We start from the raw sequence: 534,677 nt of genomic DNA on the forward strand, positions 1-534,677 counted from the left end.
AGCTCAGTATGTACCAGATACCCTCTTAGGGTTTGGAATTACAAAAATAAGACAAGTTATGCTCTCTGAAAGCTTACCATCTAGGAAAACTGGTCTTGGAGCCGAAGAATCCTAGACAAAGTTTGTTTAAAATGCAGTTTCTCAGGTTCTCTTGCCCACCAGAAATTTTGATTTACTGGGTAAGGGGTGGAGGGCATAGGTATTGACAACTTAAATTAGCATACTTTTGATTGCGGTGCAGCTGATTCGCATTAAGAAACACTGTACAAATAGGTATTACTGAGAAATGAAAAAAAACGTTAGATTTAAGATGCCATCGCTTGTAGGCAGGGAGAAGCACATGCTGGGTCCATTTTACGTAAAAATTTTAATTCTCAGCTCAAGAGCATTCTCAGATCCCTGAAAACCCCAGACCCGCGCTGGCACTCTAGGCAGCTCCCGCCAGGTCAAAGAGGCCACCTGTAACGCAGGGTCTCCCCAGCAATCCCGCTCACCACCGGAAGCTCCACCCGTTCCTATGGGCCCCGCCCCCTCAGCCAGTGGGGCCTCGCCAACGACGCCAGGGCCGGAAGTGACGACACCGATGAAACCTTTTGGGAGGGGCCTGGGCCGAGCAGCTCCAAAGGCCGAAATTTCACATCAGAAACAAAACAGCAGCTGCTCGGGAAGGAACCTTGGCTGCGAGAGGATAGTGGTGGCGGCGAGGCAAAGGTAGGTGTGTGGTGGGGGGTCCGGGGAGAGAGAAACGCGCCCCTCATTTGGTGCCGACACGGGTGGCCGCGGGCAGGCCCGGCCCTTTGTCGCCTCCCGGGCCGCAGAGCCGGTGTCCTCGAGGATGAGGAGCCGGGCGCGGCCGGGCGGGGACCGAGGAGCCCCGTGTGGGGAACCAGAAGGGTCGGCCAGTTTCTCCGGCTCGCGGCGCGCGGTTGGGTTGAAGAGCGATTCCCTTTCGCAGCCTTGGTCCGGAAGTGCTGGTTTCCCTTCGACATCTCTAGGCGCAGGTGCCTTGACCAGGATTGACCGTCTTGCCTGGAGTGGAGCAGGAGAAAGAGAAAGCGCCTTGCTCTGGGTCTGGCTGAGCAACTGGTGAAACTCCACGCCTCCTCCCCCTAGTAGTGTGTCCTTGTCCAGAGAAAGCAAGTGGTCCCCAGGACCAAGTTCCTTCTTGTCTCCGTTCGGGGCGAAAAACAGGGTCTCATGATTTTGCCTTGATCTGGACTGTCGCGAGGCATATATGTCTAGTGCTTTGCACGTGTTTTAGATACTTGGCGTTTTCATCCCGCTCAGATTCCTTTCAAATAAATATCGCTTCTCTTGTAGGAAAGTAACTTAATTCTTGCCTGCTTTGGACAAGATGAATAGCTTGTGCAAGGTTTACTGTGGGAGATAAGAATAGTATGCAAATAACTACACGGTAAAGCAAATTGTAAAAGTCATAATATTCCCTGAAATTTGAGGCAGGTAGAGATTACGTCTGGCTAAGGGCATCTTGTTTTTTGAATTATCTTTTACAATGGAAAGGTTTTCACCCTCGGAGTTGAAGTGAGGAGGTCATTATATCAGAAGGTGTACTACAAAAGAGGGGCCCTGTGGATCTTAAGGGTCCAGCAACCCAGACTGCACGTTAAATAGCTGTTATGAAAGAGAATAAAACAGCAAAGTAGATTGGAACCTGTTGCATTTGACTGATTTCAGTCACCTGCAAAAGCCAATTTCAGTTCTCCTTAACTCACAGATTTCAGCCAACTTAAACCCCGTCCCACCTCCACTTAAGCAAATCCTTAACAGTGAAAAAAGAAGCCTGTTTATTGAGTGCATGGTTCTTTCCCCCTTACCCACCTTTCCTAAAGAAAAGATGATAGAAGTGGCATCTATCTTCTGGTTTTTCCATTTGTGTTCTCTGGTCCTTGGGTGGATAGTTACCACAATTCTGGGTATATTTTCCTCTGAATGGATATGATGTATTGCTAAATTTTAATTAAAATTAAATGACTGCCCCTAGTCCTAGATTGCTGTGTGAATTTACATTTGGGGAGAACTGGGGGATTGGAGTTGGCCTCTGAGAATCATTCTAGCAGGAAAGATCTAACATTCTACCAAAGCTTCTGTGCTCCTCTTCCTCTCTCTCAGATCCAGGTTCAGTCTACTCCTGCTTTCCCACTACTGTTATATTCGATTGTAGGGGGAGACTTACTTCTTTTGGATATATTCTGAAAAACCTTTCAAAGACCTCTAATGCTGCCTCTCCTTCATATCCTAGATGCCAGGCAGATTTGGATGGTGTTCTGAGATTTGCTTTTGATAAGTTTTGGTTTGCTTTGATAACCTTAACCTGGTAGGGGGGCTAGAGAGGCTAAGAGATTTGAGGTGATTTTTGTATAATCCAGGTGAGATACATGATTTTGATCTTTGGTAGTGGCAGAGGCTTAGAAAAGAGGAAAAACATGAACAGGACATGACAGCCAATTGCGGAGCAAGGAGTAAAGCATAAAGCTGATTAGGAGGCTTTAAGTTTGGAGAAGTGGGGAGATCACAGAAATAAGGAAGTTAGGAACAAAGAACTAGTCTAGAAAGGAAGATGAGGAAGTGGTTTGGAAGTATCACTTCTGAACTGCCAGCAGTTGAAAATATCCTATGGACAGGCTTGGAGCTGTAAATGTGAATCACTTAAATAGACTTAGCTGTTGATGTTGGAGCAGTGGAGGAGATGCCTAAGGAAGGAGGGGGGCAAGGAAGCCCAGGAAGACCCTTCAGGACACTTATAATGGGGAAGTGGAAGAGGATGAGGGACCCGCTGAGGAGAATGAGTGGTGGGAGGGGAACCTCCATAGTGCAGTGTAACAGAAACTGAGGAAGGGAGGGAAGCTTCAAGAAGGAAAAGATTGTTAGAAATTTTCAGTTTAAGCCTGTTGTAGGAGAAAGAACTGAAGCTTTAGAGCAGCACTGTCCAATAGAAACAATGCGAGCTGCAATGGTTAATACTAAATTTTCTAATGAGCATAATTTTTTTAAAACAGAAATAGGTAAACATAATTAATTTGAGTAACATATTTTATATAACCCAGTGCATCTAAAATTTTTTATTTCAACATGTAATAATATTAAAATGTGCTTATCTGTCTTCCCTTCTGATAAAAGCTCCTTATGTAAACAGAAGCATTATCTGATTCAATAACCTAGTGCCTAGCACAGTGTCTGGCTATGTAGAAGAAACTCAATTAAGTGTTTGTTGATTAAAGGGTATTAATGTCTGGTCTTCACAATGCTTGTACAGTTCCTTAAGTTGATCTAAGGCAAAAGAGAAAATGCAGGTATTGCTGAGTAAAATCAATGATTTACAAGTTAATTAGATGTGAATAGTTATTTTCATTAAAGGTTAGTCGTATTCTACCCATTTCCACCACAAATTTGATACGACTCAGGGTAATTATACCTTTTATGTAGAGTTATTGAAATTAAATTTGGGGGGGAAAGATTCTTTATAATTATATAAACATTGATATTACAGGACTATGGTCCCATATCCACAGTTCTTGAATCCTGAAAAAACTGAAAGACTTTTCATAATTCATTTGACAGCGAAATCTAACCTGAACCTATTTATGTAATTTAAGACTAAGGTATATATTTTTCTATATGTTTATTAATGTGTTTGATTTTGTGGTTCTAACTTAGGACACTGAGGGAACATTATAAAACATGGTATTTGCATAATGTTACCTCTGTAAAATCCAACAAATACATACATTCTAAACATATTTAGTCCTAAAGATTTCAGGTAAAGGATTTTGGATTTGTAAGTCTTTGTTCATTTTTTCTGCATCTTCTGAGTCCACATAACCATTATTATTTGAAAACAACTGTGGTAATGCTACATAACAGACCTTCGCCAAACTCAGTGCCTTAAAGCATTAGTTCTCGCTTGGCTTAAAGGTGTGGGTCTGTGAATCAGCTAGGGCAGTTCTGCTTTGCATGTCTTATTCTGGGGCCCTAGCTGAAGGGACAGTGGCTACCCAAAGTAAGTTCTCGTTGATGTAGCAGCCGAAGTACAAGAAAGCAAGGCCACCTGCTCAAGTACAGTTTAACTGTCTGTTGTGCCACATCTCCTAAGATCCCATCAGCCAAAGCAAGTCATAAGATTGTGCTCACAGGCATGGAGTGGGTAGTAGACTGCGCCCACCTTGAGGCCAAAGCAAGTCAGAGCCAAGCTCAACATCAGTGCAGAGGGGAAAGATATTCCTCTGCTGGGGATGCTGGGCGAGGGAGTGCAAGATTTGCTGAATAATAAACTAATCTACCACAGATGGTTCACAGAAGTAGAGTGGGAAGGAAGGAGGAAAAAAATCACCAAATAGGGTGTATCACTGTCCTTGCTCTTTTTAGGGCCTACCGCTTTCACAAAGCCTCTTGTAGGGCTAGGGAAATTATTTGCTCCTAGTCTCTTAAAATTCTGAATATCTTTCCAGGATGTATTACTGAAGTTTTAAACTCATTTGAAATTATTTTTATTGATTTTAATTATAGAATGCAATTTGGAGATTGGTTACATTTATTATTGCATTGAGCTTTTAAAAACTCAAATAGAGGCTCTCGCAGCCCATACATATAATCAGAACTTGGGCTGCCTGTCCTAGAAGAAGCTGTCAGAGCAACACCAAGACTGATTAAATTCTCTTGTGGAAGGAGAATAAATCACAAGTTCACTTGGCACTTGAAAACTTTTTAGTGGTTTTCTAAGTGAAGGGGAAACTAGTTCAGGTGGCTAGAATCATGAAAGCAAGCCACAGTCCTTTGTACTGGGGAAGATTGTGACAAAAACAGTTTCATGAAAATGTTTGTTTCTGTGGAATACGCATTTTGTTTATGTTTATCTCAGAGTGAGGAAGGAAAATGGTATCAGTAATTAAACATGCTATAGTTTAGTTGTTAACTTGGGATGTAGTGAGAGACAGAAACGTACTTTTCTGTTGGTGCTTCCTTAAATGAGATTTTTAATAAACTTCACTTTGGGATTCTAAACATTTCTCCTGTGGTACTTTTTAAAGCGCTGATGGATAGGTTTTCCGATTAGGCTTCTCTATTCAGCACGTCTAAACTTTGAGATTATTTGTATTCTCCTGGGCCTTTTTTTTTTTTTTTTTTAGGTTTTGTAGTTGCTGATCAGAGAAGGATTTCTTTTTCCTTTTATCTGATCGAGCAAATGTTTTGAGAAAAAGGAAATGGGATGGCAGTGAATTCAAGTATTGTGCTTTGTCAGTTTCAGAAAGTCTCTAGCAGGTGGCCAGAGAGAGAAAACACCAAAATCTATTTACATCCCTACTCCCACTCCCTCTGCAATCCAGGTCACATGAGAGATCCTCACTTCTCAACAGCTATCTTTTCTTGTTCTCAGGGCACTGCTAAGAATGTTATAAAGTCCACTAGTGTCTTTTGCCACGCTGCGGAACAATGGGGTTGTTGACCTTCTCCATGCAGTCATCAATTGTCTTCAGCTGTTACTGGACCAAAATCAAATCTGGCTTTGCTTGCTCCTTTCATTGTACCAACAGTCTTTGTTCACCAGGCCTGACTGAAAATTTAGCTCGCTAGCCCTGTTGCCTGCCTATGCTTCCTACTGAGCTCCATGTACAGAGCAGCTCTTCCAGGGAGGGTCACCCTGCAGCTGTGATCTTCAGCGCATCAGTGGAGGTGTGAGTTTTCTCTGGGTTAACTGGCAGAGACCTGGGCGGGGCATCAGAAGATCTGGCTGTTACTTGCCTCTTAATTGTGCACTGGCAAATTGTTTCACCTTTCTTGCGCCTTAGTGTTTCACATATAAATACTGATATGCCTTTGTGACAGTCATCCCTCAGTATTCAGAATTGGGGGACTTTGAGAGCAGAGAAGTGGTTCCAGGACTCCCACTAACCCCCACCTGCATGGATACCAAAATCTTCAGATGCTCAAGTCCCTTGTGTAAAATGCATAGTATTTGTATATAATCTACACACATCTTCCTGTATACTTTAAATCATCTCTAGATTACTTATAACACCTAATACAATGAAAATGATATGTAAATCATGGTAAGTGCAGTGTAAATGCTATGTAAATATTTGCTGACCCAGGCAAACTTAAGTTTTATTTTTTGGAACTTTCTGGAATATTTTTTCAAATATTTTTGATCTGTAATTGGTTCAGTCACATATGCAGAACCCTAGGATAAGGAGGGCCGACTGTAGTATTGGGATATGCTGAAGTGACTGCTATATTATTGATGATTCTTTTAAGATTTGTCTGAGAAAGCTCCAATGTGATAGTCAGTTTGTGTGGTTTCTTGTAATAGCTGAATAGATCCTGTAAGCATAAGGCTAATAATGCAAACTACTTAAATTAAAATGACCAGATTCTCATTATAGCTTATTTGAAAAATAAATAAATAAATACTATGACTATATGACTATATAAGGAATGCTTTTTGCACTTCAGTTTTTAATTTATAATTCAGTTATTGAAGTCTAAGATCTCATTTATTACTCTTTTAAAAAGATCTCATTTACTTCTAAGCAATAGTTTTACTAGTAATAAAAATCAGCCCAGTGTTTCTTGATGCTCACTGTTGTAAACTCCTAAAGGGCAGGGATGAAGTTTTACACAGAGTCAACATATTGTGATACCTGAGTTTTTGCTTTGCTCCTTTACTTACTGGATGTAACCTTGGGCAAGTTTATGAACTTCTGTGTGCCACATTGCTTTCATCTGTAAAATGGGTGGAGTGAACATAATTAATTAAATCCTCTCAATGTCTGTCTTTGATTTTGATATAAGTAGATAGCCAGTAAACTATTTAGTGAATGGGTAATCACTTGTCTTCTATTAATATTTTACCTGTAAATGTAATGCACTTTATTTATTTTTTTATTTTTGCCTGCATTGCCCTTTCTTGCCTCTTGCTCGTTTTGTTTCTGAGGGATCATACAAGAATATTAATGACAGATTTCTAAGGGTTTTTCTGTAATTAAGCTAGCCTTTAAATGACATGGTATAATCTTCAGAGCAGCCAGTGGAGGTTACGAGTTGCACCTTTTTCTGTTTACCATCCTGTGACATTTCTGGGTTAGCTGAGGTAGTAGGTACTGTACTAAATGTTTTTATGGAAAAGAAGAGAATAATATGTGCTCTGTTGCTGATCATAAATGCTACATTAATGTTAATTTTTCAATTAGATAGTCAGCTTTTAAGAATCTGGAAGCTGGGGGGAGGGCAGTTGCTCAGTGGTAGAACCTATGCTTAGCATGCACGACGTCCTGGGTTCAATCTGCAGCATTTCCATTAAAAAAAAAAAGAATCTGGAAGCATAGGTCAGAACATTTACTTACAGTACTTTGAAAAGATAACTGTCCTATTGGAATCCACTTCTCTTTTGGGTAAGCTAACACACATATTGCCAAACCTTAAATATATTTTTGTGGGTTTACTCCCACAAAAATCTATTTGAATTATTAAATTGAAATATTTAGGAATGTGCACAGATCATAGGTATACAGCTCAGTGAATTTTCACAAACTGTAACCTCACCCTGTATAACCAGCACCCAGATCAAGAAACATTACCAATACCCCGAAAACTTCCTGTGTACCCCCTTCCAATGAGTAACCCCTGTAAAAGTAACTATCGTCTCTCTTTGCATTTTTGATTTACTTTATTTTTTAAACAAATTTACATTATATTTAAAACACAGTCACATAATTGTCTTGTGTAGTTAATAACAGTTTACAGTCCCCTCGTCTTAGTCCAGCTAACTGGGCTGAAGTTGGAGAGGAGGAGAAAGGTAGGCAGGTACATAAAAGCATGTAGGGTAGAAGGGAAAGCATATCTTGATTAAAAATTTGTCATGATTTGAATGATCCAAATATAGGCAATTAAGAGTTAATTTGAACCCAGTACCTTTCCTAGAGGAAAAAGTTGCTTTATGTGTTTTTGATGAAAGATCATTAGAATAAAAAAAAAAGGAGTATTTAGAGGGTACTTCTACCTGAAGCTAAAAGTGAAAATGAAACGGAACATTGACAAAATGCTTTCATGTAAATACGTACGTGGTAATATTTTGATACTGTAAGTGAATTAGAATACTGGTTAAGTATGCAAACAGATTTTTTCCTTCTATATTTCTGGAGACTTTCAATGAAAGGGAAAATTGAAGTCAAAGAATTAGCTGATATAAATTCAGGTAGACAGACAAATGGGAATGTGGGCCCCCAGGAGGGTGGACTCTGGGAGATAGGATGATGTGCATAAACAAGGCTGTGCCAGGATGCAGAGGAGAAGCTGGGAGTCAGGAGTCTGCAGTTTTTGTCCTGGTCTGCCCTATTGTGTACTTTTGAGCAAGTCACTGAATTTGGGTCCCCTTCTGCTTTTGTAAAAGAGGTATGTTACCTGTTTACCCTGCCTTGGGACATTGTGATAAGGAGAAAATGAGATGATAAAAAGGAATTTTGCAAAATCAAAAGCACTAGACAAATAATTTTACGGAGATATAAAAATTAGGTTGGATTGGTCAGCATTGAAAAGGAATGTTGATGAGAACATTCTTTAAGATCATTCAGCTCCCTTTACTCTGGATCTGAAATCATTACATATCTTTGTGATTGAAAGTATCTGGTTTCTCAGGTAGATCTACTCATATCTTGAGCTGACAAAAGTTTGTCAGTTGAAGGTCATGGCAAATGTATACATTCTGGTTTACAAATTAGTCTTAAAATTATTTAATTGGTGTGAATGGATTTATTAGGATTTGACCAACTCTGGGTAACCTGGTAAAATCCTATTTCAGACCTAATCTGGGAGCCTGCAAGTGACAGCAGCCTGCGAGGTCCGTAGAAAGCTTGGCCTGGACGAGAACACATGAAAGAAAGGTTTGTTTTTGCTGAAAGTAACTTATAAAAGTGTTTCAAAATGAAAGTATCATTGTAATGCACGAAGGGTTGTTTTCTTTTTGCTTTTTCAGAACCCCAAGAGGCTTTGTTTTCTGTGAAAAAGTATTTCTATACAGTTGCTCCAATGACAGAGTTACCTGCACCCTTGTCCTACTTCCAGAATGCACAGATGTCCGAGGACAACCACCTGAGCAACACTGTACGTAGCCAGGTACTGTGTCAGCCTCTGCCACTGCCCTTTAAGACTCTGAATTCAGTGATCACCTTCCCTCACCTCCAGAGAGGCTCAGGGGCTGAGGGGCTTTCTCTGCTTTCCCAAATTTACATAGTTGCCCGACTTCAAGTGAGGGCAAAGCATGGTACCATTTGGTGCTGGGAGCAGAAGGCTATGTGAGCATTGGGTGTTGGTACAGTTCCTCCCGGGCTCAGACATCACTTCCTCCAATGACACTTCTCCAGCTTCCCCAGCTGTTATTTTGCATGTCTTGCTCTTACTCTTCTATGGGCTGAGTACATGCTATTGACTTTTTAGTTTTTCAGTGCCTTTCCTGGTTCTTAACAGTGCTCAATAAATGCTCATTGACAGAATGCACAATGATGGATGCAAGGCTAAGTGTAGAAGTCCTAGGAGAGATGGAAGGAGAGAATCAGAAAGGGGATGTAGTTCGTCACAAGGGATGGAGACTCTTGACTGACTACACGCAGACCAAAGCTGCCTGCCGCTGTGTTAGCTAATCATTATAGATTGAAGGCAGAGTCCACAGATGGCCTGTGTGATGGCTGGGGAGTCAGTAGGATTTTTAGGGGTTGAGCCAGGATGGCAGAAAACACAAGGTCAGTGGGGGAGGGTATAGCTCAAGTGGTAAAGCACATGCTTAGCATGTACAAGGTCCTGGGTTCAATTCCCACTACCTTCTCTAAAACCGTAAATAAACAAACCTAATTACCACCCCTGCTTAAAAAATAAGCAAAAATAAATTAAAAGAAAAAAAAAAAACACAAGGTCAGTTGTAAGCTATACAAGCTGAGGGGAGGGAGTGGAGGAGGCAGACTTTTCTGTTGGAACCAAAGGGCAGAACCAATGGAAGAAGGAGACAGGTTCTAGGTCAACAAAAAGAATTTTCTCACAATAACTGTACATCTGAAAGAGCATGGACTGCCTTGTGGGCTGGCGTGTGCTTGTCACTAAAAGCACTTACAGAGGCTAGAAGAGGACCAGCCAAATCTGCAGAGGGCTAGTTCATGGAATGAGCAGTGAACAGGAACACTAAGTGGTCTGGAAGTTCCTGTCCCACTCCAAATATATAGGATTCCAACTAAGGGTCAAAATGTGGGGAGGAAGGCTTGACAGAGTAGACTTTGATGGATGCGTAGCATAGGAATAGAGCAAACTGGGAGGTCATTACTGATAGAAGAAATAACACTTGTGGAGGAAAATTTTTCCTACAATATAAACTGACAGGGAGGCTGAATCTGGAGATACATCTTCAGAGGCAGATCACACTGTATTGCTAGAACATTTTTAAACAAGTGAAATAAATTTTAAATGAATATCAAAGGAAACCCTGAAAGGGAGCACCTGAAGGATGGGGCGGCAGGGGTGCCTGGTTCATAAGAGGTGGTACAAAGACTGATCTTTCTGGCAGCGCATCTGCTCCTCTGCTGTGTGTTGACAGCTTGACTTTTTGCTGTTCCCTAGGAGTGGCCTTTTGAAAAGTTAGGCTGGGCTGGATTATAAAGTTCTTTGGATGCAGGCTTCGAAAGTTTGAAGGCTACAGACTGTACTCATTTTCAGACTGTTACTTCAGAGGAAGGAGAGGGAAAGTGGAAACAGCAGACTTAGTCGGGTCTCTTGGTACCCCTTTCTTAACCAGAGCAGCTCCTATTTTATCTGCTTTGCATCTTGGTCTTCTGTGGATCTCTTTGAACAAATGATTCCACAGCTAACAAATTTGGAAAAAAAAAAACACTGTTATATGTCACTCATCTGTCCCAACCCTCCAAAGACATCTTATCTCAGAATAAAATCTGGTCTATGAGGTTTTAACCTTCCCTTCCTTCCTCCCCACCCCCTCTGTTATCTCTTACCACCCTCTCCCTCCCTCACTGCTTCCTCAGTCCTGCTTCTGGACCTGGGTTATCGTCCCAGTCTTCTCCAATGGCTCCCTTCACTTCCTTCAGGTTACCGTATCAGTGAAACCTTGCCTTCCTCGGCTCCTGCTCCCTTCCGTGCCACCGGGCACTCCCTATGCCCTTCCTCTGCTTTACCCGTGCGTAGCACTTACCAATATTTCTAGCATACTGTCTGCTTACACGTGATTTGTTTACCTGCCTCCCTCCAAGAACAGTGCTTAGTACACAGTGAGCTCTCCACTGTTAGTGTAGTGTTGTTCTTATCCCTCACACTCAGATTTTGTGGGGCTTTCATAGTATTTCTTTCCTGCCTTTTTTTTTTTTTTACACCTATCTGATTGATAAATTGAAAAAAAAGGGTGCTCTAGAGGAGGTATAGTTGACACAGGATTATTACTGACAGTTCCATGTGTTCCTGGTTTAATTTTAGCAAGTCTTAGACCTCACGTTCTCAGTGGTACCTTCCAGATCTAATAGGGCACCACTGTCTAGAAATTCAGGCCTAATTAATTTGGTTAATTTTCACTCTGCTATTGATAATATGATGTCAAATAAATTCATCTTTTGTTTATCTCCTTAAAAATACTTTCTACAGCTTACAGAGATCTTATGTATATATCCTCATATTTTCCAGTTACTACAGGATAGGTATTATTCCCTATTCCAGTTAAAATGGTTGTCCAAGACAACATAGAAAATTAAATGACAGACCTGAAACTTAAAACTATGGTTTCTAATTTCATACTCACTCCAGTGTTCTTTCTGTTCTTCCACTGTCTTACCCCAGAAAAATGTTGTAATACTGAAAGGAGATATTGTATGAAAAAAATACTGGAGAAGAAAAAAATACAAAGTCTGTGTATTCATTTTGCACCAATGTGCTTTAAAAAAAAATCCCAAAGAAAGAAGAAAAGAATCTCATCATTAAGTTTTTTTAGCTATAAAGAAGCCATTGTGCAAGTGTATGCTCTGGCTGGTTATGAAAAAATGGGGGTAGGTTCAAATTTAAATTGGACATAGAAGACGTGTTTTTGCAGATTAACTGAAAGCAGCTCTTTTATTTCTGCTGTTGAATAATGGGATTGTTAAATACAAGTGCAAGAAGACAAGCCTCTGCAGGCATAAAAAATCCTTACCAGGCTTATTTCTTTATTTACTCAGGGCTAGTTTAGAGGAATCAAAAGGCAATTGAGAAATACGAAAGTTTGAATCTTTCCATATAACTCAGGAGAGGAAATGATCATACTGAGTGTTTTCAGTGTGTTGGACTCTGCTAGATACTGTCACAAACATTGTGTAGTTTTAGGGCCTTGCATTTTGAGGACATTTACCGTAAATGAGCAGATTTTCCTTCTGTCTTCCCCTACTTTGAATAGCTACTCTATTAAAGTGCTTACCTATGTGAATATATCCTCTAGAATATACAAGCATGCTATTTTACATTAGATATTACAAAAAGAAAGGAAAATTCATTTAAAAATATTTTTGAAACTGCAAGAGATGTTAATAACTTCCCTACAGGCTATTCAAAGATTGTTGTAAAGAAGTGGGGACTCTGTTCTTTCCTCTGCTCAGCATCTCCCTCCATGCTCAGGAGCACCCCTCATCTTGAGCTCATACCATGAGGCAATCCTTTGAGTCTGGGAAAGAAGTAAGAGGGTAACCAGATATTAAAAGTTATCCAAGAATGCTGATTAAATTGGCATTTAGGGATTGTGGCTGAGTGACATGTAATCACGTTCTTCAGAGGGAAGAACTAAGTTTGATCTGCTTGTAATTTGAAGTAGCTGTGTGTAAGTTTAGTTTAATTTAGCTAATTTTGTGACTATCTCATTCTTCCCATCTGTAAAATTAGGTGATTTGCTAAATAAATTCTCTTCTAGAAGTTTTGGTGTAACCAGAAGTTTTTTCTTTTTACTGAAGTTTACAATGTTGTATCAATTTCTGGTGTATAGCATAAAGTTTTAGTCATACATATACATGCATATATTCCTTTTCATATTCTTTTTCATTGTAAGTTATTACAAGATATTGAATATAGCTCTCTGTGCTATATAGTCGAAACTTGTTGTTTACCTATTTTGTATATATAGTAGTTAGTATCTTCAAATCTTAGACTCCTAATTTATCCCTTCCTACCCACTTACCCCTGATAACCATGTTTATTTTCTATGTCTGTGAATCTGTTTCTGTTTTGTAAATAAGTTCATTTGTGTCACTTTTTTAGATTCCACATAGTGGTACTGTATAATATTTGTCTTTCTCTGACTTAATTCACTTAGTATGACACTCTCCAGGTCCAACCATGTTGCTGCAAATGACATTATTTTATTCTTTTTCATGGCTGAGTAGTATTCCTGTGTGTGTGTGTGTGTGTGTGTGTGTGTGTGTACACGTACACACCACATCTTCTGTATCTAATCATCTGTCAATGGACTTTTAAAAGTTGCATCCATATCTTGGCTGTTGTAAATAGTGATTCTGTGAACATTGGGGTGTATATGTGTGTGTGTGGGGGGGTCACTTCTTTAAAGTGTGATAAATCCTGTAAAATTAAATGGAATGCTAACATATAACTATTGAAAGTGGTAATTAAGTACTTGGGGCCCTGAGGAAAAAAGTAAATGAAGGGTGCTCTAAATTTAAAATGAATTGGGTCCACAGGCCCAGTCAGCCTTTGGATGATAGTGTTGTTGTACTGTTTATAGTATTGAATTTGTTTCCCCATTTATGTCACAGGAAAGTAGGAGAAAAAGAACTTAAAATCTTGGGGACTTCCAGAGAAACATGTTTGTTTTCTTATGAAAGTAAAGTTAGAAATCTTTGGCACAGATCTTAATAGTTTGTTTTTAAAAAAACACACAACAAAAAAACAAACTCTAGGTTCAGGCCTAACACAACAGCACCATAAATGTTGACTATTATCTCTAACCAGTTGTAGCAACCTGTCAGGGAAATTCCAGCCTTCCTTGATGATAGAGCAGTGGTTAAAGCTCTAACTCCAGCTAATCACAAAGCTTGGGCAGGTGCTGGATGGAATTCTCCATTCTGTTGGAAACATATTACGAATGATTAATAAACATTTTCAAGTTTTCCACATAACTTGCCAGTTTTTCAGTTAAGCTGCTCTTTAGTTTTTCCTACAGTGCAGACTCAGGAGCCTCACATTTCTAATTGTGGACATCCAAACAATATCTATAAAGTGTTATAGCATTGATACTTTTTCTTATAAATAAATATGCATCTTAAGTAAATAAATAATATGCAGACTATAAATCTATCAACATAATGGAATACAATGTAAATTTTTAGGCATGTTGACTTATTACATGGGAGTGTATGCATGAAATACTATTTGATGAAAAAAATAGGGTGCAATATTTGTGAATGTTCACTATAACTATGTACCTGTGTGTATGTTGAAAAACACTAGAATTTAAGATGTTGTAAGAATAAGTTGTTTTCCTTGTAAAGTCATCTAAGTTCATATTCAGCAATACAAAATTATAAACTTAAGTATGGCAAAAACTGCCGTGAACAAAGTCAAAAAACAAACTGGGCAAAGGCTTATAATGCCTAATGACAGATATATCTTAATATATAAAAAAATCTTATAAAGTGAAAGGGGACATGAACAACTCAGAAATGATATTACCAAAAAATACAAACAATATATGTATATGAAGGAAGAAGAAGAAATATAAATGGTAGTAAATATATGAAGAGACTAGTTGGGGGAGGGTATAGGTCAAGTGGTAGAGTGCAAAGGTCCTGGGTTCAATCCTCAGTACCTCCTGCAAAGGAAAAAAAAAAAAAAACTTAATTACCTCCCCCACCAAAAAAAAAAAAAAAAAATTTGTTCCTCCCTCCCCTCCTCAAAAGTCAGTCTATGATTAATCATGATCATAATAGACTAAAAAGAAAACACTAGTTAATCAAACTTACTAATAATCAGAGACATGGAAATGAAGACCTTTCATTTTTCACCTATCAGTGAGCAAAGATTGATCCCCGTTGCTACTAAAGGTATGGGGAAATAGGCATTCTCATTTGTTGTTCACAGGACTTAAATTTGTGTTTATTTGGAAGCAAGTTGTCAGTTGAGTCTACTAAATACACATGCCTTTTAGAGATAATGTGGCAATTAAATCTAAAAGTCCACATACCTTTTGACCTGGCATTTCCAGTTCTAGATTATCCTGTAAAAACATTTACATAAGAGTACCAGGAAATATAGACAAGAATATTTACTGAAACATTATTTGTAACAGAATTTTGAGATAACCTTCCAAAAATATTTATAAACTTTCATTTTTACTATTTCTTTTCATTACAGAAATAAAACTAAAAAACAGGGGCGAGCAGGCAGAAAACAAGGTTCTGAAAAAAGGGCAGGTTCTACACTATATTAAAAATCCCTCCATGATTTTTGCTGTTCGAGAGCTACTCTCCCTGCTTGAGGGTCCACGTGCCTTCAGTGGCTGGACCTATAGTTTCATCAGGTTCTGAAGTAAGGAGAAGGGAGAGAGAATTAAAATGAAGCCTCTGACTTAATGGTGTAGGAGCCCTGAGGAATCTGGCTTCTTAGGAACTCACTTCCCACATGCTCACCACTTCCCTTAAGACCCCACCCTCCCTGAAAGTTACAACATTTATATAGTGAGTAATCCTTCCTCTGCCGCTGAAATGAAATCGTTTGTAGTGGCTACAACACTGGTTTCTCTGAAACTTAAAATAGCCTTTAAGGACAAAACTGCAGGCAGTAAAAAGATCAGTGGTAGCCACGGTATAAGGGAAAGAGAGGGGGCAAACAGGCAGAGAGCACAGAGGATATTTAGGACAGTGAAACTATTTTGTATGGTACTATGGTGGATGCATTTATTACACACTTTTCAAAACCCATAAAATGTACACTACCAAGAGTGAACCCTAAAGTAAACTATGGACTTTGGGTGATAATGACATGTCAGTGTAGATTCATTGATTGTAAAAATGTCCCACTCTGGTGTAGGATGTTGATGGAGGGAAGGCTCAGTTTTGCTGTGAACCTAAAACTGCTCTGAAAAATAAAGTTTTGTTTTGTTTTGTTTTAATTAAGAAACAGAGGGGAGGGTATAGCTCAGTGGTAGAGTATGTGTTTAGCATGCACAAGGTCCTGGGTTCAACCCCCAGTACCTCCATTAAATAAATAAACCTAGTTTCCTTCCCCCTCCAAACTCTCCCCCCAAAAAGGGAAAAAAATTAAGAGAAATGAGCTACCAAGACACACATACAAGGCCTTTATGTTCTCATCTTTTAGAAATATATACTAAAATATTTATGAAGGAAATATGTTTGAGTTTGCCTCAAAATAATAGTGGGGGGCAAAGTGGTTAGGAAAATAGATGGAATACTAGCCATTAGACAATAAGTGCACATTGGGCTTTATTATATACTCTGACAATATTTGTTTTAACTTTTTCCATAATAAAAAAGTTTGTTTTAATTAGCATTAAAGATAATGCTAAGTCATCATTCTAATATTTAGCCAAGATTTTTCATTTTGGAAATCCCTCAGTAGTTCTAGGGTCACCTTCTTAATGTGACAATTTTCAAAGGACCTACATACCTCTTTGAGAAAAATACTTTTTAAAAAACAGCTTTTTTGAGATGTAATTGGCATTAGTGAGCTGCGCATATTTAAAGTATAGAATTTAATAAGTTTTGACATCTGTATATACCCTTGAAAACACTACCACAGCCAAGATAATGATCATAACTATCACCCCTAAAAATTTCCTAGTTCTAGAATATGAAAACAAATATATGTATGTTCATGTATGACTGAAGCATTATGCTGTACACCAGAAATTGACACAACATTGTAAACTGTCTTTACTTTGATAAATATATATATAAAAAAATTGCAGAAGGTTCCTGGTTCTACTTAATCTCTCCCTCCTGCCCCTCCCCAACTATTCCCTATTATAGCAGGAAACCACTGATCAAATTTTTGTCTCTGTATTCTAATTTTCATTTCCTAAAATTTTATATAAATGAAATTATACAGTGTATATTCTTGTCTGGCTTCTTTCATTCAGCCTAATTTCAAGATTCATCAGTGTTACGGCATACATCAGTAGTTTATTCCTTTTTATTACTGTGCTGTATTCCATTATATGGATATACCACAGTTTTTAAATCCATTCGCTTATTGATGGATATTTGCATTTTTTCTGCTTTTGGGTTATCACAAATAGGCTGTTATGGACATTCATATACAGATCTTTGAATGGGCATATGCTTTCATTCATTTTGAGTAAATACCGAAGAGTAGAATATGATCCAATGTGGTAGGTGTGTATTTAACTTTTCAAGATACTGTCAAACAATTTTCTGAATTGGTTGTGTAATTTTGCACAAGAAGTGTATGTTTCTCCATATCCTCATCAGCACTTGGTACAGTATTTTCAGTTTTTTAACCCTTACTAGTATCATTGTGGTTTTAATTTACATTTCTTTGAATAATGTTGTTAAGTATCTTTTCATGTGCTTGTCCTCCTAATATCTTTTGTGAAGTATCTATTCAAATTTCTTGCTCAGTTTTTAAATTGGATTGTTTGTTTTCTTATTGAGTTTTGCGAGTTCTTTATATATTCTGGATACAAGTCTTCTATGATATATTTGATTTGCAAATATTTTCTCCCAGTGTAAGGCATGCCTTTTTATTTTATCAGTGTTTTTTGAAGAGCACAGAAATAGATCAATTTAAATATTGATGAAGTCCCTTTTATCTTTTTCCTTTTGTGAATCTTTTTTTTTTTTTTTTTTTTTTTGGTGTCATATCTAAATCTTTACTTAAGTTCTCAGAAGTTTTTCTACATTACTTTCTTCTGGAAACTTTATAGTTTTAGGTTTTACATTTAGGTCTGTATAGTGATTATAATTTTTTATATATGGTATGAGATATGGACCAAAGTTCATTTTTCTCCATTTGGGTAAACAGTTGTTTTAACACCATTTTGTTGAAAAAGACTATTCTTTCATCACTAAATTGCTTTGCACCTTTGGCAAAAGTCAGTTGTCCATATAAGTGTCAGGCTGTTTCTGGGCTCTCTATTTGGGCTTTTTGTCTTTTTGCCAGTACTACATTTTTTTTTTTTTATTACTGTAACTGTATAAGAAATCTTGAAATCGAGTAGCCTTAATTCCCCAGCTTTCAAAGTTGTTTTGGATGTCCTTAATTTCCATATTAATTTGATAAACATTTCTACAAAAAATCTGCTAGAATTTGATTCTGATTGCATTGAATCTATAGATCAGTTACGGGGAGTTGGTAGAACTGACATCTTAAGAATATTGAGTCTTTCAATTTATGAACACAACAGTATATCTCTACATTTATTTGGATGTTAAAATTTTTTTAATTGTGGTAAATGACATACCATAAAATTTTAAATCTACCATCTTAACCATTTTAAGTATATAGTTCAGTAATATTAACTATATTCACATTGTGGTGCAATAGATTTCTAGAACTTTTTTGACTTGGAAAACTGATACTCTATACCTATTGAACAAAAAATCCTCATTTCCTCCTCCCCGCAGCCCATAGCAACCACTGTTACATTTTGGGTTTTTTGAGTTGGACTACTTTAGATACGTCACATAAGTGGAATTATATGGTATTTGTCTTTTTGTGACTTGCTTATTTTACAGTATAATGTCCTCAAGGCTCATCCATGTTTTAGCATGTGACAAGATTTCCTTCTTTTCTGAGGCTGAATAATGTTCCATTGTACAAATATATCACATTGCCTTTATCCATCTGTTGATAGATATTTGCATTTCTTCTATTTCTTATGAATAATGTTGTAATGATCATGGGTGTATATCTCTTTGAGATCATTGCTTTCAATTCTTTTGAATATATACCTGGAAATGGGGTTGCTGGATCACATGACAATTCTATTTTTAAATTTTTGAGAAACCTGCATACTTTCCTGCACCATTTTACATTCCCACCAGCAGGGCACAAGGGTACTGATTTCTCTGCATCCTTGCTAATACTTTTTATTTTGTTTTTTTGGTAGTAGCCATTCTGACGGGTGTAAGATGGTATCTATTTATAGTTTTGAATTTCTCTAGTGACTAGTGATATTGAGCATTTTTCTGTGCTTGTTAGCCATTTGTATGTATTCTTTAGAGAAATGTTTATTCTTTTGCCCATTTAAAAATCAGATTTTTTTGTTGTTGTCAAGTTGTAAGATTCTTTATGTATTCTTTATGTATTCTGGATATTAACCCATTATCAGAAATATAACTTGTGAATATTTTCTTACATTTTGTGGTTGCCTTTTTACTATGTTGATTGTTTCTTTGATGCATGGAAGTTTTAAAGTTTGATATCTCATTTGTCTATTTTTGTTTTTTTTTTTAATTGAAATATAGTTGATTCACAATATTTTGTTAGTTTCAGGTGTACAGCAAAGTGATTCAGTTATATATATATATAGTTATATATATATATATATATAACTATATGTATATAGTTTTCAGTTAATTTTCCATTATAGATTATTATAAGATGTTGAATATAGTTTCCTGTGTTATACAATAAATCCTTGTTTATCTATTTTTTGTATATAGTAGTCTGTATCTGTTAATCCCATATGCCTAATTTATCCCTTCCCTCCTCCTTTTCCTCTTTGGTAACTGTAAGTTTGTTTTGTCTATTTTTGCTTTTGATCTTTAATTTCTCTTAGCAATATTTTGTAGTTTTCAGTGTACTCATGTATTTGCAGTTCCACAAGACGATGCTCAGGGTCAGTGAGTAGCTAGAAGGACTCACAGATCTCAGAAAAGCTGTTTTACTCACTGTTACAGTTTATTACAGTGAGAGGTTACAGATTAAAGTTAGCAACAGTAAAAAGCGCATTTATCAAGGTCACAGATCCAGGAGACATCAGGCCCAAGTTTCCAGTTGTCCTCTTCCAGGGGGAGTGGTGTGAACAGTGCTTAATTCTCCCAGGAACAGTGTGTGACCACATGCATGCACTATTGCCTCCCAGGGAAGCATACTTGAGCCATGGTGTCCTGGAATTTTCCTGGGGCTGGTCATGTAGACATGGCTGACCGTAGTCCTCTAGCCCCCCCCAAGGTCAAGGAGATACCATGTGGCCCAAGATACCCACTGTGGATCATACTGTTAGCAGTGTAGCCCAAGGCCTCATATAAACAGAAGCACTCTTAACAGGCAGGATATTCCAAGGGCTTAGAGGTTATTTTCCAGGAACCAGGTCATATCTGTCTTTGGCATGTACAGGGTTTGGACACCCTGACCTGCTGAGTTAGTCCATTAGAGTACAAAAGCCCTTTTGCATCCTTTTATTCTTCAGGTCTCAGCTCAAACGTCACTTCCTCAGAAAGATATTCTCTGGTTACACTATCTGTAACCATGTGTTTATCACACCACTGTATTATATAGTACTGTCCCAGCCTGTAATTATCATGTTTATTCTGTCTTCCCCTGCTTGAAATCAGTTCATGAGAGAGGTCTTGTTGACTACTATATCCCTGTACATAGCTGACATTCACTGTTTTTTAGTTAATAGGTATAACTCAAACAAAATACCATAAGCCAAATAGAAAAATGGCCAAGGATAGGAATACTTAGTTCATGGAAAAAAATGCTCATCTTTCCTAATAATAGGAGAAATAGAAGTTAAAATTACACAAACCCCATATTTTACTATCTATCAGACTGATAAAAATCCAGGCATTTCACATGTTTCATACTACGCTGACAAGGGCTTGTTGAAATAGTCACTCTCCTGCATTGCTAAGTCTTTAAACTGGTACAGCTCATGAGGAGGGCTATTTGGCAGTATAAATCAGCATTTCAAGTGCATATATACTTTGACCCAGCAGTTTTACTTCAGGGAATTTATCCTACAAATACACCCCCATACATATGAAATAACTTACAGGGGCATCCTTTACAAAAGTGTTTGAAACAGCAAAAAATTAAATGTTCATCATTGGGGGATTGACCTAATACATAATAATACATTCATGTACTGGCTATGTAGCTGGTTAAAAAAATTTTTTTTTAATTTTTTTAGAGAATAAGTATATTCTTTAGTGATGTGTAAAAAAAAAATCTCTAAGATACATAGTTTAAAAAAGAAAGCAAAATATAGGACAGTGCATTTATTGTGCTACTATTTGTGTGGACAAGGAGGATGAGAATATATATTTGTATTTGCTTGTATATACATAAGGAATCTGAAAACATTTGCCATAGTGGGAGGTTTTTTTTTTTTTTTTTTACTATATACATTTTTATACTCCTTGACTTTTGAACCATGTGCATGTTTTACCTGTTTAAATAAATAAACTGTATTGTTTTAAGGCATTAATAATATAACTAGTCTTAAAAATAGTTCCAAAGGACTACTGTAAAGAGGAAGGGTGTGTGGGTGTGTGTATTAAACAAAGCTCTAGTATTCCATATCAGCTTAGGGGGCAGGGCAGGGTGGGGTTGGCTAATGTTCATTATAAACCAGAATATCCAGTTGAGTACCATGAATGAGCATATAATGATTGCCTCTTTCATACTAGATTCACCCAGTTAGACTGCTCATGTAGTCTGGTAGGACAGCTGTGGTGGCATAAAAAGAACACAGGTTTTGAAGCAAGAGACTTGAGTTTGATTCCTGCCTCTGCTATTTTCTGGCTGTGAGATTTTTGGATCATTTGCTTTAATGTTCATCTACCAAAACCTTCCACCATATGAAAAGAACAAATGAGGTGATGTGAGAGTGCTTTATAAATTATATAAACACTTTATATAAATTATATAAATGCTTTGTAAATACTATAACAAGAGAGCTGTTATTACTTGTATTTTAATTTATATTGAGCATTAATCAGCTCATCAAGTTGGTCATAATTATATTGCTGAATATTGGCATAGTAGTAGTCACCTCCTGAGAAAACAGAAGTGTGAATTACTTCAGCTCTCCTGCCCCTCAGCTGTCGGTCATACTGTGCCCCTGTTCTCCAGATCAAACCTTCCTCCTAACAATTTCCTTCCTACTGAACTTCAGTGACTTATGTTCAGCAAAAGTTATCTTTCTTGGTGATTAGGGTATATATTTCTATCTTTTGCAATAGTCTCCTTTCTGTTCCTCATAGGGTTTGAATCTTCATGATGTTTGTTCCATAAGGTCAGTTACTTCCTGGTCTCCAGGCTGAGGCGGAGGGCACCAGTACCTTTGTAAGGCCAACTCTTCTCCCTTCTTTTGTTCCCCTCCATTTACCCCCTACCCTGTTTCATTAGTTATCATCTGTCTTATATCATCAATCTCTTCCTGTACTCCTGACTCTGTACTTTGATTTGACAAGTATGCTCAAGTCTCTTAACATCCCTAAAATAACTTTCAAATTTGAATTCCTTCTGTTGTCACATTTTTTTTCTTCAAAGAATGACTGCCTTTAATTTCTCAGTTTCCATTCATCTCCTAGTCCATTATGATTTATGATATGACTTCCCTCTGAACTGTTTTACTTTTATAAAGATGTTGGTGAACATCCCACTGCAAACTCAGTGGCTTTGTGGCTCTCACCCTGCCTGCTGATGACACTTCTTTGAAATGTGCTCTTCCTTTAGCTTCTGTGATATATTGATTCCTGGGTTTTCTTCCCTCTTCCCTGTTCTCTTTCTTGCTGGTTTTTCTCCTGTTGCCTGCTGCTTACGCTTAGGGATTATTCACACTTCTCTCCTTGATCGCCATCTCACTCTGTATTTTCCTTCTACAGCTGTTATGTTACATTAATGCCCAACGTGTCCATCTATACTCTCTCCCTGAGATTTCATCCATTTCCATAGTTATAGAAACTAATGACTTCCCCCAACTCTCTTCTTAGCTTGAAATTCTTATTAATTGCCTTTGGATTTGACTGTCTGGTTGCAGTACTTCAAATTTACCACCTCCCTAACTAAAATCTCCCTCCTCTCCTCCAGGCTGCTCATCTTGTGTTCCCTATGTCTGTCAGTGCCATCACCACCTTTCTAGTCCCTTATGCCAAAAAACTCCAGATCACCCATGACTCCTTCCTGACCATTCACATGTAATTTGCCACAAAGCCCTATAATTCCGCTTTTGAAATATTTTTCTCATGTCTCCTATTTTCCATCTGCCATCAGTCAAGTTTCTTAAAAATGAAACATAACCTGATGTGTCACTTCCTCAACCTTAACAATTTTTATGACTTTCTGTTGCCTTCAGGACAAAGTCTGAAGTCCCTGACATGGCAAACAAGGTTCTTCACAACCTGTTCCTAACCTTTTTTACTGCCACCAGCCCTGACCACCCAGTTCTCCAGCCAGCTCAGGAGTACCCATTGGTTTTCTGCATCAGCCTGGCTCTTCATTTTCACATCTCGATGCTGCTGTTCTTGTTGTCTCTGTCTGGAGCTCATTCGCCTCCACCCCTGAAAGTTCTGCTCAAGAATCGTATCTCTTATGTTGCCTTTCTTGGCCACATGAAATTAATCAATCAGTCCTGTAGCACTTTATTCATACCTCTAATAGAATAGTCCTTAAAACTATCTTGTAAGCTCCTTGAGGACGGCATCTAGATCTTACTGATTTTAGTATTGCCACAGCAGAGTACCTGGAACATAGAATTCTGATAACTATTTGAGGAATGAATATATTGAAAGTAAAGTGAATGAGAAAGCCCACACTGAGTCTGCAGGGCTCCCATGTTGGCTGGTGAATGACACATTGAGAGGTGGTTAAAAACTCAATTTATGCAGTCACACACACCTGGGTTCACACCCTCTCTGTATTACTTACCAGCTCTGGCTGTTTCCTTGCCTGTCCAGTTGTGGTGATGGGGTGGCTGTGAGCATTGAAGGTAAAGCACATACAATAATCCCTGGTATCTTGTAATAATTTTAAGCTGTTATTAAGTGTGTAGTGTATTTTTAATGAATAATAGTAACTTATTACTATTAGTTAGGCTTGAACTCTGTAGTCACAGTGAGGTACAAGAGTGGCGTGTTTTCACGTGATCTTCCTGAAAGAACCGTTTCTTAACCAAGCTGATTACATCTTAGCAGCAGCAGTGACTGTCCGTCTTCACCTCCTGTTTTATTTACATCTCTGTGAGGAGACCTAGTGCTTGTTATTTTTCTCCTGTTATCTATTATTTTTATTATTGTTGTTAGTGCTCTTGGGTTTCATTCTACCCTTTTCGAAAATTTGGAATTTTTGATACGAACAGTAATACCAAAAAGGAGGTTGAACCTGAAGAATATGAAAGGATAAACCCAGGATAAGGATGAAGGTAACAAAGTGGTGTTTGGAGTAAGAGAAAAGTAGAACCTAAACGTGTTTCTAATTTCATTCCATCATTCATCATGTGTTTATTGTTCCCTTCCTCTATACAGGGCGAGGTGAGAATGGAGAGGGGTGAGGGTGGGAGGGCATCAGAATTGTTAAGGCCTAGTTTCTCTCTCATAAGATTTTTTTAGTTGAATATTTTTGGGGATAATTGTAGATTTACATGCAATAGTAAGAAATAATACAGAGAGATCCCTTGCACATCACTACAAGGATTTTTAAGTTTTACTAATAATGAAGGTGAGATAGTTCCTTGTAAAGTTGATATGAAACCGCAGGTAGAAAGCACCTGATGATTTTGAAAAAGGCGAGAGTACTCTGCTTGCAGCTGCAGCCAGTAACGAAGGCTTCATTGCAGGTGTCGTTTTTAAGTCACACCTCAGAGAATGAGTACAACTGTATTGGGTTGAGAATGGAAGGAGAGAATGAGGTGAGCCAAGAGCCAAGTGAAAGGGCTCCTTCAGTGGACAGTGGTAAATAATCTAAACTTTTAAACTGAAGAAACTAAACACTTCTCGTAAACGGATTCCTTCTTGCCAAGTTTCTAGAACTCACGTGATGACGTGCCTGTTGTTAATCTCAAGTCTAATCATTACATTTTCTGTCTTTGATAGAGAATACCTTGATTCTGCTGAGAGTCTAACTTACTGGAAAAGTTTCTCCTGTGCTTTCAGAGTGACAGTAGAGAGCGGCACGAGCATGGCAGCGAGAGGCGGAGGCGCGGCAACTCCGAGTCGTTATCCAATGGCCGAGCCCAGGGGAACTCCCAGCAGGTGGTGGAACAAGACGAAGAGGAAGATGAGGAGCTGACCCTGAAATATGGCGCCAAACACGTGATCATGCTGTTTGTCCCTGTGACTCTCTGTATGGTGGTGGTTGTGGCTACTATCAAATCAGTCAGCTTTTATACCCGGAAGGACGGGCAGCTGTATGTATGAGTGTTTTACTTTATTATTTTGTGTGTATGTGTGTGTTATGTATGTATGTATGTATGAGTATTTTACTTTATTATTCTCAAGGCCAGTGTAGAAGTCCTTCATAGCATGTCAGGCCTCTGCACTGAAGGGACATGAACACTAGAGAGTCCATTCTCTCTGATGGCCAGAAGCAGTTGATACTTTAAGTAGAGAATGAAAGCTGCAGAATTATATTCCTATATGGTGTCCCTAAATAGAGCTGCATTTATGTGGAATTGAGCAGGTAAGGAGTTGAGTAGTGATCTTTACCACCTCAGGCCCATGGGCCCATTGTTCTTCTCTCTGGAATGTTCTTTTCTGTTTCTAACATTGGTGGATTCATTCCTATCATCCTTCTTATCTTGGCTTAAATGTTAGTCATGTTAAGTCCTGAAAGATAACTTCCCTGATCCTCCTAACAGCATTAGGTCCTTCCTAGTATTCTTTCTCATAGCAACCTATTCTTTTTTGACTTGTCACAATATGCAAGTATTATTTATTTTCATTATTTAATGCTTGGTTTCCTTCTATACCATAAGGCCTATGAGGGTGTTTCCAGGGTAAGGTATATAATAAATGGTCAGAAAAAAAAAGTTGTTAAATGAAAGGAAGAAGAAGTAATGCAAACTGGCACAAAGTGCACACAAAGTTGTGTGGATTCTCTGATGCTTCTGGTGTCTGGTGGATTGTCTGATGCTTCTTATCTCTAAGAAAAATGCTTTGATTCAGGTGTCACCTAGTTGTGTTTCTAGGACTCTTGTGGGGCTCAAAATTTTTAATGAATTTTGTAATTTAAAATTGGCAGGTGTCTGAAAAACTGTGGGTTCTGAAAGCCAAGCTTTAAGCTTTTGAGAGAAAGTCTAAGGCTTGAGTGAAGGGCAGGGGTTGGAGGCAATAAGGAAAAGAGATTGGGAAGCGTTATTTGTGTTTGGCTGCAGATTATAGAACAGGGTTAGCAGGCTGTAGCCCACAGGCCAAATCTGCCTGCCATCTCTTTTTGTAAAGAATGTTTTATTGGAGCACTGCCATGTCCATTCTTTTATATATTGTCTACAGCTGCTCTCATACTACGATGGCGAGTCGAGTGGTTGCAACAGAGATTATTTATGACATACAAAGCTTAAAATATTTACTCTCTAGTCCTTTACAGAACGTTTGCTGAGCCCATCACAGAAAATCAAAACAAGTGGTTTAAATGATGCACGGATTTTCTCTCTTCCACAGAGTAGTGCAGAGGTAGTAGTAGTTCAGGCTGGCGTAGTGGTTTCTCATTCATCAAGGACTCAAGCTCCTTTGGTTTTGTTTTTTTTAATCTTCTTTCCTCTTGGTTATTTTGGGGTCCATTGTTGACACCAGAGGCCCAGCCTTCATTCAGACAGCAGGGAAGAGTAGGGGAGAAGAGGACATAAGACGTTTCTCTCAGCAGAACTACTCCTTTCTTGGAAGTTCCATACAACACATCTGCTTATAATTCATTGGCCATCAGTTAGTCTCATGACCACACGTAACCTTAGTGAAGGCAGAAATAAAGTCTTTAACTGGGAACATTGGCACATGGAATTAAAGCTTTTATGTGAATGAGCAGTGAGGGGAAGATGGACATGTGACATTTTCTCAAGGCAACTCCAGTTGCAATCACCCTACAGATGAAAGATAATGATAAGCCATTTTACCTTCTGACAACCCCTTGTCACCTACGTAGTTTATGTGGCAGAATCCAGCTCTTTAACAAATCTAATAAGCTGTGGAGAAAGAACATTTGATGGAGTAATTATCTCAATATAAAGTATCCACTAGATGGAGCCAGTGTCTGGCTCACATAGGTCTCCATACTTTGGATATCTCCTTTTATTTTAGCGTATAGCTATTTTTCTTAGGTTAAAAATTCTTGGCTAGATTGATGAGATGAAAAAAGTGACTTATATGAGTTGAATCAGGGAAACAAAACTGGTGTTGGAGGAGGGTGTGGTTTGTGATCTCCATTAACACTTACCTGGGGCTTTTGTGTTGTTTTATTATAGAATCTATACTCCATTCACAGAAGACACCGAGACTGTGGGGCAGAGAGCCCTGCACTCGATCCTGAATGCTGCCATCATGATCAGCGTCATCGTCGTCATGACTATTCTCCTGGTGGTTCTGTATAAATACAGGTGCTATAAGGTGAGCAAGAGACACAGCTTTGCTTCCCACCATGTTCTTTTTATGGTCGGGTTTTCCTATCACCTTACTTGGTCTAATAAAGAAAAAGATCTTATAGTCTAGAACTAAGTTAATTTTTAGTTTTTCCCCCTTATTTGTGGAACATTTAAAAAATACAAAAAGGCATAAATGGAAGACAAATGTTTTCATATAATACCACAATCTAAGTGTTTATAATGTTTTGACTTGCAGTATACTTAGGACATTCCAGGATATATCCTAAGACCTTTGTGAATTCCCTCATTGACAGATAGCACTATTGGATATAAATGTCCCCATAAAATGCATAATTTAAAAAAAATTCAGATTTTCAACTTAAGTATAGAGCAGTAAAGCCACCTTCAGACGCTGTGGTTAAACTCATTAGCAACTGGCTGTATTGCTGCTTCTGAATTGGTAGCCAGCCATTCCCTCACCATCTCTCCTGCAGGAGAACTAATTCTTTGCTTGAGGAATAAAAGCAGAGGAGGTTATGCAAGAAAGTCACAGGCCCTGCCCTCCCAGCCCCTGCGCCCTTAGCTCACTCTCTAGCTGAATGACTCACTTCGGGATTTCGGCCATCTGGCACATGTTTCAGATTTATGACAGAAAAAATGATAAATTGTTACAAGTCATAAACCTTTAGGCTCATTCTCAAATAAAAGAAGTAAATATTAACCTTTCAAACACTTAAGTTCTCCTCTCTTTTATTGATTTCTGTATATTCTTTAGCAGGGTTAAAATAAAATGTGTAGTCAGTATGTGTCCTTCTTTTAACTTTTACTTTGATGTAAGCATTTTTCTATATTATAAATTCTTAGAAAATATCTAATGGCTACATAATATTTGACTCAATGAGTCTATTGTAATTTACTTCGCCTAACTTCCCCGATGTTGGACATTTAAGTTGTTTCCAGTTTCTCACTATTCTAAAAAACAATGAATGTCTTTATGCATAGAGCTTTTTGTTTTTCAGATTATTTCCTTAGGGTAAAATCCTAGGCACACAATTTCTGGAGCAAATTTTCTACGTATTTTTGACGGTCTTGGTATGCAAAATTTCCTTTTCAAAATGATAGTATCAGTTTGTACTTAACACTAGTAGTGAATGAGGCTGTCTTACCCCGTCTTCACCAGCACTGAGTTAAAAAAAAAAAAAAATCTGTGCTAACCTTTATAGGCAAAACAAAATGTCTTAATTTTAATTTGTGTTTGATTACTAGTAAGATCAGATACCTTTTCAGTGTTAACAAACTCTGAAATTGTACGGAATTTAACCTTGTTTGTTGAGTGGGTGGAAGTATTAACCTAAGTGATGCCCAGCTAGTTTGACCTCAGCATATGGAGACTGAAGAGGAAAGATGTATATGATGGTGACACGTAGTCATCAACATTCAGAAAGCCAAAGAACAAATGATGTAAACCTTTGCTGGGAAACATTCTCCTTCCCCTGTTTAAATATGCTTGTGTCTTAATTACTTCATCTTTTTTTCACCATATGTATTTTGTCTGCATATAAATGTTTACTTGCCAGTTCCATTTCTCTGCTTTATTGGACTCTCTTGTGACTTGTATCTGGATTACGTGCTACTTTTTTTTCTTCTCCTGTTATTGGGAATCACCTGAGATTTTGCATTCTTTTTTGGTGTTGGGAGACCTCTTTTCTGCTTCTCTAACCAGAAGTTAAAGAGTTTCTCCTGGAGCTCTCATTGTCTTGCTGATGCCCACCTGGGTTGTGTTAAGTTTGGCAGAGGAGGGTAATACTGGAGGGAAAAAGTGGTAAACTCATTGCTGGCTTCCCAGTACTTCTCATTCCCCAGACTTTAGTAGCTGTATGCATTCTATCCAGATTTTGTAGTTGCATTTGGTAAGAGAGACAGGGTGGAATATATTTTTACTCCATGTTACCTGGAACCTTTCTTGATGTATTTTTGGTCACTTTTTTGCATCTTTTAGTTAATGCTTCATATTAGTTTAAAAGGTTTCATATCAGTCTAAAAGGTTTATATTCAGCTGGATTTCCAAATTCACCCATTCGTTTGTGTTGTTTTGTTTTGCTTTGTAATGTTCAAGTCTTAGCAAGCACAGCCAATTCTATAGAAACATGTTTACTTTGACTCCTAGTATAAAAAATAAAAGAAGCTTTTGAGTCAGAAATTCAGAAACTTGCCAGGACCTGTTTGGCAATAAGCCCTGAGGATTTGTTATGTCATTGGTTGGTTGTGCAATATTTGTGAGAAGCACAAGAAGCTAAAAGACCAACCAAACCTTAAAAAGGAAGAAATGAAAAAGGCAGTTAGTTATTAGTTGCCATTTGTTATAGATGAAACTATGTAACTTACTAAAACCCATGATTTCTGGCTTGGAAATTTGGGATTTAGAGGAGATTCTTGATGTCCTTTACGGAAGAGGCTCTCTTCTTTCAGAGTTTTAGTACAGGAAAGCTGGGCTAGAGATTTTTGTAAGATGAGAAAGTCCTGTTTTTTACCACCTGATGTTCCAGAAAAAGGGGAGGTGTTATTTTGTTATCATCAGAAGCTTTGAATTAGGTAATAATTCAGACAATTATAACATCAGTGATTAACCTAAATAAGAAAACCTTTACAACCATTATTTTAGGCAGAGGGCTAATATTTTTACAATATGAAGAGAACTTAACAATTAAGAAATTAAAGCTAATTAGAAATTAAAACTAATAAGAAATTTAAAAAACCCAAGCAGAGAAATTATGAGGGAAATGTAGATGGCCAGGAGGAGAGAGAGGAGAGAGAGAAGGAGGAGGGAGATAAGGAGAGATGTGTATGTGTATTTCCTCACTAGTTTAAAAAAAAAAAAAATGTATATATATATATATATATATGTTAAAAAAACAAATTAACATTTAACTTACTAAAGATTTATCAGACCTTTTTTGTGAAGTGACTAAGCTAATATATATCAGTAGTCAGTAATTAGAAGACATCTATACACTTCAATTCTGTAATTTTTGCTTTCATGGTTTATCCCAAAGAAAGAAAAATGCTGAAGAAAATTTGCATACTAGGATATTCATCTAGCATAAAATATAATCGGGAAAAAAAAGGAAAATACCACAAATTAGGTTAAATTGTGGGTTCATGTATTTAAGTAGACTATTATTTAGTCATTTAAAAATCATTTAAAAAAAATTTGGTGGCATGAGAATATGTAATAAAATATTAAGTTTAAAAATCAGAAGATAAAATCTTATGTTACTTGATCCTAATTTTTTAAAAGTTCTCTATACTTGCAGACAGAAAACATGTCTGAAAAGGAAATGTTAATATCAACCTTGGTCCTCATCGGTCAGTGGGAATTGTTTTCTTTTTTTAGTGTTTCTATATTTTCTAAATGTTATAAGCATATGTTACTTTTATATTCAGAAGCATGCTGGTTTTTTAAAATAAAAAACATTCCCATGTTCCCTTACCTCCTCCCCCAAAAAAGATAAAAAAAAAGAAAAAGCGTTTCTCAAGACAGTTGAGAATTTCTAGTATGTAATATTTACTCTAGCCCTTTGTCTGGAGCTTGATATGGAATACCAGTGTATATCTCCCACTCTTTAAAGCTTTTCTATTTTGTAATATTTTACATACTTTTTAGTTTTATAACTTGGAATATTTCTAAAGCTGAGACTTGTGAGCATGTGGACTGGGATGCAGGTGGGAAGAGACCTTTCTGCTTAAGCCTTATTGGTTTATTTGCTGAAATAGATCAAGGGCTCCCTTTAGAATATTTTGCTAAGGTTGAATTCTTTGCTTAACTTAAAGTACTTAGAAATTACAGGTGTCTTCAGTTTACTTTGATGTGTATTAAAATGGACTAATGGATGGAGAGGTGGATAGAAATGTTACACAGCAAGTACAGCGAAGTGTGAATGGTTAAATTTAGGTGGTATGTGGGCAGTGGTTCACCATGTGTTTGAAAATTTTTATAATAAAATGTTAAAGGAAGCTTTCGCAAAAAAGCACCAGAAATTAAATTTGTTGTTTGGACGGTCAATTTAGAGTATTCTGTTGTCCAAGGAATAACAACTTCCTTGTAAAGCTACTCTTTTGACCTTTTCCCAAATTCTAATGTTTCATAAGGTTGTTTTAAAGAAAGAGAAGCAGCGAGAACTTTTAAGAAAATTTTCTTTCAAAGGAATTAACAATCACAGATCACCTTGGGTGATCAGGACAGAACCACAAGAGAAAATTAACATGGATTCTAATCGCAATGAGATTTTGATAGCTTTGGAGCAGGACTATTGACACAGCTGGACCTGGGAGGTTGGTGTGGGAGATTTAGGGAAAAAAAGAGGACAAAATAATATTCTTGATTTGGAGCTTTTCTTTTCTTCTTTTCTTCAAGGTTTGCTTTGATCTTTTCAGGTTAAGAGATAAGTTTAAGTTGTTGGTTAAGTAGCTCCTTTTGAGCTACTTAATTGAAAGATTAAAGCATATTATGAGTATATCCACTTCAAAATAACTTTACTTTTTGTTAGAAATTACTTGACAACTTATGCTTCTCCATTCTATTTTTTTAAAGCTCCAGACTCCTTGGGTTGTAGCATTTTCCCAAGTAGACTCATTGCATAAAATTATAAGTAAAAATTTTTATTTTGTATAGTAGATTATAAAAATCAAGTTCTGATTCTCTCTCTCATATTAATAAGCTAGCTGTTCCTGAGTTAGTGACTAATATTATATAGTCCTTTATGAATTCTGCATGATAATGAACTGATTTTAAGTGTTTCAAAGAATTTGTAATATTGATACTTATTAATGAACCGGGTGAAATAAACATAGCATTGCAATACTTCCTGAAACCTCAGATTCTGAATTTTCTTTTGTCAAATGGTTATATTTAGAAGGCATAATTTCTCTGTACCGTTAATGTATGTATACATAGGTTACTTAAGTGCATATCTGGCTTTCAATTTTATTGAATTTTATTTATTATTCATTTTTTCAATTTATTTATTGTCTATTTCAGAAACACACAAAATTCCTCCGTTGAAAATATTGCTATTTTAAAGCCAATTGTTGGCTCCGTTTTGATAATTTGGTATTTTAGAATGCATTCTTTTTCTTTTTAAAATTTTACCCGTTTCTAAAGGAACAAGGCTCTATATATGTCTTGCTGAAATTTCTATTTTCTATTGTGAGTAGTTCAGCACTTGAGTTCTAAGTATTTACAGATCCCAAAGCCATTTTTGCCCTGCCATTTGAATATCGTAACATATATAGAAATAATATACTATTTTTGAAGTAAAAAATTTGGATTATTTTAGGGTTATGGGATCTGTTAATTATATTGAAACACTTTCTTTTTAGGTCATCCATGCCTGGCTTATTATTTCATCCCTATTGTTGCTGTTCTTTTTCTCATTCATTTACTTAGGGTAAGTGGTGAAATATTTGGTCTATTTTTCAGAACTGAACTCTGGGCTCTGTAACTGTCATTTAAAACCGTATATTGTTGTGAATTACTCTTAAATTATAGTTGTTTTTATACATAGGTCATATTTGGTATATAAATATATATACATAGATATATAGATATATATCTAGTTAGAGACTAACACAACATTGTAAATCAACTATACCTCAATAAAAAAACTAGTTGATATTATCATAGGAATATTCTTTTGTTGATCCTTGTTTATAATCAGCAGAACTGAAAGAATTCAAGACTAGTTCATTTTAAGCCCTTTTAAGTAAAAATTATTATATTCTTTACTTCTAGTAGAAATCTATGAATCAGAATGTTTAAGTACTCAAGCATGTATATAAACATGAATTAATTGGTTTTCAAACTTTTCTGTTGTTTCATCATTTTTCTTTCAAATGAAATCTTACATGAAAATTTCATATATAAAATAGAAAAAGTGAAGCTGCTCTGTTGAAGAGAACAGAGAGGCTCAGAGATTTGTCAGCCTGTCCTTTCTCTCAGCCCCAGTGGCAGAATACAGTTTGTTATGAACCATTGCATTAACTCTTAAATTAGGAACAAAAGCAGTAAAACTAAAAAATAAATTGAAGAGTTAATTTTTTGGTAGAAGCAGGGGGAATAACCATAGACAAAATAAATAAATGTGAGAATCTCTATGAAATGGATGATTTTCTAGAGAAAAATTCATTACCACAACTGACCACTGAAGCAACAGAAAATTTAAGTAAAGCAAAGAAAAAATACAGAAAGTTGTTGAAGAGGTTCTCATCCCACCTCCACCAGTAACAACAATACCAGGCCCATAGTTTCATAGGGAAATTCTGCTAAACCTTTAAGGATTGGATAACTCTAATACTATTCTAAGTATTCCAGAACATATAAAAAGAAGAAAAGCTTCCAGATTTGTCTTGTGAAGCCAGCATAACATTGATACCAAAAAACCTATAAATTATCAAGAAAAAAGAAACTATAGACCTATCCTATTTATTGATGTCAAAAGAATAACTAAATATTAACAAACAAGATTCAGCAACAACACATTGAGGGAGTAATACATTATGCCAAGTGGAGTTTGTCTGCAGAATGGAAGATTGGTTCATTACTAGGAAATACCGATATAAGTCACCATATTACTAGGTCATCGTCTTGTACAGGCTAAAAAGCATTTGATAAAATTCAACACTTGCCCTTGATCAAATTCTGTATTAAGACAAACAGATGATTACTTCTTTAACATGATAAAATGTGATTCTCATTCTAAAGGCTGGTGTCATCCCCTTAGGAAAACTCTAGAAGCATGCCTGTTAACATCAGGACAAGATGAAGATTTCCTATATCACTGTTGTTGTCTAGAGGGAGTAGTGAACATGATTAAATGAGGGAAAGAAATAAGAGCTATACAATTTGGAAAAGAAGGTTAAGTTATGTTCAAAGATAAAATGATTATTTACTTCGTTTCAGGACTAACCAAAAAACACTTAGAATCACTAAGTAAATTTGGTAAGGCGACTGAATACAAAATTAATAAACATAAATCAATAATCATCACATAAATAATTAGAAAACTTAAAAGAAAAAATCCCATTTGTGGTAGCATCAGGAAAGATAAAATATCTAAGATTAAACAAGAATTGCACAAGATGTATTATTAAGAAATTTTTAAATGCTTAAGGGATTAAAATTTGGAAGACTTAAACATAATGGAAAATTATACCAGGTGATATAGAAAGAATGTCACAAAAATATCAGTTCTAAGTTTATTTTAAATTTTAATATAAACTCAATAAAGATATGAATAGAATTTACTTTTAATCTGGACTAGATGATCTTAAAGTTTATTTGGAAAAATAAGTAAGTGAAGATACCCAAAGAATTGTGAAAAAGGAAAAAAATGAAGAGGTACTAGTCCTACCTGTTATGAAATTATAAAACTACGATAATTAAAATAGGGTCACCTGTACCATGAATAGATGATCCATAGAAAATACTAGAAAGACTTAAAAAAGCTCAGATATATATAGGAATTTAATATATAAAGGAATTTTAAACATATATAAAGGAATTTAATCTGTGGTAAAGATAGTATAGAATTAGTAGGCCATAGGTGGATTATTTGGTAATTGATGTTGGGATAATTGGGTAATCATCTTGGGGGAAAAATCTGGACTTCTTCCTTGTATCTATACCAGGATAAATTCCAAATGGATTAAAATTTTAAATATGAAAGTGAAACCATAAAAGGACTAAAGAAAACTATGGGAAATGGGGAATTTGATTTTATACACACACACACACACACACACATATAAAATATATATAAAACATTAGATTAAGAAAGGACTTTTTAAGTTGTATTATTTTTAAAATACAAGTATATATACACACCTATATATATAAAACATTGGATTAAGGAAGGACCTTTTAAACAAAACCCAAAATAACCAACCAGCCAACCAACCACACCATGAGAAAAACTCAGAAGATGAATGACAAACTGCTAAGTGTATTTTCAACTTATTTTATAGACAAAGGCTAATTTAGTTTATATATAAATGTACATGGCAGTAAGACCAACAACCTAACAAAAAATGGGCAAAGGATTCGCAAAAATAGTTAACAGAAACACAAGTTACTTTTAAATATATGAAAACATGCACACACTCCTTATAAAATGAATGCTAATTAAAGCTGTGTATTAGATTAACAAAGATTAAATAATTGGGTAACTATTCTAATTTGGCAAGGTTGCAGGGAAATAAGCACAAATTGGTTTATAACTTTTATTAAGAGCAATTTGACATACTGCTTAAAACTCTAAATGCGTATGTCCTGAACCTAGTAATTTGTAAGGATAATCATTACAGCATTGTTTCTAACAGCAAAAGAATGGAATCAATCTAAATGTCCATCAGTAGAAAACTGGTTAAGTAACTTATGGTACATCCATACAATAAAGCCATTAAAAACGATAAGACAGTTCTGATAAAGTGATGTGGAAAGGTCTCCATGAATATCATTAGGAGAAAAAAGCCTGGTTTAGAACAGTATGTATGCTATCATTTGTACCCAATAAAAAAGTATGTATAAGATATATGGACACTCTCTGAAAGAATATACCTGCAATTAATAATAGTACTTTCCTTTGGAGAAGGGAACTTTGGGACAAGGTTTGGGGGGGAGGTACTTACTTTTCACAGTATATGTTATGTATTTTATGCATGTATTACTTAGTCAAAGATTAAAAATGGTTTGTTTGTTTTGAGTGCTAGGATGTCTGAAATGCTTAATGCAAATAACTACATTGTTTAGAAATTTCAACATTTATTTTGAAATTTCAAAATGAAAAAATCATCTTTCTGGAGAGTCCCCAGAACCCAGTTCGTGCTTAAATGAGTGCTGTCTTTCTCCTCAGTTACCCAGAGCGTATTCTATATTATTAGATGGTGAAATTTTTCCCCCCAAATTAAAATAGTGTTCTTCATTATAAAAATGCTAAACATTCATTGTAAAAAAAAAAAAGAAAGAAAGAAAGTAAAATAAAAAAGAAAAGAAAGAAAGGAAAACAAAAAGACATTTTTTAAGATTATAAAGAAGAAAAGTAAAATATGGCCAGATTCCTATCACTTGGAGATAAGTCCTGTGTCTTTTTTGGAATTAATATATCCATCTCTTGTTCTCTCTTCTTATATACTATTTCATGTAAATGAGATCATTTCTTTTAGGTAATAGTGTTTCATGCTCGTATTCCATGTTTGTGTGTGTATAAAAAGATATATATATTTGATAGCTGTATTAAGTTTAATTTTATGAAAATAACATATGTCCTAATTCTAAAATTTATTGTGCATGTTTAATTTTTTCCAATTTTAGATACTTCAAACAAGGGTTTCCCAAAATACAGAATGGCATTTTAGGTGTTATATGGCCTTCTTAAAAGTTTTTGTACTTATTTTTATAGCTCTGGCCTGTGATAATGGTTTCCCATTTATATGAATGTTACAGAGTTTTCTGTTAAAATAAGCTTAACTTGAGGGGAAAAAGTGAATTAATTTAAAGAAACGTTGTTAAATAACAGCACAGTTGATTTAAGATATGGTAAAAGTATGAAGGTGAGATATGAGTATCTCATGTTTGGGAATCATAGTTCTAGACAGACAATGTTTTGATGGAAATTATTGTGCATAATTTTAGGTATCTGTTTAATTTTTTTCAGGGAAGTGTTTAAAACCTATAACGTTGCCATGGACTACATTACGGTTGCACTCCTGATCTGGAATTTTGGTGTGGTGGGAATGATTGCCATTCACTGGAAAGGTCCACTGCGACTCCAGCAGGCTTATCTCATTATGATCAGTGCCCTCATGGCCCTGGTATTTATCAAGTACCTCCCAGAATGGACTGCGTGGCTCATCTTGGCTGTGATTTCAGTATATGGTAAAACCCAAGACTGACATTTTGTTCATCACAGAAATACCTCACTGGTGTGTTTTCCTTCCTCTTTCAGTTATCTTGGCTTAGGGAGAATGATAACAGGAATGTCTCATAGCTTTTCAGTAAATAATTAATTAGCTATAGTACCTTTTTCATATGAAGATTTCAATTTTTTTGAGATATAAGCTCTTTAAAAATGTTTTATTATTGCCCCAGTCTAACTCAGGAAGTATCTGTAGACTGCTGGTTGTAAGAATTAGATTTGAATCCCATCTCTACCACTCACAGCCTTTATGACCTTGGGAAGGTGACTTGGGCTCTTTGATCTTCAGTTTTCTCTTTTGGAAAATGGAAACAGTACTTCTCAGAGTTGTAAAAGAGTTCAGAATATGAGTTAAAAAGCACTAGCAGGGTGTTTGACACACATAAAATGCTCACCTAACTTTTAATATAAAAATTAGGTTACCTACTTTTTACAAGGAAATGTGGATAGAATTACTCTTTTAAAAATAAAACATATTTAGGCAATGTGAGGTTCAAATGTATTAGCAACCATTGTGACGTGGGTCCTGAGAAGTCAGAATATGCCCTAGCCATGAGTAACCAAGGCAGCTGTACAGGTGTGAACTCTAGCTATCGCCCTGCACAAAAGCCAAAAACTCTGTTTTCAGAGGTCAGTATGTGGTCCCTATATGATAACTGTGCAGGCTCATTCATCCCTATTCAAGTGCTTATTAAAATGTCAGATGACCCGTAGTAGGAAACCCCATCATCTCCACTTGATTGATGAAAAAAAGTTTGCGGAAATAGAATTGGATTGGTTCTGTTCTCATATCTGAGCAGTCAGTCATAGAACTATAGAAGTCACATTCTCTGTGCCTGACTTTTTGTAATAGCCTTAGGTTATATAGTACTTGATGGTTTACAAAGTACTCATCTTTTATTGCACAGCTATGATTAAGAATGCAGTTCTAGGGTGAGGGGGTGCTTAGTGGTAGAGTGCATGGTCCTAGTTCAATCCCTGGTACCTCTGCTTAAATAAACAAATAAATAAGTAAACTGAATTACTTCCTCCCCCCCCCAAAAAAAACAACCAAGAATGCCGTTGTAGACTCCATCCAATGAGAAACTGGTTAATATTTTGCAGTCAGAGATTTTACCAATATACTCTTCTGTTCAGTGCCTTTTCCAACAGCCATAGTTTGCCTTCACCTTTGGTTGATACATATATCTTTGCCTAGCTACTTAGCAGCCCTACTGTTGCACCTAATCTTTGCAGGCTAGAACTTAACCACATCCGACTTTTCTCCAAGAGCACAGAGAACACTGATCATATCATCCTTTGAAGAAATTCATTTGACCTACTTGTTGAGGACATTCAGATATTCCAAAAGAGCTCATAAAGGGGGAATGGCATTTCCCTGTATGTACTGCAAGGCTCTGTCACGCTAGTTAAATTCCTGAAAATTATTTGGTAAGCTGAGGGCTTCTGCATCTCTGACACTGTCAAGAAATAGCAGTTGACCCTCTCTGCACCCACAATGTTAAAAGAAGCCCAGTATCTTTTAGGCCTTTTTGAGATCTGGAGACAACAGACCCTTCACTTACAAATTTTACTTAAGCCTTTGCAAATTGACACACCTTGAATTGGGGCCCTTTAGAACAAAGGTCTCTAGAATCTGTCCAAATTGTAATAAAATAGTTACTCCCATCAGTGTCTCTTCTCCCTGCCCCCAGAGAACCATTCACTTAGAGGTTTTAGCAGCCTCTTTTCATACCTTCTAAAATCTCTGGAGCACTCACTATGATCATAAATTTCCCGTGGATTTCCGGTGTGAGGAACTATCCCTCTGAGTCCCATGCCGTATATAGGATGGTGATTTCTGACTGCATATTGAGCTCTCCTAGAAACCGGTTCTCACAGCCGTGAACCTGTGAAGCTCCGTATCTCCGTATCATGGAGGCAGCATTCTACCAGCTCAGCACAGCCTCCAGGGCCTTCCTGCTAAGACAGAAATGTTATCTGTATGATGGAGCTAAGTCTGGGTCCTCGAGAGTATGCCACCTGCAGGAGAGGGTGGCCTCTTCTTTCCTCTGTCTCTTGCCAGTTGACAGGGTGCTACAGGTTGCCCCTCTCTTGGACCCCTGGCTGCCTCGGGAGCCCTTTTGGATCAAATGAGTGACCAAACAGCAGTGGGAGTTTACACACTTTATGGACAGCATCCAAACTACATGTGATGGAGCTTGTTGGAGAGCTGCGCTTTTATTCCTTAATCCAGGCATCCTTGATCAAAGAATGGGATCCAAGGGTCAGCAAACTTAGCTAAACTTTAGGCAGTCATCTTACCCTGGCCAACAATTGGCTCCATCTGTTTTTTTATAGACTCTTAGGCCAGTGATCTAGCCACCTGCTACTGCCAGTGGTAGCAACAGCAATTACTTATCCAAGGTTTCTGTCTTTAGGGAAAATAACTGTGAGACTCTCTTGCCTCACAGATACCAAAAACATAGATCAAAGTTACACATGTCTCTCTATATATTATAGCCACGATACAGGCCTCCTTACTTTATCCACTTTGGAGTTCTAAGCATTGTTAATAGTGACCCTTTTACTTCTAAAGATACAGAATGCTGGGCTCCTGAACAAGGTGTTCAGTGGAACCTCCACCAGACTTACTGGTTCATGCTCCAGGCCTCATAGGGCACCATTACAACACAGTAGAGCAAGTTAAAACTTAATTAACTGAAAATGGCGTATTTGTCATCAAACATTGGGGGTGAATCATAATAAAGAGTCTGATTCCATTTTTTTATATTAAAAAAAAAGTGCTAGTTCTGGGGACAGACTGGGTTTAAATCCAGACTCTTCTACTCCTAACACTTAATGGGTATGGGGCCACAGACACATTACTCAACCCCTGAGTCTTAGTTACTGTGAAGATTAAATTAAACAGTGCATATAATACACTTGGAACAGTATCAGTATTAAAAATATTAGCTGTTTTTTAAAAATATATAATCCTGTGAAGTAAGCAAGGCAGTTATCCTTGTTTTCCTGCCAAGAAACCTAAAGTTTATAGAGATGAAGTATTTGCCCAAGCTTAGGCCATTTTGTCTAGAATCCGAGTCCTGTATTCTTTCTGCTACAGCACACTGCTTCTCCCATCAACCCTCTGTACATGTACAAATTATCATCTCTACAAACCTTTGAGCTTTAAAATAAGAGACTTTTGTGTCTAATATTTAGAATAATGATTCTTAATGCCATTTTCACAAGGTCTTAAGATGTTTAATTTGTCACAAAGGTTGTTCTAAAAATTTCAAAACAATTAATTTTAATTCACTTTAACTGCTCTAAAAATAAAGGAGTTTATCAATTAGCAGTTCTATAAGTAGGAGTATGTCTTAAAACCTAGTTACAGGACATTGCAGCTTCAAACACGTTGAAAAAAAAATCTCATTATTTCAGAGTATGGCAAATTTCCCTTTTCTCATCCATAACACAGAGGAAGCAGTGAGAGGAGAAATTTCTTTCTCTCTCTGTGTGTGTGTGTGTGTGTATTATTGTAGTAGTATAAAAGAAGACATGACCACTACACAAGCTATCAAATCTTCCTTTACAAATTTGGCTGTACTTGTATAGTTTTACTTTTTTTAAAATGTTTAAAATTATTTTAAATGTTTAAAATTATTTTAAATGTTTCTGTATTCTGAATTCTCTTCACACAGCAAATGTAAGAAAAATTGCATTTGATGGAAGGAGATGATGATAGAATCAATAATCATTTAGACATATTGCTTCCTCCTCTGATGCTGTTTTTGTAAAATAAGCTACTTTTCAGTACCACATTCTGAGATGAATATTTGTGAAGTGCTTTTGATGAGAAAACTAAAGAAATGCTAAACGTTCTGTTGCAAAAAGTTTGTTAGTTTGTTTTGTTTAAATTTACTTCCCTCTTAAGTCAAGTATCCCTAAGTAGTTCATATACTATTTTCAAAAGAGAGGGAAGAGGAATCTCTTCTACTCTGTTCTTTGTATTTTGAAAAGTTCAGTCAAATCCCCTCTATCACATCCCTCCTAAAGTCAGGCTTCAGTTTGTGGCTCATTGTTATGATATGTTAGGCAGTGGCATGTTCCTGGTTTTGCTTATTGGAAATTCCAGCTGCTCTGGTTGTCTTACCATTATCTCTGCCTCTTTTCTTTAAACTGGGAAGACTTACTCCTAGAACCCAGTGATGATACACTGTAAACTAACCAAAACAGCAGTCAGACTAAAATGAAATTTGCACATATCTTCTGTGCGGTTTTGTGTATTTTGTTTAGGTTGTTTTCTCTCCCCAGCCCCCTCCAGTTTACCTGCTGTTTATTTCATACTCATTCAACATCTTTTTGTGTTAAAAAAAAAAATTAAACCTTCTCAATTGGTTAGTTCCTCCCTAAGACACCTATTTACAAGTTTAGCCAGTACAGTTTTCAGATGTCTTTTCTATTTTTCTCTTTCTAGATTTAGTGGCTGTTCTGTGTCCGAAAGGCCCACTTCGTATGCTGGTTGAAACTGCTCAGGAGAGAAATGAAACTCTCTTTCCAGCTCTTATTTATTCCTGTAAGTATTTTGGAATGATCTTAAATTAGTGAACAGCTTAGAATTTATAGAGATGCAAACACATGTAATTGTGGTCGTTATAATGATGCTTTTTCTCGTCTTCAGTACATAACATTAATAGAACTATGGCTACTCTGTTTCCTTGCAAATGACTGTCTTTTGCCTAACATTGGTTCAAGAGCGTTTTCAGTACGTATAGAGATAGAAGAAATATTTAGAGATTGGGGAGCCAGTATTCTTATTTAAAATCTTATTAGTCAAGAGTTATTGAGTACTTGTTACATACATATATTGCAGGTGAATCTTGCATTAGCTTGTTGAAAGAATTGTACTATTCATTCAGAATGTGTTTGCCCTTTTTTTGTTTTAAAGTCAGATATTTACTGGGCATCAGCCTGATCTGTTCCCCAGAGCACTGTGGAGGACGAAAGGATGACTAAGATACTTTGACTTCCGTCAGAGCTCATTTGCTTACAGTTTAGAGGTCAAATAAGACAAGTATACAGCTAAGCAGCATTCAAGGCAGAATGTTATCACATTCAGAAGAAGCACAATCAAAATGCAGAAAGAGTTCAAAATAGGGAAAATCTGGCTGGGGAAGACTTTGTGGAAGAGACAGCATTTGGACTGAACCTTTTAAGGGTGGGTGGGATTTCAGTAAGCACAGATGGAAGAGTCAGTTCCAGAAGTGGTCTTGTCACAAAGACTGGCTTAGAGACATAAGTGTGGGCAGTCTTTATCAAATTTCAAGTGTTCAGCTTGACTGGAGCATGGAGTACAGAATGGAGCAAGTACTAGGAGATGAGTTTGGAAAGGGCAGATTAGGGCAAGATCAAGAATAGCTTTGAGTGACTGGTTTAGATCTCTGTATGCTATTCATGACTGCTTGGGAATCATAGAAGGTTCTTGAATAGGAGAGTAATGTGATCAGAGATGTGCCTTTGGAAGCTTGCAACATGGTGTGAGATGAACGGCAGCAGGTGGGAACTGAGATAATGCGAATTATAAATAAGCAGATGTTGCCATGATCTAAGTAGAAAATACTGAGGGTCTGAGTTACGGGATTGGTAATGGCAGTCAAGGCAAAGGCCTGATGAGAGTTTTTGGAGGTAGCATCAGTAGTTTCCAAGTACTAAGAGTTTAAAGCCTGAAGGAAGGATGATAAAGTAGAGATGTTTTTCTTATTGGAGAAATCTGTGGTGTTGCCTGTGGCCCATATCTAATTTTGTTGGCAGGACTTGTGAGCCATCCACGTAGAAATTTCCAGCAAGAGTTTACAAGTGAAGTACCAGTGCATAGGAAAAGATAAAGGAAAATGATAGAGACGCAGAACTGAAGAACATGGTAGACACGGCTGCAGGAGTGGATGAGTGATTCAAGTAAAAGGACGAGAGGAGGCGAAGGATAGATCTTCATCAACTACTGTGTTTAGAGAGTGAGAAAATGGAGAGAGAAAATAATAAAGGGAACAGAAGAAATTATCAGAAAATTGGGAAAGCCAGCATTTTTCACTTAGCAATATCATGATTGTTTTTCATATCACTACATGAAATACCAGTTAACTAATAACTGTTAGTGATTATTTAGACTTCTTTGTGTATTTTTTTAGCCACACCTTTAAATTTCTTGTTTTATGACTGGCTTGGTATAATATTCTTTTCCATATTTTCAGAATTAATTTTTAATTATACAAGTAATACATTAATGCATTATCCTTGAAACAAATTTTTAAATTACAGATGAAGTTAAATTTCACTATAATTGTCATCCACAATCTTAATACCTTACCAAGCATTTACTTACCACTGTTATCAGTTTAATATATATCCTTGTGGATTTTTTGCCTATTTTTCTGTTGAGTTATTGAAAAAGCAGAGTTTCCAGAAGGAGAAAATGTCAGATGCTATAATATAAAGAAGTCAAAGATAATGAGGACTAAGTAAACTGTATAGAATTTGGTGTTTAAGACATCGTTAGTGATATTTAAATGAGCAATTTGAGTAGAATGATAGGACAAAAGCAATATTCCAATGGGAGGAAAGTGTGCATCTCGCTGGGTCGGTAGGGGGTGTGTCTGACTGTCTGGGTTTTGCTGCTACTGGCACTGGCAATGGAAGTGATGCAGCAGACAGAGAATGAGTGGTGAAGGAAAGGTAAGTTTTACGTATTATTTTAAAGATCCCTGTCTCACAGGCAGAGCACTGGTGACTTAAGAAGAAAGCAGATTTGGGGAAAGGTGTTTCAGGAGAGAGAAGATTTAGTCATGTTTCTAAGGTTCAGGGAAAGGAGCCAATAGAGAAAGGCTTTGAAGAGTCCAGCAAGAAGACATAATTCTTGCAATAATTATTATAGTATATAATTATAATAAATAATGTAATCACTGGAGCAAAGTAATAAACGAAGCAGGTAAAAATTGCTCTAAGAGTTCAGGAAGAGAAATTAGATGAGAACAGGGGAAAGACTTGGAAGGAAGGAAAAGGAAGACAAAAGCAGAAGATAGTGAGATGTAGAGAGAAGTCAAGTTGGGAGTACATGTTAGTTGACTCAGTCTTTCTTGTGAATTTGATGTTAAAGCATCTATGGGACATAGAGAGGGTAGGGATTGTGCTTGTAGCTAGAGATGTCTGGGAAAGTTTTAGAACACCCAGTGTCTGAAATGCAAGAACATTTCTCTTACTTTTTTTCCAAGATAAATTTATTATATCACGTGCTTACTGTGTTTTTCGGCAGAAAAAGAACAGATGAGGTTCGTTTGTTTTAATTTTGTTGGGGGGAAGTATTTAGGTTTATTTAATTTTTAATGGAGATGCTGGGGATTAAACCCAGGACCTCGTGCATTCTAGGCATGCCCTCTGCCATTGAGCTATACCCACACCCTCAGATGAGGTTTTAAGCATCAGCATTTTCCTCTTAATGGTTGGGTATGAGCTTTTTCTGTGTTATTCCTGGAAATTAAAATTTATTTATTTTGTATTTGTGCATACAAAATGTTACACCAAATGTTAATAGTGAACGCTAGGAATTTAAACTAAGGTACATATTGTAAAAATATAGAAGGATGTTCACAGAAGCAATGGTTATATTAAGAAAAAGATGGAAATAACCTGTGCCTGTCAAAGGGGACACTTTCAAATGATTATGCTACATTCGTACAATGGCTAGTTGTGTAGCCATTTAAAAGAATGAAGTAGCTATATATATGTTCAGTTTTTTTTAATGTCAGATTATATATTAACTACAAAAATCAAGATTTAAAACAATTCATGCAATATCCTATGGAAGGAGTGGGAGAAAGGAGCTGTATATAGATGTGTGTGTATATGTATAAAATCCCAATAATACATTTAAAAGCTGATAATATATTAATAGTGGGATTTAGAGATTGAGACAACTTTTACACTTTTCCTTGTATCTTTCTCTACTTGTAGGGTTTTAACTGTACTGTATACTTTTTTAAAAGTTAATTGTGCATGTGAAAGTGAAGGGATTGTGAGTTTTACAATTTTTCTTAGTTTTAGGATTTTACATTGTTCTACTATTGTGTCTCTTGTTAGTACCACAATAATGCTGTGTAACAAACCACCTCAGAACTCAGTGCCTTAAAAATGTAATGATTTACCATCACTCCAGCATCTGCAGGTCAGTTGACCCTGCTGATCTGTCTTAGCTGTGGCAGCTCTGCTACATGTGTTCCCCCATCCTCTCTGGACCAGCGGGTTAGCTGAAGACTTGTTCTTCTGGTGTCTAGGGGAACAGCAGGTCAGCAGGCCTTCTGAGGCCTAGGTTCAGTATTAGTCCCCTGTCACCTCTGCCCACATGCCCTTTATTGACGCGAGTCACATAGCTGAGCCCCTGGTCAGGAGGAGGAAGACTACGTTCCAGTCACGATGGGGCCACAGCAAGAGTGTGAGTGCATGAAGGGTGAAGAAGGGGTCTTTCAGTCTGCCACAACGCTAATGTGTATGTTAATTTTATACTCAAGAAAAAGTATTTACTCTATTTTTAAAAAAATCATTCATATATAATATCTTTTAAAACTCAAGTCTGTATAACATTTGATATTCTGAGATATTTTTGTAGTAATTCCACATATATGGGGAAAATATGAGAAACCTTTACCTCCTGCGTAGATGAAATATGTTCAAGAAAATATCTGTTCTCATGAAATACTGAATCTTTCGTGAGGATTTTATAAATCACTGAGCTTGAGAGTTTTTTTTTTTAACAAAATAGACAAAAATAGCAATATTAATCAGTACTTTCCCCCTGAAATGAATATAATCATGAATATGAAAAGTTTTAAGTCAGTCCTCTCAGCTATTTGTCCTTTAAAAATACAATCGTTTTATACATTTGTATACTCTTCCCCAGTTAAGGAAGGGTATTCAGTTTGCAAAAGGGTCTCACCCTCAGGCATTTTTGTGAGCATTTTTGTTGGTTTTCTATGTCCTGTGTTCTGACAGGAAAAATGGACACCTACCCTCTGAACTAAATCATTCTTCCCTGGTTGTGACCTACTTTGGTAGCTTATCAAAGAACAAAAGTAACAATTCGTTGAGGTCGACTATTTTATGTAAAGTTTTTCTCTGACTTGTATCAGTTTGGAAAATTTTTAGATTATGTTTATTTTTAACTTGCATGTTTTTCTGTTGATCTAAGATGTTCAGTGTTAAGTTGAAAGCTCAGAAAGTGGGTTTTTTAGATATTATTATAGTAATATTAATTCGTTCAACAAATATATATTCTGCTCATGATAATTTACATACTACCTATAGCTAGATCTGGCCCTTGGCCTATTTTTATACAGCCCTATAAGCTGAGAGTGGTTGTTACATCTTTAAAGAGCTAATAAAAAAGAAAAGAACAAAGAAGAATTTTGTGACAGAGACCAGATGTGACCCACAAGCCTGAAATGTTTACTTTCTGGCTCTTTACAAAAAAGTTTGCTGACTTCTGACTTCCATGGTAATATTAAGTGTTAAAATAAAAAAATTTGTAGCTTTTTTCCCCCTATATTTACATAAAGAAAAGTCAAATAGATAACCTGCTGCCTTCATTACCAAGAAGGCTACAGAAGCCTTGTACATGGTGGTTGTCTTTCTGTTTCCCTTTCATTGGGTTTGAATTTAGTTAACAGTGAATTGCCTGCCTCGCTTAATTGACTTTGATCAGTTATTCTGGTTATCGTATAATGAGACTTGTTTGACTTCAGAATTACAAAGCTGTGAATGAGTAAGTGCAGCTATTACAGGATTTTCATCCTCTGTCGTTGTGTTACTCATAAGTTATTCAAGAAGCCTTTGAGTATTAGGAAAATGGATATGAGCCCTAGTTTGTCCTCTAATGTAGTTATAAAAAGTAATTTGTATCAGTGAATTCATACTACTTTAGGATTTCAACCAGTCCAGCTGTGGTTTCAGTATAGGCTTGCTGGCCTGAACAGTTTTCCTCCTGGTTACTTTTCAGGGGCTATAAATGACAATGAACGATTCTATAGTAGCAGCTGCAGTTTGAATGTTGCAGTAAACATTTTTCTTTTATCTGTCAAAATCAGAAAGAACCTTTTATGGTTGTTAATATAGATTTACTTCTGATTATTAAGGATTCTTAAGGTGACATTAAGAAGATTGGTGATTAGTGTGGAGAAATAATGACCTGCTATCTATTCGTAAGCTTTCCTTCTGTGTTTCCAGTGCTTACCTGTACTTTTGTCTTTCTCAACAGCAACAATGGTATGGTTGGTGAATATGGCAGAAGGAGACCCAGAAGCCCAAAGGAAAGTATCCAAAAACACCAGTTACAATGCACAAAGTAGGTGACTTTTATTCGTTAATTCCCTGGTTTTGGGGGTCATTGTCATCTTGTAGGCTGATGATGGATTATAAAGCAATGGTTTTTAACTGCTTTCTTTGGTCATGGACCAAAGAATACCCAGCAAACACAGATAAATATTTAAGGAGTTCAAATGCTCCAAACCCAGTAGTGCAGCCAAGGTACCCTAGATTAAGAATTTCTGCCACTGAGCACCATTAATACCAGTCTGGAAATGTTTCAGTTGAGGCTGTGATTTTAAAAAGTAAAATAGGCACTCTCTTCAAACCTGTATAAAAATGAGAAGCTCTTGTTTGACAAGGCCAGAGTAACTTGAATATAATATGATTTGCAGTATTACAATGTTTATGCCAAGAAGATAAAATATTCCAGGTGGACGTGACTTTCTGGAAGAGGATAATAATGGTGACTGGTGACCTAGGATGGGAGACTGAAAGGCTCACTTGTGGATGCTACAGAGACTTTACGGTGAACACACGTTAGGAGGAGTTATTAGGAAGAGTTGAGGAAACAGCACAATATCAATAGCCAAGAAGAAAGGAAACTTTTTTTTTTAAAGGAAAACAGAGGGCTAACCTTATGAGAAAGCTAAAAAACAGACGTAGAATAAAGGTTAGTCAGAGAAGAAAAAAGGGCCTTCATTGAGTTGCTATTTGTCAGGAAAGGGAGAGTTAAGTTTTTATAGAGCCAAGAAAACTGCTGATTTAGCATTTGAGTCACCACGAGAAGGACACTTTGAACTGGGAATTCATATTGGGGACCCAAAAATATTAGACCCATTCTGCAGTGAGCGAGGCATTAGACCAGTGTAGACCTAGGAGACAGTTGCCACAAGTCTGGTTGTTGTGTTAAACTAAAAGAAATTAAAAGGTTGGTTATCTATGAGTACATATGTAGATATATATGAGTTTGTGTTTTTAGTGCATCATGATTTTATTTTTTTGACAAATGTTGATTGAGCACCTAATTATGTGCCTGGTGTTTTGTTAGGCACTTGGGCACTTAGCACTGCATGCAATATCCCATACCTGTGGAGCTTATGTTATAGCCTGTTTGGGGAGAAACACATGTTCACCAAATAATTCCACAGGTAATTCATACAGTTTGTGATAAGCACTACAAAGGAGAAGTGTAAGTTGCTGTGAAAGTTTATAGTAGAGGAGTTTCATTTATTCCGGAAAGTCAGGAAGGCTTCCCTGAGGAAGTGACAGTAGGAGATGGCCAGTGAAGAGTGGAAGGAGAGCTTTCCAGAAGCGGAAGCAATGTGGGCAAGGGCCTTGAAGTGAGAAGGGTCTGGATGAAGCGCAGAGCCCTCAGTAGGAGTGCGGTTGGCATTTCAGGTGGGCGTTCTTCACTGTGGGACTTCCCCTCACGGCGCAGGATGTCCAGCATTCGTGGCCCCTCACCCACTAAATGCCAGTGGTGGCTTTGAGGTTGCAGTAACCAGAAACCCCTCCATCCTAGTTATTTCCAAACACTCCATGGATGGGAGGTATTCTTTGAAAACCACTGTATTAAAGGAACTATAAGTTTGATTGGAACAAAGGCTGTAATATTCCAAGAGGGATGTCTTTAAAGGAAAAAATAGTAGAACTCAGAGGTTATCTGAGCAAGTGCCTAAAATAAAAACATCAAGATACATACAGCACTATGAGCATGTTAATTATAATTAAATGTGGAGGTAAATACCAAAAGAAATAACTGAAAGGGTTGAAGGTAGTGTGAGGATTGGGAGTGAGGAAGGCATAGGGCAGAGCAGGGACTGCTGTTTTCATTTCTAAATCTTATACTTTTATGATTTTATAAACTCTGACCCAGGGAAGATTTAGGTTTTGTGGAGATCTGGTTAAGAAAAAAATACAAAGACAAAACTGCTAGAGCCCCTCCCAGAAAAAAAAAAAAATCCATATAAGTGAGAGGCCTGAAGCTTACATGCTCTCATGGTGAATGAATAAATATGAACATATATTACTTTTATAAAAAAAAAAACTTTACTTACGTATTTTAATTATCCTTGATGTATAGAAGTTTCTCGAGACAGTCATGTTATGCTCAGAGTTTTCAGTCAGACTGAGACATTATAACAAAATGAGTAGCCCATAAAAAAATTCACTCCCTCCTTTCCCCTCCTCCCACCCCTCAGTAGTGGTCCACTTTTGTAACTTAGTCACTAAAGCCAGTGGTGAGTGCCGTCAGCTGCAAAGATCAGAAGAAATGTCTTCTCACATTAGCCAAAGTCTGAGGTGTAGGCATTTGTACGGCTGGCTAATTTTATCACTCATTGATACTATCAAGGGCCCAAGTTCTTTCTGTTTTCCTGCTCTGCCATCCTTAGATATGGGCTTGGTCCTCCCACTGCTTCTCATGGTCACAAGATGACAACTGGAGTTCTAGGCATCATACCCAGATGACACAACACCCAGGGGAAGAAAATGACCGTTTGTGTCTTCCTAAGTCTCTCTTGAAGAGTGAGAAACATTTCTCCCAAGTTTCCAGCAGACTTTGCCTTATCACACATCGACTAGTCCCAACCCCACAGCCTTAGAGCTTCTCCTTGGGAGGAAGAATGGTGGGATGTCCGTGCTTCAGCTCGGATTGGTGAGGGTTTACCCCAGAGTCATGTGGCTGAGAGGTGGGCACCCAAGTACATCAGGACTCTGCTCTCAGGAAATAAGGGGAGAAATGGCTGTCGGGGAAGCAACCAACAGGTGCTGCTGCAGCCCACAATTTGTGGTTTAAGAATCAGCGAACCCACTTGGTTACAATGACGGGTAATTACTGTTTCCATGCAGTTTTATTACAGGTATTAAGAAATTTTTCTAGTACTACAACTGTGATTTCCACTTTTTCTCAAAGGCACAGAAAGTGAGTCCCAAGACCCTGTGACAGAGAGTGATGACGGTGGCTTCAGTGAAGAGTGGGAAGCCCAGAGGGACAGTCGCCTAGGGCCTCATCGCTCTACACCGGAGTCTCGGTCTGCTGTGCAGGAACTTTCCAGCAGCATCCTAGCCAGTGAGGACCCAGAGGAAAGTACGTGCATTTCTCTACATTGGAAAATCATGAATTCCTTTAGGTGCTGCATGGTCAAACTCTCCCCAAATAAAATGAATCAAAGTGGTGCAGTCTAAATGCAGCTTTTAGTGGGAAATAACAATAGTTGGTGCTTTTTCATAATTAAATTTGTTAATGGGCCAAATTCTGCCCCTCAGATTTTTAAAATTACCCCTCTACAGCCTGATCTTTGGCATTTGTTTTATAAGGTAAAAGATTTCGTAAATATTATTATTCTGGTTAGACAGAATGTGTACAAAAATTTCATTAATATATTTCACTCTTCGCTGCACAGAGACCTATGGATTTAAATGTTTCGACCTTTTACATTATTATTCGTGTTGTTGGCAAGTACTATATTTTATTAATTTTAAAGAAAATCAAAGGGATTTAGGTTCTGTGCAGAAATGTAAGAGTTTCTTCAGTGTCTGAGGTGTGTTGTCACTTAGATTCAGGTCAGCACCTGAGGCTTTTTAGGCTGTTAGCCATGGTTCAGGCTCAGTCATCTCTTCATTTAGTCTTAGAGAGTTAAAAACTCTCTAAGAGATAAGCATATTTCCCAAATAAGTTATCCTCAATTTTTTCATTTTCACAAAAGTGAAACTTTTGATTAAAACATTAGAGCAAATATGTTAAGTAGTTTCAAAGAAACAAAACAGCTAGATTCCTTAGCTTCTCTAATCACCTTTTTTTTTTTTATGGAGGTACTGGGGATTGAACCTGGGACCTCTTGCGTGCTAAGCATGCGCTCCTTCACTGAGTAACTCCCACCCGCCTCTAATCACTATTAATTGTGACCTTGCATTATCCTTCAGCTTGAGCAGAACACTTCTTACAGCTCACCCTTAGTCTTTTACCTGGATCAGAACCTGGGCATATCCATGACTCTGGAGCTGGGTGAGTTTTCCAGATGTTAGAGCCAGCTGTAGCCTGCAACTTTCGCACTCCTGGGAAACCAGACACAGTGGCCTCCCCTTGCAGCCAGGCTCGAGCTTGCCTTGGCTGGTGTTTTCTCCGCGTGCAAAGTTTCCACTGTAACTAGGTTACCTCTCCTATTCCTCTCCTCTTTTCTCAAGGTGTGTAGAGCCAAAAGACAGCAGTAAAGTAGCTGCTGAGCATAACAGCAGCATAATTCTCCATGACTGCCTTTCTGTCCTGAAGATTCTCCTGAGCATCTCTTCATGTCCTTGTCTTCATCTCTAACCTTTTTTTTTTTCTTTTTTAAGGAAGACCCAAATATTGCCTCTTCCAACTTCAGATTAATATTTTCTTTATCTGGGACCAATATAAACTAATAATTGGCATTCTTTCCTCATCTTAGCATCCAACACGCACATTAACCATCTCTGACTATATTAGTGTTTTAAACAAGGCTTCTGTTTACATACAGAAAAGTCTCAGTTACACTAGAATTTAATACATAAGTCACATATGTCTTCCAGAACAGTCTTTTAAAAACCAGAATTTAATCAGAAAGCTGGACACAGAGTTTTTAACTAGAAATGTAAACCATATTTATTCAGTGTGCAGTTGGTCTCCTAGTGCATTTCAAAATATACTTCTTTCAGACATCATGCCAATGATGAGCTTGTCCTGAGTGTACCACTGATAGATTAAACATTTATCAGAGTAGTGAAATTAACCTGTTATTTCCAGGAGTGGAAATTTGACTTATAGAGGTTCTTTTTCTATAACCTCTATGGAAGATTGGGAAATAGATTTTGCTATTTACTTCTAGTGGAGGAGGAGATTTTAGTAGTAAAGAGGTAAAAAAATATATTTCAAGAAGCTTTTTATATGTTTATGTAAAAGATGGTAGGAAATATTCATTATTTTCATGTTACTGTAACATTTAATCTAGGCATCTATTCTGCCAGGGGTCGTTCAGCAAAATCTTTTAAGAAAATATTCACCATCATTTATTATCTTCACCATGTCTTGTGTTTGGTATACCTGCAAATGCCCCTTTTAATATTAAAGGAGCACCATAATTACTTAAAATTATTTTTTAGAGTTGGCAGAAACAAAACAAAACAGTAATAGGCCTACATTACCATTAGCAAATAGCAGTAAAATAACCAGCAGCCAATCTCAGCATTAGCACTTGGCAGTGGAATGCTGTTAATTCACTATGTCTAACTTCAGCAGTTTCCATTGCTGTAATTTTAGTTGTTTGGCCATAGCATATTTTCATTGAATAAATCAAAGAAGCTATTTAAAGAAAACAGATTCCTGAGCAACATGATTTTTCTTAGGTTTTATAAACTCATTCAGTCGGTCTCTTCTGGTTGTGAAATAAAACTTGTTGCTTCAGTAAGTGCCTAAAGAAAAAAATGGTGGTTACTTCTTTGTTTTTTGACTCTATTTTAATTTTGCTAATTAAATATGTCCATATTTCTCTCTCCATTAAAATGAATTCTGTGAAGTGTAACTATAGCATTTGCCATAATATTGCTATTATTTAAGCAAACGTAAATTTTTAAATGAAAGAAACATGAGGCCGTAAGTTTAAAGCTTGATTCAATACATTATTTTTATTTTTTGATACCTCTGTTGAGACATAATTCACATACTATACAATTCACCCATTTAAAGCAGTAGCTTTAGTATATTCACAGAATTGTTCAAATATCACCACAATTAATTTTAAAACAGTTTCATTACCGCAAAAAGAAACCCCACACTCCTTAAACTGTCACCTCTCCAGGCCCTCTCATCCCTCTTCCCCCTATTTAAAGTGTACAATGCAGTAGTTTTTATTATATTCACAGAGTTGTACTACCATCACCACAAGCTAATGTTAGAATATTTTCATCACCTCAGAAAGAAAGCCTGTAACCATTAGTCCTCATGCCTCCCAAAACCAGCTAAGAAACTATCTTAATAGATTTGCCTATTCTGGACATTTCATATAAATGGAATCATACAATATATGGTTCTTTGTACTGACTTCTTTCACTTAGCTTTATGTTTTCAAGTTTCACATATGTTGTAGCATGTATTAGTACTTCGTTTCTTTTTATAGCCAAATAATATTCCATTGTACGAATATATCACATTAATCATCCATTCATCAGTTAATAGACATCTAGATTGTTTCCACTTTGGGCTACTATACATAGTGTTGCTAATAACATTCATATATACCTTTGTGTGGATGTATTTTTTTATTTCTCTTGGGTATATATATGTACGAGTAGAAATGCTGGGTCATGTGGTAACTCTGTGTTTAACTTTTTGAGGAACTACCAGACTATTTTCCAGTGTCTGCAACACATTCCTACCAGCACTGTATCAATGTTCCAATTTTCCACATCCTCACCAACACTTGTTATTTTGCGTCTTTTTGATTATAGTCATTCTAGTGGGTATAAAGTTGTATCTCATCGTGGGTTTGATATGCATTTCCGTAACGATTAATAATGTTGAGTATCTTTTTGTGTGCTTTTTGGTCATTTGTACATTTTCTTTGGGGAACTGTCCAGATCCTTTGCCCATTTTTTATTTATCTTTTTTATCATTGAATTGTAATAGTTCTTTATGTATCACTTATCAGATAAATGTAGAATTTTTCTCCTGCATTATTTTTAAAAATTCATTTCTGTAGCATTTTTTTCTCGAAGAACTTAGTTTCTCTTAGTTTCTTATAGCTCTTAATATTTGGAATCAGAAGTCTTTCTAAGGCTATCATTTGTTTATTCTCTGGGTGTGCCAAGAACTTTCCCTGTATTATTTTTAATTCTCAACAATCCTGTGAAATCTCTCTGTAATCCCCATCTTACCGCTGAGGAATTTGGGAGTTAAAGAAGTAAATCAGCTTGCCCTGGATCACCCAAGTAACTAAATAGTAGAGCTGGGCTCTTTAGCACACCTGAAACTGGTGAAAATATTTGTCAGTCTGGGAAGGTTGGCAAGTTAAAGGGTAACTGACCGTGTAATTCATAGCATCAGATTTCATGTGTCATATGTTAATTTTTTTCCATTAAGGAAGACTTCACTGTGGCTTCCCAGGATTTAAGAAGAACACTGAGAGGGGAGGGTATAGCTGAGTGGTGGGGTGTATACATAATATGCACGAGGTCCTGGGTTCAGTCCCCAGTACCACCTATCCAATCAGTCAGTCAACCAGCCGACCAACCAACCAACCATCCTCACAAATAAAAATAAAAAGAACACTGGTTTCTCAGTAAGATCTTATTAACCAGCACTCTGTTCCTTTCTCCTGCACATGCGGAGCAGACCGTGCTTCTCAGGGCCCTCAACCGCTATCTTCCAGAAGTGGTTTCTCTAACCCAGGCAACAAAACTTTAAGACCAGGATCAAACTTCAGTTGAGAGTAGTTACTTAACAACCAGAAAGTTGAAAGCCAGTTGTAAAGCTTTATGGGTTACTGTTGGACCCCAAGTGAAAGCATATTTTTTAATCTGTAGTTTAGCCTTTGGTTGATTATTTATCACTTTAAAAAGAACTTGAAAGGTTAAAAATAATGTTTGACAACAGAAAACCTAGGACCTTTGCATTTCTGTGTAAGTTTTAAGATCAGCTTGTCAATTTCTACAAGCTGATTAAAATTTATTTGGAAATGTAAAGAACTTAGAATACCCAAGACAATTTTGAAAGAGAAGAAAAAAGTTGGTGGACTTATACCATCTGATTTCAAACCTTACTCTACAGCCATAGTAATCAAGACAGGCACAAGGACAGGCACATAAATCAGTAAAACAGAACTGTGAGTTCAGAAATACACCCTGACATTTATGGTCAATGATTTTTTACAAAGGTGCTAAAATAACTCAGTGGGGAAAGGATATAATCTTTTCAACAAATAGTGCTGGGACAGCTGAATATCCACATGCTAAAGAATGGACAGAAACCCCTACCTCACCCTGTCCATCATGCACACAGTCAAAAATTAACTCAAAGTGGATCACAAACTGAAATGTAAGTGGTAAAACTATAAAACTTCTAGAAGAAAATACAGAAGAAAAACTTCACAACCCTGGGTTGGGCAAAGAGTTCCTTAATATAGCACTGATACATAGAAGAAGAAAATCAATAGATTGGACTTTGTCAAAATTAAAAACTTTCACACTTCAAAAGATACCGTTAAGATACCGTTTCACAATAGCCATGAGGTGGAAACAACTTAAGTATCCACTGACAGATGACTGGGTAAACAAAATGTGTATACACACAGTGGAACATTATTCAGCTTTAAAAAGAAAAGAAATTCTGACACATGCCACAGCATGAATGAGCCAGGACATTATGCTAAGTGAAAAAGCCAGTCACAATAAGACAAATACCATATGATTCCACTTAAGTGAAGTACCTAGAATGGTCAAACTCAGAGACAGTAGAATGGTGTTTCCAGGGGCTGGAGGGAGAGAGAAAGGAGGAGTTACTATTTAATGGGTACAGAGTTGCAATTTTGCAAGCTGAAAAGAGTTCTGTGGATAGGTGGTGGTGGTGGTAGGACAATAATGTGAATGTACTTAATGCCATTGAACTGTGTATTTTACCACAATTAAGGAAAGTAGACGAAGCCAAAGACTGAAAGAAAATATTTGCAAATCATAGTGCAAGCCCTGTTTGGAGAATTTGTAGTTAAGTTATATAAAGAATGTTTACCACTCAATAATAGGAAGATAATCCTATTATTGGATTATAGGGAAAACTTTGGATAGACATTTCCCCAAAGGAGAAATATAATGGCTAATAAGCACATGAAAAGATACTCAATGTCATGAATCATAATGGCTCCAATCAAATAGACAGCAATGCCAAGTGCTGCTGAGGATTTAAGAAACCGGAACCTTCATGCGTTGCTGGTGAGAATGTAAACTGGGACAGCCAGCATGGAAGACAATTTGACAGCTTCTTTTAAAGCTAAACATAAACTTACCATATAACCGAGCAGTTCCACTCCTAGGAATCTCCCGGATTGAAATGGAAACAACCTGTTCACACAAAGATGTATATACTGATGTTCACAGCGGCATTATTTGGCATTATTCTTAATAGCCCGTAACTGAAAACAATCTTAACAAAATATAGTATATCCATACAATGGAAAGCTATTCATCAGTAAAAAGGAACGAACTACAGACACATGCAATATCGTGGGTAAACCTCAAAAATATTATGTTAAGTGAAAGAAGCCAGTGACAAAAGATTTCACATATATTGTGTGAGTCCATTTCTATGCAATGTCTAGAAAAGGCAAATTGATAGAAATAGAAAGCAGATCTGTGGTTGCTTAAGACCTGGGATGTGATGGGGATTAACTATAAATGGGCACAAGGTATTTTAGTGGGGTGGTGGAAATGTGGTGGATTGGGGTGATGGGTCATTGAATTGTACATTTTACAGTGGGTGAATTTTATGAAATATACCTCAGTAAAGCTGTTTTCTGAAAAAAGGAGGTAAATGCCTATCTTGTGAGGATTCATTAGAACAGCTGGCAGGTATAAACTAGGCATTCAACAGATATTATTTATTGTTATTTTTTGATATATAACCGCAGCATCTACTGTTAAAAGACTCCAGAGTCAGCCACATAGCATCTGAACCTCCTGTTACAGAAATCCAAAAAAAGAAAGGGAAAACCCAGCTAAAGCCTAATTTTGTATGATATCATTTACTGACTTCTCATTCAGCGTAGGATGGAGTAGGGGCAGTGATATTTTTAAATTGTGAAATCATAGCAAAGAGTGACAAACTTTTATAATCTTTCCTTTTTAGGGGGAGTAAAACTTGGATTAGGAGATTTCATTTTCTACAGTGTTCTGGTTGGTAAAGCTTCTGCAACAGCCAGTGGGGACTGGAACACAACTATAGCCTGTTTTGTAGCCATATTAATTGTAAGTATACACTGTGAAAATGTGTTGAAACTTCTCATCTCAAAACTGATTAAAAGGTGGTCCTTTTAACCCCAGTTAGGCTGAGTGTTCGAGTCACCTTGGGGGCTTTTTAAAAACACAAATAATTGGATCTCACCTGTGTAGTTCTTCACCTGGCCACACATTAAAATCCCCTGAAAGCTTCTAAAACTGTCTCCACCCTGAGATATTCTTATGTAATTTGTTTTAATTGTGTATTTTTTTTAACATTTTTTATTGATTTATAATCATTTTACAATGTTGTGTCAAATACCAGTGTTCAGCACAATTTTTCAGTTATAGATGAACATATATAATTGTGTATTTTTTTAAGGGTCCCCAGAAAATTCTGGCAAGTACCTCTGACTAGGAACCAGTGCTTCAAGCTTGGCAGTGTAAATGATGTGAGGAATTGGCTGTGCTAGCTAAGTCTTAGGGGGGTGGGCAGATGCTCACATAGTCTGAAATTGGTGGTGGTTTTGTGTTTAAGACCACAACCTGCAGCACGCAGTGTTCCTTGGGGCAGCAAGTATGAGGCAAGAAAAGCTAACACAGTGCATGGTCCTACAAAGATTTTGCTAATGGTGTCACAGCGTGAAGCTGAAGCTTTCAGAGCTGTGATTGATTTAAGTAAATAAGTCATATTTCTTATTGCTATTTTTGCTAAAGATGTGATATCTTTGATGTATGTGAGTGAAGTCAGATGAGAGCTTAGACAAGAGCCGTGACTTACGCATTTATTTTGTGATTACATTTGCGATTTATACTTGGTAATATGACAAGTTACAATTTTCATTTATTTTATTTCTCTTTTGATATTAGTGTTCTGGATGTGTTGTATCTTTTAAGAAGAAAATTACTTATTGTGGATAAACCTGAAATGAAGTTCAGCCTCCAGACTGTATAGTCAGTATCTCAGTAACTAGGGTAAAAAAATGGACTGTATTATCTGGCTGCTCTGTGATTACAAGAAAGCAGTATACACTTTCTAAACAGCTTTTATTGGTTTATTCCATGAGCACCTCTTTGTCCCCACACACCATAAAAAATGTTCTTCGCTTCTGGGATTTAAGTTAGTCAAACTAAACTTATAGTAGCCAACTCAATATTTTAGATAGAAATTTCAGTATTGTTTAATTGTTTTCAAAAATAACTTTACTTATTTTCAGATTCTATTCCCTACCTAAAATTAGAGGATGAAATATGAACAACGTATGCATGATGAACTCTGTTGCAAAGGAAAATAACTGTTTCTAGATTTAATGAAAAAAAATTTGTTCTAAAATTAAAACTCAAAGGATCGTATTCAGTTAACCAAATTAAAACCAAGATTTGTGATTGTTTCTTGTGCACAAAATGCTTGCATAATCATGTCTGCGTTTGTGTCTTTCCCCCTCTTCTCCACAGGGTTTGTGCCTTACCTTACTGCTCCTCGCCATTTTCAAGAAAGCATTGCCAGCTCTTCCAATCTCTATCACCTTTGGGCTTGTTTTCTACTTTGCCACAGATTATCTCGTGCAGCCCTTTATGGACCAGTTAGCATTCCATCAATTTTATATCTAGCATATTTGCAGTTAGAATCTCATGGATTTTTCTCCTTTAACTATAATAAAATCGGGGGAAGACAAAGGTGATTTTCCTGTGTCCACATCTAACAAAGTCAAGATTCCCAGCTGGACTTTTTACAGCTTCCTTCCAAGTCTTCCTGACCACCTGCACTCTTGGGCATTGGAAGGAGATGTCTACAGAAAATGATTTTGAACATAGGTTCTTGTGACTGAGTCCCTCAGTGCAAAAACTACCAGATTTGAGGGACAAGGACAAGGAAAAGTGACGGGCCAACAAGTGGCTGTGCTGCTACCAGCAGTTTGACCCACAGTCGCAGGTGGACTTTACCAACACTGCAGACTCTCAGGACTACCATTACCAGGAGTTAAATGAAATGATTTAAACCAAACAAGACTCTTCATCTTAAACTACATGTTGAAAGCCAACCTAATAAATCTGTATTGAATTCTGAACCTTTTCAGGAGATACTGTGAGGAGAGCAGGCACCAGCCGCAAAATGAAAAGATGGAAAGGGGCTCAAAACTTTCAGACTTTTTTGCTGCAGACTTACCATTTTTAAATAAGACTTTTTTCACCTTGAGTCGAGTCAGATGTGTAGGCTGATTTTGACAGTTTTTTTCTCAAGCAATGAAACTCATACCATCTATGGTTGCCATTTCTTCCCAAGGCCAGTCTGAAGTTATTTGAGGTTGTTTTATCTTAAAAGCCTAACCTCAGGTTCCAAATTCAGTACTTTCTAGAAATAATGGAACTGTAACTCGACGGTTCCTTATCACCCTTTTCCACGGGATTCATAACTTTTCTCCGTGCTCGCAGGTTCCCTTGCCCCAAGCCCCCTCCCTTGTTCCCTGTCTCCCTTCACTCCCCTCATAAGCACTTCTCCTCTACAGCGAATAAGACAGCTCCGTTATGGTAGCAAAGGATCCAGTTACTCTAGGGTTTTGCTCTTCATGTGGTGCAAAGAAAGTGTTATGAATCTGTGCTATCAGCCTTGCTTTCTTAACTTCTTCAACAGCAAATACAATGTGTGCCCAAAGATGGTAGAATTAAAGAGTAAAATGGCTGGTGAAGCACTTTGCCTGGTTTTTCATTTTTCTTTTTTTTTTTTTTTTTAACTACAACCCATTGCCTCTGACAGTAGGTCAGAATTTGAACCAGTAGCCAAAAGCTGGTGGTTTATAAAGTTTGAGTCAGTCGTATCAGGAGAAAGCAAGAACTTGGAGAAAGCTGTTACTTCAGTTGCTGAGCTCTGGGAGAACCAGCTGCCGAGAGAAGAGAGAAGGGGCCTCTGACAGCAGTGGGACCGCATAAACTAACGTCCCATGGGCAGATGTTTAGGAGGGGATCCAAGTGATTCTTCAGGAACCTCGCCATGGGTGTTTTGTGTTTTCCCTTCCAATTCACCTTTCGTTTCAATGTACCTTAGTGTGAGTTGAGCCGTGGAGTTCAGGCCCTATGCGGTTCAGTTGGAAGATGTGCATAAACAGGGCCGCCAGCCTGCGAGTACACGGCACCTGTAAGTGAAGCTTTGCTGGGGCGCAGCCCTTTTAGCATGGCCAGCCCTCAGCCGCGGCGATCAGACTAAGCATTTGTGAGAAATTCCGTTTCCCCCTGTGGCTGAAATGGGGCCAGCTTTTCGCCTGTTTCCTGCTGCTTTCTCTCCAGCCATCATTTGATCTGGTTTGGGGTTCTCCTTGGAGTGTAGAGTATTTGTTTTCTGTCATGGAATGTTTTCTTATAAGAAGCTAACTTTAGGAGTAATGTGCTGGTACTACCCTGTGTATAAAACCTGGCTTGTGCTAGACCGTGAGAACTGCAGGAAAAATAAGAGCTGTGCCAAGAAGGTGGGGCTTTAGAGTAGGTTCTCGCATCTCTTTTTTTCATTTAGCCACCCTTCCCCAAGAGTCTGTCTTTTTCTCCTCATGTATGTGACAGCGTGGGTATTATCTTCTGGAAGGATTTGCAGTTCAGCAGCTACAACAAAGCCACCTGAACACCAGTTTGTGATGTGAAGCCGTCCTGAAGGGAGCCCCGATCTAGAGTGGTTGACTTGCACAAGGGTCCCAGTGTGCTGTGTCTTTCTGAAGGGTTTATCTCTGAAGAGGATATGTGGTCTGTGTGGTTGTGTTTAAGATTAAATCTGTCCTATGTAGAAAGATTGCAATAGATCCGTCACTTTCTGCAAGATGGAACCACATCTCAGCATAGAGAACACATCTTACTTCTTTAAATCACCAGTCTCAGATGTAGAACCTTTCCTTTGAAACGTCTTCTTAGAGTCTAATTCAGTTGTTTCTGAGATATCAAAATGCTAGTCCTCCACCATGAAAAACAGATTGTCACCAGAGAAGACAGTAGCAATTCCACTGGGAGGATGTTCCCTCACACAGGGCGAGAGGTGGCTGTGGAGGCAGGCAGAGCAAGTGACAAAACATGACCAGCTCAGCCGACCTGTGTATAAAAAGGGGGAGGGCAGTTGGAGGAAGGGTGACCGCTGATGTCTGGGCCTGATTTGCCTACAGAATAAAGAGTTTACATTCAGAATGTTGCCACAAACTAGCCTATGGAAAAAAAAAAACAATATTTGGAAGGTTTGTAGAGTTTTCACTTGATCTTAGCCAAAAGGCCAAGAAGCGATTGTAGAAGTCTTTTCAAAGAGGAAGGTCTCACCTCTCTTTTTATTTCTCATCGGGTTAGTGTGTGGTCCTAGGATCACAGCTCTCACTGTAAATGACTAAATTTCTTGATCAGAAAAAAACAGAAGCTTTCTAAGCATCTTGTAGAAAAATCATAAGTGAACAATTTATTAATTTCACTGTAGAAGCAACAGCTAATAAAATCTGGATCTCCGTTTGTTAAACTGTCCCTTGGTTTTAAAAACCCTCCTTCCATAACAGATACCCAAACAAATAATACGTTTAGTACTTGCCCTTTACTTGGCCTCAAAAAAACTTTATACATGTGTTCTTGATCATAATTTGTAGAATGTGAGAGAGATGTGAACCACCACATGAGATGTGAAACCACCACATGAGATGTGAAACCACCACATAAGATCTTCCAGGGCCAGATGTCTCAAGGAAGTCTCTGATCCTGACCCCCAGTGCCTGCCTGGCCTTGCATATTCGCCCGTTCGTGACCTAGCCCCGAAGAAAAAGAGCACAGAAACCACTGTAAAAAGTTTTGTTTGATGTCTTTTGTGTTCCTGGAGTGGTGCTGGAGTCTAAAGATACAAAGATGAATAAGATACATCCTCAGAATGTAGCTGTAGTCTCTTGTTTTCCGGTATATACCATCTTAACTTAAACTTCTCCAAAATGCTGTATACTTTTCAATTACCCCTTTTCACAGTTACTGCTATTGAGGGCATATAAAATTGATGTTCCAAAGGTGACTTGATTCTTCCAGAAGCCAGTCCTTTCAATAAAGTGTACTCCTTTTTCTCTTAAGTTTGCTTTTGGATAGTCTATAAAAACCGTCTGACCTGCCATCCTTCTCACCTCCAAGGGTGTCCTGAGCGCTGAGTTTGGCAAGAGACTTGAAAATGACATTTGGTTTTGCCCTGGAATGAAACAGTATCATCATAAATTTGAGCCTACAAGTGATCTTTGTGATCTTCTTGCCTCTTTAAACTCCCCAAAGACATGAGATTAGGAACAAAGGTTTCAGCTCTTCACAACCCTCATTGAAATTGCAGAGCAGTGTCCCAACAAGCCCATCCTCACATTCACATCCCAAATCATCTGGATGGCATCATCTCAAACAGTTCTCTCCTCGGGCAGGAAACACCTCAGATTTGTGCGTTAAGTCAGCCTGCTGCTGAAACGAACCCTTCTCCAATGTCACAGCCATTTCCCATGGCCTCCGACAGCTTCGCATTGCCCTGCGGAAGTAGTTGGATCCACCCTGGGCCCTGGAATCTGGTGTTAGCACTTCAGCCTGGTCCCTGTAGTTAGGAAAGATTTCCCAGAAAGCAGTTTCCTTTTTAAAATAAGTGTGTGTTGCAACAGGGCAGCTTCAGAGTCAACTGAGCAGATATAAGACTTGTCACATTGACGGTGCATTTGGAGGTGCTGGATTCAGGTTTCAGCCGGATCATTTACCCTCACGTGTTCATTGTCTGGCTTTTGCTTCTACAGACAGTGCTTTGTACATGATTCAGACAGACTGTGAATACATCTTTTTAAAATATCTTTCAAATTCTTGGTAAGATACAATTTTGATAGATGATTGCAGATTTCCCTGTATTTGTCAAATTAATAAAGACTGCATGAATCCAACTGTGCTAGTTTTCTTACATGTAAGTATAATGTGTACCTGTGAGAATTGTTCGGCATTTATCAAGAAACAGTTTAGAAACACAAATGCGTTGTTTTCATCCTTCACTCATAATAAAGTGGCATGGATTACAGCAGACCACACCTCTGAAGGGTACGATATTAAATCTGTTTATGAAGTTGCAAAGCAACTATCCTTAATACTTAGTTTCTGAAAAATACTTTTTTCTAGAAAATATCTCAAATTAATGTAAAGACTGTCATAATTAGAACTTATAGGACATGTATGTTATACAGTACAGATATTTCAAGTGCTAGATGATTATTTTTTTACAATTTTACTTTTTAATTTCTTAAAGTGGAGGTGCTGGGGATTGAACCCAGGACCTTGTGCATGGTAGGTGTGCACTCTACCACTGAGCTATACCCACCCTCCTAGATGATTATCCTTTAAAAATTATGTAGATCCTATCACTCCAGCCCCAAATCCTACAATATCTTTTGTTTCTAAACAGTGAAATTGCACACACAGTGTTGGAATTGTTGATCAGAGATAAGTTTGTGGCAGAAAAACCAAAGTTGGCCCATTGTCTCCAGAAGGAACATAGGAGAGATGTGTTCCTGGGTATGCTGGCCAAGGGCATCAGGAAGCAGGGAAGGCATTCATTCCCTCCTTCGGGAATCAGAGGCATCATTTGCTTTAATGAATCTTGTAGGCAGTGTTGCTAGAGTCTGCCACAGAAGCATCATGATTTGTCCTCAGCTGGGAGGGGTTTCTGATTCTTAGGGACCCTAACAGAGGTGCTCTTGATGGAAGAATGTCCTCGAGCAGATTGAGAAGCAGGAGTAAAGAGGCTGAATTTCCTGCATCACTAGGTAAGTACCGCAGCTCTTTGTAGCCCAGCCATTCTCTCTGGGGATTGTTCTGTGTACCAAGCTGGGCGACCCTGCCCACCAACAGCTTAGGATCTGTTTAGAAGTGAAATGACAGCATGCTTGAGTACAAGCAAGACAGTGTAGACTCACTACGTGGTGTGGATGGGAAGGCAGAGTAAAGGAGGGATCTACAAAAGACAGGGTTTAAGAGCAGAGTTTTCTCCAGCAGCATAAGGTTTGAACCAAGCTTGGGGAGAAGGGAAGAGTCTGAACTGGCAAGAAGACAAAGAGCATATGCTAAAAACAAAATGAAATATGTAGGAGACACCCAGGGGTAACTGGTTTTTGAATTAAAGTGATGATTTATTCAGAGGAAAACTTCATTTGCTAACTAAATCTGTTTCCATATTTACTTAGCCTATACCCTCTTCATTAAATGACTTGGAGAAACCGTGGAGAATGATGACCTGACCTACCACGGGGGCCTTTCAGCACAGGGCCTCTTGTTCTTGGCAAAGATTATCTTATGTGGGCTGGTCCTTCTGTGCCTGGTATGCTGTGCCCTCTAAAGAGGGGAGATGGAAGAGCCCCAGAAACCAGGTTTGTGGGAGTCTTAATTCCTGGGAGAAAAGGTGACATACTCTTCTCTGTTTCTTTTTTTTTCCCCTAAAATTATTTTAATTACATAGTAACCCAAGGTCAATTCCTTATGCAAGAGAGGAAAGGCTTTTGTTATCCTTTCATCCATAGCACACCTCAAGGTGGATCACAGATAAAATTCTGTTTATATTAGTTTTCTTGGGTAGCAGACCTAGTCAAGAACCACTAGACTCACATATAAGGATGATTTAAAAGTGAAAACAACACTGGGAGCTAGATAAATATATTTATACTATGCCTAAATACCTGAACTTAAGTGAGTTTTTTAAGGGCCGGTGCATCCTCTCCCGACGTGGTTATCACAGATGGACACGTAGTAGTCTCTCAGATATCTGCTGAGGAAACTGAGGAGAGGTTTCTGGGACTTTATCCTGCACTTAGATTTTTCAGAGGTTTTGTCCACTTGTTAGGAAACAACTTGTTTTTCTGCTTACTAACTGGATTTACCTTCATCTGCTATAAAATAGCAGTAAATGTGTAGTGCGATGACTCAGTATTAGCTTGCTTAACCTTGATAGATGTGAAAGTGTGATTTCTTCAGTCTTTCTGAAATGTTGAAAATGACTTCCATGCCACCCTTGCTGTTTTGGAAATCTCCTTGTCAAATCTTGTTTCTGAGAGTCCTAACCCAGCTCCCCCCAGCCCTTTCTCTCCTGGTGAGAGGTCTTCTCTGGTCTGTGCAGCCAGACAGTGATCCAGTTTGAAAACGTCATCAGATGTGAGTGATGTAACACCCCAGTGGAGGGGAAAGGGCTCTTCTGTCCTGGGCAAGCTGCACAGGGCTTGGGGGCACAGTCTGAGGGCGCCAAGAGAGCGTCTGTTCTCACTCTCATTTCCTCAGTGTCTGTCCTATAAGGCAGGGCTGGGAGAGCTGGGCTAGACTTCACGCTGGTTAATGTGGCTACTCTGACTCTCAGGCTACTTCCTTAGGCATTTGGAAGTGAAGTCCATGGCTCTTCATTAAGGGCCTTCAGCCTTTGTGGGAATCCTACAGTGCACCAGCCTGCCCAGGGGTTAATGTGCTGTTGATGGCATCACCCATTTGACTCTCTGGTTCCGGCCGTCTAAGCCAGGGCACCCTTTTTGTGCCAGATGGGCCCATGGCAATGGCCTCAGAGCAGCTCACCCTCCGGAGAGACAGGGTCCTCTCCCTGCCCCTGTCCACATGCAGCAAGTTATCCTTTGGGGATCTCTTTCTACCCAGCAAAGATTAGAAGTCCCCCTTTGTCCACTTGCACAATAGATTCAATTCATGACTTAAATAAGTAAATAATAAAGTCATAGACTTGTTACAAGTGATTATGCAACTTTTGTCATTAAAGAAATGATTTACCAAGCACTCCAAGCATTTGATAATTGCTGCATGAATTGACTTTTGTTTTTAAGTCAGATGCACTGGTGAACATTTTTTATGAGGAGATTTGAGTGATCTGACCCAGAGAGAGCCCGTCCCAGATGGAGCTCACCGGAGACCAGGCCTGGGAGTTACCACCGCTCTGCCAGGCTGGGCCGACGTGGACGGCCAGTAGCACTATGGGCTCCTGCCCCATCCGTCCTTGGGGACTTGGAAGGCCCTGCCTGTCTCTTCCTGGCAGTGCTCCAGCCTTCTGGCAGACGAAGGCTGGCCACCCCCTCAGAGGGCCCCTGCCCCTGGGGCTGGAGACAAGTCTGGCCCCATCTCCCCACCGGGAACGCAGCCAACCCAGCTGTTTCCTGCAGCCCCTCCCTGATCACCCCACCTCTGCAGTTTCTCACGAGACAAGCCCCTTCTTCCCAGACAATGTTGCCCCAGGATTCTGTCTCTGGCTGGCAGAGGGCCGAGGACCTGCTTCTTCCCTCAATTTACCTGAGGTGTGGCATCCCACCGGTTCCCCGCACCCTCTTTGACACACTCCTTTGTTATTCTCAGAGCAAACAGCCCTTGTCTGCAGACTGGCTCTCTGGACAGGGAAGCTGGCAGAGGAAACTGTCTAGCTCATCCTGGTGCCTCTGAGCCAGATGAGGGAAGCCAGTGTGGGCACCTTCACACAGACCACGGAGGTGTGCCTTCTGTCTGGCCACCCAACTGCCCAAAACCTCCTGCTCCCCAATGTGTGGGGACCAGCCCGGCCTGAGCAGTAAGAGGGAGCTGGGTGCATGCAGCCACCCACCCCAGGGCTCCTGGGAATTGCTCAATAAGTGTTTAGTGAATAAATGAAGTCATGGGTGGATTAGGGGTCCCCGGGAGGGGATTTCCGTGCAGGATGATATAAACAGGGCACATGTGTGGGAATGTGTTTAAGTAAGAACAAATATTAACCAGTTTTGCCCTTGTTTACAGGGTTTTGCTGGAGACTCTGGAGCCTGAAGTCAATTGGCCTTATCCACTTAAGAGACCCAGTATTTAGAAACAAGTGGTCCAGGCTGACTCCAAACAGGATTCCTCCCCCAGAGCACATTTGTGACATCTTGAGAGACATATGGGTTTGTCCCCATTCAACGTCACCACGTTGAGTGCAGGAGGAATAAAGGATAGTGCAGGTCTTAATACTTCTACTCACCCCTCATTTAACCAAGAAAAGCCCCGGAGAAACGTACTTGCCCCATAAAACCACTGTCCATTGAGCATTTGTTATCAACGTGTCCAGACCCTATGCTGAGCCCATCACAAGCATTGTCTCAGGTAATCCTCATCCAGCCTGTGAGTAGGGTTATCCCCATTTTACAGGTGAGAAAATGGAGGCTTTGAGAAGATGAGTAACAGTCCCAGACACACACAGCAACAAAAGCAGGAGAGGCTGCCCCAGCCCTGAGAAGTCTGACTGCTTAGCCGGAGCCGGTGCGGCTTACCTCCAGGACAGAGGGGCGCTGTGAATGGGACCACCTCTCTGGGCCTCTGGTTTCTCTTCTGTAAAATACAGACAACATTTCTCCAGTGTGCTAACTAAAGCTGCTCAAACAACAGGGGAACATGAGAGACCCTGAGGGTCTGGGACACAGCCCAAAGTGGCAGCCACAGGCAGAAATGTCTCCGGAGTTTTAAGAAAACAAAAGTTTTAATTTTATTTCATAATGCATGTTGTTTTATTCTGATAAAATACACATTACATAAAATTTACCATCTTAATCATTTTAAAATGTATAGTTCAATGGTATCAGTACACTCATAATGTTGTGCAACCATCATCACCATCCACCTCCAGGACTTTTTTTTTTATCTTGCAAAACTGAAACTCTGTGCCCATTAAACACTAACTCCTCATTCCTCCTCCCCCAGCCTCTGGTGACCACCATTCCGATTTCTGTCTCTATGAATTGTCTGCTCTAGGTACCTCATATAAGTAGAATCATACAGTATCTGTCTTTCTGTGTCTGGCTTGCTTCACTTAGCACCATGTTCTCAAGGTTCATCCATGTTGTAAGTCTGTATGTCTGTTTTAATAGAAAAGTAACCACAGCATCATTATACTCTAAGACAGGGGACTGGGATGATGGGTCTGAAATTTACTGGTTAGAGAAGCACCACAAAAAAAGACGAAAAGTTAGTGTTGAAAGTCTGTTTCTGAATTGCAAGGTGCTGGTCTTCTGACTTTCTAAGTGAGGTTTCCAGGTCTTTGCCACAGGCATAGACACCTCTCAGTTTCTGGGCTTAGAGTCATCCAAATACAGAGGCTGAAGCAGCAGAGGAGATGAGAAATGCCCTGGGAGAGTGATGGAGGCACCAAGAAGAGAGGACTGCAGGAGACTTGGCTGCTGGCCTCTGGGGGCCCCACCCCGGGACCCCTTCCTGGCAGCCCACAGGGACAGCAGCTGCAGAGCAGCAGATGCCAAGCCAGATGTCAGGACCTGCAACAAGAGAGTGACACCTTGCCCTCTCTCTGCAACGACCGAGGCACCGAGGCCACCCTGCTTAGCCACAGGACACCAGGTATGCTCTGGAGGCCAGGCTGTCCACGCTGGGCTGAGAAGGACCCTCCAGCCTATGCTCTACGGGCAGGTCCCACACCCCACACTGGCCTTTCTGGGGGACTGGGCCTGAGCCTCTCCCACATAGGAAGCGGAGAGTGGGTGAAGGGGGCGCTCCACACACCAGCTCCCTTAATGTCTCCAGGAGTTCAGGTGGTTGGCTTCTCCAGAGAAGACTGTAGCCCAGATCCTTGCAGTGTGTGGTGTGTCCATGTGGAAGGAAGGGGATGAGCTCTCTAAGGCTCGAGCCGCTGGGTGGGAGCCAATCAGGACAGGATTTCCAGAAAACCCCTTCTTTTGCCGTTTCTGATGCTCTCCCGTCTCTGGCCTCCCGCCCCAGGGCAGAGTCCTGCCCACACCCAGGTTCCTTGTGTGGCCTCACCCTCCTCCTGGGGCTGTATCCCAACATCTGGATTCAGGCCCCAGGCCACTGAACGACATCCCAGGAATTCTGTTCTTTCCCTCTGGAGGGCCCTTGTGTCTGTGGGAAGGGTCGGGGAACCTGTATTTCTGTCCCAGCTTTGGGGATAAAACTCCCCTCCAAAGTCCATACACTCCCATACAGGTGGTGTATGACAGCCTCTCATCAGCCACACTGAGCATTGCACGTCTCACTCCTGCAGTCCCGTTTGGCATTTCAAGGTCCTGACTTGAATACAGGCAGCAGCAAAGGGAGGAAGGAGGATTGGTACAGGGGGTGGGGGTTGCAGACTGACACTGAGTGAACACTCTCCTCCCAGCAGCCCCCTGCCCCCCCCCAACACTTTGAAAGACTATATCAAGGGAAATGGATATGTGTTGGAGGGTAAAGAGGCAGTAGAGAGATAAATGGAGAAATCCTTAAATGTGAAGTGCTCTTTTTTCCTTTTGGATTCGGCTGTAGCATAGGTTGTGAATTTATTGTGGAAATACTTGTAAGATTTGTTTTATTCTAAATTAACACACACAAGGGAAGAATGCAGTGCCCTACTAGAAAGTAAACTCCCCAAGTGGGGACGATCTATGTGTTGGAGCCCACAGCTTGGGAGAGCTGACTGCACAACTCTGTGGTTAGTGACATTACCTTGGTAGCTTGAAAACAGCCTTAGTAGTTACATGTCCCTCTGAGGTGGTGGGACATGAGGCTTGAAGACAAGTGCCTTGACCTGGGCAGTGACTGCCAGAGCCTGGCTGGTGGGTCCCAGCAGCATTGTGTGGGTTCTGCCTCCCCAACCTCTGGGTCTCCTTTGCATTTGGGGTGAGGAGTAAGGAATCATGGCCCTGGGTGTGTCTGAGAAGCAGAGATCATGGAGGAAAAATAGGAACAGAGCAGGAAGGTGCCTTGGCTGCCCACCCCCCACGGCAGGAGAGGCAGCTGCCTCCCACTTTACAGGAACCTTTGACCAAGCTCAGAAAATTCCTGGCTGATGGGGGCAGGGAGTAGGGTTTTTGAATGGAAGAAACTATTTTCCTTTTCTAGACAAGCTTTGGGTAATTCCATTCCCTTTTCTCTGCCAAGCTTTATCTTTGCCTAAGAACTCACACAACTTCCCAGGGGCCCCTGCTACACAGCTGCTTCTTCTCCTCTCTTCACTGATAGGTAAGAAATGGGCCAGATTTAACATGTTTATGTTTTAATAAGCATTTTGTTTGAGCATCAGTGATGGCCCAGGGAGATGTGCTGCAGGAGCTGGAGGTCTATAAACGGGGTGAGCTCCCCATTGGTGACTTTTCTCTGCCCCAAAGGAGGCCAGGGGAGAAATGCCAAATGGCCAGGCTAGGAAAGGGGCTGAAGGCAGAAGAGGATGGGGGCAAGGAACCAGACTTGTGATTCCCTACCTCCCATGTGCCCCAGGGCCAGTGCTGTTTTTCTGGAAATAAGTGATTTCCAGTTCCAAAAAAAGAGATGGCAGGCAAGGTTGGGGAAAAGAAGGCCAATTAGGAAAGGAAATTAATTTTATCCCATTTATTGAGTTCCTACCTTGATCCCAACTAGTGCTTTAGACACAGGAGATAGGGATGCAAGCTTTACCCTCGAGGACCTCACTGCTAAGTTAGGGAGACTCCAGTTCCCACAGGGTGATGCATCATAGAACTACAGCAGACAGAGGTGGAGACTGAGGGAGCAGGGAGCCACCAACTTTGCCTGGGATGGTGTGAGGAAAGCTTCTAGAGAAGGTGAGTTTGACCAGGGTCTTGAGGGATGAGTAGGAGTTTGCAAGGGAGAGGGGGTTTCCAGCGTTCATTTTCGGCAGTGGTAAAAGGTGGCTGGGAGGTGGGAAAGAGCAGCAGGTGTGTGGAGAAACTCATTTGTGGCCCAATCATAGAATACAGGGGTAGAAGACAAGCAGGCAGCTGGACGCAGGGATGTGTAGGAGGGATGGCACAGAACTGGAAGGCTCAGGCGCAGAAGAAATGGGGCTGGTGCCAGCACAGAGTGGAGGGCAAGCCAAGCCTTGGCACAGAGCCAAAGGAATGGAGGCCCTGGGCATCGCTAGTCACCAGGGATGGATGTCAGCAGGGCTGGGTGTGGGGGAGATGGGGCGGGAAGGAAGACAGCCAGCGGCGGGGAGAGAAAGTCCAACCTCCGCAGACGCTCCGGGTGGCCGGGCCGACCTCCTAGGCTTAGGCTGGGACGGACACCGACGGAGCGGCCCTTCCGGCCCTGTGCGCCCAGGACTCCCGGAGACAGGTAGGAGGTAGAAGAATAGGAACGTTGGCGCGGGCGGCTCACCCCCAGGCTGCTGCTGGAATTCGCCCCGCTGGGCTCGCGGGGAGATCGGCGTCGAAGGAAGTGGGAGCGCGGGAGGAGACCCCGCCTCCGCGCCCTCGGGCCGGGGTGGGAGGTCGCCGGCGGAAAAGAAACGCTGGGAGCCGGGAATAGGGCTGGGGCCGGGCGGTCGGAGGCAACCAGGGCAGCCTCGCGGGGTTCAGCGCTGCCTTCCGTCGGGCGCAGTTCCTGGCGCAGAGCCCCTGAGACTAGCGCAGTCCCTCCTCCGTATCTCTGCGGCCTGGAGCGCCCGAGCCCCGGGTTCCTGCCGGGCCAGCCCCGCGTCCCATGTCGGAAGCCGGATCTCCCCGCCTCCGGGGCTGCACGGGCGCGTTCCTCTGGCGGCGCGGGGTGATCCTCTTTTGGGGGCGGCCGGGGAGGACGCGCGGGGACCCTAGACTCCCGCCCCCGGCACGCCTGGCGCGGAGCCGCAGACCCGCCCCGCCTGCCAGCCCCTTGTAGCAACTATAAAGTTTTTCCCTCTTGTCCGTCTTGCCGCCTCTACCCTAACCGATGCTCATCCCCTCCCCTGAAAGGCTGTCTCTACCCTAGAGCAGCATCACCTTCGTTATTAGTCCTAGAACAAGGGTCCCCAGGCACCGCGGCTTCCCCTTCTGCCCACGGCACTTCCAGGAGGGCCCTCAGAGCGAGGCTGGGCCGCGGCGGTGGGAAGGGTGAGGCCGAACCCCACCGCCCTCACCCCGCCAAGCCCTGGGAACCTCAGGTTTGCGGTGAAAATGATTACATGAAACACTGTTGGTGCTAAGTTAACGGAGCATGTGCGTCGTTAAATGTGCCAGGTTGTACTAGGTATGCTGTTTTATTCTTGTAAACTGAAGTCATTTTATGCTTAAAAAATTAAAGAGAACTTTCGTAGAATTACAGATTTTAAACTTTAAGCATACAAGCCAGTACTTGTTTAACGTTCTGTACTGAACGGGGCACGTTGTGTGTGTCATTTTCCAGTACAGTGACATGTATACACATGCACACATACTGCACCCACGCACCAGACTACACTCTGTACACACTGCACTCTCCCACTTCGCATGCATGCACATACCAAACTCCACACGGGCAGTCCACAAACACACACACACACATACATACTCCCCGCACGACCCACTTCTGGACCCAGACTGTGGAGCTTTTCCAGTGCAGAAATGCTGGCTTGGGTTTCAAGTAAGATACAATTAACATTTTAAAATCATTTGAATTTGGAAAGTGCCTTAAAAAATTTAAAACATCTATATTAACGAGTTTTTAAACAAGTAGTGTAATGGCTTTTTAAAAGGAACTTCTTGCTGAATTAAAACAGTGAATTTGATTGTTTCGATTCTGAGCTCTGTTTTTCAACAAGGAAGTATTTAATTGTCCTCTTTTCTCCCCTCAAACCCTGAAACCGCTGAACTTTCAGAAGCCAGTTGTAGACAGGCCTTCCCTCCCTCGCTGTGTGAATGGCACGGCCATTCTGCTGCACCCCACGACGTCCCCTCCCGTCCCTCAGCATGTCTCCGGGTCACCTGTGGGCAGCGGGGAGGGAGGGACATGCTGCCACCGCGCGGGCCCAGAGACGGCTGGGAGCGCGAGGCTCGGGGTGGGGTGTTGCCGGGTCCTTGCCCCGCCCCCTCCAACCCCGGCCTCTCCGCAGGCCTGGCCGAGATGCGGCTGCTGCTGCTCGTGCCTCTGCTGCTGGCCCCTGCACCCGGGTCCTCGGTGAGTGCGGCCCTGCCCCTTGGGAGGACCCTCCTGGGAGGGGAGAGGGGTGACAGCCTCTCCGTGGTCTCGAGCCCCCTGAGGGCTAGAGAGGGCCAAGGTCGGGGAAGGTGGAGTGGGAGGAGGTGAGCCCTGGTCCCCAGCACCTTCAGAGAGGGGTTAGATTTTTGAAGCCATCTGGCCAAGGTGCCCAGAACTTCCTGCCTGGCTGCGGGGCGCAGTTTGCAGAAATGGCACCTTCCCAGCGCCCTCCCCATTCACTAAGGCTGGGAACCTCTGCCCTGGTGGTCTTCTAGGGCGGAAGGAAGAGGGGGTCAGTGATGACACCAGCCAAGGTGCAGGGCTAGGTGGCCCATCCCACCAGACGTCTGCTACCTGCCTAGGACCAAACTCAGCTGACAGTTTGGGGCTGTTTGGGCCGCCAGCAATTCCCCACTGCTCTGGGGGTTAACATCTGGAGCAGGGCTGTCCAATAGAAACTTCTGAGACGATGGAAATATTTGATATCTGTGCTGTCCAATGAGATAGATAGCTGCTCGGTTCATGTGGTTACTGAGCACATGAAATGTAGCTAGTGCAACTGAGGAACTGAATTTTTAAATTTCAATTAAGGTAAATTTAAATGGCCACAGGTGTGATTAGTGGCTACTGCATTAGTGCAGGTTTAGAGAGTGGACAGTGGACACAGGAAGCCAGCTGATGATCAGAGTAGCTGTTTCATTAACAGAGGCCCCGAAGAACATACCTGGATTCTGAGGAGGTACAGGGAATCTTCTAGACTGCCGGACCCACCTTTAGGGAGAAGATGGTCTGCAGAGCTGGGCTTGGCCCTGGAGGCTGCTTCTGCCAGCCTTCTCCTGCTGTTGACAGGATGGAGGTCACAGAGGCAGCCAAGCCCTGCCCCTGGAGAGCTTTCCATGGGGAAGACCCACAGGTCTGCCCAGTCCTCTGAGGCTGGCAGGAGGACCTTGAGAAAAGACTCAAATTATTTGCTGCCTTAGGGAGGGCAGGGGAAATGCTGCCACTAGAAATGTGAGTGGAGGATGAGAAGGGCAGAGAGGGGAAGACCCCAGAATGAAAACCTAACAGCTGTGTCCCTAAGCAAACAAGCAGGTCTTAGCTTCCTTTAAATTGGTGGAGGTGGGGGGGGGGGTAATAACACCCACCCACAGGTTGCATGCAGATGAAATGAGTCAAGGTATCCAAAGCAACCCGGGTCCTATTAGGTGCTTTCTTCCTTAGAAACACCTGGGTAGCCTTCTCTTGCCTCCTACTCATACGCTGAGCTCAGCTGGGGCTGGACCTGGCCAGGCTGAGAACTTTCTTAACCCCCTCCACTGTCTGGGGCAGGGGTGTGACCCAGGCTGGTTCTAGCTGGGGGGCTGGACCCCCACCACCACCACTGGATCCCCAGCACTTCGTGAGATCATTCTCAGTGCTGACAGGGGTCAGCTTGAGCAGAATGAGTAGCTGATTAAGGAGGAATGAAGCTGAGATATAGCACTACCTCCACGCCCCTCACTACCCCCAAGGCTGGTCGGGGGAGGCTTCCTGAGGGGGCCTTCCAGTCTCCTCATCTCTTCCTCTGTTCCCACTCCCATAACAACCCCCCGACCCATGCACACCAGGCAGCTGATCCCCTAGGAACAGTGCAGCAGGAAAGGGGGCTCCTGAGTTGCCTCACACGGGGGTTGGAGAAGGAGCGAGTCGGGTGCTGAGAGTGGCAGGAGGCAGGTGAAGACAGGCCCAGCATGAGGGTGGACTGGACCAGCTCATTGTGGCTTCACACCATCTTGCAGCTCGTGGCTTGGGTAATTACAGAGAAACAAGATGTGTCCTGTGCTGCTTCTGGCTGAATGTGTTTTCTTTCATCAGAGAGACTTGAGTACTGGGCAGGGCCTGGCTCTAGGATGCCTGCCTCACAGGTGCTGGGGGCAGGGGACGAGGGGCATTTTGCAAGGCTTGGTACTTAGAGGGCCCTCTGTTCGGGTGAGTCACCCCCCACCCCATCCTGATGGCACAAGGTGGCTGCGTGCCAGGGGTTCCCCTTGTTGCCTTACCCACACTGGTAAGCCCAGCCCCACCCCAGGGCAGGGTGGTTTGGGGAGGGTCAGGTCATGTGCTTCAGGAGCAAGACTGACATCCAAACAGGCTTTGGTCAGAGGTAATTAGCAGCTAGGCTGAGGTAATTAGCTAGGCTGAGGCTGGCAGGATGAGAAAGCAGCAGTCCCTGTGGGCTGCTTCCAGAATTCTTACAATGTGGTGATGAGTCTGGGGTGGGGGTAGGGGGTGATGGTTGTCCCAGGAAAGTCACCCTCCTGGCACTCAGTATCTTCCCCTTTAAAATAGAAACTGATCCCAGTAAACTTCAGTTTAAATTTTATCGAGAGAACACATATTTCGGTTCACTGGTTTTTGGAAGCTTGGAGATTTTGGCTCAGTTAGAACTGAAGGGTAAATGATTTGAAGAGTGAAACCTCAGACCTTTAGTCTGGCTGGCCCTTCCTTCTCGATTTTGTATGTGGTTCAGCAAGTGTGTGTGATTTGTTCTGATTCAGGGTTCTGATTTTATTTATAAAACAAGGATAACTAGATGTTTGGCACTGGGGTGCTAGAAGTACGCAGTGAGTAATCCGCGCACGCGCAGACCTCCATCCACAGCCCAAATGCTGTGACGTGGCTGGAGGCTTACAGCGGGCGGAAGAGCGTGCTTTTCCATGTTAGGACTCAAGTTCTTTCTCTGGAAAATGGTAGTGATTTTTTTTTCCCCTAGAGATTTTTATGTGGCGATGCCCTGAAATAAAAGTCCCCTTCTGGCAAACAGGACATATTTTCAGTCCCCCTTTTGCCTCCCAGCAGGAAATCAGGTCTAACACCTGTCCAGCTCCTTGGGACTCATCTAGTTTCCCCTTTGGTTCCTCAGGTGAGGTCGGTGGGAACCTAGTATAAGAGCAGAGGTCTGGAGTGAAGCCAACCTGCTGCTATGTCCACACATTGCTACGTGGCTCCCACTCCCTCTGCCTCACTTTTCTTATCCATGCACTGGTGTCTGTCAGGTTGTTCTGAGGTTTAAATGAGAGAATATGTGTGTAGCATGTGGGCTTCTGATGCCAGCTGCAGGGTGTCAGATCTTTCTGGTGGGAAACTATCCATTAGGATTGTATCCCAGTTGCAGAGTCCCAAATGACAGCCCTTCAACAAGAGAGACTTGATCCCTCTCTCACATAAACACACAGAGGTCAGAAGTCTAGGGATGGTCTGTCTTACAAAGTACCCCCAGGTTCTAGGATCCTTCTATCTTTGCTTCACTGTTTGAAGCCTCTATTCTCAAATTACCTCATAGTTTATAAGGCTGCTCCAACTCCAGCCATCACATCTGATTTCCAACTAGCAGGAAGGAGTACAGGAGGGAGAAGAAAGAGGACAAATACACATGCAAGCTATCTCTTAAGGAGGTTATAGGCACACTTTGTTTTATTGCACTTTGCTTTATTGTGCTTTGCAGATACTGCATTTTTTTTTTAACAAATTGAAGGTTTGTGGCAACCTGTGTCAAGCAAGTCTATTGGCTCCATTTTTCCAACAGCATTTGCTCACTTCATGTCTCTGAGTCACATTTTGGTAATTCTCACAATATTTCAAACTTTTTCATCATTATGTTTTTTATGATGATCTGTGATCAGCGATCTTTGATGTTACTATTGCAAAAAGATTAGGACTTGCTGCCAAGTTCAGATGATTAGCATTTTTAGCAATAAAATACCTTTAAATTAAAGTATGTATATTGTTTTTTAGGACAATGCAAAAAAACACACAAAAAGACAACGCTATTGCACACTTAATAGATCATAGTATAGTGCAAACAACTTTTATATGCACCCCAAAATCCATGTGACTCACCTTATTGCAATATTTGCTTTATTCTGGTGTTCTGGAACCAAACCTACAATATCTTTCAGGTATGCCTGTCCTGGAGGCTGCTGCAAAACACTTTTATTTATACCTCATTGAAAAGAATTTAGTGATATAGCTACGGTTAACTGCAGGAAATCCAGGAAATGAATTTTCACAGGGGGCAGCCAGGTATCCAACTCAGAGTCAAAGGTTCCTTTAATGGGAGAAGGGGAGGATGGACATTGGAGGATTCCTGGGAGTCTCAGCCACAGATTGACAGGAAGAAACCACAACCCACCCCACCCCCAACCCACACACACATGCAGGATTAGATTAAGTTTTTATTTTAATACAAAAACATGGCACTGCCAGTGGGTGACATTCCCTGCACAGGTGGAGACATATCTACCTGAGAACACGCTGTTCTTCCTGCCCTTTTATGTCTCCCTCCTGGAAGGTATGTTCTGCTGATCCATGGGCTCCATTCAAGGCACTGTTTGCAGATTTCTTGGATCTCAAACCAGACTCTGCCCAGCCAGAGGATATCATGGTCAGGAGAGAGAGCCTCTGCCCCTAGCTTGGTCATTTCCCCACTGTACCTGGCAAATAGCAGGGGCTGCTAGTGGCAGTGGCTTTGACAGATGCGAAGGTTGGGCTTCTTATGGTGAAAGCTGGCTAATTCCACAAATGAGTACGTTCAAGTGCCTGGTGATGTTGTAGTCCTGAAGGGCTGGCTCTAGGAAACACAATCTTAGGATCCTTGCAAAGGAGGGCGGTGTTTGTAGGCAGGGGAACTCGGGGGAGCCCTGAGAGCTCTTGTGAGGGCTCCGAGTGCTGACTTCCACTCCTGAGCATCTCCTCCTCCAGGCTCTGAAGGTGAGGCGGCAGAGTGACACCTGGGGCTCCTGGGGCAACTGGAGCCCCTGCAGCCGGACCTGCGGAGGGGGCGTCAGCTTCCGGGAGCGCCCCTGCTACTCCCAGAGGTAGGGACGCAAGAATGGGCCAGGTTGTCAAAAGAAGGCAAGTACTCGGGAGTGGCTGGATCCTGGGCTAGGAGCCCTGGGCCAGTGCTAGGCCACATGGACAGAACCCATCACACAATAGATTTGTGCTGGGAAAAGTATTGGTGGAGTGCTTGAAACTGAATCATTTCCCATGTGCTTACACACTGATTGCAACAGCCACCTTACTTTAGGGGAGCTGGAGCCATGTCCGCTTCATCCACCCTTGAGTCTCTAGCTCCTAACACAGTGCCTAGCATGTGGCAGGTGCAGTGAATTCATGTTGAATTAATGAATAATCTTCAGCAATTCTTAACCTGTGCAGTTTCTCTACCGTCAGCCTCTTTGTCAAGTATAGGTGTTTCCCAGTCTAAGTGACTTATTAAGCACCTGCTATGTGCCCTGCACTCTGACAGGTACTTTAGCGCCCAAAAGGGGGCGTGAAGACACTGCCTGTCGGTGGGTTAACTAGTTCCTGAAAACTGTGTGAAGAGGAAGAGCAATGAGATACTGTTCTAAGTGCCTTATACTCATTTACTCCTTAAGTGGCAGGATAAGCTTACCAAGTGGGTATATGTTACATCTTGTTGTATCTCCAAAGGCAGAATTTGAGTCTTCTCTGGGAATTTGCTTCAAGAGGCAGAGTGGCCTCAAGTTAGACAAATTCCAGAAGAGTTAGACTCCTGCGTCTGGCTTCTCCCAAGTATAAATATGGGCTCACTGCATCTACCTAAGGGGATTTATGTACTGGGGGACACCCCTCCTCTCCTTGCTGCCCCTCTGGCTGAGGGTTGCCCACCATGGAGCCCATCCGTAGCTGGGGGGCCTGTGGAAGAGCTCCAGGGAGGCGGGGTGTTAGTTATGGGGGTTTGGGTCTTCCTGGTGCTCTTGCCCTACAGGAGAGATGGGGGCTCCAGCTGCGTGGGCCCCACCCGGAGCCACCACTCTTGCCGGACAGAGGTAAAGTAAAGCCGGCAGGGATGGGGGACAGCTTCCCAGAACCCCTACTCGGCTGACATCCTAGTGCCCTCCTGTTTGTGCACAGACCGAACTCCAGAAGCCCCTTCCCCACCCTGCACCCAAAACACCCCGCACCCAACCCCCCCCGAGGGGGGTCATGAGCCCAGGGGCACCTCTGAGCCTCCCAGAAGCCGCAGCTGGCGTGGTGGGGCAGCACGCAGTGGGACCCCAGCAGCAGAGTCATGTGCCCCCTCCCCACCCCCACCCCCCAGAGCTGCCCAGACGGCGCCCACGACTTCCGGGCGGAGCAGTGCTCCGAGTTCGATGGCCAGGAGTTCCAGGGGCGGCGGTACAAGTGGCTGCCCTACTATGGGGGTAAGTGCGCAGGTCCCCGCCCCATCCCCGACACCCTGCGGTTGTCCAGTGCTGGGCCCCATCTTTTGCGGATCTCTTTAACAAACTTCACAATTTGCATTTCACAGTTTTCATTACTATATTAAAGATGCAGTGTCAAGTACATTAAAAAAAAAAACAACCCAACCAGTACCCCCAGGCACATACCCATTACAACACAACAGTGCTGATCATTCTGAGGTTTTTACACCCTTTTTCCCTCTGGATGCAAACAAAGCCATGCCCAGGTCTGTGCCATTTTGAGCCTTGTTCTGTGCGTTGCTTTGGCCTGCTCCTGAAGCTTTCCTCACCTGGCAGGAGTTGCAGGGCAGGGGTGGGGGGGATGCTATCCCGCTGAACTGCAAGGTGGTCTCCAAGGGGTTTGGTGGGGCAAGAGCTCATTCTCTCAGGACCTCTGGGGCTGGAGGCCTGCTCTCTAGGTAACTATGAGGCAGCTGTAGGTCATTAATTTTTAGAGCAATACAGTTCAAGAAAAAAAAATACTAGCATCTGTGTAATTAGAACATTTTTGATGAGTCAGAAGATACCTTAGGTTAATCCTTCTGAGTACTAGTTTTCAGTGCTCCCTGTAAATGACTCCTGGAAACTCAGTGGCACTCTGGATTCCAACTCAGTGAACGGTCATGTCCTGTGTATGCCTTGGGGGTGGGGGGAGGGGGTCTGGGCTAAAGGGGGTGGCCCTAGTGAGTAGTCATTGTTCCTCCCGGATCCTAAGGTAAACATACGTTGGAAATAATTGAAATATCTATAGTGTAGACAAATTAGAACAGGGGAAAGATTGAGAAAGGGGTACCTTCTTTGTGATTGCAACCCTATTAGCACCTCTAGGCTATTTAAACAATGCGTGTATAATATTTAGATAAATACAAAAACTGAAACAAAAAAATGACCCCACTTCTTTCATAGGATCATTGCTAGCATTTTTCTAGCCTATTTCATGTTATTTTTTCTCTATGTTTACATGTTTGTAATTACTACATGGTATCACTTTGCTTTCTGTGTTATAAGCATCTTCCCACATTATGTATAGTCTTTGTATCATAATTTTTAACAGCACAGTCAACATGCATAGTAGCCTAGTGATAGATAATAGTTAAAGAGTAGCTGATTGTTAACTCTTGGACTATTATACATAATTCTGAGATAGACCTCCTCAAGTATCTGCCTTTTTCCTTATTCTGGGATTTTTATTTGACTTTGTCCCCAGAGATGCAGCAATGTCATGGAGAGCATCCCTTCTCCATGGGCTAGGGGTGGGATTCAGAGCCACTGGGGGTGGGGATGCTGTAGGACTTCCTCTCCCAGCTAGATGTGTGCTTCTGGCTCCTGCCATGCTTTGCTGTTGCTAGGAGAGGCCTTGAACATTGCTCAGGCTCTCAACTTTCCCATCTTGCCTGCCATAGCCCCAAACAAGTGTGAACTGAACTGCATTCCCAAGGGGGAGAACTTCTACTATAAGCACAGGGAGGCTGTCATAGATGGGACACCCTGTGAGCCTGGCAAACGGGACATCTGTGTGGATGGCAGCTGCCGGGTAAGTTGTGTGCCACCCACCCCCACCCCCTGAGCTGGCTTGGGGCTTTATTATAGGATGTCTCCCTTCCCTGAGCCAGTGGCCAGACCTTGATGTCCTTCTCAAGACTGGCTTCTAAGGTGCCTTGCATCACAGATGCCCTGCGGCCCTCTTACTTTTGCCCTTTGAAAACTCTAGCACCACAATAAAAGGAACCCTCTGGGTGGCAAGTTACAGAAACCCAGCTAAAACTGACTTAAGGGAAAAAGAAAAGCCACTGAGGCATGGGCGGTCTGGCTGGCTGCGGGTTCCTGAATGACACTGCTGGAAACATCTCCTTGTCTCTTGGCTTTCCTCTCCTCTGGGTCCGCGTTTGCATCAGGCAGGTTCTTCTGGTGAGGTATAAAGATGGCCACCAGCAGCTCCAGACATCAGCTGTCCCAGCCTGGCAACCCCCTGGGACTCCCAGGAATTCTAGTGACCTGGGGTTGCTTCTGGTTTGTCCTGGCCTGGGCCTCCCCCTGTACGTTTTGTGCAAGGTATACAACCCACTGATTGACCCAACCCCTATGCTGGGAGCTGTATCCAAACTCAGTAGGAGAGGTGGCTTCCAAAGGGAAATGACGTGTTGTTGCCAGAGAAGGGGACATGGATGCCAAGCAGGCGGAAGAGGTGGATTGATTGTCAGTCACCATTTACTTGCCCCCATGGCTAGTAAATGGTTACTGCTCTTCCCAGACCTGGCCGGGCCACCTGGATTCAAGTCCCAGGGTGACCATGACTTCCTCTGGTCTTTCCTGTCTCCCCTCATCTCTACCTGGCAGGTTGTCGGCTGTGACCACAACCTGGACTCATCAAAGCAGGAGGACAAGTGTCTGCAGTGTGGGGGTGACGGCACAACCTGCTACCCCATCACAGGCGTCTTTGATGCCAATGACCTCAGCAGAGGTGGGGGTCCTCCCAGGGTCCACAGACAGCTGAGACAAGGGTCTGTTGCCTGCCCCTTCCTTGCCTGTCTCCTGTTCTGGCTGAGTCACTCTCTTGGCTCTGAGAGGGTCTGATCTGGCACTTAGGTCATGCCTCAGGTTGGAGGCCAAACCCTTGCCCAGGAGCCTGTGGGCTGATACTCAGGTCTCGGCCCACCTATCCGGTGGCCACCTGGCTGCCTCATCTCTTCCCACATCGTCCCCACCTGTCCCCTCCTCTCCCACCCCATTTGGGTGCTGGAGCCTGCCTGTCCCTCTGGCCTTTATAAAGCTGTTTCTTCCTTCAGGAACACCAAGCACCCCACCCTGCTGTGTCCTACTTGCCCTCCCCTCACCCAATCTGTGCTGCCAGGCACTTAGCATCCTCAGGGCCAAATCCTCCCTGTGCCCGGGTGGTCCCAGAGTATCTCTGCCCCTCAGGCTACAACCAGATCCTCATAGTTCCTGTGGGGGCCACCAGCATCCACATCGAGGAGGTGGCCGCCAGCAGGAATTTCCTGGGTGAGTGCATGTTTGGGTCTGGGGTGAATCTGGGGCTGGGACTGGGAGGCGTGTCCTGCCCTGGCAGCTGACTAGGGTACTCACCCTGCACAGCGGTGAAGAGCGTCCATGGTGAATACTACCTCAACGGGCACTGGACGATCGAGGGCGCCCGGGCCCTGCCCGTGGCCAGCACCATCCTGCACTATGAGCGGGGAGCCGAGGGGGACCTGGCGCCCGAGCGGCTCCATGCCCGCGGCCCCACCTCAGAGCCCCTGGTCATTGAGGTGAGTGGGGCAGGCAGGAGAGGGCCTCCAGGGCGAGTGGGGGGCACCTGGCCCCCAGGGGGCCAGCGGAAGGGCTGTGGGGCAAGTGAGGGAGGCCCCCCTGGCGTCAGGCTCAGAGGGGACCCTCCTGCACAGCTCATCAGCCAGGAGCCCAACCCCGGCGTGCGCTTCGAGTACCACCTGCCCCTGAGCTCCCCCCGGCCCGGCTTCAGCTGGAGCCACAGCTCGTGGGGCGACTGCAGCGCTGAGTGTGGCGGAGGTGAGGGCAGCGGCCTGGGGAGGGCACACAGCTGTGTGTGGGCACTCCAGCCTTGGGTGGGAGGTGGACAAGTAGATGAGACAGCTGCATGTCACGGAGGTCACCTTGGGGTGACTGGGGGCAGAAACCAGGGGTCAGGGTTCCCCAAAGCAGTGGCGTCTCATAGGAGACAGTGCTCCATGGGCAGCAGAGGCTGGGCCTGGAGCTGCTGACTGGGTGTCAGAGTGGGGCTTCATCCCCTACAAACAAAACTCTCTGAGCCTCAGTTTCCTCATCTGTAAACTGAGGACAATGATGGCACCTACCCCAGGGGGTCATTTGAGGCTTAATCAAGATGATACTTGGGAGGTGTCCAGAATGGTGCCTGGCCTAGAGAATGCGTTCAGTGAATGCTGACTGACCGGCTGCCCACTGTGGCTGGGCCGCTGCAGGTCACCAGACACGCCTGGTCTTCTGCTCCGTCGACAATGAGGCCTACCCCGACCACATGTGCCAGCACCAGCTGCGGCCGGCTGACCGCCGGCCCTGCAACCCTCATCCCTGTCCACACACCAAGCGGTGAGGCCCTTGCTAGCTCCCTCTGCCCATGTGGGGTCCAAGCTCTTGGTGGGAAGGGAGTGGGGTCCCTCAGCTGCTTTAGTTGTGGAGCAAAGAAAGAGGTTGGGGGGCTCCTCACAGAAGTGGCTGGAGTGGGGAAGAGGCAGCTGTCAGCGGGGAGGCAGTGGAGGGGTCTGAGCACGAGACCCCGGGCTATTCTGTCCACCCTTGTGAGTCCACACAGTGCCCATAAAGTCCAGGCTGGTGGCAGGAGGGTTGGGGAGGTACCGGAGGAACCTGTTTGAGCCAGCAGGGAACTTGTCAGATGCCAAGGTGTTGGTAATGCCTTTGTTCGTGCACAAAGGACCTCTTACCTGCACCGGCCCAGAGCGTGGCACCTTGCTGGGGCCCAGCGTGTGTGCGGGAACAGGTAATCCGCTGGCCACAGGCTCCCTGATGGGCTGTGTAGTCCTTCCACCCCGTGTCCTTGGTGGCAGCTGGTCTCTTGGGATGGTGGTGGGCTTGGCTTTGCATGTGCAGTGTGGGTGACCTTTTCTTCTGGGTCCTTGGGCCCCAGGGCCAGGCAGAGTCACTCCACACACCCGGGTGAGCACGGCCCCTCAGGGAGATGCCCCTAAGGTCTGACCCGGAGGGAATGGAGTCTGGCTAGGGGTGACAGGGGATCTGGAGAGAAGAGGGGGGGATGCAGGTGAGGACAGGAACACTGAGGGAGGCAGCCGGCTCCATGTTGTCAGGACCAGCACACAGTGGTAGGAGACAGCAACCTGGGCTGGACTTTGGCCTTTGTGCAAAGCTCTTTGCTCCTCACCTGCACGGCCTGATGCTCAGAGGATGGGCTGGGTCAGGGTCCCCCCTCTGCCTGCGTGTGAGAGCTGGTACCCCCTCAGGCCTGGGCCTTGGCCCCTGCTGCCAGGCCAGCCTCACCGGCCTCCTGCTTCCTGCCAGCTGGAAGACAGGGCCCTGGGCGCCCTGCTCGGCCTCCTGTGGGGGCGGCTCCCAGTCTCGCTCCGTCTACTGCGTCTCATCCGACGGGGCTGGCGTCCAGGAGGCTGCAGAGGACACCGAGTGTGCGGGCCTGCCTGGGAAGCCCCCCACCACGCAGGCTTGCAACCTGCAGCGCTGTGCATCCTGGAGTGTGGAGCCCTGGGGGGAGGTGAGGCCCCTGCTGGGACCAGGCTGGGGCTGGGATTGGGGCAGGGCTGGGAGGCCTGTCCTCCGCTGTGGAAACAGATCCGGGGAGTAAAGTGACCTGCTGGTCATATTGGAAGCTGTTGCCAAGGCTGGGACTAGGAGCAGGGACTTGGACTCCTGCTCCAGTGCTCTTCCTCCTTCTCTAGGTTCCCAGGCAGGGTGGGAAAGGCTTTAGTAGAGGGAAAGAAGAAGCTGGGCGCATTTCTGGGGGGCATGGGAAGAGCTGACACTCTTGGGGCTGCTGGTCACTGCTTCCAGCATCTACATATATTCTTGCTGCAAATGAGGGAACGTATTTTACACCTCAGCCTGGTGTCTGCAGCCCCAGTCTGAATGTGGGCAACAGGGTGCTGTCTGCCCTCCATGCCAGGCCAGTGGGCCTCCAGCTGTCCGAGCTGGCATGGCTCCTCTGGGCGAAGGCCAGCTCCTGCTGACAGCCCGGTCCTTACAGTGCTCTGTCAGCTGCGGTGCCGGAGTCCGGAGGCGGAGCATCACTTGCCGGGGTGACGAGGGGTCTCTGCTTCATGCCACGGCGTGCTCCTTGGAGGACCGTCCCCCCCTTACTGAGCCCTGTGTGCATGACGACTGTCCCCTCCTCACCAACCAGGCCTGGCACATAGGCGCCTGGGGTCTAGTGAGTACTTCCTCTCCCCATACCTGCTGCCCAGGCCTGGTTGCCTGGGTCTCTGACAGGTGCTGTGCCTGTGCCTGTCCTTGGGTCTGTCGTGCAGGACCAGGCACCTCCCCTCTGCCTTCTGGGTGCCCCCACCCCCAGCCTCAAGGTCTGTCTCTTGATGTGGGCATGTTCTCTCTTCCCACTCCCACCCCGGACCCAGTGCTCCAAGAGCTGCAGCTCAGGCACTCGGAGGCGCCAGGTCGTCTGTGCCATTGGGCCACCCGGCCACTGTGAGAGCCTGCTGCCGTCGAAGCCTGCAGATGCGGAGCCCTGTAACACGCAGCCCTGCCATCTTCCTCCTGGTAAGGACAGAACGGGCGGGGCGGAGCCTGGCCTGACCTCTTTCCCCACCGTAAACCTGGCCAGCACTTCCTGTGCTGGGCCTTTGCCTGTGCTGCGTCAGTCTCCTGGACCGCCCTTCTCCCCCATCTCCACCTACTGAAGCCCTTGTCACCCCTGAAGTCCAGCTCTAGGCAACCTCCCAAGCCAGCCCTGTCCCCACCCCGCATAGCTCATTGTAACTGCTGTCACTCTTAGGTTGGTTCTGAGCTGCAGTGGTTGTATATGGTTAGGCCGGCCTACTAGCTAGGAGCTGCCTAGGGGCCAGGACCTTGACTTCCTTCTTTCTGTTTTACCCCTGCCTGCACCCCCCCTCCACCCAGAACTTTGCTAGCATGTGGTAGGTACTCAGTAATATGTTTGTTGAATGACCGTGTGACTGAGCACAGAGAGGGAGGTGGTCCAGGAAAGCTTGTCCTCGTACATTGCCCCTGTCTTCCCCACTTCCCCTCACTCCCATCCCCACTGGGAACGACGGTGCCCAGTCATGAGGAGCTGCAGGACGAAGGGCACGGAGGCCAGCACTTAACTTGGTGTGCGGAAGTGTTATTGAGGAAAGGTGTGGGTTGGGGCTGAGCTGGGACAGGGGCAGTTGGAGGTGATACTGCAGAGAAGTGTGTTTGGCCCTGACGTGCCCGAGGCGGGGGAGTGGTAGGATTCCTATGGAGGCATGTGGTAAGGTGGCTGAGAACCAATGGCTTGGAGTCAACGGCTAACCTGGGTTCAAATCTCCTCTCCACTGCTGAAGGGCTGCGGGGCTGGGCAAGTGCCTCTCCTCCCTGGTCCTCAGTTTGTGCATCTGTATAATGAGTTAGTAAGAGTGACTTTTCAGGCCTGTGGTGATCTCTTGGCAAGGAACACACAGTACTCGATGAGCAAAGGGTCGGCAGCGGTGGCTCCTGGGGCTCCTCAGCCTGGGCCTGGCCCTTAGGGTGCATGAGCAGGAGGATTCCCGAGCTCTTCCAAGCCCAGCCCCCTGGAGCCACTCAGTGTCCCAGGGCCCTGGACGCCTTCCTGGAAGAGGCAGCCCTGGGCTTGCCCTAGAGAGGCATTTGCAATAGGTAGAAAGGAAGGAAGCCGTAAGAGAACTTCAGACCAGGTTGAATTGTAAGAGAAATAATCTTCACTGCTGTTTTCATAAGCATAATAATAATGCATGGTCATTGTGGACAGTTTGGGGAAATCAGAAAAGGAGTGTATAGCGAGAAACTTTAATTACCCTTGATCCCGTCGGTGTTGGGATAAATCTTTCCTGAACTTCCTTGTAATGTAAGTGTGATTTTGTATCTACTCTCTGCCCTAAATGCCATCTGGTGTGTGAACATTTTCGTCCTGTGCTTTCTAGGTGAGCGCATGGTGGGTGAGAATTTAGAATTTAGGCGGTTTCTGGGGCTTGGGGTACCGAAACCAGTGCTGTAGTGCTTACTGGCGAGCACCTGCGGGGAGGGGCTAAGGGTGGGAAGAGGAGGCCCCCTGAGGGTTGGGTGTCCCATGGACACACAGACAACTCTGCTGCCTCTTTTTTCTGGCCTGTAGGGCAGCACTGGCCAAAAGTAAAAAGAAACAAGTGAATTTATATTTAATAATATGTTTTATTTAACACAATACAGTATTTTTGACATATAATCTATATAAAAATTATGAATGGGATATTTTATGTTCTTTTTCCATGAGATTTTTTTTAACAAAATGAAGTCTTCCAAATCCAATGTATAGCTTACACTCACGGCACACCTCAGTTCAGATGCTAAAATTTCTCTGGCATACCTGATCTGGATTTAGATGTCATCAAATGTCCAGTTCAAAACGTAGATTCACCTACCCAAGTGGTTTCAGGACCGGGGAGAGAGTTTGAATCAGCCTTGTCTGAGGTTTTGGCCTGAGTGGGATGGGCGATAACGTGAAAACCAAGATTTTACCGCCTGCTTCCTAAGTTATTGTTTTTAAAATATCCCCTGGGGACTAGTCCATATGGGAATGGAGTTTTCAATTATTTTATTTTTCATAACTTTGTTCCACCATGTAGTAATATGCTTATTGTGGAAAATTTGAGAGACACTAACAAATAGCAGGAAAGGACCACCCCCAGCCCCGACACGAAAGGCCGAGGCACTTCACTGTGAGCACTCTGGGGGTGTCCTGCTAGCCTTTTTTGTGCATCATGAAAAAAAGAATAACTGTTGTCCTCATTTTCTCTACTCAGCCTTCTGCATTTTTTTCTCTAACATTTTATGATGAAAAGTCTTTTTAAGAACTTTATTGAAGTGGTCAATTATCATATACCAGAAAATTCACTCATTCTACTTGTACAGTTCATGCTTTTTAGTAAATTTACCAGATTAGACAGTGAGATGATGAGAAATTTTAGTCATACAGGAAAGTTGAAGAACTGTAGTGAGCAGCCATGTGCCCACCATTTAAGTTACACAGTCAATATTTTGTTATATTTGCTTTTTCTTTTTTTTAAACAATTTTATTATGGTATAATTCCTGTACACACATTTTGGATGTTCAATTTGATGAATTTTGATAAGTGTGTACACATATATTTGCTTTTTCTTTAAACTAGAGGTACTGGGGATAGAACCCAGGACCTTGTGCATGCTAAGCATGTACTCTACCACTTGAGCTATACCCTCCCCCTATGTTTGCCTTTTCATCATCTACTCTCTTTCTGTCCTTTTCATCTATCAGTCCAGTCGGTTTCAATATGGACTTGTTATTGAGGTGAAATTCACATCACACACAGTGGGCGTTCTGGAGCGCACAGTGCACTGTTATTTGGTGTGTTCTCCATGTTGTACAACCACCACCTCTCCTCTAGTTTCAAAAATTTTCATCACCCCGTAAACGCATCTAGTACCCATTAAATAATCACTGCCCGTTAACCCCAGTCCTCTTCCCTGGTAACCCAATCTGCTCTGTGGGTTTGCCAATTCTGGAAGGCAGCTGTGCTCACCACTATACCACCAGCGCCTCCCTGCCAATTCTGGATACGGCATATAAAAAGGAATGAGCAGGCCTTTTGTGCCTGGCTTTTTTCACTTAGCAGAATGTTTTTGAGGTTCATCCAAGTTGTGGCATTTATCAGTATTTATTCATTTGTTTTCATGACTAAATCACACCGAATTATATGGATGTACCACAATTTGTTTGTCCATTCATCTGTTGATGGATGTTTGGGTTGTTTCCACCTTCGGACTATGATGAAGAATGCTGCTATGAACAGTCACGTACCAGTGTCTGTGCAGACTTAGAATTGGGATTGCTGGGCCATATGGTAACTCTGTTTAACTTTATGAGGAACAGCCAGGCTGTTTCCACAGTGGCTGCACTGTTTTACATTCCCACCAGCAGAGCTTGCGGGTTCCAGTTTGTTTGCACCCTCGCCAACAGTTGTTACTTGCCTTTTGCGTTAGAGCCTTCCGTTTACATGTGAAGTGGTGTCTCCTTGTGGCTCTGATTTGCATTTCCTTCACAACTGATGCTACTGAACATCCTTTCATGTGCTTGTCGGCCATTTATTTATCTTCTTTGGAGAAGGGTCTGTTCAAGGTCATTGCCCATTTTTTAACGGGATTATTTGTCTTTTCATCAATCTCGTTGAAAAAATTTGTGTATCATTTTTGTTTGTTTTATATAGTTGGGATCAAACATAGATGCTAATTTTATATCTGGCTTTTCTTTTCAGCTAAACATGTAGTATTAGTATTTTCTATGTGATTAAAGACGCTTTTGAAACCTGGGAAGGGTGTTTACGAAAATACAAATCTGCTTCTTGTCACTTCTGCTGTCCTGGGTTTTCCAGGTCCTGTCTGAGCAGTGGGGTGGGAGCAAACATTGGTGGGGGTGGCCGCTGTCTGGGCCCATCTCTCTTCCTTCCCTCTGCTCTGACTGCCTCGGCTCCCTGCAGAAGTCCCCAGCACACAGGATGTGCGCACCAGCCCCAGGAACCCCTGGATGCCTTTGGGCCCTCGGAAGACCCCTGCCTCAGGTGAGAAGCTCAGGGGAAGCCCCCAACCTCAGGCCCTGGAGATGGAGGTGGAGAGTGGGGGCAAGTAGTTTTGGGGGATGGAGATAGGTAGGTGATGTAGACACAGGTGGAGGGTGACGAGCCAGGCAGATACATCATATGTCTTTTGTTCCCTTCTTCTTTCTAGATTCCAGAGACCAGTGGTGGGCACCCCAGGAGCAACCCTCAATTCAGGGTAACCCCAGAGGAGACCAGAGCCCCCATCTGCCAGCCCTGGGCCCAGCCCTGTCTCCGCAGCAGTCCTCACACCAGCAGACCCTGCGGTCTGGCTCAGGGCCCCGTGACTGCAGACACAGCCCCTATGGGTGCTGCCCTGATGGCCACACTGCATCTCTTGGGCCACAGTGGCAAGGCTGCCTGGGGGCCTCATGTCAGCAGAGCAGGTGGGTGCCTCTTCCTCCTCACCAGGTCAAAATGGGAGGTGTGTCTTGGTTGTGGGGTGTATGATGGGGTGGGCAGTGTTTCTGCTCAGAAAGGGGTGGGGTGGGTTAGCAGAGCTCAGGAACGGGCCTCTGAGCTGCTCTGATCGTGCCATTTGAGGACTTGGCTTCCTCTTGCTGAGCTCCCTAATGTGCTAAGCAGGGGGTGTGAAAACCCTTGCCGTCTCTAAAGAAGTCAGACTGTTGAGATGTAGCCTAAAGTGCTGGGAAGACAAATGGAGTATGATTCTAGCTCTCAGATCCAAACCAGGCTCCCACTCCCTCAGGGGCTGGGTGCTAAGGGCCTAGACTTCTGGGCCAGCAGCCTGGGGGTGATTCCCAGCTCAGCCACTTACCAGCTATGTGCTGGGTGACTTGGAGAAACTTACTTAACCTCTCTGATCTTGGCTTTCTCTGCTGAGAATTGGGAACAGTGACAGCCACTGGCTGGGGTTACTGTCAAGATGAAACAAATCACATGTGCCTGGCACACAGACAGCACTTTGATGCGTTCCTTCTTTCACCTTCCTTCCTGACTCCTGTTGGTGGAGGTGAGATAAGTGGTGGGCTCTTCTGACACCCTTTTCTGCCCCATCTCCTATCTGCTGCTATTTTGTAAAAACTCCCTGGGAACCTGGCATTTGGGCAGGCTCCGGTGAACATCCCCCTCCTCTGTTTTACCGTGGGACTTTTGAGTTGAGAATCTGTCATTTACTGGGAGTTCAGCTCTGCTTATTGAGTTACTGCTGCCCTTTCTGGTAGCCCCTAGGTGGTCAGTGGACATGACAGAGACTGGGGTAAGCAAAATGCTTCACCTTGCATACAGGGACAGAATATCCCCACTCAGGTCTTCGCCAGATGAGCTCCCAGCTCAGGGAGGCTCAGGGCCTGGAATCCTGGGATGCTGGAAGCTCAGGGACCCTGGTAGGGTAGGGTTCAGGCCTGGGTGGTGAGGGGAAGGCTGTGTGATGTCTGTCTAGGTTTGGGTGCTGCTCTGACGGCGTGTCTGTGGCTGAGGGGCCCCATCAAGCTGGCTGTGCAAGGTCTTATGGAGGTGACAACACCGGGAGCAGGCCAGGGTCGAGAGCGGTGGCTTCCATAGTAAGTGTCTGGTCATGTGAGGGGCGGAAGTCCAGCCCTCAAGCCTGCTCAGTGCCACTGTGACCCAGGTTCTTTGCAGCTTTGGCCTTGGAGAAAGGAGGGCTCTGGAGCCTGCTGGCCTGGGCCACCCTCTCCAGGGCACAGGGCTTCAGTGACAGGCCTGGGCTGGGGTTGGGGGGTTCATCTGACGTTCTCCTGACCTCTCATCTCCTCCCAGAACTGGGGTTATGCACCATGGGTTCACAGTTCTGTCCCTCTCTCTTCCTGCCATTCTGCTCCTCAGCAACCTATAGCCAGATCTGTTTCCAACTTCCCAACCCTGGGCTTCCTCCCCAGGCTCCCCAGGCCCAGCAGAATGAGCCCAGTGAATGCCGGGGCTCCCGGTTCGGCTGTTGCTATGACAACGTGGCCTCTGCGGCCGGCCCTCTTGGGGAAGGCTGTGTGGGCCAGCCCAGCTATGGTGAGTGGGTGCCCCTGCTCGTCCTTCCTGGTGGGTTGGCGCTTGTTCCACTGTGTCCCCCACCCCACTCCACCCAGAGCCAAAGACAATACCAGCTCAGTTATTTGTTCGTTTCTTCCACAAATACTTACTGATCACCTACTAGGTGCCAGGCCAGAGAATGGTGTCAGATGGTTCTCGTGTCCAACAGTTTGTAGTTAGGCTGCCTGGCTGCTTATGGGAGCTGGGGAGACTTGTCAGAGAGGAGTCTATGGAGAAGGAAGGCCTGTGCTGCCCTTGGGCTCAGCCCCCTCCAGAGGCAGGGCGGTCAGTGTCCCCACCCTGCCTGGGATGAGTCCTGGAGGGAGGACTTTGAGGTCAAAGCACAGGGTGCACAGGAGGAGCTGCCAGGGAGCATCATGGGGACGTTGAAAGCCAGACAGGCTAGTGGTCAGAGTCTGCAGAAGGCTGGGCACCTGGATAGGCTTTAAGCAGGAGCCAGCTGTGGTCACATCTGAATGCAGAGAGGCGGGGCTGTTATTACAGGCAGGCTGGGGGCTGGAGGAGGTTCAGAGGCTGGTGAAGGGCCCTGGGAACAAGGGCAGGCCCCTCGCTGGGCATCTTCAAAGGCCTCTGGGGGCTCAGGGCTGAGTCCTTATTGTCAGCTAAGCTCGCAAGATTTAGCCCTCAAGTTGCTCTGTGGGGGCGCTAGGGGGCTGGGGAGGGGCACGAGGGAGCCCGTTCAGGGGAGCTCATGGCCCTGACCTTCTGGAGGGCTCTTGCTCTGGGGGCGCAGGTGGACAGGACTGATTCTGGAGGCTGCTAGAGTCCCAGCCCAAGGCTGGTCAGGGGCCAGGTGGGGGTGTAGACATGCTCTTTAAACTGGGAAGGGCCTCTCTCCTAAGTCTGGGGCCGAGGGGATGGAGGGCGCTCTCCGGCAGGGCTCTGCTGGGCAGCATTTGCAGCTTCGTTCCTGGGCCTGATGACCTGCGCCCTCCCCGCCCCTCAGCATACCCCGTGCGGTGCCTGCTGCCCAGTGCCCACGGCTCCTGCACCGACTGGGCTGCCCGCTGGTACTTCATTGCCTCCGTGGGCCAGTGTAACCGCTTCTGGTACGGCGGCTGCCACGGCAACGCCAATAACTTTGCCTCGGAGGAGGAGTGTGTGAACAGCTGTCGGGGGGGCCAACACGGGCCCCACCGACCTGAGCCCGGGACCTCTGGCCAGAGCACACACACAGATGGTGACGGCAGTGGTCCTAGGGGCCAGCAGGAGGCCAGCCGACATGGGACGGGGCCCATGGTCCAGAGAAAGCCCTTGCCTTCTGGTGGCCTCTGGTGGCACGACCAAGAGCCTGGGCCAGGGGCAGTGGACCGCAGACAGGCTTTTGGAGAACAGCCCCGGGGCCAGGAGCTTGGGCCCAGTGCCCCTGGACTGAGCAGAGACGCAGGCCTACCGGCACCATCCTCCCACAGCTCCTCCTACAGGTGAGGCCCCTCCTCCCCAGATGGGGGGAGGGACAGGGACCCGGGCCAGGGGCTGAGCCTGTTGGAGCCAAAACCCTGAGGTCAGCTGGCTCTTCGTCTCCATCCCTAACCTGTAATGTTCCAAACAGCCCAGCCTGGAGGGCCTTGTTACCACCATTCTACAGATGGGGAAGCTCAGGCTTCAGAGACCTGAGACTTGCCCAGGGTCAGGCAGTCGGTGGATGGTGACGCCTGGATCTCCATCAGATCTTGCCGGTATAGCCCAGGGTCTGTCTAGTTGGAAAAGCTCACAGGCTTCATGACCTTAGGCAAATCATCCAACTTCTCGAAGCCTCCATTTCTTGACCTGTAAAATGGTGATATAATCTCTTAAGTTTAGTGTGGATCCCATTTGTTGTTACTCTTGTGACTGTATCATATTAATTAGAGATTTGGGAAGATTAAAAACAAAATTAATAAAACAAAATTGAGTTCTAAAGGTATGTGTTGAGTCCCCCACCTGAATCTGGTGTTGCTTCTCTCCCAGCCTCTCCATCCCCAGGGGTCTGTGCCTACTCTGTGCTGTTGCAGGAGCAGGCGGAGGTAGCAAAGCCTGGGGGCATGTAGGGAGTTGGGGAGGGTGGATTCCCAAGACCACGGGCTTCTGGAGCTTGGCCTCCCATAAGGCCCTCTGGCCTGCAGGTGCCCGTGACAGGATGGGCACCAAGCTTAGTGTGGGACACGCTGATGAAGGGGTAGTCCCTGGTCCTGGCACTCAGACCCTTCCTCCCACCTTCCCAGGATTACCCTATTGGGCTTGGAGCCCTCCCTGGTGCAGGCAGCCCTAGGGCAGTTGGTGCGGCTCTTCTGCCCAGATGACACCTCCTTGGACCCTCATGCCGGGTGGCAGAAGGATGGACAGCCCATCTCCTCTGACAGGTGTGTGCAGTGTGCTCCCCCAGCGCAGCGCCTCTGACCTCCCTGGGATGGGAGGGTGAGTGTGTGGCAATGGTCCCCTCCAGTAGAAACTCAGAGCACTGTTGCCCTTAGGAACCCAGAGCTCAAGCCCTCCTTTCTTCATTTAGGCACAAGCTGCAGCCTGATGGCTCCCTGGTCATCAGTCCCCTGCGGGCAGAGGATGCTGGCACCTACAGCTGTGGCAGCACCAGGCCAGACCACGACTCTCAGAAGATCCAGCTTCGAATCACAGGTCTCTGTCCCCACCCCGCCCCACCCCAGTGGGTTCTTGTGGGCCGCAGGGTAGGAGGGCTTACCGGGAGGGCCTGGGCCAGTGTGCCCCCACACTGGAGGGCTAGGGTGCTTCCTTGGGCCAAAGCATCCTGATGGCAGGGACCACATGCTCCAGTTAGGCTGGGGCAGAGGTCTTGCCTCTTGTGGCCCTCATTTCTCCATATGTCCCCTGCTGGCCTCACGGCCCAGCCTTCCTTGTGTCCCCTTCTCCCCACAGCTCACCCCTTGCTTCTCCTGGTCTCATGACAGGGGGTGATGTGGCCGTGCTATCTGAGGCTGAGGCAAGGCCCTTCCCTCAGACCAGGGACCCAGCCCAGGGCTACAGTCCTCGGGACCCCAGCAGAGGTGGGGATACTGGGGGCCTTGGGGCCACCTCCTCCTCGCACCCATGGCCCACGACCAGGTAACAGTGTGCAATGCTGTCCTGCCCTCGGCCTCCCCAGCTGAGGGCCAGGGTTGGGGGAGGTCTCAGTGGGTGAAAGGAGGGGAAATTGGATGGTCCCCAGGCCAGTGTGTGCTGTGACCAGGCTCTCTGGCCCCTGCTCAGGGCCCTGTGACATGAGGACTAGGAAAACAAGGACCCCCTCATGGCTGCTTGTTCTGCAGGCTGCGTCTGGACCAGAGCCAGCCTAGGGTGGTGGTCGCCCATCCAGGCCAGAGGATCCGGCTGACCTGTCGCGCTGAGGGCTTCCCACCCCCAGCCATTGAGTGGCAGAGAGACAGGCAGCCACTCTCTTCTCCCAGGTTGGTTCAGCTCCTCTCCCCTCCCTCCTGTCCTGCCTCCAGCCCCCACCCACCTGTGCAGCCCACTGGGGCAGGGAGCTGCGGGCGTCACCTCTGGCCAGTGCTGAGCATGACTCCAGGGCCTCTCGAGAGCTGGGGCTGCTGGGCGTAGGGCTCCTTGGGCAGACCGTATTTGGGTGTCTGGGCCTTTCCAGAGTGTGGGTAATGGACAGCGGTAGGAGACAAGCTAGCAGAGGTGATGGCTGAGGGAAGAAATGGAGGTGGACACACTTCTGGCTGTAATCATCAAAGCTAACATTTATTGAGCCCATGCTGAGGGTCAGGCTTGCTCTCCTCTGTCCGATCTGCAGACGAGCCACGTTGCTGTTTTATTCCCATTTGACACACAGTTCAACACCACACAGCTCCTAAGCGGCAGAACCAGGATTTGAGCCTACTAACACTTATAGCAAAAACCCCAGACCAGAATTATTTTGTATCAGAAAATTCGAAATGATTTGTTCATTGCCCGGCTTAAAATCAGGCATCTTTAAGTAAACGAGAGTGCCAGCGGCTGGGGGACCTTCAGGCCTAAGGCTGACTGGCCCTTGGTCAGACCCCACCGGCCAGCAGGGTCCTCTCACCAAGGAGGGGAAGACCTTGCCCCCTCCCCCACCGCCCCTTGCTGGGTATCTGGGGATGGTGCCACCTGACTGTGCTTGGCTCCTAGACACCAGCTGCAGCCTGATGGCTCTCTGGTCATCAGCCGCGTGGCTGTGGAAGATGGCGGCTTCTACACTTGTGTTGCTTTCAACGGGCAGGACCGAGATGAGCATTGGGTCCAGCTCAGGGTTCTGGGTAAGGTGTCAGTCCCGAGTGGAAGGGTCAGGTGGGGCAGGATTGGTGTAGTGGCTGACCGTGCCTCCTCCTTGGGCGCAGGGGAGCTGACAATCACAGGGCTGCCCTCTACTATGACGGTGCCAGAAGGTGACACGGCCAGGCTGCTGTGTGTGGTCACAGGAGAAAGTGTGAACATCAGATGGTCCAGGTGAGGCTCTGTTCTAGGCGGCCCTGGCTCGCAGACCCTCACACCTGAGGTTGTACAGCCCGAATAGAGGTGGTCCACCTTTCTGCAGGATGCTGCTGTCACCACCGCACCCCCCCATCCTTCTACTCCTACCTCCAGGCCTGGTTCTGTGGAGGGTGGCAGCACCCTCATCCCTGCACAGTGAGGCCCCAGAGGACTGCTCTCTTTTCTGTTGGTTGGGCTACACCAGGGTTTCCCTCCCTCGGCGCTACTGATGTTTGGGTTGTTGAGGTGCATTACAGAATGTGTAGCAGCATCCAGGCCATCTACCCACCAGGTGCCAGTAGCACCCCCTTCCAAGTCATAGCAATTAAAAAATGTCTTCAGATGTTGCCAAATGTCCCCTGGGTGACAAAAATCTCTGCTGGGTTTGAGAACCACTGGGCAACACTCAGCTTTGGGGACTTTGGTGGTCTTTTACCCCAAACCTGCTGGTCTTTTATTTATGCAGCAAACGTTTTTTCGTCCCCTTCCTCCTTGCAACGTGTCAGGATTAGGCTAGGCTCTGGGGTCCTGGGGTGATCTGAGCCTCCCAGAATCCCCCAGGCAGGAGATGGCCCAGTGTCTGTCTAGGCTCCAGAGGTCTGCCCTTAGGGCGTCTGTGTACAGAGAGGTGAGGCTGCTCCTGTCTGGGAGAATCAATGAAGGGGCGGCCTTGAAGCTGAGGAGGGGAAGGAGGTCCTTGGTCAAGCCTCAAGGGTGAGTGCTGGAGAGATATGCTCAGGATGGAGACTGGCCTGCCTGCTGGAAAGAGCGGTGATGGGGTGGCAGGGTCGGCTGCCTCTGTGTGGGGCCTCCCTGGGCTCCTCAGCGGGTGTCCCAGCCCACCCACCCTGATCAGGCCATGGCTCTGACTGTCCTATCAGGCCTGCCTCTTCCAAGCAGTAAAGGCTCAGGATACCGCTCTTCCAAACAAAACAAACATGAAAACACCCTCCTCTGACCTGGTCTTTCTCTGCAGAGCCGGGCCGTGTACTGCGTGTCCCCTTCACAGCATGGTTGTTCATATTGGTTGTTTCCACCTGCTCACCTTCCTACTAGAGGCTTAGCCCTTGGCCTGGGGCCTCACATCCACCCCCGCCCCAGGGACACCATGCTGGCCAGGGCCACCAACTAGCTCCCTGTTCCTGAGTCCTTGGACACACTCATCCCACACGACCTGCAGTCTCCTTCCTGCTTCTCTGGCTGCTGCTTCTGTTTTCCTGGCCAGCTCATCTCGTCCCGTCCCTGAGAGGCTGGTATACCTCAAGGCCTGTCCTTGGTCCTCAGTGTGCCTCTAACTTCACCTTGGGCAGCCTAGTAGACATGCAGTTTCCAGGACCATCAGTGCTGAGACACTGCCTGGGTCCACACCTCAAATCTGACACCTCTTGGTATCTCACAGGTACCCAAAATGCAAAGTGGTAGAAAATAACCTCCCCATTCACCCCTCATCCCTGCCCTGGATTTCCCTAGTGTGGGGGCACCACCATTGCCCAGTGACCCAGGCTAGAAACCCGTTCCCCGTGATTTCTTCTCCCCCACCTCCCACCTCTGACCCTCCCCTGAGTCCCTTTATTTTACTGCTGTTACCCACCTGGGTGCACTTCTGCAGCAGCCACTCACCTGGTCTCCGCTTTCAGACTTGTCCCCCTCCCTGCACTGCAGTCAATGATCCTTTTGAAGTGCAAATACCATGGTCAGTCCTGCTTAGCTCGAACCCCTCTGTTAACCCAGGATCCAGCCCACTGTCCTTGCTCGGGCTGTGGCCTTCCTTCAAGTGCCTGAGCCCCGCTGTCCTCCCCATCACCCAGCTGACCCTCAGGTCAGGCCTTGGCCAGCTGTCAACCTCCCCACACCTCCCTGGAGGCAGGGGGCGCTCACGTCCTTCATTCAGCGCAGGGCCTGGCGCTTCACCACTGCATAAAAGGCCTTTGTGGATGAAGAGTGAGAGTGGGACTCCTGTGTGGACAAGGGGCAAAGTTACAGTCACTGAGATCAGTTGGTGTGAGTTCACCTCACTTCTGAATCATTTTGCTTTGATGATGTTCTATCATTTTGGTACCCAGACCCATCTCTTCCTTAAGGTGAGGGGCCACGAAGGGGAGTTGTTGGCTCTGGAATGGTCTTGGATTACCTTCTCCTGGCTCTGGGAGGGCCGGCATGGCCTCCCAGGGCCTGAAGATGAGACCCTGGACAGCTCTCCTAGCGCTCTCTCTGCTCCAGGAACGGGCTGCCGGTGCGGGCTGATGGCCACCGTGTCCACCAGTCCCCGGACGGCACGCTGCTGATCTACAACCTGCGGGCCAGGGACGAGGGCTCCTACACGTGCAGTGCCTACCGTGGAAGCCAGGCAGTCAGCCGCGTCACTGAGGTGAAGGTGGTCCCATCGGGTAAGGAAGGCCTACCCAGGCATCTGCTCGTTCTCCAGAGCTGGCTGTGTGGTGCAGAATGTGGAGGGTGCAGGCTGTGCAATCCGAGGGACTCTAGTCCAAATCCTGCCTCACTCTGCCAGCTATTGGTAGCGTGAGTTAGGGCAAGCTAGTTCCCATGGGGCCTGGAACAGCCCTGGGAGAGCACTGCGAGGGCCTTCCTGTGCTGGTCAGCCTGGATGGTCATGACCACTGTTACATGCCGGCCAGCTTGAGGGTGGACCTGTCCAGCGCTGGTGGTTGAAGTCTGGTAGAAATGTTGTTCGGTGAGTTGGACTGACAGTAGGCTTCCAGTCTTCGAGCTCCTTGAGACAGCGACTGGGACGCATGTTCCAGGGCCCAGCCCAGTGCTCAGCATCACCAGGTGCTCCAGTACTCAGTGACTGAGTACATGTGTGTGTGGGGGCATTACCTTGGTGAAAGCACCATACTGCAGGGGCCACGTTTCACTTCTACCGTGCCCAGCAAATAGATCTCTTGTCCATGTCTTCACACTAACCAAATTTACAAGACTTGAGACAAGCCAGGGCACAGATTTATGTGAGAGACACAGCTGTTAGGAGGACCCAGATGGGCATGTTTGTGATTAGCTACAGACATGTCTACATGGGAAGCCAAATCATAATCAGAAACTTGGTTGATGCTGAAGTTTGGTGGGGCTCCTGATGACGTGTGGTCACCAAGCTGAAGTGGCATGATGTGACCTGCTTCCTAGACAGGACGCTTGCCTTTTCTCCTGCCTCCTGCTGGATGAGTGTTGCTTTTGTTGGGGGGGGGGCGCCTTTGTTTTATTAATTAGGTCACAGATAACTGCTCTCACCCATTTAAGCGTTTTGTAAGCAGCTCACTGCCTGAGGCTGCCTCCCGGTGCTCTATTCATAGTTTGGCAGCATGTTGGAATTGCCGTGTTGGCATGGGGGGGGGGGGCTTGATCTAGTCACACTCTGGTGTAAGGGACATATTTCTCCTGTGAGGACCCCTCAAGCTTTTTGCCTTAAAGTCTGAGGTGAGAAAATATTGTAGGGTTAAGACATAGGGGAATCACTTACTTTTTCAAATGAGTGGGAATGAGGCTATTGGGCCAAACACAGTTAGGTGCTAAGATTTTAGCCATGGTCACTGCGTCCCAGGTGCTGTTATTATCCTCATTTCAGATGAGGAACCGGAGGCACAGGGAGCTTAGGTGATGACTTGCCCAGAGTCCCTCAGCCGGAAGTGGGAGAGCCGGGCTGGTACCGGGCGCAGGCTCAGGGCGGGCGTGCTTCCCCCTGCCCAGCACCTGCCTCTCCCGCCACGATGGGCCCAGGGGCTGCAGGGGCTGAGATAAAGTGGACACCAAAGTTACAATTTTTAAAAATAAGCAGAAATGGCTTGCTCTTTATGTAAATGTGGGTAGTTCTTACTCTGATTATACTGGTTGGTATGGTCTCTTCGTTGTGTTTTGGGAGGAAGCAGGGGCGAGGGGAAGGAGTAGGCCTTCTCCAGCCCCATGAGGTCTGACTTTAGGGAGGTGCTGCTCAGGCCCAAGCCGAGTTATAAGCGCCCCTTTCTGAAAGAAAAGGGAGGTTAACTAGACAGGCCACTTCAGTGCTGGGACAAAGCAGCAGGTGGGGATTTATAAGATAAAGAAGCTCTGAGTCAATTCACAGGGGGAGGCAGCCAGCGCTTTGTCTTCAACATAGCATTAGCACCACAGTCCCAGCCTGTCCTCCTGTCCTCTTGCCTGGTACTGCTTTGCTGAGGGAAGTGGAAAAATTGGAAGGATGGGGAACTAAGTGACTGAGACAAGTTGGGGCTATTGAAGGCACAAAACTTTTGAGGCTGGCGGAAACCAGCCGTGAGTGAGACGACAGGCAGCTCTGGCCGACTCAGAGTTGTGCTCAGGGCTGATCCTACCCTCGCTTCCCGATCCAGAGGCCGCGGCTGCTGTCGTTCAGCTCTTCAGGCCTCAACAGTCAGGGTAGGGAGTTAACTTCCAGAGACGTTTAATCGCCCAGTCAGTCACCGCTGGGGTCTGCGATGCACTGTGCGCTGGGCGGGAGCTGCAAAAGAATCATGGGAGGACCGCTGCTTGCTGACGTGAGGGGGGAGGAGGCTGGAACGCGACCCCTCCTGCAGTTAAAGGGTTACAGGGCAACTGCACTCTTTGGGGAATCTGGTACGTCAAGTGCTGCTTTCCTTTTAGGAAAACGAAATGAAGTGGCAGGTGAGAGTTTTCAGCATACTCAGAGCTTTCTTACCTCTCTCCCCGGTCACCTTGCAGCGCGGGCCGCCCAGCCGAGGGACCCCAGCAGGGAGTGCATCGACCAGCCGGAGCTGGCCAACTGTGACCTGATCCTGCAGGCCCAGCTCTGCGGCAACGAGTACTACTCCAGCTTCTGCTGTGCCAGCTGTTCCCGGGTCCAGCCTCACGCTCAGCCCATCTGGCAGCAAGGATGAAGGCGAGCTCCAGCCCCAGTTCGGAAACACTCACAGAGCTGGGGAGAAGGAAAGACAGGCTCTCGGTCTCCCCTCCCTGGCTGGCAAAGAGAGTTATCCTCTGGAGACACTGGTCTGTGCAAAGCTGCCCCAGCTATTCAGCCTCAGCAGCGGTCAGCACCTGCCTCTCTGTGGTCCCAGCTGTGTTTGCATCTCTGACAGAACCACAGGTGGCTGCGGAGTTGTCAAGGACCTATTTGAATAAGGACACCCTTTACTTTACAACTTCCCTTTATAATTTGTTATACAAGATCCGTTCACTGTTTTAAAGCATGTTACTAGGGTTCTCACTTCACTTAAAGCCGGGTGGGGAGGTGTGTAATGATTTCAGAGTTTATACCCATCTCTAACAGGAACACTAACTCCTTTTGTGTCAGGGAAGCATTTTTTGCTCGAACTAGATCTCACCTGGGGTCCAAACAATGGCCCATTATTCGAGTCTCTCTCACCCTTCCAGGCAGTCTAGCAACCAGCTTCAAACACCATCTGTGTGTGCAATTAACAACGTGACGTTCGTGACAGCTCTCAGCAAAGTGGAATGTAATATAAGGCTCAGTAAAGGGATATGGGATGCGTCGGTATCCGAGCATGAAAGAACTAGAAACGCTCCCTCCTTTCAGCGGGAGGTGGCGCCCTCCTCCTGAGGACTGCCTCCCACCTGCATGGAGCTGACTGATGGGCCTGCTCTGCGCAGTGGCCAGCGAGGAGGAGCCGCTCTGCCTCAAGCAGGAATCTGTGAAGCAAAGTATTTGCTGCCAGATAAAAACCAGATTATTAAAAGCAGCACCAGCAGGGGCTTGGGGGGAGGGAACGAATGGAGGGGAGGGCAATGTGGTAAGAGGGAAGTGGATTCAGAAATGGTTTGAGTTGGAAGTAGTCATTCTCCATCTCTCAGAGCCTCTTCCTTCCTTGCTGCTAAAACAAGAGGCCTGGTTTCAGTGAGCTTCCGAGTTCCTTTCCATTCTGACCTTCTAGAAACCCTCCAGAGGACTGGCTGGGCCTAGTAACAGGAGATTCTGGGACACAGAAAGACAGGCATTACAGAAGAAGGTGACTTTTATTACCAACACACTGGCTGGGAAAGAGACAAGCTGCATCATGGGTGAGTGACACTTCGTGGTCTGCCTCTCATTCCACAAAACATGGGCCAGGGGCAGAGGTCTGCTTTTCTTTCCATCCCCTTTCATTCCCCATGGCTGGTTTTGCTATAGAAGTTGGAAAGTAGAGGCCACTTTCTTACAGTCCCCCATTCTCTAGTTAAAGTAATATTTGGCTAATTGATGACACACCTCAGAAGGTAAGTTTGAAGTTAGCTCTTCTTAGAAGTAGGCACAGAATAGTGGGTTGAAGTTAGAGGTGAGAGTAAAAATCTAGACCAGTGGTTTTCAACCCTCTTCCATACTGGGGGCTTTTTTTAAAAAAAAAACCGCACCTGGAGCTTTACTCCCCTGAGGTTTTGCTTTAATTGGTCTGGAGTACAGGCCAGGCACGTTGATTAATTTTAAAAGCTCCCAGATGATTCTAACGTGAATCCAAAGTTGAAAAGTCACTGCTCACCCCAGACTCCTCAGAATGTGGATCTTGTTCAAACGCAGATTCTGACGACCAGGTCTGGGGTGGGGCTGAGGGTCTGTACCTCTAACCACCTGCCAGGTGAAGTCCACCCTGCTGTTCCAGACCACACTTTGAACAGCAAGAATCTGACAGGAGAGATGTGCTTCGGAACAACCAAAGCCTAAAGTATAAATACAAATATGAATTTTAAGAACATACTAGTCCCAGTAAAAGATTCTCTAGCCATCAGACTAGAGCGCTGCAGCAGCAGTGGGTGGAGAGAGAACACGGCCAAAAAAAAAAACCCAACTCACCGGCTAATAAAGAAAAGGGGAAAGAACAGCCCTTCATGGCCAAAAGCTTCTACCACGAACATTTATTTTTGTTAAAGCAGATTATAAATTCTCATCAGTACAAATATATATAACTTACATTTGATTGTAAGGCCAACGTTCAAAAGTAAAAATGAGATGCGATCTCATGTTACGAGAGGTCAAGTGGCTGCAGCTGGCAATGGGATGTTCTGCTCACCACGGGGAGAGGGATGAACAGGAACACACAGCGCTAATAAAACCAGACTCTCCATCCCCACGAAACTCGTGGGAACAAAACTTAAGGACAAAACAAAACCCAAGACCTACATGACAAACCAACACAGTAATAACCTGCGTTCCCGTCTACAGATGTGATTATGTCACTGTCACCTTAGTGTTAAAGGAATAACATAAGGAAACTGTAGCAATATATAAAAGAAAATATTCTCTACAGAGCATATTTAGATTGAGTCCATTAACATAATGACATTAGAATTTCATTAGAGGTTTAAAACCAGGACAATACTGCTCGCTCTTTATTTAAAACTACAACCTAGTGACTGTTGGTCATAAGCATGATTGTTGTTGCAATGTGCTACTTACAGTGAATGATACCAAGTAAGCTAGGGATCCCGCCTGCAACTTCCAGCCCCTCCTCTTTTTACTTCAATAGGCATCAATGATAAATCAATCTTATGTACAATTTCTTACAGCTAGCCTTTTTACCTTTGGCAAGATTACTTACAACTCATACAACTTTTTAATGTTGAGAACTATTTAAAATATTCTAAATGCATAAAAATAAAGATTTTGGCTTTTTTTTGATATATATTTATAATATTTATTCTTACTTAAAATGGAAGCTCAGCTTTACCCCTAAAATATAGCTCTGCTGGGCAGCTACTGGGGTGTCCTCCTGGGAATTCTGGCAGCATGGCCTGCTCCTCATCCCCAGCCCAAGCACAGGCCACCCTGTCCTTGAGCTGTAAGATGGGCCAGCACTGAGAGAGGAGGCAGGTGAATGGCCTGAAAAACAATGGGAGATCATTTTGCTTCCCGCTGTGTTTTATACTCTAGTAAATGTGCTTTGAATACAGACTCCTGTTCAGATATTCTGCCTTTCTGTTGCCAGAAGTTTGTAAGGGGCTGAGGGAGGAGGGGGGGGACAGGGGATAACATTTCCTTGACTTCTTTTGTCTGACTGCAGGACAGCGCTTCTCTAGGAATGGTTTTCTCCACTTTTTCAATCACCCTTTCTCAGCGCTCTATGCCTGGACATGCTCCTTGGGACCTTTGGGATTAGTGAAAAGCGTACTGGTTGGGAACACAACCCTTTGCTCCTTTGACCTCCACCCCCCGCCCTGGCCTAAGTCCAGACAAAATACATAAGCCATAAGGACTGCTTAAAGTTCAATTTCAAAAGTCTTCTGCAAGTCGCTGGAGAAGGGGTTGGTGGGGGAGGGGTTGGTACGCTGCTTGGACTTGCTCTCTAATGCAGCCCACTGGGCTTCGAAAGGATCCACCGGGCAGCTGCATGCAGGAGCCTCGGTGTGCCTGTCTCCCGAGGCCAACCTGCCATCATCTATGCCATTGAAAGCCGCAGAACCGTTGAGGTGCTGAGCAGGAGGCTTAAAGAAGGGACTGGCAGTAGCACTGCTTGTCTCATACTGAGGGAATGTCTGCTGCTTGACCAGGCCGGGAGATGGATGAGGCTGGACAGCCTGTGGGTGGCCTGCAGTGCCAAACACGTTGGCGACCATCTGGGAGGGAGTGATGCCCACCACAGGCACATTAGGGGCTGGATAGGGCATCCCGTTAGCCACAGGATAGGACTGGGCAGGGACAAAGGCTGGCTGCAGGGGTGGGACCACACCCACTGGCACGGGCTGAGAGGGGAGGAATGCATTTCCTTGGAAAGGTGGTGCCGGCTGGGAGATGGCAGTGGGTGGAGGAGGCTGAAGAACTGGCTGCAGCGGAGCAGGTGAGGCCTGGGGCTGCTGAGCCCGGACACTCTTGGACACCTCTTCCAACCAGCGGTCGGCCTCAGAGGGAGTGCGTCTGTGACCAGCCTGGAAGAGACCTGGAGAGACAGCACCAGAAGATTGACCCCACTCGGTCCCTAGAAACAAGAGGAAGAGAGAAAAAAGAATCAGAGTCTTTAGTGGCTTCTTTCTTCACTTGATAGCCTTGGTTATTCGAATGATCCTAACGTGGAATGAGCCCCCACTGGGATATGCTGTGGCTTTGGGAGGTGGGAGGAATGTCTCTCGTCCCTACTCTAGTCGTAGCTGAGATCAGGGGGAGGACAGGGAGAACCCGTGAGACCATGTGGCACATCTCAGCCACGCTGAGGAGCTGTCTAGATATGCTCAACCTCATCATACCAAGGTGACCGGCTGGCGTCAGAAACCACGCCCCGCACCCCCATTGCTGCGGCTCATCCATGGTCCAGAAACCAGCTTGCACTTACTCTAAATGGCCCAAGGGGTTCACCTTCTGCGCTAACAGAATGAAAAGAAAATAACCAGTGACTTGGTGCTGTACCTTGTGGCCCCTGCATGGTTTCCAGACAGATGTATGTCTTTCTGGTGAACTGCCTTTATTGCTACTTAGAAACATTTTTTGTTAATAAATGTTCATTATTAAAAGAACTAGAAAGTACAGAAAGGCAAATACGACTTTTTCTTTTTTGTAGCCCTGCCACTGTAGGAGGCAGGGTCCTCTTTTCCTACAGGCATGTCCACGGATCCAAATCCAGTGATACTCTCGAGGGAGGACCCAGGAGTTTGCATGGTATGAATGCTCTATGGTTGGTTCTGCAGACCTAAGAACTATCAGTCTCACCTCTTTAGTTCCTCTCCTTCATCATCCTGTTTTAAGGTTTATTTCCAGTGAGGTTTATTGGAACAAGGTTTATTTCCAACAGGGAACATACTTTTCCTAGAAGGACTCCTCCCTGGTTCCCACTCAGGTAAATGGCTGATTTTCAAACCAGGGTCACTTATCTGATCCCAGAATCCTCACCACCTTCTGTGGCCACCTTACCCGAACGTGTGGCTGCAATTCCCTTGTTAGCACCATCAGGGGTATAGGCCCAAGGGTTGGTTTCACGCACAGGCATTGCTACGGGTGCTAGAGCAGTATGGGCTGGCTTAGCAGCAAGCACATGGAAGGCTGAGTCAGTGCCATTAGCTACAATGGGAGCAGACAACATCAACGGGGTTAATTCATGCAGGGTGTACGGGCGATCCCTTGGAGCTGGGTCAGTCAGGCCATTGTGCAATACTGGTAGGACAGATAAGACAGAGAAGCTGGCTCTGAGATAACCACGCCATCTGCAGTGGATACACCTTTTGGCAAAGAGGGAATTAGAGATTGTAATTAAAATGGCTGTAGTGATACAGTTAAATGACTCTTCTAGGAAAATGCGTATCAGGAGAGAGGAAATGAAGACTAGAAAAACAATTTCAAATGAAGTTGAACAGAGCTGCTTTGTTTTACAAGCTAACTATTATGGATATAGCTTAGCCTTTGGCATGATGGTGGAGATAAAATATCTTCTTTTCCTACCACTTTTCGAAAAGATGAAATTATGCCAATAATAACAATGATGGTTAAGTTAAATACAGTCATTCCTTATTACGTGCTAGGTACTATGCTGACAGTAATTTAGTGTGTGCCATCTCATTTAACTCTCTCAAAAACCCTGTAAGGCTGGTATTATCCCCATATTACAGATGAGAAATCAAACTTGGTATATGTTTTAATTTGCTTAATAATTTTCTAATTTGCTACAGAATTAATTTCATCTCTCGTTTTTAGTGATTTTTTTCGCTTCAGTAATGTTCATAATATCTCAGTGTGTCTACTACTTTTTCCTGTCTCCCTTTATTAAAATCTCCTAACTCTTGCTCCTTTACTCCAGACGTCCATCGCACCAGTTTCTACTCCTTAGGCTCAGCTCTCTGTATTCAGTATGGAGCAGGTGAGCAGGCACCTTCCCCTGCCCTATACTATAATCATTCCATCTTTAGGGCTGGGCAACCATGCTTACTGCATTGCTGCTACTCACCCAGGGCTTGTCTAAAAGTCTAGCTCACCCACAGACTGAGAGTCCCTTAAAGGCAGGGAAAGGACTATATCCTACTCAGTTTTGTACACCCATTTCCCTGTAAATAGGCACCGAGTCAGTAGAGTATAACAGGAACTACATTTAGAAAGGTTTAAATCCTGGCTGTGCAATTTGGACAATTTACTTAACCTCTCTGAGCCCCATTTTTCATTTTCCTCATCTGTGATGCCTACCTCAAAGGGTTGTTGTGGGGATTAAATGAGATGAGAAGATGCATGACTCTTTACCGTGGTGTATGTGGGCAGACACGGTGCTAAGTGCCCAATAAATTGTGCCTATGACTATTGGTATTATAAATACTTGTTAGATAAAATGAAAAGCCACTTGGTGCACATGATTATTAAGGATTTTTTTTTTTAAAAGAGACTCCCTCCTGGAGGAAAAGCATTTTGTAGCTTCCTCCAATAGGAGCAGGGTTCTGTCTCCACAGCAAAACTTTTTCTGAGCTCTTTCTAGAAAGAAATGAAGAAATAGCAATTACAGGAGCTCAAATTCTAAAAGTCTATAATTTAAGTTATATAGACTCTTTGCTGACCTTTGAGCCAATACCAACCATTAATTCAGTACCTCTGAAAACAACAACTTTTAGTAACTCTTCAATGCCACAAAGGCTAATTCTAGGACACTTGTAATAGAAGATGAAATGAGTCAAAGGGCCAATAGAAGTGCCTTTTTTTTTATGAGCCTCTTGTGACAGGGTAGAGACTTGAGTGAGTACAGGGCTTCTCAATCTTGGCACCACTGATATTTTGGGCCAGAGTTCTTTGTTGTGAGGGTGGCTACTGTGTACACTGAAAGATGTTTAGTGGCATCCCTGGCCTCCACCCAGATGTCAGGAGTAACCACCCCCTACCGAACTGCAAAACCCCAAAATGTCTCCAGACAATGAAAGCCGAATTTTCCCCAAGGGGCAAAATCATCCCAGGTTGAGAACCACTGTGCTAAAGAAAGCATACTGCTAGAACCAATTCTCATGACTGTTTGTTTCTGGAGAACTGGTTGGATACTTGACTCTTAACAGTTAAGTAGCAAGTAAAGCAGTGGGTTGGGACTAGAGAAGCTCCTGAATAGAATGGGATGAAAGATGGGGAGGTACGTGCAAAATGACAAATGCACACATCTCAGGAAACAGGAAGGGGAACTGAGCACAAAGACACTGTTGGAAAGGGAAATTAATGAATCTGAGATAATACCAAACAGGGAAATTAGTGGGTCTGACCAGCTCTTGGGAAACTCAGGATGCCAACTTACAGTTAGTGAGCAGTGTCATAGAAGTACTAGTTTCAAAGAGAACAGCTGAGCAGGCTAAACGGGCACCAACCTTGAAAGGCAGGAGACTGTGGTGCCACCACTGTCACTGGTTTGGTCATTGGGGCGGATGAAAAGGGGTCCTCAGAGGGTGTGCTGAAGGCACTGGTGATCTGTGAGCACAGGGAGCTGATGCTCTCCGCCTCCCCTTCCACCTCCGGCACTGCAAGACAAACGGAAGATAGGTCCAGAGAGAAAAACTGAACGATCCTCAAACAGAGCAGTATGATGCAAGGTGGCATTTTATACTGCATCTTTTATTTGTAGAAAGAAAAGTCTCAATTGTCAGGTGGGGCTGTGGGGCTATAAAAGCAGCTTCAAAAACCTTAGTGACTATTATCCATTGACTTTCACAAGAAAATATAAAATGATTAACAATTCATGTACTAAGTCTATCTTCCTCCCTTGGAAATCCCCAGGTTTCTTTTCCTCTCCTGTGTGACACTGTTCAGAACCTGTTTTCTTTTTGTGCTAGGATGTTCAAGATCTCTGTGCCAAGTTAGCAAGATCTTTCTGGAAGACATCTGCAACCTGTTTGTCCTCCAACCAGTTTCCAAGGCTGTGGTCTAAGTTAAAGTTGAAGCCTTTTGGTGACTCTTGTCAGAAAATGAGTTAAAAAAATTGGGGGGAGGGGCGGGGGGTGGTTAATTAGGTTTATTTATTTATTTATTTTAATGGAGGTACTGGGGACTGAACCCAGGACCTCGCGTACACCAAGCACATGCTCTACTACTGAGCTATACCCTCTCCCCAATAAAATAAGTTAGAGTCAGGGGCACCAGTGGATGCTCAGTCCTTTTCCCTATAATAAACTATGACAATGTCATCACTCTGATTTTTCTCCAAAGTACCAAGTACATGGACTGAGATAACATGAAAAAGTGAATCGAGGTCCAGAACTCCAGAGGCTCTGTTCTTAATATTGACCCCGGGATACTTCTGTATCATGGAGGAAGCTAATTATATGTGCTGAACCTCTGTTTGCTCAACTGTGAAAAGAGAGTAATAGTTTTTGTTTCCCATCTGCTCCAGAGGGAGACAGAAAACAAGGTACTTGAAGCAGCCATAGTTTCAGTTTTTACAGGAATGAAATCTAGTCCAACTGTTCTTTAGGCCTAGTTTTATCCATCAACAAACTTAACTCTCTGTACTTTTTGTACCATCATCAGTAGGAGTGCCCTACTGAGACACAGCTTCCTCATATTCTGTTATAGCACTGGTTCAACACATCTCAGAGTGAAGTAAAATAGAGCCTAATAAAAGCCCTGGCTAGATGTGACACTTAGCTCCGGATCGTATGATGAGGATAGAGCTACCGGGGCTGGCTCGGCTGCACAGAGGCCGCACAAAGGCCTGTGTGGCAGTTCTGAAAGGTAATGAATATGTGTGAGCAAGCCCACTGTCTCTGATGAACAACAGGTCTCAGATTTATACAGGAGACCCGTTTAGAGTTTCTTCCCTATGGAGCCAACCAGCCACAAGGACAAAGAGAACTTATCCATTTCTTCTGGCACATCTGACAGTAATGCTATTTACCTGGATGTGTTTCCAAAGCCTTTTAAATTAATTCCCTGCTGGGTCCCAAATGGCAGAATGAGAATGGAAACTTGAGACCCTTGATGTTTGGAAGCAGGTACACTTTCATCAGGACAAACCACAAACCTCAGGCTAGGAATTCCCATCATGGCTGTTACCTACTTGTTGAAGAGAAATGAATGACGCACATCCCCCTCAGTGAGCCTCAGTTTTCTCTCAATGGGAAATAACACAAGATATGTACAACCATCAGCCAGCCTCAGCGAGAGAGAGGGGTGGCTAGTTCAGTGGGATTAGTGTCTCCACTGGAAGTGATGACAATGCTTCAGTGCCAGAGCACCCAGTGAGTTAGGTGGGTGCTGCATTACCTGCATTTTTTATGGGGAAATCAGTCTTCCTCTGCATAGTGGAAGGCAACTCGTTGATGCGCAGGGATAGTTGGCGTTTAAAGGGTGACATCTTCTGGCTAAGAGCAGGAAATCCTCTGAAAGATCCTTGGCGAGCAAGTTGTTCAATTGGTGCGTGCCGGCGTGGGATGGCATGAGGATTGTTCATCTCCAGAGAGGCAGAGGCATCCGAAGTGGGAGAGGAGGGAGAGGATGGGGATGGGACAGTGTTGCCAGGGGCCACCGATGAACCAACAAGTGTCTTATCTGTTTCAGCTCAAGAAAGTCAAGAGAAGGGACCTTAGCAATGCTTTCAAATAATCTGGCTTAAACAGCTGAGGAACTAACAAACCCTCCTAGGTCCTTTTACCCATCTCCTTCCCCATATCTCTCTCTTTTTTTTTCCTTCTCCATATCTCTTAAAAGATAGGTTATAAGCAGATCAGATCTCCTATTTTTCAGACAAATAAAAGGTTTAATAATCTACTACATGGTACATGGTATAATATATCTACCGAGATATGAATATTAGATCTTTGGTTCCCATGCAGTGATTTATAACATAAGACTTTGAACAAGATTTAAAAAAAAAAAATAGAACCTATGAACTTCTAATGTGAGGTCTTTTAAAGAATGATGGTTCATAGTTTTCAATGTCTGTTTGCTTGTTTGGGGGAGAGGACTTCGGGAGTGGCAGAGTCAGAAAGATCTAAATAAGCGTAAGTTTGACTAGATGTTAAAGAATGCCCCAAAGAAGACATCAGGTCATGGACAGTACGCGTTTGTGGCTCATCTGAATAAAAGCATACAGAAGTAAAAATTTAAACTGGAGTAAACTTAAATACAAGGCTGTTTTCATGTGAGTCCCATTCTGATCAACTCCTCTCCCCTTGCAATCCCGTTAGATGTCAGGACTCAACAATCTTGGCAACAAAACGTATTATTTGGTGGTATTAAAATCCGTCTGAAAAATCACTGAAGCACACTAAGTAACAGCTACACATATTACATTTTCTAATTAAAACAGCATTTTTTTTATTCTTTGGTATTCTGGCACAAATGTTTATAAGAAATGGAAACAAATCATAATCAATTGTTTAGTTTCAAATAAAAATATGGATCTTTGTGGCTTAAAAAAATTAGAGCTGTTTGGGTCAGTATTAGATTAATGATATTATCTAAAATGGCTAGTTTAGAATTAAAAAAAAACCTAGCAAAATTACATTAATGTACATTTAAACTGAACTGTTTAAATCCAAAATATTCCTTGTTGGTTTCAACCCTAGTTCTACACAAGAAAGCGAAGCACTCCCCCTAGGCTCTATCCCTCAGCTCTAAGTATGCCCGACCCAACTCCAGACAGCAGCTCCTGAGCAACCTGAACACCTGTAGGGGCGTTTCTGCTCTGCTGCCATGGGCACCTGAAAACACTCACATTCTGCAAAACCACGTACTAAAATTAATGGAGCCATGGAATAATGAGTTAGGGGCTAGCTTCTCAAATCTGTGGACTTTTTTCACTAGAACACTGAAAAATAGTAATAATCCAAGAAGAGTATCACTGAGAAACCTCTGCCTCCACTTACACCCGGCATCACCGTCAGTGGGTCCTCTGCAGCCTAAACCTGGGACTTGTACTTCCTCCTTCAAGATGTAGGTCCTTGGAAGCATTTGCTTCTCACAGAGATCAGATGCATGAGAATTAAACATCTGTTCCAGGATGTAAGTTTTCCCAATTTTGCTTTTAAATGTCTCTGCAGCTTCTTCAACTGCACTCTCCCCAGTAGCTTTCCTGGTAGCTTAACGTAATGGAAAGAGCAGACACTTTGAAGCTACTAGACAAATCACTCTAAAAGAAAGGACTTTGTTTAGATTTTCAGCTGTGTTCTTAAGGTCTTCGTATGTACCAGTAGGAGTTCTCTCTGTGAAAAAGCTTGCCCCTGACAGCTTCCAAATATTAACCTGTTGGGAAAAACTATTTAAATAAACATACATCATAGTAGAACAGATTGTACCTTTCTTGGCATCCTGGATTTGTTTCATAATCTCCTCTCTTTCTGCTTGCTCGGTGGCTGTTGTGACACGGAATGATCCTTCTCTTGTGAAAGTGGTCCGACTGGCATCAAAAGTAGCTGTCACTCCACATTCCTTCTCCCGCTTTTGCTTCCGTTCTAAACAGGCTGCAAAAGCACAGCCCACTGCATGGCTCAGCCTTTCACCCTGTATATAACAGAAGGTTTAAAAAACTTAAGAGTTATGGTGTCAACAACTACAAGTCAGCTTGGACCATAAATAAGTCTGTTTTCACACGTGGAAAAATGTTAGGAACTCCAGCTTAAAATTAGACTTTAGTAAATTAACATGCCAAATTAATTTAAATGAGTAATTACCTTAGGTAATGCTTATGATCCTTCACTGTAGTAGGCACTGGTAAAGCGACCATCAGTGACCTGTGCTTTGTGAGCAGCCACAGACACCTCCTTATTAGTCAGGCTCCCTCTGTCACTCATGTTAGCTCTGGCCACCAGCTGAGAGGACACTGCTCAAGGTTCCAAGCCCTAAGTCTTGACACGCAAACTTCTATTTGTCATTTAGGGGAATAGTGGGAGTATTTACCAAGCATTTCTAAGAAACCACTGGAGAGGCAGGGCAAATTTCAGAGCTTAAATACTGTCAACATGTCTAGGAACAAAAGGTGCAAACTTAAAACTTCAGATAAATAAATGCAACTCCAGCGATGAGAAGGGAATCAGGCAGAGAAAACCTTAGCTTTCTCCATCTCCCCTTTCTGATGCTTCCCCCTGCCCCGCTTGGGCTCTCAGGGCTTGCAGGCTCTTCCCCATAGCTTCCCTCTCCTTTTGTACCTCTAACTCCACTTCTACCTCCCAACCACACACAGGTGGAAGTTAAAGCATGTTTTCATCCACACTTTCTAGTTACAAAGGAATTAAACAGATAAACTCAGTTTGTTTGTATTTGACAGGAGGGCTTATACAAACCAAATACTGGTTTAAAGATACACGGGATTACCTAGAGTAAATTTAATAAATTCAGTGGATTATTTTTACTAGGGTTATCTGTATTTTAAACTATATCCCTAATTATGGAATAAAAAAGTTAGAGATGATATAATAACTGTTGGCATCATTCACAGTGAGGAGATATTTGAGAACAGGGAGCCCTTTGTGGAGTTTCCAAAATCACATTGTGTGCAGCTGCTGCTACATATGGCTCTGAGTCAGTAATTTCCCTGGATTTTATATGCCAATATCAGATAGCATAAGGAGAGGTAATGTCTGAGATGCTTTGTCCCTAAGATTTCACATGACTGTAAACTGTAAAATCTCACATGACTGCTTATTTAAAGACTAACAGACTTACTCTTTATGAATCCACATGCGTTTCCATCTAACTTCTTAGTAGGATAAAAGGGTAGGCATTGAAGCATGAAACAGGAGAGAGTACCAAAAGAATTTTAGAACCTGTCTGCATTTGAACACAGCTCTATTACAAGGACAGAACTTTAGGTCAAGGAAGCTTATTATTTCTCCTAGGTCTTACAGCAGTTCTTAAAGACAGACCCCCTCAAGCTCTACCCTAGATGCACTGAATGAAAAACTCTGGGGGTGTTTTAACAAGTTCTCCTGGTGATTCTGATACAGGAGAATCACTGGCCAAGGACAGTCAGATAGCCTGAAGGACCAGCATTTGACAACAAAATGGTTTTAAAATTAACATAGTGAAGCTCTCTAACTCTTTGGGTTTTTTGAGTGTAGTGATAGCAAAATACGCTGCTTTGTGGCTTACTTAAGGTCTGAGAGACAGAGGAAGAAAGCATAGTTTAGTTACTTCAGCTCATTCTCAAATCACTTGGTCAAACCAAGGAGGAGCAGCTTTAACAATACCAATCACAATTTTGGAGCAGTTACTGTGGATCAGCCTCTGTGCTAAGAGTGCTTATCCTCGCTACCTAATTTAGTCTTAACAACTGTTACCTCCATCTTATTGGAAGGAGACATGAAGACAGAAAATGTTAAAAAAAAAAACTCACCCCAAATCCCACAGCTAGTAAGAACCAGAATGAGGACTGGAATCATATTTGATTCAGAGGCTGAGTTCATAATATTTGTTTACACAACTCTCTCCAAGAGCTTTAAGAAAACCTTTTGGTCAATTTTAGAGTATGGCCACCATACTCTTAAAAATGGTCACCTTCCAGGTGAAGCCTTGGCAAGGCTTTATTGAGCTGTAGCCTTCATGAATGGCTATACTGCCTTACTCTGTTTGGACTTTTAAATACTCAGAAATTACACACTCAATACTATACTATGGTTAAGATCATCATCATCTAAGAGACTTGCCTTTATGTCAGAATTTTGGATAATTTATATGAAGGGTGATAGATTAGATTATTCTCTATTTTTAAACAAATCCCCAAATTTCTGCTATGTAGCAATTTGTAGCAGAGTTCACTGTACCATAATTTAGTATTTCTATTTTTTTTAATTAATTGAAAATATACTCCAACTCAGTTCTTTCATTTGTGGTAGAGTCTCTCTGCAAAGGAATTTATAAGTACCTTTCAAATGCCAGTATCTTATACCCAGATGAGTCAGTAAACAAATACATGTAAGAATCTTGAAAATTGTTCTAATAATGAAAAGTTTCAAATAAAGTTTAGCAGCCACGGTCACCAGAGCACTTTCACTTTCCTTTAATGACCCTGGATCTCAGCCAATGATCTTGCTCTGTGAGCTGCAGGGTTGCACCAAGAGTGTGAACTACTGAACTACTTGAATAAAAGGCGGGAAAGCAAGCTAGTTTAGGCAGTTCCAAGTGCTGAAACAGCACATACTTATTAAAAATGTGGAAACTGCTTGGCTGAGCCAATTCGAAAGGAGCTTGGTGAACTGAGGCTAGTCATGATGAAATCCACACTGACGGACTCACCGTGTCCTTGACAGCCATGAAGCAATGACAAATCCAGCGCCGAGTTGTGCCATCACGACATATATAAGAGAAGGCTCTATCGAAGTTCCTATCTGGGGCACAGAAAGAAACTTTTTCTATTGTCTGGTCAACTATGAGGTCCTAGAAGAGGGGAAGCACAAAGAAAGAGGACTTAAGAGGTTATTCAAGCTTCTCAGAAGAAACACAGGATGTTCGTTTCACAACACAAAACCCCTCCATCTAATGCATCAGGGCAATGGAATAGCTAGGTCTGAGCCAGAAGTCTGAACATGAAGAATTTGACCCAGAAGAGATCATAAGAGGCAATCTGCCCAAAGTCCTCCCTCACACTTCCTCTTCATGTTCTAAAATACATGCTTGCTGGGTCTAGCTTTATCATGGTAAATTCCTTGTTCAGTTTTACAATATATGTAAATCAGTTAATTTAATCCAATTTCCATATAGCTCATATTTAATAACATCATCTCCAGAACAGTTCGATGTATTTATTAACCTACTGATCATTTGAGTATGACTCTCTCTGTTTATATACTTGCTCAATAGCATAGTATATACATTGTATAAATATTACACATTTTTTTTTTAATCTTGAGGCTCTTCTGTGTGATATTTTCAATGGCCTGAAATCCCTAGATGCTGAGGTGAGGGCTGTAGGTGCTAAAACATACAATCAAACAAAATGGCTTTTATAAAGCATAACTATGAGAATTCCTGTTGCCCCACAAACCTGCCAGTCAATTTTTTAAAGTTTTCCACATTCTGGTGGCTCATTATAATTTTATTCTGCATAACCTTGATTACATGAATTTCTTCTTCAGCAAAGTGATTCTTCAAGTCTTGGGTTGTCTGTCATTTCTCTTTTAATATGTGTGAGTAATTATATAGTCTAAATATGAGCCCTTTATATATTATATACATTACAACATTTCTGCTCATGATGGGTCTCAGGGTGACAAATCATCAATTACTGTTATCACTCAACGTGGGAAGAGCTAATCTAATTAATGGCAGTGCTCTAAGTAGCCACCAGGGGGCAACATCACTTTCTAACTATTGCATAAAGCAATTAAAAAAACAGCCTCCACATACAACAAATTTCATCTACACAAATTCTTAAAAATAAGCTAATTAAAATGATGGTTGTTTCCACCTGTGATGTACATTTAAGACTATCACTTTTCTTGAACTTAAAAAAAAAAGGCCTAAGGAAGGTCAAAAGAACAAAAATGTAGCTATATTAAACCACTTAAAATGTATCAGGCAAGCAATCCATCAAAACTGCTCTTTACCTGCCAGACTTTCTCCCCCTTCCAGTGACATCTGAGATTTTTTTTTAAACTGCTTTCTTGTTAAAATTTCTCCAGATTTTAGGTCTCTTAGAAAATTTTAATTAATGATTAACTGCACTTATATATCTCATGCTAAGGGCAGAGTTTGTGTCTATTCTTATTTAGGTATGTAGGATCACTTTCTTTCAAATGCAAAATGCTATTTATTATTTGAGATACAGTTGGATTCTAAGTAAGTGGTAACCAAATGAGCTGTTAACTAGGCTGTACGATTTCACTTAAATTGAGTTTTCAGTTAAATAACAGATTAATCAGTTCAAATATCACTTTCTAAAAGTATTTCTAAAAATAAAGTGTTTTTTTTAAGGAACAAGAAGAAATTTCAGATGTGGTCCCATCATCTTTTTTAAAAAAAATGTTTAACTGTGATAAAAGGTCCATCATCTTTTACATCAAATTTATGGGGGTAAACTTTTTTTTTTAATGTGTAAGAACAAAAATAGAACTCAGATCTTAACATTAAATGCAAATTACCCAGTAGGCTAAACATGCTGTGTCATGTAGAACAAAATGCTGAGAGAATTCTATTTTTCATAAGGTAAATGAGTAACTAAATTTGTTTACTGAACATTAACTAGTCTCTCTGAAGATCGTACTTTGGACAAAGTGGAAGGATACACAGTGACTCCAGCAGCTTAATGGCACTGTATTTGATCATTAGGGATACAAAAAAACATGAGCAGTAACACTTAAGCTTATGAAAGTTTTACCTTAGTTTTTTCATCCACAACTCTGAGTCCATCTGCTGATACCCACAGGACTGCCTTAACTGCTTTTTTCCCAGTCTTTTAAAAGAAACCAAAAAGGAAGGGGGAGAGACATATATATACATAATATTAAAAAAATTATCTTCCATAGAAAACACTGATTTCTGCCTTCTAAAAGTCACAAGTACAGATGGAGTCCAAGTTCAGGAGGGGTGCCCAAAGCCAGATACTCAAACCAAACTGCAGAAACATTCAGGAAAAAAACAAGCCAAAGCCATTATTTTAGAAACACAATGCAAAACAGTAAGATAAAATTAAGTAAAGGATAAGGAGGACAGATGGAATAAAAAACCAAGCTACCACATTCTGTATAGGGCAAAGAATAAGTGGATTCTTCACCCATTTTAAAACTCAACCATAAAAACCAAGAGTTAGATAAATATTAAATATATAAGGAGTTACACCACAAGTAGCTTCTACTAGTGTATTTAGAGTAGAAAGTAATAAGTAAGTCTAAATTGAGATGCTGACCATTCTACTATCCTTTGACCCCAGTGTGTATAGTAGGGCCCTTGGTCACCTGAAATTTTCATGTTAAAAACCCAAGAAGTCTTCATTATTCCTTTAACAATCTTTAAAAACCATTATTTCTTCTCTCAGGATTAACACAAAACTGGTTTAGTTTTGAATTTGACATTAAATACATAGAGACATTTTGAGGACATAAGAGGATTAAAAAAACTGTTGGAAAAATAGTCATTGTGACATGAATTCTTACTGGCTCAGAAAAGACTTCTTTTGGCACACAAGAATCACGTGAGAACAAGCTGATGTATGATTTCTCCCATGAAGGAATGAAAATGGGACAGTGGAGATTTGCAATAGTAATTTAACAGTTTCCTTTCTTTTTAACTTCTCCAAGGATACAAGCAAAATAAAACATAAGCAAAGTGAAGGCTGAGAACAGGTATCAGAACATCATAAAAAGTATAGATCAAAAGGAATCTGGTACTAAAAGTTGGAGTAGCAGCCTCTAGAAGGGACAAAGGAGGATAAAGAGATGTCTACCATTCTCCTCTATACACGTCCCAGCCCAGCACTCCTCAATATGGAAGGCATAGCCTTATTTAAGTGGACTGGGGAGCTCACACTGGGCTCATCATCTCCATCACCACCATCACAAATCTGATGAGAGCTTATTACGTGCCAGGCAGTAGAGATACACGAGGAGTTCACAGTCCATTGAAAGGTAACAAAAATAAATAATACAGTAATAAATGCCATAGTAGAGTTGAAAACAGTGTACAACAATGTCAGAAAGGAGGCACAGTCAAATCTATTTGTGAAACTGGGGAAAGTTATTCAGATGAGAAAATTGAATTTGGTACTGAAATAATTTTTCTAGCTGCCCAAGGTGGAGGTTAAGGAAGGCAGGGAAGTAATAGAGGTAGTGAACATTCCAGGCAGAAGAAACAGCAGCACAGGACAAAGGAAACAAACAACACAGCAAATCTGGGCTCTATAAATACTTCAGTGTGGCTTGAAAATAGATAGGTGAGTAAGGTGAAGCGGGAGATAGAGCAGGAAAGGCCTAGCCATGGAAGGGCCTCATGTGCCTGCTAAAGAATTCTACCTCAATTCTGTGGGCAATTAGGAGCTACTAAAGGAATTTTAAATAATTTGCATTTTTAAATATAACTTTGGAGCAGTGTAGAGGAGTTGGAAAGAGACTGACAGGAGGTAGAAAAACCACAACAAGATTCTAGGTGAGAGAAAATGAGCTCTCTTGGTTGAGACAGGGATAGAGATGAGAAAGTCTTAAATGATAAATGTAAGTGAGAAGTTGAAGACTCCTCTCTGGTTCCTGGCTTGGGTAACTGGGTGAAGGTACCACAAACTAAGACAGAGAATAAAACAGATGCAAAAGCAAGAGTGAGAGGGGAAGAATAGGATTTCAGTTTGAGACAAGCCAACTTTGATATGTCTATGCAACATTTAAGCAATTGGACAGATAGGTCTAAAACTCAGTAGAGAATTCTAAGATGGAATTTTAGATTTGGGAGACACTAGTCTACATGTTACTATAAAGGTATTTTGAACATGTGATTAACATTTACAATCAACTGACTTTAGGTAAATGAGATAACCTTTGATAGTATGGGTCCTTATAAGGTCCTAAGGGTAAAAACAGAGGTTTCCCCAGAGAAGGAATTCTGCCTCAAGTCTGTAACAGCAGTCCTACCTGAATTTCCAGCCTTCTGATCTGCCTGACAGATTTCAGACTTGCTAGCCCCCACAATCACATGGACCAATTTGAAACTAAACCCCCCCCTCTCTATATATACATATGTATAGTTAGATAAGAGATACCTAAATCGGTCTGTCTGTCTGTCTATCTATCTAAACAAACAGTGGTTCTGTTTCTCTGGAGGGTTCTAAACAGAAAGGTGGAAATCAGACTAGAAGGGTTGAGAAGTAAATGAAAGGCAAGAAGAGTCTACAAGTATTAAATACTCTCTTTAAAAAAGCTTTTCTAGCAGGGGAGGGTATAGCTCAGTGGTAGAGTGCATGCCTAGTATGCACAACGTCCTGAGTTCAATCCCCAGTACCTCCATTAAAAAATAAATAAAAACCTAATTACCTCCCCTTCCAAAAAGAATTTAAAAAATTAAAAAACACTTCTCTACAAAAAGTGCTATAATGCAATGGGGGACAGGCAGAGGACCAAGGGAGTTCTTTAAGAACTGTGATAAACTAACATGATATACTAGAAACAGAATGGATTTTTGAGGAAGACACATATGAGTCTGAATTCAGTGCCACTATTCATAAGTTAAGCAAGTTATGTAGCCCTCTGAGCTTCCATTTCTTTATCTGTAAAGTATCTGCAGGATCTGTTAAAGGATCAGAATACATACAGTATCTGGGATTTAAAGAAGGCAGTAAATAATTGGTAGCCATTTATCATCATTATATTAATAAACTTAAGAGTAATACACACAACAACAAATCATGCTTACACACTGAATGGGAAAAGCCAGTGGAAAGATGGAGACTGAAGACCCAAGAGAGAGAAGAGTAACATAGAGAACAAAGTCCTCCAGGAGGCGGAATGGGATGAGGCTAGAATACAAGTTTTTGGTGGGAAGGGGAATGTCTCTTTCTTGAAATGGAGGGATGGAATGAAGCCGAGCAGAAATGAAGATGGATTTGTAAAGGAGAGAGTGACAAGTTGAGGAAGTTCACTTCAAAGAGCCACAGATTCATCTGTGAAGAAGATGAGACAACCCGCTTTACTTTACTGGGAAGAATGCAGACAGGCAGGGTAAAGAAGTAAAGATTTACAACAGCAGTACTGGGGCAGTGCAGTATAGTGACTCAGAGAACACACCCTGGAATCAAGCTGTTGTGTGGATATGAATTCTGGTTCTGCCACTTACTAGTATGACCAAGAGCAATTACTTGAGTTCTCTATACTTCAGTTTCCACATCTACACAATGATGTTAATGGCGTTACAACCTCATGGGATTATTATGAGGATTCAATAAGTTAATAGATGTAAAAGGTTTAGAACTAGTGTGGTCATATAATTTACTGTTCAAACTGGGACCCCTTTGAAAGAGAAAAGAGGGTGCTATTAAAACCCAGAAACAGGCGTTATATTGGCGCTGTCCAGGCTAACTGGGAAAACAGACACCCCACCAGCAACAGTAACTGCCCATATTTAACCAATGCTTATTATGCAGTATTATGCTGGAAGGTAAGCTCCACGAGGGCAGGGTTTTTTCCATCCTGTTCACTGATATATCCTCAGAGTTTAGAACAGAGCAGGAGTTTAAGACATAGTTGCTGAAGGAATAAATTTGCTAAATTATCTGCTGTAGGGATAGGAGACAGCTAATCTGTGACACAGAAGACTGCCAAAAGGCAATGAAAATCCTGTGTAAGAAATTAAATTTACAGTTTTATCAATATGCTCATTATGTAGCTGTGGCCTACAGAGTCCAGCAACTACTTCAAGGTTCGGAGACTGAAGGTGGGCAGAATAAAAGGCCATTTTAGAATGGGACTGTTCTCCATTTAGTTTCCTTATCACATACAGGAAAATACTTTCTTGGCCCAATTAGACATGAAAACATCTCTGCTTTTTGAGGTATGTCTTTATAATAATTTTTATGGTGTTGTACTAATGTATCAGTGAGGCACTGTATCTGTCAAATTTCATAGCCTTTGATCTCTCTAAATAGGAGAATAGAACAGATAATATGAGTTCTTCCATTTGTCCATACACTTGAGTGCTGTTCTGGAATGTCACTATAGTTTGCCACACTACAGTTACTTCAATCAGGTATTAAGATATTAACACTCAAAGACACCTGCAGCTGAAATTAAGCCTAGACTTCCTCTCATAAATTCTATAGTAGCAATGTTTCTATACTACCTGTAAACTTTAGAGTCTTTCATTCTGATAATAAATACAGAATTTACATACATTTCAGTGACATAAACACTCCTTGGGAAAAAAAAAAGACTGAGGGAGTGGAGGGTATAGCTCAGTGGTAGAGTGCTTGTTTACCATGCACAAATTGCTGGGTTCAAGCCCCAGTACCTCCAGTAATTAATAAATAAATAGATAAATAAATCTAATTCCCCCATGATAAATAAATAAATTAAAAAATTTTTAAGTGTAAAAAATAAAATTATCTTTAAAAAGGGCTATATAATACTTCAGACACTAATAGAAATGTAGTAGGGGTAATGCATATGTGAGACATTAAGAATTATTTCATCACCAATGTTCCAATAGTGTCTATTTTAATAATAATTTCAAGGTTATAGGTAGAATTCTCACTGACTAGTGTCAATGTACAAAAATATAGTTTTACAACAAAGAGAAAACTACTTATTCTTCAAAGAAAGAAAATGGGCCTAACATGAAGAGAATGTCAGTAACTTAGAATTTAAACTGGTAAAATCTGAGAAGGATCAAGCTAATATATGAGAGAAAAACAGGAAATAGTATAATTTTCAAGTAATCACTCAACTCTCTAAATATCCAGCTTAGAGTTTTAAAGCAAACATCTCCCTTAAACATCTTTTATTATAGGTACATATAAACCAATACAGAAAATAAGCAGACACTGACACTGGGTCCATCACAAATGACTGAATCAGGAAAACTGTGCTGCCATTAAGAGAAATGCACGGGTAACCTTCACATGAAAATACCTGTGAAGAAACACAAAGTGGTTGCAGAAATGACATGGAAATAATAACTAAACAAGCTCAGTATACTATAAGATCACTTTCCCCTAAATACAAAAGACACTCACAATAAAAGGCAACTGAAATAACTAATTTCAATAAAGAACTGCCATCTACCTACCTATTTATCTCCAGAAGTTTTTTTTTTTTTTCCATTAGACACCACTTTAAACAGTAAATTAAAGAAGAATGGAGATCACAGGGGAGGGTATAGCTTAAGTGGTAGAGCGCATGCTTAGCATGCACAAGGTCCTGGGTTCAATTCCCAGTGACTCCCTCTAAAAATAAATAAATAAACAAACCGAATCCCCTCCCCCACCCCCAAATCAAAACAAAGAATGGAGATCACAAGTTGAAAATATTCTCAGTATGCTGACAAGTCCTTACAGTCACTTTTTTTACATATCGGTGCTATCTGGGGAAGCACTTCAGATTTCCAGTTGGAGAAGTAAGTTTCTAAACTGTTTAAATCAAGGACTGGCAAACTTTCTCTGTGAAGGACCAGATACCAAGTAGCTAAGGCTTTGTAGGCCATATGGTCTATGTCACAACTATTCAACTCTGCCCTGCAGCACAAAAGCAGCCACAGATAATGTGTAAACAAATAGACATGGATCTGTCTCAATAAAACTTTATTTACAAAAACAGGCAGTGGGGTCACATTTTGATGACCTCTGATACAAACCATCCCTCAGAAACAAATCATCATAATCTCTGGAAAGTGATCATTAATTAAATCTTTTTTGGGAAAGACAATTCATTATACTGAAACAGTAGACCTATTTGGAATTTTATGTCCCTCAATTCTTTCTTTCTTTTTCTTTTTTTTTTTTTAAACAAATGCGCTCATATCCTATTACTTTAAATTGAGACCCAGAACTCAGATGCAGTCCAACTCTAATGTTCTACGATTCCCAAGGCCACCAATGAAATAAGAACATGCAATTAATCAACATAAATAGAAGTGATATTTGAAGGCAAGACAATTGTGTTGGGTGTATGATAGATAAAAGAAAAAAGGTGTTCTGACGTAAGCCAAAGCAAGGAAATGCTATAAAGATACACAGAAGCATAATTTGGCAGAGCTATGAAATGTTAAGAAGCAACAGCAGCAGACAGCCAATCTGGGCAGAAAGGGTAGAGTGAGTCACTCTTTCTGAGCAACAGTGATTTGCCATTCTATTGCACAAAGTTCTCTCTGCTACACACCAAAGAGGTCTTCAAGGGTAACCCATGTGTAAAGAATCTCTGGTCAGTCTTTCTGTCATACCTACACACAGAGATAACCCAGTCATTAGGAGTAATAATGTTATGTTATTGTAATAATATGTAATAATATGTTAGTGGGCAACTATGACACAGTATGCCTTGTAATGAATGACAAGAGACTTCTCTTCTTTCACAGGAAACTTTTTTTTTTTAAATATCTGAGAAGGGCCTTAAAATCTGTAATTTGATGATACTTGAATTTCTTAATAAATCATGTAATGAACAAATTTTGTCTTACAATTTCAAGATACAGTGAGTGTTCTCCAAAGGACAAAACAGTGAAGGGAAACAACTTTCTACAGAATTTGAGACTGGTACTATCTCCAATGGCTGCTTCATTAAAAGTACAGTAACTTTTAGCCCACACTTTCTTAAGTGAGAGTGGCCTTTAAAGGCTTCCGGGAAAAAAATAAGGGTTGGTAGCATGTTATAAACCAACATAGCAAAGGAGAGATTTTTTTGGAAGCAATTTAGCTCATCTAGTTTGCCAAATCACTTTTAATTGCAGGAAGGGGAAATTATTCTAATATTAAGTTCATATTTCAAATGTGTATAATAGCAGAAATGAAAATTCCACAGGGATCTGAAATTCAATCTGTCCAAAACCAAATCCATCATACGTCATCTCAGAGAATCATTCCTGCACCGCCTTGGTCATCCATACCATAAACTTGGGTCTCATCTTCTGTCTCCTTCTGTATATCTCTAGGTTGAATGAATGAATGAGCTGAGGCAGGTTCTCACTCACCCCAGTGGTCCTGTTAATGCTATTCCTTCTGTCTGAAATGCTTTTCTCCTCTAACTTAACTGGAACTCACAGTTTAAGTCTCAGCCTTAGGTATCATTCCTCTCAGAAGCCTTCATCACTATCTCTAGCATTCATTCTCCATCTCTGCTCCAGTAGTACCTGCTATTTTTACACAATTTAGTAACCAGTATTCTACCTGTCCTGTTTTTCCCACTACAGAGTAAACTTGAAAGCATTTGTCATTCACTGACTCATTTTGGAGCAGCTACTATGGACCACATATTATTCTAGGCACTGAAGATTCAGCAGTGAACAAAATAGGTGAAGATCTCTGTCCACACAAAGCTTATGTTTTAGTGAGGAAGAGAGAAACAAGTAAAATGCATGGGATGAAAAATGGTGATAAGCTCTATCAGAGAAAAATAAAGCTATGAAGAGGAATAGTAAGTGTGTATATATGGAGGAGGGTGGTATTTGGAATTTAAAATAGGGTTCTCAGTGACTGCCTCACTGAAAATGGGGCTTTAGAGAAGAGAATGGAAAGAGATGAGGAAGAAAGCCATGCATATGTCTGGATAATATGTGTTCCAGACTACAGGTTATAGCAAATGCAAAGGTCCTGAGGTCGAAGCATACCTAATATGCTCAAGGAATAGCAAGGAGGCTAGTGTGGATGAAACAGAGGAAGCAAGAGTAGGAGAAGACAGGAAAAGGGACAGGGAGAATTCATGTACAATGGCCTACTCAGCCCAAAAGACTTTGATTTTTACTCTGAGTAGGTCAGGAAGCTACTGGAGGATCCAGTGCAGAGGAGCAACACAATCAGACCTCTGCCTTAAAAATCACTCAGGCTGGTATCTTGAGAACAAATGGTAGAGGGATAATGAAAGCAGGTGGAGTACAACACGAATACAATGATTCAGGCAAGAGGAGAAGCTGGCTTGGACCAGGACAGTAGTGGTGGGGGTAGTGAGACAGGAAATACTGATGGGACGGATACAGGGTATAAGAGAAAGAGGAGTCAAGACTGGATCCAGGATTTTGGGCTAAAGCACAGGGACTGAGATGGGGAAGACTAGGGAAGAGTAGTTTGGGAGAGAGTTTTGCAATTTGGTTTGTGACACGTTAGTGTGACATGTCTGGTGTGAAATGTTTAATGATGATGATGATAATAATATCTCATATGTACCCATATGGCAGGCTGTTCTGTACACTTTGCTTATATTTTACTCATTTAATCTTTACAACAATCACATGAGGTTGGTATTAGTATTATCCTTTTTTTTTTTCAATTGAGGGGAAGCTGAGGTACAGAATGGTTAAGAACCTCTCCCAAAGTCACAAAATTAATAAGTGGCTGAGCTAGGATTAAATACAAGGAATCTAGATCTCCAGAGTCTGTGTCCTTGACCCCTATGCTATCCTGCTTCTAAGACAGAAACACCACTATGGAGTTCAGGGGAGATGTCTGGAAATAGAAATTTCAAAATCATCAGCATAGAGATGGTATTTAAACCCATAACACTAGATGAGATCATCACGGGAGAGGTGTAGGTAGAAAAGAGTCCACAGACTGAGAAGTAGGCAGCAATATAAGGGAAAACTGAGAGAGTACGACCCCTGAACTCCAAATGAATAGTGTTTCAAAGAAGAGGAGAGATGAGCTATGTCAAATGCTGTTGATAGGACTATTGGAATAGTAATACAGAAGACGACTTGACAGGTGGTGAGGGTAAACATCTGATTAAATAAGTTTAACAAAGGGAGGAAGAGCAGAAACTGAAGGCACCAAGAAGAAACTTTTTTTTAAAAGATGGTTTGTTTTTATGCTAATGGATGATCCACTAGAGAAAGAAACATGGATTATGGAGACCCGGGTGGGGGGGTAGCACTGCTGGAATAAGTAAGAGCTGGAACAAGAATCTCATGGAGCAGTTGGCCTCAGTGAGGAGCACAGACAGTTCATCTCTTGAACAGGAGAGAAAACAGACTGTATGTGCATGGCTGCATGTAGGTGAGTAGGTGTGGTGTCATATTTGAGGCTGACTGATTCTATTTTTTCAGTGAAGTGAAGCAAGGTCATCAGCTGAAAAGAGAACAGAGTAAGAAATTCTGGAGGTTTAAGGAAAAGGAAGGACTCATCAAACAGTCATCTAAAAATGAGAGAGTAAATGGACTGAAAAATGGAGACTGTCTTGTTCATCATCTTTGATCTGGATAGCGTGGCACTGTCTCAAGTATGTTTTAGACACTATGACTTGAGGACTGAGAACCACTGAGCTTTCATGAATACAAATAACAAAGGTAACTCTAAAGGTAAGTAAAATTTTTTTAATCTAGAAAAGGTCAGTGACCAGGACATTTCACATATTAGTTGCTCACGTCACAGGAAACACTGGAACCAAGGATTAATGGAAATCCTCTGATTATTCTTGGGATTGTCCACTGTTCCTTTCTTCAGAAATCTTTTATAATGCACTTCAAAAGGAAAAATAAACCAAATCCTAAAAGATGTATCTAATAAAATACAAGAGAAGGTAAAATTTATAGAAGAAAGGGCATGGGAATTTAAAAAGCAGAAAGGCAGAATGGGAAAGAGGCAGCAGACATTTCTTCACTTGTAAAGAAAAGGATCTAGAATGAAGATAAGCACTAAGTACAATTTGCCATTGAGGAGAACATCTAAATAGAAAGCAGGTGTGAGTACACTGACTTAACAGTGGTCATAATGCCATGAAATGTTTTACTCTTGAGAGTTAGGTGAAAACAATATAATCATGCATTGCTTTTCAACTATGTATTCTCTAAAACCATTTCTAAAGATGCCATTTAACAATTTTAACAGCATAAAAACTTGGGGGGAAAACATATTTGGCAGTACATCAACAGGATCTGTTAGAACAGGTATTATCGTATTTTTGGTGATTTTTGTACAGTTAGAAGTAGTTACCCACCCCTACCCCTCCAAAAAAAAAAATCAAAGCGACATAACAGCCCGAGGAGTTCACAAACTCAAATGCCTACAAGGTTAAAAGCTGGTAACAAAATGAGTGAAGCAGGCTGAGTGTAAGGACCATAGGGAGCTGCAGGGATTGTGGCAAAGAGGCAACCAAAAGGCACAGTTGCTGTTCAGCTCAGGCCATTGGTGCCACATAGAAAGCACGCTGTTTTGTCAGATCTTCTAATTCTTGAGAGAGACATCCTAGTTTTTATGTGAAAGCTTTCAATGTCTGAAATATTGGCAACTAATTCAAATTTATAAACTGTGTGCAGGCCAGACAATGTATATTTGTGGGAAGCATTCAGGCTCTTGAGCTGTCTAGTGTCTCCTGCATTTGATATTTCTCCATTCACTACAATTAAGATCTACCTGAGGCAAGCAGAGGCCAGAACTTTTGAATGAGACAATGTCAACACGGGGTAGGTGAAAGAACTCTGCACCAAGTTTCAGAAAACTTTGGTTTCAGGGTAGGCACTACCATTTACTGCTAGCTGGATGACCTCCTTGAGTTTGTTTATTCATTTGTTAAAAGTAGTTTCATGAACTATCGTGTCTAATTCACTGAGCTGTTATGAGTAGGAAGCTGGAAAGTAGGTCAAAGCCCATCATAAACTATAAAGCTCTATATAAATACAAGTAAATGGCTGTGAGATAGTAGAAAATACATACTGGTGTCTGCCTCTGGTTCCTGGCACAGAGCTCCTGAAATCCTTGTAATTTCCTAAGTGATAAGAGTACAAGGAGCATCTCTTGTTCTGATTTTTGGTCTCTCTCTGACCCCATCCCTGACACATGGCTCCTAAAACCCTTGTAAATTCCTAAGTGATAAGAGCGCTAGGAGCAGCTTTTGTTCAACAAGACAACTCTGAGTGGGCTCCTGGATGACTCCTGGATGAGGGCTGGTCATCAGAAAGACCAAGCTATGATAAACTTGGGATTTTCAGCCTTATCCCCCATCCTCTAGAGAGGGAAGAGGGGCTGGAATTGGAAATAATAATTGATCGTGCCTACATGAGGAAGTCTCTGCAAAATCCAACAGTACAAGGTTCAGAGAGCTTCCGGGTTGTCAAACACATTGACATGGGGAGGGTGACACACTCCAATTTCATAAGGACAGAAGCTCCTGTGCTTAAGACTCTCCCAGACCTTGCCCTTCATCTGGCTCTTCATTTGTATCTTTTGTCATATCCTTAAAAAAACTGGTAAACATGTTTCCTTGAGTTTTGTGAGCTGTTCTAGTAAATTAATTGAACCTGAGGAGGTCGTGGGACACTCCCATTTGTAGCCAAACTGGACAGAAGTTATAGGTACCTACTACCTGCAACTGGCATCTGACATGGGTGGGAGCAGTCTTGTGAGACTAAGTCCTTAAATCAGTGGGATCTGACACTATCTCCAGGTAGATAGTGTTGGAACTGAATTAAATTGTAGGACATCCAGCTGGTGTCACAAAGAATTGCTTGGGGTAGGGGAAAAAATCTACACATTTGGTGATGAGTGTTTTGTGTCAGCAGTAAAAGACACACGTGAGAAAGACTCACAGGAAGTAGACTGAACTGAGTTTTTCTAATACAATGGCTTTAAAAAGAGACCTAATAGAGTGGTCTAAGAACATTTTATATCTCTGTGTTCAGTCAGTTCCTCATAAAATGTTAATATAGATTACTCAGCTCATGAGTTTCCTCAACTACATTAAAATTAAAAGATCCTTTTCAAATGTTAGGTGCCATGTAATTGCTTTGTAATAAAATATTTGCCCAATATGGCTAAATACACTAGTGAAGGTACATATAATACCCCTAAAGAGTTGAGTACATTCTTGGCTTTCCTAAAACAAGGAGCAATTTAATGTAGCTAAGTCTAGAAAAAGGTATTTCAGGGTTTCAGGATTTTTTTCCCCTTCTAAGATGTGTGTAATCTTACAATGGGTTAATAATACAGTCTTGAACAGACACAGATTTATCTGTTTCTCACTGCTAAAGCTTCTGGAGGCAATGCTCTCATCAGCTGAAAGAACAGGGAATTCTGGTTCCCAACAGAATAGGACAGGGTGGTCAGGTCTAGGACACACCTTAGCAAAAAAGAAGCACTTCTCCTGGCCATGATTTATAAGTTCAGACTTGGGGTTAATAATTCTTCCCCCAACTACTTTTATATAAATATGTTTGATGGAAACACTTCTTGGTAACTATTGTTCTCCTTATCCTGGACCATTAAACCACACATGATGTGAAGGCTAGTAAAGTGTCAAAATTTATGAGGAACTGCACTAGATAAAAACTCCCTGTCATATACTGTTCTATGAGATTCTTCAGTTTTAGCTTTCATCAACACATAATTGACTTAGCAAACTCAACAAACTAAATCTCTTCCACCAGACTACCTCTTACAGATTAGTGTGAATGTGAGTTGAATGATGGCAACTTGAAAGACTTAAACGGCTCCAAATTGAACTTCTTTATTTAAAAGCACCTTTCTGGGAAGATTATGAGTGATGCTTTTACCCCCTTGGCTTTCCAAACTCATTTAATGACTTACTATAACTTAAAAAAATTGCATATAAGAATAAAATTGCTCTGAAAACGAAAACAAAGAAAAAAGAATAAAATTGCCTTGCCATAAAAAGAATTCTTCCCACAATAACATAAGAAAAAAATTTCTGTTTTGTATCTATATGAGATGATGGCTGTTCACTAAAGTTATTGTGGGAATCATTTCATGATGTTTGAAGTCAAATCATTACGCTGTACCTTAAACTCGTAAGTGCTGTATGTCAATTCTATCTCAGTAAAACTGGAAGAAAAAAAAGTATTCTAAGAGTCATATTTGTTCACGTTATGGGATTATTTAGTATCTTCTAAGGAAATTCTATGGGAGTCAAACTCACTAGTATTATTTAAATATTTCCAAATAAATAAAATGATAGTTTGAACCACCGAAAAAGATTATTTAAAGCTTTAACTGCAATAAAAAAGTAAACTGACCAGAGATAAAAATCCAAAATTAAATTACTACCTTAAAGAAAAAAGTTAAAAAGTATAAGTGAGTTTCCAGGCAGCTTTTAATTTACTACCATCTTTTAAGGTTAATCTTTTAAACTTTGCTTATAAATAACCTGAAAACAGATTGTACAGCATAATGATTAAGAAGTATAGATTATGGAGTCAGATTATCTGGGTTCAAACCCTAGCTTCTACCACTTATCACATCTGTGGATTCATGAAGGTCACTGAACATCTATAAACTTCAGTTTTCTCATTGTAAAACTGGGAAGAATAATAATTTCAGGGTTATTTTAAGGATTAAGTGAGATAATTCAGAGTTTTCTTTCTCATGCCATATTCATTTACCATGTAGCAAAATGCAGTGAAAACAGCTAAGAAATGCAGTGTCACCTAGTTCAGTGACACTTTAGATACACCATGACCCCATTTTATATAGCAATGAATATTGCCACCTTGGAACTGAATCTCAAGTGAGAGCTACCTTTGTTCTCTAACATGTTATATAACCTTTTAAAAATTTTACTTTAACATGTTTTTTTCTATAAGCCAAATCAATGTTTTACTAAAGTAGACATAATTAAAAACTGATCACTTAGATGATAATTATGTGAAATTGCTTTGAGAAATTCTATTTGGGAAAGAATATTCCACAAAAAATCTGCTTAACAATTACAGTGCCTATTTATAATGATGCAAATGTCTACAGGACTCATTCTTTCTAGATATAGATAGATTCCACATTCTATGGACCTGTTAATTTGACTCAGGCTCAAAATATTTACTAAAAAATTTTATTATGACATGTGTGGGTAAACTATGTACCTTTTTATTTCAGATTGACAGAAGTTACTAAATTAAACCATTCAATCTAAAATCCTTCAAAATTGTTTACATTAGTATAAAGATGACCTAAACAAGAATATGTAAAAAAAAACAGGGTTACAACTAAAATATTTACTTGAGAAAGAAATGGAAACTGATTGTTCTTTAAAACAAATTTCCAAAGTAACAAAACCGCCCAGTGAAAAACTGTGATGGGATTTTTATATTCATGTAAACTTTTAGTAATGTACATTCAGTTATTCCATGACAGTAGTTTTATTTCTCATACTGGCTCGGTCTGAATTATTTTGTAGCACTTACTCAAAACTAAACAATGATATACTTAGACACAAAAATGTTAGAAATGTATTTATCTATTTTTGTATTGTCATCCTATAGTCACCTAAGACTAATTTACAGTCTTAATTCTAAGGAAATCTGAACATTAAACAACCATTCTTTGAAAAGTATCTACCTAAAAAACATTCCACATATAACTGATATTTGGTAGACTACTAATTAAGTTTTTCTTAGATTAGCATCCCAGGTTAAAAATCATAGGATCCCCAAAGATAAGCTGATGTACTTTCACTTATTTCATCTGAAATTTAACTTAGATTGAAAAAAAGTAATAGCAATGAATGTAAATCTGGGATACATTTAATTTTCAACTGAATTTAATATTTCTTCTCATTTCTCTGTCAACATTGAGCACTAAATAAAATCCACTTGTTAAAAAACTCAACTAATATGCTAATATGAACAATTTTACAAGATCAAATTAAATTTATTTTAACACCTAGTCTTGAGGTAGACAATCCTTTTTTAACCTACTTGGTTTATTTATTAGACTTTCCTAGAAATCATCAGATTTAGTATCAACAGACACACAGACAGCAGCTTTCCAATTCATTAGTTTCTATATTCAGTCAAATCAATTCCTGTATTATAAAGATACCAAAGCTGTACTTTTAAAAAAGTATGTCAGTGCTATACTAGGGGTGTAACTCCTTATAAAGCAAGCACAAATGTGGCATCAAACTTACTTTTCCAAAGAAGCCTTTGAAGAACTTCCTTTCCTGGAGGAACAGGGGGACAAGTCGAGCGCTATTATTGTACGGGCTAAATGTCCCAGGGTTTCACAGCAATAAGCACATACAGAGGTTGGGAAGGGGCAAAGTAGGAAAAGGGGAGGGAGTGAGAGTTTTAAAGAGTTATCCATACTAGGAGTGACAAGGAAAAAGGAAGGGTGCGTGAAAACGCAGGGAAACATACTGTATGGCCTAAGAATCTATGGAAAGAGTGAAAAGAAATCAGAACCTGTATCCATGCAGAGCAACTAGTTAGTTAGTATTCTCTATTTCCCCTTAAAATAGAAATTATCCAAATTTGGCAGCAGAGAAAAAGATTAGGACATACTCGTTTGGTAAGATTTATATTTAAAATTTTATAATAGTGGGTGGTAAATAGATTGGTTCCATATATACTTTTCAATTTAAAATCACTGGTCAAATATGTGGAGGTCACCAATTAAAAAACCAGTCCACATTCAAATAACCACATAATAACATTAGGAAGTATCACACATAAAATTAAATTTTGAGTGTGCAGGGAGGGTCCTTGGCAGACTTTTTCTTGCTGAATTCAAAATGTCACTTAGAGAATCCTTACGCATTAGGATCGATCTGTAGGTATGTGCATGATGATCAATCCTACAACAATGATAGGGAAATAATAGATATGCTCTATTTCAAACACAGAATAAATAATCTATAAAGAACACAAGACCAGTGCTTTCACTGGAGCTGAGGGGAAAAAATATATCTGGGAGCCAAACCACATCTGTGAACGTCAAATGAAATCTGAGGAATAGGGATGTTTTCTTTTTAAAAATGCTACTGTTTTAGAATAAAGAAACTTGCATTCACAATTATAAATATACAATTCTGAAACTATGTACACAAGAGAGACATAGCTGTCTATGGTCCCAGCATCAATTTTTAAGCATATACAAACTGTGAAAACTGACTACCTTTAAAACCTGAAGAACTTACACAAAGTAGATGAGTTCTAACTCACCCAGCTAGCTTAGCTTTAACATCTCCTAGTTTTGGTGGAACTATACTTTAAGCCTTTGCCATTTACAATTTGCTTTTATTATTGGGTAAATGTCTAGAAAAAGACAACTGTACAGAAATCTGCCTCTCTCAGATTATAAACTCATTCAATACTCTCAAACACTGAATAGCTTGTTTCCTCTCTAGGTTTTGAAAATCACAAACAGCATCAAATATTTCCACAAAATGTTTCAAACTTAAGCTGCAAATATAATAAAGTAATTGGGGTATAGTTATTGGAAATAAGACTAAGCTTATTTCTGCTGCCAAGTTTGGTGACCCTTGCTTTGTTAGCTTTAAGTAACTACCAGCTTCTAAAGTTGCAGCCAAAGTTAAAAGGTTCACCATCCTTTAGGGATACGGAAATGAGGGAAGGAGATCTGTTAATATTTAATTTAGCTCCCGAAAAGCTCTTGTTAAACATGGAGTTTGCCTTCTTTTTAGAAAAGACCTCGGATGTTAATGAAAAAAGTTGCCATGCAAAATGCATAAAAAGACAGTTACTAGATTAGAAAATAATATTAACTAAAAAAATTAAGTTATGATTCTTTTACCTGCTAAAACAAGAACATACATTAAAACAAATATATCAAATAGTGAATAAAAAACCAACATATTAGAAACTGGTAGTATAATGAAACTAGTCTAAAACCAAGACAGAGAGGGAGAAACATTTACAGAGACAATGGAAGATAAGACCTGTTAAAAGGAAGGGCATCTTGGACCAGTGTCAAACAAGGCAACCAAAAGCCCTATATACTTCTTACAAAATAGACTGATAAATGACAGCACTCCTCACCTTGAAACTAACTATGCTATAAAGGCACTGGAAATGGGCAGTAGCCATTTCTGTTATCTATCCTATACAATCTAAGTCCCTACGTGGCTAACTTGTAAAATTACGCCACAGAGGAAACAAATTGCAATAGCTGTAAATAAGTCTATGCATACAAAGTAAAAAAGAAATTAAACACGTTTATACTCTGAGAAGCATGTTGTTTAGTTATAATATCTTTTCATTTGAGAATATTAAGTATGCTAACTTCTAATTGAAGTTAAATGTTTAATAGATGTTTCTAATTAAAAGTAGGTTGAAGGGGAGAGGGTATAGCTCAGTGGTAGAGTGCATGCTTAGCACTTAATATGAAATACCACCACTAAAAGAATTAAAATTTAAAAAAATTGTTTAATTAAAAAAAAGAAATAAAATTTTTTAAAAAGTAGGTTGAAGTTAAAGTAATCCTAAATTGTGAGGGACAACTTCAAGGGAAAAAAAAAGCTGTGCTTGCATATTATCCTGCTTCCTCAATGCCCCACAAACTTAAAAAGCACTAGAATGTTACATTTTCAGTTCAAAGATCATTCAAGTGATAGGTTTAAGATGTCTGTTTTCCTCCCCAACCAAAAAAAAAAAAAAAAAAAAAAAAAGTTTGTTTTCCTACTTAACTGGTACATCTGAGCTTTTGTAATTCTTAAAATTTTAAAACTTTTTGGCATTCAAACTTCTTCTGTAGGCATGCTATTTCTTCTTTAACCTGTAGGTTTGTACATTTTTACATTTGCTTCCATTTATTTGAAATTCCAAGAGGAAGATTTATCATCTATGAAAACAAACAAATCTCCAGACACACTGCTTTTGGCACAATATAAGCACCTGGCACAGCAGATTGGAGTGTTTGTTAGATGAATGTTTGGTAACAGGGGGACAAGACATCTAGAAATTTCTGCATAGTAAAAATATAAAAAGAAAATAAAAATCACAAATTTTTGTGGACTAACATGATCTGAGAAGAATAACATCTGAAGACTTCCAAGTTTCTGCAAGCTTTTCCATACAGCATTAGAAAGGATATTAATACAAGGGGAAGCTTCACTGAGTAAGATAAATAGGAAATTGGCACTAGTCTCCCAGAAATTCTATCTTTTAAAATAAAAATACATGTTTGCCTATGTAAAATTATTATACAACACTTGCTCCAAGTCTCCTGGATAGGGTTAGTCTGGACAATTTTAAAGAACTTCTTGAATCGAAAGTTCAGAAGTGGTCAATTTCCCCTCAAAGTTCAAAAGTCTAAGCATGTCCAGAAAAGCAATCAATATACATAAAATTTCATTTTAGTCATAAAGGGCACAGGGAAATAAGGATCTTTTAGAGATATGCAAAAGGGTTTCATAAACTTTAAAATATTGAATATAACAAATGGTTATGATGATTATTGTGAGATTCAATTTGACCACATATTGAAGACTAAGTTGTTTTAATGAATATTTATTCCAGAAATGCTTTTTGAGTGGCTATGATGTGCCGGACACTGCATAGATATTCAAGTGGTAATCTGTTTCCTATTTCTGGTGAAAATAAAAACTAATAAAATTTTATTAAATAGTCCTCAAATAATCATGCTTATGGTTTATAATCTCCTTGGTTCAAAACAAAAAGGTGAGATGAAACAAAAAGACTTACTCAACTAAAAACTCTGTTTTAAAACTAGACAGTGAATAGTTGGCTATTTCTGGGATTACAAGTGATTTTATGCACTGTTTTTGTTCATTTGCATTTTATAGAATGAATATATACTACCTATATAAAGAAGAGATGTTTCTAATTAAAAACAGGTTGAAAAAAAATAACTAGACAGTTAAGAGGACTGACTGCTCATCAAAACAACTAAATACCACACTTCTTAATCATCTTCTGGGCAAACTTAACCATCCCTAGTTTCTCCTTATTTAGAGTAAACATGAAAACATACTCTGAATTAAAAGACTTTCCAAAGGCTCATTCCACAGTTCCCTTTGAAACGTTATATAAATTGTAAGATTTTAATAACTAAAGTTTGTTTCAGGCCTACCTAGTCTATTCACTGACTTGTCTGTTGTTTTCAGTCATTAGTATTACGATGTTTAAAATATTCTTTAATGACTAGCAGAGAAAATCACTGTATTACTTTTTTCAGTGTTCTTAGATAATCTTACCTTATTCTTCTAGTGAATTTAGAATTACTTTGTTAAAGAAGAGACTGAATTTAAACTTCTTGGAAAATTAAATTATCTGAGGCTGTATTTAACTGGAGAATATATTCAGGCAGACATGGAATTCTATAAAGTTCCTTTAACATTTATGATGATTAACTGGAGAGCACAGAGAGACTAAGGAAGGCTTCAATTATTTAAGAATTTAAATCACCAAAATCTGAGGTAACGTGCATCTATGTGTACATATGTCTATATATTGGGGTCTTTTTCTAGTTTTTGGCATACTATAATTATTTTTCTCCTTTCCTTTCTATGACAGATTCAGACATTTGTTCTAAAATATGATCCACTTCTCTGAGTTCATTGCTTCTTTAATTTTGTATCTTTTATTTTGAGGAATTATATGTAAGAGGTCATATAGAATGTACCAAGAAGCAGAAAAGTTTTGATTACTAAGCAAATTGAAAAAAAAAAAAAAAGTACTCATTAGTAGCCAAAGTTGCGGCAGCCCACCACACCAGCAAATCCAAAGCAACAAGTATTTAATGCTGTTTGGGGCAAGGGCATGCAAAAGTAATGCTTAAAGCTTTCACAGAAAAGGGGGAAAGGCCACACACTGGAGAGAAGGAAGGCTGTGAAGAGGGCTGTCAGAGCTTATGAAACAGTCTTTAAATCTATCCAAAATATGAAGTTAACACTTTAACCTGAAACTTTATCAACTCTGAACCCATTCTCTCCTTTTATGAAACACACAGGCATGTGCTTGGGATGAGTTCTATGGCATAACAGGCAAAGTAAACATTATTTATCCTGGAAAAGGACTCTCCATTTCGAGTACGTGCTGAAGTTTGTGCACAAGGCAGGGGAAATACATAGTTTGTCAGAAGAGAAGGAAACCGAGGAGCAGCAGTCACGATAATTAAGTTCCCCCCAAATGTAACCCTCACAAGCCAATAACACAGATATCTCTACTTTCTACTTTTTCCTGGAAAGCTGTTTCTTATAGTAGATTTAAAATCAGTAATTTATAACTGAATTATCACAGTTAGGTTAAAACGCTAACTGAAATAGTTTAATCCTGGTTTTAGGATATTATTCTTCTATAAGAACTCATACCATGTGTTTAACATGGGTTCTGAATCAAAAATATCTTTTAGATAATGTCTGGCCTAAAACAGAAGTTGGTCTTTGTAACTTACACCTTTGGATGAACAACACAAGGTGCTCGTTATTAGTGAGCCCACATCTTCTGCCTTAAGAGAAACACTGTTCTTACTGGATAGTGGGTCACTAAAATTTACTGAGCAAAATCTTTTAATATTTACAGCATATAGATCAACACTGGCAACCATCAAATACATACAGCTTTCAATCTTTTTACAGCATCTTCACAGATGTGCATTCCTCTCGATTCATCAACTTCCACATGGCCAAGGTACTGTAGAAAGAAGAGAAAAGTTAGGGCTATTGTTACGTTTACTGAGTAGCTGTTGTATGGTAGGTATTATGCGGCAGAAAACTGAATATTATATTTCTGCACTCAAGAAACTCACAGCCATTATAGAAGAGTTAAGATAATGTTACTTTAATTACCCTCAGGTTTTCATATGAATGAGATTCAGAATAAAGGTCTCAAAGAGTTGTTATAGAGGAGTAGGTGAAAAGGTACATGATAAACACTAAATGCTGCCTAATTACTGGATCTGAGGCATAACCGCCTGTGCTAGACACAGTTACTATATCTCTAGACATAAAAATAACCCTAAAACAAAGTGTATGTGTGTGTGTGTACACCGAAAAAAGCACAAATACAACAGTTATTAAAGGGCTGAAGAGATCACAGACTCCTTTTATGGGAAACACGTAAGAGTAGTAGGGCAGAGAACTAAAACAAATTTTAAGAAGGTAGTGCATTTGAATTGTAAAAGATATGTAGAATTTGAAGATGTAGAAATGGAAAGATTAGGAAACTATTTTAGACAGGCAGAATTAAGCTATAGGTATGGGGTAGAATAACTATATACCAGCAAGTATTCCTGTCTGGCTACAATGAGGTATATACAGCTGGGGAATCTGAATGCTGAAATGAGTCTGTACTTAATCCTAGAGGCAATGGGGCGATAATAAAGCTTTTCTGGCAAGGTAGTAATATGATTCAAATTGTACATTAGTATAGGAATAGTCCTGGGTTAGAAAGTAGAAGGGATAATGGCAGTATCTCAAGTGATCTTTTAAAAGGAAATTCAGGGTCTGGTTCTTGGTAAGATGAAGTAGACACACTTTACCCTGTCCCACCCTCTAAATGAAACCGTAAAACGTGGACAGAATACATGAGCACCTATTAGAATTCTCTGTAAAGAGCAGAAGATGCACCAGGGAAGAACACCAGAATTCAAGGTATTTCTGAACTGGCTGGAAGTTCACCTTCTCTGCCCCTCCTCCTCTTTGGTACCTCTAGCCTGAACATAATACAGCCAGATATCAAAATTGAGTGCTATGGCACAGAGAGAACTCTGGGAAAAGTACTCTGGCTCTGGCTCAAGAACCAGGCAAGGGAAGAGTATAGGAATCCTCTGCCCTTTTATCTATCTCTTTTCTTTGTTCTTTCATATCCCAGCTCCCATGAAATCCAGTGGTCGTGTTGGTGGTGGTGGTGCAGGAAACCTGCAAGAGCCACACTTGGGAGACAGGGGAACCGTCTTCTTTATTTACAGTGAATGCAGTTCCAGGAAGGTGGGGCCAAAAGCCTCCTTCCCCTTCTGCTTTCCACCCACTTCTGCTTCTCTAACTCTCCCACCAATTGGCCCTGGATGAAGGTAAATCAATGGGAATTCATAGTAGAGTACAATAACCAGAGCCCTAGGAAACACAGGCATAGAGAGTTTAAGTACCTTGCCCAAGGTCACTCAGCTAGTCAATGCTCAAACCCAAGTAGCCCGACCCAGGACTGTCTTATATGCTCATATGTTGAATTTTTCAGTTTTACTCCTATCTTTCCAATACCAAATAAATGCATAAAACTAACATTAAAATCAATTTAGGAAACTGCTAGACTTTAGGTAACAAAATACCTGAGGTATCAATAATAAAGATCATAAACTAAGGACAAGATAATTAAATGTCTAAAGAATTGTAACAGCTGTAATCTTGAATAAACAATATATATAAAACACCAAGAATGCTCACTTTTTTTTTTTTAAAGTGTCTGGAAGACTTTCTTAAAATTGAAGTATAGTTGACTTACAATATGTTAGTTTCTGGTGTATAGCAAAGTGACAGATATATGTTATGTCTATCTCTCTCTCTATATATATAGATGTATATTCTTTTCCATTATAGGTTATTCCAAGATACTGATTATAGTTCCCTTTGCTATACAGTAGGAACTTGTTATCCATTTTATATAGTTTGTTTCTGCTAATCCCAAATTCCTAATTTATCCTATGCCCCTTTCCCCTCCAGTAACCATAAATTTGTTTTCTATGTCTATGAGTCTGTTTCTGTTTTGTAAATAAGTTCATTTTGTACCATTTTTTTAGATTCCACATGTAAGTGGTAACATATATTTGTCTAACTTACTTCACTTTGTATGATAATCTCTAGTCCATGCTGTTGCAAATGGCATTATTTTATTCTTTTTATGGCTGAGTAATATTCCATTTATTCATGCATGTGTGTGTGTGTGTGTGTGTATACACACCACATCTTCTTTATCCATTCATCTGTTAATGTACATTTAGGTTGCTTCCATGTCTTGGCTAACATAGACAGTGCTGCTATGAACACTAAGGTGCATGTATCTTTTGGAATTAAGGTTATATTTTGGTCATTGATCCACCAAATTAATTTTTTTTATGTGGTGTGAGGTAGGGATCAAATTTCATTCTTATTTAAATGGAAATCCAATTTCCCAGTACCACTGGGTGACAAGACAATTATTTCCCATTGAGTGGACTCTGCATCCTTGTCAAAATTCAACTGGACATAGATGTATCAGACTAATTTTTATTTATCTTATTTGCTTCTTCAATCTGAGGATTCAAATACTGGTTTGAATTAATTCATCCTCCAGTCTAAACCTGGAACTCCCATTAGGTCTGCTAGTGCTACTGGACTTTTTAATGTGTTCATCCATGTTTCTTCACCTCTTTTTCATATTTTCTCTTCAGAACCTTCTGCTGCATTCTGGGTAACTTTATCAAATTTATTTTCCAGTTTACCAATTGCCTTTTCAGCTAGGTCTAATCCACTATTTAATCTATCTACTAAGTTCAATTTCACTAACGATATTTTTCATTTTTAGAAGCTTAGACTTGACTCTTTGTGAAATCTGTCCATTCCTTTGAAAACTTTTTTCCTTATGGTTGAATTCCTTTTTTTATGTCTCTAATAATTTTATATATACACATTTTACAGTCTCCTTTACAGTCTACTATTTCAACTTCTTAGAGTGCTAATCCTCTTGTTGACCTTTATTGTAGAATCTTTTGTTTCTGCTGATCATTTCCACATATGATTTATAACTTTTTAAAAATTATAAATTCATCTTCAGTGAAGCTCAATTTTTCTGGGGGAATTCATGCATTTTGGATTGTGGAGTGATTTTTACATTTGTTTCTAAAAAGTTCCCCAGGTGTATTAGTAGCCTAAGGCCTACCGTACACTAATTCGAAGATTCTTACACTATGCAGGTTATAGCATATGAAGTCCAAACCCACGGTTTTAATTTTTCCTGGGAGATTCCTTTTCTCTCTGAAGTGAGTAGAGGCAAGCTTTTTTTGTTTTTTGTTTTGTTTTGGATTTTGCTTTTCTTTTGGTTTTTGCTTTTCTTTCTAGTTCTCTATTTCGCTGATTGTAAAGAGCACTGAAGGTTCTTGTTCCATGCTGCACTCTCAGTTCTAATTCTTTACTTTTTATGAGTTCAGGACTTGCAGAATGAATGTTAAAAACAAAAGCTCTAGCTCACAAACCCTTTCCCTCTTAGACTGCTCCATCAGCTAGCATGATTTCTGCCTTGCTCTCAAATTTCCCCTTAATTTCTGGTAATTGAAGAGAGCTGTCTTTATTGAAAGCTCAGCTACGATTTAAGAGAAAAAAAGTCTGTTTGTTTGAAAACAGAGTCAGCATTTCTAGGTATTTGTGTTGGGAGTATTTCTATGTTAGCTTAATCCACATTCTGCCAGAATCAGACCTATAATATTTTCCAACTAAACTGACTGGTTTTTCTATTTATTGATTTCAGCCTGTCTTATAAGTAGCCAAAATTCTAGAATTTCCTATCATATAAAACATTTTTTTTGGTTGATTCTCCTGGGCAGATAGACATCCTCTGCAGAAACAAACAAGACAAAAACATTATCCAGATTTACTACATTTATAGTTTTTATTTATTTTCTCACTCTAAGGTACTTATTACCATTTCTAAATCAGTGTTGAATAATAGTGGTGTTTAAGAGCAATCTGATCTTCCTTCTGAATTTAATGTACATGTTTTACCATTATGCATGGAGCTGGGATAGTTTTTCAATCATTTCAAGAATGTATTAGAGCTAGTTTTATTTTGCTAAGAAGATTTATCAGAATTGAATAATAACATTTTAAACGTTTTTTAAAAATTGAGATGTAATCCACATCACATAGAATTAACCATTTTAAAGTGAATAATTCAGTGGTATTTAATACATTCACAATGTTGTACAATCACCACCTTTATCTAGCCCCAAGACATTTTCTTTACACCAAAAGGAAAACTGTACACTAAGCATTTGCTTCCCATTGCCCCTCCTCACAGCCCCTAGCAAACAATAACCTAAATTCTGTCTTTATGGATTAATTTATTCTGGATATTTCACATAAATGGAATCATACAATATGTGACCTTTTGTGTCTGACACAAGTATTTCATTTAGCATACTGTTTTTGAGGTCACCACACTGTAGTATGTATGGGTACTTTATTGCTTTTTATAACTGAGTAATAAGTATTTCCATAGTTGGTTTTTCCATTCTTCCACTGAGGAGCATTTGGGCTGTTTCCATCTTCTAGCTAGTGTTATTAATGTGATGTTACAGATATGAGTGTACTTGTATTTACTGGAGTACCTGTTTTTTATTCTTTTGGGTATACAGCTAGCAGTGGAATTGCTGAGCCATATGGTAACTCTATGTTTAGCTTTTTGAGGAGCTGCTAAAACACTTTCCACAGAAGCTAAACCATTCTGTGCTCTCACTAGCAATGTAAGAGGGTTCTAGTTTCTTCCACATCCTCATCAACACTTGTTTTCCTTTTTGTTTTCTATTTTTTTAAGCAGAGGCATCCAAGTGGGTATAATGAGTTACTTTATTGTGGTTTTGGTATGTATTTCCTTAATGACTAATGGTGTTGAATATACTTTCATGTGCTTGTTGGCCATCTGTATATCATCTTTGGTTCAAGCCCTTTACCCATTTTAAAATCAGGTTCTTTTCTATATTCTGGATACTAGACTTTTACCAGACATTTGATTTCCAAATATTTTCTCCCAGTCTGTAGTTGTCTTTTCACTTCCTTGGTAACATCCTTTGATGTACAAATTTTTTTAACTTTAATGAAGTCCAATTTATCTAGTTTTTCTTTTTTTCTTGCTCATGCTTTTTGGTGCCATAATACTTAAGGTGGTCATGAAGGTTTACCCCCTATGCTTTCTTCTAAGAAATTTATGGGTTTTAGTCTTATATTCAGGTTGCTGATCCATTTTGAATTAATTTTTGTATGTGGTATGAGGTAGGGTCCAACTAATTTTTGGATATCCAGTTGTTTCATCACCATTTGCTGAAGAGACTATTCTTTCCCCACTGAATGGTCTTGTACTCTTGTCAGAAGTCAACTGGCCACAGATGTTTAGGTTAATTTCTGCACTCTCAGTTCTATTCCATTATTCCATACATCTGTCCTTAATGCTAGTACTACAATGTTTTCATTACTATAGCTTTGTACTAAGTCTTCAAATCAGGAAGTGTAAGTCCTTCAACTTTGCCTGCATTGCAATGATAAAGTCTTTTTCCTCTTAGGCCCATCAATGTGATGACCTATATCAAATTTCCTGTTACTAAATCGTTTGTGAGTTCTTGAGTTAAATCCTACTTTGGTCTTTAGTATACTTTTAGATCTCTCTTTTTTTTTTCTGCCTACGTTTTCATCTTAAGTGGAGTTGATCTGTGATCTGTGATCTTTTGTTTTTGTGCTATTTTTGTTAGGTAGTTGTATCAGGATTTTGTTAATGTCATTAAAATTTTTTGGAAACTCCTCTTTTTTTTTCTCCTATGTGCTCTGGTATAGTTAGTTAGCATAACAGTTATTCTTCAGGGTTGTGAAAGAATTGACCTGTGAAACCATTTATACTCAGTCTTTTGGGGGAGACAGAGAAAGTTGTTAAAACCCCAAAACTATTTCCCTCATGATTAGTGGCCTATTTAACTTTTATGCTTCTTCTTTAGCTAATTTTAATAGTGTATATTTTCCTAGAACATCCTTAATCTAAATATTTAAATTTATCAGCATAAATGATACAGTATTCATATACTTGAGTCTGTAATTGGGTCTCCCCTCTTTCTTATCTTTACTATCATATATCCATGTTTTCTTTCTTTTTCTTTATTAAGGTTCATTTCTAATACTACCTCCAAATTATTTAATCTCTTTCCACTTTATATTAATAATACAATGAAAAAGTAGGGATTTATGATCTCTGAGTTGCCTTTAGGTATTAAGAAATTAACACAGGTTTCAGAGTGTTCCAAAGGATTTTATTCTGTCATCTTGATTGATGCAACTGGTCACATATGGGTATTTAAGCCAAGAAAAAAAAGGAGGGAAGACTTGGGAGGAAGAAGAGAACAAAAATATCTCATATATGGACTCTTAGTTGCATAATCTATTTTAGAAATATGGAGATGGAAATCAGCCTTGTGTCTTCCTAGACTATGAGAAAAACATGCCAACTGAAAAAAAACATTACTGAAGAGGTCTCTTCTCTTCTCTGAGACACTATCTCACTGAAGAGTTGCAGCTGATTTATGCTTTAATGGCCAAAATATTTGACACTGGGACTTCCTTTGTCCGTATAGCTTTTCCAAATTCCCTCTGAGTAAGGGACTTTTATTCACAAAACTGTAGTTTAGAAAAACTAGTATGTGGAATTTCATTCTTGGATGAATTAAGTCATTTTTCCTTTTCTTGAAAAAAATTATTTAAAAAGTAGATTCTCCCCCTGCTTTGGTACTGTTATCCATAGAGAAGAAATGCAGAGCTCTGATGTGAGAGACTGTACAGTCAGCAGTTCCTAACATTAACAAAAAGTGACATAATAATCATTAATTTATAAGAAGCTATAAGGCATATTATCATACATACATAGCCTATGTTATATAGAAAATATAGGACACAGATGTGCAGAACATGACATCAAACTTGTTTGGGGTCTTTAATCAAAAATGAGTAGTTAAATGAAACTAAAATGAACAACCTTTAAGTACAAACCTGTAGTATAGTTACATTTGAACAAACGATCTAAACTAAGCATATATATTAAATCAAGTCACATAAGTTTAAAGTTTACAAGAACTTAGACAGATTAAAAAACTTCACTTTCCAAATGTGACACCAGGTGTCAAAAAAGTTAACTGACTTAGATAAGGTCATATAACTAAGTAAATTAACAGAGCCAGGAATAGAACTCTGATTTTTTGAGTTCCAGGCAGAGCTATCATCATTCAACTATCTCAACATTACCTCTACAACCCTCCTATTTAAATAATGACCTATAGTTTATTATGCTTACATACATTAACTTAATGGTATTCTTTTTAAAAAAGAGGGTCAATCAAATGGGGGAGTCATCCATTTTGGTCACACTGCCTATCGCTGAAGTGTGGCCTGATCTTCCTAACAGCGTAGTATTTTTTCATAAATGAAATTACCCTGCCTTTCCTAATTAAACTATACTACTGCTAACCAAACAGTAAATATGGGGAATTCTGTTTTATAGAAATATTATAGCTGATAAATGAAGGGATGACAGAACTGGAGTATCATCATTTTGCAACCCTTAATGATTTAATAATCGCAGGCAATGATCATCAATGAGTCCTGTCACCACAAAAAGACAGATAATCAGCTATTATGTGCTTTATGATAATAGTCCACACCACCAATGAAGTATTCCTGGAAAAAAAGAAAAATCAAAACTAAATCTGATCAACTCTCTAAAACTACTAATCCACAAGAACTACATGAAACAGAGGAACATGTTAAACAGAATGAGTTTTTAGCATTTTCAATTTGCTGAGGGGTGAAGAATGAGAGTTCAGGATCTACTCAAAGATAGGTTCCAGTGAATACTACAGCCTCTCAGCTGGAACACCTGGAGAAGTATGCCCTAGGAGTGGAAGTAAACCAGAGGGAGACAGAGCCTTGCCAAAACTGTAATTCAGCCTCTATTATGTTAATACAAAACCTGGCAAAGGCATTATAACAAAGGAAACTAACAGACCAATCTGTCTCAGAAATATAGATGTCAGATTTCTGAACAAAATATTAGCAAACGTTATCCAAGTGATATACTCAAACCCAATTTGATCATGATAGATATGGATCAAGTTGAGTTTATTTCAAGAATGAAAGGCTGGTTGACCACTCAAAAAAAAAATCTAGTAAGTGTAATTTACCACCTAACAGAATTAAAGATAAAAACCATATAATCATTTCAATAGGTGCAAAAAAAGCTTTTGATAAAAATTAGTTTCCATTTATAATTTTAAAATTATTTCTTAACCAAGAATAGAAGGGGACTTATTTAATCTTTGATAAACTGCGACAGGATCAGGAATGAGGCAAGGAGTTTTGGTATCACCAATTCTACTCAGTACTGTACACCAGACTCTGACAACTGCAATGAGGGAACAAAAAGAAATTAGAAGTATAAGGAGTGGAATGTAAGAAATACAACTATAATTATTCACAGTACATATAATTGCATTCATAGAAAATCCAAAAGAATGTACAAGTAAATTACTAGAATTAATAAGTGAGTTTATTGGCAAGGTCACCAGATATAAAAGTCAACTGTTATCATTTTGCAATATATACAAATATCTAATCATTGTTTTGTATACCTGAAACTAATATAATGTTATATGTCAATCATATTTCAATTTTTAAAAGTCAATTGTATTTCTATATTAGCAATAAGCAGAAAATGAAATTTTTAAAAATATATCATTTATAACAGAAGCAAAACTGAATGTCTGATGATAACCTCCATTCACAAATTTACTCTTCTACAAACAGTCTTCCCCAAAACAACATATGGCAACTCTACTCTTCCAATTGCTCAGGATCAAAACTTTGGCACCATTCTTGATTTCTCTTTCTCTCTGTGATACTTCATAAATCTAATCCATCAATAAATGCTTCATCAATCTAATCCATCAATAAATGCTACCATCTCTATCTATAAAATACATCCAGAATCTGATGCCTTGTCACCACTCCCACTACTACCACCCTGACGTTAGCCACCATCATCTTTTGCCTGGATTTTTGCAGTGGTCTCTATACTGCTCTCTCTGCTTTCATCCTTGCTCTTCTACAATTGATTCTCAGTACAAGACTCAGAGAACCTTTTAAAATATAAGTCATACAAAGTCATTCCTCTGCTCAAGACTCTCCATTGGCTTCCCATTTTACTCTAAATAAAAGTTAAAGTCCTTAAAGTAGTCTACAAGGCCCTACACTAGTGGTTTTTCAAAGGGAGGTTTAGGAAATGTATGGGGGCATTTTTGGTAATGACTGGGAAAATTACTGGTAGGTAGTGAGCAATGGGCCACAGATGACAGACAGCCTGCTTCTTGTATGACATTTCAATGCCCTACTGGACATTCACTTGTAATAGATTAAAAAACCTACTTGGAATTATTTTAGATTAGATCCTAACTCCATTTTACATACACACAGTATTTTTTGCACAAATGCAACTGCTGTGTCAATCAATGGGAAGACTATACTCTGGTAAGAATTTTTACCACAAGTTGTTTACCATTTCAGAAGACACTACCACCATTTGCAATCCATTTGTGCTATACGAGTTACCGATATATTATATCAGTCTATATTTGCAGCTATCTCATTCTATGTAAAGATGTACTATGTTAGGTCTTTTAGTATAGTTACGTTCAATTATTTTACTAAAAATTTCTTTTGTTTCTTCTTTGTATATTTAATTATGTAAGCATAAGCAGGTTATACTATGTATACATTTTATTTAGTACAGTATAAGGAGTATAAAATATTTGTAATAAAAATGCAGGTGATAGGTCTGACAGTATTGGAAAGTACTAAGCTACATGCATAACCGGGCACCCTGCTACTTACCGGATCTCATCTCTACTTGTGCCATCTGCTCTGAAAACACTGGCCTCCCTGTTGTGCCTCCAACACACCAGGTATTCTCCTGCCCTGGAGCCTCTGCAGTTGCAGCCCCCTCTGTCTACAATCTGCTTCCTCAGGAACCTGAATGCTTGCTTTCTTACTTTCTTTGGGTCTTTGCTCAAAAGTCACATTTTTCAGCGGGGGCTTCCCTGACCATACTAATTTAAATCTCACCCTCTTCCCTAACCCCTACTTCCCTTTTTATATAGCAGGTACTCTGTATATATTTAATTGTTCATTGTTAACTCCCACTAGAATGTACACACTGTGCAGGAATTTTGTCTGTTTTGTTCCCTGTGTTCCCAGTGCCTAGAATATTGCCTGATACACAGCCGGCACTCAGTATCTTTTGAATATATCAATGAATTATGGACTCATAAAGAAGAAAATGTAACACATTACTTCTTGCTACATTAATAAGAGTCATAACAATGAAAACATTTATAATCAACTCAAGACAAAGAAAGGGAGACAATTTATGGTTGTAGGACAGAATGTAAGTGTTACTGACCTACACAATGTTAAAAATAAAACTATGGCTGATTTAAGTTTGAAGGTAAGAGAATAAAGGGTTTTTAGTATTTTTACCTTATATGGCAGTGGGGAGTCAAGGGGTACCATCTAAAATTAATAGAATAGAAACTTTACAAGTATAGGAAACCAAGGGAAAAAAACTAAAAATAATCTAATCCCAAAAGTCTGAGTGGAGAAGGGACAAAGAAGAAGGAAGGGCAGGATGTGTGGGTTAAATCATCCTTTCTCTTCTCTCTAGTGGGGAATGGATAATAAACACGGGGAAATGAAGAACAGACAGTAAAACCATATTGTCTAAAGAAATTAAAATATTACCAATGGGAAGCAGAAATTAAAATAGTTAAAAATGTCACTGTGGAGTGGGGCTAGGGGTAGGGAAGGTGTCATTTTTTAGCCACAAGCATATATCACTTTAATGAAAAAAAAATTTAAGTTTAAATTATATTCAACACTGTTTTAGTGAAGTAATTTTTCATTAACATATTATGTTATACAATTATAATATAGTGCTTAAAAACACAACCCTCTAAATCTAGACAACTGGAGTTCAAGTCCTGGCTTCAAATAATCAGGTATTATCAAGGATTCCCTAACAATATCACGTAACAGAACTCTTAACTGCATCTTATGTCACAAAGAAAATCAATTCTTAAGAGTCACTGAACGGAGCTGAAACTTCTTTGCAAAATATACAGCAAATCATGAGTAACTAAAATGCTTGGGAAGAATAAACCATAAAACATTTCACAATTTATGTTACAAACTTGTATGAAATATCTCATTGCTCTGATCCAAGGACACATTTTCCCAAATTTTTAATGTTTCAGAAAGAGCAAATTATGGCATAGTTGTCATTGCCAGCACGCTAGCAACCTTAGCTGTGAGAACAATGTATCTGTTCAACTAAATGTCACTTTAGTTGATTTATTTCATACAGCTGGACATTAACTTAAGTTTTATAGCAGGAGGCAGCTTTGAAATAAAACATTATTGTGTATGCAGAAGATTGTTACACTCAGGCAATAAAATTATAAGCAGCAGAAAATCTCTTGGGATGAACAGAATTTTTAAAGGTAGGAGAGGTTGGTGACCAATGCGTAAGTAATTCCTCAGGCATCAAACATCTATATTGTAAAAGCTCTGGTTCCTATTTAAGAGAAGATATTTAACTTGCAGTGTCAAAAAATCAATTAAGGGAAAATAACCTAAGAAATAAATGCAGATTAAAAACTCCAGTATTCAGCTGGCATCTAACCAATAACAAGAGCGGCAGCAGTAAAACATTTATGGTGCACTCACTACATGACAGTGTTGTGCTTTCTCACGTACTGTACTAATTTAATTTTCATAACACTTATACTAGTTTTAGTACTAGTCCTCATTTTATAGATGAAAAATGGAGGCACAGAGAGGCTAAGTTATTAACTGGCACAGAGCAAACTCAAACTCAGGTAGTTTGGCTAAAAGTGTATACTTTTAGAGAAGTCTAGGTGTCTCTCTAAAACTTTATTACAGAGTCACTGAAGGACAGGAAGCAGGTAAGTGACATAACTGTATTTGCAATTTAGGAAGATCACTAATACAGCACTAAAATAATAATCTGGACGGTCTATTCCTTCCAAGGAAGAAAGTAAGAAAAACAGTCAAGAGTTTTTATAGTAGTCTAAGGGAGAAAATAAAGATGAGGACCTGATTAAAGCAGTGGCAGTAAGAAAAAGGACAGAAAGATCAAGAGGAAAGATACGTAAGATTAGGTATGATACAGTGACTGGGCCTGGCATTGCTATTTGCCTACATGGCAGCTATTCTTTCAACTGGTTTCTCTGCCAGAAGAACCGGTTTCCAGACTGAAAACACCAAATAACTGCTTCCTGGATTTTTCTTACAACTATGAATTTGATTTGATTCAATCTTAGCCAATGGAAAGTAGTGGGAAGTCTCTGTGTGTATGCTTGTAAAGACCTGTCCCATTCTGATATAAAACATATTCATTCCCTTTATCTTTTGATAATAATGAGTGAGGGTATAAATTATTCTTTAATTGGATTGCTAGATTTGGCTTATTAATATTTTATCAAGAGTTCTGTGTTGTATCTATAAATTTAGTCTGTAGTTTCCTTCTTTGATGCTCTGTCAAGTTTTAGAATGATATATATATATATATATTTTATATATATATATTATATATATATATAAAATGAATTGGTAAGCTTATCAAATGAACTGAAAGGCTTTGATGAACAGATAAAGCATGACTTTTATCTCTTCATTAAAGGCTTAATAGTATTCCCTTGATATAACATCTGTGATTATTTTCCCATTTTACTTTTTACTTTCTGCATGTGTGCATTTTTTCCTAATACATTATATTTAGCAGCTTTTAGTTTGGCCTAACATTTTGCACCAAAATCTTCTGAAATCACAGATTATTAAGTGTTATAGGTTAAGTAAGCCACAACTAGCTTCTCAGAAATACTGAAATAGTAAGAGCTCTATATTTTGTGCCATGGCTATATGGTTATACACAATAAGAAAGGCCTGTTATTAAAATACTACGTTATAACTTCTAGCACAATAGCAGTTCTTATCTTGAAAAGGATTGGGCCCCTAAACCACTGGTAGATCACTTAATACAGCAAAACGTTGGTCTAGGAGGTAAAAACATTCAAGTCTAGCATTCATATGCTCAGCTCTCCATTTGGTCTCTTCTGTTTATAATACCAGCACAATTCCTGGTTTAGGTTTATAAACCTAAACCAAAGGGATAAGAAAGTCCCTCCATCTCATTTAACAGTGAATATTTACTGACAAAATAGTAATTAAAATAATTAGACCAATTTATACTAATAAGTATAAATTCTGTATCCAGCCCCTTAATCTCTATCCTTCCAAATTTGAAGATAACATAACCTTCAGAATCTACGTAACAGAAGGCCCATTTTTGCATTCTATATATTCTACATAATCAGAGAATTAAGATTTTAATTACAAGTTAGAGGATCAGGGAGAGGGTATAGCTCAGTGGTAGAGTGCATGCCTAGCATGCATGAGGTCATGGGTTCAAAGACCCCAGAACCACCATTAAAATAAATAAATAAACCTAATTAGCTCCCCCTAAAAAAAGTTAAAAAAAAAAAAAAGAGGATTGATGAACTGTTTTGGATTCCACAAATTTATTTAACAGCCAAAATTAATACAAGCTTCTTAAAATATAATGTTATTAGGCAATTACAGGTAGATTCTTACTATATCACTTTAGTTGATGAAACATACTATTTAAATCAATAGTTCTCAAATTATTTGGTCTCAGGACCCATTACACTGAGGATGCCAAAAAATTTTGGGGTCAGTTCTATCCACTGATAATTACTATAATAGAAATTAAAAATAAGAACTTAAAAAATATTTAATTTGAGGGAGTACAGCTCAGCGATAGGGCACACGCTTGGTGTGTATGAGGTCCTGGGTTCAATCCACAGTGCCTCTGTTAAAGGAAAATATAACTTAAAATTAAAAAATATATATTTAGTTTTAAAATAATAAACCCAATTACATGTTAACATAAATAATATTTTTAATAAAAATAACTATATATTCCACCTCAAAAAATTCCACACACACACACACACACACAAACAGTGGCACTGTTTCACATTTTTGCAAATCTCTTTAGTATCTGGCTTAACAGAAGAAAACTGAATTCTCATATTTGTATTTACATTTAATGTGTTGCAATATGTCATTTTGGTTAAGTATATGAAGAAAACCTGGCTTCACACAGATATATAGTTGGAAAAGAAACTACTTCAGGATACCATGAAAAATTTTAGGAACCTCACTTTGAGAACCACCAGATAAAGTTTTTATAGGGAACATTTCACTTTTAACATTAAAATTTTCTCCATTAAAAAATTGTATCTGTTATACTAGCAAATGGAATTGCAAGTAAAGCTCTGAAAGCTACTTTACTCTAATTAATCACTACTCTAATAAGTTATTATACTCACATAAGCACTAATATATTTATACAAGGCAGTGCTCAAACCAGTTGTAGTTTCACTTGATTAATGTCTAGTAACTGCATTTCTATTTCTAGTAACTGCATATTCTTTTTTTTAAAACATTTTTATTGATTTATAATCATTTCACAATGTTTAGTAACTGCATATTCTATATTGTCCATTCTCTAGAGTAGTTATGTCACTGTCTTCAAAACCTAATTCCATAACCTTTCTCCTCACTCTTCTACAGATGTCTTCACTTCCCATTTCCTTGAGAAAATACATCTTTAGAATAGAACTCCATCCATCTCAATCCACCAACACTATAAATTTAAGTGCATATACCCTGTTTTCTACCTTTGTGACTGTTAAAATAAAAGCAGCATCCTTCCTTCAGTCTAAAACTAACCTACTCTCCAAAGAAGATGTGGTATAGATATACACTACTACTCAGCCATAAAAAAGAAATAATGCCATTTGCAGCAACATGGATGGACCTACAGATGATCATATTAAGTGAAATAAGTCAGAGGAAGACAAATACAATTTGATATCACTTATATGTGGAATCTAAAAAATGATACAAATGAACTTATTTACAAAATAGAAACAGACTCACAGACACAGAAAACAAACTTACGGTTATCAAAGGGGAAAGTAGTGTCAGAGAGAAGAGTTAGGAGTTTGGGATTAGCAGATCGAATCACCCTATATAAAATACGATAAGCAACAAGGTCCTACTGCATAGCACAGGGAACTACATTCAGTATCTTGTGATAAATCATAATGGGAAAGAAAAGAAAACAACCACAAAACAAATCCACTCTTTACATGCCTCTTTGTAAAGACCTGTAACTATCTTAAGACTCTCCCATCTTAAAAACAAAATTCAACATAAAAGCAAACCACCAGTGATTTACACAATTCAAATGAGTATATTTCATGGTATGTAAATTATATCTAATAAAACTTAAAACACACACACACACACACAGTTATTCAGCATCACACCCTCTTTGTTACTCTGCCTTTCTGCTCACTTTTGAAGACAAACTTTTTCATTAAAAACAAAATTTAACTGCCTTCTTGAGGTATAACTGACATAAAATAAACTATACATGTTTAAAGTATACAATTTGCTAAGTACCCTAACCAGAGAAACCATCATCACCATCAGTGTAACAGACAGCCATTACCACCAGAAGTTTCCTTGTATCTCTTGAAATGCTTCCCCCACCCCTCCCCAACCTCACACAAACTTGTCTGACAAACTTCTTGAGTTGGTAATCTCTAGACTTGCTGTCTCCTTATTTTGTATCCATTCACTCCTAAATCTAGACTACATCCTCATGACTTCACTATAAGTCACCAAGACTTTCAAATATTTAATCTAATGAAGTTGGATTTCTTACTTGATCTCTTTATAGCAACTGACCACTTTCTCCTTCCTTGAAACCTTGGCTTCTGAGACCACATTCTCCTGGCTTCCCTTCTCTCTGGCTTCATTCTTATTTTCCTTTGAAGATATCTATTTTACTGCCTGTTCCTTCTAGGTTTGTCCCAGGCCTTCTTCTATTTTTTTTTTTTAATGTACAAGTCTTGATTTTATTTTTCAGCGTGATGGAGGCCACTTGTCTGACCTATGGAAAGTTTTGTTGTTTTTTTTTTTAACATTTTTTACTGATTTATAATCATTTTACAATGTTGTGTCAAATTCCAGTGTGGAGCACAATTTTTCATTTGTACATGAACATATATATATTCATTGTCACATTTTTTTCTCTCTGTGGGCTACCATAAGATCTTGTATATATTTCCCTGTGCTATACAGTATAATCTTGTTTATCTATTCTACAATTTTGAAATCCCAGTCTATCTCTTCCCAACCCCCGCCCCCTTGGCAATCACAAGTTTGTATTCTATGTCTGTGAGTCTATTTCTGTTTTGTATTTATGCTTTGTTTGTTTGTTTGTTTGTTTGTTTTAGATTCCACATATGAGCCACCTCATACGGTATTTTTCTTTCTCTTTCTGGCTTACTTCACTTAGAATGACATTCTCCAGGAACATCCATGTTGCTGCAAATGGCATTATGCTGTTGGCTTTTATGGCTGAGTAGTATTCCATTGTATAAATATACCACATCTTCTTTATCCAGTCATCTATTGATGGACACTTAGGCTGTTTCCCTGTCTTGGCTATTGTAAATAATGCTGCTATGAACATTGGGGTGCAGGTGTCATCCTGAAGTAGGGTTCCTTCTGGATATATGCCCAGGAGTGGGATTCCTGGGCTATATGGTAAGTCTATTTCTAGTCTTTTGCGGAATCTCCATACTGTTTTCCACAGTGGCTGGACCAAACTGCATTCCCAGCAACAGTGTAGGAGGGTTCCCTTTTCTCCACAGCCTCTCCAGCATTTGTCATTTGTGGATTTTTGAATGATGGCCAGGCCTTCTTCTATTCTCACTTCCCCTAGGCAATGTCACTTACTCATGACTTCAACAATCATTTATATATAACCAACCCTCATTATTCGAGGATTCCATATTTGCAAACTCACCTACTCACTAAAATTTATTTGTAACTTCAAAATCAAAGTTCAGGATGGTTTTGCAGTCAGTGAGGATCTGCATGTGCATGTCTGGTGTGTACCTCAAAAGAAACTCATCTTCTCTACCCTCAAACATGTTCTCCTTCCATGAGCAAGCCTGCTACCCTACTAGTTGCCTATATGGGAAACTTTTTATACCAATTTATGACTAGTTCAGAATTTAGTGGTCTCTAAGGCAAGGCCAGATAAGACATCATTTGACAGCTAACTCTGACTGAGGAAATGCATCAATTTCTAAGCTATGGAAATTTTTAGGTTCTGATTCTCCTTTCTACCCTGGGTCACTTGTACATAAATTTATGGGATGGGGTGGGATAGGATGGGTTGGGGAAGGAAGGCAGGTAAGGGGAGGGCACAACATAGCAAACAGGATGAATGTCTTACAGAAAGGATTTCAAAAGGCCATTTGGAAAAGACCAAACAAAAATGCCCTAAATAAGCTTCCCTACCCGTGTAAGGTATAACCTTGTATCTTATGTGTTTATCTTTAAAGCACATCCCAATCAGCTGTTTCTTATGACAAACAAGAACTACACTGAAAGATTTTGAACCTTACTTATCTCATACAAAATACTTTACAGCTATATATTTCATAGCCAATAGAGTGCTTTAGTTAACTCTACTACAATTATTTCAACACTGTATACCAGCCTCTTAGAATCCTGTGAATGAAAAATTTTAAAAATATATATGCTTATTACAAATATGATATATGCTCATGAGAAGAAATGTCACTAGTTCCAAAAGATATACATTGAAAAGTAAAAGATTCCTAATCTTTCATTCCCATTCTGTAGTTGAGTTACCTGTGTCATCTTCTTACAGATTATCTCTTAAATGTATAAGCATATATACGATTTTTCTTTTTAACTACAAACAGAATCTTTCTATATAAACTGTTCTGTACCTTGTCGTTATCACTTAATAATGCACCAAAATCATCCTTCTGTAAGCACATGCAGAGAATAAGAATATTCTTTCAGTGTTTCCTATATCAATGATCATCACTTCTATCGGTTTGGGACAATAAAGGAGGTATCAACCTTACACCCTAGTCCAGCCTACCATTATCTCTCCTTGGATTAGGGATCCTTCACTAGACTCCTTGCATCCACTATCGGCTACCTCCAAATAACTGCAGCCAGAGTCCCAGTTTGGGAAGATGAAAAGGTTCTAGAGGTAGAGCTGATGACTGCACAACAGTATGAATGCTGTTAATATCACTGTACTGTACACTTACAAATGGTTAAAATGGTAAATTTTACATTACGTATATTTTACCACAATAAAACAAACAAACAAACAAATAATGAAACACATACCATTTAAGGGTTACCCCTTACTCTAAAAGTCCAAAATCCTTAACATGGCCTACAAAGAATGTGGGCCCTACTACTTCCCACATTCTTCTCATATAACTTCCTAAACTACAGACTTCCTTTAGCTCTTCAATATCATTCCTTCCTCTCACCACTAGGGTCCATGCACATACACTTTTTATAATTTTGAAACACTCTGCCTATCTTTGAACCTAATTCATTCCTACTCAATCTTTAGATATCAGGTCACTCTCTCAGGGAAGCCTTCCCTGTACCCTAGTTTAGGTTAAATTTTTTTTGCTACATGCTCTTACAGAACCAGGTTCCTCTTTTTAAAAGCACTTATCTGGTTTGTAATCATGTACTATTAATGCAAATATCTAATTAAAGTCTGTCTCTCCCACAAGGAGACTCTAAACTCCACAAGAGCAAGATGCTTATCTGCTTACCACTTAGCATTTGTCTGGTACATAATAGGTGTTCAAAATAATTTACCAAATATGTGAATATAGATCTACCTTATTCTTTTTTTTAATAGTGGCAAAGAACTCCACTTAATGGATGTCATGATTTCTTTATCCAATCCCAGAATTATGGTATTTAACTTATGTCCAGATTTTTGCTATTACAAACGATGTTAGAATGATCAGTCATGCCAGTATTTATCTATGAATGTATTTAAATGTTATTCTTAAGAGTAAAACTGCTGGTCAATGAAAACTGCATTTAAAATTTTAACTGATACTTCCAAATTGCCCCCCCATGAGGTTGCACTGTATACTTCAAGCAATCAAGAATGTCTAAAAGTACCCACTTTCATATACTTAATACTCAACTTGCGTAATCAAAATGAACCTACTATTTTGCTAGGGGGGAGGGTAGTAGAGAAGAGTGTTAATTTTTATGTAAGAGAGGTGTTTTTTACTTTCATATTTTAATATAATACTAAGCATATAAAATTAAATATTCAAGTTTATTATTCCTACAAAAGTTTCAGCAAACAAGTTGCACAGACAAAAAAGCTAAGTAATCAGGAAAATGTTTAGTTATTGACATATGGTGGAAAATTTGTGTATTTTAAAAACCATGTATCATTTTAACCTGTAGATTCTAAAAATCACTTTTCCTGTCACATAGATTTTTTTTTTCTTTCTGAAGCTTTAGTCCACATTTCAATAAATAATACTGAGGCAATAAAATGGAAGAGAATATCACAATAAGAATATTCACACATAAGAATATTATAAAAAATAGAGAAAAATATGAAAACTTTATATTAAATTTTTTTCTTCAAGATATTAACATTTTGGTTTAGTTCCTTTTTTTTTTTTTTTTTACCTATACTTAATACATCTCACAGCATATTTATATAATTACTGTAATTGCTTCTTTTCACTAAACAGTAGAGTATGGACATTTATTCCTTCCATGACCTTAATTATAAACCCTTCTTCTCCAGTTTCAAGTAGCAGTAACAAAAAGCACCTGCATGGAACCTCATCTCTAGAGCTTCACTATGTTCTTAGCCTCTTTAAGCTTCCATTTTCCGATCTGACAAATGAAGGCATTAGTTTAAACGACTTCTGTATGATTAAAAGTCACAAGATTAAAGAGAAAATCTCTTTTGATTTAACTCTTCTGATTTAAGATTTTCTAGAACACACCAGGCCTGTATTTAAGCAGACTCCTGCTCCCTCTGCCCCACCACTTAGTAAGCATATCCCACTGAAAATACTTTGATTCTTGATAATTCAGGATTTACAGATATTTCAAGATTAGTATTCTCATCAAAAGCGATCTTATTTGTAGTGATTCCGTATTATATACCAGAAATTCCTGTTTAAATATAAAGAGAAAACTCATTCATTATAATCTATTTTTCTTCTTACTAATTCTACCACTGAAGCAGAATATAAAGGGATTAACTTTCAGAGCGTTCTTTTTTAACTGCCCCAATTAATGGAATTTCACATACAGTAAACTGTCAAAAATTTTCCACATCTAGATTTACAGAAACATGAGCTCTTACCTTAACTGGAAAGCTACATTTCCCAGTACGAACTCCTTCTTCATCTGTCTGCCACTGATGTGGACGACTGGCCTCTGGAACATAAACATCTTTCTTTCTCCTAAAACTTTGCCGTAGTTTATTCATTTTAATTTTTATAACCTGCAGATAGAGTAAAAGAAATATGAAAACAAAGTTATTATCTTCTCACATAAGTTAAAGTTTAGATTACTACACTAATTAAAAAAAACTAGAATCCCAAATTAAAGAGTTTATTTTGGGGGGAAATGAGCAATTAGTGTACTTTCTCTTAGGGTAACTCTAACTTCACACAAACAAATCATTTCGCTTTCTGAGAAGACAATTAGAATACTAGTTCTTATAAAGTGATAATAATCTCTATTAGGATTTGAAGAAATGTTATTCTAAGAATTTTCAAACATTTTTACAGTAATAATCCAATGAGTATCCCCACTCTCAAATTCATTCTAACTCCTGAATAAGGAAATCTGTACATGCATGCCAAAATTATAGACTGCTAGCAATTTCTGAAAATATTCTGAAAACTTTCATCTTTATTAGGATAAAATCATTCTGAAATACTGAAATTTGGGACTATTTTTTGCTTACTATTAGAAGGCACTAAGCAAAGCAGGAGCTAGAAAAGCCTTTTGATAGAATATATTTTATAAAAAGAAATAAAATAAAGTTTCCTTTAAACATATTTACCTCAGTAGTGGAGTGTGTGCTTAGCATGCATGAGGTTGTGGTTTCAATCCTCAGTAACTCCATTAAAATAAATAAACGAACAAACCTAATACCACCCCCCAAAAAACATAAAAATTACACATTTAAATAAAATACGTGCTAAAAAGAGGTAAACAAAAAGCTTAAAAATATTTAAAGAAGAAAAAGTTCTACCAGGATTAAATTCTTCTAAAGAAGAAATTTCTTGCAAGCAGTATAGTATCAGAATATAATTTCATATCTATACTCGTTACAGACACAAAAGTAATCTAATAGTTTTTAGGGACAAAGGTCCAAGTCTCATTGTTGACTCCGTAAATTAAAAAGTATTAAGCTACAGTAAGTGTTTTTGTTTTGTTACTGGAAGAGGCACTTCTCTAATGCTTTCAAAGGCACAGTAGAAATCGCAAAACTACAGGGAAGGAAGACCTATCTGATAAGAAACAAAGGAGCATTCAAGAGCCAAGTAAACATAATGAATAAGTGTCCCTTTATACAGTAAATCTCAAAATCTGAAACCAATACCTTTAGTTTTCTGTTAAAGAGCATTGCGGGTTTAAGCACCTCAACCAGCCTAAAAAGAGATCTTAACTCGAGAAAATGATGTGCCAAAGCTATATAAAGGGAATATCCTCTCTGTCAAGAGTGTTAAATAGCAAAGGATTGAACATTAATTCCCACATGACACCAATGAAAGACTTGAAAATCAAAGTTTGCATTCTGAGGGAAATCACTTTGTATTTTGAAGTGCATAATACCACAGCAGAACTATTATCAAATTAGCTAATTTACATAGACAAGCCAATCTTACCACATATCTTCTTAAAAGGTAAAAATTCTGACAGATGAATGGTAATGTAAAAATGCCTGGATTTTCTAAAAATGAATTTATTTCTCAATTCAAAGGTGATTTATATGTAGATGAGATAGATAGTAAATAATCAAAAGACTGGACAAAAGGTAATCCATTCCTTTGCCTTTAAGTAGATCACTCATTCCCAAACTACCTTAAATGAGTCTACTTTAATCTAATAGACTTTCAGAAAAAATTCCACAGCCCTCCCTGATAATACATCCTGCTATAGTCCTTTATATCACATTTTAAAAATACACATAAATGCAAATAAAAGAAAAATGAAAAGTACCTACAGCTTTGCTCAAGTTGGCATTCTAAGGATCTTGAGGCAAAAAGCTTATATGACTCCTTTCTTTTTATTTCTCTTAGCAAAAAAGACTACATATCTACCTGGCTGGCCAAGCCAGACACCTGAAAGCCATTCTTGCTTTTACTTTTTCTCTGACCAAAAACTACTGATTTTACCTCCTTAGTGTATCTTGAATTAATTTCTCCACCCACCACATCAGTTCTATTCTCCTCATTTTTGTTTACATCATTGCAAAGTCTAATAACTTAATGCCCTCTTTGCTTCCAAGAGAGGTCCATTCCAATCTGTTCTCCTGACTACCACCAGAGTGCTTTCTAAAATATAGATCTGACCATGCAATTACTCTGCTTAAAATCCTTGAATTGCTTCACATCACTTTTAAGATAAAGTCCAAACTCCTAACTGCGGCAAACAGTCCTTTTTCATCTGGTTTCACTCACCAGTTCTGATTCACTTGCTAAGCTCCAGCCATTCTAAACTACTTACAGTTCTCCAAATCATGTATGCCCTCTTCCAGAGCCTCTGTACATTTTCCTTCCTCTGCCTAGCTAACTTTTCCCTGTTTGTTTCTGGCTAAAGTCTACTCACCTTTAAAGAGTCAGCTCAGAGCCTTCAAAGAAGCTAGCATTTTTTTTTTTTCTCACAAGCCGCCATCTTGTCTGAGTCCTTCCATTTCATGTGATTCCCATTAACACCCTCTGCTTACCTCTGTTACTGCAGTCATCAAATCTTACAGCAATTTTCTATTTCCCTAATGGTAGACTGTCTTATTTGTTTAAACTTATTTGTTTAAATAGTACCCTTGTATCCTAATACAGTGTGTATCATATATATGGCATACTATTAATTTGAAGAAATGAAAGATAAAGTAGATTCCATCATATTTGATGATATTTACTAGGTAGGATAAATGTAGACATATAAGACCAGAGAATCATCAGTGTTGGAAGAGACTGCATTTAATAGTAGGCCAACCTCCCATTGACAAAGGAACCACTTTGACAACTTCCCTTAAAGGAAAACATCCAACCTTTGTCTAAATAGCTCTAGTACAAGTTTATTTGCTATTTGGGCAGCTATTTACTGTGGTATTATTCTATTGACCAATAAGAGAATAGACTGGAAGTTGTCAACCAATTTGGGGATCTAAATATCTTGCCACTTTCACAGCACTAAAATGGTTTGCTATCAGCATTTCTACAAAGAGTATTAGATGTCAGTAATTCTTGAACTATGCTTTACATAGCCCACGGATTTCTACAGAGGAGACCTAGGGACCACCGGTTGTTTTGGAAGGAAAGAGAAGGAGGTTAGGAGGCTGGCCACAACTCAGGTGGGTCTTCAGGTCCCTGTCACAGCTTCAGACAGACAAGCTCTGCTTTCTCTGACTTATATGTTCTCATTCCTTAAATGCTCTGCAAAACTTGACACCACAATTCCAGCTCTCCTTTGTACACTTCTTTCCTCTCTGCCTCCCCGCCCCCAACTCAGTATTCTACTCCTCTGGTTTATTTTCTTCACCTCTGTTCCTACTGATGCTTTCAGGGCTTCCTCTACTTTCTCCCACCCATTGAGGGTATTCCCCAAGTATTAGTCCTCGATTGGTGTTCTCCTATTTGTACTATCATTCTTGGAGAAATAATCAACACAAACTACTACCCCAGCTATGATCATTTCCCAATTATATTTTTAAGTCTTGCTCCTTTACTCAAATTTCTGTATTTGGGTACACCAGTGTTGCCTCAATCACATTAATTTAAAGTTAAATCATCAACTCTTATCTCGTATTCCTTAAGGGACCGCCCTCTGAACCAATTCATCTGGGTCAGTAAAAACTGTTAGAAAATTTACTATGTGTATAAACCTGAAGTTCAGGGGAGAGGTCAGGAGAACTATAAACTCATTATAGGCAAAACTTTTCTTGTGATGATCTCATCATTACTTTATTTTTTAGGGTTAGAGTTAGGATACAGCAAATAGAATTAAACCCAGCACACTCAAACATGATAGAGGTGCAAACATCATTTAACTGGCCAGCATGAATTAATATATCCATACCAGTGATTAAAATTTTGCAGTGCTTAATCTTCCACAATCCAACAACTGGTTAAACAGAGTACTAAGGCCAGTGAACATTTCCACTGGTCAATAACAGTGCAAGTCAAGATTTCAAAAGTCTCATCTCTCTCAGGCACAGTTGTTGGCTTCCCGCAGGGTCCCCAGATGGTTGGCCTGCCTTCATGTGCCTCTGCCCAGTTCCAGGTGGGCACAGCAAGGAGGATCCAACAGTATTCACAAGACCTCCAACCGTCCACCATGGTCCTGAACGCTGGCCCCCATCGCCACATGTTCCCTCAGTGGAATCAGGAATAGGGGAGACAGCACCTTTAGCAGTGACACTAGTTCCCCAGTAGTTAAACGCTAATTAGCTCTTCATCGAACTGGATAAAAAAGCAAGACCCAACTATATGCTGCCTACAATAAACCCACTTAGAACATAAAGACACAAATAGGTTCAGAGCAAAAGGATAGAAAAAAATATACCATATTAATATAATTCAAAAGAAAGCTGGAGTGGCTATATATCCCTTTTCAATAGTTTTCAATAGTTAACTTTTCAATAGTTAATGGAATAAGTAGGAATAAAATCATCAAGAGTATAAACAGCAAGACCTGAATGAAAAACATTATTGGCCAACATGACCTGATTGACTTTTATAGAGCATTCTACCCCATGACAACAGAATACACCTTCTTTAAATGCATGTGGAACATTTACCAACTATAGACCATACTCTGGGCCATAAAACAAGTCTCAAATTTAAAAAGCTTCAAGTCATACAAAGTATGATCATTCTATGATCTCTGATCACAATGGAATTAAGTTGCCAAATATTTGGAAACTAAAAAATACATTTCAAAATAGCCCATGGGTCAAAGTAAAATAAAAAAGGAATGTAGACAGTATTTTGAACTGAATGAAAACATAATATATCAAAATTTGTGGGATGCCACAAAAGGAGTACTCAGAAATTCATAGCACTAAATCAGGGGTTCTGAACCAGGGAACAGTCTTGCATTAGGGGACAACAAACTTGTCACTAGTGAGATGCTACTGGCATCTTATAAATAGTGGCCAGAAATACTGCTAAACATTCTATAATGCCCAGGACAGCCCCTGACAACAAAGAATTATCCAGCTTAAAATATCAATAGTGCCACTATTGAGAAACCCTACACTATACGTCTATATTAGAAAAAAGAAAGGTCTTACTTAAAACAGTGACTTTAGCTCCTACCTATATAAACTAAAGGGACAAAGACATGCAAATTAAGCAGGAAAAAAAAAAGGAAACAGTAGGGGTTAGAGCAGAAAGCAATGAAGTAGGAAAATAGAAAAATAGAGAAAAGGAAGCCAAATGCTAGTTTTTTCAGAAGATTTTTTAAAAACTGATAAACTTGTAGCCGGATTATTCAGGGGAAAAAAAAATACAAATTACCAGTATCAAGAATGAGAGAGGTGTCAACACTATAGATTTTACAGATATTAAGAAGAATAATAAGGGAATATTATGAACAAGTTTAAGCAATAAATTCAACAACTCAAATAAAATGGAAAAACTCCTTGCAAGTTTCAAACTTTCACAGCTTACTCAAAAAGAAATAAAGGGATAAACTGGGAGTTCAAGATCTGCAGATACTAACTACCATATATAAAATAAATAAACAATAAGTTTATACTGTATAGCACAGGGAACTATGTTCAATAGCTTGTAGTAGCTTATGGTTAAAAGGAGTATGAAAATGAATATACGTATGTTCCTGTGTGACTCAAGTATTGTACTGTACACCAGAAATTGACATAACATTGTAAACTGACTTCAATAAAAATAAAATAAACTGCACAAACAGCTTCCCCAGAAAAAAAAGAAAAAGACAAAGTAACAGATAACCTCAATAATAAACTGTACAAACAGCTTCCCCAGAAAAAAAAGAAAAAGAAAAAGAAATAGATAACCTCAATAGAAATTGAATTTATATTTTAAAATCTTTTCACAAATACAACTCCTGGGCTAAATGGATTCATTGGTGAATTCTACCAAATATTTAAGGAAGAAATTATACCAATTATACACAAACTCTTCCAAAACAATTGAGAAAGGAGTATTTCTCAAATCATTCTATCAGGTTAAGATTATCCTGAGACCAAAACCAGACAAAGACATTATTTTAAAAGTCAGCTTTTTAAATAGACAGACCAGTATCTCTCATGAACATACATTCAGAAATTCTCAACAAAGTTTCAGTAAATCAAACCAAGCGATACATTAAAAAATGTATCATGACCACATGGAGTTTTTCTAATAAACACAGCGTTAGTTAACATTTGAAAATCAATCAACGTTAAGTCACCTTACTAGCAAACTAAAAATGCCCCGTCAATATGTAAATTTGAAGTTCATAGCAAACTGTATCTTTCCTTCTTTGAATTCTCACATTACATACTGAACAGAGATTTAAAAAAAAAACAGGTTAAAACTCAATTAATTATAAGCATAAATTCTTTTCTATCTCCCAGAGAGAGTTCATATCTAGTCCTGACTTCTTTGTCAAGTCCAGTTTTGTACTTTGAACTCTAATTCAAATTTATCTTAAAACAAGCTCTCCTTCTTGATTTTCCTATTTCTACATAACATCTTTACATCCATCAATGCTTTAAAGTGACAATAGCAAAGTTTAAGGCTCATCTCTGACATTTTTTCACAATTCTTCCATACCAAGTCCATCCACTGGTGCTATTGATGCGAATAGGCACCAATATCTCTGACACTCTGCCATTCCCTCCTATTCCTAACTGCCCTGGTAGGAAAACCACTTCGTCCATGAATGTCTGCAACAACCCTTAGACTCCAAGCCCTCTTTCCTCGGACCTTCCAACATAGTGATGCCAGATTAATATTCCTAAAATTTATCCTTGAATGTGTTCAAAAACTGTTGAAGGTCCCAAAATTTAATTTCTGAGACTGGCATTCAGGAGCTTCTAGAACTGGAACCCAACCTTTTCCCAGCCTCGTCTCCTAACACATCTTTGCATAATTCTATGAAGATAAGGCCTTTCAAATATGCTGCGGCTTTCTCACTTTTCTCTGTCTTCACCCTATATTTTCTATTTGTAATATTTTACTTTCCTACTCTCTGAACTAAAATACTATGCCATGGTATGATAAAGAAGCTGATTTTATAATAATTTTATCATGTAATAGATCTGACTGTAAAGAACAGGAAAAACAGAAAAGTCTCAGCAAGGCAAATTTGAAAATCTTTCTACTCCTTTCAGAGCAACATGCTTTTATTTATAATTGAGGCCCAATAACTCAGAGAAATAAATTTATGCTATTGTTATGAAAAATACTTCTTATTTTAAAATGAAGGAAAAAAGTTTACATTTCAACAAAGTTTGTCTTAACACCTAGTACATTTGTTTAAATGAATTTTAAATTACATATAAAAGACCTCAAATATTTTAAATAAAGTTTATTCAACAAGTATTTATTGACTGCCTACCATGCTAGTAAACAAATATAGAACAAAAATGCCCTACGAAGGAGATAGAAAATAAATAGCCAGATTATTCACAGTGGTGTGCTTGTTGACAAGATCCAACTGTTAAATTTTCAGCAAGTTTGTAAACTAGGTGTTAAACACAGCTTTTATTAAAAATTCAATTATATAAACTTGTTATTTTTAAACAAAGGTAATAAATACTAAAAACTCATCACTTACTTTTTTTTTTTTTTTTTTTTGCTACATTTCACTATTGTGCTCTTGGGGTCATTTATGATTCTGTATGTTTGGCAGAAATACCATCTAATGCTAGGCTATTGTGTATCTCTTCCCAATGTCACGTTCAGTGACTTCATGTTAGTAGCTTGAAATCGACCACGGTAGAAGTATTTATATTTACATTACGGAATTTGGCAAAACTACCAATCATTGCTTGATTTGCTGTTTTGTGATTGTCTAGATCTAAGAAAGTGATGGAAAAAATGTTACAATGCAGATTGAACTTAAAAGTGTGTGGTATATATAATCATTACATTATGAATTGCACAAAAAGTTGAGGAAATGTTCTTCTCATACTTAAAAACTACTATCCAGTTCAGCAAATAAGCCTCTCACATCATTGACAAATGAGTGAAATTTTGACACACATCTTCATTGTTTCACTTTCATCTTATTCATTAAACAAGCAAAGATATCAACCATCATTCATGTTGGAACCACACTTGAAGAACTAGTTGTGAAATATTACCCACACATTACCAACTCTGCAGTATGTTAGAAGGTGGTAAATGCTAAGCAGAAAAAGATAAATAGGGTTAAGAGGGGATTAGAAGTGCTGGAGGCAGGGATAAAATTTAAGTTAAGAAATTAACACTTGAGCAAAGAACTGAAGACGGTAAAAAAGTGAGCCATGCACTAAGATGAAGTTAGAAAAAGAAAATTATCAATGCAAAGCTCCTGAGGGGAGAGCCTGCCTGGAGTGTCTGACAAACAGAAAGGAGGTCAGTGTGTCCAGTGCAAAATGAAAATAAGAGAGTAGGAGAGATGACACCAGATGGATTACACAGGGCAAAGTAATATAGGACCTTGTAGGTCAAACACTTTGATTTTTCCTCTGAGAGAAATGGGGAGCCACCAGAGGGTTCTAAAATGCACTTACATTTTACATTTGGCTGCTGGGTTAAAAATGGATTGAACGGAACAAGAATGGAAGCAAAGAGACAATTAGGAGGCTACTATAAGAATCCCGCAGATGATAGGGAACTGGATCTAAACAGTTAATGGTACAAGTGCTCCTGAATCTTGTTTCTGTACCAGTTCTAGAAAATACACTGTTCACTGATAATAGTATCTGCTGAAATCAGATTTATTAGACTATTTAAACAAGAGAAAGGCATATTAAATTCCACTGCTGGAATTAAAGACAGTTTTCTAAAACAAAGCATTTGCTCAACTGTTGCAAACAAAGTCTTTTCTATAATACCAATCACAAGATCAGCTAGATTATCATACCTTTCATGGTAATTAACCTTATGCTTGACAAGATAAACAGATTTCTTGAACATTGCCTAAGTATATGACTGTATGAAAAATTATAAACACACACGGTAATTTGCACTACCCAGCAAAGAACAGAAAAAGAACAAGAAGAAATAGTAAATATTAGGTATCCACTGTGAATGGTACTATAACAAGAGTTTCACATGCAAGTTTACAGGTTCTTAAGAAATAACTGTCCCTAAAAGTCACCAGTAATATACCATTTTACATCTATCAGTTTAGCAAATCAGACAATAGGTATCAGACAATAAGATATGGAGCACCAGGTACTCTCATATACTTACAGGAGCATAAACTGGTGCAACCATTTTCAAAAGTAACTTTGAAATATAACATTTTTCTAGGCAAGCTGAAGACGCACATATCAACAACAATTCCATTTCTAGGTGTATATCGTAGAGAAACTCTTATACATGTGCACCAGAAGGTGTGCAAGATAATGTCTGTATAGCATTGTTTATTGTTTGTTTTAACAGTAAAATAACAAATACTAGAATCTAATTATCCATCAACAGAAAAGAGAAATAGAGTATTCACACATTAGAATACCATGCAGAGGAGGGTATAGCTCAAAGTGCTGCCCTGGGTTCAACTCCCAGTACTTCCTCCAAAAAATAAATAAATAAACCTAATTACCTCCTCCCTCCTCCAAAAAAACAACCATGGGTAGAATAGCATGCAGAAATAAAAAATTAACTTAAAAACCCTCAAAAATAATCAAGAGAAAATTTAAAAATAAATTATTTACAACTATAATAATCAACATGGTTAAATCTCACAATCATAATATCAAGGTAGGAGAGAAGCAAATTGTTTCTATGATAATTCCTTTATACAAATACTAACAACAAATAGCACCCAGGGAATATTGCCTGTGAAGCAGGCACTGAACACTGTGCAGTTTGCATATAATGACTCACTTCATTCTACAACAGCTCTATCAGGTAGATTCTATTTTTTTTTTCTTTTACACCTTTTCATTGCATGTAGATACTTATTTCATAATTTTAAAAATACAATAAATATATTGTAAATATTATTTGGCAAATTGGTTTCTTTTACTTTGTATACCATGAACTTCTTTCCAAGTTCCATACACATCTATTCTTTTTAATAATGTTGATGTTACACCAATAATACCATACATTTTTTACCTTGAAGCTTTAGGTTTTAACTTTCACATTAAAAATTTAATCTATCTTTACTGTGAATATATTGTGACACAGGGCTCTAAAGTTTATGTTTCAAAATTAAGAACCATGAAAAAGAATATGAAAATGAATACATGTATGTGTATGTATGACTGAAACATTATGCTGTACATCAGTAATTGACACATTGTAACTGACTATACTTCGATAAAAAAAGAAATGTCATGTGCAGAAATAACACCAGTAAATAAATAAAGAGCTTTTAAAAAAGTAAAACAACAACAAAATTAATAACCAAATGTCTGAATATCATTTAATCAGTAACACATCCATTGGTCACTGATTTGAAATGTCAAGGTAGATTCTATCTTTAATCTCTATTTCATGGATAAGGAAACAGGTATTGAGAAGTTAAGTAATTTGCCCAAATTACATGGTTAGAAAGTGGCAGATTTGCCTGACCCTAGAGTCTGTGCTCTTAGTCCCCCAATATTACCCCTAAAAATATGCAAAACTAAACATAACATTTAGAGATATGCATGTAATTAGCAAAACTGAAAAGAAAAACAAGAGAATGACAAACATAATTGAGGGCAGTGTTACTCCTGAGGGAAAAGAAAGGGGGACATAATCAGGAATGGTTCACATGAGGACTTCAAAAGTTTTGGTAATGCTCTAATTCTTAAGCTAAGTAGAAGATATGTAAGTTTTCATTTCCTTATGCTCTATAACCTATATATTATATATATTCTTTTGTATACATCAAGTATTTTATAATTTTAATTAGGTGGAAAGCAAGACACCTAAAATTCTTTCTGTAACTGAGGACAAAGATGAGGAGTATAGAAATATAAATATATACACACATATAATTATGAGACCCCTAACAAAGCATAAGGGAAACAAGTCACATTTAGTTATAAGTCTCACTTTTACCAAAAAAATAAAAAAATACAGTTACTGAAATATAGTTTGTCCAGCCAAATCTAAAATGAACTAAGGGCTTTTGTAGGGCCACTAGAGAGCTACAACTCTTAGAGAAAAGGGGACTTTTCTTTCTAGAGTTTTTGGTTCTAAATCATGTTTATTTGCCTTTCTTTGTTCTTTTGTCACAATTACACCTCTAACTTTAGGCTCCTCTTGTATATAAGTTTTAAGGAAGACTGGACAAGACAGGAGCTTCAGAAACTCACTATGAGGGAAAAAAAAACCCAAACACTATAGCACATACTTGTTATACATAAGAAATAGATACGACACACTCAGGAAACTTGACCCTGATACTTAAGATTGTTTCCCTTTACAAAAGGAAAAAAAAAAAAAAATCAAAGCTAGGGAAAATGGTAAAATTACTCTGTTACAACAGTATTAGTTCATTTCAAATGTAAGAATACATAAACTAAAATATAAAACCATGGGTACTATTCTGAATATCTGAAAAAAAAATAGTAAACTCATAAATTTCCCTAGATTAGCTAAACTTAATAATTTTTTCAGTAGGCTCTAGTCTCACAGGGCTAAGTTCCAAAGACAGCAATACTAAAAGCAAAAAATCACATAAATTCAAAATAATATTGGGAATACTTCAAATCATCCACAAAGTACAGTACTACACTATCTTGCAATAAATCCAACAGAGCCAAGGATTTTGTTTCTAATATGGAACAGTTTGGTGTTTTCAAATGAACACATTTGAAGTAGCTTGCTTATGTTTAGGAGCTATGCTGTGAGGAAAACATCTACCTAGCACTAGCACCACATAGCATCCTCACACTATGGGAGGCATGAAATCACTGTACAGCAGAAACTCATGGACTAGGACAGCAGAGAGAATCTTAATTTCAATGTAATTGTTCTTTAACTCTCACTTCTATTTTAGTATTCTCTGAACAAACATGGTTAAATGTGAGCATATACAATTTCACTGTAGTCTTCACCACACTTCTATTCCAGTATCCTACAGGGAAAGTCACAAGAAAAAAAAAAAAGTGCACTGACTGTCCATCTGCCAAAACAATAATGATGATGATGATGTTGATAATGATTTGTTCAGTCACTAAAAACCGAAGCTAAAAATGCCATATATTAAATCATCATTACAATAGAATATTACACCACAAAGTATTTCATTTTTTATTTTTCTTTGATTTCTACTTTTCTTAAAATGTGGAACTTGCTTTCAAGATTTAGAGTGAAGAAAAAACTTATTTGATCAAGTTAAGTAAGTGAAAAAATGTAAGGAATCCCAGACTTCAGCACGGCCAAAGGACTTAGGGGTAGGTCTTCTAGTCAATCCCCTACTCAACCAATGAATCCTAAGAATTCTGGGTTTCGTTAAATATTGGTCTAACTGGCATAATTTGCCTAAAAGGAAACAATTTATAACTTATTAAGTTGTATCACGAGCTCAGAGTTCCACTTAGGCACTGAGCCAAACGAACGGTAACAAAGTACAGGTTTATCACCGACAGTGAAATAAATATGTCCGGTACTTAATTTACAGGGCTAGTAAAATTCATTTTAGAAGTTCATGGTTGGTTTTGTGAGAAAGTTATTTAACAAACAGATTCATGGAAAAGTAGAGAGAACAATGGGTTGGTTTGCTTTTTATTTTTCTTCAGTTTATTTTTATTGAGTTATAATCAGTTTACAATGTTGTGTCAATTTCTGGTATACAGCACAATTTTTCAGTCATACATGAATATACATATATTAATTTTCATATTCTTTTTCACCATGAGCCACTACAAGATCTTGTATGTATTTCCCTGTGCTATACAGTATAAAGGTTTGTTTGTGGGTTTCTTTTTTAACATTTTTTATTGAGTAATAGTCATTTTACAATGTTGTATCAAATTCCAGTGTAGAGTACAATTTTTCAGTTATACATGAACATACATATATTCATTGTCACATTTTTATTTTGCTGTGAGCTAGCACAAGATCTTGTATATATTTCCCTGTGCTATACAATACAATCTTGTTTATCTATTCTACATTTTAAAATCCCAGTCTGTCCCTTCCCACCCCCTGCCCCTTTGGCAACCACAAATTTGTATTCTTTGTCTATGAGACTGTTTCTGTGTTGTATTTACGTTCTTTTATTTATTTATTTATTTTAGATTTCACATATGAGTGATCTCATAAGGTATTTTTCTTTCTCTTTCTGGCTTACTTCACTTAGAATGACATTCTCCAGGAACATCCATGTTGCTGCAAATGGCATTGTTGCTGGTGTTTGTGGCTGAATAGCATTCCACTGTATAAATATACCACATCTTCTTTATCCAGTCATCTGTTGATGGACATTTAGGCTGTTTCCATGTCTTGGCTATTGTAAATATTGCTTTCATGAACACTGAGGTGCAGGTGTCATTTTGAAGTAGGGTTCCTTCTGGATATATGCCCAGGAGCGGGATTCCTGGGTCATATGGTAAGTCTATTCCTAGTCTTTTGAGGAATCTCCATACTGTTTTTCACAGTGGCTTTCCTTGCTCCCCTCTCCCACTCTTAATGATTTAGATGTCTTATTTTACAATTTTGTGTTTATTCTATTTGTAATTCATGGTAGTTATCACCTTTCCAGTTATGAGTTTCTCATTTCTGTAGCATACTGCTTCTTTTCTATTTAGAGCAGACCTGTCTATATTTCTTTTAGCATGGGTTTAATATTGCTAAACTCTTGTAGTTTTTAATTGTCTGTGAAGTTCTTTATCTCTCCTTCTATTCTAAAGGATAGCCTTGCTGGATAGAGTATCCTAGGCTGCATCTTTTTTTCATTCAGGACTTTGAATATATCTTGCCACTCCCTCCTGGCCTGTAGTGTTTGTATAGAGAAATCAGCTGAGAGCCTTATGGGGGTTCCCTTGTAACTCACTTTTTGTTTTTCTCTTGCTGCCTTTAGGATCATTTCTTTATCCTTGACTCTGGCCATCTTGATTATGATATGTCTTGGTGTGGGTCCATTTGGGTTCTTCCCGTTTGGGACCCTCTGAGTCTCTTGTACTTCGATATCTGATTCCTTCTTTAAGTTTGGGAAGTTTTCAGTCATGATTTCTTCAAATACCTTTTCAATCCCCATTGTTCTTTCTTCCCCTTCTGGAACCCCTATTATGAGAAGATTGGCACGCTTTATATTATCCCATAGATCCCTTACATTGTTTTTCTTGTTTTTTATTTGTTTTTCTCTCAGCTGTTCTGCTTGGGTGCTTTCTGTTGTCCTGTCTTCTAAGTCACTTATTTGTTCCTCTACATTATCTAGCCTGCTTTGTACAGCCTTTAGGTCAGCTCTCATCTCAGCAAATGAGATTACTAATTCTACTTGGTTCTTCTTTATAGCTTCTATTTCATTTTTGACATATTTTATATCTCTAAACACTATTTCTTTTAGTTTCTTCAGTACTTTGATCACTCCTTTTTTGAAATCTTGATCTAGTAGGCTATTGACGTCTATTTCCTTGACCGTTCTTTCAGGGGATTTCTCTTACTCTTTTAATTGGGAGTGGTTCCTCTGCTTCTTCATATTGCTCATATCTCTCTGGCACTGGTGGGCGGGCGGGTCACTCCCCTTCCCGATGTCGCAGTCAGATGCTGCATTCGGTCGAGGCAGGTGGGTGGATCGCGCCCCCTCCCAGCACGGCAGTCAGGTGCTGTGTTCCTGCCAGGAAGGCAGGTGGCCGCCCGCCCTCTCCCAGCGCCGGTTGCTCCGCTGCTCTGCGCAGCTGCCTGCTCCACCTTGGGTTGGCACTCTGTAGGCGGGCTCAGGGAAGACCGCGGAACAGCTCCACCCCTGCTCTGTGCCAAATCTCAGCTCCTTGTTTGTCTTGGCTGTGCGAGTTCTCTGAGGTGCCAGGGCAGAAAGCTCCTATCTGCCTTGGGCTGTAAACAAGTCTCAGTCCTGCCTAGGAGGTTGCAGAGCCTCTGGGTGCAGATTCAGGTCTCAGTCCTGCCCTCGCCTGGGCGGAGCACAGCAGGAGATGGCGGCTGTGGCTGTGCCCTGCCTCTCTTCTCGTGAGAAGCACCAGTAATGGTGGCACGGGGTCTGAGGAGACAAAGGCTACGGCGCCCCTCCCCCCAGGGCACACCAGCCATGTTGCTTTGCTTTTTTCGCAATTTATGGGGGACTGAGGTTGTTCTGCTCCATATCCCCTCCCAGCCACGGTGCGCAGCACCCTGCAGTCCCCTGGGGCTGCCTCAGTGCAGCTGCCTCAGTCCTCCGCCCGGCTTGGGCTGTCTGTCCCGGCCCCCAGATGCCACCTCGTGTCTCGGGCTGGGTGTTGCGGGGACCCTTTGTGCCTATTTAATTTAGTTCTGTCGGTCAAGGGGTGCTCAGGGCAGATCTGAGCCTTGGAGGCTCCCCCTCTGTCCCATTGGCCTCTCCGTTGGAGGGGGGAGACCCAGCGAATGAGCGCCAGTCCTCCTTTGCTGCTCCTTCCCCGCGGGACCGATCCCACACTGTTTTGCTTTTTCTTCTTTCTTTTTTCCTTTTCTCCTACCAGATTTTTGGCGTCTTTGTCTTTCAAAGAGGGCGATGTTCTGTCAGATTTCTGCAGGTGCTCTGGTTGGCTGAGTGGGTCCGTAGATGTGAGTTTTGGTGTATTTGTGGGAGAGGGTGATCTACGAGCGTCCTTCTACTCCACCATCTTGCTTCTCTGGTTTGCTTGTTTTTTTAAACCTACTTTCTCAAAGGAAATATTCATTCAGCTCCTGTATAATCCTAGGTGTCAGTAAATTTGAAATTTGTTTATATTTCACTTCAACTTTCTTTATTACTAGGCTTCATGTTAGGGTATCCTGAATAGCGTATTGCCTTATTTCAGAAAACCCTGCCATCTATGGCACTTCCAAAGAAAAAATTTTAATAGCTAAAACTAAAAATTATTTTATCAGCTGTCAGACCAAAGGTTTAAACAATAACAACAAACTGAGTCTGGACTGCCCTGAAGATTAATATTTGAGAAGAGAACACTGTCACAGTTTGAATGTGAAAGCTCTCTCTAGCCACATACTCCTCAGCCCTGATTACCATTTAGACCACATATTCTTGACCAGGGCATCATGTACCCTGGTCTTCAGGTTTAGCAATGCCCTAAGATTATGTACAAATCTGAATACACATGTGTCTGTACACTTTCTGAAGCCAGATTCTTCAACTTTCATTGAAATCTCAAAGGATTCTGTAACTACCAAAAAGTGAAGAATCACTAATTTAAACAGTATTCCACGATCCTTATCTATTATCTGGCTTTGATTTTAGGTTTCTGCCGTACTAATTTTCATCTTCCCACTCATTTTGCCCACAAAATTCCTTCTTTTGTTTGAATACATGGCTTCTTTATTCACTCCTTAAAGATAATAACAGAAAACCAAAGCTTCATAAAATGAGGAAAGACCCTATCTACTTAAAATTGTAGTCAAAGGTGGTTTCAAAAGCTGAACCTCTATGTATTTAAGAAACATTAAAAAAAAAAAAGCTATCTCTTCTGAGAGTTTTTCTTTCAGTTACACAAACAATTTTATCTTTTAGTTTATCACTGCCTTTCACTGAGAAAACAACTGGTTAACCGAATTTGCAATTCAGCTATACTTACCTTTATCTTTTAAAAGGCATGTTAAGACTTAACAGATAAAAATACATATGACCATTACCCCTAATCCCACAACACACATATACAGAGACTGATTTCACTAAGATGATCTTCTTTCAAGATTAAACCTTTACTTATAGAACAAAATGGTTTTGCTCTAATATAGCAAGGACTGATTTAGCAAGGAACATCTTGATGAAAAAGGCCAGAATTGCTGAGAACGCTAGCCTACTTTTTAACTGACTTTCCTCCTCTAAGCATCTGTCAAGTGTGGGATGAGAAAAAGGTGCTGGAATCTAGAGAGGCAGACTAGAATTAAAATATATTTGGTTCCCAGAATTTAAAAGAGAGACAGAAATGCCACTGGAAAAATTATAGAAATAAGAAGGTTAAAAACAGCTCTCCCTTTTACTGACAAATAACTTCACAAATTATCTATCCACATCATCTCTTCAATTCTTCAACCCTCTGTGATCTGACTCCTTTTCCTTCATAATCCTCTCCCTTTATTTAAGCCACCACCAAAAGTCTTGTAAATATATCTTAAATCCGTCCACCGCTCTTCATCTCTACCATGAGGACCATGGTCCAAGACAGTTTTGTCTCTTTCCTGGACTAGTATAAGCCATCAACTAATGTTTATTTCTATATCCTCTACTGTCTCCCTCTGATCAACTGTGTACAAAGTAGCCAGAAAAATCTTTAAAAACGCACCACGGCACTGAGTAATAGTTCATGGCTTCCCAATGCATCTTCAAATTAAATCCAAACTCTCAGCATTCAGAGAAATCAGTACGGCATAACAATTCACACTGCTCAAGAAGTGCCTGGAACAGTGCCCAGCACTTCACAGAAGCACAGCCGATGTTAGCATATTGAAGTAAGCCCCGTCTCCCTCTCTTACCTTGAGGTGGTGCTCTCCTCAACTATTAAACTTTCAGTTAACTGCAAGCTATTTCCCACTTTGGGCCTTCTATTTCCCTCTGTCTGAAATGTTTTTCTTCCAGACCCTTCAAGAACTTCTGTCTCCCACTCATTCTTCAAGTCTGAATCTAAATGCCACCTCACTGATGAGGTCTTCTTTTCCTCTCTTTCTAAATACCACCCTCTATAATTCTTCACTGTTACTACTCTTTTCATTTCCTTCACAGTGCTTTGTATTTATTACTTTTTTTGTTTCACTGGTTAAACTCTTTCTTGAACATCATCAGATGACTAAACATCCATCTAATAAATTCTCTAACTTGCTTAATGTAGGAAGCAATGGGATCTGTTCTTCATAAATCCAAAATAATCTTAACTAATATAAGTATTAATCTCCTCTCACTAAGAAGCTAAAAACCTGGTTACTAATATAAATGTGTCACAGCCTGTGCTATGATTCATTATATCTACACACTTCCCTTAATTGTTAATTAAATACAAACCCTGTGTCCAACAAAGTATTGTGCTGGGTGCTGGAAGAAGAGGAGGCAGGATAAGAAAATAAGGGTTATTTTCTCCCTTAAGGTCCTGAATGATACAAGCATAGGATAAGAGAGACAAGAAGAGGGCATTTCAAGTAGAGGATGGGGTAAGATGTAGAGTCATAGTAAAAATGCTGTCAAAATTAATTGTTAATTAATAATTATCCATTAATTGTGAAATGTCATCAATGTTAAGATGCACCCCAATATGAGAGATACATCCCAGTTTCAGGTACGTTAAAGAGTGAAGAAAAAGGAAGAGAAGAAAGAAAAAGAGCAGAAAAAGAAGGGGGAGGAGGAGAAAAACAAAAAAATTACCATTAAATGATTAATACAAAATCAGCCGTTTGAGACTTCCTCAACATCTCAAGGATATGGAATACTGGGTATTTAACTAAAGTCTGTTATCAGAAAGGGGAGAAAAAGCCACTGAAGAGTGGTCCTAGAGCAACCTTTTCTTTCTTACTGTTTCCATTTGCCTTATTTTTAGCTTCTCTGTATCACCTTGTGTATCTCTTGTATATAGTACACAGTTGAGTTTTGCTTTGTAATACAAATTGAAAATCTTGGTTTTTTTAAAGGTGAGTTAAATATAACAGCAAAATAAATCTCTTAAAACCCACACATTTCAAAAGTCTTAACTGACTTGCAGATCCTGGGTCATCGCTTAAAAGAGGCAAGTATATTTTAAAATCCTAATAGCAAATTAAAAATATTAACCTCTTATAGTTAATAATAATGAAAATACTCAATTTCAAACCTCATGAGCCACTTATAAATGTACAGCTTTAAATATTTATATTAGAAAATAAGGTTAAATATTGGTGATTTAAGCACCCATCTGAAGGAATCAGAAAAAGAAAAAAAAAAACAACCCAAAGAAATTGGAATAAAATACCACTAAATTATTCATCCAATTTTCTCACTGAAAACAACTAAAAGTGATGGATAAAATTTTATTTAAAAAAAAAAATACTAAAGCATTGAAGCGCTTACAAGATGGTAAAGGAATAACCAGACCAAAATCTATGAGAAAGCAGACTCAAAGAGATAAGTGGCATAACAGAACTGCTTTTGTCCTGTAGATATCTAACTCACAATGTTGAGCTTCAGTTCTGATGATCTTCTGGCAAAGAACCGAAGCTGGGGGTGGGGGGAAGGGTATAGCTCAAGTGGTAGAGAGCATGCTTAGCATGCATGAGTCCTGGGTTCAGTCCCCAGTACCTCCTCTAAAAATAAATAAATAAATGAGCAAGTAGACCTAATTACCTCCCCTCCATCCCCCCAAATTAAACAACAACAACAACAACAAAAATACAGAAGTCAAAGTTCAAGACCCACTCAACATGGAAAATCTAATAGAAGACCCTTTCTTCATAAAGCTGGGACCCCCTGAAAGTTTCATCCACAGAAAACAAATGAACGGGAAGTAAACCCAGTCCAACCATTCCCAAAGAAATTTGGCTTCCTATTACAGAAGAGAACAAGGATTCCTAAGAGACTATAAAGACAAGCAAGCCCACGCACATAACTGCAACCCAAATTCACTTCATTTTGGTGGTGCAAAACCTCAAGGGATGAATTTAGTCACTAAACTGTAGTATCTTGAGGCATCTGGGGGAAAAAAGGTAAATCCTCTTGAAGCAATGCATTTCCTTCTTAGGCCTCAAAGAATACTCCCATCTTTTTCCCAGGGAAAATAAGCAGTTCACAGTCAAAATCTCACACAGGATAAATAAAAAGAAATCTATACCTAGGCACAACATACAAAACTTCAGAAAATCAAAAACAGAGGTCAAAAGCAGCCAGAGAAGAGGTTAAAAAAAAAAAAAAAAAGACAGATTCACTTACATGAACAACTATTTGGCAGCTGATTTATCAATAGCAACAATGGAAACCAGAAGAGAATGGAATTAATTCTTCCAATGGCTACAAAAATAACTGCCACCCCATTACTTTATACCTAATAATATACCTATCAAGAAGGAGGGTGATAAAGATACTTTCAGACAAAAACACCAAAAAATGAGAGTTTACTACAGAAAACCTCATTAAAGAGAATTCTGAAGGAAAAAATTTTTCAGAAATAAAGAATGTAATCCAGATGGGAAAATCTAAAATCCTTAGAGGAATCAAGAGCACATCAAGTTGGGAAGGATGTCAAATTTCAGAGGCTCATTTTCACCATTTTCTGCCTCATAGACTAAAGTGTAGAAAAGTCAGTTGATAGGAAGAGAGAAAGAAATAGACCCACAAAGGAAAAAAGAAGTAAGGTCCTAGTAGCATTATAAGCCTTGGTTCCAGTTGTTCTTAAGACCTAATGAAATCCTGTCCTTGGAAACTGGGAGATACCCCACTGTCCTTATTTTAGATTCTGCATTTCCTTTAACAAATGAAGAAAGGAGAAAGGCCAGAAATTAATGAAACAGAAAACATACAAGAGAGAAAATCAAAATCAAGCACTGCTTTTTTGATAAGACTAAGAAAATACATAAAACCTCTAGCAAGACCGATGAAGGAAAAAAAGGATGGCACAAAAAAAATTAGGAATAAAAAAGAGAGATAAATACTCAGACAACAGAAATTTCAAAGATAAAAAATTAAACAACTTTATGCCAAATTTTTTTTTAAAACTCAGACAAAATGGATGGATTCCTAAAAAAAGAAAAAACTTTCTAAAAACTGACTTAACTAAAAACAGAAATCCTAGATAAAACCATTTAGAAAATGGAATATATATCTCCCTTACAAAATACTAAGCTCACACCTCTCTCCCCAAAAAACTAAGACCAGGTAGTCAAACAGAAGTTCAACCAAACTTTCAAAAAATAGATCATTCCAGTCTTATATAAATACTTCTGGGGTGGTGGGGAGGCAGAGTGGCGGTGTTAGCTCCCAACTCATTCTTTGAGGTTGGCATAATCTGGATACCAAAATCAAATAAAGACAATACTATAAGAAATAAAAATTATGGGCCTTTCATCTGTGAACACAGATGCAAAAATCCTAAATGAAATACTAATAAATTAAATCCAACTATATATTTTTAAAAAAAGACCATCATGATTAAGTTAGGTTCATCTCAGCAACACAACAGTAATTCAACATTAGAAAACCTATAAATGCCATTCACCACATTAACAGAATAAGAGGGACAAACATGATCATCTCACCAATGTAGGAAAATCATCTGATAAAATTCAATATTCATTCTTCACACACATACAAAATCTTAGCCAAACAGCAACAGGAATGTCTTTAACCTATAGAATATCTATGAAAAATCTATAGCAAACATTATACTTAATGGCAAAACATAAGGAGCACTTCCTTTTAAAAATTAAATGCAATACAAGAACACCCACTATTAACACTTGTACTTATACTCAAGTCCTAACTAGCATGAGGCAACAAAAAGGAAGAGTGTAAGCACTGGAAAGGAAGACACAATTGCAATCATCATACTTCAATAAAATAGTTTAGTAAGGTGGCTGAACATAGATCTCTATACCGAAAAAGCTTATATCAGCAAACAGAAAATGGAAAAAGAGAGGAAAAACTTACTATTTACAATAGTAACAAGAAATATGGTATCTAATAATTAAATTTAAAAGAAGATTTGAGAGATTTTATAGAGAAAGACACATTTTAATATATCTAAATAACCAGAAAGAGATACCATGTCCAAGGATAGGAAGGCTCAATATCATAAAATAAAAAGAATAAATTAAATTCAAGTGTAGATTAAAAGCTACTGAGATTCTGGGCTCATATACAAAGCAAGCCCCTCTTTTTAACAACAGCTCTTGAATTTTTACGTAACTTGACTCAAATTACTCCCTTTTATGAATATTTTTGCAACTGGCATAAACTTATTAGGCACTAATTACAGGTATTTAACTAAATTACAGCAAAAGTTGATATGGTACTTCAGAACTCTGACAGCTGTAATAGACAAGTATGAGTGAAGAGCACATAAAAGAATGTGCTGTGGTCCCACTGGTTCAAAAGTCAATTAGTGTGCACATTCTCCAAAATGTAAATTCTAATAGCCACTCCTGCAAATGATGAAATGTTGCCAACATTTTACATAAAACATCAAGTCTTTCTTTCTTAATAATTATCTGTAAACACTGCCAAAACACCATCTCCTTAAAAGCCATCTAAAAACGTGAACATTTACTCAATACAAATTCCACTTATAAGTGGAAAACAGACAAAACACATTCATAATACAAAGACCATACTGGGCTCAAAGGGTATCTCTGGTGGGCCTATGTGTGGTTCTCATACATACAATATCCTTGTACATATAAGACCTATAAACACTGCCTAGTCTGCTTTACAATAGATCTGGACTTGATCAAATGTATGATTTTCTCTAGGTCAAACTTATTTAAATTTAATTTTGGTTTATGTGAGTTTTGTGATGTATTGCTGCTTAAACTTTGCTTTATCCAAATTTCCTAATAGATAATTAGAAATAATGATCATCTGTTTTACTGGTTGCTAGGAGATGATAATACCAACAGTTAACATTTATTGAATTCTTACTGTGTGCTACGCACTGTTACAAGTGCTTTGTACATGTTAAATCATTTAATCTTCACAACAACCCAATAGGTGGATGGATAATATTACTATCACCATTTTACAGATAGGAAAACTGAGGTACAGAAAAGTTAAGTAACTTTCCCAATGTCACACAAGTGGAAAAGCTTACAGATTTATACCCAGGTAGCTGTCTCCAGAGCCCAGACCCTCAATTACTATGTTATACTTCTTTTCACAATATTTAAAAGATGCAATAAAATTATTATGGATGAAAAAACTCACCATTAAAAAAATTATCAGTTAAAATTAAACAACAGCTAAGCAATATTAGTATCAATACAACTTATCATAGGTTGATACTTCACAGCTATTTCAAAGTTCCAAGGCCATGATTAAGAGTTCTGAAGTTGGACAGACCTGGCTCTGAATCTTGGCTGTGCACTTTACAAGCTGTGTGACTTTGGACAAGTTTCGTAACTTCACCAAGCCTCAGTTTCCTCATCTGTAAAATGAGAATAATAAACATCTCACAAAATTGTTGTTAATAACATAATTATTGCTACATTACATTGATATGGTAAATCCAAATAAAATACAGGTACACAAAAGAAAAGAGAAGGTTCACAACTTCCCCCAGAAAACAGGACTCCATTGTAATGATATAACAAAGATGACCACTCCAGGTATTCATAGCAACTATAAGATCCACACATTAATGCAGAATCACAATCTCCTCTAATTCATAATATAAAATTTCCCTGGATAAAAGTCAAATGCCTAGAGGTAAATTATTGGATCTTTGAAATATGAAATATATATACACAGAGAAAGAGACAAACAGTAAGACATGTTTGTTGACAACTTCTCCCACGAATTCCATTTCATACATATCCTTTCTAAAATGAACAGTATTCAAGGGGCCCAAGACAGGAAGAGTTGTGTCAAGAAGGAATGATTCCTGGTACTGGTAGGAAGGAATTTTTATACGAGAAAAACAGAAATAGACGTCATCAAAGAAGAGTAGAGCCATCATTACAACTAAAAAGAATGACTGTGTCCATTTATATCTGGCATTTTACTAGTTAAAACAAGTTAAACTGTCACTACTGCTCTCTTTAGAATCTCAATAGAACAATTTTAAAATAATCAGATTTCTATCAATGCCTGCATTTACCAATAATGTATCTGAGATAAGGTTAGGTGTTTCTTTGAAGGAAGCAATACAATATAATAATCTTTTTAAAAAAGGAAAATTCTATAGGATAATTTTTCTCAAACAGCTCAATACTATCATTAAGTTTTTATGAATTTTACCAGTCTAACAAATATTAATTATTAAAATGACATATTACATAAAAATAATTATTAAAATGACTATGTTCACTGTAGCTCAAAAATTTAATAAAGAACTTCCACCCCCATCCCCCAAATATCCCCTTTCAACAAATAATTGCAAAAATGGCCTTCAAATTTTCTTTATAAATTTGTAAAACTATCTGTCTAGAACAAAGGCAATCTAATTTTTACAAAGCATCTTTTAAAAGAAAACTTACTAAGTTATATAGGAAATGTTCAAGAAATTCTTAAACTACCTATTTTAAAAATGTTTAAAGAAATGAACATAGGACATGAGGTGCTTGAGGTCACTAGGCCATGACAGAAATCCAAACAAAAAAATCAGGTCTTTCTGCTCTGTATCTTAACAATTTGGAGTCTTTCTACTTGATCAGTATTTCTTTCACTACTTTACTTGCTTTAAATGATGAGAATAATTTTTTGTCCTTTTAAATAAATTCTGTAAATAATTAATAAGGATAAGTTGGTTCAATCACAATTCAAATACATGAAAAGATTTTAATTAAGGAATTTTAAGGTAATTTTTTAATGTAATATGGAGAAAATTTGCTATTTGCCACTAATTATTTTACATTTTATCCCATTTGCTTTGTCATTCTCTCTTTTTCACATTTTTCTGAACCACATGAGAGTTGCAAACACTGTAGCACTTCAGACTCAAAATTTCCATATATTTTCCTAAGAACATGGACATGCGCTTAAGCTATAATATAGCTAACCAAATCAATCAGCACTGTGTCAATGTTAAAATTTCTATTATATAATTACAGTCCATATGTCTAGTATATAATTACAGTTTAGATGTCTTTAACTGCCTTAAAAATGTCCTTTAAAGCTACTGATTTCCCAAGTTCAGGATCACGCACTGCATTTAGAGGTAATGTCTCTTTAGAATCCTATCATCTGGAACAGTTCCTCAGTCTTAAGTCTTTTAAGATTGAGTTCATTTCTAAGATTGATATTTAAAAGAATACAAACCAGTTACTTTGTAGAATGTTCCTCAACTGATGTTTAATCTGATGGTCTCTCATGTTTAAATTCAGGCTATCCATTTTTGGTAGGAGTATCACAAAGTAATGCTGGGTCTTTCTCACTGCATCATATCAGAAGCTCCAAGAGGCTAGTGGGTTCTATACCAGCGATGCTAACTTTGATCACTTGACTGAGGAGTATCTGCCAAGTCTCTTAACTGTAACGTTACTCTTTTCCTCTTTGTAATAAGTAAATATTTTGCTAGAAACTATCTTGAGACTATGTAAATATCATATTCTTCATCAAACTTTTCCCCCAGTAGTTTTGGTACCTGCAGATGATTCTTGTGTGAAAGGACTATTTTAATTGTTCCAAAATGGTCATTTTTCAACTCCAACAGTTCTACATTTTATTTGTCATTTTAATGAAGAACTTTCCCTTCTCCCCAACTCAGTAATTTATTCATTCACTTATATTTGTATGGTTCTTACTTTCCCAATGGATTATAATCTATAACTATCATTATTCATCTGGTCAGTGGATGCTTCTTTGAACTGGTTCTTTTTCCTTTTGACATGTTCCCATCATTCTTCAACAACCTTCTTACTTTCTGAAACAATAGTATTTTCCTAGCTCCCCTTGTACTTTCCCTGATCCAGTTCTTCCTAGGATCAGCCGTTTCTCAAGGAGTTCTGATTTCCTTTAAGTGAGGAATGTTTAGAAACCAACACACAGGAGTTAGGTGTGTTCACTATAACTGTTTCTAGGCCTCTCAGCAAACAAAGATGGAATATACATACATACACACATATATGCATAGGCATGCACATAACATATGTATACATATAGATATACAGTCTCTAAGAGAATAGTGTATACATGCGTACAAGTATTTTTTTCTATCTTTATATAAATAAATGTTAAAAAAAAAACACGAGTTCATAACCTCTAATTCAAATCCAATGTCGCAGGGTTCATTTGAGTCTTTTCTTCCATATATACGAAACTCCCTTCTCCAACAATGAAAAATCTAGCTCCCATTATCCCCAATATACTTATTCATTTGTTCAATCCTAAAATAGACAGAAAATAGTTTCAAAACTGCCAATTCATACCATTACAAAAGACAGCCTACAAACTAAGATTTGTTATTTGTTTACAGTTCTTTTCATCTTGAATTTGAAAGTATACTATGCTCAAAAGTTACTGGGGTTATTTATCTTTCCCCCTTAAGTGTGTTTGTTATTTATTTGAAACACTAGTTAGGTTCATTTGTTTCTTTTTGTATTTTAAGGTTTTATCTCATCTTTATTGATTTTGTTGGCTGACTTTGTTTTGTTCTGTTTAGCATCTAAAACATTGGCAGGACAATGTTCTCTGACATTCTGAGTTGATGGCATATGCAATGCTACCAGCAGTTCTCTGTCTACCAGTGGTTGTAAAAGAGCTTCACAGTTTAGGAAGAATACGTCCCATAAGAAATGAGCCTTTCTGTAGCCCTCAACATGTATCTATCATCACCCCACTGAAGCCCAGTTGTTTTCTGGGAATTACTGTTTCTAGTTATAGAAAGAAGGATAAAATGAAATGGGTAAACCCTACTCCAGCAACCTCATAGATCATTACTTGTAAGATAAGTTTTCAAACTATGCTACTTAGACACCGCAAGGTGGAAGAGGGCAGGACCCAGCAGGGAGAACTTCAGGTCCCTGCCCTGACTTCAATTAAAGCCACAAGGCTCTCCATGAAAGACATGGAAGAAACTTAAAAGACATTACTAAATAAAAGAAGTCAGTCAGAAAAGGCTACAAACTGCACGATTCCAACCAAATGACATTCTGGAAAAGGCACAGCTACAGAAAGAATTAAAAAAAAAAAAACCAAAACCATGGTTTCCAGGGGTTTGGAGAGAGGGAGGGAGGGAGGAATGAATAGATGGAGCACAAGGGATTCTTAGAGCAATGAAATTACTCTGTATAATACTATAGTGGTGGCTACATGTGAATTATGCATTTGTCAAAACCCATAGAATGTACAACATCAAGAGTGAACCCTAATGTTAACTATGGACTTTGGTTGATAATAATGTGTCCATGTTGGTTCATAAATTATACCAAATATACCATATTGATGAGGTATGTTGAGGGTAGGGGCATATATATGTGTGGGTGGGGAGGGCTATGGGTGAACCCTGTATTTTCTGCTCAATTCTGCTGTGAACCTGAAATTGCTCTTAAAAAAAAAAGTCTATTAAAAAATTAAAAATAGAATTAAAAAAAAAAGCCACAAGGCTCTTATTGGTATAATATATTGGACATCAGCTTGAGATTTTGTTCATCCAACTCATTCAGCAAATATCTACTGAGTGCTTATTTTGTTCCAGGCACTGTTCTAGGCACTTTAGTGAAAAAAGTCTTCATGGGACTTACAGTTCTAGTTGTGGGAGAGACAAACTTTAAACCCAAGTAAATTGTATAGTTAGTCAAAACTTGAAGGAAAAAATTTAACAAGATAAAGGGGTTCAAAAGTATAAGGGAGAAGGAACATAGTTTGCAGTATTAGTGTGTTCGGTTTAGATCTCACTGAGAAAGGCAAGCTTCCTTTTACATAAATTTTTTTTTTTTAAGTTTGAAAGTCACTAGGCAAGAAGAAGAGCAGCCCAAGTTTCCATAGCTGGTGCTAACCCATGTCTACAGATCCAAGGACAGACCATCAGAAAAAAGTCATGAGATGTTTTCCTTCCTTCTTTCACTGAATCTTAGCCAAAATCTACAAATATTTAGGTTGGTTTTTCTCAATCCAGATCCTCTACTTTGTAAGTATTAAATATTTCTCTTAGATTCTGGCAAAGGGCTTTCCATCAACCTCAAACTCAGAAATATTAAATTTTTATTTTTCTTCAAACTACTTTAATAAGAAATTGGTAGCGGCAATATCAGGCTATTAATCACTCTTTTAGACCTTTAAACTACATTAATTTTTATCCTATCCAAATCACACTATCATTCCCCTAAGTTTGCAATCAGTAAAAGACTAAGACATCTAATCTTTCTCAGTTGTGCTAAATTGTATCACTCAAATCCTGAACAGCTGAGTTTGTCTGAACCTAAGTGCAGAACTTTATAATAATCACAGGTAGTAGTCAATCAGCCCTTACTATGTGCCAACTATTATTTTAAGCGACTTACGTATATCACTTCTTTTATACTTCATAACAACCCTGTGTGATCAGTACTATCAGTACCTCCCTTTAACAGATGAAGAAATGAAGACATGGAGCAGTTAAATAACCTGCTCAAGGTTACAAAGCTTCTAAGTGAGAGAGCTGGGATTAAAAAAGGTAGTTTGTGCCATTAACTGTGCATATTAAACTGATTCTCAAAAAAATATTTATTTACATAATTAATGTATTTTAAATCCTATCTTGCTAGATTTAACCAATTTAGCCTATAGAGGGAAAAAAAATCTGACTTCAATGCTGTCATCCAATATACAATGCCATTCTTCAAAGCTTTAACTGAATATTTGATCAGCATGCCATGAAGGGGTCCAACGAAGCTATAAATAAAAATGTGAGCAGGAATATTAGAAAATCAAATCCAACAATGTATAAAAAGAATTATACACCACAACCAAGTGGGATTTATCTCAGGTAAGCAAGGCTGATTCAACACTCATAAATCATTTAATGCAGTCCATCACATTAACAGGTTAAAAAGAAAAATCACATGATAATAGCAAGAGATACCAGAAAAGGTATTTGATAAAATCCAATACTCATTCATGATAAAAACTCTCAGCTAGGAATAGAGAGGAATTTCCTCAACTTATAAAGAACATCTATAAAAACTTATAAAGAACATCTATAAAAACCTGCTGCTAACATCTTACTTAGTCATGAAAGACTAGAAGGCTTCATGATAAGATCAAGAACATGGCAAAGATGTCTCCTCTCACCTCCTTTTTAACATCATATCACCACTCCGAGTTAACATTAGTAACTAAGAAATCCTAGTTAATGGAATAAGATAACAAAAGGAAATTAAATGTACACGGATTGGAAAGAACAAAATACAACTGCCTAAAAACTCTTTGTTCACAGATGATATGATCATCCACCAGAAAACCCCAAAGAATCAACCAAAAAGTTTCTGGAACTAACAAGCAATTAACTATATAGTAAGGTTGCAGGATAAAAGGTTAATATACAAAAATCAATCACTTTTCTATATACCAGCAATGAACAAGTAGAATTTAAAATTAAAAACAATACATTTACATTAGCACTTAAAAAATTATACTTCGGTATAACTTAGGGCAAATCTAACAAGATATGTACAAGATCTTGAAAACTAAAAATCTCTGATGAACAAAATCAAAGAATAACTAAATAAATGGAGAGATATTTCATGTTCATAGATAGGAAGACTCCCTATTGATCTACAGATTCAATACAATTCCAGTCAAAATCCCAGCAAGTTATTTTGTGGATATTGACAAACTCATTCTAAAATTTAAAGCTCCAAAACAGGCCCACATAAATCTAGTTAACTGATCTTCGACAAAAGAGCAATGGTACCATACTGGAGAAAATACAGTCTTTTAAACAAATGATACTGGAACAACTGGACAGCAACATGCAAAAAAATTAATTTAGACATACACTTTGTACCCTTCACAAAAGTTCATTCAAAATGAATCACTGACCTAAATGTAAAATGCTGAACTATAAAACTTACAGAAGATAACATAGGGAAAAAAAATCTAGATAACTGTGGATATGATAATGACTTTTAAAATAGACCAAGGGCATGATCTGTGAAATAAATAATTGATAAGCTATACTTCATTAAAATTAAAAACTTCTGCTCTGCTTATGAACTGTCAAGAGAATGAGAATATAGCTACACAGTGGGAGAAAATATTTCCAAAAGACATATCTGATAAAGGACTATTATCCAAAATACACAAAGAACTCTTAAAACTTAACAATAAGAAAACTAACAACTCAATTTTAAAATGGGCAAAAGACTTGAACAGATACCTCACCAAAGAAGATATACAGATAGCAAATAAGCTCATGAAAAGATATTCAAAATCATACATAAGGGAACTACAAATTAAAATAACAATGAGATACAACTACACACCAATTGGGATGACTAAAATCCAGAACTGACAACACCAAATTTTGACAAGGATGTGGAACAACAGTAACTGTCATTCATTGTTACTGGGAATGCAAAATGGAATAGCCACTTTGGAAGACAGTTTGGCAGTTTCTTAAAAAACGAAACATACAATCCAGCAATCCCTCTCCTAGGTATTTACCCAAAGGAGTTGAAAACTCCACACAAAAGTCTGCACATGGTTGTTTATAACAGCTTACTTCATAACTGCCAAAACTTGGAAGCAACCAAGATGTCCTTTAGCAGATGAATGGATAAATAAGCTGTGATACACGCAAAGAATGGGATAATATTCAGCACTAAAAGAAGTGATCTATCAAGCCATGAAAAGACATGAGGAAACCTTAAGTGCCTATACCTAAGTGAAAGAAGCCAATCTAAACATACAATGTGATTCCAACTCTACAATATTCTGGAGAAGGTAAAAATATGGAGACACTAAAAAGATTTCCAGTGGTTGCCAGGACTAGAGGGTTTTGAGGGATAAATAGGTAGAACACAGAAGAAAGACTTCAGGACAGTGAAACTATTCTATATGATATTCTGTATGTTAGATTTATGTTATGTATTTGTCAAAACCCATAGAATGTACAAGACCAAGAGTGATCCCTAATGTAAATCAGACTTGGAATGATAATGATATGTCAATGTAGGTTCATTAATTGTAACAAATGTACTACTCCAGTGCCAAATGTTAATAGGGAGGTTGTGTATATGTGGGCAGAGGGAATATGTGAACTCTGTACTTTCTGCTCAGTCTTGCTGTGAACCTAAAACTCCTCTTAAAAATAAAGTTTGTTAAAAAAAAAAAAAAAGGGACCAGACCCAAAAAGGATACTTATAATGGGTCAAAAAGACTTCTCTCCAGGATCAAGTCGCAAATGGAACCATATATGTTTACCCTTTGTGTATAGCATTTTACCCAGTTATTAACTCGCCTACCTGAACGATCAAGATAATCCACCTTTTGGCTGGAGGGCGTAGAAATAGGTGAAGGGGATTAAGAGGTATAAATCTCTAGTTAGAAAAAAACTTGGAAGAAATGAGAAAAAAGGGATAAGAAAATCCTTAATAAGACCTGCAAAACTTGGCATAATTCAGCCCTTACCTATGAGGCCAACCATATTGGCCTTCTTTGATGCCTTAAACCTCCAAGCTTCTTTTCACCTGAAGTTCCCTAATTCATGGTTCTAACAACCTCTTACTTTTCCCTAAATTAATTCTATTCATCCTTCAGAGCTCTGCTCAAATATCAGTGTCTCAAAGTAGCTGTCCTTGACCACATCCCTCATCTGAACTAAATCTCTATAATAAGCTCTCATAACACCCTGTATGTCTCCTCTACTGTTTATCACAATATAAATAAATGTGTTCTTGGTATCTCTCCTCCCCACAGAGTACAAACTGCATGAAGGCAGGATCCCCATATGTCAAGTTCACTGCAATGATTAAATATATGCCTAAAATTGGTTATAATATTGCTTTATTATTATAAATTACTAATAATATTTAATAAATGATTTAAAATACATAATGACATCCATTAAAAATTATTATTGAGTAGATTGTATCAGACCAATTCTCCTGGCAAGAAAAACTATAAAAATTGCATTTAAAAACAAACAAAAAAAAAAATAGAGAAGGGAGGTATAGCTCAAGTGGTAGAGTGCATGCTTAGCATGCACAAGGTCCTGGGTTCAATCCCCAGCACCACCTCTAAAAATAAATAAATAAACCTAATTACCTCCCCCCCTTAAAAACAAAAACAAAACAAAATAAAATAAAAGAAGGCTGCCAGGATATGAGAAGCCAAAATACCAGCGAAAAAAGAAATGCAGAGTTAAGCCTGACATTCTTCACTACTTTTTCCTTCTAAGGCAACTAGCTGCAGACTGGAGCTTTTGGCGGTCTCACAGGGCTGCAGAGATGGAGTTCAGGGCTTATCGAGACTGGCAGGATTTGATGGACTAAATTTCCAGAGAAAAGGCAACCACAGAAAAGTGAGTCTGGACATTGTGTACTGTTTTGGCCCTCGGGGTATTTACGGAATCCTAACCTGTGTAGGGGCAAAAGGCCAAAAACCAAGCAAAGTGCCTACTTTAAAGCAAAAAAAAAAAAAAAAGGCAAGTAGAACTTTTGGTAATCTCACAATGCTAGGGAAAGAAAAATTACAGTTCAGGGCCTGCCAAAAAGGAGAGGCCCTGGCAAACACTCTAGGATTCTATCTGATATCTCTGAAAGACAGAACTCTAATAGAGTAAGGGGAAACTGGATTTAAATCAGCCCCCCAAAAGCATAAAATAAAGTCTCAAGTCATCTCAAGCCTGTACTGAATCAAAGTTATCTGCTTCTGCTCCTACTTTTAACTATCACCAGAAGAAAATTAAATACTCTCTAGAGAAAAATATCATCACCAAGAGCCTCTACAATTTCTCACACACTAAAAGAAAGAAATTACCAAATAAAGTATGTCAGACAGAGAAAGACAAATATATGATATCACTTATAAGAGGAATCTAAAGAATAGTACAAGTGAACCTATATTAAAAATGTCTGACATTAATTTCTAAAATTACCAGGAATGCTAGGAGACAGGACCAAATAACTGAAAGCCAGAGAAAAAGCAGATAATAGAAAAAGACAAAAGGGGGATCCAAATGTTATCATTATCACAGACTGTAAAATAACTGTGATTAATATGTTCAGATGACAAGATGAGAATTTCACCAAAGAACTGGAATCTATAAAAACAAATGAAAAATAATAACACTGAAATTCTAGAACTAAAAAATACCTAATGTAAACTTAATAATAAAACACATGCTTGTAACAGCAGACAGGACACTAAATGAACTAGAAAAGAGGTCAACAGAAAATACCCAGATGAAGGACAGAAAAAAAAAAAAAAGATGGAAAATACTGAAAAGCATATGAGAGATATATGGGATGCAGAGAAAGCTATAACATATAGGTATCTAGAATCCCAGAAGGAAGTGAGTGAAACAGTGGGGCAGAAGCAATATCATAAGAAATATTCTACACCAGACAAAACCTGTCAAGCTACACATTCAAGAGTTACCTATGGAACTCAAGCATCTTAAACACAAAGAAAAAAACCTAGAAGACTTACTGAAAACCAAGGACATTACCTCTCTAACAAAAACAATGGAGTCAAAAGATGATGAGATGATATACTTCAAATGCTGAAAGAAAATAACTGCCAACCTGGAATTCTATGCCCAGTGAAAATATCCTTCAAAAGTGAAGACAAAATAAAAAGTGCTTTCAGACCAAAACAGAATATTCACCACCAGCAGACTCACACTAAAAGAAAGAAATTACCAAGCGAAGTATGTCAGAGAAAGACAAATATATGATACCACTTACAAGAGGAATCTAAAGAATAATACAAATGAATCTGTATACAAAACAGAAACAGACTACAGACACAGTAAACAAACTTATGGCTACCAAAGAAGAAGGGGGGGGCAGGTATAAATTAGGAGTATGGGATTAACAGATACAAACTACTACACACAAAATAAGCAACAAGGTTTAGTGCATAATACAGGGAACTTTATTCAATACCTTATAATAACCTACAATGGAAAATAACCTGAAAAAATATATATATATATACATATATATATATACACATACATATATATACACATATATATGTGTGTATATTTTCAGATATATATATATATATATATATATATATATATATATATATCTGAATCACTCTGCTACACAGCTGAAACTAATCCAGTATTGTAAATCAACTATACTTCAACTAAATAAAAAATTATTTATGAAGAAATAAAATAATCTCAGTTGAACGCACAGTAACACAGGAAAGAATCAGGAATACTAGAAAGAGAAAACATGTGAGTAAAATTAAGTAACTATGAATAATTTAAAACAATAAAACAAAAAGAAAGCAAAAATACCCCCCAAAAAACAAACAAAAACCAAAACGGGAATGATAAATGGAATAAAAGAGTTGTAAGGTACTTGTCCAGAAAATAATAGCAGTAAACTGTGTACAAAAATGGCCACAATAATTCCTCCCATTCCTTATGGATACTCCTTTACAATGTGACTTTCCTACTCTTCCTATCAAGAAGTGGAATCCATTTCCTCTACCTCCTGAACTTGGGCTTGGACATATAACTTGCTTTGGCCAATGGGACATTAAAAAATGAAAATCACTTGAAAAGTGCTTGCACACTGATCTGTCCTCTCTTGCTACTCTTAGAACTTGGAGCCATCAGGTGAATGAATATGCCTGCTGGAAAGGCAACATGGAGAACAAACTCCCCAACCCTACCCTGGCCAAAAGCTTGCCAATGAGCACACATATAAGTTAGGCTATTCTATACCATTCAGCTCCAGCCAAACCACCACCAGACCTCAGAGACCAATACACTCCAAGCCAAACTGCCAATCCACAGAATCATGAGCTATTACATGATTTATTTTAAGCTACTAAACTTTTTATGAAGCAAAAACTAGCTGATACAGAACTAATAAATGTAAATAGATCAGAAGTTCTCAAACAAGACTGATTTTTCTCCCAGGGCACATGTGGCAATGTCTGGAGATATTTTTTTACTGTCACAACTGGGTGAGTGCATCTAGTAAAGTAGAGGCCAGGGGTGCTGCTAAACATCATACAAGGCTGCCACAACAAAAATTATCCTCCCCAAAATGTCAACAGTGTCCAGGCTGGGAAACCCTGAAGTAAAGAATGACAGAACGAGGCAGATTTCAGAACAATCCTATCCAACAGAACTTTCTACAGTGATGAAGATGTGTTATATTTGTGCTACCCAACATGGTAGCCACTAGCCACATTTGGCTAGTGAGCACCTGAAATGTGGCTAGTTTGATGGGGGTACTAATTTTTATTTTACTCAGTTTTAATTAATTTAAATTTAAATAGCCACATATGGCTAGTCACTTCTGTATTGAACAGTATGGCTCTAAAACTTAGAAGCTAGTGATACTGAGAGAAGTGAAAATTAGTTTGGATAACAGTGGAAATAATGAGTTTGATAAAGTTAAGGCCTTACAGTTACTGGCTACAAAAAAATTCCAGACATTCTTTTTTATTTTAATATCTATAAATTCTGAAATATACTACACTGGTAAAACTATAAACTGAACATTTTTAAATAAATTTACCATATCCTAGTAGGAAGGTACAGCTCAAGTGGTAGCATGCACAAGGTCCTGGGTTCAATCCTCAGTACCTCCTCTAAACATAAATAAATAAGTCTAATTACTTTCCCTGCCAAAAATAAAAAAAATTTTAAATAAATTGCAAAAAAACAATTATTCATGAAATGCTGGCTGACAACCTCAACTAGAGAGCTTCTCTAAATTATTATCATGAAAGCCTGAGGGACTTCCTATGGCTTTTTCTTTTTCTTTTTCTTTTGTTTATGTTTAAAGTGATTTAAGAAGAACTACTGTGCTTTAGAGAGAGGCCTTCAAATTGGACCAAATGAATAGCTTTTAATCAAATCATTTCGGGTAATTAAATATTCACTTACTCCCCTACAGCAGTTCACATCTTTTCTTATCCTCTTCTCTACCGTTCCCTTTCTACCACAAGAGAAGAAAGAAGTTGATCCAAAGCTGGTACAATTCCATAGATTTTTTGAAAACTTGTCAGCATTAAGTAGGTCAGTTTTCTGCTCTAATAGGTGTTTTGGCAATAAGTTTTCTCACTAGAACACAGTGGCTACTCTGCCTGGTAAGCACATGCCACAAAGAAAAAGACCGAATAAACTCTCCTAAGGGAAGAAAAGGCTGCCTAATCTCTAGAAGAAAATCCCTGAGTCTTAACTGAATACTACCAGGAAATTCTGACAACAAAACAAAACAGAAGTAAAGAAAATTCCAATTCAAAATCTGTTCTATATAAGTGAAGTCTAAGGATTTTAAAGGCCCTCAGCATCTAGCAACCCACAAAGACTTTGTTGAGACTCTGACATGTGCTCAGCCCAATTCTAATCACTGAGACTGTAAACCAAAGAAAAGGTAATAAAGAATGTCTGATCTGTCAGATGTTTTGTTGACAATTCTAATAGAAGAAACTTCATTACTAAAACTAAACTCCTAGAAAACCTCTCCCCTGTAAGATGTAAGTTCCTTGTTAGAAATTTTTTTAAGAGAGTAGGACTAAAACTCTTTTTTTTCTTTTTTAAATTAAAATTTTTTTAAATTTTGTTTTTTATTGAAGTGTAGTTGATTTACAATGTTAGTTTCAGGTGTATAGCAAAACAATTCAGTTATACATATACATACTTTTTTTTTCAGATCATTTTCCATATGTTATTATAAGAAATTGAACATAGTTCCCTGTGTTACACAGTAGGTCCTTGTTGTTTATCTATTTTATATATAGTAATGTGTATCTGTTAATCTCAAACTCATAATTTATCCCTCCTCCGTCCTTTCCCCTTTGGTAATCATAGTTTTTTTTTTTTTTCAATGTAGAAATGACTTAAAACTTTTAACGACAGTATTATAGCAGAAAGCAAATTTGGCAGAAGTTTACTAGAATAAATAATTTATACATAATTTTGTTATTTCTTTTAAAAATCAGTATTGTCTCCCTATTGTGAGTTTGAGAACTCATTTTTAATAATTTGTAAATCAAATATTAAAGACGAAAATTGACAAGAACACATTTGATCAGTTAACTTATTTCATATTAGACCAAAAATTCCTGCCGGGGCAAGATTAATATCCTCTATTAAGAAAAGTGGTTCAAATGAAAATGGTCAAAACAACTATGTTGACTGGATTTATTTTCCAGAAAATTCCAAGAATTTTGACAAATTCTAGAAGAAGAAAATGGAAATCCTGTAAGTCTAGATCACTTATTGATGTGACTATAAAACACCCTTAAGCTCACTAAAAATAAGAGTCTCATGCTCTACTGATTGAGCTAGCCGGGCGGGCTTCACTAGAAATAAACTGAAATCACATGGGAAAAAAAGAAACAATGCATTGTGGTCAATATTCATACTGCTATAAAATACATTGATATTTACTTTACCATATTGCACTCAATGTTAGAAACAAAATATTTAGAAATATAGAACATTCCAGATGTAATATAAATTTCAGGAAAAATCCAGAAATTCACTCACATTCATCTTTATTTGAGAACTGAAATAAATGCACTGATAGACTTTTTATTTTCTTAAAGAAGTTTCATCTGAGAAGCTAGCCATTCTCTTCTCCATTGTCCCATATTAAGAGTAGATAAAATCAAATAAGTAAAATTTTTAAATCTGAATGTCAAAATATACAATGGCTATACAGGAAAAAACTCCCATCATTATGACCAATTAACAAGTTCTCATCTTTCATTCTATTATGTTTTTAAAAATAGTTAACTCCTTGACAAAATATCATAAAGTTAGCTGGTTGAAGGAACTAAGATAAAAAGAGAGCATTTTTTCAAGACCAACAAAACCATCAAGAAAAATGACAGGTTTTGTTTTGTTTCATTTCCATTTTTACATAAAGCTGCTGAAGTTAACAAGGTAGTTAGCTACATGGCTCATCTAACTTCTATCCATTAGTTCAATTCTACCTCAATTTCCAGAATTTAGTTTTATAGTCTGAAATTCCCCAGGATGACCAGGATAAATTGTGAACCTTGGAATCATTCTGGAGCTAACAAGCTAATAACAATCCACTAATAAGACTCAAAACTACAGAAGTGGGGTATATGTGTGTGTGTCCAAAATCAGCTCTATCCTTGAGATCAATAATCACCTTAAGAGAACTCCCTTTAAGAATGAAAAAAGGCTTGCAGAGAGATCAAAAGACACTGAAATGACAATAATTCATTTGCATTTCTGCTGTGTCTTCTTACACCCCAGTATCAAGAAAGATATCTTTTAGCCCTATAGTACCACTTCTGTAATTTTCTCTTTATTATCAGTATTATCCATCTCAGAATCTATTCTTGTGTTCATTTAAAATTCTACCATAATCTCCCCCATTAACTTGTTTGGGGACAGGGAGTGAAAGTCAAAGGCTTGTTTCAAAAGAAAAAAAAAAAGACTATGGTTGGTATCACAGCAAAGACTAAAGATAGTTTGATGTTGCAATACACTTTCTGTTCTATAGATATTTTGCTCTATACACCGTATCTCCAATAGGGCTGTAATATAGTGACAGAATATTAGACTTGAAGTCTGATGAACTGTGGCTAAAGACCTGACTACCACTTTCAAACTATATGATTTTAAATATGTCACATAGTATCTCTGGCTTCCATTTTATATACATCTTCTCTTTTTATTTCGTATTATGGGCAAAAACTTAAAGCTAATATTATTCACATGTCATGGATAGGGAAATATATACATGATGAAAACAATTTTAAAATCATATGATTAAATAGTCACTGTTTATGATGGGACCATAATGTGTATCTCCTGATTTCCACTGGCATTCTTTCCTCTCCAGTATACTAATTTAACCTGCATTATCAGAGACACTCTGGTTATGTGTATCACCTTACTCTACATGCCAAAAGACCACCAGAAATTAACCTATGCTTACCTACTTTTCAACAAAATGAAAAACAAATGTACCAAAAACCCCTATAACAAAACCCATGTTACGAAGACAGCATGTAAAACAGAAAAGGGCAAAAGACAATGACAGATAACAAAAGAAGTAATATATATCCATAATAAAAATATTTGATCTAGCAATTCTATTTCCAGGAACTATACTAAGGGCATAATAAAAGCAGACAAAGATGAATGCTTAAAAAAGTTCACGCTAGCGCTATTTGTAATAGTAAAAAATGTAAGCTTAAATTTTTTTTTAAAATGGTGCCTGGGTAGGGGGAGGGTACAGCTCAGTGGTAGAGTGCATGCCTGGGTTCAGTCCCCTGTACCTCCACCTAAAAAAAAAAAAAAAAGGTGATTGATTGAATAAATTATGATATATCTAAACCATGGCATACAATGCAGTTTTAAAAGTATTAAGTGCTAAAACAAACCCCTCCTTAAAAGGGGGACCCTCCTATACTGCTGGTGGGAAAGTAAACTGGTGCAGCCACTATGGAAAACAGCACAGAGATTCCTTAAAAAAACTAAAAATAGTTACTGTGTGATCCAGCAATCCCACTCCTGGGCATATATCTGGAGAAAACTTTAATTCAAAAAGATACATACATCCCAATGTTCATAGCAGCACTATTTACAACAGCCAAGACATGAAAGCAACCTAAATGTCCACCAGCAGATGAATGGATAAAGAAAATGTGGTATACATATAATGGAATATTACTCAGCCATAAAAAAGAACAAAATAATGCCATTTGCAGCAACATGGATGGACCTGGAGATTATCACACTAAATGAAGTCAGAGAAAGACAAACATCATATCACTTACATGTGGAATCTAAAAAAATGATACAAATGAACTTATTTATAAAACAGAAAGACTCACAGACGTAGAAAACAAACTTACAGTTATCAAAGGGGAAAGGGCAGAGGAGAGATAAATTTGGAATTGGGATTAACAGATACATACAACTATATATAAAACAGATAAACAACAAGGACCTACTTATAGCACAGGGAACTATATTCAGTATCTTGTAATTACCTATAATGAAAAAGAATCTGAAAAAGGATATATACATATATGTATAACTGAAATCACTTTGCTGTACACCTGAAACACTGTAAACCAACTATAGTTCAATAAAAAAAATATAAATTAATTTTTTAAAAACCCTCCATTGAGAACACATTAGAATATTGGGGTAGATGGCAAATGTAGTTCAAAAAAATTCTGAAGTTATCATAGTTTGATTTGCTTTTAGAAATAGTAATTAATTTATTTTGAAATTTCATTAAACATGAGAGTAGAATAAGATTTTTGTGCTTATCAAAACATGAAAGGTCACATTCTTCTTCAAAGCCGTCCCCAATCCTCCAAAGCAAAGTCAGGTGCTCCCTTCACTGTTTCCCAAATCACTCTTTTGATATCTTTGTTATAGGAGTCATCACCCTGTACTGTCTGTCTTCTTTAATAAGACTGAGTTCCTTGAGGACAAAAGCTAAATCTTAAGCATTTTTGTATTCTTGATACTTATAAAAGGTCCCCATACACAGTAGGTCCTCTATAAAATGCTTGTTGAATGTCTACATTCAAAGTCTACTTTTCTGCTTATTAGATACTTTAGTCAACTTTTTAAACCTCTCAGTCTGTCTTCTTTTCGGCAACAATGGGGATACAAAACCATGACCTACTTTACAGCATCGTGTGAGGGATTAAAGCACCATGTATAAACATATTTGACCTGACTGATAGATAGCATGCAAAAAATGTTACTTTGCTTTCCTTTTTTCCAGAAGACAGTGCACCATAAAAGAATTAAAGAAACTCATCTCCTTAAAGAGAACTGAAATGCTTAAAATGAACTGTACAGACAATAATCTTGTAAAAATTTAAATAAAAAAAAATCATTTCCAGCTGCACTTGTTAAGGAATGTATGAGAACTAACTGTTCAGGTCAAGAACGTAAACTGTGGCGGTATCAATAAGAACAAATTACTGAATATTTACTTAAGGTATTAAATTACTAAATAATCAAATTATTTCTGAGGCTATATAAATCTGGAAGCTTAGCAATTTGGTGCACTCTGTTAATGCCATCATAAAATTAACAGTTTGAGTCCAAAGCTATCATTCTAGGGGGAAAAAAGTCAACAAAGGATGAAGGCTGGAGCAAGGGCCAGTTTTAGTGTTTGCAATTGCTCTTTAATAAAAGTTCAAAATGAAAAACATAAGTGCCAGTCATCAGGCCAATGAAATATGGCAAATCTGCCTGAATTATTTTCACCAGTACTTGTAAGTTCTGGCTCCTAATCTAATAAAAGTCTTTAAAATGAAGTACTTCCAGCTTACTGTCTATGTGAGCCAAGAAGAGTCACAAGTTCTTGCTGAGATCTTTTCTCCCCTTTTAACAGTTTGGCACCATTAGTAGCAACTTTTGCAGCAAGCAAATCTGCATACATTTTAAAGTAGTGTTTGATGTAGAGTTCAGGTGGGAATAGAAACTAGTATACCGTTTTTAGAATATAATTTGGCAATATGCATCCAAAGACTTTAAATGAGCATATACCTAGGAATTTATCATACAGAAATCATCAGACCAATCAGATAATTTATAGCACGTCTATACATACCAGTGGTTCTCAAGCTTTAGCATGCATCAGAATCACCTAAAGAGTGTGAAAGACCACAGACTGCTGGGCCCCAGTAGAAGAGTTTCTGATTCTGTAGGTCTGGGTCAAAAATTCGGATTTCTAACTAATCCCCAGGTAACACTGTTACTGCTGCTCCAAGGACCACATTGAGAACCACTGATCTATACAATGGACTTATATGAAGCCATTAAAAATGAAGATCTATATTTATTGATATAATGTATATACATTGTAGTATGCTGATAAACTGGCTCTGGATGGAATTGGGCAGGGAGGAGGAAGCCCTGATTTGTAGCATTTGCCAACTTCCTTGGTGTAACTATCCACCCACCCCCACCCCCTAGCTAATATCAAGTTACCAATGATTTGAGCTTACATAATTCCTTAATTATTGGCTTTGGTAAGTAAATAATTAAGAAAAACATAAAAAAAGATATAAGGTAAAATGATAATAAGCAGATTATCTTTAAGTAGGATTATAGGAATTTTATTTTCTTCATGGTTTTCTATATTTTCTTAATTGTTTCACATTGAATATTCTTACTTTTAAAATAAAAAGCTATTAACATTTTTGGAAAATAAAATGAAGTTATCAATTTAGAGCTTTGTCATAGTTGAAACTGAGCCTCTCTATCAGAGGGGACAGTGATATTGAAATGCAGGTCTAAGTCTACTCTTGCACCATCCTTCTATGCTAACCTGGCCTTCCCAGAGTGAAAAATAAGAGAGAAGGATAGGGCAAAACTGAGAAATCTTTGAACTCTAACCCTGGAACATCAAGGGCTAAATGTTGTCTTTATAAAGTGAAGTGTTAACAGCTGCCCTAGAATCTAAGCAGAAAATAGACTAAAACAGTCTGCAATTTGCTATAAACCCAGTTTCACATAGGGAGCAAAAGCATAACACCTCTAGCCCTGCATTATCAAAATACAGGCTTGATTAACAGTTCACCATAGTACTGTTAATGAGAGAAAAACCAAAAACAGCATAAATGTCCTACTAGATTAAATAACTTAAAGCCATAAAATGGAATGATATGCACCTATTACATGATGATGTACAAAAATTTCCAACAACATGGAAAAATGGTCATAAATTATTGTGAAGTGAAAAATGTAAGTTATGAAACTGTGTATATGATCCTACTAATAAACAAAAATACCTATCTGTGTATGTGTATGAATATTTAAAGACCAGAAAGATATAGCCAATGTTATTAGCAGTTACCTCTGGATTAGGGTACTAGAGATGAACTTTTTATATTTTTCTACTTCTATTTTAAAAAAATATCTACAACTAATAAGTATTACTTGGGTAACTTTTTAGTCAGTATGTAGGGGAGACAAAAATGGTATCAAAGTAAATAAAGAGATGCCCAATCTCACTCTCAATCACTGAAATGTAAATTAAAATGAAATACCACTTTATTCCCATCAGATTGACAAGACTAAACACATGGATAAGACCAAATACCAGTGAGCATTTAAGGAAATGGGAATCCTAACACTGCAGTTGGGAGCATAAACTGGGCAACTATTCTGGCAGTATTTAATGAAATTAAATATGTGTATGGACCACAAGTCAGAATTCCTTTCTTCAGTATATACTACAGAGAAACCTTTGCACAAGCCAATAAGGGATATGTATATGGAAGTTCATAGCAGTACTATTTGTGTTAGCAATTTTCAAGCCACACCTAGAAATCCATTATTAAAGAAATGCATAAGTAAAATGAAAAAAATGCATATAAAATGTAATATGATACAACAGTCAGCTGGTATAAACTAGATTTACATATATGTTTAAGTCTTAAAACCATGTTGAGCAAAAAACAATAAATGAGATTCCTAGCACACCACCATTATACCAATGTCCCCAAACTCAAGCCAGTTTTATTTTGCATAACCAAAAAGCTCACCTTCAGAACTAAATTTAAAAGCCTTTTTTTGTTTCCCACAGTAACAGTGTCCAGTTTTTGTAGCCGACCAATTTTTCTGAACAGAAGTGAATCTTATAAAATAGACTTCACAAATTTCTAAAGTAAAGTCAATGACTGATTCCCCCATTATGTGGATCCCAAAGTACAGAAATAATAACTAAAAACAACAGGAACAGATGCTTTTTACTGAGAATCTACATGGAGCTACACTGCGTGTGAATGTATGTGTGTATAAAATCAACAATCCTTCTAACAATTCTGATAAACACTGCACATTGATAAACTATCTGAGAGAGATTAACTGATTTGCCTGAGAACATACATCTAGTGTGCAGTGAAAATAGGAATCAAATCAAGTCTGTCCACTATAAAGTCCATGCTCTTCCACTCTACCATACTGCCCACCCACCAAAAACTATAATAATATCTCCTACCAGAGCGCCTCCAATGCAGCAGGCCCTGTATTAGGTAATTTACATAAACTATCTCCTTCACACTTCACAATTACCCTAGAAGCCAGATATTTCAGATGAGAAAACAGACACTCATAAATTCAATAATGCTCAAAGTCCCAAAATTCAAGCCAAGCTTCACCTTGCATAACCAAAAGCTCACCTTCACACCTAAATTTAAATCCATTTTGTTTCTTTCTGTTTCCCACAGTAACCAGTAAGATGTTACTGTATAATTACAAAGCACCTATGTGTTGAACATCATACTGATAAAACTAATATATTTCTAAAGCAAAATGAATGTGATCATATAATTGTGACAGATGCTGTTAACTGGCTACACAAAAGGCCATTCTCAAATCCTTCCTCCTTCCTTGCCGCTCACTGTAGAGGCCAAAAGGCTAACTACAGTTAGAGATGTCCATTTGGGCTCCTAATTTTGGCCCATGAGACATCAGAAGTGCTTCTAAGGAAGTCACTTCTAGGAAAGCTTTCACTTGGCCTGGATCTTTAGCTTTCCTCCTTAACTATGGGTGGAAGGCTGGAGCTGCAAGCAATTATCTTAGCACCATGAAGACCAAACAAATCACAAAGATATTGGTCCCAACATTGTTGAATCACTGAAACATGAGCAAAAGCCTACTTCTAGACTTACATAAGAAAAACAAACTTCTCTTTAAGCCTTGCAGTCAGATCTTCAATTACAGCGTATATAATCCTTACATATCACCATATCAGAAACTCTACGACTTTAACTATAATGTCCTGGCTAATGATTTAAAAATAAGGTTACGTGCTAGTCCTAAATTAGCCTAACAAACTTATAAACTCCTGATATAGACTATTTTTATGAGTATCTTCTCAGAGAACTGCAGGAAGTCTGAGCTGAGGGAAGACTGACACAGAACAAGAATACAGAATCAGGAAACTCTATAGCTCTGAATTGTACACACTTTAAGAGCCCAGACTCTTAAAATAATCACCAAGGGTGTATCATCCCCTTGAACAGTAACTTAAGCCTTCAAGAGTCAAAACAAAAGCTCTGGAACACTAAGACTATAATCTAAAAAAACTCACACTGTTAATATTCTTAGGTATGATAATGGTATTGGAGTTATATAGGAAAATAATTTCCTTTTATTAAATGTTTCTTGAAGTATAATATTCTTTTTCTTAGAAGATTTACACTTGAGTATTTAAGGGTGAACTATTTAATGCCCCCAACTTTCAAGTGGTTCACAGAAAAGAGAATGCATACATATTAGAATATATATAAAACAAGCAGGGCAACATATTTAAGTTATTGAATTATCAGTGGGAGACATACAGATGTTCACCATTCTTACACATTTGAATGTTTTATAATAAAAAGTTGGTGTTAATGTTAATTTCCCAGTTTAGATATTGTGTTACACCTATGTAAGATGTAACTACCGGGAGAAACTAGGACCTCTCTCTTTTTACAACTTCCCATGAATGTAAATTTGTACTGAAATAAAATTTAAAAAAAATGTTGGGAAGATTTCCAGTTTGGCATAAACACACACCTTCCTTTATCTTCCACTGAACTAAACTGTAAAACCTGGACAGAATGCATGAACAGCTATTTTAAAACTCTGAAATCTAAATATTACAGGTAGATCTGGGAAGAGTACCAGAATTCAAAGCATCACCAAACTTGCTGTAAGTTTACCATTTTTCCCCTCTAGTATCCCCCAGCCTGAATTCAACACAACCCAAAACCCAGAAGTGAGCACTGTGGTGCAAGCAGAGAGATACATGAGAAACTCTCCTTCAAGGCCAGAAAAGATAACTCTTAAAGCTCAAAGGATGTGTGAGAAATCACCTGGGTATTTTTCCATTCTCCTTTCTCTCCATATTCTCATGTCCCAGGCCCTACATCTTCTGTGGTGGATGCAACAGCAAAAATATTAAGAGCATCTGGGAATGGAAAACACCTAGAAGCAAAAATTCTGAGGGATACACCTCTCCATTAAATGAAGCCCCTCTCTCCAACCTGGCAGGCCAAACTCTATATTGGTTTTTTTCCCTTCTCTTTTGTTCTCAGGAAAGTAACTCTATTAAAGTTGTTTACGAACTCCTGAGCTCACCTTCAACCTGTGTCAGTATGCATTTGATGCTAATTAACATAATGAAACTTTGAAAACTGAGAAAATGAGCAGACTTCCACCCAGATCCCAGACTGGCCACTGAGTGGAACACACATGGGACAGATCTAAAAAGCACTGACAAAGCCCTGAAAACTGAACAGACATTGGAACTATAACCTACAAACGCTAAAGTAAAAAAATACCAACATTTCCGAAGAATTTAAATAAAACCTAGAATCTTAACACAATATTCAGAATGCCCAGAATATAAATCAAAATTGCTCAGCGTAAGAAAAACCACAAAAATCTTAGCTCACATGGGAAGACAAGACCAATGAAGATATGGTCTTAGATATTGGAATTATCTCACAAGGACTTTAAAAATGCTCAAATTAACATCAAATACTCTTAAATATTAAATTAGAAATCATCAGCAAAAAAACAAAAAACAAAAAACAAAAAAACACAGAAGGTATAAAGAAGAACAAATAGAAATTTTAAAACTGAAAAACAAAATAACCAAAAGTTATGGATAAGATTTCAATGGCTTTTAAATATTCTTTTTCTCTCGCTCCTATTTTAGTGTTTTTAAAAAAAAAAAAATCAAACTACTGAAATATGTCCAGTATAAAAAAAGGAAAAAAAGAATGAAAAGAACTCAAAAACCATTCATCTCATTTAATGAACAAGGAGGTACCTAGCATTCTTCTTCTTCATCTTTAACCAACCCTTCTATATAGACTGACCTCTTTTCAGAGTTCAACTTACCTAAAACCTTACCTAACCTTCAAGACACAGCTCAAATGCCGTATCTATCCATGAAGCAAGTCAGAAAGAACACTTTTCACCTATGAGCTCAAAAAGTTGTGTAAGTAGCACTGAAATCTGGCATCTACAGTAAGAAACGGAATTTCTTTTTTATAGTTACTACAAGTTTCATCTCCTCTAATCGATTTAAAATTCTTTAGGACCATAAAGTTCGACTGTCATCTCTTACCTATATAATTCAACATCTTCACTGATTAATAAATCTGTTGAATGGAACTTCAACTATGAAAAGATCTTTGAAACAAAATGTAATGAATTAAAGAACTTTGAGATACTTCAGAACTTTCAGTTTCTGTTTATTAGTTTTGTTTAAGAATCAAAATCTACATAATCTATATAATGATAAATCATTATTTTTCACAAAAAGTGAAACAGATTTACTTTATAGCATAGGGAACTATAGTCAATATCTTATAGTAACCTATAATGAAAAATAATCTGAATATATATATATATAACTAAATCGCTTTGTTGTACACCTGAAACTAACATTGTAAATCAACTATACTTCAAAAAAATTTTTTAAATAAATAAATTTAAAAATCGCCTTATATGAAAAATTAAGCCTCCTCCTATGTTCTACTGCATAAGAGTGGTCAAGTGGGATGTCTCCAGAGCCAGATTTTGTTTGGGTTCAAACTGTATCTCCTTTACATATGGGGATATTTGAGCTTCAGATTCCTCAGCTGCCATGTGAGGATAACAATTATAAACTTATAAACTTGCTATGAGGATTAAATGAGTTAATACATGGAAAGGATGTAGAGCAGTACTTGGCACACAGTAAAAGCTCAATCACTGTTTGCTATTATTATTGCTATTACATTTACCAAACTTTAATTTAATACACTCCTATTATGTACCGAATACAGTATGCAGTGTGTGATACAAGAAAAATCAAGGAAACTGATCTTTAATTTTCAGTCTAAATTATATTATACATCTCTCAATGAAGGTTTTTTTTTCCTATAACACCAGGTATTAAAAATAGAAGGCAGCACGGCCAATCGAAAGACAATCTAAAGCTCATCAGGTCTCATTACAAGTATGGGGAATCTAGTCTACCTTTATTAGGTGCAAGCAGGGTCTAAATAGGATGAGGCAAGTGAGGTGCCTAGAGTATAAAATTTAAGAAGGAACTCACTCTCAGGGTCATGCAAGCGTCTCACCCACAAGGCTACAACCCATTCATTTATTCAAACAGGTCTATTTCTTGTCCTCAAGGAGGTAGCAATCCAGTGAAGGATGCAGATACACTAATGAATAACTGCAATTTAGTTTTAGAGTTGCTATAATAAAGGTACATACTAGATACAAAGGTATCACAGAGGATAAGTGGTTAAATTGACTTGGATAAGCCAGGGAGTAATTCAGAGAAGTGATTTAGCTGCATCTTGAAAAATGTATCATAGTACCCCGAGGAGGGCAGTGGGCAGGAAACAGTATTCCAGGCAAAGGGAATAGTTGGCAAAAGCTCAAAGGCAGAACATTTTGAAGGAATTACAAGGAATTTGGTGAGAATAATCTAAAAGGAAGCACTGAGCTGTAAAGCTAAAGTGGTACCTAGAAAGCTGGTAAGTTTAGGTTCATAAGTTAGAGTTCCTTAAACACCACACTTAGAAATCTATTTCACAAGTAGTAGAATATGATTATGAGTGGTACAAGGAGACCTGTGACCTAGGATACTTTCGGTTTTCTGACTCTTCTCTAGAATAGTAACCTCCAAACTCTTTTTTTTTTTTTTTTTTAATATACAGGGGTTTCAATTTCTAACACTTGCTATTTTCCGTCCTTTTTTATTACAGCCATCCTGGTGGGAGTGAAGAGGCATCTCATTGTGGCTTTGATAGTTATTACTTTTTGTTATCATTTTTATTTTTGGGGGTGGGTAATTAGGTTCATTTGCTTGTTTGTTTAATGGAGGTACTGAGGATTGAACCCCAGGACCTCCTGTATGCTAAGCATGCACTCTATACCACTGAGCTATACTGTCCCCCCAAACTTTTTTGATCCAGTACCCCAAACTAAAAAATTTTGAGCATATCCCTCAATGTATGTCTATTTATACTACATCTAGACATTACTATAGTCACATATTACATTAAACACATAAGACATTTAAAGGATGAGATGATAAATACAGCAATATAAATATAATAATAGTCAAAAAGTAGAAACAATTCAAATGTCCATCAACTGATAAATAAATTTTTTAAATGTGGGTATATCCATACAATGGAATACTATTCAACAATAAAAAGGAATAATGCTGATTGATACATCCTACAATGTGGATGAGCCTCAAAAACATTAAGCTAAGTGAAAGAGGCCAGACACAAGATCACATATTGTATGATTCCATTTATATGAAATCTCCAGAAAAAGCAAATTTTGAGAGACAGAAAGTAGATTAGTGATTACCTGAGGCTGGGGGTAGGAACAAGCACACAAGAAATTTGGAGGTGGGTAATGATAGTATTCTAAAACTGAATTGTGGTGATGGTCATACAACTTTGTAAATTTACTAAAAATCACTGATCTGTATACTTACAACAACTGAATTTTGTGGTACATAAATTATAGGCATACCTTGCAGATAATGCAGGTTTGGTTCTAGACTCCACTGCAATAAAACAAATATTGCAATAAAGCAAGTCAAATTTTTTGGTTTTCCAGTGCATATAAAAGTTATGTTTATTATGTGTGGAACAAATGAACAAACATAACAGAACAGAAACAGAGCTACAGATAGAACAAACAGGTGGTTGCCAGAGGGGAGAGGGGAAGGGAGGAAAGAAACAGGTGAGGGAGACTGAGGTACAAACTTCCAGTCATAAAATAAGTGAGTCATGGGTATGAAATATACAGTGTAGGGAATATAGTCCATAACTTTGTATGGTTACGTATCACAGACTTACTGTGGTGGTCATTTTGAAATGCACAGTAATATCAAATCACCATGTTGTATAACAGGAACCAACATAGTGTTGAAGGTCAATTATACTTCAAAAATAAACAAACTCAGAAAAAAAGATGAGAACTGCGGTTACCAGAGGTGGGGCGGGGGAGTGAGTGGAGGGAAGGAACTGGATGAAGGCAGTCAAAAGGTACAAACTTGCAGCATAAGATAAATAAGTACTAGAGATGTAAAGTACAAGGTAAGTGTAATGAACATTACTGTATGTTATAAATGAAAGCTGTTAAGAGTAAATCCTGAGTTCTCATCAAAAGAAAAAAACATTTTTGTATTTCTTTAGTTTTGTATCTGTATGAGATAATGGATGTCCACTAAACTTATGATAATCATTTCATGATGTACATAAGTCAAATCATTATGCTGTACACTTTTAACTTATACAGTGCTGTATGTCAATTATATCTCAGACTAGAAAAAAGTTATGTTTACACTATATTTTAGTGTAAATATTTAAAGTGTAAAATAATAGCATTATGTCTATGAAAACAATATATTTAATTGTAAATGTAATTTAATTTAAAAATACTATACTGCTAAAAAATGCTATCATCTGAGCCTTCAGTGAGTCATAATCTTTTTGCAACAGTAACACCAAAGATCACTGATCACAAAATACCGTAACAAATATAATAAAAACAAAAATGTTTAAAATATTGTGAGAACTACCAAAATATGACACAGAGACATAAAGTGAGCGAATGCTGTTGGAAAAATAGGGCCAATACTGTTGCTCCATGCACAGTTGCCACAAACCTTCGATTTGCAACAACAAAAAATAGCATCTGTGAAGTACAATTAAATGAGATTATGCCTGTATTTGTCAATAATTTGCCTAAAAACAAAAAATAACGTGAAAAGCTTAATGCACATATCTATGCAAAGTAAGTTCCTAATAGTCTAGAAAACAAAGCTGGAAGTAAAAAGGCTGGTAAGGGAGCCTATTTGACAGTTGAAAGACAGTATGGAGACCTAAATGTAAGACTGTGACAGTAAGAATGCTAAGAAAAGGACTTCTTGAAGTAAGATTATTAAATTATCCACCACAAAAATCATTCTGAGATTCCATGTTTAGCAGGTACATATTATACTAATAAAATATAACAACAATATTCTTATTAATTTTAAAATTCCAAAGACCAGACTCGATCAATACCACCTCAGTTTTGCTCTGACATAAGAGTTAATTTCAATACAGTACCCTATACTCTGGGAAATTCTTTCTTACGGCCTCGTCATCACTCTATAGACAACTCTGCAAGGTGTTCAAGCCTCTATTCTCCTTTATTTTTTTCTTAATCAATGTGTCACATATCAGGCAAACTGCAACTTGTTGGAAAATGGTGCAGTTTTATGATACGAATAACCAGGTTTTTCTTATATGGTTAATATACTCAGAAAATAACACATTTTTCATTTGATCATGTTTTTCTGTGAAACAAAATTTTAAATAAATTTTAACTAGTATTAACATCTTCAAAAGGATGAGATACAATTTAAAGAAATACCAATATCAAAATACTCTTATTCCTTAACTCATCCCTCACTGCTCATTCTAACCTGGTTTTATTAAGCACTGAGTCTTCTAATTTACCTTTAACCACTGCCAGAACTGGACTTTCCTGATGTTTATCCAGTTTTAAGATTCTCAAGAGATTTAAAGATGTCAAAATTCTCAAGCCTCCCTTTTCTAAAGATTAAAATATCCCAATGGAAGGGATTCCTCTGACTTCCTTCTGCTATAGTCAGAAAAGGCTTTTAGGCCTCTCTTGTAAATTTAAGTTTATCGTTATATGAGATTCAGAGTTAATGGATAAGTTTTCTCCTCCATAACCAGAAGAGAAAAGAGAAACATCCAGCAAAATATCTCCATTCATTAATGGACTTCCTTCCAATTAGACCTCAATAATTTTCCTCACCTGTTCATTTCTATTATCCTTAGGTCACTATCTAATGTTAATGTTTACTGATTAACATAAAATCTGTGCCCTTATAAACAGAGACCCATATCACGAAGTTTTTACTGTCAGTCCTCTGACACAGACTGCTCAATTTTTAAAAGTAACTTGTAATTAATACAAATTCCAAACTCAGAAGCTAACATTTAAAAAAATATTATAATTAGGTTAAAATCAATACAAATTTATATCTCTACTGCTATCTTACAAAAATGGCCCTGTCATGAATGATTAAGTTATTGTAATATGCAGAATTTCTAATTTACTGATTTTTTTTTAAATTTCTGAACTGATAAAAAAGAAAGGTTGGTATTCTACATATATTACACATAATATGGTGAAACATCATCATATGTGTCAAAAGGCAAGACCTCCTTGGCAAAATGAAGAAAACAGCCTAGCTCTATTAAACACTGTGAACCGTTAAGCATTAAAAAAGAATGTCCTATTCAATACTATACTAGACATTCTAGTTAGAGAATTAAGCAAGAAAAAGAAATAGAAGGAATCCAAATTGGAAAGGAAGAGGTAAAACTATCTATATTCTCAAATGTCATGATCCCATATATAGAAAATCCCAAAGAATACACACCCAGAGAAACACACACAAAAATACAAGAGCTAATAAAAAAAAAATCATTAAAGTTTTCAGGGTACAAGGTCAATATACAAAGTAAGTTGTGTTTCTGTATACAGTTGACCCCCGAACAACATGGAGGTTAGGGGTACTGATCCTCCATGCAGTTGAAAATCCATGTAAAGCTTTAGTCTGCCCTCCACATTCAAGGTTCTTCCCTGCTCAAGGTTCTGCATCCACAGATTCAACCAACCTTAGATCTCATATTATAATACATGTTTATTGAAAAAAAAAATCCATGTATAAATAGATCCTCACAGTTCGAACCCATGTTTTTCAAGGGTCAACTGTACTAGCAATAAAATATCCAAAAAGGCAACTAAGAAAACAATGCCACTTGCAACAGCACCCATAAGAATAAAATTCCTAGCAATAAATTTAACCAAGACTTCCACACTGAAAACTGCAAAGCATTACTGAAAGACATTAAAGACCTAAATAATTGTAAGACATTTCATGTTCATGGATTGAAAACTTAATATTGTTAAAATGGCAATACTACCCAAAGCAAGCCTACCCAAAGCAATACTACCCAAAGCAAATTCAATGCAATCCCTACCAAAATTCCAATAGTCTTTTTCTGCAGAAAAAGAAAAGCCAATCTTAAAATTCATACAGTATCTCAAGAGGCCCCAAACAGCCAAGCTATCTTGAAAAAGAATAACAAAGTTAGAAGACTCACACTTCCTCATTTCAAAACTTAACTACAAAGCTACCATAATCAAAATAGTGTGCTAGTACATAAGGAAAGACAGATAGACTAATGGAATAGAATTGAGAGTCCAGAAATAAACCCATATACCTATGGTCAGTTGATTTTCAACAAGGATGCCAAGACTATTCAATGAGGGAAAGCACAGTCTCTTCAATAAATGGTACTGGGTCAACTGGATATTCACATGCAAAGAATGATGCTGAGCCCTTACCTCACACTACATTAAAAAAATAAAAATCAACTCAACCTTACACCATATACAACTGGAAACAGATCAAAAACTTAAATGAAAGGCTTAAAACTATAAAACTCTTAGAAGAAAACACTGGGTAAAGCTTCATGACATTTGATTTGGGAATAATTCCTTGTATATGATATGAAAAACAAAGGCATCAAAAGTAAAAATAGATAAATTAGACTACATCAAAACTAAAAACTTCTACTCATTAAAGGAAACAATCAACAGAGTGAAATGGCAACTTATAGAAGATGAGAAAATGTTTCCCAATCTTATATCTGATACTGAGTTAGTACCCAGAGCTCCCATAATACAACAACAAAAAAACAAAGAACTTGATTAGAAAATAGGCTAAGGTCTTGAACAGACATTCTCCAAAGAAACTATACTTATATTTGTACAACGGCCAACAATATTTATATTTGTACAATGGCCAACAATCACATGAAAAAGTGCTCAAATGGCTCAACATCACTAATCTCTAGAGAAATATAAATCAAAACCACAATAAGATACCTCTCACACCCATTAGAAAGGTTATTATTGAAAAACAAACAAAATACCAAGTGCTGGTGAAGATGTGAAGAAACTGGAACTCTTGTGCACTGTTGCTGAGAATGTAAAATGGTGCAGCCACTATAGAAACAGTATGGCAGTTCCTCAAAATTTAAACAAAATTACCATAATTCCACTTCCCATATACCCAAAAGAATCAAAAGCAGAGGCTCAAAGAGATATTTGTACACCAATGTTCACAGCAGCATTATTCACAATAGCCAAAAGGTGGAAGCAACCCAAGTGTCCATTAAAGGATGAATGGATACACAAAATGTGGTACAAACAGGACAATGTAATATTATTCAGCCTTAAAAATGAAGGAAATTCTGACACATGCTACAAGGATGATCCTAGAGGACATGATGCTAAGTCAAATAGGCCAGTCACAAAGACAGTATATGATTCCACTTATATGAGGTACCTAGAATGGTCAAATTCATATACAGAAAGTAGAATGCTGGTTGCCAGGAGCTAGACAAAGTGGAGAATAGGGAGTTGTTCAATGGGTAAAGAGTTTCCGTTTTACAAGACTTAGAGTTTGGGAGATTGGTTACACAACAATGTGAATGTACTTAATACTACTGAACTATACACAAATGGTTAATATGGTCAATTTTATGCTCTGCCAATCACTTCCTTACCACAAATTTTAAAAACTTTTGTTAAACATTTCATACATAAAAAGTACAATACCTTTTAATAATTGGGGGAGGGAGGGTCACAGGAAGGTCACACAACTTCTGCTTTCCCAAAAACATGTATAAGCATGAATGGAATGCCATTTTCAACTGAAAATCATTATAATTTTAGAAAAAAGAATTTCAACGGAAAATAATGGAAAGTAAGAGAACCACCAACCCCAAAGGAATATTTCTGCCTTCCATAATTATTCAAAATTATTTTTGCATTTTAAAAGACTATTTACATAGTCATACATATTTACAAGAGAACCTCATCATTCACCTCCTTCATGGATTGAATAAAGTGACACAGACTAAACACTACCATATTTGCAATTTCTATAGGGTGTTTTAGGAGTTTTTATTTTTGTTTGTTTTAGCTTCAGTCAGAAAGCAGTATCTCACTTTTTTTTAAATCCTCTTAGGCCTTGTGGAAAGGATGCAAGACAAGGCATTCAATAAACCTGGAAAAGACGTTACCAGCAATTCACCTACTCAGACTACTTAAAGGCAAAAGTGGGCTAAAAAAATGCTTAAAACAAAATACGTGGCAAGTTAACTGCTTAGAAGATTTTATATATGTTTGTACCTGAACACATGCATGTACTTTGTTCTTGTAATTTAAGATATAATATTTCATGCTACCTACAATCATTATTCTCAATCTACTAATTTTTTTAATTGAAGTAAGTCAATTACAATGTGTCTATCTCTAGTGTACAGCACAATATCCCAGTCATGCATATACATACCTATATTCATTTTCATATTTTTTTCCATTAAAAGTTATTAAAAGATATTGAACCCAATCTATTTCTACTGGAAAACATCTCATCCTGTTTTTAAAAGCAAAAAAAAAAAAAAAAAACTTTTCAATTATTGTATCTTTTGGACTAAAATATATTGTTTCACAAATTCAGTCAATTTTGATTATTCACAGTTGAGAGCAAACTTCTGAAATTACCTCTACTGTCACAATAGCTGGTTCATTTTCCATTGTAGAATATCTATCTACCTGTGAGTAGTGGGGAAATAGTAGTGAACCAACTCAGCTGAATTAGGCTCATTATGACATATATCACCTAGGAATGGGAAAGCATCTAGACAGCAAGAAAACTTTCTGGGTCTAAGAGATTAACAAGATGCTTGCTCCCTAGAACTTATTTCCCAGCTATAGTGAATGAACCAACACCCCCACGTAATGCTTAGAGGATTATCCTGTTATATCCAGAAATTAAATATCTGCCATATTCAAACCTGCCACAGACATACATAATTTATATAATTATATAAATGCAACAATTTATATAATTAATGAGTAAGTGTGATCAATAAGACAACTAACTATTCTATAACTTGGCAAGTTTCCTTGTCCCACTGAAAAAAACTTTAAATATTTACCAGAAATTAAGCAGGTAAAATTGTACAATCCTGAAAAAGATTATATAGTTTTCCTTAAAAGAATCAGCGGACAAAACAAACTTGACACATATGATAATAATACTGGCACCAGTTTCTCAAATCTACTATGTTGGAAAGTTTCCCAAATAATTCTTAATTATTAAAATAAACAAAAAAAAATGGAAAAACCCAGTAGACTTTCAACAAAAGTAACTAGCATTTTCTCAAAAACAAAAAATCCAAACTACAAATCTTATTCTGCATCTTGTTTATAAATTTTGTCTCTTTTGATTATAGCAGTATGCTGCTTTGTTGATACAAAAGAAAATTCAAAATTTATTTTATTTCTGTTTAGACATCTTATTTTCAATATCAGACTGTAGTAGACAAGAAGAGCACAAAAAAATTCTTACTCGTACACCATAATTTCCTGAAAATATTCTTCTTTTTCATTTATTACATCCATGATTATATTCTTTGTCTTATACGTAATATAAATTGTGGCAGATTACACAGTCCAAAAATAGCTACAATGGCAGATTCTATCCCGTGTGCATCTTATAATCTGATGTTGATACTCGTCCTTTCAAGTGGTGAGGCCTATGTCCACCCTCCTCTGAACCTCAGTGTATGTATTTATCACTACCTCAAGCAACAGAAGAGAGCAGAGTAACACTATGTGACTTCCGAAAGTCTAACATGTAGTGCAATTTCACCTTGCTCTCTTAGGATGCTCTCCCTTGTAACCCAGCCACGTGTTGTGAGGAAGCCATGCAACCAAAAAGAGAGGTCATGTGTAGAGGTTCTGGCCTAAAGTCCTGGCCAAGGTCCCTGCCAACAGCCATCATTAACCACCAGACACATGAGTGAGCAAGCCTTCAGATGATACTAGCTCCCAGCCATTGAGCCACCCTCACCCCTCCAGCAACCCCACCTCTCACCACATGTTAACAGAGACAAGCTGTCCCCACCAAGAGAGCCTTGCCCAAATTGCAGATACATGAGCAAACTAAATGACTGATTATGTTTCAAACCACTAAGTCTGGGTAATTTCTTATACAACACTAACATAAGCTTAGAAACACAATTTGGAAAATATACAAAGAGAGAAAGAGAAAAAAAAATTAATGACCTTAAGTTTCACCACTGTTAACATTTTGACATATCTTTTACAATCAAGAAAATATTTTGCCCAATCACCTAAGATTTCACATGCTTTGTTTTTACCAGAATAAAGGGTTAAATTTTTAAAGGCTGTCAACTGTTTGCATCTAACAAGAAACAGGAAGGAAGAAAGTTAGCATTCATCCTACTTTTCTTATCCTCACTATCTCCTTCACTTACCTGTCCTAAGTGAGGAGTCTGAGGATGGCTGGTCCAGCAATATTCCAATCTATGGATGTGAATCAAGATCTTGGGTTCAACAGCAGCTGCACTGGGCCTCTTCCCTGGAAGAAGTTGCTTAAGCCCCAAATCTGAAATTTTCAAGGAAAGAAAATGCTAAATATAGACATCTCTTTTTAATCATTTTAACTTCCATCTCTACAACTGAATGCGAGCTGATAGAGTAGGGTAAGATTACATGGAAGTGAATGTACAGGTTTCACTAAAAATGGAGTCAGGTAATATGGATTCAAGTCCAAGCTCTACTTCTTAATAGCTATATGATCTTAGGGAAGGTACAAATTCTCTGTGCCTTGATCTCATCATGGGATAAAGACTGAGGTGGCAGGATCAAAATTTGGGGCTGAGAGTCAGGAGACCTAGGCTCTAAACTCAGTGATCATTCTGCCTTGCTGTAAGAACTCTGATACTTCCCTGGTTCAGATACATTATTTCTAAAAGGAGAGGACTGTATTAGATAATAGTTCCTGAAATCTAATTCTTGAACAGATGCCAGCCACCACCAAAAAATCGGTGTAAAGTTACTACCTATACTTACAATAAATTGTCCTTCCCACTTCTTTGGATGTTACAATGGCTTCTTTTATGAGATGATATGATACTAGTAGTTGTGTTTTAAATACCTAAAGAGTCAAAATCAAAAGCTGTAGCCCTACGTAAACAATCTCAATTTTCTTTTTAGAAATTCTACTGTCTAAAATTCCTTTTACTTCCAACATTTTACATATTTTTCACTTCTCAACTTTTATTAGGTACCTAATACATAACAAGTCCTCTACTAGTTTTTGAGGGGCCCCACGAATATTTAAGACTAGACTCTACTCTAAAAAAAAGTCCCAAACTAACAGGGAAACAGACACATAAACCTCAAATAAAATACAATGGTTTAAGTCTTCCAATAGAGGTTTTGCACCTACGACATAGAGGAGGTAGAATGAATTGAGTTTTTAACTTAAGTAGGATTTTGGAGCAAGTTTTATAGTGTACGAAAAATTAACTCTTTGAACCTCAATTTCTGTAATGCAAAACAGTAATGATTACAGATACCCCTGAATCGTAAATAGATAAGATGCTAAAAATAAAGGGCCAATCCATTCAAAAGTTCGGCTTATACACCTTCCAGAAGGTAAAATTAAAATGTATCATCTATTAATGATCTGGCACAAAAGGGGTTATTTACAACACTAATTTACACTCAGTGGTACCTTTCTCTACTGACCTCTAAACAACTGAAGGACACAACCAAGGCTGCTCCATTTTATATTTCTAGCACCTAGTACAATGTCTTATAAATAATAAGTATCAATAAACAGCTTGTTAGAAAAAAAAGACAATGAATGGCTTTTTTCTTTTATACGAATTAAAGTGATAGTAGCTGAAAGTAAAAATTCTTAAGATTTTCACTCAAAACTAATTTTAAGTGTACATTTTAAGTGTCCAAACCTGTCATATTGGAATCTGGATATGCATGCCTGTTTTAAAAAGCAAAATAAATTCACCAGAGACAATGCAATAGTAGTGTTCCTGAATAAAAAGACTACTAGCAGCTAACATTTATTGAGCACTTACTATTTGCCAAAAACTCTTGTAAGTATTTTCCACTTTAATTTTCTCACTTAATCCTAACACCTCTTATGAAATGGACTGTTAATACTATCATTTTATAACTAGAAAAATTGATGCACAGAGCAGTTAAGTTACTTTCAATATCACAAAACTACTAAGCAATAGGGCTTAGATTAAAAAAAATACATCAGAGGGTTCCGGTCAAGATGCCAGAGTGGTAGGACCACGAGCTTGCCTCTCCTTGAGACTACAGTGAAACCACAATTGCATGCTAACCACCGAAAAAAGACTGGAACCTAGCAAAAAAGATCTTCTGCAACTGGAAACACAAAAAAGGAACCACAGCAGGACGGCAGGAGGGGCGTGCTCACAATATAATTGGGCCCCATACCCCAGGGTTGGGCGACCCACAAGCTGAAGATTTGTTAAGTCACAGAGGCCCTCCCACAGGAGTGAGAGCTTTAAGCCCCACGTCAGTCTCTCAAGCTCGGGTCCTGGCATTGGGAAGAGAAGGAGACCCCAGGACATCTGGTTTTGAAGGACAGGGGGGAGTGGCTCTGGGAGCCTCATGGGACTGGGGGACATGGAGACTTTTTTGCTTGAGAAGCCTACACAGAAACTCACATGCACCAGGTCTAAGGACAAGGCAGTGATTTCATAGGAACCTGGGCCAGACCTGCCTGCTGGATTTGGATGGTCTCCTGGGGATGTGGGGGACGGCTACTGCTCACTCAGGGGACATAAAAGCTGGTGGCGGACATTCTGGGAGTGTTAATCTACATAAGCTTTCCTGGAGGCTGACATCTTGAATGGATCATTAGCATCAAGACCTAGCCCCACCCAACAGCCTGTAGGGAAGCCTCAGGCCGAACAACATACAGGGTGGGAACATCAGCAGACTCCCTGAGCCACAAAGGCCTCTAGACACAGCCCTACCCACCAGAGGTGCAGGACCAAGCTTTACCCAGCAGTGAGTAGGCACCAGCTCCTCCTGCCAAGAAACCTGCATAAGCCTCTAAGTCCAGCCTCACCCACCAGGGGCAGATACTAGAAATAAGAAAACAATGATCTCAAAGCCTGTAGAAGGAATCCACAAACACATAGAAAGATAGACAATATGAGGTGGCAAAGGAGTATCTCCCAGGCCAAGCCACAAAATCCCGTAAGAAGAAATAAGTGATGAGGAGATAGGTAATTTATCTGAGAAAGAGTTTAAAGTAATGATGGCCAAGATGTTCAGAGAACTCAAGAGGAGTATAGATGCACAGAGTGAAGTTTCTAGCAAAGAGTTGGAAAATATAAAGAATACCCAAACAGAGTTGAAGAATAAAATCACTGAAATAAACAATACACTAGAAGGAACCCAGAATAGACTAAATGGGGCAGAAGGACGGATTAATGAGCTAGAAGACAGATCAGTGGAAATCAGTACTTCAGAACAGAGAAAAGAAAAAAGAATAAAAAGGAATGAGGATAGTTTAAGAGAACTCTGGGGCAACATGAAGAGCTCTAATATTCGCATTATAGTGGTCCCAGAAAGAGAAGAGAGAGAGAAAGGACCTGAGAAAATTTTGGGAGAGATAATAACCGAAAACTTCCCCAACTTGGGAAAGGAAACAGTCACCCAGGTCCTGGAAGCACAGAGTACCACACAGGATCAACCCAAAGAGGAACACACCAAGGCACATAGCTATCAAATTGATAACAATTAAGGATAAGGAGAAAATATTAAAATTAGCAAGAGAAAAGCAACCAACAACAAACAAGGGAACTCCCATAAGGTTATCAGCTGATTTTTCAGCAGAAACTCTACACGCCAGAACGGAGTGGCATGATATATTTAAAGTGATACAAGGGGGAAACTTACAACCAAGAATACTCTATCCATCAAGGCTCTCATTCAGACTTGATGGAGAAATCAAAAGCTTCACAGATAAACAAAAGCTAAAAGATTTCAGCACCATCAAACCAGGTTTACAACAAATGTAAAGGACCTTCTCTAATCATCAAACCATTAGAAAAGAGAACAAAAAGAGAGAGAGAGAAAAAAGAAACCTACAAAAGATTGCTTTGGCTATTTGGGGTCTTTTGTGGTTCCTTATAAATTTCGGAATTGTTTGTTCTAGTTCTGTGAGGAATGTTGCGAGTATTTAATGGGGGTTGCGTTGGATCTGTGGATTGCTTTGGGCAATGTGGCCATTTTGATAGTGTCAATTCTTCCAATCCAAGAGCACAAGAAATCTTTCCATTTCTTTGTGTCATTTTGGTTTTCAGAGTATAGGTAACCTCTTTGGTTAAGTTTATTTCTAGGTATTTTGCTGTTTTTGATGTAATGGAAATGTCTTTGCCAGTTATAAAATTCTGGTTTTTGAAGTGGAAAAAAAAATGAATGAGAATGTGACAATGAATATATGTACGTTCATGTATAACTGAAAAATTGTGCTCTACACTGGAAATTGACACATTGTAAACTGACTATAACTCAGTAAAAAAAATGTAAAGAAAAAAGTGAATGAAGGGCCACAAATGGCAAAATACCCTTCTTTTTTATGAGTGAGTTGCACTCCATTACAAATACACACACACACACACACACACACATATGCTGTATCTCCATTACTTACTCAACTATTGATGTGCACTTACGATGCTTCCATATCTTGGCAATTATAAATAATGTTGCTGTTAATAGCAGGGTGTATGTATCTTTCTGAGTTAATTCTTAATTTGTGGTTGGCTTTATTCCTTTGACAACTATGTAAGTTTAAAAAGCTAAAGCTCTAAACGTTCTTAGAAACAATGAACAGCACATATATGTAAATTTAAAAATGTATGTGCAGTAAAATAAAAAAAAGATCTATCAAGCCATGAAAGACATAGATGAAACTTAAAAGACATATTACTAAATGAAAGAAGTCAGTCAGAAAAGGCTACTAACTGTATGATTCCAACCAAATGACACTCTGGAAAAGGCACAGCTACAGAAACAATAAAAAGATCGTGGTTTCCAGGGGTTTGGGGTTAGGGAGGGAGGGAGGAATGAATAGATGGAGCACAAGGGATTTTTAGGGCAATGAAATTATTCTGTATGATACTATAGTGGTGGTTACATGTCATTATGCATTTGTCAAAACCCATAGAATGTACAACGTTAAGAGTAAACCCTAAAGTAAACTATGGGCTTTTGGCTGACAATAATGTGCCCATGTTGGTTCATCAATTGTACCAAATATGCCACACTGATGAGGGTAGGGAAGTATATATGTATGGGTGGGGAGGGCTATGTGGAAACTCTGTTATTTTCTGCTCAATTCTGTTGTGAACCTGAAACTGCTCTAAAAGAACAGTCTAGTAAATTAGAAAATAAAAATAAAAATAAATAAAAATTTCATTTATCAACATAAAAAGAAAAAGATCAAACTACATGACACCAGAGCCCTCTTTTTCATTTTTCTTTAATAACTTTTTTTAAAAAAGAAAGATTCCTCCAGAACTAGAACATTTGCTCGTAATAATTCTTTAAAAAAAAAAAAAAACCTAAACAAAGAGTCCTTTAATATGTGTGCTAAGCAAAAATATACGATATAATCCCTGCTCTCAAAGGTCCCACGCACCAATGTGGTAGTGTAATATTAACAAGTCACACCCTAATTTTACTTTTTAAAATTTAATTGTTTCAACGTTAGGCTTATCTGTAATTTCTTTCTTATTTACTTTACATTTTACATTTATATTACTTTTTCATTTATTTTATATTTCAATTACATTTCCAGGCTATCTTGAGTTTTCAGAATATATATAGAATAGGCTTATATAGTCCTAAAGAAAAAGTAAGTTAAAAACTAGAAGACATTAGAAACTTATTTTGTATGGACATCTACTTTCAGATAATTACATTTTTAAAAACCCACAGACTAAGAACAGCTAAATTTCATTTCCAATAGATGCTCTAACAAAACAATCACATGTAATTTGCAAAATATATTTTTAGCCTACAGTGTGTTTCACTTCATTTCTTCCTTGGTCTGATTCTAGAACAGACTATAATGCTTTTGATGTTTTACTTTCAGTTTTAACAGTTGTGTTAAAAGAGAACTAAATACCAAAATAATGGTAAGTGTCCTAAATGCTTTTCAAAAATGCCAGAAATCTCACTGAGTATGTTACTAGTGAAAACACATGATATGTATTTGATCATAATGAACCAATATAATTAAAGGAACATTTAGATTTTGTCCATGATTACTTTTCACATCTTTCTGCCTCCACAACAGCACAATAACTAAATCTCCTTACTAGACTGTAACCATTTTGAAGGAAATCAATATTCCAATGACACTAAGCAGCCATAATAAATTATGAGTATTAATAGTAATTCCCCAATATCTTCAGAGTGGAACAAACTAGGTACCATATTAAAGAAGATATATGAGTATATATTACTTCTAAAAGTGTACCAGAAAGGAAAAAAAATCTAAATTTCTAAAAACACAACTAGAAACACCAGCATTGTAAATTCCCAGAATTGAATAAAAAGACTGCTGGTTCAAAGATTTGGCCCCTCAAATTTTTTCCCTATGGATAAATGTTCAATACCCACTGGACATTTTATACCACCTCCAAGATTAAGAGTCTTCTGCTAATTCTATGAAGTTAAATGAATTCCCAGGTTGTTTATGCTCCAAGTAGCTGTCACTAGAAGAACAAGATCAGGGAAGGACAACTTAACATTTAAGCTTTATTCCAGCCTGTAAAACAAAGAAATCTGACATACTCTCCTCAGGGAATATGCCTATGGGAAAAACATTACACTATTTAAAAAACCAGTACTTATTTTTACATTTTTTTCCACTAGAATCACCACGCCAGTTAGAATAAGTATAAAGCCCAATTACAAAGTAAGTCCTCCTAGTCATTGCTTAACTCTTTCAAATTTTGTTTATCTGACTAGATATTTACTTTTATCATACCTGAAGATCCTCATCTCTTTTATCTCCTAGTGTCTTCTCAAAGGTTTTAGACCCTACCCACCATCCAATCTCAATTCTGGATGCCATCCAAAAAATAGGTGTTGACTACCTCCTTAATATACCCTCTTTATAGATGAATATTAACAGCTCTTAAAATTTCATTTCACCAAGACCAAGTTCCGAGTTGATGTGCTGCTCAGAACTCCATGTCCGTGCTGCATGGCACCAAACCACTCCTCTCAAAATGGCAGCAGGTTATTCTTCTTTTCTCTTAACTATGTATTAACGTATTATGTATTCTACTCAACGTGTGGTTCAGAGATTGGAAGCAGAGGCATCACCCATAAGTTTGTTAGAAATGCACCATCTCAAGCCCCACCTTGACCTACTGACTCAGAATCTGCAATTTAACAAGATCCTCAGGTGATTCATACACACAGAAGAATCTGAGAAGCACTGTCCTTTTTCACTCATTGAGGGTCCCTTTTTCCTGCTTTACAGTTCTTAATTTCCCATCTGGTATATAAAAGATCAAATCCTCTTTCTTTTGAGCATACTGAGACCCACCAAAATGAAGTCAGAAATCTTTAAATAAAACTACACAGTTTCTTCATAACCTTCTTTTCTTAAAAGGCTGTAAACTCCATGAAGCCAGGATCTTCATTATATCCTCAAAACAAAGACAGTGCCAGGCAAATATTTGTAGAGGGAATAAAATAGATACCAAATAATCCCTCAAGTCCTACAAGTCTTAAATCTTAAGCTCTTCTGTTTGCTATGTAGGTAAAATTCTATCTAAAGCAAGGGAAGCTAAAATATAAGATCATCTAAATTTACAAAATGAAAAATATACCACTTTAAAGGATCTGATCAAGGTCACAAGGTAGATTCATGATTAAGTTCATAAGGCTCAACAACATTTTAATAAAATCATTATATCATTTTAATGTTATCTTATTATTATATTCTAGGTCAAATAACTGTATTTCCTCTACATATACTTCCTCCACCATCATCCAGGGAGCTAGCAAACTCAACTGTCCAAGAAGAGTTGCACACTCAGAGTTTAAGGAAGGCTAAAATGTACACACTGCTGGGAAGAATCTGTACATAAAAATTAAAGATTACATGGTATGATTAATTTCTTTAAAACCAGAAGAAACAAGTGCTTTCAACCCTTATCAAGCTCACACTGAAACAGAGAAAAACAAAAGAAAAAAAAAAAAAAAAGAATAAAGGTATGGAAAAGACAAAAAAAATTAGAGACCAGACATAGCAACAAGACAGAGCAAAGAAGAGAAAAGAGATTAAGAGTAATCAATCGAAGGTCTCAAAGAATGACATTTAGGGACTAGAAAAGGCAAAGGCAGCTATAAAGGCAAAGAGCAGAATATCAACGGAAGCAGCATCTACTTAAACTCTAACCATGACACACAATGCAACTAATTTTTAGAGCGAGTGAACTATATAGAATACCTCATGAGGTCACTGTATCATTTTTCCTGTCAATTATAACCCACATATCTAAATTAACAAGGAAATAACATTCTGAACTCTAAAGATCAATAAACAGCAAATTAGGTTCAATAGGTACTTTGTTTTCTATGGCAAGTAAGTATTGGTTTGGAAAAGTTTCCATCAATCTTTATGAAGAATTTCATCAAAAATAAACAACAAGGACCTACTGTATAGCACAAGGAACTATATTCAATATCTGATAATAATATATAATGGAAAAGAATCTGAAAAAGAATGTGTATACACACACACACATATATATAAAACTGAATCACTCTGCTGTACACCTGAAACTAACACAACGTTGTAAAGCAACTATGCTTCAACTAAAAAAAAAAGATGTCCATCAAAAAAAGGTTAAAATAAAGTTTTGACTCCTCACCTGCCTTCTACACCTCATTTTCCCTAACTACTTACAATCTCAGATTTAGTCCAAACAGATGTCATCAGTTCACACAGATTTCTATTTCTAGAAATATTTTCTAGAAACCTCTCAATTATATGTGTGTGTGTATGTTAAATAATTAAGGTTAAACCAGAAGAAATAAGTGCATTCAGCCTTTATCAAGCTCACACTGAAATAGAGAAAAACGAAAGGAAAAATTAAGGTTAGATGAGGATAGAGCAAGACCACCACCACAAGGGACAAAAACAGAAACCATAAAAGACTAATAAAACTGACTATAAAAATGTAAAACATCTACACTGCAAAAGACATTATGAAGAAAAGTTAAGAGACAAACAACAAATTGGTAAAATAGCTACAATATAAAACAAAGATTTAATATCCTTAGTGTATAAGGAGCCCTCACAAATTAATGAGAAAAAGACAGGAGCAGAAATATATGAATACACAGCTGACAAAAGAAGAGATAAAATCATAAGCACAAGATAGTCAACTTCATTAGTTGTGACCAAAGAGATGCAAATTACTATCATTTCAGATTGACAAATAGTAAAAAGATCAATAATAACCAATGTTTTATAAGGATTGGGGAATCTGGCACTCCTACTTACTATTATTGAGACTGTATTTTAAAATAGTTTGTCAGTATAAAAACTTATAGGAAAATAATCACATTTCAAAATATGCCTATCCTCTGATCCAATAATCCCACTTCTAAAAAAATTTATCCTAAGTGAATGGACATGTGCAAATATGTATGTACAGAAGAGCCATTACATATGCCTAGCACATAGCAGGTGTTCAATAAATATTTGGTGAATAAATGAATCATAACATTGTTCATAATAGCAAAAACTGTTAACAATAGAAATGCCTACAAATAAACCATGACATATCCATCACTAAAACCCTATATAGCCATTAAAAGTGATACTGCAGACCTATAATTATTGATTAAAAATACATCTAAAATAAATTACAGATGTAAAAATAACCCCAGTAAAATGTACATCCATTCCTAAGAAAAACTAAACATAGAACTACTATATGATCCAGTAATTCCATCACTGGGTATATACCCAAAAAGAATTGAAAGCAGGGCTCAAAAAGATACTTGTACACCAATGTTCATAGTAGAATTAGTCACAACAGTCAAAAGATGGAAGCAATCCACATGTCTGGTGACAAATTAACAAAATATACATACAATGGAATATTATTCCAAATATACATATACTGGAATGCTGTTCAATCTTAAAAAGCAATGTTCTGACACATGCTACAACATGGATGAATCTTGAAGAAATCATACTAAGTAAATAAAGCCAGACACAAAAGGACAAATATTGCATAATCCCATGTAAATGAGATATTCAGAGTAGTCAAATTCACAGAAACAGAAAGTAGAATGCAGGTTGCCATGGGCTGAGGGAAGAGGAGAATGGGGAGTAACTGTTTATTGGGTACAGAGTTTCAGTTTGGAAAGATTAAGTTCTGAAGATGGCTGGTGGTGATGGTTGCACAACAAAGTGAACATACTGAATGCCACTGAACTGTACACTTAAAAATGGTTAAAACACTAAATTTTATGTTAATCTATTCTGCTACAAAAAAAAATAGTGCAAACCATAAAACAACTTCTAGACTGGAATGAATACTGTGTTTATTATTTTTGAGTCCTATGTTCATAAAAAATAAGATTTAAAAATATATTAAAAACAGTACATTGGTTATTTCTGTTCCTAGTATTACTATTCAGGACCACCTACACAAGTCATCAAGAATAATACCAAGTAGGGAGGAGTTCAAGATGGCAGAATAGAAGGATGTGAAGCTCATCTCCTCCCACAAATACATCAAAAATATATCTACACATGGGAACCTCAGAGGCTAGGAGGAGAGTGCAACAGTCAGTTAGCGGCAGGCAAAACAGAGAGACCAACACAGGGAGTCCGTGCCACCTCGCTGCACTCCCCAGCCCAAGATGTGCATCTACTGGTGTGTGTGGGGGCTGTGTGCTGAAACTCAGGCTTCAGAGGACAGACCTGGGGAAGAGGACTGGAGTTGGCTGTGGGGAGACAGCCTGAAGGGGCTGGAGAATGGTAAAGGTCACAACTGGGAGTATGTGCAATGGAGACTGGGTCCACCATTAAAAGATCCACTGTTAACACATGCAAAGTGGAGGGGGGAGGGGACCTCACCACAGCAGCTTCTTCCTTCCATGCCAGTGGGCATGGCTTCACTCTAGAAGCACTATTGTTAACATGCATGCACAAAGGTAGGAGCAGGACTCCGCCACAGCAACCTCCTTCTCCACATGCTCACAACTGAGGAGCCTCTACAAGCTCTGGGAGCACACAAGCAGGCTGCCCCCAAGAGGAGGCCAGACTGCAAGCTGAGTCCATTCCCAGGGGCCGTGAGATTTCAGAAGTGGGGCTGAAATCTGAACTGTGTCCCAGGTACCGTTAGTGGATTTACGTTCTTGGAAGCTCAGCGCAAGCGGGACATCCAAGCAGATTATTGGTGCGCAGCTGGGGCAGGTCCAGCATTAGCAGCTGCAGGCTTTGTGGGTATGAGTGGTGGTGGAGCTGGGGTCTGGGCTGACTCCGTAGCTCCCACGGCAGGTCCAGGTGCATGGTTACATGTGACTACATCGAGTCCTGGTGCCTGACTTCAGCAGATCTACCCTGGTGTCTTTGTGAGAACAGTGCATAAGGGACACCTAGACAGACTGCCTGCATTCCCATGGCTGAGGAGGAGCCAAGGACAGCACCAACAACAGTGTACTTTGTGAGCCCACGCAGTGGATGACAGGTGATACCACAGAGTGCACTTTCCAGGGGACAACTCCTGCAGAATACTCAGTGGCTCCTCACCCAGCAGAAGTGCTCCAGTTCTGCCTACCTCACACAACTCAGAAACAGATCTGGGGACTTCTACTCCAACATTAGGGAGCAGACCTAGCCGCCAACACAGCTATGACAACCACAGAGCAAAGAGTAGGCCCCACTCAACATCCAGTGCAGGATCTGGTCACCACAACACCAAATCACACCCTCTATCGAAGGGATAACAACAAGTACACATCGAGGAAAGACGTGGCAGGCATCCACACTAAAAACAGCCCTTGCAATAAAAATATGTAGCTCTCACACAGGCTACACAGGGATATTCCAACGTAAAAACAGCCCTTCAAGACCACAGTAGATAACTGTTACTCCTAAATTCATAGAGTCAGAGAAATATAAGTAAAATGAAAAAGCAGAGGAACTACTCTCAATTAAAAGAACAAGAGAAATCCCCTGAAAGAACAATGAAACAGACTTCTCCAATCTATCAGATTCCAAATTCAAAAAGGAGATAACAAAAATACTGAAGGAATTAAGAAAGGCTATTGATAGAAATGCAGATCACTGTAACAAGGAATAGAAACTATACAGAGGAACCAATTAAAATTAGAAAACCCATTTGCCAAGATGAAAACTAAGCTGAAGGCAATAAATAGCAAACTAAATAAAGCAGAAGAATAAGTAAGCGATCTGGAAGATAGAATAATGGAAATCCCCAATCAGAACAGCAGACAGAAAGACAAATGAAAAAAAAAATGAAAGCAATATTAGAAACCTATGGGATAATATAAAGCATGCCAATCTATGCATAATAGGGATCTCAGAAGAAGAAAGAGAAAAGTGGATGGAAAATGTATAAGAAATTATCGCTGAAATCTTCCTAAAGTTAAAAAAGGAAACAGATATCCAGGTACAGGATGCACAGAGGGTCCCAAACAAGATAAACCCAAGTAAGAGAAAAACAAAGAGTTAGTTACAAGGTAACCCCCATAAGGCTATCACCTGATTTCTCTACAGAAACGTTGCAGGCCAAAAGGGAATGCCAAGATATATTCAAAGTCCTGAAAGGGGAAAAACCTGCAACCTATGATACTGTACCCAGCAAGATTCTCATTTAAACTGCAAGCAGAGAGAAAGAATTTCCCAATCAAAACCTAAAAGAATACAGCAATAATAAACCCATCCTAAAAAAAATATTGAAAGATCTTTTCTAAACAGAAAAGCAAGAATCTACAGAGAAGAGAAAGTCACAATGGAAATATGGTAACTACAATGAACAGCCAAAGAATAAACAAGAAGATGTAAAAGAGGACATCAAAATCATAAAATAATGGGAAAGGGGAGCAAGAAAATGTAGTTCTCTCTCTCTCTCTTTTTTTTTTTTTTTTTTGAATGTGTTTGAGTCTTTAGACTACCAGTCTAAAGCAAGTAGATACAGTAATGGGTTAACATACTTGAAAAACAGGGTAACAACGAATCAAAAACATACAATAGATTCACAAAAACCAAAAAGAAGAGAACTCAAGCATAATACAAAAGAAAATCATCAAACCCCAAAAAGAAAAAGAATAAAGAAAAATACAAAATCAACTGGAAAATAAGGTTTAAAATGGCAATAAACACATATGTATCGATAATTACCTTACATGTCAATGGATCTAAATTCCCCAATCATATGACAAAGAGTGGCAGACTGGATAATAAAACAAGAGTCTACAATAAATATGCTGCCTACAAGACACCCACTTTAGGGGGAAGAACACACATAGACTGAAGGTGAGAGGACAAAATAAGGTATTTCATACAAATGGAAGTGGTAAGAAAGCAGCAGTAGCAATATTCATATCAGATAAAATACACTTTAAAACAAAGACCATAAAGAAAGATAAAGAAGGGCACTATATAATGATAAAAGGATCAAGAAGAGGATATTACACTCATTAACATATATGCAACCAACATGGGGTCAACCTAAATACATAAAACAAATACTAACAGACATAAAGGGAGAAACTGATGGGAATACAATAATAGTAGGAGACTTTAACACCCCACTAACATCAATGGATAGATCTTCCGGACAGAAAGTCAACAAGGCAACAGAGATGCTAAATGATACAACAGAACAGGTAGGTTTAATTGATATTCTCAGGACATTACCCGCCCTCCCCCACAAAAAAAAACAGAATATACATACTTTTCAAGTGCACATGGAACATCCTCTAGAATAGACCACATACTTGGACATAGAACAAGCCTCAACAAATTGAAGAGGATAGAAATTATTTCAAGCATCTTTTCTGACAACAATGGCATGAAACTAGAAAACAACCACAGAAAGAGAAATGAGAAAAGAAAAAAATGACTGCATGGAGACTAAACAACATGCCACTAAAAAGCCAATAGGTCAACAATGAAATCAAAGAGGAAATTAAAAAATACCTTGAGACAAATGATAATTACACAACCACACAAAATCTATGGGATGCAGCAAAAGCAGTCCTAATAGGGAAGTTCATAGCAATACAGGCCCTTCTCAAAAGACAACAACAAAAATCTCAAACAAACAACCTAACCTACCACCTAAAAGAATTAGAAAAAGATGAACATACAGAACCTACACTCAGCAGAAGGAAAGAAATAATAAATATCACAGAAGAAATAAATTAGAGATTTTTAAAAATTTTTAAAAAAAAAACGATAAAACCAAGAGCTGTTTTTTTGATAGAATAAACAAATTGACAAATATCTGGCCAGGCTCGCCAAGAAGAAAAGCAAGAGGACCCAAACAAACAAAACAAAACAAAAAAATGAAAGAGGAAAAATAAAAAGCCATACCAGAGATATTCAAAAAACCATTAGAGAGTGCTATGAACAATTACATGCCAACCAAATGGACAACCTAGAAGAAATGGACAAGTTTCTAGAAACATACAGTCCCAAAACTAAATCAAGAAGAAATAGATAATTTGAGCAGACCAATTACTACACATGAAATAGAATCTGTAATTTGAAAAAAACAAAACAAAACAAAACAAAAACTCCCTGAAAATAAAAGTCCAGGACTGGATGGCTTCACTGGGGATTCCTACCAAACATACAAAGAATTTATACCAATCCTTCTCAAACTCTTCCAAAAGACTGAAGAGGAGTGAACACTCCCAAACTCATTCTATGATACTGCCATCACCCTGATAGACACTACCAGAAAAGAAAATTACAGGCCAATATCGTTAATGAATAAAGATAGAAAAATTCTTAACAAAATATTAGCAAACTGAATCCAACAACTACAATCAAGTTGGATTCATCCCATAGTAACAAGGATGGTTCAATATATGCAAATCAACCAATATGATAGATCACAGAAACAAAAGAAAGGACAAAAGCCACATGATCATCTCAATACGTGCAGGAAAAGCATTTGATAAAATTCAACATCCATCCATGATAAAAAAAACTCTTACCGAAGTGGGTATAGAGGGAACATATCTCAACATAAGGTATTGGTGAAAAAAAATCACAGACAACATAATACTCAATGGTGAAAAGTTGAAAGCCTGCCTGCTAAAATCTGGAACAAGACAAGGATGCCCACTCTCACTACCTCTATTCAACATACTATTAGAGGTCCTACCCACAGCAATCAGACAAGAAAAAGAAATAAAAGGGATCCAAATTGGAAGGGAGGTAAAATTGTTACTATATGCAGATGACATGATACTATATACAGAAAACCCTCAAGACTCCACACAAGAGCTGATTAATGGACTCAGCAAGGTAGCGGGATACAAGATTAACATACAGAAATCAGTGGCATTTACAATGACAATGACAAGACCGTAAACCTCCTAGAAGAGAACATAGGCAAAACATTGTCTCACATAAATCGTAGCAATGTTTTCCTAGAGCAGTCTAGAAATAAAAGCAAACATAAACAAATGGGACCTAATCAAACTTACAAGCTTCTGCACAGCAAAGGAAGCCATAAACAAAACGAAGACATTCTATGGACTGTAAGAAAATATTTGCATACAATGCAACTGACAAGGGCTTAATTTCCAGAATATACAAACAGCTCATTACAATTCAATAACAAAAAGACAAACAACCTAATCAGAAAATGAGCCGAACACTTAAATAGACATATCTTCAAAGATGACATATATATGGCCAACAGGCACATGAAAAGATGCTCAGTATCACTAATTATCAGAGAAATGTGAATCAAAACCACAGTGAGGTAACACCTCACACCAGTCAGAATGGCAATCATTAAAGAGACCACACACGATAAATGCTGGAGAGAGTGTGGAGAAAAAGGAAACCTTCTACACTTTTGGTGGGAATACAAATTGGTTTAGCCACTATAGAGGACAGTATGGAGGTTCCTTAAAAAACTAAAAATAGACTTATCCTACGGTCCAGCAATCCCACTCCTGGGCATATACCCAGCGGAAAATATGATTCAAAAAGACACATGCAGTTCACTGCACCACTATTTACAATAGCCAAGACATGGAAGCAACTTAAATGTCCATCAACTGTTGAATGGATAAGGAAGTTGTGGTACACACGCACATACACACGCACACACGCGCATACAATGGAATACCACTCAGCAATAAAAAAAGAATGAAGTACTGCCATTTGCAGCAACATGGATGGACATAAAGATTATCATACTAAGTGAAGTAAATCAAAGATAGAAAAATATGATATTTATATGTGAAATCTAAAAAATGATACAAATGAACATATTTACAAAACAGAAACAGACTCCCAGACATAGAAAACAAACTTACGGTTACCAAAGGGGAAAGGGGAGAAAGGGATAAATCAGAAGTTTGGGATTAGCAGATACAAACTATTATGTATAAAACAGATAAACAACAAGGTCCTACTGTATAGTACAGGGAAATACATTCAGCATCTTGTATTAACCTATCATGAAAAAGAATATTTATATATGTATAACTGAATCACTATGCTGTACACCAGAAACTAACACAAGATTGTAAATCAACTATACTTCACTAAAAAATAAAATAAACATTTTAAAAATATTGCCAAGTAGAAATATCTCCCTCTGAGGTTGAAAGCATAGCTCTGTTACAATTGTAATAATTCTAAATAATTAAACACTAAATCAAAGTTAAAACATGTAGCTTCTCTGCCTAACTTTATAATTACTTAAGAGTAAAGTCAAATAAATTTTCATGTAAACTCTTTTTTCCTCTTCAGCCAAAAATTCATGCTATCTACATTGCAAGAAGAATGAAGAATTCAAGTAAGAGGAAGTATCTGAAATATCTGAACATGCACATTAGGAAGTCAAAAGAAAACTGAAAACTATTGCAACCTGAGCCTTAAAGAATACAGAGTTTACAGTTAAGTAAAAGGGGGAGCCAAGTCTGATGCAAATATCAAGTACATATTCCATCACAGTAAATATCAAGAATAAAATACCCCAACCAATCCCATCCTGCTCCTTGCATCCTCAGAGATTGGCGCAACTCTGGCATAACTCAAAATATTTAGTTAAAGCATACCGAGGAAATTCATTTCATCAGGTACTTAAGGGCTGAATCCAAATTTAGTCCTGGCTGAAACTGTATTGAGCTCAAGAACCAGATGTTTCCAGGTGTGGGAGCATTGATCCTGCTCAGCCAGTTGCACTCTCACCTCTGAATTAGATGAGATGCTGCCCTCTGACACATTCTACAAGCAAAGGAAAGGTGGGTCAACACAATTGCTCTCCAAAGGAAACCAAGTCAACTACCTTGAACTGTGAAAACCAAGTGTGAAATCATTTAGGGCACAATCAGCACCTAAAGAGAAGAGAGAGAAATAGAAAGGAAAAGATGAATACATCACTTGTAGTAAGGGTGCATACTGATTCTCATTTTTCTGTCAACTCTATGTGTAGGGGTAAGGGGGAGTCACCATCAAAAATGTTTTAAATTCACTGTTGCATAGAAACACTTATATACGTGCACCTGAAGACATAAGCAAGAATATATTTGTAATACCAACAATATGGGGGAAAACATGTCCATCCTCAGGAGAAAAGATAAATTATATGATACAGTCATACAATTAATACATATATTTGAAGAAATGAACCACTTTTACACAAATTTACATAGATGAATCTTTAAAAATACAATGTTGATTAGCCAAAGCAAACAAGAATATACATACAGTATGGTTCCATTTTTATAGTTAAAAAATAAGCAAAACTAAACATATTTTTGAAATACATACAAAATGTAGTAAACTTAAAAAAAAAAAGGAAGGGAACAATAAGTAAACAAAACCAAACAAAATTCCGAATAGTTTCATCCCTTGTGGAAAGACAGGTGGATGGAAATCAAGGATAAATATACCAACAACACTGGTGATGTTTTATTTCTTAAGCTTGGGTGGTGGGCTCACAGGTATTGGTTTTTTATATGCTTCATTACTTACATATACAGTACCATATTCTTGTCTATATATCAAATAGTTCATAACAGGAAGGAAAAACAGAAAAGGAAGGGAAAAGGAAAAAAAGGAAAGGAAAGGGACGAAGACAAGGACAGACATCAATAATGTAGGTCAACACAGACCTCCTATCTCCCTGGAAAGGTCACACAGACTTCCATTAAATACAGGCTGCATCTTGAATCCCACTAAAACAGAAGTTTTTTTGAGACCACAAATCTAAAGAGAAATGCAAACTGGTAACTTACCTATCCTTGGTTTTTAAAATTTAAGATAATGCCTAATAATAAGAGGGAAAAAAGTAATTTTAATAAAATATTTTAATATGTAAATGCTCAGGTATAATCTTCCTAGAATTCACATTAATAAGGAAACAGACACTTGCGCCCACACATAGAAATGCCATGAATGTGACAGCTACAAATGAAAACTGACACAAATGAGTTGTGTTGGGAAATCAAATACCATAAGGGGCAATGCCACTGGTAATATGGTTTTCTCAAATAGTTAACAACTCTTGTTATAGTTCTGAACAAAACAAAGTACAACTTGCCCTTGGTTTACTCAGTAGTTACATTCCTGGAAAATGCAGTGTCTATTAAAACCATGCAAAAAAAAAAAAAAAAAAAAACCCAACCACTTTGTGTTTAAATGTAAAACAGAATTAGGATCAGGTAAGTACAAACAGGTTTTTCACCTATAAGAAGGTCTGGAGAAGTGTTCAAAAGTCATGCAGAACTGTCTCAGACTTGTGGGATGTATGGCATTCCTGCCTCTCACTCACCGAGTTCCAACGCTACATTCACCCTACTCTTATCATTGTGGAGACCAAAAGTGCACCCTCAAAGAACTAAGCATATCACAGGGGAGGTACTGACCAACCCCACTAAGAACCAGTAACGTCAAGAAGGCTAAGTCCCAGTGCGGCTCCAGATAGCCCTTATTTTTCATGACACTATGAAGCTGAATGTAATGATAAAGCCTAACTAATTTCCAACTTTGGCAAAAGAGGAATCCTTATACAGTGGAGAAATTTATTGTTAGGGAAAATACAAAGGCAGACAAAAAATCTAAGGATATTCACCCTAAGTGAAACTGACACATCAAACCAAAGGTGGGAAGTCTTTTCATCCATATGATGACAATCTGTGAGGACAGCACTGCTATTTTGCCAAAATACAACAAATACCCCAACTGAAAAACACTGTCACATGCAAGGAGTATGTTATAGTTTCAAAACATTTTCATTTAATTTTAATATTTATAGCAATTGTATGAGACAGATATTATTCCTTTCAAATTACTTACAAGGAAAAAAAAAATCTCAAAAAGGTCAAAGTCACAGAGCTGGTAAACTGACAGAGGCAGGACGTCAAGTCCTCTAATTTCAAATCCTGTGTTCTTTCCATCAAACTATATACTGCTTCACAAAGGTCCAATGTGGCAATACAGGTCAAAGGAAATTCACCAGCCAGTATAATAGAAGTGTCAATGGCAAAAGCTCAATATAAAGCCTCAATCTATTCTGATGTACGACAATTGTATTTATAATACGTACATCAGTTATTTTTCAATATGAGAATTTTTTAAACATTAAAACAGTCTTGTGTCATACTGAAAAAGAGAAAAAGGAGAGGAGGGTATTGATCAGTGGTAGAGCGCATACTTAACATGCATGAGGTTCTGGGTTCAATCCCCAGTACCTCCATTAAAACAAACAAACAAACAAACAAACCTAATTACCTACCCCCCCAAAAAAAACAAAATTTTAATATATATTAACAAAAACAAAAATACGGAAAAGGAAAAAAGCAAAATTTTAGCAGTTACCGTGACATATAATGTCTAATTATTTCCTAACACAAGAAAGATTCTGGATCAGAATTATAATGAATCTTCTACTTAATCAAATATTTCAGAATCACACCACAGTTTCTGACAAACAGACTTGTTAAGTCTTTTAAAAAACCTTTCAGTTTGGGGAGAAATGCATAACCACCAAGAACTTGATAAGATCTTAGCTTAACCAAAGTACTGCAAATGTAGTCACTAGACAAGATTAGTCCTCCTCGAAACACATATCTAAAGGTCACCTGAGAATGACTACATGATGGGCTGGCATACTGAATTAGTTCTCATTCGTGACTGGTAGATTAACTTTAAAACTCTAAGTGTTATCGTGCCATGTTCTTACTTGATACTACACTTTCATGGTTTCAAACACCTAGATGCACACAAGAGTTTACAACATAAGACAAAAATAAAAGCAAAGGCTTATTCAGGGCTTGATGTAAGAGGAAAAAGGAAATAATGTGTCTTATTATTCTAGCTAAGGAAATAAGGAAGTAAGATCATTTATCAGCAAGCACAATCTGAGACACATTGCTAAAGGACAGAATAATATACTTGGGCCTCCCTTAAAAATAGTAGTAGATGATAATCTGTAAGACTCATCCCTCCATTAATTCAAACCCAAGATCCAAGAAAAAAGAATAATCTGACATTTCTATTTCAAAAGAAAAAAATTTTAATTTATGCTTCTGAATTCATGGGTAAAGTTTAACTGACTAGAGTAAAGGCTTTAGGGGTTACAATATGCAAGTGTATTAGTTCTCATCTAAACACACAAACTGGAAATCTGTCTTACAATATTTTATCCCTCTTTTTTATTCCTCTTTCCTAAAGAGGATCTCTACCTCAATCATAATTATGGTTGTGGAAGCCAGTACCTCCATCTCAAAACTACCCTTTTTCATCCCTCAGGCACACTTTAACATTCCATTTTCCTAAAATTTACTCCATTACAACTTCCATAATCTCTATGATATCTACACATACTGCACTGACTTTTTTGATTAGTAGCTAATGGAAAGTACCTGCAATAGAGCTTAAAAGAATATCAGTTACCCGAACACCACAAATACAAAGAATAAAGCACTTCAGCACTTTATTACATTGAAAAAAATTTTTGCAGTTCATCCTGAAAAACCTCCAAATCAAGGCTGCTAGGGCATAGATTAAAATTCATTTTAAATGTCTCAGCCAAAAGCCTCAAAACATGCCATAATCTCCAGACACATTTGCAGAAATTTCAAATAATGATTGACAAGTGTTTTGGGAGATATATATATATATATATACAGCTAGCTGTCTAAACACAGAAACCAACAAGGAATTCTAGGACTCACTTGAAAATACAATAGCTTCCATATAAGGAGAACTGACTTTATGCTAGATATTGTTATAATGTCATCAACACAAAGAAACACTAAGAAGTAGGGGCTATAATTCCAATTTTTACTGTAAGAAACCATGGTTGTGAAAGATCAGAAAGGCTTCTAGTCAAGATGGTACAGTAAATTCACACAAATAACAATATATAAATGTATCAAATATATATACAAACAATGCATAGCTGGCTCAAAAAATAATATAAATATCTCTCTGGCAGTGAAAATAAGGAACATAAATGCAAAAAGTACGTGGTGCTGAAGCCAGGGGCCCACTGAGCTCCTGGTCCAGAAACAGGCAGTGGCAGTGGGGAGTTTGGCTTCCCTGGAAAAAAGGGACTAAAAGTGCTCCATATGAGACAGAGAACTTAGAAGACTTATCAGAGCTCGATCACAGCTAGGGCTGGGTAGGGCTCCCTTATAAGGAAAACAACTTGTCAATTCTGCCTGGGGCTATGGCTTACAGGAAATAACTCCCAGGAAGGCTGCAGGATACAGACAGCTTCAAAACCAAGAAAGAAACCAGGGCACCTGCTGTATCTGTGACTGGGTCTGCAATATCCACAATATCACCATATCTCTGAGGGGCAGGAACTCTAAGTGGGGTTCTAGAACTGGGGTCCAGCGGCAAGTGTGAAACTCCTATACAAGGAGGAAGGTGAACATAAGAGGGACAGTGAAAGTTGAGTCCTATGAATAGAAGGCCACTAACGCAACAAGTTTATACTCTATAGCACAGGGAACTATATTCAATACCTTATAGTAACTTACGGTGAAAAAGAATATGAAAATGAATATATGTATGTTCCTATATAACTGAAGTATTGTGCTGTACACCAGAAATTGACACAACATTGTAAACAGACTATACTTCAATAAAAATTTTTTAAAAAGAAGACAACTAAAGCTGCTATTATATTCTGAATGACATTCTATTATCTATTTCCTGAATGTATAACTATTTAGTCTGTTTCTGGTGCTTTCTCCTATCCTCTCAGTGTTTATAAAAGAAATCCTCATTACTTATGGTAACCAGAAAGAACCTAAACTCTTAAACCTTTCTACCTTCCCAACAAACCAATAATCATAATAATCTGAAAAGATTTTTTTTAATGCAGTGAAGTTACAAAAGCTTATTTCTAACTGGTAGCCTCTGACAACTCCAAAACCTAGCATCCAGTTTTCCACGGTTAAAGCAAAGTGTCTTTATAACTTGTTGACTACGTCTAAGCAAACTCTAAGTGATGTAGTATCTCTCAAATTTAGCCTTCCTATTATCAACCAGACACAGGACTTTCCTACCACTAGGAAGGGAGTGGTTTCCAGCTTTAGGAAGACACAATTGAAAGGTTCTGAAAAGGAATTAAAAATAGTCTGTAGAAAGAATAACTTAAAATAAAAAGTGTGTTTTAGAAAAACAAACAACAAATTAGGAATCTATCACTTAAATTCTAGAACTAGCTCTGCCACTAATTAGCTGTGTGTAACTTTAGCTAACCTAACCCAGGCTTCAGGTTCTTTTTCTTTTTTTTAACATTTTTTATTGATTTATAATAATTTTACAATGTTGTGTCAAATTCCAGTGTAGAGCACAATTTTTCAGTTATACATGAACATACATACATTCATTGTCACATTTTTTTCTCTGTGAGCTACCATAAGATCTTGTATATATTTCCCTGTGCTATACAGTATAATCTTGTCAGGCTTCAGGTTCATCTGTAAAACAAGGACACTGTGTAAGTCTCTTGGGCTTTACTAACTCTAACATTGTAACATTCTTTTAAATATATGATAAGAATGTTTGCTAAATGTAGACAAATTCAGCATTTACTCTTTTTCTGGAGCTTCAAAGAATTTCACAAATGCCAATGATGCTTATCCACCACTTTCTCCTCCCAAAAAGTTACATAAGCAAAATCTAAAAACAAACAAAATAACATTTTCTTGAAATAGTTTCCCAAAATACTTTTTTATGGTAACATATATACTAGAACTTTAAGTATAATATATATACTAAAATTCACTTAAAAATTTTGTCGGGGAGGGGCGGGGGATTATGTTTGTTCGCCTGTTTATTTAATGGAGGTATTGGGGATTGACCCAGGACGTCATTCATGCTAGTAAGCACACACACTACCACTAGCTATACCTTCCCCCTCTAAAATTCTCTTTTAAGTGTACATTTCTGAGTTTGAAAAACACAGACAGTCATGTAACTACCACCCCAATCAAGATATGGAACAGATATAGACAATATAGAACACCACAAAAAATTCCTTCCTGCCTTTTGCAGTTAGATGTCCCCCCACACTGCACCCTGGCAACCACTAGTCAGTTTTCTGTCCCTTTAGTTTTGCTTATTGGAAAATATCACTAAAATGGAATCATACAGTATGTGGCCTTTTGAAGTCTGGCTTCTTTCACTTAGCATAATGCATTTGATATCCACCCATGTTGTTGCATGCAATGCCAGATAGTATTCCATTTTATGAATGTACCAAAGTTTATCATTTCACCAGGTGAGGTACATTTGGGTTTGTTTCCAGCTTTAGCATTAGCATATAGGTTTCTGCGTGACTGTTAAGTTTTCATTTCACTGGAGTCAATACCAAGTGAAACTATTGGATCATTACTGTAGCCAGTAAGTCTATGCTTAACTATACATAAGAATCTGCCAAATTGCTTTCCAAAAAGACTATACCAACAATAAAAAAGTTTTCTAATGGTTTCAAAAAGTGAGTTTAGATCTTATGTCACAAATTTCATAGAAAGACCCTAAGTAGATCCAGATATTTATCAGAGAAAATTATTTTCCTGTGCCCTACTTATAGAAAGCAGAAGTTAACACAGAAAGTTGACTTGATAAATATTGATAATGGATAAATACTGATAATGATAAATATCCATTCCTATCAAGTAGACAAAACAAATTTTAATAGACTTTAAAATGTCATGTTTGAAATCACACTCATAAGCTCTATAAGTCATTAACTCTGTGTGTGTGTGTGTGTGTGTGTGTGTGTGTGTGTGCGCGCACCACACACCTGCATCTGTTTTGCTAGAATGCAGGTTTAAACTGTCGATTTAGAATGGAAGATTCCAAGTAGTTAAATCTGCACAAATTCTAGTCATTTGGTACATAAATGAAAAAGACTTGATCTTTCCAAACTCACTTGTTCAACTGGCCCTCAGAAATAATTCTTAGTTCTTAATGAGACCACCTATTCATGAAACCCTTCACTTTCTCCCTTCTCCCTATCAATCTCCTAGTTTCACTCTCTTTTTCATCCAGTTTATATTTCACAGTCCATCCGTATAATCACTTCTTGAACTCAATTCGGTGTTTCCCATGTCTCTCTCTAATACGCTCCTGGCAGAAATCCAGCTAACCTTCTCCATGACTGCAACAGACCAGTGGAATACTGAAGAAAATCACATATCTAGGCAGAATGGTTATTGTCATAAATTCACAATTAACAACCTCAACCATAGCAATATTATTGTCAAACCCAAGTTCATGTGCCTGACACACAGTGAGGCCAAACAACCTAAAATGTTGGAATTTTGAGCAGAGAAAAGTTTACTGCAAGGCCCAAACAAGGAGAATGGGATGGCTCACACTCAAAAGGTCCACCCAAACTCTCCAATGGTTTTCAGGAAAGAATTTTTATAGGCAAAATTGGGGGGAATGCTGCAGGGTGTGTGACCCTCCTCTGACTGGCTGGTGATGAGGTAACAGAGGGTGTTCCAGGAATCTCTACTATCAGCCTTGCAGTTCCAACCAGTCTGGGGTCTATGTGCTCAGGTTCATCCTGAAGTTACCACCCTCCACTTGGGTGGGGGCCTTAGTTCCTACAGAACTGAGATATGTATCAAATTGCTATGCACATCTCCCTAGGAAGAACCAGGACCCTGCCCCATTGCTGTACTATGGTTTTTTCTGCATTCTTTCACTCCGCCAATTAGCAACTGTTAGAATTTGTCCTTTGGAGCTCAGGGAAGGTCTAGCAGGCTGAAAGCCTTTTTCCTACAAATAAGAAACAGGGACACGGAAAGGCCTCTGTGCCCGGCAGGGTCCCACAGGGTCCTGCTCAGTTTCAATATTGCTCTAAAAGCTCCCTGTAGTTGCTGCTTTATACTTTTTCCTCATTCTTAAACATCTCACCTGTCCTCTCCATTTCCTCCCACCTCTTTAAAGCACTTTCATGAAGAAACAGGAAGCCATCAGATGAAAGCTTCCCATTCTTTCTACAATCAAATCTATAACAACCCCCCAAGCTAAACCAGTCATCTCCTTTTCTCCTACTTTAAAATGAGTAAGCATCTCTGATTACTATTAAAGGGCCACCAAAGTATGCTCTTTCTTTTTCACATAAAGATTTCCTTCCTTCCATAACTCTCTCCTATATCATCAATCTTTCCTCCGCTAGCCAAGATCATTCCTATTATCATATAAAAATGTACCATTATCTCCCATATTTATATGTTTTTAAAAGTATCCCATCATTCCCTACACAGCTATGCTCTACCTCCTCCCCTATTTCTCAGTTACCCTTTATAGCCACACTTCTCAAATAAGTATTAGCTCTCAAAGTCTCTAATTCCTAATCTTCCACTCACTATTCAACCTGCTCCAAACTGGTCCCCCTTCACAAATTCAGTGAAACTGCCCCTTAAACAGACAGCACACTTAAAGGGATAAATGAGGAGAGGGTAAATGGAGAGACTATTTACAAAGGTATGGGCAGGATTAAGAAGACTTCTCCCCACCTCCCATCCTCTCTCTCTCCACACATATATATACACACACATACACACACCAGGGATTAGCAATCAGGAAGCTATTAACTCCTCTAAACTCATAGAAGGTACAAGGGTACAAACTCTCACCTCTCTGAAGTCTTAGTTTATCAGAACCAGAAAAGACACCCACAAGCTTGGATAGAGAAATACAGCCTTTGCTCAAACGTCAGCCAGGTAGGTAGGAGGAAAGGGAATAAATACCCTAATTTCTTTTTCCTTCTGCAGTCCGATCTCCTGCCAATTGTACCTTTACTGGCTAAATGCAACCTAAAGTCAGAAGGCAAAGAAGACGAGGTGATGTAATCAAGAGAGGGCAGCCTTCTGAGGCACAAAGCAAGGAAAAGGGCAAAAATAAATCTGAAGGGACATTCCAAGAATAACCAACACAAGATCACCAATAATTTCCATTTTGGTAAATCAAATGGGCACTGATCCTCTCTTCTCTCTTGGTTTCCATGATATGACAAATCCTGGTTTCCCCCGTCCTTCTTCACCAGACAGCTATATCTGGAATTCTTCTAAGCTCAGGTCCACAATTGATCTCACTCTTTCCTCATGGCTGTCAATCCCATGTATAGAATGACAATTTTCAGCAGTGCCTCTCCTTAAACTCCAGCCTCCCATATCCCAACATTATCATTTAGATGTCTCTTGAAAATTTACAGATCTGAAACAATGATTCTCATTTTCTTTAAAAAAAAAAAAAAAAAAAAGTTTCCCAGTCCTCCTCTATCTCAATAAATACTAAGCCAGAAATCTGAAATAATCATTGATTCCTTTAATTCCTTTTTCTTCTTCACATCTAATCCATGAGAAATCTTGAAAATTCTGTTATCTTAAATCTATCCACTTCTATCTCTACTTCCACCACCCTTCTAAGTTGCTCTTCCTGCTTTCCTTCTTGCTCTCTTCCCCTACAATCTAATTATCAGACAGTAGCCATAATGATCTTCTTAAAATCATATTTATATTGTCCTCTGTATAAAATCCTTCAATGGTAACCCATTACATTTAGAACAAAATCCAAATCCCCTACAGCAACCTACAAGGCACTCCATGACCTGGCCTCTTTATATCTAATATCACCTTAAAAAACGTTCTTCCTCAACTCACTAAGTGCTGGCTTACTTCAGTTCCTCAAAAATTCAAGCCCTTTCCTACTTTAGTCTTCCCACATGCACAAAATGCTCTCCTCCAGTTCTCCACATGGTGGCTGCTTCTAACACTTCATACCAATTTAAATGTCAACCTTAAGTGTGGTCTTAGAGTTGACATTTAAACCAACAAGATCAAAACTGGTTCCCCCATTACTCTCTCATAATAACATACTATTCATTATTTTCATCATATATTTTCAAATGGCAATTTTTCTATGTATTTATTTATCTTCTTATTGTGCATCTCTTTCCACTATGCCATAAGCTCCATAAAGGCAGAGATTATTAAATTAATTCCATTCAGACATCACTGAGGACACATGACATGCAAGAAACTGTGACAGGCAGCTATGGGAGTTTCAAAGAATAAGTCAAAGTGACAAGGATCCTGTTCCCAGTATGTACATAATCTACTTAGGGGGAAAGATGTATACTTAATGATAATGCAGAGCAGATAATATGTCATAAAATATTGGTACAAAGTGCTATGGAATCAAAAGAGAAAGAGACAAAATGTAGAGAAAGTGATGAATAAGAAAGCCCTTATATAAGAAGGTGGTTCTATTATGGCTTGGAAGGGTAACAAAAAAAAGCATTCAAAGCAGATCAAACAAACTTAACGAGAAGACAAAAAGCAAGAAAGTAAAGGGTTTATAAGGAGAGGAAGTTAAAAGACCAATGCAGCTAGAGCATGAGGAACTACAGAGTTCTACTGCAATGTTTGATAATGGTAGTTAGGAAATAGGAAAACAAAATTTTCAGTGAGTGTGATATAGAACTAAACTTCATCCACTATATACATAAAAATATGAAATATTTTCAAGTAAATGAAAATGTCCTTTCTAGGTCTGAATTCCAAATTATGGATCTTATGTAGACAACTACTTTTAAAGTAAAAGGTGCTCATTAAAAATGTTTCATCAATTTCATGTGGAATTTATCATGACTTTCAAGGTGGTTTTAAACTATCTGTCTAAATAACAATTTTTCAAAAATCCTACTTACTCTTTCCAAAACTGTAATCCAAAGGGAGTATGAAATGAGGTGGGGAAGAAGGGAGCATTCAAGATACTTAGTATTACACCCAGCCCAAGGTTCAAAGTAATTTAATTAAACATTTCCAAAAGGAAAAGCCAAGTATTTTAGCGGTATTCTCAAAAGTCAAGAGTCATATTTTTACTGGCATTAATTTGTTCACACTTTGTTATCCATAAGCTTTATAGAGCCTAGCTGGCTGTTGTTCATTATACTCATTCAGTAAGAAGGTATTGATTACTGAGCAGTATGACAGTATTACACACAAAAATCACAGGATTTTTAAAGTTAACAGAGAGAAAAAAAATCAAGATAATTTTAAAGAATAACAAAGTGGAAGAATGAGGCTTCACCATACCAGATATCTGAATTTATTATAAAGTGACAGTAAGTAAAGGCAGTGTAGTACTGGCTCAGGGAAAGGCAAACAGAGCATAAGAACAGGCGTACGTGCATGCAGAATATGACATGTTAACTCAAGATCTTCACTGTAGATCAGTGAGGGATGGATGCTACTCAGTAAATGATGTTGGTACTACTTCTTTTCTATATGAAAAAAATTGAATTATATTCATTGTATTAGTCAGTATAAGTTTTAGAATAATTTAAATATTTCAGCATCAAAAAAAACTTAAAAGATCATCTAATCCAATGCCTTCACTTTGTTAAAAAAGAAACAAAGACCCAGAGAAACTAAAACATTTAGCCAAATTATAGTGTGACAGCACAGAAAATAAACCCGTATCTAATGATTAATTCATTCAAGAATTTACATTCTCTCATTTAATATACACAAAACACTTCTCATCCACCCCAACTTCTTTATTTTACCCATAATATCAACAATGACACCAAATTAGAAGTGGAGGAAGCCACAAAAGATGTGGTGAAGGAAAAAGCCAATACTTCTTTTATTTTCTTCTATCTCCAAACCTTCTTTCAAGGAAATTGGACAAAAATACAGCCCTCTCCTCAAAGATTAATCTTGTCTAAGCCCAAACTAGTGACAAAGAGTTTCACGGTTTCAATATGCAGCGGATTCAGAAAGAAAGAAAAGAATTCTAAGAACTGCGATTCCTGTGTCAACACATCGTAAGTATATACGAATATCAAGTATTTAGTGCTGTTATTAGGTCCAACATTTTTCAGGCACAAGTTCCATCAACCTCCTATCTCACTCTGTTTGTTTCCAGATGATGTTAAACATTTACATTTAGAGATTTTTACAAAGACCAGTTAAACAAACACTGCTGAAGACTGTCTGAAAATAGGTGCTCCAATTCCAAGACTCAATTAAGGTATAAAGAGAAATGACATTTTCTCTAGGAAAGCACTCAATCTCAGGTTACTAGGGTTGTCCTCCATCTGTTAATTCAGATAAAACTTTCCTTCCGTAAATCACCACTCTGGGATACATGACAGGAGTGTTGATAGTGAAGAGAGAAAGGCAGGTAGAGAACCTATTTGCAAACTTAGAAATCCCAATTTAAACTCTGGCCACCAACTACCATACAATGACGTTCTCTATAAAGAACATCAAAAAAATCTTTTAAGAATGCAAAACTGATTGTATTTGATTTAATTACCTTAGCACTGAGGGGTAAGAATATGAGTTCACCACTTGCTCTATGATTTGGGGCAAATTGCTTAACCTCTGTACTTCAGATTACTCAAATGGAAAATAAGGATAAAAGTAGTACCTACTCTCATAGGGGTTATCGTGATGATTAAATTAGTGCATGTGAAGCACTTAAGAGCAATGCCTGGAATACGAGCATTAGGTGCTGCTAGTATTATTATTATTATTATTATTATTATTATCACCTGATACCCTTCCTAGACTATCAGTTCTCAAGTATGACTCAAATACAGAATAGTTTTCAAGCCAGATTATGCAATTTTAATGTTCCTGGATCAATGATTCAATACGCCAAAATCAAAAAGCAGCTCTACAAAACAGTCTGAAGTATTTCTTTTGAATCATTTACTTATCAGTCAAAGTTCTCACAAATATTAATCAACAGCAAATATTTACTTAACTCCAAGAAACCTGCACGCCTTATCACTATGATATGGAACTTCTGAAAAATCTTCTACTTGAAATGTTTTTTATTTTACTTTTAATTACAAATTACTCTGTGGTCTTATAATCAGATTAATAAGTCTGAACCCTGAACTGAACCCTTTATTAAAGCATTTACTATCAACTGGCAAATTTGCCTTTGTAAAAGATTTTAACAAAAGAAAATAAGTGCTCAACACCTTTACTGGCAAATTAAATGGCAGTTAAAACCATTCTAACATACCACTTTATACCCACTAGAATGGCTAGAAGACAGAGAGACTAACAACCCAAGTGGTGGCAAAGACATGGAGCAACTGGATGTCATACACTGCTAGCAGAGAACCATTTAGCAATTACTTATAAAGTTAAACATACATCTACCCCTATGACCCAACAATTCCACTGTAAGGTATTCAACCAAGAGAAATGAAACATATGTTAGCAAAAAGACTTGTACAAGAATGTTTACAGCAGTCTTATCCATAACAGGCAAAACCCTGAAATAATGCAAATGTCTATCAACAGGAGAATGGAAAAACAAAGTGCAGTATATTCATAAAATGGAATACTATGTCACCTAGGAAGTTACCTGTTGTTTACAAAAATGATTTGAATTTATTGTTCAATGAGGATGTCTTATTTTTATTTTCTTAAAATTCTGCCTCATTTTAAAACGCATTTTAAACCCCTAGTTGAAGATAATTTTTATTCTGAAATTTAACCTTATTTTTTGTTTAGTAACTTACTTGAACTTTCTTGCCACAATATAAACTTTTGAGAAATTTTTTTAATTGGTGCTTTTAAGAGGCAAATAAAACCCACGGTTTCATTAAGTGATACTCCTACAGAAACTCTAAAATGTATTTGAATATATTTATATATTTTTTCTTATGCATTCTTGATCCATCTGCATCCTGAGTAGAGTGCTCTCTCCAGAAATTACTCATATATAAAAATAAGACTGGCTTAAAATGCCTACTGTGATGGAAACAGTGCCTTAGGGAGATAAAAACTGGACTTGAGGTAAATTAAACAGTTAACAAACTGGTTTACAGAATTTAAAAAATGCATTAATGGCATTTTATTTAAGAGAGTGTACCACTGCTGTAATTTTCTATTGGTTATGGTTAACCTAATTTTAAAAAATGTACAAAACAAAATGAATTTCAAAAACATGTTAAGCAAAAGATATCAGATAAAAAGAGCACATACGGTATTATTCCATTTGTATGAAATTCAAAAACAGACAATCAGAAAGTTGTTGCAGGGAAGAAGGGAAAACTAAATTGAAAGGGACATTAAACAACTTTTTGCTGATCATTTATATAAATTAAGTCACAGCTCTGAATATTATCCATCCCTAGATTCCATGTAACAATTGGAGGTCACTCCAGAAAAAAAAAAGGTGGGGGGGACATTTAAAGGTTTATGATCATATTTAAAATATTGCACTAGTGATCAAATAAATTCAAATCTCAGAAACCAGGTACTATTTTCTCCCTATGAAATTAGTTACTATTTTAAAATGGCAAAGGTATATATCTCAATCTTGGGGGAGAGTATAGCTCAGCATTAGAGTACATGCTTAGCATGCACGAGGTCTGGGGTTCAGTCCCCAGTACCTCCATTTAAATAAAAAAATAAACCTAATTACCACTCCCCAAAAATCAACGCGTTTCAATCTCACGCATTACTAATGGAAATGTAACTTAATACAACCTTTCTGGAGAGCAACTGTGCAATGTATGCATACTTTGGATAATTCCATTTATAGGAATCTATCCTAAGAATACAGAAATGTGGGGGGGAGGGCATAGCTCAGTAGTACAGCATGTGCTTAGCATGCACAAGGTCCTGGGTTCAATCCCTAGTACCTCCATTAAATAAACAAACTTAATTAACTTCTCCCACCCCTCCCCAAAAAGGAATATAGAAATGTGGACAAAAATATGGGTTTAGCAATATTGACTGAAGTTTTGTTTATAATAATTAGAAATTAATAATCTAAATGTGAACACTATGGAAACTGGTTACATAAATGATAATATATCCATTATTGGCATATTCCTCAGCTGTTTTAAACTGTTTCCAAATAATTGTAAAGATATTAAAATGTATGTTAATAAAAGCAGGTTTTAAAATTATGTATTTAGTAAAATATATATGCATGAGGAAAAATTAGAGACAATAAATGTTGATATCATTATAAAATAGTAACTAGGGGTCAACATCATAGAAACTAGGATTATATTTCACAAGTGTCTGGGCTTCATTGTGAGAACACAAGTAGATACCCCTAACTAATGACGCCTACTGGAGGGGAAAAAAAAAGACCAAAAGAATAAGAACATTCATTAAAGGAACACACCATTAGTATTCTTTCAGTTACGAACTGCCAACTTATCAAATGAAGTCAAAGTCCTTTGGGATATGCTAACAAATCTAAAATAAGAAAAAGTTACAGAATTCAGTACAATGCAAATATATACCAATCATGTTTAATTTGAGCTAGAGAAAATAATTAGATGATTTAGTGATTTTCCACAGGACTGAGCTCAGTTCTTTTACAAAGCAACAAAAGAAGGGAAAGGCACAGCAAGAGGTCAAGCCAGCAACCTGATTTCCCAGGAAATTAGTTCTTACTTGGCAAAGTACTGGCCTCATATTCTAAAGAAACAGAACTCTACAAATAGAGATGAGACACAAAATCCAAATACTCTGTAAAAGAGGTATACTTTTCCCTTTGCTTATTATAAGACCTCCAAAAGACAATCATTAATGTCTATTATGACATAGGAAAAAAGTCAAAAGCCCAGTTTAGGGTTAATTGTTCAATAAAGAATAAGTTACAAAATGCTAAGTAAATCTCACAAGTTGTTAAATAATTGTATTTTTACTTTATTAACTTTTAAATAAAAAGAAAAATACCATGCTATTTCAATCTTCAACTAGGATTATGTGGAAAAGAAAACTTTGATATTATTGATATTAATTCTGGATCTTAAATTTAGCAAGTTTAATAAAAATACTTATAATTTCTCTATAATGTTTTCAGTCATCATTATAGAACATTTTCTTGAATTTCCAATTTAAAAAATAAAGCCTTAGTTTATGATCTTCCTTCAGAAAAAGGATATGTGTTAATAATCCAAAAAGTCTTCTTAAGATAAAAAGGTAATAAGGTAGGTGAGTTTAAAGAGGAAAAGGGGAGAGAAGAGGGGGAAGGAGAGATATGACACAATTTTTTTTTCCTTTAAGTCACATATTCAAAAAGCTGACCCTTATTTCCATTAAATGGTCCAGCACTGAAGCTTCTGTAAAACTATGGATACAAGCCTTCCCAGTAGGCAGAAAAATGGCAGCTGTACTTCATTTAATAGTCAAGTTTCAAGTAATGTAAAGATGAAATTAGACAACTGTATATTTATATCAGTGGGTTCATTTATAACCCTTTCTTGCAATTCGTAATTGCTTCCCTCAGCACCATGACCCCAACTGTGACACTAGACCCAAAAGCCAACAAATTGCCACTTCGAAGAATTAGTAACAAAGCAGAGAATTTCATTAAACTTGCCTAAGAAGCCAATAAACAAAAAGTAATGGTCTCCGGGAAAGGGTATAGTTCAGTGGTAGAGTGCATGCTTAGCATGCATGAGGCCCTAGGTTCAATTCTCCAGTACCACCATTAAAAAAATAAACAAATAAATAACCTAATTACCTCCCCCCCAAAAAATAAATAAATAAAAATTGAAAAAAAAAAAATAAGTAATGGTCTCAATAAACGGTGCTGAGACAACTGGATAACCACATGTAAAGAATTAAGTTGGGCCCCTTAGCCGCACCATACACAAAAATTAACCCAAAATGGATAATAAAACTAACTGTTAAGTGCTAAAAGTATAAACTCTTAGAAGAAAAAATAGGCATAAATAGTCATGACCATGGATTAGGCAATTATTTCATAGATACCATACCAAAAGTACAAACATACTGCTTTATCAAAATAAAAAAATTTTGTGCTTCAAAGGACACCATCAAGAGAGTGAAAATACAAGCCACATGTTGGGAGAAAATATTTGCAAATCATATCTCTGATAAAGGATATATATTCAGAATAAATAGATTTTTAAAAAACTCATAACTTAAAAAGACAACCCATTTTTTAAATGGGTAAGAGATTCAAATAGGTATTTCTCCAAAAATATACAGATGGTCAATAAACCCATAGAAAAATTCTCAACATCAACAGCCATCAGGAAAATGCAAAACAAAACCACAATGAATTATCACTTCTCATCCACAAGCATGACTTAATCAAAAAACAGATATTAACAAATGTTGGTGAGGATGTGGAGAAGTTAGAATGCTCATTCCCATTGCTGATGGGAATATAAAATGGTATCGCTGCTTTGGAAACTGAGTTACCAATGGCCCAGCAATTCCACTACTAGATATACACCCAAGAGAAATGAAAACACCTATCTGTGCAAAAATGAAAAAGAATGTTCACAGCTTTATTTGAATAGCCAAAAACTGGAAACAACCCCATGTTAGCATTATAGATTTTAATAACTGTGATATATCATATATTGGAACAGTACTCAGCAATAAAAAGGAACAAATTACTGATACACAAAATAATATGGATGAACCTTAAGCTATTTAGACAGAATGAAAGACACGAGACTTCCCTCTCAAGAGTAAACATCATACAATTCTCTTTATATAGAATTCTAGAAAATGCAAACTATAATGACAGCAGTTTGTTACCAGTGGGAGTGGAAAAGGAGAGATGGATTACCAGGGGGCACAAGGAAATTTTTAGAGTGGTAAGTAACATTCCTTATCTTGATTGTGGTATACATAGAGATTTTTAAAACTCAGTCAAACTGTATACTTTAAATATGTGCAATTTCATTATGTATCAATTATACCTGAATAAAATTGTCCCCAAAAATGCATATGCTATGCTGTGGGAACAGAAGTATACTAGGGTTTCAGAATTGGCACATTTGGGTAAGAAAAGAGTAGAAAAAGTAAGGTGAGAGCTTTTAAGTATGATGAACCTTTCTAAAAGTCAAAATATTAACTGATCCCTACATGGTAATAACTGAATTTTCAGCATCCACTGATGGAACAAATAGTGAAAACAGCCAAAGCCACAATAAATTCAGTCTAAATAAAAAGATTAAAAAATTCATCTCAACATTTATTTGAAAATATATATTCTTCAAATATATAAGTATATGTGTATATATGTACAACAGTAATCAATTCTAAATATATATATAACTGTATAGGCATATATATATTTAGAACTTATTACCTTTGTCTACAGATAATACTTCATGAGCAAATGGATTTGAGAATGCTTTACTAATTGCAGAAAATATCCACCCCAAATCAAAAGAGCTGCAGGTAACAGATTAAGAACTGCTAATTGGGATATTCAATGCCAAGGAGATTCAACACTTAAATATTAAATAAAGTAGAGTCAAGTCTAGTGAAAAATTTATCTAAGAGGTTCCATAGCTGCACTACATAATCCAAAAGAATTCAGGGATTAGTTAAAACAACACTAATCTGAGTGTAAATAATTAAGAATTAACTGTGACTGAAAAGCAAAAAAACACAGCTGAAAGAAAGATTCAAGTTTTTCCACAAACTGGACTAAACATAACACAACAGGGTCAAGAAGAATTCAAGATTGCTTTGAATGTCTAAATGAAGATTCGGTTTCATAGTTCACTAATACTCTTTCACAGTTCATGCAAAAAACACAGAAAAATCTTTTGCCTCCTATCTGATTTATTCACTTTACCTCCTATTTGCAATTCTGGATCCTTACAACAGTAGGTAACATTTACTAAGCATTTACTATGAGCTAAGTACTGTGATAGACGCTGTATGCAAATTATCTCATATAATTCTCAAAGCAATTTACTTTACAGATGAGAAAACTGAAGCTAAATTAACTTGCCTAAGGAAGTAGAATTAGATCTGAACTCAGGCAATCGAAGTTCATTTAGGTGATGTCATAAACTCAGCCTCCAATCAAGGTCTTCCCACCATTCATTCAGTACATTTATGTATGTCAGAAAATACCAAAAAAGATAAACTCTACTTCAAACAATTTACAGCTTTATGAAGAGATTAAATCTAACATCATAAGATAAGATTTTTAAAAATCTTCAACAATATGATAAAATACCAAACTGCATGGTTTCTAAAATTAAGCTAGAATATAAGAGAAAGATATCATTAAGAAATAAACAGCTTTTGGGACCTAATGAAACTAACAAGCTTCTGCACAGCAAAGGAAACCAGAAGTAAAACAAGAAGACAACCTACGGAATGGGAGAAAATTTTTGCAAATGAAACCGACAAAGGCTTGATCTCCAGAATATATAAGCAGCTAATATGACTCAATAAGAAAAAAATAAACCCAACCCAAAAATGGGCAGAAGACCTAAACAAGCAATTCTCCAAGGAAGACATACAAATGATCAAAAGGCACATGAAAAAATGCTCAATATCACTAATTATCAGAGAAATGCAAATCAAAACTACAATGAGGTATCACCTCACACCAGTCAGAATGGCCGTCATTCAAAAATCCACAAATGACAAATGCTGGAGAGGCTGTGGAGAAAGGGGAACCCTCCTACACTGCTGGTGGGAATGCAGTTTGGTGCAGCCACTATGGAAAACAGTGTGGAGATTCCTCAAAAGACTAGGAATAGACTTACCGTATGACCCAGGAATCCCACTCCTGGGCTTGTATCCAGAAGGAATCCTACTTCAGGATGACACCTACACCCCAATGTTCATAGCAGCACTATTTACAATAGCCAAAACATGGAAACAGCCTAAATGTCCATCAACAGGTGACTGGATAAAGAAGAAGTGGTATATTTATACAATGGAATACTACTCAGCCATAAAAACTGACAACATAATGCCATTTGCAGCAACATGGATGCTCCTGGATAATGTCATTCTAAGTGAAGTAAGCCAGAAAGAGAAAGAAAAATACCTTATGAGATCACTCATATGTGGAATCTAAAAAGCAAAAACAAAAACAAACAAACAAAAACAAAGTGTAAATACAGGACAGAAATAGACTCATAGACAGAGAATACAGACTTGTGGTTGCCAGGGGGGTGGAGGGTGGGAAGGGATAGACTGGGATTTCAAAACTGTAGAACAGATAAACAAGATTATACTGTATAGCACGGGGAAATATACACAAAATGTTATGATAACTCACAGAGGAAAAAAATGTGACAATGAGTGTGTATATGTCCATGAATGACTGAAAAATTGTGCTGAGCACTGCAATTTGACACAACATTGTAAAATGATTATAAGTCAATAAAAAAGTTAAAAAAAAAAAAAAAAGAAATAAACAGCTTTTGATGAACCACGTTAATGTTAACATTTTTAGAAATGATGACCAGTCACACAAATTAACATTTACAGTTCATTTTCTTGCCAATATTTTAAATACACTATTTAGTACCATAAATAGTGTAAGAGTAAGGAAGACTTGGCTATCATAGGAAATATCATCTTTTCATACTACCAATAATGAATAATTTTCAAAAATAAGAATTAATCTACTCTTTAAATAATTAACCATTCAAAAATTATGTTCATTGATGAAACTGAAAGTCCATTACGTCATGAATATTATGGAAATCATACAGCTGCTTTCATCAGAGACAATTTAAGAGATAATATAGCTTTTAACATCTTTCTGCAGATGTAAAAAGATTTTTCTTTCACCTTTGCTCAAATCCTTAACTAAGAGAGGTACAGGACTTAACTTACGAAATAAAACCTAATTCTACTTGAATAGTGAAGAGGAATGTATTAACTGCAGGGGAAGACAAACAGATCCTTTCTAACTGGCATTTAGAACTAATTTTGAATCATTTAATCTATAATGTTCAATTGTTTTTTCTAGCAGTAGAGTTAACAGTTCCCACTGTTAATGAAAACTTATACATACCTGGAAGAGGATCAGGTAATATGCTAGAGATACACCTGTGCCCACATGATAAAATATTAGCCTCATTCTTTTATTCTCAACATCATTAAGGAGGATAGTATAAGCTTCACTTTATAGATGACAAAACTGAGGCTATGAGATGTTTAATAAACTGCCCAATTAGTCAAATAGTAAATGACAGAGCAAGGATTCAAAAACATGGTCATACAATTATAAAACTTGGATTTTTTCCATTCTATCATTCTTCCTCAGAACACAAATAATGCTTTTTTCAATTTCATAATATGGTAGTTACAAATATACTTCTGTTGTCATCAGGCTATTCTATGGTTCTATGAGATTCTAGGTTGAAAAAAAAAGTTTACCTTGATTAAATAATACTTGGAGATAAAGTTCCTTACAACAAAGTTGGCTATATTAAAATAATTAAGTAAATAAACCCTCATAAATTATGCAAAGCAGCACCACATGAAAGGTACCTAACAAGTACTTGTACACAACTGACCAGGACAAAAGTACACTTTTACTTTTGTAAGATTGAAGGTAGCCAAAGTCAATCTTAAAAATAAAGATATGAATTTTGGTTTTTTCTGTGTTCTTGACTTCCCTGACTTTGCCTTTATTCAGGAGCCAAGCAGTGTTTTACTACTTTAAATCCCTCTTCTTCACTAACTAAATTGGAAAAAATCTGATAATCATCGTTTTCCCAATTAACTATATACACCTTAACATAAACAAATTACCACAATTAAGATTTTGCTATCTAATCAGAGAACTCAAGACTCTGATCCTGAATGTAATGTATCAGCACGCAAGTAGGGAGAAAGAGTTTTGGTAGGGAGAGAAGGGAAATCACTGAACATTAATTATTGACTTGATTAATCCATTTAAAATGACTAGGAATCTCTTCCTACTGCCTAATTCCAGACTCCACTGGAAAGGACAAGTGGGAAGGGATTGGCCCAGTTGTAACTGCTGGGCACCTATTCCCAAGAGCTGGAGAAACAGAGACAAGTGTCCAGCATTCTAAACCCACATGATCCTTGCCCAGGCTTCCATTCTCTAGGACTAGCAATTCTCAGTCTATTTATTTGTATTCTAACATGCTTTCCTGAGTGGAAGACAAAAAAAAGAAGAATCATAGCAAGCCGAATGAAAAATACGTCCATGTGAGACTGCTGCAAATAGGATCATCCTCCTTTACATATGTCACTCCAGGAAAACTGCCAAGAATGGCTCACTCCTCTAGACATACTTCCTGTAGATGCTCCAGACTCCTTAAACACACGTCCATATTCTCCTCATTCTCCCTTAGTCTCAAACCTCCTTCTGCTCCAAGATTTCCAAGTGCATATTTTATATTTTCAAAAATATACAGCAATACCATAATGACATCCTATTTATAAGGACCTATGTCTCAGATCTGAACATCCTAAAGCCTAATATAGAACTTCTATCTTTAATAATGAGATTTCCAATGTTATATGATTGAATATAAATTTTCTTTACAAATTTTCTTTTATTTGCAAAAAAAAGTATATTTCTTTGCAAATATAAGATTTTTTTTATGTCAAGATAAAAAAAGATAGCAAAAATTTTTAATTTAAGGACTACAATATGTCCAAAAAATCATATGTAAGTGTTCAGAAATGCAGAACTCAAGATACATTTCATACAAATAAAAATTTATTTATTTTTTGAAAGGAATGCATTTAATTGACATATCATAACACATAACAAATTGAGGCATCCACGTAAGGGGATAGGCCAAGGGACAAAAAGGAGTTCTTCACTCTGAATGTAGCAGACTTTATCGGAAATGGCCACCTGTGAATTTCAAAAAGTTGAAAATTCACACTAATTACACCAGTGTCCAGGCAAACATCTTGAGGAAGCTACCCTTAGTTTAGTGTACCCTTAGTTTAGTTTAGTGGAACCACAAGCAAGTAAGCACAACAAAGGAGAATGAAATGCCAAGTCCATATAAACATGTTAGTTGAACAATGTGAGCACAAAATTTGGAACAAAAAGAAAATATTTCAAAATATTATTATCCCTCTTAAAGAGATGACAAAATACCAATTAGAATAATCATTCACAGTCCAGAGAGCAAAAGAAAAAATCATAATTTATTAAACACAATAGATGTATTTTAGCAAATCCAAAATAAAATGTAACTTTCCAAGTACTCTAATAAAAGATTTTTTTTAAGGTAATAAGTTTACCAAGAGACCTTTTCTGATAAAAGGAATTCTCCCAGCAAACTAAAAACCAGGCACAGGGGTTTCGTACTCTTACAGAACTAGATTTTCAGGCACCAATATTTCCATTAGGATTTACCATATGGGTAGTCAGAGGGCAAGAATCAGAGAAAGCAGATCAGAAGCTGTTTATAAAAGAAAATAACACTTTACAGAAATAGAAAATAAACTTAATTAACTAGTGTTAATTGAACTTCCACTTTTTAAATCATTTACCTGAATAACCCATGAAATGTGAAATTCAGCCTCACTAAAATGTAGTCAGGAGCAGTTTCTTTGGGATTTAAAAACCACCATTTATTCAACTACAGATTAACAAATCTCACTATAAAAAGGGTTGAGCAATCAGAGCTATTTGTAGATAAGATGATTAAATTATGGGTGAATAATAAGTCAAGTGAATAAAGTCCATTTATTAAAAAGCAAGTCAGTAATCAAACTGGTTAATGTTCACAATTATGAAGGAACTTTTATATTTTTCCCACACACGATTATAAAGATTTTACATTCCACTATCAGTTAGCAAAGAACTGAATGATCTACACAAATATGCCCACCAACAGTACAGTGACTTAGAGAACAACCACTTTGGTGGTAGGGATACTCCATTTAACTCAATATAAGGAATTCAAAAGCTTTCATCCTTGGAACTTTTTTCACAAAAAAATTAGTAAATTTGTTTTATGAAAGACTACTTATGCTTCTCAACTCAAACATGCAATGATTACATGTTTTGCAGTCTTCCAAACAAAAATTAAAATTTTAACATAATGATCTGAAATAAAACTAAGATTTATTTTTGAAAAAGAAAAAAATTATCTAAAATTTTTGATGCAAAGCTACTCCGTAAGTTTCTTCATAGTTTCATAAAACACTAGTGAAAAGGTTACATAAATCCTCTGGATTAATGGGGAGCTGTAAGAACTTTCAGTTTTCAGTCTTACTTTCTCTGTTTTTACATCCATAAAAACAGATACAAATCAACTATTTCTAAATATAAACCATCTAGTTTTTTAATAGAAGAAAAATCAAACCAAAAACAGCACAAAACATACACATATATTCTTAATATAGCTTAAAATTATTGTAGATTAGTTAGGTCCCTCAAACAAGTTCAATTTACAACATATGCCACATTCAGTTCATCCTCAAGGGAGAAAACCATCACAACAAAAGCTCCTGCTTAATCAACTATTTTTGTAGTTAAGATTCTATCCCAGGTGCATTCTACAGTAGAGTGTTATCACTACTTCTTCTCCCTTTAAAAACCTAGAAATCTAAAATACACAAGTAAAGTATATCTGGTTCTCTTAAAAATGCTTCTACAGTACATATTTTGTATTAGGGCCATGAAAAGCCTTAAAATACCTTTACTCTCTACAAAGGAAACACCTTTTTGCTTTTCTCTTTTGAAACGTCTTACTTGGTTTTCGCTTATTCTCTATACATGAACTGTTCTCAAACCAGTCTGTTTCAGTGTTGGCTGTTTACTGTCAATATGTCTGTGTATACTTAGGTTTGTTACAGTGTTTGACAGTAGAGTGGTAAAAAAGAAAGGGTATATAAGAAAGCATGAGTGGAACAAAAGTGGACCACGCTGGAGAAACACCACTCTATTTTGTTTCTCTGCCTCAAATTCCCTTTGGTCCTCATGCCAAATAGTATCAATATCTAAAAAGAGGCCCAACACAATATGTGATAAGGCAAACACAGAAGAAACCAAATCAGAAACTGAAGAAATTTAATAGAATGTATACCACCTGAGAAAGAATTACCACAAAAAGATAGATAGATAGGTAGATAGGTAGGTAGATAGATAGATAAAAAACCCGGTTCCTAGATGCCCCTACTGAAGGGTTGTTTTTGCTGCACTGTATGGCTCAACACAGTTTTTCAAATTCTTTTAACTGTAAGAAATATATTTTACATTGTGACCTAGTACATACAACATGTATGAGCAAGATTTCCAAAAACAGTATTTTTCCCTGCCATGTGCAATGCTAGTCTATTTCATTTTATTTTCAATGCTGGTGGTAAACTACTAAGTTGATTTTAAAAGTTACTAATAAATCATGATTCATAGTTTGAAAAACAGGCTTAAAATATGGTAGTCCTTACATTAGGATCTTTTTTGCAGTTTGCCTCTACCCATCTCTAACAGGGTATGCAGGTATTTCAAGAATTGCTACATTAAACTGTTTTCATTAAAGCAAGTGATTCTTAAAGTGTTGTCCCCTGACCAACATAAGCATAAGATAAATGCAAAATTCTCAGGCCCCCTCCGTAGACCTACAGAATCAGAAACTGTGGACGGGGCCAGCAGTCTGTATTTCACCTGGAGGCGGGATTATTTAATCACTTCTGGTGCAAGTTTGAGAACAGCATAAAAAAATTCAGGTCTTTCTTTATCCTCTACACATTTAATAATCCAGTGCTTTCTCTGTGCCAGACACTATTCTAAAAGTTCCACAAATATTAACTCATGTGAAAAAAACGACACTAAGAAGTAGAAACTATTGTTATCCCTATTATACAGATGAAACTTCTGCACAGAGATAGATTAAGTTGTCCAAGTTAGTTGGTGGAACGAGAATTCAAACTTACTTCTAATTTGGCGAGGGTAAGCTTATCCTCTTCATGTCTCTCCTCTTTCTGATCAAGTTCCCGGTCCTACTTCTTTAGTTAAGCTACTCCTACCCTTTCCCCACTGAAATTCCCCATCCTGTCAATGTTCTTTTTTTTTTTTTTTTTTTAACATTATTGCTGTCGTCCTAAAACAAATTTCTTTTCTAAAGCACTGTAATTCAAGTCACAACCTTGCTTTTAGGATCTTTTCTCTGGTCCTACACGGCATCTCAATATTAAGCGTCTTCTATTTCTGAAGTCCTTATAACCTGTTAATGGCCCCATGTTAATTTCTCACATCTGTCTGGCCAGCTTCCAAAAGACCACTACTCTCTTCCTGAGCAACTTTCTCGCTCCCTCCTACTCCGCCCTATCTCCTACTCCCTTCCTACAAGGAAACAACTACTCCCCGCCCACCCCCGTGTCATTTTGCTCCACTTCTCTCCAACAGAGAGAACTTCGACTCTGCAGCTAGACTCCTCACCCCAGACTCAAACACAGACTACCCCCTCGAGGATTTTTTTCCCTGGTCTCCCGAGGATCCTCAGACGCACGAGTTCCCAGTCCAGTCCTGGGTCTCCGATCCCAGACCAGCGGTGGGGGGAAGGGCGCTCCAATTCCACCCCAAGCTGTTCAAGGTCTCCACCAGTCGGACCCTCCGAAGACCCGCAGCCTCTTAACTCCCCAAGAGCCCTCCTCCCTCGCGACAGCCGCCTTTCTCAGGAGAGTCCTCAGCCCTCTCCCTGCCTTTCCTCGACGCCCTCGCTCGGACCCCGACCGCTCCCTGTCCCCCACACACTGGCCGCCCTCCGTCTCCCCTCTCCCTTGGACCCGGGCCACTCCCAGTTTCCCGGCACCGCAACCCCCCAACCAGCTTTCTCCGTTCGGGCCGCTCCCAGGCTTCCCGAGCTCCCCTTCTCCCTCGCATTCAAGCTGTCCTGGGCATTCCCAAGTCACCCCGCCTTCCGACCAGGTCATAACCGGTCACCCTGGGTCACCCCCCTCTCTGGGACCCCAGCTGCGCCTGTCTCCCTGGGGACCTACCCCTCACACACCGGCTGCCGGTTAGTGCCCCAGACCCGAGCAGCTGGGCGTTCCAAAGGACCTCCCAGCCTGACCTGCTCGGGTCTGGCCCCAGCCTACCCTACCACCGCGAACTCCGCGGCCAGGAGTCGGGCGGTTCTCCCACCAGCCCAGTCAGCGCGAACTCGCCGCCGCCGCCGCCCCCGCCCTGGCTCCCGCCCCAGCCTCGGCCCGACCCGTCCGCAGTCCAGGCCCCCCTCCGCTGGCCTTCGCCTCTCCGAGCACCGAACTGGAGTTTCCGCACTGTGACTGCCCCCAGACCTCAGGCCCACGTTACTCGAACTCACCTGCCACTGCCCCCGACCAACTCCAGCGCCACTGTCTCTACCTCGACCGCCAGTAGCCACCAAGCGCCACCACCTCCCCCATGACAACAGGCCCACCCTATTTCACATTTCCTACCTCTCCATTGGATAGTGAGGCGGCAACCCTCTGCTCTGATTGGCTTATTTTAGCCGTCCGTCATAGTTTCCTTACCGCCCCTTTTCCTGGACCCGGTATTAACCCCCTCCCGGACTTGGAGCGTCCTAGACGAAGCTTTAGTTGTAATTGGTTGATAGTTGGGAAGTTCGAAGTTCTGATAGGCTGCGGAAAGTGTCTGTTAAGTCAACTGGCAAGGGATGTGACGGCCATGGTTGGTTCGAGTTTGGGCACAGTTTGGTTGCGCAGTAGAAAGCAAGGAAGGGGCAGACGCTCACATCCGAGGGGGAGGGTTAACTCTTTGTTGTAGAGTTGATTCTTGGAATCTCACCCCTTTCTCCAGCTGCCTCCTTTTAAGAGGAAGCTTATCACTGCTAGCTTTCCCAGAGGGTAGTACTTAAAAAACAGCAACACCAGAGGTTGTGTTTAAGAAGTGTTTCCAACTCCTTGTGAGAAAAACACTATATAGATTAAAGTTCCCCCTTCTTTTCTTGAGGTCCCAGGGTGCCAAATTTTCATGAAGTTCTTTCCAGAAGTCTCCATTCTAAAGCACAAAGCATAACCGTTTATTTAGCAGAAGTCAGTCCACTTTGGTTGCAATTATAAACGTCGTTAATAAACTGAAGTAGTATATTGATTGTTCTCCAGCTTCCAGACTTACCCTGGCTGGCTGCGAAGTGACCAGGCAGCCATCAGCAAGTTTGGACTAAACGGGCAATTTTACCCTTGCAACGCTCTGGAAATGAGAATTCGGCTCCCTGCAACTTGATTTTTATGCTCAGCAGTTCTTAAATAGCCCTACTAGATGTGTGTCAGATACTTTAAAAGCTTGTCTTTTTTTCTAAACTTCTCTTCTTCCTAGCAGTCTAAATTAGGACCATTGAATGAACTGCAGTTCTTTTCTCACGTTGGCACAATGCGCAAGAGTAAATGCTTGCATTTTTCATTCATTTGGGTACAAATCACAGTAGGCACTTTTGAGAAATCTAGTGTTGCTATAAAAATTCTTGTGCTCCTAGAAATATATCCATCATTAGCTTTTTGCTTTTCTTTTTCATTTCCACCCACTTTTCCTGCTCCTAAGTAACAAAATGCTAACCTAACTACTCTTTCAATTTCTAAATCAAATTTAAATATACCTTCCTCACAACTCTACCTATAATGCACAAATCCACGGGCAATGAAAAATACACTCAGAGATGGATTGGGAGAAGTCAAGAAGGTACTCCACTCATGGGCGTCACTTTATGGTTGGGGACTTCCTGTGGCGCCAAGAATTTGGACTTTGCCCTTTTCTTCTTCCTGCTAACTCATTGTTCCATATCTCTTCTATTTACCCTCCAGTCCTTTGCAAGCAAACTATGAGTCTAAAACTGCATGGTTCGTTATCCAACAACAACAAAAAAATTGTCTATTTTCTAACATATTTTTAGTCAAGTTTGAATAAACCACATTCCTCTATCACCAGATTAAGTGGAAATTATTCCTCCAGTAACTCTACATAACAATAAGGAGTCTTTTCCTGGTTTGTTTCTGGAACTTTTCTCCCCCTTCTCTTATCCTCATGTTCCAATTTAGAAATAACCTCCCCTTCAATTCAATGACTCATAAAAAGCCTGTAAAAGGAAAGTGGAAAAGCCAAAATAGCTTCAGAAATGTCTGAATCACTCAGTTGAAGGAAATATCAGACATTGACCATGATAAGATGGAATCCAAGACACAAGGCAAGCCTGAACCAACATCCCATAACAAAAGAAGTAACATGTAAGTGTTAAGATGCTCCAATGAGAAGACAGGTATCAGTATGTCCTTTACAGAGCTTTTAAATATATTACCAGCAGCTTTCTTCTCCCTAGTCTTGGCAGTGTGCCCTACTACCAATTTTAGAGCAAGTTAGAAGGTAATTAATGTCCTGGCAGATAGGAAACAATAACATCATAAGAGGGCATGACCATTATTATGGTACTTTGGGTAATAATGGCTCTTGCACAGCCATGGTGACTATGTGCCACAGAGAACATAAAATTAGTCCAGCCTCACTAAGAGGACTTGCCATCTAAGTTCGGTAACTCGAGAAAATTACTATCACAAAACTAGGAAAATTGCCACAAAGGTCAACTATTTGTTCTATTTCATAACCAAAAAAAGTATTCATAAATGTTTTTGCTCATACATGCATATATATATTTCTACCACTCCCATTCCTTGTGAAAATCAGTTAAGAAGAAAAATGTAAAATAAACATATACAACCCAGTAAGAAGAGAAAAAAATCTTAAAGAAGGAAGGTTTTAAGGAACATTCTTTGATCCAACAGGAGGCTATTGTGTTATTGAAGCTCATGCAGTAATCGAAAGGTCATTGCTTCTACCCTACATTTTGATTTTGCATGCATAAGGTAACCTTATAACATAACTACTTCATCTGGCTTCTCTTTTCTTTCCTGTGTTATGTGCTTCTCCACCACTCTCAAAGCCCCCTCTTGAAAAGCAAGAACACTGGAGTCGGGGAGTCTGCGGCTTTGTGTTGCACGGCTGGCTGTGGAGGTGGTGCAGATGGTATCTGTGCAGAGCCACTTGAGTAAGACCAGGATGGCAGGTATATTAAAGGCAAAAAATAGCCATTATAAATCCTAAGTGGAAAATGATGGACTCAGAGTGGTATCCTAGTATCTTAGGAGTGGTATGATTTGCCTTGGGCTCTGGTGTGTGCTGGTGCTACTTTTTGCTCTCTTTGCTACTTCTACCCTCTTTTCATCATATCAATTTCAGGGGAGCAGAATCCAAGTCTCTTCTCATTTCCGTTTTTGTCAAGCGGCAGGCAGTCTCACTAGGGAAAAGCTCCATTTTGGGACTTTTCGTTTGTTTGGTTGTTTGGTTGGTTGGTTGTTTTGGGATTTTTTTTTTTTTTCTCCCTGGTTTCTACACACAGTTCGAAATGGATTACAGAAGCAAACAACTGGTGGAGAAGATCACTCAGATAAGCAGACGAGGGCAGAGCTGCCTGCTGCTAGTAGTTAGGGGCAAAGCCATACTATTTGATAAGAGATGGTTCCCTGAGTTTGGGATCCCTGAAAGTGGAGGCTGACAGAGATAAAGGGATTGGAGAGAAGGGAGGGAAGAGAGAGACACAGAGAGAGAGACAGAGACAAAAGAGAGCTGGGAGAGAGAGACAGAAGGCCCACAGAGAAGAGGGTAATAAAAGCTAGTAAGAGAGTCAAGAGGCCACATTCAGAGTACTGAGCCAGCTTAGAGTCCTACCCCCACCTCCCTGGCTGTGAACTTTACACCAGGTTACACAATTATACCAACAAAGTGCAGCCTCTGCCACTGGTTGAAAGGAGAAGGGGTCTAGAGTTCTAGCCTATGGGACCATTGCTCTACTGACACCTGGAAATCCTCCCTGAGCTCAAAGCCTGTTGCTCTGGCACTGGGGCAAAGCTGACAAGAAAGAATAGGTTCCTGCAACCAGACAAAGAGCGCATCTTCATTTGATTTCATGAAGGTGACCACTGGCATCAAGCTCTGGATAAACAAAGGGAAAATTTCTGGAAGATGTTTTTACCATCCCAAACTGGGGAGCTCCCAACAAAGGGAGGTGCCAAGCTGCTTTCCATACTGGAACAAAGCACTGTGGTTTCAATGTTCAAGGCTCTGTTCCGAGGATGGGAAAAAGAGTAAAAAAAAAAAAGTCAGTGCAAGAGAGTTTTTACTCAGGGAGAACCACTTGCTTTCCAATTCTAGGGGGTCATGTGATTTTTAAATAGCACAACATACCGTCTCATTACTCAATGCATGCATTTTCATCCTCAAGAAGAGTGTCTGTACCTCTCTACACACCTTGCATAGCATAGTTAAGATGGCTGGAGTGCTTATAAAATGGATGGGCAGCAGCTCTTAGCCCTGCCATTGTGTTATTGAATAGATCCCCTGGTTACTATCACCAGATCTATGGGTGGACCAGCCATTATTCTGCAGCAGGGAGTGGGCCGCTCAAAGTACTTAGCACCATTTAAACTTTTAGCTATCCCTGTTTTACACACACACAAAGAATTTCCTGGAAACATGGCTACACTCCAAGGATTTCAGAGAGTAGAATGCCTTCAGAACTCCAGTTTTCGAGTCACTTGGAATCTCATAAGAAAATAGACTTGAACTCAGACTCTTGAACCTAAATGTGTTCAGATTCTGGCCCTGCTATTTACAGCTCTGTGACTCTGGGAAAGTTGATTCACCTATCTAAACTTCAATTTCTTCTTCTACACAATAAACTATGTATCAGTTATCTCTTGCTGCATAACAAATTACCCCAAAATTTAGTAGCTTAAAACAGCATTTATTATCTCTGTTTCTGTGGGTTAGAAATAATGATGCAGCTTAACTGGATCCTCTGGCTCTGGGTGTCTCACAAGGTTGCAGTCATCTTAAGGCTCAACTGGGATGAATCTGCATCCTGGCTCACTCATATAATTGTTGGCAGGATTCTTTAGCTCACAGGCCTTAGATCTTCATGAGCTATCACTCAAGGCTTCCCTCAGTGTCTTGCCTTATGGATCTCTCAGAGCATTTCAAAACATGGCAGCTTACTTCATCAGAGCAAGCAAGCAAGAGGGCAAGAGAGAGGACCTGCAAGAGTGAGACTACTAAAAAGACAGAAGTTATAGTCTTTTGCAATCTAATCACAGAAGTGACATCCCATCATTCTTGCTACATTCTCTTAGTTAAAAACAAGTCATTAGGTCCAGCCTACACTCAAGGAGAAGGGATTACACAAGGATGGAAATACCAGGAGGGGGATCATGGGTGCCACTTTAGAAGCAGCCTACCTTAGGATAATAATAATAATAATAATAATAATAATAATAATAATAATAATAATACCTGCTTGTAGGCTTTGTTTAAAGATTAAATGAGAGAATATGTTCAGTTCAGGGCCTGGCTTATATTATGTACCTGCTGTATACAATAACTGTTATTACTATTAATGTTATGATTGAGTATATAATGATTGGTTTTCTCTCTCTTCTAGCTACTAGAAGAAAACCTTTTATGAGCAATAAATGAGATAATATACATAATTCAGGAAAGACCTGACAGATAGTAAGTTCTCAGTAACCATTAATTATTATTAACATTGTATGAGTGTGTGATATCTGGTTGCTTCTCCAAGCTACTGGAAGGATATGCTATGACTACAGTTAACTTTTCAAGAATGGTCATATTTACAAATATATTGTCTCATTTATCCATGTGTACCCTGTACTTGCCAGACCACAATTCCAGATCTGGGCTCATAAAATATGACCAACAAAACCATGATCCAGTCTAATTTCCTGCCTGACCTATACTAAGAAAGATATACTCAAAACCAGCAAGATGGGCTAATCATGGCAGCACCTCCAATAGGTGGAAATCGAGCCTGGATCCATGAAAGTTCCAGAGAGAGGGAAGTGTGCCCAGAATGAGCAGGGACTTGGCTGTGTGACTTTTGTTGCCTTTGAAAGAAGCTGGTCACTGTGCGGTCGGCTGTTAGTCCTTAACTGAGGATGAGAGGAAGGAGGATCCTACTTAGGCTCTGTGGGTGGAGTAAGGGTGCCCAAGAGACAATTTTCACACCTGGATTGGGAGTAGTCAGAACAAGGAGACTGAAGAAAGAGCAATTTTGCAATCAGGAAATTGAAAGAAGAGAGTCCAGTTTGCAGCATGAAAGAAACATTACTAGGAGGTTAGAGTGACCCAGCAGGGCTGGGTTGAGTGGCTTCCTTATAAGGGAGGAGATTGACGGCTGGCCTGTGGCCAGAGAAAATGAGGAACTATAATCAAGGAAACCCCATTATTTTGGCCTTGAGTCACTCCTCGGGCTCACCCATGATTATTATATAAGAAAGATGGAAAGAAAAAAAAAAACTCTCCTCAAGTATAAAGGATCTTTAAACCAAAAACACTGTAGAAAGACAAAATCCAAGTGCATAGCTCATCTCTCTCACCTTTTCAGGCCAGGAGTATCTACTTAAATATTCTCTTTCTCACCCCCTCTCTTCCTTCCCTCTCCTCATATTTGTACATGTTCTTTCCTTTTGTCTGTGTTCCATGCAGAAGAAAAAACTACCCTCACAAGGAAATGCCTTAGGATCCTTTAGATTAGAACTGTTCCTGATCCAGAGTTACCATCTCAAGTAGTTTCTGCTGTGGTGCTAGACCGTTAGAGCTCAATAAATACGCACAGATGATGACAGTTACACCTCTGCCTTCAAATCAAGTCACCTGTGCAGCTGATTTAAACAGGCCCCCTAATTTTCTGAGCTGCACCAGCCCTGGCCCCTTGTCCTCTGGGCACATTCCCAGGCATTACTAGGTTTGGACACAGAAAGGCTCAAAGCAGAAGTTGCTGGGAAAGTTCTGTGAGGTTAAAGGAGAGATGTGTAGCAATATACAGTTCCTCTTCCTGTCTGTCTTGTCTCCTCTTCTTCTAATTCTGCATTTCCTCTGCGTTTGAAAAAGAGGAGACTTATAAATATGTCTCAATACCTCTCAGTAGCCAGAGAAGACCTCTGTACGCTTTTTTGCAGGATAGCCAATTTTAGAAGAGAAAGAAGGGGTGAGGAGATGAGTACTTGCCCCCAGGAAGTCTGCCTACACAATAGGGATAATGTATTTATTTATTCAGCCCTTTCCTACAGGCAGCCAGAGTAGCAGCCATTTCATTTTGCCCTCAGGAAGTGTATTTAGTGGTAGGCTTTCTTTCTTTTCCTGTTAGTTTCCTGCAAAAGGACATCAGTGTCTCCTCAGAGCAGCAGCTGATAAGGATGTTGTTGCTCAAGTGAAGGCAGACAGGCGCGCATTTCCCCGTAGCAGACCCAGATCATCCCCAGGGCATGGAGAATGGGATGTGGATGTGGGCCTGGGATGGAAATAAAATAACCTGATTTTTCACACCTATTTCCCTCATGCCATCTTCCTGCCTGAAATACTCTCTCTAGCGGGATACGATAATTACACCTTCCACTTGTATAGAGTTTCACACTTTCCCAAGGTACTGTCACATTGTACAAGCAGAGTTGGAGGCACTGTATTTGACATAGCCTGGGAATTACTTGGGAGGTTAATATGAGGAGGCAGCTCTGGGTTTAACTTTATGTTCTGGAGAAATTACCCCAAGTTGGATTCCATTAACTAGCTCCTACTCAGCCTACAGATAAGATCTCACCTTCAAAGTGACTTCTACTGGAAGCCTACTGACATCCTCTCTTCCAGCCACCATTGGGTTGGGTGCCCCTCTTACACACACTGCACTTCCTTGTTGAATATACCCATCCCACGTGGAAACTTGCTTAATGCCTAGCCCTCCTACAGCATTGTGATACCAAGGGCCTCATCCATCCTGCTCATAGCTCCTAGCTCAAGGCCTGACTCAAAGTAGTTCACTAAGTGTTTAGTGAATGAATGAGTCAGGAGCTGTCTCTAGGAGCAGCCTTCCCGCCCTATACCATCATTTATTTTGGGGTGGTGCTATGGGAGTTATAAAAAATGCATGTGCTAATTATCATATAATGGTCACTAGTAGTTACAGTAGGTAAAAGCACAGTGGTGGAGTATGACGAAATAAAGCCCTCCACCAGTGTGTACAGTGCCTTCCCTGCGTTATGAATTTGGAATCTCACTGCTTATCTCTTTTGGACTCCCGTAAATAAACAGGATTACTCTTTTAGTTGCCAACCATGGGGACAGGGAGAACTGAGTTTCTTCTGACTCAATGGTTTCACACTCTGGTCTGAAAATTAAATTAAAATCTGGGCCAGTGATGGCCCTCTGCTATTTCCCTCTCAGGCTCTGAGACGGATTTCCCCATCAAGGGTCTGCACTGACTTTTTTTTAAAAGTCAACTCCTTCAGGATGAGTGATGGGAGCAAAGATTCATCTTGCTAATCCTCCCATTAGGGCCAGGGTTCACAGCCTGGGCCCCCTCCTTGGGAACAAGAGGGCAAACTGAGAGAAAAGACAAGACTTTTAATTTCCATTCATTCCTACCCCAAAAGCTCTTAGTCTGTGGTTTCCTCTTCTTCTGCAGAGGGGAAGTGAGGTTGGAGATAGAGAACGAAGGATAATAAGCCAGAGGACACAGCCCTTTGATGGCCCTGAGGTTGTGGGGGAGCTGTTAATTGGGATGAAAGACATGAAGAATCCCTGGAGATGCTTCAATGATGCTCACATCCCAGATAACCAAGGCATAGCCCAGTTGCCAGGACACAGGGAAACAGAAATCCAGTGGGAGGTGATGACAGGAAAGAAGTAGGCAGATCTGATACACAGGCTTCTACAAAGAACTGTGCCCCAGGGGAGCATCACAAACTGCTGAAGACTGGTTAGTGAAGAGAGGAAGTGGGCGTAGAGTGTGAGACCTTGAATCAGGAGGCCCATATTCTATTTCTAGCTCAGTCATCAGTTGATGGAAGGACCCCAAGCAAAAGATGACTGTCAAAGATGTGGCTTAATTAGCTGCCCATGAGATGGGCAGATGTTTGTGAGATGCTCTGAAATTTCTAGATGAAAAGAACATCAGGAAAAGCTATTATTATTTTGAGTGTTGATTCATAGAGGAGTCAGAATATCTTTGAGCTCCTGTATTGGAATCACAGACCACAGTATTTGCATCTTGGGTGAATTGGAGATTTGTTTTCTAATAACCTCAGTTGAGAACAAGGTCATTGTTGAGTTCCACAAGGAGTATAACCAGAAATCTCATCACTGGAGTATTGAAAATTTCCAACAAAGCTCCAAAATGTTTTCTGTGCAAACAGATCCTGGCCAGGCCTAACTTGCCTAGAGGGATCTGTAGGCTATGACCTGATGACACTTCTCCCTCTCTTTCTCTTTTATGTGTGCATAAGGCTACTTAAAAACTTTGACTTATCAAAGGACATTTGGAGATTCCAAAATTATCACCCCAATTGTGGCTCTCCATATCCATCCAACCACTTAGCTCCCCTCCTTTTTTAAGGAAGTGGTTAAGCCAGACCCTTTTTCTTTTTATTTGGCAGGAACATGGCCCTGGTATTCTACTTCACCATTCGCCCCTTGGATACTTTACTGTAAATACTCCTGCATTATTACCTCCACTGGTCTCTGTTCCACAAACCATCCAGACTGTCATTCCAAAAGGATATGTTAGTAATTGAGTTCTTAAATGATGGTATATTCCCCTTCCTGGTCTCTCCAAAGCTAACAGGCTGACTAGACTCAAAAAAGGACTTTAACCCAAGCCTGCAACAAGGACTTACCTGTCCTGAATGACCTAAGCAGCAGAAATCCCAGGTCACAATCATCAATAGGGACAGATATTATTTTTCTGCTATTGCACAAAGTGGACAAAGGTTGTCTAACTGATGCAGAATGGAGCACTTAATAAAGCCAGAGCTGCTTGCAAACCAAGAAAAATCTCAAGAATGAGCATGTGACAGCTAGGTATGCTTCAGGGGGAAAGCTGAGCTAAGTCTGTAGTATCACAAATAGCATGGGTAAGATCAGCATGAACTCCACTCTCAAATCCCCAAATCCTAGGATTTCAATGTTATTTATAAATTTCCAGTAGAGTTGAGGACCAATAAAAAGGAATACTTCAAGCTGAAGGTAATAAGTGCATGAAACTCATTTTCCAGGAAGGTAATATAATCAGAATACAGAAACAATTAGTAACAAATTTATGAATTGCAGAACCATACCTAAGTGAACCAGCCATTTTTCAATCCTGCTCTTACATCAGAATCCTAGGCTCCTCTTCTGGTTCCAGGGATTCCACTTCACTGGGTTGGAGAGGGTCCAGGGATCTGTATTCTATTTTTGCAAAGCTCCCCAAAGTGATTCTGATTCAAGTGAGTCTGATTCATAACTAGGTTTAAGGACCACCACGTGAACAACCTTTCCTTCAACATAAGAAACTATTAAATAAACTATAGGTCTGACCCAGCCTAGTAATTCCTAATTGTCAAACTTCTTGGTTAATGAATGACAACTCAAAGACAGAGACAGCTGGTATCTGTGATGTGGAACAAACTCCAGAGTAGCCATTAGATGTGGGATCCACTGATCAAATCTAGTAGTATAATAATTCTCTGATCCCTGTAGTATAATATGTAGTATAATTCTCTGGCTCAGTTAGATCTTCCCTAAGATCTGTGAGACATTCCCACCTCAGCGATGAATCAACTGGAGCTATTCTAAAATAAGTCACTACCTTTGGAAGAATATATTCAGATCAGCTCACCAGAACACGGTGCAGACTTCTTTAAACATTTTCCTCGTGGCTTTTTAATGCACAGTGCTTAAAGTACTAGGCATCTGTTCATTCAGTAAATATTCATTGTCTAAAAATTAGACACACACTCTATGCTAATGGTTTGTTGCTGAGGATATAAATAAGTAAATAAAATGGTGGTAAAAGATGTGGTCCCTAGCTTCCTAGGTAACTATTAGGCTTTCAAAATTTTTCAATTTTATTATAGTGGCTGGGTACAGTAGAACAGCCATCCCAGGAAATTCTATGAGGGTCATTCTACCCTCTTAGGAACACAGCATTTGAGCTTTAGATAGAGCTCGCCTGAGGCCAAGAACAACTATAAAGTGAGATGTCCATATTTTTATATGTACCTACAAATAAAGGGTAAAATGAATTTCCAGAGGACAAGAAATATACTTTTTCACCTTTGGATCCACAATGCCACATAGAGTGAGTATCTTGCACATAGTAAGTTAGGTTCAGTGTTTCTGAATGAGTGAATGAATGAATGAATGAAGCTTGAATCTCAGTTCTACCACTTACTGCGCAACCTATACAAGTCACAGAATTTTTCTGACCCCCTGCTTCCTCAGGATTGGGGCAATAACTACCTTGCCCACTTGTCATACAATTAGAAATCACATGTTCTAAGAGTCACTAGCTCTGTAGCTGACATAAGGCAATGAATGGCTGTGGGGATAGTGCAATGTTGTTACTCGATGAACAGGTAAACAGAGACCTTGAGGAACAAATTTATATGGTCAGACTGACACCTGGTGGTGCAATCTTAAAACCCACACCAAAAGTATAGTCAATTGCTGGTTTCAAATTTAAATTGGGAAATAATCAGGAATTAATAAGGACTGCTTTACCCGAGTAACTTTTTTTAAAATGCAAGTAACATTATTTAATCCTCACCAGTGGTTTTCAATCTTGACTGCACGTTAGAATAATCTGCAAATCTTTTAAAATCTACTGATACCTAGTTCTCACCCTCAGGGATTCTGACTTAATTTGCAGGAGGTATGGCACAGGCTGCTACATTTTTAAAAAGCAATGTTAATATGCAGCCAGGTTCCTAGCCACAGCAATCAGGCAAGAGAGAGAAATAAAAGGGATCCAAATTGGAAAAGAAGTGGTAAAAGTGTCATTATATGCAGATGACATGATACTATATATAGAAAACCTAAAAAGGTCCACACAAAAACTACTAGAAATAATCAAAGAATTCAGCAAGGTAGCAGCTTACAAGATTAACCTTCAAAAATCAGTTGCATTTCTTTACACTAATGATTACAGAAAAAGAAAGTAAAGAAACAATCCCCTTTAAAATAGCACCCAAAGTAATAAAATATCTAGGAATAAGTCTAACCGAAGAGGTGAAAGACTTATACATGGAAAACTATAAAACACTGATTAAGGAAATTAAAGAAGACTTAAAAAGATGGAAAGATACCCCATGCTCCTGGATTGGAAGAATGAATATTGTTAAAATGGTCATACTGCCCAAGGCAGTCTACAGATTTAATGCAATCCCTATCAAATTACCCAGGACATATTTCACAGAACTAGAACAAATCATAATAAAATTTATATGGAACCACAAAAGACCTAGAATTGCCAAAACATTACTGAAGAAAAAGAAAGAGGCTGGAGGAATAACTCTCCCAGACTTTAGACAATACTATAGAGCTACAGTAATCAAAACAGCATGGTGTTGGTACAAAAACAGACATATGGACCAATGGAACAGAATAGAGAGCTCAGAAATGAGCCCACAAACTTTTGGTCAACTAATCTTCGACAAAGGAGGAAAGAATATGGAATAAAGATAGTCTCTTCAGCAAATAGTGTTGGGAAAACTGGACAGCAGCATGTAAAACAATGAAGCTAGAACACTCCCTTACACCATACACAAAAATAAACTCAAAATGGATCAAAGACTTAAACATAAGACAAGATATGATAAACTTCCTAGAAGAAAATATAGGCAAAACATTATCTCACATACATCTCAAAAATATTCTCCCCAAGCAATAGAAATAAAAGCAAGAATAAACAAATGGGACCTAATTAAACTTACAAGCTTCTGCACAGCAAAGGAAACCATAAGTAAAACAAAATGACAACCTACGGAATGGGAGAAAATTTTTGCAAATGAAACCGACAAAGGCTTGATCTCCAGAATATATAAGCAGCTCATATGACTTAATAAGTAAAAAAAAAAACCAATCCAAAAATGCGCAGAAGGCCTAAACAAGCAATTCTCCAAGGAAGAAATACAAATAATCAATAGGCACATGAAAAAATGCTCAATATCACTAATTTATCAGAGAAATGCAAATCAAAACTACAATGAGGTATTACCTCACACCAGTCAGAACGGCCAACATTCAAAAGTCCACAAATGACAAATGCTGGAGAGGCTGTGGAGAAAAGGGAACCCTCTACACTGTTGGTGGGAATGTAGTTTGGTGCAGCCACTATGGAAAACAGTATGGAGATTCCTTTAAAAACTAAAAACAGACTTATTGTATGCTCTAGCAATCCCACTCCTGGGCGTGTATCCAGAGGAAACTCAAATTCGAAAGATACATACACCCTAACAACCCAATGCTCATAGCATCACTATTTACAATAGCCAAGATAGAGAAGTAACTTAAATGCCCATCAACAGATGATTGGATACAGAAGATGTGAGATATATATATATATATATATATATATAATGGGATACCACTCAGTCATAAAAAAGAATAAAATAATGTCATTTGCAACAACATGGATGGACCTAGAGACTGTCATACTAAGTAAAGTAAGCCAAAAAGAGAAAGAAAAACACCATATGATATCACTTATATGAGGAATCTGAAAAAAAAAGAAAAGACACAAGCAAACTTATTTACAAAACAGAAACAGACTCATAGACATAGAAAACAAACTTACGGTTACTAGGGGGAAGGGGATGGGGTGGGATAAACTGTGAGTTCGGGATTTGCACATTCTAACTACTATATATAAAACAGGTAAAACAACAAGGTCCTACTGTACAGCACAGGGAACTATATTCAATACCTTATAATAGCCTATAATGAAAAAGAATATGAAAAGAAATATATAAGGGGAGAAGGTAAGGCTCAAGTGGTAGAGTGGATGCTTAGCATGCATGAGGTCATGGGTTCAATCCCCAGTACCTCCTCCAAAAATAAATGAATAAACCTAATTACCTGCCCCACAAAAATAAAAAATTAAAATTAAAAAAAGAAAAGAAATATATATATATTCAACTGAATCACTATGTTTTTTATCAGAAATTACCACAACATTGTAAACTGACTCTACTTCAATTTTTTTAAAAAGATAAATTTAAAGCGTTTTCTTTTTTTTCTCTTAAGATTCAGTTATTTACAGGTCTCGTCAAGATGGCGGAGTGGTAGGACCACGAGCTTGCCTCTACTTGAGACTACAATGAAACCACAACTGAATGCTAAACAACCATCGAAAAAAGACTGGAACCTAGCAAAAAAGATCTTCTGCAACTGGAAACATAAAGAAGGAATCACAGCAGGATGGCAGGAGGGGCGTGCTCACAATATAATTGGGCCCCATACCCCGGAGTTGGGCGACCCACAAGCTGAAGATTTGTTAAGTCACAGAGGCCCTCCCACAGGAGTGAGAGCTCTAAGCCCCACGTCAGTCTCTCAAGCTTGGGTCCTGGCATTGGGAAGAGAAGGAGACCCCAGGACATCTGGTTTTGAAGGACGGGGGGAGTGGCTCTGGGAGCCTCATGGGACTAGGGGACATGGAGACTTTTTTGCTTGAGAAGCCTACACAGAAACTCACATGCACCAGGTCTAAGGACAGAGGCAGTGATTTCATAGGAACCTGGGCCAGACCTGCCTGCTGGATTTGGACAGTCTCCTGGGAATGTGGGGGACGGCTACTGCTCACTCAGGGGACATAAAAACTGGTGGCGGACATTCTGGGAGTGTTAATCTACATAAGCTTTCCTGGAGGCTGACATCTTGAATGGATCATTAGCATCAGGACCTAGCCCTACCCAACAGCCTGTAGGGAAGCCTCAGGCCGAACAACATACAGGGTGGGAATATCAGCAGACTCCCTGAGCCACAAAGGCCTCTAGACACAGCCCTACCCACCAGAGGTGCAGGACCAAGCTTTACCCAGCAGTGAGTAGGCACCAGCTCCTCCTGCCAAGAAACCTGCATAAGCCTCTAAGTCCAGCCTCACCCACCAGGGGCAGATACTAGAAATAAGAAAACAATGATCTCAAAGCCTGTAGAAGGAATCCACAAACACATAGAAAGATAGACAATATGAGGTGGCAAAGGAGTATCTCCCAGGCCAAGCCACAAAATCCCGTAAGAAGAAATAAGTGATGAGGAGATAGGTAATTTATCTGAGAAAGAGTTTAAAGTAATGATGGCCAAGATGTTCAGAGAACTCAAGAGGAGTATAGATGCACAGAGTGAAGTTTCTAGCAAAGAGTTGGAAAATATAAAGAATACCCAAACAGAGTTGAAGAATAAAATCACTGAAATAAACAATACACTAGAAGGAACCCAGAATAGACTAAATGGGGCAGAAGGACGGATTAATGAGCTAGAAGACAGATCAGTGGAAATCAGTACTTCAGAACAGAGAAAAGAAAAAAGAATAAAAAGGAATGAGGATAGTTTAAGAGAACTCTGGGGCAACATGAAGAGCTCTAATATTCGCATTATAGTGGTCCCAGAAAGAGAAGAGAGAGAGAAAGGACCTGAGAAAATTTTGGGAGAGATAATAACCGAAAACTTCCCCAACTTGGGAAAGGAAACAGTCACCCAGGTCCTGGAAGCACAGAGTACCACACAGGATCAACCCAAAGAGGAACACACCAAGGCACATAGTCATCAAATTGACAGCAATTAAGGATAAGGAGAAAATATTAAAATTAGCAAGAGAAAAGCAACCAACAACAAACAAGGGAACTCCCATAAGTTTATCAGCTGATTTTACAGCAGAAATTCTACATGCCAGAATGGAGTGGCATGATATATTTAAAGAGATGCAAGGGAGAAACTTACAAACAAAAATGCTCTGTCCATCAAGGCTCTCATTCAGACTTGATGGAGAAATCAAAAGCTTCACAGATAAACAAAAGCTAAAAGATTTCAGCACCACCAAACCAGCTTTACAACAAATGTTAAAGGACCTTCTCTAGTCATCAAACTATAAGAAAAGAGAACAAAAAGAAGAAAGAGAAAAAAGAGAGAGAGAGAGAAACCTACAAAAGATTGCTTTGGCTGTTCGGGGTCTTTTGTGTTTCCTTACAAATTTTGGAATTGTTTGTTCTAGTTCTGTGAGGAATGTTGTGAGTATTTTAATGGGAATTGCGTTGGATCTGTGGATTGCTTTGGGTAGTGTGGCCATATTGATAATGATGATTCTTCCAATCCAAGAGCACAAGAAATCTTTCCATTTCTTTGTATCATTTTGGTTTTCAGAGTATAGGTAACCTCCTTGGTTAAGTTTATTTCTAGGTATTTTGTTGTTTGTGATGTAATAGAAATGTTTCTGCCAGTTATAAAATTCTGGTTTTTGAAGTGAAAGAAAAAACTGAATGAAGGACCACAAATGACAAAAAAAAAAAAAAAAAAAAGATTCAGTTATTTACTTCATAGATTAAATACATAAAGCACCATAGGATCTTCTCATTTTGTATTCTCCTACTTCTTCATGGGAAGGTCAATTTCACTGATGAAAAGAGATAGTAAAAAGTTTGTATGGCTATTCTCCCAACTCCTATTTAGAAAACAAATGATTATGCTAACTTTGCAGGGTCAGGATACCATGGCCATTAAATAAAGTGTTTTTTTCCTTTTCTGAGATCAGGGATACGTTAAAGAAATATAATGGATTAAATTAAGCATCCAATATTGAGTTCCAGGAAACTGCTACTGCATACTCACATGTTTGGCCAATAACAATTGAGGTGATAGGTATTCACAGGTAAAATAAAATGAAAGGGTTAAATCTTAACATCTGAGACTGTGTCCCTAAATTGGCCTCCTACAGAGATCCTCAGAGGACAGATGATCTTGAAGGGCATGGGAAGCACAAGTCCCTTCCAAACCAATCGTGTAGAAAGTGCCAGCTCAGCCCAGGCATGGAAAATGAATGGGGCCTCATTGGCTCATTGAGGAAGCCTGCAGGCTCTTATAGAGATGGATGGCATCCAGGCCACTGCCTGACTGAATTACTTGCTAGGATGATTTCCCTGAATTTTATGAGGTGTTTTCCTTTGGTTGGTGCTGGGCAGCATATGGGAGCAGGCTGAGGGTGCTGAGGGTCAGCCAAGCGGGCAATAATCTCGAAACTCACCATCTGAAAAGTCTGCGTCAGGAGTCACAAACTGTCAGCCCAAGGGCAAAATTTGGCTCACAAACTGGCTTAACAGTGTTAGTTTACCATGTTTGTATTATTTTTAAATTAATTTTCAACATTTTATACTGGAGAGGTTTCATGTAAAAATCCAGGTTTTTTGCACGCGATATAATGTAGAGAGCCTTGACTGTCCTGGTCACTGCTGTATCCCAGAACCTAGAACAGTACCTAGAACATAATAACTATTCAATAAGTATTTCTTGAATGAATGTCTTTCAAAAAACAGTCCTGTGAAATAGGAATTACTGTCACCAATTTACAGTGAGTAAATCTCAGAGAATTTAAGTAATTCACAAAATTGATAACTGATAAACAGCAGAATACTAGAACTCATGTGTATTGACTTCCAAACTGGTGTTCTGTTTACTATGTCACACTGCCCAGCATCCTATGCTGGTGGGCCTTTCAGTCATGAAAGGCTTTCAATTTAGACTTTTTAAAAACAGCTTAACTGAGATAAAATTAACACACCATACAATTCACCCATTTAAAGTGTATGATGCTATAGCACAGGGAACTATATTCAGTATCTTGTGATAACCTTTAATAAAAAAGAATATGACAACAAATATATGTATGCATATGTGTGACTGGGACATTGTGCTGTACACTAGAAATTGACACATTGTAACTGACTGTACTTCAATTAAAAAAAAATTTTTTTAAGTATATGATGCAAAACTTTTTGGTATCTTCCCAGGGTTTTACAGTCATCCTACCACAATCTAATTTTAGAACATATTTGTTCCTCCTATAAGAAACCCCACTAGCAGTCAATTCCTGTTCCCTTCTCTGATGTTCCCTCCTACATTCCCACCTGTCCCAAGCCCAAGCTATCATCAAATTTCTATAAATTTCTGTCCTCTGGAAATTTCATATAAGTGAAACAATACAATATGTGGTTTTGTTAATTGGCTTCTTTCACTTGGTATAATGTGTTCAGGGTTCACCAGGTTATAGCAGGTATCAGTACTTTATTACTTTTTATTGACAATATTTTATTGTATGGATATACCGAAGTTTATTTATCCATCCATTAGTTGATGGACATTTGGGTTTTTCCACTTCTTGGCTATCATGAATAATACTGCTATGAACATTCATGTGAGTTTAAATTTTTGACATTGTTTCAAAAGTTAGTCATTGTAATTTTTTGTGTGAAAAGCAATAATTTAAATGTATACATTAAAAATCTACCGTATTTTAAAAAATTCAGTTTTTGCACTTCATTTTTAAAAATATAGCTGAAGTCTCAAAAAAGTCAGAGTCTCCAGCTTACTTTTGACCTCTGAAAGGCTCTGATGTTGCCTCCACCAAATGAGCCCATTTTATCCAACTAGACAACAAACTCCTCTGAGTCCTTATACTTCCTGACGTATCCATCATGGCTAAATAATTCCTGCATTTGGTAAATATCTGCTGACAAAATACAGTTCTTCTAGAAACGATGGGGTAGAGTTGGGAGGATTAATTGATAACTAATAGGAGGCTGTGGGAGAGGAGAGAGTAAACACAAGGGGCTTTCCTCCTGACCTACAATCCCCACTTTGCTGTTGGTCTGGTCAGGAAAATTTCTTTTGATGTAGTTCCCCAAGGGATGCTGACTTAGATGGAATGTATAGACTAATAAAGACGTGAATCTTGGTTGGAAAATGGACAATTTCTCTAGATCTTGACCCAGAGAAGGTCAGCATGGTGTTTCTCCCACATGCTGGGCCAAACAGAAGCTTCCTTCTATGCAGGATAGGGAACCTGTGTAATCAACCAGTGGAGTTAATGGATGTCTGCAGCAGGAAGAAGAAGGAGAGGAAAGATGAAAAGAGGAGCCATGGAAAGGAAAGAGCCGAGACATTCTGAATGAGAAGAGAATCTCTAACAACTGCCTCGATCAGGAAGGACGTGCAAGGATTTGTGGAAACACTATTTTGTTGTTATAACATTTTACTAATATGAAGAGACACAGATAGAAAGCAGGAGAGTGAGCAGAATGGATGCCCAGCTTCTTTATTGTGAAGTAACAAATGAAAAGATTTGGAAACAGGAGAGGAAAATGGAGCTGCCATGGACCCCTGCCAAATTCCTTCCTCCAGCTTTTCTCCTGTCCTTCCCCTCACCTGAAAGGTCTTCCCTCCTCGCCTCACTAAGTCTAAGTCCTGTGCAGTCTCTGAGATCCGTGACTACTCTAGTACTCTCCACCCCCACCCTGGACTCCCACGGCACATCTGCTGTGTACCACACAATTCCCACTAGATTAAGCATATTGTCTTTGAAAGGTTCTTATATGTATGTCTTATAAAACCCCTTGTAAACTCCTCAAAGACAAGGGTTGTTTCTTCCTCTGCTGCTACATCTCCCACAGTGCAGATGGCCTAACAGACCCTCTGTGTGTCCTTGGTGATTGACTGAAGGGTTCAGTTTAGCTCTCTGATTCCTGCCAGAGATGCAGAGAGCACAATCAAGTCCTTTCACTATGAAATGACAAAGTCGAAGATAAAAGGGCTGAGAAAGTACTCTTACAGAATTATTTATTGTCTCCAATGTCTTATGGTAGCCAGATCCCAGAATTTCCAGATTTGATAGATGTGGAAAAAAGTTTGATATGTGCGGTAGTGCTTTTGGGATTCGTATTTCACTTGGATGGAATGTGTAAATTAATAAAGACATGGGTTACATGAGTCAGGAAAAGGGAAGATTTTCTGTTACGCAGTTAACTGATATCCCCCAAAGTTCTTTTTCCCCCATGTTCCATAGCCGCTAGATGGTCATAGTGGAAATTATTGCTTTTTACATTTCTGATGATAACTGTGCTACCAGAAGAGAGAATCTGCTTAGGGGAAGAAAAAAAGAGATTTATATTGCTTTTATTTTCATCATTGAATGTCCCAAAGCTGTTTAGCGTGTAAACAGCAGTCAATATTTAGGGAAGAAAGCTGGATTCACACTACTTTGAATTGTGGGTCTTTCCTTTTCCATGGCAATTTTTTGGGTATTGTGTGCTCTTATAGAATCCCAGCTTAGGATCCAGATATAGTTTGCAACTCTCCCATGACGCCTAAGTCTTTTACGCATTAAGTACATTGAGGCTCATGAGAATTGCTAATCAGCCTTGTGAAACTGCAGTGATGTTTCCCAAGGATCTAAAAGTGGTCACATCCACCCACGCAGTACAAGGGGGAAAATATTGTACTGGCTCAGTTTTCTTGTAATAGTCCAGTGACATGGCTTCCTCATTGCCTTGTGCATTACAGTTAAAGAACCTGCTATAGAACAAGACTAGACTTGTGATAAAAAAAATCACCTAAGATTTTCTTTCTTAGACAAATGGGATTCTAGTTTGGGTTTCAAAGAGCTCTTTATTTAGCTTGCAAAAGATTCTGGGTCTTTCAATATTTCTGCTCTAGTAAACTCTGGAGTTCTGACCTATGTGTAGCATATGAGTTTTCTGGGTTATGGAAAAATACGCACTATCACTTCATGTGATGTCAGTTTTCTTTAACCCCCTGTGTAAATGGTGCGTATTAAAAAGGCAGGTCTACTGTTAAATAGATTTTTCTTTATAAACATAATGACAAAATGATTATACATCAATAAAAGAGACAGAATGTGACTGTGTCCACTACTGCCTGTGTCTTGAAGCAAGAGAAGGGCTCATCCTAGAAATAATCACCTTTCCTTCCAGGGGAAGATGGCATGACCCTGGAAAATACTTCTGCGTTTTTAGGCAGCTGGAGATCTTGGTTTTCAGATCCAAATGGTCCCATCGCAATCCTTTTTTCCCAGGGCAGTGCGTAAATCTTTGACAAGTGATGAGTGACCTCTGCTTCTTGTATTTAGGCCCAGGGCTGGACTCTGTGACCAGGGATTTGGCGTGCGGGGCCTCACAGGCTGCAGGGAAATATTAACATGTGAGTACATATGCCAAACATGTGGTCTTATGTGATAGGTAGATCTAAAGAGAAAGCCTCTTCAGCCATAGTTTATCAGAATAGCTCTATGAACTACTGTAATAAATAAGAAAATAGAATCTCTGAGTTCAAGACCTGCCTCCTTTGACCCCAGTCAGAAGCCTAATGTGGAAAACATGCCTGAATTGCCCACCCAAGGCTTGGACATCTACCTGGTGATCTTTGTGGTCAGCCTGTGTTTTCTGTCTTTATTATTATATAGAAGTAGCAGCAACTATGGAAACTCTTGTAGCTATGACTAAGGAGTCTTATTCCTGGGATGTGCGGAGGTGGATTCACTCAGGTGACCAGCCCCTGGGAACACAGCACTGCTCTATTTTCACCCTATAAACCAGTGTAGTGATGGCCAGGGTTGAGCTGGTGCCTAGGTTACAGTGTTCCTAGGAGTCTAGGTGGTTCTAGTATCAATATAGGTTTCTGTTTTGCTTTATGGAATATAAGACAGATATCCATCTTATTCTCAAATGAATTCTTAGCTTAGGGCCAAAGTACAAATGGAAATTCATTTATTAAATGTCTAAATGTTTAAATGTTATGAATCGAGCTAACCAACTGTTAAAATAAAATACATTCTATCACCTACCTTGACAAAAAGACCAGGTTTGAATTTGGAATTGTTACATTATTCAGAGTTCCCTGCTAGAATGTGGTGGTGCAGGAAAACTGCATTATAAATAAATTCACAATACATTTTTTCTTTGTGATAGGAATCAAGCAGAAAAGAATAAATCAGAATTGTGTATTTATGGGGAGCAAACCTGTAGTTGGTACTACAAATGGTGAATTTGTTTTCGTGTATGTATCTATCTTCCTCTTTCATTAAATAAATAGGAAAATTTTATTATGATGTCTAATGAATTTAATGGGATTATTCCTGATTTTCACATACTTGATTATTCTTCAATTAATCTCAAAAGCCTAACCCCAGAGTTTGATATATACTTACATATTTGCAGAAAGAACACCATGTCTTATATAATCTTATTTCACAAATAACTTATAATTTCAGCTATATATTATATTGTATTATTGCTATTTAAGTAATAAGAACTAACACATTATTTGTCATCTTGTTTTTCATTAATTAAAAAATTGGATAAATCAATTATGATGGGCCGTATCAGTTTAATTTTGACTTTCAAAATGTATTCCTCTGTTTCTCAATTAGTTTTAATTATTTTATTTAATTATTTTATTAAAATATATTTATTTATTTTATTATAACATATTTAATTATTTTATTATAATATTCTTTTAATATTATACTTGAAATGAAAAATGAAGTCATGATAAAAAGTAAGTCTCACTTGCATATGAATATTTGTAGCAGCTTTCTTTATCATCACTAAAAACTAGAATCAACCTTCAGGAGGCAAATGGAAAAACAAACTGTGGTCAATCTATATGATGAAATATTATTCACAGATAAGAAACAAGTTACCAAGTCATAAAAAGACATGAGTGAACCTCCTTGAATGTGTATTGCTAGGTGAAAGAAATTAGCCTGAAAAGGCTACATAGATGTTTTTAATTATGACATTCTGGAAAAGGAAAAACTAGAGATAATAAAAAGATCATTAATTTTCAGGTGTTTGGGGGGAGGAGGAGAGGATGAAAAAGAGGAAACACAGATTTTTAGGGTGGTTAAACTATTCTGTATGATACTGAAATGGTAGGTACATGTCATTACGTATTTGTTAAAACCCATAGAACCACACAGCACAGAAGTGAACCTAAAGGTATACAAATTGAAAAAAAAAAAATTTAGGCGGTCAGGGGATCCCAGGAAGGAATGCAGACTATGACAAGAGAATCTAACTGCAACCTTAGTTTAAATACATATTTTTGTTACAGATAATGTAACAGTGTGATAATGATGAAAAATATTTTCAAGCATAAACATATAGCATATTAGAATAAAATTCTGTAAGGAGGTCTGTAACAGATATGTAAGTTTTTAAAAGATACTAAATTTTCAACTTCAAAGAAGATTTTGTTTATTTTATAATATTTTTAAATGGATGGTGGTAGGCATCAAACTGTTATGGTATTTAGATTCAGCTGGATGCATTTTAAAGTGATATAACAGTTTTAATTTAAAATATCAAAATACAAATGCTGGAATATGTAAATGTTAGAAATTAGATGCTTTGCATTTATTTGAACTTAAAAACATTTTTGATGTTAATTTAAAACTGTGAAGAGGTGACATAGCTTTTCACGATTCTTTTAGAGGGCACATAAGCAAAAGAGTTGGAAGTTCAACCTCTTAGACCACATCTTACATCATGTATTGCAGGACTTGGCAGACTTTCTGTGAAGGGCCAATTAGCACATATTTTAGGCTTTGAGGGCCAGACGGCCTGTGTCAAAACTACTCAGCTCCGCTGTTGTAGCATGAGAATAGGCACAGACAGTTCGTGATGAATGAGTGTGGCTGTGTTTCAACAAAACTTTATCTGTGGGCAGTGAAATTTGAGTTTTGTATAAATTTTATGTCACAGAATATTCTTCTTCTTTTGTTTTTTTTCAACCACTCAAAAATATAGAAGTCATACTTAGTCCATAGCAGGTATAAAACAGAAGTGAGGCCAGATTTGGCATGAGGGCTCTAATTTGTTGACAGTAATTTGGTAAAATAGTCTTATAATTAACAAGAGTCAGTATTCTCAAAGTTAGACTGTAATCTGTCTCACACTTGCCAAAGCAAAGTTCTATATCCTTGAGGCCTTAAACAGAATATTTCAGAAATGTATTAAGTTAAGCATGAAAGTTCTCCTATTGCCAATAAACTCATTCCCCAGAGGCAAGCTATGACTTCAGCTTGGTGTATATCTTTCCAGGTATTCAACTGTGCAGACACATTCACACATAGAACATACAAAGAAACTATATATAAATGTATATGCATTTTTTAACAAAAAAAAGGGGCAACATACAAATCCAGAACGAGTAAAATGTCTAATGCATTAAAAAAACAGGACAACATACATATTGTTCTGCAATTTGATTTTTCAACTTACAATATATTTTAAACATTTTTTCTGGTCATTATTTTTAAAAAGAATTCTTGTTCTTTAATAGACATTTGAGTCATTTCCAATTTTGAAATGATTAGCAATGAACACACACACACACACATATATATATACACACACACATACATACCTATATGTAGATGTATACATATCTTTGTACACATGAGTGAATATTTTTGCAGGATAGATTCCTAGTAGTAGTATTACTGGATCAAAGATATTCAAGTTTTTACACTGATGAAGTCATCCAAAAGTTTATACTAGTGTTTCTCAACCTTGGTACATTTGGGGCTGGATAATTCTTTGTCGTGGGGCTCTAGCGCACATTCTAGAATGGTTAGCAGCATCTCTGGCCTCTACCCATTAGATGCCAGTAGCATCTACTCTGTTGTGACAACCAAAAATACCTCTATAGATATTGCTAAATGTCCCTTAGGGGGCAAAATTACCTCAGATTGAGAACTACAACCCTGGACATTTGTTTTATTTACCTTTATTTCTGTCTCCCTTTAAACAACTTCTCATGGTATCCTTCTTTCATAAGGGAAACGTGCTTAAAGGAATTCGTGATTTAGTAGATATCGCCCCTCTATTATGGGCTAAATTGTGTCCTGCAAAATTCACATGTTGAAGTCCTAACCCTCAGTACCTCAGAATGTGACTGTATCTGGAGACAGAGTCTTTAAAGAAATTATTAAGTTAAAATGAGATCATAAGAATGGACCCTAATCCAATATGACTGGTGTTCTTATAAGAGGAAGAAATCTGGACACAGACTTGTACAAAGGAAAGACCATATGAAAATTAGGAGAAGACAGGCCCCAAAAGGAGAGGGGCCTCAGAAACCAGCCCTACCAACACCTTGATCTTGGACTTCCAGTCTCCAGAACTGTGAGAGAATAAATTTCTGTTGTTCAAGCCACCTAGTCTGTGGTACTTTGTTACGGCAGTCCCAGAAAACTAATATATCCTCCCAGTGTATTTGAATTTTAAATAAAGAATGACTAAAAGAGGCAATGACTAATCCAAAGGAATAACTATCTAACAATGGGTTTTGGTGCCGCTGATAAGTTTTCTGAGAGGCCTCAAATCATTCTACGTAGATTTAAACATGGGGCTGCTCTATTCATCCTCTTTTCTACAGCAACTTCTCTGATGAATAATTATTAACTTTTGTAATCTCAATGTCAAATTTCTTTAATTTTTTAAGGTAATTATATCAATTCAAAAAAAAAAAAAAAAAAACCAACCCAGATGAGCAAGTCAAGCGATGATTAGAGATCAGGAAAAATTAAATGAATTAGGGAAAGTGAAGTGTGTTGTTTTAAAAACATAATATTTTTAATTGCACAAATGATATGCGTACAATGTAGGAAACCTAAACCATGCAAATAAGCAAAGAAGAAGAAAATAAAAATCACCTGGAATCCTTCCATCCAAACGTGATCACTGTTAAATATCGTGGCATAGACTCCCAAACTTTTCTCAGTAGTATGTGTGTTGATGGATTTATGGATAGATAGATACACACATGCATATTCCCCAAATGGGATCCTACTGTAATACTTATTTTGTCTGCTGTTTTTCTTACTCAATAATATACTAAGAACATTAGTCCATGTCAGTAAATTATATTTCTTAAAATGGTTATTATTAGCTGCTTTTGTCATGAGAACTAAGTAGAGCCACAGGAAAAATGATGAAATTAAAGGTAAATCAGTGCCCCCAGTCACAATGGAAACTAGAAGACAGATAGCTACAACATTATTTTAGGAAATCACTAACTGTCGGGTGAAGAAAAAAGGATGAGGTCACAAGAAAGACTAAGAGGAGGAGATATTTGTACAGGATGTGGAAAAGACAAATTTAAATCCCTCCTCTAACAGAGTACAGTGTCCCCCCAGCTTTGCAAACAGAGAAGCGCAGGTCATCCCCTCAGTTCACTATAGGATATGTCGGCCATTGCTTACTGAAAACCACTCCCCTTAAAAAGGCAATTAAAGCTCCCAGTGACATCCTTGACCTGCCCTTTTCAATATTGTCCTAGGGAATCTGATATCAGGGTCTTGCCAGCACAGACAACCTGCATGTCAATTAGGAAGAGGGCTCCCCCACTACTGGCTCTTCCTTCAGACACTGCAGCCCTAGAGTAGAGCATGGGACTTGCAAAGAGAACATCTGTTGGTTTCAGTCCCTACTCTGGCTGTTGGCCAGGTAACTTTGTGCAGAGAGGTATCTCATACAATAGGCCTGTCTTACACGGTCCTGCTGACCCACTTAAACTTCCACAGGGCATATGCAAAAGTAGTCTTAATCTCCCTATCCCATTCTGTCACCTTGAGCAGTTCAAGAACTTCTCTGCCTCCCCCACTCCTAGTTCCTCTGAACTAGGCCAGTGGCACATAAACCACCATATAGGGCTTTGTTCCATAATAAAAAATTATTTATAGCTACAATATTTCAAGTGTTTAGGTCTGTACCAAATCCTGTACTGAGTGCCTTACATGCATTATTTTATCCTCACAACAATTTTATGACATATGTTTAATGACTATTTCCACTTTATGGATGAGATTACTGAGACCTGAGAGAGTAATTTGACTGAGCTAATGCCACAGATAATGAATAGCAGGGACTCCATTCTGGTTGCCTGCTTCCCACAAACATTTCCTGTGCACCTTCTATGTGAAAAGTGGTGTGCTAAAAGCAAGAGAAAAAGGCAGAAGGAAGTTCCTTCCCTGAAAGAGTTTACAGTTTAGTAAGTTTAGGAAGAAATATGACAAGTACATTATACACCAATATAAGGCACAATATGCTAAGGCAGTGTGAAAGGGTCAAAGTTCTCCTGTGACTATGGAGATGGGAGAGCCTTTTGAGGGAGAGACGGAATGTGAGATGGGCTTTAACAAGAGTTTTGACAAAGGATACTTGGGAGACAGTATTTAGAGTGAACAGAGTAAAGGTATGGAGGAGAACATAGGCAAAGAACAGCAAAGAGTCTTGTAGAAGTAGAGTTTAAGAGAGTTGTAGCTGATTTAGCTGTACCATTACGTGATCAGTACCTACCTGAGGAGCTTGGATTGGCTGATGGGGCATATGGATGGGATTTGAGTAGGGTGATGGCAGGTTTGGGGCCACAGCTTATGAAAACTAGTTTTGTAGATGCCTGTGTTATAAATTGGCATAGGTAGCAATGAAAATTAAAGAGACTAGTTGGGAGGACACTTGTAATTGACCAGGGTTTCTCAGCCTCAGTACTATTGACATTTTGGGTTGGATAATTATTTGCTAGGTGGGGGTTGTTGTCCTTTGCATTTTGGTTGTTTAGCAGTATCTCTGGCCTTTACCTGTTAAATGTTATATTATCACCCCATTTCCCCAAAGTGTTCCCTGGGGAGGCAAAATCGCTCCCAGTTGAGGATCACTGTAATAGACCATGTGAGAAATAAAAGGGGTAGATGTGACACCTGGGAAGGGGTAAAATCTAAAAGCTTTGGCAAATGTTTGGACAGGAATGTCAGTGAGAAAGAGGATTGAAAGACCAAATAGAACCACTGAAAAGGCCCTAGAGGCCATGTAGTCCAATATGATCATAACTGGGAGGGAGTTTGGTAAAACCTGTTAGAAGTCACAAAAATTATCCTGCCTTTTGACCCAGCAATTCCACTCCTGAGAATTTATTGTAACTGATTCAAATGAAGACAATCTTTATGTATAAAGCAACAATAGTAACATGGAGACTGACAATTGTGAAATAAAATTCATATTTTATGGCAAGGCAAGAAAAATTTAAACACAAAAATTTTTCTCTGCCTTTTGGCCTTCCCTCCTCTTTACACTGTGCATTGTATATCTTCATTATGCCTCTACCGAACCTCCTCCATCAGTAGAAAAACTTGTTCAACCATAAAGAGCAACATTCTCCTAGCATCAATAAGACAACTTCTTAAAATAAAACACTCCATGATCTTGCAAGGGGCCACGATGACACTTAGATCTGGATTGTGTAAACTGTCAGTATAATGTCGTTTAATGTACAACCCTCTGTCTTAAAAAAAAACTTGTATTGTTTTTTGACTTCTAACGGGTGGAACAGTCCTCGGAGCTTTCTGAAATGCTGTTCCCTGGTTATAATTCTCAGTTTGGCTTAAAATTTTCCATTTCTTTCTTACATGGACTAATTTCTCCTGGACACCATGTTCTCAACAACTGCACCCTCATGCCTACCACAGTGCCTGTTTAATGAGGGGCCCAGATTTGAGAAGTGGATTTAAGATTCAGAGGTGAGATTGAAGATTCTGGAGAGACAAGCTGTACAGAATGAAACAAAATCCCAGAGGGCGTGAGAAGAGCAAATTTCAAGAATCCAAGTATAAAAGTCCGTAGCTTCTTTGTGTGTGTGTGTGTGTGTGTGTGAGAGAGAGAGAGAGAGAGAGAGAGAGAGAGAGAGAGAGAGAGAGAGAGAGAGAGAGAGAGAGAGAACAATGACTGAAAATTTGAAACGGAGAAAGGAGGTAAGGAAGTAGGCAGAGGAACTTAGAAAGGATCAATCATCTGTAAAGAAACCAGGTGACCCAGACGTTTCAGCCTCGAACCTTGCCTGGGGACAGTCCTGTGCACTTTACAATGCAAAGTTGAAGGGAACGTGCTGTTCAGAAAAGAGGACGTCCCGGGGAACACTGAAATATGCAGACACTAGAAGAAAAGAAGAGTTAAATAGCCAGCACTTTTTCTCCTGGAGTCCTAAGCAACTTGATTTTTAAACTGCTCTCTAAATAAGGAATCTATGTTAATTTGGCAGGGCCTGCTGCCACATTTAATTGCAGGAGGCGCAGCGGGAAGAATGGTGGGCGTGGATAACCCAGAAGCGGCTGGAGGCCCGCCCCCTCCCCAGAATACACCGCGGCCGCGGCCTGCGGGAACTGTTTTCTCGCCAGCTCCATCCCGGCTCCGAAGAGGGTCCGACTATGGACGGGCTCCGGGCTAGCGCAGGGCTGCTGAGGCGCGGGCGGCTGAGGCGCCGGCGCCAGTCCCAGCCACACAGCGGATCGGTCCTGGCCCTGCCCCTGAGGCCGAGGAAGATCCGAAGGCAGCTGAGGAGAAGTGTCGCGTCCCGCATGGCCGCGCTGAGGGCCCAGACGCTGCCGAGCGAGGACTCGGAGGACTCGAGGGTGGAGTCGACGGTCGACGATCCCGGGGACCCGCTGGCCGGCGGGGCAGCGGCCCTCCCGGATGCGGCCCGGCGAGAGCCCTACGGCCACCTAGGACCCCCGGAGCTCCTGGAGGCCTCGCCCGCGTCCCGCTCCCTGCAGACTCCCCGCGCCCTGGTGGAGGCGCAGACCCCGGCGGCGCGCTTGGTAGAGGCGCAGACCCCGCCGACGCGCCTGGTGGAGGCACCTGCCCTGCCCGCGCGCCTGGTGCCGGCCTCGGCGCCGTCCGCGCGCCTGGTGGAGGTGCCCGCTACGCCGGCCCGCGTGGTGGAGACCTCGGCCCTGCTGTGCTCTGCCCAGCACTTGGCCGCCCCACCGCCTGTGGCTCCCGCGACGCTGTCGGGGCCGCAGGGGGAAAGCACGGGCGGGGAGCTGCCCTGGGACTCCCCGCTGCAGCGCATCTTGGCGGAGCTGAACCGCATCCCCAGCAGCCGGCGGCGGGCGGCGCGCCTCTTCGAGTGGCTCATCGCGCCCATGCCGCCCGACCATTTCTACCGGCGCCTTTGGGAGCGGGAGGCCGTGCTGGTGCGGCGGCAGGACCACACCTACTACCAGGGTCTTTTCTCCACCGCCGACCTAGACTCCATGCTGCGCAACGAGGAGGTGCAGTTCGGCCAGCACCTGGACGCCGCGCGCTATGTCAACGGGCGGCGCGAGACCTTGAACCCGCCCGGCCGCGCCCTGCCTGCCGCCGCGTGGTCCCTGTACCAGGCCGGCTGCTCCCTGCGCCTCCTCTGTCCGCAGGCTTTCTCGACCACCGTGTGGCAGTTTTTGGCTGTACTCCAGGAGCAGTTTGGGAGCATGGCAGGTTCCAACGTTTACCTCACGCCCCCCAACTCGCAGGGCTTTGCCCCTCACTACGACGACATCGAGGCTTTCGTGCTGCAACTGGAAGGTAGGAAGCTCTGGCGGGTCTACCGACCCCGGGTCCCGACTGAGGAACTGGCCCTGACATCCAGCCCCAACTTCAGCCAGGACGACCTCGGTGAGCCGGTGCTGCAGACGGTGCTGGAACCGGGAGATCTGCTCTATTTTCCTCGAGGTTTCATTCATCAAGCAGAATGCCAGGACGGAGTGCACTCTCTGCACCTGACCTTGTCCACATACCAGCGCAATACCTGGGGCGACTTCCTGGAGGCCGTACTGCCTCTGGCAGTGCAGGCTGCAATGGAGGAAAATGTGGAGTTTCGTAGGGGACTGCCTCGAGACTTCATGGATTACATGGGGGCCCAGCATTCGGATTCTAAGGATCCGCGGAGAACGGCTTTCATGGAGAAGGTGCGGGTCTTGGTTGCCCGCTTGGGACATTTTGCCCCTGTCGATGCTGTGGCTGACCAGCGAGCCAAAGACTTCATCCACGATTCTCTGCCCCCTGTGTTGACTGATAGGGAGAGGGCACTAAGTGTTTATGGGCTTCCAGTTCGCTGGGAGGCTGGAGAACCTGTAAACGTTGGGGCCCAGTTGACCACAGAAACAGAAGTGCACATGCTTCAGGATGGTATAGCTCGGCTGGTGGGTGAAGGAGGCCATTTGTTTCTCTATTATACAGTGGAAAACTCCCGGGTTTATCATCTAGAAGAGCCCAAGTGCTTGGAGATATACCCCCAGCAAGCAGATGCCATGGAACTCTTGCTCCGCTCTTACCCAGAGTTTGTCAGAGTAGGGGACTTGCCCTGTGACAGTGTGGAGGACCAGCTTTCCTTGGCAACTATGTTATATGATAAGGGGCTGTTGCTCACCAAGATGCCTCTAACCTGAACTAGTCTTGTGTCAATTACTGGTAACAAGATGGGAGTGATCCTCTCCTACCACCGCCACCACCTTTTTAGGGGTAAAAACTCATGTTCTTACCTTGATAACCATCAGTGTGCTTACATTTACCTTTATGACTGCTTCAATGTCACAGAACTCAGACGGTCTTCCTGGAACCACCACCTCATCTAGGCACAAAAGTAAAGCCACAGTTGGAGGTGGAAAACGGAGCTATTTCTGCAGAAGTAACTTTGACTCTAGATCATTTCAGAGTACCGACTTCACCCTTAGGCTTTAGTATACTGTGTAGCATTTGCTGTGTTAGTCTGCTTGAGACATTAGAAGTTTTTATTTGGAATTTGCATCCTTCATTTGAGTTCTTTTTCATCAGTTTTGGGGGAGGGTTTGGGTCAGTATCCTGTTTGTTACTGTGAGTTTGTGTGAATGTTAGAAAAGTTATTAAAGTGCCAAAGAATATTTTCCTTTTCTTAGGCTAGATTATTACATGGCATGGTTTGAAGGAATGTGGGAGGAGGGAGGTAGGCAGGGAAAATCTACAAGTGGCTGACATGAAAGGTAACCTGGGGAGGTTGTAGGACTGGGGCCAACTCTGCCACTTTGGGGGTAATTTATTCATTTTAATCATGCTACTTGAACCCCAAACAGCACAATCCTATTAGAAAAGTTATGAATATATTACGTTTTTAAGAGTATATTAAGATTTTGCGCAGTGCTTGCTTGCATCAGTGGCTGGCATTGCTCCCAGAGAGGCAGCATGTCATCTCGTTGTGCTAACATAGGCCTCAGTCAGCCAACTTGTAGCAAGCTGGCCATGAGGGAAAGCTGGTGTTCAAGTTACTTTCCGCTCTCATTTTTTTCTGGCAGTTGGAAGAAACTTCCCCAAATCTGGCAAGTGAATATTCTCATGGTTGGTGGAAAAGAGCCTGGTGTACCAGAGAGAGCACTGGACTTGGAACCAGAAGACCTGGGTTTGGGGTGGTGGCTGGTAGGCAGCTGGCTGAATGACCTGAGGCTGCTGCTACACCTGGGCACACTGATTTTGTAAGTATGTTTTGGTACAGCTTGATGTCTGCACCTCATCATTTAGGTTGTATCTGGAACTTTTAAGATCCTCTCACTATAATGGATAGGTTCAGTTATAAAAGGTTGTGAACTTAACTGGAGTCTTTTTTTAAAAGGTGCAAAAGCATAGATGTACAAAGTAAAAAACGGTAGCTCTCCCTCCAATCTGACTTTCCAGAGGTCACACCCCTATTTATCTTCAGGATTTCTTTTTTGAGACCTTAATCAGACATACACATGACAGTTTTTTGTTTTGTTTTTTACTCATGTTTTTCTAAGTTGTCCTTTTTTTGACCTGACTTTCAAATTGGTTCAGATAGAGCTATGTCATTCATTTTTTTTTAAGGGACAGATAGCAAATAAAAGCCTGGGGGGAGAGCAGGGAAAAGATAACAGAAGACCTGAGGGGATGGTGTCCAAGAAGAAAAGGAAGCATCCTTTCCTGGCTCTCATCCTGGGGGTCTCACAAGTAAGTTCACAAACATCCAATCCTGGAAAAGGCTTATTAAAGAAGTCAAGGCATAGGACTCACCCCTAGAAAACCTACCTTGAAAAATTTCTTGGAGAAAAGTATGGAGTTTCAATGGTTTTTGCCCTTCTTTGGGTTCCAAGTAAACACGTTTTGCTTCCTCCTTCACTTTTCTTATGACTGTCTCAACCTTGAATATTTTTTGTACCAACAATTCCTTTTGACTCAGTGTTTGAATCTAGATCAGGGCAAATGATGTTAAAAAAAAAAAGAACAACTGTACTAGGCTGCAAATTATCAAAAAGCATTAATAAAGTACATACTGCATCATGCTTATTAATATTAGGTGGTATATAAATGCCTGAGAACATTGTTCTCTTGTGATACTGGTTGGACCTTTTTTACACCTGTTAATGAAAGATTTATTTTAGCTTTTTGGGCATGATGAAAGGAACCTGCTAAGAAGTGTTTGTTTGGTGTGAAGCTGGTTTTGTGAATTAATATGAAGAGAGAATCCTTTACCTTTTTGAAGTCCCTTTTCCCTCTATTCCTTCATCTCCTTTAACAGCTTTGAAAAATTAGAACTACCTGTTAGATAGAATTCCTTTGGTGAAAGAGCCCAGATGAAGAATTAAGGAAAGTTTAGAAGGAAAGGGAAAACCTAGGGGGCCAGCTCCAATCCCTCAATTCTTTATACCTGTCTGCAAAAAAGAAAGAACTTAGATTTAGATGATTGGGGAGGGGGGAACAATATTTCAGAAACAACAAACTCTGATTTTGAGGGTTACTTGATAGGACTAACGGGATTTTTGTTTTGTTTTGTCTTTTTACTAATAGGATTTTATAATCTTACCCTGCAGAGATGTGTTTTGTATCTTCAAGTGATACGGTATCTTTGGGGCTGTAGAAAGTATTTCTGTGATGGGGAAAAGGGGGTGAGGAACTCTTGAGAGCCCTGAATTTTTTCTTGAAAACAGCTTGTACTTATCTACCTTGTTCTTGATCTTCTGAAGCATTTCTTGGTTTCCTTCATTTTCTAAGTTGAGTATCTTCATTGTATGGTGAATTTCTCTGAAAGGTAAGAAGGACTTCTTAGATTGTTCTTCCTATCCTTAAAAAAAAAGCACGTAGGTGGAAAATACAGGGCTTGGAATCAGACAAGAATCCTAAATTCCGGTTTTACTGAACTTTATTTGCAAATATGGTATGATGCTTGCTTGTAGGGCTGTTACATAGTTTTTGAGATGATATATTTGAAGATGACATAGATATTATTTATTGAACACCTTTATGATAGGTTCTAATATGTTATCTCATTAATCATCACCAGAGACTCGTAAGGTAGACTACCATCTGCATTTGATACATGAAAAAATGGGCTCAGAGAATTTAAGTAACTTACCCAGACTCACATAGTTAGCACATATCTGAGCTGGGGTTCAAGCCCTGGTCGTTTTGATTCTAAAGCCTGTTGTCACTAAGTAGGCACTTGATAAATGTTACTTGAATTAAAAAAACCCACTGAGGATGGTCAACAAGTATGTAAACTACACAAGCTTGACTTTCGATCTAATTCAGGCCAGTTTTCCTGTTACCTGCCTAAGTAAACAGATGAATAGCACGGTTGAGCCTGTGCTTTTTACAGCCGTTAAGCAGCCTGGAGAAGCACGGGCATGCTCTGTGGGTTGGGAGAATTGGCAGTACAGGAGATCATGGCAGGAACCAGAGTGTTAGTGCTTACTTTAGAACAGCTTCGTGGTCCTCTAAGAGTAGCACGTCTAGGAAAGTGTCCCGGACCCGGTGTCCTTGAAGTTTGAGGGCTTGGATGCTACGGCAGGCTTCAAGTCGTACACCTGGTGATTTTTCATAGTGGATAGCCCAGAGCAGGAGGTCTGTCAGCTGGGGACTCACTTGGCCAATTTGTCCCAAAGCTGCAGAGAGTAGAGGACAGCATGATTCACTGTCACTTAGGACTGAGTTGGCTATATCCTAGCATCCAGAAACAGCCTTATTAATAAATAATAATAATAAAGTATAGGCAACCACTTACTAAATTAAATATTGCAAATGCTAAACTAAGTATTTTGTCTGTATCTTCCCTTTTAGATGATGTCACCATTAGAATCTTAGGGATGGGTTAGAGCTGGACATTATCTCCAAAGGATTCCTAGGAGGGGGGTGTCCATTAGGATGTGAGAATACATTAATTTACCTATTTATCTAGGGATGAGATACAGGATAGATAACTCAGAAGACCAGCCTAGCCAAGGCAGGGTAATGGGGAAAGAAGGCACAATTACTTCACAGGTTTACCCAGGGCTGATTCTTATGGGGACCTGCCAGGCTGTCAGAGAGATGCAATGTCAAAGATCCCTAAAAAGAAACTAGGAAAATTTGAGGGCAGGATTTTAGGTTTGTAGCAGTCTTGAATCTGGTCCGACCTATGTTTGAAACTTCCAGAGAAAGCAAGCGTATCCAACCATGGATACCTACCTGGAACTCATACCTAATTCTATTGGCCAGGGACTGTCCTGTCAGCCCTTTGCCTTAACAAGTTTTACGTAGTCCTAGACTCGGGATCCTTAACTACCAATTAAAAAGAAGAAAATAATCTTTAATTTCTGGGGCAAGGAACTTCTGAGAAGCTGTGATCATCCCCTCCCCTGTACTCTATCCTCTTCCTGGAGAGATTCTGGGGGTCATCTCTACTAACATATGGGCAAGTATTAGACATTGAGAGCTGGGGCCACTCCTGTAATACCTCGAATGGCAAAGGCCTTGATTTTCCAGTAGGGATCTTTCTCTGTCAGATTCAGAAGGCATTCAAGGACCTGGGATGGATAAAAAGCAGTGTTGAGTGGAGAGAATCAGAGCAAGAATGAACCAGGACAGGGACCCCTCTTGTCTCTAAAATGTGCTTTAACTAAAAAAGTGACCTTCTGTCAAATCTAGTGACCAATGAGCTGGAGCCTGAAGTACTAGCCTACCCACATGGTGTTTTATCTCGTATCTGTAGATTGATTTTTCTCAGCTCAGATCTATGGTCATACAGGCTTCTTTTGAACACCTCCATCAGGTTTTCCACTAGTGACTAGAAATTATAACTCCATTCACTGGAGTTGGTCCTGAAGCCTCTCAGCACCCATGTAATGAGCTAGTTAACTGAGGTGAGAACGGGATTCAGGGGTGTGTTAGAGTGAAGTCTGGGCTGGCTTGGAGCTAAATGTGGTCCTACCTGTTGATGTGGTCTACGTAATCCCCTCACCTTCCTGGTTCTGATCTCTCATTCTGTGTCCCCACAGAATGCTGAGTGTACTGGGTAGAAGGGAAGCACAGGGTAATGACCCCTTGGGTTAATCAGGTAAGACGGGTACATGTTTCCTTGACTCACCATCTTATCACGGATCTGCAGGGCACCGGCTGCCAAACAAGCTGCCTGCCGAACTGCCATGAAGTCATCAGAGAAGCAGTTCAGGAAGCTGGGGAGAAGCTTGGCGGTCATGAGTTTGAGCCCACGAATCAGGGAGAGGGCTTCCACACGCTCGTGAGGATTTCCTTGCCCCAGCTTGACTCTGTAAAGCACAGGTGCTGTTATTTTCCCTCCTTAAACTTTTGATGCCCACCCCCCCCCCAGTGTCCTCAGGATGGAATCCAACTTCTGTAGGTGCTCTATTATCCATTCCCACCCTTTCCTAGTTAGCCTTATGCCCATTAGGTTGTTTCACTGGGTAGAGACCTCAACTGTTTATTTACTTGAATCCCTATTACCTAACATACATTAGGCACTAAATTATGTTGGATGACTGAATAAAGGAAACTTTAAACATGCACTTCTTGATATAGTCAAGTTCTCTTCCCCACTTGCTTTCACATGTGCCATCTTCATTTCTGTATTTGGCTCCCAGTATAGAATGTCTTTTCTTCTCTTGCCTATGTTGTGGTATCCATCCTTCATGAAAATTGACCTTACTAGGCATTGTAAATCCTGCCTGTATAGTCAGTCATACATCTGAGCTCTCTCAAACATTAAAACTGCCTAACACCTAGTGGGTACTCAGTGAATGATTCTTTCCTTAGCCACATTGTTAGTGTTTGTAGGGACTGTTAACTTTTTATTCTATTGAAAGAAAAAAATCCTACAATGGGATCTAGTACAATGCTGAGCATATAGAGCAGCTCAACAAACACTGGCTGGATCCCAGGTTCCCTGAACAGTGAATAGAAGAGGTTCTCCCTCTGGGTTGACGAGGTGCTACCTGATTGTGTCATGCACTTCTTTCCCAAGGTTCATTTGCCCCAGAGCCCGGGCAGCTGCGTGTCTCACTTTCTTATTCCAGTCACTCAACATCAGCTGGATCAACTTATGTTTCATATCCTATAAATAAGTGTCATAATTAGCTACCATTGATTGAATGACAGTTTTGTACTTGGCACTGTGCTAAGTGTTTTTACCCATCACTTAAATCCTCCCAAACGATCCAGTAAGGCAGTTATTACCATTTAAAGGTGACAAAAATAGAGGCTTAGATTTCTTGCCCAAGGTTAACCTGCTTAGTGCTGGAGCCAGGACTCAGACCCAGGCCTGTTTTTGAAGCTCATGTTTTGAACTACTATACTATATTGAGACACTTAAAATTTGAAGGGTAACCAACTCATCCAGCTTTGCCTCAGACTTTCCTGGGTTTAATACTAAATATACTATGTGCTGGATAAACTAGGACAGTTGGCCACCCTATGTGTTGGGACTTCTCTCAAAGGGAAAGGGATGAAGATTACCAGTTGATGATTGTGTAATGTGCCCAAAGCTATTCTCCCTGCCTGAAACATCTCCCTTTTCTACCCCTATCTGGTACCTGATGTTTTTCTATTCTTTTAGGATTGAGCTCAAAAAGCATCTCCTCAGTGAACTCTCCTCTGCCTTCTGTAAGCAATAGGAAATCCCCATAATACTTTACATCTACTTCTGTTATAGCTCTTTATGTATAACATTTACCAAGAGAAGACACATTATCTTTGCATCCCCAATACTAGCATGTTGCCTAGCTTGTAGGATTGGTCAGAAACTGCTTTCTAACTGAATGTGTGAAAGAACTGCTTAATCCCAGCAGTCTGACTTGAAGTTCTCATCTTTACCCCATCCCCTGCTTGCTCTACATGGCTTCTTACTTTCAGTTGGCCATTCTGAGTGACAGATGCTAAGGAGATGAATGTGCAAATAAATCAGATGTTGTTAAAATGATGTTGTTAAATGCAGATTCTGATTGAATTGATCTGGGGTGAGATTTTGCACTTCCAGCAAGCTCCCAGGTGATACTTGTGCTATTGGGGCAGGATTTTAGCAACAGGGCACTACTGTGGCAGCCAAGATGGAATTAATCCAGACTAAAATGTCTTCAGGTGATCATATTGAATGGCCAGATGGTATGCTTTCCACATCGAAATGTGAGGGTCAAAGAGTGGAGGGTGCTCACTTCTCATGAGAATGGCAGTGTTCCGAGCCATTCTCGAGTTACTTGGTGTTATAAGGAAAAGATAATGGTGCACAGGGAGAAGGAGAAAATCTCATTTGCACAGCTGGAGGTGATTTTAAAATTATAGCAAGAAAGAGACCAGGTGCAAGCCTAAGTGGTGGTCAGGGCTTCCCTTGCCTGGAGGTCTTTTTTCAGCTCTAAGTCTTATTCAGCTGTCCCACGCTCCTTCACGGGATTTTTAAGTGATAAGTTCAGCCCACACTAGCCTCTGAAAAGTTTTAAGAGAGTACCTTGGTTTTATCACTTGTTCTTGAATCATTTGTGTACGTTAGCCTTGTTACTTCAACTCTAATGTCAGGTTTCTGAAAGAAGGGACTGTGTTGACTGATACTTATAAAGTACCTTGATGTTGAGGCAATGTCAGATTACTATAAAGGTTTCTAAACCTTATCTTTTTTTCTTGCTTATTTCATTGTAGGTAGGTTATAAGCAGTTTGTGAGCTGCTACCATGCTGGGAAGCAGTGGCTTACATAACAAGAATATGTTGGCATTTGGAGAGAATTCTGGGTTAAGAGTAAGAGGTAGCAATGTAGGCACAGACATCTGTTTGGTAAGAATGGGACACTAAATAACAGTAAAAGTGGAAGAGGTCCCTAGCCCGGTTTTGCTTAGGCTTTCTGTCCTGGAAACAGAAAGAGAGAAGAAGTCTTACCAAACTGACATTTCCACCAATCCGGGAGAGAACCCGGCAGGCCACAATCCGGTCTTTCCACTGGTGGCTGTTCAGCTCCACAGCAAGCATGGTGTGTATCAGGGTCTGAGGAAATGGAAGACTTTCCTGGTTATTTGGTATGGTTATTCATGATCACTGTTAGAGATGTCAGAACCTTGAAGAAGTTACAAACTAACATGGCATCCAGCATAATTAATGTCACAAACACATGAGATGCCCATCCCTAGCAAAGGAAAGTGGATTTACAAGATACGGGGTACTCTTCCATCCAAGCCAGCTGACTTCTGGGATCATAAATCAGGGAACAAAATACATATTTAGTAATCTGAATGGAAATTCCTGGGATCTTCCTTTAACTATCTTTAACTATCTTTCCCACTAAAATGAGTTGTACATGCCTCAATCTGTGAGTTTCACATTTCTACTAAAGGTAAACCCAGTTGTAGGTCTGTTCAGTTTTCAATGGTTAACCTCTAGTAGAAGCAAATTCTACACAACTCTTCTTGTATACAGTTAGAAACCATCTACAGCCTACTCCCACCTTTCTCAATCAGCTGCTGTCACTTTTCCCTGTATACGCCCCAGTTCACCCACACTTAGCCCAGTTTTACCTGTGCTGGAGTTCATCCTATCCAATCACTTGCATTTTCAGTTCCTTACATGCACTGACCTCAAAGACCCAATTGTTCTCCCAAAACTTGATTTCTTTCTCTGACCCTGTAATGGACACATACTGTCTTCCCATTGAGATGGCTCAGGAGCATACAAGACTGGTGCTCGGTGTCCTCATCCTTCCTGGTAAACAGCTGATGGAGGATCCTCTTAATCACAGGATAAGTGGCAGCACCTTCCAGAGCCAGGCACTGAGCTGCAGCCCAGCTGTCCACGCTATTACCTGCCACAGTGGGGTGAATAAAGGAGTCCAGAATGGCTGTGTGTTCTCCCCACAGAGAGGACAGCTTTGATACCTCACTCTCCTGTGCCCTCCCAGTCTAGAAATTCAGTCCCTTATTTAAACCGTATTTAACTGGATTGTATCAAGTCTAAATATAGACTGAAAATCTTAACCTGAAAAATCAGATCCTAAAATATTTTTGTTAGGTAACAGCCATAAGGCACTCTGGCTTGAGTGAGAAAGAGAGATTGGGAAGTCTGGAGTGGAGGCTTTCTTAAGACAGAGGAATTAAGTTGTTGAGTGCCTCTAAACCGGTCAGCCAGTTGTCCTCACTCCCTCCTCCCCACAGCTGCATCCAGACAAGGAATAGGCACATCTTTCAGACGGAGCAGTTCGGCACCTTGGGCCTATCACTGGACAGAACCTTTTTGCTTGTATTACTCCAACAATGCATGTAGACAATGCCTGTAAGTTAATATGCAAAAATGGAAGCATGATGTGTTCAAATGGTAATTTTAAAATTTTCAGATTGTATTCTTTCATATTGTTACACATCATCATTTCAATTGAAAATCTGGTTGTGTGAAAAAGGGGGCATGTTTTCTAGGCAAATGTACTGATGAAATGTTTAGGTACCACTAGGTGGCAGTGCTCCCACTCTGTAAAAGTACCTAGGAAGAACAAATCTCTGAATATTCTAACATAAACCCAAACCCAGTACAGTAGACATCACAGAGCACGATGGTGGAGAAGAAAGGATGAGGAAAAGCTGATAGTGAGATGCCCTCTCTTTATCCCCAAATTTCCAGGTCATAACAAGAAGTTACTCACCCTTCAAAAGGGCAGTCTGCATGATGTCCCGGGCAAGGGGATTATGTGACTGTACGGCATACTGGCATACTGCTGCTGCCATCCGCACATTGGCATTCTTGTCACAAAGAGCAGCCTTCAGGGCGGGCTGTAGAACCTCTGGCAAGCCCTGGATAGGTGGGGCTTTCACACTTTCTTTGTGATCAAAAGAGAGCCAGAAAGAAGGTGTTAGCTAGCCCCTTTGCTTTTCTCTGAAACACAGCCTTTTTCCTGTAGCCACGTGGTGACCAAGCTCAGTCTCCATTGCAGGTGCTTATTGCTACTTAATTAGAGTTTAGTTGAGCCCCTGCAATGGGCAGGATTTTATGGCTCACTTTTGTGCTGGGTATGCCCGTTCCTAACCCTTTATCACCTGATCTCTGCAGAGCTGTATTCAAGCCAAAGGAGAATATTTCCAGCTAGGCTATCGTGACCTTCACCATTAGTTTTAGTGATGAAAATCAACCTAATTATATATTTTTGTATTTTTAATAATAGTAAATATATTTAGATAGTGCTTTGCCATTTATATAGTGTTTCATTTTCACGATCTCATTCAGGCTTCTAACCTTCATTGAAGTAGGCGAGGTAGGTATTACTGCAAGAGCTCACCTGAAATACATGTACTTCAGGAGTCCTTTTAGGTTTAACTAAACAGACTCACAAGACTATTAGGTCACATATGCCACTAGTCTTTAGAGGGAAATAGGATGTAAGCACAGTGTTCCCATAGGACGGCATCAAGCGTTTCTTTTGGCCAGAGTTCTTGAGGTTTTTTGTCTAGCATTCCATGCAGCCTTCTGGGGTAGCCACTCCAGGTTTAAATCTTATGTTACACTGGAGTTATTATCTCTTATATAACAACTCTGTAGATATAATTCCAGAGTTCTCAAAGGGCATGCCTTGATAAGTCACAGCATCCATGGGAGCCCAAAGGATGGTGACTCCTTCAGGCGTGTATATTTCACTTGTAGTTCTTCTCAGTCCAAATGCAGTTTATCAATCAGGGTTCATTTTTATCAAGCAATGTTGCCTACAAAGATAGTTCCTACCCTTATCAAGTTATCAAGGCAACAGGTAGGCATTTAACTAAAGCTCATTTCTCAATTAGAAGAGGAAATGTTTTGTTAACCTTTTGTCCACAACTATCTTCATTTTATAGATAAGGAATTTGAAGCTCAGAGAAGTTAACTGACTTCCCAAGAAGTGGCAGAGCTAGACCTGTAATTTAAGTTTTTAAAATTTCTTATCTGTCCTTTTTACTACTGTTATGGGCCACTAAACCATCTGTTAAGAATGAGCTAGATGGAAATATGTGCATTTCAGGAAAATAAACAAGTCAATTGAGTACTTCAAGAAATAATAACATAAGTTCCTTTGGGAAGGTGTCAGGAGGAAACAAGGCATATCAGAATCTAGACACCGAGGAAAGGGATCACCTGAAAGGCACAATTCTGGGGAAAGAAAAAAACACATTCTTTGTATGTATGTGGAAGATTTGGGGATGAGATAATATGTATTGCCACCTATTGAAGGTTTTCTGTGTGTGCCAGGCGCTAACATACATCATTCCATTTCATATCCAAGAAAATAAACAGTTAAAATAGAAAATGTATATGAGTGGAAGAATACAGCAGGAACACCAAACCAAGCCTGGGTGATGGGGCAGGAAGACTCCTCAGAGGAGGTGATAACTTTAGCTAAACACTGAAGGGCATGTATAGAAGTTAATCAGGTGAAGAGACAGTTTTCCAGCAGAGGAAGCAGCAAATTTGAAAACCTGGAGTTAAAATGCCCATATCTGGAACTCAGTGGATGGGAAATAAGTGAAATGAAACTCTAAAAACCTGACAACTTTATAGAGATAAAATTAGTCCCCATCTCTGAGAAGTTCCTTGCCTGATAGAGATGGCAGAAAAGTAAATAGTTATGACAGGATGATAAATATTAGAGCAGAATAATATTAGGATGCTACCAGCAGCAGAGAAGGAAAAAGTGTCAGCTCAGGCTTCACACAAAAGATGTATCTGAGAGGGCACTTGAGGGATAAGAGTCAATTTGTTTTATGTCCTTTCAATAGCATTTTATAGTTTCCATCATCTGGGTCCTGTGCCTTGTTAAACCAGCTCCTTAGTAGATTATGGTTTCAGCTCTCAAAAGTGGGAAATTTTCCTTTTAAGTGCTTATTGCTAGCAAAGAAAAAAGCTATTGACATTCATTTCCTTTTCAAAAGATTACAGATCAAGGTGGGGAGGGATAAATTAGGGGTTAAGATTAACAGACACACATTACTATATATAAATTAGATAAACAACAAGGGCCTACATATAGTACAGAGAACTATATTCAATTTCATGTAATAACATATAATAGAAAAGAATCTGGAAAGAAAAAATATATATGTATGCATATGTATAACTCACTTTGCTGTAAGCCTGAAATTAACATTGTAAATCAACTATACTTTATTAAAATTTTTTTTTAAAAAAGATTACAGACCATTAGAACAAATGGCCAAGTCTTTAATTCATTTTATAAAGCTAGTAAAAACTAAAACTTAATAAAGATAGTATAAATAAAAACAAAACTACTGATTTCACTTAGGAAGGTAGTGAAACATTCTAAAATATTAACAAATCAAACCCAGGGGAGTAATAAAAGAATGATCCACTAGGATTTACTCTAAGAAGTTAACAACAGAATTTATCATATCCACAAATTAAAAGAGAAAAAACTAGAAAATGGCTAATAAAATTTAGGACTCAATTTTGAAATAAAGAGAAAAGCCCACGCATACATTGGCATATGTTTGTAAAAGCATAGAGAAAGGTGTAGAATGCCAGACTAAACATTGGTTGCCCTGGAGAATGACATGGGCATGGGATTAGGACTGGGAAGTGGGTTGGGGAAAGGTAATGACCTCTTTTTATATTCCTCTGTGTTGACTGATAATGACACTTTATGTATTTCTTTTATAATTAAAAAAAAAAGTTTAGCAGGCAGAATCAGTACATTCAGTTGGTTGTGGGGGTGAGGAAGGATTTGTCCAAGATGAATCCCAGGGTCCTGGCTTGAAAACTGGATAGATTATGGGGCTACTGATTGAGATCTGGAATATGGGGAAGGGGTCTATGGTGATGAGTTCAGTTTGGGACATGTTGAGTTTGAGACAGATTGTCAAAAGAAGGGCTAAAATGGAGTTGGGGTAAAAGTGTGTATATACATATACTTTCTGGCTATTATGAATAGGATCTCTCAAAGTAGAACAATGTGAACTTTGTAAGCTACTGAGCAAAGCATGATGAAATTAATTAGTGCAAAAAGCACTAGACTAGAAGTCAGGAATTTCAAACTCATCTCTATGGCTGATAAGGTGTACATTCAGGCCAGTCTCATTTTGTACAATGATCTCAGAGAAGCTCCAAGGTCCCTGTCAGTTCAAAATCTCTATGGCTCTGTGAATTATATTCTCAAGCAGTCCAGTTCTGGCTCTCACCTGAGTCCTCCTGGCTGATGGCAATCCGGGGCCGTTCTAACGCAGCTGTGGCACATGTGATGATGGCTTGGATCCGAATGTCATCATGGATGTCCACCAAGCTCTGCAGTAGGCCCTCTATTGTCTTATAGTGCCACTCAATGACTGTGCCACAAGGCGGAAAATTAGAAGAGAACCACTTGGTTAGAGTAAGATACTGTGTTGCAGGCAGGGGACAAGAAGTCCCCTTCTCCCAGGACAATTCAAGCAAAACATTAGCTCAGAAGAATAAAGGGCCCCAGAGATGGGGTTCTTGGGAAAGTTATTTCTCTGATGATCCATGTACCTTCTTAGGTACTTCCCAAACAAAACTACTCCCAATCCCATCCTATATTCTATCATCTTTTGCTTAAATAAGTCTTTATTGTTATATCTAATAGTATGGGCAGTAAAACATAGTGGTTAAGAGGACTTTGTTGTCAGACATACCTGGTTTGGAATCAGAATTATCAGTTGTATGACCTTGGATAAGTTACTTAACCACTCTAGGCTTGAGATTTCTCATTTGTAAAATGGGAATAATGCTGGAATCTACCATATTGCATTACTTTGAGTATTAAATGAGTTAACTAGAGAAAGTATTGAGCAAAATGTCTGCAAGATAATAAGGGCTCAGATGTTAATGACTGTGGTTATCATTAGGTTTCCTTGACTTTGAAGACTCTTCCGTCTGGCTTTCAAGGTCTTCCTTTTAATGCTAGCTGCTCTCTTTGTTAGGTATGAACCGTTTATTTTAGTGCTCCCACCACTTGTAGATGCTCTCTACTGGTAGCTTTTACCCTTTTTTTGTTTATCTGATCCAGTTTAGGTGATGGATCACTTCTCTTTTTCCTGCACTAACTAGTTTTTTTTTTTTTTTCTTTTTTTAAACGGAGGTACTGGGGATTGAACCCAGGACCTCATGCATATTAAGCATGCACTCTACCACTGAGTTATTGCCACCCCCACCCCAACTAGTTTTTTATATTCTGAAAGCCAGCAGTCCTTGAGTCCTCAAATCTTGCAGCTTCTAGTAGTCCTTGCTGGGCCCTTCCTCTGCCCCAGGCACTCAGCCTTCTACTCCCATAACTCTGAAGGCAAAGTAGATATATGATAATCCCAGCTTTACAAATGAATTTCGGAGAGGGGTTATTTATACTATAGTCAACTGCAATTTCTTTTGATCACTACATTTCCACTGCTTGGGCAGCATATTTTGCCCTTCCCTTCATGCATCATTTATTGATTGGAAAGTTTCAGAGATCAGTAAGATAGGGTCTCTGCCTGTGAAGAGTTCTCAGTATAGTGAGTTTCCACAAATCAAAATTACTGACGTAAAACTCGCTCATGTAAAAAGCATCTAGATAAATGCAAATTGTCACTGTGTGAAAGGCTCTCTCATCCAATCTAACCTTGATGAGGCAACCAGATTTTTATGTTTATAAGAGAGGGAGGGATCTTCAAAGATTGAGAAACGCTAGGCCAAGGTGAGAACCTCCTCCCTCACAAATACATGCTGATATGTCAGGCCCCTGGCCTGCCCCTACTTCACTCACTCAGAGCCCAGGCGATCCTCCATTCCTGCAGCATCCTCCGCAGGGCCACCAGTTCCCAAGTCACATTCTCCTTCAGTGACTCTGCCTGCTTCTTCAGTCTCCTGGTCTTCATGGGCGTGTCCTCCTCAGCCACCTGCAGCAGCAGATCCTTGGCCGGGGTGGGCAAAGCTGTCCAACGCAGGGCTCCTTTGACAGGCCTGCAAGCTGTGTGGTATGGCAGTACAAGGTATTTTCACCCCACTGCCCTAGGCCTGTGTCCCCAGCCAGCATCACATTCCTATTTCTGACTAGCACCAAGGCAAAACAAAGCTGTCCAGCATGAACTTTCCTATGATTATGTAGGGAAACAAGGACAAGATCCATAAGGAGTTATGACAAGTCCTGACTACAGACATGATAAAGCCATGATGATAGGGCAGAGAAATTTGGGGAAGAAAAACTGAGATGCATACAAACCCTTTTATAAGTTTAATAAATCTTAAGGAAAATAAATGTTTATACGCAGCAAGGTTTGCTCATAAAATTCAATATTTGACATATTGCTATTTAAAGTAGAATGTTATTGGCCATTAATTCCTAGTTTATTAAGTTTTCTTTTTAATGTTTTTAATTTGGGAGGAGGAAGGGTGCTATAAGCTGCTAAAGTTTTTAAAGTGCCTTGCTGTAGGAATGATCAGTATCTCAGTTTAATAAGGGAGCTGAAGCCCCAGAAGGTGACCCAAGGCTTTGCTTGCATGCTTTCTTCACTGCTTTATAGCGGTAGTCCTCAACATAGAAGGAGCATATGTGGGTTTGGTGGAAACTGCCCATACCTGCTGTCATTAGCACCTCTATCCTAGTGGCTACTGCCTATAGGGCGAGGCAACACTAGAGACAGAGATTTGGGGCTGGTGGGAAAAAGAAGCGGTCACTACCATTGCTAGTTTCTGCACACCAGGGGCCCATCTGAACAACGACACTGTGAAGAACAGAGTCTTGGAGCATGGGCACTTTTTGTTTCATAAGCTCTTTTCTCGGTTGGCTCCTTCCCCACCACCTTACCTGTCTTACAGAATGAGTAATGATGTACTTGTGAAACAGAAACTTGAAACACAGGTTGACCCTAGGGCCTGAAGCCAGTATGGGCCTGAGAATGGAATGGGAGGGTAGAGTCAGCCCAAGGAAAAAGGTCCGAGTGCTAGGTCAGGGGTTTCATGTACTTCCTCTGGAAGCATTAAGATGGGATCTGTCCTATTGGTAATTACTGGCCTAAACCACTTGGTTATACCTAAGTTCCACCTGATTTCAACTGTATGGGCCACAAAGGCTTTTCCTAGCTACAGTTAGTACTATAATTTTACGAGATGATTTTTAGTTGGTAGGAAAGGACTCCCCTAGATGTTGGTAGAGCTCCAGCCTATGAAAAGGGGCCTTAAAGAAATAGCCACACTTCCATCTTTACCCCCATTGTAGCTTCCTGCTTACGTGGTTCAGGAACTGGCTGAGAAGTCCACCTTTCTGGGGTTTCAGGGAAGACCTTAGATAGCTGCTTGTTATATCGATTGAGGTTTTCCAGGAAAATCTGGTCTCTCTTTGCACCAATCTGGTGGATGACCTGGACTTTATCTGTGAACAGATAAAGAAATAATGAATCCCCAGCATGTCCCTCCTTCTTCTCTTCCTGGGTTTTTGGCACCAGGATGAGACTTAGTTTCCTTTTGCCCTACCCTAAGCCCCTAGGACTCATGGCTACCAGTGCTGTGCGGGCATCCCTTGAAGTTGACTATTGCTTGGACATAGGAACTGGTGGCCTCATAAAGGCAAGTCAGAACCTAGCTTATAGGCATTGTCCCCCAAGAAAACCTAGATACTAATGAAGGGGTACCTAATTCATCTGTTATCAGTCATAAATACCTTTGTCTGAATAATTTTGTTAAAAACTTTAAGAAGACTTTCAATTGAAAGCAGTTTAGGAACATCATGGCGGTAGAGAAGAATAGACAGCTTGGAACATGCAGACCTCGATCATGTATCCTGGAAGCCCAGGCATCTCAAGGATAGCAAGATAGCAAGATGGAAGGGGAAGGTAGTGGACATTTATGGGGCACTGGACAAGAAGTATTATATTTCTTATCTACTGGAAGTTCATTTTTGTTACTACTGTTTTACAAATAAGGTACATAAGGCTCAGAGAGATTATATAATTTGCTGAAGGTTAGTAGGAAGGGGCTAAGCCAGGATTTAAACTCAAATCTGCCTGACCCTAAAGCCTGTGATTTTTTTTTCCAATATAGCACCTCAGTGGGGGACTATCTCAATGAGAGAAGGGAGAAGGGTGCACAGAGAAGAGGTAGGTTGTTTCCAAAGCCAGTCTTGCTTACTTTGCAATCCTACCCTCCACTGCTTCCTTAGTAAGCATAAAGGGAGAAGAGGAAGAATAGTTTCCTCCCCATCAGATACCTACCCCCCCCCACAAAAAAAAACCTTCCTGTGCTAGTAACCAGGAGATGTTACCATGAACACCTGGTTCCTCCAGGGCCTCTCACCCACACCCACGACTGTTTCATCCCCCAGCTACCTTCTACTTCCCTGCTCCATGTCCACCTCAGCCCCCACCACAGGGCCCCAGCTCTGTTACCAAAGTAAATCTCCTGTTCAAAGGTGTTGTCCGTGGAGTAAGCAAACTTTCCAGCTCGGGGATTCACCCGTCGGAAGTAGCTTTGGTTTGAGGGCTGGTAGGCACTGCCCTTTACATCGATATTTTCGGCGGTCTTATTGTTGCCAGGCATGGTTTCAACTGTCTGCACTTGTGGCAAGTAATTGGGCAATCTTGGCAAGAGTGAGGTGGGGAGAGAAGCAGGGATAGGTAGCTTTAAAACTGGTGCTCTTAGAGGGTGCATGGACTTGGGGACGGGAACCCACTTCCTACATTACCTCACTTTAGCTATCATGTATGTAGTTATTTAGAGGACAGACTGTAAGCTCTGCAAAGGATAGGTCCATGTCTGTCTCTATTATGTTGTATTCCCAGCACTTGCAGAGTACCTGGAAAGTAGTGGGAATGCAATTTATATTTGCCCAATAAATGAATAAACCTTTTCACTTATTTTTAGTTCAATTTTGGGAATCAAGGAGATTATAACAGCCCCAGTCGTCCCTCTAGCTATAAATGAGAAGGACGCAATCTGAGAAATGCGCAGTTATCCTCCTCTCTTGGGTTGCTTAGTTCTCTATCCTGCTGCCAGTCAGTTCTGAGTCAGTGACACTGACTCCTTATTCAAAGTGAAGCAGGACCAGAGCCATGAGGTCTCTGCCTTCCTCACTCTCATCATGGACACATTTCTCGGAGCACCTGGATAGTAACTGGAACAGCAGAATGGTTAAGTCTGCTGGGAAAGGCTGAGAATTGCATTCTTTTATAGGCAGTGGTTCTCAACTAGGAGCGATTTTGTTCCTCAAAGGGACATATGTCAATGTCTGGAGACATCTTGGGTTGTCACAATTGGAGGGTGCTACTGGCATCCAGTGGGATGCTGCTAAACATCCTGCAGTGCACAGGACCAGCCCCCCTCAACAAAGAATTGTCCAATCAAGGATGTCAACAGTACCAAGATGGATAAACCCTACTTTATGGAAATCTGAGAAAGCAGGTTGTTGGTGGAAAACGTAAGAGTCTAATGGGAGAGTGCCTTCTGAAATAAGGAGTGTGAGCCCACCCAGGAGTCCTTGAAGGGGAGCCAGGGATTCTCAAAGGCACAACTGAGTCCCCAGCCAATATACCTGTAATAGACAGGAAGCAGCAGCTCTGGCTTTTTCTCCTGGGTGGGCAGGATGACACTTCGATCCTCAAATTCTGCTGTCTCCTCTTCCTCCAGTTGTTTCAAGAGCTCCAGGTCACTGGTGGAAGTGAGCTCATCCCGGATGTGGCTCCAGTCATATTGCTGGCGCAAGAAGCTCTGCCACTTACTGGGGGACACCCCAGGCCTCAGAGGACGCTTGTTCTGGATCCATCGGGCAGTGCGCTTGTTAAGCTTTTCCAGCACAACAGCCTCCCAGGCTCTGGCCTCCTTCTCAGGAGGTGGAAGCCAGGCTCCCCTCTCTTCCAGGGTCACATCTGGAGAAAGTGACAGATCCAGCATGTCTGGATCCCTACTGGGACTAAGAACAAGAGGGCCAGATGCTTCCTGGACTGCACTTCCTGGCTTTGATTTCTTCAGCTTCTTAAGATTGGCAGCACTTTCCATCTTCATAGCCTGGGAGGTGACCCTTGTTGAGGGGCCTGAAGAATCCAGGAACTTGAGGCTGACAGGTTTCTCAGGTCTGGCCTTCCTGATCTGGGGAGGCTGAATGATGTTGTCTGCATTGTAGAGATGGTCAAAGCTGTATTGGCTATAAGGAACACTGGGAAGCCCTCGCTGCCATACCACCTCCTGAGAAAAGCTGAAGTTTGCAGCCGCCTTTTTGAAATATTGGCTCTTGACATGTGCACAACGCTGCGGACTGAAGTGGAGGACTGGAGGCACGCTGGAAATGGAGGAGCACTCCTTGTTTCTTGGTTTCAAGTAGAGAATCATGCCCCATCCCAGCCGTGGAGGGAGTGACTGATGGAAACGGTGGGAGAGAAAGGACTTCCCCTTTTGGGTCCTAGTCATTGTTTCTCAGCAAATGCTTCCTTCCACACTGCCTGGTCCAGAGGAAGGCCTGGAGGCGCACCTGTTAAGCGGGTGGGAGGAACTGGTGAGAGCTCTGGGTCAGCAGAAATTGGGAGCCCACAGCAGTACAGTAAGAAGAGAACTTGGAGAACAGATTGGGGGATGGGGGAGGCCATGGAAATTAGAAGGACAAAAGAAAGACTGCAACATTTGAAGTATTCCTTGTGTCAGACCTTTGCTTCTAGTTCTTACATTTGTCCCACAGCTCAGCCCTCATCTCCTTATGAGGGATTGTGGCTTTTCAACAGCATCCCAGGCTTCTAGTTCTCCCCCAAACATTGCTTTCTCCCTCTTCAAAAAGCTTACAGTGTAAAGTTCAGACAACTCAGCCTGACACTCAGGGTTCTCCCTGAGTGTGACCCCAGTTTGTGACCTTGTCCTAACATGTAACCTCTTCTCTCCACTCTTCTAGCTCTTCTCCCAGTGGCCTTCCCTCCACAAGTAGAGCTTCCTTCTGTGACCTCTACATGAAATAGCCTTTCTTCCATACTTGACACAAATTCTATCCATTATTCCAGGCCTGGCTCAATTCCTTCCTGCTCCATAACTCTTTCTTGACCTATCCAGGTCTCCGTGTGATACAAGAATTTATAAATTCCTGCTAGTCCATTCCAGTTATTTTAACTTTTAACCCTGTGACACCTCACATCATTAAGTATTTGGCTGTAACTGCACTGAAAGGACCACATCTCCAGTATGCTGTCCTTCAGAATCACCCAGTACTTTTCCATATTGCTACATAGTCTTCAGTGTTTTATAGCTGCAGAATATTTTATCAAGTAGGTAAGTCACCTTAGATTTCCTTAATTTGTGGGCAAGCTGTTTCCAGGTTCTAGCTAGCATGGAAAACACTGTAGAGAACATATCCCTAGAGTTAGTGCTTTAAAAAAATATTCCTTCTGAAGCACTTCCTCAGCCTTACAATGATATCTGGCAATTATGGAGTACTTTGCTAAAGGCTTTACACTGGGAAGATATTATGGTCTTTATTACCTATGGGAAGAAGCAGAGGCTCACAGAAGTAGGTAAATTACTTCAGACCACATGGACCGTAAGTAGAAGAGTCAGGCTTCAAAGCCACCTGCCAGATTCCAACCCCAGAGCACTTCTGTGCCACACTGGCTTTGGCTTAGGCTCCACTCTCCACCAGTCATTGTGTTGGCCTTGCCATTCCCAGGGGCAGGTAGGCCTCCCCGCAAACATTAAGCAAGAAGGTGAGGCCATTATTCGGTGTCCTGTCATGCTTTGTGCCTTTCCTTTCCTTTGCACAAGGTGCCCGTTAGCCTAGATCTGACTCCTTTCTTTCTTGCACAATACCCAGCACAATACCTTCTCTCCTTAGGGCTTGATTTGTTCCATTGTCTTCTGTGTATTAAATCTGACCTCTTGGTGTGTTTCTTTTTGTTAGGGGTCAGCTTTTATCTAGATGTCACTAGGCCAGAATTAATAACCTAACTCAGATTAAGTCACACATGATTAATGTGATACCCCTCCAGAAATTTTTGCATATAAGGTTAAATTTAGTTGTTCCATCTCTTCACAACCATGAAGGCAACATGGCCACAGGGCACTATTTAAAAAGTTAGACTAGAAAAATTAGGGCAAGCCTAGAGGGTGGTCAACAGGTGATATTTCTCCTTAAACAGTGCCTGCTCTCACTGGTTGAAAATGAATTGCTAGATGAAAACAATATTAGTGTCTTCCTTCCTTGTATATTTCCTAATAGAACATTGTATCATTCTTTTTTTTCCCCTTAAGTTTGTGCTTTATTTTTAAAATTTAATTTAATTTAATTTGTATATATTTGTATTGAAGTATAGTCAGTTTGCAATGTTGCATCAATTTCTGGTGTACAGCATAATGCTCCAATCATACATGAACATACATATATTTGTTTTCATATTCTTTTTCACCATAAGTTACGACAAGATATTGAACATAGTTCCCTGTGCTATACAGTATGAACTTGCTATTTATCTATTTTATATATATTAGTTAATGTCTGCAAATCTTGAACTCCCAATTTATCCCTTCCCACCCTCTTCCCCCCAGTAACCTTGTTTGTTTTCTATGTCTGTGAGTCTGTTTCTGTTTTGTAAATAAGTTCATTTGTATCTTTTTTTTTTAGATTCCACATATAAGTGATATCATATGGCATTTTTCTTTCTCTTTATGGCTTATTTCACTTAAAATGACAATCTCCATGTCCATCCATGTTGCTGCAAGTGGTCTGATTTTATTTTTTATGGCTGAGTAGTATTCCACTGTATAAATATACCACAACTTCTTTATGCAGTCATCTGTCAATGGACATTTAGGTTGTTTCCATGTCTTAGCTATTTTAAATAGTGCTGCTATGAACATTGGGGTGCATGTATCTTTTTGGATTAAGGTTTCCTCTGGATATATGCTCAGGAGTGGAATTGCTGGACCATAGAGTAAGTCTATTTTTAGTCTTTTGAAGAATATCCATACTGTCTTCCATAACAGCTGCTACCAAACTGCATTCACACCAGTAGTGTAGGAGGGTTCCCTTTTCTCCACACCCTCTCCAGCACTTACCATTTGTGGACTTTTGAATGATGACCATTTTGACTAGCATGAGGTAATACCTCATTGTAGTTTTGACTTGCATTCTCTGATAATTAGTGATATTGAGCATTTTTTCAAGTGCCTATTGGCCATTTGTATGTCTTCACTGGAGAACTGCTTGTTTAGGTCTTCTGCCCATTTTTGGATTGGGTTGTTTGTTTTTTTATTAAGTTGTATGAGCTGTTTATACATTCTGAAAATTAAGCCCTTGTCAATCTCATCTTTTGCAAATATTTTCTCCCATTCTGTAGGTTCTCTTTTTGTTTTGCTTAATGTTTCCTTTGCTGTACAAAAGCTTATTAGTTTAATTAGGTGTATCATTCTTAACATATCAATGTGTCAATATCTTGCTCTTAAATCAGGGGACATTTTGATCCTGAACACTTGAAAAACAGAGTGAGGACTGATTTTACCCCAAGATGACTACCTATATAGAATGACTTTGGGTGTCCTCAGATATATGCCCTTTAGCCTGTGACATATAGAATCTTTAGTTACAATGCCAACATCCCAGAAAGAATACCATATTATCATTATCAGTTATTATAAATCTCAAGGAATAGTTATCATCATCTAAGATGACAGCTTGTTGAAAAAGAAGGAAACACATGATAGATATGTATTATAATGGAACTGGGACAGGACAAATTGTCTTAAGGTCTGTCAGAAGAGTCTTGTCCTGGACAGACTTTAAAGAGTCAGAAGACAAGTGTCAGGCCATGTTCTGCACTTCCCAATCATGTTATCCTGGGCAAATGATTTAATATCCTTGGTTTGCCTGTTTGTCAGTCTAAAAATAGAGTCTGATACCTGTTCTAGTTTAGTGTTGATATAAAGCTCAAAATTAGGGAACATGTATGGAAGTTCTTTGCAAGCTGCAAAGTATTACATAAATGTGAGGAATTTTTATTATTGATTTAGAGCATGGCTAATAGAAGGCAAGTCGCTGAGGCCCCACAGACACTGGGCACTTAGGGAACAGTCTAGGAATACTAGGGCCCTAGGCAATGAAAAGAGAAGATGCATAGAGAAGGAAGAAAAAACCTACAAACAGAGTTTGGAAGCTCCATATTATCCAAACTAAATGTTACCTGGATCAACACTGAGGCAGGGTCCACTCCCAACAAATGGCCCTTAAGAACCAAAAGCAGAGTGGCAGGTCTTAGGTGCTTTTGTGCACTGACAGCATAAGAAATTGAATAAGTAGCACCCTAAAGTTATTCAAACCTGGTGTAACTGCAGACCAGGCCCTGTAATCTGGTAAGCAGCAACCACTAGCACCATCTCTTGCACTTCTAGAACTTGGCTGGACAGGCAAGGGTAGGGTTGGAAGGTTTATGCTACATGCCTCCAGTTAAAGCCTGGTGTAAGAATCCAGAATCAAAATGGGTGCTAGCTCAGATAGCAGTTCCAAATTTAGCTCCACTCTCCTAGTCACCTTCCCAGTCCTCTCCCCTCACCCCGTGGTGTGGTGCCTTTATTCTGCAGAAATAATTGAAATGGGCTAAATAAATAATGCATGCTAAAAGGAGTAATATCTTTTTTTTTTTCTTGTTATTAAAGCAGTGGAAACTGCCACAGAAGAAAAAGCTGTAACCTTAGCACAGTATCTTCTGAGAGCTTTAAAAAAGTAATATACTCTCATCTCCCCCAACAGACTCTGAATTTCTGAGGTTGGGCCCAAGAGGGGACAGTCAGCTTCTGGGAAAGTGTTAGATATGGTTAAAGGACCTTCTGCATCAAGCTATCTGAGGAGTTTGTTAAAATACAGATCCTTATGTCCAAGACTCCTGAATATTGATGCAGTAGGCTGCAAGTGAGACCTAGAAATCTGCATTTTAACAAGCTCTCAGAGGTTCCAATACACATTAAATTTAGAGAAACAACATCCCCAGGAGGTACCTGTGAGATTTATGAAGGAAGCTTGGCTACTGGGGAGAGCAGGATCAGGGAACACAGCTTTTTAATCTGCCTTATTTCAAATCCCCTCTCTCTGCTGCCTCTTACCAGAAAGTTCCCTTCATTTTTTTTCCCCTCAACTTTCTAATTACCATTCTTTGCCATGCACTAACACAGATATACTGCTGTCTCCTGAGATTACTCTGGAAACTCTACCTTAAAGAAGATCTGTTCCAACTCTTTTATAGTACAGATTTCAAAATTGAGGTCCAGAAGCTACATGTAAAAGAATGAAATTAGAACATTCTCTGACACCATATACAAAAATAAAATGGATTAAAGACCTAAATGTAAGATCGAATACTATAAGCCTCCAAGAGAAAAACATAGACAGAACACTCTGACATAAATTGCAACAATTTTTTTTTATCTGTCTCCTAGAGTAATGGAAATATAAAGAAACAAATGGGACCTAATTAAACTTCAAAAAGCTTTTGCACAGCAAAGGAAACCACTTAAAAAAGAAAAAAAAAGACAACCTACGGAATGGGAGGAAATATTTGCAAATGATGCGAGTGACAAAGGATTGATTTCCAAAATACACAAACAGCTCATATAGCTCAGTATCAAAAAAATAAACAACGCAATCAAAAATTGGGCAGAAGACCTAAGTAGATATTTCTCCAAAGAAGACATACAGATAGCCAATAAATACACGAAAAGATGCTCAACATCGTTAATCATTAGAGAAATGCAAATCAAAACCACAATGAGGTATCATCTCACACCAGTCAAAATGGCCATCATTCAAAAGTCCACAAATGGTAAGTGCTGGAGACGGTGTGGAGAAAAGGGAACTGTCCTACTGCTGATGAGAATGTAAATTGATGCAGCCATTATGGAGAACTATGGTAGTTCCTTAAAAAACTAAAATAGACTTACCCTATGATCCAGCAATCCCACTCCTGGGCATATATCTGGAGGAAACTCTAATTCGAAAAGATACATGCACTTCAATGCTTATAGCAGCACTATTTACAATCGCCATGGCACAGAAGCAAGCTAAATGTCCATTGACAGTAAAACGGATAAAGAAGATGTGGTATGTATGTGTACACATACACACACACACACACACACACACACATATACATACACAGTGGAATATTCCTCAGCCACAAAAAAGAATGAAATAATGCCATTTGCAGCAATATGGATGGACCTGGAGATTATCCTACTAAGTGAAGTATATCAGAGAGAGAAAAATAAATATCATATGATATCATTTACATGTGGAATCTAAAAAAATGATACAAATGAACTTATTTACAAAACAGAAATAGACTGCCAGACATAGAAAACAGATTTATGGTTACCAAAGAGGAAAGGCAGGGAGGGTGGGATAAATTAGGAGTTTGGGATTAACAGATACACACTACTATATATAAAATAGATAAGCAACAAGGACCTACTATGTAGCACAGGGAACTATATTCAATATCTTGTAATAACCTATAATGGAAAAAATCTGAAAAGGAATATATATACATGTATCTGAATCACTTTGCTGAACACCTAAAGCTAACACAACATTCTAAATCAACTGTAGTTCAATTAAAAGAAAAAAACCCCAGAAACCTGAGGTCCAGAGAAAAGAGACTAAGATCAGTGCTGATTAGTACCTGAAGCACTACTGATCCTTTGGCACCTCTTCCAAAATCTTTTCAACTACTTCTGGTTGTCTTTAATCAGCTGATGCTAATAAGCTCCTTCACATATTAATGAAGCATCGGTGTTTTGAAATTACCTTCAAAATAGCTTCCCACGCACAATCTTCAAAGGGAAGCAAGGTTCTGCCATCTTAACCTTCCTTAGTTTTAGGTTCCAAAGCTGCTTTTATTGGTTACCAAGCAACCATCTGTTTAGAATTCCCTGAGGCTACTCAGAGAACCTGCCCGTTCAAGCAGGGATGTCTTCAGCTACTTATTAATTATCTTCTTTGTAAAGTGAGCTTTGAGAAATTGCATTGTACTTAATGGTTGGGGGCCAAATCGATTTCTTGGTCATCCTTTGAAAAATAAATTTCTAGGTCTATGCAGCTCATTATCCCCCCACCCCCTCAATATTGGTTCATAAGTCCTACCGAGAAAGAGGCAAAGCAGGGAACACATGAACACCCATTTCTGGCATGCTTCAGACCACCAGGCTGACAGAACAAATGGTAAAGCAGAATGAGTGTCTTTGGGGCCTTTCCCATTCCTCTTTCATCTCTGCCCCTGCTTAATCTCCTTCCTTCACACCATTCAATTCCATCTCTCCTGCTCCCCAAATTCTGGCCAGATTATCAGCCAATAACACTGTTTTTACAAGGGTACTCTTCAAGTCCTATATTCTTAATAATAAGATTCCAGGCCTACAGAATACTGGTCTTCCGGATTCCCCTTGTGAAAAGAACTGATTTGTCATGACAGTAAGGAGGATTTCTGGGTATAAGGTTCTGTCTTCTAGTTGACCTAGGGCTGTGCTATTCAGGTGGTCACCACCTCTTGCTGACCAACCTGAGCACTGACTTTAGTGCCTCAATTTGTGCTCAGATCCTGGGACCCTCACAAAAAGGGTGAAAGGACATGTTCTCTGAGATGAAATGACTGAAAGACTTAAAAAATTAAACATTAAAACCCTGGTTAAGGTTCCTCAAAAAATTAAACAAAATTACCATGTAATCCAGCAATTCCACTTCTGGGTATACACCCAAAGAATTGAAAGTAGGGGCTCATACAGGTGTTTGTACACCCATGTTCATAGCAGCATATTCACAATAGCCAAAAGGTGGAAACAACCTAAATGTCTATCAGTGGATGAATGGATAAACAAAATGTGTTATATACATACAATGGAATATTATTTAGCCTTAAAAAAGAATGGGGGGGAGGGTAGGGCTTAAGTGGTAGAGCACATGCCTAGTACACACAAGGTCCTGGGTTCAATCCCCAGTACCCCCTCCAAAAAAAAAAAATTAAAAAGTAAACCTAATTACCTCATCCCCCCCCCAAAATAAATTAATGAAAAAAAAAAGAATAAAATGCTGATATATGTACATACATGGATGAACCTGGAAGGCATTATGCAAAGTGAAATAAACCAGACACAAAAGGACAAATACTGTATGATTCCACTTATATAAGGTATTTAAAATTGTCAAATCATAGAGACAGAAAGTGGAATAGTGATTCTCAGGGGCTGTGGTGGAGAGGGAAGGATGGGGAGTTGTTTTTTAATAGGTACAGAATTTCAGTTTGGGTGGTGAAAAAGGAGATGGATAGTGTCAAAGGTTGCACAACAATGTGGAATGTACTTAGTTAAATATGCATTTTTAAATGGTAAATTTTATCTTTGTATATTACCAGGTTTTTTTTTTTTCAACCCTGTTTAATTATAAAAGCTATGGATTTGTTTTTTTTCCCCTGTGGTAGAAATGTTGGAGAAAGAAGAAAATTAAAACTGCTCATAATACCCCAAAGCCTAAGACACAATAGTTTAGGGTAGTTTTCTACTAGTCTTTTTTTTTTTTTTTTTTTTTTTTTGTATATGTTGTTTTTTCTCTTCTTTCTTTTTTGAGGGGTCAGGTAATTAGGTTTATTCATTTACTTATTTTTTTAGAAGAGGTACTGGGGTTTGAACCCAGGACCTTATGCATGCTAAGCATGTGCTCTACCACCTGAGCTATACCTTCCCCGCTTCTACTATTCGTTTTTAAAAATGTTTATATATATATTTAAGTTCTACAAATTGTTCTTTACATGCTTTCAATGTTATGAAAATTTCCTCATATTCTTCTGCTGTATCATTTTTAATGGCTACTGCTCTCCTTTTACACAGTTATATTACAATTAAATTGATTAAACCAAATTTATATTGCTAGTTTGTTTCTAACTTTTCCTCTGTTAAAACGATATAAGCACTGATATAGCCAAGTATTTACATGCATTTATGAATATTTACTTAGGAGAAATTTCTAGCAGGGGAATTGTGAATCAAAGAGAATGCATCTGTTAAATATTCTTATTCAGATTGCTCTGAAAAAGTCATACCAGTGTATGTATCTACCAACAGTATATGAGTGTTTCCCAAATCTCTGACATAGAACACCATCATGTGAAAGGCAATTAGAGCATAATGGTTTAGAGAAAGGGCTTTGGAATCGGATTGTAAAGGTATAAATCCCAGCATTTCCACATTCTAGCTGTGTAATCTTCAGCAAATCAGGCCACCACTCTGGGCCTTAATTTTCTCCTAAGGTTCTCGTAAGGATTAAGAGTTAGCTGTTATTAATTAAATTCTTTAGTTTCTGAGACTCTTGTGAAAAAAATAAATGTACTGTGAAGTATCCCACAGAACCAGTACAAAAGTAATTGGAACTAAAGGGAGTTGGATGGTTAATGACCAGGGGGACAAGAGAACATCTGAAACTAGGTAAAAAGTTTCTGGGAAAGCTCATGGGGGTGACCTTATTAGGAGCAGAGGCAAACACGAATTTGGTGGGCTTTACGTTTATACAATTTGCAGGCTTCTCTAATTAAAAAGGATATGAATTTATAAATGTAAAATCAAATTCAAGGCCTTGTAAGACACCTGCAGTTAAATCCGATGAAAAATTCACCACTGGGTGGAACCCACAGCTTATGAAAAAGTGGGAAAAGGTGAGAAGGTCCAGGGTGAGAGAGAGATAAGATTTGCCTAAATGGAGCAACATGAGAGACCAATATAACAAAACATTAACTATTACCTCATTTGGCGATTTTTACATCCAGAAGGGATGACGCTAAGGTCATACAACTAGTAAGAGGCCAGGCCTCTTAGATGTGGGATGGTGTGGAAAGCAAGTATATACACAGATAATACACAGGTAAAACACCTTGGTGCACATTTAAAAAGAAAAGTACTATGTTCATTAGCCAGTGTGAATTGCTTAACAAAGTGATAAAACTCAATTCCAGTCCACTCCTCTTGGCTATTAAGTTTGGCTACTGTAACTTTGCTAAGTACCAATTTCCCTCAAGGGCAGGCCTGGTCCAGCCCGCTCTGCACGAGCCAGGAAATTCCTTCCCAACATAAAGTTCCTCTGTGTAGTTTCCCTCTTGCTTTGGAAGGTAGGCCACTGACTGGCTGGACTTCGGCCCTCCAAACTCAATTTTAGCAGGCTGCTCTGCCCCACTGGGCGCTTAGGCTGCAAATAGGCAGCGTGCCGCCAGAGCAGCCCTACCAGTTTCTAAATTGCTCCACAGCCTGTTCAGTTGATCCGAGATCAAAATGGTGGCCTCATTTCCGGCTCTCCTGCGACGGTCCAGATTCTGCCAGTGGTGCCTGACAAGGTGGCCACGGCTGGCAGGACCCACAGAGCTGAGACCCTGTGACCCAATCTCTTGGGCTCCTGCCCGGATGGTGGCGACAATAACGCTGGAGCCCGAGGGCCGCTGCTGCTGGGATGAGCCGGTGCGCATCGCCGTGCGCGGCCTGGCCCCGGGGCAGCGGGTCACGCTGCGCGCGTCCCTGCGCGACGAGAAGAGCGCGCTCTTTCGGGCCCACGCGCGCTACTGCGCCGACGCCCACGGCGGGCTGGACCTGGGGCGCGCGCCCGCGCTGGGCGGCAGCTTTGCGGGGCTCGAGCCCATGGGGCTCTTCTGGGCCCTGGAGCCTGAGAAACCCGTGCTGAGGCTGGTGAAGCGAGACGTGCAGACGCCCTTCGCCGTGAAACTGGAGGTGCTCGATGGCCACGAGCCCGACACCGGGCGGCTCCTGGGCCAGACGGTGCACGAGCGCGACTTCCTGCCGCCCGGGGTGCGGCGCGAGCCGGTGCGCGCGGGCCGGGTGCGCGCCACGCTCTTCCTGCCGCCAGGTGAGCCGCCAGCTTCCCAGGCTGTTTCTGACTGCCTTCCTCTTGTCTCTGAGAGACAAAAGAAAGGATAGTAGGTAGCTCCCAACATTCCGGAAGCCAGGGGGGGCCTGAAATTTTTGGGAAGACGGGAATGGACTGTGAGGCAGGCTGGGGAGGTGGTTCTGTGGCTCCAAAACTGAGCGGTCAGATAAAGGACATCACAAGGAAAGGGGAAAGACAGTTATATTAAAAAAAAAAAAAAAAAGTTTGAGGTATCCAGTCTTTAACGTTTTCTTTCAAGTTTCGCAATTTTGCAACTTTGTTTCTGCCAACTAAAAATTGGCATTTGTCACCTCTCTCTACAAGGATTAAATCATGAGCTGCTGCAGCTGTTCAACACACCCTGACAGTTGTTCAGGATCGAGATCAGGAATGAGGCACTCTGCTCTGGGCAAAACTGGCAGAACAGGCCTTCAGATAGATTTTTTTCAGGAGAAGATTTTATAAATTCTCGTGTCTCCCATATCTAGAAAAACACTAAAATTATTAATGGTGACATCTGCTCCTTATGACTAGCAGCAAGCCTCTGCCTAAATGTGGGCTGGACTGCACCTTCCCCCGCTGACTAAAATCATATATAATAATGATGTTCCCCCTACCTGTTTGGAGCAGTTATGCAGAGCTATCTAAAATGCTGTCTCCCAGGCTATAGTCCTCATTTTGCCCCAAATGAAACCTAACTCGCATCTCTCATGCTGTGTGATTTTATTTCAGTCAACAGTTTTAACTCCCACAGTATACTAAGATGTAAGAAAATTAGCATGAAGGAGGAAGGCCTCTTTCTATCCACTGGAAGTCACCTGAAATTACTGGTTAATTTTATCATTATATACAAAGCAACTGGCCAATGAAAAAATTAAAATATACTTATCCTAATTAGGAATCAGAATTGCAAACCAAACCTATACACTACATTTCACACCCTCAATATTTACCAAAACGTAGAAATCTAACATTACCAATTGTTAACAAATATGTGGAGGGAAAGGAACTCACATAAAAGGAATATAGTTATTCATCTGCTCTGGAAGCAATTTGCTTTTAGAAAGTTAACTATGTCATTCTACTCCTGGTACATGTGCACCAAGAGGTATTAATGTTTCTAAGAGCAAAAACAGACCAAATGTCTGTCACCTATAGAACTAATGAATAAATTGAGGTACATTTACAGCAGGAAAAGGGATTAAACTGCAGTTACAAGAATCAACATGGATGAATCTCAAAAACAGTGTTCATTGAAATAAGTCCCCAAGGAACACATTCAGTATCATTACATTTAGATAAAACTCAAAAAATAAGCAAATAAACAAAATGCCATTTAAGATACATATGTAAGTATAATATTGTAAGAAAATCAAGAGACAAAATCCATGGTAGTGGAAAGTGAGGGAAAGGGCACAGGTACTTTGGGGGCTTTGATGGTAAGAACAGAGTTATTTCTTGAAGTGTTGGGTATAAAGTGTTTGCTTTATTATTCTTTAAATTTTGCACACCAAATACAAACTTTTTATATAAATGGTGAAAATATCCAATAACTAGAATCATACAGTAAGTAGCTTTTTGAGTCTAGCATAATGCATTTGAGATTTATTTGTGTTGCTACCTATATTAGTAGTTTCTTCTTCTTGTCTCTTAGAAGTTTCCCATCATATGGATGTACCACAGTTTGTTTATTCATTTGCCAGCTGAAGAATATTTGGGTTTCACATCTTTGGAGATTATGAATAACGTCACTGCAAACACATGCATCCAAGTTTTTGTGTGAACACAAGTTTTCATTTTTCTTGGGTAAAAACCCAGGAGTGAGAGTGCTGGGTCATATCTTAAGTATATGTTTAACTTTACAAAAAACTGCTCAGCTGTTTTCCAAAGTGGCTGTATCATTTTGCATTTGTTGACCTTAAAAATAAGTCAGCTATTTGACTAGCCAAAATGGGTTAATTTGGGAATAGCAGAGAACTGCAATTTAGGACAAGCAAGCCACAGCAAAAACAATATGCACATCCAACAAACCAAAGAGAGGCAAGATATTTTACAGAGAAAAAGGAGGAGGTTGGGAGGGGTTGTTTTGAACAAAAATACATTGGAGAAAAGTGAGAATTTGAGGTGATGGTGGTTTCTCATTGCTGAGTTGCTGGAGTAGTCAATTTCTTAGAGGAGATGCACTGTACAATTTTTCCCATTGGGGCTTGCAACTGATGATTCTGTCCTGTTGATTTTTCTGTTGTGATCTGTAATTGACAATTCTTCCTGTAATTGATAAGGAGTGGTACTCCTGAGAGCTCCCCATTCTGGCCTCCTGACTCCATTTCAGTGAGGTTTCCTTTTATTAATTTTCACAGTTTTCCCCTTTTAATCAAGACCTTTCTCCAAACAGATTGCTGAAGAGTCAGTAGTCTTTTGTCTGTTGGTGCCAGGAGGGAGCTTTCCTGGCTGTCATGTCCTTCGTTGGAGGGAAACTGTAGAGACTAGAAACCTATTGAAGTCACATTTGAGTAACAAGGAGGGGGAGATGGGAGAACTTTCAGGTACTTTTCATCTTGAGTCAATATTTATCAGGATCCTAAACAGTGGAGATCATCTCCTCATTAGGTACACTGTTTTTAACATAGGTTTGACAGGCTACAAATATAGAATCAAAAGTAACATAACAATTCCAAATTGTATCATGGTTTTAAACCAGGACGGTAGGCCTGAAGGTTGCCAACTGAACAAATACTTATTGGCACTTGCTCTGATTGCAGGGAGAAAAGTTCTCCCTATGGAGGCAAACCTAGAGTCATATATGCCTCCCGGAAGTCCCCATTTAAAGCAGCCATGAAAGCAAACTAGGATGGTGAATACAGCAAGAGCACACTCAGTTTGAAAGAATTAACTGAGTACATTTGGGGCACAGACAGAAAGCAATAGCTGAGGAGCTCTTTGTGAAGATAGAGAAACTTCAAAGATGTTTTAAAATAGTACTGTTATCTCAAACAAACTTTAGGAACCAAATGTGTTATCAGTAATACAGCCTGTAAGGTTGCAAGTCCAGAGACCCTGAATTTGGATAAGAATCCGGAGTCAGTTAATGATTCAGATGAAAAGAGACTTCTGTGAATCCTGAACTGTCTAACAGTCCTAGGCTGGACATCTTGGCAAAGCTTGTCTGGTCAGATGTTGTCTGATTTAATTTCAGGAAATTTTTACTTTAGGTCTTCATATGGTACGAGGTCCAGTCAGGGTTTGGTGCTCTTTTAGATATGTCACGTGAAATGAAGAGTATTCCCTGGAGTCTGGCAGCACAAGGATAGGTTAGCAGTACCTAAAAGCGGCCTTTCCAGTGAGGTTAAAAGCGTCTTTCTGGAGGTGTCTTTTCCAATAGATAAAATCTCCAGGTTGTAAGGTATGATGCTTAAAGTCTTCATACCCTGGGAGCTCACTGAGAAAAGACTGCTCTACCAAAGCATGGTTGTTTTTACTGGAAACAAATAGGCTTTTACAATATTGAAGTATACCGCCTTTTATCAGCTGCGGATCAAAAGTGGCAGGGGCCAGGTGCATTGGATATCCTGTGACTCTCTCAAAGGGTAGAGTTTGAGTTCCAAAGGCAGTGGATCTGAGATTTAGAAGGACCAATGGCAATTTCTGGCTAAGGTATTTGGAGAGTTTCTACGAATTTTGCCATTGAGTCTTAATAGTGCCCTTTGTTTGTTTGATTTACACTGAGGATTCAGGATGGTAAGAGAGCACAGTGAAAGTGGTGTAAAACCAGACAAACAGCACAGACTTATTGAAGTACCAGACTGGTAAAATGGGTTCCCTGATCACATTGCAGTTGAAGAGGGGTTCCCAGGTAGGGATGATCTCAAACAGAATCTTAGCTACAGAGGAAGAAGTAACTTCTCTATAGAGGGAAGTTCTGGTCCAGTGAGAAAACATACAAACTGTGAATAAAACATTTTTATCCATGAGACAGAAGAAGCTGTATGAAATCCATTTGCCAAAATGTGAACGGCCCATTAGACAATTCAAATTGTGTGGGAAGAGTGCATATAGGCTTTCCTGGACTGTCTTTTGCACAGGAAAGTCAAGTGAGGTGTAGGTACTTTTTGTGACCTTATTAATATTTCCCTACCAATATTTGTTCATGAATGCTATCATTTTATCAACAAATAGACATTGTTTAATGCATGTACAGTGCTAGGGAGTGGGAATTTTAGAATTTCTGGCAAGACTGGATTTTTAGTAAAGTATATAGGGGTTGGGCCATAAAAGAAAAATTTGGAATTAATTTTGAGAGTAGGTAGCTAGTCCGAGAAAACCTATAATTAGAACTTAATTTTAGGTTTTGGGAAGTTTAGGATGTCACAAAATCTACCTGGATCAAATGTAGTGTTGCCATTGTAAGGTGTACTTAATATCCAACTCGAGTTAGAGCAAACTGCAAATTTTCTTTGGAGAGTGTGTGTCCCTTGAAGGCCAAAAGTTTTAACAGGTGGATGCTGTCTTCCCACAAAGGGTTCTGAGGAGAGCAGAGAAGCAAATCATTAACATACTGTAACAAAGTGCAGCCTGCAGAAAAGTGTATATTATCCAAATCAGCTTTCAAGACTTGTGAAAATGAAGAGGGACTCCCTGTGTAACCTGGGGCATTACTGTCAAGGTGTATTGCTTTTCTTCCCAAGTGAAAGTAAAAATGTATTGGCTAGCCTTATCAATTGGAATACTAAGGAATGCACTGTATAAATAAACTGCAGTGAAAAACTTGCTTTCATTGGGAATGGATGTCAGTAGTGTGTGGGTGTTAGGAACAACAAGGTGTGGAGGATAAAAATGTTGTTTATTGCTCATAAGTCCTGGACAAACCTTCTGCCTCAGCCATTGGATTTTCTCACAGACTAAATAAGAGTATTCCAGGGACTAACAGGGGATAATGAGGCCTTGAGCCTTGTAATCCTCTATTATGGACTTTATGCCTTGAAAAACTTCTTTATTTCTAAGGTACTGATTAATTCTCAGGAGAGGTTTAGAAGGATATGTTTCACACTTGATGGGAGATGCACTGTGGATTCGGCCCTCATCAGTTGAAGATTTTGCCCATAAAGAAGATGGTAGCTGATCCAAAAGGGACAATTGATTAGTGTCCCCCAGGTTCAGCTATAGTGCTGTCAGAAATGGAGCCAATAAAAGGTGTCATTTAATTCACTTGGTTGGCTATTCTGATTGCCACTGTGAAATTCCAGAATTATTTCTCCCTTCTAGGAGACAGAAATTCTAACATGGTACTTTTCTAAGAAGTCTTGGTCTAGTAAATGAATAGGGTGAAGGAACTAAGGAGAAAAGGGTGCATATCCCTCAAAAGCCTCAACAAAAGGGGATAGATTCAGAGACAGGAACTTCTTGAGATTCACTAGAGAGCCCCACTATTTGAACTGTTTCAGTACTCCAAAGCAGGGCTGCTTTATAGAAGTGGGATTTGTGCATGAGAGTATCTCTGGTGTGTCCGTAAGGAAGAGAGATTTATCACCAATCTGGAGAACTGTTTCTCTGAGACAATCACGAGGGAGAATTGGGAAGAGCCTCTGTAGTTCCTGGGAGCCCCCTCTTTGGAAAGGCTGGCTAAGGGCTGAAGGCACCCAGAGAGCTAAAATCTGTAAATACATTTTTTTCAATGTCCTGGCTCTTTGCGGTAATAGGGGAACTAGGAGGTTTTTAGCTCTGTTTAGGGACCTTCAGTTGCCCAAGTTGAAAATTAAGAATTCTAGTGGTGCTTCTTTTAGTTGACTCATCTGGGGTGCAAACGAGCTGATTTGTCAAATTATCTAAATCTGGAGTGGACAAAGTTTCCTATTCCACCCTGGTTCTTTTAACTGTAAGAGGAAGATCCTGGCTCAGCACATTAATAAAGTTAAAGACTACCTGAGTGGATTCAACATCTGAAGGAAGACAGAATTTTCTTTGAAAACAATCTGAAATCAATTATAGTCATGAACAGGTTCATCAGATTTTTTTGTGCAAGCCTGAATTTTGTTCCAGTCAACATGCCTAGGAAAAGCTACTGTAATTGCTCAGTAGAGGTTTTCAGCAAGCATTCTAGCATTTTTCCAAAAGTTAGGGCTTTGTTTTTCTAAATCTGTTCAGAATGTTCCCATCAGGTAAGCTTCATCCAGTGTTCGGCTTGACTCTCACCAACAAGCAGGTGTACTAACTGACAGAAGTCTAAGCAACCAGGTTGGGAAGTTTGAATACCTGTATTAAACTCTTCAGCAAACCTAGGAGGGTCCTCAGATACTTTAGGAAACTCTTCAGCTATGGCTCCCAATTCAGCCTTAGTCCAGGGAACATAAGAGATTTGGGGTTTATTTGGATCCTTAGAAGACCTAACTTTAGAGAGGCAGGTTCACTTAGAGGAGAAGGGAGTAGAGAGAAGTTCAGGGAAAAAGGGAAATTTAGCCAGAGAATTAGAATGGGGAAACTGAGGGTAAAGAAGCAGTGAAGACAGTGCAGAAGGAAGGAGGAGGGTGGCACTGGACGTGGGGCCTGAGCACAATAAGGTGGCTTCCAAGTGTCTGGCGTAGAAGGGAGAGGGCGAGGGGCCTCAGAAGACTTGTTACTTTCCTCAGTTGTTTGACTTAGTTAATTTAGAAACTGTATTTTATAGAGGTAATTTCTAGATTCCTGATAATGTTTGGAAGCCTCAAATGGCCAATCAAAATAGGCATCCAATTCAGTTTTAGGAAAAGTTAAGTTTGGGGAGTTCCAAAGTTCCCCATAATGTTGACTGGTGTTCTAAATTACTTTTGATTAAGTCGATCCATTTAGTTAGAAATGCACAGGAGGAGAGACCAAGGTTTCAAATACAAAATCAGCTAGGATCACAGAAAGGGGGCATCTTCGAAGCATTTTGATGATGGGGATTCTATTTCTTAATGTTTTTCTCTAGAGCAAAAGAAAAAATCCTAAACAGCACAGTCCCAATAGGCATAGCCCAGTTCCTAAAGGAATCAGCCCAAAAGCCAAAGGAGTATTCTCAGAAAGGACAGAGCCTTTAAACAGATTCTGAATAAAGCCTGGAGAGCTCAAAATGCACAGAATGGAGCTTAAAATCCAGGACAGACTTACCCTCAAACTCTAGGGTCCGCTAGAAGGCAGTGAGTTCATTGGGCTCTGTGAGTACTGGCTCCTGTTTCCTCAGCAGCCTGGGAGTTGTTGGGGGTCTTCCCTGGGTCCCACTTCTGATCACCAAGTAATAGTGACCTGAAAAATTAAGCAATTATTTTACTAGCAAAAATAGGTTAATTCTGGAATAGCAAAGAATTGCAATTCGGGTCAGCAAGCCATGGCAAAAACCATAGGGAAGCCCAACAAAATGAGAGGAAAGTTATTTCATAGACATAAAGGAGGAAGTCAGGAGGGGTTGTTTTGAATAAAAGTCCATTGTAGAAAAATCAGAGTTCAGGGTTGATAGGTTTCTCATTGGCTAAGTTGCTGGGGTAGTTGATCTGTTGGAAGGGATGTCATGTACATCTTTTCTTATTGGGTCCTCTGATTGATGATTCTTTCCTGTTGATGATTCTTCTGTTGTGATCTGCAATTGACAGTTCTTCCTATAACTGATGTGGTGTGGTACCGCATGAGAGTTCCCCTTCTGTCCTCTGAAATCCATTGTTAGAATTCCTTTATTAATTTTCACACCACCCGCAATGTATGAGAGATCCAGTTGCTCCATATCCTCACTAGCATTTGGCACTGTTTTACTTTGAGGGTAGTGGGTAGAGGGCAATGACTTTGCTGTTTTCATTGTCTGTAAATTACTTTGAGGCTCTGGGTGTATAGGGGAATGTAGAATTAGTCCAAAACACGTGCATCTTTGAAGACCAGTCTTTCAGCATTTCTGATTGTCAACAGAAAAATATGACATCACCAAGGAGGCAATAAATGGCTCTGACACCAGTGCAAAGAGTTTCAAGAACAGTTTTTTGTTTTGTTTCTTCCTAAGAACCTGGGCCCTTTCCTGGAATTGTGGACATTTTTGGAGTTGGAGGTGGCCTTCTGGAATATCGAGCTAGTCTGCTGGCTGGGAAGGGTTTTGCTGTGATGGCTCTGGCTTATTGTAACTATGAAGACCTCCCCACGGGCATGGAGAACCTACATCTGGAGTACTTTGAAGAAGCTGTGAACTACCTGCTTAATCACCCTCAGGTTGGCACTTCTCTAAGTTTTGTGTTCTATATGTCAGCTCTCCTCCTCTTAAATGCTCTTGATTTTCACACAACTTGACAAATTCATGACCATCACTCCCTGTCCCCAACACACGCTACCTTTCATAGTCACTTCTTTCAGACAGCTTCTATGCAGTTAGATGTTACTTTAATAGATTTCCTGCTGGTAAAGATGTCCTAGTTGGAATTATGGAATTTTAAATTCCAGTATTTTACAGCATTTCATTACAAGCCCAAACACATTGAGAACCCTCGGTTTGATATAGGAAGTAGGCAGAAAGGGAAGGGGATCCCTGGCCCCAGAAGGCCCCAGTATAAATGTTTGTATTCAACAACCATCCCTTCTTTGTGCCCCTCTAAGAGCAGAGTATGAAGTTTTAAGGAAGGAGCTGGTGGTCAAGAACCTAGGAAATGTTTTGAGGTTTCTAGGCTCAGGATATCAGAGGATCCAAAGATTAACCTCTCTTATTTTACAGTCAAGCAGAGTTCAAAGTTCAAAGCAGATGAAAACTTTGGAGCTCTCAGAAAAGGTGATGGGGTGTAGTGGAACCAGCATAAAATATTTGACAGAGAAAAGTTAAATTTTGATTTCACCAATTACTAGCTCCATGACCTTGGGGCCTCTGTTTCCTCCTCTGAAAAATTGGGACGGTAATAATATCATCTAATTCTTGGTACTTTTATGGGGAATAAATGGTTGAAATCAGTCAAGAGTGCTGTTATAGAATCTATAAGGTTAAAAAAAAAAAAAAGACTGCTCTTGAGAGGTCACGCAAAAGGCCATTTATAACACAAGAGTTTGGTAATTGACAAGAGCAGGCCTTCTGGAATAGGGCAAAGCCAAGTACCCTGGAGGGGACTGAGCAGACAATGAAGATCAGAAAGAGAACAACTACAGACAACTTTCCCCACAAGTTTTGCTGTGAGAGTAGAAACTAGAGCAGAGTGGACGTGAGGTCAAGGGGAATTGTTATTAAAATGTAATACATTCTAAAGTGTGCAGTACTGATGGGCCTAAGCCAGCAGAGAAGAGAGTTATGAAGGAGAGAGAGTGAGGAAGTAACTACAGGAGCAAAGTCCTTGAGCATGAGAGTGGATGGGATCTAAGCAGAGACAGAGTGGTGGCCTTTGAGAAGAACAAAGACACTTGGGAAACAGGAGGAAGGGGAGAGCTTGAGCTCATGTGGAAGTAAGTAGATTTTGCAGGGGAAAATGAGGACGAGTTCCTACCTAATAGCTTCCATTTTCTCCATGAAGTAGGAAGGGCTGAAAGTGAAAAGGGAGGGGAGTTAAATGGGCTTTTGGAGATAGGGGACAGTGTGAAACGGTCTTTTGGAGAAGTGAAAAACAAATATCAGTGAAGGGTGGCAGGACTGAGGAGCAATATAGATGCTTATTTGAAATTCATGGTCATGACATGAAAGTAAGACCTGTCACACAAGCATGGATTTTTTTCTCCATCAGTGTTCATCTGCACAAATGCAGACCTGGAGGAAGTGAATAGTAGGTGGATTTAACTGAGGTTAGTACTTTTCCAGGCAAATATGACCAAGGGAAGAGAGGTATTAAAGGAGTTATGAGTGTTTGCAAGGGAGCAAAATTAACGATGAAGCTTGAAATCTTAGCTGGATGAGGTGGGAATGGAGAACATGAGCGAGGTACTGATAGTGAGAAAGTGGTAGTCAGTCTCAAAGAGACTTTGGGATGGGCAGTACTAGAATGGCTAAACTGGAGTAAGAGAGATGGTGATTAGGGAGTAGAATGCTTGGGCCTGAGATTTTGGAGATGATGTCCTTATTGATGACTTGGTTTAGGTTATGACAGTGGGAGTGTGTGGCTGAGGTGGGGTAGAAAAAAAGATCATTGGTGGTTTGGAGGTCAAGGAACTGAACGGCCAGTGTATTTAGTAGTCATCCACGAGACTGCTGAAGTCTCCAAGAATGGTGATGGAGACATTGTGGAAAGCAATGTAGAGAGGAAGGACAGTCAGCATCCCAAGGCTGCAAACCTTGGTAAATGGGAAAGCCGAGATTCAGGCTCAGTTCCTCCTGACTCTCAAGAACAGGCTCTACTCACCCGCTGCACTGTTTTTCTTGGACTCATTCTCCTTTTTCCTCTGTCTTTTTCTCAGGATAAAGGGTCCAGGAGTCGGGCTGCTTGGGACTTCCAAGGGGGGTGAACTCTGCCTCTCCATGGCCTCGTTCCTGAAGGGCATCACCGCGGCTGTCATAATCAATGGTTCTGTGGCCAATACCCTTGGAAACTTACACTACAAAGGTGAGACCTTGCCTCCCTTGGGTTTCAACCCAAAGCGAATCAAGGTGACCAAAGATGGCTTTGCAGACATTTTGGAGGTCCTGAACAGCCCTTTGGAAGGACCTAACCAGAAGAGCCTCATTCCTCTGGAAAGAGCTGAGAGCGCCTTCCTGTTCCTGGTAGGTCAGGATGACCACAACTGGAAGAGTGAATTCTTTGCTAATGAGACCTCTAAACGCTTACAGGCCCATGGTAAGGAGAAGCCCCAGATCATCTGTTACCCAGGAGCGGGGCACTATATTGAGCCTCCTTACTTCCCCATGTGCCCTGCTTCCCTACACACCGTGGTGGGTGGTCCTGTCATCTGGGGAGGGGAGCCCAGGGCTCATGCCACAGCCCAGATGGATGCTTGGCAGCAGCTCCAGGCTTTCTTCCACAAACACTTGGGTAGGGAAAAGAGGACAATCTCAGCAAAACTGTAAGCTTTTATCTGATTTTGTGACATCTTTGATGCTAATCTGTCTTGGGAACAGCTGCCACAATTAGTGTGTCTGTGTAGATTTTTTTCTTTTCAATAATTACATAGAGTTTTTCACCCCTTCACTGTTAAACTGGACTTACTAATAAGTTTTCAAGATATTTATAAATTATTTACTTTTTCAGTTGTTTGAGGGGACAGTGATTCTACAGAAAACACAACGGGTGGAGGAAAGCATACCTTTTAGTATCTAACAACACACAACCGATAAGGCTGTACCTCTGAAAGGAAAAAACTAATACCTGATAACCATGCCTGGTACTCAACTGGTGCACAGTAATTATTTGTTGAATTATTTATTATTATAATTTAATTTGTTTAATACTTAATTTATTAATGAATAAATGACTACTGTGGAAGAAAAGCATTTAAAATATCAAAATATTATTCAGCTTTGAGTTTTTCCTTTAAGAATGGATGTGTTACATTAATTACTAATCTAGTTAGATTACTACTTAGTTGTAAAGTTACTAACAGTTACTAAATTAGATTTCTACTTAGATGTAAAACTACTAAATATTTTCAAAGCAAATGCATTTTTAGTTCTTTGATAGCTACTCCTTGAATGAGTAAGGATTCTCCTAGTGCAGATAAACTAAGTTATGTTCCTATTGACACATATGTACCTTTATGATTTATTTGCTTTGAAAGCTGGTAAAACATTATTTTGGTGAGTTTCATAAGTGATTTTAATAATGATTAGCTTGCAAATAAATGATGACTTAGTATTCCCAACACTTGATAGAAGTAATTCCACAATAAACTTACTTAACTTTTCTAAAGTTTAATGTGTTCAAAATTTTAAAAATACATTAATTTATGATTATGATGTTCTGTTGCCTCAACTTTCTTTTTCAATAAAGCAATTCTTGACATTTGTTTTTCCCTGAAACTCAAAACTGTATAGTGCTTTTTGTTTTGTCAGCTTTTTCTTCTATACCACTGTGAGGCAGGTGTCATCTTCTTTTTACAGTTGACGAAATCGAGACTCAGTGAAATTCTCTGCATAGTACCTGTAGACTTGGGGCTCAGTCTCCCCGTATAGTTTCTTCTCTCCTTGCTAAGCCCATCCATGCTCTCTGTGGGATAACAGCACCAGCCACAGGGAAAGGAAGTGGCTCTTCTTTCTCCTGTGTAAGTTTTCGGTGGAATTCCTGGACTTGCAGTGTCAGGATGGGGGTTGTTTCAGGGTACCAGATGTTAAAATTACATATAGGAGTAGATCTGGAACCATGTTTGAACCCTGGCCTTGATGTGCTGTGATGGTTTTACAGGACCTGACAGACACCTCAAGATGCCTACACCCCTTCCCTTGATTGTTAACTATGTGTAAGTGATCTGCCCTCCTCCCTTCCTCTCTCCTCTCTTTATATCTCTCCTTCCACTACTGCCTGTAAACAGGGTGATCCAAGATATTGAAGGAACCTCCAGTTTATCAAGCTGGAATGCCAGGCTTCTCTAGAGATTCTGGGGCTGATCATGACGGATAAAAAGCAGAAGCAGGAGAGATTTGAAGGCCAATTAATGACCCATTCAAATTGTAGACTATGTATTTCAAAAGACCCAAGATAATTTCCTCTTTAAATTCTTTTGGGTGGGAGGAAGTAAGAAAAGGCAGAATAGAGATGCCAGAGGCATGGATTCTGGAGAGAGGAGTGAAACGACATACTATTGAGGTGAAAATTAGTAAAGAATTCAGAGGGATAGTGGCTTTTGGTATGGGTCTTAACTGATAGGATTTCCTTTTCTCTGAATCTAAAGTAATAAAAATTCATAGGAAACTTAGAAAATAGAGATTATTCAGTAGAAAAGGAGCTGCATATAATCCATTCACTAGAAACTAGTACACTTAACATTTTAGTATATTTCCATTTTCCTCCAGCCTTTTATTTTCTGCATATGTATGAGTATTTTAGAAAACTTGGGTTTTGTTGTGTGTATTGAGTTTTACTCAATTACATGTACATCCTTTTTTGCTTAATATCATATGATGATTATTTTACCATTTTTATATTATATTCTTCAAACGTATGACTTTTTAAAAACAGTGACTCATATTCCATTGGTGCTACTATCCTTCATTTAACCAATCCCCTATTATTAGGCCTTGACATTGTTGTTGGGTTTTCATTATAAAGTCTGGTCCTGTGGTGACAGGACTTGTACATGTGTTCAGTCTTTGTGTGTGTCATTGATTACTTCTTTAAGAGAGATAACTTTGAAAGGAAATTACTGGGTCAAAGTTATGAACACTTTTATGACTCTTTAGTATGCGTTCTGGAAACTGTCAGTCTACACCATCAGGGGCACTGTATGAGACACCCCTGTTGCATTACCAACACTGGTGCAATGTATGTGTACATGCTGGGTGTGTGTCTCTAACCTTTTTATCTTTTATTTATTGGAGGTCTTCTCCATTTAATTTCTTTCACTGCACATATCCAGGTGTTTCTTTTTAACTGAAGTATAGTTTCTGTACAGTATTATGTGTTACAGGTTACAGTATAGTAATTCACAATTTTTAAAGGTTATATTCCATTTATAGCTATTATAAAATATTGGCTATATTCCTTGTATTGTACAATATATCCTTGTAGCTTATTTTATATCTAATAGCTTGTATCTCTTGATCCCCTACCACAATGTTGCCCCTTCCCCATTCCCTCTCTCCACTGGTGACCACTAGTTTGTTCTCTATAAGTCTGCTTCTTTTTTGGTTTATTCACTAGTTTGTTGTATTTTTCAGATTCCACATATAAGTGATATTATACATTATTTGTCTTTCCCTATATGACTTATTTCACTTAGCATAATGCCTTCCTAGTCCATCCATGTTGCTGCAAATGGCAAAATTTCTTTTTTTATGGATGAGTAGTATTTCACTGCATATATATACACATATGCATATATATATCTCACAACTTCTTTATCCATTCATCTGTTAATGGACATTTAGGTTGCTTCCATACCTTGGCTATTGTAAATAATGCTGCTATGAATACTGGGGTGCATGTATCTTTTTGAATTAATGTTTTTGTTTTTTTCAGATATATACCCAGGAGTGGAAGTGCTGGGTCACATGGTAGTTATATTTTTAGTTTTTTGAGAAACCTCCATACTGTTTTCCACAGTGGCTGCACCAATCTACATTCCCAGCAACAGCGTACGAGGGTTCCCTTTACTCTACATCCTGGCCAACATTTGTTATTTGTGTTCTTTCTGATGATAGCTATTGAGGCACATGGCAAGCTGGTGCATGAGTGGTAAAAGAATTTACCAGAGACAAAGAAAAGTTTAAGAAACAAAGGAGAAGTTTAATAGATATGCTGCTATAGGCAACAGTGGGCCACACAGATGAGAGGTGCCTGTGTGAGCACTGGAGTGAACATGCAGGGTCTTTTATTGGGGAAGGGGCTATGAACACAAAGGGATGGAGGCTGTGTGATCAGCTCGTGCACAGGTACCTGATTGGTTACAAGTGAGGTAAGACTTGTCAGGGGTTATTCTGAGTAATGGGACTCCAAGAAGGGCAGGATGTGTAGTGAGGCCTGTCTGCCTGGGGAATGGTGAGATTAGCCATTTCTTAGGGTGGTTAGTTCTGTTAAGGTAAACACATATCAAGGAGAAACGTTCTTTATCTTCTTTGTGAAATAACGCAGGCACACAGAGGATCCAGGAGTGGGGGTTAAGGCTGACAGTAGACTCCAGGCATATGAAGAGCCCAGGAGTGGGGGTTTTATGGACTTCAGAGAGCACCAGCCCGCTCCACCAGAGCCATCTGGCCTCTGGGAGGAAAAGGACATTTACTTTAAAAAAAAAATTGTTATAGACATTTAGAAGAATAATGCTAAGTCCCTGAAAGAAAACTATCCTGAAGTAAATATTTCCTAAACAATTAAAAAAAAAAAAAAAACTCTAAGAATCATAAAGTCTGCAGGAACTTGGCTAATCAAATCCTAGAGCACTAAATTAATCAGTACAAAATTGAAAGGCTTTATATCTGTAATAAAAAAAAATCATCTTTGTGGAGGAGGAAACTTTAAAGTAGGCCACCAATTAGAAACTATGGAGAAAAGCAGTGGGAAAGGTGAACTAGCTCACTGAAGTTGTAAGGATGTGTAAACTGTCACACCAGTGTAATTTCTTGATTTTTCATGGAAAACATATTTTTTACTTCCATATTAAAGTCCAATGGTGCCCAATTTTTTTTGCTTACATTTTTTGTCTTAGTTTTATGGTGATATTACCACAGAATATTGAGCTTAGTTCACTTCCTGAAAATAGAAAAACTGGGTGATTCCCTGCCTACTGTAGAAAAAGAGGTGATTTCGTCAGCCCCACAGTCAGCTGCCCCTCACTCTTGGTGGCATCTCTACTCTTCATCAGCAATTCAGGTGGTCAGGACAGCCCTCTGAATGAGCTTACTGATAAGAGTATTGTATCTTCTATACTGGTTGAAAGATTCATCCAGAAGAGGTTCTCGGAATCTGACACAGATTTGGTGCCTCCCTTTCCATTTTTGCAACATCCTTTTGGGCTCTATTTCAATACTTCTTGCTATTCCAATATCAACAAAATTCCTGCCAGGAATACATGTGAATTCATCTTATCTCACCTGTGTAGGGGAGCAAAACTTTACCACTACTCTTTTAGGGTTTCTGGCTGGGCTTGGGAATAAACTTGACTTAAGACAGATTGACAAGAGAAAAACATACCAAGTTTATTTTTACATGTACATAGGAGACTCCACAAGAAAATGAAGCCCCAAGAAGCGGAAAAACCTAAGTATTTATGTACTACGTTGAAGGGAGGAGAAACTGGAAAAAAATATATGGGGGAGATTCAAGGAAGAGAAGTTTTCTAACAACATCATATGCAGAATTCTCTCAGGCTTGACTCCTGTTTCTGGTGATAAGACTGATCTTTCCTCCTGGTATAGGGAGGGCAGCTGTCACATGGGAGGTGGATCTTCTGCTTTCAAGGGAGAAAAGTAAGATAAGTGCCCTTCTTGTACCTGCTGCTTTTCAAGTGCCTTTAGCTCAAAATAATCAATATACCAAAATGATATATCTTGGAATGGCATCACCTGAACGCTTCACCTGAATCATTTCCACAGTGTCTCTCATCCCACTTGATTCTGAAATTTGAAGATACACTGAGGAAGAATTTTTTCATCTTCAATACTGCTATGTGCTTAATTTCTTTTTGTTTCCTAACATGTTTTTTCTAATGTCAAATTCTGAGTTCAAATCTAAAGCACAACAATCTTCTAAAAGTCAACCTCCAAATTCCTAATTAGTCCCATTGATAGTTGTAATTCCTATTAATCTCATATTTTCTTTCTCTAAATTCTAAAAAATTTCCTTTCTTATTCTAACTTCTATAAAGCCATCAATACCATAGCAGGTACCCTTCACTGCTCTCAGGGATATCGTCAAGTGCTTGCCCAGCAAACATTACCCTTCTCCCTGTTTTAAGAATTCCTGATTTTCATTCACGTATTGGCCATCTCTTGCGACTACGGGCTTTAGGAAAAGCTAACTCCACCCTGATGGCAAGTGCAATGACAGTGATCCCTATTTGGTTGAAGTCCATCTCAACATTCTGTCCAGGGGAAAGTGTGTGACTTAGGTGACATACTTGGAATTCTGGATGTTTTCTCTCCCACTAGATATGAATAAAGATGCAAGAAGCCCCAGTTTTTCCGGCAGCCACCTTATGACACTGTGAATGTCAGAGCAGACAAAAAAGAAACCGTTCTTGGTGTCATCACTGAGCTATTGAATCAATCAGATACGAAGCCAGAACTTTTCCTGACTTACTATCCAATAAATTTCCTTATTTCTTTAAAAGCTTTATTTTTTAAGCATGTTTAGATTCATAGTAGATGGAGAAGAAGGTACAGAAATTTCTTACACAGCCCCTTGACCCACATATGTACAAGCTCCCTCACTATCAACATCCCACACGAGAGTCCTAACATTTGTTACAACTGATGAGACTACATTGATCCATTATTATCACCCAAAGTCCTAAGTTTATATTAGGCTTAACTCTAGGTGGTATACATTCTATGGGGTTGGACAATTGTGTCATAACATGAATCCATCCTTACTGTATCATACAAAATAGTTTCACTGCCCTGAAATTCCTCTGTGCTTCACCTATTCAACCCTCCCTCCCTCCAACCCCTGGTAACCACTGATCTTTTTACTGTCTCCATGTTTTCTCTTTTAGAATGTCATGGAGTTGGAATCATACAGAATGTAGCCTTTTTACATTAGTGTCTTTCACTTAGTAATATGCATTTAAGATTCCTCCATGTCTTTTCATAGTTTGATACCTCATTTTCTTTTTATTGCTGAGTAATACTAAATTGTCTGAAAGTACTACAGTTTGTTTTTCCATTCACCTACTGAAGGACATCTTGGATTCACCCAAGTTTTGTCACTCTCCTCACATTTTGAAGCAAGTTGGGCACCAATCTTCAGTAGCACCTCTTTAAGCCTTGCTTTACAGAGCTGACCTTTTTCTAAGATGTAGCTCTGCCAACTGGAACGCCTGTGTTAGGTTCCAAAATTGCCAAGGAAAGGAAATAGAAGGAATCGTGTTTTATGACCAGCCCAAGGGGTATCATTTTTGCCGTCATTCCTTTTGTAGAACTTAGTCATCTAAACCTACAAAACCACAGGGGAGACTGGGAAATATTGTCATCCTATTTTCCAGGAAAGGGAAATAAACTGGTGGTGTTGATTAATTTAAAAGTGCATCCAGGATGGTTGTGGCATTGGGAACCAGTCATGCTCTTTGGCAAACACATCCTAACTGAGCTACAGGTCCTGGAGCATTAAGCCCCAGGTAACACTTGAGACCACACTCAATAAAATGTGAAGAATTTGCTTGGGGGAATATCCTACTGGTAAATATACAGGCTTCAAATCTCCACAATGAGGAGGGGGAGGCAGCTCTGTCCAAAGGGGGGACTAAACTAAATACCTCCAGTTCAAGAAAAAAAAGAATAAAGTCCTCTTTTTTAAAAATAGGACAGGGGAGTTGTCCCCAGTGAGCCAGCATATTCAGAAACCTGAAGTTAAGCCTGTTAGTGACATTAATACACCTCATACATTTATATAGAACCTACAGTCACTTGCCATTCAGGAAGGGGCCTGTTGGAGAAAAAAGATTTCTACAACTGCAGAAGAAACATGCAAGCTATCTAAACCAATGACTCTAACCCTTCATTCATAAATATAAATGGACCATGAGGAAAACCAACAGCATGAACCATAAGGAATACAATGAGCAAACAACCACTGACCCAGGAGTAAACACAGATAATCCACAGAACCACATATAATTTAGAAAAAAATCCTCACTGACATCCTCAGATTTTATATTTGAGAATATTTTACTGGAAGAGAAGAAAATTTTTAAAAATCGGAGAAAAATAATTTATTGGAAATTACAACTATGATCGCTGAGATATACAATTCAGTAGATGAGCTGAAAAAAAGAAAACGGACAATGGCTAACAGCCAAATTAGGAATTCAGAAGGAAGAGTTAAGAAAATCTCTCATAATTTTGCTAAAACGAGAGGTTGGAAATGTATGAGAAAAAATTAAGGCAGAGAAGATTGCAACACACACTGTGTTCTACTAGCAGCAATGGTCTTTTTTTTTTTTTAATTGAAGTATAGTTGCTTTACAATGTTGTATTAGTTTCTGGTATACAGCAAAGTGATTCAGTTATATATTTTTTTCATATTATTTGCCATTATGGTTTATTATTAAGATATCGAATATAGTTCCCTTTGCTATACAGTAGGACCTTGTTGTATACCTATTTTATATATAGTAGTTTGTGTTTGCTAACCCCAAACTCTTTATCCCTCTCCCACCCCCAGTGGTGTTGGTTTTAGATTAACAAATTACAAAACAGAATAGGCTTCGCTCAGCACCAAGTTTACTTAGCTTTAAGAATTCAGGATAAGAGAAAACACAGCCACAGAATAAAGTAATTCTATACTCAGGATGCATGTGGTCACATGAGATGAGGCTAAGAATGTACAGACAACTTCTGGCTTCAGATTAAAAGGCTCTGTACAGAAGTGAAAAGAAATTCATAAAAAATTCCCAATTATGTATTGAAGAATCAACACTACCAAAAGAGAGGCATGACCTTTACCCTCGGCTAATCTCTAGGCTATCCGAATGTTATGCCTGATACCAGTACCTTTGCCCAGAGGCCTTGCGTCACACTAGATGATTTAGGATCGGCACTGTCCACACCTTAGCATAGGGACTGGCCATACCAGAAAGACCAATAGTGTGATTCAGAACAGGTGCTTTGGGTATCAGTCCACCTGCAGACTTAAGACTGAGATCAACCACGCAGTCAATCAACCACACCTATGTAATGGAGCCCCAATAAAACTCTGAACACTGGGGTTCAGGTGAGCTTCCTGGTTGTGCAAAGTACTCTACATCAAGGCCAAGAGTAACACGTCTTGACCCCACAGGAGAGGACAACACAAGCTCCATTTTATGAACTGACCTGGACTCTGCCCTGTACACATCTTCCCTTGGCTGATTTTAGTACGTATCTTTTCCTGTCATATCCAGGAATATGATGGCTTTCATTGTGTTCTGCGAGTAATGCTAGGAAAATTACTGAAACTGTGGGTAGTTTTGGGAAGCTTTGTCTCACCCAAACTTACAAGTGGTGTCAAAAGAGGGTGATCTCTTTTAAGGACTATTCCCTTTAACTTTGTAGTTCACCCCAAACACCTTGCACCAATCAGAATGAAGTGGATAATTTATCATTTCTTTGGCTGCCTAGCATCTGAACCTCCTTTCTAAGTTAGCATAATTTCCTTAGTTTTATGCGACTTGCTTGGGGAGACCCCAACTATTAGAACAGAATTTAGAAAGAGCATTAGCATTAGAGATTGTTGGTAGTGACAGAAAATCCCCCAAAGAGTGGCTTAAACAAGATAGATGTTAATTTCTCTCTCATGAAAATTGCAGATAAGTGGTACACTGCAAGGATTATTTTCTACAGTGTCAGGCACCCAGGCTCTGCTTTCACATCATGGTATAAGGAAAGCTAGCTGCTCCAGCTATCATGTACGATTCCAGCCAGCAGGAAGAAGAAAGGAGTAGGAAAAGGGCACACTGTCTCCATGATAATACTTTCCCCAACATTCACATTCTCCTTCTGCCTCTACCCAATTGATCTGAACTTCGTTACATGTCCACATCAAGCTGCAAGAGAGATGGGGAAATACAATCTTTATTCTCGGAAGCCATGTACTCATAAAATATGCAATCCAGCAAGACAATAGAACAGTCACAGATATTTATATATCTAATATAGTTTCAAATATATAAAGCAAACATTTTACAATACGGGAAGATATCGAAAGATCTACAATAATCATATCTGTATTTAAACTTAGAAACTGACAGACATAAGATAAACAAGTAAATGTATGGAGGATATGAATTACATAAATAATCAATTTGATTAGACAGATAGAGAGAGAAAGAGAGTAGGAAACTTTGTTCCCATCTGTATGTGACAGATAACACACGTTCTTTTCAAACACTCTTGGGATATTTAAAAAGTTGACAATGCACAGAATGTTAAAAAATTCAAAAAAAAATCTCAAGAATAGAAATGATGCAGACTATATTCTCTAAATACCATTCAAGAAAATCAGAAATAAACTAAAGGTTACAATCCACTTGGAGCATTAACACCTTTCTTGGAGACATGAAAAGTGGAAGTTAAATCACTTTGGAAAATGCTAATGTGTCTATCTTCTAAAGTCATACACTTAGTTGAAAGTTGATGAAACAAGAAATAAAGACTCAAATATATTATTTAAAATTACAAATGCAACCAAAAGAAAAACTGAAAATAACAATACGTCTATCAAACACTGGGAGGAGAAAAAGCAAGTAGAATGTTCACAGACAGTAAACAATTCTAAAATGCACGAATTAAGAAATAGAGAAATAGGCATAGTATTTAATATAACAGAGATAACTATAAAAACTAGTGAAACGAGAAAATAGAGATAGTTAAAAGAAGTTGCTCAAAGAACACAGGACTTTATGACAGAGGAGGGGTGGAAAAGAAGACTGCTGATTTGCATTTTAAGTTCTTTTCCTACTCTTATACTGCAGAAATTACTTGGGAAAAGTGTAGATTTTTCAATTAAAACAAAAGCTGTTTCTAAATAACTTGGATTTAAAAGGAGCTGAAATGTTACGGAAACGACAGGCCAGCCAAGAAACAAGCACCACTCGGAGGGCTGGAGTACTCAGATTTATTACACCGGCGGGCTCAGAGGGGCTTCTGCTCCGAAGCTCTGAGCACCTCCAAGACGTGTGCATGAGGTTTTATAGGGTTAATTACAAGCTTGGGGTATTCGGCCAATAGGCATGGAACAGCTTTAGCAGCATCATTATCACAAAAGTAGAGGCAGAGAGGCAGCAAACTAACATTTCAAGGCCAGATATGTCTCTCTGAAAATCCAGCTGGCTAGCAAAAAAAACATGAGCAGGGAATCAGCAAACCAACACTTATTAACTTAGATTTATGAGTTAGCCCAGCGGAACTCAGATCAGTAATCCGACACTTGTTACACTTGGAATTACGAGTAGGCCCAGCCCGGCTCTTCCCTCACAATAGAAAGCTAAAAACTATTTTAAGATTATGATGAAACAATAATGAAAACACAGTTAACTGTTGAATAACACAAGTTTGAACTGTGCAGGTCTGCTTATACATGGATCTTTTTCAGAAACACAAACTACACCATTCACTGTTGGTTGAATCCTTGGATGCAGAACCACATGATAAAAAGGACAAACTGTAAAGGTATACTAACATTTTCAACTGCATGCAGGGTTGGTGCCCCCAAACCCTGAGGTGTTCAAGGGTCAACAGTACTCCATATAAAACCATCACACATGTAGCCATATTAGTATTCAGAGGAAAACTATAGCCTAAATAAACTTGTTAGTATATAAGAAAAACAAAAGAAATAATCATTCAACTCAATAAACTTTAAAAAATTTAACCATATAAATGAAAGAAGGCACGATAAAAAAAAATAAAAGCAGATATTAAAGACATAGAAACAGGAAGCAACAATAATATGAAAGATGAAAAGGTTGGTCAAAGTACAATCAACCCTCCACATTCCATGGTTTTTGCATCTGTTGGATTCAACCAACTGCGGATCAAAAATATGAGGGAAAAAAACAAAATCCCAGAAAGTTCCAAACAACTAAACTTAAATTTGTCATATGCAGGCAACTATTTACATAGCATTCACATTGTATTTACAACTATTTACATTATATTAAGTACTACAAGTAATCTAGAGATGATTTAAACTATATGGAAGGATATTCATAGGTTATATACAAATATTATGCTATTTTATATTACAGACTTGAGCATCTACAGATATTGGTATCCTTGCAGGTCCTGAAACCAATCAGATACTGAGGGACAAATGTATTCTAAGATTTTTGTCATATTCAAGAGAAAGGTAAAGATACTATCTGTACACTCTGTTAAAATATTAAGAGTAACCATTAAAATAACCATTCAAAATATTTTATTTTGAAAAATAAAATTTTCAAAAATTCAAGAGTAACTACTAAAAGAAGGTTTAATTTACATATGAATAGAAGAGAACACAAGAAAAAAGAAAACTCTATCAAATCCAAAGAAAGGCAAGAAAGAAGTACAAAAGAAGCACAGAGAAAGCACACAATAAAATGATAGAAACATCTGAATATATCAGTAATCACAATACTTATCTATGGATCAAACTTGCCTGTTAACATAAATGGGTTATCAGACTGAATTAAAAAAAAATTAGCTTCAGCCATTTCTAGGAGATATACCAAAAAAAATAAAAAAATAAAAAAAATAAAAACGGAAAACCGAGAAAAAGATATATCAGGCAAATGCTAACAAAAAAGAAAACCAGTGTTGCTGTATTAATATCAGTCCAAATGAACTCAAGGCAAAAAAGTATTTCTATAGGTAAAGGAGATGATGATTTTTTTAAAAAGTTCAATTTACCAAGAAGATACAACAACTCTGTTGTACTTAATAAGATCACTTCAAAATATAAAGGATAAAAGTATTTGAAGAAAATGTAGGAAGTTATTTTCTTAGTTTGAGAGTATTTATGCTTGGGTTTTCTCAAAAACAGACCCTAAAACTACAAAACATTGTTGAATAAAAATAATGAAGGCCTAAGGAATGAAAAGATATCCCATTTCATGGGCCAGAAGACTTACTATTAAGTCTTATTTAATGTAGTTAGTCTAAGTTAAGATGGTAATACTTCCTATTATGGGCTGAATTGTGGCTGCCCAAAATTCGTAGGCTAAAGTTCTTTTTTTTTTTTTCTTTTGAGGTACTGGGAATTGTACCCAGGACCTTGTACATGCCAAGTATGCATGCTACCACTAAGCTATACACTACCCACCATATGTTGAAGTTCTAATCCCCAGTACCACAGAATATGACTGTATTTGAAAACAGGGCTCTTAAAGAGGTAGTTAAGGTAAATGAGGTCGTATGTGCAGGCCGTAATCCAATATGACCTTATCAGAAGGGGAGAATAGGATACACATATGCATGAGAAAAGACCATGTGAAGACACAAAGGAAAAGCCATCATCCACAAGCCAAGGAGAGAGTCCTGGAACAGATTCTTCCCTCATGGCCACAGGAAAAAAGAAAGTTGCCGATATCTTGATCTTGAATTTCTACCCTCCAGAACTGTGAGAAAGTCAATTTCTGTTGTTTCAGCCACTCAGTCTGTGACTGGCAGCCCTAGCAAACTAATATACTCTGCAAATTAATCTACAGATTCAATGTAATCTCCATCAAAATTCCAGCTGGCTTCTTTGCATAAACTGAGAAGTTGATTCTAAACTTCCTATTAAATTTAAGAAACCCATAATCTTGAAAAAGAAGAATAATGCTGGAAGACTTATAATTCCCAATTTTAAAACTTACTAGAAAGCACCAGTAATTAAAACAATGGTACACGCACAAGCAGAGACATAAAGATCAATGCAATAAAACTGACATTCCAGAAATAAATACTCACATTTACAGATAATTGATTTTTGACAATGTTGCCAAGCAAATTCAAGGGGGAAAGAACAGTCTTTCAAATTGTGTTGACACAACAGGATATCCATATGCAAATAATTAATTTCAATCCTACATATGCATACATAAAAATTAACTCAAAATGGATCAAAGACATAAATTTAAGAACTAAAATACAGAATTCTTAGAAGAAAATATAGAAGTAAATCTTTGTAATCTTGTATTAGACAATGGTTTTACATCAAAGTATAAGCAACAAAAGAAAAATAAATTGGACATCAAAATTGAAAACTTTTATGCATCAAAGGATAACAAAAAATTAAAAAAACAACTCACAGAATGGTAGAAAATATTTCCAAATCACATATATGTAAGGGACTTGTATCTAGAATATACAAAGAACTCATCAATTCAATAGTAAAAAGCAGCAGGGAAAAGCAACTAGTACCAAATAAGAAAATCCCTTAAGAATGTCAGCTGACTATTCAGCAGAAATTATGCAGACCAGAGGGGAGTCACACGATACATTTAAAATGATGAAAGGAAAAAAACCTACCACCAAGAATACTCTACTCAGCAAGACTATCAGTCAGATTTGAAAGAGAGATAAAGAGCTTAAAAGATAAGCAAAACTAAAAGAGTTCAGCACCACTGAACTACTTTAGAAGAAATATTAAAGAAACTTCTCTAAGGAGAAAATAGGCCACAACTAGAAATATTAAAAGTGTGAAAGAAAAAATCTCATTGATTAAGGCACAGTAAAGGTAGTAGATCAACCACTTGTGAAGCTAATTTCAAGGTTAAAAGACAAAAATAGTCAAAACACTTATAGCCACAATAAGTAGTTAAAATATACATAAAACAACAGGAAGTAAAGTATGATGTCACAAACAGTAAATGTGTGTGGGGGGAAATGCAGTGTGGTAAAATGTGTCTGAAATTAAGAGATCAGCAACTTAAAATATTCACAGATATATGTTGATTTCTATAAATAAACCTCATGGCTGCCACAAAGAAAATTCTATAATAGACACACATATACATAAAAGAAAGGAATGCAAACATAATACTAAATATAGTCATCAAATCACAAGGGAAGAGGGCAAAGAAGAAATAAACAAGAACTACAAAAATAACCAGAATACAATTAACAAAATCACAATAAGTACACATGTATCAACAATTATTTTAAATGTAAATAGACTAAATACTTCAATCAGAAGACACAAAATAGCTGAATGGGTAAAATAACAAGACCCACCTATATGCTGTCTATGAGAGACTCACTTCAGATCTAAGGACACACACAGACTGAAAGTGATGAGATGGAAAAGGTATGCCATACAAATAGAAAATAAAAGTAAGCAGGGGCAACAATACATGTATCAGACAAAAAAGACTTTAAAACAAAGACTGTAACAAGAGACAAAGGAGGATATTACATAATGATAAAGTGATCAATCCAACAAGAAAATATAACACTTGTAAATATAATGCACCCAACATAGAAGCACCTAAATACATAAAGCAAATATTAACAAACATACAGGGAGAAGCAAGCAATAACATAATAATAGTAGGGGTCTTTACTACCCAACTTACATCAATGAACAACTCATCCCATCAGAAAATCTGTAAAGAAACACAGGCCTTAAATGTCATGTTAGAGCAGATGGACGTAAGGCATATATAGAACATTCTAACCAAAAGCAGTAGAATATACATTCTTTTCAAGTGCACATGGAACATTCTACAGGATAGATTACATGCTAGGCCACAAAGCAAGTCTCAATAAATTTATAAGACTGAAAACATATCAAGCATCTTTTTCACTCACAATGGTGTGAGACTAGAAATCAACTTCAAGAAAAAAACTGCAAAAACACAAACACTCATGAAGTCTAAACAACATGCTACTAAACAACCAATGAGTGATGATATCAAAGATGATATTGAAAAATACCAGAGACAAATGAAAATGGAAAGAAAATGATACAAAATCTACAGGATGCAGCAAAATCAGTTCTAAGAGGGAAGTTTAAAGGGATAAGAGCCTACCTCAGGGAACAAGAAAAATCTCAAATAATCAACCTAGACTTACACCTAAAGGAACTAGAAAAAGAACAAACAAAACCCAAGGTTAGTAGAAGGAAAGAAATAATAAAGATCAGAGCAGAAATAAATGAAATAGACATATCAAAAAAAAAAAAAAACCCAACAGAAAAGATCAATAAAATTAAGAGCTGGTTCCTTGAAAACAAACAAAATTCATAACCTTTACCCAGAGTCATCAAGAAAAAAATGAAAAACAAGGGCCCAAGTAAATAAAATCAGAAATGAAAAAGAAGTTACAACTGTAACCACAAAAATACAAAAGATCATATGTAATACCTACAAACAATTATATGCCAATGAAATGGAAAACCTATAAGAACTGGGTACATTCCTAGAAAACACAATCTCCCAAGGATGAATAGGGAAGAAATAGAAAATATGAACAGAACAATTACCAATAATGAAATAGAGTCAGTAATAAAAATTTCACCAAACAATAATAAAAAGTTAACGTCTTTCTCAAACTATCCCCCAAAATTGAAAAGTTCAAAGTGAAGGCTTATGAACTCATTCTACAGGCCAGTATGACCCTGACAAAACCAAAGACATCACATACAAAAAAGAAAATAATAAACCAGTATCACTGACAAACATAGATGTAAAAATTCCTGACAAAATATTAGCAAACTGAATTCAATGATACATTAAAAGAATCATACACAATGATCAAGTGGGATTTATCCTAGGAATGCAAGAGTTGTTCAATATCCACAAATCAATCAGTGTGATATACCACATTAATAAACTGAAGAATAAAAATCACATGATTATCTCAATCAATGCAGAAAAACCTTTTCTCTCAACATCCATTTATGATAAAAACTTTCAAAAAAGTGGACATAGAGGGAAGGTTCCTCAACATAATACAGACCATACATGACAAACTGAAGCTAACATCATACTCAATGTTCAAAATGTGAAAGCATTTCTTCTAAAATCAGGAAAAAGACAAGGATGCCCACTCTTTCCACTTTTATTCAACATAGTATTGGAAGACCTAGCTACAGCAATCAGGCAAGTAAAGGAAATAAAAGGCATCCAAACAGGAAAGGAAGAAGTAAAACTCAGTGTCTACAAATGATGTGATACTATATATAGAAAATCCTAAAGAAACTACCAAAAAACTATTTGAACTAATAAATTCAGTAAAAAAAATTTCAGGATACAAAATTAAAATACCTAAAGCTGTTGCTTTTCTATACACTAACAACAAACTATGAGAAAGAGAAATGAAGAGAAAATCCCAGTTACAATTGCATTAAAAGAAGTAAAATACATAGTAATAAATTTAACCAAAGAGGTGAAAAAGCTGTATTTTGTAAGCTATAAGATATTGAGGAAAGAAACTGAAGAGAACACAAATAAATACAAATACATACTGTGCTCATGGACTGGAAGAATTAATATCTTTAAAATGTTCATACTACCCCAAACAGTCTACAGATTCAATGCAATCCTTATCAAAATACCAATGGTATTTTTCACAGACCTAGAACAAACAATTCTAAAATTTTTGTGGCGACACAAAAGATCCCCAAGCCAAAGTAATCTTGAGGAAGGACAACAAAGCTGGAGGTATCATGTGCCCTTGTTTCAAACTATACTACAAAGCTACAGTCATCAAAACAGCATGGTATTGGCATAAAAACAGACACCTAGATCAGTGAAGCAGAATAAAAAGCCCAGGAATAAACTCATACCTACATGGTCAATTTACCTATTACAGAGGATACAAAAATATACAATATGGGAAAGATAGTCTCTTCAGTAAATGGTGTTAGGGAAACCAGTCAGCTAATGCAAAAGAATCAAACAGAACTACTTTTTCACACCATAGACAAAAATAAACTAAAAAAAAGGCTAAAGACTCAAAAGTAAGACCTGAAATCAGAAAACTCCTGAAAGAAAACAGACCGTATGCTCTTTGATATTGGTCCTAACAATGCATTTTTTAAAATGTCTCCTCAGGCAAGGGAAACAAAATAAACAAATGGAACTACATCAAATTAAAAAGCTTTGGGGTAGCAAAGGAAACTATCAACAAAATGAAAAGGCAGCCTATTGAATGGGAGAAGATATTTGCACATGGTACATCTGATAAGGGGATAATATCCAAAATATACAAAGAACTCATACTACTCAACATGACAAAAACAAACAACTTGATACAAAATAGGCAGACTATCTGCACAGACATTTTTCTAGAGAAGACATTCAGATAGTTGGCACACACATAAAAAGATGCTCAACATCACTAATCATCAGGGAAATGACAATCAAACCCACAATGAGATATCACTTCACATTTGTCAAAATGGCTATTATCAAAAAGACAACAAAAACAAGTGCTGAAAAGAATGTAGAGAAAAGTGAATCCTCATGTACTGTTGGTGAAAATGTAAATTGGTGCACTCTGGAAAACAGTATGGAGGTTCCTTAAAACATTAAAAATAGAATGCCCATATGATCCAGCAATTTCACTTCTAGGTGTTTTTCTAAAGAAAATAAAACACTAATTCAAAAAGAGAAATGCACCCTAATGTTCATTGCAGCATTATTTATAGTAGTCAAGATATGGAAGCAACCTACATGTCTATCAATAGATGATGGTTTAATAAGATGTAGTATATATATTACTGAGCATAAAAAAGAATGAAATCATGCCACTTGCAACAACATGGATGGACCAAGGGGTATTATGCTAAGTGAAATGTATCAGACAGAGAAAGACAAATACCTATGATTTCATGTATGTGTGGAATCTAAAAAACGAAACAAACCAAACAAGACAGAAACAGACTCATAGATACAGAGAAGAAACAGGTGATTGCCAGAAGGGAGGGGGTAGAGGCTTGAGTGAAATAGGTGAGGGACATTATAAGAGGTACATACTTCCATTACAAAATAATTGAGTCACAGGGATGAAATGTACAGCATAGGAAATATAGTCAACAATATTGTAATAACTTTATATGGTGACAGATGGTAACTAGACATATGGAGATGATCATCTCATAATGTATAGAAATATCAAATGACTATGTTGTGCACTTGGAACTAACATAATGTAGGTCAATTATACTTTGATTTTTTTAAATGGGCAAAATAATGGATACTTTACCAAAGAAGATATATACATGACAGACATATGAAAAGATGCTCAAAATCATATGTCTTTAAAGAACTGCAAATTAAAATAACAATGAGATACCACTACACACCTATTAGAATGAATCAACTCTGAGATACTGACCAAACCATATACTGGAGAGGATATGCAACAGCAGGAACTCTCATTCATTGCTGGTGAAAATGCAAAGTGGTACTGGCACTTTGGAAGACAGTTGGGTATTTCTAACATAGTTAAACACAGCCTTATCATATGATCCAACAATCACTCTCCTAGGTATTTAAATAAATTGAAAACGTATGTCCACATAAAAAACTGCACGCGGATGTTTATAAGAGCTTTACTCATAACTGCCAAAACTTGGAAGCAACAAAGATGTGGTCAATAGGTGAGTGGATAGACACATTATGGTACACCCATACAATAGAATATTATTCAGTGATTAAAAGAAATGAGCTATCAGGTTTCAAAAAAACATGACAGAAGGTTAGATACATATTGATAAGTGAAAGAAGCCAATATGAAAATGCTACATACTGTACACCTTCAACTATATGATATTCTGGAAAAGGCAAAAATGTCAGTGGTTGCCAGCAGAGGTGTGGAGGGGACAAATAGGTGAAGCATATGGGATTTCTTGATCAATGAAACTATTCTGTAGGTTGGTGTAATGGTGGATACATGACATTATTCATTTCTCAATTTCTTAGACCAGTACAGGCATACCTTGGAGATACTGCAGGTTTGGTTCCAAACTACTGCAATAAAGTGAGTTGCATGAATTTTTTTGTTTCCCAGTGCATATAAAAGTTATGTTTATCCTATAGTCTATTAAATGTGCAATAGCATTATATGTTTAAAAATGCAATATCTGCAAAGAGCAATAAAAAGAAGTATGCCTATATAACCTAATTTAAATTTAGACTTTAGTTAATAATAATGTATCAATATTGGTCCATCCACTGTAACAAATACGCCACAGTAATACAAAATATTAATAATAGGGGAAATTATGTGGGAAGGGAAAAGGGGATATGGAAATTCTCTATACTTTCTGTTCAATTTTACTGTAAATTAAAGCTTTTTCAAGAATAATGCCTACTAATATTTTTTAAATTAAAATTTATATTTTAAAAAGTGGTTGAAGTGGAAAAATAATACAAAAATACATAACTTGCTTTTAATTTTTAAAAAGCAAACGAATAACAACAAAAAGAATAGTTCCATTGTCTTCACACTCCCATATGTTTACCTACTTTAAACATTCAGAATCAAAATCTAATTGGATGCCCTCATCTTTGGGGGAAGTAGCAAATGGAAGAGAAGAGAGTATCATTCCACATTGTTAACTTTTCATTACTGCTTACTATGTTTTGAAAAATACGTTTTTTCCTTTAAAAGGAAGTGAAAAAACAGTACACAAACTTATGGCAAATATCTGGAGACCATGAGAAAGAAAACACCCTTGGGCTCAATCTCGGGCTACTAGGAAATCAAACGTGACATTTTGCTTCCATTATTCTAAGACTTTTTACATACACTAACACTTTTGATCCCCATATAAGAGACTTTCACAAGAACTCTTGAGATCTAAAGAGATAATAAGCTTGTTTAAGGCCTCAGAACTAGTCAGGGCTGAAGCCAGAGCTAGAACTCATTATATTTCACCACAATGTTGCTGTCCATTGTAGAGATCCACACTGAAGGATTCATTACCATAAAATGCAGAGTTGGGAAAAACTAACCTGTTTGTTGGAATCAGAATAGAGTACCTTGGAGGAGGGGCAAGTGTCTGGAGCAGGAAACAGGGTGCCTTCTGGAGTGCTGCTAATGATGTTTCTGGATCCCTCTGTTTCGTTACCCAAGTATGTTTGGGTTGTGAAATTCATTGAATTATACACTTGGAATCTGTGCACTTTTCTATATGCATGTCATAATGCATTAAAAGTTTTTTTAAAGTGTCATTTTCCATGGAGAGGCTGGAATTTTTGGAATTCAGCCTAAAGCTCTGGCTTCACCACAAATCCATCCAACAAGTTTCACTGCGAGTGAGAGAGGTTTGAGGCAAAGAAAGGCGACCGCGGGTGGGTATGACGTCACATCTGGACTTTAGGACATCCCTGTATGCCCCGCCCCGGAGAACGACCTGGTGCTTTTACCTCAGACGAGTCGCGGGGCTCGGGGTCCACAGACCTGAAGCCCCAGGCCGGTTCCTGAGGCGGCTCAGCCATCTACCTCTCCCGGCTCCAGACGACGCCTGACCCCGTCGGGACTCCACGCGGCTGATATCGGACTCCAGGAGCAGGCTACGCTTTCCAGCTCAAGGCTGGGATGGTGACAGTGACACTGGAGCCGGAGGGCCGCTGCCCCTGGGACAAGCCGGTGCGCATCGCCGTGCGCGGCCTGGCCCCAGGGCAGCGGGTCACGCTGCGCGCGTCCCTGCGCGACGAGAAGGGCGCGCTCTTCCGGGCCCACGCGCGCTACTGCGCCGACGCCCACGGCGGGCTGGACCTGGGGCGCGCGCCCGCGCTGGGCGGCAGCTTCGCGGGGCTCGAGCCCATGGGGCTCTTTTGGGCTCTGGAGCCTGAGAAGCCTTTTTGGCGGTTTCTGAAGCGGGACGTGCAGACACCCTTCGCAGTGGAACTGGAGGTGCTCGACGGCCACGAGCCCGACACCGAGCGGCTCCTGGGCCAGACGGTGCACGAGCGCGACTTCCTGCCGCCCGGGGTGCGGCGCGAGCCGGTGCGCGCGGGCCGGGTGCGCGCCACGCTCTTCCTGCCGCCAGGTGAGCCTGGGGTTCTGTGGGCGCGCGAGCGTGTTCGCTGGGCCGCTGAGGTTTCAGATACCACTTCCCAGGGAGTTTGGCTTGGGAGTAGGGCCAGAGAAGGGGATGTTGACTAAATCCCCTGACCTCACAGTTACAATGGAGGCTTTTGGTATGTTAGCGTCTCTGCTGTGCGTTTTGCTTGCATTATCTCATTTAGTCTCATATAATGGGCATTGTTATTATGCAGATAAGAAAAGACTGGATCGGGGTCTTTAAGATACACTTTGCTATTAATAATCACCCTGTAGATTTCTACACGCATCAGCTGATCGGTTTTACACTAAATGATAATGGTCAAGGAAGTTAGTTCCATATCTTCCTAGTGTCCTGAGTACATTGGGCCCCCTGCCCACTCTTTTATTTTCCTATCGCAGATCACACTTCACTGCCTTCCTCATCTAAAGCCTCGCCTGTTTCTTTTTCTTCCCTCTAAGTAGACAGTTGAACCAAAAATAACGCCAAGGGTTGGCTCAACACAATATAGAGCTTTGTTTTAAGTTTTTAATTCTATGTCCAACCTCTAACAGAAGGAACACTGCAAATCAACACTGTCTAAAACGTTAAATTCCTCCTTCCATGATGTACTCGTTAGCCTTTGTTACTCTCCCTTACAACTAAAGATTCTTAGAACCTTTGAGATAATTTAACATAAATTCATGTGGAGGGTAAACTCATCAAGTACCTTGTAGACACCCCCCCCCCCCCCCCGCCACATACATAAGGAACTTGTATCTCTTTTCAATAAAGACTCAGGGAGCTGTTTTCTTTCCTTTGATTCACAGGAACCCACTAAATAATTTGGAAACATCTCTAAAATGAAAGCAAATTGTTTAAATTATATAGTACTTTCCTTTAATAATATTACTTTCTCTAGGACCTGGACCTTTCCCAGGGATCATTGACATCTTTGGTATTGGAGGAGGCCTTTTGGAGTATCGGGCCAGCCTTCTGGCTGGTCATGGCTTTGCCACGTTGGCTCTAGCTTATTATGACTTTGAAGATCTCCCCAAGAAATTTGACACCATACACCTCGATTACTTTGAAGAAGCCCTGTGCTACATGCTTCAACACACCCAGGTTCGCCTAATGTCCTTCATCATTCTCTCTAGAAATACCTCCAGAGAGGGCGTCACTTTGCACTCACCTGTGTCAGGTGCACTGATGCTACTCTACTCTTCTTTCTCAGAGATTTCTTTTGGAGAATTCCTTAGCTTTAGGTACCTACTCTACTTTTTCTGTCAGATGGAATAACAATGCAGAATTCATTGTAAAATTCATGTGATATTTTATTGACAGGAATTATGTTGTAATACTAAAACTCCTTTTGCAAGCAAGTGGAGTTTCTAACTTTTTTAGTTTTGCATTCTTGTTTTTTAATCTATATTTTTCTGATAGCAGAGAATGTTCTCAGATTTTGATGAGAACCTACTCACCCATTTCAGAAGCTAAGAACTATTCCTTTGGACTCTGAAGTCTTACTTTGTTTCTATAAAGTTAATCACTTGTGAATATTTGTTTAGATGAGATCTGATGAATTATTCACCTCTTGGAACAGAATTTGGTTCCACAGTTAGATACCCAGGAACAATGACTCTTTAACTCCACCTGAATGAGGCTCTGGACTTGACAGGCTCCATGAGACATTCATTCTTAGCAGATAGACTCTCTGGAACATTTGTAACCAATTCCCAAATTTGCCAGGGAGTTTAAGGTTAGTCTGCTATGTGTCCAGCAATATATTCTTTATGTGGGAAGAAATCCTTTGTCAGCTGAGGTTGAGTCTCTTGTGGCTAATTCACAAATTAAAGCTAACAGTATCTCTAGTTGCACTTAGAAAAATGTTTTTCTTTTGGGTAGATTCTTGACTCTCCTTCTTTTCTTCCAGGTAAAGGGCCCAGGCATTGGGCTTCTGGGCATTTCTTTAGGGGCTGATATTTGCCTCTCCATGGCCTCATTTTTGAAGAACATCTCAGCCACAGTCTCCATCAATGGATCTGCGTTGAGTGGAGACAAAGCCATATACTATAAGGAGAATAGCATCCCGCCATTGGGCCATGACCTGAGGAGAATGAAGGTAGCTTTCTCAGGCCTCCTGGACATTGTAGATATAAGGAATGATATTGTAGGGGGATGTAAGAACCCCTGCATGATTCCAATAGAAAAGGCCCAGGGGCCCATCCTCTTCATTGTTGGTCAGGATGACCATAACTGGAGGAGTGAGTTATATGCCCAGATAGCCTCAGAACGTTTACAGGCCCATGGAAAGGAAAAGCCCTGGATCATCTCTTACCCTGGGACTGGCCATTACATTGAGCCTCCTTACTTCCCTAAGTGCCCAGCTTCCCTGCACAAATTATTGGACAAACCTGTGATGTGGGGTGGGGAGCCCAGGGCTCATTCTAAGGCCCAGGTAGATGCTTGGAAGCAAATTCTAACCTTCTTCTGCAAACACCTGGGAGTATCTGCCAAATTGTAATGCATTGATCTGTTACTGACATGAGGGATTCAAGGTCAGATTTCTGTGTTTAATAATCTTATATGAATCAGTTGTCCCCTGGATAACATTAAATTCATGTCACTGGTATTAATGGTGTATTTCAGGTAAATTTTTTAGTGTTACTTTGTCATTAATTTTCCTAATGTAACACATACCTATTTTAGAAGATTCAGTTAGAAGTATACAATACAAAATAGTAAAAAGCATGCCCACTATTAACATTTGCGTTTTCATCTAGATTTTTTTACTTAACAATTTGAAGCGCAGATGAAATTTAAAGCTGAACAAGTACTGGGTTACTTTTTCCATTGCTGGGAGGCAATGGCCATCCAATGTTTGCTACTGTTTCAACTACTGGTAGCAGGGTAGAATTTTCATTGACCAAAAATATACTGAGAGGTATTGACAGAGGGAAAGCCAGACTGAAATTTTTCTCATGGAGCTCAGAGAAGAATCCTCTGGGAGGAGGAGTTAGGGTAAGAAGGGGATCATCTGGCTCTAGAACAGTTAAGTCCAAACTCTGTCCCAAGCAAGAGTGATTATGAACTATTTTCCTTCTTACTCAAAGAACAGACTTTGGAAAATCATACTGTCATGTTCTTAGGGGTATCATTCTTCACTTTCCTTGACATCAAGTCTACAAAGTATTGTGTAATTGTATTTGAAGTGATAACAGCTGAGAATTTTTGAAAACTAACAAAGACATCAAGCCACATATCTCAGAAGCACAATGTCTTATCTCGGGCTTCTTTAACGAAGTACCATGGACTGGGTGGCTTAAACAACAGATATTTTTTTCTCACAGTTCTGGAGACTGGGAAGTCCAAGATCAAGGTTCCAGCAGGTCCAGTTCCTGGTGAGGGCCTCTTCCTGGCTTACAGACACCTGCCATCTTCTTGTGTCCTCAACTGGCAGAGAGAGGAAGCTCTGGTTTCTCTTCCTCTTTTCATTAGGACACTAATCCCATCATGGGGGGGGGGTGTCTCACTCATGACCTCTTTTAAACCTAACTGCCTCCCAAAGGCCCTACCTTCAGTTACCATCACATTAGGGTCTCAGATTTCAACATATGAATGTTGAAGGGACACATTCTGTTCGTAACAACCGTACACCTCAAGCAACTTAAATACAAAGAAAACCATATTTAACACATCACAGAAAAATTCTTTGTGGCAGTTTTATAACTTAATTACAAATTCTTTGACATTTCTGGCTAGAAACATACACTATGCCAAGACTAAATAAGAAAGAAAAAGACAACTTGAACAGACTAAACACTGGCAGTGCAACTGAATTTGTAATTTAAAAAACCAACCTCCCAGCAAACAAAAGTCCAGGACCAGATGGCTTCACAGGGGAATTCTACCAAACATGTAAAGATCAGTTGATACCTATCCTTCTCAAACTATTCAAAAAAAATTGAAGAGGACGAAATAATCCCAAAATCATTCTACAAGGCCACCACTACCTTGAATCCAAAACTAGGCAATGATGGTACAAAAAAAGAAATTACAGACCAATATCTTAGATGACTATAGATGCAAAAATTGTCAACAAAATGTTAGCAAACTGAATCCCACAATTTATAAAAATGATCATACACCACAGTAAATGGGATTTATTTCAGGCCTAACAGGATGGTTCAATATTCACAAATCATCAATGTGATACACCACATTGACAACAAGAAGGATAAAAATCACATGATCATCACAATAGATGTAGAAAAAGCATTTGACAAAATTCAGTATCCATTCATGATAATGTTTTGCTTATATTTTCTTCTAGGAGGTTTATTGTATCTTATGTTTAAATCTTTGATCCATTTTGAGTTTATTTTTGTGTATGGTGTAAGGGGGTGTTCTAGCTTCATTGATTTATATGTTGCTGTCCAGTTTTCCCAACAACATTTGCTGAAGAGACTGTCTTTATTCCATTGTATATTCTTCCCTCCTTTGTCGAAGATTAGTTGACCAAAAGTTTGTGGGTTCATTTCTGGGCTCTCTGTTCTGTTCCATTGGTCTATAAGTCTGTTTTTGTACCAATACCATGCTGTTTTGATGACTGTAGCTCTATAGTATTGTCTGAAGTCTGGGAGACAGTCTTGCTACTTCTATTTAACATTATATTAGAAGTCCTAGCCACAGCATCAGACAAGAAAGAGAAATAAAAGCATCCAAATTGGAAGAGAAGTAAAACTATCACTATTTGCAGATGACATGATACTATATATGGAAAACTCTGAAAACTAAAAAACAAAACAAAACAAAAAAAACCCCAAAACTACTAGAATTAATAAATGAATTCAGTAAAGTTGCAGGATACAAGATTAATATGCAGAAATCTGTTGCTTTGCCAACAACAACAACAACAACAACAACAACAACAACAACAACAAAAACCATTTAAAATTGCATCAAAAAGAATAAATTGCCTAGGAATAAACTTAGCCAAGGATGTGAAGGACCTATACTCTGAAAAGTATAAAACATTGATGAAGAAAATTGAAGATGATACAAAGAAATGGAAAGATATTTTGTATTCTTGGATTGGAAGAATTAATAGTTAAAATGACCATACAAGCAACCTACAGTCCTTATTAAAATATCTATTTTATGGATTTAATGCAATCCTTATCAAAATATCCATGACATTTTTCACAGCAGTAGTAGAATAATCCTAAAATTTATATGGAAACACAAAAGACCCTGAACTACCAAAACAATCTTGAGAGAAAAGAACAAAGTTGGAGGTATCATGCCCCCTGTCTTCAGACTACTACCAAGCTACAGTTATCAAAATAGCATAGTACTGGTGCAAAAACAATCATACAGATCAATGGAACTGAATAGAGAGCCCAGAAATAAACCCACGCACCTATGGTCAATTAATCTACAACAAAGGAAGCAAGATTATACAATAGCAAAAAGACAGTGTCTTCAATAAACTGTTAGTGCTGAGAAAAGTGGACAGCTACATGTAAAACAATGAAATTAGAACAATTTCCTCATGCCACATACAAAAGTTAACTCAAAATAGATTAAAGACCTAAATGTAAGATCTGAAACCAAAAAACTTCTAGAAGAAACACAGACAGAATACTCTTTGACATAAATCATAGCAATAATTTTGGGATCTTCCCCTAAGGCAAAAGAAATAAGAGCAAAAACAAGCAAATGTTACCTAATTAAACTTAAAAGGTTTTGCACTGCAAAGGAAACTAAACAAAATGAAAAGACAACCTACTGAATGGAAGAAAATATTTGCAAATATATGACCAACAAGGGAGTTATGTCCAAAATACATAAACAACCCATACAACTGAATATCAAAAAGAACAAAACAACCCAATTAAAAAATTGTCAGAAGACCTGAATAGACATTTTTCCAAAGACAATGTACAGATGGCTAACAGGCACATGAAGAGAGGCTCAACATCACTAGTCATTAGAGAAATGCAAATCAAAACTGCAATGAGAAATCACCACACACCTACCTATCAGAATGGCTATCATCAAAAAGCCTATAAATAAGAAATGTTTGTGAGGATGTGAAGGAAGAGGAACCCCTGTACACCACTGGTGGGAATGTAAATTGGTACAGCCACTATAGAAAACAGTATGGAGTTTCCTCAAAAAATTAAAAATAGCTTTACCAGATGATCCCAGCAATTCCACTCTGGGGTATGTATCCAGAAAAAATGAAAACACTGTTTTCCAGAGTCCATGTTCCTCGTCAGTCCAATCCAAAGTCAGAAAATTTGGACTTGCATTTGAAATTGTGACCATTCACAACAGCCTGCCGGAGGTTGGGAGCTTTTACACTACTCTCATTGAAAGGTGAAAATTAGAAACTATGGCATTAATATTAATGACTGCATTACTAAGACTCTGTGGAGGATGCTGAGAGTTACAATAGTTGATTTTTCTGGTTTGATTTTCTTTTTTCTTAGAGTAATATCAAAGCCAAAAACGATGGTTTTACTTTTACTAACCTAATGTAAATGTTTATCTAGACTGTTTTTAAATGTGTTTCTTTGTGAATGCTTCATCTGGCTCCAGGAAGCCTGTGTCAGCTGTATAAGTTGGTACTTGGGCACTTAATGTTTTTCTAAGAAACATGTTTTGGATCCTGTACTCTAATAAATCATTATTTTTTTAAATTATTTTTAAATTAAAAAAATGAAAACACTAATTTGAAAAGGTATATGAAGTCCAGTGTTAAAAGCAGCATTATTTATAATAGTCGAGACATAGAAGCAACCCAAGTGTCCATGAACAGATGAATGGATAAAGAAGAGGTGTTATGTGTATACAATGGAATTCTACTCAGCCATTAAAAATAATGTTATTCTGCCATTTGCAGCAATACAGATCTACCTAGAGAATGTTGTGCTTAGTGAAATAAGAAGTCAGAGAAAGACAAATACTGTATGTTATCACTTATCTGTGGAATCTAAAAAATAAAATAAATATATATGGCAAAACAGAAACAGACTCACATATGTAGAGAACAAATTAGTGGTTACCACTGGGGAGAGAAAAGGAGGCAAGGGCAAGATAGAGACATGGGATTAAGAGCTACAAACTACCCTATATAAAATAGACAAGCAACAAGGATAAATGGTATAGCACAGGGAATTACAGCCATTATCTTGTAATAACTTTAAATGAAGTATAACCTATAAAAACACTAAATCACTATGCTATACACCTAAAACTAATATAATGTAAATCAACTACATTTCAATACAAACAAACAAACAATAAATAATACACATAGAATAAATAGCATATATAGGAGGGGGTAAATGGAGGTGAAGTGTTCCAACATCATTGCATTTCCCAGAAAGTGGTAAAAATACTGATTTATATTAGATGTTAATAAACCAACAGAGAATATTACAGTGAGCTAATAGAGGAGGCAAATGGGATTTTTTTTTTTTAATCCAAAGGAAGAGAAAAAACTTGTAGAGAACAAGCAGGATACAAAGTAAGTAATAAAGTTGTAGATTTAAACTCAAGAATTTCAGTAATTACACTAATGTAAATGGGCTATATATTCCAATAAAGGACAGCAAAGAAGGCTGGTTATCCTATGATGTTTAATTCTGTACTCTAAAAATTAAAGTATTAGATCATGCATAGTATTGATTTCCTATCAGAGAATTAAAAATGGACACCTTAACCTCAAGTGACAGTGGGTACATATGCAGGGTATAAAGTAAAAGTATAAGATAAGAGAATTATGTTTAAACCTTGTTCTAAAATTTTATCATTGATAAATAATGAAATCCAGTCTTACTGAAAATTAAAGCCAGTTTAACCAATCTGTTTAAGCTCTTTATCCCCTATGTATATTCAAAATTGATTTATACTAGGTATTCATAATATAGCCTTCATTTTGCCAAGTGGAAATAAATCTGCTGAGTACCTTATTGAAAGGAACTCCAAAGATATGAGAAAGCTTTTATTCTCTATTCTGTTTTCTGGTGTTGTCTTCAGTCATCTAACTTCATTCAAATATTTATTGAAAGTGTACTCTGAAAAAAAAAAGGAAGTGTACTTTGTGGCAGGCAGAGTTCCAAGCACATGGTAAAGATGAACAAAGCTAACAAAGTCTTTGCTGTCAAGGAGTATTTATTCTAGTTTGGAAGTCAAAAAATAAAATGAGAAGGCTATGAAGAATAAAAAGCAGAAAAAGATTAGAACATGATGAGGGAGGTGACATTTTAAATAAATGGGTCAGGGAAGGCATGTATAGGAATAGGTGGTCTTTGAACAGAGACCTGATTGAGGATGAGGGAGAGAGTTGAACTTCAGGTTGAGGGAGTGATAGAGGCAGAGACCACAGTGGAAGCATGTGCTTGGTCTTAAGCCAAGCAGGAGAAGGAAGGAGGTGTAGAAAATGAGCTCAGAGAGGTAGCCAGGGGATACCTGTGATTACGGGAAGCCAATGGGGAGTTGAAAATGACGTGATCTAAGTTAAGCTTTCAAAATATCATTCTGCTTACTCTATGGAGAATCAATTGTAGGTAGGCAGTGTTAGCTTTCAGGCAGTGAGGCCATTTGGAAGGCTACTTTAGTCATCCAGGCGAGAGAGAATCACTTTAGAATAGGGTGCTAGCAGTGCAGGTGATGTATAGTGGTCAGATCAGGATACCTTGCAAAGTAGAGCAGTTGGGTTCCTGATGGATACAATGTGGGATGAAAAAAAAAATCCAAGAATGACTCCAAGCTTTCCCCCCACCCCAAGCATGTAAGCAGATGGAAGAATAGTGTTGCCATTTACAGAAACAGAGAACCCTGAGGAAAGAACAAATTTGGGGTGAAAAAAGTCAAGATTTCCATTTCTGTCATTTTAAGTTTGCCTGTTGGACATTCAAGTGAAGATGCCGAGTAGAGAGCCAGACCGTCAAGTCTGAATCTCAGAGAAGACATGAAAGCCGGAAATGTAAATGTGAGAATCAACAATCAGGAAATTGGACGGTGAGTGTTAAAAAAAAACTGGGAAGTAAGAGGATCAATATTAATTTTACATTAAAATCCACCATGAGTCCAGACTAGCAAACTACATTAAATCCTAATATATAAAAATGTATGGGCTTTTTTTTTCCAGGTGAGTTACCTGAATCAATTCTCCCACTAAAAACAACTAATACTCCTGGATAAAACATCTTCTAAAAGCATTTGTTGAGACATGGAAACAGCCTAAATGTCCATCAACAGGTGACTGGATAAAGAAGATGTGGTATATTTATACAATGGAATACTACTCAGCCATAAAAACAGACAACATAATGCCATTTGCAGCAACATGGATGCTCCTGGAGAATGTCATTCTAAGTGAAATAAGCCAGAAAGAGAAAGAAAAATACCATATGAGATCGCTCATATGTGGAATCTAAAAAACAAAAACAAAGACAAAAAAACAAAGCATAAATACAAAACAGAAATAGACTCATAGACATAGAATACAAACTTGTGGTTACCAAGAGGGCAGATGGTGGGAAAGGATAGACAGGATTTCAAAATTGTAGAATAGATAAACAAGATTATACTGTATAGCACAGGGAAATATACACAAGTTCTTTTGGTAGCTCACAGAGAAAAAAAAAGTGACAATGAATGTATATATGTTCATGTATAACTGAAAAATTGTGCTCTACACTGGAATTTGACACAACATTGTAAAATGATTATAAATCAATAACAAATGTTAAAAAAATAAAAATAAAAGCATTTGTTGATCTGACAAGAAAGAAAAGAAATTCTGTGGTCAGGGACTGAGTGAAGGTGGGAATGCTGAGGAAAGCAGAACTCTGCAAGCAGCTCGTTTTCTGAGAGCATTTGCTGAATGTCATATTGATGTATTGACACATTTCATTATATAATATCAAAAAATCACATTAGTGAATACACAACTAATGATCTTATTTTTAGAAAAGTTTAAATATCAGACAGCTGTCAAGCTCACAGTGGTTGAAGGCAGGTTTTCCTAAATTCTAGTTTTTTTCTTGAAAGGTCAAATTTCATCACTGATGACAAAGTTGTTTTCTTTGAAGAGACAGGTTCACTAAGCTCATTTTTGGAAGAATGTCTGCCAAATACCGAAGCTTTAATGACCATAGTTGTCAATCATTCTTTCAAGTAAATTCGTGTTCTATGAAAAAAGTGGCTAGTTCAGCTTATGACTCCATCATACACGTGCTTTTACTTAAGATACTGTTGTGGGTAGGGTGGGTATAGCTCGGTGGTAGAGTGGGTTCAATCCCCAGTACCTTCATTTAAAAAAAAAAAGATAACTGTCATATTTCTGTTGCAGCAGAAGTGCTTTCTTTTTAAAATTTTTTATTTTTCATTTTTATCTTATTTACTGTTTTCTGCAACAGAAGTGCTTTATGTATACTTCTCAATTTGTCAGACAATATTTTTAAACATGGTTTTTAAAAAAATTTTATTTTTTTATTGAAGTATAGTTGGTTTACAGTGTTATGTCAATTTCTGATGTACAGCATAATATTTCACTCATATGTATATATACATATATTCTTTTTTTTATTATTTTTTCATATTCTTTTTCATTATAGGTTACTACAAGATATTGAAAATAGTTCCCTATGCTATGCAGTAGAAACTTGTTGTTTATCTATTGTATACATGCAAATCTCAGACTCCCAATTTATCCCTTTCTCCCTCTTCCCTCCAATAACCGTAAGTTTCTTTTCTGTTGGTGAGTCTGTTTCTGTAAAAAACATGTTTAAGGTGAAAATTTAATAAAACTAATACATTTTATAGCTTCATCAAGGAATTCCTAATTGTAACTGACTTTTTTTTCTTGCTAGTGCATGGTGATGAGGAATACTGTATGTTTGGGTTTTTTTTTAAACATTTCTTTATTGAGTTATAATCATTTTACAATGTTGTGTCAAATTCTAGTGTAGAGCACAATTTTTCAGTTATACATGAACATATATATATTCATTGTCAAATTTTTTCTCTGTGAGCTACCATAAGATCTTGTATATATTTCCCTGTGCTATACAGTATAATCTTGTTTGTCTATTCTGCATTTTGAAATCCCAGTCTGTCCCTTCCCACCCCCTGCCTCCTTGGCAACCACAAGTTTGTATTATATGTCTATGGGTCTGTTTCTGTTTTGTATTTATGTTTTGTTTTGGTTTTTTGTTTTAGATTCCACATATGAGCGATCTCATATGGTATACTGTTTGTTACAGCACCTTTCTTAATGCTAAAGCAGTAGCAGTTTTAGCCGTCATTGCTTCTGCAACATCAGTACGAATGTCAACACAGTGAAAAAGGCACAGATCATCTTAGTATTATTATGAAGTAGTTTTGACCCTTACCCTGGGGTCTGTAGACCAACTCTGAGAACACTTATCCTAAAGTAACCCTTTATATATCCCCAGGGAACAAAAACAGGAATATTAATAGCAGCATTGTTTGTACTAGAAAAAAACTGGAAACTATCAAAATGTCTATTAACAGTAGAATGGATAAATTGTGGACTATTCATAAGATGCAATATGATGAAGCAGTGAAAATTAATGAACCACAGTGACCCAACACATAACATAGATGAATCTCAGGAAAAATATTGAATATAAAAGGCAATTGCAGAAAAATAAATAAAATGGTTTTTTAATTATGACACGAAAAGCACAAGTAAAATACTAAATAAGTTGGACTTCCTTACAATAAAAACTTTTGCACTTCAAAGGACAGCATCAAGAAAGTGAAAGACAACCCACAGAATGGGGAAAGACATCTGTAAATCATGTATCTGATAAGGGACTTGTGTCTAAAATATATAAAGAACTCTTATAACCTAATAAGATAAATAACCTAATTTAAACATGCAATGGCTCTGAATAGACATTTCCCCAAAGAAGGTATACAAATGACCAATAAACACATGAAAAGATGCTCAATATCATTAGGCTTCAGGAAAATGCAAATATAGCCACAGTGAGATTCCACTTTATATTCACTAAGATGGCTGTAATAAAAAAAGATAAAAAGAAGTGTTGATGAGGGTGTGAAGAAATTGGAACCCTCATACACTGCTAGTGGGATTGTAAAATGGTGCAGTCACTTTGGAATTCTGGCTTTGCCTCAAAAGTTAAACACAGAATTGCAATATGACCCAGCAATTCCAGTCCTAAATATATATTCAAAACAAATGAGAACTACATACACACAAAAACTTGTACATGACTATTTAAACTGGAATTAGGAAACTGAACTCATTTCCACGGGCTTATAATCTGTATTGTCTAAAGGCAATCATATAAAATTATGAATATAAATGAAATTAATAAAATTTAACTGTTGGAGACAACATATTACTCCACCCATATAGCAAAACGAATTCAGGAGGAGCAGACAAGACAACAGTTGGTTGTTGATTACCAACTCGTTCACTAGAATGCAAAGAAACTGGCATTCCTATTTTCCCAAGATTTACATCCTTCTATAGCATATAACTAATCTTCCAAATAGTCAGAGGCTAGAGCTATTGCAAGGCATGGATGATGCTGGTGATAAAGAATTGGCCAATAAGAATGTACTTTTGTGAGCCAATGTTTTATTCTGTTCATACAACAGTTGCTTGGGCAAAATATTTTGTCATTGCTTACTGGTAATTTAATAAAATTACAAAAGTATTTGATGTAGCATCTGAGTTAATTTCTCAAACTTCCTAGTAACAGCTGCAGGTGGGCAAAATTCTCTTAAGTGCTCAGTTTGGTAACTTCCATATTTCAAAGTTCTGGAAACTGAGCCAAGAGAGGGCTCACTGGGATAAGGATGAATTAGTTATTGTACCCAGACAAGTGGCTGTCTTGAAATCTATGCTTTCCACTTAAACTTAATCTCACTGAATGTATGGAACCTTCCCTTAAAGACTAAGGATGAGGCCCCTCAAAGGGAGAGACACGTAACCCTAATGTCCTTTCTTTCTAGATCCATTACAATATTGTTACCAAGTCCAAACTCATTCTGCTTGTCGCATAACAAGCCGATAAATCGGGAGATGAGTTGTTGGGGTAAGGAATAACGACTTTATTAGGAAAGCCAGCAGATCAAGAAGATGGCAGACTAATGTTCTGGAGAACCATCTTATCCAAGTCAGAATTCAGGCTCCTTTTATATTAAAAAGGGGGGAGGGTGTAGTTGGCTGTTGCAAAATTCTTGGGATCGCAATCCACAATCCTTTGTTCTTGCAGCTGTCCAGGTAGGTCAGGTCATAATGTTCTTGTAAACATCCTACAAGACAAATATTATCCTCTGTTCTGCAACTTTTTATCTCCATATGAATGGAAAAGTGTTCGACCCTTAAAGGTCAGAATCTTGAGAATGGGCTACCCTGTATATTTCAGGCTCTAGGTAACATTCTTTTACAAAAGGTGCAGAACCAGCATGACTAAGCACAGGAAACAGCATGGGGTTAGAGCTAACAGAACAGATCTAATACAGAGTCAGATTTGTTCTTCCCTATTGCAATGACAGATTCATCTGGAGAAACCATGTGCCTGAATCCAGATGCTTTGGACGAGAGAAATATTCAAGAATTTCAGGGAATTTTAGGTACAGGATCAGACATAATGCAAATTCTTGGAAACCTCAATCAAAGAGGAAAGACTAAGTGTTCAAGGATATGGAAGAGCAAGGATCTGAGGTAGACAAGTTTTACTAAAACCTACAAGTTAGACACAGACAACTAAAGGAATCTGCTAGGGTGGTTCCATCACTCCAACTTTTTATTTTGAAGTAATTTTAGACTTAAGAAAATGTTGTAAAAATAGTCCAGCTATACTCTTCATCTGTTTTCCCTTAATATTAACATCTTACATAACCATAGTACAAATATCAAAATCAGGAAGTTAACATTGATACAATACTATTAACCAGGACAGTATTACTGAAATTAAGTTATTGCTATCTTGGAGAAAGAACTTACTCAAATGGATAGTATTCTGGCTGCTAAAAAACAAAAAGTGAAGCTCTCTTGTCCCACCAAAATGGTAACAGAAAATAGTACCAGGCCCAGGATCATCAGGGAAATCACACTTATGGTACTGGAGTAACTAAGCATCTGCCTCCACCTCCAGCCTTTTCCTGTTTAACTGTCAGTTGGGTTATCAGAAAAGTAAATGGATCTGGGATGTTGACTGAGGATTACAGAAAACAAAATGAATTTTGTGTTAACTGTGGCTGACATTGTTTCTCTATAGGAAGAGCTTTCTAAATCACCTTAGATTGAAATCGTTTTGATTTTACAAGGGCATTGTTTTCAATCCCAGTATGTTTTAAAAACAACAGCAGTTTGCTCTCTCTTGGCAGTCAGTGATTTACCTTTACAGTCTTGACTCCAAGATATTTCAATTCTCTAACATTTGTCACAATCTGTGAAGGTGAGATTTAAACAGGTGTCCTAAACCTAATTCAGATAGTAATATTAGTCATTATATTGATGGTATAATGGTCAGAGATGACTCAGAGCCAACTGTTTCTGAAGCTCAGCCTTTTCATATTGAATTTATAACTGAGAGTGAGCTATCAAACATGGAAAAGTTCAGGAGCCTTCTCAGAGAGAAACCTTGCTGGCAGTGTAATTATCTGGGGTAACCAGAGAAATTCTACCTTAGATCAGACAAAAGCTTTTGTCCATCCATGAAGTCCATACTCCTAAAATAGAGGCACAGAAATTAATTTGTATGTTTAATCCTGGACAAAGCATGTCACATATCTGGATGTTAAGCTACAGTCACTTCATCAAGTCACTAGACAAACATTAGAATTTGTATGAAGCCACTCCCCTCTCAGGAGAGTACAGTATTTTCTAACAGCAGCTGATTCTTTTGCAGATGTGGGCACCCCCTGGCAGTCAGCCTGTAGAGTGCCTTTCTTCTGCGGAGTTCCTAAGGAATTCCCCACAGGAGGGCATTTTTCAAAGGCCCGGCCTAGGCCCCCTCCTTAGCTGCTTTTCCCTCTTGTGCCTGGAAGCCTTTTCACAGCAACCTGGGCATTGAGGGGAGGGGAAAGGAGAACCCATCTTTCTCCCTGCCTTTCTGAAATCTGAGTGCAATTGTGCTGGTGGCTGTGGCAGCCCAGGTAAATTCTTTGTAAGCTGAATGTTCCTAGATGGAGGAAAGCCTGTAACACTTTAAACAACAGGAGTTTAAAATATGCTGCAGTAGTTACTTCAGGAGGTGGAATGGGGGAATTCATGGAACTCTGAGATCTGAGACGTCATCTTTCATTTGCTGGCCATTTTCTACGTGCTCCATTCACCCTGCTCTGTACCCAGGATGGCTGAGCTGAATGGTTGGCTTCAGCCAAAGAGAAGCACTCACAAGATACTGAAGGGCAAGAGGAGAGTGAGGTCAAGGTGTTTATTCTTCCCACTCTTGCCATCTCACCATAGGTTGCCTGCCTCCCTCCAAGAAGGCTACAGTTTCTGCAGGCAGACCTCTCTCCTTGAGCCTTCAGGCCCAAGGTTCTGCACTAAACCTTTCTGGGTTTTGTTTTGTTTTTTCAACCTTCCCCATGCCTTTGCAGATAGTCCCTTTATGAAAATGTCTTCCAATTACCCAGGTTGAAAGTGCCACTTGTTTCCTGCCAGAACCCTCATGCAACTCAACGCTGACATTGCCAGTGACCACATTTGTGAGTCGAAGAACAAGTCTTACTGAGCAGCTACTATTGTGAAGGAAAAGCTGGGCTGGTCTAACAAGATAACTCACAAATCTAAGTATTGGAATACTGATCTGAGTTCTGCTAGACTAACTTGTAAATCTAAGTTAATTAATGTTGGTTTGCTGTTTATGTTTTTTTGCTAGCCAGCTGGATTTTCAAAGATACATATCTGGCTTTGAAATGTTGGTCTGCTGCCTCCCCACCTCCACTTTTATGATGATAATGCTGCTAAAGCTGTTCCATGCCTATTGGCCGAATACCCCAAGCTTGTACTTTACCCTATAAAACCTCATGCTCAGAGCTTTGGAGCAGAAGCCACTCTGAGCCTGCCGGCGTAATACATCTGAATACTCCAACCCTCTGATTGGTGCTTGTTTCTTGACTAGCCTGTCGTTTCCGTAACACTGTAAGTGTAACAGTGCAGTGCTAGGTCATATTGTGAAGGAAAAGCCGGGCTGGGCCTACTAGTAAATCTAAGTGTGACAAGTGTCGGATTACTGATCTGAGTTCCGCTGGGCTAACTCATAAATCTAAGTTAATAAGTGTTGGTTTGCTGATTCCCTGCTCATGTTTTTTTTGCTAGTCAGCTGGATTTTCAGAGAGACATATCTGGCCTTGAAATGTTGGTTTGCTACCTCCCTGCCTCTACTTTTGTGATAATGATGCTGCTAAAGCTGTTCCATGCCTATTGGCTGAATACCCCAAGCTTGTAATTAACCCTATAAAACCTCATGCACACATCTTGGAGGTGCTCAGAGTTTCGGAGCAGAAGCCCCTCTGACCCCGTCATTTCCATAACAATATGTTTGCCCATTTAACCATCACAATAAATTCTTTACAGATAAGGAAACTGGATTCAGAGGCTTAATTATGTAACTTGCTAAATATCACCACGGAATTAAGAAGCAGAGTCAAACTGGAACCCAGGTAGGTCTTACTCCATAAACAGCTACCTGCTCTGGAAGTCACAGTAGGTACCCTTAGCTCTAGGGAAAAGGCTTGGTAAAGGTTTTAGGGGGCCAGGGAAGAATTAGGAATATGTTTCCACTGATCCCCTGAATTACAATCACTTGAGATGCTTTTTTTTTTTTCCAAATGGAGGTACTGGGAATTGAACCAAGTACCTCGTGCATGCTCAGCATGCACTCTACCAACTGAGTTATACCCCCATCCTTGGAATATTTACTCAAGCTTCTTGGGACTGCCAGTGTTTTTCCCAACCCATTAGCTCTCAGCAGTCTTTGAACCTCTATTATTGTTACAGAAACGACAGGCCAGTCAAGAAACAAGCACCACTTGGAGGGTTGGGGTACTCAGATGTATTACGCTGGCGGGCTCAGAGGGGCTTCGGCTCCGAAGCTCTGAGCACCTCCAAGACGTGTGCATGAGGTTTTATAGGGTAAAGTACAAGCTTGGGGTATTCGGCCAATAGGCATGGAACAGCTTTAGCAGCATTATCATCACAAAAGTGGAGGCGGGGAGGCAGCAAACCAAAATTCCAAAGCCAGATATGTATCTTTGAAAACCCAGCTGGCTAGAAAAAAAACATGAACAGCAAACCTACACTAATAAACCTAGATTTACAAGTTAGTCTAGCAGAACTCAGATCAGTATTCCAATACTTAGATTTGTGAGTTATCTTGTTAGCCCAGCCCAGCCTCTCCACATTCCTAGACTTGTGAGTTATCTTGTTAGACCAGCCCGGTTTTTCCTTCACATTACTGGATTGCAGGATTAATAATTAACTCTTATTTTGGCGAATACTTTCTTCCAATCAGGCGGTAGTAGATTGCACAAACTCTAAGAGACCTCACAGACCACTTAAGCAAGTGTCCCCAAGGCCAACCAATGAGAGTAGCAGCTGCGTCCCAGGTGGCGAGACGCCAGATCTTGCTAGTGACTCCAACTAGTGGGGCCATTCCTTTTCCGCCGGGATCTGAATGACGGCGACGGTGACGGTAGAGCCCGCGGGTCGCTGCCCCTGGGATGAGCCGGTGCGCATCGCCGTGCGCGGCCTGGCCCCAGGGCAGCGGGTCACGCTGCGCGCGTCCCTGCGCGACGAGAAGAGCGCGCTCTTTCGGGCCCACGCGCGCTACTGCGCCGACGCCCACGGCGGGCTGGACCTGGGGCGCGCGCCCGCGCTGGGCGGCAGCTTTGCGGGGCTCGAGCCCATGGGGCTCTTCTGGGCCCTGGAGCCCGAGAAGCCCTTGGTGCAGTTGGTGAAGCGGGACGTACTGACACCCTTCGCCGTGAAGCTGGAGGTGCTCGACGGCCACGAGCCCGACACCGAGCGGCTCCTGGGCCAGACGGTGCACGAGCGCGACTTCCTGCCGCCCGGGGTGCGGCGCCAGCCGGTGCGCGCGGGCCGGGTGCGCGCCACGCTCTTCCTGCCGCCAGGTGAGCCGCCCGCTTCCCAGGCTATTCAGAAAAGCCCACCGGAGTCCCGAGACCCTGGGCGGCACCTTTCCTGGCCAGGGAACCACGCGACTGTGGAACGCCCCTAACTCCCCAAGTTCCAGAATCTATCATGGATTCTGTGTGGAAGTTTCTCCTTTAAATTCCACTGCACTTCCTGGAGGTACTGCCACTCCCTTAGCTCTATGCTGTGCTCTAAAAAGTGCATTCAGCATCCTCAAAAAGTGAATTTATTAAGAACTGATATGTGCCAGCCATGCAGCTGTGTCCCAGATACTCATATTCATCAACGACTTAGGCTGGTATGCAAGAGTGATTTTTGCCTTCTTTCACAAGGAAGCTAAAACCCACGGATGGAAGCAGTGCCCCATAAATCTAAAACAGAAACGAAAAACTCCCGGATGGTCCCTTCCCCCTATCATAGACAGTCTGTCAGTGGTTCTCAACCTGGGATGATTTCTCCCCACTCTAGGGGCTATTAGACAATACCTGGAGATGTTTTTGATTGTTATAACTTGAGGTGGGGGTGCTGTTGGCATCTAATGGGTAGACATAGATGCTGCTAAACATCCACAACGCACAGGACAGCCCCACAGCAAAGAAATAGCTTACTCAAAATGTCTATAGTGCTGAAGTTGAGAAACCCTAATAAATAAAAACAAGGTGCTTGCTAGGTAAAAGTGGCCTGTAAACAAGACACCTGACTCTCCACTTTCAACCAATTCCTATCTGAAACCACTACTATATAAAAATGCTGGAGTTGCCACTACTTGCAGAGTCCCTAAACTGAATTCTGTGATTATTCTCCAAAGTGAGAGGCCTTGCTTTATTCTTAACAGCTCTTCAGCAATTCACAAACTTAACTAGTTGCTGCCCACTCAACTGTGAACTCCTGGAGCTGGAATTGGGTCTTTGACATCTTTTATCTCTATATTCCTAGAGGCTTACACAGGGATATAATATGAGCTCAATAAATCATACTGACTGATTCAATAAGACTCTCCTAAAGACTTTAATTGAAAAAAAAAAAAAAAAAAAAAAAAAAACCTTCACCAGCCAGTGATGGTATCTAATATTCCAGTCAAGTTAATCTTATGTTAACTATTTTAGAATTTACTGTGTGGCTCATTTAAAATTTATTGTTTTCTGACTCAAAAGCTTTTTGTAAATAACGCAGAAAAGTTCAGTCATTTAACAAGTATGTATTAAGTCAGGAACTATGCTACCTACCTACTGGGGTGCAATTGTGAGCAAAGTCAGACATGGCCCCACTGTACCTACTGCCTAATAGAGGATACAGGCAACTGTACTTGGATCTGTCAGTATGGTAAGTGCTATCATAGGGAAAGAACAGGCCCAGGGTGCTGGTGGGAATGTATAAAAAGCTACCTTGTGGGGAGGGTATAGCTCAAGTGGTAGAATATATGCTTAGCATACACGAGGTCCTGGGTTCAATCCCCAGTACCTCCATTAAAAAAATAATTAAACAAATTAGCCTAATTACCTTCCCCTAAAAAAAACACCCCCCCATAAAAAAGCTATCCAATTCAACTCAGCCTTGGGGTGGGGTGTGATGTGAAGGCTTCCAGGAAGAGAGATCTAAACTTAGATTTGAAGACTGATAAGTCAACCAGGTCAAAAAGATGGAGAGAGAAGGAGAATAGTATATACCATTTTCAGGGGCCAAAGAGAACATGGCACATTTAGGTATGGCCTTTTTTAAGGCTGAAGCAGAGGGCAGAAGGAGGTGGAGAGTATATGCTAATAATCTCCTATATATGTAGAATGTTTTACAGCTCTCAAAACATTCTCCGAGTTCTTTGAGGAAAACTTGTTGGAAACTGTACATCTCATCCTGTTATTTCTAATTTGTGTATATTATTTTTTTTAAATACGTGAAAAATTCTGGAGAAAATAAGACTTTTTTTCCCTATCTCTTCTCCCCAAAAGTTATTTAAAAAAAAAAAGACAAAATAAAAAGGGTCCCCTCAACCTTCCTTGCTTTAACAACTTCTCTTTGCAGACTGCCAAAATCTCAAACCCAAGAGTGTCTTTTGAGAGTCTAAAACTCCTTATGATTTGTGGTGCTCTCCAGGTGCAGGACCCTTCCCTGGAATCATCGATCTGTTTGGAAGTGGTGGTGGCCTTTGTGAATACAGGGCCAGCCTCCTGGCTGGTCATGGTTTTGTTGTGCTTGCTCTGGCTTTCTTCAGATTTGAAGACCTCCCTAAATATTTGAATGATGTGTGCCTGGAGTACTTTGAAGAAGCTGTGGACTTCATGCTACAGCATCCAAAGGTGATTTCTGGTGCTTGCTTGTATACAGAGGAGGTGGGGTAGAGCAGACCGAGGGCTGGATCCAAAAGCCCTACCAGGACACCCAGGGTTGGAACTATGCCATGAAACACAAAGGCTCCTTCCAAAGTTGTTAGGATTATTTTCATTTCCCCCCATCTCTCTCCAAACCCTTAAGACTCAACTGTTTATTCCCTTTAATTCTTGACTGGAATTCAAAGAGCTGTACTAAAAAGTTACTAACCTCAAGTTCTAGTTCTGCATCTACCACAAGAGGCCTTATAATCCTGAATAAGGCAATTTCCCTTTCTAAGATTCAGTTTTTATCATTTATAAGGTTAATGTAAATGTGTAGAGGAAAAAATATGACTATGGATTTTTGAGACAATTGGTGACATTTGAATAGGGACTATGCATTTTATGATATTAAAGAATCATTAACTTTGTTAAATGTGTTAATGGTATTATGGTTTTGTAGAGAAAGTTCTTATCTGAGACTGGAAAAATTAATTAAAACATTTTGGTATGATTATAAATGGAATACATACTCTTTGCTACTATCCAGACTTAAAGAAACCTAAACATCTGTTAAGGAATAAGATGTTCTGCAAGGTCTAACTCTTTTAGAATTGAGGGACTTATTTCAGCAGAGCTGCTAAAACCTAGATGGTCTTGAAAAGTGATGATTGGCTTATTTATGGGAGATAAGGTTCCAGGAACAGGAAGAGACCAAAATAGATAGTAATAAGTTTTGCCCCTAAACCCAGGCAAGAGGGGTTTCTGCTCTGGACCTTTTGCTTAAGATGACCACACTCTGGCCTTCCTTTAGCTGCATCTCTGCCCACAAGGTGTGGAGTTTGAGGGACCAAGGGAATGTGTCCACCTGGAACTCATGTCCTCTTTCCACCATGCCCTTGGGATCTGGAACCCCAGAATTATCTGCCATGCAGCTCTGATCCTGCTTCCAGGCCCTATACCTCTTCTCTGGGTCCATTAATGTGAATACATCTGGGCCTTATACATACAGGCTGGGGTGTCCACATATATGTGTGAGAGGGCCCTCAAGGTATATGACAGAGCCAGGGATGGGAAGAGAAGCAGGGTTGGCCAAGGACCAGGAACTGGGGCCAGGGCCTGGCTCTCCCCCATGCCATGTTCCAGTATGAACTCCGAGGAATTGCAAGATTTAAAATTTGGACCTGACCTTATAAGTTGTTATGGAGGTGTATTTATCAAAGTAGGAGAAAAGAATATATTTTATTAACTTTTAAATATTTATAACTTTTAAATATTTAGGTATAGGGTGTATAAGCCTCTGTGTGTACTCTTGACCCAGTCCCATAAATGTTAATGGAGGTCCTGTGTACTAGGAAATTAATTGATTTGCTTATTAGAAGACACATTTGAACTTTTGTGGATTATTGCATAAGGAAGGAAAGCAAATGGCATTTGATAAAGCTCCCAGAGAATATAAAATGGCAGTTTAAGTCTTCCATTTATGAACTCTAAGCTTGTTTTCTCTCCCTCTATCAGGTGAAAGGCCCTAGTGTTGGGCTTCTTGGCTTCTCCAAAGGAGGTGACCTGTGTCTCTCAATGGCCTCTTTCTTGAAGAACATCACAGCCACTGTAGTTATCAATGCATGTGTGGCCAACACAATAGCTCCGCTGCGTTACAAGGATATGATTATTCCTGATCTCAGTAATGACACAGCAAAATGTAAGATCACTGAGTCAGGCTTTTGGAGTTTCGTGGATATTTGGAACAATCCACTAGAGAAACCCAACCACCAAAGTCTTATTCCATTGGAAAAAGCCCAAGGGCCCTTCCTGTTTATTGTTGGCATGGATGATCAAAACTGGAAGAGTGAATTCTATGCTCAACTAGCCAGTGAACGGTTACAAGCCCATGGGAAAGACAGACCCGAGATAATCTACTACCCAGGAACTGGTCATTGTATTGGGCCACCTTATTTTCCTCTTTGTAGAGCCTCTGTGCATGCATTTTTGAGCCAACCAGTATCCTATGGAGGTGAGCCAAAGGCTCACTCAAGAGCACAGGTTGATGCCTGGCAGCAAATTCAAACTTTCTTCCATAAACATCTCAGTGGTAAAAAATCTGTCAAGCCCAGCAAAATGTAACATTGTAATAATATACCATTTAATAAAAATCCTATTCATTCTAACATGTATTGGGTTTTCCAGAGCACCTAGGAACCTTTTTGTAACGAAGCAATCATATCAGCTTCCTTACTGGGTCCTTTTGGATTTTCAGCCTTTGCAACTCTCCTTTCTTCACTGGGTTCATCCCTTTCTCCCCTGAACTCTACCCAATGTGTAGGCGAACCCTGATTTTATCTATAGGACCAATCTTTACCTTAAGTAGGAGAAATGTAAGAAGTGCCTGCCCAACTCTCAGTTGCTGCCCTAGCTTTGGCCTTGTGTTCTGGTTCTGAGGACTGAGCTTTTGTATTGCTAAGAGTCCCATATACTTGTTGGGCTCTAAGTGACCATGTCTGAACCTTGAGAACCTGCCCTCTCGAGTCCCTTGAGGAGTGGACTCTGCTTCATTCTTGCCAGTACTCACCCTAACCCTGAATGTGTACTCAAGACTTGTCTCTAGACCCCACTCTGAAGAATGGAGGCATTGACATACTTAGTATCTTAAGCTTTGCTTTTATTTTATGAATGAGTCCCTAGACTTCAGTATTTTCCTTACTAATAACTTTACAAAGTAAAATTCAATCCTTTACAACAAAATTTGTTATAAGCAAAACAGTTTATTGATATATACTACTGATCTACTTCCTCTATATTTGCCATTTGAATTCTCAATCTCAGTACTTGGCTCTTTGATGCCAAAAGACTTTCAGGACTATACCCTGTGGGCCACTGCCTTAATCTTTGGATGTAGGGTTATACCTGACAAATTAAACTTCTCCTCAGCACCATCAGTCTGTTCCTCTTACCTTCCTACTGGGAAGGACTGGGATCAGTCTGCCTCAAACCATTGCCTTGTACTGAGCACTGTCTAGAGTCATGAGACCCGAGCAGAGGATCTTCCCTGAGGGCAATGAGATTTTTTTGAGACACATCACATGGTTTGCTGGGTGCATACAAAATCTTTCACAAATTTTGAGTCTATCCAAGCAAATGCCCATTAGATGTTAACTAATGAAAAGAAGGGTTCCTTAGCAGTAACTTAATTTTGACCAACCTTTAAAAATTTGTGTTGAGTGTAGTTATTCACTATATAGTATACTTTTCTGTGATTTGAATTCAGAGCCTATGCTTTAACTCACTCCCATGCGGTCCTGCTACGCTATAGAGATGCCTTTGGGATGGAGGATCATAAGAGGAAGTTACAAAGAAAATGGCTGGGAGAGTGAGAGAAGTGAAGGCCAAAAAGGTAGCACGAGAGGCTAAGCATGAGGATGGCTACTAACCATCTCTTAATACTAAAGCACTAGGTGTAGGGACAGCCCCACACCTCAATTTCCTCCTTACTGATAAAGCAGCCTTGAAATGCCCTACACCGCCTAAAGGTATTTTGGTCACTTTCCCCTCAGAGTTGATTATATGTGGCCACCCGTCTCTAAGATTTCAAAAAGAGTATCTGGTTGTTACAAAGCCACCTAAAATATGGTAAATGTGAATTAAAAGGAAGAGGAAAAGAATTCATAAAATGGAGTCAGAAATGAGGCCAATACAATACTGCTTATTATGAAATCCTATATACTTACTTAGATTGGGCCAGTCATTTGTTTTCTAGAGGTTATGCAAAGAAGGAAACCTAACCAGTTGCACAGAATTTACAGCAGTCATAAAATAAAAGCTTAGAAATCAATTTCTCCCAAAGGGTATCCTAGTAAAAACATTAAATGTTGTAAAGGATCGTACCCTCAAATTTGCCTCTAAATAGATATAAATCCCGGGCTCTACCACTTACTGTGTGACTGTGGGTAAGTTGTTAACCTCTCTAAGCCTCCATTTCCTCTATAAAGTGGGGATAATAATAGAGATAATAATAGAAACTATTTCATTGGGCTATTGTGATTAAATTAAATAATCCAAGTAAAGCACTTAACGTATTTAAACTCTCAAAGATTGGTGCTTAGTATTTCAGATGAGGAAATTGAGACCCAGGAGGGTTAAGAAATATACCTGGTTGATGGGAGAATTGGGTCAGTCCAACTCCAAAGTCCATGGCCTTCACTGACCATTTGGCTCTACTGCCTTCCAGCCTGAGGACACATGCTCAAATAGTACAGAGCTGCATGACGGGTTACTGGAAAGTTAAGGATAAATGAGGGTCACATAATGAAGACTCCATAAGCCAAAACGAAGAGTTCAGATTTTAAATGATACTAAATAAGGAGCTATTCTAACATATTGATATATTTTTGCTTTTAAGTGGCTGTCAGTAATTTTTCCTTAAAGCTTAGTGGCTCAAAGAAGTTGAAGCCTAAAATAAACTTAATAGGAGACACTATAAAAAAAAGAAAACAACAACAAAAAATTAATCAGAAAATATAACCATGATAAACAACAAGGTCCTACTGTATGGCACAGGAAACTATATTTAATAACTTGTAATGGCCTATAATGAAAAAGAATATGAAAAGGAACACATGTATTTGCGTAAATGAATCACTATGCTGTACACTAGAAATTAATACAACATTGAAAATTGGCTATACTTCAATTAAAAAAAATACTAAGAGGGAAAAAAAAATATCCTATGTTAGCCCATTGTTCTGCCTTCTTTTGTACACCTAATGCCCTTGAATGTACTTCCATCAGGGTGAGAAAGGCCAATGGACCATTCTGAAAGCAAATACATGTTTTTGTTAACCACTGATTATTTTTAAAATATTTGTATAAACCTGTTACAAATTTCAGCCAACTGAAAACCAAAAAGACTTCTTAATTCTTTCAGAGTATCATGGCTAAACTTATGTACATTCATTTTAAATGGTCTTTGAACACTGGGAAGATAAAAGCTTGTGGAAGGCATTCTATTTTTTCAGGTGGTATATGCAGAAATGCACAAAATTCAATATTCATGGCTACTATAATAATGGATTTGGGGGGTATAAGTCAAAATTACTTGAGCTGTTTTCTAAAAGTGGGAGTCAGCCATATATAAGCATATATTCTCCAAAGACAGAAGGACTGTAACAAGTACTTTTCAAAAAGACAGGATTGTTGTATGGCTCTAAACCAGAAATACTGGTCCAGTAATCATGTGCTTTCAGTAGCAAATATTTTCCATCCATAAATCAGGAAACACAATAATTATGATCTTATTTATGGGGTAAGTAGGATAAAATACATATTTGGAAATGAGATTGTTCCTAAAAGAATTCAAGATTTGTATATTTACCCTTCTTTCTTGACATAGCAGTTTAACAGAATGTTTTCACCTGGGTTAATTAACCTCATTTTACAAGTACACTTTAATTAAGATAGAATTCTATAGTGGAAAACAAAATTTAACTTACACATATCAATACATTCTTCACTGTAAAAGATTCAATTAAAAGTCCTCTTAACTCATTACTCAATTACGGTTTTCTCCAAGTGGTATTTACTGTTACCAAATTGATGTGTACCCTTCCAGAACCACTTTGTATACATGTACATAAGAATATTTGTACGAATGAAAAAATATGGTTTTATTTTGTGAGTTCAACGCCTTTTTCTTTAAATAAGAGAGACACCATAAATGTCATGTTAAGTTTTTTTCTTGCATTTAAAAAAAATATACATTTTTAATAACTGTGCCAGGCCACAGGACAATACAGATTACTTCCACAGTGTATACATCTGTACTGCTGCCTCACCTGAACCGTTTAAACTTCAACCTTGACAGTCTTTCTTAATCTTAATTGAAAAATAATTTCAATCAATAAGAGGAATTTAGCTAGGGCCTAGTAGCCTCATTCAACCAGGTTTAGGAAACAGTGTCCCCTGATGGCCAGAGAGAGCTATTAGAGAAGGCGAGTGGCTGGCATTTTCGGTCAGAAATCATTAATTGTTGTTTCCATGTCTTGGCTATTGTAAATAGTGCTGCTATGAACACTGGGGTGCAGGTGTCATTTTGAAGTAGGGTTCCTTCTGGATATATGCCCAGGAGCAGAATTCCTGGGTCATACGGTAAGTCTATTCCTAGTCTTTTGAGGAATCTCCACTGAAAAATTGTGCTCTACACTGGAATTTGACACAACATTGTAAAATGATTATAAATCAATAAAAAATGTTAAAAAAATAAATAATAAATTATCATCAACATAAAAAAAAATCATTAATTGCTCATTCTCGGCACGTCAAAGGGTAGGCAGGCTAGGAGTGAGCTCCTGCCTCTTCCGGACGGTCCCAGCCCGGGATCTCCAAAAGCACAGCCCATCCTGGGCCTTCCTAAGTAGCTCCTTCCTGCAGCTCTTTGCTGAGTGGCGCCCCAGGGACCACCCTCGGCCTGATGCCGAGGGGCATGATGAAAACCCCCCATCGGAGTGGAGGACACCGTCCACCAGGCGCCGCGGCGGCCGGCAGTGCAGCAGTCGGGCGCCCGCCTCTGTCCAGGTGCAGAGCTGGTTCTCCAGACCCAGCCGCGCCGCGTTCTGCAGCGAGCCGGCCGCCTGCCTGGCGGCTTCCTGCTGCCCCCTGGTGTCGGAAGCCTTTTACGCAGACTTTCAGTGGATCCAGGAAACCGATTTATGTAACTGACTTGCTTTGCTAGCTAATTTGTCATTTGAAAATAACGGGAAGTGTCTTAACTCTTTTGCTTTGTCGCCTAGGCATGAGGCGGGACATTCATTCCCCTAAATGGTGGCGGGGATTTAAATTTAATAGGCTTGGATACCTCTCTTATGCCAGCTGCCCATCCTAACTCCTAGTGCTGCAGGCGTTATGTACACCTTGCAGGTTTTCTGTTACTAAGCCTAAAACTGTGGACATTTTCTAGCGTTAAATGCTTGTTTGTCCATCTCTGCTAGGCAGAGCTTTGTGTTAATTTAATTTTTCTTGTTATCATTTCTTGTAAAAAAAAATGGCAAGAGTAGTTGCTACAAATCTTAGCAACTATTCGCTTGGTATCCGTTCAAGCCCCAAGGTGACTGGAGTCATACTATACTGTTCAGTCTTTTGTACTGCCTTTATTTTAAGATAAAGATGACCCTTCTAGTTGTGGTATATTCATACAATGGAATACTACTCAGCGATAAAAAAAGAATAAAATAATGCCATTTACAGCAATATGGATGAACCTAGAGATCATCATTCTAAGTAAGCCAGAAAGAGAAAGAAAGATACCATATAATACCACTTATACGTGGAATCTAAAAAAAAGAAAAAGAAAAGAAAAAAGAGGACAGTAATGAACTCATCTACAAAACAGAGACTTGCAGACATAGTAAACAGTTTTATGGTTACTGGGGGAAAGGGAGTGGGAAGGGGTAAATTTGGGAGTTTGAGATTTGCAAAAGTTAACCACTATATATAAAAATAGATAAAAAACAAATTTATTCTGTATAGCACAGGGAATTATATTCAGTATCTTTCAATAACTTTTAATGAAAAAGAATATGAAAACAAATATATTTATTTATCTATACACATGACTGGGACATTACGCTGTTCAGAAACTGACAAATTGTAACTGACTATACTTCAATTAAAAAAAAAGATGACCTTTCTTTTATTGTCTCATATATTCTAATACCTTGGAGACCTTCGGAGACCTTCACCACGATGAGAAAACTGTTGTGTTGCTCATTTCATAGATCAAAGAACAAACAGCTTCTTTATAGCATAAATGAGGAAACCAAGGCCTAAAGTGTTTTAACTACTAGCTAGGTGAGGCTAAAAACAGGGTACAAATTCTGAGCTCCAAACTCTGGCTGAATGAGTGAATCAATGAGTGGAGTAATTGGTTTTTTACAAGCCCAGTCTGGTTTATCCCCTGCCCTCATCTTCAAGATCCTCAGGGACAACTAAGAATCTTTTAAATGAGAGATTTAAGACATTTTCGTAGCTATGAGGTCCAAGCAAATTTCCATACTGGGGATTAAATTAATGAATTGAAACAAAATAAAAATTCTCAGTTATTTTAATATGGTAATCAGATTAGTATTTTGAAACCTGTAGTTGGAAAACTCTATTGCCAGAATGAGTTTAAGGATCTGAATTTTTTTTTGTTTTTGCTTTTTATAACAGATTTATTAAGACCTAATTCAGATACCATACAATTCACCCATTACAACTGATTTTTTTTAATTGAAGTATAGAAGAATTGAAGACCCCTGGGATCCGCCTACTGAAAAGCCCTATCCCCCTTGAGAAAGCCAGTGCCCATTCCCTTTTTATCATTGGGGAGGATGACAGGCATTAAGATCTCTGTTTATGCTGACAGAGCTGTGAAGCACCTCACAGAGCATAGAAGACAAATTTCACTCTTTTAAGCTGCTCTAATGCTGGGCACAGACTAGATCCCCCTTACAACCCTTTTTTTCTCTGTAGCTCTGGATCCTGAAGGGGGTCCTGTTTTGGGAAGTGGGCAGCTCAAAGCTCATGCTGTGGTTCAGACTGAGTCTTGGAAGATAATCTTAGAGCTTTTCCACTTGCATCTAGAGTAAAGGCTAACAAGCTAGACAGTTAAGTTTAGAATATGCTCAGAACAAATCGGGGGACAAACTGAGTATTTTTGACAAATAACAACTGAGATCTGGACTTCTCATGGGCATCTGAAAGCTTTTAAAAGAAGTAAAAATACTTGCTTCAACTTCGTCAGAGCCTGTAGCTTTGATACTATCTATGTTTCTCCATATTTGGTTTGTTTTGAGCTTGAATTCAAGGTAATTGCTACATGAAAACCAGTTTTCAATCTGCCATTTACCCACTTTTCCAACCACCCTCCCTGTCATCTCTGTACTTTCAAAGATTTTTTTAAAACTGGCATGTGATACCTCCTATACCCGTCCCAGAGGTTTTAAAACTGTTTCAAATAAGGTAAATACAGGAATATAGGCCCATGGTTTTATGATGAGGAACAATTGGGCTATGATAACTTGTTCATAATAGTCAGAGGTTGGAGTGAATTCTAATAAAATGACTTAGAGGCTAATTCGTGGTAGACTGAAGTCACAGAATCCTTTCTTCTGTAAACCAGACTTCGATTTTTCTCTAGTTGCCACCTGTTCTGGGATCTTTAAAGAAAGTCAGAGATCCTAAGATACTTCTTTAAAAACGGCAACCAATTACTAGGAAACACTTTGATTCTCTATAGTTGCCTTATCTCTATATTTGTACCTTAAAAACTTTTCTTCCCACTTTTTTCAAAACTGTAGTATTTTAAAAATAGGCTGATTCCAGGTCCCAGTCCCAAGTTGATAATTACCTATGTAGACAATATAATTACCTGAGGGAAAGACAAAGTTTATCCCTTCTGCCTTCTACTAACTTCACCAAAATTTTAATTACAATTTGTGGGTAAGTCTTAATTTATTACAATAATCCTAGCTGAAGTTCTGAGTTTTGTTTATAAACTTTAAAAATATATGTGGAATTAGAAGATGTTAAAAGTTCTGGCCTTCATCATAATTTAGTTTTGATTTAGTTTTAATTTATTTAGGTTCCCCACCCCGCCACATACTTGAAGAGAAAGATTAAGGTATTAATTACTAGCCTTTGATTTTGGTTGATCAGTGGATCTTGTGTTCAGAACTATATTTTGGGCTCTTCTTGGCAAAGGATGAAGTGTTGTCATCTTAATTTGTAGTATCAATAATTCCCCCCTCCAAAATTAACATTATTTTTTTAACTGAATATGTTTTAAATTATTAGCATCATCAAAGAAGTATTTATATATGTACATATACACACACATACTACCTCCTGATTTTTGGATCATTCATGTAGATTTTTAAAAAGAGTTTTATTTTAAAACAGACCAAAAACATAGTGAGGGGAGAAATTGGCTTTTTAGCAAATAACTATAATAAGAATCATAATCTGGGAAACTATTGAAATTTGACACAGTGCTCATTCTAAATCTGAACTGATAAACCTCTTAACTTTAAGAATTAATGATGCTATTAGGCTTTAAGTTCTTTTTAAAAATCTTTTTACTTTAAGATATGTAACTTTTAGCTATTTTTTCAATCTCTAATCATCTATTCACTGTGACAGTGTTTCTTTTCTTTTAGTCAATCCAAGTTCTTGTTTAAAAATTAAATATTTCTTAATGTATTTGGTTTTCTATCATTTTACACTATTTACCTACACTTTTCAAAGGGTCTGCTAGATTTTCTGAATTTGCGGAAACTGTTTCAGTAAGATTTTTAACCTTTCTCTCAACTTTTACCCAGGCCTGCAATAAGAGCAAGTGAACCCAACCATATTCTGTGATGAACAACTTTTAAAATCTATTTTGTCATTTTGCAGGATTAAAAAAACAAAGAAAGGATCTAAGTTATATAATCTTTCTTTTTCTTGTGTGAAAGTTTTTAACCTTTGAGTACCTGAAACTCAAAATGTACTTGATGGAAAATGTACCAAGACATTGTGAATTCATTTGCAAACAAGCAGATTTCTGTTTATATAGTGGTAAATAGTTCATATGATGGTAAATATCCATGTTAAAAGTTTACTACTGCAGTGACAAGGAGAAAGTAGGAAAAAACGTTCTGAGCAAGCATGAAAATAAAGCTGATTTATTAATGATATTTCACTATTAATATCAACTCCTTATGGTGTAATCCACAGTTTTGAGTAAAAGGACTACTCTGCTGGGTTATAAGATATATTTAAGGATTAGATTCCCATTACAGTCACATCAACAAAACTGGTAGAGATTTTGGCAGGTGAAAAAGAATTCTAGTTTGGAGAGCTATGGAGATGTGAAGCTCTTCCAAAAAACACTACAAGAACAAAATTTGAATATGTTATGAATATATATTTCTTCAGTAAACATTTAACTTTTTCTTATTTTTATGAATTGATTAAATTACTTTTTTCAAAGTGAATATATTTTTCTTATTTCAAAATTTAAAACCTCCACATTATAGAACAGTCAGAAAACAGACAAGCAACATGAGCATTGTATTAGTTGGTTCAGGTTGCCAGTAAAAAAATACCACAGACAAGGGGTTTAAACGAAAGTTTGTCTTCTCAGTTATGGAGGCTAGAAGTCCAAGATCAAACCACAACAGTGTTTTTTGGTGAGACCTCTGTTCTTGGCTTGCAGATAACCACCTTCTCACTGTGTCCTCACATGGCCTTTCCTTTCCACCCACCACTCCTGGTTATCTGTTCCTCTTCCTATAAGGACACCATTCCTGTTGGATTCAGGCCCCACTCTTATGGCCTCATTTAACCTTAATTACCTCCCTAGAGGCCCTGTCTCTGAATAAATTCACATTGGAGGTTAGGGCATATGAATTTTGAGGGGACATAACTCAGTCCATAACATTTAACCCTTGTAATATCCTTTCAGTTATGTATGTGTATGTGTGTGTGTGTGTGTGTGTGTGTGCGCGCGCGCGCGCGCGTGTGCTATGTGTAGTTTTTAAGAGGATGATACTACTTTGTTTGATAACTTGCATTTTAAATGAATACATGACGGCTATCTTTGCAGGTGAATAGATGCATTTCAGCAACGTTTCTAACAGAAGTATGTTATTTCATTGCTTGGGTGCTTATAATACCAATTCTCTTTTGTTGACATTTGGGTTGTTTTTCTTTTTGCTATTAACTTTGAACGTGTATTTCTGCGCATTTGTTTGATTATTTCTTCAGGATGAAGTCCAGAAAGTGGAACTGCTGGGTCAGAGGTGCTGAAGTTTCTAAAGCTTTTAATACATACTGCCGACCGCTTCCGGAAAGGCTGTATCAATTATAAACAGCAGTGTATGTACGCGTCCTCATTTCTCCACACCCCTAGCAACTCTGAGTATCTTTACAATTTTTGGCTAACTTCATAGTTAGGGGTAAAAAGACTTCTCGGTTGTATAAGAACCAACATTTCATGCTTTCAGTTGCCTCAGGCCCCCTCAAGAGGTTGGGGGAAGACGCTAACTGAAGAAATGCAGCCGCGTGTAGCTTAGGGTATCCCCGGTCTGACAGACCAACAGGTGAATTATAGCAGGGAGTCAAGAGAACCGGAAGGGCAATAAGCAAGGGAACAGAATTTAAGGGTTTTTTATGGGAGGGGCAACTGTTACAGGGACATTTTAAAGTTTTAAAGTTTAGGCAGGTACGTCACTCCAGATTACCTGAAATTGCTTTCACAAGGGAAAGAGACAGCTGCCGACCACTCTGCGAGGTTAAGCTCCCATGCCCTCTGCGACACTGGGAAGAGAGCGGCTACCCTAGCGGGAGGACTAGGGCAAACGCCGCGCCATCCCACAATGCCCCGCTCGCGCCCCCCTGAGGGCGGAGAAAAAGGACCGCTGCTAGGGTAGGGATCTGCGCGAGCTCTGAGAAGTGCGCACGCGCACTGACCCCGGCGGGCCCTAGCAACCAGAGCAGTGACAGTAGCAACGGCCGGAATGGTGAGTACCCTCCAGGCCTCGCAGCCAAAGCTGAGAGAAGATTGAAGGTGGAAAAGGCTGACTGTGGAGTGTTGAGGGTGGGGGAAGTCATCGAACAGGGGAAGGGAGCCGGTAGCGGATGCTAACTCCATGGATTTAGAGGCCTGAGGCGAAAGAGAAGCCCTGGTACCGGGTGGCCTGGGGTGAGGGCGGCCTGGGGCGGATTGGAGGTTAGGTTAATGGGGAAGGACTCTGGCAGAGAAAAGGGAGGGCAGAGAGCAGAAAATTCTCAAAAAAGGGCGGATTAGAGTGGGGAAGGTGATGGAAGGGAGACTGTGAATCAGGATATCTTTTTACACAGAAGTAATTTCCCCCTGGAGAGATGGAAGGTGGAGATGGCTGGTTACGAGAGGAATGCGTGTAACACCGATGGGTTGCCGCAGTATTTGTAGCCTGTGATGTGCCCAGGTTGCCCTCTGAATGACTGCCAGTTCAGTTATTAGGTAACATTATATAAAACACTCTGATAGAATATATTAGGGTAGTGTTTCTCAAGTTTCAGTATGCATAGATATGATTTTGGCCTAAGTTGGAGAGCAGATCATTAACTTTTAATATAATGGGGGTTCAGGAATGTGCATTTCAAGTGATTATAAAATTGGAGGGCACCCCAGAACACTTTGAGAAATACTGCTGCCTTAGATTTGAAATCTGTCAGCAGTCTACGGAAGTTCTTCATGAAGTAATGATTTTACCAAGTGATGCTCCTCAGCTCCTACTTAAAATGAGCACTGTCTTGCTTACATACTTGGTAGTTCCAGCTAGTAGTTTGAAAAGGGGTGTTGTTGGTTGGTTATAGACCCAGCCAAAGCTATTTAGCAAAGTATGTGATTGTCCTGCCGGATGGAAATGTTTATAAAGAATGCGTATAATTAGTACTCTTCTTTTTGTGATTTCATTGCTATGTAAGTGGGCAGATACTGATCCCAGGAAATTGTAACCGATGAGGAGGAAATCATGCCCGCCCTCAATTACAGGATTAAAAGCTACTTCTTTAAAAGTAGTTTCCTCCTCTGCTTTCCTACTTTATTCCACAAGCATTTAGCTGAAAACCAAGGAAAGTGAAAAATTCTGGAACCTAGATTTATATTCAGGTGAAGAAATAATCAGCCCTAAATAATCCTGAAAGCATGAACCATGAGAATTATCGAAAATCTTCAAAGAGAGAATCAGAACTACTAATTAGATTAAACTAGCTGAGGCTCAAACCCATAGTTCTGGGGGCCTCTAGAAATACAATCCCACATTTTTTTTAATTAAAAAAATTATCTTCCAGTATCTTAAAAATGATCATATTTCACATCAAACCCAAATTTCTGGCTTCCCTGAAAAATCAGAAATACCATATTTTCTCCATTGGAGTCATTTCCCCCCACATTTTTGTATTACTGAAATATGATGGTGTAATATAATTGGCAGCATCTTTTCTTTCTTAATCGTACATAAAATAAAGGAGTTACTTTCAATTAATAGAGTTTTCATATTTGAAGAAATGTGGTATTAGAGTAACTCTTATCCCAAAGCCCAACTGCCAACAGTTCTCTAGAACCAAGTAGAGGTTATCCTCTTTATATGGCCAGCTTTACACAGTTAATGATGTCCATTGGTCCTTTAGGCATTTCAGATTTTGATTCCTGCTATCTATAGGGGAACTAGTGACCTTTTAAACTAATTTACAGATAGCTAGATTGCTTTTAGCTAGATTGCTTCCAACTTGAAAATGTTCTCATATGTGTCTTTTTTTTTTTGGACCCATGCAAGGGTTTCTCTGGGAAATGAACCCAGGAGTGGGGTTTTGCAGTCATAGGGTCTGTGCATACTTAGCTTCCCTAGGCACTGTCAGACTGCTTTCCAGGACAGCTGTGGTAATTTTTACTTCCTTCAGTAATACATAAGGGTTCCTGTTTCTCTACATTCTTATCAACTTTCTAACTTTTGCCAATTTGAGGATGTATTTTAGTATCCCATTGTTTTACTCTGCATTTCTCTGATTTGCAGTAAATTCAAATACTTCATTGTTAGTCATCTGGATTTCAGTTTCTGTGAATTTTCTCTTCGTATTTTTGCCAACTTTTTGTGTTTGTTTTTGAATTTTAGGAGTTCCTTGTATATTCTAGATATTAGTCCTTTGTTGGTTTTATGTTGAAAATATCTTAATTTTTCTGTTAACTTGTCAACAATGTTCTTCATTTGCTGTACTACATCTGTTCTAATATTTGTCAGTTTATCCTATTGTGTTTCCTACATAGATGATCATCGGCACATAGTGAGTTTTATTTCCTTCTTTTAATCGTTCCAATTTGTATTTCTTTTTATTGTAATATTGATAAAGATTTCTTGTTCCATGTTAAACAGTAGCTGTGATAGTAAGTAAGCATCCTTAATGTGTTTGGGATCTTAAAGAGAATACTTTTAATGTTACCTTCCTAATTTGGCCCACCTTGACCACCTTATTTAAAATAAATATCCTCCATACACAAATACACACATCCTAATAATACCCCTTACCAATTGTCACCTTCTAATTTACTATATAATTTACTTATTTATTATATATATTATTTACCGTCTGTATCCTGCCAATAGATGTAAATTCCATGAAGGCAGGGACCTTTGGTTTGTCCACTGATATAACATAAGCAAGTGAAAAAATGTTTGGTACATAGGAGATAATCAATGAATATTTGCTGAAATTAATGAATTGCTCCATTAAGTATGGTGTTTGATATAGCTTTTTTATATGTAACTTTTATCAAGTAAGGAATTTCACTTTAAACCTTAGTTGAGAGCTTTTAAAATGAGATGTAGAACTTTATTAAGTGTTTTTTTCTGCACTTACTGAAATAAATGTGATTTTCTCTCTTTAATCCAGTAATAAATGATTTACATTTATAGATTTTTCTGTTGTTAAACAATCCTTATGCTCTTGGAATAAGCCATTTTTGATCATGATCATTATACGCTATTGTCTTTGGAGATCTAATATTGTGTCTAGAATTTGAAAATCTGTGTTGGGAAGTAAAGAGGGCTCCTTATCTGGTTATGGACAGCATTAAGATTATTCTAACCTCATAAAATAAGTTGGCAGCTTTCCTATGTTACAAGGAATATCTGTTCCTTGAAAGCTTGGTAGAACTCACTTGTAAATTTATCCAGGCTTGGAGCTTTAGGGGAGGAGGGTGAGGGTAAATCTTTTTGATTATCTTTTTAATGTTTTAAATGGTTATGGGTCTATTCAAGTTTTCTGGTTCTTCTTGTGACAGTTTTGGCACTTTTGTTTTTTCTGGAAATGTATACTTGGTCTAAGCTTTCAAACTTATTGCCATATATTTGCTTATCATATTTTATTTTTTAAATCTCTGTGGTATCTATGTTATTTCCCCTTATTATTCTATATTTTTAATTTGTGTATCTTTCTTTTTTGCTCAGGCAGGCTTGCCACAGACTTAAGAACCAACTTTTAGTTTTGTTAACCTTTTCCCCCCATTCTGTTTTTCATTGATTTCTTCCTTTATATTTCCTTCTGCCTTCATGATGTACTTTTTCAAATATCTTGAATGTTTAGCTTATTTGTTTTCTGTCTCTTGTTATCTTATTTTCAAATGAATGTATTTGAAGCATAAGTTTTCTTTTAAGTGTTATATTCCTCAAATTTTCATGTTCTTTGTCTTTTATTATTTTACTTTAATTTATAATTTTCTTTTTAATTTAAAGGTTATTTATTAGCATGTCTTTACTTTATAGACATAATTCCTTTTGTTATTGTTTAGGATTCTTTCTTTTTTTTTATGAGCTCCAGCAATAATTCAAAAGATGTCTTCCTTTTCTCATCTTTAAAGTTTTAAATGTCATATTAAATTGAATCTAAGATATTGTTGATTATAAGGTGCAACATTATTTTATGTTCCACTAAGAAAGAAAAACAAGAAATTGGAATTAGTCTATGACATAATTTCCTGTCACTTAGAATTTTTATTTTGTACTTATTGACAGAGTTATTTTAAATGTATTTAGGCATATAGATTTTTATCATGTCATCCTTTGACAAACATAAAAATGAATATGGTATGTATAGTGAATAAAATGGTTAATATTCTTCTAAAACTTCATCACTGCTACCTGGCTGCAAGCAATTATAAATTGTTCCTGGTTTTAAGATGTATCCAAATATCAGAGATACTAAAAATGTAAAAGAAGATGTAAATCTTAGAATCAATGAAATAAGATATACTTTAATATCAGTGTTGAAAACTGTGTGTTTTTTGTAAACCAGGTGGGAGTAAAGTATACAACATTACATCATGATTTTCTTAATTTCTCTGAGAGGCATTTAAATAAATCATTCTGATTTCAGAAAATTAAAACACTCTCTTTGCATATAAAATCTTAAGGAAAGAAGTTGATCTTTTTAATGGTAGATGCCAAGGCTAATTATTGCATGACAATTGAATCAGCAAATTACACCAATAAAGACAGCCTTGTTTTTTCTTTTCTTTTTAAGGCAAAAGCAACAACAATCAAAGAAGCCCTAGCCAGATGGGTGAGTTTTTTAGTTTTTACTTCTTTTAGAAACCATACAAGAATTTTTGGGTAGTTACTTAAGTCTGATCATTCAGTACAAGAAATCTTTGTGATATTAGAACATTTAGCAATCTTGACTGTGGTAGTGGATACATGAATTACACAGGTGATAAAATTGCATAGAACTTAATACACACATGCAGAAACATTCACACTCATATGTACAAATGTGTACAAGTAAAATTGGGAAAATCTGATTAAAATCAGTGGATTGTATCATTATTGATACTGGTTGTGATATTACACTATAGTTTTGGGAAATGTTACCATTGGGGGAAACTGGAAAAGTGTATAAGGGATCTCTCTGTATTGTTTTTTATTAACTGCAAATGAATCTTCAAATATTTCAGTAAAAAATTCAATTAAAAAAATCTGACCACTGTAAAATTTAAATATGGAAAGGCTGATTAATCTGTTATTGTAAGATGGCAGGAATCTCTATGTTACAGTACATTTTCTTTTTCAACATTACCGTCATTAAACTACATGTCATTTTCAGGTGATAGAGTGTCACGCAAATTATCTAGGTTTTAGGAATGGTAGTTTTAGCCTCTTGGAAGTTGGAACAGAGACCGCCAGTGTGGGCAAGTGAAAATCATGCATAGACAACTGAAAAGACATCAAATAAAAATACTAAAGTGATGCTCAGTATCACTGATCATCAGAGAAGTACAAATCAAAACCACAGTGAGATATCACCTCACACTTGTTAAAATGGTTATCATCAAAAAGATGAGAGAAAAGTATTGGTGAGGATGTGGAGAAAAAGGAACTCTTTTGCACTTTGGTGGGGATATAGATTGGTACAGATGCTATGGTGAACTAGTATGGAGGCTCCTCAAAAATTAAAAGTAGAACTACTGTGTGATCCAGCAGCCCCACTTCTGGAAATATATCTGAGGGGAATGAAATCACTATCTTGACAAGATACCTATATTCCCATGTTCATTGCAGTGTTATTCATAATGGCCAAGACGTGGAAACAGCCTAAATGTCCATCAATGGATGAATGGATAAAGAAAATGTGTATATGTACACAATGGAATATTATTTGGCCATAAAAAGATGGAAATCCTGCCATTTTCAACAACATAGGCAGACCTTGAATGCACTATGCTAAGTGATACAAGTCAGATAGAGAAAGACAAATACTATATGATTTCACTTGTATGTGGAATCTAAAAAAGTCAAACTCATAGAAACAGATTAGAATGGTGGTTGCCAGAGTTGAGGATGGACAAAATGAGGAGGTGTTGGTCAAAGGATACAAACTTCTAGTTGTAAAACAAGTAAGTTCTGAGGATCTAATGTACAACATAGTGACTATAGTTAATATTGTATTATATACTTGAAAGTTGCTAAGAGAATAGATCTTAAATAATCTCAGCACACACATGAAATAATTATGTGAGGTGACAGATGTGTTAACTAACGTTTTTCTGGTAATCATTTTGCAATATATACATGTTATCAAAGCATCACATTATATACCTTAAATATATACGATGTTGTGTATGTCAGTTATATCTCAATAAATCTGTAAAAAGTGGTATCATTTTGTAATGTATAGAAATACTGAATCACTATGTTATACACCAGGAACTAACATAGTGTTGTAGGTCAATTATACTTCAACAAACTCATAGAAAAAGACATCAGATTTGTAGTAACCAGAGGTGGGGGGAGGGGGAATTGGATGAAGAAAAGTGGTCAATAGGTACAAACTTCCAGTCACAAGAGAAATAAGCACTAGGGGTGCCACGTACAGCACAATTAATATAATTAACACTGCTGTATATTAGATATGAAAGTTGTTAAAAGAGTAAATCCTAAGAATTCTCATCACAGGAAAATATTTTTTTTTCTTTTTCTTCTATTTTATGTCTATATGAGATGATGGATGTTCACTAAACTTATTGTGGGAATCATTTCATGATTATATAAGTCAAATCATTATACTGTACACCTTAAACGTATTCAGTGCTGTATATTAATTATATCTGGAAAAATAGATAATACATACACAAAATACTTTTTTAAAAAGCATATAGTAGTTTAGAGAGGAAACTGCATTGTAAAAAAGCATGCATTAAATATAAACCAATATTTTGAATATAACATTCTATAAAATTTGAACAGTTGTAATTCAGCATTGCAGATAGAATTTTCATAGAGTATAGAGGTGGCTTCTCAATTTCTATGCCCAGTGATGATTTATTTGACTATATTACCAGTTGTTTTTTGTGTAGTAATGTATCTTTTGCTTTTGTAGCTGGGCTTTGAACAAAAAGTCTTTCAAGAAACTTGGTGTCTAGGGAAAACAGACAAGGTGGTAGGATAATGAAGTATTTAAATTCTTGTTTTAGTGCTTATTAACTTCTTTGTATTCTAATTACATTTTAAAATTTCATTTCTGTTTGATTAATGAAAAATCAGTTTTATTTAATAAAAAAGTATGAAGTAGGCTCAGTATTAGATTTGATTCCCTTGAATCAGATTTTAGAACTGACTTTATTTATTTATAATAACAAGTGGTTGGTTTTTTTGGTTTGGTTTGTAGGTTCTATTTCTAGATTACATTATGGCCATAAATCTTTGACTTTCAGATTATTTGAAGACATCATGCTCATTCTCACACTGATTAACCCCAGATTTATTGAGAATCTACTGGATTTCAGTCTCCCCTCTCCTAACCTACAAATGTATGGCACAAAAATAAGTAATGAGTGGACGTGTATTAGATTTCTTTCAACTGATTATATATTTTTTATTATTGATGTGTTTCGATTTGATTTTTTAAAATAAGCTTCTTTTGTATCTTGTATTACACTACGTTATAGAAAACATAGGAAAGCAAAGAAAACGGTTCCTGAGCTATAGGAGTTTCTTACTTTGTTGGAGATGTAGAGCTAACTCTAAGTATTGATATATTACAGAATATTATTAGGCAGCATATACTGGTAATTAAAATTTATGTTGTGTACTTAGTACTGAAATTAAACTCTAAGGTAGAATTTAGTAGTAAATTATAGAGCAAATAGATTTGACTTCAGCTCTGTTATAAAGAGACTATCTTCCAAAATTCTTGGTATTTGGGGGTTCTAGCTCAGACTAAACTGTAGATAGGAAAAGGAAGATGAGATGACAAAGAAAAGAGCTGATCTTACAGGTCTGAATCTGATACTTAGGAAAAGGTTATTTAGGGACAATGAATTCTTCCCAGGAAAATGTTTTTGTTGTTGTTTTTTTATTTTTGTTTGTTAATTGATAGGCTCTTAAAGGATTTTAAAAATTACAGAAATTAAAAATTACTTTCTTTCCCCCTCTTTTCCATTTGGTTGAGATCTAATATTGAATTATCCTAATCAGCCACATATAAGCCTAATTATCAGGTTCAGTAAGTAAATGTTGTCAATAAGTGAATTGTAAAGAATGTACAGAATTATTAAATTTTAACAATTGTTTTGAAATAAACATTGAAAAGCCTTGGGAACTTCTGGCCTTTTTTCATTGCCAAATTAAAATCCAAGATCATTAGGGGAGTGGGTATAGCTCAGTGGTAGAGTGCTTGCTTAGCATGCATGAGGTCCTGTGTTCAATCCCCAGTACCTCCATTAAAATAAACAAACAAACCGAATTACCTCCCCCTACCAAAAAAAAAAAAAAATCCGGGGTCATTTTCTTCCAAATTAATTTTTATCATAGGAAGAGAAAACCAGTCAGAAGCCATCCGAAGCCAGAGAGATAAAGCTGTATGCCCAGATTCCCCCTATAGAGAAGATGGATGCGTCCTTGTCCACACTTTCTAATTGCGAGTAAGTTCTTTTGTCTTTTTTTCATCCTTCTAATATTGCTGTTAAGTTCCCCTTCTTTTTCTAAATACACAAGCCAGAAAAATATATTTGTTTTCTGTGATCTTCATTTCTTTTTCTTTCTTCCTTTCTTTCTTTCTTTCTTTTTTTTTTTTTTTGCTTAATACGATTCTCTCTTTGGCAAGGGCAAACATAAAGGACTGTTGGTTTATAGTATTATTAATAAAGTAATCCTGAACAATACAATATTTTTTACATACAATTTTTATGATATGCCTGGAAAATAGAAATTCCCTGTTTCTTGGGAGAAGCTAAATAACACAATAAAACTATTACTCTGTCATAAAATCTAGTACTTTCTCTTATAAAATTAGACACCAAAAAAAAAAAGTTAAGGAAAGAACAACAAAATAAATCCAAAGAAAATAAAAGAAAGGAGATAATAAAGATAAAATGTGACGTAAATGAAGTAAAAGACATACACACAAAAAAAAAATTATCCACCAAAGTCAGTACTATACTTACTTAGAGGCACAAGAAACACTGCTTTAAAAAAACTTTTCAAATTATGTAAATACATTGTAAAACATCTAGAAAATATTAAAAGCACAAAGAAAAGGAAATAATATCAACCAAAATTACACCAAATTTTTTTGCATTCTTTTTTATTGAAGTATAGTCAGTTTACAGTGTTGAAATTATGCCACCTTTTGAGAACCAGTGTTAGTAGAGTCTTCTAATTTTTTTTCTAATTGGGATCACATTATACTTATTATTTGGTAATCCTATTTTCCCATGACTTTAAGTATCAGATCTGTATTAATTCTTTTTAACTTATTTCTAAATACTCTACATACTTTTTAGCAGGTTCTGTGGCTAATATGAGGCAGTTTTACCATGACACCTTGTAATCATGCTCTTGTCAGGGCTGTAGAATATTATAGAATCACTTGGGGTTTTTCCTGATTTCTTCATCCTATGTTCTTCTAAGTGTGGTCCCCTGACTTCCTATAGAATCTCCTTGGGTGGAGATAAGCCCCACTCCAAATTTAAAGAAATAGAATCTACTGATGAAACGAGGTATCTGTATTTATAATAAGCAACTTGAATGATTCATAGACACGTATTTGTGAACCCATACATTAGGTTAATATCTGTCTTCCAAATTAAAAGGAAAAGCAAACATATTTAGTTGTTGCATGCAACTTGTCCTTTGTGATCAGAACATAATGTATTATATAAAAATCCACCTTAGATTTTTTTTTGGCTTCAAAATCATGATTTCAAAGAGCATTATTTCAAAGTGGTCAAATATCTTTTTATCATAAAGCCATATCAAAGGCAAGCATTGAGAAGGTTTTGTACTCCATACCAGAGTACCTTGGAAACTGCTTAGAAAAAGTCAAGGTGTTCACATTATTGCTGACAGTTCTTTGGGCAGGTTGGCTAAAAAACAATTAGAGAATTATTCCCCAAACATATTCTCATGTTTTCCACTCTTGTTTTTCACTTTCACTGGTAGTTTTTGGGAGTGGGGATTGACTTGAAAATACACAAATTTGACCAATAATTTACACTGTACAGTAATCGCTTTTACTGTTTTAAGCAGAAAGAATGAATAATTCCTCTTCAGGTAAAATCAGAAAGAATAAGATCACATGTTCTAGAGTCAGTTTTGGGTTTTAAATTTGGCTGTGTAACTACGTGTCTGTGTAACAGGCAAATTGCTTAACATCCTTATGCCTCTGTTTCCTCATTTGTAAAATATAGATAATAATAGTTATTTCATAGGATTGTTGTGATGGTTAAAATAGTTAATACATATAAAGTACTTAAAAGAGTACTAGGCATACATTAAGTGTTCAATAAAATTAGCTTTTATTATATTCTTTCCATGAAATATTACTAAGATATTAAACATTTTTGTCAAGAAAGGAAGACTAAGAATGTGTAATTATGCTCCCTTTAAACTTTTGTTTTTATACAGTTAAAATATGTATAGAATGAATCTAGACAAATATATACAAACTGTTAAAAGTAGTTATCTCTGGGGAAATGCATGGGGTGCTTAGGATTACATATAGTTTTTATAATATACATATGATGGACATGTTCCCAAGTTGGTATCTATAGCCCAATCTTGTTTGTTTTAGTGGCAGAATAGTATTTCATTATCTGTATTCCTCAGCTGATGAGTGTTTATAGATTTTTCCCAGTTTTTTGCTATTACAATAATATAATAAATAATCTAATTTATATATCTTTTGGTATTTGTATTAGTATTTCAATAGGATATATTCCTAGAAATGAATTATTGGGTCAAAGAATACATGCATTAAAAAATTTGGTAACACCAAATTGCCCTCAAAAAGGTTTTTTTGAATTTTATACAATGAGTGTGTATTAACTTTGTAATCAGGAAAAAAGTATGAGGATTTCTAAGTGAAGGAGTACATGCCATGTCTGAGAGGAAAAAAGGATTCAGTGTAAAAAGGAAATGTGACTTAATATCATCTTCTGTAGGCACTAGAAGAATAATTTCTGATATACCATTAACTTTTTTTCGTATTAATTCAAGTTTTCCTTTCTTTTTTTTTTTTTTAGGAAGCTTTCACTGTCTACAAACTGCATTGAAAAAATTGCAAATCTGAATGGCCTAAGTAAGTGATCCACAGTAACAGATGGTTCTTGGATTTTTTAGTTATTTGGAACAAACATTCCAGAGACACTACATAATCTTAGAAGCTGGCACCTGTTTTAACCACAATGATTGTCAGATGACAGAATATATAAACCATGTGTCTTAAGTTTGATTACCTAAAGAAATTTGAGATAACATGAAACCTGAACATTTAAGACATTTTGAAGGTTTTATAGAGTTAGAACTGAACTATCTTGAAGAGAAAAATCAGATTTTTTAATTGTACTTTTTGTTCAGGTTTACCTTGTGTTTCATACTTGTTATATATATATTGTAATATTAATATATTGTTATATTTTAAAGTTTATTACTCACCATCCCTATTTTTCCTGTGCCATTGCTCCTTATGACGTGGACACCTTCCCAGTTGCCAAGGCTCCTTGTGCTAGTTGCCTATAGTTACAGAAGCTTGGTGGCTTAAATACAGAAATTTATTCCCTCACAGTTCTAGATGCCAGAAGTCTGAAATCAGTTTCACTGGGCCAAAATCAAGGTCTTGAAAGAGCCATACTTTCTCTGGAGGCTTTAGGGAAAAATCTCTTCCTTATCTTTTTTAGATTCTGGTGGCTGCCGCATTCCTTGGCTTGTCACTATATCACTTGAATATAAAGGTCAATTTGCCCTCTCCTCTTTTGTCTCTGCCTTATCTTTCTTTCTTACCCTCTTATGAGGATGCAGGTTATTGCATTTAGAGAATACCTGGATAATCAAGGATACTCTCTGAGTCTTAAGATCCCTTACTTAATCATATCTGCAAAGTACTTTTTCCCCACATTTGGTAACATTTACTAGGTTCCAGGGATTAGGATGTAGGTATCTTTTGGTGAATCATTATTTACCTATCCTATTTCCACTTTACTTTCCTCAAGCCCTGCATCCAAGTTCATCACTAAGTCCTGCTGACTCTACTCTGAAAGAGCCTTCAAATAAGTTTTTGTTTTTCCATTTCCAGGAGCTGCAGCTTTAATTTAGACCCTCATCATCTCCCCTTTAGGTCGTGTTTTTCAAACATTTTTAAACACTTCCCACAGTAAGAAATACATTTGAATTAGTGATTCAGTACATATATTCATATGAATATATGTATCAAATATATGTATACTCATATGAACTGGATTAAAATTTATAAAAAAATAATTACCTTTATAGCATAGGTTCCTAATAAAACTTTTAGTGTGATTTCATGTGTTTTTAAAATGCTTGTCCCAACCCACTAAATTGATTTCACATGACCCACAGTTTGAAAAGACACTCATGACTTTTGTTGATAACCTCCCAATTTATCTCCTTGTTGCCTATCTTTCTGTTCTTCAGTTGAACCAGAGTTTTCTTTCTAAAAATATTGTTCTTATTATTATTTCTCCGTATCAGGGACCTTTAATGACTCTCCTTTGCCTAGGAAAGACCAGATGGCTTAAGGTTGCATTCAGAGTTATCTAAAAGCTTATAACACCCTCTTCACACCCAAACACATCATTCTTTTTCATGATGTTGTACACTTGTTAATGCAATGCTTTTCACTGAGAACAGCCCCTTCTTCTAACAGGAGAACCCTACAAGAAATAAAATTAAGATCGAGAATGCGGAGTTTAAATGTTATTTAGAGGGACACCTCTAAATACTTCTCTAATCTCCACCATCATGATTACTTCTTCTTTGGGAGGATTTACAGTCTACCTTGGATTATAATAATAATTACCTCTTCATATAGTTATTGTGAAGATTAAATGAGTTAGTGTGTATAAAGTGCTTAGAATAGTGCCTGGTGCATATAAATGCTCAAGAAATATTACCTGTTATAGTTAGTGAGGAATATGTTCTGTCTCTTTAGATAATGAGTTCCTTGAGGGCAAGCATCACATCTTATTAATCTTCTTACTTTCTATTCCAAATCTCTATCCCACCCCGACCCCGGTACCATACTCAAAGTTGCATTCAGTATTTATATAGAGCTGAAGAAGTGTTTACTATTACAGTTGTTTATAAGATTGTTCAGTCTATTCTAGTTTTCACTGACTCATTAAACAATTTGAGATGTTTCATTTTATTCACTACTTCATTTCAGTTTCTTTGTCTGTAATTGAAATAACTTGCTTAAATGAGACTAAATTGATAACATATTATTTATCAGTACAGATAACATGCTTTTCTTTCATAAAAAACATGACTATGACAATATGAAAATGGATAATCTTCTATATAGGGCTGGTAATGGGTTTTAACCCATTCTCTTTGGTCAATTAGTAGTGACTCTCAAGAACATCTTATTAAGAAGAGTTCCAAAAATTCAGGGGAAAAGAGTACCTTGATCAATTATTGATGTCTGATGTAGACATGAAGTGGGAGAAGATAGGCATTTATATAGTATATTTGCTATACTTGACTCATCTCATTTTAGTCCTGCTTGTAACAAATGGTATTTCTGCAATGTACAGAGGAAATACACTTTATCTGTGACTTTGCAGCAAAAAGAAACCAACTCATCCACATAAAACATTGAATATATGACTGTAGCTTCCCTCCCACCCCCTTCCTTTCATAAGCACTATAGTCTTACCTACTACACTAGATGAAAGGATCTGAAATAAGTCGGTATTCCTATTTCACAGGGGTTTTATAAGGTGGAATAACCCTAACAGCAATATATATTTATTGTACCAAAACTGTATGACATGACTATGTTCAAAACTGTGGCTAAATAGTAGTACAATGTGAGTATTAATACTCACATAAAAGATTAGAAAGTAAGTTTTGTTGGTAAAAATTATACTTTTCTCCTTCAGTTTACTAAATATATTAACATATAAAACTTTAAGATGCTGTTTTGATTTTTGTCAGGACCTATGAAGAAACTGTGTTTTCCTTCTACTGGTGCTCTACTTATGCCACATATAAAACATGGAAAGTACATAATTGTGTAATGTTGGAACATTTAATCTACTAACTTTGGTGTCATAATTTACTTCCTTATACAGCAATAAATAAGATTTTTTTAGTCTTTCATTACCATTTTCATGTACATTTTTTAAGAGTTGTATATATTAAGTTAGATATTATCTTTGAAAGATTTGCATATATCTGTTATCTCCAATTTCTGAGGTCATTTCTCAGTTCTTATCCTAGTTGACCTAAGTATTTTTTTTAACTTTGTTTTATTGAATTATAGTCATTTTACAGTGTTGTGTCAAATTCCAGTCCTAAGTGTATTTTGACATGGATGATTTCTTTCCTCTTTGAAGCAGTCTCAAGATTTGGTTTCTAGGAGACTATACCTTTCTGATTTCCTTCTGCTTTTCTGGCTATTTCTTTCCAGTCTCGTGTCCTCGCGTTTTAAATATTGGCGTATCCCAGGACTCATCCCCTAGATCTCTTCCCTTTTCTGTCTTTACCTGCTCTCTAGATTATCTCATCCAGTTCATAGCTTTACCATCTACAAGCCAATATCCCCTAAATTTGTATCTCTAGTCCAGGCAACTCCTCTGAACTCCATTCACACATTCAGTTGCTCAACATTTCCAGTGGATGTCTAATAGGCATCTCATGCTTAGCATGTCAAAACTGAGTCCTGATATCCTTCCCCAGCTCTAGATAGGCCAGCTACTTGTGTGTATCTCAGATAGTGACAACTCCTTCTTCCAGTTGCTCAGGCCAAACTTATTGGTGATTTCTTGACTTCTCTCTCACGTCACCCCATATAAGGCCTATTATCTTTGTAATTTCATCTCCTATTACTCTTCTCTCATTCTCTCAGCTGGGTTATGTTTTGTGAATACTTCTACTATGGTCTTGCTTCAGAGCCTTTGCAATTGATGGTCCCTCTGCTTGTTCTGCCTCCAGATGGCCTCATGGCTAGCTGCTTCGCTTCCTTTGAGTCTTTATTTAGAAGTCATGTTCTATCTAAAATGTCAGATGCTCCCACCTCCTGACATTTCATTCCTTTTACCTGCTTTTCTTTCTGCTTTAAACTTGTCACTATCCAATATACTTATTTGTTTTATTATCTGCCAAATATTAGCTCCATGACAGCAGGAATTTTTATCTGTATTATTCACTGTTACATTGCAAGTGCTTATAGCTGTGCCTTGCATGTAGTAGATGCTCAATAATTGTGTATGGAGTGAATAACTTTTTGAATAAGCTTTTTATTCAGTATGAATTAGGAGAAGATAAAATAGTATTTTTCCATATCAAGAAACTAAATTTAAAGAATAGTTGATTATGTGATTTTCTTAAATATTTAAATTTTACACATTTATAGTTATATGGGGTGTATTTGTTAGGGCTGCCATAACAAATTCAACCAACTGTGTGGCTTAAACAACAGAAATTTATTTTCTCACGATTGTGGAGGCTAGAAGTCTGAAGTCAAGGTGTAGGCAGGATTGATTACTTCTGAGGCCTCTCTCCTTGGCTTGTGGATGGCCATCTTTTCCCTTTGTCTTCATATAGTCTTTCCTCTGTTTCTGTCTGTGTACTAATCTCTTCTTATTAGGATACCAGTCATATTGGACTTTACCTAAAATGATGTCATTTTACCTTAATTATCTCTTTAAAGGCCCTATCTCCAAATAAAGTCACCTTCTGAGGTACTGGGGGTTAGGACTTCAACATACAAATTTTGTGGGGACAATTCCACCCATAACATGGGGTCTTGTTTCAATAGTTAAACTATTGAGCTTGAATTAGATCACTTTAAAAATACCTCATTCTTAAAGCTAAATGTTTCTCATAAGATAATTTAAAATAATCTATTGAATTAAATAAATTAAACCCAAAGTTTATATAACTATAAATGCCTGATACACACACATTATTTATTGTGTACTCACCATGAATTAGGAACTATGCTGAATATTTTAGACAATTATCTCATTTAATCTTTATATTCTTATAAGATAGATACTATATTTCCTCATTTTACATAAGATAAAACTGATATTCAAAGGGGTTTGGTTGTTTCCATAGAGAGTTAGGATTGGAACTTAGTTAAATGGATTTGTGTTCTTAACCATTGAATTATGGATGTTATAGAAGAGTACCATCCAATAGAATTATCTGCACTATCGCAATACAGTTGCCACTAGCTATATATAGCTATTAAGCTCTTGAAATGTGGTTAGTGTGAGTGAGAAACTGAATTTTTAATTGTATTTAATTTTAATTAAATAGCCACATGTGGTTAGTAACTACCATATTGGACAGCATATTTATAGAAGTTGTGAAAACTAAATGTGGAACATAAGTAGTCAGAGTAGTTTTTTAGGACAGCAATGAAGTTTCCTGTGTTTTACTAGAAGTCTTTTATTTTAATTTTGAAAAATAATATATTTACATGGTTTTATGCAAATAGTTCAGAAGAGGTTACAGTTAAAAATATCTTTCTCTGTCCATAGACTGACTCTCAGTTCCTTCCGAAAAGCAGCCACTGTTTCTACTTTTCTTTTTTCTCTTCCAGAAATAGCCTATAGATATACAGATAGAAACATCCTTTAAAAAAATTCAAATAGACATTTTCTTAATCAGATAACAATCTAATTATTTTTTAAATGAAAGTAAAAGATTTAAAAATATTAATTCATTTGATTTCACTTCTAATCCTTTGTAGAGTGAGGTGAACTATATGTAAATATGTTTCTGTTTTCTGCTGTAAGTCCTCATACTATAAAAGATTTGAAATATATATGCTCCCAAATTTAAAGTTCAGATCTTCTTTACTCTTATTTTATCCTTGTAATAGTTTTACTGGCAGCAATTTAAAACCATACATTCCAAATAGCTAACCATTTTAAAATTTAATATTGGCATGATGTACAATTATCATTGTAGTGTTTACCTTAGATGATAGGTCAGTGTTAGTTCCTATTTGACTACCACTTCTTATTCATACAGCCTTTATTATGATATAAGACTATTTATTATTCAAAATTTATTAAACTTTTATAATATTAGATTTACATATTGTATAATATAATTCTAATAAACCAAACATTGCTTTATTTCCTCTACAGAAAACTTGAGGATATTGTCTTTAGGAAGAAACAACATAAAGAACTTAAATGGACTGGTAGGTTCTCATTTATTACTTTAGAAAAGCATACGCTCTTTTTCTTTAGTATATAAATACTACTTGTCTGTTGCTGAAACTTTACAAAATAGAAAAGCAAATATACAAAATATCTATAAACCACTGACAGTTTAAATACTGCTAACATTTTGATTGACATCTTTCTTGCTTTTTTTCTATTCTTTGATGGACATGTTGAGAATGAAATCATACTGTACATATTGTTTTGCATCTCTTTTTTTTTACTTAATATGTAAAGATAATCTTCCCATATCATTCATTCATTCACTCAACAAATTCATGCAATATATTTTCTGAATGCCTACTTTAAGCCAGGCATTGTTCTAGGCACTGGAAGTACAGAAGAATATAAAATAAAGTCCATGCTCTTATTGAACTTATATTACAGTGGAGGGAGACAGACTAGAAAATAATTATATAATACACAAGGTGGTAATGAATGCAATGAAGAAAAATGAGGCATGTAAGAAAACATAAATAGATGGGAAGTCCTCTCTGGAAGTGAGGATGTAGGCTGTAGAACTGACCAAGGGACAAATGCTCTAGACTTGAGAGGGACAGCAAGTGCAAATATCTTGAAACTGAAGCTGTCTGGTATGCTTGAGTTGCATGAGGGAGAATTGTCCTCAGTGAGGTTGGAGAGGGAGTCAAGAACCTGTCCTTATAAGACATGATAAGATTTTAGATTTTTTTCCAAGTGGCTTGCAAATCCATTGGAGGATTTTGATCAAAGGATATGACTTGAGTTTTTAAAATAATTTTCAACCATACCCTTTTTAATGACAGCATAATATTCTATTTTATTGATGTACTGTAATTTATTTAAATCAGTTACTTATTATTCATTATTTACTTCCAGTTTGGAGTTATTATAATCAATGCTGTTACAAATCTCCTTTTAGCTGTATTATTGCACACATCTATGAATAATTCCTTCGATAAATTCCTTAAAATGGAATTGCTGGGTCAAAAGGTATGCATTTCTTTTAAGGCTTTTGTGACATATTATCAAGATATCCTTTGGAAAGTTTGTAAGTTTATACTCCCACCAGTAATCTGTGAGGGTTCCCGTTTCCACTTCAACCTTGGGCATTTTTCAAGTTTTTGACAGTGTGTTTTATTTGTATATTTATTGGCCATTTGAATTTCCTTGCAAAGAAGTTCAGGTAAAACAATATTGTGAAGCTAAGCAATTTCAGAAAAGATGAAGCTGATTTCTTTTTCTTGTACATGTTCCCCAAAAGACAACTTTTTAAAAAGTGCTTATTGTTAAATACTTCATAAAAATTCTGGAAAATTTTGTGACTTTGGCCTCCTCCACACCCTCCCCCAGTAAGTCTAGCTTGTGCGTCATAGGGGTCAAAGAGTTTGAAACTTCAGTGTTCCCTAACAGTAATCTCCCAAGACCAGACAGGCTAAAATGGCCATCCACCCCATTTACAGAAACAGCCAAAATGCCTGAACAGTAGTCAGTGCTCAGAGGTACAATTATGGAATTATCTTGAATTATCTGAATAATATTCTCACATCTACATGTCTATTTACTCACGTAAAGTGTTACTAATAAATTTATAAAATGCTTGGAAATTCTTAGAGATTACATCCTGGGGTTAAATAAAGGAAGTTTTCTCCCCTAAAACCATAACCAGTAGATGAATTGTTTGCTTTCTAGCTAGATATGATGAGTAAAATCCTAATTATCTGTAAAAAAATTTTTTTATGTTCTAAATGATTGGTAAATTTAAAGACATTTTGCCTTCTCTTCATTCTCTGAGCCTTAGATGATAAAAAGTGTCAAATACAGGAACATTATTCATGATGGATAAAATATTAAATTGTAGTATAAAAATTCAGAATTTATTATACTTCAAGCTAAACATTACTTTGAGTTATCTGTAAAGGAAGAATTTGCAAATAAACGTACCCTGGAAGTTTTAGAACCAAAACTAGATGTTTGTTGTTCTCCCAGGTATTTACAGAACACCAGGTTCTCAAATATTAATATGGTATATAATTTTTCCCATGAAATGTAATATATACATAAAAACCACAAAGAAATTATAAATACAGGATTAAAGGCATTCATGAAGATATTATTTAGCTGAACCATCACTTACTTAGATCTCTTTACTTTCTATAGACTCTATCAATAACACCCAGCAGTTGGTTTTTTTTCCAGGATGTGTGTGTATATATATATTATAAATATACCAAAAACAACATTTTATCAGTCCAAAAGCTTTACTACTTATGCATAGACTAAAGAAAAGTAAATCTGCATAGGGATACAGATGCTAGACTTTGAATAGGTTCACATACAAAATGATTTCTTCATCTGGACTCATCAGCCTCATAGCATGATTTAAATAGCTGCCTATGTAAGTTACAAATGACTACTCAAATATGTGAAACATGGAATGTTAAATTGAAGGAAAGGAGTTTATTTGAAATGCCTTAGGAAAACTGACTATTAAGGTACATTATAAGCCCATTTATATATATGATCTGGCCAGCCTCTGCTTTTTTTTCAGATCTCATTTCATATTACTCGTCTTTCTAGTTGGTAATCTGCAGCCACTTGCCTTCTTTCTCTTTGTTGAACATACCAAGTTGATTCCCCCCTGAGGACCTTTGTACTTGCTATTTCCCCTGCCTTAAAAACTCTGCAACCCTGGATTTCCATACTACTCACTCCTTCTTAATTTTCATACTTCAGCTCAGATGTCACCTCCTCAAAAGAGACCCAGCTACCCTGTCCCTAAAGCACTCCTCTAGGCAATAACTCTTACCACCTATAATTTCTTCCCATCTTTCTTATTTGTTTGTTCTCTTTCCCTCTCTCTGTCAGAGACACACACACAAGTCCTGATAAGCATGTCAGTTTTGTTCATCAGCATCTACATTAGTGCTTGATACGTGTAGCAGGCATTCTATAAATATTTGTTGAGTTATTCAACATATTTTATTATTAATTACAATAACTATTAGGTTAAATATTTAATTCTAAGAGTAATATGTGTTAATTATAAAAATAAGCAGTTCATAAATATGTGGAATGTACTGTGAAAATCTTTACTCTCCCTACCTGCCTCCCCAACTCCATGAGGTAACAGAAATATTTGTATACTTTAAATTTTTTTCTGTGCACATACAAATAAGCAGTTATCTGTCTGTGTGCATGTGCATGCATGTGTGAGTGTGTGTGTGTATGTGTGTGTGTGTGTGTGTGTGTGTGTGTAGGAATTACCTATATGTGTATGTTTGTACTGATATTATACCAGGCATATTTTTCCTGTTTTTTCTTTCAACAGTATATCAGGAATCTCCTTCCATGTCAAAACACGCAGATTTAATGCATTCTTTTTTAATAGTGTGATTTTCTCCAGTATCACTATACAGCAATGTATTTAACTATTCCTGTACTGCTGAGCATTTAGATTATTTCCAGATATTTTCTTGAGGAAGGGGTGTCTCTCTTTCTTTTTTGCTGTTACAAATCATGCTATAGTAAACATCTTTTCACATATATCCTTCAGCAGTTATTTGAGTGTTAACATGGGCTAGATTCCTAAAAGTAGAAAAGCTGAGGTTATTTATGTGCATTTAAATTTTTGTCTGATTGCTCCCAATGCTTATGCCAGTGTCTACTCCATCAGTGGTATATAGGTGAGGATTATCCCCTCCACCCCCAACATCCTGAGTATTATCCTTACTTCTAATGTCTGCCAATATGATAGACAAAAATGGAGTATTATGCTTTAATTTGTATTCTTTAGTTCATTGTGACTTTGAACATCTTTTTATATATTTATTAGTTATGTATGTTTCCTCTTTAATTTGACCAGGCATATTTTTTACTACTTTTATCTTTTTCTTATTAAAATCTAGGCATTCTTCAGTATTCCTAGTAATTATCTAGTATTGAGAATGTTATTACTATTATTGTTGTTGCAGTTAACATTTATGAACTATGTAGCAGACTCTACATGGATTATCTCATTTGACTTTCACAACAAGTAGATAATGTTCTCATTTTAAGATAAAAAATCCTCAATCCTCATTTTAAGATAAAGAAACTGAGGCTCAGATAGTTGTGTAAAGTGCCCAAGCACTGTTGAACACTATCACTGAGATGGGCAGTTTGTCAATAGCTATCACAGTCCTCAGTGTGTATTTACTTTGTCTCAGCTATTCTATATTAGGAATTTTTCATACTCACATACATGAACAAAGATGATGGACCAAGTATATTCATTGCAGTATAGCTTGTGTAAAAGACTGCAATCTAATGTCTATCAGTGGTAAACTAGCTAAATAAATAATATGTATCAAGGGGAAAAAATGAGGTAGGAATTACCTATATGTGCTTAAACAGAATAATTTGCAAGATATATTATTAAGTAAAAAGAAGCAAAGTGGATATTTTATGTACATATATGCATAGAATATTTCTGGTGATAGCTGTTATCTCTGGGGAAGGGAAAAGGGCATGGGTAAGAAAGAGAATTTATATTTGTTTGTATTGCTTGATTTTTGTTATTGTTGTTACCTTGTGTGTTACTCTTTAAATTAATAAAAAAAAAAGACAAATGATCTCCCCCCAAAAAATACAAACAAAATATTTGTACAGTCATGTTCGTAGCAGCATTATTCACAATAGTCAAAAGATGGAAGCAACCCAGGTGTTCATCTACAAATGAATAGCGAAACAAACAAACAAAGAAGATGGTGAGGGAGAGAAGTACAGGAGGGAAGAGGAAGAAGAGGGGGAGGACATGGTCAAATCTAAGCAATCTGATTGAAGATTTCACACTGCAATTTAATGCAAACAGTTTTCAGAATTATTAAATGTATTTTATTTTAGTTTGTTAATTTGTATTTTTACTTTATTCATAATTGCTGTATGGAGTTTTAAAATTTTTATTTGTCAAATTACTTGTTTCTGCCTTTTGGCATAAAAATGCTACTACGAACATTGGTATCCAAATATCTCTTTGACCCTGCTTTCAATTCTTTTGGGTATATGCCCAGTAGTAGGATTGCTGGTTCATATGTTTTTAATTTTTGAGGGAACTGCCACAGTTTTTTATAGCATCTATACCATTCTACATTCACACCAACAGTGCACAAGGATTCCAGTTTCTCCATATCCTTGCCAATACTTGTTATTTTATGTTTACTTGATAGTAGTCATCCTACTGGGTATGAGGTGCTATCTCCTTATTTCAGAGTCAGAAATTAAGAAAAGAAATTATTTGTTCACTCATGGAAGCAGGCCAATTTGCTAAATGCCTATTCACTCGATGTCCAGTTCTCCAAAGACCTAGTTTATTGAATGACAGATTTCACGAAATTGATTGATACAAACTTAGCCAAGTTTTACTGATTAATATTCACAAGATTGCTTCACCAAAATCTTGTCTTTATTACCTACTTAGAACTATATAGAAAATTGTGTTGCTTAGAATGATTTCAACACCTTTTGAACTTTTCTTTAAGGTTTTATTTAGTGTTAATTTTACTGCAGCTGTTTTATCCCAGCTGTTGGATTTGTCAGTCCATTTTTGTACAATGTCAGTTTCATATTTTAGACACTGATAACTTCTCAAATGATTAAAACACAGAAAAATAGTAATCCTAACTGAGTTGATGAGTGAATCCTTATATTTAGAGAAGTACAAAAGACAATGGAATAGATTAAAAATGTATTGAAAGACAGAACTGTGCCCTGGACATCCAAAATCTATCCAACATTTGTAAATCAATAAGAAATTCTCCTTCTGCAAAGTTATATTCTCAAGTAAAGTGCCCCAATGCACTGATATTTGGTTATGGCCAAACAGCTGCATCCAAATGGCTGAAAACTAAGCTGAAACTGAATTAGCAATTTAAAAGAGTAAACAAAGCAGGACATACCTTCAGAAGTTATCCTATCTAAAGTGATTTCTATCGTATTCTGTCCTATCATATTTAAAATGAATTGCTATAATTTGTAAGTAAACAATTTCTCAGTAAATCAGGAAAAGAATAAATTTAACACATTGACCATTTGGTGAATTGATCAAATTGGCTTTGTGAAAATTGACCTAGAGTCTTCGTCTGCACTTGTAAAATGACACTAAATAAGTGGCAGAACCCAGAATTGAGCCTACATTTTCTAATTAGTATGTAATCACTAATTTTTTCTGCTACCTCACACTTTCTAAATTGAAGACATGAGATGGATGGAGATGCAGTACAATGAAAATGTGTGCAATAAAGTTTAAATTATCTGAAGACCGATTCCCCTCTTCCAAAAGATATGTGTGACATACTAATTATATCTTTTGAGAGAAGATATCAGAATACTAGCTGAAGGGGTTGGTTAAATCACAAAGTTCTGATATAAAAGTGCCCGGATGGACTGTTATAAAAATTTCTTTTAATTTGAAGCTTATTTTTCTACTCAGAAAGTTGAAACTAAGATGACTTGTGGGACTTGAGATGACACACACAACTAACTCAGGCCACTCCATTCTCGGCTTTTCCCCTTGTCTCCACCAGTATGGAAAACGCATTAAGGATCTTTATCCAGGATACATTTATTCTCTGTAGTCTTTGAAGGGTCAGTTACCAGGACATAGACCTGGGCCCTACATTCTAGGCATTACCATGTGGATATAATGTGGTAAATTCTTTTGGGTTAAGAGGGGGTTGAGCATTGAATTGATTCTACCTAGTTTGTTGTTGTTGTTGTTTTAAAGAAGAAATAATTACTATATTTTCTCTTTTGTCTATGAAAGAAGGAAGAATCTTTGTACCACCATTGATTATATCTAAAGTGATAAGGTAGTGCTGTTATTTCCTCTCTTGGTGATTTCAGTACCTATTCTTAGTTCAGATCAGTTTGAAGAGAGGAAGAAAATATTCTAGTTGGCTTTCTTAATAAGAAAAAACTCCCACACAGTCTTTAGCAATCCTGCCATTGGACAGGTGGATCTCAGTTCTCTCTAAAAACCATTGTCTTTATGCTTATAAGGAAGGTGATGGAAGGAAAAGCTTTCAAATGAGCATTTAGAGCGGGAAGGTGTAGCTCAGTGGTAGAGTCCATGCTTAGCATGCATAAGGTCCTGGGTTCAATCCCCAGTACCTGTGTTGGTTAGTTTTTTTATCTCCCCCTCCCCAACAAAAAAAAATCATGTTAATCAAATTGCTTTCTTTTTCAGGAAGCAGTAGGAGACACGTTAGAAGAACTGTGGATCTCCTACAATTTTATTGAGAAGTTGAAAGGGATCCATGTAATGAAGAAACTGAAGATTCTGTACATGTCTAATAATCTGGTGAAAGACTGGGGTAAGCTGAGGCTGGCTTTTTGCTGACCTTCTACCTCCTGCTTATAGAATATAGCCCAATAGGGAACAAGATGCGAAATGGGGACATTTCTTTCTAAGCACAGAGAGAAATAGCTATAGGAGTACCTATATTTCAGTTAAACACTTGAAATTTACATTTAAATATTTACTTAGAATGATTATAATTGAATAGATTCTGGTACTATTAATTGTGAAAAAAATTATTGTCCAAAGGCTAAAGAGAATCAGTTTAAATTTAATAATTATTGGGTGGAAGACTTATTTAACATCTACATTGCTTTGCTTTTTATTTACATTATCTGTTCAGCATTTTAAAGCCCTATTATGTACCGTGAACTATGACAGGCTCTTGAGATACTTATTTGAATAGGACACTATCCCTGCCCTCAAGGAGTTCACATCTTAGGGGAGATTAGTTTATAAGCTAATAATTATAAAACTGTGTGATAAGTTCTACAATAGAAGCTTGAATGAGTTGCTTTAAGAATCCGGAGATGAGGGACTGAGTAGAGACAAAAGCAGTTTAGCTTAGCCCGTCCTGATGCAGTACAACATAGAGAAGACCTGTCACTGGAGACTGAGTTGATTCTGAATCTCATTTCCTCTTCTTATCCCTTCCTTAGGCTAGCATAAAGGTAGACGAGGTATGTCTCCCTTTCCCTCCCTTTCCATAATGTCTTCAGAGAATGACTTCATATGGTAGAACTTCCCTTATTTCCTTCAGAATCTCAAACAACAAATTGTTCTGAATAGTGACAAACGGAGGGGTAGTGATATTGGAATTCAACCCCTGAAATCATAACAGTAAAACTTGCCATTTTAATGTGGAATGCATTCTTTGTACTTATAGCTGAATTTGTGAAGCTGGCAGAGCTGCCATGCCTGGAAGACCTGGTGTTTGTAGGCAATCCCTTGGAAGAGAAACATTCTGCTGAGGGGAACTGGATTGAAGAGGCTACCAAGAGAGTGCCCAAACTGAAAAAGCTAGATGGTGAGTGTCTCCGAGGCAGCTTGGAAATGTTTTCTGGGTGTAAGAATTGAATTTGTAACCTAGAATCACGAATGGGAGCAAAACTAAAGAAAATGATAGGTTGTTTCTAGTCTCCAAGGCCATTTCTGTACATAGGAAATTTTATGGTTCAAGTTTGGGCCAGGGTGAGATGAAAAACTTCTAGAATGTTTAGATTGGTATAAGATCATCCCTAAACCAAAAGCTTATTGGAAAGCTGGACTTATTCTCAAGTCCCAAAGAGACTGTCTTGCAAATTAATTACACGTAATTAATTACACAAAATAATTACACATAAATAGTAAGCAGTTGTTTTCAAAATTAGGTCAAAATTGTAGTGTTCTCTCCCTCCTAATTTTTGCTACCCAGTATCTAAGATAGGTGTCAGTGTCAGTAGAGATACCCGAATGACTGGGTTCAAGTCCCAGTTCTACCACTTAATAGCTTTTTTGTTACTGTGCTAGTTCATTGATCTTACCAAACTTTGTTCTTTTGTCATCTAAAAACTAGAAATGGTAATAGTCACAGACCTCTCTGGGTCTTTCCTCCTCCCAGTGGTGCTCACAGGAAGCCAGGCCAGGGATCTGACTGTTCTAGCACCCATAGACTTTCCTCCTTTCTGCCAGCCCAAGGCAATATCTTTCTAGTCTGAGGAGATCATTATCCCCCTCCTTCCTTTTCACATCATTCTACATTTTCCCACAAACTCTGTCTTCTCGGTGATCTTCTTGCACTTTTTTCAAAGACAAAAGCCAGTAAGTCTGATGGTCTGTTTCTCCTTTCCACATGGCTCCTGAAGCAATGATGCACAGAGCGAACTAGCCTGCTTCATTGAATGGGGAGAAAAGAAAATACTTAGAAGAAACAGATAGTAATATCCAGCTACATCATCATCATCATCATCATCATACCATGTACCAAATGCATATTCTCCCTCTGTCTTCATCACCATACTCACACTGATATTCACATCCAAAATAAAAGGACCCTTCTCTCCCCTCTTCCCTACCCCTATTGCCCTGCCATTCTATCCTTCCTATTCTGTATCTCTTCATCTCTCCCTTACCACCTCCATCTACAGCTGAGTATTCAACCCTTTTATCCACACCAGCTTATTATGATGGTTGTTCTTAACTGGGGCTGAATCCCCATGGAGGGATATTTCAGAATCTGGAGAGAGAATGAAGGAGGTCTAGAGAGTATGAAAAAGTTTTGTAGGTGATTTTCTTTCTTTCTTTCTTTTTTACTTTTTTTTTTATTGAACTATAGTCAGTTTACAATGTTGGGTCAATTTCTGATGTATAGCATAATAGTTCAGTTATACACATACATACATATATTTGTTTTCATATCCATTTTCATTGTAGGTTACTAGAAGATACTGAATAGAGTTCCCTGCAGTATTGTATAAACTTACTGTTTATCTATTTTATATATAGTAGTTAGTACCTGGAAATCTCAAATTCCCAGTTTATCCCTTCCCACCCCCTTCCCCAACGGTAACCATAAGTTTGTTTTCTTTGTCTGTGAGTCTGTTTCTATTTTATAAATAAGTTCATTTATCTATTTTTTAGATTCCATATATAAGTGATATCATATGGTATTTTTCTTTCTCTTTATGGCTTATTTCACTTAGAATGACAGTCTCCAGGTCCATCCATGTTGCTGCAAGTGGCATTATTTTTTACTGACCGAGTAGTATTCCATTGTATAAATATAACCACATCTTCTTTATTCAGTCATCTGTCAGTGGACATTTAGGTTGTTTCTGTGTCTTGGTTATTGTAAATAGTGCTGCTATGAACATTGGGGTATATGTATCTTTTCGAATTAAAGTTCCCCCTGGATAAATGCCCAGGAGTGGGATTGCTGGATCATATGGTAAGTCTATTTTTAGTTTTTTGAGGAATCTCCATACTGTTTTCGATAACAGCTGCACCAAACTACATTCCTACCAACAGTGTAGGAGGGTTCCCTTTTTCTCCGCACCCTCTCCAGCTTTTATCATTTGTGGACTTTTTAATAATGGCCATTCTGACTGGTGTGAGGTATAGTTTTATTTGCATTTCTCTGATAATTAGCAATATTGAGCACTTTCTCATGTGCCTATTGGCCATTTGTAAGCAGCACCATTTTAATAGCTATAAGTTGAAAACAACCCAAATGTCCAACAACAATAGAATAAATAAATAAATTATGACATTTGTACTATGGAGTATTAAACAGCAATGAGGATGAATGAACTGTAACCTCACACAATATAGATGAATCATACAAACATAATGTCAAGCAAGAGAAGCCAGACACAGAGTGCATGCTGTATCATTCCATTCATATCAATTTCAAAGTCAGACAAAATAATCTACAGTGTTAGACATTAGGAGCGAATGTACCTGTTGTAGGATAGTGAGATAGTGACTGGAAGAGGGCCCGAGGAAGTTTTAGGGGTTCTGATAATGTCCTAATCCGGTGCTGGTTACCAGATGTGTTCACTTTGTGTACATTTATCAATCTATATGCTTATAATTTTTGTATTTTGTATGTATGTTATACTTCAATAAAATACTCGCTCTCCCCCCACAGATGCTGTAGGGATTACAGAGAGGTAAAACTGCTCACTACCATAAAGAACATAAATGTTCATTTAGGAAGAATTACACAGGAAGAGGCGCTGGAGTTGGTTCTAATTAAGGGTAGAGCTTAGATGAAAGGAATGTTGGGGAGGGCATCCAAAATGGAGGAATTTTGTTAACCAAGAGTCCAGACATGGGAGTTTGCAAGATTAGTTTGGGAGACAGTGAGTTGATCAGTTTGGCTGAAGTGGAGGGGGACTGACTGTAGAGTTAAGACTGCATAGTTGACTAGGGTCAGGCTGTGGACACACTTCAAATGCCAGAGCTCAGAAATGGGTGGCTCTTGGCCCAGTGAAAGCCTGCAAATGTATTTTGTTTTCTGTGCTTTTGTTCTTTTTTTTTTTTTCCATTTTATCCCCAATGTTTAATATTTGGCAGAGTAACATAAAAATTCAATACTGAGATTGCCTATTTTATTGTGCTTATGTTTATCATACAAAGTTTGTATAGGGCTTTATTTTTCTGCCTAGTACCTGAGGGCGTTTTTATTTGCAACTCTGCATTTGAGGAGTTCATAATTACTTATATTAATCCATTTGCAGATTCTCCTGAGAGGCTCCTTTGGATAATTTGAAATTAAAGAGATTATTTTGTGAAATTATTTTTATTGTGGCACATGTCACAGCATGTCAGAGCTCCTCAGGTTAACAGAAAACTATTTTCATTTAGAATTTAACAATCTGTTGAGAATGACCAGAAATAATTTTCTTTTTCATTTTAGGTACTCCAGTAATTAAAGAGGATGAGGAAGAAGATAACTAACACCACATTTTCCATTTTGTGTTAACTTATTTAAATCTCATAAGAACTACAGATAAGTTGTCTATTTTAAAGATTCTGTGTGGGGCAAATGGTTCTTAAGATAAAACGTATCTCTTTTTTTCTCTTAACCTATCCAGTATTTCTCCCCCAAAATGGTAACCCCAACTTTAAATATTGTAGTTTTCTTTTTAGAAACTACAAATTTCTAATTTTTGTCTTCAGTCCCAGTTATGTACTATATGGCCCCATCTACTGAAACCTTTATAGACCAGTCATTTTTAATAACAAAGGAACAAATATGGTTCTTTAGTTAGTTTAGTTTTTTTTTTTTTTAGGCCAGGCATTTGAATATTTATATTTAACTTTTAGATCATAGGCCATCCTTCCTAAAAGTCTGTCTCTTTATAACTCAGAAGCACAAATGTGTCAAGCCTTTGGTTTGGGAAGAGTTCCTCTTAGAAATGCAGCAGCAGCCCTAGAATCAAGACTGTAAAGTCCAATCGGAAAAGCTATGGTGATAAAAGGAAAAAATTAATATCTTGGAGGCCTTATAGCCCATGTTATATTTACTTATTTGTTGTCCCCAAGATGTGTGCATTGTCAACTGGAATTTAGGTTGTGTTTACCTGCATGGTCACTCAAGTCCTGTGCACAGTCAGCCAGTCATTCCATGATTCAGGTCAGTGGTTAAAATGACTGTCATCATCACTCCTCTGACTAATACTTTGACCTTATTACACATATAATGTGAACCTGATCTTAGGCACACTTTTTGGTTTATAGTTTCTTATATGTTAGATAAGGAAATACATAAAAGCAGTAGTTATATTTTAATTCCAAGCCTAAATGTTGGCCATTCATTTTTGTCAAAATCTGCCCTAATAACTTCGGTCTATTGACCCTCATGTTGGGAGAAGTGATTGTTATAAGGGTATAGAACTTAAAGACTGGGTTCAGTACCTTTCAATAAGCGGAATTTAGTATTTCAAAATATATTTTTGAAAAGTTTAAAGTTAAACAGCTCTTAAAATGAATTATGTAAATGGTTGTGGAGAGAAAAGAGAGATTTCATTATGGAATCCCAGGCAAATAGCAGTAGTTTTGAGGACTGCTTCTTCTGTGAAGCACTGCAGGCAACTTAACCTTAAAATTGCAAAGCAATAGTTGCATGGAGAGCTTAGAATTTATCATATAAGAAAAAAATTGTTTTTGGAAAATACAAGATAATGGTAGTCAGTAACCAGATGAAGTCCGTAGCAGGCTGTGACTGAATCACTGATAGACTGCAAGAAAAAAGTCAAGCCCTCTGCCAAATTGTGCCTAAAGTCCCTCAACCAGAGACTGTTGATTCTTATTTCTCCATTTACTTGTGTAAAGCCAGTCAAAGAGGGGACAGTCATTTAAAAAAAAAAAAAAAAAGATTGCGTAAGTAGTCCTGGCTTTCAGAAGTTTTTAGCTGTCATTTAAGTAGGAATTACATAATTTCTCTGAGTCACTCTGATCAAAAGGGACCACTGCTTTGACAATCAATTATAAATAAAATTCCAACACTTTTTTAGCTTCCTTTTAGCTCTTCCTTACAATCTTATGGGAAGAAATATTTACTTTGACTGGCTTATACATTCAAAGCCTTTGGGTATATCTTTTGTGAACCATAGGCAATGAGAATTCCCCTTGGTAATATTTAAGGCCCATAAGCTAAGAGGGAAGACGATCTTCTTTTCTTGTACTTTGCACTTCATCTAGTAGGTAAACTTGAAGCCATATTGCTATGTATGGATATATTTTCTAAAAGTTACTCTGAAAGTGAATATAATAGGGAATGAATGACTTCATATTGAATTTGTTTATAAAATGACTTACAGTATTGGTATTTGGTTTTTCCGAATTCTGTAATATAGAATCTAATCTCTCTGTCTCTCCTTGTTTCTTAATGTCTTTTCATCATTGGTAATTCTCAGAGAAGTGTAAGGTACTTTTCTGTGTCCATTTCACACAAATTTCATAATTAAGTCCCACTCAACAAATATTTGAATGACTTCTGTGCATCCTTTTCTTGGAATTAAAGCCAGAATCCATGTCACCAGATAATGGAAGATAAGGTACATGAAGAAGTTCAGAATATTCTCTCAAATCATTCCTCAAATCATCCTTTACTGCTGCAGATTTAGCTGATATTAAATGCTTTTGGTTTATGCTTCTTGGATTAGGTATTTGACCTACTTGGAATGGAGTCTGTGCTCTTTGTTTAAAGCATTATGCCATTTTAGTGGATCATTAAATTTCTTCTATTTTCATAATGATAGAATCAGTACAGTATTTTAATTTTTCACAGGGAATTTTATTTAGTTTATCAAGGAATTCAACTTTCCTATGTTCCCTAACTCTAAGCTTATATCTGTATTACCTAATCAGGTCTTGTATGGTTTTCATGTTCTCTGTTAATAGGAGTTCGTTCCTTTAAACCAGAGTTTCTCAACCTTGGCACTGTTAACATTTGAGGTTGGATAATGTTGTTGGGGGCTGTCCTGTGTAGTATAGGATGTTTTAGCAGCATCTCTGGCTTTTACTCACTAGATGCCATTAGAACCCTCTCCCAAATTGTGATAGCCAGAAATGTCTTCAGACATTGCCATCTGTCCTCTGGGGCAGAGGGCTGGGAACAAATTGGCCCCTGGTTAAGAACCAGTTCTTTATAGCAACATTCCTTTTGTCCAGGGTCCATTTATTTTCACTCTCTAGCCATGTGCCACCTGAGTTATTGTATGGAAAGAAGGTGATGTATTTAATAATCATGGATGGAAGGAAGTGGTCACTGGTGTTTTCATTTGTAATGCTCATTTTAATAATTTTTACATAACACTAGAAACTCAGGGCTGGAAGGGTTCAACTTATGTTTTCAGCAGCGTCTCAATTTTTATTATTTAGCATTCTTGCTTACCTTAGGACAGTAATTATTAACCTACCTCTCTCTTACTATCAACAGAATCCAACTTTATGATAGATTTTGCTTTGTCTCTAAAGTTTAACATTTTGAATGTACTTTAGAAAATGGAGTGTACATTATTCTTTAAATGTTCATCCTGTAAGCATTCATTGTCCAATAATGCACAAATTTTGCAGACTGTAGCAATCATTAAATACAGAAAAATGTTGTATAAAACTTGGTAATCATATATGAAAGTTAGCTGGTGTAGACACTAATTTTGTATGTGATCAGAAGCATGTCTGGTCATGATAACTGGCCGATAACGTTGGCATGGTTACTGGATCTATTCCACAAATAGAGGTGATATAAGACACTTAAATGTGGTTCCTGTGTAGAAAGAGAAATTTTATCTTGACTAGATGCGTCTTCTGATACTTCTTCAGTGGTCTGAAGTAGAATAAGGAGGAGTAAGAAATGAATCTTAACTGTTGACTTGTTCTCAGAGTTGGTGATGTGTAAGTGGAGTTGAAGGTAGTTGTCTCCGTGACCCAGGATCTTCCACCTGGATTTTTTTACGGCTAAATGGAAAGTGTAGGTCCTAGAAAGGTTGGATTTAATCATTATCTTTTAAAAACTAGGGGGAAGTGTTAAAGCATCAGTCATGAGTAGTTAGTGTCTAACTGCAGTCTGACTGTCAGTTCACAAAGACCTTACGTATGTGTTGGTAAAGGGAGGAGAAAACTAACTGCTAAATTGAAAGTTATCCTCTACCAGAAATTAATTCCTTTGGCAGACATTTTCTTTATTTGGGCTGCTTAACGTGTCTGTAAATAAATATAAAAGAAGATTCAGTGTAGTGGAGTTGGTGCTTCTGACACAGCTAACTTAACCATATTCCTTTATCTTCACTTTAGCATGGGGTTTTTTTTTTCAAACTATAAAATAAGTGCAATAAGAAAATTAAGGGTATGTTTTTTTTAAATCACTGAACTTTTAGAAATCCCACATCTGTATCTCTATTCCTGCCTTTTTAAAAACCAGTGACTGCAAAGAAGGAATATTGAAAAGAAAAACAAGACTGAGTCTTACCTTTTTCAGACCTAAGATAAATTTTCACTTGACACTTGGAAAAGTCATAACTGGATTCTAGTTTCCCATATTGGGCAGGTTAGAGGAGAACCAGCCAACCAAATTACCATCTAGCAAATTTAACAGGGGAATAGGGGAGAGTAAACTATTTTTCAGTAGATTTGCACTTTAAAATGATGAACTGGATGTAGGTGGAAAGTACTCCTAAAGGACAGATAAGTACAGTTGAGTAGCCTGCATGTGGATATTAGAGAATCAGACCTCATCCTTGCTCGTTCTAAGCCCACCTGAGCAGTAGTCATCTGTTGATGTAAACAGGGTCAGGATTTCCCTATTTCCCTACTTGGTGTCATCTTCCATGTCTGCTACATCAGCAGTCATCCCTCTAGGGGATGTCAGGTAGAACTCTTCTACTCTGAATAGAAACTTTTTGAGTTATCTGTTCCACATCTAGATTTTAAAAATTAATTTAGATGTTGGCTAGATTAAGTTGTGCCTCATGTTACAAGGGTGGAAAGTTCTCTGCTTCTTTGGTCATAAGGGTTCCTGCCTCTGAGGTGCTATTGCCTAGAGGGATCCATCCCATCAAGACTGGTGAGTTGGTAGCCGTAGAGAATATACAGATAGCCAGCTACTTCTCCCAGGGTGCCAGTCATGATCACGAGCATCATTCCAGAATCTGGCTTCTAGAACCAAGGCCATTCTGAAAAACATTTTAACATCTATTAATACTATTAATACTTTTATATGCAGGAATTTTGTAGCATGACTTTATGACTAAACTTATTATGTTAAATTATTTAGAAATGTTGTTTCTGAATGTTATTTTGTGAGATTTGTTTTAAAATAGTAATAAATTGTGTTATTTTATAAAAAAATGAATGTGTATCTTTTTTGGTTATATGTCCATTGGTTTTAGCTAATATAGAGTTAACTATGTGAACTTACAATGATATTCATTTCTAAAGAATTTCAGTCTTTGGATAACATTCCACACGGCTTGTGTGTCAGAGAGAGGATGAGAGAGAGTGGGAGGGATTGACATTTCTTTATGCTAAAATTTTTTTTCAGTAGTTTACTACCAATGATAATCTCCTATTTCAGGTTTGTAAGTCTTCCCCAGAAGTTCTCTGGGCACCATTTCAAATGACTAGGATCTTGGAAAGAACACTTCCAGAACAGCAAGTTACTTGGCCATTCTTAGTCCTCTCCTCACTTCAAGATGTGTACAACGTTAAAGTTGGCTGGTAGGACCTTGATTTGTGGTCTGAAATGACCTGAAGTTGGCTAGCCCTTTTGTGATACACAAGCAACAGGAAGAACCCAGCAATAGCAGTAATGTTACACATTTTCCCAGCACATATTCCGTGCTCAGTCAAATGTAATTTTGGTCACAGAATACTTCTCTAGTACAGTTTCTACTTCTTTATTCTACAGTTCCTTGGCTGTGAGAATGTTTTTCTTGCTGCTGTTCTTTAAAAAGTGGAAAGATTTTAATTTGAGCCTGTAAAGGGAAAACCTTAATTCCCATCATAAATAGCACATTTACAATAGCACATTGTTTTCTAGAACAAAGGGTGGACATCTAGAATCCTGACATTGTTTTATGCTATATATGTGTTGTATTATATACGTATGTACATGCAGATATATATATAATTATTATATATAATAAGACTACTAGATGTTGACTCTCCCTCCTAAAATGCAACCATTTCTACAGCCATAAAAAGAAGGTATATCCCTACGTACAGATGGAAGGATGCCCATAACATATCGGGTGAAAAAAAATAAAGAATCCATTGTTTGTTATGAATGTAATATATGTTGTGTGCGTGGTGGGAAGATGGAGTATGTTTATGATGGAGTGTTGGGGGCAAGGAGAGAGTGAATGTGTGAAGACAGGATTGTGAGAGGTGAGGAGAGTATACCCAGTGCCATGCCTGTGAGAAGGGAGGAGGAAGTTACGTGAGTGGTAAAGGCAGGGAATGGGGGCATGCTTGTGGGGGTCAAAGATGTGGAGACGTGTGTGTTGAGAAGAGAGAGGGAGGAACAGACATGATATACAGGTAGTAAGGACATGAGTGTACAGAAAAATCTGTTAGAACATATACCAATATTCACTATAAATAAATTTATACTTTATGATTATTACATAGACCAGCTATAAATTTAAAGCCTTGTTACTAGGAAAAAACCCCACAGAACTCTTATGTTCATTTAATCACTTCTGGATTTAGTAAGATCTCAAAAGATGGACCGCTTCAGTCACTGAATCTCTACAACCAAATAAACATGTTTTTAAGCCATATTTCCCTTTTTATATCCTCTTGATACAACATGGCTGCTGTAAATGAGAAACATTAATCGTACACAGGTATGATGAGTTGTTATTCTTGCAGCAAAACATTTTTAGCTGGAAAAGGTCTTAAAGGGTGAGAAAAAGCATTGTAGATAACCTCCCAAACCCCATTTTAGGATTTTCTAGTATTTTACAGTAAGTTAATATTTACTTATGTCTATTTTGCCTTCTAACATTTGTCTTGTAGAAAACAGGCAAAAATCAAAATATATTAAAAGGTATTGCAATTTAAACTTACAATAGTATGATATAAACTTAAAGTAAAATAATAGAAGTTTGATTTTTTTTTTTTTTAGTGGCATGGGGAAGTCGTCCTAAGAAAAGGAAATACAGAGTTTAATTACGCTAAAGTTTTTAATACATGTTTCTTAAAAACAAGAAGACAACAGAACTTTTAAAACATTTTTATTTATATACAAGTATTTGATAACTTCGAATTTAGAACACTTAGAATCAGCATGAACAAGGTAAACTACTCGTCAAAGATTTGAAATGGGGGAATAGATACTGTAACTGGTTCATATTAACTTCCCCATGCAATTTATATCTGTATCTTGTACAGTGGAAAACTGATTTACACAGCTCTATAAGTGCAGTGTTTTTCTAACACCCCATTTTGTAGACTCAGAATACTTTTCAGTTAAACTCATCCAGATGTTTAAAGATGAAAAATAAATTTACACTGTTAAGTCGAATAATAATATCTAATCAATTCACGTTTCTTTCCATTAATATAAATCAGGAGCAATTTATAGTAAACAAAAACTATTCACGATTGTCGTAATAACAGTTCACATTTTTACTGAACTTGTGTCAGCCAGGCCCTGCGCTAAACATCTGAACATGCAATTTCATACTTAATTACCTCTATGGGAAGTGTCACAAGTTCACGTTTTTCACAACTGATGATGACAGCTTCACTGAGCACTCTTGTCCAAGCCTTTCCCGGGCATTGTAGCTAGCTAGCACTACTCACTTGTACCGCAGCATCACTGGTGCTCTGATGCATGGTTTTACTGTTATATGAATACTCAGGCCCGACTTCCCCCGAGAAAAAAACACAATTAAGTCTTCACTACTAGGAGACATGCCTGTAGGACAGCACAGAGAGCGAAAGCAGCTGTGATCTAGGTCTGCACCAAAGCCCCTTTTTCTGGGACTCAGAAGTGCCCCTCCAGGCCTAACTGCAGGAGGGCGGCCTCAGCCTCCTTCTCCTCTTCCTTGGCCTCTTCCTCACGGATCTGCACCAGCAACTGGAAGAGGTTAGGCGCCGGCCCTTCCGCAGCCCCTGTCAGCCACAGCTGCCTTCGGATGGCCCCGCTGTGGTTGGCCCCGGCAATGACCTGCTCCAGGCGGGCCTGGTTCACGTTATCTTTATCTATGGCCCCCTTCTCCACCACCTTCTGCAGCAGAGGCTCCAGACGAATGACATAAGCAGATAACTTTTCTCCCAGGTTCTGGTAAGTGTTCAGAAATCTGACCTGAGCATCCCTAGAGCTCTCGACACTCCCAAACACCTGCTCAAGCGCCTTCAGGCATTCGGCGGTGGTAATCGCAGGGTTGTTGGTCTTTAGGATGCGGATGACATCAGCAGCAGGGCCTCTAAGACTCTCCATCAACCGCCGCCTCTTTTCTACATCAGACACCTGCCACTCCTCTATGACCTCATTAGTGTGCTCCAGCCAGGGATCAAAGGTCTCCTCCCCAGGCCCCGGGATGTCCCTCCCGGAGAACAGCGTCAGCTTCTTATACCATATAGACTCAACAAGAGGCTGAATAACATTATCCAAAATATAGTTTAGCATTTCTGTTGGCATATCTGGGCCTGGGGCCGGAGTGGGGTTCTGAAGCCCAAGGACACGGGCAACATCTTGCACGGTCCACCCCTCTCTCGCTAGGAAGAGATGCAACCTTTCTAAAAATTCAGCATCTGAAGTCGGGGGCTTAAAGATTACTTTCCAGACCCCTCCTTTACCTGGCATCTCCCTGGGGATCGCGGCGTAATCCACAGCGCCAGTGAGCTCTAACAAGGCTGCTTTGGCATTCTCTTCCCTCCAGAACATTCTCCCAAGCACTCGATAGGGCACCTGGGGCATCGCAGCCTGGAGAGTCTCTTCGATTTCAGCCTCATCACAGTTCACTGGGATCCCCCAGACCAGCAGGGCTCTCTGGGAGTTCACATCCATCCCTCTACACCAGTCTTCCAACAGTGTCATCGCCATTGTCCCAACCAACTTATAAAGGGTCCCAATTCTACAAATACGGATTAGACTGTGGCTCCGGGTGCTCTAGGAGTTAGGACAACAGCGGACACTCCCCTCCCCCGACCCAATATGCCCAAGGGAGGCAAGCTTCACGCAATCACGATCGACAGAGAACACCAGCGCCCTGCTCTCATTCTTTCGCTGCCCCCTTAAGTCAGTCCTTCGCGTTCTCGGAGCGAAGCATCGGGGATCCTCAAACCAGTCACTCGGCCATCGCCATCTTGCGACTCTGGTCGGGGTCAGCAGGCCGGGTCCTCCACCTGCAAGCAGGATGTCTCAGAGCAGAGAACTGGCGAGGAGCGAGGGTGGGTGGCGCAGGCAGGAGCAATCCGCCCCGGAGAGGCCGCCCGGCTGTGATCGCGGGGCGTGGCCGCCTCGTTTCCCCAGCCCGGGCGCCGGGAACTCACTGCTCCCGGCTTCGACCCGGCTTTCGCGGTCGGAGCCCGGCTTTCAGGCCGGCGAAGAGCCGCTTCTCTGCAGACGAGAACTGTGCAGCCCCCGGAGGGAGAGACTGGCCTGGGGTCGCAGCGTCCGCGGCGGGGCCAGCAGGAGAGCGGCTTCTTCACTGACGCAGGAACTCCTCTAGGCGGCGAGGACGGCCGAAGACCCAGAACACAGGCAGCGGAGGCGTGGGAAGGATATGGAAGCGAGGCTAAAGGCAGCGGAGGCGAAGGCGGGCTGGAGCGGCCGCGTGCCCGTGCTGCGGCGGGCTGCAGAAGGCTAGCGCACCGCGGCGGCAGGCGGCTCAAACCAGCAGCCAGCCAACGCGTTACTGCCGCAGTGGAGGCGGGCCGGCGGGCGAGCGGAAGACACCTCGCCCCGCCCCACCCCCGCGGCCGAGCCTGCGCGAGCGTAGCTACGGCAACGGTGGCCCAGACGACGCGGGGCTCGCGCACTCCGGCCGTCCGTGGGGGCGAGCGGTTGCCATAGTGCCAACAAGGGGCTCCCAGCGTTAATTTCTCTAATGGCGCATTTTTTTTTTCACATCTTCTAGATATTTTTTAATGCAAAGAACTGTATTAAAAAGTAAAAAAGTAACAATTCTGGAGTGAATTTAAAATAATATGCGTCCATCAAGGCAGACTTGTCTACTCACGTCGCTCGTTCAATGAGTTCAAAGCTCTGAAAGAAAATACCCTGTACCAACTGATCGCACTCTGCACCCGCCAAATTTCATCCCAATGAAACTAAAACGTTGGAAATGGGCCTTGTTTTTGTGTGAGACAATGAGTTGAGACTTTTGTCAAATTTTGTTAAAATATCTAGATCTATCCAGTAACCTTTGTAGCCAGGTAAACTCTAGTGTGTTATTTTCCTTGTCCTGGCATCACTGACAATGGGCTGATAAAACAGAATCCTTATGGTTCAAAAATGTTGAGTAATCCCTTGCAAGCAAAACAAGGCCTACTTACGTCAGTCCCAGATGCCAGATGGTGAAAAATCTCCCCCAAAGGTACACAGCATTCAACTCTGAATTTTTAAAACCTTATTTAATAAAAGGTTTAAAGATACAGAAGGACATTCAAAAGTAAATAAGTTACATAGGTACATTACAATCACATCAGCAAGATTTTCTTTAGTGTGTTAATTTTTTTTTTTTATAAAAAGCACACAAAAAATAAAATCTTCAGTCTGGTCTATCACAACTGTACAGCAAAAGAGGTAATATTTATATATATGTACACTATTTTAATATGTAACAGTCTTTAAAAAAGGGTGCCACAGGCAGCAAACACACAAAAGGCAGTGTCTGATTTTTTTCAAAATAAAAGGGATATACTTATTTATATGCTATTAAAATATTTTTACAATAATTACAGACTGTCAAGGCTGTTCCTGTGCTCTGTCCCCTCCAACAAGGCCTTCGACTAAGAGACAAATGAGGAAAAGGTGAAACAGCTGCAAATTGTTAGAGGCAAATATTAACACAGCAAAGTATAAGGAGGACATACAATTGTTTTATAAAAATATGCATACTTCCTGTATACCTAAGGACTTAGGTTTGCCAATCTGGTAATAAATACCATCCGAGAAAAGTGAGCCCCAGTGAAAACATATTTAAATGGCTGAGGCTTGAGTCCATGTTGTATTCCTCCTTCATCTTAACATCTGGCACATGAGAATAGATTAGGTCACTGAGGCAGTTAAATATAGGGAATCCCTTTAGACATAAGCAGCACATGACCTCTGTGCCAGGGGTGGAAGTGGGGTGGCAGAAGGAATGGGTGTGTACATTAGCGATGAGGGGGCTGCTGAAGGCATGGAGGACAGTGCTGAAGCACTGTCTCCCTGGGTAGGTAAGAGACCTCAGAAATGGTCTAGAACACAGGCACTAGGTCAGTTTCATGCCCTTAGCTGAGTGTAGATGGAGGCTGAGAGATGGATATGTGAGCTATGTGAGATGGTGTGGGTAGGAGATTATAAAGCTGAAGGTGTTTGTCATTTAACTTCTTAAAGCAAAGAGCTCTGAATAGAAGAAAAAAGAAAAAGACAAGACAAAATATTAGCCTAATGTGTCCACAGGGAGAAAGCACCATAAAGGATAGACCTATGCCAGCCTCTGCGGCTACACCTACTTTACTGGCAGGTCACTTGCCACAATTGCATCTGCCCTCTAAACATTTTACCTTTCACACTGCATTCTAGATATAAATCCATCCTGGAGCATAAACTCTTCTAAAATACGGTGTCTGGTGGGGTTAATACAGAGAGTTACCATCTTGATTTTCTCACCTACATTCACCTGGTCTGGTCTCCGTGAGCTTAGAGGAGAATCACTTTAGATGAAGGAGGTTTCTGTTACCACATATCCAAAAAAGAGGCCTAAAACTAAATAGGTTTAAATAGAAAAAACCTTGGGAAACATAAGTAGCACTTCGGGGAGAAGCTGTGAAGGCACTCATATTACACATGTGATTTAGAAGAGAGCCTAAATTTGCTACCCTCCTGTTTGGGGACAGTATACCAAATTTTTGCTATCTTGGGATATTGAGCTTCCATACAGAAGCCTATGGAAGAAACTGGGAAGTTGGAGGTCTTAGGTAGCTGTCAGGAGTTGGTGGGGGCGGTGGGGAGAATTTTGTTACTCCCATAGCTGAGTTCCTGTATAACCATATTAATGCATAAATGAATGCTAAAAAATACCAGATAGTGCATAGTTAAGAAACAAAACTCCCTCCCCACTCCCAGTTACCAACACGATGCCTTTAGGCTATCTCATCAGAGTAGCAGAATGAATACTTTTTGGCTCTTCCTAACATGTTAACCTATCATATACTTGCATTCATTTAGAACTTCTTTTATGCAACTAAAGTTGAATAACAAGATCAGAAAAACAACTCAGCCCTCCTATGGGACTGGCAAGTGAAGGGGCCTCCAGAACCTTCCAGCTCTTTCACTTCAGTGACTTCACACCAAATATGGCTTCTTCAAGCCAGAAGCAAAACCAGAATGCTGGCTTTCAGCCAGTCCCCTCAGGCAACTTGAAAGTACAGCCAGAAAAGAGGTAGCAACAAGAACTGCCTTTGATCTCCCTTGATCCTGCTAGTCTCTGTGGGGCTTTGTGACACCTTCCACCTTTCCACCCTCTTTCAGTGCTACTATCATTCCTATTGGGAAAACTTCAGAGCAACAACGCGAGGGTTCTTAGGGTCTTGGGAATGGGGGGGGGGGGCGGATGCTAAGAAAGTGCCTTGTTTTGGGATAAATGCACTTGGGCCTCTGGAAAGCAGGAAGCCCCTGGTCCCTGAGAGGATGTTAAAAATTAAATATTAACAATAAATAAATAGCTCCCAAATGACACAAGTCAAGGAATGAAGGCTCCTGTCCAATCTGGCTAGGAGACCTCCCCCCTCCCAGGGAAGGATCCAGAAATCTCCAGCATGCAGGACTAGGGGCTGGGCTCTATCAGCTCTAGACCAGGTTGGGTGAGGTTAGGTGGCAGCTGCCAAGGGCAGGACAGAAGCAGGCGGGGAACCTGCACCAAGAAGGAGCAGGCTGGGCCTAGGTCCTAGGTTAAGCTTCCTTAGCAGCCTCCAAGGCCCAAAGGTATCTGGCAAAAAGGTGGCAAGCTGGGAGAGCCAAGACTTATCAAAAGCTCCCTAGGCCTAACCCTGAAGCAAAACTGCAGCTTCTATCCTCTGTACATTTCCCTTCCCTCCAGCGGGCTGAGAGCTTGGACAGGAACAGTGGCCCCTTCCCCAAACATCTGAAAACACTTCCCAGCCCCAGCAGGCTGCTAGCAAGCAGCAAAGGGATAGGTAGCAGTCCTGGTCTCTCTCCCTGCATGCTCTGATAGCCTCCCTCCTAGGGAGGAGGTGGCCTCTCTGAAGATCTAGTCACTAGAGCAGCATGACCTGAACACTGTCCTGCAGGAGACAGCACAGGTGCCACGCTGAGCTCCCTCTCAGAGCTGGCCACCACCCTTCCTCCCAGTGAGTCCCTCTTTCGGGGGCTTGGGGCAGGGCCCGTGCAGGTCCCCTGGGGAGGAGGATTAATGCTGCAAAGGGGCGCTCTAGTGCTTGGCTTTCCTTGGTGAGAAGGGAGCAGCAGGAGCAAAGAGGGAGCACGGTAGCAGAGGTCCATGAGAGAGAGAGAGAGAGAGGGAGAGGGAGAGGGAGAGAGAGAGGGAGAGAGAGAGAGAGCGCGAGAGCAAGCGGTGGCAGCACTGGAGCCCCTCCCGGTGGGCGGCCCCAGGGAGCAGGGCCTCTCCCAGTTCTAGGAAAGCACGAAGACAACTTCCGACAGACCAAAGGCAAGAGAACTGGATCTTGCAGCCCCTTTACACTGCTCCTGGGACCTTTATAAATAAAAGAGCCGTTTATTTAATCGTCCTATTCGTTTTGCGGAGACTAGTCCACGTGATCTCTCCCTCCGGAGATTCCGGGTGCTGACAGGACGTCGGCAGGCTTGGGTAGGTGCCGGAGCCCGCCGTGTCAGCCCCTCTCGCCGGCGCCGCTCTCCTCCCGCAGGGCCGGCTGGTGGGAGGAGGCAGCGGCCGCGGTGGCGGCGGCGGCCGCGGCCTCTTTTTCCTTCTGCCTCAGAGCGGCCGCCTTCTTCTCCTGCTCTGCGTGGCTCTTCATGTGGGCGCTGCGACTCTTCACCTTGTAAAACACCCTGTAGCCGGGCAGGAGGGGCTCCAGTGAGACGTCTGTCCCCACCCCAAGGGGTACGCGTGTGTACACGACGCGCGCGCGCCCGCGGTGGGGACTCCTCGGCCCTTTCGGTCAGCTCCGCGCCACGTGGCCCAACCCCCACCCTCTAACGATGGGCTCCAGATTCCAGTGCCTTCGCCCCTCTGGTAAAAGCTGCCAAGGGACGTCACTGCCCTGGAAACCCTCTGAGCCAATCAGGAGGCAAAGCGAAAGCACCGACTCCTCCTCCTTCTCCCGAGATTCTGCCCCTCCCCCAACCAGGGCCAACCCGCTAGTCCCAGTGAAAACCAGGCCTGCCTTCTCACCTGCCACATTTTTTACAAGGGAACGTATTCTCCTGGTTCTGGGTCTTGTTAAATGTCTCTGCTTTTTTCTTCTTCTCTGAAAACGGTAGTGCCCTTCGTGACTTCCCTGGCCCCTCCCTTGGCTTCTCTGAGGCTTGGCCACTCGCAGACCCAGGGGCATTGGACTCGTGGCTTCTGAGGATGAGGATGTCATTGGCCTGCAGACGATCATACAAGGAAAGTTGAGAGATTTAGGTAAGACAGGATCCCAAATTCTGGAATCTCAGCAGAGGGCTCTTCAAGGTCATACCCTCCTGCCAAATGGTCCCCTAGCATCCTCTTGAATCCTTCCAGTGACGAGGCACTCGCTGCCTTTTCAGCGAGGCACTCGCTGCCTTTCTATCTTTGGCCAGCTCTATTTTTACAAAGCTGCTGGTATAGTAATTTTGTAGGATAGTCCTAGCAGCTACAGGACTTCTTGATGCATTTGACAGGGGTCTTAGTATCTCAATTAATGCCATGGGTTCATGTTTTCTGTCATTTAGTCTACTCATGACTTCACTCTGTAAGTGCCCTTCAAATCTGTGTAATGTGCCAGGTTACACAGAAGATACAGAGGTGACAGGAGGCCCTGCCCTCGGAAAGCTCACAGTCTAGTGGAAGGGACAAGCATGCAGACAGCTAGCTGATGGCAACATGAGCCACCATGGGAAATGCCAAGCAGGTGCCAGAGAGCACAGGACATCCGGTGCAGACATGGAGAGGTGCTGTAAGGTATGTGAGCCATGGGCCTCAGGTTAGGGCAGCCCCAGATGGCATTAGAAGTCACTGGGTCAGCCCCCAGTTGGCACATGCACTGGGTCAACGCCCACAGGAAAGTGTTCACAAAAATTCAGCAGAACTCAATCGAGTGTGTACACAGAGCACAGCTCTTGGAGGAGCACAGCCGAGGCTTAGAAGGGAGGAAACAGCTGTATGTCTACAGTTTGTGGGGGGTTTTAAGCAAGCATAAGTGTATAACACAAATTAAACAAAAGAAGACTCTCATAGTACTTCTCCAACAGACCCTTCCCATCCCTACTCTCTATTGGGGGACCTCTCCTTGACAAGAAACAGCTCTGACCAATATGTCTTGCTTCTTGGCCTGTGATGTGGTGGACAGAGCACTGCACTAAGACATAGGGTGGGACATCAGGCAAATCACTTAGCATCTCTGAACCCAGTTTCCTCCATCTGCAAGGTGGGGGTTAACACTTTCTGAGGTCATTGTGAGGAATTAATGAGATAATGGACAGGAAAGCACCTTGCAGACAACATGCATGAAAGGCCACTATTGTTATTCTCATCATCTCAGCTGAGTTTCAGACATTCTTTTCAGGGTCGAAGCTCTCTTAGGAAGAGCCCCGTCTGAGCTATAAGTCACGGATGCTTCCCCAGTGTCCCATACTCTTTCTGGGTTTTCACAAAGTCTTTTTCCTCTGAGTCTCAGATACAGGAGCAGTATAGTATAAAAATTCTGGAATCAGGCTGCCTACTCCTTGTCTTGGGCCTCAATTTCCTCACCTGTTAGATAAGAATAATGACAGTACCTACCACATGGGGTTATGAAAATTAAATAAGTTTACAGCTTGAAGTATTTAGTACATTTCCTGCCATTATGATGATGATCATTGTCATGTTCCTGCTCTGCCCTCCCTCTCACACCCCCAGGCCCATCTCCAGCTGCCCTCCTGGCCCTGCGCTCCCTAAGTGGAGGTCACACTTACCGACTCATTGGCCTGTAGTGTCTGTGTGGCTTTGACGGCTGCTGCCCGCCGGCTTCGCTCTCGCCCCTCTTCCTGCTCCCCCTTCTCCTGGGTCTCTGGCATCTCCTCCTCCCCTTCCTTCCTGGTCTCCTTTACTTCCCTCTTAGGCTCCAGCCTCTCTTCATTTGGGGACTCTCTTCTTGGAGGAGGCACCCTTGGGAACTTCTGAGAAGTCTATGGAGGACAAGAACAGGGCAGTGAGCCTACAGCTCAGTCATACAGCCATCTGCACCGACTCTGACCCTGCCAGTCCTGCTTACCTGGCCTGGCCCAGCACAGCCTCCTGTGCTGGGACCCTATACCCTCCCACAGCTAGTCTGCCTGTAAAAGGAGAGTCTTGAGCCCTGGGAATCCTCAGGGTGCGCACTTAAGATAGAGCTGGGGCAGGGAAAGGCATGCCAGTCCCTCCCCACAGGCCACCTGTCCTCCTAGGTGTGTCCAAGAGACACATCCTTGGGCAAGGTGGTCTGGTGGAGCCAGGCAGCAGCCTTGAGCTCCATTCAAAGCTACCTTTATAATGTTTTCTATATCTCCACCCACTTCTCATCTGCAAATCAGGACTAAGCCACTCCCTGTCTTACAGCAGCATGTCACCAAGTGTGGATTTCTGACCCCAAGATCATATTAGGTGGATACATGGGCACAGAATTAAATGACATTCTCTTCAGCTCTCTTTCAGTCCTGATTATGGCAAGGAAAAAGTCTGGAGTTGGTGTTAATACATCTTTTATACCTCTCTAGACTCAACAAGGAGGGGTCAGGCCTTACCCTAGAGCCTTGGCAGGTCATAGTATCTAGCTAGAATTTAGTAACATTCATTTTCATATATATTTTTACCAGTACTTCCTATGACAAGCAACACTGGTTTCCTATTTATGACTGTGATATAAAGCTTCCCTTTTGAGTACAAAATGAGCTGACTTAAAGGAAAACATTAAGTAATAGCACAAGTGTGAACATGACAAAGATAGTAATGGTGACAGATGGTAGGATGCAGACATAGCAGAGTTCATAAAGGTGATACAAGTATTACTAAAGTTGGGAAACAGTGTTAGAGGTCTGCTATGAGGAGACAGTAAGTCGATGCTGGTGTAAATACTGCGGGAAATATCCCCCAATGTTCTGCATCAATACGATGTATTATGATGACACTGGCAAATAGAGAGGGGAACCCAAAGGTCCAGGGCCAGTGCCCAGGACATCAGCTTCCTGGGGCTGTCAGAGACACTGCCTCCTTCTCTCTGCCCTCCAGGGACTCCTGGAGAGATCAGCCTCAGGCTCCCAGCTCAGCCCTCACATCAGACCCAGCCCAGGCTCTAAGCAGCTGAGGCTGGGAAGGGAGTCACCTTAATATCCACTTCAGCCTCTTCCTGGGCTGACTTTTCATCACTTGTATCCACATCCCCGAAGGTTAGCGTCCCATTCCGTCCAATCTTCACCTGCTTCTTGTAGGTATAGTAAAACTCCACACACTGGGCCACAGTCTTGGTCTGGATCTGGTTTGGAGCCAAAACAGAGGTCAGAGTTCCTGGTTCAGCTCACCTGTTTGGGGATACTTTCTCATCCCTGCATGTCCCCCTTAACCTAAGCAAACACTAAAGCCAATAAACCCAGGAAATACAAGCATTTCTCCAACAACGCCTGCTCTGCGCAAACCACTGACTAATTCAATTAACCAAGCCTTCAGCACTATTGGAAAAAAAACAAAACTAAACTAAAGAGGACAACATAGAGCCATTGAGATTTGAATATGAATTGCATATTAGAGAGCATTATTGATCAGTTTAAATTTCTTGGGTGTGATAATGGTACTACAGTTTTGTAAGAGAATATTCTTATCTTATATTTAGGTCAAATGTCATGATGCCTGTAACTTACTTTTTGTGGGTTGTTTTTTTTTTTTAATGTAACTTACTTTTAATGCTTAGTTAAAACAGAAGGAATAGGTGTATGTGTGCAATTATATATAGACACAGAGAGACAGCAAATGTGGCAAATATTAACAATTGGTAAATCTGGGAGGTATATGGGTGTTCACTATGCTATTCCTTCCATTTTTCTGTAAGCTTGAGATTTCTCAAAAGAAAAAGTTTAAAGGGGATAAAGTCTGGGCACAATCCACATTCAAAGCCAGCCTAGACCTGGCAACACAGCCTCTCTACATCAATCCAAGGAAACAATTTCATTCCTCTCTAGGCAGCAGTGACGGATAAGCGAGGACAGAGAAATGTCAAATTGTCCTCTGCTGGGGAGGAACTCAAGGGAGACTAACATGAAAGTCCTTGAAAACCAAGTCTTGTTCCCAACTCTGCCACTGTATGGCTGTGTAGCATTAGGCAAGTCTCTTGGTGTGGAAGTGGTGAGTGGGGTGAGACTAGATGATCTCCAAGGGCCTTCCAAACTCTGAAACCCTATCCCTCCCGTTTCACAAATCCATTTGGCCACTGGGTTTGGTTTCTGGATGGCTTTCCCCCACGCAGCTGTTTTCTCAGACTCTCCCCACTCCCCCCAGGCTCCCAGACTGCTCAGCCAATTGCTGGGCTGGGCTGGGAGCTGGCAGGTCCTGTCCACAGAGCCCAAGAGGTCAGAGAGGGCCCTCTGTGCGTGCAGGAAACAGACATGATTCATCTCACAGGAATGGCCAAGTCAGAAATGTATTAATTAGATCCTGTTTACACTTTTACTATCAATTCCCTCCGATCATCTGTTTGCCTGACTAATGGTCTGCTTTCTTCATTAAAGCATTAGGGGTGCCTCAGTGAACTTCACAGGCGTGTACTTCCCGGCAGTACTGCCCATTCAGGGAGCACAGCAAACGACTGTCCTCACAACAGGGCCCTTGTAGGAGATTTGTCAGCACTCTGTCCCGGCCCAGGGCGTCCTGGCACAACCTACAATCCCAAGAGGAGAAAGCACATTCTGGGAAGCCCTTTTCCCTCAGTGGTCCACACAACTCACTCTCCTCACAGCCCAGACTCTGAGACAGGACCGGTGGATTAGCAAAGCACTGTACTCTCCCAGAAGAACATGGGGAAAGGACAAGAGAAATCTAGGAAAACTAGGCTCGGGCCTCCTACACCCAGTCAGCTGAGTTACCAGAAGGAAGCCCTGGGTCTGACAGGAAGTGGGCAGAGGCCCCCAGGTCAGTTAGAGGCACTTGCTAGCTCTCATCTCAGCTCCCCTCATCTCAGGGTGACCTCTCCTCCCACATACTAATAGCGGCCTTCGAAGGACTCCAGCCCCCTGGGATGGCTCACCTCTGCCTGCAGCCCTCCTTTCCTTCCTGTTCTTCCTCAAGAAAGTCACTGTTTTAAGTTTGATGCTCCTGGGTCTGGTGCCCACTCAAGCCCCGCTGTGGACTGAGACCCCAGAGTATAGCCACGCTACTCTGAGGTGAGGGAAGGGGGCTTAAGAACCAAGGGGTGAAAGGCTCGATCACTTCCCTTTTTGTTTTATTTAGAAAAATGTCTCTGAAGCTACTTAAAAAGCATTGCCCTAAATGCTTTTTAAGAGGGCTTGGTAAGCAACTGCAGGGTGCCCCACGGGCAGAGGGAGCCCCAAACCATGCAGGCCCTCACTTGTCCCTGAAACAGCCCCAGCTCACCAGCTTCTGCACCAAGAAGAAATCCTTCTTGTAGATGGCAATGCCCTTGTTGAACAGCTTCCTCTCGGCCGTCTTCCACTGGTCGGAGCCTGCAGGGCAAAGAAGCAGCTAGGGGAGTGAGGCGAGTGGGAGTGTGAGCATGGTGAGGGGCAGTTCTGACTAGGGAAAAAGGGTGAAGTCATCCAACCACCAGTCTCTGCAGGCATTCAGTGCTGGCTCCACATCCTGCTTCTGCACTTATTAGCCATGTCGCTTAGCCTCTGAGCCTCACTTTCTCCTCTTGTGAAGTGGGAATTAATAATAGAAGCCACCTCCCCAGCTGTGGTGGAGACTAAGTGAGACAACGCATGTGGAACCCCTGGTGTTCTGCCTGGCACTGACGGGTGAAACCCTCAATGGGGGTCGATAACAGCAGCTGCTACAATTATGCCACTTGGCCAACATCCCTCTTAAAGCACAGCGCCCAGAACAGGACATGGCACTCTGGGGGTTGTCCAAGTTCCAGGCAACTGATGCCAATTGGGATGGCACTACCTGGTGCCTGGGCTTTTTTGCCTGGATGGGCTCACCCCTTCCCCCTTCCACTCTAAGGCACAGGAAACCCCTTGAAAGCTACCCCAGCATTGGTGTCAGTTCTCTCATTCTGGCTCTGGGCTCATCCGTCCCCCACCTCCCTACCCACACCCCACCCCAGGCTATGACTCAGCACTGAAGTGGCCCCACTGATGCTGGAGCCCCCTTCTGGCTCCAAGCTCCAGGCCCCAGGCCCACCCTGCCAGCCCACCTGTGTAGTGATAAGTTGCCAGCGGGTGGTTGTGGGGCCGCAGGGGCTTCTTCAGTAGCAGCTTATTCAGCGTTTCCTAAAAAGGAAGTGAAGAAAAGGTCAGGGCCCTGGCAAGGATCTCAGTGGGCAAAATTCAGGTCTCTGAGTAGGGTGGGCACTTACTCTTGGCCCCTTTAGATGAGGAGAAGCAATAGGTCTGGCAAGATGGCAAGGTCACGGGGGGTGGGCCTGCTCAGGGCCTCTTAAGAGGGAACACACAGCCCCCAAGGCAGGCAGCCACAGAGGGAGAAGGCCTTCAACGACACCCCTGTCTGAGGGTGGGGACCTACTGACCCACAATCAGGGACTGGTGTGGACCCTGCACAGCAAAGCCTGGAGTTTGGAACCAGAGCTTCCTTGGGCCAACTCCCTACCACCCCCAACTTGGTCAAACCCTCCCGCCTGCCTCAAATCAGCAGGCCTGACAGGCTTGGCTCCTAAGCAGCAGACACAGATCCATGCCAGCCTCCCTGAGGGGCCCTTCCTCCACAAGGGGCATTGTCTTACCAGGATATCTCCCCTGGACTCATGCAGACAGTGTAAGGCCAGCTCCTGGTTGGTGCCGGCTCCAGGGAAAATGCTGGAGCAGGCAGCTGTCAGCAGGTCCTCCACTGGGGAGGAAGGAAGGCAACACACTTTTAGGGCTGGGCTGGGCGAGCAGGGCTAGGTTGGGGCAGGGCCTCGCCCACCCACTGCCCAGCAGCCGGCCGTGCTTGCTTTGCCTGCTGGCCCGGCCCCTCTCACCTTGCCTCTGCTTCTCCCGGCTGCTCTCTAGGTTCTCCCACGGCTGCCACACCAAGTCTGCCTTGTGGGGGTCTGCAGCCGCCAGGGTACGGTCCCTCATTGAGGGGATTTCCGCTTGGAACCGGGAGCCCACATTGATCCGTCTGCAGGGGTGGAAAGGGCAGGGAGTAAGGCCTCACCACGTGGGGATGGGGAACCCGACTTACTCCCTGAGGATGGAGAAGATGCAGGGGGTAGTTGGCAGAGGCTAAGCACAGCAAGGCCCCAGCTGGATGTAAGGGAATCTGGCTTCTGTGGGCACAGCCTGGCAAGTGGCACCTGGTGCTGCCAGAAAGGCAAGACCCAGAGGCTGGAAAGGGGAGAAGAAGCTCGAGGTTTACAGACAGGGAAAGACTCTCTTGGATTAGCCTTTTAATTCTTTTCAGGAGCAAATTCAAACTGAGCTGGTCCTTTCCTTCCCTGTGACTTCCACACAGAAGCTGGCAGGAGGAAGTTCAGTGAAGCCCAGGCCTGACTGCAAAAGCCCAGAGAGGTGTGCTCAGCCCTCAGCCCACAGGGCCCACCTGCACGCATTGACCCCACCTGGCCACCCTCACCCACTGGGCCAGAGGCAGGGCTGCACTTACGGCTCAATGCTCACAGGGGTCGCCTCCCCCATCACAGAGAGGACAGGCGGGGTGACTTCAGCGCTATCTATGGGACAAAAGGCAGGTTAGTAAATGGCACCCTCTCCTCCTCCCTTCAGCAAAGCCACCCTCCCCAACCCGAGGTGGCTGCTCCGTATGCTCAGGAGCCACAGAGGTGACTCACAGAGGTTCATGCAAGGAAATCAGGCACCCTGAGTCCTGGCTCTGCAGACTGCAACTGTGACAACCAGCTGTGACTTTACCAAATATGTGAGTGCCTCCACTTTCACACTTGCTGTAAGGGGCTATTACTACCTATCTCCCTAGGTTGATGTGAAGATTGAATGAAATCATACACAAAGCCCTCAAAAAATATTAGCTACTATTATTACTACTACTACTAGATCTACTTCTGGAGCCGGGTCCCTGCCCCAGGAGCGCCCACACCACAGCACGAACTCCAACATTCAACTACAATTGCTCTGGTAAAGAGGCTGAAACTTCCGCCCCACGAGCAAGGTGGTGAAGGAGATCACTGTTTCGTAATTATCTTCTCAATTCCTTGCTGGGTTCTCTGCCTCAGTTTCTCCTGAGCTAATGTTAATGCCCTACATGATCAAGACACTCCCTTGCTCCAAAAACAAAATCTCTGCTGACTTCCCTCTGCAACCTGAGAGAAAAGCTCAACTCCTCAGCTCAGCATTCAAGGCCTGTTTCTCTTCCATCTATGCCTCCTACCACCACCTTGCCTGGATCCTCGATCCCAGCAGATCACTCCCTCTTGGCGCTCCCTGCACGGTCCCACCTCCGGGCCTTTGCATTACTTCATAGGGTGCCCTCCCCACCTGCTTCCTAGTTCAAGTACAGCTCTAGCCCCACTCTCTCTTAAATAAATGCCTTCCTCACCACCACTCTGCAGGCTTCAGAGCTTAGGGTCTGCTTCACTCACTGACTGCTGATCCCACAGTGCCTGGAACTTCTGTTTTTCTGTCTTCCAAGCTTCCATTTCGACTCCCTAATTAATGACCCTGCATTCTCTTTAGAATAGACCATGGTGTCCCAGACATTTCTGAGGCCCTCACAGAACCCAGTTCAGACTTTACAGCTAAGAGCAAAATAAATATTCATGGATGGACAGACCTCTTCTTTGCTGCCAATATGGTCTCTACAGTGACTTCTTCCTGCACAACCCAGGCAGGGAGAGGTTTCGAAGCTTCCTGTAGAAGTTGAAGGGCTGAAGGCCAGCAGGCCCAGGGGGAGCCATTTCTCACCCACAGACACCAGGGGGCACCAGAGAACTATGCCACGGTGAGGTCAGGGTCAGAGGTTAATTCAGGGACAGCACTGCCTCACCCCAGTGCTACCTCTGGTCTCTGCACATAATCCTATCACCCTGAGAAAGGATTATCCCATTTCTCAGAGGAAATGAACCCTTGTGTGGAGTAGGCAACATTTTTCAGCAATTCACCATCCAGGCCAGCCAAAATGTCTGCTCTGGGCCAAAAGGACTGTTGAAGAGACCCAGGAGACAGGGTCTGCCACATAATATTAAGAACAAATGTGACACGCCAGGCACAGTGTTAAGTGCTTTACGTGTGTTAATGCATCTGAACCTCACCACAGCCCTGGGAGGAAGCTATTAGGTTGAATCATAGGAAACTGCTGTTTGTGGATTTAAAAATAGCTGAATACATATTGACAATTTCATCATTAACCAAATACTAACATCCTCATTTAAATATTGAAAAAACTGAGACCCAGGGAGTTTAAATGACTTCCACAGGGGATGTAGGAGTAAATGGTGGAACTGGGATTTGAGTCCACGCAGCTGGGCTGACACCTCCTCTCCCCCACACCTAAATGTACTTGAGCCAGGACAACCTTCTCTCTTTCAGAGGAGAGCGTGTGGAGCCCCTTTTCCCACAGCATTCCAGCCCAATCCCCAGCTGCCCCAGAAGCTGAGTCTTCCCTGCTCAATGCCTTCCCTCCCACATTCCTGCCAGGTCTGGGTTGGGGGGTCAACTCACTAGACCGGAGCAGGGTGCGATGGGCACTCTTTGGTGTGATGGGAGGAGGGGCTGGGATGCTGCTGGTCGACATGATGGCATTGAAATAGAGTCCGGAGCCTTCCCGCACGGGGCTGAGGATGGGAGGTGGTGTGTAGGGGGGCAGTTCAAAGCTCCGCTCAGAGGGGTGGTCGGCGAGGCGGACAGGGGAGCGCAGGTGGCTCTGGTATGGGGTGATGTTGGAGTAGACGGGAGGGGCGATGAAAGTGCCCGCCTTGGTGGGGATGATCAGGGGCTCAGGCCTCGGCCGCTGCTTTGGTTTCCGCACTGAAGTTTCCCCCTCCAACTTTATATTCATGTCCTCAGCCTGGGGAAGGAAACAGAACCAAGACGGCTCAGCCTCCTACGTCCTGGGAACACTGAAGTCTTGACCACTGCTTGCCAGTCTCACCTTTGGAACTTAGTCTGCCCACCACACCCACCGAGGCAAGCCTAAGATAGGGAACAGGTCCAAAAGCCCTTCTTAGTGTCTCCTCTAGGGCAGGGGTCAGCAGTTTGCCGAGGGCCAGAGAGTAAATATTTTAGGCTTTGTGGGCGACACATATATTCTTTGGTACATATTCTTCTTTTCCTGGCCCTCTACCCCCTTTTTAAATAATCCTTTGAAAAGGGTAAAAACCACTCTTAGGGCTGGATTTGGCCCACAGGCCATAGTTGCCAACCCCTGCTGAAAAGTCCTCTAGGGCAGGGGACTATAGTGGTTGAGGGCCCAGGCTCTGGAACTAGATTACTTGGACTGGGATCCACTTCTTTAACTTACCACTTAAAATTACTTAACTCTCTGGGCATCACTATTTTTAACAGGGGAATAAAAAGTGCCTACATGATGGGGTAGCTATGAGGACTAAATGAATGAATACGTGGGAATCACTGAGAACAAGACCTGGTACATAGCAATTAATCAATACTGGCTGCTACCACTACTTACACTCCAAGCTCTGTATTAGATGGTGGCCCATACTGTGTGCCAAGATCTGAGGGACCACACAGTGAACAGGACAGCCCTTGTCCTTGAAGAACTTTAATTCTCATAGTATTAGTCCTACTATCACAGGCTAGCCTACTTGTGCTGTCAAAGGTTAGCCCTCCTGGCTTACACTTCTCCCTGCTTGGTACGCCTCATGGGCTCCATACAGAGTAGAAGGCATGGCTGTAGAGGAATTGGGGCCTATCATTGGCTCAAAAGAGAATGAAGCCCTATAGGGGGTGAGCGACTTCAATCACCTCCCTGGGTACACAGGTAAGATTGGCCACATTGACTGAGTGGGACTGGGAACAACAGGTTTTCCTCTCCTCTCAGGTTCCAGCTCCCACACAATCTTCCAGCAGAGGGCCCTGACTCCCCATGATGCCTTGCCCATGCCGGTTAGCTATTTGTACCCTCTGCTGTTTTAAGACTAGGAATAAATGACATTGTTCATGCTTCCCCACTTAGGGGAACAATATGACTACACAGAAAAAAAAAAAAATGCAGTGACGCCAAAAGCCCCCAAACTTGACAGATGAGAAATCCAACACGAACTCATCTAGCTGTAATGATTTGTGATTTCATAATAGGGAAAATGGATTTAAAACTATTCTGAATATTTGACAATATTGATTTTTTAGGTGTGATAATGGTATTGTAGGAAGGAAGAAGGAAGGAAGAGGGGAGGGAAGGAAAGAAACAGAGAAAGAGAGAGATTGAAGGAGGGAAGGAAAAGAGGGGAGGGAATGAGGGAGGAAAGAAGGAAGGAAGAAAGAAGGAAAGAGAATCCTTATGTATGATGTACTTAAGATACAAAACCAAAGTATTTATGGATAGAATCATGTGATATTTGGGATTTGCTTCAAAAAAAAAAAAAAATCCAGTGGCAGGGAGAAGTAGAGGTACAAATGAAAGAAGACAGGCTATATTTTGAGAACTGTAAACAGGGTGGGCAGCTAAATATTAGAGTTCATTATACCATTCTCTCTACTTTTGCACATGATTGAAAATGTCTACAAAGATAGATAGATAGATAGACAGACAGACAGACAGACCTCCCTCCCCAGAAAGTACTCGGGCAGGATTCAAGAGATTCAAATTCCAGGACTAGCTCTGCCACTACTTGGCTGTGTGACCTTAGGCAAGCCCCTTGCCTTTTCTGGATCTATTTCCTCATCTATGAAATGGACATGTTGAGCTGTGTAGTTGCTCAAGCTCCTTCCTGCCACCCTCAGGACAAGCTGCCCAGACCTCTAGCCTCCAGCCTCTAATACAAGCATTTCCCTAACCAGAGAACAAGACCCCAGAGAGCAGAGACTGTGCTGCACATGCTAACCTTGGAGCTCTCCTTTCTGTTACAGACAGCAGGCATGCAGGCTGACTCCCCAGCTAAGAATAATGAAAAAATCCAGATTCAGTACAAAAACCACAGTTTTGCAGGTATCAGAGAGCAAATTAGTTCGCAAAGAATTAAAGAGCCAAGATCCAGGAAAAAGAGGAACACCAAAAAAGGTAAGTTGTATTTTCCCTAGAGATAGATGCTATTATGGAAGAGGCAACTCAGAGGCTGAGAAAATGAGTAGAGTTTTTAATAAATTCAAGGAGCCAGCAGAATAAAAACTGGAGTTTAAAGCTTGCCAAGGAAGGAGACCCTGGTAAACCCCCAGGCTTTGGATTGGGACTCCAAAGGGCTATATCCTCGAAATAAAGGTGCATCAGAAACATTTGAGACTTGTTCTCAAATGGAATAATGCCCAGCTTCAAGCCATCTGATTTAAAGTAATCCAGGACTGCTTGTGCTCTTTGCTACCATAAATCCTCTCCAGTAGAGAAGAACGTCACCCAGAATCTTTAATTACCTCAACAATGTTTTATGTATAATGTCTGACATTCAATAAAAAATAACCAGATATACAAGAGAGCAAGATGTGACTGAAAAACAAGAAATGGCAGATAATAGAAACAGATCCATAGGGATCCCATTAATGGAGTTATCAGACATAAACTTTAAGAAACCTATGCTTAAGTTATGCAATAAAATAAAAGGCAAAGTTGTGACTCTCATCAAAGAACTAGAAACTCTAAAAATGAACCATATGAAAATTCAGTAACTGAAAAATAAAATAACTAAAAATGAGAGCTCAGTGAATGGGCTTAACAACATATTAGACACAGCTAAAGAGAGAACTGGTGAACTGAAAGATAAGTCAGACTGAAAAAAATGGAAAACATAGAAAAATACATGACAGACAAAATAAGGAATGTGGTGAAAAGCTCTAACAAAATGTGTAACCAGGCAGGGAAGGTGTAGCTCAGTGATAGAGTGCATGCTTAGTATGCACAAGGTCCTGGGTTCAATCCCCAGTACCTCCATTTGAAAAAAAACAAAAATAATAAAAATGTGTAACTGGAGTCCCAGAAGGAGAGGAGACAGAAGTGGGGCAGAAGAAATATTCAAGAAGCACTCTAAACAGGATAAATACAAAGAGAACGATATTTAGGTATTACAGCAAAACTACTGAAAACCATGACCAAAAAAAAAAAAAAACCAACCCCCAAACCCTTACATTCAAAGGAACAAGAAGATGGCTTGTAGCGACTTCCCAACACTGTAACTACAATAGAAGCCTAAAGACAATGGAATGATATCTTTAAAGTGCCAAGGAGAAAAAACAAAAAAACAAAAAACCTACTGACACAGAATTCTCTACCCATCAAAGCTATCATTCAAAAATGAAGATGAAATAAAAACAATTTCAGACCATCAAAGACTAATAAAATTTATCCCTAACAGAGTCACACTAAAGGAAATGCTAAGGGATGTTCTTCAAGCAGCATATAAATGATCTGAGATGGAAGCTTGGAGATATGAGGAGAAACAAAAAGCAACAAAACACTCAGTATTTGGATAAATCTAAAATGAACAACTGAACATTACAATAATGTTATAATGCCCTGTCAATGTTAAAATATATAGAGAATGAAAACTCATGTCAATAGTTCTGTAAGTTAGGGATTGGTGGAAAATGGGGTTCAAGGGTTATAAGAACTTTGCATTGTCCAAGAAGAGTTAAAGTACTCTTGGATTAGATTAAGAGTAGATTTCAATAAGCCAAGAATGCATTTTAATTTCTAGGAACACTTCTCAACCAGAGAATTAAGCTCTAATGTCATAAGGCATTCACTATGTAATGAGTTAACTTCTCTTCTATGCATTTAGAATGGTGCTATGAACTATCCTCCAGATAACTGAGGCAACAGTCACTCAAATCCCTTTCTGCAGGGCTTAGTTCTCTCACAAAAACAAGAAAGGCTGCTAGGGTAATCACTAACAGAGTAATACTAAGTATATAATTAATAAATTAACAAAGAAAGGAAATGGAATAACAAACGCAATCAACCCAAAGGAAAACAAAAAGGGAAAAAAGAAGAAAGAAAAGGCAGGATGGGATAAATAGAAAGCAAACAGAAGATAGCAGATTTAAGCCAAAATATATCAGTAATTATATTAAATGTGAACTGTATCAATGCTCAAGTGAGAAAACAAAGGTTGTTAGAACAGATAACAAGAAACCCCAATTATATGCCACTTGAAAGATACACCTTAGACAGAAGGATACAGAAAGGCTGAAAGTAAAAAGATGGAAAAGATAAACATCCCGTCCTCCTCCCACCCACACTAACCAAAAGAATGCTAAATATCTGACAAAGCAGACTTTAGAAGGCAAAAAAATTACTAGATAAAAAGAAACATTTCATGATAAAGTGTCTAATCTAGTTCTAAATGAGTATGCAACTAATAAAATTGCATCAAAAATATAAAACAAATAGTGACAGAACTAAGAAGAAATAGAAAAAACCTCAATCTAAGAGAGAGATTTCAACATACATGTTTGTACTGATAGAATAAGCAAACATTTCTACATCCCAGTGCCTAGCACAGTGCCTGACCCATATTAGAGGCCCAATCAAAATTTGCTGACCTAAAATAAGAGATTCACACATCCTAGATTTTCCTAAACAGTACCAACTTTCAAGTATAAAACTGTCTCTCTGTTCCCCATAAGTACATTTGCTCAAAAGGTTCATTTGGAAATATAAATAATATCCCCATGGGTATTAAATAAATCCCTCCCACACGGCCACTGTTCTCCTTTTTCCCCGTACAGTATTAGGTCCCCAGGGGCACCCAGGTACTGGAGGTGTTTGCATGGAGCGTCTCTCATACCTGAGCTGGGGCATCAGTACCGGGGATACGGGTGGACCGCCTGCGGGTGACGATGACCGATGGCTTGTGTTCAGTGGGGTTCTGTTCAGGACCCTTTCCATCCTCATCAATACCTCCAGCTTGGGCCGCCTCGGTTGGGTCCACAGCCCGCACAGGCACAGACACTGGGATGATGAGGGGCACCATCCCACTGTCCTCCCGTGCTCGCTTGGCAGCTAAGGAGGGCTCAGAAAACTCCACCCCACACTTGGTAGTTGAAGCCAATACACTTTTCCGCTTCTCTTCAGAGCCATTGGCATCCTAGAGAAGGAGGGAGGGGGAAATGAAGAGAGTTAGAAGGTAAGTCCTGATTTGCTGGTCTGGGACCCTTAGTCCCATTTGATTCAGGGATTCAAACACTCATGATGGTTCCCAATGGTCTTTGGTAACCTGGCCTTTCCCTGGCTACCTTTTCCCCCACCATATTCCTTAATACTCTCCAAAACCTCCCTTCTGCCAGGTTCTCCCATCCTGGCCTGGAGCAGGAGTCCCCAGATGGCCATCTCAGGCCACAAGTGGCTTTACAGATGTTTTTTATTTTGCCTACACGGTGAGAGGCATGTGAAATAGTATCTCAATAGTCAAAACGTATCTCTGCAAAAGAAAGTAAGCAAGGAACCTGTGGCAAAGTAAGGGTGGTCTCTGTATCTATTTCCTCACTGGCAACTGGCTGGCATGAAGTCAAATTCTGCAGCTTCCTACGTATCAGCCTGGCCCAGTGGGCTTTGAAGGTTCAGACCTCTAGTGAAGGAAGGGGCAAACACTGCCTTTGGAGTCAGATACTAGGCTTCTATCTTACCCCTGTGACCTTGGGAAATCCCAACTGGGTCTCAGCTTCTTTAGCAATAAAATAGGACAAATGACAGCATCCTTCTCATAGGGTTTGATGATAAATTACTTGTGACCAAGTATAAGAAACTCCACGTACAACACAGGTGCTCAAATTCTGTTCATTCTTCTTCCCCATTTAGATTGTCTTTTTCTCTTAAATCAATTTTATTGCAGTATAATTTATATACAACAAAATGCACCAATTTTTAATTATCGTTCAATGCATTTTGACAAGTACAACCACCTGTGTAACCACTACCACATTCTTATCTGTGAAATCCACTGATCTGTAAACGGTTCCGCTTCTCCCTTCTCCCAATCCTGCAAATCCCAAATGAAGAAGCCAACCCACAGGAGGGTACTGCATTTTCCTGCCCACAACCCTGCATGTGTTTAAACCCCATCTTCCCTTCAGGTATGAATACACCTACACAGAGATTCAGAACTCCCTGAAATGGATAGGTTCTTGCATTTCCTTTAGTGAAGTAAGAAGACCACCCTCGTGGACCTGGAGTCACTTGCTCTCCCCCAGCCCCAGACACGGCTCCCCCACCCTGTGCCAGGTCTGCCCCAGCCCACACCACTCTCACCTTTGTGTTCTGCAGTGAGGCCAGCTCCACGGCCTTCTGAGCCAGGGTCAGCAGGTTGGCCTCCTGGGACGCCCGGCGCCTCCGTCTCGTGCTCTGGATCACCCCACCCCGTAGCACCTGCCCACAGTCCCCCGTGCCCACTGCCCGCACGCCCTCCTCGTTGCCCATGGCAGGAGCCTCCCGCTCGCGACCGTTGGGTGCCAGTCTCTCCCCGTCAGACAGCAACTGTGACTCCCTCAACTCCAGCGGGAATCCCAGAGCTTCAGGATGAGGCTGCCCCAGGGGGCCAGGTGGTGGCTGCTGCGAGGGCCAGTGATGCAGGAACAAGTTGCTGGCAGGATCCTGCCCAGGCTGGGTGCCAGCCCCATCCAGGGCGGTGGAAGGCAGGACGCCCTCCTTAGAGAGGCGGCGGGAGCGGCGGGGGAAGGGGATCTGGGCCTGAGGTAGCACAGGCTGCGGGGCCGACTCCTGCAGGAGGGCCTTTCGCAGTTCTGGGTTCAGGTCAGGGTTGGGCGGGAAGGGGTAGGGTGCCATGCTGTGGTGAGCCAAGTGGGGCTGCCCCAGTGGCCCGGCCGGCTGCAGGCCAAAGTCCTGGGGCTGCTGAGAGGGTGGCTGCTGCATGGGGTAGAAGTTCTCAAAGAGCTGCATCTGGGGCAGGGTTGCCTGCTGCTGCTGCTGCTGCTGCTGCTGCTTCTGCGGCGGGAAGGCAGCAACAGGGTTGGGGGGCGGCGGGCCCTGCCGGAAGACCTGCCGGTTCACCTGGTGGCCGAACGCCAGCTGGAAGGGCTGCAGGGGCAGCGTCTGGTTGGGGGCCTTCTTGGCCATGTGGAAAGAGTTCAGGGGTGCCTGGGGCCGCCCTACCTCCAGCTGCACCTTCTGTGGCATCACTGGCCGCACTGCGTTTCCATAGCGGTCCAGCTGCGGCCCCCCTCCTTTCTCCCTCTTCAGTGCCTCAGGGTGGTTATAGTAGGTAGAGACCCCCATGCCAGGATGAGGGCTCCCCTTGGGTCCACTGTAGAGGGGCAAGCTGTGGCGGTTCCACGTTGAGTGGGGTGGAGGCTGGCCAGGCTGCTGCTGCCAGCCGCTGTCACTGACCCCCCCAGCCCCTCCACGCTCCGGGCCCCGCCCTGGAGCCATCACAGAGTTGGGCCACTTGACTGAGCCCACCTGCTGGGACAACATGGTTCGCTCAGACCCATACACCACAGAGTTCAGCAGGGCCAGGCTGTTGGGAGGGGGGAGTTCCACTGGCTGGGAGGCAGGGGCAGCCCCTGCCGGACCCTCGTGCCCAAAGTAAGGCTCCTCCTTCACTCTGGTGGACTGTGGAGGGGCCTGGGGCTGCTGTGGGGCTTGCAGGGGTTGGGGCTGCTCCTTGGGAGCTGGTTCCTGGTCCCCAAAGAGGCAACGCTTCCGCTTGTTCTGAGCCTTGGGCTGGGCCTGGAGGTTCATGGTGTGGCCAACGGGGCCCCGACAGTGAGACCTACTTCACCAGTTGCCCATCCCCTGGGGGACAGTCGTGCTGGAAGTCTGGCCCTAGTCCAGCAGCCAGTGGGGGCAGCAGAAATGCTGGATGGTGTGGTCAGACACAGGGAGAAAGAACAGCTGGCTCTTCCTTGCTCTTCAAAGAGAGGCTCTTGGGCTCCTCTACTCTTCCCAGTTCATGATGCTCCACGGGGCCCTGCAGCCTGCAGACAAGAATAGCAGCAGTGTCAGCTACAGCCTCCCAGGACGCCCCACATGTCAGCTCAAGTGCGAGGGGGGTCTCAAAGGCCCTGTGTTTCCACTGCCTCCCAGGAACAAGCCCAAGGTCACAGGGCAGCATTGGTGAGGCAGCAGCCAGGACCTTGGGGGAGCCACCAGAAGTAACCAGAACCAGCACCTCCCAGGGCGCCATGGGTCTCTCCTCTTGTCCCACCACCTTGCCCTCCTAGTTAGACTCCAGATCTATTGCATTTAGTTGTGTAACCTGCACACAGCACAAGGAAGCTGCCAAGGGGGCCAGTGGGGCTGAGATCCAGCCTAAGCCCCTAGGTGACAAAGGCCATATTGGATTCCCTTCTCCTCCTCAGCCCACTGGGCAGCCCGGCAGATCCTCTCACATCCGTTGAAGCTGTAGCCTCCCACCAGACCAAGTAGTTTTATTCAGCCAATGCCTCCTCTGATACTCCAGGTACATCTCAAACAGGCAGTAGAGAAAATAGGAATCATTCCCAACTGTGCAGCCCAAGGGTTGGGAGCCCCACCAGGCCCTTGCAGAGTCCTGGGCCCAAGGCTAGACTCGGGTCTTTTGCACTGAGGCATGTAGGTGAGGCCCCTACATGAAAGATATGTGCAGTCCTAGCCCCACCCCTGGGAGGAGCTGCTGGGTGGAACCGTAGCTGCCAGAGTCTTCCCCAAACTAGCACAGAACCTGTTTTGCAACCCCCAGCTGCCTGGAGACGGGATCCAGCCTGGTAGCTAGTCAGCAGTCCCCACCCACCCTTCCCCACTGCCAAAGAGCTCCTGGCATCTGTAGCGAAGGAACTGTATAGTTATGATATTGAGGGGGTTCAGATTGCTAGAACTTAGGTCCAGAAGGTTATTCCGTGACATGCCGTGACTAAAGTGCTCATAATGTTCCCATATTTGTTTTCTGACAACAAAAACAGTTTGCTCTATTTATCCTGCTACAGAACAGACAGGATTGAGACCAGTATTTTATAATTTACATGTGTTTTTATTACTTACATGCAAGTTATAACTTACACGTATAACTTGCATGTGTTTTCAAAGACCTTTTTCTTTCTTCAGAGGTTTTTTGTTTGTTTGGGTATTTTTGTTTTGTTTTTCCCCCTTCTCGGAAGCTGGCAAATGTGGGAGCTACATGGCCCATCTCTTCCCCATGCTAAAATTCTGGTCCTGAGCCAGTCTATCTAGAAGGGGAGGGGAGGGGAGGAGGACTCAGGAAGCCCCTGCAAATAAATCTGCAGGACCAGGCTGACCTCAGACGTCAGAACCTAGACGCTCCGGTCTTCATTAGCAACCTGGGGAGTTTCCAGAAAACCAGGCGAGAGCAGAGGAGGGCTGGGGCTGGGCATACTGGGCAGGCTCTAGTTTGAAGCCCTGGCTATACCCGGCGATGCCCCTGGCCCCAGAGAGGCCGCCGCGCTATCGCTCCTCCGCAGGCTTCCGCAGCTCCCCAGCCCTTCCCCTCCCGGAGCGGCCGTGACTCACTCCGGCCCCCTGCCGCCTTTCACTTTCACCCAGCACCCAGAAGGGGAGGAACTTCCTCCTCCATTTCCTTCCTCAGCTCCCGGCCCTGCTGTGAGTGAGAGCGACTCTCCGGGCTCGCACCCCCTTTGTCTCGCCTATGGAAGCTGGGGGTGGGGGAGACTAGGAGAGCATCCGAGTCACCCAGGCTCCCGCCCAAGGGGAGGACTTGGACAAGCAGAGAGTGCCGAGGCCACAGAAACCACCTTCTGAACAAACCCCTTTCTCTTGCTTTTGAACTCTCATTTCTCTGACAGCCAACCCAAAGCCAGCACCTAGACTGAAAACAACCCTGGGCGCCACCGTGAAGCTGCCGGGTGGGACTGTCCTGGCTACCGGAGTCTGGCTCTGCCTCTCCAATCAGCATGAACCAACTACAAGTACGTGTGTGTCTGCAGAGGAAGGAAGAACATGCTGGCTCGAGGGGAGGGGAGGGGAGGGGGCCGAGGGAGAGTTGGCAGGTCCATGTGCCTCGGAAGCAGGGAGCCTCCCCTCCCCCCAACAGTACACAGACATCCCCCATCACAGCGCTGTCGCCTTTTGAGCTTGGGGGCTTTGAGGAAGGGAAGGCCCACGTAGTAGATGGGCCTGGCGCATGTGTGAGTGTGTGCCCAATGGAGGGTACCAAGGCACAGGGATGGCCAGTTCAGCCCTAGTGGAGAGCGGTTCCCCACATTGGGTTGGAGAGATGGAGGTGGAGTCTGTGAAAGAGGATCCAAGGTGGGGCTGCTCCTGCCCTAGTCCCAGACTGGCTCACCTGCCACTGTTTGGTCAGGCCAAGAAAGGCTGGACTCTGCTGGTCTACCTCCCACCTGCCACCCTGCACATCAAGGAGGGCCTTTCCTCAGGACACCACAGTAGGCTTCCAAGCTGGACCAGGGACTTGCTTAGAAGAAATCAAATGGGTCAATTCTGAGGAGGCTGAATTGCTCCAGAAGCTTCTCGAGAGGCCTCCCTTTCACCCCCATCGGAAGGCTAACAGTGCTAAGAGCACAGACAGCCAGATCTGGGACCCTCAGAGAAGAAAGGTCAGTTATCTGAGGGGATGGAGAAAACAGGGGACCCCGGAGGGAGGCGGGGAAGGGACACACCAAGGCAGCAGGACACAGAGGAGCAGTAGTAGTAGAAGCAGCAGCAGCAGCCAGTAATAATAATAATAATAATAATAATAATAATAATAATAATAATAATAATAATAATAATAATAATAATACTGCTGCACCTGTGCCAGGCAGGTCCTCAATGCTTTGCACATGTTTAATTCCTACAACAGCTTTATAAGACAGCATGAAACTGAAGCATAAAGCATTTTTATTTTAACCTCCACTTTATAGGTGAGCTAGACAGGCTCAGAGGGGTTAAGTGACCTGCCAGTGGTCACATGGTAATTATGTTGCAGAGCCAGGAATTGAACTTAGGTCTGCCTGACTCAAACACCAAGCTCTTATTCCTTATCCCTAAGACATGCCACTAAGACACCAGGGCCCTCTCTGCACACCTTCCTTCCACAACATGCTCTCAATGGTCTCAGAGCAAGGATTTTCTGCACACGGATATCCCTCCTCACTGGCACTGGGAAGCCCCTGACCCTTACCTGAACTGTTGACAGGTAAACCTCTCCTGTTCTGCTCCAGTTCATCTGAGACCCTCAGTCCGACAGGAAGGGAGGGGAGGAAGGAGCTTTCCCACAGAGGCATCAGCAGGTGTGGGAGCTCCACAAGGAAGCCTGAGACTGCACTGGCTGCTTCAGCCTTGCTCTCCAAGCCTGGACCCTCCAGCCCCTGCAAGCCCACCCCTGCCTCAATTCTGGTGGCTGTTGGTGGGGCTTCCAGCCCTCATGCCCCAAGCATACCTCACAGCCTGCAACTCTGGCCAGGACTGAACCACTTCCTCCCAGTTTTTCTGCCCCAGCCCTCCTCCTCTGTCCCTCACGTGGAAGTCAACCTGGCCTTCCTCACAATGAGGAAGAGGAAGGAAGCCATCCTTTCTGAAGGCTGCCGACCTGATGGGCCAACTCCGTGAGGTTGCGGGGAAGAGGGTGTAATGAGGAACTCCTGCAGGCAGCTCACCCTTGGGACCAGCTGCAGGGCCTAACAACGGATGCAGAAACACTGCAAAAGGAAACCCACAGACATCATGGGGCCCCAGACACTTACACCCACTCTGTCAGTCTGTTTGACTGTCTATCTGGGCTCTACTCACCCTTCCCTTCCTCCAGGAGCCTCGCTGCTGCACACCACAGACAGCCCTGGGCAGAAGACATGGCAAGAATCTGATCTCAATGGCTGGGGACCTATGGGGCTTTCAGAAGCATCTATGGTGAGAAGCACTTTCTCTCTACAGATGAAAGCAATGTGCACTAAGAAAAGAAAACAGTGCTGAGCCCACACATGTGTTTTGCACACAAATGAGGGAAGGTGCTGAAAAGGCTGTTGGGTGTTCTATGCTGGTGGTGACACCATGCCCTCCAAGGACGCAACTGAACACACACTGCTCCCCATGTGCCATCAGCAACCCAGCTACATGCCCAACATTGGCTGGGAGAGTCCTGTGAGCCCTCAGCACAGGGCAATGGGCCAAGTCATGACCATTGAGGGGACTAGGGCCACTCACAAGCTTGGGGCATTCAGCACTATCATCCAAGAGACAAAACTATTCTGAGTCAAGGTTACATAGGAAAGGGGTGCCCAGCTTGGTCCCAGTGGCCCCAGGGGCTCATCTCTGACCTGGAGTTGAAAGACAACTAAAGGACCCCCCTGACCCCAGGAGGCTAACACTCCCAAGCTCCTGCTCTTACCTGTGCCACCCCTGGCCCTACAAACTCAGCACTAGGAAGAGGAGGTCACAGCTCAAAGGCCAAACAGACCAAAATGTGGCATCCAACAAGGCCCCAAATCTCTAGGCCAGCCAGTTCCCTGAGCACCAAAGAGGCTATCTTAGGACCAAGTCTAAACTTCCTATCTGGCCCACAAGTCCCTGCAGACTTGGGCTCCTGCTACTTCTCTCAACATTCCATGCTGGAGCCATCATTCAGGGCTGTTCCTGCTTTGTTTCCAGGTCTTTGACCAGGCAGTTCCTCTGCCTCGTACACCTTCCCGCCCCTTTCACCTGACCAAGTCCTACTCATCCTTCAGGTCTCAGACACTGCTTCCTCCAGGAAGTCTTTCCTCACCCCAAGGCTGAGCCAGGAACAACACTCTGAGTTCATAATACTTCTAAACCGCATGACTGTGCTCAGCATACTGAATTCTAGGTACCTATCTCTTAGTCTCCAGCAGACAGCAAGCTCCAGTGGGGCAGAGTTTGCTGATCCCTGTACCTTGGCACTTGGCTTGTACCTGTGCCTGAGGTGAGTCAGAGCCAAGCCTGGGCAGAGGCACTACTCATAGCCGATGTATCCACCCTGGGCTCCTGCCTGGCCCTGACTTCCGGTCTTTCTTCCAATGCATATCAAAGCTCCCCATGATGCAGAATGAAGCAAAAGGCCCAGCCCCCTTACCCAACCCCAGCCTACCCCATCAGTGGCCACAGGATCCATCCAACTAAGCTGAACACAAATCCTTCTCCAACTGCGGGCCCATAAGCCACTTGCCCCTTGACTGTCACTCGCTGCCCTCCACACTACATGCAGGACAACTGGGAAAGTGCCAGTCCCACTATTGCCTCTGCTCCATTTTTTTTCCCTCAAGGCTTCCCACCCCTGCCTAGACCATGGCCAGGGACATGAGCCTGTGGATCTGTTCACCTCGTGCTGAGACATGGCTGGGATGGACCTCAAAACACCAAGGTGTCTATCTAGGATGCCAGGGGGCAGTGGTAAGGGGCCCTCCTTAGAGGAGCCCAGCATGGCCCAGCTGGCCTTCCAGTCCAGGCTCATATCCTGAAAAGCTCTCTCTCAGATACTCGGGGACTGTGCAAGTGGCCTATAACTGCCATCTTGGACCAGCTAAAGGTGCCCAGGCCCTAGACAGACTTTCCCTCTGGGCACAGTGCAACCATCTGCAATGCTGTGTGCCCTCCTCTAACTGGGAGTTCACACCCAGGCTGAAGGGCCCCATTTCTTCAAGCCTCTGGACACACATGTCTCGTTCTCAAGGGGTACATAAAACTAATAAGGAAGGAGACGCCAGCCACAGAGATGAGGGCCTGCCTCCCACAAGTGTCAGTTCCCCTGGGGGTGTGAGAAAGCAGGCCCTGTGATGTGCCTATGCCGAGTCCAGAGGGAGTCCCCGGATTATCACTTCTCCCGACTGAACTTCAGCTCTGAAAGGCAGCGGCCAGGCTGATAGGCCAGGGAGTCATGAGTCCCAGGGGTCTCAGCCGCCAAGTTGACCGGGCTCAGCCAGGGTTTGAGCTGGCTGCAGTTTGAGCTTTGACCGTAAAAAAGGCAACACTAAGATGTTTCTAAAAGGATACTTGTGAGAGGGAAATCCTTTGCCTTATGAGGCACTCCCAGGGCTTCCTTCAGACGTTGACCTCTATCATCCCCTCCCCCAATGCCCCACAGACAAGCCCAGGATGTCCATGTAAGCCAGGAGAACCGGGTCCGTTTTACTGGAGGGAAGCTGCAGCAGATAGGAAACATCGAGTCCCAGGCAGGGCCAGGAAAGGATAGAGCCTCCAGGCCCAGCTTTCACCCACACTTGGGGGGCTAGCTGCCTCCCTCCTAGGCAAGGGCCACAGAGGATTACAGGCAGCCCAGGAAACCCCTTCCACAGGACTCAGGACTCCCAGGGTGAAGTGGAAGCTGGCAGGCCTGGGCTCTCCCCAGAAGAGATGGAGCAAGTGTCCCTGCAGCCAGCCCTGGAGCAGATCTCACAACCCTCTCATACCCTACAGGGCTCATGCCACCAGAGTCTGCTCCAGCTCCCCTTCCCCTTCTGGAAGGGCCCGGCTCACCAGCAGGTCTAGAGCAGGGATCTCTGGAGTCTGCCTGAGCCCCAGTGCCAGACTCTGCCCTAGACCAACATACAGAGAAGGCCACTCACAGGGACCCACCTTAACATGGCCTTGCCCTGCCTATACCCCTGCCCCCCATACACACACCCTCTGTAGCCCTGCAGATCAGCCCATTGCCCCTTCATCCACTCAATAAACATCTGCTCAGCACTGGCTGTAAGCCAGGCTCTGGGGAGACACAGGAGACAAGGTACAGTCCCTGCCCACATAGAGCTCCCAGCCCAGTGGGGGAGAAAAACAGAAACACACATTGATTATAATGCAAGGTGGCCTATCCTGGGTCTAGAAATACACACAGGGAACAGGTGACCCTGGGAAGAGTTCCCTGACTTTGAGTCTTTGTTGGAGCTATTCCCTCTGCCTGGAAGTCCTGCCTCCTCCACTCTGACAACCTGCCTCCTATCAAGTCCTATCTCCTCCAGGCAGACCTCCAGCACATACTGTTCTCACCCTTTCTGAATCTTCAAGCTTTTACTCAGTGTTAACCACTATCCCATAATGCTTCTTTAATTTTCCTTTCTGTTTCTGCACCAAGGCTGGAAGAAGCAGGGCCTGGAGGTAGTGTGGCCCAATGGAGAGGGCAGTAAACTGGCTATCAGATACCTATGTGTCTAGTCCAGGAGTCACCACTCACTAGTTTCTACCTTTGAGGAATTTAGGTGCCGAGGGAGGGGCAGGGGGGACAAGGCCTGAGTCCAGGCATCACCTTTGTAATGAGCAACTGCCACATGAAATAATACCCACCAGCACTGCCCACGTGTCCAATGTGTGTGAGGACTACTTACTAGCATAACCACTTACTCCTATCTGAGAAACGAGGAAAGGTTGGCTTTGAAAAGTAACTTGTTCCAGATCACAGCCTGAGGTCACCAGTGAGAAGCCAGGCTTCAAATCCAAGCTGGCTGACTCCAAACCAGGTCTCCATCACACCCTGCTGCCTATCTATGTTGAGCAGTGCTTCTCAAACCACCCTTGAGAGATTGGTCCATGGGTCTGGTAACAGGGGGCAGGACCAAGGTGGGAAATCTGCAGTGCTTCATAAGCAGCCAGGAGGTGCCTGGGTGCTAGAAGAGGGGAAAGGCTAGAGGGTCATGGCCTGACACAGTGCAGTTTCCAAGGATCCACTGCTCCTCACTCCCCAGGTAGCTGCCTGCCAGGGTGCTGTGCCCTGCCCAGGAGGCACGAGGGGTCCTGGGTGGGCCTTGCTCTCAGCTAGTCCTAGGGCTGACCGTGGCTCTTACAGTGCCTGAGGCCCAACTGAGTACTTGTGTTTACTGAGCGCTTACTATTTTGCCAGGCACTGTGCTGAGTGTGTTGCAGGCAATATCTCATTTAACCCTCACTCTTCTTTGTCTCATTTTACAGGTTTAGAATGCTATACTCAAAAGTATCTATTTAAGGGTAGGGAAGGGTATAGCTCAGGGCGAGAGTGTGTGCTAGCATGCATAAGATCCTGGGTTCAATTCCCAATACCTCCATTAAAAAAAACCTAAACTATTACTAAATAAATAAATAGACCTAATTACCCCCCCAAAAAAAAACTTTAAAAAAAATTATCTATTTAACACAAAAGAAGACAGTGATGGAGTAACAGAGAAACAGAAATGACATTAGACGGATAGAAGTCAAATAGCAAAATGTAGACAGAAATCTGATCTTATCAATAATTACTTTAAATGTAAATAGATTAAATACCCCAATTTAAAGGCAGAGGTTGGGAAAATGGGTTAAAAAAAAAAAACATGACCCACTGTTTACAAGAGACCCACAATTTAGATTCAGAAACACAAACAGGTTGAAAGTAAAAGGATGGAAAAAGATATACACCATACAAAGAGTAACCAAAAGAGAGCTAGAAAGGCTATGCTAATACTAGATAAAACAGACTTTAGGACAAAAATTCCTATTATAGACAAAGAAGGATATTTTTAATGATAAAAGTGTCTATACATCAAATGGATATTATAATTGTAAATATATATGCACCTAATGACAGAGCCCCCAAAGTACAACTGTCAGAACTGAAAAGAGAAATAGACAATTCAACAATAATAGTTGAAGACGTCAATACTACACTTTCAATAATGTGTAGAACAACTTAACAGAAGATCAACAAGGAAATAGAAGACTTAAAAACTACAAAGCAAATAGACCTAACAGATAACTACGTGACATCCCACCCAATCACAGCAGAATACACATTCTTCTCAAGGGCACACAGAATATTCTCCAGGATAATCATAAATTAGGTCATAAAATAAGTCTCAATAAATTTAAAAGGGTTGAAATCATACAAAGTATGTTCTCCAATCAAAATGAGATAAAAACAGAAATCAAAAATAGAAGGAAATTTGGGGAATATACAGGAAGTGAAGGTTAGAAGTAACTTGTCACGTTCTCACAGCTCAGAAGGGCCACTCCCTACTTACTCAGACCATGTTCTCCACACCTTCTGCACAGCCCAAGGAAGCCACAGAACTCAGACTTCTGCAAATGCCTGGGGAGCCCCTCTCCCAGCTCCCATACCAGACACACACTGAACCTGACCCCAAGCTTGATCCCAGAATCAAAACAGCTGGGGGAGAGAGAGGGCCCTTTAGGGCTGTAACAGCTTGCTATGCAGCCCAGCTTCTTCCTGGGAAAATGGCCACAAGCAAATATTTTCACTCCCCCAGGCAGTCTACAGAATATCCAAAAGGGGGATCCTTCCCAAAAGAAGGACTTCCCAACTAGGCACCTTATTGTCCCCATTCTACAGAGGGAAAACGAGGCTCTGTTATTAAGATGACAGAAGCAAGATTCAAATCCTTGTTGCCTGCTGTTAAAGTTCCTAGTCTTTCCATCATCCTTCCAGAAAAATCCCAAATCCACACTTCTGGTGGGCATTCAGAAGGAACGCTACACATGAGAACCCCACAAAGCCAGCTGTGGACCCTCCCCTTTCTCATGCTCCCTCCCAGAATGGCTGCTTTTCCTGGGGCCATTTCCAAGTACAGCATAGCATAACACTCCCCCCAAAACAATCCCAGCCTCGGTCTGCCAGAAACTCAAGATGCTCTCCTCAAGATCAGGAGCATCTATCTGTAAGACCCTCTGGAAGCTAGGAGAGCCCAGGTTTTGAGGTGGTGGTACTGCAGAGGTGAGTTGGGAGCTGCAGAGTAAGCAGGGTCTTCTTCTGGAACAAGAATCTCCAAACCACAAGGAGAAAGGTGGCTGGTGCCTCTCTTCAGAGCCAACCAGCCAAGCAGAGCCCAGCTGGGGAAGCTGAACAGATTCCAAATATCAAGGGATGTTGGAGTTCACTCAGCCTAATTCCTTGTTCCACAAAGCAGCCCAGAGAAGGAGAGAAACCTCCCTGCAGATACACAGGCAGGAGCAAGGTGTGGCTCAGAATTGAGGACTCCAATAACAGTGCTTCGGGCCTCCATTTAGGAGGCCTTTTGGCAAGACACTGGGCAGGGCTTGAAGCCAAGGTGAAACTCCAACATCACAAAAATAAGGCTTCTGCCTCACCATTATGACCACCTCTGACATTTCTTGAGGGCGCCACTAAGTGCCAAGCATGGTGCTGAGCACTCTACACACATGATCCTGTTTAGTCCTCACAAGATAGGAATTATTACACTCCCTTTTCTCAGCGAGGCACCTGAAGATCCAAGATCACAGGAGTACAGACAGAATGCCAGGACTGGAACCCAGAGCCCTTTCTGCAGGGCTTCAGGCTCAGCCTCCTGCTTGGGGGCCACACCAGGCTATTTGGAACAGATGGCAGCAGCCTCTGGGCTGTTCACATCTTCTCCCTGGAGAGCAGCTTCAGCCGGCCTGGAATCCACTGTCATGTCCTGGAAGTGTGGCTGGTCAGGAAAGGTGAGTGAGAGAGGCCTGGGAGGTGAGCAGCTTTGAAGATGAGGGCACTACTAGTGATTGTCACCACTAGGCCAACCTGTGAAGGCTCAACATCTTCAGTTCAAGAGGAAGCCACATCCCTCCCACGCTCTCCAACCCCACACCCACAGTTGGCCAACAGCTCTTTAAAAATAAATTCTTGACTTGCCCCAAATCTTCACAGCCCAAGCTCTGCCCCTTCCTCTGGCACCCTGAAGTCTGTGTCAAGTCAGTCCATGCTTGGGTTCCTACTAGTGCCAATGGCCCCCACCCAGGGCACTGAGCATCAGCTCTAACCACAGCAACCCACCTCTCTGAATGGGGCTCTCAAGAATTCAAATCCCAAAATAACATTTGTTCACTGTACATCCTGAATAAGAGAGACAGATAGTGCCCAGCCACCCCAAAGATCATTGGTCCAAATCTCTATTTCATGGCTAACGGAACTGAAGCCCTGAGAGGTAAAATGACTTGCCCAAGAACACACGGCTGATTACTCGGGTAGAGCTGTGGTCAGGGCCTCCCGGGGAATGTTGTCACACTCAGCACACCCTCAGACCTGGCACTGCCTCCTCTCCTCAGTAGGGAGGTGGCACGAGCTGGGGGATGGAGTAGGGGGATGTCTAGTGTGTGATGTCTTCATCAGCTCGGCCTCTCCTGCCTGGCCAGCTGCAGAAAGAGCCAAGATCTACCTGATGGCCTGAGGGAAGGGGAGGAGTTCTAGGGGGGGGGGGGTTGCAGAATCCTGCTGGTTTGGAGGAAAAGAATAGGGATGATATGGCTCCCCAATACCTGTCGGTGACCAAAAGCACAAAAACTTGCTGCCAGCGGGGGCGGTGGGGGGGATCTCAACATGGCTGCCTGGGGCCTCTTAGATGGATGACAGCGTGGGCACAGAGAGCTGAGCCGCCTGCCCCACTTGCCCAGCCATCCAGTCAGTGTCATGGCCTTTCTCAGGCCCCGGTCAAGATCCAGGGCCTCTGCCAAATGCTCACACATTCCTTGCATTTCTCCAGACTCTCAGCAGCTGCTGCAGGCCATTTTCTCCTGTGTTGATTTATTCTTTATTGTTCCTGAAATACACCCAGAGGCCTTTGGCACCGGGCACCAGCAGAGCATCCAGCCCAAGCCCCAAGTACACACCAGCCAGGCTCTCTGGGACCTATGCCAAGCCAGCTGGAGTGATGGGCCCTGGGGTCAGACCCAGCAGCCAGGAAGCCCAAGATCCCACCCATCTCCAGCCTGTGGTCCCAAAGCCATTCTCAGGACTACAGAGGCTGGGATACTTGGGGAGAAGGAGACACTTGGGAGGTCTCTGGAAGGCCGAATCTGAGCCCTTCAATTCCTCCCATGCATGAGTGACACCCCCAGCCTACCCCTCCCCCGCAACACAGACACACACAGCTGACCCCTACATGCCTGTCATCCTCCACAGCAGGGCCTTGTGGCTCAGGCTGGGCTTCTGGCTGCCCTGTGAAGTGTTTGGAGTGGGAGGCCTCAGGGGGGTCTTCCCCACCCTTCCCAGCCCAAAATATCTCCCCTATCAGCCAGTCTAATGGTGCCTGAATTCCTACCATCAACACTTCATTCCAAGGGTCAAAGTACTGTCCCCTGTGTACATGAAAATAGCACAGAGTGTGGGGACTGTGTGGTAAAAAGATGGCTTTAGGGTCAAACAGAATGTGTCCTGGCTTTGCCAATCACCTGCCTCTCTGTGTTCCTCAGTTTCCCTACTGGTAAATGAGCACAATATCTTCATCTCATAGTTGTGGTGGGATGAAACAAGGTATATATATGTATGAAAGATGAAGTGCCTGGCACAAGGTACAGGCTCAACAAGTGTGGTTTCATTTCCCCCTTGCTGGGCAGGGGTAGCATCATTTTTAGTCTCCAACACCTGGAGGGGAAGGAAATGGTCTGATTCCTCCAGCTCCACAGCCAGCTGAGAGCTGGGCTGGCCAGGCAGGAACAGGACAAGGAGATCAGGAGTCCCGCAACAGGGTCGGGCTCTGCAGGCACGCAGGGCATCTGGCCTACAGCCCCAGGAGGAGCATGCTCAGCACAGGCCTCCCCTGGGCTTGGCTGAGCCAGCAGGGCCTGCAAGGACATGGTGGGACAAGAGTCCCCAGACAGAAACTGGCAGGGCTTCCGAGCCCACAATGGAGCCTCCACCCTCCTGGGCTCAGTCTAAGCAATAAAAGGGAAGGTGCTGGGGAGAGGGCGGCCACAGAAGGCCTGAGCAGGGAAGCCAGAGGCACCGGGGCCTGCAGGGAGCAAGTAAGCCTGCCCCGAGGCCACCACAGTGAGTGTCCCACAAGTGGAAGCGCCCGCCTGGTTATTTTTGGCAACTCTTCTGCCCAAAGCCAGCAAGGAGAGGCAGCTGCTAGCAACATGGAAGGGCTGTTAACGCTCAAGTGTGCAAGCACCCTGCAGGGACAAAAAGAGAGCCCCAGAGGCCACCACACAGAAGGCCTCTGCCCGCCTTCCTCTCCCGACTGTCCCTGTAAGGTCCAAGCTGTGCGCAGCCCAGCCCACAGCGCGCGGGCACTTCTGCTTTCACTCAGATCCAGCCTCCCAACCGCAAAGCTCTCACACACACAAACAGACAAATAAATAACTATGGAGCCAGCTGAAGACAGAGCCACACCCAGGAGCCGAGACAGTATTCCTCTGGGCTCTTCCTGCACTGAAGGAGCCTGCCCCGTTTCCCAGCTGGGAGGGGCAGGGGCCAGGGGCAGGACATAGGAGCAGCTCCTCTTTCCTCCCTCCTAAGGCGAAAGTGGGGACGGTCTACTGGAACCTCAGAGAACTCACTGCCTCTCAGCTTCCCCATTTGAAAGTGAAGGAGTTGCACTAGATGTCCCGAAGTGTCTAGCTCTGGGATGACTCCTGGGAGCTGGAGAGCCCAGGACTATGACCGGGGGACCAGCTGGAGGGTCAGACAGAAGAAGGTGAGGTGGGTGGGAGGCTGAGGCCAGCCAGGTGTGCGCCCCAAGAGCTGCCAGTAGGCTGGGAGGAGGGGGAGGGAAAAAAGGAGGAAAGGAAAGGCCAGCTATATGCACTCTTGGGACTTTGAGTTACCACTCAGGTCTGTTTCTGAGCTCCTTTCTGTTTTTGTGTTTTTGTTTGGGGGTGGGTGGTAGTTAGGTTTATTTATTTAGCTAGTTGTTTTAATGGAGGCACTGGGGATTGAACCGAGGACCTCTTGCATACTAAGCATGTTCTCTAACCACTGAGCTATACCCTCCCCACTCTGAGCTCCTTTCTGAGGAACCTGCCCCTCCAAGGAACTGGCAAATTCTGGCAACAGCAGGCTGGATTGAGGCCTCTGTCGGCCCAGTTGCTGGAAAAAGCTAGGACTCGAAATCCCTCACTGTTTTCCTTCCTCTCTGGACCCCATTTCCCCAGAAAAGTTGGGTGGCCTCAGAGGAAACCCCCTTCTGGCTGCAAGCCTGGTGTACTTCCCTCTCTCCAAGCTTCGGCCTGGACATACCTCGCCCTGGCTGCTCCCCTCCCCCTTTCCTGAGACTCCTGGAGGAAGAAGCACTGCCTGGAAAAAATAACACTCACCACGAGCTCCCTGTGGCTGGAGAGAACGGCAGAGGGAACAGGGAGCACCCTCCCGAGCTGGCCACAGCACCAGGCTGTGTTCCAGGAAGAGAAGATCAAGAACCACTGCCAGGGATGCCTCAGGCTTCCAGCCCCTCTCCTTCCCACCAGCCCCGGAAAACCACAGCCAGCAAGTTGAGGCCCTCAGGGAACCCCCACCCCCACCCTAGCAAAACCCCAGGTCTCTTCTGACATGTGGCAACTTTCTTCTTATATAACATCTTGGTGTCCCACCCCCTACTCCACTCCCACCCCTCACTCCACCCCAGCTATTTCAATTGGTGAAAAAGCCAAAGTGCTCTTAGGAGTGACAACTCCCACCTCAGGCTCCACCCAAACTTCCACTGAGGCCACACTGGGAGGCTTCAGGTGAAGCAAAGACAAGGGGACTTTTTCCCAGTCTGAGAAAGCAGCCTTCCTCCCACCCATGTGAGCAGTTCAGCCTGAGGCCTGGGCGGGTAGGTTCTCGGGAGCACAACGTGATCTCTGGGAAGTTGAGCCCTTAACCCTCGGCTGCAGGCACAGAATCTCTTGCAGTGGTACACAGGCAACAGGCTGTGGGCTGATCTAGGCTAGAGTGTATCACACAGTTGCACCCAGGGCCTAGGGAGTTTGAAAATGAGCTTCATTTTCATAAGCCCCAGCAGCCTGGAAGAGTACCCTCCTACCACAAGCAAGAAACCCTTTATTTCTTCTTCCCTGGAAGAAACGAAAGACAAATAGGAGCTGGGCTTGGTCAGAACCAGTAAAATGCCAGCCATCATCTACTGAGTACCTACTATCTGCCAGTCATTTTGCAGGCATATTTTTCCACAGCAACCCTTTGAAAAGTTATTATCCCCATTTTATAGGTGAGGAAACTGAGGCTCAGGAAGTTAAGCAATGCCCAAAGCTACACAGCCAGTGGGGAAGCTGGAGCATGAACCCAAGTCTGCCCAGGCCCTGTTCTTTTGCATCCACCAGGCTTCTGTCAGAGCCACTGGCCAGGTTACCGTCCACACACCATCCAGGAATGGTATTCTGAGTGTAGGGGTGGAAATAGGTGTGGACAGTTTTGCTTGATGGCTCTGGAATCTGAACTGATGCCCCACTAACTGTTATTGCTCCCAAGAGTGTGAGTGTGAGAGCCCCTGTAAGTGTGTATGTGTTGGGGGTGGAGGGAGGGTGATCTGGATTCCAAATAGCAGTTTCCAACACCGAAGTTATGCTGTAATGCTTCTGATTCATAAAGTGAGCTCACAGTTTCACAGTATCCTGAACGTTGCTTTGAATGCAAATAAAGATCCCATAAGTAAGAACTGGGGATTTCAGCACACTCCACCCAGCTCCAGCTGAGCTCGCACTTTATTCAGTTCAGCCCCACACAGTCAGAGCACTCCTGTGCAGGAGCTACCCTTCCAAAGGAACTCAACCTCTGGCTGCATTTCCTGCAGCCTACAGAGTATCAGGGAAGAATGGAGCCCCCAGGCTGCTTCTGTACTCATGCATGCACACACACAGGAAGGGTGCCTATTGGCCTGGCCAAAGGAAATGCCCAAGTTAGCAGATTCCCAGGTGGGAGGCTTCACACTCTTTCACCCTGAGGTCCTGCTGGGGTCAGGATGGCTGGGACGTGCTCTCCAGAAGGTCAGCCCTAGGGCAGTGCCAGGAGACTGGCTTCACCAGCACCAGAATCACACATGGACCAACCATTCTGAAACCAATGGCACAGTAGAGAGCCCCAGCAGTAGGACTCACTGGGCCTACCACATGCTAAGTCCACATTGTTTTGTTGTTGTTTTAATAAATGTTGGCTCTCTATTTACTTATTTATCTGTCTGTTCATTTATTTATTCAATGGAGGTCCTGGGGTTTGAACCCAGGACCTTGTACACACTAAACATATGCTCTACCACTGAGTTATACCCACCCCCTCAAAGTTCACGTTGTTTTTGATGGAGATCTTTCATTCTTTTTGTTCAGCTAACATTTACTAAACACCCACTAAATGCCAGATATTATGAGAACATTATAGAGGACATATAAGAGCAGAGGCTATGATAATGCTGAAACGTGCTTTCAGCATTCGAAGTATATGTGCTAACTTGCAGAATCTTCACCACAACTCTATGAAGAAGGTAGAGAGACTCTAGCTCCCAGTTTGTGTTGTTGACCACTATTCTATAGTATATACACAAATGGCTACAAAAGGTGGCAATGAGTGTTCAGAAGAAGGCTTCTCCAAAGAAATGGCATTTGAAACAGGATTAGAAGGAAATAAGCAGGAATCTCCCAGCCACTTGCAACCATCCCCACTCCACCATGAGCAAAGTTTCCCTCTGGGAAACTCAACAGCAGGAAAGGGGCTGTCAAGGACAAGAATTCCTGGACTGGGCCCACTCCCCTTCCAGGGCACTGTCCCATGCAGACAAGGGCCCAGAGAGAGAGGCCTTGGCTCCACTGGGTAGCTCTTCCCTGAGTTCTGCACCCTCAGGAGGGCTTCAGCTGATATCTATAACTGTATATTGTCTTTTTTTTTTCTCCCCTCCATTTACTAAAAGCAGCAGCCCACAGGACTAAACACTTGAGTCATTTTTAAATTCCACATTTAAAAGTTGAACTCTCATCCTCATGGGCACTTCAAGGTAGTTTTTCCTAGGGTGGGGTGAGGGGCTGGCAGAGCCAGGGGTAGTGTGGGTTCTGCCTGGTGCTTGGAGAAGCCACACTGGCCGTGGTCTGGCTGTTCCAGAGCAAGTTGCATGGTTGGGGGTTGGGGGAAGGGACCCTCCAGGTTCTTCACCCCCTGGTCCCCTGGGAGCTACTCAGACCACAGTAGCCAGCCAGAGGCCAATACAATTAGAATGGAGACTAGGCCAGAGCCATGCAATGAGATGGTTTATCATAGTAATTGAATATTTACACCTCTATTATTCACTGTCCAGAGCTGAAAAAAGAGGACCCATAAATTCCTAATCCGGGATGGTTTCTCCATTCCCCTCCATCCTGAAGCCATCTAACAGCCTGTGAAAAAGCTGCATTTCTCTGATGCTAAAGGGGCCCGAGCCACACCATCCCTAGGAGGTTCTGGAGCAAGTCAGGTGGTTTTCTCCCCTCAGCCAGCGCCCCACAAGAGAGGAGAGGCTTCTCCTCAGAGCTGTGGTTCTTCCACCTTCACCAGGCCTCCAGTCTCAATCCTGAAGCTTCTAGGCCAAGGAGAGGCCAGACCTCCAGGCTGCCACCAGGCCAGGCTCCCCCTGCTGGAGCAAGCTAGACCTCCCCTCCCCCAGCCATAACTGCCAACAGGGATCCCCTGCAGACACGTGCCACGGTGGCCTCCATAGTCACCCAGGGCCAGCCAGCACTTCCCCATCCCACACTCCCCTGAGCAAGGCTCCACAGGCTGGCATACAGGCCCCACGTGGGATGGTGGAAGCAGGAAGTAGCCACCAAAGTTGTGACCAACAAAGTTTTAAATGGGGGCGAGCAACTTCCCCTTTCAGCCTTCCAGCATCTGGCTCTGGAGGCTGGGCTGGAATACCCACGGCCCCCGCCCCCCTTTGAGTGGCAGGTACCTCTTGCAGGTCTGCCTTCCTTGGGACTTAAGCCTGAAAGACCCAGGCCCTCATCCAGAAGCCTGGGTGGGGGCCCTCCAGGTGCAACCTGGTGCACACGCTCCTGGATGCGTGAGCTGAAAGAGAGGTATGACTGTCTCCACCAAGCCGGCCATATGCAGGGTCGAGACAAAACCTGGGCTCCCGAGTTCCGCACAAGCACCACCAAACGCAGCACAAGGTGAGGCGGCGGGAGTGCTCTGCAGGCCGCAGCGGCGCGGGGCGTGCGGGGGCGGGCGAGAGATGACAGGTCTGAGGTGCGCCAGCAGCCGGCAGTGCCGGGGTGCGCGGGGTGAGGCCGGCCCGCCTGCCCTAAACGCTCCAGCTTAGGCCTCTACTGCACTGGCCCGGTTCCCTGCCACTCCGCCTCTGTCCTCCAAACTCCCGGCGCGGGCGCAGTATCCACGACAGCTCTCCGGTGCACACGGGAAGGGGAAGGGGCTCCTGCGCCAAGTTTCAGTAGCTCGCGAACCCCTCCGGCGCCTCCCGGATCCGGGCTGGATCATGCAAGCTGGTCCCTGAGGACACCACGTTTCGCTCAGGCGGAGGAAGAGCCGCCGTATTCCTGAGCCACCGCCGCCGCCGCCGCTGCCGCCGCCGCGGGCCCCGCGGGTTGGGAGGGTTTTCCTGCCCGGGCCGCGCCCGGGTGGGCGGGAGCCGCGCGCGAGCTGCGTAGCTGCACAAACACGGCGGGTTGGCGCTGCACACGCAGCTGCTGGCCGGGGGTGCGGGCCGCCGAGGGGCGGGCGACAGGGCTGCAAACGCACGTACACACGCACGCGCTCCCCTCACCGCCCAGGCCATCGAAGTTGCCGCGCCGCGGCCCAGCAGCCCCGAGCCCCCGCTCCGGGCCGCGCCTGCAGAGCTGCAGCCCGCGCGCCCCGCCGCCACCGCTTGCGCGCAGCTCGGGGTCCCTTGGCTGCTGCCGCGGCCGCCAGGGCGGGCTCTGCGCCCAGCCGCGTGCAGGCCTCAGCCACTGGCCGGGCAACCCCACTTACCCTGCTCCTGCTCGAGCTCCAGCATCGGCTGTCCCCTTTCCGCCGCAGGCCGCCGCCTTCGGGTCGCCTCCCAGGCTACTGCCGCCTGCACGCACTCCCGATTTTGAAAACAAACAGGCGCCGCCGCCTCCCCGCGGCGCTCGCAGGGCTTCCGCCAGCCCGCGCCTCCAAAGGCTGGGAAGTTTGCTGGCAGGGTCCGGGCGGCACGCGCGGGCTGTCACCCCTCGCTCGTGGCTCAGGAGCCTCGACGCAGCCCGCGCCCGTAGTGTCCGCCTCGCGATCGCTCTCCCTCCCTCCGTGTCACCCCCAGTCCTGCGATGCAGTGTCAGGATTGCACTGCTCTGACTCATCGGTTGAGCTCACAGCTTGAAAAAAAAGAGAGAGAGGGCGAGAGGCAACAGCGAAGGAGGAGGACTCTCTGGCGTGCTACAAAGGATTGCACAACTCGGGGCTGGGAGCGCGGAGCGCCCAGCGGCCGGCCGGCGCGCGCGGCACGGCGGCGAGCAGGAACCAGCTCTACCACTTCATCAGCACAACTGTCTCGGGTCGGCCTCTCAGCCAGCAGGCCCGGCGCCGCCCACTTCCTGCGACCAAATAAGGCTGGGGAAGGCGTCTTCAAACCTCCGGCGGCTGCCGGGGCTGGGGATTTCCAGCAGACCTTACCTCCACTCCCAAGTCAGTCGCCACCCTCCCCCAGCCCAGGCAGGCGCCCCGTGGGCTTTGCTGGAACCAACAGGCCACGCGGCTCTTTCCTTTCACACCAAGGTCAGGAGGAGACGGTGACGAAATGTTTGGAAACCCATCGGGCCTGCCAGGAAAGTATGTGTGTGATGTTGGGGAAGACACAAGTCGCTTTCTTCCACAAAGAAAACTCTGGTTTTGGATACGGTAAAGCATGCACAATCCTCTCCCAGACGCTTTTATTAACAGTCTCCCCAACTTTTACTTTCTGGCTCATCAGCATCCTAGTGGTGTGAAAGTTGTTGAGAAACTAGTCCCAGCCCCCATAAAAGACCCATATCTCAATTACTTAGGTGATATAAAGCTCTTGGGTTTAGTTCTAGCAACTGAGGCCAGAATTGGGCAGCTTTTCACTGCATGCCTACATTTCCCCTACCTTCCCTACTATCCCCACGCCTCCTCACTTCTTCAGAAGATGAGAAACATTTCTGCTACTCAAGAGGTTCTCGCTGCCCCCCACCTTCAATGAGGCTCCAGAGGCAGGAGAAAGTCCAGAGGAGGGAGCTCTTTTTTCCTGGTTCCTTTCATTTGTTTTTGTTTTTTGTTCTTCCCAAGGAGATGGGTCAAAAGGAGGTTTTCCTTGGAAGGAAAACTTGAAAGAACACACTGTGTCCTGGCACCTGCTTTTTCCCTGTGGCCAGTCCTGAGAAGCAGGTACATCCCTTGCTTCCTCAGGGGAAGGGGAGGGCAGCAGAATATGATTCCCACAGCCCCTCTGAGCCTGCAGGGCAAGGAGCTACCCCACAGCACCCCTCCTGCAGCCCCCAGTGAATGACAAAGACAACACTCATACCTTCTGCCTTGAAATCTTCAAAAACCCACACTTGCTTCTACGGGGCATGACCTTTCTGTCCTCTTCCACCCCTTTGCTGGCGGGAGCACCTGGGTGCATCTGGAGCTCACACCTCACCCAGGAGGAAAAGGGTTTATTTGCACCTTGGTGTGACAGGTATGTCACAGTAATGACAACTTAGTCTTATCTGCAAAAGAAAGATAATTATGCCAGGGGACTGGATCAGATGACCTCTGAAAATTCCTTCCAGTTTCAAATCCATGATTCTGTAATGGTAAAAAATGAATGGAAGAGCCAGGGAAACCACCTCCAACAAAGAAAAGCTCAGGCTCTCAGATTTAGCATCTGCTCTGACAGTATTGTTCCTGAAAATTCTCAAAGGATGTCCCCACACACAGCCTACTTAACAACCCTGTGTGTGAGAGAATTTCATCCCACTCATTTTAAGGATGAGAATATTAAGGTTCAGAGAGGTTGAGTGATTTGCACAAGATCACAAGGCAACCTAGTGGTTCATCACCTCTCTGTTCCCCTTCCCATCTCCCCCAGGAAAGACAGTCAGCAGTTGAGGGACTGGGGTACTCAGGCATGCAGACCCCAGAGTAGAGCCTAGACTCTCAGGATTCCTGGCAGGGGCTTAGTGTAAAGCCTTTTTGTTTCTTCCATTTGTCTGAGTTTTTTTCCTTCTCTCTGACACCTCATCAAAGCGAGGAAAGCAAAAGCAAAGCCACTTGGTCCCCCGTGCACTGCTGCCAGGTTTCTCTGCAGACCTGCAGCCATCCTGACCTCCCGCTAAGGTCTGGCCCCCAAAGCGAGGCCTGGAGAGCCAGTGCAGACCAGCCCAGGGATGTTCCCCACCAAGCAGAAACCCGCCTGGGGTGCACATTCCTAGAAGAGCCTGCCACCATGGAGCCAGGGCCCAGCCTCCAGGGAACAAGTGGGAGCCACTCCAAAGGGCACTCCTCAGCCTTTTGCCGCCAGGACTTCCTCCCTGTCCCACGCCGGGCTGCTGGGCCTGGCCCAGGAAGTCGCACAGGGAGTAGAGGTAGGTGGCAGGATGCATGAGAAATAGAGTCGGTGACCTGAAACAGCCCTGCTCATCTTGGAGCAGCTCATGCCTTCACCCCAACTAAAATTCCAAATTCAGGCCACCTCAGAGATGGAGAAGGAGTGTGTGTGTGTGTGTAGGGAAGGAGGGCTCAAGACTGTCCCAGATGGCCCCTGCCTGGCAGGAGAAGTCTCCCTCCCAGAGGCAGGCAGATGAGGATGTGTAAAGAAAGCTGCAGCTCTTCCGGGAAAGCCCTGGAGGTCAGTTTTGCTGCAGATATGACAGTGCAGAATCACTGACATGTGAAGTGAAAGTTTTGGTTTTAGAAGCCCCAGCCCTTTCTACAGGCCTCTGGAGCAGCTAAGAAGGGTGCCCTTTGGGAAAGAAAAAAAAAGTGTTCCAGGGACCTCACCCATACAGTGGGCTTTTCTCCATCATCCAAACTTCTTTGTAAACTGCAGGAAAGAGAGGACAGAACTCCAGTTCCTAGGGAGTGCATCTGCTGAGAAACACCCCAGGAAGCAAGGCACCCTAGACAGGATTCCAAACTCTGGGTCCCATGACGGCAGAATATGGCATCACGGAGGCTTCCTGGAACCACATCGGCTCTCTGGACTCCACTCAGAGTGATCCCCACTACCCTGAGTGTCATCACCAATTTCCACTTCTGGGACAACCTAAGACCAGTAAGCAGCTTCCTCAAGGGTGAGTTTTGTGGTATGTGAATTATATCCCAATGAAGCTGTTATTAAGAGAAAAAAAAACTTCAAAGGAAGGCAGGTTCTCACTACCCACCCACCTGCCTACATTAACTTTCTGCTTCTATCATTCACAACATAAAAGAGTTTTCCTTACTCCAAACCCCATGTCTGCTTTCCTGTCATTTTTCCATTGTCCTTTCTCTGTCAGGACTTTCCACTTTCCATCGAGGCCAGGACACATGGTGCGTTTAAGTGAATAACTAACCTTTGCAGGAATGGAGGGAACTGGGGGTACAAATACATTTGAGGAAATCACAAGTCCACAATGCTGGGTTCCTTATGTCCCTTATGTTCCTTGTGTCCCTGTTTTCATTTCCCTTTCCAGAATAAAGGTATTACCTCTAGGACCTCATTACCTACAGTTACAACAGAAGAAAGAGAAGGTTGCAGAAAGAACAGGCAACCAGGACCGACTCTAGGTCCTGCCTAACTAACCCATCACCGTGTGATCTTAGGAAAGTTGACACTTAAGACCCTAAGAGATGTACTATATTTACTACACAAAAAAATAAAAGAATGTCTACCTTCTAGGGACTTTGGGGAATCCCAAGGACAAAAAACTGCGTTATAAATGTATCATGCTATGTACCGTAAGAGGTTACAAATTTTTTTTAAACTGCTTTATCCTATAACCCTATCTCCCAAAACTAGCTTCTCCCTTTCAAGAATCTAGTCCAGGCAAGATTCTTTATCCTCTGAAAAGACCCCAGGTCCACCCCATCAGCTTCAGGGTGATCCTCTGCTGGGCTCTGCCCAGAGACTCTTTCCAACACTGGCTCAGTGCCCTACCCAGGTGTCTCTCCAAGCTTCTGTCCCAGTCCCCACTCTTTGTGTCTTTCCTACCAAGCTTGTCCACAGTGCACCCATCCAGCCTGAATAGGGACACTCCTTTGATGCCTGTGTCTTCTCTTCACCCCTTTTTGCCATGTCCTTCCCCAGCCATTAAGTTAAGCCACCATGTGCTGAGAAATCCCTTCACTGTGTTCTCTTTTACCCTTGAAAACCCAGGGGACTCTCTGCCTCAGTTCACATTTACTTCACCTGTTCCGGGGCAGGGCCATGCCTGCCACAGCAGCCCACAGCTGTCCACATCCCTTGGCCCTCCCACCTACCCCCGCCTCCACCTCCCTCTCTCGCAGGCCTGGGTCAGGTTCTGAGTGTCTTTGTCAGGCCTGAGAGGGAGCTTCTGCAGAGGTCCCCAGTTGCTGCTGTCACTCTGGGAGAGATGTCTGGCTGGGTACAGGGAGAAGGACAGAACAGGTGTGGCTGCCAGGGAGAGTGGGCCGCCAGGGCCATGGGGACAGGAACGTCCTTTCTTCACAGAGCCAGAGCTGCCAGTTTCCCAAAGGCCTCATTTCAGCACAGTTCTATGCCCCCTGCAGAACCAGTCCCAGGCAGACTCCTTCACTGGCAGTTCTCTGGAGTTCAGCTTCCCGACCCTTGTGGCTGTGGTGGCTGTGAGCCAGGAGGAATGGGACCTCCGAGACCAGTGTATGCACTGGGCATGCTTTAAAGTAGTATTTTTAAATGAAAACAAGTAAAAATGATGCATCTTGGACTATAATCCAAAATTCAGATTCATGGCAATGTACAGGTTAAGGTCACAGGCTGAGACCTGAGTCCAAATCTTGGCTCATACTAGAGCCTGATGACCTTAAGCAAGTTACTTAAACACTTGGTTTTCTCATGTGTGAAATGGGGATGATAAGTAAGCCCTTAAAACACGGTCTGGCATTCGTTAAGTCTTTCATAAGTGTTGGCTATCATTTTTTTCTCATCTCCTAACTGAACTTCTAGTCTTGCACACTTATCCCCCACACTCCCGACAGAGTGACCATGTCCCTTTTCAATAGCTGCCATCATCCACTGCAAAAAGCTGAGACTTTTGGCCAGAGTGCTAGGCACTTATGCTTCTGGAATGATCTGGCTCTGCCCCACTTCCCAGCTTCAGGCCCACACAGCCCAACAACCTGAAGTTCCCCAAGATGCCTGCTTTTCCCCACATGTTCTTCTTTCCACCTCTTTCGCCCACAAGTAAACCCATACCCTGGTCTTGACTTGAGCTTAATGGCAGCTCTTCTGGGAAAATTTCCTTGACTCCTCCAACCGGAGGATGGCCCCTGGCACCCTCCCAGATCCCCTGTGTCAGGCTTGTGCACCATCCCCCAGCTACAGTGAGTGCTGGTTGCTAAGGGCTCGCAACTGCCCCTTTCACAAAGGGAGGCTTTGCTGGGAGAGAACACTGTAGCCAATGATGGACTGCGGAAGGGCGGGGAGGTGGGTGGAGAGGGGAGGATCCAAGAGGCCCACCCCCTCTACCTCAAGGTAAGATCAGATCTGTTGTGATGCAATTTATGTTCCAGCGCTCCCTGTGGAATCTGGCTGAAGCTCGGTAGCTTCAGCTGCAACACATCCTTCCTTGCTTAGCTTTTCCCCCAGTCCAGAACTGCTTTCCTCCCTCCCCACCTCATGAGAGTACTTCCTAAATCAATCCCAGGGACCCCGAACTGTCTCAGGCTCTGCCCCTAAGGACCAGAAAAGCCATTCTCTCTCCTAATTCCCACGGCATCCTCTGTTTATCTTTACTCTATCCCCTAACATTGTTCTACCATTGCTTACTGCACCATCTCCCTACTAGGATCAGAGCTTCTGAAGGGCACAGCCTAGTCAGTCACCTTGTATCCCTTGCATAAGTGCCTGCACATGGTGGGTGCTTAGGAAATGCTTGTTGATAGATGCATGAGTAAAATATTTGTGAAACCTTGAGGTAAGCAATAAAATGTAACTATTATTGTCACAACTTTTATTACTGTTCTGTTCCTTCCATTCTAAGATGCACATTTTCTCCCATTTTAATATCTCCAAAATCAGGATGCATCTTACAATTGATAGCATATCATGGTTTAATTAGTGGCATTTTCTCCTTCATAGCTGTACATAAAATAATGGCCATTTTATAATCATTCGCTTCCTAGGTTCAATGGTGCATGGTATTATTATTATTATTATTACTACTACTACTACTACTGCTACAGAGACTCGATCTCCTGGGTTCTGAGGATTGCAGGGCAAAGTCCATGGAGCTAAGTCCCCGTTACCTGAGCTCAGTAGCTCTCAGGCAAGCTCTCATAAAGTGACCTGCAGTTCTCCAAGGATCAGAAAGACCCCTGTCTCCCGACACCTGTGGACTCCCACGAAAGCAGACCAGTGTGATGCGGTACGTACTCTGGACTGGGAGTCAGGAGAGCAAAGTTCTAAGCCTGGTTTTTCTTCTAATCTTCTGGATGACCACACACAGAACCTATCAACACACTTATTGAACACTTACTAAATGTTTGACGTGATGTGAGCCTAATGAACCCACCCAGCACCCTGAGAGGAAACCATTATCCCCATTTTATAGATAAGGAAGCTGAGGTTCAAAAAGGTTAAACAGCTCTTCCAAGGTCAGACAGATGGAATTTGACCGCTGGTTTTTTGAGTCTTTCTCTCTGATATATGAGGATACCTCTTGGCCTGGGTTTTCCCAGTAAGAAAATCAAAAAATGAGAGGTCACAGATTAGAGGCTTACAAGCCATTCTCATTCCCAGATATATTGTATTTGACCCATATAATATGTTTTACTTTAATTGAATTAAATTTATTGTCAACATTTATTTAAACCAGGAGATTTAAGCTAAAAATCAGGATTTCTGGTTTGTCATGAAAAAAACTGGAACACTGGCCCCACTGAGCCCTCCTTCTTGGAGGTGGTGCCAAGTAGCGGCGCAAGGGGAGTAGCATTATGAGAGGAACAGCACTGCAATAGGAGTAGCACGTGATTCCACCCCTTCCTAGGCCACGGGTCACTATTGTTTATCATCTCACTGGTGCTGTTTTCTTGCACCCAGCCAGTCTCTGTTAGTGATATCCCCCCAACCGCCCCAGTCCCCGACTCCTGTTCCCTATGGGCCTTTGAGTGGGTGATCCTTAGACCAGATGAACTCTAGTGCCCTCTCCAGCCCTCACAGCCTGTGGCTCCACCCAGAATCTCCCAGGTTGCCTCCCTCCAAGGAGGTCACTTTATGGACCTATTTCAGAACCACTCAGACAAGCCCCTGCCTCGCACCTACCTCCCCTTGGTCCCCATCACAGGGCCCCCATTGTCTGTCCCTCCTAATCCCTTCCATTCCCATCCCCACCCACAGCCAGTCCAGGGCTGCAGGCGGTGAGGGAGTGGCTGAGGTGGTAAACCAGCGGGGTGTGGAGGTGAGTTAGCCCAGGTCAAGGGGCGGGGCCCCACCCAAGGAGGCAGGGAGAGAGGAAGGCAGGACTTTGTATTTCTCAACAGGAAAGTGGTTCAAGGAGATAAATGTAAGTGGGAGGCTCCGCAGTCACAGAAGATGAGTATGGTTTGACACATAAGGAAACACAAACAGTAAATCATCGGGATGAAAAATGTACAGTATCAGCAGCAATTTAGGATATGCAAATTAGAACACCATTAAGGACCCATTATGGCCAGAGTCAACATGAAAATAAGTAAATAAATTAAACAAGAAAGCTGCTGTTGGCAAGGTCATCAGGAAAAAACTGCACATACATTGCTGTGCCACTATAAACTTCAAATCTTTCTAGAATGTGATTTGACATTATGTTGTAAGAGTTTAAGACCTTATGGTTAGGGAACCAGATTCCACGAAAACAATTTAAAATACCACCACAAAGGAGTTTTTATAAAAGACGCTCATAGCACCTGTATATAGACCTCCAAAATGGAACTCCATTCAAATTACAGTAGGGGATGGTAACAGAATGAAATATGAAAGGATTGACACATGGAAACGTTTGATGAAATCATGTTAGATGACAAAATCAATACAAAGAAATAGTAGAGGCAGACTTTTAAACTATGTTAAAACTTCCACAGGAACATCAGCTGCAATCAGAAGAGAATTCTGAACAATGTAAATTGCTAATGTGTAATGTTTATTCTGTTAAGTTCATCAAGATGGTTTAAATAATGATGATGATGATGGTGATGATGATGATGATGATGATGGTACTGTAAAGGTCACTGAACAGGATCTCCTCATCATAAAAATACCCCAATGTAGGTCCCAGGGTGCATTGTAGGCCCAGGCCCCTGGCTCAATGAGGAAGTTAGAAGGGATGTAAACTGGGAGAGGAGGGGTTAAGACTGTGGGCAGGGGGAGGGCCCCAGAGCTTCCCTTATCAGGAAGACTCTGAAAGACACCTCTCCCCAAAGAAACAAAGTTACACAAATAAACCCACACCACTTAAGCTCCAACATCCTGGGTGCTAACTCTGACTGCTGCATTTGCGCTCTCAATTTTACTAATACCTTATTTCAGCAACTTCGGAGGTGACACCAGAGCTCTTTGTGGGCTAGCCTAGGAACCCAGCCACCATTTATAGCATTGTTTCTATGGAAATATGTTTCAAGCTTCAAGAAATCGAGCTGCTGACAACCCGGGGGCATGCACGTGGTCTCTAAATTAGGGAACTGAGACGAGCAGTTATTGCTGGGTCTTGGGCTCAGGAAGATGGCTTGTTACTTAAATTCTGTGTCAGTTAATACACCAGCAGCAATGATCCCGTTGGAGTTGGCTCTCAGTCACTGTAGGGGGTGGGGATGGGACCAAGGCATCTAGGAATGAATACGATATTCTAGGGAAGCACAGGGATATTCTCCACCCCTGCCTCCAAACCCACACACAAGCCTGCGTGTCGTGAAAGACATGAAACGGGCCTGAAGTACCCCTCGTGAGTATCCAGGCAAGCCCAGTGCCCACGCACTCTCCAGTTTCTCTCTGACCCTGGCAAACCTCCAGCCACAAGGCCCTATTTCAGTCTAATCGTAGAACAACAAACTCCAGATCCTTGACAGTTCTGGGATTTGGCTTTAGCGGATATATGCTTGAGACAACCCATCTTTCCGCACATTCTGCTGCGGTGGCTTCTGTGTTTGCAGGCTCCAACCTGCCTGCTTGAGGTCTGCCCAGGGCTCTCCAGCTCCCACCCACCTCGGGACTCCAAACAACACAAAGAGCCTCCATTTCCTGCCCTGAACTGTGCTAATCACGGAGAAACAAGATCACGGGCCACCACACGGTCACTCCACACGACAAGAAAGTTCCCCACTAAGAAGAACAGACTACCTGTGGGGAGGTAAACCCAAGGAGGAGTGGTGGGTAAGAAGGCCGTTCACTAGGCGTCCCAAGCACGCCAGAGATTAGAAAAGGTGGTCAGAGACAGTCAGCTGTTCAGCCACCAGGCCACACCTGCAGCTACAAGTCTCAGCAGAGCTCATGGCAAGATGGGAGGGGTCAGGGGGCCCTGCGGCTAAGCCAGAGGTAGACTGGATCAATGTGGAGGGCTTTCTGAGGCTGGCAGCTCTAAGTTTCCATACTATAATAAATATATGCAATACTGCAAACAGCTGAGAAATGAAGTCACTGGGACTCCACCTGGGTCAGGCAGGGCTGCAGGAGGTCAGTTTGCAAAGCACACCCTCCCCGCTGCCTGTGTGAGCTGCAGAAGAGAATCTGCCTCCTGCTGCAACTGGGCCTGCAGGACCAGGCAGCCTGGAGGTGAGTGGGTGGCTCAGAGGCAGAGCTCATGGCCACACGTGCTCTCTGGGCTGGTTTCCTGGAAATCCAGGTGCAAACAATCATCTGGGGCCCTGGGGACACTTGGGGGTCGCCTGCACCAGGCAGAGTCCACACTGGGAGCCCTAGAGTTATACAGTTAGCCAGCCTATACAGTCAGGCCTCCAGTTGCGAAAAGACTCAGCCAATCTGAACTCTTCAGCTCCTGCAGTGCAGGTGGCTGATAAGGTTCCTTCTTTCAGGTGGTAACGGATGGGACGCTTAGAGTCTCCTCATCCAGATCCAAAGACGCTGCTACGTTAAGGTGTTTTTTAAAGAAAATTATATACACTATGTGTATATTACTAAAGCAATTTCAAATACACAAATACTCCATTCATAACCATTTCACCTAAATCCTGTATTTACCTTATGCCAACTTATACTAGAGCCAATGTAATCAGTTTTGATGCCCTCACCAAGTATATGTGCAATTTTGCCGGCTAAAACAGAAGCCACTTTTTCACCAAAATTCTTCAACATTTTCCCATGAATTAATACCATCCTCATATTAATTTAACAGTGGCACAACATTCCACTGAGTCTAGGTGTCACATACTATAAAGCCATGTGGGAAACTCAGGTTATTTACAGTGTTTTACTGCTTTAAACAACATTGCTATTAATATCTTTGTGTGTATAGCTCTTTTCCTTTCTAGAATTTTTTCCCTAGAATAAATTCTCAAGAGTAATACTAATATGTAAAAGGAAATTAACATTTTTATAGCTTCAAGTTCTACATTTTAAAAATATATTGTTCTGTGTGAGGTACCTAGACTATTTTCCAAAGTAGTTTTCCTGACAGCACTTCCCAGTCCTACCAGTCAAGGTCTACCCTTAAAATCCACTTTTCCCAACTCTCCAATGGGTCGGGCGTGTGAAGCACAAACTCTATGATTGAGTGGATGTTGGAGGTAGCTCAGTTGATTTGCTGGGGGAGGGATGAGGGAAGGAAGACAGAGATGTGGGTAGGAAGGTAGAGGACTGAGATGGACAGGAGGAGGGAGCAGGCCCCATGGAGGCAGAAAGAAAGGCAGATCCCAAAACAGATCCCTCCCAAAACAAGCCAACACCTCTCCAGGACATCAGACCCACCCCACCAACCAAGCTTCCTCTGAGCTGATCCTCCTGGGGCCAAGAACAAAGACACACTTCAATGGGTTCCTAAAGGAGATTTTAGAAATACCATGTGCTTCTAGGTTCTGAAACATATTTTGCAAACAGCAGAAGCCATGCACTCACCAATGGTCAAGTAAGCCCCTGCACGTGTGGGCTCAGCCATCAGGGTGGCTTGACTTTGAGAAAGCAAATCTCTTAAGAAAGAAAATCCACCTCATCAGCCGTGGTGGGAAAGATGCTTCTGCATGGCGCTCTCTCTCTAAATGGCATGCAGACCCTGGATAACTGACTATTTCACACCAGAAGCATCCTTGAGAGGTAACCCAGGTCCCACTGTGAGGCACCATAAAGACACAGCCTGCTAGGCTCTGTTCACAGGCTCAGGGAATTTCTGAGTAAGAAAGAACCACATGGAGTCCAAGTCTTTCACTTTATGGACAAACCGAGACCCCGAGTGCCTGCTCTGGGGCTCCCGAGGCACCCTGCAGTCATTGTCAGGGGGGTGCTCCTCGTCCTCCTCCAACAGAGAGAGCCATGGCCTGTCCTGACCGTCACTCAGCTGAACAGGGCTTTCATTTTACAGAGCCTCAGTGTCTCCTCTCATGGTCTGCCAACTCGTTCTTCCTAGTTCTTTCTCTGGGCAAAGCCATCAGACAGCGCCAGGCATGGACACTCAGGGGTCCTCCAAGGGCAGCTGGTGTTTATCCTTCTGTGAGGGTTGGGGCTGGAGGGGAAGGAAGTCTCTGCCACCTTTAAACCAGTTCCTCACCACAGACATCTCCTCAGAGTCCTCCTCAGGGTGAGGGGGATGCAGGCGCTGGGCTTTGTGGCCTGAAATCCCCTTCTCACCCTCACCGGGGTCTCCCTCAGGCTCAGAGAAACAGCAAAGCCACCGAGGCAGCGGCTCCACCAGCAGGTGCAAAAGAGAGGCCGTCAACACCAACCACACACACCCCCTGACCTAGGCCAGGTCCTGGGCCTGCCCACAGCTCCCTCACATCCCCTCAGGCTGCGCTTCCTGCCCCATCACGGGACACCTACTATGTGCCAGGCACAGTGCTAGGCCAGGGGGAAACGAGGCACACCTGCAGCTGATGCCAGCGTCCTCATGGGGGGAGCCTGAGTGCAGAAAGACTAAGGTGGCGGTAAGGATGCAGCCGACTCCTGGCTGGTCCTGTGGGCGTCCACCAAGAAGAAAGGGGCAGGGAGGATGTTTGGGGCAGGAGGACAACAATACACAAGGCACAGAGGCGTGGAAGTGCATTGAGGAGCAGAGAGAACACACAGGGCCGTGCTAGGGAAGGGGGTAGGGCAGGAGAAGAGGTGGCGAGGTGGGCTGGGGCTGCAACAAGGGCCTGGGGTGCCTTTCTGAGGAATGTGAGGTTTCTCCTGTAGGACTTGGGCAGCTCTCAGAGGTTTTTAAGGGGCGGGGGTGGGGGGGGCACATGATCAAAGCTGTGCTTCAGTAAGAGAACTCAGGTCCTTCAAGACCTCTTTTGTGCTTCAGTGTTGTTTTTAACATGATTCCATTTCATCTGGACACAAATGGGCAAGTCAGTGTAAACTGTGCTGGAGCCAACGCTGGCTGGGAACACTCCTGCTCCATCCCTCCCGGGGGCCACTGTGAGCCCACACTGGTGAGCAAGCCTCAGCCTCAGGAATCACCTCAGTCCAGCTGCCAAGAACTCAGCCCTTGACACACCAGCTTCATGGAGGCAGCAGTTCCCCAGTTCCAGGCACCAGGGGAACAGACCCTTAAAATGCTGGCAGCCACCACAGCCATGAGCCCAGTAAGTTCAAAACTGCATTTTCTTTTTAAAGCAAAGAATTTCTTTATCTAAGGTTTTTGGAACTGAATGACCAAAATTTCAGTTGAGGTGCCCTTACTTCAAAAAGCTATAGTCAGAGGATCTGAGGTAAGAAGGGAGCCAGTGCTCACTTAACCAACACCCTCTAGTTCTATGGGTGAGGAAACTGGGTAGGGATGTGACTGGAGGTGCTGACAGCCCCAGGCAGACGAAGCCCTAGCTCCTTTAGCTCTCTCTCAGGCATGATATTGGATAGAACATCTCCACTAGGCTGACATCTTCAAGATGCGAAAAGGGCCCAGTCCTGTCACTCTGCACCAGGGACCTCAATCATTCCATAAACCAAGCCTGAAGCCAAAACTCCAACCTTCAGTCAAATGCAAGGTAGCACCTCCTAAATCCTTCATGGCCCTGTGAGTCTTGCCCAGCCCCAGAGGAGAAACAGAATTCAAGTTGTAGCTGCCTGTTAGCTAGAGACAGCCAAGCCTTGGCCTCTGTCCTTACAAGGCAGCGCTGAAGTTTTCCAAGTGGAATCAAATGTGCAGGGAGGATCCAGATGCTGGGATGAGCTCTCTTTTCCACTGGAATCAGAGTCCAGAGGACAAATCCAATTGCTAATGAAACACTCAGATCTCTAGAGCACATAAAAATCCCAAAGTTTAGCTGGAGGCTAGAGGATGCAGAAAGGTGTCCAAAAGGCTTAAAATCAAGATGTGGATATTTTCAATGGAATAAGGGGGATGCCCCGTCTCCTCCACCATGTCCAGCGCTGAGGGCTAGAATGGGCTCTGGCTTCCATAGTGGACACGTTCACCTGGCATGTGCACCTGTCCCCAGGTTTCAAGCACCTAACACTGTGAGTCCTTGTGGGAGGGAGAGTTCCACCTGCCACTGGGGAAGTGATAACCTCCAGAGCCTTGCTCTTCAGGACCCCAACAGTGAGAACATGGGCATGTGATCTAAGCTGGCCAATCAGATGCTCATCTTGGCCTCTGCCTCTGGATTGAGTGACACAAACAATTAGGGGAGAGTTCAGAACTCATTCTGGAGGTGGTAGAGCATTCAGGTTAGCTGGTAGCAGTGATGCCAGGCCGGTGGCATCAAAACTTTGTCTTTGGTTCCAGCTACCCAACTTCCAACAGGTCCTGATTGATTTCTGAGCATCATTCTCCAGATTTCCAGGACATTCCATGAGTCACCAGATATCCTTCCAATACATTCCTTTTCTCATTAATTTAGCCAGGATCAACTTCTGCTGTTTGCAGACCAAAGATCTGGACTACACCAGCATGTCCTTCTACCTAGACCTATGACCCCCCTGAGATAACACCTGCTCAAGCTTCTATCTTTTCCCTCTGTGAAAAGAGTCTAGTTTAAATACTCACACATCTGAGAGGATCACAGGCACCTAATAATCACAAATATGAACAAATGTCATAAATGCTGAATATAACAACCTACCCTTCCCCTCGATCTGACCAGGTGCCTGATTTGGGGCATTAATATCAGAAATTAAAGGCATTACCAATCCCTTGGACTCTTCCCTATTTCTCCAACAGCTCAGGGATAGGTGGACTTGGAGTCTAGAAACCTGGATTCTAGAAATTGCACATGTCACACCAACCCTGGGACAGGTGATACCTGCACCACCTATTTCTCAGGGAGGTTGAATGAGAAACAGAGAAGCCCGCATGGCAAAGCCCCACTAACCTTCTAATTTCTAAGTCAGTCATTCTTTTCAGTCCTCTCTCTTGACATCCCCAGTGATCAACAGTTGATCGATTTCAACTCAATTTAATAAAGACTAATGTGGGAGGAGGGTATAGTTCAAATGGTAGAGTGCATGTTTAGCAAGCACGAGGTCCTGGGTTCAATCCTCAGTACCTCCTAAAAAATAAATAAATAACCAAATTACCTTCCCCCCAAAAAAATTAAAAAAAAAAAAGACTGATGGAGAAATTTCCACGTGCCATGTGCTGTACTAGGTGCACAAAATTGTGGTCCCTTTTATCATAAAATGCAAAGCTCCCTCCTCCTTTGGCTTCAATAACACCACACTCTCCAGGTTTTCTTCCTTCCTCACCATTGGTTCCTTCCTGGTCTCCACTGCTGATTCCCCTTATACAGCATCCCTTAAACGGTCATCCCTTCACCTCCTACTGCACACTTTCCATGGGTGATGCCATCAGCTCCCCTAGCTCCAACTGCCTTCTGTGTTCTGGTGATTCCCAAGGGTCTGTTCCAGAATCTGATAGACAGAAGGGGCTCAAGGGAAGTAATCAGGTTTGTCTGGAACTTGTCTTGAAGCTGTAGCTACACAGTAAATAATCATTTTTACTGAAATGATATGTTTATTTGGGGCAGCTTGGTTAGAGTTCGTGGAGGGGGCAACACTCTCCTTTACCATCCCTTGGACGATCTCCTGCCCCAGACCCATGCATCCACCTGCCCACTAGACAGCTATCTTGGATGTCTCACAGGCACCTCCAACTAAACCTGTCCTAAATTGGACTCATTGTCTCTCCCCTAAAATCTGCTCCTCCTCCAATGTTTCAAGCAGAAACGTAAGCAACACTTTGACTTCTCCCTTGCTCTATACCTTTGGTTGGTCCTCAAGGCCTTTCAACCCAACTCCCTTGGCATCTTCCTCCCCCACTGCTCTGACTCCCACTTCTCCATCTTGTCCCAGTGACCGAAAGGACCTCCTCATGGTCTCTTTGCTGCCTGTCTTCCCCCATTTTCAGTCAATCTCCACATCACAGTGAGTGGCTTTTTAAAAAGGAAATCTGATCCTCTCTCTCTCTCCCTCATATGCACACATACAAACACATATACACCATCGATCCTCAGCGGCTCCCCACTGCCATCAGGGTAAAGTCCAAACCTCTTAGCTGACACAAATGGCTGGCCCATGACCTGACCTCTGGCAGTCCCCTGCTGCACCCCCTCCACCAATGCTCCATCACACCCTGCTGCTTGCAGCTCCCAAAGCAGACCATGTTGTGTCATGCATCCACTCCAGGCCTCACCTGAGCAGCTCCCTGTGTCTACAATGAATTGACTCCCGTTGCCAGCTGGTGGATGCCTGCTTGTTTCTTGGGACACTGCTCGAACACCAGCTCCTCCAAAAAGCCTCTCATTCATTAATTCCACAGATTTCACTGAGCACAAGTACCCTGTAAGGCACAGGGGCCATCCTAGACCTTTCCTAACGGTCCTCTCTCCTCTGGCCTGGCAGAAGTGACCTGTCCCTCCTCCAAGCCCTGCAGACCCTTGAACGCTTTTACACTATCATCTGTGGAACTAATTGCTCTTGGCTTTTGTGCATAGACTTTTTGTGTCTCCCTCAGACTGTGAACACCTTGAAAGGGGAGGCTGGATCTTCTTTACCTCTAGGTACTTTACCAGTACATAGCACACAGTAGGGACTCAATAAATGCAAATGACATGAATGAGTGAAAGAACAAGGAACGTGAGGGAAAGCACTCTGTAAACCATGATGGGCAGGGTTCCACTGTCAACTGCTGTTGCCAGTTTTCTTTTTCTCCATAACTGGGGAATTCAGATCCTAAATGCCAGCCAGGTAGGTCAGCACAGCTTCCTAGGGGGAATTCCTGAACCTTTCCCCACCTCTGTGCAAGTGGAAGTGAGGATCAGGGAGCGGCTTTGGTCCCTAAGTTGTTCCAAAGCATACGCTATTGGGAGACCACAGAGGAGGGGGACACAGATTCGTGCGGTAGATTCCTTGCAGGCCTCTTACAATGACCTGCAATCAGGAGGCTAGGGAGGGGGAAAGGGGGAGGAAGGAAAGCAGACATGGAGGGCTAGGGCCTTAGAGCAAAGTGTCTGCTACACATGGCACTGCCCCCTCCCAGCCCCACACCAATAACAGGTCACCCCAAGCATAAGTCTTTCATCTGCAGTCCTGCAGTTTAAAACCCAATCCACGGGGCAAGGGGTTGGGGGCAGAGTATAGCTCAGTAGTAGAGCGCAGCTTAGCATGTATGAGGTCCTGGGTTCAATCCCCAGTACCTCCATCTAAATAAATAAATAAATAAATAAATAAATAAATAAATAAATAAATAAATAAATAAATAAATAAATAAAATCTACTCCACGAATCTCTCCATTACACCCCGCTCACCTGATCTAAGAGCATTTCTTGCTTAACCTCTTATGGTTAAGTCCTAATTTATAAACCCGCCATCTATTCAGGGATGAGCATGGGCTAAGAGCCCTGAGCCTGGTGCCTGCCCTGCAGGATATCCTAGTATAAGCATCTTAGCATGCTAAGTGAGACTATAGTATCTGAACACATACATATTTTCATACTACAAAGTCCCCAAACTAAAACCAACCACTTCATCTGGTGTTCAACCTTAGAAACTGCAGCTTCTTCCAGAACTAGAGGAACAGCCTAAGACGAATTTAAGTGTTAAGAGCCAGTATGTCTGCCGCCCACCCAGTGCCCTCCTAAGGGACTTTCAAGGTTAATCTTGACTATATTCTTATTTTTCACTTGACACACTGACTTTAGAACCTGACCCCCAGAAAATGCAACTCCACCAAATTCCATTCTCCTGGGTGACAGATCTACCCTGAGTCTATTTTTCCCTCTGAGTACAACCCATCTCAGAGGCTGATTGCCAGCCTCCTGAAGGGAAGGGGTTGGTGGGACCCCACTTTGCACCCCTTGTTGTGGGACAGTGTTGAGAGCACTGCAGCTGTTCTGTAAATGCCCAGTGAGGACAGTCAGCCTTGGGTTGACTGGCTGTTCAAGGGTGCTGAGTCTGTGTTCCTGGGCCCTCTAGCATCCCACCCTCTTCTTAAAGAGATGAACGGATACACACTAATATACATAAAATAGATAAACAACAAGGACCTATTGTATAGCACAGGGAACTATATTCAATGTCTTGTAATAATCTATAACGGGAAAGATTCTGAAAAAGAATATATATATATATATATATATATATATATATATATATATATATATATATATATATACACACATACACACACAACTGAATCACTCTTCTATACATCTGAAACATTGTAAATCAACTATACTTCAATTTTAAAATAAAAATTTTTTAATTAAAATTTTAAAAAAAGACCTCACCTCCACCCTGGTTTGTTTGTTTTTTTCCCTCAAGTTTCTTCTTTTTAAATCTTTGTGTACTGCCTTAAGGAAACTAAAGAGGTAGAATTGTAAACAAAATCCTTGGTTTACAAATACACAGGCTGGAACTGACGATTATGATGATTAAGATGATCGATGTAGGATAGTGAAAGGAAATGGAATGTGGAGTTTGTGCCCTGATTCTTCCATTTAACAGCTATGCGACCTTCGAGAAGTCACATCCTCTCTGAATCTTAGTTAAAAATGAGTTACCACAGGTGCCCTTCCCAGCTTTAAATTCTCTGAAATGTTGTTACTGCAGTTACTACAAAACAGGAGCTGGATGATAACAGTCCCTGAGGTCCCAAAAGTTGGCCTCAAAGTTGTAAAAGTCCTACAGTTCTAAAAGTTTATTATTTTTGTGAAACAGTAGATTATAGAAAATATTGATTTTTAAATGCAGTTTATGCCTAATTTTTCAGGAATAGTTCTCTGTGTATATCCAAATTTCACCCATATATGGGTGTTCATCAAGAATTTTCACTTAAAAAAAAAACGAATTTTCACTTAAAAGTGAATTCAACATATTGACTGCAATATTGTATGTAATAGCAAAATGACTGGAAACAACCCAAATTCTCTGCAACAGTAACTAGTTAAATAAATGATGGTATTTGCATACAGTGGAGTACAATTTAACCATTGGAAAAAATGAGGCAGCTCTATAAGCACTGATATAGAATAATCTCCAAGATACATTAAAAGTGAAAAACACAGAATGCAGAAGCCTGTGTATAGTATGCTGGCATTTGTTTGTATATTCATATTTTCTTCTATTTGCAGAGGCTACATCTGGAAGCATAGCTGAAAAATGACAAACTGTAGTTGCCTAAGAACACTAAAGGATTGAATAAAAGAGGAACATTAGAGGATGGGAAATTTACTTATTCAAAGTTATTATGTTATCTAATTTATCAACATTTTCTTACGGGTTCTGCTTTGTTTCTTTCTTTAGAAGGTCTTCCATTCCTCAAAGTTAAAATAGATGTTTATTTTTCTAATTCAGTTGCATTTGTATATGTATATATATGTCTGCATCTCTTCTCTGTTGAAATTATTTTTGAGACTTACTTTACAAAATATAACATCTCTTTTGATGTTAAACGATATGTACGTATTACCTTTTTTATTGAAGTATAGTTGATTTATAATATGTTAATGTCAGTTGCACAGCATAGTGATTCAGTATTTTTACAGATTATATACTCCATTAAAAGTTATTACAAGATAATGGCTATAATTTCCTGTGCTATGCAACATAATCTTGTTGCTTATCTATTTTATACAAAGTAGCTTGTATCTCTTAATCCTACACCCCTAATTTGCCCCTCCCCCTTCCCACTCCCTTTTGGTAATCAATAGTTTGTTTTCTATATTTGTGAGTCTGTTTCTGTTTTAATATACATTCATTGTATTATTTTTTAGATTCCACATATAAGTATTTGTCTTTGTCTGACTTATTTCACTAAGCATAGTATTTTCTAGGTCCATCCACATTCCTGCAAATTGCAGAATTAAATTATTTTTCATGGCTGAGTAATATTCCATCGTGTGTGTGCATACGTGCCTATACCACATCTTTATCCATTCATTTGTTAATGAGCACTTGGGTTGTACATTATGTTTTTGAATAGAAAGATGGGGGGAAAGAATCTACTAGATCTTATTTTTAAATAAAACAAAAAAACTTAAAGAATCTAGCTTATAGGGTACATTTTATGGTATGTGAATTACATCTTAATTTAAAAAGAAAGAATCTAGCTTATATGGCAAGGTTGAAATTAATAGCATGAGAACTGGGTGAAGACAACAGAATCCTCCTAGGTAAGCCTGATGTTAGGGTTTAGCCAGGATCTCCCCAACACTCAGTTTTATAGTTTAGCCTAATTTTATAGGTTCAATACCTGTTTGAGCAAATCAAAGCTGCAGACAAACAGGAAGCATCTCTTTGCCTTCCTCACAAGTCTTGCTTGAGAGTTGGCCCTACCTCTTTCTACCAGTCTGGTTCCCTTGGAAGACCAGACCAACCCAAGTAAACAAACGGTTTCCCCTAAGAGCCAGTGCTCAGGCACAGGACATCATGAGGCAGGTCAACTGGACTCAAGTCAGGACAAGGAGGAGCCAGTCCTGAAGCTGGACAGACACTATCTGGTACCCAGGGGGAAGAGGTGCTGCAAATGAAGCAGAACAATGAGGTGCCAAACCAGGAGGTGTCAGGGAGAGGCTAACAGGCAGAAGGAGAAAGGGTGGGTAAATGTTCAGAAAGACTGGGAACATGGTGCTTGGTGCTTGGGTTGGGGGTACATGTCTGTGCACAAGCAGACAATGTCTGCAAGCCACTGCATTTGCTGTGTCTCCAACATCATCATCAAACATTCCCTGGGATTTGCTATAAGTGGACACCAGGGCTGGGAATACAAAGCTATATAAAACAGGGGCTTCCAGTTTAGTTGAAAAGTGATAATATTGATCCACCCAAAAGCACATTTGAGGAGCCAAATGAAGGGTATGATCAGAGCTATGTTCCAAAGGAGAAGTTGAAAATCATTTAGACCAGGTTTCAAGCCTTTCTTCATCAGGGGACCCCAGTGGATGTTACCAGGGAGAGGCCCACAGGGTGGGTCAGGGGAAATTCTTAAGGAGGGGAACATGAATAGGGCTAAAAGGAGAGCAAGACTGAGCCAAGCAGGAGAGAGGAAAGAGGAGGCATTCCAGACTTCTGGGGAAGCAGGAGAGGTACAAATGTTCTCCACCAGCAGTTTGGACAAGCACACGGAGCAGGTCACTGGGTCAGAGCAGAGGGTTAAGAGCAGAAGACCAGTGGCGGTCAGATCCCTGTGGGGAAGGCCCTGACTGCCAGCCTAGAGGTTTGATCCTTACTGTGCAGACAGTGGGAAACCACTGAAGGTTGCTGAGCAGGAGGGTCACACTGGCAAACAGGCATTTTAAGCAAGATTACAGAGGAGCCCTTTATTCCAGGCTTATTCAAAGACCTGTGTGTATTTCAAGTGGCACTCGAGACAGAAAGTCGTAAAGCATTGCCCTGTGTCATGTAGACGAAGGAAAAAAACAGGTTTAAGGATCTCACAAAGAGATGCTTCAGAGAGAAGGAGAAATGAGGTGGGGGCACATCTTAAGGAAGGAAACAGATTTGCAGGACAGAACTGCCAGGCATCTGGAAAACTACAAAACTTTCTTCGGAGTCTGGAATGCCCTCTTATGGCTGGAGGGGTTCTGCCTCCTTTTTTGGAGGTTGGTTGTGATGTCAGAACATGGGATTGTGGTGTAGGGAGGCAGCTGGGAGGAGGCAGATGAACAGAAATATAAATATTGGGGCTGGAGAGCGTAAAAGGCCTCCCATATCATGACCACCCTCTGGCAGGGGCCTTCATCTGCCTCTCAGTGGAATCTAGGGGTTTTTGCCAAAGTTGCTGGGAGCTTCCTAATTTCCCAAACAGCTTCTCCTCTTAAAACAATAAAATGATTTTTCAAGTCTGTCAAGTTTTGATTCAGAGCTTTTTCAATATTGTTCTTAGTTGTTCATAGCGAGGCAGTAGGCAGGGCTGTTCTGGGGCCGTGAACTGGGCAGCAACTTTAGGCCGTAAATCAGCATTTACGTAAGGTGGGAGAGGAAGTCAGGATTAAGTTTCCGGTCTTAAACTGGGCTGTGTACAACTGCAGGGCAAGCTCTGTGAATGCAGAGGCAAAGCTGAGTAAGCCAGGGGAAGGGCCTGAGTTATGCACAAAAATCAGTCAGGCTGAACTGAAGAAAGGGGTGGAAAAAAAAAAAAAAGGAAATGGGCGGGCAACTGTTCCAGGTGGCTCCACAACTCTGGGTGTCTCTGGCCTTTGCAAGGGGTCCCTCCCCTCCACTCTCCAGCTACATTCTCTGAAGGCCTTTGGGTACTTTTAATCTCATGAACACAAAGGATTGCAAACTCAAGGCTGTCTTTCCTTTGGAGTCAGAAGGGACTGCTCCCCTCCCCTGACTCTCCAGACTAGTATGGTGGCGGTGGCATACGTTAATAAAGCAGCCCTGGTCAGGTGATACAGATAACCAGGACCTTGACAGTCAAGTTCAGTAAAAAGCTAAACGTACCCAAAACAAGAGGTTGTGCAACTCATGGGAACTCCTGCCTTAGTGGTGTTTTGCTCTAACCCTCATTCCCCTCTGGCAACTGTGTCCATGTGTCCCAGACTTTCCAGAAATGTCTTGATTTCACATGTTTTTCCTTGAGTCTCTGGAAGCACATAGGTGTCTGCCAGGGACCGTGCCCTAATGTTTTGGTTTGACAAATGGTCACTTTGCCCGTGACACACAGCTGGCATGAGGTTGCAAAACAGTATTTTTCCCTCCAGGTGAAACTCAATTACTTGGTTGGGGAGAAGGCCAGGCGTGGGGAAGCTCCTCTGTGCCAGGGCCATTGGTACCTGCCACTCTGAGCAGAGAGGCTACCGGAGCCCAGCAGTGAGGCGGTGCCACTGAGTCACAGTACCCTCAGCAGGGCTGAGTGCTGCCCTGGCAGCGTTTTCTACCTCGGGCAGGGAGCGAGTGGGCTGAGACTTGGCATGCGAGAAGAATGGGCCAGCATGCATCCTGTGCATGTTTGTGACTGTGTTTTTAATCCCTGTACCACAGTTAGCCACCTCTGAGGCCCTCAAGGAGAACCTATCTGCCTTCTTTCCATGCTTGCAGGCTTGGCTCCCTTCCTGCAGCACAGCAGCTCTGAGATGTGAGGACCCCCACCTTGTGCAGCAAGCCTTGCTCAGAAAGGGGGCTTGGGGGGGGCGTCCTCTGGAGAAAATTAACAGGAATCACTCTTCTGCCTCCCCCACCCCCACCCCAGACACTGTCACAGACACACAGTGTCAAAGACTCAGCCCTTTTCCCTTTGACCAGAACACAATAAAGGAACTAGGACCCACCTACTAAATTTCTGCAGCTGACATTTCAAGGCTCAAAGTCTAGCTCACCAGCGCAGTCACACATGTCTGACGTGGCCTCTTTGCAACCAGTCCCAATCCAGCCACCATGCAATTTTGCTAATTCAAACTGCTTTCCCGTTTAGGGAGGTTGATAGCCATCTCCCATCTCCTTTTCCTGCTGACGTCATCCCACATTTTCTACAGGCACAAATAAGGGTACAATTCCTGGGATAGTTTTCAGGCCGCAGAAGGTGGGAGTGGAGGGATCTTGCGCTCTTGGGTCCACTTCACTTCTCTGGCGTTTGGCAAACTGTTCGAGGTTAGGGGAGAGGCAAGGAAATAAATCACCTAGCTAGGGTGAAAGGCCCAAAAGAACTTGGCGATTGCAGCTCAGGCCCAGATCTGTCCTGGGTATTTGCAATGCAAATCTGCCTTTCGTTCGCTGCCACCGAGGTCTTGCACAATAGCCTGTGTATAAACATCCACGCCAACAATGCCTGACTGTGCAATCACGCTGTAATTACAGGCTGGCAGGAAGCTGCTGCTAGGAACTGCACCATTCAACCTCCAGACATCCCATGTCCGAGTCTCCATGGCACGGAGGTGCATTCCTGCACACACCACGCGTCCCTGCCGCGGCCGCGGCTGCTACACTTGCAGACTCCAAGCCAAGGAGCCCAGGCGCCACCCGCCCCGGCCTGCCAGCCCCGAGTTACTTTGCAGGGATGTCATAAACTTCTCAGCTGTTCTTTAAACAAAACAAAACGAAACAACCTTTCGCCACGAGGCTACCAAGGGCGGCGGGAACCACCATCAAAGTTCCCAAGCACATTCCTGCAAGCCTGAGCAGTTTTAGAAAACAGAAAAGCGCGAGATGCCGCAGAGTCCACTGGAAGCGAGTTTCAGAGTTTTATATAGAAAACACTCACATATGTATGTGGGTGTGCTGACAGTTTTTATGGCTAAATTGCAAAGTGTTAGGCCTTAGTGATTATTGTCAAGTTCAGGACGTGGTGAGGGAAGAGTAAGAGCGGGGGAGTCAGATTTGATCAAGGAGGGCTTAGGGGCAATTCTGGTTTTGCTTTTCGGACATGCGTAGGGTTGTTTTCCCAAACTCCCCAATTGCTCTGCTCTTTGTCACTGGAGGGCCAAGCAAAGAAAAGTGGGAGGAAAGTTCCTTTAACTTCCTTCCTGCGGCCTCAGCGAGGGCTGCTAAGAGGAAGAGAACGCTTCCCTGGGAAGCACGGGGCGGGGTCCAGGGGGCGACCACTCCCAGCCTGTCGGAATGGCGGGGTGCCGAGCGGAGGACTAGCTCCAGACGCAGGCCACGCGAAGCCCCTTTCCTGCACCATTCCGATCGCAACGGCGCCTGGAGCTGCTTGGCTGCAGCCTTGACTGGTTTAAGTCCCGCGACAAAACAGCGACCACAGAGGCGCAGCCCCGGGCCCGGCGGATCCCGGCCACCGAGCTCCCTCCCTGCAGAGCCCTCCGCACGCAAGCCCAGCGCAGCCGGCCCTACCGGCCCGCCACATCCCCGCCCGCTCGGCCGAGCCCTGGCCCGGAACGCTTCCGGGCCCCACGTCGGCGCCCCGGCGGCGGAGGGGGCACTGAGCACGCGGCTCACCTGCGCGCTGGATCCCGGGGCTGCTCCGAGGGGCGCGGGGCGCAAGCGAGCGCGACCCGCAGACTCAAACTTTGTTGCTCTTGGGACGGCGCAGTCGTCACTTCCTCGCAGAGCGGGTGGCGCGGCCAGGGCTGTGACCCAGCAGCTCGCGCGGTGGCGCGCCGGGCCCGGCAGCCGCCCGCGCCCCCAGCTCTGCGCGCCCTCGGCTGCTGGGGAAGCGGGCAGCGGTCCGCCGAGTCTGCACCCCTCCGGGGAAGGCTCACTCCAGCCCGGTTATTTCCACGCGGAAGTGCGGTCGAGCCTACTCTTAGGCTGGATCTGGAAGGTGGTGTTGGGGTTCAGGGACCCAGAGCTGGGGTTCCCGGAGAAACAAAGGGTGGGGAAGGAGGAAGAGAAAGTTTCTCAGTTTGGTGTTGAAGCTAGAAGCTCATGTTAGAAAGCACCGTGCAGTGTGTGTGTGTGTGTGCGCGCGCGCGTGTGTGCGCGCGTGCGTGTGTGTCTGTGTGTGTGTGAACCAAATAATGCCTAAGCTAGGCCTTAAAACATGGATCTCCTCTCCCCACATCCCCCCAAAAGATCTGCACGCTTATTCATCATTTCCACTGATTATAAGGGCGCAAGACGTTCAGCATTCTTCAGACTTCAAGAAGCTATTTCAGCGCCCAAGTTGGGGCTGCAAAATAGTTTCTGTTCTAATCCTCCCCCGCGATTTCCACCTCTTTCTTTATACTCAACTCACAGAATCTCTTTGGGGCCTGTTGCATTCCGAGTTTCGTCAGGGACCAAAAGTGACTCGGAGGGTAGGGCTGGAGTCCTGACAAGAGGAGCTTCACGCACTAGTAATTCTGAAATTGATCATTGCCCAAAATAAATTTACTCACTGTATTAAAAACTACAACAACAAAAAGCCGTCGTTTTGGTTTCTGATAAATAGCAACAAAGTAGTTAAACAGCAGTCTTTCGGGAAGAATTCCTGATCCTGTAAAGTTGGAGAGAAAACGGGTTAGCTTTTACTGTGGTTAAAAAAAAAAAAGAGCAGACATTTGAAACTGCAGTGGAGAGCTTTCATAACAGAAACATTAGCTTCATTGTAGCTTGTTGTGAAAACAGGGACCTTTTCAAAGGTGGTTCAGGAGCATCAGTTAGGGCTCAACAATTTTCCCTTTTTCCCCAAATACTGCTTCTACTTGCACATTGGACTTCCTGATCCAATGCCTCATCTCTTTACTAAAGCACAGGAAACCATAGAGTTGAGTTGAAGACTTTGAACAGAAAGGTGGATATAAAATTGATGGAAAGTAACATCTGAGAAATGATCCCCAGGTCTATGTTAATACCTAGTGGGAAGTCACAGTCTCACCCAAAGATTAGGAGTATGAAGATTGAAACTCTCCTAGCAACATGAAATCCTCCAAATTGCAACCCTTTATGCAGTAGTTCTGATTTCTACTGAGATATTATTAATGGAGCATTATAAATACAAAATATACCATGTAAGAAAAATAATGTTGCTTTGAGAAAAAAGTGCACTATTAGGCTCTCAATAATTATAATTCTCTGAAATTTTTATGACATCACACATTGTGGGGCAGGGGAAAGATGTGGAAGGATTGTCCATTTCAGTTTTGGAATAGGTAGAAGTAATTCCTTAATGCATTCTGCTTAAGGCAAGTAATGACATAATCAAGAAGAGTAGTGAGAATATGTCACGCGGACTTCTAAAAACAATCACGTGGTACTCCATATTTGTTAGAACAAGAGCAGAATATTGCTTTGTTTCAGTATTGTGATTCTGAATTCTCAGTCACAATTTCATGAATATTCAGCATTTCTGCATGCCCAGGAATAATTAGCAGACAGTGTAAATGTGTGAAGACTTGACACTTGTTTATGCAAAGACACGCATTGCTTTTTCTCTGTATAGGGTAGCATTTGCTGGAGCACCACAAAGTGTAGAAGCTGTGGTAGGTAGCTTCGAAGACAGTCCCCTGCTAATAGTGATCCCCTACCTCCTGGTATTCTTGCCTATGTAATCTCTTCTTGAGTGTGGGCTGGACTAGTTGACTCGGTTCTAACAGACAGTACGTGGCAGAAGTCATGGGATGTCACAGCTGAGATTAGGTTATATAAAAAAAAAAAAAACCTGTGGCTTTCATCTTGGGTGCTCTCTTTCTTTCTCTTTCTTGGATCTTTCACTGTGGGGGGAAGCCAGCTGCTGTGTCCTAAGGCAGATCTGTAGACAGGAGGCCTGTCAACAACCACATAAGTTAGCTTGGAAAAGGATACTTCCTCCTTCCCCCATACCAATCGAGCTTTCAGAAGAAACCTTCCAGCACAGCCAAAAGCTGCCCCATGAGAGCCCTTGTAACAGAGGCATCCAGCTCAACTGCCTGGACTCCTGACCCATAGAAGCTGTAAGATAGTAAATATTTGTCTTAAGCTGCTATGTTTTGAAGTAACTTGTTACCCAGCCACAGATAACTAATGCACAAGCCAAAAGAGAATTAAGTCATTGTAGGCCCAGTGAGAACCCCACACAGACTTCCTGGGCCTTCACCTGGAAAGCAGAACATGGAGAAGGAGGCAGGGTCCCGAACCAGACCATTTTTTTAAATGTAACATGTAAATCCTAAGAACAGAAGGCCCAGCCCTTACCTATTTTGCAGAGCAAGGGTCATCCTTGAATTTAAACTAGGTCAGAGGGTGTAGGCTGCTGTTCAGTCCCAGGCAGCCCTGGTATTGGGTGTCACCAACCTGATAGTATGTGCAGATGTCTTCTGTGTCACCAGAATTAACATCTGTCCAGGTGTCTTCTTCCTCCCCTTCCAGGCATCTGCCCTGATCCCGGAGGCCTTCGTACAACTAGTGACCATGGAGTCAGGTCTTGGTCCTAGAAGGGGAGCTTGAAAGATGGGCGTTCCACCCTGGCAGCCAGAATGGATGGGTGATTTCAGTGGAGGTCCAAATGCTAGAAAAAAAGCTTTGTGGTTCTGCAGCTGAAGGGCAAGCCGTGGACGATCTCTGATAAGAATCGCCTCCACACTGCTTCCAGGGCTACAAAGAACAGTCTGTCCACGTGATAGTTATCTTTCTCAGCATCATTTCCTCTCTGACTGGAGCTAATTATTTACTTTGAAAACATACAATAAAGTTTTAGGAAGCAGGAAAGGTGTTATACTCCTTCATCCCTTACCAGGGGAGGCATCTACTTGTGTTTGTCCCTCATGTCCCCCTCCCCTCAGCCAACCCTGCACAAGCCGGCAACTGGAGAGCCCATTTCTGTTTTCCCTCCAGAAACACTAGGCTCTGATTTTTCTCATGTGCAGTGGCCACAGCTGCTGTGTTGCCATGTCGTCATCCGGTTGCTATGACTTGTGAGGTTGTAGATGTGCCAGAACATGAATCTATTAATTTAACAGGAGCTGGGCTCAGCACATATATTCCTTGTTAGGTCATTTGCTTTGCTACCTAAACCACATCCAATGTGCTCAGTAGTGGGAACGTTTCCTAGAGTCTGGCTTTGCAAAAATGCTAAATGCCCTGAATTTGAAGCCTGCACAGTTTTATGTTATTAAATTACTGTAGAGGAAATAAAGACATCCTAGTAAAGGTAGACAAACAGATCAGCTCACGAAAAAAAATCAAGGGTAGGGAAATAGTCAAAGTCTCTGGTCTTCTTTCTCTACACATTGAGGTCCTTTCTGCAGGAGGTATATGTACTAATTTCTGTGAAAATCCCATCTTGAGCCCAGGTTGCTCACTGACAAGGTCTCCAATGGCAGAACTAGGTGCTGCGGACCACAGTAAGAGAAATCACTGTCCTTTTCGGTGGCGCACACAAGCAGGCCTTTTTCATGCACCCCTTCGATTAACACTTATTGAATGTCTACGGATTGGGTGTGCTAGGGATGCAAAGACTGAAAGAATGAAGTCTCTCCCTGTGGGAGAGAAAGACACATCAATTACAACGCAAGACGAGAAGTATTATAATCAAGTTTTGGGTAGGGCACTAGGAGATTCCAGAGAAGGAAGCAAGCAGGTCTGTCTTGAGAGGGGGGTTATGGGTCACCATCAGTATTTTTCTTTAAAAAAAATTCAGAATTATCAAATGCATTGCATAAAGTAATATTAAGCATTGATTTGTGTAGCTTTTGTTTCCATTGTGTACAATATATACGTGTGTTCATATGGGGTCAGAGGGTAAAACATATTTCCTACATTCAGGCAAAGAAGTGTGAAAGTTCTGGGTTTAGACAGTGATAAATAATGACTATACACTGAGGGCCTGCGATGGGTCAGGCCTTAAAGTGTTATCCCATTGATTCGTTGAAGAAACAAGCCATGATTTAAGAGATTGTCCAAATCCTTCCAAATTCTCCTTCCTTAGTAAATCAAGGCCAAGCCTGAAGGACCAGCTCCTTGAGTCCTCTCTGAAAAGAGCAGAGGCCCCTTCCACCCAGGACAGCTAGGCCAGTTCTAAGGCAGTAGAAGAGTAGCCACCCCCTTCCTGGCCTGGAGGATGGTGGGAGGGGAAGGTGGAGAGAGAAGAGAGTCAGGAGTGCATCATGCTTTTTCCTCCTTCCCAGGTCTCGGAATGGAGCAGGAAAGGTGCGTTACCTAGTCAGTGTTCCTGCAAGCACAGGGGGGCTCTCACCCAGCTCCGTGCTGGGATTCTGGGACGAAGCTGCCTCCAAAGTGATTTTATACCAACAGAGGGCAGCCAGGTCAAAGTGAAGCTGTTGGTCAAGCCGTTGGGCAGAGAGAGGCTCTGAGGCTTAGCTCTCCTGGGTCCCTGCAGTTTCCACAATGCGTGGCTGCTACTATGAGAGCCAGCAGCCTGCTGTGGGACTGGCCCAGTGGAACAAGGTGACCCTGCAGCAAGCTCAGGAAAGGCAGGGGTCTGCACCAGTGAGAACACAGGGGAAATGAGCATCCAGCTGCAAAGGGGAGAAGCCAGTGTTGGGAAGCTGGGGTGGGAGGAGTGGGGGGGAACTTGCTGAAGAATCCACAAGTTCATGCACCATAACCGCGGGGCCCGCATAACGGGTACCAGCAGAAACCAAGAGGACAGTTAGGTGGTGGTTAGGAACAAAGATTCTGGGCTGCCCACACTCTGCCTGGCTTCAATTCCCATCTCTGCCACATACTACTTGTGTGACCTTGGACAAGTTACTTAGCCTTTTAGTGCCCTGGTTTCCTTGTCTGTAAAATGAGGATGATGATAACAATAGGCTGTTCTAAGAATTAAATTAGTCTGTGAAGCTCTTATATATGAAGTGTTCTTTAAGCTCTTATATATAAAGTGTTCTTATATATAAGTGTTATTTAAGTTGAATAAATAAATTATTCACCAACCAAAAGGATTCTATAAGGATATCACATGATCCCAAGATCTCCAAATTGGACTTTCAGTAACAATCCCCTCAATCATCAGCTCATGAAGAAAGCTGGATCAGCTATCGACTGTACATTTAAGATATGGTGTAAATTGAAAGATTTGACCCCTCTGCATAGTCCAACTGGGAAGACCAACATTGAGCAGGGGTTTTTTGTTTGTTTGTTTTTGTTTGTTTGTTTTTGATTAATGGCGGTACTGGGGACTGATTGAACCCAGGACCTCATGCATGCTAAGCATGTGCTCTACCACCGAGCTATATCCACCCCTTGAGCAATTTTTTAAGTAAGACATTACTTACCTCCAGTTGTCCAAATGTAATTCAGGAGGGGACTGTGGTAGGCAGAATAACAGTCTTTCCCACAATATCCATGTCCAAATCCCCAGAACCTACAAATATATTAGGTTACATGACAAAGGGGAATTAAGGTTGCTAATTAGCTAATCTTAAAATAAGGAGATTATTCTGGATTGTCAGGGTGGGCCAATGTAATCACAAGGATCCTTAAAAGAGTCCGAGGGAGATGTGACTATGGAGGAATGGTCAGGGAGATACAAGGTTGCTGGTTTTGAAGATGGAGAAAAAGGGGTCATGAGCCAAGAAATTCAGCTGGCTTTGGAAACTGGAAAAGGCAAGGAAACAGATTCTATCATAGAGAGTCGAGAAAGGAATGCAGCCGTACCAACACTTCGATTTTAGCCTGTTAGATAAGAATCTGCATTGTTTTAAGCTACCAGTTTTGTGGTAATGTTACAGTAGCCATGGAAAACTAAGGCGGGAACATTTTCTAAATGTGTTAGTTTCTGGAAAGTATTCGTATCATGTATTAGATACATGTATTACAATGTGCATTAGAAGCCCCAGTTTTCAGATTATAGTTTGAGCAGGAAGTCTGGCTGGGTGGGCAAGGCAGTCCCAGGATGCCAGCTCACCAGGAGGTTCCCAGAGCAACAGGCCAAGAAGTTACTCTGAGACAGTAGTCTTAAAGTACAGTCTGTATACAGTCCTCTGGCTGAGGGATGAACTCCAATATGCAAATGGTTTCTTGGAGCTTCTTCTCGGACTTGATAACTGTTGGTACTAGCAGGCCACAGTGTGGAGGCTGAGTATAGAAATGGTTAACAAAAATAAACCAGAGTCAGCCGTCAAAAGCTGCTGTGGAAATTCCGTGCCTTTGATGACCACAGTTCCCCGGCAAGGTTGTATAACCACCCAGAGTTTGTAAATGAGTCTTTCTTTTCACAATGAAGAGAAAAACACAAACTTAAGAGTCAAGGCAATGTGCACAGCATTCCTGGCATCCAGCTCAGCAGCAATGCTGGGGTTCAATCACCCTGCACAGGTTGATTTTTTCCTGTCTGAGACAGGCAAATATTTATTGGTGTGCATAGCTCAAAAGTTAAGCTCGCTGCACAGTGGGAAGGAAGTCTTTTCACAATCCTCTGCCAGTAACATAATATTGGTCCTGGGACATCAGTCTTAGCATTAATGTGGGAGGTGTCATTTGAGTTCTCAGGCCAAGAAGTTGCTAGACATTCATGAGGTTACTTTAGGTCTCATGATCTCTTAAAGGAAGAAGGAAGTCCTCCTATTATGGGAGTGGTCATATCTGGGGATTACAACAAGGGACCATATACTGTGGCAGTATACAGAGTCCATAAGGAGCTACAGCTCTTTGGAGATCTTTGTGAACGTGGGATTCTTCACAGTAGCTCCAAGGAACTGTGTATAAAAGCTGTAGTTTGTGGATTTCTTGGAGAGGGCACAAGGCCCTGTGGACTCCCTAATGTATCCCCTTCTACTTCCTAATTACAAAGAGTTCCCCAGAAGGCAATGAGATGGAAGGACCACCCTGGATGGCTAGCTCTAAATTACATTTATATTACATTTATATTTAGAGCAGCCCAGCATGTCAGCTGGACCATCTCTGGCCCTTCTATCACTCATTTAGAATCACTCTCTAAAGCTATCTCATTTGAACAGCCTTTGCCCTGTAGTGTTGGGCTTTGCCTGGTTTCCTGACGTGAATTTTTCCCTTTGCCCCTAGTGGGAAGGTGTGGTCACTGACTCACCTGCCAGACTCTCCTTGTCTGACTCCAGTCGATTGGTTAACTCCCATCTGATGTGGCTGCAAAGAGCTGGAGGACCTGTGGAATGCCACAGAACCCCTGTGTGGTCCAAATCCCAGGTCCTGGTGTGGTTCTGGCAATATCTATGAATTTCTGTCCTGAGCTGCACTCACCTTCCTTTAGCCTAGGAATTCATCCTCCCCCAGGAGGAGAAACAAAACTAACAGCCTTGAGGGCTAATAGCCAGAGGCCTGGATTCTGGGTGTTGGTTACAGATTCATAACAGCTACCCTAGAGAAGGAGCCCATATAACAAATAAAGCTTGGCTTTGTGGCCCAGCTAGTCCTGGTTTCAAATGAGAGCCTACACCAAGTCAGGGTCTTGTTGACTGTATTGTGGTGACTGGCCAACCTTACCACACTTATAGGTATGAACGGACATGATGCAAGAGGTGGGTGTACATCCACACCTGAGTGCAGTGTGGCCACAGGGGTTCTCCCAGCACAAGCTATCTCCAGGAAGCAGATAACCTATGGAAGGCTACATTCTTCTCCCTTCTGTGGAGTTAAATGGAGCTTCTAGAGATTTCTAACAGCTACACAAAGGAATGATTTGAATTGTCTAAATCCTGTCAAGGCAGTGAATTGAGGGCTTCATGCATCAAAAAGTGAGACACATGCCAAAAAACCACAAACAAACCTCCAAATGCTCTTTCTGCAACTGAAACCAGCAATAATGCATAGAGCAAGGACAGGATTAGCTGCCCTGCACTTCCCCATCTCCCCCATCCCTTGCCTTCTGGTATAGCTAGAGGACTGTGAGCTCACGCCCGCTACATTTCTGCATGCCTTGTGAGCAGAGCCATTGACTGCCCTTTGTTCCAAACTATCTTTTTAAGATAGTGTCTTTCTCAGAGCAAAGTACAGGCATGCTTACTGTCCATTATTTGAAATCTGGTTCCCTAAGCTTAGGATTCCTCTCTTCCACGGGCCTCACTGTGAGCGGGTGTCACCTGGCTCTCTTTGTGTTGCCTTTGGGAACTGGGGCTCAGGAGCCACTGTAAGAAAATGCCAATACTCTTGCTACTGTTGCTGTGAATAAAGGAGTTCTTTGTTTCTGACCCAGAAGTCTTGTATGTTCTGCCAGCATCCACGAAACCGTGGCAAGCTAACTTGTTAGCTTGCAAAGTGGATAAAAAAATCTGAGCACCTTCACAGTTCTTGACAACCCCTTATTTCTTTCTCATAAAACATACCTCCTTGACCCACCAACTATACCCTTCATGTCTGTGATCCTTAAAGCCAACTTGGTGGTTTGGGGCCAAAGAGAAACTACTTTTACCCAGGTGGGGACAAACCAAAGGATCAAATTGAAGAGCAAGGCTAAAGCTAGGGCTCGAATGAGATATAGGAGACTTGGTTTAAGCCCAAGAGCAGAGGAGGATCTTCATACTTCTGGGCTGTTTATGGCTATATTGTTGGTTGTATGTTCTAGTCAACTGACTGACAGGCAATTCTCAACCTACTTAGGTAAATAAACACATTGGTTTACTCATATGTAAAATGAAATGAGTTGGATTAGATTATTCCTGAGGTTCTTCCCATCTATAAAATTTGTGCTTTATAAACTTGTAACAGAGCTGCTGAGCACAGACACTAGGCATGTGACCTAAATTAAAAGAATAATTGCAAAGAAGACTATGGTATAGTAGAGAGAACATAGCATTAGAAATTAAGAAGCTTGAATTCCAAAATGAAGAGGTGATATATTCTAAAAAATACTATTAACTAAATGTGTAGTAGGTCTTTTAATATTCAAATATTAAAATTACTTCATTTTCTCTTTTTTGAAACAGAAGAGGGATATTCATAAGATCTAGATAAAACATGGGTTAAATTGTCTTAGGTTTGGGTTTCAATGAAAACATTTCTTTCTACTAATAAAGTTATTCACTACTGCGAAAAAAGAAAAAATGAAGCCTGAATTCCAGGCCCAGGCTGCCACTACCTAGCTGTGTGATGCTGGACAAGTCACTCAGCTTTAGCTAAGTGGCAAAATGATTTTAGGTGGCTCAAGGATGTGGCATTAAATCCCACAGTGAAAAAGTAAGTTTCAACTTTCTTTTTATTTTTCTGATTATGTCTCAGTTTAGGCTAGTGTGTCTTCAGTGGCTCTTTAATACTTGCTAATCTCTCTTTTTGACAAAGCGAGAGAAGCTCAGACACTTCACAGACAGCACTGTTTCCTGGCCCACGAAATGGGAAGAGTGATAGCTCCCTCGGTTTGTTAAGAAGGAGATAACATAACACCTGAAACCCTCAGCCCAGGGCTCAGCTAGGAGATGACTTGTGATAAGGGAAAAAGGCTGACGACTTGACTCAGCACCCACCCTGGTGCCAGCCCTGGACTTTCACATGTCAGCTCCCACATCCTCACAGTAACCCGTGCAGTGGGTGTTGTTATTCTCGCTCAGTAACCCCATGCGGTAGGTACTGTTCTCCTCATGTTACAGACGAGTGAGCTGAGGCTCAGAGAGGGTGAGTAACTTGCCTGGAGTCTTAGAACCTGTAAGTGGATCCAGATGAGGTTCAAACCCCAATTTCTCTGACGTCAAAGATCTGCTTTTTCCCAAATCATCACACTGCTGCCTCCCACTAACTCTGAAGCCAGACCTGATTAAATAGGAACAACCTGGCTAGAGATGGGGAGACGGGGACACAGAAGGAACTGTGAATCCCTGTCTTGCTTATGAGCATCCTCGGTCTCATTGCCAATCTGGGACAGCCTCGGGGACCCTGGTTCCTGGTCCTGGTTTCCCACTGTCTCTCCTGTTCCCACTTGTCCAATGGAAAATTCTCTTTCTTCATCCAATCCTCCAGGTGCTGGAGACCTTTCATTGGCTGCTTATTCAGGTTGCTGGATCCCCACCTTCTGTTGGATTTTTCTTCTACCATCCTCTTCCCTGTTTGGACTTTGGCCAGTTGCCTGACATTGGACCAGTGCTAACCCTTGACCCTGTGGGACTCAGCTAGGTGTCTTGGTCTCCACCAATCTTCTGGCTCGATGGTGACTTCCCCTACAGCAAAGTAATTTCTCTCACACAGTTTGTCCTCTCAGAGCCTCTACCTTCCTTTGCTTTAGTTTGTCATGACTCAGTGTGTGGGCAGCACCTAGGCTGTTTCTAGGGTTACTGCCAATCCACACTTCAGGCCACCATCATCTCCCAACTGGACAACTCTAATGGGCACCAGTCTTGCTTGACTCCATTCCTTCTCCAGAGTACAGTTAAAACTGGGCTTTCTAGTGGGGAGTATAGAGCTCGGGGGTTGAGTGCATGCAGAGGTAGAGTGCTGGGTTCAATTCCCAGTGCCTCTGTTTAAAAATAAACGTAATTGCCTCCCCCCATCAAAACAAACAAACAAACAAGCAAACAAAGCCCCCCTGAGCTTTCTGAAGTGCCACCGATTGTGAAACTCTCCCACTTATTCTTCAGCATTTCCCACCATCCTTTGGATAAAATCATGATCCTTCAGCCTGGCTTTTAAAAATCTTTGTGAACTGGTGCCTACTGAACTCTTTAGCCTATTCTCTCCCCATGACAAGCCAGTGGTGTTGACACTAGTTACAGTCTCTGAATGCTTCTGGATGTCCTTGGCACACAGTCGGTGCACCTGTATTGCTCCAATAGTATCCTGGGTCATCTACTATCACAGTGAGGCAGAACAATTTCAGCGGAGGAGCTGGATTAAAATTCTAGGTATTCCACTTGCCCCAGCTGTGTGACCTTGGGCAAGTCTCTCAACCTCTCTGTGCTTCCATTTCCTCATCTGTAAGATGGAGATAATAAAAGTACCTACTAGTAGGGTTTGTGTGAAGATTAAAAGTGATAAAGCATGGTCAATGGCATAGTGCAGTGTCTAGCACATAGTGAGCATTTAATAAATACTGGCTATTGTTTTTTCAGCACACACCGAAACACACCGTAAACTACTGTAAAGACCAGTCCCCTGTTTTGTCTTCCTCACTCTAAGCATCTTGAGGGCAGCGAGGGTGGCTCATTCACCACTGAATCTCTGGGTGCCTAGCACAGAACCTGACACATATGGTACTCAATACATGTTTACTCAGTGGGTGAATGAATGAATGTCTTTCTCCCTAGTTTAGCTAAGTTGACTTTGCCTGATCCTGAAGTTCTCTTTGGATTCCCAAGAACAGTTTTCCCTGCTCTGGCCTGGGCAGGTCACAGCCCAAATCTTGTCTATGGCAGTGAGATTTCAGCTCTAAACAACTGGTGTCGATACAGGTAAGAAAGAGCCCTGGTGGTGTCAAAGAAAAATCTCTCCCAGTTTGTCGTCTCAATACCTCTACTTGCCTTGGTTCTACTTTGTCATGACTAGGTGTGGGCAGCACCCAACCAGAGCAGGGCATTCGTCCCTTCAACGAGGGTTTTCTGGGCCATACCCTGTTGGGTACTGAGGGGAGAGTGTGAGCCCTGCTTCCAGGGAGCTTCCTGAGGGGTGGCCAGGGTCAGATCTGGCTGGCCAGGCAGGGAGATAGGCAGCTCCCTCGCAGGGCGCACTCAGCAGATGTCAGGATCTGAACTAGCCACATGCCTGAGAGCCAAAGCATGAATGAGGGACCAGAGAATCTGGTTTCCAGCATCTGGAGCAAATCAAAGGTTAGGGCAGAATGTCAGTCACACTGAGAAGAGGCAGATTTGAGGCTAGCAAAGATCAGAGTTTAGCAGGTGAAGCCCAGCACCAGCGTGGGGGCTATTGCCTGCTTGTTCTTTTTTATTTTTATTTTTTTCATTTTTTTTTCTTCTCTCCAGGGAGAAGACTGAAGGCAAAGAGAAAGGTGCTCAGGATTTCCTGCCCCTAAAAGTAAGGGTGAATAAGAGAGCAGCAGTGGCCACAGGCCAGTATTCAAAAGCAGTTTTGGGTTTCCTGTCAAGACCTGCCTCAGGAAGGCAGTGGCTGTGGGCTTGGACAGTGGGGCCTGCTCCTGGGCCAGCTGCTGGCAATGTGGGAACACCGAGGACCGGGACACGAGGCCTGGAGCACAGGGCCTGGAGCCTGCCTCTAAACCAGCTGTGCAGCCTTGCTAAGTCCCTTCACATCTTGGACCTCCATTCCTCCATTTAGAAAAGGAGGGTTAGGACATTGCTAAGGGTTTCCAACCTTCCAATCTAAAGACTTATTTTTCAAAGCAAAAAATTTCAAAGACTTTACAGGATGGCAGTGGTCTTTTTGGTATCTGTTGATCAAAAGAAAATGCAACATGATTTAAAAAAAAAGCTTTTATATCTTTTAAAGGAATTTGCATTTTATCAATCACAGGAGCATCTGCTGTCATTTACAAAAATTAGGGGTGCGACAACCTTAGTGGCCCAGAGTCACATCCTTCATGAAAAACTTTTACTCAGATCCAACCAGCAGAGCTTTTGTCTTCCTTAGAACTCAGAGAAGTTAGTCACCTATACCTCTGACTTGAAAAATATGAGGGACACCACATTCCTGGGCAAGTGTTTTTCAAACTTTTACTTATCATAAAGTCCATCATGATGCTAATATGATGGAACAAAATTTGAAAGCAGGGATGATGGGTGACATCTGTCACTTTTTGGCTGCTGGGCTTCAGAATCCCTTCCCAGGTGTATGGAAGACTCCAACTTAAGAGTGTTAGTGGCAGTTAGAGCCCACTGCTCATCTCTCAGTGCAGAGGCTGAAACCAGCAGACACTTCCCAGCCTCCTTTCTCGGCAGGGTTTAAACACGTGACCTGAGCTCGGCCAATCTGAGGCAGTGCTCTGGATTCTGAGTCAGAGACCACAGAGGGAGCCTCTGAGATCACCTTTTACAGTGGGGTGGCTGCAGCTTATAGCGGCCATGTCCAGATTCCAGGGTATCAGCAGCAGCAGTGTCGCATTCAGGCTCTGACAGCGGTTGTGGCACAAGCTTCCCAGGGTTCTGAGGTCCAGGCAGGACTCTCTGGAGAGCCTCTGTGCCACCACTGTGGGCACGCTCCTGACTGCCACCCACATCCTTGTTCTTGTTCAGGCCCTGAGCCGGGCTCTCCTGCCTTCCCAGGGACCGTGGGCTACTCGACATCCTTCCCATGAATTCCTCTTCCGCTTAACTTGTCCAAAGCCAGTTCCTGTTGCATTTTTAAGTCAGGGCCCAAGCCGATTCGTGGTCTTTTGTCAGTCTCAGCATCCAACTTCTTTTTGTATTTTGCTTTGGTCACATAGTTCTGAGAAAATTCTGATCATACAGACGGATGATAACTTAGTCTGTTCGGGCAGCTATGACAAATTACCATAGACTGGGTGGCTTATAAACAACAGGAACTTATGTCTCTCAGTTCTGGAGACTGGAAGTCTAAGATCAGAGTGCCAGCATGTTGGGTGTGGGGCCTTTTCCAAGTTACAGACTGGCAGAAGGAGCTAGAGAGATCTGTGGGGCCTCTTTTATGAGGGCACTGATCTCAATCATTAGGGATTTACCCTATTACCTAAAGTCACTCCCAAAGGTCTCATCTTCTAGTACCATCCCCTTGGGGATTAGGATTTCAACATGTGATTTGGGGGTGGGGCATACATTCAAACCATTACATAACACCCACTGTATGCCAGACCCTATTCTAATCATTTTAACAAATATTAACTCACTTAACAAACTTTTGAGGTAGGTCTGTCATTAACATTCCCCTTTTATAGATGAGAAAACTGAGGTACCAAGAAGTGGAATAATTTGCCCAAGGTCAAGGATTTAAATCAAGGCCGTCCTGCAATGAAGTTTGTGCTCTTAACTCCTGCTAACAGTATTTTTTTCACAATTTGTCTTTTGAGATTAGAATAGTCTTCCATTAAACCACTTTAGAAGCTAGAAAGAGAAGTGGAAATTTTTACTTCAAAGTTGAATGAGTAACAATCAAAATATCCAGTAACTGCTCTTCGTCCTCATCATAAACATAAAAGTCAGGCAATAAACAACTAAAACTTACAACAAGTACTAAACAAACAAGACAATTTGATCACTCTGAATTCACTGTTACAAGCCTGGTGGTTTATGGAGCCTCATGGATCCCAGTGCAGGAAGTACTCAGCTCTTCATTGCTCTGACTTGGCAAGCAGACGTGCCCAGGCTGGTGCAAGTCACACCCACTAGCAGGGCCAGCCTGGGCTCAGAGACACCAGGAGAAGCTCATGCCAAAGTCTGCACAAAACTGAATTTACAAAAAAAAGATACCACATTGATGACAGTATGTCACAGGGGCACAGGAGTCAACCGAGGCAGCTCCCAATGGCCAAAGCTGGAACAATCTGAGGAATAAAATAAAGCAATCTGATAATAATTCAAAGTATAAAGTAAATATCCATGAGTCCCTCCTGACATAAAGTCTTTGAAAGAGAAGACTTTGCAGTGGAGAAATCTGACAAACACGACTGCAGGCAGGTGATGAGATCAACACCACCAGTCATAAATCATGTTGCCAGCATGTACCTACCTTTGACGGGTGATGAAAATGGCACTTGACCTCTGTGATCATCCTCCCCAAAATCCATATCCCCATTCTACCCGTGAGAAAAATATCAGACAAATCCCAATGGAGGGATTGCAAGCAGGATGAAATACTCAACCAGTACTCACAAGGTCATCCAAAACAAGGAAAGTCTGAGGAACTGTTACAGCCAAGAGGAGCCTAAGACAACACCTTAATGTAATGTGGCTTCTCAGATGGGATCCTGAAACCGAAAACAGCCATTAGGTAAAACCTAAGGAAATCTGAATAAACTATGGACTTTAGCTTAAAATAATGTCTCCATATTGATTCCATCAATTGTGACAAATGTACCACACCCATGTAAAATGTTATTAATAGGGGAAAGTGAGAGCTGGGGACGGGGTAGGTAATAGGAGAATTCTGTACTATCCGCTCAATTTCTTTGTAAATCTAAAACTTTTATTTTAAAAAGTTTGTTACTTAAAAAGAATCATAAAATTGACTGCCCTCCCCTCAAAAAAGTTAGTTTATCTGATGATGCAACTTAAACCACTGAGGTCTCAGTGTGCTAACTGTGTCTTTTGAATGCATTCACATTGCTATAGGCTAACCACTTTTTAGAAGCAGGTTTTGAAATATTTTAATAATTTTCTTAAATGAAATTCTAATCTTCACATTGCATCCCTGAATCTCCTCACAGTAGCTAAGCACAGTCTGAGCTGTTCTGGTGGAGAGGAAATCACAGGTCATGTCATTTGTTTCTGTCCCTGAAACTCTCTGGATCTCTGAGATGGAGGAAAAAACTCCGTATCTCAAGGCAAAGCATTTCAAAACAACACCATAACTTCCCTTCCCCCCACCTCCACCCAAGACACCCTGTGAGCAACTGTTTGAAGCCAAGGCTGCAGTTGTCTTTGTCCCACATTTGCCTGTCAAGCCCGGGGCTCCTCGGCAGCGGGAAGGGCAGAAGGCTGGTATGAAGCAGGGCAACAGATGGCCGGGACGTGTCCTCTTGACGCTCAGCTGCCTGGCCAGCCTGCCAAGCTGTGTACATTTCAGACGTTTGAGGTTCAACCAAAAGAGACGAGTAATGATTTTAAATCACTTGCTGAAACATGTGGCTAATCCTTGGGTAGCCAGAGAAGAGCACTTTAAAAACTCACTTAAATCCAGTGGGGGGAACAAGGAAACTCTGTGTGCTTTCTTGGCCTTGAACCCAGATCAGGCCATCCGGGGGGCAGTTGGGCATCTGTCCATGTTGCCAATATGCATCTTGCTTTCTATGCTTTTGGAGAGTGTGAAGTTTCGATATGTGTGTTTATCTGGGGTGAGAGTGAGGAGGCTGTGAGCAGGTAGGTTTGGATCTTGAGAGATTATGCACCCTGGCATTTGCCTTCTGGTCTGAAATTTCTATATTGCAAAATCTACTGAGTCTCTGTTCTCATCAAACTTGACCCCTCAGGAGCATGTGACACAGCTGACCACTTCCTCCTCCGTGAAGCACTCGTCTTTCTTGGTTTCAATGATGCTACTCTGTTCTGGTTTTCCTTCTGCTTCTCTAGCCTCCTTTTCTGTGTCCCTGGCAGGTTCCTTCTCCTTCACCTGGTTGCTCCATGTTGAGGAATCTCAGGGATTGGTCCTAAAACAGTTTCTAGTCTCTGTCTAAATCTCTCAAGATGATCTCATTCAGTCCCAGAGCGCTAAATACCACCTGAATACTGATGACTTTGTTTTTACACCTCCATCCTTGAGCCCAGACTCAACTGTCTGTTTTATGTCTCTACTTGGTTATCTAACAGACACCTCAAATCACATATTTCCAAGATGGAGTCCTCGATTCCCACCATCCTTGAATTCTCCCCCTCTTCTCTCCTCTCTCACCCTTTTAGCATCTTTATCCTCTTTTTGCTCAGGCCAAAATTCTAGAAATCACCTTTCATTCTTTTCCCTCCTCCACCACATCCAATCCATCACCGTATTCAGTCAGTTCTGCCTCCAATACATCTTGTCTTTACTCCCCATCTTTTCTCTCCATCTCCACGGACACCTTCCAAGTCTAAGCCACCATAATTTTTCACCTGGGCAACTGAAATAGGCTCTTGCCTGGCCTCCCTGCTTCACAATGGTGCATCCCAAATTCACTCTCTACCAGCAGTGAAAATTAACATGTAATTTGGTGATGTTCAGTCATTTTTTCATTCAAGGAATGTCTGTTGAGTGCCTACTATGTACCAGCAGTGAAAAAATAGACAAAAGTCCCTGCCCTCAAGGAGCTTACAATCTAGTGGTGAGAGGTGGACAATAAACATGATAAAGTAAATGATATGATATGTTAGAAGATGGTATGAAACAAAATAAATCAGAGCAAAGGAATGCCAGGGAGCGTATGTTTATGTGTTTGTTACAGGAAGTTGTTATAATTTAAAATAGGGGAGTCAGAAATATGTGATCTCTAAATATCATTTCCCACTACAGGGGTTTCTAAGAGAAATGTCTGATTCCAAATCTAGACTGAAAATGTGTAAGATAAGTCTGGAACTTGTTACACCAGCAAGGAAAGGACCACAGGGATGGCATCACAAGGACCCAGAAGTCAAGTTCAAGAGCCCAAACATGGGACAGCCTGAGTGTCTAAAAGAATAATGACAGCAACAGGTCCAAAGCCATACGTGTCAAAATCCCTGAGTTCATGATGATACTTTTAGAGGAAAGAACACAACTCATTGGCCACCTTTGGAGGATAGGAGGAGACCAATTATTCTGAAAACTGGTAAATAAAAGAAAAGAAGTAAGCAGATATCCTGCCTTTCCTATGTGAAAATGACCAGGTGAACCAAATAGTTGATGAGTTTCTCTTTGTAGACAGAGTCTAGCTAAGAAATGAAGAAAAAGAAAAAATACAATTAGAACATCACAATTTTACAACCTCCAGGGAAATAATCAATCTAGGCTGTGATCATCAGTGGCCAAAAACATTGCAAAAGAAGAGAGTGAGCAAGATTTTATGTGCCTCCTGTTGGATGGACACAGTACCTCTTAGGAAGTAGTAAAAGATGACTTTCAGATAATTGACAAATAATGTGAAGCATACGTATGCCTCAAATATTCCATGAGATATACTTATTCATTATGAATCTGAAATTCAGATTTAACTGGGCATCCTGAATCTTTATTTACCAAGCCTGGCAACCCTAGAAGTCTGGTCCAAAAAGTCAGACCTGAATATGATTAAGCTTCAAAATTTAACTACCAGGACATACGATGAGACAATGAAATATGTTCAATGACACCACCACAGCCATGTCATCAGCAATATAAGGACTGTGAGGACAGACCATCCAATTTTTTTCAACAGATAGGTTTTTTTCAATACATACGTTTTCAACAAATAGAGGAGAAAAGAAGGGGGGAGGGGGGAGGCAGAAGAGAAGTTTGTTTGGACTCTGATTCAAAAGATCAAAGGTAGGTACAGCCTCTATGAAAAATAGTCTGTCTTAGGAGGTCCACGTGAGAGCAAGCTTCATCTCTGGTCTCATGCCTCCTGCCTGACACTCTACAGTCCAGCAGCACAAGACACATGGCCTCAAGGCTTCCTGGAAGCAATCTTGAGAGATACTTGAGATCAAATCTTGTTTTACTAAGCCAGGCTGCAAATGGAGGGGTCACGTGAAGAGAAGAGAAAAAGCCAAGATTCTGCTTTGGAGGTGGAATGAGGTGACAGCCAAGAGGCAGCACTGAAAGGTGAGAGATGCTTTGGGAAAGGAGCAGAGGTGCTTTAAAAAGGGAGTGATGAGGAAGTTTTATTGGTCATGAGTGGTATATGCCCCTCTTTTTTCTGCTCGTGGAAAGCCTTCGGAGCTGGGTGATTTGGATGCTGGGATAGATCTTCAGGTATAGCAAGGTGGCTCAAAATCCTGGTTACATTCATGCCATAGCACACCAGATTCTGTTTATATCTCTCCCCACCATGAGCCCCTCAAGGGTAGAGACTGTGTTTCCAGCTTTAGCTTTCCCACTGCCTGTCAAAGTGCCTGTCACTTCATATATATCTGGTGAATGAATGAATGAATGAATGAATCCCCCTTCACCCTTTGCAGAGATGGTGGTCTTCTTCTGATATAACAAAATGTGGTTATTAGATATATACCTCTTCATGAAACACTGAATTTAATCTTGGCCATTTCTATATACCATAAAGGAATATTTTAAACTTAAAGACCAGGGTCAGCTTACTGAGGCAGAAGCTGGCGACATTCTCCCAGGCATCTTGAGATATTTTCCTCAGTGATGAAAAGCCCAGCTCGCTTCCTGTTTTCACCTGCAGCTTCACCTCTGAGCGTCCGCTGTGTATGCGTCTTGTGACATGTTACGGCAGCTGTGATGAGGCTCACGTCACAATTAGGTGACGACCTTGGGAGAAGATCCCTGGACAAGTTGAGAAAAATAATGAGAGCAATCAAGAGTCTCACTCAGAGAAGCACCGGCTGGCTGCTTTGAAAGTTCTGAGCCCTGCACTCATCACCATCTGTTTACTCAAGAGTAATATCAAGAGAAAGAAAGAAGAGATAAGGAGAAAGAAGAGACAGGAGATCCTCCTCCTTCATCTGCTCCTCTATCTACAACAAAGAAAAAACAAAGAAAAAAGATGAGGGAAAGGCTATTGAGTGAGAACAGTAAGCTTGCATTTACAGTGTCTCCGTACATGACCATGATGTAAGGAGACATTTTAAAAATATCTGAATAACATTGTTCTTCCATATCATCATCTTAGGAGTTATGAAAGTATCCCATTGGTATTGCTAGTAAAATATTTGGGGGTTTTTTCTGAGGTTTTTAGGGGAAAAACAAAGACCTAAAGTTTTTTCAGTTTACTCATACACCTCATTCCCCAGACATAGCTGTGAGAAGTCTGGTTTGCCCCCCAAACTTGTCTCCTCCTTCAAAGATGGAGGTTTGTCACCATGGGGGATGTGCTGTGAGTTAGGTAGGCGTTACTCAGTGAGGAAGCGTGGAAGGGTTCAGAGACAGCGTCAACAGCAGTGGCGTGGTGTGAGACGGCGCCTGGACTGGGGCAAAGCCCTACCTGCCCATCACTGACACACAGGAGGTGGGCAGTCGGGGTCTGAACAAATGAGTGAATGAGAAAGACTATCAATGCACAAGGAAGTGTAAGTTGCACAGTGTGTGTGAGAGACTGAAAAAAAGGGGCTCAATTTTTTCATTCATTCAGTGTCACATAGAACCTGAAAATGGCATTTTCAGGTGCTTCTGCAAGAAGCATGTTATGGGAATAAGAGGAATTAGAGCCAGCAGCAGACTCCACCTGGATACTCCAGCACTTCCAAGAAGAGCACTGGAGTTCCGGGGACTTGAAAAAAAATTTTTTTAGGGAAACAAATGCCAAAACTCTGCCTTTCAAATGAAGGCTACAAACTGTTTTTTGTGCACACCGATAAAACCTCGGCCTTGGGAGACTATTAGTTTCCTAAGCTGCTGTAAACAAGTACCACAAATTTGATGACTTGACAGAAATTTATTGCCTTACAGTTCTGGAGTCTAGAAGTCCAAAATCAAGGTCTCAGCAGAGCCGTGCTCCCTCTGAAACCTGCAGGAGAACCCCTCCGTGTCTCTTCCTAGCTTCTGGTGGTTTGCTGGCCGTCCCTGGCACTCCTTGGCTTGCAGCTGCGTGTTCCCAATCTCTGCCTTCATCTTCACACCAGCTCTTCCCAGTGCATCTGTCTTTACATGACCATCCTCTTATAAGGACACCGGTCACATTGGATTAGGGGTCCTTCCTATTTCACTATGACCCCATCTTAACTAATCACATCTGCAATGACCTATTTCTAAATAAGGTCAGATTCTAAAGTGCTAGAGTTAAGATTTCAACATATCTTTTTGAGGGGAACACAACCCAATTAGTAACAGACGCCATTTTTGGAACATGTTACAATTAAAACGGGATTCAGGGACCTAAATGACCCAGAGAATTAAACTGTTAGCTGCTTGGCCCCTACCTTCTGAAAGTCCAGATGAATCATCAGGCTCCAGTTCACCGAATTTCCCAGTGGATGAGCCAAGTCTGATTGGCCAAACCTTTCTGGTTTATGGAACTCTAACCCAAGGGTCACGCTAAGTGTGGGTAACTCATTTCTGGGAGACAATATTTATCTGCCCTTTATTCCTGAGCAGAAACTCTATGATCACAGATGCATCACGAGGGCCAAAAAGTTATTTGCTCGTCAGTCTCTGGGCCTTTGTGGTAGGAAATAGTTTGAGTTCCAGGGCTGGCAACACCACTGATGCCAGATTGATGCTTTTCCACACTTATTTACATCATGACACACAAAGGGCTAAAAGGTGGCACTTATAAAGCAACGGGGAAAAGGGACAGGGCCTATCTAGCCACCTCAGGCCCTGCCTAGCTTTCTGAACACTGAAGAGATCACCATCTCAGGCCACCAAACACCTACCTACTTGTGGACACTGGGGAGGAAGCCTGGGTCTAGACGATTATACCCAGATGTCAACCTAGAGGCAGGACTCTGACTCTACCACCACCATTCCTCCCGTCAGTGGGTCTCCATCTGATAGCTCTAGACTTTTCCCTCAAATCCATGTACACCTAATTCACCTGAACAAAAGGAAAGAACTGAACCTAAATTATATCACCTCCATGAAGAATGGCCACAGTTCTAATTTCTTAGGGGAGGAAATTGTTCACAAGTAGAATAGATCTGAGGTGTCCAGTGCCTAGTCTAGGATCAGAGCTAGAACCTGTGACTACAGTCTTCTCCAGGGTGGAGTCCTTCCTCATGGAAGATGAAGGTTTCAGCACAAGAGAGATGGCTGGTTTGTGAATAGGGGCTAGGCTCTTGCCTGGCCTCTATCTTGGATTAGCAGCTTCCCCAGGCTGCTGTTTCCTGAAGTGGCAGTATTTCCTCAAAGGCATGGATTCCTCTCAAATGCCTCTTCCTCCAGGCAGCCCTCCTTGACCACCCAGCCTGAATCTGGTGACCATTCTCTGTGCTCTGGCACTTACTTTCACCATGGCACCTATTGTACTATAGAGCAATTTATTGTCTGTCTCTCTTTCCAGTCTGTGAGCTCCTGTGAACTACTTTCCTTTTATTGCTGATGACTAGTAACCTGGCAGGCACACAATCTGACTGAATGAAATGAATGTCACAAATTACTTTGGGTACAATGGATGACTGCCTCCTTAAAAACCACAAAATTTCTGCTTGATGCCCTTATTCTTTCCCTCTCTGCTCACACCCGGTTCCAGGCCGCTATAAAATCCGCTGTGCTCTTTAACTTGGGGATTATCCCGGCTCCTCCTCCTCCCTCCCTGCCAATCCCTCTTGCTTGGTTCAGGTTTCCTCAGTTTCCATGGGTTGCCACCTATCAGGATCTTCCCACTGAGAAGGGACGTCTTGAGAAGCACTGGTGACACTTACGCCTGTGTGTGTCTCCTCCTGCTTGCTCCTCACTCCTCTGTTGGCAGCTTATATTTGGGCCAGGCCTCGCCACCCACCCCAGGTCAGTACCCAGGGCCTCAGGCTCCTGCTCACCAGAGAGAGGGTAGCTGGCTGTCAGTGACCTCCATTCATTTATTCATGTTCCTCCTAATTTATTTATGTATTTACTGTAACAGCTTTATTGAGATATAATTCACATGCCATAAAACCCACCCTTTCAAAACGTGAAATTCTGTGGTTTTAATATATTCACAGAATTGTGCAATCATCACCACTACCTAATTCCAGAATATTTTCATCACCCCCAAAAAGAAACCCCACATCCACCAGCAGTCCCGTCCCATTCTCCCCTCCCCCAGGCCTCGGCAACCACTAATCTACTTGCTGTCTCTATGGATTTGCCTGTTCTAGACATGTCCTATAAGTGGAATCATACAATACATGGCCTTTTATGTCTGGCTTCTCTCGCTTAGCATGTTTTCAAGGTTCTTCCATGTTGTAACATGTATCAGTAGTTCACTCCTTCTTAGAGACGAATAATATTCCATTGTATGGGTATAACACGTTTTATTTATTCACTCATTAGTTGGTGGACTTTGGGGTTGTTTCCAGTTTTTGGCTATTTGAATCATGCTACCATGAACAGTCATGTACAAGTTTTTACGGAAACTGTGTTTTCAGTTCTCTTGAGTATATACCTAGGAGTGGAATTGCAGGCTCGCAAAGTAACTTTCTGTTTAACTTTGAGGAACTGCCAGACTGTTTTCTAAAGAGGCTGTACCATTTCACAGTCCCACCAGCAATATATGAGGGTCCAATTTCTCCATATCTTTGCCAGTACTTGTGATTATCTGTCTTTATTACTTTAGTGAGTAAGAAGTGGTATCTCATTGGGTTTTGATTTGCATTTCCCTCATGGCTAATGCTGTTGAGTATCTTTTCATGTGCTTATTGACATGTCTATTTAATTCCTTTGTCTACTTTAAAAATTGAGTTATTTGTCTTTTTATTAATGCATTTTAAGTGTTTTTCTATATTCTGGCTACAAGCCCCTTATCAGATATATGATTTGCAAATAATACCTTTCATTCTGTGAGTTTTCTGTTCACTTTCTTGATGATGTTCTTTGAAGAGCAAAAGTTTTAATTTCAATAAAATCCAATTTATTTATTTTTTTCTTTTGTCACCTGGAATGTGATATCTAAGGAAATACTGCCTAATCCTCGGCCATGAAGATTTACTCCTCTGTTTTCTAAGAGTTTTATAGTCTTTAGTTCTGATATTAGATTCATGAGCCCCTCCTCTCATTGGTTTATCATCTCCCAAGGACAAATGCATTTTATAGCAGGTCTTTTGGTGTAATAATCTCTGCATCATCTGTTGCCTTTACACTGGGATGAGACACATCCTTAATAAAGCTATTCATATTTAGTTGTTCTTTGAAATAGATATTTATACGTTTAACAACCTTTGACTTCCATTATGTCAAAAAAAAACCACACATATGTAATAAAATATGTTTTCCAGACTCCCATCACACTGTACCCTGCCACAGAACAAGAGCAGAGATTCTCTAGGCTTTAAAAACTTTGGAGATGGTTTGAAGCTTGTAGTTTAAACCAGGACAGATAATATCCTGTGAGCTCAATCTTGGGGAAGAAAGAATACAGTGGGAGTGGGGGAGGTCGGGGGTGGGGGAGAGGGCTTGATGCTTAGCAAGCCATCACCTCACCACTAGCCCGACAACCCAGGGCCCTTCCTGTGTCGTCTGTGGCTCATTGTTCCAGTGGTTTTGATTATTCGAGTCAGCCATTGTCTGAGCCATTGTCTGCCAAGATGTTTGGGTTTGGAAATCCTTCATTATGCCTCTGAACAAATGATATCACATTTTCTCTCAAATCCTGTATCCATTGGTCTTTGAAAATTGGTGACAAAATTAGTCAGTTTCCTTGGACGTTGGTTTTTGGATGGCTGTTGATCTCCAAATTGTATGTTTGTTCCCCTATTTGTCAACGAATCCTTCAATTTTCTATTTATTTGAATCCCTTTCTGAAACAAGAAACAAATTTATTAAAAAAAAAATCAAACTCTATTTTTCATCTGGTTAAGTTTCCTGGGTTTTACATTTAGCACAACTGGAAAAATAGTGCCAAAAAAGACAGTTTAAATCTAACATACCTTTACTTTATCCTTTTTTGACTCAAACCTCCCCCAAACAATGTAATTAGCCAGGGCTACATTTATAAACGTCTACAATGAAATAATTACCCTCCCTAGTGAGAAGCTCCTAAAATCTAGCCATCCAAAGTCTTCGCTTTCTAGTAAGTCAGCCCACACAATATGCAGAGAGACAGCTTGGTCATTCTTCCAAGAGAGATTTTGAAGCTGATCTGTGATTATCTTCTGTTATCCGATAAACGGAAATAACAACCATCACCCAGGAAGCCACGTGTGGGGAAACCTACAAAAGACCACAGAGCACATAAGCTCTTGGCTATCAAAACTCCACTCCATTCAGAGGTGTGAATCCAAAGATGGACTTGGCTTCCTCTGCTGTTGATTTGCTCCTAGAAACACCAGGCCCTTCTGGTCAGGACAATATAACCAGACTGAAAACCCAAATAATGACATGTGGTCTTGGCCCTTCTCACTTGATGTCAAGGTGCATTTTCCTGGAAATAACTGGATTAATAACATGTCTGTAAACTTCACTTAATATTGAGTCCTTAAAAGATAACTATGAGATCTTATTGATCTAATTAGAAGAAGCAGCTATAAAATGGTATGTGTATATGATGGCAATTTTGATGAAGTGTTTCATATCTGTTTTTAAAAGTCTAGAAAAGAGATATATTAAAATGTTTTCTCCAGATAATAAAACCACAAGTTTTCCGCTTCATACTTCAAAAAAAAGTTGTAATGAATATATTTTACTTCCATAATAAAAAAATTAACTGAGCTAAATCTATTTTGGAAAAAAAATTAGGTCTTACCCTGACTCAAATGCATATTCAGAATTTTTAAAATATGCGGCAAAGAGTACATTCAAATCTGTTACTCTGTAGGAAAACTTAAAAATAAACTGCCTTTAATGGTGGAGAAGCAGGCCAAAATCTGTTGCTCAAGCCGTCAGGGCCCAGCCCTAAATTCCACGTCACAGGGCAGTTTTCCAGGGCAGCGGGCCCATGGTGCTTCTGCCCCCTGCTGGATAACTTAGGAAAGTGCAGCATCTGGTCCAAGGAGTTTCTCCAGGGATATGATCACAGGGAGATGAATGTTTTAAGAACCCAGTGACATTTGGGAAAACTGGCCTTATTGCTCAAAACTATTCTGGAAGGTCTTGCCACAGGGAAACTAACCATGAGGCTATCTTTTCATGCTCCCTCAATCCTTTTTCTAACACATATATTTATTTTTTAAATGTCCCAGACTTCATTCTAGGTACTTACATATGTATAGAACACACAGATGAAAACAGAATTGTCCTTGTGCTATGCTCTGTATGATAATATAAATTGTATTGTATTATACTTTAATTCTGTGACTTGGTTTTTTCACCTATCAACATATCCTGGTAGGATGTGGACTAGGGTAGGGTGAGAGAGACCTGCATGACCCTGAGGGTGGCCTCCTTATATTTGCCCCCTTCATCAGTGCAGACAGGCCAGCTTCGCTCTTGTGGACCCCCTGAATAGCATTCTATGGTATCAATAGAGCAAAATTAACCATTTTTCTCCTGATGAACCTGTAGGTCATTTCCAATTTTTAGCTATTACTAAAATACTGTGTAGAAATCCTTATAGATGCTTCCTTGTGTGTAGTCAAAGTTATAATTTTTTACTTTATGGTTTGTGTCTTTTATACCTCGTTTAAGAGGACTCTCCTACCCTAAGATTATAATAGTGTCTTCCTATCTTCTCCTTTTCTTTTTTTTTTTTTTCCATTTTGGACCTCAGAATTGAGTTAATCATACTCCTCAGCTTCTCAGTTCATACTCCACACAGTCACCATTGGTCCATGTAAGACATATTTTTAAAAAGTTCCCTTTTATCCCCGTTTCCTACTCCCATTCCTTCTGTCCACTGTCGACAATCACTCTGATGTGTTTAATAGTTATAATAGTATTTATATGTTTCCTTATAAGATATGTAGTACATTTGGAATATTTATGTAAATGATATTGTGCCATACCGTACACCTTAATTCTATTTCTTAGTATTTTCTTTTAACACTGTTTTACAGGCTATCTACATGGCTGTGGTACACCCAATTGTTTCTAACTGCTCTATTCAACCCTTTCCCCAGCAATCAGCCCCTGGAGCCTTCTACTCCCATTAGCACAAACAGCCCTGCAAGGGACAGCCTCTCGCACAGTTGGTCCAATGTGAGGTGTTCTCTAGGGTATATTTCCAGATTGCTTGTGTTTTCTTTTAATGGTTTTCTGTTTTTTCTTCTACTCATATGTCTGTCCACATTTGATTAGTCTGTCTGATCACATTTAGCTTTTGTTATGATCTTGACTCCACTAATTCTTTTTTTTTTTTTTTTGGAGGGGTAATTAGTTTTTGGGTTTTTTTTAATTTAGTTTTTTATTTTAATGGAGGTATTAGGGATTGAACCCAGGACCTTACGCATGCTAAGCACTCACTCTACCACTGAGCTATACCCTCCCTACCTTGACTCAACTAATTCTTGTTGTTTTCTTTTGTCAAAAAACATTCCTAATTTCCATTTTGATCATGTTTCTTCAACACTGAGCTGAGGTTTGCAGCGGGAAGGTGTTTGTTTTGTTTGGAATCTCAGCTCCCAGATTTGTGTTAGAAAATAATAACATAGTTATTAGTTTGGGTTTCTCCTAAAGCAGAACTGAGACCAGGACTTTGGTGACAATAGTTTATTTGGGAGGATATCCCAGGAAGACAATGAGGGAGAGGGGAGAGTCATACAGGGAGGAAGGGAAGCCAATGAAAGATGCATTACTGAGCCAGTTTTCATGTGGACAATTGGCACAATCTCCCTGGAGACCCTTTGAAGAACCTATAAAAACCACTAAATTGTCCCTCTGAAGAATGGGAGGTTGGGACATTTATCCATCAACCTTCATCCTCCACTGGTTGAGAGTTGTCTGTGGGTGGGCGCAAGTGTGCATGTACACACACACACACACACACACACACACACACTTTCTTGCTGTGGCTATGCCTGCATGTAGACTGAGCAAGCTTCCAAGTTAGGAGAAAATCCTGAGGCAGAAAAGCTGAGTGACTCGTTGGTGCTTGAGATGGGGGGCCATCGACACTCACAGGAGATATTGACTTTTGACTGCCCTGTGCATGTGCATATCTTCTCTGCTAACGGCTCTCTGACCACTTCTTTTTCTGCACTTGCTATTCATGTACTGACCACATTTAACCTCCCTGTCCTGACCTAGTGAGACCTGCTCAAACGTTTCCCTGGGCCGGACCAGCTCCATCAGCTAGATGAGTCATCTTCTCCAATCTGGTTTCCTCATCTGTGAAATTGACATGATGATGGTCCTTACTTCCTTAGGTCCTTATGAAGATTAATAAGAAAATGGCTAAATTGCATTTCACACAATGCTTGCCACTCTATAAGTGTTCAAACAGTATTCAGTATTGTTCTGCTTATATTTTTTCTTTTTTAAATTGAGGTATAGTCAGTTTATAATGTATCAATTTCTGGTGTACAGCATAATGTTTCAGTCATACATATACATACATATATTCCTTTTCATATTCTTTTTCATTATAAGTTACTACAAGGTATTGAATAAAGCTCCCTGTGCTATACAGTAGAAACTTATTGTTTATCTATGTTATATGTAATAGTTAATACCTGCGAATCTGAAACTCCTTATTTATCCCTTCCCACCACCTTTCCCCCTGGTAACCATAAGTTTTCTATCTGTGAGTCTGTTTCTATTTTGTAAGTAAGTTCATTTGTGTCTTTTCTTTTTTACATTCCACATATAAGTGATAGCATATGGTATTTTTCTTTCTCTTTCTGGCTTACTTCACTTAGAATGATAATCTCCAGGCCCATCCATGTTGCTGCAAATGGCATTATTTTATTCTTTTTAATGGCTGAGTAGTCTTCCATTGTATAAATATACCACCACTTCTTTATCTAGTCATCTGTCGATGGATATTTAGGTTGCTTCCATGTCTTGGCTATTGTAAATAGTGCTGCTATGAACATTAGGGTGCATGTATCTTTTCGAATTAGAGTTCCCTCCAAATATTTGTTCTGCTTATTTTTATTATTTGAAGCTGAGTACGGGTACTGTCTGTGAAAGCAGGTAAGATCAGGGTTCACTGATGCTACTGGGGATCCTGGCAGGTTTACAGTGTAAAATAGGCTGGGCCCATCACAGCATCCCCTCTGCCTCCCTGGCCTCAGGCCCTCTGCTCACCCCACCGCTGGGCCTTCAGCAGTGCCTTCTCTGGAAATCCCACACTTTCCTCCTGCCCAGCAGATGTGCCTCCTTTAATTTCTCTCTCCAGCTTCACTTTTACTTCCTTTTAATCTTCTCTCCCATTTACATGGACTTACCCGGCTGATGAAACTGGGCCTCAAGCACAGGCATCAGGCCTTACGGCTTTCTTCTTGGCTCCAGTTAGCTCAGCCATTAACTGCTGACTGACTCTTGGAGAAGGGACTTAACTTCTTCTGCCTGGTTTTTGACTTTTCAAATAGGACGGTCTTTATGGTTCCTTTTTTTCCCCCCTCACAAGATTATTGAAAGTATGAAATTAAATAAGATTTTAAAAAAATAATATAACAGGTTGGCTTTTTTTTATATTTGTTTTGTTTTGAGTTTTGTTTGTTTTTTGTTTTCTTGGTTCATGGTGTTACCACCTATGTGATACTTTCTTCCCAGAGCCAACCCTAATTGGTTTCTCTCTTAGCCTCCAAATACCTGAAATTCTACAATTAGAAATGAATCATTTGATGTTAGCTCACAGTTCTACAGAAGAGGTTACAGAACAATATTTCTCAGCAATTCCTACCTTAGCATGAGTGAATTTATGACCTTTCCTGAGAGCTAGTTTTAGAAGAGAAGGCAGAGAAGGAGCATTAATGTACTGAGCCTGGATTAAAGGGAAGCCACACTAGGTCATCACCCTAGAAAAGCTCTTGCACCTGTGCACCATGATTTACGTGCAAGAATGTTCTTGGCAGCTTTGTTCCTAACAGACTCAATCTGGAAACAACCCTATTCATCAAGAATAGAATGGAAAAACACATTGTAGTATATTCATATGAGGGAATACAATACAGCTGTGAAAATGAATGACCTACAGCTACATGGCCAGGGACTTGTTTGAATCTCACAAACATAATGTAGAGGGGGAGAATGTTGAAACACAAGAATGTATTTTGTAGAAATGTACACATGTAGAATTCAAAGATAGGTAAAATATATATAAAAATTTTATATATAAAATTATAAAGAATAAAGAGGAAATTAATTACATGAATATCAGGATAATAGTAGTCAATTCTAATGGGGCGGGAGGGGGTCACAATTGCTCAGGGGACACACAGAGTCTTCTCATAATATACTGTTAGTTGCTATACCTTGATCCGGGTATTGGTTATGCGGAGAGTTGCTTTGCAGTTACAGTCAGCCCTCCAGTATCCATGGATGTGGAACTACAGAATGGAGGGCCGACTATACTGCATTAGTTTATATAAGCATCCGCAGATGTTGGTGTCCATGGGGAGTCCTGAAATTAATCACCTGCAGATACCAAGGGACGACTATTTGTTAAACTGTCCAGATATGTTCTATGCATTTTTATGTATGTATGTTTTATCTCCCTCTTTTGAAAAACTAAAAGGAAGACAGGAAGGGAGAAAGGGAAGGGGGAAGGAAAAGCCAGTCCCACAAACCAGACCTCATTTCTTTGTATAGCTAATCCAGACCAGGCTTTAAGATACCTGGATGAGGGGTGATCGGGTTTGAGATAGGTGGAGAAAGGCCCTGTACTTACATCTGTGGATGTTCAATTATACTAGATACTGCCAAGCAGTTTCCCAAGGTTGAACCAATTTATTCTCTCACCAGCCAAGATTTCCCATTGTTTTGCTTCTTCACTATCATTTGACATTTTCAGATTTTTAAATTTTTGCTTCTTTTGTAAGATGTATAAAGGTTTGTTTGTCTGCAGTTCCTTTATTCTAGTAATTAATGAACTTAAGCATCTTTTTGTTCTTTGTGAAATGCCTGTTCAAGTCTTTTGCCCATTTTTTTCTATTGGGTTATTTGTCTTTTTCTTATTGTTTGATTGGAGTATGTATATTTTGGACATTAGGGCTTTGCTGGTCGAAAAGATGCATTCCAGGACTTGTTGCCTGTGTTTTTCTAGGTGGGAGGGTCAGAGGCAGCAAACCTGAATTCCTTTGTCTACAGCTTGGGTGCCTCAGGGAGTTTGCTCAGCCTTCCCGGGTGGTGGTTGCCCTATCTGATGCGGCGTTGAGTTCCTGGCCCCACAACCAGTGGCCCTGCTGTCCCCTCCAGAGGCAAGCTGCCCAGGAAGCAAGTGAGCCCCCATGAGAAGGACAATGTGAGCCTTGTTTTGAGTTTTCTTCCCTCCTACTCTCTTTCTATTAGCACAGAATATGATGTTTTGCTGCTGTCTCAAATGCATAAATTTTTACTTCACACATCAGTGCCAAAAAGAATAAAATAGGAAAGGACTTAGAGGTCGGCCAATTTCTGAAGCCCTTTGTACTAGCCTGGATTTTACTGTCTGGACAATAGTAAATGCTACCTGAGAACTGTGAGCAAGACTGTGCCAAGGCAGAGAAAGACACTCATACATTGCCGAGGGCAATGGGTCACATTACCTATGTCAGCATTTGAAGCCAACATAAAGAATGCTTTTAGTGGGCTGAGAGGTCATTAGCAACCTTCCCTGCAATACCTCCTTGAACTTGAAACTGGCTTCCAGAGGAAGTGAGAGGTACTTGAGTTGTAGATGTACTATTATTCTATGCTAATTCTCCCTGAGAGGAGACCTGAGTTTCTGGTGAGGAGGGTGTGGCGGATCCTGAATTTATGGTCATTTTAAATCATTAATTTTCACATGTGACAGGGACAACATTTTTTGATGTATAATTCATCAGCCCCCTGTCACTCTCCCTGCAACTTTACCTCTTCTCTCACTCAGCCCAAACCCTTGAGGACAAGTTTTGATTTCAGTGACCTGGAACCCTCACCTGCTGTAAGCCAGTGCAGCCTGGGGGGAGAGCCCACCTCAGGCTGGGGCCTTTGGAGATCTACTTCTGGGCTGGTGAACTTGCTGTCTGTTGGACAATGTGGATAATCTTACTTCTTCCTCGACTGACCTCTCCAACACAGATTTAGTAAAGGCTTTGCTAACCTCAGAAATATTTAGTGAAGGCTTTGTTGCTTTCAAGGCTGTCTGGAGTCAGACTTGTGTTTCTTTTGACCAGGATCGGTGCTAAGGGAGGAAACAGGGGCTCAGATGCATCTGGGTCATACTCACCTGCTTCTCTATCTGCACCAGCAGATCCTACACACAAACAACACGTATTCTACTGGTATAGAGAGACAGGATGTAAAATTATTGGAAGCCTGGGACCCGTGGGTCCCCCTGGACTTCCCCACAGACACAGCCAGCAGCCTGCTCCAGCTCTGAGACTGGCAGCAGCTCTGGTAGTGCCCGTGCTACAGCAATGATGAGATGTTGTGAGTACCTCCCCCATACTTACGTAGATGGGTTTTGAAACCTTAGGTCAGATCTTTACATTGAACATTATCAGATTCAGTCCATTTTTCTAATCAATGAGGTCTGTTTTACCTTGGATTTTCTCAGAAGCTACCCCTGAGATGAAGATTTGAGTGCAAGTGCTTTATTCGGGAAGCATTCAGGGAAGCCCCAGTGGGAGCTGGAGGAAGTGTGGGCCCAGCTGGGTTCCTCACCAATGAGGTGAGCCAGGAGGTCAGCAGTGGCGGGAGTGAGCATAGCGGTACCCAGAGCTTTAAGCCGGTCTCCAGAGCATCACCGCCCCTGCTCACTTCTGCCTTCCAGATCTCTCACGATTATTCTCCCACGGCCAAGCGTAATGTGTACAACACAGGGAAGGGAGTTCTGGAAAATGTAGGTCCAGCTGAGCTATGTCGACAGGGTACAAAACTCTCTACAATTCTCCCAATGAATGTACAGAGAATACGATTCTCAGTCCACAAAGTACGACTAGCAGAACAGCATTTTCTTTGTTTTCCATATCAATTGAGTTTCTGCCTCTGAGCCCCATTCTGACAGACAGGCAAAATACAGTCGTCCCTCAGTATCCGAGGGGGATTTGCTCCAGGACACCCGCGGGTACCCAAATCTGTAGATGTTCAAGCCCCTTATATAAAATGGCTAGTAGAGTCTGCCCTCAGCATCCTTGAGTTACACTTAGGTGAAGATTCCACTATCTTTCCCGATTCCAGTCAGTGACTGTTGAGGGTTAACACTGAGACAGACATTGTGCCTTTCTCAGGACCCCTTCAGATCTGGTGACACTTGGGACATGGGACTTATTTTCAAGGCTAAGGGCCCCAGTGCCTTTCCTCTCTGGGGCTTTGCCACCTCCCTGGGGCCCTGCCAGGAAGTCAAGACTGAAGGGAATCTTATGAAAGGCATTCCACTGTAAAACACTTTGAACCTTCTATTCTCCTTCCACTTCTACCACAAGCCTACATTCTCCTAGGGGCTTAGTGAATAAGAAACAAAGACTGCTTTCTGCCATGTCATCTACCTTCTCTAAGGCAAAAAAAAAAAAAAAAAAAAAAAAAAGCATGAAGTTTCCAGCTTGATGGGAAAAAGAATGTCCAGGGGAAAAAAATTAATCTTTTAAAATACTCTCCAGGCACCTAGGGCTGCTGTGGCTCTTCCTCTGTATCTGGATGAGGACACTAAGTGGTGACAGCAGCTAGAGCTAGAAGCCAGCATCCCCTTGGGCTGTCACCACCCTCTTTGCCTTGGCCCCTGCAGGGGGTTGGGGAGGGAGTGGTGTCAGAGTGAGGCCTGAGGTGGATTGATGACCCCTGGACACTCCGAGGGATCGAGAGACATGTGCTGCTGAGGAAATTATGCTCTTGTTGCCCACAGCACTATTCCTGGTTTCTGTGGGCCTGGCAAGCCTGCCTGTCCCGTTGAGCATGCCATGAGAACTGCTGACCACTTTGGTTTATCTTCCCCCCAGCAAAGAAAATGCAGCCACTGTCAGCCACCAGCTCAGGGCTTGAAAGATGCGAGATCTGCTAAATGAAACACACTTACACATGATAACCAGCAAAAGCATAGAGATTTTAAAAAATGAATTAAAGGAAAAACTCCATCTCGCTGGATCTCACAAATGTGGCTACCTGGATGCCTGACCTTCACAGGCCAACCCCTGGGAACCACCAAAGCAGCTGGATTTAAGACAAATCTAGCCTGATTTGTGGGTCTCAGCTAAAGCTGCAGAATTAAAATCAGTGCAGAGAGGCCTCCAGAAAGGAAAAAAGGATCAAGTTTCAAGTGTTCCAATGATGCTGACATGCAATGAGCTGGACCTTCTGCTGTTCTTTACAGTAAGCGGTGATGCCTCGTATGCACATATATACGTGGTATGAGGAGGCTGTGTTTGCACCGGCATCTAAGACAGGGACCACAGCACTGGAGCATTGCGTGCACCATGGAGAACAGTGTCAGATGACTCCATCACCTACTGAAACGTCTATCACTGAAGAGCTACTTAAGTTTCTTCTGGCTGAGCCTTAAAATAGAGAAATTGTTAATAATTTACTCAGAGCAATATAACTTCCAAAACACGAAAATGCTTCCATCTTTAGTCCCATGTTCATCCGTCCACTTTGACTGTATATCTGTCATTCAGCTGTTTCTCCGGGTGGTGTTCAGCAGTCTGCTGCATAGCCATCCTTTTCCAAGTAGTTTCTGAAAATAGTGACTTAATTGAATGTTCTCTCTGAGAGTAATTTCATCTTGTTGCCTCGGATTTGGTTGCATACTGTGTTTTAGACTAGTTGCACTCAAAAGATAACTCTTTCAGTTTATTTTCACTCCTGGTTTTATTATACCACCCCTTCCCCCCACCCTTCCCCAGGTACACCCTCCACTTCCCACATCTACTTAGCGCTGTGCTGTCAGAACATACTGGAATGCTGGTTCAATGATTTTGTGTTCAAGTTGATAAAATGGTGAAATCAGCTAAAGGAGGTATGTTTATAACCATGTTTATTAGTGATATCAGAAAAAAAGTGGAGAATGGCTATAGTTGTGAAGAAGTAACTGATTAAAAGCCTGAGTTTTTGCTTACTAGTGAGCATCGCCTGGTTCTGGTTAGTTTTCTCCTTGCAAATAATTATGGTATCACTCTGAGCATAAGGACACCTAACTGGTAGTGTAAATACAGTCTTTAGCTATTTTTATTTCTCTATAATCTTTATGTCTTTTATGAAACTGTCTCTCATCATGATCAACATGAAGCAGGTGTCGACTGCATCACCATAGAGTATGGTTCTGATGAGAACACCTGCTGAGCTGTGGATTGGCAGCTCTTAATCCATCAACTCTTACCCACTATTTTTTTCAGTGGCCAACAAGGCAAGGAGGTGTAGCTGGGAAGTCCTTTCCAGAGTGTCAGAGGGTCCATGCGAGGAGTCTTACAGGATTGGTGGAGCAGCCCCGGGGGAAATGAGAACTATTTAAAGGCGTGTTTGTGGCTTAATGATGCTGGGCCTCCTCTCCTGGCTTCTCACAAATTGAATATGGAAAAAGAAGGGGAAAAAGGAAAAAGCAAACAACAGCATTTAAAGTTATTCCTGCAACACATACCTCTTCTTTGAAGGTCTCTCCTCGAAGCAATAATTCAGCCAAACTCTTATTTTAAGATTCTTGTGTACTGACAGGATCAGAGTGAGGATGTTATTACTACAATAATGCAGGCTTCATTTTTTCCATTACTGAAGGAGAAAACTTTCTGGGGAGTGAAATTCAACACTCAATTTAACAATAGCACTGCATACTAATTCACAGTGAAATGTGGAACCAATCCAGTTAAGAAAATGCCCAGATAAAAGGAAATGTACCATAATAGTATAGTCTTTCAGTTATGGGTCTCATGTTATGAGGATTACAAATTCTGCCCTAAATGTTAATTAAGGTTCTTAATACCTCGTGATAAATACAAAGGCAGTCACTTCACAGATGAGAAAATTAAGATGAGCCTTTGTGACTGGTCCAGGGATGCATGAGAAGTCGCAGAGAAGATGCAGATACTGAATTTCTGGCTTCAGCTCCTGTCCTCAACTGCTTATCTAATGCTTCAGATTCTGACCACAGGAGGTTTGACTGAGACAACTTGAATTGGGAAAAGAGCCTCTAGGCTCTCTGTTAAATCATAAATACATGTTGCACTTTTTACAGATGTCAAAGACTGTGCTAGCCCCTGGGCTTCTAAAATGAATAAAATAAATTCCCTAGTTTGAAGAAACTCATCTACTAGTGGGAAAACCATGCAAATGATTGCTCCCTTTCTGCTCCCTCCACCTCTACTTCTGGTCTATCTGACCTAAGGTCTTTCCAATTTCAGTAGAGATAGCCCTTCCTTCAGGTCTTTCCAGACCCCCACCCCACCCCCAGTCAGGAATAAGTTCTCCTCCTATACACTCCCTTAACATCCCGTACTTCCCCTATTGTAGTCCTGACAACGCGGTATTATATCTGTCTGCTTATTTGTCCTAGTCCTTTCTAGACTAAGCTCGGTGAAGGGAAAGTCCGTGCAGGTTTTTTTTTTTTTTTTTTACCATGTATAATACAACACCTGCATGGAATGGACAATAAAGAAGTATTTGCTCAATGAATGGATAAATGAAGCATTTATTATCAATCTTACTCCTTTTGGTACTTATCAGATACTGCATATACTGTTACTTCCCTGTCTTCCCAACTGGACTGTAAACTCCCATGGGTCAGGAATTCTCACTTACTTATAATATAATATACCACTTAACACCTACTCTGGCATTAAGCACACAATGGGCATCCATTCACTTGTTTATTCATTTGACAAGTGGGTAATAGTGTGTTTACTATGATAAAGGCAAATACGGAGTTTGAGAGGAAGGAGGTTGGAGAGGAAGAAGCTGGGAATGGGTCTGAATGAAACTCCCTAATTACTTACTTTTTTTTTTTTTTTTTTTTTTTTTGTCATGTAGTGGTTGTAAATCTAGCCTTACTCACAGAAAGAAAAAAAAAAACCTTATGTATTACCTGCTTAGTAAAGGATATTTGTTATATTTCCAGTTGCTAAGGGAGCAAAGAATCACAGTTTAAAAATAGATTTCTTATAAGCATCTAACATGGAGGAGCAAAAAGAAGGGAGCAGGAGAGAAATAATAGGATCAAATAATCCCAAGGGGCCAGCGTCTCTAGCTAGGGAGGAGCTGCCTCATGTATTGTGTAATATGTGTGGTTTGGCAGAAATGACATGGAAGAGTCCTCTTCCCTCTTGTTAAAGGATAATTATTTTTAAAAAGCAAAATCATGACTCATACAAATATAAAATTAACATACGTCTAAGATTTTATTTAACTCATTAATTAATGATGGAACCGGTAAGATATTACAACTGATTCAAAAGATAATCCAAAGAGTAGACACATATATATTTCAGCAATGCTGACATTAATTTGCTTAATAGACACAACATTGGTTTCTTAGGGGAGGGGAAGAGAGATCAATTGCACTCTAGAACAATTTGTGCTTGTATTTTATGGACAAGAATCATTCGCACTGCTATCAGTTTCTTGTAACTCAGAGTTGTAAATTAGCTCAAAGATAATGAAGGGTGTAGATATTCTACTAAACTGGGCACCTAGTAATCTTTCTCACCCACTTGAAAGTCTTTCACAATTTTCCCTGACACTAATAGACCCCTCATCTTGTCCTCCAAATAAAGCTTCACTGTGTGAAGGCTCAGCATTTCTCTGAAAAGTTTTCAGAAAAATAAAGTGTTTTTAAAGATTAACCACAGAAGGCTAAAATCTCTGTGCTACTCAGATAAAACCATTGAGCAGAATAAAAATCTCAGTTCTACATAGATGATTGCGTGCTCAAAAAGCCAACCTCATCTTTTTCTTTGATGTGTAATTCTCATGTCCTCCTTAAAATAATATAACTGATATTTAACTTTTTTTGTCATCATGAAATATTTTACAAATACAGAAAGTTTATAGACTAATATAGCAAACATCGAGATAGTCACCACTCAGTTTAAGAAATACAACTGTGTTTGTCCCCCTTTTCTGATCTCATTTCTCTCCCTCCAGAAATAACCGTTCTCATTATGGATGGGAGTTTATCATTCCTTTGCAGGTTTTTATGCTTTTACAACATAAGTTGTAACCATAAACAACATACAGTATTGTTTTGCATGTTTTTAAACTTTATATAAATGGAATCAAACTGCTGTTTCCTTCTGTAACTTGCTTTTTCTGTTCAACATTATGTTTCTGAGATTTTAGATCTGGTATTATTTTTGTTAAATATAATGGCTTAAACATGAATGCTTTTTTGGGAACAGGAACAGAAACCAGGTACAATTTTCACCCATTATTCATTATATATAAAAATCCTGGTCATGTAGTCATAGAAACAGTACATGGAAACGATAGAAGTGATCAACTGATGGCAGTATTTTAAGGAATTTGGGAAAAAATGTTTTAGGAAAGGTAACTTTATTCACTGCTATTTAAATAAATGGTAGCTTAACTTACTACTATTTTAAAAACTAACCAAGTTATTTGATCTCAGGTAAATCATATAGCTTTTCTTTCTCTTTTTCTTCCTCTGTACATGAGAGAGTTGAGTTAGATCTGAGTTCCTCAAATGCTTTTTTTAAGCCCATGCCTCTTTTGAGGCATGAAAAAACCTCAAGTTCTTCTCAAATTACTTGGAACTAAAAAATAAACTAAACAGACTTTCAGTTTTGGCCAAGTGAGGATACTGGCAAATCCATTCCCTTCAAAACCAACTATAAAGCTGAATAAAGTTAACATAAATAAGCATTTTGAGCTCTGGAAATTGACTAAAGGCATACAACAACCTGAGAAGCATTTACGCTTGATGAAGTGCTGACTTCAGGTCAGAACAGGTGTTCTGCCTGGTGCTACTCCTATCCCCTCCCGGCCACCCCAGCTCATTGTGGAGGTTCTGCCAGGATGGCAGTTCTGCTTTTCTGCTGTGGGTGAAGGGAGATGCTTTATTTGGAGCAGAGGGCGATGCCCGCACTCAGAGGTATTGTCAGTATCTCCAATGCAGGTGAGCAGGAAGCTTGGCTCCACTAGCCTGAGGTTGCAATTGTGGTTGGAGCAAGCATATTCCTAGCTGAGGCTGCATACGTGCAGAGTGGACACCAAAGAGGGTCCAAGCTCTTCACATATGCCTGGCTGAGCCTGGGGCTGCATGTATGTACATAAGAGACTCAGAAAGATTCTTTGGAAAACAAAACCTGGGCCTTCTTGAAAATAGCCTAAATTTTCAATGTATTCCCCTAAACATACACAGATTTATGAACAGAGGAGGAAAGACTTACTGGTTTGAGCATACTTCTGTCCAACCATTGACTAACCATTGTCTAACGATTCAGCCATGGGACACAGGAGTGAGACCTCTAGGAAGCCAGGTTTAAAAATAAAAACAAGAATATTTTTAAGACAAACAAAAAACATCATTATCATCATCAACAACAAAAAAAATGAGCAAAGGTATCAGTGGCCATCAGAATGCATAGGAGACTGGTTTCACAAATGTAGCCCAGGCAATATCTTATAAAAACCTGTAATGAAAAAGAATACACACACACACACACACACACACACACACACACATATCACTATGCTGTACACCAGAAACTAATACAACATTGTAAATCAACTATACTTCAATTTAAAAAATATAAATAAAGATACGAGGCTGATAAAAAAAAATGTAGCCCAGGCAAGAAAAAAGCAAGTGAACAAGAATGAAGGAAGGGAGAGAGGAAAGGAGGAAAAAAAGGGAAAAATGGCAGGAGGAGGAAAGGAAAGAAGAAAAAGAGAAGGGACAAAACAAAGAAACAAAAACAGCAGAAACAGGGGGAGGGTACAGCCCATGCTTAGCATGCAAGAGGTCCTGGGTTCAATCCTCAGTATCTCCATTTTAAAAAATAATTAAATAAATAAACGTAATTATTTCCCCTACCCCCCAAAAACAACAAAAACAGCAGAATCAACAACCTTCAGGGAGGAGAATTTCAAAATCCACATTTGTTACAATATATTATCTAAAATGTTAAATTTTCAACAGAAAATTATGGGACCTGCAAAGGAATAGAAAAGTGTAACCTATACGTCGGGGAAAGAAAACCAGTTAATAATAGAAATGGCTTTTCAGTGTTTCAGTAGGTCGAATTTAGCAGACAAAGACTTTAAAGCAATTTTTATAAATATGTACAAAAAACTACAGAAAACCTTATTTATATATACATCCCTTAATTTTTTTTTTTTTTTTTTTTGGTGGGGGAAGTTAATTTGGTTTATTTATTTATTCATTCTTGGAGGAGGTACTGGGGATTGAACCCAGAACCTCATGCATGCTAAGCATATGCTCTACCACTTGAGCTATACCCTCCCCCACTAGAAGACCTGATTTAAAGAGCATAACAAAAATGTATCAACAAACAGAGGTTCTCAAAAAGGATACAGAAAATTGTATTTAATTTTAGTTTTTTTGTTTTTCTTGGGGGGAGGTAATTAGATTTATTTACTTATTTATTGTTAATGGAGGTACTGAGGATTGAACCCAGGACCTTGTCAATGCTAGGCATGCACTCTACCACTGAACTATACTCTCCCCCCAAGAAAAATTTAAAAATAGAGCCAAGTGGAGATTTTGAAACTAAAGAGTACAATAACTGAGAAATTCACTACAGGGGCTCAACAGCAGACTTTAGGTGGCAGAAATGAACCAGAAGATACATCAATAGAAATGATTCAGTCTGAAAATAGAAAAAAGATTGAAGAAAAATGAACAGAGCTTTAGAGACCTGTGGGATCACACTGGGACCCTAACATACATGCAATGGTAATTAAAGAAGGAGAGGGGAGAGAAGAGGGGGCAGAAAAAAGTGAAGAAATAATGGCTGAAAACTTCTTTGATTTGAAAGACAATCTACACATCCAAGAACTCTACTAAAGGAATATTATGGACAATTTTATGCCAGGAGGTTCCTTCCAACCTAGGTGACAGGTATTAACATCATAAAGCAAGATGGTTCTTTCTTAGAATAAAAGCCCTTGCAGTCTTGGTTGAATCCAGTTTAAGAAGAAATTCAAATGGATTTTTCTTCCTTCTTTAACAAAGATATTAGGGTACACATAGAGCATAGAACATAAATTGAATATACTGACTTTTAATCTTAATGTGATTCTTTTCTGTTTATTTTTGTGTTGATGTTTTCTTTAAAAGATGATTTAGATAATTTCTATATCTAATATATATACTCTACATCTAATATAGTATTTTGTAGTACAGTTGGAAGTATTCTGTAGTATACTTTCTCTATTATATCTAGAGGCATTCAATATCCATCTGTCCTTCACTGACGATATTAATTTTGATTACTTGGTCAAGGCATTGTCTGATTTTTCTACTATATAATCACTACTTTTTTTTCTTACTTGCACTAATAAGTCTTTGTGGAAACACTTTACGACCATACAAGTATTCTGTTCCTCAACACAATATTCCTGTTACATTGTGATTTATAATAACAAATATCTATTTGGTCTTTACCCATTTCTGGCACTAACCTCCTAAACCCCTTGGTGCTTCCTAAGTGATGAGAGCATCAGGGTATCTTTTGCTGTGTTGATGAGGGGCCTATTGGAAAGCCCATGGATAACCTAAAGATGAGAGCAGATTGCCAGGTGGACCAACCAAGTGATCAGAGGGTTGGAACTTTCAGTCCCGCATCTCCAGAGAGAAGAGAGGGGCTGGAGATTGTGTTCAATCACAATGACCAATGATTTAATCTATCGTGCCTATGTAATGAAGCCCCCACAAAAATCCAAAAAGACAGGGTTTGGAGAGCTTCTAGATTAGTGAACACATGGAGATGCAGGGATATTATCCAGCTAGGAGAGGCCATGGAAGCTCTGTACCCTTTCTCCCTACCTTGCCCTATGTATCACTTCCATCTGACTGTTCCTGAGTTATAATCCTTTTATTTTAACTGTTAACCTAGTAAGCAAAATGTTTCTCTGAGTTCTGTGCACTGCTCTAGAAAATTCCCAAGCAGGGGACTGTCAGGAGCTCAAACCTATAGCCTGTTTGTCAGAAGCACAGGTGACAATGGACTTTAGATTGGCACCTGAATGTGTGTGTGTGTGTGTGTGTGTGTGTGTGTGTGTGTGTGTGTGTGTATGTGTGGTGGGGAGCAGTCTCGTAGGACTGAGCCCTTACCCTATGGGAGCTGATGCTTTCTCCAAGTCGGCAGTATTAGAATTGAGTTGAATTGTAAGACACCCAAGCTGGTGTCTGAGCATTTATTGATTAGTGTATGTGGGAAACCCCCCTAATTGGAACTGGGTGCAGAATCCAAATTTGGGTGCAGAATATTGGTCCCCCTAGATTTAGCATCCATTGATAATTTTTGTCTAATCCAATCTTTACTATGAAAGCTGTAAAATACTCTGGTATTTTACATTTAGTAAAGTATTTTACAATTAGTATTTATGATACCCTAGTACTTTCTCTAAATTTATCAACTGGCCCTCAGCATACTACAATAAGCAAGAACCCTTCATTCTCTCTGTTTATTATTGGTATAGACTCACGAATTTCTATTTTTACAATGTTTGTAAACATTATCGTAATTAATTATTTTGGTGCTCAAGTTGTCCCAGATTTGGCCAGTAGGATCCCCTTCAAGCTGGCTCTGTGTCCCTGTGACATGCTTCCTCATTTTGGGGAACATTTCCTTAATTTCTAGTAAAAAGAGGTTCAGGCTCATCTGGTAACTACCCTGCCTCAGCCCTGGAACCTGCCATCTCTCTAAGAAGTCCTAATTCTCTTTTAGTGGGCATATTACTTATCTACTGCTGCATAATCAAATACCCCAAAACTTAGCAGCTTAAAACAACAAAAAATTATTACCTCACACAGTTTCTGAGGTTCAGGATTTTGGGAGAGGTTTAACTAGGTATTTCTGGAAAAGTTTCCTCTCATGAGGACACAATTAACACACCCATTTCTTGAATTTTTGGAAATGGGAACACATTCTGGGGCGAAAACTCACGCTTATTACAGGAGTTCACAGACCCTATATCAAAAGAGCCAAAACTAACTTAATATTGCAGGGTTTCTTTTCTACCTAGAAAGATTCTTTAAAGATCAAGTTCTCAACTATCTTTATTTTATGCTATTATTTTTAATCTGTTGAAGTATTTTTAAAATTGAAGTATAGACAGTTACAACGTGTCAATCTCTAGGATACAGCATAATGTTTCAGTCATACATATATATTCATTTTCATATTCATATTATTTTCTTTTTCATTAGTTGGTTCAAATTATTACAACAAAAGTTATTGAAGGTCTACCTGTACAAGACAGATGAAAGAGGTAAGTTCCTCCCTGAAAGAGTTTGCATAGTCGTGTAATCCTTCTAGTTCTTTCCTGAAGCTTTTCCAAAGAAGCAAAAATTTCAGAGGTGAAGCTGCCAGGAACTCCAACCTGTTAAATGATTTTAACCCCCTTGTTCACCATCCCAGTCATCTTTCAGCTACTGAATACCACGATTTATGCTGAGCTATTAGCTCTGACAAGAATATAATATAAATAGCAATTATTTCACATGCCTAATTCAGAATGGTTTCCCTCAGGGTTTGAAGTCCCTGGGGATCCAAGCTGTCCTAGGAATAAGCCTTGCTCAACCCAGTTTAACACAAAAGGAAGTAATTAACAATTATGAAACTGAGAAACCAGCTCACACTGGGTAATCCATCTTCGAGGAAGCTGGGATTCTTTGTAAAAGGCAGCTTTGTTGTAAGGGAAGGGGTCCTGGGCCAGCAGCCTGCCGAGACTTTTTAACCCCAGCACTGCCCCTAACCAGCTGAAAGATAGATGGTCCAATTACAGCAATTCTCTGAGCCTCAGTTTCCCCATCTATAAGCCTCAGTTTCCCCATCTATTTGACGGCCCCTGTCTCGCTGTAATTTTCCAGTATGAAGCTCAGGGAGAAATCCATAAAACGAAATTCCTTCAAAGACTTCTAGACGTGAAGTCATTG

The 534,677-nt window shown here is 40.4% G+C and overlaps 11 protein-coding genes, 1 long non-coding RNA gene and 1 other non-coding gene across 37 annotated transcripts; 7 read left to right on the top strand and 6 right to left on the bottom strand.

Annotated features, from left to right (window-relative positions):
• Positions 1-565: 565 nt before the first annotated feature.
• PSEN1 (presenilin 1) lies at positions 566-62,849 on the top strand. 3 transcript variants are annotated; one of them, XM_006184507.3, is made up of 12 exons: positions 566-711; positions 8,813-8,894; positions 8,987-9,126; positions 25,116-25,369; positions 27,419-27,560; positions 32,915-32,982; positions 37,246-37,466; positions 41,969-42,067; positions 47,792-47,878; positions 50,756-50,929; positions 57,695-57,813; positions 59,239-62,849. In XM_006184507.3, exons 3-12 carry the CDS (start codon positions 9,040-9,042, stop codon positions 59,392-59,394), a joined length of 1,407 nt encoding a protein of 468 aa, XP_006184569.1. In that variant the 5' UTR covers positions 566-711; positions 8,813-8,894; positions 8,987-9,039; the 3' UTR covers positions 59,395-62,849. The 3 variants fall into 3 exon arrangements, with proteins under 3 accessions (XP_006184569.1, XP_006184570.1, XP_014414541.1); XM_006184508.3 differs by having other exon boundaries at positions 8,987-9,114; XM_014559055.2 differs by lacking the exon at positions 566-711 and adding an exon at positions 5,553-5,688.
• A 7,866-nt stretch (positions 62,850-70,715) lies between these two features.
• On the top strand, positions 70,716-103,636 carry PAPLN (papilin, proteoglycan like sulfated glycoprotein). Of its 6 annotated transcripts, none has more exons than XM_032482315.1 (28): positions 70,716-70,737; positions 73,559-73,623; positions 78,385-78,500; positions 79,418-79,478; positions 79,751-79,853; positions 81,296-81,426; positions 82,230-82,353; positions 82,812-82,892; positions 82,986-83,158; positions 83,294-83,417; positions 83,849-83,975; positions 84,319-84,384; positions 84,921-85,128; positions 85,618-85,800; positions 86,003-86,144; positions 90,095-90,175; positions 90,342-90,597; positions 91,614-91,734; positions 92,071-92,194; positions 93,183-93,660; positions 94,441-94,578; positions 94,725-94,849; positions 95,140-95,293; positions 95,497-95,634; positions 96,344-96,471; positions 96,553-96,661; positions 98,906-99,072; positions 101,375-103,636. In XM_032482315.1, the coding sequence occupies exons 2-28, from the start codon at positions 73,570-73,572 to the stop codon at positions 101,548-101,550; spliced, it is 3,888 nt and encodes a 1,295-aa protein (XP_032338206.1). In that variant the 5' UTR covers positions 70,716-70,737; positions 73,559-73,569; the 3' UTR covers positions 101,551-103,636. The 6 variants fall into 6 exon arrangements, with proteins under 6 accessions (XP_032338206.1, XP_032338205.1, XP_032338204.1 ...); XM_032482314.1 differs by lacking the exon at positions 70,716-70,737 and adding an exon at positions 71,250-71,315; XM_032482313.1 differs by lacking the exon at positions 70,716-70,737 and adding an exon at positions 71,696-71,829.
• On the bottom strand, positions 99,889-101,490 carry LOC116664342. The gene is made up of 3 exons (XR_004320822.1): positions 101,352-101,490; positions 100,515-101,153; positions 99,889-100,429 (listed from the first exon to the last, which is right to left on the bottom strand). It is a non-coding gene; the product is annotated as an uncharacterized LOC116664342 (long non-coding RNA).
• NUMB (NUMB endocytic adaptor protein) lies at positions 103,505-260,954 on the bottom strand. Of its 9 annotated transcripts, none has more exons than XM_032482323.1 (13): positions 260,825-260,954; positions 216,407-216,537; positions 182,204-182,288; positions 159,012-159,152; positions 138,414-138,488; positions 133,004-133,036; positions 117,850-117,924; positions 115,770-115,910; positions 112,835-113,039; positions 110,802-111,095; positions 108,911-109,060; positions 106,503-106,649; positions 103,505-105,576 (listed from the first exon to the last, which is right to left on the bottom strand). In XM_032482323.1, the coding sequence occupies exons 4-13, from the start codon at positions 159,135-159,137 to the stop codon at positions 104,861-104,863; spliced, it is 1,962 nt and encodes a 653-aa protein (XP_032338214.1). In that variant the 5' UTR covers positions 159,138-159,152; positions 182,204-182,288; positions 216,407-216,537; positions 260,825-260,954; the 3' UTR covers positions 103,505-104,860. The 9 variants fall into 9 exon arrangements, with proteins under 9 accessions (XP_032338214.1, XP_032338208.1, XP_032338209.1 ...); XM_032482317.1 differs by lacking the exon at positions 182,204-182,288 and adding an exon at positions 233,558-233,606 and having other exon boundaries at positions 260,825-260,909; XM_032482318.1 differs by lacking the exon at positions 182,204-182,288 and adding an exon at positions 233,558-233,606 and having other exon boundaries at positions 110,802-111,086; positions 260,825-260,906.
• A 19,259-nt stretch (positions 260,955-280,213) lies between these two features.
• Positions 280,214-331,731, bottom strand: HEATR4 (HEAT repeat containing 4). The gene is given in 19 exon segments (XM_032482326.1): positions 280,214-281,451; positions 281,453-281,560; positions 291,770-291,828; positions 293,271-293,430; positions 294,185-294,263; positions 294,934-295,123; positions 295,954-296,023; positions 296,584-296,764; positions 297,449-297,567; positions 299,377-299,481; positions 300,132-300,292; positions 301,124-301,297; positions 304,638-304,781; positions 306,212-306,415; positions 307,676-307,816; positions 308,829-309,019; positions 309,971-310,903; positions 328,433-328,567; positions 331,609-331,731. Coding segments are annotated over 17 exon segments (3,081 nt in total). The 5' UTR covers positions 310,843-310,903; positions 328,433-328,567; positions 331,609-331,731; the 3' UTR covers positions 280,214-281,328.
• Positions 289,376-297,022, top strand: RIOX1 (ribosomal oxygenase 1). 2 transcript variants are annotated; one of them, XM_006184498.2, is made up of 3 exons: positions 289,376-292,049; positions 292,526-292,702; positions 296,605-297,022. In XM_006184498.2, the coding sequence occupies exon 1, from the start codon at positions 289,646-289,648 to the stop codon at positions 291,644-291,646; it is 2,001 nt and encodes a 666-aa protein (XP_006184560.2). In that variant the 5' UTR covers positions 289,376-289,645; the 3' UTR covers positions 291,647-292,049; positions 292,526-292,702; positions 296,605-297,022. The 2 variants fall into 2 exon arrangements, with proteins under 2 accessions (XP_006184560.2, XP_032338218.1); XM_032482327.1 differs by having other exon boundaries at positions 289,376-291,719.
• LOC102507701 (acyl-coenzyme A thioesterase 1) lies at positions 292,574-338,018 on the top strand. Of its 4 annotated transcripts, XM_032482330.1 has the most exons (6): positions 320,271-321,289; positions 329,310-329,513; positions 331,666-331,809; positions 335,374-335,408; positions 337,266-337,316; positions 337,998-338,018. In XM_032482330.1, exons 1-6 carry the CDS (start codon positions 320,704-320,706, stop codon positions 338,001-338,003), a joined length of 1,026 nt encoding a protein of 341 aa, XP_032338221.1. In that variant the 5' UTR covers positions 320,271-320,703; the 3' UTR covers positions 338,004-338,018. The 4 variants fall into 4 exon arrangements, with proteins under 4 accessions (XP_032338222.1, XP_032338221.1, XP_032338220.1 ...); XM_032482329.1 differs by lacking the exon at positions 337,998-338,018 and having other exon boundaries at positions 337,266-337,340; XM_032482331.1 differs by lacking the exons at positions 320,271-321,289; positions 335,374-335,408; positions 337,266-337,316; positions 337,998-338,018 and adding an exon at positions 292,574-292,702 and having other exon boundaries at positions 331,666-333,152.
• TRNAI-AAU lies at positions 305,547-305,618 on the bottom strand. The gene has a single exon. It is a non-coding gene; the product is annotated as a tRNA-Ile (tRNA).
• Positions 338,019-352,504: 14,486 nt separating the features above from the next.
• Positions 352,505-362,833, top strand: ACOT4 (acyl-CoA thioesterase 4). 4 transcript variants are annotated; one of them, XR_004320825.1, is made up of 5 exons: positions 352,509-353,511; positions 354,428-354,630; positions 355,439-355,627; positions 362,416-362,538; positions 362,669-362,833. XR_004320825.1 is itself a non-coding variant. In XM_032482334.1 (4 exons), exons 1-4 carry the CDS (start codon positions 353,058-353,060, stop codon positions 357,009-357,011), a joined length of 1,002 nt encoding a protein of 333 aa, XP_032338225.1. In that variant the 5' UTR covers positions 352,505-353,057; the 3' UTR covers positions 357,012-357,668. The 4 variants fall into 4 exon arrangements, 3 of the variants coding, with proteins under 3 accessions (XP_032338225.1, XP_032338226.1, XP_032338224.1); XM_032482334.1 differs by lacking the exons at positions 362,416-362,538; positions 362,669-362,833 and adding an exon at positions 356,856-357,668 and having other exon boundaries at positions 352,505-353,511; XM_032482335.1 differs by having other exon boundaries at positions 362,416-362,833.
• An 8,291-nt stretch (positions 362,834-371,124) lies between these two features.
• On the top strand, positions 371,125-376,167 carry ACOT6 (acyl-CoA thioesterase 6). Its single transcript, XM_032482332.1, has 3 exons — positions 371,125-371,667; positions 373,781-373,983; positions 375,514-376,167. The coding sequence occupies exons 1-3, from the start codon at positions 371,211-371,213 to the stop codon at positions 376,117-376,119; spliced, it is 1,266 nt and encodes a 421-aa protein (XP_032338223.1). The 5' UTR covers positions 371,125-371,210; the 3' UTR covers positions 376,120-376,167.
• A 10,254-nt stretch (positions 376,168-386,421) lies between these two features.
• Positions 386,422-416,921, top strand: DNAL1 (dynein axonemal light chain 1). The gene is made up of 8 exons (XM_006184496.3): positions 386,422-386,528; positions 391,069-391,107; positions 394,854-394,963; positions 397,565-397,620; positions 403,670-403,725; positions 410,952-411,078; positions 411,949-412,089; positions 415,462-416,921. The coding sequence occupies exons 1-8, from the start codon at positions 386,526-386,528 to the stop codon at positions 415,500-415,502; spliced, it is 573 nt and encodes a 190-aa protein (XP_006184558.1). The 5' UTR covers positions 386,422-386,525; the 3' UTR covers positions 415,503-416,921.
• A 5,349-nt stretch (positions 416,922-422,270) lies between these two features.
• PNMA1 (PNMA family member 1) lies at positions 422,271-424,917 on the bottom strand. Its single transcript, XM_006184495.3, has one exon. It carries the CDS (start codon positions 424,102-424,104, stop codon positions 423,043-423,045), a length of 1,062 nt encoding a protein of 353 aa, XP_006184557.1. The 5' UTR covers positions 424,105-424,917; the 3' UTR covers positions 422,271-423,042.
• A 715-nt stretch (positions 424,918-425,632) lies between these two features.
• MIDEAS (mitotic deacetylase associated SANT domain protein) lies at positions 425,633-491,261 on the bottom strand. Of its 3 annotated transcripts, none has more exons than XM_032482337.1 (13): positions 490,853-491,261; positions 445,907-447,591; positions 444,447-444,746; positions 439,213-439,558; positions 437,186-437,252; positions 436,560-436,702; positions 436,323-436,426; positions 435,777-435,852; positions 434,993-435,081; positions 432,735-432,884; positions 431,350-431,562; positions 429,605-429,801; positions 425,633-429,261 (listed from the first exon to the last, which is right to left on the bottom strand). In XM_032482337.1, the coding sequence occupies exons 2-13, from the start codon at positions 447,353-447,355 to the stop codon at positions 429,081-429,083; spliced, it is 3,315 nt and encodes a 1,104-aa protein (XP_032338228.1). In that variant the 5' UTR covers positions 447,356-447,591; positions 490,853-491,261; the 3' UTR covers positions 425,633-429,080. The 3 variants fall into 3 exon arrangements, with proteins under 3 accessions (XP_032338228.1, XP_032338227.1, XP_032338229.1); XM_032482336.1 differs by lacking the exon at positions 490,853-491,261 and adding an exon at positions 466,197-466,736; XM_032482338.1 differs by lacking the exons at positions 425,633-429,261; positions 490,853-491,261 and adding an exon at positions 466,197-466,743 and having other exon boundaries at positions 429,601-429,801.
• Positions 491,262-534,677: the final 43,416 nt, after the last annotated feature.

This window comes from Camelus ferus, chromosome 6 (genome assembly GCF_009834535.1).
Source record: "Camelus ferus isolate YT-003-E chromosome 6, BCGSAC_Cfer_1.0, whole genome shotgun sequence".
Taxonomy (NCBI): domain Eukaryota; kingdom Metazoa; phylum Chordata; class Mammalia; order Artiodactyla; family Camelidae; genus Camelus; species Camelus ferus.

Bases quoted from the DNA above. Each gene is read 5' to 3' on its own strand.
- PSEN1 (XM_006184507.3), top strand. From the start codon at position 9,040: ATGACAGAGTTACCTGCACCCTTGTCCTACTTCCAGAATGCACAGATG. The intron at 27,561-32,914 runs GTGAGCAAGAGA...CTTTCTTTTTAG, and splicing joins ATAAATACAGGTGCTATAAG to GTCATCCATGCCTGGCTTAT. The intron at 42,068-47,791 runs GTAAGTATTTTG...CTTTCTCAACAG, and splicing joins TCCAGCTCTTATTTATTCCT to CAACAATGGTATGGTTGGTG.
- PAPLN (XM_032482312.1), top strand. From the start codon at position 81,690: ATGGGCGGTCTGGCTGGCTGCGGGTTCCTGAATGACACTGCTGGAAAC. The intron at 83,976-84,318 runs GTGAGGCCCTTG...TCGTGCACAAAG, and splicing joins CCCTGTCCACACACCAAGCG to GACCTCTTACCTGCACCGGC. The intron at 94,579-94,724 runs GTGTGTGCAGTG...TTCTTCATTTAG, and splicing joins CAGCCCATCTCCTCTGACAG to GCACAAGCTGCAGCCTGATG.
- NUMB (XM_032482317.1), bottom strand. From the start codon at position 233,588: ATGATTTCACACTTGGTTTTCACAGTTCAAG. The intron at 138,489-159,011 runs GTAAGAGCTCAT...TTCTTTCTACAG, and splicing joins AATGTAGCTTTCCAGTTAAG to TACCTTGGCCATGTGGAAGT. The intron at 105,577-106,502 runs GTAAGGTGGCCA...TCTTGTTTCTAG, and splicing joins AATTGCAGCCACACGTTCGG to GGACCGAGTGGGGTCAATCT.
- RIOX1 (XM_006184498.2), top strand. From the start codon at position 289,646: ATGGACGGGCTCCGGGCTAGCGCAGGGCTGCTGAGGCGCGGGCGGCTG.
- LOC102507701 (XM_032482328.1), top strand. From the start codon at position 320,704: ATGGTGGCCTCATTTCCGGCTCTCCTGCGACGGTCCAGATTCTGCCAG. The intron at 321,290-329,309 runs GTGAGCCGCCAG...TTTCTTCCTAAG, and splicing joins CACGCTCTTCCTGCCGCCAG to AACCTGGGCCCTTTCCTGGA. The intron at 329,513-331,664 runs GTTGGCACTTCT...CTTTTTCTCAGG, and splicing joins ACCTGCTTAATCACCCTCAG to ATAAAGGGTCCAGGAGTCGG.
- ACOT4 (XM_032482333.1), top strand. From the start codon at position 353,058: ATGGTGACAGTGACACTGGAGCCGGAGGGCCGCTGCCCCTGGGACAAG. The intron at 353,512-354,427 runs GTGAGCCTGGGG...TACTTTCTCTAG, and splicing joins CACGCTCTTCCTGCCGCCAG to GACCTGGACCTTTCCCAGGG. The intron at 354,631-355,438 runs GTTCGCCTAATG...CTTTTCTTCCAG, and splicing joins ACATGCTTCAACACACCCAG to GTAAAGGGCCCAGGCATTGG.
- ACOT6 (XM_032482332.1), top strand. From the start codon at position 371,211: ATGACGGCGACGGTGACGGTAGAGCCCGCGGGTCGCTGCCCCTGGGAT. The intron at 371,668-373,780 runs GTGAGCCGCCCG...GGTGCTCTCCAG, and splicing joins CACGCTCTTCCTGCCGCCAG to GTGCAGGACCCTTCCCTGGA. The intron at 373,984-375,513 runs GTGATTTCTGGT...TCCCTCTATCAG, and splicing joins TCATGCTACAGCATCCAAAG to GTGAAAGGCCCTAGTGTTGG.
- DNAL1 (XM_006184496.3), top strand. The intron at 391,108-394,853 runs GTGAGTTTTTTA...TTTTTATCATAG, and splicing joins AAGAAGCCCTAGCCAGATGG to GAAGAGAAAACCAGTCAGAA. The intron at 411,079-411,948 runs GTAAGCTGAGGC...TTGTACTTATAG, and splicing joins TAATCTGGTGAAAGACTGGG to CTGAATTTGTGAAGCTGGCA.
- PNMA1 (XM_006184495.3), bottom strand. From the start codon at position 424,104: ATGGCGATGACACTGTTGGAAGACTGGTGTAGAGGGATGGATGTGAAC.
- MIDEAS (XM_032482337.1), bottom strand. From the start codon at position 447,355: ATGAACCTCCAGGCCCAGCCCAAGGCTCAGAACAAGCGGAAGCGTTGC. The intron at 436,703-437,185 runs GTAAGTGCAGCC...CCACCCCTGCAG, and splicing joins ACCCCTGTGAGCATTGAGCC to ACGGATCAATGTGGGCTCCC. The intron at 435,853-436,322 runs GTAAGACAATGC...CTTCCTTTTTAG, and splicing joins AGTCCAGGGGAGATATCCTG to GAAACGCTGAATAAGCTGCT.